Source organism: Andrena cerasifolii, chromosome 10, assembly GCF_050908995.1.
Source record: "Andrena cerasifolii isolate SP2316 chromosome 10, iyAndCera1_principal, whole genome shotgun sequence".
NCBI classification, from domain to species: Eukaryota; Metazoa; Arthropoda; class Insecta; order Hymenoptera; family Andrenidae; genus Andrena; species Andrena cerasifolii.
In genome coordinates this window covers 5,718,105-6,224,540 of record NC_135127.1, presented here as the reverse complement: position 1 = coordinate 6,224,540, position 506,436 = coordinate 5,718,105, and the positions used below count along the sequence as shown (strand labels likewise).

Here is a 506,436-nt window from a genome sequence, read left to right as displayed (position 1 = left end):
CAGGATCGTGGGTCTCAGGGCCTTGGTTGTCAGCGACGAAAAGTTGACCGATGCCACGCCGCGAATCGACGATTTACGGCCTCCAGCGAGGTCGCTCGGATGCATCGGGGACTACGGACGAGGAGGATGACCAAAGAGGAAGGGTGGGGTAGGCGAAGGGACTCGCAGGGGCGGGGATGAGCGAGATTTTTCCGCGGGCGGGATTTTGAAACCTGTTTGAGCGCTTTGAAATCTAGAGAAATAGAAGAGTGGCGACCAAAGCCGCGCGGCGCGACGGGCAGGATCGGGTGCTCAGAGGCTCCGCCGCGCTGGCCCGAGAGGAGTGCAACGACTCGAGGAAGAAGAAGAGGAGTCGCTGGGAGGGTGAGAAGGGCGAGAGGGCCGAGAGGAAGGAGGAGGATGGCCCGAGCAGCCAGGACGTACGCAGAGGAGAACCGAGAAGATCGGCAAAAAGTAGTTCGCCGTTCGTATGTATGTACGCGCCGTGCCGAGCTGCCGAGCCACCGCCGCACCGAGCCGATTCTCTCTCGGTGCAGCTTCTCCTCTCCTTCCTCTGTTCGGTCGTTCTTCTTTCGGTCTCGGGCTCTCGTCGCTTCTCGTTCTGGGCAGCGTCCGAGGACGCGCCGTACTTTACGGGCTGAATGTAGATCGGCTGGACGCGCCGCGCCGCACGGTGGAACGGATCGACGCTTAAGTAGGCATTCGCTTCATTTTTTTCATATTTCGTCATTTAATCATTATAATCTAAGATTGCAGGCAATATATTATATAATAAGTACAGTAGTTATTTTTTTCCTCGTCGCTCTTTTTAACAATTTCACTCTTGATGTTGATTTCCATATATTTATATGGATCGGGGCTTATTAATAAATTATTTGGAACACCTTGATTTGTCATTTTTCCGCTGCTCTTTTTGCGGATAATTCGCAGTAGCTTTTGAAATCTTTATTTCGGGCTTGCTGGACATCCTCTGTTAAATATTCTAAAAAAAATTCTTAAAAAATTTTTGATTTCCATTTCTAGAAAATGATCAGCCTTTTACATTGGAAGAGTTTTAGTTAGTCTTTTTCTTGTAATGAAAAATATAAGTACTTATATTCTATTGCCAAATTAAGATTTTTTGTTACCATTTTCGTATTTTTCTAATAAGAACAGAGCGGAGAAAACAAATGTGGCCAGAAACATTATCTTTGCTAGATGATTCGGATACATAATCAATTTCTGTATTTTATTTAAGTTCCTTAAATAATTTTTAATTTTTTTATTTAAATGATTTTTGTATTTATTGTACAATATATTACCAGTAATCTTAGATTGTCTGAAGTATAAGATAATCTGTAATGAAGCAGAAAGTTAATATATTTGTGTTTGTCTATCGCCTAAAACCTTTCCAGCGGTATAGTCTGTGATCACGACATGTACCCCAGCTCAGTATGCCTGGCAAATCCAGATGAATGTGTCTACTTTCACAAAAAAGAAAAAAATATTATAAAATCAGTATCTAAATTCTGTAATCTAAAGCTAGTAATCACGAAATGATGAAATACGTAAAAAATGAAGCGAATGCCTACTTAAGTGTCGATCCGTCCCACTGTGAGCCGCGGTGTGCGCGCTGGATATTGGGTTTCCTATCACGCGCGCCTCTTCTTGCTTTGTTTCCTCGCGATTCCGCGCAAAACTGGACCCCGCCGAGCGGCTGGCGACCGGGGATAATCGTCGCAAGTGTCGAGGCGCAACGACCCTCGCGCGAGATTCGTTGATCGGAGTCCAGGAAACGGCAGCCGGCGCCCGGAGGCCGAAATTCGTGGACGCGGCGTGAAATCGAAATTTCACGTGGTCTGCCTGGTAACGGGGTTAATCGCGTTTCGCGATAGCATCAACCGCAACCACCTGACGCACCGCGTGCATACTCGCGCGGTAATTACTCGCACTTTTAGACGACCGTTTCAGCGTCGTTTGTACAATAGTTCACCCAGCCGCGAGAATCCATTTCACCCCGCCCGCGTACCACGGCTAACTGGGTCATGGGAACGTTCGGCGCCATTCCAAATCCTCTCGCGGAGATTTCGGGGGCGAGGAAGCCGATTGTCGCGTGGCCGTTCTCGCTTCGCTTTATCGTGCCGTAAATCAATGAGCAGGCCAGGAACAGGCACTAAGACATTTGCCTGGTCGCGAGTCACGGTGATTGCTGCGAGTTTTATTAAGCACAACCGTTCCTCCCGGCGTAAAAAAAATCCGTAAACATTCTTTATTTATCCGGTGGCTGAAGTTTCGCAGGGGGCGGGGGGAGGGGATCGCGTTACTTTCGCAGCGGCTTTGAAAAGGTCCTCCTCGTCGTATTACCATAGAGACGGTCCGCGAGGTCGTAAAAGGTTGCGCGCGGCACCGACATAAAGCGTTTAATGTGCAACTCTTGAAATTCTATTTGCACCGGCCGCGGCCGGCGTGGCGCGACTCGGCGATGCGCCGCTTCTGTGGCCCTTTGCGTGCCGAGTCCTCGCAGGTGGCGCCATTTGCCACACCGGAACAATGCGTCCTCCTCGTCGACTCTTCCGTTCCCAGCGGGGACCACTGGTCGCTCGGTCGGTCGGCCTCTCCTTCGAAAGAAACTTCACCCCCGTCACCTTGACACGTCCCTTCGTTCCTTCGTCGTAGCGGTCCCCATGCGTGCCAAGGATGCGCACGAGGGAGAGAAAAGTAGGTCTAATTAGGAGGAAAAGGGGAGGACACCGTCCTTGAAGGAATACAGAAGCGTCCCCGGAGAGCATTAGACGGCGGAGCTGGCCGAGATCGAAAGAGCGTCCCCCGTCGAAATCTCGATCGAACGATCGGACGAAAAAATCGCCGCTCGTCGCCATTAATTTTCTCCTCGCGGCGCGGTGCTCTCTTTTCAACCCGACGCATTCTTTCTCTCCTTGTCGCTTTGGGATCTGGCTTTACCGACCATGTTGCTTTAGGTCAGTGCCGTCTTTCCGCCCCTGTCCCCTCGGTGCTAGCGGGGCCAGAGCTGGCTCAGAGCGGCTGCCCTCCTCGTCGCACCTCGCGTGAGCGCATTCGGCCAGATCGAGACGCCACCTGACCGGGAGCAACGGAGAGACGCGGAGAGAATCAGCGACGGAGGGAAAGAGACGCGGTGCCCGAGAAAGGCTAGAACGAAAGGGCCAACCCGCTGTAGAAAAAGGACGGATGGAAGAGGCAACGAGTGGTTTAGGGAGGGGCAAGAAAACCGCCGTCGGTCCTTGGTCCGACCTCAACTTCTTCGACTTTTGCTCGACTTTTTGGGCCAACCTGCCCACCTTCCGACTCTTCGCTCCGCTTCCCTCCCGGGGCCCTGTTCGGGCTTCTAGCAGCCGGTCCGGTTCGGACCGGTCCCACTCTTAGCGCTCTGCCTGGGGCTGCCCTTTCTTCGGCCTCCTCGAACCGTCTTCGGAGGATCATCCACCTGGTGCCCTCTTCCGTTGTCCCTTCCATCCTGCCTTTCGGACTCGCGCCAGGCCGTTCCTTTTCCCTTCGGTACGCTCGGCCATCCGGAGACTACGTACGTACCTACCTATGCAACGCGTAAGCGGCCGATGCTTCCTAGAAAAGTCTTGGACGCTCCTCGTCTTCGAACTCGGCGGCGATGTTGCTTTCAGCTCGCGGAGGGTCGTCGGCGGCTCAACCCCTCGGACTCGGAGCGTTCACCGCGCGCGCCGGCCTGTCTCGCTCTTTAGCAACTATAACTCGCCGGTGCTAATTTGGTAGCTCCCCCTGTTTCGCGCCCTTCTCGTCGCAACGGCGATCGCGGTGCGCCCGTCGAGGGTGTTACGGCCCTCTCTTCGCCTTCCATTACACAACGGCGAAACGGCGGTAAATTACAGCCTCGAAACCGAAGGAGAGTTTCGCCAGCCAGAGGAAACAGAAGACCCGACACCAGGGAAGAATGGCAAAGAGGTTGCACTCGCGGCGCATCTGTGGAACCCGCTCACGCACAGGTCGAGCTATTTTTTAAACGAAATTGGTGCAGGTACCTACTTCCAGAGCCGGCTTCCACTCGTTAGTCGTTCACCCTCGAACCGAGACTTCTCGGCGATGAATTGATTCCACGTTCGGGGAAAATACGATTTTCACGCTGCTGCCAAGGAAATCTGGAGAAATCCTGGGGATCGTTATTCATAGGAAAGATAGGCCCGCGCGCTTAGATTTACGTTTCCACGTGTGTAATCCCCTTTACGCGCGATAAATCCGGGGGAAAAATTCGAGGGTGGATGGATGGAGGAGGCACGTGTTCGATAACATCGAACGCCATTCACTCGGTTCTGGAAGATCCATTGGGAAGGGTCGGAAACCCCGCAACGTCGCGTCGCGCAGCTCGCGAGAAAGAGGAAGCCCTCGTATTGAAGCGGACCGTCGGCGTTACCTGGGCGAATCTCCGTGTAGAATGTAGATGACACTAACCATCGGTGCCGGTGGTGTATCCGTCGGTTAATAGCGTCGATAGTCGCCGTTGATGACGGCGACGGTGCATGGTGGTAGCAGCTGTCGTTACCCAGAGGCAAGCTTGCTCGTGACTAATCCTGCATTCCGATTCACCATAACCTGCCCTGCGAACCTACCCCTATGCGGCGGCGATTAAGCGTGCCCGGTTACCCTAGCTTGTCATCCGGCTACAAGAAAACCGAATCGATACCGCGCGTGCTGCACCCACCCACCCACCCACTAATTCTCTTCCTTTTAACAGGAGAGCGGGGGAGTTTTCTCACAGCGAGCGCCGTTCAGTTGCTTAGACTTTAGAGCTTTATGGGTGACCAATGCGCGACAAAGGCGAGTTCGTTGCTTCGACTTTATAGTCCAGTGAAATTAGGATCTGTCTTCGAAATAAATTCCAGCAAGCTAAATTTTGGTATGGGCCATTACTCCTACGAAAAAAACTCATAGCACCTTTTTTATAGAGAATTTCCTAAGCTACAAATTCTATAATAACTACTTTTGTCGCAACACTGCTGGATAACGAGTTATTCGCGAAAAACAGTTGTTTTTTCAACCCTCTGTAAAATTTTTAGCGGCGGTCGGATCGATGGGGACTTTTTACATACTGTTTAAAACGACCAAATAAAGACCCATACCAACATTTAGCTTGCTGGAATTATTCCGTAGATTGGGCAGATTTCCGTCTAATTTCACTGGACTATTTAGACCGCTTCTAAACAGTGTGCGCTGTATATTATTATGTACCAAAATTCGAGCGCAAGTTATTATTTCTTAGAACATCTACCTACTTGGTATTATATATTCATGTTTGTGCGCTTGTCTGTCGCCTAAAAACTTTCGACCGGTAAACTCTGGATTCACGAAATATGTCCCAGCTCACTATGCCTAGCTAATCCAGATGATTGTGACTATTTTTACGGAAATTTTTTTTTATATAAAATCAGAATCTAAATACGGACGAAGCCGAGTAGGTAGTGAAGCTAGTTTATTAATAAACTGCACGTTATCACCGTCACAAATTGATTTAATCCCACAAATCTATCTCTTTTTGTTGCAGGGAGGCTCCGCAATCGACCTTAGGATTCCTTCTGCGCAGAAGAGTGGCCGGGGTGAGTTGTTTTTCAAAGCATTTATACATGTAGGTACTCTTAGAAGACAACGTTCGTTTCGATAGCGTTAATCAAACATCTGCCGCGCACCTCGGCATTACCAGCGTAACGAACGACAATTTTCATCCCGACGTCGCGTTACCTTCTCCCTTGTTTTCTCCCCCAATATCTGTCCAGTCGGTTCATTCCGTTTCTCCCGCGCCTCTCCGAGCGTAACGTAATCCACTTGACCGGGCCGACAGGATTTTACCTCTGCGGCAGAGGCGGACGGTCATAGGTACGTGGCCGTAGGTACGTGTTATCGCGGCGACTTTCCTCTCCCGCCCCCGAGATATCCGCGCTCCTCCCGCGCTAATATCGCCCCTAGCTGGATGTAACGAAATATTATCATTGCGAGCGAATGTCGTTCTCGGTGGCCGATATTAAAGTGAAATCAGCGGGAAAACGTCGGGCTAATATTTCCGCGGTCGACGAGCCCTTAGACGACAGGGGGTTTGGCGAGGGGGCTGAAGGAGCGTTGAGCCACCCGGTCCTCGAGGAAACAGAGAGAAACGAGGAGCCGTTTGCTCCTCTCGCTAGGGCGGGGAACGGAGGGCCGGGAAGAAAGGTAGAAAGCTAACCGATAAGGGGCAGAGAGAAAAGCAGGAGAGGACTGTGGAGGAGAATTAAGCGCGGCGAAAAGGCGATACTCTCCGTCAATTTTCTTGCTTTCAGAGGCCGATTCGCTCACCGCGAGCATACCGTAATTGTGTACTTTGTCCTCGCGCTTCGATCAGTGTTCCATAACGAGTTGTCATACGACGCAAAAACAACGATCGATACCCTGTGCATTACGGCCGTGTGTAACGACCGCCGCACGCGGCTACGTTGCACGCCCGCTCCTCTCTCTCTCTCCCTTTCTCTCTCTCTCTCTCTTTCCCTCTGTTTCGCTGTCCCTCACCCTCTCGGTGCCCGCTGTATTTCGCGGTGCAAACGTGTGCGCCCATTGTGTCCGCGGACACACCCGTTCGTCCTGTCGGAGGCTCAAGTGTGAGCATGCAAGACCGAATGTCATCGAGCGATAAGCATCCGTCCAACTCCCAGCCACCGCCACCCGCGTTCGATTCGCCAAATTCCAAAGTTGCTTCGCCCCTTGTTCCTCCTACGGCGTCAACTCGCGCGGCCGTGAAACGCCGCACTGTGCGCCGGATTTAAAATTTGGCGCCTTTTGGACCTTTTTTTTAAGATATCGGAATAAATCTTCGCGCAAAAAAATTGGTCTTTAATTTACAAAAAAACGATATTTGGCTGCATTCATTTATTATTCCACTTTTGCTTATTACTTGGAAACGAAATGCTTCCCGAACATTCCATTTAAACTACTGAAAAGGGCATTAAATTAGGTACCTTAATAAACAGAATTATTTTTTTTTCTATCTCAAATAAGTTAAAAAAATTGAAAAATAAATAAATAAATGTAAGAAATATGAAATTATACATCATTAGAAAGGAATAATTTTTCCTATTTTTTGGCGCAAATTTTATTCCGATATCTTAAAAAAAAAGACCCAAAGGGCGCCAAATTCTAAATCCGGCCCACTGTGCGCCGCGCGCCCGATCAATCGATGGAATCGATGGACGACGCGCGGGCGTGTTTTAAAACGTCCAGCCGGCTGCAACAATGTGATCGAGCGCGTTGCTCGCGATTAGAGGGTATACGGCGTACAGCCGGCTTATAGGCAGTCTCGAGGAGGCACCGGTAGAATTTCCATTCTTCGATGGACACCGGCCAAGTGGAAGAAGAAGTTTCCCGGCAACAAAACTCGCCAACTATGTACGGACTATTCTCCTTGAGCCTCCGCCGCGCCGCACCGTTTACGAACGGACGCGGACGGGACGAAAGAAACGGTAGGCCGGCGCGACTAGGACGCGCGCTATCGATCCGTCCCTGAATGGAAGTTCTTTTTCTGGAAACGGACCAAGTTGTCCCGGGCCCCTTTCGATTTCCATGCCATTTAGGAAATTAGCTTGGACGCTTTTGATAAATTCCCTCGGCCGGCTCGGGTTCGGGAAGGTGATTAAAAAATCGGAGCAAACATTAATCCTTTTAGAACGGGATTCAATGGCAGCCCCTTGTCTATGCCCGCCCGGTTCATTTCTGTTCGAATGAAACGCGCATCGACGCGTACGGGCCGGCGGACGCGAGTGACTCACGTAAATTACACAAACCATAAAAATCGATAGGCGCGTCGATTCGCCGGGCTGGTTTTTCAACACACCCCCTGTACACGCGCGCGTACACCCACGGGCTCCCCCCGAGTTTGGCCCCTTTTTCGCTCCTAATACCAGATGCTCGTTTCCCCGCCGAAACCAACGCCCCCAACTTGCGAAAAACTCGGCTCGGTCCAAGCCGGGGAGGAACAAAAACGCTCCGTCCGAGAGCCGGTATTTGGTCATTCGCCGCGGAAAAAAAAGCGCACTCTTGGAGAGACGGAAAAAGGGTGAAACCGAAGGGAGTTCGAGAGCGTGCTCGTGGAGTGGACACTCGCATATGTCGCGACACGCGTTCCGCATCAGAAACCCGCGACGTCGATTTTCCCGCTCGCAGCTGTTCTCTCGTGTCCTAATAAACTGAGGGGTAACCAGAGCAAGTTACCCCTTCATCGTGTAATTCGTGGATTTACATTCGGCGACGCGAACAGGGTTCACGAGCAAGAAGGCTGCGGCTCAACGTAAAAGTGCTCTTTATTTTCGCCATTAAAAGGGAAAATGTCACAGAAATCGTATCGGCTCTCGAAGACGCGCTGGCCGCTCCCATGCAAAAGCTGCGCTGCGTCGCACAGTTGGGTGAAAGACCCTAAAAGTGGGCATCAATTCCTAGGCGTCGTGAAAACTTGTGTTGATTAAATAACTTAATCTAAAACGATTATTTTAAAGTAAATAAAACAAAAGATTCCTCTTTTAAACTTATTTAATACATTTTTGTACATATTTAATAACACAATCTGTGAAACCTTTTTATTTTTTTTATACGGCAACGCAGGGATCGTGTCAATGATTATGTGAACTAGTATCACTGTCATCATGTTCATTATCAGACTGCAACGGTGTAGTGTGATCATCACAACTTATAAGTGAAGGCAATAATAAGTTTAAAGCTTCTTTGGGCAGAGATTCACGATTTTTAGGGGATAATCGTCTCTTGCTGGTTATTACGGGATCTGAACTTAGTAAAAGGTGATTTAAAATATCCTGATTGCAAAAAGACATTATTTTCATGAACTCGGAACCTTTTTGAATAACTTGAAATTTTAGGGATTCGAGCAAAAACGTGCAGAACCTGAAAGTTAATCTCGGTTCTTTGATAATCAGAGATGATAACTGCCCAAACAACAATGTTCGATCAGACTTGGTAGTTAACTAAATGTTTAATTGTTTTTGTAGATCAGCTGTGGTAATTAAAGTTATACGAGGCAATTTTGAATTAAACTTTACGAAGGTATTATTGCTTGCCGCAAACATATAACAACAAAAAGTAATTAAACAAACACCTGAAATTGACGTCTTCGCCGCGAAGCAGAAGTTTATAACACAGAAAACCCAAAAATAGCTACACAAAATCGTTTGACAAATCGCTTGGAATAAACATGTAATAGAGTTCCTACAGCTACCTGTTTTTGACCGACTCGGGTAAGGAAGGAACAGTTGTAGCAGGCTGTGGATATACGTTTTATTGCGCGGACACATTTCAACTGTACACAGGGATGAAAAATCAGATATCTAAACATTCTTTTGTAATTCGATTTTTCGCCAACTGTCAGGGTCTCCCACCCCACTGTGCGTCGTTCTCTTCGATAATTGATTGCGTTTCAGATAGCTCGCCGACGAAAAGAAGAAAAAAAAGCAGCCGAGTGTGCAAGGCTGCGAGGCGCGAGAGGAAAAAGCTATCGAAGTAGGCCGTTTTTTCGTGGTGCTCGACTAAGTAGTCGAGCTGACCCGTGTAGTTTTTACGTGGCCCCGGCCGGTGTCCGAGCGGCGTTCCCGTTTACGCGCTCGGTTTTTTTCGCCCATTCATCGGCATCGGCGAGGTGTTTACATAGCGATAGTAAATTCTTGGGCAACGCACGCAGTAAGCCGTAGGAAGAGCCGCGCGCGTGAGTGGACAAAACTTTCCCAGCAAATCCAGCGGGGCTCCCTTCGATCCGAGGGGGTCTCCCCCTCTTTTTGCCGCACGGCGGGCCGAGGCTCGTCGGCGCGGCGTGGCCCGACCAGGACCTACCCCAAATCGCCCGTTAGGCCTTTCGGCGGCAGTCGCGCTCGTGCGTGCACGGCCAACAGTTTCTCCGCCGACATCCGGCCCTAACCTTCCCCACGGAGCACCTCGTTGCGTTCACCCTGCCGCCAAACTATTGCCCCGCACGTTTCGCGTACAGTCCGCCTCGAAAGTATTGCTTTTTTACTGGAGTGCAGCGCGCCCGAACTTTTCGGCTGCCATTCTTCTGCGTGTCTGCGAGGAGACGTCGCTTGCGCCGAGTGCTTTCGTTAACTCCGCTGACGATCGCCGGCGTCTCCAGGAATTTACAATCTGCATGATCGCCTAGAGAACGCGGCCTCGATTTGAATAATCACCGAGCAACCAAAGCTCTCCTGGTAGACTCCTCGGCGGTGTATGTAAGCAGGCATAGCGTAACGGGTCACCGGAATTGGCATTCCGCTGCGTGGTCGGGCGATTCGCGAGCGGCCGATCGATTGGCCAGCGACGATGCCGTTTTTCGACGAGGAGTTCGTCGCTGGCCTCGTCGCAAATCCGATTAACCTGACCCGGACGCTGTAAACGGAGAAGCCTCGTGGCTTATTAATGGCCGACCAGAGACCACCGAGCCCGATCTGTCGGCTCGCCCTCGTACCGAAACCAGAATGGCCGAAAATAACGGCGTGCAAGAGCGGCCAAGAATCGCGCCGCGTGCTCTTTAGCCGCTCGAGTTCGACGATCGGGGGAATCGGCTGGGGAAACCGATTATCGCCCGCGAGGGAAGATCGCGCGAGTGCGAAGGGGGACGCGGGAATTCGTAATTCGACGAGCGTGACGCGGACGGAGGAACGACCGGTTGAAATTCGACGCTTTCCACGCCATGGAAACGCGCTTTATTCGCCGGCTGCACTTTTAGCCCGCACGCATGTGTGTACGCAAGGTCATTGACGCGGTACACTTTTATCGTTAAGTATAGTCGGCGATGAGTGGTTTGCACGCGTTGTCGGCTCCCGTATTTTCCTTTTTTCCTTCGCTCCTCCTCTCCGTATCCTGTGTCGGAATCGAGCGGGTGACGTTCGTTCCACGATCCACGCTCCACGTAATCCCCGACCGATGTTTTCGTTTTGCTTTCGCGCCGCTCTTTCGAGGACCTTGGGCAACGCGCGATCGCGTATTCAGTCGGGCAGACGTTGTTGATTTCGAGGATTTCGCGGCTCGCCAGCTTCGGCAGGAGGAAGGTCGTCGCGAAGCGAGCGCGTTATCGTCGCGATAACAAATTCAAAACAGATACGCGGTCGATCGCCTCGAGGATAGGACGGGGCTGCCGGATTATTTAGTCTTATTCGGTGAGTGACCTGTAACCACGTCCACCACCACCGCCAAACATTTCTTCCTCCATTCGTCTACTGCCTGGCCTGAAAATATCGCTCGGCGAGTACGCGAGGGCCCTGACCCTTCCCAACAATAGTCCAGTGAAATTAGGATCTGTCTACGGAATAAATCCCAGCAAGCTAAATTTTGGTATGGGCATTTATTTGGTCGTTTTAAACAATATGCCAAAAATCCGCATCGATCCGACCGCCGCTAAAAATTTTACAGAGGGCTGAAAAAACAATTGTTCTTCGCGAATATCTCGTTATCCAGCAGTCTTGCGACAAAAGTAGTTATTATAGAATTTGTAGCTTAGGAAATTCTCTACAAAAAAGGTGCTATGAGTTTTTTTCGTAGGAGTAATGAGAACGTCAGCATCTATGGATGTAGCACGTGTAGAGCGAATAGAAAGAACAAGAATAGGTTTATTACTATGCTGTCTCAAAAATTGGTAGCTGCCAACATCAACGTGGAACACGCTCAAGACGATGCTGACGTTCTCATTACTCCTACGAAAAAAACTCATAGCACCTTTTTTGTAGAGAATTTTCTACTCTATAAATTGTATAATAACTATTTTTGTCGCAAAACTTCTAGATAACGAGATATTCGCGAAAAACAGTTGTTTTTTTCAACCCTCTGTAAAGCTTTTAGCGGCGGTCGGAGCGATGGGAACTTTTTACATATTGTTTAAAACGACCAAATAAAGGCCCATACCAAAATTTAGCTTTGATGTGATTTATTCCGAAGACAGATCCTAATTTCACTGGACTAAGTGTATTATTTATCGCAACCGAAAATCCACGCCCTCGAAAATTCAAAACTTTTTAAAACTTTGGGGATATGTAGAGGTTAATATAGGTATGTATTACGCAATTTTTTTGTTTGCTGCCCAAATTCAATCCAAGTGGGTGAAATTGACCCCTGAAAATCCGTTGTTTTTCGATTTTGTGTTATAACTTACCAAATGATAGTCCTTATTAAAAGAAGTAACTTTTTCCTGAACACTTTTTTTCTATTTCTTACAGTTCGCGAGTAATAATACAAAATAACAAAATTCAGGGGTCAATTGCACCCTCTTGGAGTGAATTTGGGCAGCAAACGAAATTGCATTGTCCTCAGGAGGACTTCCCCTGCATATTTACAGAGTTTCATAATTTTTTGAATTTCGGGTCCAATGACTGTCAAATGTGTGGGGGTTGAAACTTGGTAACCCGACAAACATGAAAATGGTTACTCCTACGACAAAACTCATGGGACCTTTTTTGTAGACAATTTCCTAAGCTATAAATTGTATAATAACTATTTTTGTCGCAAAACTGCTAAATAACGAGCTATTTTCGAAAAACAGTTTTTTTTTCAATCCTCTGTAAAATTTTTAGCGGCGGTCAGATCGATGCGGACTTTGCCCATACCAAAACTTAACTTGGTGGGAATTATTCCGTAGATTGGGCAGATTTCCGTATAATTTCACTGGACTACAAGCCCGCTCCCGTCGCATCGCCAGCGAAATTCGGCGCGGCTCTTAACGAGGTCAATTCGAGACCGTCCATCGCGTTTCAACCATCACCTCCTCGACCCTCAGCTCTCGTTCGACTAGCTGTACCCTCTGGTACGTCTGCGGAAACTTGGCGCGGCGTCTTCGTCCGAAATGTAAGTGGAAAGCATAAAATAACGACTTCAGGACCGTCGCGCATTTTGCCGAAGCGAATCGAAGGAGTTAATAACAGTTAATTAATTGCGCTGCTCCATGAGAATGAATTGTTTACAAATTGTTCTCTTCGTATCGCGGCGCTTCGCCAAAATCGACGACAGCCTTTATCTTCGTCGCGAACGGCATTCAGAGGGAACTCGGCCCTCGATACGAGGGTCCCCTAGTTCCCAGCCGCGTTTTCTCGATTTCAACTCGAAGGAGCCGAGATACTTGTTGCTCCGGATCGATCTCGCGCCGCGTGAAAACCGAATCGGCGAGACGCGACCGTAGCTTCGACGCGCGAGGCTGGATGCTTGATTCGACAGAGGTGATCCGACATTTGTAGCATTCTTCCCCGAATTTTATCGCGACCACCCATCGCCAGCTGTGCGATAAGTTCTGCCGTGGGCGATCGCGAAAAGGGAGCGCGCCCTACGCAACTGACTTTTATCACGTAACAACGTGCAAATTACCGGGCCGAGCGTAATTGGGGGGCACTTATGTAAACGCAACGAGCGACGGGGGACACGACAGTTTCGTGCGTTTTGCCGAAACGCCACTGACCAGCCAGCGGAAGGGACAGCAGCCGGGAAAATTGGCGAGGAGGAAAGGAAACCGCGCACGCCACGACCTTAATGTCGTTCGATTCGGCCGGGCTCTAACCGATACGAACGAGAGGCCGGCTGACCTCGATATTTCGCGGCCGCGTGGTCGAAGGCTCGCGATTTGGCAGCCACCGCGTCGCGGAAAGTGTACCAGCTCGGTTATGCGCGGGGAATCGGGGAGAGAGAGAGAGAATCCTCCGAAGAAGCGAGGGGAAGAAGATTGTCGGCGAGACGAGCGTATGAAAGGTTAAAAAAGCAGTCGGCTAGCGCGCGGGGCGTCGAAAAAGGCTGGCGAGCTTCGCGCGAAATCGCGTCGCCAATAAAAAATGGAACGCGAGGAGGCCGGAGCGGCGAAGAAGGTGGAGGAGCGAGGAGGAAAGACGGAGGAGAACGCGGGGAGGGATATCGTACGAACTCGATACCGGGCGAAGCGTTTGCGCTCGCGTCGACCGGCGAGCGCGTGTGCGCCTGCACGTATCTCGTCTACGCACATGCACGCGGCAGCGTGCTGAATTATGCAGCCTGCATATTTTCCGGTCTGTTTGGTGGGTCTCAAAGCCTAGCCGGTAATCCAGCCAGTCTGCGTGCACACCGGGTGGCTCGTCTACAGGAGGCCCGCAAAACGCGCGAAAATTTTTCAATTTCACAGCAGGCTGCCCCCGCGAGAGACCTCGCCGAGAGGCGGGGCACGCGGGGGGAGCGGAGGAGTGTGAGAAAGGGAGCGGAGGAGACGCTAGGCAGACGAAAATAGAGGGTGGAAAATCTGCCGCGAGTAGGGAGGACTCTCGAAACCGGAAAAGGGAATAAGGTCGGAGTTTCCGGGGGGTGAAGATATCCGCGCAGAGTCGCGGCTGGGCCTCCTCGTTTCTGTCAGCGATCGCCTCGGGAATCTGGGGATCGGTGGTGGCCTACGCGTCGGCCGCGATCTCGAGAGCGGAGAAGTGGGACTGTTACCGTTGATACGGAACGGTATCGGGAATAACGTTGGAGGGTCTGGTCGGAGTACAAACAAGCCTCGAAGAGCAAACGGGCAATTTGCGATCGCACGGTCCGGTTCGTTACACGAGCGATTAGACTCGTCAAAGCTCGGCCGGGATATCCAGCAGCCGGCTTTTCGTAGGAGTGCACCGTCGTCTCTGGCTGCCGGCAATTAGCCTTGTCGAGCGGTGCACCAAGACGCCTCTTACCTGTCAGCCAGCGATAATAATTGCCGGCAACGGCACCCCGTTTCTCGAGTGGCAACCCCGATTCCGCTTTCCCTTCCCCACGCCGAACCCTCTCGTTCTATCGAGGTGTCGACACTCGAAACCTGCCCCGATTAGACTTCTCCTCCTTCGTCCACCCTCCTCGCTGCCTCTCTCCTTCTCTCCCTGCCTGTGTCATCAGCCTGGAAGGAGCCCGGAAGAGAGGAAATCGCGCGGGAAAAAACGAAGCGGGCTCTAATAGCCGAAGGAGCGACGAGGAAAGACGGGGGGGGATGAAAGGAAGGCGAAGGTCTACTGGCGGAAGTTTTGTTCGCGGCCCGGCGAGTCGAGTAACCCCGTCTCACGCGCCCCGCGAGTTTACGGGGCGCGAAGGCCCTCGGAATTTCGCGGAGACGCCAGCGGCCAGGCCTCTTCAAGCACTCGATACGGTTAGGGTAGCGGTTTCCATGGGAGTCTGCCGAGCTAAGGCTCGGGTAATTAGCAGCGGTCTAAAAAGTGCGAGCGGCGTGCGTCGGTCCGGTGCGATGACCTCGCGCAGGGGTGAGTGTTGAGGAGAAACTGCATGAATCGAACCGGGATATTCTACCGCACCCTCCGTGTTCTCCCGACCCTTGATCAATCTGACCACCACTCGTTCCGTTCGCTGCGAACCCTTCCTCCGATGGATGAAAAATTAACCGTGTCTCGTTAACGGGTGACGAAAATTTCACATCAGCCGGCCAGCCCGCGCGGGCTGGCCGGTAGAAATTCAGGTTGATGGCGCGCGCGCGGCCTTTGGCTGTTTCGGTCTGATTCGAGGAGTAACATAGTCGGACATAAACGAGCGAGCCACGCGAGCCGACAAAAAGTTCGCGGGCCGCTCCTTTCCTCGTTCTAGCCCCAATTTCAGCGCGCACGCAGGTTTTCCTGAAAACTGTACTCGAGCGCCGCGAGGGAATCGGGGTCGTGGAAAAGTGCAGTCGAAATTGCTCGGACGCGAGGTCTCGGCGTGGAAAGGCGGCGATCGATCGGGGGACAGTAGCTTCTGGATCGTGTCGAAGGACGTGGGCTGCTCGCGAGAATTAATTGCCTGTCCGCGTGACGTTAACGGGTTCGCTCGATATTAAAAATACCCCCGGGGAGAGGCGAGCGACCACCCCACGCGAAATACTTGGTCTCGAGCGATCTACTCGCGCGTTCCCCCTAGCCGTGCCGCAACAACAGCTTTTTCATCGGTGGCCAGCGAACCGTTCCTTTGAAATGACCAGCGCTGCAGCGCCGAGCAAGGAGGCGAGCCATCGAATCCTCTCGTAAAATCGATAAACCGCATCCATTAGTAATGATCGCAGTTGCGAAGTCTTCGAAAAAAAAAAAAAAAAAAAAAAAAAAATAAAAGAGGGTGCGCGAAGCAGCGCGGGTCGGCCGTTTAAAATTTCAGCTTCGCCCCGCCGATTCCGCCCTGTCGGCCGCCCTCCGTCCACCCTCGCCACCTTTCTCGCCGGCCCTCCTCTTGCCTCTGCCACCGACATCGACCCAATAATTGGTATACCTGTCAGCGCGCAGAAAGGGGGTGCATCGAGCTTCTTCAATGGAATACTTGTAACCGTTCGCCCGGACTTTTCCTACCCCTTTTCCACCCTCCTTGCTTTCCTTAGCGATGAACGTTAATTGCCGACGTTTATTGCCTCTCGGAACGATCGAGAAACCATCGTCCCGCTCCCAAGACTTTGCCCAGCCAATCAGCATTCGATGATAACCCCCCCCCCCCCCGCCTCTCTCTGCGAAAAGAATGCAGAAAACACCGTCCTGCCGTGCGCCTTTCGCCTCCTCTTGCCTCTTCATTGAAATGCGTTACCCCAACGAACGCCATGGGGTCACGTACCTCGATACCAGGAACGCATCGACGCGGCCAACAACCCTTTACCAATTGATATCAGTCATTTCTCCCAACTTCTTAGTGGAATATCCTAGCAGAATATCGTTACGGAAATCGAAGCGGATTAGAACCGTGCCGCGGTATCCGATGCCTAGCCAGCGCGCCAAATCTAGCCGGGGTGGTTGGGCGGACGTGGAGGTTCGATACGAAAACACTTTTAGCAATCTCCGTGCAAACTCCGCGACACGAAATGGTATCGTTCCTTTATTAACGCTTTACAATTGGCAACGCTCTATGGAACGGCGTTACGCAACCCCGCTGTCCGCTGTAGAATGCATTACGTAAGCTGGTTATGGAAACGGTTCGCATTCAGCAGGTGCAAAGTGCCGCGGAGGCGCGTCGCCATGGGGGACGATGGAAATACCGAAAAATGAGGCAACGGACGGGGTAATCGCTTCGCGAGCGAGGGAAGAACGTTGGCTTCGATTAATAAAGACGCGCGGCCGTGGTCGTCGTTGAAATTTCATCGAGATCGTTTAATAAGCGTCTATAGGGGAGACCGGGGCTGGTAGGCCAATTTTTCAGTTTTTGATTTTTAGTAAATTATATGGCCGAAATATCATTAAACCGGTTACTGTGTTTGACAGGGCATACATTTGGCTATCTGATTAAATTATTAATGTCGACTCGATGTGGCAACATTTAAGGCATTTTAATGTTTTTCTAACACCTTACATGCTGGTCGACCAGCCCCGTGGTCGGGGTTGGTAGACTAATAGTATGGGGTAGGTTGACTATAGGTGCAATGAGTTAAGTAAACGTTGTTAGCAACTTATCTGAGTGGTAATAAAATAGCACAATATCGCAAGAGTTGTTGCATTATAAAATATTTATTACTTTTTAATAATATATAAAATTTAAACCTTTATAGTAGCAATAAATCTTATATCTAGTATTATAAAAGCATTCGCCATCTTCTGTCAACTAATTACTATCTCCACAATCTGATGTGCAATTTTTGCACTCGTAGAAAAGTACATTTCCCTTTACTCGTCTCGATTGCACCCACATCTTGCAAGAAACACACTGTACCCATTCTTCTCCGGGAATACTTTTTGAATAAAATTCAGTGCATTCAATGCACACTGTATCGTCCGCATCATCAGAGGAGTAATTAGTGTCTTGTGTCTTCATTTTCTTTGTTTGTCTGTCCCTATTTTCTCTACAGTTTTCTTTGTTTTTCCCTGTACGCTTCGCTTTTTTCTTCGTGATTTTCTGCTTACGTGATGTGTAAAGCTTTTGTATTACGAGCTTTTCTTTTTCAGGCTTGTCAGTGTATATTGCGCTATTTCTTTCGCGTTTATTTGTTTTGCACTCTTCACGTGGTCCTGCTTTGGGAAACGGTCTTATATCTCCCGGGGAAAATGAAGTTGAACCTGTACTACACTATATAGAGCGTGGAAACATAAAGTCTTTAAGAAAACATATTTACTTACATAGCCAATTTTTCGATAAACCCTGGTAACTGCCAAACAACGCGTAATGGCGGTGTCGGAAACAAATGAATGACATCGTAGAAGCGACTTGCTTCTACAGAAAATCGCTCCGCGGTAGAGCACACGTCGCTGGAAAGTTATTAACAATTAGTCAACCTACCCCTGGGGCCAACCAGCCCCGGTCTCCCCTAATCGTCCGCGGGAGAAAACTGTCGACGAGCGGTAATATAAATGTAAAAATTCAGATCATAATTCAGATGATAATTACTACTCTACCCTATCCTGTAATTGCAGTGAATTTCATTTTATACTTCGCGAAAATATGCTGTTGGGAAGGTTTCCCTTCTTTGTCCGTCGACCGATCCTACTTCGGTCTTCACTGTCCGTGGGGTGTGTAATTTTTCGAGTAGTTTCTAATTAATGACTGATTGGCAGCTCAGCGTTATTCCACCCCTAGCGAAGGCTCCTTTTTCACCACCTTTGTTCCAGAAATCCCTCTGCCCCCTTCGCGTCCATCGTTCTCTCTCGACACCTCCTTTAGTCGCCTCTCTCTCTCTCTCTCTCTCTCTGTCTCTCTTTCACGCCCTCAAATTCTCTTCTTTTCTCGCGCTGCCCCGCAGGCGAACCGACGAACCCGTCATTCGACATCGATTAATTCGTTCTGTTCCCAAGCGGGCACAACGAGGCCCCTTAAACGTTCCATTACGGCAATCCGAGGAAGAAGGGAGCAGATCGCGGACCGCTTCGAGGAAGTAATTAACATCGTAGCGGCCCGTGAACCGCGAAACTTTCGATCAGCCTGTTTGAGACAGGCTAGATCTTGCGTAGCAATGAAAACAACAGCGAGGGGTTGTTGTTTCTTTCAATCGAAGCCTCGAGAACGCTTTGCCGACCCCCTTGACGTTGCCTCGCGTTCCGTTCCAACGTGGGAGGTTGGGTGGGTATGAAAGGAAAAGCAGCAAAAGCAGGAATCGCCCCCCCATACGCGATCTCCAACCCTCGATAGGATCCAGCGCCGATCCGAGGTCGGCGGAGGCTAGTATTCGCACCGAAAATGTGTTTCATTTCCAATCCGTGGGATAAGAAGGACGGATAACCGCGGTTCCCGTTGGAGTTTATTTACCCCACGGAGCAGCCTCTCGAAGGAGAATGAGGCGCGGTGCTCGAGGAAGGGAGGGAAGGGGCGAGCTGCTCCAAAGACAGAAGTCGGACCCCGGTTGCAAATAAAACCGAATTCGAAATTTTCCAATGAATTATGTCGGCTTTTTCCCTGTCCCTCGTGCCGCGGTCGACGTGAAAGCACCCTCTTCTGGTCGGGATGTATTCAGAGGATCATAGAAGTACGGAACCAATGCGTGCACGCACGCACGCATGCATGCACGCACATTGCCCGCGCGCTCGCTCGCTCGCTCGCTCTTTTGCGCTCTCTTGCTCTTTCTCTCGATAAACATCTCCCTTCATCTGGCCCGCGATCTCTGTCTTTCTCTGTCCGTCGAAGGCAGGAGAGCGCGGAGAACGTAGCGAACGTAGCGAACGTAGCGAACGATCAAATAAAAGCCCGTGTTTTCCCCGATATTGAACCCTAAGCTAAGCCTAACCTGCCCCAACCTCCGCCTACCGCAACGTGGCCTGGCGTACAGCGCGTAGGGGAGTGCAGAAGGAGGAAGCGAGAGGGACTGCTGGAAGAGGAACGGAACGCTCGCCGGAGGTGGAGGAGATGGTGGAGAAGCAGGGGGATGGGGAGTAGGTGTACGGGGGTGGCAGGTAGGGGGAAGCCACCCCAACTGCGGTCGTTGACCCCACGCACACCCCCAGTCCAGCCCGAACCCACCCCTCAGGGCCGACGACACTGGTGCCGTCTCACGGAAAAGTATTGCACTCGCATTGCAACCCCCTTTCAGAACGTCCCTCTGTCTCCTCGCTCACTGTCGCCGCCCTTCTTCTCTCCCTTCTTCTTCCCGTCTACTCTTCCACCTTCCTTCCTTCCCTCTTTCTCCACCTTTCGCGCTTTTTCTCCCTCCCTCCCACCGTCTCCTTTCCCATCTTTCTCGCGCGCCGCTTCCTCGTCCGCTTCCTCATCCTCGGGCTTTTTTTCGCCGGCCCACCCTGGACCTTGGGGCTCGTATCCCAGGATAACGACTCGGCGAGAGGAGGAGTTCAGGTGTGCCGGGACGAGCCCTTAATCTTTCATCGATTCGTCCAATTTTTCCACGGCGACGACGCAGGCGTTTCGGTCGCTGCGAAATTACCTCCCCCCGCGAATCCTAGCCCATTGACTTTCAGGTCAATTAAACCTCCGCCCGTATGGAGAGATTCTAGAGAATTCGTAGGAGACGCGGAACGACTCCTAGCCGAATCCCCCCCAACCGCGGATGCTGTTATAACGCGGAACCATCGTTTCCACCCCCCATTGTCCCACGCGCACGCACAGACGCGTGCACACGTCTACGCGCCGAGTCTTACATTCCGGTTAATTAACGACGGATAGAGGACGCGGTCCGCTCGAGCAGGAAATGGAGAGGTTAAGGAATTTCCAAGTGCCGGTTCGGACCGGTCCCCCTCGACGAACTGAATCTTTGTTCGGAATCGAAGCCGCTGCGAGGGGATCTCTCGTGCAAGGGGTATTTATCGTCGCTGCCGGCTTGTCGTGAGAGAGCCTGCTAGTCTCCATTAACGCAACAGTTTATGTCGGCGGCTACAAACGCCGCTGCGCATCGGCATTTTTTATGGGGGAGATCGGCAAAAGTTGAATGAACGATATCAAAGGGTGCCGTTACGAAAATTCACGAGCGAACCGCCGCGCGCTACCGCCGCCAGAGAGAGAATCAGAGAGAGAGAGAGAGGAGAGAAAAATGTTGCTCGTCGATGCGCGTGCATTTACTACGTCGCGTAATAAAGTGAAACGCAGCGATTCAATGGCCAAGCCGTGGCCAGGCGTATTGAAAAAAGGGGGGTACTATTCGAAACCTTAAAAGATGAAAATTTACACCCCTGCCCGTATGGAAAGCCGGCCCCGTTGCCGTCTAATTCGTCCAACCAGCAAACACAGCCGCACAGTGGGGAAATTTCGCGATTTTATGGCCAAAATCGCAAAAATAAATTTTTCAATTCGACAAAATAAATGCAAATGTCCATTGAAGAACTAATATGAGTATCAAATGCCACCAATTTTACTGTTAAATGTTTTAATACAAAGCTCGTATAGACTCGCAAATGTTTATGTTCGCGTGAGGTTAGACCGATCGCAAAGAATTAGTCCAGATTTTCAAGTTACTTCAAACACTTATATTGTGTTATCCAAAGATCTGAAAATAATTTCAAGGCATGGATTGAATTCCTGGTGGTGCGTAAGATATCTTTTGTCCTCAAAATAATTATGTTTCGGTTTTTAATACGAAATTGATACAATTTTTAAAGTAGTGTTTTAGAAATAACGTTTTCATATAAGAATCAATTTTCAATACATAAAATAGTTATCAATCCCATAATATCCTGTAATGATTTTAATAATTGCTAATAGTTGCTAATCTTGTAATTATATGCATTTTCTTAAACACGACCCAGTGTGTCTTGTCTAACATACGACATAACTGTGACCGAGACTGGTTCACATGTTATACATTACAAACCTTTTTATTCTTTTCTAAATGATTTTATTCAGCTTCCATTCGCTGTTTGATTCTTTATATTATGTATGTTTGTTTGTCGTCAGAAGCGATAACCCTTCTGCTATGATCTAACAAAGAAAAAAGTGTTTAAATATAAATAATAAAAAAATCTTTATCGTTCTTAATTTTTGTAAGTGCTGTGTTTCGGAAAATTTAGTTTCTCATATGTTAGAACGTAAAACTTCCGAATTTTAGATATTAAAAATAAGTTTTGAGGTTTTGACCATGAAAATGGATATATTTCTTCAATTCACATTTGTATTAAATTTGTAAAATTAAGAAATTTCATTTCTATAGTTTTGGCCATAAAATCGCAAAATTTCCCCACTGTGCGCCGTCCCGAAAACTCGCCACAGGCTTGCCGTGAAAGCATCGCGTTCGCTTGAAAATCCACGTCCGGTCCCACCCTTGTCGCCCCGTCTTTCACCCCGTTTCCCTTAGGAGCGCGCGACGAATTTGCAGATAGGGACGCCAGTATCGCGTGTGACAAATCGTTGCTTTCTATCACTACGTAACGAACGTTAAACATCGTCGGGCTACTCGCGCCTATCGATCTCGAACGCGTCGTTTCGGGCACCGCGTCGCAGAGCTTGTCGTCGTTAAGAAGCCCGCGGGGGCCGAAACTGCCGATGATTCCTCGATCGAACTGGCCGGGCAGCGTTTTCACGGGAAAGCGGCGACGGACAAAGAGGACGGCGGCTCTCCTCGCCTCGCGGAGGAAAGAGGATTGTCAATGGCATACTAGAAAAGTTGCGAGGAAAAGTTTTATTGTCTAGAGCCATGGCCGATTTGTTATCCAACCGTGCGGATGCGTACGTGCGCCGCTTTTGCTTCCGGGTTAGGGCTCTGCAGGGTGTTGTTCAACGACCTGTATCGGTACACCTTTTTTCTACGCGGCATCCACGCTCACCGGCGACGTTCTTTTTCTTCGTCGACAATCAGGAACTCATCCGCAGCCAGCCGGGGCCGCGACTCTTGGAGATTGCAGGTGCCGGTGACAGAGGCCAGGCGCGGATCCATCTAAATCACCCTCGTAACCAGCGTCGAAGAGCAACGCTCGCAGTCGTCCACCCCCGAATCAGACAGACGGCTCTCTCCTTTCACCCTTGATCGGCGCGCCGCGCGAACTCAGACGCCGCGTCGTTCGCCAAACGCATTTTCGTTCGCAGGAAGGAAGTTATTCGATTTCGAATGCACCCTCCGCGGCGGCGCTATTTTCATCGACAGCGTGATTCAGGAGCGCCGTGCGTGACGGTACAACCTGTAGTTAAAAATTGATTACCATCTCGAAAATCCAAGTTTCCCCTTTTTCCCGGGAAAAAAAACGGGTGGACGGGGGCTGGATAGGGGGCGAAAATGTGGAGCAAATGTGCAAATGTCTTAATGGGCCCCCTGTTTCTGCTCGACAGTCCCCATATGATTACGATGGGTCGTTGAACCCGTCTGGATGCCACCGACAAAGGGACTATAAAATTCATCGATCGAATGCTTTTCCATGTGGATTCAACGTTGGCAATTGCGGTGTAAGTACGCCCAACGAAACGGCATGCATAATGGTTGAAATATCTTTCACCTGGCGCAGGCCAAGTGAAAAGCAGCGGGCTTTCGCTCGGGGTTGCTCGCCTGTCTTTTAAAGACGCGTACGCGAGCGTGCAAGCCGGAGAAATTTACGCGAAACGTGTGCGCGACTCACGGAGGGACGACCTACCCTAAATTTGCGTGTCTCGAGCGGCGCGGCCCGCCTTTTCCCCCCCCTGAAACTTTCAACCCTTCGAGGATAACCCGCGCTGACCTACCCCTACTGATTGACCACCCACCGCCGGATTGACTACCACCTGACCACCTACGTGATTTATGTACGAGCGGCGCACGTAGACGCAGGGGCGTCGAGACCCCTCTTTCCTTCTTAGCCCTTTCGAGAACCACTTGTCCCGCCGCGCGCCGGAGAGAGGGTTGAAAAATTCCCCCCGCGATCATACCCGTGCCGCGGCACACCGCGACGACGCGTACTTTTCGGTGGAAAAACCTGCCACGGACATTCTTCGTCCTCGTAGTTCCTTTAGGGTCACTCGGGGTAATATGCCACTTCTCAATAATTTTTTAAATAATGCACGCATAGCGTTGCACTTGCACTAATTCCGTTCAATTTAGTGTAACTGCTGAGACGACAGTAGATTTTAGCTTTTACCTTCTTTTATTTTCAGTAAATCCTTATGTTATAAAAGTATCATCTTGATCTAATTTCACACTAACTAGAATGCAGATTATACATTTGTCTGAACAGTTTTACAAAAAATCAATAGATTATGATTAAGTATACTAACAAACGAATTCTACAACCTCTCACACATTCGGTAAAATTATGTACTTTGCGGAGAGATTTTCCATCCTTCTTTTTATGGCCTTGAGGAGTAATATGCCACATGTTTGTCGGTGTGATATGCCACAAAATCATACCTTTATAACTTCAAACCGTGCTGCTTGGTCAGAAGAAAGTTTGAAGCAAGCCATTCGAATGGTGAAAGTGGCTCGTACTACAATATAGAACAAATTTTGAGAATGTAGATACTTTTTATGGCGATGCGATTGATGCAGAAAATGACAACTAAGTACTGTGCAACATATGAGCTATATTATTACGATAAAAAAGGATCTAAATGTGACTGGGTAAAACTACTTGTTGCAAAAAGTGGGTCCATGAAGACTGCATAGAGATTGGAGACTGTTTAGTTTGTAAGAAATAGCAATTTTTTTCAAATATATTTTACGTTTCATTGAGTTCAAATATTTGTTATTAAATAGTTTAAAATATTGTTGATTCTCCAAAATTTGAGCGATTAGTTCGCACTTCATAGCTTGTGGCATATTACCTCAGAGCTTGTGGCATATTTACCCACCACTTGGTTAATATGTCACTTTCGAGGACTTTTGTATTTGCACGTTTCCCATTGAACTATAAAAGTGACATTTCTCTACTTATTAGTCAGTACACAGAATTAGTTACACTTTCATATGGTTGTATCTCTTTCCCTGTATCTACTTACACTTGCGAGAAATCGCGCTTCAAAGTTAACTGTGGCATATTCCCCCGAATGACCCTAACTGTTTTTCTCCTTTTCCTTGGATACCGTGGACAGTCGATGAGGCTTTCCTCTTCGGTGAGACGGGTATTTGCGGCGCATGGCCGTACGAGGCACATAATCGGTTTCGCTGAAATTTATTAATTTCATTTGTCGCGCCCGCGGAGGTAACGGGGCAGGGTGGACGGTGGACGGCGCCGAGGAGGTAAAGTTGCTAGCCCCAGCACCGCCTCGCGCCCCTTTCCCCGAGAGTTTCGGTATAATTACCGACACTGCACCGAGAGCAATCCCTGGTGATCTAAAATATCCTTCTCTTAAGTTCCCCGCTAGGTCCACTTAATTCCGCGGAAGTTAATTAAGAACGCGGGCACCGCTCTAAAGTAGCCAATTTAAATTACTTTTACGAGTCCTTGGGCGCGCACCGCTCGCCCCGAAATCCATCGACCGTCCCCGGACCCCCCCGAGAGAGGTATCCTTGGACTTACAGGTGCAGCTCCAGACAGGAAGAACGCTCCGAAGGAGGACTACGTATACCAATACGCGGTCCATTTCCGCGTGGCCCGCCGATCGATCGATCTACTGGAAATTTCAACTTGCAGCGCACGCGATGCCCTGCCGTACAATTGTCCCAGCTAATCAATTCCCCCGAGCGTTCTCTCCTCGACATCAACTGAATCGAATCCGCCTCGATACGAACACGCCCATCCCTCGTGGACAATCAGTTGCAAAAAAGGGGGGAGGTTTCTCTTAAATTAGGCTTCCGAGGACAGGTGAACTTGCAGATAAAATTCGTGCAAAGTTTTCGGAGGTATCCCTCGATCCGCGATGCATACCTGCCCTCAGCTTTTCGGAGGGACATTCCGTGCGAACTCGGACAAATTTCGGAGTGAGTTTTCGTAGATTGCTGAAATTTGAATAGGTTGAAGTCTTTAGTGATATTTAAACGTACCTCAAAGGATTTTTCAAAATTTTGACTTTCAGTTTTTTAAATGGAATGCTATATATTTGATTACCCAATATGAAAGCGACTGTCAAGACAAATTTAACCATATGGTATACTATGACTTTCAAGACCACACAGGGTTAGGAATCAAGTAAATATATTGAACTATCTATCTGGTAGATTGAGTTTCTTCCTTTCATTCCTAACCTTGTGTGGCCTTGAAGGTCATAGTATATCATATGGTTGAATTTGTCTTGATAGTTGCTTTCATATTGGGTAATCAAATATATAGCATTCCATTTAAAAAACTGAAAGTCACCCTCGTTTCAAGGAAAATATTGCGAACCCCAAAAATTGAGACACCGTATTATGTTAGATATAAAAAACAGTAAGAGTTTTCCTCCTTCAGTTTTTTTCAAATACTTACCATTTTCGAGAATCTTGTATAAGAATATCAGGTACAGTCGCTTGGCCGCTGCGAGTACCGCGGTGCTGGGCGACGCAGCGTCAACTTTCGGCAATTTATACAGGGCCAATTTTAAAATGTCCATATTTTTGACAATTTGTCCATCAAGGGGAAGGATAGAACTATATTCTCCTTTTCTCAGATTTTTAAAATCGCGCCCGATGTTAAAAACCTGCATTTGTTTAAAATAATTGCACAAAAATGGTTCAACTTTTTTTTATAAACTGAAATAATTTTTTTTTAAAACTTCAATGTCTTCTCTATAATCACCGTAAAGCTCACCTCCATCCGTTTACTACTTCCATAGCTATAATGTATTGAAAAAAAGTTAGCACTTAACTTGAAACAGCTGTAAAATCGCCATTTTTCAAAATTTCGAAAAACCCTTTTCGGTACGTTGAAATATCACTAAAGCCTAAAACACACTCAAATTTCAGCAATCTACGAAAACTTACCCCGAAATCTGTCCGAGGTCGCATGGAATGTCCCCGGAGCGACACTCGCACCCCCGGCCACCCCTCTGCGCGCCTTTATCCGTGCCACTAAATTACTACCGGCTGCCTGCGAAATTGCTTTCGTACCTACGTAAAAGAAAAGCGCGGTCCGCGACGGTCGATACCGGGCCGAAAAAGGGGAGGGTCGCATGCGTCTACGCGCGAGCCTCGGCTTACGCACCCGACTTCCTCTGAGAAACGAGGCCGGAAGAAAAGGACCGGTGCCGAGCTTCCGCCTGGATCCTGTGCACCCCTTTGGCTTCTTTACCCGCGGAACGCTTCCGAGCACCCCAAGATGGGAACCTCGGGCCGAGACGCGTGGAAAGGCGGATCGTTTAGCGGCGGGCCCACGTATTATTGGCATTAAACCGCGATTGCGTCGTTACGGGCGGGAAAGGGTGGCCGGGGCGGAAGCGTTGGCCGCTTTAATTATCCGGGGACGGTTGCTCGCGCGACAGACAATCTGGCCGCGGCCGGAATTACTTGGGATTAGCGAATTTTTCCGACCTGCTGGCGAGGACAAGATACATTTTTGAGCGACGACGGGACGTCGGCCCTCATTAAAAGTCCCTTAACAAAACTCATTAGCGAATTTCGCTTCGGGGAATGGGTTACGACAACGGCGCTCGCCGTCCTATCCGTAAGTTTGTTCGGAAAGCACGTCGCGTTATGTGTACAGGGCTTTTTGTTTTTCGAATTCGCCGGATGGCAAAAAACGTTTCAGCGTCCGATCCAAACGACCGCCACTCGCGAATTATATAATACACGATCAGCAAGCGCAGTCGTCGCAGCCTGGCGCGCGGCGCGCTCGTTGGCAACTTTGTTCTCTGGCTCCGGCTCGCTCCCTTCGATGTCTCTCCAGCCGTGGCGTGCTCCACAAAGGGACTGTAAGTACTTGTTGCTCTCTCGAAATACACGGAATCGTAATTCCCTCTCTCGTCGCTTTTGTCCCTCTCCCACAGACCGCGTCCCGTTCAGCGCGCCTCCGCGATTTCGAAAATCCCGATATCCGCGCTCCAACGATCCGCGTCGCGGAGATATCACCTGGTGAGAGTTCGATCGATCCGTTTAGCGTTATCGATCGTCGATGAGGTGCTGGTCGGTGTTCGAATTTCACACCGCTAACCTTGCCGTTCCTCCTGAGCTGATGTTTTCAAGGTACGGATCGTCAACGTTGTCCTTTTGCCGGTGGACGCATCCTAGGGCTCGCCAGACAGTTACATATCTTGATGTATAAAGCAGAAAGCTTTAAATATGTTTGTGTGTTTGTCTGTCGCCTAAAAACTTCCGAACGATAAACTCTGGGATCATAAAATGTGCCTCAGCTCGTTATGGTTGACTAATCCAGATGAATGTGACTATTTAAAAAAAATATTTAAATAGTTAAAAAATTGAAAAAAAAAATTAAATAGTAAATTTTTTTTTATTATTAGATCATAATCTAAATTTCGGGCGAAGCTGAGTATTAAAGCTAGTTATGTATAAGGGAAAGCGGGGTAATTTCGGCCAGTGGGTAATTCCTGTCACTTTTATTTCTTAAAACCAAAAACGCGTTACTTGACTCTGTATGATACTGCCACTTGTTAATGATGCGGCTAGCTAATATTCATCGTTTCCATGACTATAGCAGTATTTGGTGGTAACAAATCCGTGAGTGTTCAATCCGCAACGTAACCTTATAACAGTGGTCCATTTTTAAGCAAAGTAAATTAGTACTTGGAATATATATAAACTATTAATATTAATCTCATTAAATAGAAAATTTTTCCTACTTTCAAACTCAGATTTGGTTTTTGGTGATATGTAAATTCAATTTAATGCATTAGTTCAAGTATCTGAACATGTGTTGTGGAGTTAGACCGGCCAAAATTGAAGGGTATCTAATTCCAGACAACTTTTAACACTGTTTTTTTCTGGCGTAGAAGCCACTGACATACAAAAGAATTACGAATAAGGCAGAATAGAGCCAGGAATATTTCTTAACACGCTTTCACTTAAAAAAAACACACAAAAGAGAGGTAAAAGGAAACTGAGAAAGAAAAAACTAAATTTTGAGTCAAGCATGTGGTCCAGGGGCACATGAAGAATGTTCAGGATGGAATATCCCCGAAGAATACATTTGTGACTCATGTGGTAATTAATTTTAAAACAAAAAATAACAATTTTTTTATTAATTTAACAGTTCTCTCGCTTCTTTTATAAAGAAAAATCATTTGATCAAATGACCATTTTTGTGTTATTGCTTCCAATTTTGTTACAACGTAAATTTATGCTTTCTCGGTCATACTAATACAGCCTGGACACTTGAAACTATGAATTAATATAAAAAAACTCAGAACTGCGCAACTTCCTCAAATTTTATAGCATTTCTTGCTTGTGTATCCGGAATTACCTCGCTTTCCCCTATGCATACCTATGCCTGTGGTCCTGAAAAATGTTGCCCCCGCCCTATGCAACCGTGTCGTACGACAACGCGCGTGTATTACGCCCCGAAGACACCCGGCGCAAAGTTGGCCGTACAGCGTACAACCGAACCGAGTTCCCCCTAGGTGTTCGTCCTCTTTGCCTCCTCTTTTTTCATCCCCGTAGCACAGACATCCTCGTGTCCGTAGCATCTGCGCGTCCACGAACAACGCTGGCCACCTAGATGCATCTCCATCGCGAAATTGATCAGCCCCCCATTCTCTCTCCCCCGTCCAGCGTTCCCCAGAGAACATCCCCCGGAAACTTGGCGTAGCGCGTACAACGGAAGCGAACTGCCCCGATGCTACCCACCGCCCACTCCACCCGCAGGACAGGCAGAGACAGGGAGGAGGGAGTGAAAGAGGAAAAGAAAACGTGGCAGGGTGCGTGGAGGGTGAGGCGGCAACGGGCGGCGGCGATAGCAATGGCCACGGTAGCCGTGACGGTCCTCGCGGAAAATTCATCCCTTAAGAAAATACAGGCAATAACCTCCGGATCCTCCTCATCGGTGGCGCACGGCTGCGAGAGGCGGTGGAAGGAGGGAGGACGGTGGGAGAGAGGCGGAGGGAGAGGGAGGGCTACGGCGCGGGGATCGGAGGCGAAGTTGGATGGGACAAGGAGATGGGGATGGGTGGTTGGACGGTTCGGGGGTGGCAAGGTATGGCAAAGACGTTGCTGCGTAGAAGATCGGAAGGTTGCGGGAGCAGGACGGCGCGGAGGGTGGTGAAGAGGGTCGGAGGGTCGGTGGGCCGGAGGGACGGAGGCGCTGGGGGTGCTGGGGGTGTTGGAGGGTGTGAGAAGGGGGGGCAGTGAAGGAAGGAGAACGAAGCCGTCGGCGTCTAGGCGCGGAGCGGAGAGGAGCAGGGCGCGGCGGGTTGGGCGGCGGGCGGGGGAGGAAAAGGTGAAGGTGGAGAACTCGGAAGGGGCGGTGGGTTAAAGGTAGCGGGCCAGAGCCTCACTTTATTTTTATGCAGTTATTGATCTCCGTAGAACCCGACACCCGCCGTGCCCACCCTTCTTCCTCCACCTCTTCCTACGCCATCTCCTCGGCCTCAACCTCCTGCCGCCGCGCCTCTTGCCGCCTTCTGCCGAGCCACCCTCTCGCCCTTCGCGAGAGCTAGCCTGCCGGCGAGTAACTAGCTTATCAAAAAATGGGCGTTGCCGCCTCTCACTGTCTCGTTCACTCTCCTTCTCTCGACCCCGCGCTCCTCCGCCACCTCTATCGGCCCTGTCGTCCTCTCTCTCTCTCTCTCCTCTTCTCTCTTCTCTCCTCTCCTCTCCTCTCCTCTCTCTCTCCCTCTCTCTCACCACACGCAGCCCGTCTCCATCTTATCCGCGAGCGGAGCGGAGCGCGCGCGCTCCTCTTCCCTCCAGCTTTCTCTTTCTTCTCTCGCATCGCATCGGTCGCTTCCTCGGTCGTTCTCTCGCCTCCTCCCGCGTATCCGCTCTTTCCACCTTTCTCCGCGTCTCTGTCTCTTCCTTCCTCGTGCGGCCCTGTTGGCCCCTTGCCGCGCGCATCCTCTCCCGAGGCCAAGGCCCTTTCTCTTCCTCCGCGTCGTCCCACAGTGGCGAAATTTCGCGATTTTATGGTCAAAACCACAAAAATAAATTTTTCAATTCGACAAGATAAATGCAAATGTCAATCGAACAACTAATATCAGTATCAAGTGCCACCAATTTTATTGTTAAATGTTTTAATACAAAGCTCGTATAGACTCGCAAATGTTTATGTTCGTGTGAGGTTAGACCGATCGCAAAGAATTAATCTAGATTTTCAAGTTGCTTCAAACACTTATATCGTGTTATCCAAAGATCTGAAAATAATTTCAAGGCATAGACTCAATTCCTGGTGGTGCGTAACATATATTTTTGTCCTCAAAATAATTATGTTTCGGTTTTTAATACGAAATTGATACAATTTTTAAAGTAGTGTTTTAGAAATAATCTTTCCATGTAAGAATCAATTTTCAATACATAAAATAGTTATCAATCCCATAATATCCTGTAATGATTTTAATAATTCCTAATAGTTGCTAATCTTGTAATTATATGCATTTTCTTAAACACGACCCAGTGCGTCTTGTCTAACATACGACATAACTGTGACCGAGACTGGTTCACTGTTCACTGCTGCACTGTAGCAGAGGCATGCTCTAACAAAGAAAAAAGTGTATAAATGTAAATAGTAAAAAAATCTTTATCGTTCTTAATTTTTGTAAATGCTGTTTTCGGATAATTTAGTTTCTCATATAATAGAGCGTAAAACTTCCAAACTTTAGATATTAAATATAAGTTTTGAGGTTTCGACCACGAAAATAGATATATTTCTTCAATTCACATTTGCATTAAATTTGTAAAATTCAAAATTTTCATTTCTATACTTTCGGCCATATAATCGCAAAATTTACGCACTGTGCGGCGATCCGACGGAGGACCGAAGGGGGACACGCGGAGAGCCGGAGCGGAGAGAGAGCCTTGTGTCTGCCGAATCGGGCCGCCTCTCCTTCTCTTGCAGGGTGTGTCCTCGTGGCTTCTTCGATTTAGGGTAGGTTCGGGACTGACCGAACGAACCGCTTCGCCCCTCGGGCTCGTTATACCTCGTTGTTTCTTGCAGTTTCGCGCTACCCTGCCTGCACCTCCCGCACCTCTCGCCCCGGTCCGTTCGGCTTCGACCCTCTCGCCGTTGCTCTCGTTATCCCGCGAAGACTGGCCACGTGCGCGCGTGTTCACCCGTACACGTTCACGCTCGAACATGCGTTACACGGCGTACCGGCCGGCTGCGCGTTTATATGCGACGAACCCGATCGATGTCTATGCCCCATCCCCCACGGCGAGCCGCGCTCTCTCCAACCCTCTTGGTCCTTAATTACGCGAGAGGGACGAGTTACTCTTTTTTTCTCTCGCTCGCCCCGGACGAGGCTGGGGATGACGGGCGGAAAGGCGACTCGCGCGAGACCGAACGGGTTCGATATACGTATCGTCGCCCATCGCTGGAGCCTCGCCGAAATTACCAAGTCCCTGTCTCCCATCTCCCGTGCGCCCAGCTTCTTGCAACCTGTGAATCCGAGGCTCGGGGCGCAAGGAGCGTCGCGACGCTCGTACCGGAATGATTCGGCGCGACGTTTCCCTCGAAATTGGGTCGTTCGATGACAACGAAACGACGGGGTGGCAGGTAGCAGCGATTTCCGCCGGCGGTGATTATTCCGCTCGAACGAGATCGTTCGCCAGACAGCGCCTCGACGGGCTCGACGCGCCGGACGGGTTCGACGTGCTTCCGTCACGACTTCCCGCGACTTCGATTGCGCGAATCGTGGATCCTCGAAGAAGCCCAACTTGGGAATGGGACTCGAGGGGCTGCGGGGGTGGTCATAGCGTCGTAAATTTCAGCGAAAGCAGCGACACTTCCGCAGGACCTGCTGGCTCGAGATAAAGGAGGATTAACGTTAGCGTTGCTCCCCGAATCCTTCGCAGCATCTCTTTTCGTACAGGTTTTCTATTAGCCGGGAACAGTGGTGGTGCGCTTCCGACAGGTGTCTCGAAGGAAACGTAGGCGGGGGAGGCTGCAGCGTAAGTGGCTCGATCGACTGCTACGAGGGCGATGACGAGAGAGGAACGTCCCGGAATCCGAAGTAACGGTACGCGCAATCAATAAAAAGGAACGCGAAACATCCGTCTCGTCCCTTCTCGTTGTAGAACCCCGTGTTTTCCACCCCTCGGCTACGTCGGCGAAGGGTCAATGTCCGATCACGTGGTAAAAAGGGCGAAAAGCGTTTCCCGAAGAGAAAGGACCCCAGGGCGGGGGAGGATAAAGCGAGGGCGAAAGAGAGAGAGAGAGAGAGACCCTGCGAAGGCAGGCGGCCGAAAACGTGGCAGCATCGTCCGGGCCGTCCGCGTTGCAACAGGCATCTGTTGCGATAGAAGATGCGATAGATATCGTGCCGCTAACATCTACACGCGCCTCTCCCGCACACCTACGTGCCCCGTTTCGTACACCGTGGCACCCACGCGCACCCACACGTACCCGCGCTGGCCACGAGTTTACCTTTCCGCGCGAGAATACCCTCGGATTCCCCAGTTCGAGCCGTGCGAAAACTGCCACCTGCGAGTCTCATCTTATTATCCACCTATCATCGACGATCCTGGATCGTCGATGGATGCACGCTCCCGAACGGCTTGGGATCGCGTAAACGACGCCGCGCCACGCGGACGGGTAGCAGAATAGCACAGCGCGCACTCGTTCCCGGACATATTCGCGTTACCGTCAACACACCGTTCGTTACGTCCATTCCATGTTATAATCGAAGTGTATGGGCGAGCGTGGGCGAAACGACAAAGCAAAATATTTACCGAGCGCCGCGGGAAGAGCTAATTAAATAGACCACGATTTACGGGCAGAGCCTCGCTATTTTCGCGTCGTTTTTCGCGACGCGTAAAATCGACCGGTGTCAAAGCGCATCGCCGCGCTACACTTTTCGTTTAATTAAATCGTAACGAGGTCCGAGACGCGTAAGACTACATTTCGCGCGTTACGCGAGTCGACTACCCCTCCCACTCTCCCCAGCGTCCGCGCTTTTTCAAACGATTTTATGCGGCTTCGATCCTCTGTTTGTTGTGTGTTTGTTCGCGCGAATGGTTCAAAGCTGGCAACTCTAATTTAACCCACTTCCAACTATCCAATTGTCTTGAAACTTTGCAGCTGTGCGTAGTTTGGATGACAATACGATATTTAAAAAAAAGAAAAATAACCCCCAGCGGGTGAAAAATTACCCATTCATCAATGAATATAACTCAGAACCACGAATCGAAACGACTTGAAATCAGCCACTCGCGTTCTTTACGAAAACGACAAAAGCCTAGTCGCATCGCAATACACAATTTATCGAGAAATGATCCGTCATGTGTGTTCGAACAGTAAAACTAAAACTCTGCAGGCGCTCGTAGTATATCACCGTCGAAATTGTAGTGCAAGAAAAGAATTATTTTTTAGTGACTGTTGCACTACAGCGTTTAAGCAAACTGTTAAACAGTATGCAGCAATAAAAGATATTTGTAAAGCAGTCTGAGCTGTGAAATGTAAATCCGCAAACACTAAGAACTAGAAAATAAAAAATATATAAAAACAAAATTTTATGTTAAACGATTTTATTAAAATTGTAGTAAAAATTAAATTAAACTGCACTAAAAACTAAAATATATTTCTTTTCTTTTACTTCAATTTTATTGCTTTAAATAAAATCGTGGGGCACGATATTTCATAACAGAATAAGAATCACTACTTCAGCTTCTGATTGCACATGGTGCCCCACGATTTTATGTAAACTGTTATTAACACCATCAAAATTGAAGTACAAGAAAATAATTATTTTTTTGTTTTTAGTGCATTTTAATTTAGTTGTTACTAAATTTTTGATAAAATCGTTTAACATAAATTTATTTTGTATATATATTTTTTTCTGCGTCTCTTTTAATATCCCGCCGCGTGGTGCCACCGCGTCGCACCTTTCGATCGGTTATCGAACTTGACTCGCCCTGAACATCGGTCACAACCATGTCACCGACGAGAATAGTAATTGTTTACATAATGCGAAGGAAAACCTAGGCCTTCATCGCCGCGCCTCCAAGGTTCGTTCAGCAAAATTCGAGAGCGCTGTTTTTATTTCAAACCGACACCCACCGGCGCCGGTATAAGCTCCGAGCGGAGGATGATCGGCAATATTCCGCGCACGCGACGAAATCCCGTCATCCGCCGAATCGTTGGTCGGAAAATAGGCGTGGACGCCACGAAAAAACGTGCCAGCCCATCCGTGGAAAATTGTCCGAGCGGAATTGTCTCTCTGCGGGCGCCGGAGGGGGTGGAGGGTGCGCGGGCGTCGGGAGGGGAGGGCGAGGGTGGAGGGAAGAGAAACAAGCAGCGAACATGACAAACAGACTGACGTGCACTCGCTGAAAGCATGAAAGAATAAACGAATAAAACTAGTATATTAAGGACGATAAATCCGTTTTTCTCCTCGTTTTTCCACCGCATCGGGTAATTAAAAGTGCTCGTCCGGCGGGATTAAACGCAAACCGTACCAAGTTCCGCGACGACGTTGATAGAAAAACGCCCGGCTTTGTTTCGCTGAAACGGTAATTAATACGAGGACAAATGATCCGGGGAATCGTCGGGGGACGCGGTTCCAGCGGGTCGCGCCGGCGAGGCAAGCCCGAAAGCCGCGACTCCCTCGGCCAAGCGAAGCTGGTCTACTTCGCGCCGAAGTTGCACGGTGTATCGAGCGAGGACGGACGCTGAAAATAGGGCCGACGCCGGCGTCTAGCTTCTGACTTTCTGCTCTATTGTGCCGGGCACACCACCTGTAGAGAGAGGGACAGGGGAGCTGGGACAACCTTGGGCAGTGTGGCGGTATCGATCTCTATCCTAATGACCAACCGACGAAAGTGGTGTATGGCCAACGACGGGCGCCAGAAGTTCGCCGGAGCAGCGCCGAAAAGCGGAGAAACCTCGGTGGACGCTTAAACTGCAGGTTCCGCGAGGTGTCGGCGGACGCCTTGGCGCTTCGCGCCGCTGAAAATCTGCACTATGCATTATGTAGAGCGCGGTACACCTGTTGTGCCGGTGTTCCTCGGAGGGCGGGATCTACTCGGCGAGCTAAGTAAGCAGCACATTCCTGCCGCGCTTCTTGGGGTAACGAAAGCCCGGCGGAAACGCGGAATGCCAAGTAGCTCGGGTAGAACCAGACCGATTCGGCTGGAAAGTTACACGGGGGTTGGCATCGAATTACGACGATAATTACGTGTATTAAAATTCATTGCCTGTCGGACTACGCTTTCTGCAATTTACGCGAGCCCCTTGGATTCGTTCGGCTTTTCCAAGCAGTTACGGCGGAATCGAAGTCGATCGCGCTGTTTCTTTCCTAAAAATTCCCCAAGCGGAATCGTCTCTAACCCACGACTTCAGGATGATAGGGGAGACGCGGGGCAAGTTGATACAGGCGAATTATCTCGACACCGTATATATGTAGCTCCATTTCAGCGAGATATGCGAAGATTGTTGTCCAATTCTTTCCTACGATCCAGCGTACGTGCGTGTACATTGACGTTAACAATCATTTTTTAACTGTTTTAAAAAAGTAAGTTGTTTTGATACATCCGATTTGACCGTCAAAATAGCATTTTTTCATTCATTTTGTATGTATTTTCTCAAGTTTCTGCTTACTGTATATCAAAGAGGAAGGATCAAAGTATACTTTGGCATATTTGTTATTAGTAATTAATTAAAATACAAAATGAGAAAATTGAAAAGAGAATAACGTATCAACTAGCCCCGCAGAGGGGTAAATTGATACATTTTACCTTCGTCCAAATAACATTTTTCACTCATTCTGTATGTATTTTCTCAACTTTTCATTTACAATATATTAAAGAGGAAGGACCAAAGTATATTTTAGCATATTTATTATCAAGTAATTAATTCAAACCAAACTGAAATACATTGAAAACTGAAAAACGTATCAACTAGCCCCGGTCTCCCTACTGTAGGAATAGGTTTCGTAATTCCAATATGTCCGAGAGCCACCGAAAAAATGGGCCTCGGGGTGATTTCGGGTCCTCTCTGCGATACTGGGCAGTTGCTTTACCAATGTCACCAAAACCGACTCTTCGAGGTCTCTTATTCCGGGCTCCCTCTTCTGGGGACTGCTGATCCTACGCTGTTTCCAACGAAATTCCTAATGCCATCCGAATGCTCTGTGCATCTATTGCCGCGTCAGAGTCTCGCGTTATATTCCCTATTGATCTCGCTCGTGAAAGGGCCACGTAGCGGGACCGAACCCGTCCACCTAGCGAAGCAACAAGAAGTTTGACGAAATCGAGATTCGACGCGCGAGCCACCCGCGTCGCTATGTACACAAGACACACGAGCATCGTCGACACGGTGTAGTGTTATCATAACCTAGTAACGCCAAATATTGATTTTGACACGTACACGTGACGAGCTGCTAGGCGTTCGTATATAAACGCGGAGCGAGACAGAGCGGCCCGGGGCGGAGAGCGAGACGAACGCGGAGATATTTAAGCGTTCATATTCGTCCCCGCACACGTCTTCGCGACTCTGCGCCGCGTACATCGCGTGCACGTGTGCCCCCGTGCATGTGCCGGCGTGTTCGTGCGCGCGCGGCGTGCACTGCCACGTGGGGGGACACGCACACCAAACACCTACGGTCGCACACACGTGGCGCGAGAAATCATTCCAATGCCTGTCGATTCACGACAAACCGTCGTCGTGTTCGCGTCAAATTCATCCACCCACACCGTCGAAAATCCGCGATCGCGCGTACGCGTGGGTGTCGGCGCGACAGCAGTCCACGCTCCTATCGAGTGTTACAAAACGGCCGGCCGAAAGACTGTCGTCGACGATGGTAATTGGAGACTTTTCGGGGAAACGGCATTTCAACGGGTCACCGTGACTCACCGAGTATTTTTATTCTCGACGTGCCACGAACCGTGGTCGGCAGGAAAAGGAAGCTTCGGGTCACTTTGGCTATAAAGATGAATGGGTATCGTCTGCTGCTGTCGTGATTCGTTCGGCGTTTGTTAAATGTATATTAACTACGGTTTATCGTTCGCCGGCGAATACGTCGTAGCCATTCAGCTTTCCAGACGATGTTTTCGCATTCGGTTAGTACGCCTTCATATACGCCATGTAAAAGGAGGTCATGGTACAACCAAATAGCAGTAATAACACAACTATAAGTCCGCTCCACCACCAGCCTGTTCTAAAACGTGGATTCATAGAAAACCAACCGGCGAGGATGTAAACGACATCTGTTCTAATCTTACCAACCAGCGAAACATTTATGTGCAAACTTCTGCATCACCTGTGCGTGAAGTGCATCAATCCGCGGTAAGTATGCGAGTGGGGAATATCGCTTTATCGTCGGTTAGCTCTTTTCTGTTTTACCAGCCTGATATCGACAGGAGATCTGCTTTACCAACTGGTGCGATTTTTTAGTCTGTGTTTTGATACTTTTTTTTATATCCGTAATTGATAATCGGGCGAAACTTCCGAAAACCGGTCAAACCCGATTGGGCTGAAATTTTGCAAATAGCTTCATTTTGCATAAAAATAACGTTTGCGAGAAGGATTTTTGGCGACTCGAATTTTTTTTTTACCATTTCAATGCCGTTCCCTACCTTACCGACAGAGTCGAGAATAGGATACAACAGTTATTCAGTGCATTCTCCTTATTATTCTCCTGTATATACATATTTAATATCGTTCAATAATGTTGAGAATGCATTGAAGCTTGGCCCCGTGTAAACTCACATCGGTTCGCTACCATGCTTTACGCGCCCGCGAGCGGGCGCGCGCCCCCCGCCCCAAACTAGCCCAAAACCAATACTAATACCCAGTATCAAGCTGATATCTCTTTCTAAGTTGATCTCTGTTTTATAGATTTTAGGAGATTAATAAGGAGAATGCACTGAATAACTGTTGAATCCGATTCTCCGCTCTGTCGGTAAGATAGAGAATGACATTGAAATGGTAAAAAAAAAATTTTCGAGTCGCCAAAAATCCTTCTCGCAAACGTTATTTTTATGCAAAATGAAGCTATTTGCAAAATTTCAGCCCAATCGGGTTTGACCGGTTTTCGGAAGTATAGCCGATAATCGTTCTTGTTTTGCACACCTGCCGAAGGTTGTTGAGTTATTTCTACGCTTATCATTTTATTAGAGTTTCCTGCCTTAACCGGTGACGTTGACTTTAACCGTTAGTGTAAGTGTACACTTCGCCGCTAGATGGCGGGACAAATCCGACTTGAGTCTGAAAATGTCAATATTTTCGAGACAACTCGACAAGTGTAATCTCCTTTCCATACGTAACAAGCAAATAACAACGTGCTCGATAGGTTATTAAAATTTATTTTTACAATACGTTACGGAATATTCGTCGAACTCTGGCCGCGTTACAATTGCTAATTTGTCGTGGGGAAAACAACGATGTCGGTTGGGCGGAAATGACGGTGGTTTGCGAGGGAAAACGATATATTTTTAGCAAAAGTTCGTAGTAGTCTCGTTACACGTGCAAAATCTCGAAAAATTTACGCGTAATGTTTGCACAGATTTATCTTAGAGTTGTGTACTAGCGATAAATTGTTCGGTCCAATAGAATAATGCAAGTAATCGTTGGCGATAAAGCCTGGACTCGGCATGAATCCGCGAAAAATGTAACCGCCATTTTAAAGCGTTCAAACACCCGTGGCGGCACAACGTTCCGACGTGTCATGAGTAAATACATTTTCCAGATCGAAATAAAAGAATGTAAACGCGCCGATGGGTCGGGAAAATTTTTTAATATTTTTCCATGGTCGATGCGAAATAAATTTATATGGCATTTTACCGAGAAATCTGTGTTGTAACGAACCTGCCAGCTTGGGTACATTCACTGCTGAAAGTGCTCGTGTCAGGGACGTCGCGAGGTTTAGCTGGACGCTTCGGATGATAAAATCGCGCATGGCGCTTCCTGAGAAATATTTTCCTCGTAAAATACTGATACGGTTTTGTGAACACAGTATCTCTCTAGCACCGACGGTTAAAAAGATATGAATTTCCAAAGATCATTTATTACGGGCATCCTTCGGAACGTGTTGAGCGATACTGTACCACTAAAGCGAGGAAGAAACCGAGTGCCCGCTTCGACAGTCGCGGCCTATTAAAATATCGCACTGATTGGATGCAATTATATGTGAATGTATGAATTTTTAGATGCGATAAATACATATTTGTATCATCGACTGGTCAAATATTTATGTATCTATCAGCCATTTCGAGCCGCTGTGTTCCTCGACCCACGAAATTCCTCGTTTCATAAACAGAACAGTAAAATTGTTGTAGACGAGATAATGAAGTCTACGATATATGTTTGTAGATGGGTATAAATGATAGGGAATGGGACAAATCATTTGTTTTAGCGACAAAGACGTTGGCGAAGTGTTGGCTGGAACAAAGCGACTGGGAAGGCGATCGACGTTTAAGAAATGAGTAGCTTTTTTGGCATATCTGTAGAATGTATACTGATTGTCATATGATGCGACTATATGCCCGACGCTACGAATCCCGGAGTGGTCGGTTCGTACAGTCCGTATCGGCGAAATCGCCCGAAGGATCGCGTAAAATTCCATTTCGATCCGTTAAATCGCAATATTGCGCGTGGGGCGTCATGAGAAACTTGTAGAGAAAAAAATATTGACCCGATTTGGTGTATACAATGGCCCCGTGAAACGCCGGGCAACGATGTTATGGATTATTGAAGATATATTTTCTGGAAGAAACAGCACTGGCTATACGAGATGACTGTACCGTAGACGCCACTGGCAGCCACGAACGGTCGCTTGAGGTACCGTCGGAACAAAGAGGTTCCGACGAACGTGTTGGCGGATCATCGAAACAGGGTGGTTCGATCGCAAAATTACGAGTGGGGCGTCATGAGAAACTTGTAGAACGCAAAAAACTAACACGATTTGGTGTATATAGTATTCGTTTTCAACCTGCCCCCGACGAGATATCCGCATCGGAAGTTTCGTAAAGCTAACGTATATCTGCTCGGTGTTTAGGGTGACTGTACCAACGGACGCTACGGGAGTCCGCAGCCGGCATAGGTTCAGTTGGCAGCAGTACGCACAGCGAGAAGCACGACCATGGCCGATATCTCGAACGAAGAGCTTCGCAAGGAGATCACCGGTAAGTCACGATATCCTTCGATTTACTGAACCCCGGTAGCCAGTTATTGTAAAACTAAGGTGCTAATCGATTGTGCCGCGTATTATAGCCGCGTTCGCGAGTGGGAATACGTAGGAAATCGGGCCCTTTGCTCTTGCGACATGACGACTTTAGCGCGCACGTATGCGACGAAGTGGCGTGCCCCACGCCGGCCATTACACCGAGATACAATACTCCAATTTTCACCTACGTGTCGGTTCACCCAGATATCGGGCCGCGTTATCGCTCCGTGCAATCGAATGCTAATTTTTTCAGAAAATTTTTCCATGCCCTGGAAAATTCTCGCTTCTCCCCCGGTTCCCCAGATACGAGTGCTTTCTCCTTCGTTCGCTCGTGCCATAGTATACGGTGTATGACGCGTCTGGCTGTGGTGGCGCGCGCCAGAAGCCATCGCATGCTTCGTATCTCGCCTCTTTCTCGCGTCTTCAAACACTTTTGCGCCGTGAAAACCGATCTCGGAGTGGACCGCGTCCTCCTTTTTCCGCAATATTTCCACCGATCCTGATTCTTTTTCTCATTTCGCCCGTCCAAATATAGTCGGGTTCATGGAATTTTGCTCGCTCGTTACGCTCGTAGTTAAACGTACGTGTGTACTTTGTTGCTACGAATTACAATTCGCTTGGCTGCCGTCTTTTCCCGCCGACAGGAATGTTCGCGATGCCTGCGAGGCTTCGATAACGCCTCCCCTTTAGCGAGTCCCTTTTTAGTCTTGGCTGTTTATTGCCTGGAATTATTCCTGAAAATAAAAAGCACGCCACCGATCGAAATCCAAGCCGTGTGCTGCGAATTTCAACGATTTTCCGTCGTCCCGCGACCCGATGCACAGCTATGATCGATTGGCTAATGCAAAGGTGGCAGCATCACAAGTACGATTTCCTCGATAAATATCCGCCGGGAAGCTTACTTGCAGAAATCTTTTTGTTCGTGGCACGGATGATAATCGGTGACCGGCACCGACCAGGCAGCGGCCATTTGCGCTCAATATTTACTAGGCACCCAACGCGGGAAACCACATTACCCCACATTCCGTCCCACGTATTACATTTACGTTTGCTCGGTGTAATACACAAATTCGACATTGAACTCCAACTCGTTCACTATTATTCATAATATTGTTTATCATATTTTATGAATAGCCCTCCTATGCGTATGTTGATGAAATATATGAAAGGTTTTTTCTATTAATTTAAATTTGATTTTTAATATTTTTTTTGTTGAGATTAAGTTGATTGTTGTTTATATTATTATTTTAAAGGGGGGGCTTTATCGTACTTTATGAATACCCCTCCTGTGTGTATGTGGATGAAATGCAAGTTTTAGACTAGAGTGTTGATAAAAATAAATTGATTTTATACCCGCTGCATCCAAAACATGTAAAAAATAAAATTTCATTTAAATATGCGTTCTCATGTTACTCGACTAGTTTCTTTGCGTATGAATTGTTCACCTGCGTACATAGAAAATTCTGTTCGAAATTTGTGTACTTTGCTCAAGAGGTTGGATTGAAGTGACTGGAATTTTATGAAAGTGTACACAAGTACTTGGCAAGATTGCGCGTGGAATAGGAAGTATAGATTATGAATGTACGGATCGCTTGAACTCTTCGAAGTACACCAGGCACTTATTCGAGTTAAAATTTTTTTTTTATCATTATAGCTATCCTTAAGGATGCTGACCTTACTACAATGTCCGCTAAGAAAGTGAGGCTACAGATCGAGGGGAAACTCGACATAGACCTTACAGAAAGGTAAGAGCCGATTGAGAATTTTTGTAATGCATTTGGATACGGCAGGCACTCCTGTGGTCTTCGTGGCTACAGAGTTAGTCCGTCTTGTGTCCTAGATAAAAAGAAGGAACTCTGCGTGGAGCTGACCTTTTAAGCTGCCACCTCGTTCCTCCTTCGACATTTTCATCAGAGTCTAATCTATTTTCCAGAAAAGTATGTCTGATATTTTTGCTAAGTAAAACGCGTGAACTCTGTGCAGGAAAAAGGAAGTCGACAGCTTAGTAATGGAGTGCTTACAAGAGAAGCAAGACGGAGCAAAGAAGAAGAAGAAGACTGCCAGCGAAGAGTCTGAAGATGGCGAGGAGGAGGAGGAGGAGGGATCAGAGGAAGAGGAGGAGGAGGAAGAGAAGAAGCCAGCCAAACGAAGTCCTGCAAAGAAACCAGCAAATAAGCGTAAGAAGGGATCTTCCGACGACGAAGAGAGCGCGAGCGATGATGACGCCAGCGATGAGGAATATAGCCCAAAGAAACCAAAAGTTACTCCGAAGAAGGGTAAGCATATGAAGCAAATTGGTAATGTCGTGCCCGTTTATATAATTTCTGTCGGTATAAATTTGAGGTTATTGAATATTCAAGCAGGCAAGCCTGGAAAGAAAGGGAAGAAGAAGGGTAGCGACAGCGACAGCGACGAAGATTGGGGCAAGAATAAGAAGGCTCAAGGCGGCGGTGGAGGAGGAAAGAAAGGCGGAGGCAAAGGTAAGGGTGGCTACACTCGTGCCATCACATTGTCTCCAGAACTTGCCGCGGTTGTCGGCGCCGAGCAAATGGCTCGACACGAAGTCGTTAAAAAGGTTTGGAGTATTATCAAAGAAAGGAATCTTTATGTAAGTATCAAGCTCAATATGCTTCCTTCTGTTATGCGTTCCATTCGTTGTCAGATATTTAATGCTTGCCCGCTGTTTTTGCAGGATCCTAAGAATAAGCAGTTCGCAATCTGCGATGACGAACTAATGAAAGTAATCGGGGTAAAACGTTTCAGAACTTTTGGTATGATGAAGTACCTCAAAAATCACTTTGTAGATTAAATCATCCCTGAGCCACGATCTCTGACAGGTTTATAAACATTGTATAACATATTCCAGGATGCAAACTGCATCTCTCCATCTTTCTCACACGATACATACATAAATACATATACATACAAACACACGAACATATTTCTTGCGACTTAAGACTTTAGCCATGTTTGCACACAATCCCGAGGTGGCCTGTTGTCCATGGCTAGCCACCCTTCGTCCCTTGCTGAATGCACGCAGTGTAGAATCTTAATTTATGGGCATTATTAAAAGCGCGGCTCGATGACATTGTGTAGAGGTAGTCCTAACATAATGCGTACGCAAATGATGACCCACAAGTACGGATCCGTGTCAGATTCGGTCAATATCGGAAGGATACTACGTGGTGGACGAAGGTCGGGCACCATGGGCGATCGGGCGACTTCGGTAATGGGGGGAAACATTAAAGTGGCCAATAGTCAGTAAGCTGGTTTTAAGTCAACGTATTCGGACTTAACGTTTTATCGTTTGCCTGGTGGTTCTCGTAAACAGCCCCCGTTCACCAAGCATGAAAATACAGTGTGCCCATTGTGGCAGTGAAATTTGAGCAGCAGCTAAGCGCTCGAGATTATTTTAAAAGCGGCCTCTTTTTATTTTATTACGTGACACTGATTTGAACAAACGTAACGATTGTAAAATGACATCGATGATAAATATTCTCGGGGATACATAATATGTTTTACGTTGTACACGAATTCTCATTTCTTCTTTTTTTATCTTCGAATCCCTCAACTGCCGCCTATGTATCACACACTATTTTCATCCTTTTTCTTTTCTAACGTTGATTCATTTTCGGCCAACGGATGTAACAGAGAGACAAATAATTTTGTCCACGAACGAGGAAGAAGATACTGTGGTACGGTTACAAAAGAGTGCGGTAAAAGGAAAAAAAATAAAGAGAAAGACGATACGAAACAAAAAATCAACATCCTGTACCTCTTCTGTATAATAGCTACATTATACACTGAAATTATAACTAAGCGAAATTTAATTGTATTATCATGTAATTACTAATTATTGTCGTAATATAGGTTTCTTGGTGTAAAAAAAATTGACCTAACTCTTAAGATTTAATGGTAAAGCGATGGTGTATTCAAGTGAAGGAAGGTACGATGTATGCATATTATAAAGGTCACAGTATGTGCAGAACTGCGCAATGTTGAAGTGTAGAAAATAAGACATAGGTTCATTGGTGCGAGGTACGGAAGTTAGTAATCCTGGCGTGGATGTCCAATGCCTCGACGTATGGAAAAAAAATTCGTGTATTTTGAATATAAAATTAATGAACGCTGGCCTAAAAATCCACGAATGCCACGAACAAGAAAAACATATTCCAACACACACATTTGAACGGTAACGAGAGAAAACAGAGGACAGGTGAAAAAAAGAAACTTAAACGTGTGTACACGGAATGATAAATTATAATGCCAGTTTGTTTTTTCTAAAGGGAAAGAAGTGCGAATTGTCCTTGATATTCCGTGAATGTATTTGAGATCATTAAAGGATATTGCTTTCATTTTTTTTAAGAGTGCCCTTTATACATTAACTTCCTGGCGAAATCGACTGTCCGAATCCTGTTCTATCCGGCTTGTCCATTCGCATTTATAAAAGGCTCTCTCTCAAATATGCATAAATTGCGCTGTTGATTTATAAATGTTCAAGTTCATCTTCCAAGAAAGATAAAACGTGTTGATTGTCATCGCGCCTTCCCCGCAGGCCATAAATGTAAGTCAAGAGTTTCTTGGTATTCATATAATTGTCTCTTCTCGTTTGGACTTCTTTGTCTCTGGGCGGCGCAGCTTGCACATAAACGCCATATCGGAAGTTCGACTTGTACGTTTGCGTACTTCGCGTTGCGCATCGACTTATGCTTGCCTGAAAGGGGAATAACGTTTCTAGCCTCGCAACCCTTTCGACCATTAATTACCATTATTATAATTACCAAATGCAACGCTCTTCTCCTCAATTCCCAGATGTTCGAGGTGTAATCTTTATCGGCGCAGGGTGGAAGTATGTGCACGTCCGTTTGAACCGTTTGATCCTGGCAGGTCTTCAGCAGCGGCCCCTCTTCCGACAACCTGTACACGGCGCCGTGAATGCCATGCCAATTTAAACGCATTTGCATCTGAATACTTACACCTCTTGCGCTTTCAGAGCTTCAACGTCCTCGTACAATTGGAACAGGTACACATACTCCAGGTGATTGCGTATAAAATCGAGTGCCTCGTAAACGTACCTGCCGACAAAGAATCTCATTTAACGTTACCGTTCATGCTTTCATGTCCCTGCTACTTATCTGGATCTGCCCCGAAGTTCAGGGCAGCCTGCTTCGAGCTGAACACATAGTACTTTCCCCTCCATTTGGCGACTCCGTTGTTTGGATTTCCCGGCATCAGCATTCCCCGCCCGAGAACGAACGTCCACGCGCAAAATCCTAGAAACTGAGAGTGGAATTAATTAACCTAAGGAAGTCACGTTCGACGAGAGCATCGGTGCTGTGCGTAATCATCGACTCCGCCACGTCACGCGCGTCATCTCACCTCAAGATTTATGTTCTCGAAATCTTTGGTATCGTTAGGGTAATAGAGAGTGCACGGGCCGCAATCGACTGCAAGATGGTTCAGTTAGTACACCACGTGTAGCTGCCCGAACACAGTGGATATATAAATGCGTAGATACTTTAGGATCTGTTTTGTTACCTATTGTTGCGCCCATGGATCGTTCCAGTCTCTCAGCATCCGTGAGAACTTGTTCGGTGGATAGCATGTCATTCAATATCGTTTCGTCGTACACGTTAACGGTCTGCGAATACAAGCAACGCTCGGTTGAATATCGCTAAGCACACGAAAGCGCCTTTAGAATTGTTACCTTTATACTCAAGCTTTGTAATTCCCAGAGGAAGTTGTTCACGCTGCTGAGTATAATCACTTCGTCTTGGAGCCCCATCCATATATCAGCCAGGTCGATGAATTGCGGCTGCTCGAATCCAATAATGTGATTTCACGGTGGCGAAATGAGTATCCTCGGGGAATGGAATAAAAAGCTCGTGCTTACGTATACTTGGACAGTGGGGATGGCAGTTCTGTATCTGACGGTGTCGTGGAGCTTGAACAGACGCCCTTGAAGACGTTCCACGAGACTTTTTACCTCTTTTTCGCTGCGTTCCGCGTCGCTCAACAGTTTCCTGCGACCGAAGGAACGGCGATTATTTATCGAGGCCGACGTTCAAGCTATCGCTACCGAGCCCTAAGTAACCTGACGTAGACTTCTTGCTGCCGACTCGCAGCCAACATCTCGATAGCCCACGTCACGTTTTCTGTTGAGAAAATACCGAACGGTATTATGTCCCATGTTACGAGAGCCCTGTGTAGGGCTGTAGTGAACTTGTAAATCTTTAACATCAGGCGCTCCAAATACTCCATCACGGAGTCGCGGGTCCTTTTCGTGGCTTCTTGCAGAATAGCTGGCACTAAAGAGGGCATTATATTTCAGCGAGCCCGGCCATTTAGACGACCTACAATCGTTAGGTACTCACGATCATCGATGCCTTCGCCACCCCGTTGGCAGTCTCTGTTAAACAGCCGTATTCCCGCCACCGTGCACATCAATTCCATTAATTGCTCTTCCTTCTCACGCTTTGACATCCTCACGTATTGTCCCAATTCAGAGGGCTGAAACACGCTTTGGAGGGCTACCGAAACTTCCCTAAAAAAGAAACATGTAAACGTACGAACATATGTAAAAGAAACGAATTCTTGAATGCCATAATTATTATTATTTTATTATTATTATTATTATTATTATTATGTTAAGTTCGACGCCAGATATTTGTTACCGAAGTACAGGGGGTACGGTGGGACTCCCAAGACCGCTCAAGACGGTGATAACCAGCAGCATTTTTTGGTACAGTCTCTGGCACTCCTCGTTATTGGCGATCTTTTCGGTTTCGCAAATTTCCGCCACCATTGGTCCGGTTTTTTTATGCAAACGTAGCCTGTGTCGCCTAACAGTTTCATCTGAACGAATGCAGCGAATGTAAGCGTGTGCGAGAGGGTTCAACCGGAATCGGAGATTATTTTACAATGATAACTCTGACCTCTCTCGTGATAGTGTTTGGCAAAGTACAGCTGGTTCTTGAGAATCGTCAAACTTGGCTTATCTTGGTCGCATATCTTCTCCGTTATCGCCCGAACAATTTTCTCGTTATACGCCTCGTCGTCCGCTTTAATTCCATAAGCGGGGTTTAATTGGAACAAAGTGAGCTGCGACGAGATGGAAAAATGTCACGTTAACGATCGCTCAGGTTAACTGCAAATTAGAATTCGTTATTGGGGTACTTGCCAGAAAGGAAGCAAAGTCCTTGGTCGCGTGCACGCCGGCTTCTTTGCACTCGTTCACTATTGCCCTTATCAGCTCTCTTCGCAGGTCTTCCATTACTAGCATTCAAGTAACTAACACGATTTCTCTACTCCAGGTCCTCGACTGGCCCCGTCCAGTTTGATCGATACTCGAGCATCCCTCGGAAACGCAGTTCAGTTACAAACTACAGTTCTACAATGAATACAAACAGTCAAAGAATCCGCGAAGAATTCTGATTTGAAGTCACATGATTCCTCTGCTAAATCCGATCCACTATAGGAAAAGAGCACCCAAGTAATTCTTTTGTTTTCACATGTACCTAAACGTATAAGAACATACTTTGCATAATTTCAACAGCTTAAAAAGCACACCCTACTATAACTATCCAAATTATGTTCTCGACTTACTTACGCATCTGCTATTTTTAATGTATCACCCGTTCTAATATCGCAGTGGATGAAAGGCTGGCGTTCGCGGAGGTCAAGGAAAAAGAAATCGATGCGACGACGGTGTATATCGAAAGAAAAAAAGAAAGAGAACAGAAGCAGAAGGAGTAATTGCGAAACGCATGAAATGGAGGAGTAATTGGCGTTTCAAACCGAGCTCGTGTCGGCGCGCTACGAGCTCGGCCGGGCTCGGCTCTGCTCGCGCACGGTCGCGCGCATCGATGGCTCGATACGCGCCGGCAGTGGGGGTAGCGGTGTCGCTCAGAGGTGTCGCGTCAGTCTTGAGCGACGGTGCAGTCGGGTCGGGTGGTCAGTACGGTGTGGTGTGCGCGTCACGAAAGCGAATAAAGAGCACGGAACGCTAGAGCGCGACGAGGAGTTGTGTCATGACGTTCGCGTGAGCACTGGTGCACTGGGAATCGCCGACGCCCGAGAACCATGCCGAGGGATACCTGGTGCTGGACTTTCCGATCTACCCTGGCTGGTGTGACGTTGCGGTGCGAGTTGGTGCTGATTTTGGTGCTGGTCGTCGCGATCCTGCCTGACGTGTACACCGAGAGCCATGGTGAGTCAAACAAAAGCTTTCCCGTCCCTCGACAGATCGGGCAAACAAGGTCGAACGGCCGAGGCACTCGCGTGCGTCCGTTCTGTTTCACTCGCGAGACAATTGATCTCCTCGGGCTCCTGTTTGTTTATGGTCCGCTCGACACGTTCTCACCAGCATCCTAATAACCACGCTTTTTCCTCGAGACGGTGTTTCGTCGCGTGCACGCGGTGACTAACTCTTATTGACAATGCGAATCGCGCGGCGCAATTAGCACCAACTTTTAGCGTTACGCGTACATAGTTCGTTCAATTAGAATAATTGCCGCGTACGTACTTGGTTCACCTTGTCTGCCCGCGTCGAGAGAAATACACACGGGCTCTTTCAGCGTTACATTGTCGCGCACGGAAGTAAAGACGAGACTTTCGAGCTCGCTCGGTCGTTGTTCGGTTGATTAAAAAATCCAGCGTTGTAAAACTGTATTCAGTATTGTAACGATATTGGAGAACCATTCATCGCGAGCGAGCCACGCTACAGCCCGCCAGCTAAACAATGCAAATCCATTATTGTATACGCTAAGGCCCGCGGACCTATATCGTCAGATTTTTTCTCTCCCCGACCCGAGGCAATACAAAGCCGAATAGTTATCTGCTGTTGGTTTATCGGGATGAATAATTGTCGCGGAACAAAGAAGCGGGGGGAATTATAGTAACGGAAAAAAGCCGGCGGAGTAATTTATCTCTGGCAGAGAGCTTCGAACAGAGGGGCGAGGATCGTCGGATGGATCGATCGGGATTTACCAGCGAACTTTACGCGCGTAAATATGTTAATACGCCGGGACCTATCTATAATTTATGGAATCCCCCGTAAACCTGTCTACCAGCGCGTCGTATGTGGTATACGAATAAGATCTGAAGTTCGGAATATAACAATCTACTGCAATCTTATTGATTCGATCCTATCTGCGGTCTAGAACCAAAGTGTTCTCGACCGAGGGGGTTCTAAGTTCCACTGAAACGCGTGGTGCGCGAAGACGTTGTTCGCAAGGTGTCTCGCATCTCCCCTTAACAACTCCGTCGAATCCACGAACGCTCGTTCTGGTTCCGCGGTAAAACTATCTCGCGTTTTATGGAAACAAGCTTTCCCGACTCGCACAGGAAGAGAACCTCGCAACGGCTTAATTATTCACGGAGACGCGGCGCGTGTTCGTTATTTTCTCGTCCTTCTCGGAACGCCCGACAGGCCGTGAAGGTACATACACGTGGAGAGTCCTTGAGAATGCCTCTACAGCCAGTCGACCCGGTCGTGTTTGTCGTTGCTGCTTTGTCGCAAATTCGGCGCTACTGTTTCGAACAGTTACCTCTCGATGCCTCGCCGCATTTCCACGTTTCCTCGGCGATGCTGCAACGAGTCTCGCAATCCCTCCGCGGTCGGTGTATCGTGTCGCTTTGTGTATCCGATAACGTTGATATCCTTGTGCCTCTTTCGCCCGTCTATTGGATCCTCTCTCCGCGCTTTTCCGCGGCTTACCTTTGCATTCGCCGGGGAGGCTCGCGCAGGGTATAGGCTTCCTCGCGAAATCGATCGGCGAGCGGGGCATTTTCCTTCCCCACCGTGGATGGATTGAAAGTACGAGTCAGTCCGGTGTTTCTGCTGAATAGGCCTTAATTAAGTTAATTGATTATCTACCTCCCTTTGGTCTCTTCAAATATAGTAGAGACACCCGCGAAGCGGGGAGGGAAATGGCCTTGAGATCATAGATACCGATTCGAGTCCTGGATCTAGATGCAGCATAAGTCAATCAATTATCGCGACTAAAGTAATGAATAAAGGGGGGGTCGATTGAATCGGAAGTGAGCGGATAGAGATAGAGGAAGCCGTAGGTCGTGGAACGTCTGGCTGGTATACGTCGCGCTCGCGTGATTCATAGAGACGAGCCGAGTTGCAGCTACACTCGAAGCCAACTGATCGGCTGTAATCGATGATTAATCCATCCTCCTCGAGGGCGACGACGCGGCCGAGTGGTTCTTGGAGTTGACGAGGTGTGTACGCACATGCTGACCACTCGGCCGAGCTTCGAGGGCAATGATTCCACGAGGAAGCCCGAGTCATTGTAGTTTCCGCTCCTTCTATCGTGCAGAACATTCTTCCCTCCTCCTTCTTGTAATATACCGCCTCGTTATCTCCCGGCGAGTTGATTCCGATGCAAATTCAACAGCAGACAGGCGGTTAATTAGCGAGGAAAGTTTCTTCCTCGAAACTCTGCGGGGCCCAGCCAGCTAGCTTTACTTTCAGGCTTTAGTCAGACAATCCTCGCGCGCGCTGCCTTCGGATTCTCGAAACTCAGCAGTTCGCCAAGTGACTCGATTGCGTCAACGCGATTTAGCGCCAGTTGCGATCGACGTATTACTCACCGAGCGGTCGATTAGTAAGTCACGCAACAGACGTCTGACGTCGCGACTTCCGTTCCCGATTTCGCTGTAAGAGACCCGAGCCCAGAATTCCCTCGTTTCCTGACGGCTGCGCCGAGTCCCTAATCCAGATTTACCCGCCACTTTGGACCGTATTTGCAAACCGGAGGATTCATTAGCGACTCTCCCGCCGCCACTCGATCTTCCTTTAATTCAGACGAACGTCCCCGGGCCCTCCCCCAGATATTCCGCGGTCCCGTGGAATTTCGAGTCACGTCGGGGCGATCTCGCCGAGGCGAGCCAGCTGACGGATAGAGCCCGTTCAGTATTCCCTTTAAACGAGCTAAAACGATTTCCATCAGTGTCGATCGTGGCCGTCCCTCGCCACGGCGAGTCGCTCATTAAGTGGACGCCCGTAATTATGAGCGGCGTCTAACGGAGAAGGTCGATTCACCGCGACTTCCGTTTATCGGCGACTCCGTCGCGTCGGCTCTCGAGCCAGTCGATTTATGGCTCTCTCTCTACGAGCTCTGTGGCTGATCGCCGATTGGAATCCTTCGATCTCCTATGTTTTCGCAGGCCCTGGCCGTGGCGTTTCCTGTTGCCCGGCGCCGTTCTCCAGATCCGCGCTGGGTTCATCAGGCCCAGTGTTTTAGCGGGCGATTAACGCGACGCGGGAGAATAGCCGCCTAGTGTCTCTAACTGTAAAAAGCACGAGCGGTGGCTTGGTTGCACGTGCTCGCGATTGAAAGGCTCGCGAAAGCGAGTCGACGTTGCTGGTGCCCGTTATATCTCGACTTCCGCGAGGCAGACGGGTTCCTCGGTTTACTGGCATTCGTAATCGCGAAAGCGTACGGGCGTGTGCTATCGAAACCGGGTGACGATTCGGTGGTATTGCGACGTGTCATTGTTCGGTGAGCAAAAGAATCGCAGAAGTTACTGTATTGCATGTCGCGGAAGAACAGTTGGAATTTTGGCAATGGGGTGCTTTAGTGATCCTATAGGGAGGGATCGGTATAATCGCAGCAATCTCGGAGCAAAACCGAAAATAAACATATCTATCTCTTTCTATAAGTATTTTTCTCTCCGTTTTTGTCAGTATTTCTGTCTCTTTCTATCAGTATTTCTGTCTCTTTCTGTCAGTATTTCTCTCTCTTTCCTTCTGTCAGTATTTCTCTCTCTCTCTCTCTCTCTCTGTCAGTATTTCTTTCTCTCTTTCTATCAGTATTTCTCTCTCTCTTTCTATCAGTATTTCTCTCTCTCTTTCTGTCAGTATTTCTCTCTCTCTTTCTATCAGTATTTTTCTCTCTCTTTCTGTCAGTATTTCTTTCTCTGTTTCTATCAGTATTTCTCTCTCTCTCTCTATCAGTATTTCTCTCTCTCTTTCTGTCAGTATTTCTCTCTCTCTTTCTGTCAGTATTTCTCTCTCTGTTTCTGTCAGTATTTCTCTCTCTCTCTCTATCAGTATTTTTCTCTCTCTTTCTGTCAGTATTTCTCTCTCTCTTTCTGTCAGTATTTCTCTCTCTCTTTCTGTCAGTATTTCTCTCTCTACTTTCTGTTAGTATTTCTCTCTCTCTCTTTCTGTCAGAATTTCTCTCTCTCTCTTTCTGTCAGTATTTCTCTCTCTCTTTCTGTCAGTATTTCTCTCTCTCTCTTTCTGTCAGTATTTCTCTCTCTCTTTCTGTTAGTATTTCTCTCTCTCTCTTTCTGTCAGTATTTCTCTCTCTCTTTCTGTCAGTATTTCTGTCTCTCTTTCTGTTAGTATTTCTCTCTCGCTCTTTCTATCAGTATTTCTGTCTCTTTCTATCAGTATTTCTCTTTCTTTCCTTCTGTCAGCATTTCTCTCTCTCTCTTTGTCAGAATTTCTCTCTCTGTTTCTGTCCGTATTTCTGTCTCTTTCTATCAGTATTTCTCTCTCTGTTTTTGTCTTTATTTCTGTATCTTTCTATTAATACTTCTGTCTTTCTTTCTTTATTATTATCATTCTTTTTTACAGTTTCTTTCTCTGTCTATTTTCGCTTTTGCTCCAAAATCGCGGCAACCAATCAGCGACGATGCACGTTGTTCCGATCACTCCCTAGAGGGGAATGATCACTACAGCGCTCTCGTTCCACTGCCTCTATCTTGCAACGTTACGCTACCGTTCATTCAAACGCTTGGATTATTTGTAAATTGAGGAGAATTTCGTGTTTGCCAATAATTATCGCTCGGGAACGGAGCCTGCGAGTGTTTACAGTCGTTGGGTACATATATAATTCGATAATTCGCTTCGCCGAGCGCGCCGGAGTTTACGCGCATGGAACCGTAGAGATGATCGATGCGCCGACGAATGCGAAAATCGTTCGATAAACAGGGAAACAATGACGAGCTCTCCCCTCCGATACGCGCATTAATAATTAATTAGGCGCGTCCTCGCGGAGAGCCGCGAAGATTCTGCGCCGCGTTCCGGAGAGCCGGTTTATTCAGAAACGAGCTCGCCTGCGCACTTACCTACGCAGAACTTCGACTTTCAGATCGTCCCATTCTGAATCACCGATTGTGGTGGAATCAGCGTTTCCCAGTTTCACAAAAGCTTTACAGTAAAGCCTGCTCTCTCCCTTGGACAATGGGTCGCGATCGCACCGAATGCGGAGCGCGTTCGGTCGTTCGCCCTCCAATTAATCGGGCGTAATTGCAATTTTCGTTGCGCCCCGATAACCCGAGATACGGCACTTTGTCTTCGGCTCTGACGCGCGACAAATTCAGCCGCACGTATCCGCGAACTTTTCATCCCTCTCGCATCTTCCTCGAATGCCCAGCGAGATCCTGTCTCCTTCGAGACAGACCTGTTTCGAAGTTCGTCGCCTCGAAGAGAAATCCGCGGAATCGAATCCGTCGGGCTGCCGTTTGACGGCTGATCGACGATCGACGTTGGCGCGACTTCTGATTAAACGTTCCCCGGAGCGTCTGCGACGGGGGCGACAATGCGGCTGCGAGAAAGGCAATGGAAACCTCGTCGCGCCACTTTGCATTCTCTCCTTCATTGTCTGGCCGTTGAAACGCGCCGTCGGGGAAGGAAAAAACCGTGGCGCGGTGGTGACGAGGGTTGCGACACCCCTGCGCCCGCGGGGAGAGAATGCTCGCGCCGCTTTCGCGGCCACCGCAGACGACGACGACGGGATCGTCGGCGTTGTGAATGCGAAACGTTCGATGCTTTTGTCCCGTCCCTCGCCGCGGATCGAACGCGCGGCTAGCATTTAGAGGTTGAATCATTTTCCAACCTCTGCCCGCGCAAAGTGGGGGGAGAAGGTGTCGTTAACGAGCGGAGCGTGGAACACGCCGCGCAAAGAAACGGGGCGAGTGGGAATGAATGTTCGCAGGACGATCGTATAGGAAATCTCAATTACGACGCGGGGATTTAAAGTGGCTAGGAGGTAGGAAAGGCCCCGAAGCCGTTAAGGCAGGGCTTAGCGGCGGGTCAAGAGCGTTAAGCTCAATGAGGACGACGATCGAGGCGACGAACAGGCTCGTGCCGCGTGTGGGCAGAATTTTATAAACGATACGTGGTGTCCCGGTGGGTCGTGGGCGACTCGTACCAACCGACGCATCGCTCGCGACATCCGCAGATTATTCCGATTCCCGTCGTTCGAGGGTTGGCTCTTCTTCTGCCAGACACTTTCCTCCTCGTTTCGCCGCTGCTCGGAGAAACCGTTCTTCGTTAGCATCGTCATCGTTCCCTCGCTGCGCGGGCTACCGCGCCGTGTTTACTTCTTTGCGAAACTTTCACGCTGAATTAACTCGCCTCGCTCACTTATCTGATTAAGAGCAACTGTACCAGCTTGGCACCTCGATTACGGTAAGCCGCGCGGTCTGTTACGTTCTTCCGCGGCCCCGGTGTCTTTAGCCGTGGCAATCGTGTCACGTTCGACTCCTCCGCTTGATAAACGCTCGATCCCGAGACCTTGGGCGATCCAGCAATGGGCAGTCCTACATTCCTCCGTAGGTGGTGCGCCTCGAATGTCGGAATTCATTTGGAAACGGGGCGAGCGCGAAGGAAAACTGGAATACGGAGACCACTCTCGCGCCGAGTCCTTTAGACTCGTTTCTTCCCTTCGCCTCCTCCCGTATATCGTGCAAGCTTGTTTCATCCATAACGCGTAAGCGCGCCGCGGGCAGACGATCGTAAAGCTTTCCGCTCGACGTGCCATGCCCCGGGCTAAAATAAAAATGCAGCTGTGGCATACGAGCGCCCACGATCCTGCCTCTAAATTACTATCAGTTTACTCTTCCACCCTTCCTCCTTGGCTCGTCTCGCGGCCTATGCTTTTCCTCGCGTGCACTCGCCTGCAGGCTTCTTTTAAGAAATTCCTCCCCGTCCGTTTTTCGTGTTCCTCGCCCGTCCCCCGTTCGACTCCCGGTTCCGAGAGGCAGCGTTGTTAATTCTCCCGAGAAGCGGTGCCGTTACTTCGGACAGTGGGCCCTGTTAAACATCCGCGCGCATTCGGGTCGAGGGAACCGGGACGTCGAACAAAGCGACTGGCGATTAAGAGTCGAACCTGGAGGAGCGGACCGCGTTGACGGTGCGAGGGTGAGCAGGCGGCAATCATCGAATCCCCCTTGGCCGAGCGGCGTTCATTGTACTTCCGATTCTCATTGAAGCCGACTATTTCCGTCGAGGCTTTCCAAACACGCCGGCCATTGGAACGAAATTATGCGACGCGTGCCAACCTCGCCATATGCTCCCTCGAATTAAACGCGCTCCGCTTTGCTTTGCTCCGCTCGGACCCGTGAAAGCCTGCGGAAACCCACGTCCCGATTCCACCTCGGGGAGACAATGCCTCTCGCTGGTTCGCGACAGTTCCTCCACTCGCGTCCCGAGTTTCGCCGGTTTCAGGGCGACCGCTTGATCGCCGCTCATTACCCACATACTCGACGTCACGTATCCCCGCAGATGGTCCCGACCACGCGTTCGCGTACATCCACACCCTGTTACTTGACGCTCGCCGTGACTTGTTGCTCGCTAGATCGCAGTTCGGTAGGTGCGCGAGGGTGCTGAAGCGTCGATCGTAATCGACGCGAATCTTCCTCTCCATTCAGGGGAGGTTCCGGTCTAAAAGTCGATTGTTTTTATTTCATTTTTCGAATGTTCAAACTTTTAGGAATGCGCGTTTAAAAGGATTTGTTGAAATTCGTAAAATTGCTGAAGTTATAGGCATTTGAGTAGCGGCAAATGCATGGGTAACACCCGGCCACTCGGCACTCGCGTGAAAGTTTAAACGCGTTTTTCTCGAAACAAAGTTCTCAAAATGGTGGGACCTGTATCTCTAAAAGTTATTGTCCGATTCGACTGAAACTTTTTTTACTTTGAAGAATACACTTCTGGCTAGGAGGGAAACCAGAAAAAAAATACAAAAATGACATTTTTAAAGAAAATAACAACACTTGAAGTTTGAAATCACTTTTCCCCTATATTTTTCATCCTTTCAACGCCTTTGAAAATTATAAATTTTCAATTTTTTGTAATTTTTCTGGTTTCCTGCCTAGCCAGAAGTGTATTCTTCAAAATAAGAAACGTTTCAGTCGAATCGGATAATAACTTTTGGGGATACAGGTCCCACCTTGCCTTTAACGACTCCCCAGTGCCGTCTGCAATGATTAATTATAAAACAAAAAATATATTTCTATAATTTAAGAAATCCTTAATACAACGCAAAAAGTCCCATTACATTATATATAGTAGTTTTCCTTTAATTAATTCCTAAAGATAACTCCCCCTAAGGGGTTATACCTAGTCAGGCGGCGGAAAAGAGGCGAATATTTGTGAATTTTTTTTCAAGAAGCGGGAGCGTATATTTTTACAAAACTTTTTGCGCTTAAAAGAGTAACATTTAAAGAACATTTGATAATTTTTTCGTGGAAAAATATTTACGTTTATAATAAAATAACAACCGACATCCAGGAAGCGTTTTTTAAAATTTGGTTTTGCGGTGAGCACTGTCATTCGGAACCAGATTATCTAAAATAAAAAAACCAAAAATATTTCGTTAGTATATTAATGTATCCTCAGGTTGACGGAGAGAATTTTCCGAGATATTAATTTAAACCAAAATGGCGGCTATTTAAAGTTGAAATCCTGATTTTTTTCGCATGATTTTTGGACGAAAAATCAGGATTTCAACTTTAAATAGCTGGCATTTTGGTTTAAATTAATATTTCGGAAAATTCTCTCCGTCAACCTGATGATATATTAATATACTAACGAAATCTTTCTTGATTTTAGTTAATCTGGTTCCGAAAGGCAGTGCTCACCGCAAAAGCAAATTTTTAAAAAGACTTCTTAGATGTCGGTTGTTACTTTATTATAATCGTAAACATTTTTCCACGAAAAAATTACCAAATGTTCTTTAAATGTTGCTCTTTTAAGCGCAAAAACTTTTGTAAAAATATACGCTTCCACTTCTTGAAAAAAAATTCACAAACATGCGCCTCTTCGGCCGTCTGGCTAGGTATAACCCCTTAAGTCCTCGCTTTCTCCCTGGAATAATCCTCGCGGACCAATCCGTGGCATTTCACCAGGCGCTGTTTGTCGCACTCTCCCCAGTTGCGTCGATACAGATGGAACATTTAGCCGTATCGCGGAGACCATCTCGCCGGCTTCGCCGCGTGTCGCAACGCCTCTGTTAAATAATTGCATCCCGTTGCGTAATGGCGAGCTCACGACTCGGAGAACCAGTTTCCATTTCGCGGCTGACGCATCTCGTTTCATCCGTTCGACCCGCGCTCGCCTCCTTCCGGGATCAGTTCCACCTGGGAACCGTCCGAAGCGCCCTGGAAATGTCGAACGCTCCGCGCGCGGCTTTCTTCCCGGCTGCCCAGCGACGCGACGACCGAATCGGCCCAGGCGGAGAGAACACGGGCAATCTCGGCCAATTATGCAAATCGTCGTGTTACCGTTAAATTGCATCCGCCGCGCGGGCGACATTAACGTCGAACTTTCCATCGGGAGCGCGAAAATTACGGGCACGCCGGCCCGCTTCGTCCCCGACCGATTTTTCCTCTCGCTCTCCCGCGATCCTCCTCTCCGACGAAAATGCAATCGCGGGATACGCTTTCGAGCTTCGCCCCCGCGGCGACGAGGCGCGGACGGGAATATCTTTGCACCGAGAGGAGCAGGTCGCGCGATTTCGCGTCGACACACTTCCGACAATGCATTATTATGAAATATATAAATGCAAATTGATTTCACGACCCACTGCCTCGAAGTCTCCGGCGGGCGCCGGAGCTGAGAGACCGAGGAGGGGTCTTTGTATTTTACGGAGGTCCTCGTGGCCATCCTTCAGACTTTACGAGCCAAACATTGACCAGATTCCGTGGAAGCTTTTTACTCGCCGAGCGTCTATCTTTATATCCCGGCTTTATCACGCTCGTAAAGTCGTGCCATCGGTCCGGCGCACTTGTTTTCGAGGAGCCTCGCTCGCACGAGGCTTTCATCTCGCCCGATCGATCTCCCTTTCGACGTATGTATATCCGAGGCGCAGCCGATCATCGACAGGGAAATTTCCTTCCACCGGCGAGGGTTTTTACGACATTGCCGCGAAATCTATCGCCCGGCCAGCTTCCGCGAAGGGAAGATTCATCGCCAGCCACGTAGGGATTGATCGTCGCGGGTCAGCTGGCCTCCGGCGGCGGACGTCCGACGTCTCCGCGAGAGGAATTCTCGGAGGAACTCGGAATTACGTATTCGTCAGCCTCCCTCGGCCACGTTTCTTTTCGTCACGCGTGACTAAAGGTACAATAAGCGTCGCGTCGCGTGAATCATCGGGCGCGCGAGAGAGGTCACGCGTTCCCTGCTTCTCGGGGAATTTTTCACTTTACGACGCGTGTAATGGAGACTGCGAGCTCGCCGGCGAGAGAGGAAACAGGAGGGAAACGAACGACGACTTTTGAGGCGCGTGGAAACCCGTCGCCGTGCGATCGCTGTCGCGCCATCGGTTAATTAAATCAACGGTGGCTCGATAATGGCGTTCGACGCCCGACCCAGGAGGGATCTCTGACCCCGCAGGTGACAACGCAATTTCCTGTCGGGGGCAGGTTTGTGATTCACGGGCCGAGATAAAGCGGGAAGAGCGTCGAAATTCTTCGACGGGTACACCCACCCGCGTGTCGGACGGCGCTGCGCATCTATGCACCGATCGATCGAGATGCTTTTTGTAATCCTGTCGCCCCACGGTCCCTCTTCCAGGCTCCATGAATCTCTCGACCGCGTCCGATTGTTCTCAGAAGGGAGCACCGATATTTCTGCCCCATCCATGCGAAAGGAGAAATTTATCTGGACCCTCTGAATAGGGAAGCACGACTTACACTCGCTGTGGAAACAGTTGTCGCGGGGGACGAATCAAGTTGGCCTGCTCCGATTGCCAGGATCGATCGTTGGTCCTCGGAGGTTGCCTTGGTGTATACGGTTGAGCAGACACGATGCAACAGGGGAGACCGGTCGGGGGAGGCTGTTGGCGTCGTCGCGAGATCCGAATCTATTCTGGGCTTAACAATGGGTCACAGTTTCAACGCGGCGGCTAGTCTGGACCGTATCTCGGCGACTTGAGAGCCAAAACGCCACTCCCACCTCGGGTGCATTCCTTCCGCGGTGGCGCTCGATCATCTTTCATTGATCTCCGATCGATTGCGAGCTTCTCCGAGCGGGGCACGCGTTGCGAACGTTAGTCTGCAGCGTGCTGGGGGTAAATAGCTGAATCTTTAAGAAGCGACGGAGCGGGGCTCCATCGGCGGTGTTATCGGTCGTCGAACGTGTCGACGCGTTAACAGCTCGCTCCAGTTTCATCCGTGGAGACGATAAGCGAAGCCCACGGGCCTAGGTATCCGTCGCAAGAATAGTAAGTAGACCATCGAGCGAGAATAGAGGTCGATGCATCGCGAACGATCGCGGTTCCGTAAGCCTACAGTCTCGCGTTTGTTTCCCTTGGTTGGTCGTGACTGGTCGCGTTTCTCCTGGGGTCGGTCGCCTAAAAATGGATCCTAGGGAACGCCTTTGAGCGCGGCAGAAGGAACTGCATCCAGAGATGCAGATACGTCTGTCCCTCGTCCCTCCGTGTCTGCTCGTCGACGAGCATATTCTCGCTTTCTCTATAATTCACCGCGCTTTTGTCGATCGACTCTGCCACTCTTCTTCTTCCTCTCCGAGCAGACGTTTCTAAATATAGTGCCCCCCGAGCGTTTAATAGAATCTCGCTTTAATTCTGGAGCGACGCTTTCCCCGTTGAAAGACGCTGCGATTAAAGGGAGCCCACACGGAATCCCAGAACAGGGGACAGATGTCGAGGAAGCTTCGCAGCGCGTGCTCGAATTAACGCTGGTCGATCTCCTCTCTTAAAACACCGATCGCTGTCCGCTCACCCGTGGATCCTGTATCGTTACTGTTCCACCACCTTGGAGCCGCTCCAACTCGGTCGGTTTTCGTCGACCACCGCCCGCTCGGTTTCGTGAAAACCACCCCGCAGGGGGCGGTTCTCCGATCCGTGCACCTGGACTCCCCCGACTCGGCTGAATTGTTCGACTTACCTGCGGTCCCACCTAGGCCCGGTCACTCGCAGCCCATCTGCCGATCTTAATCGGCCCCCGAAGCCGGGAGAAACGAACGGTTCTCAACTCTCCGTCAGTTTTATTCGACACCTTTGCGCGCCAAGTGGAAACGAGCTTGACAAACGGCGCAGAGCAGACTCGAGGATCGACCACGTTTATTTAATAATTAAAACGAAACCGAAATGCAGGCGGAAGCAAACGAGGAAGCCGAGGGGTAGTTATTAACTCACTGCTCGACACAAATTTCGCCGGAGCTTCTCCTCGGGACGGCTTTCAATTTTCCAGCGTTTTAAGCCGAGCAAAAAGTATCGCCAGCTTTGTGCTCCCGCCCGCCAAAGCCCACCCCCGGGGACGCCGCGGCGATTATATCGCGAAATTCATTGCGATTGCCCGGCAACAGTTGAACGGGAGTCTGTTTCTGTTAGCGTTTATTGCGCCACAAATCAGCTGGGATAGCAACAATAATTGAAACGCTCCTTCGTCTCCGTTGTGCACCGATCTTCGGACTCCCGCTCGTTGCTTCTGTCGCTGATTCCACCCCCCGTTAATTAAGCATCGCGGAAATAACCAGAAGGGTAGAATAGACTCGTAGGTAGTCGCTCGAGGCTGCCGCCTCGTTACGGAAGCTCTGATCTCCGGGAATCGGAGTTATCTTGGCCTTTCCCCCTCGTTTCACCGGTATCACGGAAAGTCCGCGTCGACTCGCTCATTTTTCTAGAATTTGTGCTCTCGGCTATCTAGCCCCGGCCACGCTCCAGCCGGCTGAAATAATAGGAGAACGTCGGCGGCGGCGACGGCTCGCAAGCCAGGGAAACGGAAGAGCCAGCGGGGCTAGATTTTTTCCTCCAAGTGGTCTAAATTTATTCCGCTCCCCTTGGCGCGGCGAGCCCCCCGCCCCCATTGAAAAATCCAACAAATCCGTGGAAAGGGTAGTTCGGGGCCTGGCGGAAAGTTGATCGAGAGATCGCTGGTCGGCTCCCGTTTCGCTGATTAAACTCGATCGCTTTTCTGCACCCCCTCTCCTCGCGGAAACAAAAGTTGCGAGGGTGGTTCTCGGAGCGAGCGTAACTCGCTGACAGAGGAGAGGCAATTTACTCCGAATTAACGTCGCCGCTATGAATCCGACGAGAAAAAGAGAAGCCAGGGGGTCGTTGAGCTTTTTCAACCCCTGCCTCCGCGGATCGTTTTCTCTTGATTTTCTCCCGATATAATCCCACCCCGCTGCCCCAGTATCGCGTGGAATATTCTCCCAGTTCCGTTGCTGTCCCAGTGGTGCTTTCCTTTTCACCCGAACTGGAACCTATCGCGTGTTATTCCTCCGTCGAGGACCGAGCGCGTTCTCGGAGTACCTGCCCAGTGGCTTGCCAGTAGCTGGTCGCGATTGAAGGCGGATCGAGAGTCGCGGTCGCCGGGCGTCGGAGCGTTAGAGGGCGGACAAAACGGACGAGGTGCGCCCGATTTAGCGGGCGCCTCGTTAGGTGCGAGACGACGATGACTCACCATGTGCCAGGTTCGTTGGCATCGTCGACGTTTTATCGACTTTCCATCGTCGACTGGATGTGCACGCAGCCAGCCGGCCAGCCAGCCGGCACGCACGGTTTGTTGTTCCGGTAATACACGGGGGGGCACGTGTGTTGGAATGACGAGAGAGGCTGGCGTGGCTCGAGGGTTAGGTTCTAGCGACGCGGAGGCCGTGTGCCGCCCGGCTCCGGTCTAACGGTACACGATCGCAGTGAAACGAGAGTAAACGGTTACGAGCGAGGTCGAGAGAGCTGCGACGAGTCGGCCCGCGATCGCGGAATGTAAAGTAAACCGCGCTCGATGGTTACGACAATGGCCCAGCCACGATCCCGTTCCACCCGAGCGACGGGGTACTCCTCGATGCCGGCTGATTAAGATTACCAAGAACAATGAAACTCCACGGCGGAGTAGTCCGAGGCGCTTCGTAATTGCTCGCCGAGTCAATGTTGGATACGCGTGAGTTCGGTGGAAGATGGTGCCTCTCGGTATCTTCGGGCGCGTAAGATGATTTTCGGCTAGAGTTTCGCACCTCCCGGCGGTTTCGGAGTCGGATCTTGTCGCGTAGACGTGGATTCTACTGGCGTCAGAGATTACGCGTAGTCACACTTGGTGTGCGCGGTCGGTGCTGTATAGCAGACTTACTGTTAGGTCTCCAGTTAATTGTAGGGTAGAGTAGAGTCGACTGAATTCTGCGGGAGAGGAATATACTGCTGGACGTTATTTTTTTGTCGAGTATGATTATGTATACATTAAAGGGTTATGCCTAGTCAGGCGCCCGAAAAGAGGCGCATGTTTGTGAATTTTTGTTGGAAAAGCGGAAGCATATATTCTCACAGAACTTTTTGCAATTAAAACAGCAATATTTAAAGAATATTTGGTAATTTTTTCGTGGAAAAATATTTACGTTTATAATAAAGTAACAGCCGACATCTAAGAAGCCTTTTTAAAAATTTGGTTTTGCGGTGAGCACTGCTATTCGGAACCAGATTGTCTAAAATAAAAAAATATATAAAAGATATATTAATATCTGATTAAGGGAATTTGTGAAATAGTAATTTAAAAGAAAATGACGGCTATTTAAAGTTGAAATTCTGATTTTTCCGTGCAAAAATCACACGAAAAAGATCAGGTTCGCAGGAAAAATCAGGTTCTGTAAAAATACGCTTCCGCTTTTTCAAAAACATTCGCCTCTTTCGTATACAATCTTCTTAAAAATCACGTAGGAAGTAAATAAGAGAGAGGAACCAATTTGAATACACGAAATTTAAATACAACTTCAGAGCACTTATCACGAGGGCTAATTTATTGCGATACATTTTTTGTCGATAAACATTGTCGCTTTGAATAGTGACTGGTTAACTAATTCTTAAATTTGGAACGGTACGGCATCTTCTAACTAATGATTGAGACATTCAGAGCAACCACGGCAAAAAAAATAGTGTCGCGGTTCTTCAGAAGATCGCGGGAGGGAAGAGGGTGTGGGCGATTCGCCTAGAACTAGGAAGTCGAGCCACGTCGCGTCGTGCCGTGTCCAATGACCGTTGTAACCGCCATCATAGATCCCTTTATCGGAGACGGGAACGGCATCGTAAGTCGAAGGGCTTCGTGTTCCTTAGTCGACCGGTGTCGGCCAGCTTATGGTGCTCGCGTTACCATCGCGAGGGTTCTTTACTTGACCTTTGTCTACCCGGAGCTTCGACTTGTCGTCAAGCTCGCCTGATCCCCGTGTCGCGGTTCCCAGAAATTCTTTCCGCACGATTTCTCCCACTGGCGTTCGAGCAATCGTCTTCGAGTGAAACGTCACTTCCAATGAAAGGCAACGTGATGCCTGGTCAGTAGTACCGCGTACGCGCTCGTCTATGAAAGCCCCCTGAACGGAGGTACAACAATGGCGCATACGTGAGTACCAGCGACATCCTCCCGAATGTCTGAAAACGTCCACGTGGCCGCCGGGAAGCCTGCTTAAGGATGAACCGCGCGATAAATTATGTATAAGCCGCGGTGACGACCGGGCGGGTTTCGAGAAAAAGGGAAATAGGCGAGGGCGAAGGGCACAGCGCGCGGCGGCAGCTCGTCCAACTGAATCGGTTATTCGAGTTTCCAAAGTGTACCTACGTAGTTGCTCGACCGTTGATCCGCCAGGAACTTGGACACCGGGACCAGAACGGCGCTCTGCAAAGTCCAAGCTTTCGCGGGCAAGTAGCCGCCACCATTGTCGGCTACTTTACGCGACGCGGATGAACTTCGTCGCGTGGTTTGAGCGCCGCACAGTGGTCCGAAATCCCTATATCAAGGAAAAAGTATGATAACGTCAATGTGAAACCTTCGGTATGTACAAAACTTGGTATCCCGGGGTTTTTGCGGTCGCTGATTACAAGACTGAAGTCAAAATTACTAAAAACGAAACGGCTAATCCAAAGTGAAACAATAATCCGCGTTAATGGTGTTTTGAGAGGTGTAGGTACGGAAAGGTAAGGAACTTAAAGTTGGGGAGGATTTATAATAAAAATAAAACTGATAGTTTTGCGATTTGTGAAAAAATATATTTCAAAATTAAATTAGATACGAAAAAGGAATATAATTATGCACATGTAATTATAGTTTTGGAATAATTTGGTGTAATTAGTTTTTTGTAGGTGTACAGTATTATTATTATTTCGTCTTTATTACTCGTAAAACAAAGGTATAGTACATAAGGAGAAAGTAAAGGCGAGTAACGGCGAGGCCGCAGTATAAACTGTTAATAGGCCTAACCATAACATAAAACTAAACATTAATTAGTACTACGTATACTAATTCTAAACATACTTAAAACTAATTCAACAATGAAATATGGGATATGAAATATGAAACAGATAGTAATGAAACATATTGTTAGTAATAAGACATGTAAAAGTCAACAATGTTTTTCTAGCGGAATCACATATTTTTTAAGGCATTAATCGATTCTATTCGTCATTCTCTATTAAAAAGTATTAACCTACTGATGCCGAAAAACTATTAGTTTAGGAGACATTTGTATGTCAATATTAATGATTAAATTAAAATATCTCCCAAACTAATAGTTTCTCGACATAAGTAGGTTAATACTTTGCCATGGAAAATGATAAACTGAATCCAGTGATGTATTAACAAATATATGATTGAAAGCAAGATTCTCCAAACACTGATAAAGTTATAGAAAAAATGCTCCCGACACCAAAGCCACAGGTTCACGCAGCTGAAATCTGTTTAGTTATGTATTGAAAAGTATAATGCACCAAAAGTATTAAGTCTTACCTCGACGCTAGCTGTCGCGAAAAAGTTATGTCTAATTAAACTTCGATTCTATTGTTAAAAATACCCATTTGTTCAACTTATGTCCTACTGAAACCAACGATGGTATCATTGCCTTAATTCATGTAATTTATTTGTCCAGTATGAACACAATCAAATTACAAAATTGCGATTTTTTTAAAATTCGTAGATACTTTAAATTTTACTTGTAAGATAGTGCATTTGTAGCTGAAAATTGCAGGTATTCTGTTCCTCGACTTTCACGTTATGCTAAATTAATGGTATTTACAGAAAATCCTTGTTAATTCTGGTGCTTCAACTGTCCCACTATGGAATTGTATTGAAAAAATTCTGTGTACTTAACATTGAAAAAATGCGCCGGTGCACTGACGTTTTGGAAATCCGGTTAACATCGTCCGCTGGTTATCTTATTATCATGCAAATGTCACGGCAGGCATTTTCGCCGGGCGTCGCGGCGGCCAGGTGCGTTGCCGCGCCACTGTAATTCCGCGATGCGTCGTCATTAAGGAAGGCTCGCAAGAAGCACGGTTTAATTAAAGCCGTCGCGAATAAAACCGCGCTCCTGGGGGCCGGCAGCGACAATTTCTCGCGAGCACTCGAACGCGACACTTTCGCCTTTATTAACATGCAAATGCCGCGACGGGCCAACGTTAATTATTGCAGTCGGCGTCGCGTCGGTGTGCCTTTCTCCTGGAACTCCCCTGCGTTTACGAACGTCGCTAGCGAAAATTTCGCCGCAATTTTTGTCTTTGATCGGCGCCTCTCCCTCCGCGCTGTTTACGAGGGCCAGCCCCGTGGAATATCGAGTCTCCCCAGGCACCTGGGGATCCGTTGAGCCTCGGGCACGCGTCTCGGATATCGGCCGAGCGGGGCCCAATGAATTTTCGGGTCACGTGCGGGCGACTGTACGTGCTGAAAAATTTCTGTACGCGAAGGGGATGCGCGCCTGGAGGAAGTGGTTCCTCGAGGGGTACAGTCCATGTTTTCCACGTCCAGGGGGGAAAAGAAACGGTGAGATGGAAAGGAACGGCGCGGGGTTAACTTGAAAAGCAAATGGAAGGGAATCAAGTACGGCGGACCTTTAAATGTAGGGGAGACCGGGGCTAAAAGTTCCGGGGGTAAGTTGTTCCGACGGCTCTATCTTCAAAATAAAAAGAGCGTTGTACTTTAAATTATTTTTTCCGTGTGAGTTGATCACGCCACTCTGTCCCCCACTTTAATAACGTCCGCGACAGCGAATTGTGTGGTTGTAAGCAAGGACCTATTAGTCGCGTACCAGATAAGTAAAAATTTTTCTATCATTACTTTTTGGTCTATTTCAATTATTTAACGTAGATATTATAGATTGAATCGTTCTTATGGATCAAATGACATTTAAGAACATGGTGTAATAGTGTTTATCGTTTGAATACATGTATAAGCAGAATAATCTTTGAAATTGCTACATGTGTCGGTAGGGGCTAGTTGTTACCGTGACTTGGGGCACGTTGGTACCGTAAAAACTTGCCCCGCCGCAAATAGGTCTGTGAAGATAGCACCCCCAAATTCGATTTTTTAAAAAAACTCAACGGCATTCGTTTGTCCTTCGTTTGCCCACGTTTGCCCATAAAAATTTTTTTTTTGCCCACCCTACAAAAAAAGTTATGAATAAAATAAAAAATTTGTCTTCATCACCCACGATGAATGCATTTCAATTTTTTAAAAGAAGGATACGAATATATCCGACCTGGCCACGTTTGCCCACTCTCAGATTTCATTTGCCCACCCTCCAGAATTTAAATAAAAAATAAAAACCTCGAAAAGAAGGGTACAGGTGAAGCGATCGCGTTAAAGTTCGATTTTTCTAGAAAATATTATCAAAATCGTTCTTTCAACGATGCAGTCCGTTAGTTTAGATGTAGAAGAGATTTGCCCATGCATTAATTTCGTATGCCCACCCTCCAGAATCGAATTATTAATAAAGATAGCCAAGAAGTGCGATGCCCGTTGAAGCGATCGCGTTAAAGTTCGATTTTTCTGGAAAATAATATCAAAATCGTTTTTTCAACGATGCAGTCCGTTAGTTTAGATATAGAAGAGATTTGCCCATGCATTAATTTCGTATGCCCACCCTCCAGAATCGAATTATTAATAAAGATAGCCAAGAAGTGCGGTGCCCGTTGAAGCGATCGCGTTAAAGTTCGATTTTTCTGGAAAATAATATCGAAATCGTTCTTTCAACGATGCAGTCCGTTAGTTTAGATGTAGAAGAGATTTGCCCATGCATTAATTTCGTATGTCCACCCTCCAGAATCGAATTATTAACAAAGATAGCTAAGAAGTGCGTCGTTGGAAATAATTCGAGAGTATCGCCAGACATCTGTTTACGTTTCGGCAGTGGCACACGGCGCTGCGCCCCTTTAGTTAGGGTAGCAGCGCTGCGTGTCGTCATCGAACGTGCCGAAACGTAAACAGATGTCTGCGACACTCTCGAATTGTTTCCAACGACGCACGAAAGTCAGTCGGTCTACAGAGTTCGGGCGCAACTCTTGCGAAATCGTGCGTTCATTTACGGTTTGTGAAGTAACTGTGACATTATATTATTTTCCGTTGTGCGATATCATTGCGGTAATTAGTGAAAAATGACTAGAAAACCACTCTGGTATTATTCTGCACATGCTGCAGATGTGTGAAAAGTGTGAAGTGTTCGATGAGCGATACAAATTTAAGTGTCGTTCCAATAAAGTGAGAAAGAAGTGTGTGCAACATTTTTTGGATAACATGTCACCAAACACCTTCAACCTTTACGGTGAGTACAATTGATTTTGATAATTCATTCGAGAAAAAACGAACGGAAAGGTATTCGGTTCAACGGGTACCGCACTTCTTGGCTATCTTTATTAATAATTCGATTCTGGAGGGTGGGCATACGAAATTAATGCATGGGCAAATCTCTTCTACATCTAAACTAACGGACTGCATCGTTGAAAGAACGATTTCGATATTATTTTCCAGAAAAATCGAACTTTAACGCGATCGCTTCAACGGGCACCGCACTTCTTGGCTATCTTTATTAATAATTCAATTCTGGAGGGTGAACATACGAAATTAATGCATGGGCAAATCTCTTCTATGTCTAAACTAACGGACTGCATCGTTGAAAGAACGATTTTGATATTATTTTCCAGAAAAATCGAACTTTAACGCGATCGCTTCAACGGGCACCGCACTTCTTGGCTATCTTCATTAATAATTCGATTCTGAAGGGTGGGCATACGAAATTAATGGATGGGCAAATCTCTTCTACATCTAAACTAACGAACTGGACCGTTGAAAGAACGATTTTGATAATATTTTCGAGAATAATCGAACTTTAACGCGATCGCTTCATCTATACCCATTTTTTTCGCGGTTTTTATTTTTTATTTAAATTCTGGAGGGTGGGCAAATGAAATCTGAGAGTGAGCAAACGTGGTCAGGTCGGGTACATTCGTATCCTTCTATTAAAAAATTGAAATGCATTCATGATGGGTGATGAAGACAATTTTTTTATTTTGTTCATAACTCTTTTTTGGAGGGTGGTCAAACGAAAATTTTTGATGGGCAAACGTGGGCAAACGATGGACAAACGAATGCCGTTGAGTTTTTCCAAAATTTCGAATTTGGGGGTGCTATCTTCACAGACCTGCCGCAAATGTATAAATTGTTTCCGCTGTGCTTTAAGATGCGAACATATGAATAAAAGGCGGAAAGGGACACGACTTCGATCGAAGATATGCGTAAAGATAAATAAAAACTGTCGCTTTTGGTTTTCTTTTAAAGATAATACATTTTTGTTGGTCCGAACCTTCATAAATAACCATTATTATTAAAATTCTGCTTTATTTCATTAGAAGGCAACTCTTATATCATAGTAACAACTTACCCCAATGCGATAACAACTTGCCCCATATAGGGGTAAGAAGTTCCGCTTCGATCAGCCACAAATAAATTACTTTCTATGGGAAACCTATTACAATATATTAAACACAAGCTTAAAATCAGAAGATATAATAAATTTAACAAGAAATTAGTCAATAGTGAAGAGAATAACTACATTATTTTCCAGTCATTTTTTATGTTTTATCGAAATCGGAACTTTTAGCCCCGGCCTCCCCTACCGCCGGTTCGTTTTCTCTATGGCGAGGGTTCTCTCGGATGCTAATTAAATTCAAATGCAACGAAATATGGATCCTTCTCCCGCTGCGCACGGGACCCGCCAGCGAGGGGGTGTCGTTTGTTTAATTAACCGAATGTAAAAGGACACCGGGAGATCCTTGCTGGAATCGCAGAGTATATGAGTCAGAGGAATCCCCCGCGGATCGATACTCCGCGTGGACACAGCAAACTTCCGAGAGCGAGTTAGTTGTTTCTCGCCGAGGTTCTCCCGGGGAACTTGAAAATACTTGTCCCGGCCGAAAGTTAAAGGGAAAGTTCGTCGCTTAACAATCCCTCCCGAAAGCTTGTGATTCAATTACTCCAGGACTTTCCTTTCCTTTCCGCGGTTATTTAATTCACGGTCGAGTTGTCGCGACAGATCTTGATGCAGGCTCTCGAGAATCTAGCCAAGCCTCTCTCCTCGACTATAGTTGCCATTTCTCGCTTCGATCCCCGGCACATCCGTTTCCAGTCGACCAACAAGAGCCTCCTACCAGCGATTTAGCCATCCGCGCCCGCATCGCAGCGCCCGCCGTCCGTAATTGATCGTAATTCGTAGTTGATTACCTCCAGCTCCGAAATGACACTCCTGCTTTAAAGATTAGTCACACCCGTGTTCCTTCTCAACGTCCGTGCCTCGGCGAGCCTCCGAATTTGCCGCGTGAGGAGCTCAGGGAGCGCGTGCAGGAGAGTCTGCTGACCCAAGGGTGACCCGCGCGGCGAGGGTGGTTTTCGTGGAAGCGGGGGATCGATACGAGTCCGCGTACCCACCGATTCGGATCCCCCAAAATTGTCGACGAGGCGCCGTCAAGTCCCCGTTCGGCAACCTCGAGCTTCTGCGAAGTGTAACGCGCTCCGTGCATCGACGTCCACCGAAAGCGGAACGAGGAGAGAGAAGAGAGCGATGCAGAGGGATCGGACCGCGTGGGTGTGCGCCTCTAACACCAGCTTGTTTTATATCGGGCGTGCGTGTGTCATCGCCCTAGTCGCTACTACGCGTCCTGAACGCATAAGAGCCTCTTGAAGGGCTCCTGGACCGTTTTCCTTGCGCGTGCATAGCTGCTTTCCCTTCGTTCTTGCTAATTAGCATCCTCAGCCCCCTCCCAGCCACGCGCTTTCGCGAACGAGGCCCTCGGAGAGGTTCAGACCGCCAAGCAAGCCTCGCCACCTCTTCCGCAACCCGTTTTTAAAATAATCCCGCTGCCACGGGGGAACCGGGGGATTTTTCCCCGGACGAGAAACCCCTCGCGGCGCGTTTCAGCGTTATTAAAACGTACTGCGCCGCGCGTGAATCGTTTAATCGAACGGCTCTCCGCGTAAGCGTTGTTTAAAACGCTCGCGGTTGGTGGTTCCCGGGCGGCAGAAACAAAACAGAGGGAGAATTAAATACCAACCCCGTCCGATTCACGCCACGAAGTCATAAAGCGGGAGGCTCGCGCAGCTCGTCCGACGCGAATCGTTTTTCCTTGTCGATGGAGTCGTTGCTGTCCAGCCAGATGATGGTTTTTTCCGACGCGGATTCGTCGAGCCGTGACACGCGAACAGCGTGCTCCGGTCGTTAAAATCACCCCGCAGGTCGCCGGAACGAGACACGCCGGATCGATGCGATCGGGCCAGGCGGAATCGAAAATAATTAAACGAGGGAAAGCAGGCGTGCCGTGCTCGTCTCGTTATCGAAAATCCATTATTCGGCGCGGAGGCGTCGGGTTCACCCGGCCCTCTGTGCCGCTAATGGCCGCTTCTAGCCGCATCCTCGAAACTTTGCTATCCTCGAGCGATGTCGGCGTCGCCTATCCGTCTCTTAGACGACTTAACGACACCTAATTACCGTCTCGGCTAATCACCCCGCGGGTTACTCGTTACCGTCGAACCACCTGTGCGCCTGCTTCTTCGGCGGGGATAACGTCTCTAGGCCACTTGGACCCGAGCGGTGCCCGCGCGCGCACGCAAGTGTCTCCGGCCTCTACGTAGAAACGGACGTGCCAGCTAACAATAAGATACGCTATCCGAAGGCGAGGCAGATAACGTCGAAGGAAGATAATGACGGAGAGATGACCGCCCACGCTTTTCCTGGCGCGCGACTCGCTCGAGCTTGAATACGTACCTATGGAGCGATTGACAAGGGAACATCCCGAACCAGGAAATTCAAAAAATTCTGAAACTTCGTGAACATGTAGGGAATTTCCCCCTGATCACAACGGAATTTTTGTTTGCTGCCGAAATTCACTCTAAAGGTGTAATTGACCCCTGAAAATCCGGCTATTTTCCGATTTTCTGTTATAACTCGTGAAACTGTAAAATAATATTTTTGCCAAATGATAGATTTAATTAAAAGAAGCAACTTTTGTGTGGAAACTTTTTTTCCATCTTTTACATTTCGCGAGTTACAACAGAAAATCGGAAAATAACCGAATTTTCGGGGGTTAATTTCACCCGCTACGAGTGAATTTTGGCAGCAAACAAACGTTGCGTTGTAATCAGTAGGAAATCCCCTACGTATTCGCAAAGTTTCAGAATTTTTGGAATTTTCGGCCTCGAGATCTTCCCCTGTGAAAGAGTGGTTGGTTTTATCGATCACGAGCGCGCGCGGATTAGCCGAGTTTTTGAAAGCTCGCGGAGGCAATTTGGCCTGTATCGCGCGGGAACGAGGTGGAGCGAATTAATTATCGGTATTGATTAATAATTAATCGAGACCATTATTCGTCGTCCACCGTCCGTCCGCAATCCGCGTTGGAAATTTATTCGGCGCGGTCCGTTGAAACGACGCGACCTGGTTCCAGCGGGGTGATCCTTTTATTCCCAGCTCCAACGCGGCTTCTTCTTTTATTATTTCTTTCGTCTCATTAAGAGATCCACTTCCGTTGACGCGCGTCGCTCGGACGCGGCGGGAATTAACGGCAACCAGAAGCCGGCGCGGAAATAAGAGGCTAAAGCGGAGAAGAAAGGGGAGAGAGAGCACAGGAGGAGGCGTTATTTCTGGATTCGAAAAGCAGGGACCGCGCGCGCCCGGCGAGGCAGAAATATCCTCGCGAGTGCCCGCGAGAGTCGGCTCCGACGATTTGCCGAAAGATCGGCTCGCGTGCGACCCGGTTCGGGATGCTTTATGGCCATTCCGAAGCGCTGAAAGGGCCCGTTTCCATTCAGTGTCCGCGAGTCGAACGGATTATTCGTCCTCCCGCACCATTCCAGCGTCCCGTGGCTGGTGGAAGTCTGGCTGAACGTCGGTGCTCGCGGTTTTATTCGCGTCACGGCGCCTCCTGTCACGATCCAACATTTTAATCGGAATTTCCCCGGCTCGCCTGGACGGTATCGGGAATCGAATCCGATCCGTGAATCTCCGGCGAAGATGTTTGAAATTCGAGGCGGAGGAAGGAGGCAGCGAAAATAATCTGCGGGAGTATCGGGGGCTCCGGAGTGGAGGCTGTGCGTGCAATCAGAGGGAAACAAATATTTCAGAGGCCGTGGTGGAGCCTTGAATAACAGGAGAGCGCGCGCTGCTTGGAGCAAAATATCTGCTCCTTTCGGTATTCGACTCCCCCGATACGCCTGCATCGAGCTCCCTCCTCCTCCTCCTCCTGGCACATTCTCTTTTCCTTTTCGCGGGGGCTCGCGAAGCCGCCTCGAGAACCGTCGAAATTTAAGAGAAGCCCGGGCGGCTGCAGCGGGCGGCACCGAGGCAACGGAAAGATTTATCTCGATTTTCGCCGGGATTCCGTCGGAAAGAGGATAATATCCAGGAATCTGCGTCGAGAACAAAGTCCGGATTTATCCTACCTCTCGGCAGTATCAAGCAAAACTCAGAATTACCAGACATCGCTAGAGATAAAGTCTCTCCCGGAGTCCTATTCCAATTACGCGGAATAGAGTCAGTCTCCCTTATCCGGGGCTTCAGCCAGAATTTCGACGCGAACTGTAACTTTCGTGCTGGAGAACGAGATGCCAAGACCGAAGCTGCACAAACAGGAGACCACGATGGTGTACGATGGCCATTAAAATCGGCTGCGAACGCGTCTTTATCGCCTGGCGGGGTACCACGCGCCGCCGGCGGCGCAAACAAGGTTATTGATAATAATTATCGACGCGTTCCCTTGCGCCTCGACGGGAGCGAAGCTTACCACCGACGCGCTCCAGGCAATCCTCTTGGCGGGCAGGCTCGATAAGCGATGTTTCTGCGGGCTTGAAAGGAAGACGCGGAAGTTGGATACTTCACGCGGTGGACCTAGATCGAAAGGGGCAGAGGAGGCAGCGGCGAAGCGAAAGAGGAGGGAGCTTCTCCGCCGACGTTAATCCAAGACGCGAAACCACCACTTGACGCCTATTTGCGGCAATTAACCCGCAGCGCGTTGACGAACTTGAACTCGCCGGTTAATTGGACGCGCCGCAGACGTCCGACCGTTTTCCCTCCTCTTTTCTCCAGCGGCCAGAAATTTGCTCGCCCGAGTTGTCTCCTCGGCGCGAGCTCCCTCGGGAGGAGCCAGCGCTCCTCGGGGCTCACCTGGCCGATCGAGCGGGGTAATTCGAAACGCGCGCGACCCTCGATCGACCCGTGAGTCCAATTTCAATGAAAGTAGTTCTCCAGGCGACTGCATCTGCGAGGGGTTGCTCGAGCTCCCAGCGGCGAGAAGCATTCCTCGGAGACTCGTCGGAACGGCTACTTGGGCCGAATTAGAGCCGCGCGTTAATCCCGCGCCGACGAGAAGGCTTTCGATTAATCTTAGCGCGGCTTTCGGATGATGGCAAGCTTCGAGCTGAAACCCTTTCCCGAGCTGGTTGCCCGGGGTTGTAATTTCGCGGAGGGAAGGGCGGAAGGTGTGTCGGCAGGGATGAGAGAAGGGATTATTTGACGGAGGCGCATCTCGGGGATCGTACTAGATTGTAATCGTCCTAGGATTCTCTTAGCTTCGTGTATTTAAAAGACGAAGGAACAAACACGGGAGAGGAGGACCGTCGCTGCGCGAGCCGGGATGAATTCAAATGCAGCAGACGCGGAGCTTTCAAATCCTCTATTTTAACGAGCGCGTCCGGTGGAGCGTGTAACGTCGACTCTCGCGCGGGGGTGGCAGCCGTAGGAGGAATCGAGGAGCTTTCGCGCGAGGAGCTTCGGTTCCGGAACAAAAGTTGCACTTCCTAGACGCTCGATGCGGGAGAGAAGAATAGGAGAAAGCACGCGTAGGATGTAGTGGTGGAGGAGCACGGATGTGTCAGTGGGATCGTGTCGGAGGTGGAAAAGCGATAGAAAAACGGCGCTCGTTAGCTCGCGAGATTTCCAGTACACGGTAAAAAGCCCGCAAAGAGGATTACTCCGTTGCTGTTCCGACAAATCCCCTTCCGTATCCGGAACAAAGGGATCAGCGAATTAAAAGAGAGAGAGAGAGAGGAAGAGAGTCTAAACACGCGCAGCAGTTTCGGCGGCTAGGGGGTGTTAAAATTCTGAGCGCGAGTGGACGAGCACGTAATTCCAGCCGCGGGAAAGACGAAGCGGACGCCAGCGAAGGTCGACAGAGGGAGCGAGGGGTGCCTCGGTGGTAAATCGATTACTCGCGCGATACACTCGAGCGCGAATTCATCCAGTAAACGCGGCTGAATCGTCCCTGAGAAAACGCAGCAGCGTCGCGGTGGGAAATCGTGAAACTCGATGCGCGAAGCCAAACGGCGATTAACGCTTTCCACCGCGTCACGCGACGGTGTTGAGTCCTCGATGAAGAGAGCGAGTTCAAGTCGAGGGGCAACGAAGCAGCGAGGGGTCTCTCCGCTGCTCTTTGCACCGACAGTATTGCGGCTCCAGGGAATCCCTGAAAGACTTCTTGCGGTCAGGCGAAGGGAAGGAAAGTAACCTAGCCTAGGTACTGAATCCTAAGCACCTTGGTATCCTAGTGTCCAGAAGCTACGGTGTTATTCGCCCCTCGGCTGCTGTGGCTCGACAGACCAACTCTGCTACTGTCTCCGCCTGGTTAACGCTTGCCTAGGGACGTCGCAATAAGTTTGCACAGGGGGCAGAGTACGCACTGTCAACGCGGAAGAGTTCGGCGTCTGGCTAGGTATATAAATTATCGAGCAGATCGCAACGTCCGTCGTGAGTCACGCGTCGGACGCCTCTCCACGTCCCGGCGATCCTCCAAGCCTCGAAGTCTCCCAGCTCGGCTATAATTACGAAGTTTAATTGACTAACGAGCGTAGACGGGGATCGGCGAAGCAGTGCAGAAATGGAGCCCTGATTGGTCCATTCACCAGGCCCGAGAGAGAGACTTCGTTCATTCACGTCGCAATTAATCCGAAAGCGTCTAGCCCGTGGATCCCAGTCGGGTGTAATGCTCCTGCTCGAGCCCCGAGAAACTTTTCCTCCGACGAGTGCGATCTCGACGTATCGATGCCCGGCAGAGTTCTCCAGGATCTCGACTCTAGACGGATCCGAGGATCGAAGCGATATCCTGCAGCCGCCACGGATGAGAGCGTAAGCCGGAGGATTTGACGGTGGAACTTGAAGCTGAACTCGGTCCCGGCTCGAGACCAGGTTGCTCCTGCTGGGCTGGCCGCGCGCTCAGGGATCGCCGCGTCGATGATCGAGCGCGGGTTGCTCTCTGGTGCCCGGTGGGATTTATCGATCGCCAGTTAATCCGCGCCCAATGGAATCCGTAATTGCGTTGGATCGAGCCGGTTGCCAAATCCCGGCCGAATCTTCTCAGGCCGGCTGCCGCAGGGTTTCCACGCCTCGCCATCGGTCGTTGCCGCGGGACACATGTGAAATCGGGATACGCGGCATGGGAACACGAAATGCAGATCCGCCTTCGCACATGCCTGGACGGTGGTTCGCGCTCTCTCTCTCTCTCTCTCGCGCGTATTATACGCGCCGTACGCCGAATTAACGACGACCTAATTGACCGTCGCTAATTCCCTCGTCCTCGCAGCCACTCCCTCGGCTCTGCCGCGCTGACGAGCGTCGTTAACGTCGCCAGCGTCTCTCAAACAGATTGCCGGACGCCTCGACACTTTTCTCAGTCGCCGTTCAACCTCGCAATCCCATCTTTACGGTCGCCGAGATCTGCCTTCTGGAGCTTCGCTTTTACGGCGGAGCAATTTCGACGACCACCCCCGCTTAACTGCTCCTGCTCGCCGTTTATCGCCCGTCTGTTTATGGGGCCGGATAAATTTTTCGCTTAGAAGAGCGCGAGACTGTACATCGCGCCAGCGACTCCCACTTTCTCGTATCAGCCTCGGCAGTAATCCGCTAGACCACCTCTGTCGTTAATCCGAATTTCGACGCAGGAAGCAGGCATTCCCTGCGCGCCTAGCGCCGCGTCCACGCTCCATGTCAACTGCTGAATATCACATCCGAGTTACTCCGACTCGCTCGAATCTGCTTCAATTGGAACGAACCCGGCCTATCTGGCGCGAACCTCCGCAGGGCCCACTTCGGCCTCCGTGTTCGACCAGCGAGCCAGCACCACCGGGATGATTCATTCGGGCGCGATTAGCGGCTAGTCGGCGTTGGTACGTACAATTCGAGCGGCGATCCCCGACCAGCTTCGATTTCCTCTCGGAACGGCAACAGGAAATTAACGACAAATCGCGCGCCCTGCAACGGCCGGCCGGTCCGGTTAGCTTTAAATCCGTTAGAGAATCGGGAAGTAATTATGGCCTGCGCTCGCGTCACGCCGACCCAATTATCATAGAATCCGTACAGCCGCGAGGTATTAAACGCGCTTTCGGCGAAATTCGCTGTCCCGCCAGCTTTTTAGAAGGAGAACCCTGCGTAGAATGTAAAGCGTATTCCGCTCGGCGTATCAGCGAGCCGGTACCATCCAGACCAGAGCTGTGATTATTCGAATAATTCCTTCGAATAATTAGGAGCATTCGAATATTCGAATTTCTGATTGTAAGTACCGAATAGGAATCCGAGCACGAAATGTCTTTTCGCACTTTATCGCGAAATTCTTTACATATTGGCCTTTACGATTGTTTGTTTTTTAAACAGTAGGGGAAAGGTGGGGTAGTTGATCACAGTTTTGCTTTTTTATTTATTAAAATGATAATAATGGTTTGCTGTGTTTGCATTTAATTATGTAAGTTGCGATTCTTAGAGTATTAGGAGTATACTTGTACAAATTTGAGAGCTGAAAACTAATTTTAATGACTGAATTTCAACATTTTCTGGCAGTGACGTTATGCACAAGTATCCCCCACTGAGGGGGAGAATTGATCAGTGAATTTTAAGAGTAAATAACACATTAACTTTCTAACAAAATATTTATTATCTTCGTCAATAACACGAAATAAAAGGAATATCGTAAAAAGAAAGTAAACCATAACTAACTTAAAAGAATTACTTGAAAAAGAAAACCGAAGAATTAAACTCTATGACATAAAACAACATAAATGCATTCTTAAAAGACATTTCGCTTAGATAGTTATCATCCGATTAAGATAATAACGAAGAAAAGATTTCCCTTCTCACTTTCTTTGCCGTATTTTTCTGTTTTATTAGCCGTTCTGTGGTTCTTTTGAGGGTATTTTCAGCTGTTGAAGTATCTCACCTCGCACACTGATCAAGTATCCCTCAATGAACTCGACTCGAAAAAGATCAAAAATGAAACTTACCTTAAATATTTAGCTGAATCAATAAATATCATTAATAGACCAGAAATTGCTGGTTTCACTTAATGTATTTCAAATCGTTGAAAATGCAACATTTATTTGAAAAGGAGGAAGAACAAGCAGACTGAAAATATTTACTCTTTCGCTGCAAATAAGATCGAAGCTTCTAACAACATTGTTCTATGCTCCCAAATGAAAACTGCACCGTAAAGTATTGCGACAATGCAAACATTACCACGATAGCGTGACAGCAGGCACAAATTGCCAATATATTAATTAAAACACCGATGTTATCATGTATCCCCGCTGATCAACTATCCCACCTTTCCCCTGCTCCTGATTATTTGAATATTCGAATTCTCTGGTATTCGAATACTTAAATTATTTGAATATTCAAATTCTCTGGTATTCGAGTACCTACTTAAATTATTCGAATATTCGTTACAGCCCCAATCCAAACGAAACGAGGCTAATATCCGTTCACGCTGCCCGACGAAGATTAGAGACACGATGACTTCCTGCGCCCATTACGCGACAGTCTCCACTATTTGAATTCAATTACCCCCCGCGGGGAGCATCAAAGTAATCGCCACATTTGCCGCGCGTTGTTCAAAAACACTCGTCCTCGAACGGCCGCACCTCGCTCGAGGCCACGCGAGCAAACCACCTCTACGTGCGCGCATCGTTCACGTAATCACCACCGATGCGAAAGTGTTTATCTGCCCGCATTCAGCCACACAAATATCCACGGTGTGTACCTATCTTGCGTTCCCGGAAAATTCGCCCGGCGAGCAGGGATCCCTCCGCCGCCTTTTTTCGGGGCTAGAATTAAACGGCCGCGAACGAGAGCATAAATTGAAAAAAGGGGGTGGCGCGGGGGATGCTCGTTTGCGTCACGGGATACAAGATTCGCGTTTCGGGGCCCATCGACGCGCTCCTCGCGCGTACATTTGGCCGGGGCTTTTTGCGAATGGCGTTTTTTCCTCATCGCCGCCCCTTTGACGTCAATCTCGTTCCCATAAACAGCGCACATGTGCTCGCGTTTACGCCTGTTCCGCTCGCGGCGTCGCGCGCTGATCCATCGGCGCGCTTTAAACGGCCGATCGAAATTCCACGGTGACCCAGTTGCCCCCAGTGACTCGGGGTCACCTCGTCGGGATCGATCCCGCGAGCTCGATCGCGTCGCGATATCCTCCAGTCTTCGCGTTTTAATTGGATTCCGCTGCGAGCTTCCGACTGCTTCTGCTTCGGCGATTTCTAAACATCCGCCGTTGAACGAGCGAGCGAGCGAGCTCGCAGAGCGTCAGAGTTTCTTCGACTGGCTGGCTGGGTAATACGACCGACTCATCCGAAGATGCAAATAACGGTTGCGAGGTGAAATCCGCGCTGCCTGAATTCCTTGATAAATTCCAGTGATTCCGGCGAAGGGAGGTTCGCTCGCGACAAGAAGCATCGGTCGAGCTTCTTGTCGTGGGAGGAAACAGGCGAGAGACTTTTCTTTTCGATTGAAACGATGCGAGGGCGGCGGGATCGCATCCCCGACTATGTTTCTCGACTTCGGTCCCGCCGCTCCTCTCTCGCAGAGCGAAGCGAGCAGAAGTCCTGGGAAATAATTACAGTTGACTTAATTCCTACGCTCGCGCGACCCACGCTTCGAGGCGTGTGCCCGACGGAGTGACGAATCGCGAGCCAAGCCCTCCGGTCGTCGAGGCTAACGTTGCCCGGCCTGACACGTAGATTTTTACGGCCTTTCTGCGCTTCGATGGCGCCTCGATCAAGGTCGAACCCAGCCTGGCTCGAGTGGTTCCTCTTAAATCGATGACTTGGCCAAGTATTTTTAGCGGCTCCTTTACACAAGATTCGCGGTTCCGTCGAAAGAGAAGTTTATTTTGAATTTCCAGCTGATTCGGAGTTGCAACAGGGGTCGAGAGTGTGTGCCATCGAAGAGAGGCATGAAAATAACGTTCTCCCGATCGATAGTCCGAAAAAAAAAATAACGGAAGCACTCGGGAAAATTGGGCAAGTGCTGGAGGCGGTCGGGCCGCGCTCATTGTTCGTCTCGATGTCAAGGACTTCTCCCGATGTAATTAGCGGGCAAACGCGGTCCCGGCGCGCAGATTTCGGGACAAAAGCGCGAGTCGCCGCGCGGGACCGCTGCCAGCCGGCGAAAGCATCCCTCCGGCCTCGCCCTTTTCCCTTGAAACTGCGCTCGCTCGTTAAAACACCCGCTAAAGCGGAGACAAAGGGGCGCACCAGTGTTTCTCTAACGATTCTCGCTTGCGTGTGTTCGCAGGACCGTCCCCGGATTTCAGCAGGCACGCGCTGGTCAGACCGCGGGTCTACCACGGCAGGACCAGGCGGCAGATCTCGTCGACCAAGGAGAACGTAAGTAACCGAAGCGGATATCAGCTGTAGACACGCGATGACTTTGTAGATAGGAACGAGATTATAGTAACGTGGCGGCGTGCGCGCGCTGTGGGATTACATATGTATGTTCCATCAGGGATCCCGATCTCCCGACACCTTTCTCCAGCGACTCGCTTCCTATCTGGCTAGATCGAAACGCGCGAATCGGGCACGCAGCGCGGGACTTAGAATGCGGGACGCGGGATCGTCGACGGGTGCAACAATTTCAATGCAAATGCCGCTGCGCGCCGTGAATACGAAATCCCAGGATCGTCGCGCTAACTGCGGCCAAGCTGTCGCGGGGTGTCGAGAGGTCGCGACGGAAATCTCATCGATAACGTCGTGGATATGTCTCGCGAGTAATCACGCCTCCATCGAAGACTCCATCAGAGATATCACCCCTCTCTGCGCGTCTGCCACGGCAAGACAGATGTTCCGCAGTAGCCTTTCGTACCGGGGGGGGCTATTTCTGAACGTCTGCTGGATCCTCTCGAGAGCGGGATTCGTTTAAAATAAAAGGAACGAGTGGCAGCGACAGCCTTGCTAGCTCCAGCCGATATCACAAGGCGGATCGTTGTTGGATCCGAGTGCCACACGCCGGGATACATGCGTTTCGAATTGTACAACGGAGGTTCGCAAAAGTTCTGCCCACCGTGTTCGCAACCGCGCTCGCTCTCTCAGCTGCAGCGATTTAGCGTTTCGCGCGGGCCGTGATAATACCGCGTTAGCAGCCATAGAGGAAACAGACTACCTACCGAACCGAAGAGCAAAGTTCGACCGATGTTTCAGCGGGAAGCTGTGAAACGCTCGCGTGTTTCGTGGTACGCTGCTGTTTGCAGGCTTTTTGGTCCAGCGGAATTAGACGGAAATCTGCCCAGTCCACGGAATAAATCCTAGCAAGCTAAATTTTGGTATGGGCCTTTATTTGGTCGTTTTAAACAGTATGTGAAAAAGTCTGCATTGATCTGACTGCTGCTAAAATTTTTACAGAGGGTTGAAGAATAAACGATTGTTTTCGCGAATATCTAGTTATCTAGCAGTTTTGCGACAAAAATAGTTATTACACAATTTATAGCTTGGGAAATTCTCTACAAAAAAGGTCCTATGAGTTTTTTTCGTAGGAGTAATGAGAACGTCAGCGTCAATGGGTGAAAGAACAAGAGTAGGTTATTGCTATGCTGTCTCAAAAATTGGAAGCTGCCAACATCGACGTGAAACACGCTCAAGGCGATGCTGACGTTCTCATTACTCCTACGAGAAAAACCCATAGCACCTTTTTTGTAGAGAATTTCCTAAGCTACAAATTCTATAATAACTACTTTTGTCGCAAAACTGCTATATAACGAGATATTCGCGAAAAACTGTTGTTTCTTTTCAACTTTTGACATATTGTTTAAAACGACCAAATAAAGGCCCACAGCAAAATTCAGCTTGCTGGGATTAATCCGAAGACAGATCCCAATTTCACCGGACTATTTCGGAAACATTAACATAGCGCGATGCTCGAGCACGCCGCCAGCTCCGCGCTTCGAAACGCTTTCCAAGCGAAGGCCGGGAAAGTCGATCGTAGCTGCGAGCGTGACGCTTCCATCGGCTTTGGAAAGAAGCATCTAGAAGTCCCGAGGCGGGTCTAACGAGGAGATAGCCACGGAGATAGAGAATTCGTTTCGTTCCGTTGCCTAATGCTCCCGATCCTAAACACTGGCGATCTCGCGGCGTCCAGTGAGCAAGGCAATTGACCCCGTTTCTGGTTATCACGGGGAAGAATGAGCGCCTATCAGCCTGTCTGTCCACGGCGACGAATCTAATTTCCTGTCGCGCTCGGCGCATCGCCGTTGCGCCCCAACTCGCAGCCGATTGTTTTCGCGAAATTCCCGCCCTGGCGCGCAACTGCGAACGGTATCTGGACTTATATCCTGAACGCTGGTCGGATAGAGCGACCGATTCCCTGCTCCCGGTCGATTTTCCTCCGACTTGCGCGCGTACGTCTCGCCGAGCGAAAACAGTGGATCGGGTTTTGGAAAGGACGATTACTCCACGCAAGATTAACTCTTAACAGTCTGTTGGCTATGTAGTACGGCGTAAAGAGGAATACTCTAGAGGAGGAGGCCACTTTTACTCCACTTAGTGAGCCCGCCGGAGGCACAGCGCCTCCGTCGTGCACGGAGCCCGACGTGCGGCACAATTAACACTTTATCGTCCGCGCTTACGTAGGCGTAAGTTCACGACGGCGACTTATCGCGCGCAACCCCAGAAATTCTATCTCGTTTCAGAAGCATTCCTGGCAGAAATGAGCGAACGCCTCCGATTATCTATCGCGAGGTTGCTCCAGAACTCGAGGCCCACGACTCGTTAACGCGCCTCCTCCACGCACCGCGCCTTTGAAAAGCGATTCTTAAGTACTGCGAGCGTTAAGTACGCTCGCCAGTCTCCGAGGTTTCCTAGGGAAAACAGAGCTAGCTGGGCCGGAGGCGGGGGAGGGCCTCGCAGCGAAATAAACCGCATTTCCAACCGATAAATCCGGGGGAAAGGCGCGCTCCCCAATAAACCCTCGACGCTGTTTGCCTGTTTATCGTGCACCGGCTTCGAGCCACTCGACGATAGGAGGTCCTTTCGGCGGTGTAACGCGCTCTGGGGGGAAAGGGGCAGGGAAAGGAGAGTAAAGCCGGGGCTAAAGAGATTGCAGCGAGTTCCTTTTATCCAGCTCACGAGCTTCCGGCCACAAAGGGAAATGGAGTGGTTCCTCTATCGCGGCGTACACATCCTGGATGTAACGGTTTCCCCTTAAAACGTACGAGCCGAGCTCTCGGGTCCCGGGAAAATCGACGCGGCCGTCAAGCACGTCCAGGGACGGGCAAACGATAAACGGTCAAAGCTGACTTCGAAATAACTTTCCTCTATCATCCCTCTGGCCGAGAGCGTCCGCTTCCTGCAGATATTACGACGAAATTATACGCGGATGGTCCTTTGTCTCCGTGCCGGCGCATCCTGCGCGAGTCCCTTGGAAATTCGCCGGGATTCTTGCTCCGAGCTTTCCACTGTAAGGTCCTTTATCGGGGGCTCGCCGTTCGAAGGGAAGCGGCGTGTTTTACGGTACCTTTTCATCTAATTTCACGGCGCTTTGTCGCCGAGCATAAACGGATCCGCGGAACATCAAAGGCCGCGGTAAAAAAAAAACCAGGCGTAATGGAAGTTTCCCCGCTGATTACGTTAATCGCTCGAAGAGGAAGAAGGGGGTGGGCGTCGTGTGTCGGGCCTCTAGGATGCGGAAACGGGCTCCTTGTTCCTCGTCCCTCCGCTTCTAGCCTCGACCTAGTCGCCGAGACGAGATTAAAAGATGCCTTTCATCCTGCGCGCTGCGCCCACAAAGAGCCCCTTCTGCGCGTACCGTCGCCCGTACATTGTGCGCTCCGCTCGCTCGCTCGTTAACCGCGTCAATTTCCAAGAACATCTCTCCTCTCCCGCGTCCCTTCGAATAATTAACGCGCCTTTCGCGTGGCTTATCGCCGCTGCGATTAGAAACCGCGGCGCGCGTTCATCCAGTTATTTTCGTTAACGTTCATCCGCGCTCTGTCTCTTTCCCCCCGGGCCGCGTTAAACCGACCCGGCCGACCGCAGATAGATTGCCGGACGGTAATCGCGCGCGCTCGCGGACAGGTGTTTACTCCGAAATTAACGCGATAAATTCCCCGATTGCATCGGTATACATGCGCGCCGTTGCGGTATTCGTCGCGCGCGGCTAGCCGGGACGCGTCGAGGAGATGCGAGGACGAAAAGTATGCGGAAAGTAAATTTGCGCCCGCGACTGCAGGATGAATCATCGATCGGGCCTGGCTGGGAATAAACAGCGCGAGCAGCGGATCACGGGCGGAGAAAATATGATAAGGGTGATCAAATAATATCGAGCGCGTTCCCTGGCTGTGTTTGATATCGAGCGGGACGGATAAACATCGTCCGCTCGGCGATCAATCAAACGGCATATCGGCCGAGTGGGTCCTCCGCGACCCACGGCAATCGGACGAACGAACCGCGGCGCAATTAAAATCGCGGAGCTTCCACGGGTCATTAGCGCGTTTAAACGGCCAGGTGCTGGCGCCTGCGGTTCACGCTCTCGTCCACCGCTGGCTGTTCCATACGATTTAATAGCCGCTAGCCTTCTCGTGCAACCCCTCCCGCTCGCTAAACCTCCCCTTGGATTTGCATTTAAAGATCGTCGTGAAAAATCATCTGCGTCGCTTTGGAATCTCAACAGGAGGGTAGGTAGGGGAAAGTGGGGTAAAACGGAACGGGTGGGTAAAACGGAACACCAATGTTTCTGTTAGATAAGAGCTGCCAATGAGTTGGTATCGCGTGACATGGAACCAAAGGGTCCTCGTAGCATCCCCTGCACGCGTTATTTTTCCATTAAGAGAGTTGGAAAAATTTCCGGTATCGAAGTTTCAATATTGCGTTGGACTTTCGACCACTTTTCGGTACTTGGATTTGGAAAATTAATAACGGCAAGTACATCGTTGGATTCTATAGTCCTTACGCTACATTTTCACGTATATAAAAAGTTCTTTACCTCGCGCTGAAGTGTAAATATTAAACGTTTTGGTGCACAAGGCCTGCACCAGTGTTGAAAAGGAAGATGATACATTTGTGTGTGATTTTTGTTCATAAAATAAGAAACAAATCGTATTAATCTATCCTTCTTTTACGATATTATATTTATATTTGATTATTTTCCGTAATTTACATGTTATCTAACAAAATATTTTCTCTTATATGTATAATATATATTTTTGTTATATTTTATTTGCAGTAGTTATACCTAAAACATATATTCACAGATTTTAACATAAATGAATACATTTTAAATCATAAAAATAGAGATTTTGTACGTTTACACGGTCTTCGAGCGGGTGCTCCGTCTTGCCCCACATTTGAGCGAGACGAAGATTTCGCTACCTCCGGTAAATTTAATTTTCCGTCGTTGCCAAAGATTTTTCTTAACAACGACTTCGATTTTCTTATAGCCTAAGGTCCACTGAAGACTCCTGTCGAAGTCTCGCGTCTTTTTCTCGTCCCGATTTTAAGTTATCACCGTCCAAAGTTAAGCGTTCCGTTTCACCCCACCTTCCCCTAGCAGAATCGCGGAAGTAGCTCGCCCGGTGCGAGTCCCGGGGTTAATTGAGGACAACCGCGGAAGTATCCGTGAAAACGGGGCTCTTTTGGAAGTACGGCGGCGGGAAGTAGCGGGAATACTTGGTGAAAACGAGCTCTCACCACGCGGGAGAGACCGCTCGGCTGGTTTCTCGCGAGAGACGAGAACGCAATCAAGGATAGAGTCGTCGGGGACCGCATTTCCCGGGAGCGTCGCGACAATGGTTTTGCGGGCGGGACGCGAGGATGACTTTCATGGTAGTTCCCGGCAAGATCCGCTGCTTTCACGGCCTCGAGCCACCCTGCAGCGAGGGGCGAAACTTTTTCTCCCGCGCGCTGTATCGCGGGTGATCCTGCTAACCGAATTTCGAGGGGAAGCTCGTGCCGCGCGCTCGTCCGACACCTGAAACGAAGCGGGCGATCAATAAACGGGGAGATCTGCTAGTATCGGGGCATCGAGCGATTCCATTCGAAACGGTGGAAGGCGGCGAAAGAGCGGTGGATTGAACCACTACAAGGCTTCCTCTGTTACCTACCTCGTTAGCTGGACGATCGTCGGAGGCGCGGCGCCGTGGAGGAACCCGGACGCCTCCCGTGGGTCTGTTTCTCGGTATCGGATCGGGATAAGCCCGGGTTACGGAATATCGAGAAACGTTTCCCCGGATTGGCTGCCGGCCAGGTATGGATTGCTAACTATCGGGCGACGATGATAGAATCCGCGCCGAGGGAATTCCGCGGATCCATCTATCGTCGATCCCGGCTGCATCCTCGCCGCGTGCCCGGAATATCTGAAACCTGTGCGACCCGGGACGAGACACACGGGGACTTTTTCACGGGGATTCGGGTCCCGTTTGATAGAGTGCTGCGATCGACGAGGCACGTATCCCGATTAATCTTACGTGCTCTCGAAACCAACGACGCCCGTCCCGGCCTGCTTATCGCGGCTAATCGCAACTGCACCCTGGATACAGATTGCAGGGAATCGTTGCAAAAGTCTCTGACTCGGAGATAACCCTTATCTGCCTTTCGCCAACTCGTCGTTCACCAAAAGCGTGTGCCGTATGGAAAGCGGTGCGCACGCCGAAGCTGCTGCTGCTGCTTCCTGCTGGGGGTAGACGCGGGCCAGGACGCACCCCCTATGAATTAAACATGGGGCGGATTGAGGGACGGATGGAGGGCGCGAACGAGATTCGCAAATTCATTTGGGCGGCCGGCACGCGTACCGCTGGTGGAAAAAAAGCTCGACATGGAGAGAGTGGCTCGGGGCCGCGGAGGGAATTTTAATTTTTAAACGGTCGGCTTTTCGGCTTGGCCACCGGGCCGCGAATGGGGGTTGGGCGCGGATGAAACTAGCGCGCGCCTGCAATACCCGCCGGAGCCTTGCCTCTTTTTTCTCTCCCTCTCTCTCTTCGCTCGTGATTAAGTTCGATTAATTTCGTAGCGGTTCGAGAACAACGAGCGTGGCTCCCCGCGAAATCGTTAGAAAGCGAGAGAGCAGGCCTCCGCGAATAATGGCTTTTTACTAGCCGACCGTTAACAGAGCGGGGGGGAAAGTATTTTCTGGCCACGTAAACCGGCTAATTGGCCGGCTCGCCGGGTGAAATCGATTTCCACGCTATCGCAGCAGCGCGTTCCTTTATCTGGATCCTCTCCGCGACGCGCGGCCGCGCAACAGGTGCATAATGTCGAGCCTCGGAACGATTATAATGCATTCGAGCGCCGATTCGCGGCGGCTTTATCGCGCGGTTACGCGATAGGAAAGCCTGCAACTTCCGGGGCAATTTTCCTGCTCGACCACCGCGAACGGAACGCCTCCGGTCGATCGACTGCTAAAAACTTTGACGCGGGGCTCTCTGCTTTCAGGACATCGAGCACGCGGACGTGCTGACGGTGGGCTTCGAGCTCGACGGGGTGGAGCGTGTCCTGGACCTCAGGCTGAACGCCGATCTGATCCCCGTTGGCTATCAGCAGCGTCATCAGCACCGCGGTGGATACCGGGAGCACACCTCCTCCAAAGATGTGAGTACTCTTCGTCACACCTCGACCAAAGGGGGGCAAAATTCGTTGAAAGGGGAAATTAAAATCAATAAAAACCGATGAAACGGTAAAACTTTTTTTATAAGCGATAAAAAGTAGGCAATACATCTTTGAATTTAGCATCAAACTATAAATTATTACACTAAGTAGGGGAAGGTGCGTCTATGTTAACGATCTTTAAAAAAGGCTTTCGTTATTCAACAAATGCTCGCAAAAAAATTCACTCACTATCAAAACTAGCTTTTATTTGTTTATTTCACTTGTACGGGTAAAACCCATTTGGTAACGAAATAAGAATAAATCGATCATCGTTAAGACACGCGTTACTTCTAAAAACACAACGGAGTACAATAAACGTGAATAATTAAAAAGAATATACGGCTAACAAGACCTATCATGGATAACTCCACTCTACAAACGCTTGTCTTAAAAGTAGAAGGAGATTCGTAAACAAAATCAACATCTTTGCAGTACAAATTAGTGAGATTACAGATCCTGTTAATGGGATCAGTGATGCAAAATCTGGAGACGTAGTCTACAGGTCTAAATAGCAAAGTTTGCCTGATAGCCCGTTCCGGAGCTATCAGGACCGATAACAGGTGGGCTGCATCCATCCATTAATGCTCTTAAATAAAAAAGTCAAATCATTAACCGTCCTCCTGCACTCCAACGTGTGGATACCCAGCCTCCGCATAATAGGACCATAGTCATGATCATGTCGCCGAAGGGGCTGGCCCATCTCGAACGCCAAGAAACGCAAGAAATTATGCTGGACCCTCTCCAACTCTTGTCTATATTTAGCCACACACGGAGACCAAATTTAAAAATAATTATTAAATATAAAGAACGACAAAAATCACTTTTGCTCAGAGCTACGGAAGATCGGGCCCTGAGCCAAATTCGATATAAAAAAAGTCAATCGATACCCTGCTTCGAGCGCCCGATTTCCAACGAAACCGTTGTCCAGGTGCAGAGGTGTAAAGACCAGGAGAATCGATAGCAGGTGACTCAGCGTCCGATCGCGTGCGTTTCCAGGACGGTAGGGTATAGACGCTGTAGACAGTACCCGGCGGTGGACGTTTCGAGAGTATCGATCACTCTTAAGTAACGTTGACGAGCAGCGTGCGGACGCGTGTTCGCCTTTACTCGCACCACTCCCCGTTTCTAAAAATCGAGCAGCACGTGGAAACGCGAGGCGATCCCCAAACTTTAGAAGGCTCGTAAAAACGTCGCGGCGTGGGTACACGTGTTGATCTCACGTGGCAGCTTCCCCCAGAAGACGCGAGGCCAGCCGAGTACCTACTGTTCCCTCGGTTTTTCGCCGGTGGCCCGCGCTCCCCGGGAGTAATTCATATTTCCGCGAGTTGCATTAGTATCGCGGCGCGTACCGGTCGTGAATCACGCGGCAAGAGTAACGGCCTCTCCTCGGGATCGCGGGCCCGTCGAGAGAGGTGAACTAGCGCGCGCGGTTTTTCCAGCGGACCGAACACCTTCCATTGATATAAATTTTTGCGAGCGGCGTTATTCACGGGTAACGGGCGCGCATAAAACATCGGCCGGGGCGGTGTTTCATCGACCGAGACGGTCGAGTTCGTTGCGCTCCGCTTGTCGTCGCTTCCACATTTTGCGCAATTGAATAAATGAATTGGCGCGTCCAGTTGTCATTCCCTCGCCTCCCCGGCACACGCGTCTGTCTCTATTGCGGGACGAGCGGACGAGCTAATTTCGGCTCGTTTAAATAGGGGAAATTCTGCGAATGTTGCTGGTCAGAATGCGTCCTCGGATGCTTAGCGGTCGAAAACCAGAGCGACGACGGTTGCTCTCTCTCTCTCACTCCGCGCCGCGTCTGGCAATAAAAGGAGCTTTCTCCAAATGAAATTCCGTCGGGCGAGAATTGCGCCTCCGTTGAGGTGGAGCTGGATCCAACAGGCGAGTGGACTCCGTCCCCTTTCGTCGAATTAAACGGTGCGTCCCCGGGTGTGCGATAATCGACCGATAAATCATCTTTCGCGTCGCTCGGATCCTTCCTCCGCCGAAGGAAGGAGCAAAACGAAGGCGAGACGAGCGCCTGGCCCAGCAGAATCTGGGCCAACTATATTTGCAGCGGTCAGGCGAGCGAGCGGCGCAGAACACAGCCGAGGATCCAAGATAAGTCGGGGAAAACTCATTCTCGAGTTTCATCCGCGACAGAGTTAAGAGCCTTCGCTTCTTTCCCCCTCCTCCGTGCAAGCGTCGCGTTATTTCCTTTGAGGCCGAATTTACGCGATCTCAGGATTACTGTGCTTTAGGTCGCCCCTGTTAGTCTGTCGAGAATTATCGGCGGAAGCTCAGCTGGCCAGGGCTTTTGAGCGGGTTGGCAGTTTGAATACAAAGCAGCCGTGAAGGCACGAGGCCAACTTAGCGCCCCGAGCACAAAGCTCGGGAAGTATGTACTAACGGTGTTTGTTGTGGAAAATTCACAGGAGCTCTGCCACTACCAGGGCAGTGTCAGAGACGTCCCCGGCTCCTGGGTGGCTCTGTCTACCTGCAGAGGCTTGCGAGGTGTCGTCTTCGACGGCGAGAACCTTCACCACATTCACCCGGAAAGGGAATCGTTGGACTCGGACCATTATGTCTACAAGCAGAGCGATCTCGTCGCCAATCACAGCTGCGGTAATGTCTTCGATACCTGCTCCCGAAACGCCTTCCCCTCGAGAGCCTTTCGTAAGGATAAGCGCAGCCTGACGATACCCACCCTGCATTTCATCGATTCGAGCCAATGTCCCTGGGAGCTGACCCTTCCTAGCCAGCTAGGAAAGCAGAAGCTCGTTTCTAGAGCTGTTACCCTTGCCCGTTGCAGCGCGCGCGCTCCTTTCCTGGCCTGGAGGACCCGTCTCGCGGAGACTGGTCTCTCCTTAACGGTCTTAACGAATGTGGGAGCCAGATTCTGCCGGCTCCCTCGTCTCTTTGTCCTTAACTTTACCGAGAAGCCGAGCGCGACGATGATGTTGGTTTTTTGTCCGATGCAGGTTACGAGGGGACACCGCACCATGTCCTCGGCCACGAGCACCGCGGGATCCTCCACAGGGCCGCGAGGGTACGATGCTATTCATTTCTTTTACGCTCCTCTGTAGGATCACGGGGATCTAGCGTTATTCCTAAGCGTAAATTTCGCTTCCTCCTTTCGCGACGCATTGCGCGATAGATAAGTAGCGCTCGACGCAGTGAGACCGAGCCTGAGGTTTCACGGCCATAGGAAATGCGTGTTCGATTAGGAACGGGCCCCTCTTGTTGCAGCACAAGAGAGCAGCCGAGGTGATCCGGGGACCCTACAACGCCAACAGGCATTCCCGTTACGTAGAGCTGGTGCTCGTGATCGACAAGAAGGAGTACATGGCCCTGGACGAGAACCTGGACAAGGTGTACCACCACTGCAAGGAGATCGCAAACATAATCAACGCAGTTAGTATACACGTTTCCTTCGATCGATCGAAGAGAGCTAGCTGTATAGCCAAAGGCACACGCCAGCAGAGAAATCCGTCGTGTTGCAGCTGTACATGCCGCTGAACATATTCATCGCGCTGGTCGGCGTGCAAGTTTGGTCCGACACGGACGAAATAGCGCTGTCGCCGAACGGAGACACCACTCTTTCCAACTTCCTCCGGTACAGAAGGGAGAAGCTGGTCCACGACATGCCGAACGACAACGCCCAGCTGCTGACGTGAGTCGGGAACCACGGAAATGTTGCCTGTCGCGCGGCTCCTAGCGGCGAGAACAGACGGTAGAGACTTTTCAAACTTGCAGACGAATCACCTTCGAGGGCGGCGTAGTGGGGAAGGCGCTTAAGGGACCAATATGCACGTACGAGTTCTCCGGGGGTGTCTCGATGGACCACTCGACCGTCGTGGGGCTAGTGGCAGCCACCGTCGCCCACGAAATGGGTCACAATTTCGGCATGGAGCACGATTCCGCTGACTGCGAGTGTCCCGAGGAGAAGTAGGTTAAACTTTCTTCCCAGTTTTTCCTTCCTCGCACCGATCTTCCGCCCCGGAGATATACCCTGTAGTATTCTAAATTCTCCATCCGAATTCTGCACGTTGAATACTCCCCGGGCACAGCGGCGCTGTAACGCGGGATTTGCGCGGAAGCAGAATCTTAATAGTTTTATATAAACACGCTGCCGTGAACAGGACCGCTTGGACCGCGATTCTGCAAGCTTATCGCTCGCATTCTAAATTCATTCGCCGTGCATCAGCTCTTCCTCCTCCGCCCGTCGGGTTACTCGACATCGATCTTGCAGGAGCGGATGTCGGCGAGTCCTATATAGGAGCCTTGATCGCTCGGCGGTTCTCGACCCGTGTCACATCTGATCCCACGGTCCTCTGCGAAACAGACCCATCAATCTGTGCACGCGGGAGGGCATCGTCGTGATTACCGTCATTCCGCTAGAGCAGCAGCCTTCTATCGTGCCCTAAACACGCTCGATTGCGTCTGATTACAGATGCATCATGGCATCGTCGAGCGGCTCGTCGGGACCGACCCACTGGTCGACCTGCTCCCTGGAGCATCTGGCTCTGGCCTTCGAGCACGGGATGGACTACTGCCTGAGGAACAAGCCGCAGAAGCTGTTCGACAGCCCGATCTGCGGCAACGGGTTCGTCGAGCCCGGCGAGCAGTGCGACTGCGGGTTAAAGGAGAATTGCGACAACCCGTGCTGCAACGTCACCACGTGCATGCTGCACAGCAACGCCAGCTGCGCCACCGGCGAGTGCTGCGACCTGAAGACCTGCAGGCCGAAGACCGCCGGCACGGAGTGCAGGAGCGCCGAGCACGAGTGCGACCTGCCGGAGTACTGCACGGGCCAGAGCGAGTACTGCCCCGTGGACGTGTTCAAGATGGACGGGGAGTCGTGCAGCATGGGAAAGGCGTTCTGCTATCAGGGCTCCTGCAGAACCCACAACGACCAGTGCAAGCTGCTGTGGGGGCCAACCGGCACATCCTCCGACGCCCAGTGCTACGACATGAATAATAAAGGGACAAAGCACGGCAACTGCGGCTACAATCGCTTGGAGTCCAGCTACGTCAGGTGCACCGACGAGTAAGACGATAAGATTCTCTCTCTTGTAGCGTTAGGGACACCGACGCTAGAGCAGCTCGAAATAAGAATGAATGGAGGTCTGAAGGGTCTCAATCGTTCGTGGGTTTTAGAAACCTCCTCTGCGGAATGCTTCACTGCAAGCACCTGAACGAGAGGCTGGAGTTCGGCATGGAGTCCGTGGCTATCCTGAGTCACTCGTTCATCAACAACGGGGGAAAGATAATACCCTGCCGATCGGCCATCGTGGATCTGGGACTGAACCAGGTGGACCCAGGCCTGGCGCCGGACGGCGCGAAGTGCGCGCCCGGGAAGGTAAGCGAGAATAAAACAGATGGTACAGTAGATTGCAGCGACTCGCGTGGTTCTTGCCCGTCTGGAGTGTATTTCACCGCGAGTTTCACCGATGCAGATGTGCGTGAATCAGAAGTGCATGCCGGTAGCCGATTTGCGCGCGTCCGTGTCCGGAGGGAAAGCGTGTCCCAATAATTGCGGGGGCAACGGCGTGTGCAACAGCCTCGGCCACTGTCACTGCAGTCGCGGCTTCCGGCCACCGGACTGCACTCAGCCTGGCGTGGGCGGCTCGGAGGACAGCGGGCCAGCGGAGGATCCGAATGGTGAATTGATTTCGTTGCATTTAATCGGCTGTCTCACGGTGGCATCGAGGGCCCCAGCCCCGCTAATCCGCAACGTATCGTTGTGCCTGTTACAGCGCGAAACGACTTCGTAATGGCCCTCTACATTATCTTCCTGGGCATCGTGCCGATGGTGGCCCTGTCCTCGTTCGGCGTCTGGTACGTGAGAAACCCCGGCCAGCATTGGAAGAAGGGCATGTTGTCAACGTACGTATCTAGCTTCGATCGCGTTAAAGAGAAACGTAAACCGCATGCTTTTACGTCGCGCAGTGCTCGCGGCGCGAACCCGCGTGGCCACACGATCGGCAAGAACTTTTACGAGAGGGTGGTGATCTTCTTCTCGCCGCGGCAGGAGAGCACCCGCGACACCAGCAACATATTCACGATCAGCGACAATATGCCGGCGAAAAAGAAACTTCAGATCACTAAAACCGACTTGATATCGACCACTAACCCAGACGCTATTAACTGCAGCAACAGCATCGAGTATAGGAAGTCGATGTTGCTAGCCAGCGCGAATCAGACCGTCGATAATAATCGGACTACCGAGCAATCCGAATCCGATCGGTCCGCCGTGTCACCGTCAGTCGAGTCGCGGCCGAGAAAGAATTCTCTTAGGTTGGAGTTAGGCACGAAAATATCGGAGCGCATTCAGCAGTTGCAGAAAAAGCCCTCGAAGAATATCAAGGCGCTGACGCTTAAAACCGAAGTGAGGTTCGAGCAGTTGAACGAGAACCCTAGCTGTAGCTCCGGTGTCACGCCTGGCACGGGTGAACCCTTGTTGCCCGATGGGCAACCGCACGCCAAGACACCTGCTCCTTTTTACAATAAAAAACCGCCACCTCCACCGGCCCCAGCCCAAAGCCTCAAGCCAAAGATCTGATCCGTGCACCTCTTCTTCTTCTTCTTCTTCTTCACGGATTTGCGTCTCAGTCACGCATTACCCCTGTTTTATTTCACCTTCTTCTTCCTCCTCATCCTTAATTTAGGGCACCCTCCTTTTTAATGCGAAGATCATAGCAATATTTTCCTCCTACTCGCCGTAACTCCAACTATGATCTTTGCATTACGACGTACAGGGTCGGCAATAACGGTGGCGGTTAATAGTACATCTGAATCATCCTTGGCGTTGCCAGAACGATTTCAAGTATACACTGTGATTTTTAAGTTGTAATAGATCGAATGACGAATACTCTGGCGCGACACGTTTCTCGTAGCAATGAAATCAACGCAACGTTGTCGATGTACTTAAACGTTGAGTATGCATTTTTAAAAAGAATTCTCTTTAAGTATCTCCGGGCACCGTGGAGCTTGCGAGAGAAGAAGGACCCGTCGTAGTGTAGGTTTTATACGATCGTGTCTTTATAAATATTCGACAAAGCAGTATAATTTTATACCTATAACGTAAAGTATCGAGACAGTTTCGGGCGTAGGTGATTTATTTATTCAATTTATTATGTATTATTACGCAAGCTCAAATAACGATACTTACGTATACGACGTGATATATATAGTCGTAGAATATATTGCGTGTAGTTACCCCCAAAATGCGCGTATTACGACATGTAAAAGTATTACCAAAAGAAATGGGTGATAGCGAAGTGGAACAGCGGTTCTCCAGATGGCTCTAATGCATAAATGATATTTAGTCGGTAATAATTTAAGAGCCGCAATTCGACTTCACGAAGGGCACGTTATCTCTTGAATTAGATTTGTGAAACGCGAAAGTAGAGCATGCGCATAGATATCGATGTGACACGAGCATGGGCATGTGGAAATCTCTCCTCGATGGCTTTTGCATTTCAAGATTTACTCTGGACCTCTCGTATACAATCGAGTCGTTGAGTCAGTATTAACGATTACGCAAAATACCCTTAACTAAATAATTCACTGTTGAAAGGAAAAAGAGGAGTCAACGTTTGATTACTGTTAGCGAGCAATGATTTCTGAGTCAGACACGTCGGGCAAACTCAAATTCAATGTCCCGGCCAGAAGAATTGCTCATTACTCGAACGGATGGATTGTACATGTTTATTCAATAAAAGTAGCGTTTTACGCAAAGTGTACACAGTTTTCTTATGTGATCAAAGAAAAACTTCCTTCTTCCACAGAGCTTGCCGCTAACACTTTAATCTTCGACTAACATTCCCCCGCTAGTTTGTCGCGCGTTTTGCATGCTGTGTGCCGAGGATCGGTTCGATTCTGGCTCGATCGTTGCCTCGATCGAGCCAAGTGCATGCAAGTAGTTTCGCTGAGCAGAGTGTGCATTCACGATCCGCGCCAGCGATCGCTGAGATCGTCACGAGACGTAGCGTGCTTAACACCTCGATTCCCCCTGGCTTACACACTTGTGCTTAAAATTTCAGGACCGACCGGGGCCACAATGGACTGTCCATCAAAACGATCGATCGTTCCAGTCCGTTGCCCCGCAACATCGAAACGATCGACTCGAGTCTTAGTCAGGATCCGGCGTGCGCGAGCCTATTGCCGAAGCCGGAGGCCGACGAGCGTTACAACAATAATCTGTTCGGCCAGTTCAAAGGTTTCACGATCACCCCGATTAAGAGCCAGCCGAAGAGCCCAGAACCGAGCAAACCTGCGCCCCCTCCGCCCACGATCCCGACCGTAGCGATAAAGACCAACATCAAGGCGCTACCGAAGAGCAATCCGCCCCGAAACTCCCTCTTGAACTCTACGTCAAGCTTCAACGACGCCTCCGCGACAGCTCCGACCTTGCCACCGCTGAATCCAGGATGCACGGCGCGACCTCTGATCAGCAGCCCCGTGCTGGCCGCGACCACCTGCACCTCCGTCGAATTAGTCGCGCCCAAAGCTCCCGCCAGACCCCCTCTGGACATACCAACCAGACCAGCGCCAGCTCCACCGATCCCGTCAGACCTGCAGAAGCCTCAGAGGCCGAGCAGCACGCCGTTGGCGAACGTGCTGCTCCCAGAGTCCGAGAGGAAGCCAGAGAAAGGCAGCACCCTGAACAGGATAGCCTCGATGCTTCGTCCCAACTCGGGGATCGTGAAGATGGGGCTACAAGCGGCCCAGAGGGACGAGAAGAGCACGAACTCGCTGCCCAGGACGCAGCACCTGAAGGCCAACAAGGTGATAGACAAGGAGATTCTGAGGAACCTGGAGATCTCGAATCCCATACCGCAGAGGGAGATTGAGATTCCGACGCCGGCGATCCCAGTGATGCCAGTAGTCGCAGCCACAGACGCCGAGAAGAAGAACGTGGTGCTGCGCGCCCAGTCCATGAGGGACAACAAGATCACGCCGAGGCCAGTCATTCACACGTTCGGGTCGATGAGACAGGCGACCCCTGTCAAGAGGCCGACCAGCATTCCTGCGAGCACCAGGCCCACGGCTCCCCCGCCTGGGCCTCCCACGTGCACGCCGGCCACTGAGAAGATGAACGAAACTGGAAAGATTCCAGGGCTACCTGGCTACCAGACTCCCCAGGTGAAGAGCGCGCAGAAGATCGTGGACAACGCTTACGACGACTGTATGAACCTCGTTTCCGAATCGTCCTTGACCAAAATCACCGAGGAATCGCCCACCAGCGATAACATCTACGCGGTCATAGAGGAGGCCATTCCCGAGAAGAATAGAAAGAACGCGGAGTTGGAGAAGCAACTCGACAACGAATACAAACTGCCAAAGCGAGTGGAAGCCACTTCCAATTCCGCGGACTTGGAGTCGATGGGCCTGCTGTCGGAGATCGTGTCGGAAATATCGAATAGGAACTTTGATTCTATATATTCCACCGCGACGCTGTCTCAGAAGGCGAAGGAGAACGAGGAAGCCTCCAAGAACGCGGACGATCTGGGATCGAATAGCTCGCTGGGTGCTTACATGAATTCCAGCCACTACAAGTCGCCCGGAAGCATTTACTCGAACTCTGCATCGGGCAAGTTCAACTCGTCCAGCTCGACGACGAGCTCTGGCTACCTGAATCCGTCAGCCTTGAACGTCCCGCGGCAGGAGTTAGATAAAGTACCCGCGGACTCGAGAGGAATGAACAAAAGTAAACTGGTCTCTTTGAATTCAACGAATCCGAACCTGAACGACGAGATCTCGAAGGAACTGGGCATGAAGCCCGCGGAGCGCGTCGCGCCTTGCAAGCCGCTCGCCTCGCTGAAGACTCGGTCGCTCCAACGAGCCTCGAAGAGCGAGGAGGACACGGTAGATAGTAAAGAACCAGCGAAACCGCCCCTGGGGAGAACGAAAACGCCACCACACATCGTGAAGGGTTCGGCGGCGAAGGAAGCAAACGAGGCGACTGCTAGGCCCGCCACCAGACAACCCCTGGACACCGCGTTGAGGTCCAAACAGAACCCTGACGGTAGTTCAAAGGGCACGAAGCAGGGATCGAACGCGAATGTGGACGCAACGGGACAAGCTAGCAACGCCAATCAATCGAATAGTACCGCGGACAAACAAGATTCTCGCGCGAACGTAAATAGATTATCTTTGAAAACTGTGCCTTGTAGTCCTAAGGATAACGGGGGGAAGTTCAACAGCCCGGACTTGGTGTCCAGCTGTTCGAGCTCCAATCAGACCGGTACGAAATCGCCGGACGTTCTGGGTAGCAATCCGAAGTTGAGCTTCCACACCAAGAACGGTCAAAAGACACCCACGTTGCCTAGAGGTAGCTCCCCGAAGTCACCGTCTACGCCTTTCAAACCACTGAGTACCGCGTCCAAGGCGACCGCTCTGGCGGAGAAAAAGAAGTCCCTGGCAACCGGTAACGCGAACAAGTCCTTGTCGCCCACGAAGGAGCCGGCTTCGAAGAGCTCGCAACAGCCGAAGCTGGCCCAGAAAACGGAGGCCAAAAGTGGAGATTCCGGGGCAAAGGTAAACCCTGTGCAGAGAGCTGCCAGTGGTAAGTCGAACGTCGCGTCCCTCCAGCAAAAGTTCGAGGCCAACAAGAACGTTAACGCGCCGAGGACAGTGCCGAGCATACAAAAAAAGACGGTTGGTAAAGCGACAGAGGCGGTCAGTGTGAAGAAGTAGGGAGACCTTGATCGGTGGCAATTGTTCTCGAAATATTCTAGTCTGATCATATTGGGTGGTTGTATTCACTTTTCGAGCGATGTGAAACGTACGAGATACGTTCCAACGACATTTCTACCGTGTTATTTTATTTAATGGTTCGTACGGGAAAGTGGAAGCGTATAGTACAATGATGAGTCAACTTCTCGTTGGAGCGGCTGAAAGAGGAAGTTGATCGAAAGCTTCGAGAATCGTAACTTGTATTTACTTGTCGGAACACAGTGCTAGGTTGTATCTGCCGCGAAATGCGGGAACTGTACTGGGCTGACGAAAATACGCGGCACTCCTCGAAGGGAAACGATTCCTCTCCGGAGAAACCGACCCCGACGGAGATTGCCTCCTTCCTTCGAGGCGTGCCGCGCCCTTCGGGACACCCTGTACATTACCACTGTAAATAGTAGTTACTTAAAAATTCTAATATTTTTTGTAGAGATCATCCATTACCGGTAACGATCGGAAATACGAGAAACACTACGATATTTATCTTAAGAGCATTTTGTAAACGACAAAGAGGTGACAAAGTGAGCAACAGTTTATTTTCGAAAGTCTCGCGCTCGGTGCCGCAAAGAGGGACGCGTAAAGAAATTATAATTGAACTCTGTGATATATACCATACGTGCAAAGAAAATTATAGCACAGAAAGCATCGTACCCATACATTATACGATAAAAATAGCAGATTGTAGAGGCGCGACCAAATCTATCATTTTATATCGTATCGTGCGTGGAAGATGGAACATTTTTCAAAGACCGATTAGTCTCTCGAGAGGAAAACCATATCCAAGAAAATGTACGAACTCCGCGGAACAGCCTGTCGTTCCCTTTCCAAAGACTAAGCGTTAAAAAGAAGTTCAGCTTCGCGACTGTCGGTCGCGCTTTCGAGGTATACCCCCCGCCCGCGGATGAACATTTTGTAAACGCGACTAGCCGAGAGAACTTAAGCGCCTAGTGCTTGCTAGACTACACGCTCCGATCGAAGCAAAGGGGCGGAATTTCTGTGACAAAGTACGCTAGAGTACAACGGGTAGGAATATTTTGCTTAAAAAAAAAAAAAACGCGCGACACCACCTCGGTCGTCCCCGATTACTTTTTCGCGCGGTTGTTCACCTGCGGCGGAATCTAGCATCGTTAGACACGCAAAGTCTAAAGAGAACGAAAGATATTTATTTGACTGATCGATGTAAATATGTTTATAACGCGTAACATATAGATGTAAGTCCACATTTTGTACAATGTACCTTCGTGCTCGCCAAGTTAATTCGCGAGCTACCCTTGACCGCATACACACGACATCAGCATTTAGCTTCTCGACGATGTCTCGTTCGTTTTGTTGTTTAAGCCTGTAAGACTCATCTGTACCAAAAATTGGGAGAAAAGAAAGATGGAGGGAGGGAGAGAAAAGGTTTTATTGAACGGTACAGTTGCGTAACCATACATATTCGTGCATTTATCATTTCGACAAAGCGATCTACCACGATCTACGCTTCTTGTATACGATCGATTCGCTTTTAGTTTATACAGTTCCTATGTACAGACGTTCCGACGCGTTGAAATTTCTTAGAGACCGGCAACAACCTGAGTTCAATAAAGCTTTTTGCAAATTATCGGTCGTGTTCCGCGTGTCGTTTATAGTTGCTGTTCGCCGCACTCTTTTCTATGCTTCTCTTCGCGCAATCACGTGTCCGCGCGTATTGCCCCGGTGTAAAGACAATCAGACGCTCGGTACAGCTTGTGACTATAAAACGGTGAGAAATTATCTATTGAGGAAAGCCTTGGCCATGATCGATCGATGAAAATGTCGTCTCTAAAAGCACGATTTGTTTCTTAAATACGTCGGATGCCGTTAGTAGTCCGTAAGGTACGATCGATCAGTTCGCATCGAGATCTTGCAGCCTATTGTAGTTAACAGACATTGTTGCATTGTACGTTCAATACCAAAGATAAATCTCGCGTTCTACGTGTTAAACGGCCAAGATGTAGACTACTTAAAAGTTGTCTTTAAAACTTGTACATTTCCCAATCCATAGCGACGTTATAATAAATTCTTTATTCCACGCATGTGATTTTCCAATCAATCGGCGCCGGAAATCGAAAGAAGAGGTAGGTGAAGAAGTTGCAGTAATCGACCACACGAAATGCATGCTAACAATGGACAAAGTACATAAATTGAAACACGGGAAGTACGTAGTTTTGGGATCGAAATTTCATTCATCTTTCATGCAACAAATCATTTGAAAACCCCCTTTCCTGTTCCGTAGAAGAAAAACGCTTTCTTGGTGGAACGTTGAATACCATAATTCTCGCCACAAAGCCTAGCTACTTAATCACTGGAGGATGTGTGGCATCTTCGAAACGACATTGCATTAAACGGTAATAGGGCCAAACGAATCAGCTGTCTGCTACAGTCAACATGGCGACAAAAAGATAATTCGCCGTGAAAAGTTAGCCCACTGAAAACTGCTTTACAATCAAGTATCACAGACCGTTCAAAATGCTACATCCATAGATGAAAAAGGTACATACATCGATTAGCTACTAAACTGGTTTTCCATTGTGTAGCAAGAACAGAAAAATGTGCGTTAAAGGAGATGGAGGCGAAGAACCTAATCGAAGAGCTCGCCAAGTGGGGAGAAACCTTCCCCTTATGGCAGTCCCCTCCAGTCGGATTTATGTGAGCTGGCTATACGTTTATGAAGAATGAATTTCTCTATACGATCCCGTATTATAGTATTATAAAAAGCATCGCATCGGGGACGCTGGAGCATGTTGTTTTCCCCCAGTGTGACTCGCCACGCTCGTTTCGTACGCAATGCTCTCGCCGCGTCAGAAAAATTTGGAGTTCCGTGTACACTATATGTCGCGACGAAGAGTTTGAGCGCAACACAATCGTGAATTTATATGACGCGTGAGTGTTGTATTAACACGTCTATCGATCTCTGCCAGTAAGAATATTACGGGGAATCTGCGAAAGGTTCATTGATAAATACTGCCGGATTGATCGAGCATTACGTGCCTGTCTATCAGTCACTGTTGTGATTTGTCAAAGAACCGATAACCTAACAATCATTCCGGAGTATCGGAGAAAGTTTCAGATAATACACTAGATGAAATCCTAAGGAACATTGCTGTTCGATTGTTTGTTTGGAGGAATACGTTAGTGTCGTAAAATAAAGCGTACGGTTATGTCGCGTAGTGTTACAGCAATCGTTCCCCGGAATTCTTACGTGATAGGAAAACTCATTGTAATTTGCAGGATATTACGATTTTCTATTTTTGTATGGTGAAAATGGCCCATGCTCCATTACCGAAGCTTATGTGTAAACCTCGGAATACATCTAGTATGTGTCCCACGGACTTCGCTACACGTACTGCCTTGTCCGATGTGAGTCCCATTTGCTATGTATACATTGATGTATTCCATCGCGCTACAGTCTGATTATACTTGCAGGTGTTAAAGTCGGACCCAGTGAAACGGCTACTCAATCAGCCGAATATTATTATCAGAACAGTTCCTTTGCAAAGGCATGACACTTCTTCCTTGGCTAAGAATTTCTTCGCGAACAAACACCGTTCGCACTATCATTCGAGTAGACCGGAACGACCAGAGATATCCATAGTTCCTTTACAGATGGAGACGGAGGAGAGTAAAGAGGAGGAGAATCTGTTACCTTCGAAGAAGGAGGGGAAGTCGGAAATTATACTAGTGCCTATTAAAAGGGAGCAGAAGCCCTGCGGCCACTACGAACCTTGCGAGAATATCGTGTGCGACGTGGCGGTGCAGCAGTACGTCGACCGTGACAGAGCGTCGCCCATGTTAGCCACTAGTATAGAAGAAGACGAGATAAACGCGCCTGTTTCCAAGCATTGCAAGAACGAGATGTGCGATGCGCTGAGCATCGACCACGATCGTTGTCGCAGGGCTGTGATAAGATTGAACAGGTATAATCGGTTCGCAGCTTGCGACATTTGCGGGGTCATGCTGAAAACATTGAGGGCGCGATTGCACCATAAGAATTGCACGAGGAAGAACGAGTACAGGCACAACGAAGCGGGCAGTGCTGAGATCCTGAAGGAACGGATGCGCGAGAGGGAGATTCAGATTCTAGAGAATTCGAAGGTGAAGAAGAACGATTATATGAATCCTGTGACAGGGTATAGCCTCGCGATGGAGACATTACAAAATAACGAAGAATTAATTGTTATTCCGAAATCAGTTCCTAGGCAACGATCGGCGGCTAATGCAGCTCCTGCGGCTATCGCTGAACCGAGGCCGCAAGTCAATGCAAATAATGTTTTTGGAAATATTTTCTCTAATATACCGATTGTATTACCACAGCAAAGTATAGTGATTGGAAAGACGCCGTGCTCGAACGAGAACAGCTTAACTGCCCCAGTGCAAGTAGCCTTGCCTGATACTTTGAATAGACTGCTTATGGCGACGACCAGCGCGGTTCCTTTACCTCAAAATCAGTATGTCACGTTCTCGACGCCGCAGAACAACCCGCAGCAAATAACGTTAAATGATCTGCTGTTCTCGCAGTCACAATTTATGACAACGCCCATCCAGCCGAAACCAATGCTGACGCCTATCCGTGTTGTGCCTATAACTAACTTAATAACGCAGCCATCGTTATTGCACCAAACGCAGGGTATACCAAAGTTTTGTATTATGGCAGACACTACGGCGCCGGTACCGGTGCCAGTAGGTATAACGACTCCGCAGCCTATTCAACGTTCAGCCCCTGTGCCAAAAGTTAATATTCCGCAGAATCGTGAAATATTACCCAGACTTAACTTGGAAGCACGGGTGCTGAAGAAACGGAAAACACCGCTAAGGAAGAAATGCAAAACTAAGAGAAAAGACTTCAAGTGCAATTACTGCCAGAAAGGTTTCAGTACGGACTGGTATTTTAAAATTCATGTTGCTAAGCACACTGGCGGGAAGCAGTTTCCTTGCAAAATATGTGCACTGTCCTTTACTAAAAGGTGCGACCTGAAGAGACACATCAAAAGGGAGCATAAGGGTGAACGTAGTCCTCGTAAGGTGAAGAAGGAGCAAGCTACCGAACAGTCACAGAAATGTTCAGACTGCAGTGCCGAATACGAGTCGGTTGACGAGCTGAAGCATCATAAACAGAAGTGTCATGGCATAACAGAGTGTGCGCTGTGTCACGGCGAAGTATTGCTGGAAGAAATGGACAGGCATATGATGTCGGTGCACGAACAAATGAATAACGTGAAGGTAAAGGAAGAATCTATCGAAATCGATGAGATACCCGAGGAAGCAAGCAAAATAGGAGTACTCTCGAATATTGTAGAAACGAAAATCAAGAATTACGATCTGCAACAAGAGAATAATGATGGTAGAATGAATGGATATGTTTCTATCCCCGATCAGATCAGTGTGGAAGGTATTAAAACCGAGTTGAGTTACGAAGTATAAAGCATTCCAATTTAGTCATTTGTTAAAATTGAAACGAAACAACAATCATTGGGATTGAAAGTATATTTGTTATAAACCTCGTGTAAGTTAAGTATATTGATAAAAAAAATATTTAAATACCAAGATTAGTGAAACGTTAACTTTTTGGTAGCAAATTTTATGCTAAACTATTTATACAATGTAGATGTGTTAATATTTTTTCAATCTTACAGTGTCTGTCGTGAGTTTTAATTTTAGAAAGATAATTACAACATACCTCAAATTGTATAGCAGCAATATAAACAAAAGAAGAACATTTCAAATTTATTTTTAAATCATACAATGCTAATAGTCACGCTTATAATTGCGAATGTTGCGAGGAACGCGCTCGACAAGATTTATGGGGGAAACCAATATTTTTGAATCAAGTGACACGCTCGAAAATATTTTAAACATTAAACAAAGACGTAAATTTAAGAATACTTGTATGTTATTAAAAACTTTCAAACTGTGATACGTGGCCATCTTTCCGATATAACAATTCTTTTTGTTTGACGTGAAAATTTATCGCTCTTGATGAAAACATTTAATATTATTTCGAGCACATCGATGACTCCCGCGGACTCTAGTATCATTCTTACGACTGTGCGACGCGAACAAAAAGGCAATCACACATATCTAGAACGCACAGTCAGAAATTAAAGCGCTTGTGTATAGTTTAGAACCAGGAAACTTTATTTAATGATTTAAAAGTACTTTGTATGGAAAGAGAGTTAAATGCCATTCTTGACCTGTGGATGCATATAAGTTGTATTGTGTTCCTTTTACTTTTAGTTAAATAATTTTTTAGTCAAAAGTATTCGTATGTATATAGATTTAAATGTAGAGGAGTACTAGGTATCTTTGACATGCCTCATGATCACGAAGAAATTGTTAATACCGTTGAACAAGCTCTGTATAGCCTTGCCTAATTTACAGTTACACAAGTATTCAGTAAAAATTTCAGTATGTGACGCGAATATGCGACACCGACACTTGGCCTTTCATTTGATTTTCTTCAATGAGAATGTATTAATAGATGTAGAACGTTATATTATAAACTGCATATATATGATACCTATTTCTAGGAATATTCAATCTCTTCAAATAACGTTAAACGCACGAATAATTTCTTATCAGACGAATATGCAACAATTGCTGTTGGATAAATTCGGTACCCAGATCGTCATAAAATGTAGAGCTGACATGAGAAAGTCCATCATACTATTATAGTCTTATAAAATCTGTTTTCAACTTGGAAATTAGTACGAAAATTTTACCGAACGTTATCAGGAGAGCGTAGAAACGCCGCAAGGCTAGAGGAAAGGTAATTTTCTTACAGTACAGAAATTAGTTCCTTGATAAGGGAAAGGAAGTGAAATATTACGTGCCTTCTAAATTTTAATGTTCCTTATAGAAGTACGTTTACCATCACTCCATAAAAAACGTAAATGATTACGAGGGAAATCTATTTCAGGTTTTATTTTACCACCCTTGATCGACAATAAAACAAAATATCATTGCTTTACGATGGTATTCTTTCGTAAATCGCTCGTGAAACAACTTTATTTGTAAATTATAAAAGTTTGTATAGTTTCAAGACATCACCTCGAAAGTTTGTACATCTCAGTTGCACAAAGGAAGTGCATTAAAAACTATGCGAGGAAATTATTTTTAAAGTTAACTGAGACCACAAGATTATTCATTGAAATACAATGCATCCCGAGTGTAATGCATGTCATATGTATATTCATCAATGTGTTTATAAGAAAGGTTTTTGTAATAAAGGATTATTTAATACCACAAACATTTATTTAAAATAGAAGTTTATTTTTAAGTTTGGAATACTGACTATGGATTACATTGCAGGTTGCATTCAGAGGTGGAATAGATTTAAATATAAACCCGATGCATTATATAAAAAATTGTTTAAGTGTTTCCTTAGGAATACATATTACATTGCTGTACAGTACACATACTTTCAGTCATATTCTGTCCAGAGCCTCCAGCATTATAACGCTGTTCCCACGAATTACCTGAAACAGTAAGGTACAATAAATTTCTCTGGCTTTATATTTTACAGTTAACATGGTTCGAGGAAACTTTCGTGTACCAATAACTTACCACCATGCCAATATTGTTTTTAGTGCCATCCTTGCATTCTTCGATACTTTCATCTATAACCATGTTCATGAATGGATCAAAGCCACGTAAAATACCAACAACATGCCTTCCACCATTTAGTTTTACTATAAAAAAGAAGAGAATGGCATCATTGTTTGTACAATTAATTTATAATAATATTGTTCCACTGACATAGCGTTGTACAAAAAAAAAGAAGTTCCACGACTAACATTCAACTCTCTTGCAAAAAATTACAAAAACCGTTAAGATTTACTGGACGCTCTGTCAATTTTACAATTAACGAAATATAACCTCGAATTTCTTTAGTATCTTTTACTCACGCGACAATCTCTTGTCCATGTACCTAGAAGACAAGAAATTAAACTGTTAATATATTTCATCACGTTTACGAGTTACAAGATGAAACAAACATTTATCACGAAAACACGCTTAACAAACAAAACCTCGTAACGTACTTTTTAAGTTCTGGAGGATGTGCCTTACTCATCTTCGAGCTTTCTTTACACCCACAGTCTACTACCTCGTAATATTTACTAATATGTTACTTGTACGCCCCGGAAAAGATAGATATTTGTTTTAACAATTTTCAAAATCTGCACGTTGTCGCTACAAAATCACAGAACTATCGAGTGAACTCGTGCTTTGTCGAGGCAGTGTGTTTATTAGTATGACCAACTTTATTTCAGTTCTCTTACAAATGTTACTATCGTTGCGCAGCGCTGGCCGGTGCATCGAGTGTGCGCTATGCGCAGAAGTCAAGTCTGCGTCCACGCAGTTCACGATGCGAGGGAGGGGAGTATGCAGATCCGATTGGTTATTTCAACGCGCTTGGGAAACCGCCTTTACATCTCCATAGGCGCAGCTTCTGTAACACAATCAACGACGCGACGCATCGACGAAAGGGATCATGTGGCACCGTTTGACGAAGAGAAGATTAACTACATAATTACATGTGCAATTTTCATGCTTTCTTACCCTATAAATCTTCCGAGGAGGTACTGTCATCCGACTCGTCCGAGTCGTCAGATCCACTGCTCTGTAATTCCATTGTTAAGTTGTCCATGACATCTTCCAATAAGCCGTCCTTCTTCCAATATTCCTGCTCAATCTTCTCGACATGCGCGCAGAAATTTTCCCACCCAACTGGTGTAATTTCCTGTATAACTTGTCGTACGAATATTTCTAAATCGCCGATTGAAAGAGTCGAGGTGGTATTCTTTTCTCGAATCTTTTGTTTCACTTCTGCCCAGGCTAATTCAATCGGATTTAACACACACATGTGCGGCGGCAGTCTTAATACTTCGTGCCCATGCAGTTTTATTAATTCGTCTATCTGATATGTTTTCTCCGATTTCTTATGTTCCTGTACAAGTGTCGATAATTCGTGCTTCCTCATTGTTTTTGTATATGGAATGTTATTTTCTGCAAGCCACTGTATCATGTCTTTCCTCATACTATACTTCGATGGTGGTTTATTCGATTCCACACCGTGATACGGGGTATTCTCCATTACTATTACTGAATTTGGCGGAACATTTGGCAGTAGCTTCTCTCTAACCCACTTTTCAAAATTCACAGCATTCATTTGTCTGTGGTAGTCGCCATTTGTCGTCGGCGATTTAAAAACAAGACCCGCGCCGTTCAAGAATCCGCTTTTCCCACCGCCGTGAACAATTATCAGCCGGTGGGAACTTTTATTCTGCAATACTCCTAAGCATTCTTCGGTCCTCCAACATTTGCTGAAGTTCAAACTATTGTCAACCCACATTTCGCCGACGTAAATGATGTTCTTATTTTGTGTTCTGTGATACTGGACAGCTTTCAAGTACTTTGATCGCCAACTAACGATACTTGGCTTTTCGATTAAAATTTTCTTACGACTGTTGCTATTCACGTATTTGAATCCCATATTTCTCAACAGTTTGTAGAGCGTGTCTGTTCTCCACGGGAAATCTATTCTCTCTCGTATAGCATCTAACAATTTTCCAGCAGGCGGTACAATTTTGTTATCTACGTAAAATTCGTAAATTATATTCCTTATGATCGTCCTATTCTCCTCGGAACAATGAAACTTCTTCTCGGGCCGTCGTGGACGTTTCTTCCCTGGTGAGGATAACTGTCGGCCTCCAGACTCTATGCTTTCTTTCCGAATTCTTATAATTGTCTTCTCCGATACACCAGTGTAATCGGACGCACGTTTGGTAGATTGTCTCAGCAGATGAATAAGCTGACCCTGTTTAGCTTCTTCGTCACATTGTTTAATTACTCTGCTCACTATATTGCGTGCCTCGCTATGGATCGTTTGTCCCTTGCGTGAACCCATAATGTTTGGAATGTATTATTTAATTTAAGAAAACTGTCACTAACCTTAACCCACTGCTTAGCGCTACGAACGCAGATGCAGATGCACGTGACCTGATGACGGTCCATGAACAAAAAAATTCAAATTCCTAAGCTCGCATCAAAGGGACATTTTGGTTTTGTTACTGGCGCGATTGCGCTTAGTGCCTAGCCAATTTCAGTGCTGATTCCGGTAGTAGCTTTTGCGGATTACGCTTTGTAATCGCTTAGGAGTAAATTGAGACGGTCCTTCGCGTCGTAATATTCCTACGGAATATAGGACGATGAACGTGATACCGTGCTTTGTGTTGATCGCAAGCGTCCTGGAATTAGTAAGCGCAGAATGGAACACAAAGGATTACATGAAACGAGAACATTCTTTGATCAGACCGTATCAAGGTTCGTGAATTTTGGATCGTTTTGCGGAAATTACGTTTGGGTGCCACAGTGCGTTGTGACGTGTAATCTCCTGCGATTTAAATTACCTACGCCTTATATCTTTCAATCTAAGTATGGAGATAAGTTTCAAGTATACGAGTCTAAGGTTACGTTCATAAGAAGCGCAGGTTTTTTGTGATTTTTTTTTGTAATAGAATAATGGACGTGATCACGGCAAAGTCCAAATACCGCCTTGGCAAATCGAAAGACTTTTCAGCACAAATAATCTCGTCTCACGTTTTATACAGCAACTTGTATTTATTCATGTTTAGGATCTGGAATGACAATACCCTACTGGGATTTTATGGGTAGTACAATGGTAACAAATAATTACATTAGACTAACTGCAGATCAACAGAGTAAACAAGGTGCCATATGGAATTCTGTTGTAAGTTCCAAAGTTCCTGTTGTATCAATGACAAGCACCGTGGACAATACCATTGAACAAAACCATCCTTCGTTCATCTTGTTCTGTTTAGCCATTCCACGTGAGAAACTGGGAGCTCCAAGTCCACTTCAAAGTGCATGGAAAGGGAAGGGACTTGTTCGGCGATGGGTTCGCAATTTGGTACGCGAAAGAAAGAATGAAAATAGGCTCTGTATTCGGAAACCAAGACTATTTCCAAGGATTGGCTGTCATTTTAGACACCTACAGCAACCACAATGGCCCCCACAATGTATGTAAAATATACAACTTGTATTTCCAAGTAGCAGAGCGGGATAGCACAGCTATGTACACTAATTTCTTTGAATTTCACAGCATCAGCATCCCTATATCTCTGCCATGGTCAACAATGGTACCTTACATTACGATCACGATCGGGATGGAACGCATACGCAGCTCGCAGGCTGCGAAGCAAAGTTTAGAAACTTGGAGCATGACACACACATCGCTATACGTTACGAAAGAGATACATTAACTGGTAAGCGTACTGGCGCTAATCGTAAGGAATTTAGGAGCCATTTTTGTTATCCCCTTAGCAGATATAGAGTAAACTGGCTTTCTAAAAGATTCCTTCTGATACAGTTTCCACGGATTTTGCGAATAAAGCCGCGTGGAAGGAGTGCTTCTCCGTGAAAGACATAAAACTGCCTACTGGTTACTTCTTCGGAATTTCCGCGACCACAGGAGATTTATCTGACAATCACGATATATTATCGATTCGCCTGTTCGAGCTAGACTTGCCGGACGACGTGAGTATCGCCTCTGAATATTGTGATATCTTTTCAGAACTTATCACCTTTTTTAACAATGTACCGTATTCACTTGCAGCCCAGAGATCAGGAGGATAGGTCCAATATTTTACCGTCGGCAGCGTTTTACGAGGCACCGCGAGGTACTGTAACCGATTATTAATAACTCCGGAGATGCTTACCCGTTACTAACATCGTGCGATGCTTGTTGCAGAGCACGTAGATAATCCGAAGCAGTCAGCGCTGAGCAGAATAATGTTTTTCCTTTTAATGCTGGTCGGCGCCCTCGCAATAATAGCCTGCATCGTGATAGCCATTATGTGGTACCAGAAGCATCAAGAGAACAGCAGGAAACGTTTTTACTAACCCGCGACACGTAATGTACCTATTCTGCTTTCGAATTTCTCGTTCACGTCGGATGTTCTTCTGTCTATAAAATAAGGTGTAGCTGTAAAGTGTTCATAAGACTGTTTCTTTGGATATTAGTATAAAGAACAATGGTTAACGTACCGGGAGCAGCAACGTTGGGAAAATATTTTAACGGAAAGTATATATATATATATATATATATATATATTAGCGAGTGATCGAACGGTAACAATAATGTATAGAATGTTGCAGCAGTTGTAAGGCATGTCAAATTATGCTTATCACCACTCTGGTCCTAAAGATATGTTCACCGTGCATTGTACAGAGTTCCTTTACCAAAGTTTCCATGCCCTTGAGTTGCTGCAATGACTTTTCTAGACTTAAGCGCAGCGAATGTACTATATTATCGAACTACTCATGTAGGAGGTAAAGAAACAGTGTTCTCCAATGTACTTTTATCCATCAGGGTGTCGATAGTCTGGCGATAGAAGCATTGCATAATTGAAAGCTGATTCTGTCACGCGTCCACTCCGAACTGTAATGTTTGTCTATGGATTTTTGATCAACGATTACGATAAATTTGTTCCGCGAGACGACGGGCGGTAGGGTAAGTTGTTCGTAGTGAGTCTGGAACTTGCAATATTTCAATGAAGCATCACACGCTCGAGCAAAACATCCGATTAGGAAAACGAGCATTTCTAGAACGGTAATCGATAATCCATGAGAATGTTTTTTCTCACCCTCGACTTATATCCTTAATATACGTGTATTCAATATAATTGAAAAGACTTTATTGATGCAGATTTTATATTTGTACATAAACGGAGCATTATCAATATACGGAATAGTTGTAGAGTGATTTCGTACTGTACAACTCTTTTTTATACAAAAAAAAACGAAAAATAAAGGGAACCAAAATCGCTGACGAAAGGATTGCCATGTTGAGGGAAATAATTATTATCATTCATGGAAGTACTGCATGTCACTTGTTGCCAAACGAAAAAATAAGTATGTATAAGATTGTGTCAGAAAAAAATTAATTGCTTAGAAAAACATAAACAATTTTGATTTAAAAAAAAAAATAATATTCCTTGCGAGTACGTAAAATAATATCTCGGCTAGATATTTAGCGTGACAATGTGTTTACTTTTTAAAATATATTTTATTAGAAATAATAAAATCATTTACTCAAACAGAAAGACATCAAGGTACATCTATATTTGTCTTTTATCTCAACTAGAGTTCTTCCTCTATTGTCCTGATATGACGTATTGAGAGATAACTGTGGTCATTGCTCTAGACAGTTACGAGACCTTTTCTGCTTTAATTGTTTATGTTTTTACAGTCTAGAGACTTAACATTGATTTTTAACAGTGACGTTTAACTTCTATGCGTCGTACGTGTAGATATATATCATCATCTTTACTATTTCCGCGAACACATAGAACATTTATATGACAATTACACGAGCAGAGATATTCCAACAACTAAATTACAGTTCCGAAGATCCATCGAGGTTCGTATAGATTGCAGATCTATGCGAACGTGTGTCGAAGGTATAATGTTGAGAATTCTACGAGAACTGAAGGTTGATATATAATGCTGTAGCTACACGCATCACATTCGTTGTAGATACATCGTTCTTAAACGCGCGAGTCATGCTCGTTGGGAAAGATGTTCCTCGTTAAAATGTACCATTACAAAGACTGGTGTGATATTTTTTCATCATCGCGTTAAAATAAGATCGAAGAGGGTCCACCTCTTCTCCTTTCGATTTTCCATAAACGGAATAGAAAAATATTAAGCGCATTTGTCTCTATTACCTGCAGTAATACGAAAATATGTCGATCTTAAAATATACATATATCATTATAAGTGTACTCTTCGACGTAAATACATTTCACGAGACCCCACTGAACTTCTAATTGCCTGAGGCGCTTGGTAACATCAAAATACGCTTGTACAGTTCTATTAGAATTACGTACACACATGTACATCCCATAAAAAAGGCTATGTGTCGTTAAAAAGTCTAAGTTCTAAAGAATAATGTCCGAACCGAGAAACAAACCGGCTATGAAAGACGATAGTAACTAAACATCATTGAGAATTCAAAAAATACCGAGAGCTATACTTTACGGAACTATTCATGTAACTTGCTTTCTCTCGTAGGACATTTACTTCGCCATTCCTACTCTTCCTTTCCAAAGAATCGTGACGCAAACATTGGTCCTAACGCCCCGAGGAAAACGTTAGGGCTCGATATATACTTCATAGCTCGTAGAACCATGCGAGACGCGACTATTTGAACATCACTATGGGATTCAATAAAAAGTTGAGAACAGTCTTCAAGCCCAGGTAGAGATCGCTTAAAACCGATCTGAATGTCATGTGATACCTATAACGTTTGTAAGATTTCAAGTCGATAGAGTGGCAAGCGAGACAGCCCATTTCCTCCAATTCGATCTGCGGCTTGGAACCACCGAGCAAAGACTCCTCCTCCAGACCGTCGTTCAAAAGCGTGCCGGAGAACCAGATTTTGTCCCCCGGATATATATTCAGGCTGACGTTGGTGAACGAATGGTCCGCCACGAGCAAGATCTCCGCGTTGTTTCCCCATATACTGCTTTTCATCTTCACCGAGATCTCGAACTCGTACCGGTTCCAAGCGGGGAAGTGGCACTTGTTCTTTCGCTTCTGAATGCTGGCGAAGTGCTTGCAGTTCTTCTGCCGCAGTTTGTCGCCCGAGTCGCAATTGTTCAGGTACGGTTCGCCGTATGTACAGCTGGCCAGATTTTCAATACTGTCGGGTAGCTTGTTGAATACCGTCGCGATGCTATTCCTGATCGATTTCAGTTTAATATTCGTTACGTAACCTTCCCAGGAGACCAGTATTCCTTCCAGATCGGCGCACTGGATTTGCACCTGCGCCTTGGAGAGCAACTCTTCCCACGCGGGCTGGTGGCAATGATTCTGGTACTGTTCCCAGGACAATGCAGAAATACCCTCGTACCTGTCCGATTCCTGTTTGTATTCCATGATCATCGGCCAGGACAGGAACATTCCGGCGGCGATGCCCATAGTTAACTGTAACATTCGTACGCAATAATTACAACTCTCCGAGTAGGTATAATCTCGAGAGCAATCTTACCTGCACAACGGTGATGATCCAGTTGAACTTGGGCGTCCTGGTTTTCCTCAAATACCAGGAGGCAAGGAACGGCATCCCCCCTAGCAGAGCGGTCACGGCTATCCTCATGGCTAAGTCGCTTTCCGACAAGTACTTGGCAGTAGCGACTATAGGTAAGATGATAGAGGCTAGTCCAGCGAGCGGTAGGAAGAGGACCATGCCGACTAACGCGAGAGCACCTCTGATTAAACCGTACCAGGTTGCACCTTGGGAGCTGAATATCGCTATTTGCCACCAGCTTAGGGTGACACAGTGGGGTATTAGCGTTTGATAAGTGCCTCTCCAATTATCTCTGGCAGCCATTTTGGCGAACACCGCTGGGATCAGGAGATAGAAGACCGCGCGGAAGTTGAGACAGAACTCTATGCCGTTGCCCACCACGTACGAGGCGAACGTTGGTACCCTTATATCCAAGAACCTCCATCCCTGCGCAACCACCATGTCCGTTTCGTACGGGTACTTCGCGAGAACGTGAACACCGAAGCTAAAGAGGGCCAGGAAGTCTGGGACTCTGGACGAGTCCTTCCACATGAAGTTCAACAGCGTCACTAACGTCAACGCGATCGCTATAATTGTGAACTCCGACTGGGGTGTCCACTGATGGGCTATGACAGGATAGATCATTAGATTCAGCAGCAGGGCGAGAAAAAAGTGGCCGTAGGGTTTGAGATTGTTGCAGCAGAACTGATACTCTGCCTTCTTCGGATTCAGATTGCCACTCGAGTAGTTGAGGAACAATCCCGACCAAACGCGAAAGTTATTGAACTCGCGCTTTCGTTGCAGCATTTGGAACGTGGTGATGACCATCACGACGAAGGACAAGTAATATAGCGCCATCGGTATAAAGAGTATAAGGCTCTCTGTGCCGAACAACGAGTAGAGCAGAAGCAGTAGTAGTATATGTATATTCGATGTGAAGAGAAATTTCCTAATTGACATCCCCCTTTGACCTAACGTTTCTATTAACCATATGTAGAGGCGTTTCAGAGACGCGAGGGGATGGATGAGAGGCCTTTGCAACAGTGGTATGGTGTCCAACGCCATTTGCGCTGGATCTATCATGCACAGAGCGTGGGAAACGATTGGAAGCATCCCGCGAGCGTAACTGGCTGCCGCAGAAACCAGGGCTGCCTCTGTGATCTTCTCTCCTTGATGATCCATCCAATCTGCAGTTTAAGAGATAAGCATCTACATTTTCAAGCAAACGAAACATCCACCATTTAACTTCGCTGTATTATCGTCTCACCATGGATATCGCTCTCCTTCTCTTCTTCATCTTTCTTCGGCGCCGCGTCGTCAGGAAGCCCATTTTTTGGGAAGTTATCAGTCGAGATATCGTGTACATTTTTCTGCACTTTACTGTGCGAGACGTTATTCGAGTGGGAGCAGCTTATGTTGTTAGACGAACTCGTCGCTAAATCCCTCATACGTCTTTGTAGCTGCTCTGTCGTGATAAAATCTTCACCATTCGAGAGACTGTAAGGTATCAAATGTTTACAGATACTCGTACGCGGACATTATCTCATTAATTTATGGATCGTTTTCCCTTCTTGTACCTAGTAAACATTTCCCTTGCAGCTCTCCTAGCTAGCTTCTCATTCTGAGTCATATCGAGGCAACTCTTCACGTCATAGTAATTGTGCTCCGTGATCCCGCGGCCGGTTGCTAGACATTTCCTGAGGATAACCGTTGCCTCTAGATTCCCCTGCTCCGAAGCTTTGGTGAGCCAATACACGCCCAACTTTGCGTTTTCTTCTTTATCTACATCCAGATCTAAATGCATATTATGTATATAATACATCGGACACAGCGCAGCTCGTTACTACCCATTACGTTTCCTGCGAAATACAGCATGCATGTTTTTTACACAAATGGGAGATTTATGAATCTGTACCGCATCTTTCCTCCAAAAGTTGCTTGGCTAAAACCACTTGAGATTCAGGGCAACCGTCCTCAGCCAGCTGAGATCGCAATCTTCTGAGAGAGCCTCGTGGTCCATCTAAAATTATGCGAGCCTCAAATTTCTAGATCTTTTCTAATTACTACTAAAAGTTCCCATCGGAGCTATTGCTTTCGATACATGAAAACGACATTAACGATTTTAGCTAGCTGTCCAACACTGCCTCCCGTGAAACGGCACAACAGTTGACTACCTAACATCTTTCTTCGGCCGAACTGTTCTTACAAAAACTCGAGCCAATTACTCGTCATTGTCCGCCGCGAGATTGTCGTTTCTTTCGCAAGCAGTGCGCTGCGAGTTAGTCGGATCGCGAGAGTAACGGAAACCATAGATCTTTGGGAGAGGATCGAAAGTGAAGCTGCTTCGGGTTACCGTGCAGTGTCCATTGTTTTCGTCCGGATCTGCCAGACAGCGGAACGACTCCAGCCATAATTTCAAAGCTCTTTGGAACCACCAAGTTTTCCGCCGATTGGACCTCGCCTATTAATCTCGTTCCCGCGAACAATTTAGCCGCTATCAAAAGCGCCTACCCCAATACACATTTGAGACCGCTTGACGGAGCGACTGTTAAAAATTGGCGAGCCGAAGCATGGTTCTTGAATGCGCACGCGCGATCACCGTGAAGGTTAGATTCCTCGCAAGTAAACGTCAAGAGCGCGAAGCGGTAAGTTCGTATAAGTACTCTATTCCGTTGCAGATGAATGGCTTTCTAAGTATAAACGCAGTCGATAAAGGTGAGGCAAACCCTTTAGAAATTTAACGTCATATTTCGCGAGATTTCGTGAATTAAAATTCCATTTCTATTAACAACTCTTTTACGTTTCACACGATCATCAATATATGTATTTAGTTTCGATAATCTTTCGGTATTAGGAATAGGGCGAGGAATATTAACATAAATGTATTCCTTCACGCGTGTTAATTCATCGATATATATTTTGCAAAACTTTCCGAATTACATATACATTTATTCGCAATAACTTATAAAATATAAACACTGGGTGGCTACGTCAATCTCTAGATCCTTCTTCTAGGCCGTTGAGAACAGACGTCACAGACGTCCCCGCAACGATAATGCACAACGCAGAAGATATAACGTTTTTGCATAATCCACGCAACGGCGAGCGTGACGCTCGCGAGTTTTATTACTGATCACGAAGCGATAGGTAATGGAGCCAGTGTCGACGATGTCGCGATTCTCCTCGTGGTCGTGGTAGCAAGCAACCCATCCATTTAGCAGAACCACGTCTTCGCTGGCTCCTCGTGTAGTCAGAAATCGGCTCGAATGCCGGTACTGGAGCAGAAATCGTCCGCATTACGAACACTGCTAATAAGAGGATAGCAACGTAACCTCGAACTTACACGTGGCCTGGTCCTGAGTACGGTGGCGGGTTCGGTCGGATGTAAGAATTACAACGTTCGTCGGACATCCTAGGAAAGTCGTGATTCTCGTCAACATCTCGTCTTATTCGCGCGGTAGTGGGGGGATCTAAATACTCGACAAATACCTGGGGCTTCGTAACAGGGAATCAGTGGGGCTGGAAGGCTGAGCCGAGAGCGACTTCAAAGTGCCTCTATCTGTAGCAGCGTACTGTACCATTTGTATGTTATTGTTGCTGACACCTTCCCTCGGCATAGTTCCCCTCTTCTCGCTGCGGGGTAAACGGAAAGAAACGTTCATTTAATTAATTTAATACGATATTAAATCGCGTTCTATACAAGCAAGCGTTTAATAAACCCGCCGGACGTCACACTGTTACGAATCTTCGTCAACTTGGTCTCGTTAAGGTTCTTAGTTCGTGTTCGATCGTCTCGGGCGTGCATCAGCGGGAAATCGTCGGGGTAATTAGTACGGATTAATTTAGCTTTCGTGTCGCGTGTGTACCTGGCTCGTGGGCCGTCTGATTCGGCGAGAAAAATGTTAAACAATTGGTCGAAGTACTTGGCGGATTCGGGATCGTTCCTACGAAGAGAAAAGAGATTGGTTTAAAGTGGAACTAATGCGGTCGGAAGGAAACAGATTCGAATCGTTTTCACATTACGCGAGGCGTTGTGATTTATCAGCGGAAATAAATTTCGTGCACACATCGCATTACATTCTCCTTGCTTTTGTCATCGTCGCGACTCATAACATTAGATGACGACAAACTTGTGTGCAAGTAGTATTCCTGTTTCCGCGTCTACCTGCATATTCAGCAGCCTGGTGGTAATTACCTTGATCGCGTGCGTAGACTACACATCCTTGAATGGCAAAGTATGTTTGTGTTCTTCGAGCATCAACAGGGGATTTCTACATATTGTTCGCGTGCGATTCCTGCTCGAATCATTGTTCCAAGTCGGTAGCTACAAGCGGCTTTGTGTAACCTTATCCTAGGGCAACGCCACGGTAGAGGTACGCGTCGTAATCAGTCGTACATACTTAAGGCGATCACCTCAGATGATATTGATTGAGGGAAAAAAAAACACTTGGGGGTGTTACAAAGCAGACCATTTCGGGGACTACGTCAGGGCCTGAACAAGGGTGGCTTCGGACGACTGTATCGCCGGAAGGCATTCGCGAGCAACGATGAGAGATCATTATTCACTTGCATGAAATACAATTTTCAAACATTACTTCTGTGTATAATGTCTGTATGATCTTACACGAGTGTATAAAATATAAGAATCTTTCATTTATAGAAACCTCTGTGAGCTAACCCTTTGTCTCCAAGGAGTCGCAGTAGGGTTTGTACAAAAACCGACTTTTGAAAAAACACTATTCCCCAAAAAACAGGGTTTTGGATTTTTCACAAAAAAAATAATTACATTTTTAATAGTAAGTGTAATTATAAAATAGTACATAAATATTTTTACTTATTTTAAAAATATATCAGCTTCCTTAATATTATGGAATTACAAAAATATAACAAAATAAAATATACTCTATATATATAAATCCAAATGAAAAAACTCAAATAATTAAAATCCGTACAAAATATAAATCTTTTAAAAGATGGTAGAAAATTATAAATATTCCACTTAGTGTATTTTTTCTGAAAATATGAACTCAAGTTTTACAGTAAACTGTTACCTTCTACAATATGTTTGTGTCCGAGGCAATTCCAAGTCAAGATGTTAACGTTTTTAATTGAATAATTAATTAATTTCTGCATATTAATTCTATAGTATATAAAACCGATTTCCTGAATTTTTAAAAATTTTTTTTACCAGTTTTCGAATTTTAAAAATTTATAAATAAAAACCGATTTTTAAAAACCGACCAACCCTAAGTCGCTGCAGCGTAAAAACACGTTAATGCAACAGGTTCCTTTCAGTACGAAAGCACGCGAATACGTGCTACGGAAAGAGATATTCGGCGCCGCAACGTACACCGCGAAATACCGAAACTCGCTTCTATTTATATCCGCGCCTGGCACACACATGCACGTTCTAAAGAAAAATCGCTTACTTGTTTCTGTTTATAAAGATCATTACGCCCGCTTACGTAGATCGTATTTACCGTACCAGTGGTACAAACTTTAAGGCGGCCGCTCTTTCCTCTATTTGTTTGTAGCGGTGCATTAAAGGCATTATTACCCAATTCGTTGCGCTTTAACCCAACAACTCAAGTGTGCCCGCGGCTGATTCAACTGCGAGCATTCAGCGTGTAATTAGTCGCTTGTATTACCGTCTAGAGCACCGTGGACACGTACCTCGTAATTAGCCACGCACCAAATTCGCGCGTTGTAGCTCGGAGTGTCCCCATCGCGCGGTCCGACGCCGCGTCGCTACTTGACCACTTATCATCTGTTTATGAATGAAACGAGCCGCACGTAGTAGCCCCCTCTATCGCTCGCTCGGCGCCCCTACTACTCGCGCGTACGCTCGCTGCCTGGCCGCGCGCGTAGCCGCGCGTTGGAATTCGTTCCGCGAACACGTGGTCCGCGGGAATGACAAATATTTTGGTCGACGTTCTCTATCGCACGTACCGGCAGAAATCTCTTCTTATACGCTAGGACGTGCTTCATTCAATTACGTCGAAGGAGAGCGACCTGCGATGACTGGAACAGGACTGTGCCGAGCGTTCTTATTAAGTCCTCAGGAATACTCACATCTTCTCGTGATTCAGGCACAGCACTGTGCTGAGCAGGGCGGCTAGGACGAGCAACAACGCGGTGGGCACGAAAATCGTGGTGGCGATCTCCTTGAAGTAGCTTCTCGTGGGAATGCTAGCCTTCGTCGACCTGGCCCAGCGCCACTCTGTGTGCTCCGAGATCCCAGAAGCCGGCAAACCGACCACGTTCATGCTCGACCCTCGCCTGGCGCTTTCTTGTTGCAAGCTCTGCTGCTCCTGCTCCACCTGGACCAAGTATTAAAGATACGTATTAAAAGAAAATGTGGGTACGGTGGACGGGCGACTAAACTACACTCACCAATCTAAAGGAGCACCAGTCCAGGGTGAACTCTGCTTCCCTGAACAGCCGCTCGACGCTGGTACGCTTGAAATCCCGCGGACAGGACTTCAATTTCCACAGAGGCTTCACCTCCTCCTGCAGCTCGTTCATCTCTTGCGAGAATCGCATCGAGCTGCCAAGTCTTATCACAACTCTGCCGCAAGAAATATCCGCGTGCTTTGTCTACGAATTTACCAGCGAGGCGCTACTAGCTAGCACGTGCACGACTAGCGCGATTTTATCCGGCGCAATCGGGGGTAAGAATTCTCTGTTTCGATGATGGTTCTCTTGAAGTGTCTGTAGGGCTTACGGAATAGTACCTACAAGGTTCGTCAACCTTCTACGTGCAACAGCACACGTCGCGTTTGGCTCGCGACTACGTCATCGCCTTCTTGCCCGAGCCTTTCCCGTTATCTCGGTCGTAGGTCGGGGAAGACCGGCATGCAAATTTCCGCTCTACGAAATCGTAAACCCGTTTATGTCGAGCCCATCATTGGCACCGATTCACTCCCGGATTATGCGGAATCGTGGATGCGTCAGAAGGAATCAGAGAACTCTTAACTTCTTCGGCTACTCGGATGACTACCGCTCCTCCAGCGCGAGTCACCGCGAGAACCGTTGTTCCCTCCTTGCGTCATCCGCGGCGAAGATTCCCTCGAAAGTTCCGCGCGGACGTTGACGCCCGCGTAGCGAATGATCGATAACGAAGTTTGGGGGAACGTAGCCGCTGATACGCGTTCGATAACGCTATAGAAAATATAAGCCTGTTATCTCGCGGCGTGCGACGTCGGTCGAGAGCACAAGAGAGCTCTTCAGACTGTTATCTCGGCTTACTTGAATCGCAATAGCGGGGCAAATAAAGTTCCCATTGTACAAGTATCCCTGCGCTTCGGGCACGCGTTATCAACAGCTATCGGTGGCTTACCTTCGCGATGGACTATGACCAGAGCACAGCGAGAGGAAGAAGCGAACGGCAATGATTACCCAATTCCGGTATCGCGAAAGGTTTCAGACGGAGGTAGGCATGAACCGGCTGACAATTAGTGTGCGCTGCACTTCTTCCGCCCACTGTGGCTCGTGTGCATATCGAAAGCGAGCGCATTTGCCTGTGGCTCTGTTCTGTTTACCCGATAACGCGAAGCAGATAAAGCTATCCCATCAGATAACCGTGATACCTGCTCGAGAGCTATGAACTGGGAGCACAAAGCAGTCGCAGCCAACAGTGACTTTCTCGCTGCCGCCTGCCCCGCATTACCATCGCGATCTTCGTTGCAATCGTCCACCGAATCTAGTCCTGCTAGCGTATCCACGGCGAACTATGTCAATGACGAACTTTCACCGAGGTGCATCGCCGCGTAATGCGTCGGGACGCGGTGACGTCTGAGGCCAAGAGCGCGAGATACGCGAGCAAGCCAGCCGGAAGCCATTCAGTCGGCTAACTGGTACGAGCGCGACGACAATGTCGCACTTACGTTGCCAGCTTACGCGCATATATACGCGCACTTTATACAACGTTAAACTCGCTCGCGCGATCTACGCCGTGGTTTCGCCGCGTATTCATTGAGACCAGTGCTCCCGTTAGCGCGATTTAGTGGACTGAACAGTGCGCGATACTCGGAGGATCCAGCTAAGACTCGGACGCTTCGATCTCCCTGAGAAGAACCAGGGAAATTGGACGTTGCAGCGGATCCAAACCGAAGGAGTTTCTATCTCTACAGCGCTGCGAGTCGCCTGTGATATTTACTGAACGCCAGAGCTCACGGTTTCTAGGTTCTAGAGTTGAAACGCGCGACGAACAAACCATTCTGTTCTTTAAACTCTGCTCGCCGACTTTAAGATCGCGCCTACGGTACCCACGCCCGCGAGTAAGTACCCGCAAGTGGACGAAGGAAGGAGAATCGTGAAGATTCGCGGAAACGTGGACGATAGCGTTCGTAACCGTGACGAATATCAAACCATTGTGCGGTGAATGCGGATGATAGGAAGCGCGCGACTGGTTTCGCGCCAGAAATAAACGCCCGTTCCCTAATGGCGCGTGTAATGACATCGTTACTCATCCGTGGACTGTGTACGAGTGATAGTGCATGAAGTAATTTGACGGGAAAGTCAGCGACGGTGTACGGTGACGCAGAAAATTCGCGGAAAAGCGCCGTCGAATATTGACGGCTTCGAGCGGAACCGCAACTCCCTCGTACTCCCAGCGGGTGCAATCTCGGGTGAGTGTTTTCTAGAGGATTGATCGCGAATGATCGATGCTATCGAGTGGGAGCGGCGTGGAAACTCGGCTCGGCGCGATTCCAGCCGGTTACATAATAAACTACTGAAAATGCGAATAACTGATGGGGACGACGGTCTTTGAAGCGTTTCCGTAGATGGCTATCTCTAATGACGTACGTGCCTACGTGCATTTTTCGATGCGAGCTCGAGAATAATGCCATCCGATGCAGATGCAAGTAACGACGATCGCTCGGCTGTTATCCTGTGCGACGCGGTACGGCGCCGCGCATAGGAAGCGGCAATTATCGATTTGAAAAAAAAGTCGGAGGATGCGTGGGACGCGCGTCACAATGTTGTTTTCCGTCGATCGAACGATCGATGCGTCAGCGGTAGCGAGGGAAACGCGCCTCTGGTCTATGTGGCCGCGCGGAGTTCGATTATCGCGTTGACGGAACAACGATCGACGCTTGTTAACTCTGTTTCCCTGGGCCCCGAGGCAATCTCGCTCGCTTTCGCTCCGGGTAGGACCGGACGACTCACCCTTCGCCCTCGCTCGGTTTCAGGGGTAGGCGTGCGCCGAGCTCGATCGCAGAGGCGAGGAAGGTGACGTAGAGGTCCACCGCGTCCTTCCACAGGTTCTTCCTATAAATAGAGAGGATCAATCGAACGCGTGCCCGTGTCGCGTGGCATCGAGAGTCTGTAGCGCGCAAGGCAGAGGGTTCTCTTTGCGCCCTTTATTGACAGACCTAAATATATCGAGGAGCTCCTCGGTTCTGTTACGGTCGAACATGTCCTCTACGTTCAGATTGTCGATCTTCAGGTGAGCCTCGTACTTCGTCAGGTTCTCCTTCTCCAGGACGGTCATGTCCAGCACCTTGTACCTCGTCTCGTACGTGTGACGGTTCAGGCCCACGATCTCCAACTGAAAATCCACGCATCGGTATCATCGCGCTGCGAGATGTCTTCGTACCGTTAATTGTCTCAAGGGGTTATACCTAGTCAGGAGGCCGAAATGAGGAGAATGTTTGTGAATTTTTTTTTTATATAAAAATCTACTGAATGACGGAGGGATTTTTTTCTCCGTTGTATAGTTTCGATTTTATCAACGAAAAATGGCTTCATGGTTATCACTAAAAAATCCCTCCGTCATTCAGTAGATTTAAAAAAATAAGCCCACAAAATTTCAGAAAGATTTGTGCAGTAGTTGAGATATCTTGCTCACCGTTTTTAAAAAGGCTTCTTGGATGTCGTTGTATTTTTATTATAAACGTGAATATTTTTCTACAAAAAAATTACCAAATGTTCTTTAAATGTTGCTCTTTTAAGTGCAAAAAGTTCTGTAAAAATATATGCTTCCGCTTTTTAAAAAAAAATTCGCCTCTTTTCGGCCTCCTGACGAGGTATAACCCCTTAAGGGGTTGCGCCACTTTGGCCGGGTCACTGTGTCCTAACCCTTTAAACGGGGAGAGCAGGGCAGATTTGTATGTAGGCTAAGTAGGCTGCAGCCTAGAGCGGCAAATTTCGGGCGAAAGAAATTGGAAAAGTTCAAACACAGAGGGTTGGAACAACTTTGAAAACAATCACGAATAATCTTGAAAACAGTCATATTGAATTAATTCCAAAATTGTCGCAAATCTTTTAAATTAAAATATTTGACGATACATTTCACGGAAAGGGTGGCAGACGATTGTCAGCCTAGGGGCGCGAAATCTCTAAATACGCCACTGGGGGAGAGTTCGATAGCTGTATCTCGCGGTGTCGACATACTTTATTTTCCCTATTAGGTACAAGAAAAAGTGAAAACACCCTTGGCATATCCACTGAGCCTACTTATATATGAAGGGGTGACAGCGTCTATAGGTCACCTGAAAGTATTTCTGGTCTTTAGGTGCGACGCCGTACAGGAAACCATGATGATCTCTTTTGCTATAGGTGTAGTGGATCCACGAGGGAAGGTCGGGTGCGTTGAGCAACGAGGGCTGGTACGAGAACTGGTCGGATCGTCCTGAAAATGCAGAACAACAAGGATCGAGCCTTCTGTCTATTAAGGTCTAAACACACTCATCGGTTCCGTGACGAAACAGTGCCGACGTGCCTGAGGTAAGAAGAAGATATCCTCCACGCCCCGTTTCTTCTTCCCACCGACGCTGATCTGTCACGGAATTGATAAGTCTATTTAGATCCTTACTCATCGTGGATCCATTACTCGACCGCGGGGTCCAAGTCCCTCAGTTCGGGGCAGAACGTGATTAATTCGATTCCGTGTAATCGGCGAGCGCGTGACACTTATTTTCAGCCAGAGAAAAGATTTCACCTGCCTCGTGTCAATAAGGATGCCCCGTTCAGGCCCGTACCAACAATATGAGGAAATCGTAACGCGTCGCCGATTCATGGCTGACGTAGCGCTAGAAAGTACCGATACACGGACACGTGACGAACGTCAGCTGTTAACCGCCGGCAAGGCGACGATCCTCGAGGGGAACGAGGGCCTATCGATTGCTATTCGCGGCGCGTCGCGAATGACGCTCGTCGAGCTGGTATACCTACATGTACGCTTGTCAAACGGCGAGTCCAGTTAGCGACTGACGACCGAAAACAGCGATTATTCGGCTGGTTACCTATGCTTGGACACGTTCCTCCCGTTCTTTCTCGTAACCGCGTTACTTTGGCCATGCTAAAGCATTTACTAGCTGGGTCGCTTTTCCTTCCTTACCGTCGTTGCTGCTCCAGTCGAATGTCTCCGGCCTGATGGGAATAACGAACACCTCGGTCATTAGGATGCTCTCGGCGCTCACGAAGGCCACCGACAATGACAATACCACCGCGATCGGGAGCATGGTCGCGGCGCGCCTGAAAACTGTCAACAAACCACGCTTTGCTCTTCACCCTTTCACTGCTACGTCGGCTTATAAGCGCTCGAACGGTGGGTGGTATGCGGTGAACGCCCGTGGGCGTTCCGCGAGCACGGTTAACAATCTATCATCCACGATTCCCGCATAGGGGTATGCAGAAGGTCGAAGGCTTTCTCGATTCTCGCTTAGAACTCGTGTCATCAATCCCAGCGACTAGGGAATTTTTAGGCTTCACTCTCGCGAAGTATGTATCGAGTCAGTTTCATGGAGAATGTTCAGAAGAAACGCTCTTCGGCGGCAATTAACGACGATTAGCGTGGGAACGGATCCGCGCCGTGGCAGACTCGTCAGTTCAATGGGAATTAAACAAATTAACCCATCGATGCGGAGACGGTCAATGTTTACCACCTTCCGTTCACGCCGTTCGATGGTCCGTGCGGCTTGCGAATAAACATCGATAGTATCGATGCTCCACGCCGATAGGTTAATTTTCGCTTACCGAGCGAGGGCCGAGACTCGACGAGTGGGTCAGTGGAGGCACTCGAATGCCATCAACTTTTCGACACCGTCGCCCTCGGTCCCCGGCGCGCTCTTATCGATGATTCGCTGATTACGAGTCGCAGTGGAGACGAGCAGGTCGCGACACGAAAATAGACGCGTGGTTCGCGGCGACGCGACGCTCGGAGCGCGGTGAAGCGGATCGCGGAGTGAAATCACAACACGTGAGACGTGTCGGCTTGCGAAACGCAAACTGGCCGGGCCGATGATGCTTGAGCAGACGACTGACAGGTTAACGCGCCGTGCAAGTGCACGTCGGGACGAAAACTGCACGGTAGATTCGCTCTAACTCCGCGCGGCCGAGAGATGTGCGTACTGTGTAATTGGTGGCGGAGAGATTCGCGATCACACTCGAGGGCCGGGATGCTCCAACGGCACGCTTCGTTCGCGTGGCTAAGGCCGACGGTGTTTCGCCCACGCCTCCGCGTCGAACCCGATTCAACTTTGCCGAAAAACGAAAGCGAGGTGTAAGCGTAAACGGGGCATAAGAGCGCGTGCGTTTCGCCCTTCTCATGCGCAGCTAAAACATCGTTTCCGACGTTCGTTCCTCAGGAGCGTACGAGCCGCCGGCACCGGCGAACCGCGTTCTTTCTTCCCTTTTCTTATTTCTTTAAGATTCTCAGACTATTCTGATTGTGCCACGAGGGCTGGCAAGTCTCGCATGATTGAGCTGCGGCTTTAAAACGCTCGCAGCATCGCGCAGCGCTGGCAATTATCCTTATCTGAACGGAACTTCCGTCCCGTTTATTATCGTGCCGCCTTTAGTAATTCCCGATAGCTCCGTATTTCAAAGAACAAACAGACTGTAAGAGAACGCGGAGCTATCGCTTGCGCAAATCTTGCACGGTAGAGTGAACGATCGTCAGAGACTGCTTCCGCCAAATCGTGACGACGATTCCTTGAATCTTGAGCACCGATCGAGGGCAATCTTTCCTTGAATACGTCACAAGAAAGTCTGACGAAATCCAGCTTTGTCCAAATAAATTTCATTCGCGCGATGAGGAAAAGACTTCGCTTAAAAGGGGATTAATAAAAATGCCACGGACGCAACGTCCGGTTTTCGAAACCTCGTGAATCTACTGTAGCTGATAACACGATCTAAACCTCGAGAAACGAGTTGTATAAATGTCGGAACATAAAGTGTAAACAATAGTCGCGCGCTCTTTTCAAATCTAGCGTCGATTAACATAGAAAATAACCATCGATCTGTAAGTACGAATTGAGAGTAGAATTTAAGATTTCCGGGTCTGCCGGAGGAGGCAGCGAGGTAGAGGGGCGTGTTCCGTGGAAAGCAGCTTACGATCGCGAAGAAACCCCCCAGGGATCGATGGATCGCGCGTGGACGTCACTAGGGGCCCGGTTATCTCCTCTGTGCGAGGTTCACGGTTCCCGATGTGCACGGCACTGCCTATTGACGTCTGCAGTAGGCGTGGTTTCGCTCTGCCCGATAGAGGGATATATTTACCGCGCCGCACAAGTTTTCTCTGTGGTGCGCGAACGGGCCTCGCGTTATTCGATTAATAATGTGTGGTATTCGCAGTGCGAGGTTTGATGCGACCGGTAGACGCCACAACACCGTGCAGGCCACTCCTCGGCGTAGGGGTTGATTCCTCGAGGCGACCACGACACGGTAACACCACCGTTCCTTGCCCGGGGGTGACTTTTCCTCCCGCGGTGTACGGGCAACGCAACGCAACGCGCAGTGAATCTGCCCTGTGTCTACGGGAGAAGAGAAGAGAAGAAAAGTAATTTCCTCGCTGGGTGGTCGGTGTGCGCGCCAGAGCTCGCGACGCACAGTTGCCAGTTGCCATTGCACGCACGGTGCGCTCTCGTGACACCGCAGGCCTTCCGCAGTCTGCCTTCCCGTGCAACGGCCCGTGGGAGCCTCTTCTGCGTCGTCGACGGGACCGATTTACCTGGCGTGGTCCTCCTTCCATTCACGGCTACGCTTTCAAAACTTCTCCCTTCTCGGCCGCATCCAAGAGAATGGCGGGCGACGGCGTTCCGGTGTTACTGGTCACCGCAAACGTCGGCAGTATCTTCGAGGAGGTAACGTATACATACACGCAACGTTAGAGACAGGCCTTTTTCTGTTTTCGTTCGCACACCGACCACGACCCTGAGCGATCGATCGCGCCTCGCGGCGGATTTACACGTTCCCTGCCTCGCGATACACGCACACGCACGGCCTACTTCTTCCTTTCTCCCTCTTTCTTCCTTACCTTTCCTCTCCTTTTCTTTCATTTCGGCCTCACCGTTTGGCGCGACTTTCGTGCCACCGTAAGCGCCCGTACTGGCCTTCCCTAGGGCCCCTCCTTCATTCAACTTTTTCCCTTTTCGCGTTCCGCCTCGTTCCCTTCGGGCGCAAAGTGCCTCGCGATGCTACCGAACGGGACTGTCGCGTGCAATTCCGATTAATAGCTCGCGGAGAGCCGAGGCGCGTCCACCCGCGGCTCTCCACGATTACGCGTTTTGTTATCGGTCAGCATGAATTTGCATAGGGCCGACTGACGTCTTCCCATTCAGCCGATTGATAAGACGGCGATGCGATGACTCGAGGGCAGCGCTGCTGCGCGCTCGATCGCTTCTGCTCGCGGTAAAACGGTTCGCTTTGTTGTACGTAGCCGAAGTAACGAGAAAGATGGGTGTACGATTTTTATCGGTTTTCTATCGGGCAGTGACATAAATATTCATGTTCGAAGACGCGTAAAAAACCCCTTCTCGTTTTCTCTTTGCAGCCGAGCGTAATGCTGAAAATTTGGACAGAAGAATTTTTATCTGTAAGTATTACAGATAAGATGCATTGTCATTGCGTAAATATAACGCGCTATTTACATTCACGAGGAATCGCTATTCGCAGACTATACTGAGGCTGGATCCAAAGTTTATTGCACTGCACTGCCAAGAAGTGGGCGGGAAAAGTTATGAGAAAAGCTTGAGGCATGTGGAGGACTTTGTTAGGTAATTCACTCTAAAATACACACGTATCTATGATGCTCCAAATATTACACAATCAATGGCAATTACACCGTGCCACGGATCACCAGGATTCCTTAGAAAATCCTGTTACAGCGAAGCTTCTTGAAAGGCTTCTTCCAACAGAGCTAGTTAAATGTAACTAAATTAATGGCAGAAAATTAACTCTCATTCTCTTAGTAACATACTTTCTTTGGGAACCGTTCTACAATTAAATATTTCGATGTTGAGTTAAACCAATTTTCAATTAAAATTTTTATTCAACAACCTGTGGTAGGAGGTAAGCGTAAACTGCTTTAGAACGGTCGTGGAACAAATATGTTTCCCTGGTGACAATATTCAATCTGATTTAACGCATAAGTGGCAGAAAGGGATAAAAATAGATGATCACGCGTGGTCGTACAGTTGAGCGAGCCACTTCAAAAGATGAGTTTATTGAATGATATTCATAGGGGGGCGATGTAAAAGAAAGAGTTTGAAAATATAACAGATCTTTGAGCCGCCATAAAAAGTTCAGGATGTGTGCCTCTTGGGCTTTGCATAGTTCGATTCGATCTAATAAAAATAATTCTCTATAGGTTACTTATGTCTTCGGAAGAGTTAAGGCTGTTTGACAAAATCAGAGTATTCTTAGACGAAGACTATTCATCCGCTGAGCACTACACTGTAAGTAAACGAAAAATGCGATACACTACCCGATTAATAATGGTAAATAATTGCAATCGTACACGTTATTTTAGGCACTTGGGAATTTCTACTTTGTGCACGAGTCTTTGAAAGAAGTTTTACTATGGGACTTCCAAGGTACGACGCATCCTGCGTTTTAAAGTTGGTAGTTTAGAAACTAGCATATACTGATTATTTTTATCATAATCCTAGAGTGCACGTTCGTACCAGTAAATGGGAAAGAAGTTCATTCTGGCAATATAGAGGCAGTCACAACCAAAGAAAAAGCAAAGTTCCCTCAAGAGTTTTTTCCCGAATGTAAATGGTCCAGGAAAGGATTTCTGAGAACACGATGGAGTATTAGTGGAACAGTTGTTGATCTCATAAATATACACTTATTTCACGATGCCAGTAATTTTATTGCTATGGAAACGGTGAGCGGACGAGGCTGCTTAATTTTATTGCATAGCTCTGTGTCAGATTTAAAAATTCTGATAATTTACTTTCAGTTTCCATCCGTGTATAGTAAAACACGGAGAAGAGCGCTCGAGCATACGTTAGATAGGTTTCACAATGATAAATATGCAAACGTACCGTACTTTTTATTTGGAGACTTTAATTTTAGGACTGACACGGCTGGTGTGATCAAGGTACACTTGGAAACAATATTTAAAGCCTACTCTTTGCTCCTGTCTAAATACAGTAAATGAGAAGATTCATATTCCCTTATTTTCAATAGAAACTTACAGAAGATACTCAAGAGAGAAGGTTGTCGAATAAAGGGAATATTTCGAAGCTGCAATTTCACAATAAAGACGACGATCTCATACTGACATTAGGAAAGAAAGAGTTTTCCCATCACGAGCATCAGAACGTTTTTATGCAGAACAGTGGACAGTGGGTAAGTAATTCATTGGTCGAATATCACGTTGTACGATGTTACTTACGATACTGCATTGACGATTAGGAAGGCCATAATGAAATTACCGATATTTATATAGCTACGTGAATATGACAGAGAGCTGGCTGACTTCGATGGAAGATTACTGGAGTTTCCAATTAAGTTTGTGCCCAGTTATCCGTTCGAGGAGGATATCAACGAGGGCTCGAACTACATGCAAACGAGAGTGCCAGCTTGGTGCGATAGAGTTCTACTGAGTCCCACGGCTAAAATGCTAGTTCAAGATGTACGGAATACATTAGCTAAACGTCTTCTTTAAGCCAGCGAGTTTATCTAACAGAATTCCTTTCTCGTTTAGATATCGTCGTCAGATGCCACGGAATATGGGATAATAGGCCCAACAACTTGCATGGGTGATCACAAGGTGAGGCAATCTCCTTTTCTACCTTAAAGAAAGCGCTACTGGTTTGTTTTACTTACTATGCTGGGTACATATACTTACACAATTCCTAGTTCTTATTCTGATGATTCATTCTTTTAATCATTATGGTGCAGCCTGTTTTTCTGGAGTTTCGAATGAATCTCTAAGCACTAAGGTACCTATCTATGAACTGTCTGCTTGTTCTTATCTTGGTTCTCCCATATATATCCTATATTTCTACACTAGTACTCCACTATCTTATTTACAATCATATAGGGGCTTGTTCGGTGTAGTTGGTTCAAGCGCAGTATCATTCCTGAACATATGTCCTCAATGATTTCTCGATCTCTCGACTCTAGTTAGTTCCCTTGCAACGTTCATCATCGACTAACTATACGACTATATTTTATTTAACCATCGCAGGTATGCACTCTGTTGCTTGTTCGATTCATTTCCCACACAATCCACAAACCCAGGACTATACATATTATTCCCACGTACAAACATGTCCGCCGATATTGCAGTATGTAAATTGTATACCGGGGCATCCTGTACCATAATCGAGAGTACTTAGTATTCTAAAAACGTTCGATACTGTGTTATCATGTTGCCGTAAAGAAAGTTACTCCATACTTGTATCATTGTCCCGAATTACGTTAATGTTAGCTAGACTATTTATAGAGCCCCCGCCATACGAGGAATGCCCCTCCGTTTCTTCATAGCGATGCACGATAATACATAAGGATGGTCCATTTTTTTTCCTCCCTTTACAGCCAGTCTACTTGAGGGCTAATCTCGCCTTGGACGAAGGTATGATAAACTGCTGCAGCTTGCCAAGCGCACCTGAGTTTTGCTTTCGAGTGCCAGAGAATTACGTGGAGCTGTTGTCCATGTTGCCTGATTACAGTAGTTGCGCTAGCGGGCGGGTCAATTACACGGACCGCTCGTCTAATCTGTTGCACGCAGCACCTATTAAGCATGATCCCTACACCCCGGATAGCATGGACAGCCCGAGTCCAAACGCTATGATAATAGTATCGAGCGAGGTCCCAGACTTAGAGAACCTGAACGAATGCGGCGACAGCGCGTCCGCGCTGCACTCCGCGCACGCATTCAGTGCGGTGAGACGCATGGACAGAGCTGTGTCGCCAGCTCTGCTCAAGTCCAAGTTGGAACTGATCGTGCGGCACAAGAGGCAAGAGGCAACGGACGCGGATCAAGACACGACGGATATCAAACGGAGCCCTAGCGACTGCTACTTGCATTCGTGGCCCACCACTGGAGAGCGACAGTGGTTCGCGAGGAGGAACAGATGCAACAGCGACGTTTCTTGGCAGAGGTCCCACCTCCTGACTCAGGCATGGATTCAGGGCAGAGGTAAACAGGGATACCACTCCTTCGGGGACTTTATTCATAGGTCATCCTTGAACTCCACCCCTCCGGATGGCATTGAAGGCCTGCCGTCCGATTTGATCATACCGAGGATATCGATTATAAACGCAAGCAACTTCGAGTCCAACGAAAGCTCCGTGTACTTGCACGACGACAAGTACAGTAATTACCCGGAGAACAAGCTGAGCACTTACTCGGACGGGAGGACGAAGAGTTTAAGCGGCGAGGCGATCAGCTCGGAGAAGTCGGACGAGCTTTGCGACAGAATAGACGATGAGAGCAACAGACTGAGTTCGAAGAAACTGGAAGTCAAGGAGGAGGCGTATCTGCAGGACATAGGCGAGCTTATAACGAATCAAAGTACCTGCGCGATGATGGTTAGTAGAAACCTCTTCCGGACGAAGGGCAGAGCAGACGAGAGCAGAACGTCCGGTGTTAAAGAACAACGTTTAAATGAAATTATAGATAAAACGCTTGATAAGCCTAGTATTAAAAGTAGAAGTCTGACTGCGGAGGGACACGCGAGGAGCGAGAAGACTTCTCAAGTATTACAAGCTACGGAAGTCTATCTCGAAAGGAGCGAGGTGAAAGGCGATCCTTTGAAGACACAGGTGGAGCAGGCCATTTCCAAGGCGACGAATGTAGGCGAGGAGGCAGAAATTTTCAGATGCGAAAGCAAACACGAAGTCGCTTGCGTAGCCTCGAAGGAAACCACGAGAAGCAATTCTGTACAGAGCCAGGATATTAGCGATAATACGGGGAACGTTAAATTGAAGCTAAAGGCGCGTCAGGTCACGGAGAGATGTAAATATAATATCGTCGGGAAGAAGAGCAGATGCCAAAAATGCTGTTGCATCGTGTCGTGAAAAGACGCTGCGATTTTTGTTTCATACCACGTCATGTTCCTTATTTATTCTCCGCGACGTCATAGTCATTGTTCATTACGAAGAATTTCATCGAGGCTTACCCCTTCTATTGATATCAAACTACCACGTACGAAGATCGAAAGCGTGACGTTATTTATTAGGGGAGAGCTTAATGAGAAAGACACGCGGCACATGCAACTCTTCGAGCACATAAAGCAATCGTAAACGAATTCGCAGAAGTGAATTTTCACGATCGCGACGCAATAGCACTTAAACCTTACGATCCACTTGTAATAAGTAAGCTAGGAGGGAAGAGCCATACTCCTTTAGGCACTTGTTAAGATCCCGCTTGCGCTCTATCAAATAACACAAAACTTCCTGTTACACGTGCATGTCGTGAGACGTTTTTATTAAGTGTCTTCTGCATGTGCATGATACTCTAATTGTTAGCAAATACTTGAGTGATTCGATTTACTGTATACGCGTGTAGTTGAATAAGCATTATATCGTTGTGTTGTGTTGTATAGAGTTTAGGAATCATAGTATCTCCAAATGACTGTGTCAGAATATAGTATCAAACACTACGTGCGATGTATTAGGCGTTACCAGTATAGTATGCGTAATGGAGCCGCGAAAGAACCGGGCGACCGCGTCTTCCTATTTTCTTATTTCACCGGATACATTGTGCAATTATCTTAGATCACACGTAGAGCGTTATTAGCTCGTTGTTACCTCGCAGTCTTCGTAACCCTTCATTCGTAGCGAATTCTAACGAGCCACCACGATTGACAATCGTCCCGACTTCATTATCGCGAGACTTTCATCCACTCTGCATTTCTCAACGAAACCGCGTACAAAAATACGTGCATCTGCGTGCATGCATCCTTGCCACATTAAACTGCGTTTATCGTAGCATGTTAGGAACTTGCGTGCAACGTGTACCTGTTATGCACACGCAGTCCGGTACTTGGACTCAACTGCCAAAGTTAGCCTTGTCGTAGCGATAAAGACGAAGATATTAACTTTATTTACAGAGTTAATGCTAGGTTTATATTCCTTTCACGTTCTGTTCAGTTATCGATGTTTATTTGAAAGTTTTCCTAATTACTTGGTAACGATGTAGCTGTTAAGTAAGAACGATATTAATTGATAGTACCCCGGCAAGCGGTTCACGCTGATTTAAGTCTACTTGAGACATTCTTTGTCAATAGTAGTCGATAACTATTAAACCTTAGAATAGCTCGATGAACGTACTCGTTCGAGTCTTGCCAAAAAAAAAAGGGAATGAAGATTGAAAGTACAGTAGAAGGAACAGTGTCTCGATAACGGTCACGTTTATAGGTACTTATCAGAAGTACAATTTTGTAACTTTCATCATATTTGTTCAGCATTTGTTTTCGATTCTGCGACACTTATCATCCTCGAACATAGTAGGCGATTATTTTTTTTCCGTTTGTAAATATAAATTTATTTTTCGTACAACCGAAAGCCGCTTTTTTTTGTTATTTATGCCCTTTTATGTGTGTCTAAGATTACTGATTTTCGGTTTTACGTGTTACTGTTATTTGCACGTTGCATCGCAGTGCACTTTCAATATCCCACAATGTTATACATCCATTTGAATTTAGTACAGCAGATCAAAGTAAATAGCGCAAGAAGTTTCGATATTTTCAAGCTAAACCACGCGAGTACCCGAGTACGTAAAAGTGCAGCGACGATTCACTTGTTTGAATCACCTGCACTTTCCCGCCTCCCGCGCAGCTGGCTTCACGGCGCTTCGCGAATTTAAAATTATACGTTAGAGAATGCGCAAAATAACAGCTGTATCTTCTCTATTCAACGAGGGCTATTGAATTACATAAATATGCAACGCGAAACGATACAAATCTCGCTTTTACTCTAAACACATGTATATATATATATAAATATAATTTCTACCTTGATCTGCTACACTACGACTCGAAGCCGCCTAGTGAACGGGTGATAATTCCTGCTCGCAGACACGTTGAACGAGGAGGCCAACTCGGGCACGATGTCCAGCCTGAGCAGCCGCGAGATGCTCAACAATAACAATAACCACAGCAGCAACAACAACAACAACGGCGCGACCACCATCACGAGATACATACACATTAAGCACGCGGATTCGTCGGTTAAGATTTTTCGGGAAACCACCGTCTGATACATAGTACAACGTTCGAGGCCATCTCTCGAGTATTCAAACTTGCGACGCGACGTGGGCAGTTTAATAACTTCGCGATGCACCGGCGCGCATTTTGTCACGCCACTGTCGCTACGCTACTGATTATGATTTCTAACCGGTGAGTTAAGCTAGAACGGGATTAATTCATGCGGCGATCGGGTAAACTCGGATTACGGTTCGGCAGCGCGGCGTCGACTGCCGCGACACACAAGGGAATATCTGCGCGCGCATACGGGCCCCGCTTTCAGTGCACCCTACTTGCAGGGCTGTCCTTTTTAAACGATACGAGCAGGCACACTGTGCCGAGATGCTTTAAGAATGCTTTATGATTTGTAAACACAATGAAAGCTATTTAGTAATCGCTGTTGTATACGAACTACTAATGATAGAATTATTCGAAGAGGGTGGTTACATCTGGAACGGTGTCGTAAATTTTGTCGTGGAACTTTCAGTGTCTAAATATGTTATATGGATATAATGTTGTTAGTGGACGATGGTACTGGGAATCGCTAACGTAACGGGACGTATCAGCTGGTACAACCGTGCGCGCGATCATTGTTGTATATTATTTTTTAAATGTCTCGTTGTTCCTACGCTGTATTCTCCTGAATAGCTGTTTACTAGGTGATAGAAAGTGTTTCTGTGGAAGATCCTTCGATGTGATATTACCGTGGTTAACTTCGTCGGTCTTCGTTGTTGAAGCTGGGGGGGAGAGAGAGCTGCGCTACGATTGCTGCCACTGTTCCACGCAAACTTTCGCGACCATTTATATCGACGCTTCGTCAGAGTTCCGTAGGGAAAAGTCTACGAGATTGTTGGGCAAGAGAAGTATCACCAGTGGCGGATTTAAATTCATCTTCAAAAAGAATTATGATTCTTTCCAAACACTGCATATAATTTCTGCACTACTTACACTTGGCCCGTTTTTAGTAAACTACCTCTTCATTTTCCCGAGCAAATTTTTCTTAAATCCGCCACTGAGGAAATTCATCGAGGAAAGCTCTTTTATGTAGGACCGAACGTGACCGTCTCTCTGTTATTATCTCGAAGAAAAGGTTGGCAGTCTCCGACGCAGGGCCGGCTTTAAAGGGGAGGGGCAGGCAGGGCGGCCGCCCGGGGCGCCAAATTTGTAAGGGCGCCGCTGTATGCGTTTATTCATTTATATCCGTTCTGCTAATTGATTTTCGTGCCCTTGGAGGGGCGCCATCTTGCCCGGGGGTGCCTAGTATGCTAAAGCCGCCCCTGCTCCGACGCGATTTCCTCGGGACACTCGATCCACGATAGTATCTTAATCCGATCCAGTTGGACTAAAACTCGCGGGTACATTCCACTAGCGTAACCAATAGCGAGCGAAACGAAACGTTGAATGGTACTCGAGATGTTATACTATAGCAAGTTACAAGTAATCTAGACGTTGTAGAACGTACGTGTTTGCACGCACATATTTGTATTCCTCGTCGACGCTTGGGTCGTTACTTAAGAGTCCTTACAACCCCCTCACTGCCCCTGACTGCGCCACTGGCGAGTTCAAATCCTTCGCTGTTCGCTTAGTAATAAGGAGCTCTCGCTCGCAAGGAACTGCTGCTAATTTTTATGAAATTTTACACACCTCGGAGTAGGTGCAGGGGTAGGAATATTTAACTACCTGTCCCTTGATCTTCTCTGCTTCGTAAGCACGCGGTTTGATGAACAATTTGTTCGCGATGGTTCCTTGTAGGCGTGCAAACATGAATGCATTGAATGATCCTAACCGGAGCTGTATTGGGGAGGCCTCTTACGTCTTATATTCCTTTGCTGCCCCTCCGTGCTTTAAGCTGGTGGTCTATCTGGAAGATAAGCTTAGCTTTAAAAAATTAGCTTCAAATGGAACCGTTTCCACCAGAAGCTAAGCTAAGCCGTGCTAAGTTTTTTTTATATTTTATAGCACAATCAGACATAATATAGCTTAGCTTAGCTTCCAGGTGGATTCCCAGCTTGCTGGTGGAAATAACGCGAGGAGAGATCCACAGAGAGTTTCTCCACATAAAATATGAACTGAAAATACAAAAGAGGCCCCCCTCTCGCGGTTTTCTTACTTGCGTTTAAGTTAGCGGATCGTTAAAGATTCTTGACTAAAGCTACACAGCGCGAACCGTTACTTCCCCGCGTCTGGCGCTTTCGATTATCGCCTCTGATACCACACGGATCAGTTATTTTATATAAACGTTTATTGGAATAACGGGCGAACCCGAAATACTCGACGGGCTCGCCCTACGACTGCTTCTGAATCCGTTCCATCTCTTGCGCGTTTTGCACGTTTAACGATTGCGGCGTAAGTAATCGCGAATACCGGCAGCAGGACTCGACCACGCGTCTAACGTCTGCGCGGTATTCGCGCTTACTCGACAAGAAAAAGCCTTGCTGCTCGACTCGCGGCGCACGCTCTGCCCATTATTGGGCTCCGTTCGCCAAGTCGCTATTTGAAATGTCTTATGTCGACGCGCACGTTGACGGTAATCGTAAGTCATTCCTGGAGACTTAGGTATAGGACCGTCCAGGCTGAAGCGTATAACTCGGCACGTGGGTACGAAGCGTGACGTACACTATGATCAATTCCTTCGCATTGTATTGTAGAAAAATACTCGGTCCTTCATTCAAAATACCCAGATGTTCGCTCTGCGTGATAGCCACAAGCTCCATGGAAGCTGGGTCGTATGCTTCAACCTGTGACAGAATAATTTTAAGTCGGTGTATGTATCGGTATATTCGCAGAATTAAGGATTCGATTACCAGTGGCGGATACAACGGGTCCCTGGGCTAACCTGCCAAAAAAAAATTAGGTATCATTTGAGCCAAACACTATATTTTTTTGTTTCCCATAATTTTCATACCACACGCGCGTATTTTTACTTGTATTTCTGTTATGTCCCAGAATGTTTGCCACCTGGGCCATTCTCCTTAAATCCGCCACTGAATCGAACGCTATCACCAGGCTGGTTTTAGGATTTCCCTGCGCCGGCGAGTTGTTGGAGAATATTCTTCCGCGGGATCGTCGCTGAGTCGCCGCGGAATTCTTGTCAATGGATGTCGATGGCCCCTGCTTGTCGGTGTCTTTGCCAGTTAGAGAGCTAGTCGAGAGAAAGAAGTTAGAGGTAGAAACTAAATCCGTCAATAGTCACTAATGGTACAAGCTTGATTTCGACGAGCCCGAGACGCGAAGCACGTTACCGAGATCCGTGCTTGCTCTGGTGGTTTTAAGGGAAAACATTATTTCACCCGTCTTCCGGCGGCAGGTAAACGTTGTACTTTTATAAATATGGATGTACTTATATTTTGTACCGGCAGTAGGTATATACCTTGCATGGACACGGTATCTTAAACGATGAGATTATATATGTACGATGTCAATGGTGTGCGACTAAACGTTCTACGGAGGGAATTGAACAATGTTTCTGTTAAGTTTTACAGCGGGATTGTGATGCACTTATTTCATGTACATGCATATACAAGGGAAAATAAAGTTATCGTTCTACAATGTCTGTCAGTATATGAGGCTCTTTTCAATTTAATGCGTACCATTTTCCCTGATGATAATACAGTTTGTTTCAAGTTTCTTTCAATATATTTGCATAAAAGGCCTTTACAGTGTTACAATAAAGTATAAGGTATATAAAGTCACTATTTTCTTGTGATTACTATCAAGATTTCCATCATTCCGTCGAAATATTCCGTTAATATTATAAGTTAAAACCTGTAAGAAGAAAAATATTTTTAGTAACTTGACTTGTCTATTATTGAAAATGGGAGAAACGTTACAACATTTTGTCACATATGAAAATATATTAGTAAAGGGAATAATTTTATTGTGCAACATGTTGATTGAAATTAGTCGTTTTAGATTTTATGTTTCCGGTAAGATTTAATATTAATTCCTACCACTCGTAGCACTGTAATCTTATTTTAGAATCAATCGGTAACATTGGGTGCGACACGAGAAGCGGCCAATTCAGCAACTACCTACTCTGAAATCTGTTGAAATGCTGTGCGTGTGTGCGTGCTTGTATATGTGTGACATGTTTAGAGTTTAGAGTGTGCCAATGCGATGTAACTAATCTCACATACTGTAACTAGAGCGATTATTAATCGTGTATATTTCTGCTTTACAGGTAAGGAATTTTTACATAAAAGACGTTAAACCGGCTGCATTTTCGACTGGGTTCATTGATATGAAATTTGCACAAGATACTGCTTCAGCCGAACCCAGACCTAACCCAGACCTTTTTTTTTTTTTTTTTACGTGGAGAAATCCCTAACGGATACCCCTAACCCTCATCTAGACCTTTTTTTTTTTTTTTTTCGTGGAGAAATCCCTAACGGATACCCCTAACCCTCCCCTAACCCAGACCTAACCCAGTTACACTTGTAACATTTCATTGTATCGCATTTCACTTATTTGAATAAATTGCAGTTAAGTGGTAAAAGAGTTTTTTTATTTAACGAGCACTACTTACTCCTTCCTATTCCAAATCACATATAAAAGATATGCTAAAAAGAACACCTAAAAAGATCCTTCCACGCAGAGTGGTTTTAAAAATCTTCGCATTAAAGCACTACTTTAAAAGAGGTATTCTGAATTTCAGCTGCGAAGGCATCCTCGATTCTCTCTCCGGAGACGTTACTTAGTGCCACCTCTTTCGACATCATGTTCTCCTGTTACAAAGCCAAATTTTGTGCGTTCTGAAATTTTTGGCCAGATTTTGGCCCAGGTATCAGGAGAACATGAAGCGAAAAGAGGTATTCTGAATTTCAGCTGCGAAGGCATCCTCCATTCTCTCTCCGGAGACGTTACTTAGTGCCACCTCTTTCGACATCATGTTCTCCTGTTACAAAGCCAAATTTTGTGCGTTCTGAAATTTTTGGCCAGATTTTGGCCCAGGTATCAGGAGAACATGAAGCGACAAGAGGTATTCTGAATTTCAGCTGCGAAGGCATCCTCGATTCTCTCTCCGGAGACGTTACTTAGTGCCACCTCTTTCGACATCATGTTCTCCTGTTACAAAGCCAAATTTTGTGCGTTCTGAAATTTTTGGCCAGATTTTGGCCCAGGTATCAGGAGAACATGAAGCGAAAAGAGGTATTCTGAATTTCAGCTGCGAAGGCATCCTCGATTCTCTCTCCGGAGACGTTACTTAGTGCCACCTCTTTCGACATCATGTTCTCCTGTTACAAAGCCAAATTTTGTGCGTTCTGAAATTTTTGGCCAGATTTTGGCCCAGGTATCAGGAGAACATGAAGCGACAAGAGGTATTCTGAATTTCAGCTGCGAAGGCATCCTCGATTCTCTCTCCGGAGACGTTACTTAGTGCCACCTCTTTCGACATCATGTTCTCCTGTTACAAAGCCAAATTTTGTGCGTTCTGAAATTTTTGGCCAGATTTTGGCCCAGGTATCAGGAGAACATGAAGCGAAAAGAGGTATTCTGAATTTCAGCTGCGAAGGCATCCTCGATTCTCTCTCCGGAGACGTTACTTAGTGCCACCTCTTTCGACATCATGTTCTCCTGTTACAAAGCCAAATTTTGTGCGTTCTGAAATTTTTGGCCAGATTTTGGCCCAGGTATCAGGAGAACATGAAGCGAAAAGAGGTATTCTGAATTTCAGCTGCGAAGGCATCCTCGATTCTCTCTCCGGAGACGTTACTTAGTGCCACCTCTTTCGACATCATGTTCTCCTGTTACAAAGCCAAATTTTGTGCGTTCTGAAATTTTTGGCCAGATTTTGGCCCAGGTATCAGGAGAACATGAAGCGAAAAGAGGTATTCTGAATTTCAGTTTCAAAGGCGTCACCTTTAAAGTTGCGAATCGAAGCTGCAAAGGTTTGGAATTTGGATAGGAATATGTAAAAGGTATTTCTAAATAATAATACAGTTCTTTTCAAGTTTTTCCCACTTTATTTGCAGAAAAGGCTTTTACAGTGTTACAATAAATTAATATAAGTATGTAGAAATGAATGCTGATTAATATTGTATTATTATTAAGTATAAAATATATAATTTCACTTCATTTTATGTATAAAATCACTATCAGCTTTCCATCATTTGTCTCACTTAAAGTTCCTCAATCCTGTCTACCGAGAAATGTTCCCAAGGTTAATCTGTAACAAGAAGAAAATATTTTTAGCAATCTGATTTGTCTATTATAGAAAATACAACAAATAGATTTGTCTATTATAGAAAATACAACTAATTTCAGGCAAAACATATAAAGAATATAATTATCTTCCTAATTTAAGACAATTCCCCTTTATTTCATGTAAAATACATCTCAACGCTGTACAATTCTACTAACATATCAGTAAAGTACATAGGAAATGTATAATATATTAGTAACTTGAAAAATATTTTTAGTAACTTGACTTGTCTATTATTGAACATGGGAGAAACGTTACAACAGTTTGTCACGTATGAAAATATATTAGTAAAGGGAATAATGCGCTCCAAAATTCTGCGTCTCTTCGTTAAACAGTCACTGTCTCGAAACATCTGCGCCACTTCTCGCTCTTTGATTTGCCCTCCGGAGACGTTACTGGATGAAAATAGTCTTGGAAAAATGTAACAATAAATAAAAAAAATTTAAAGTATTTTTCTGGCAGAAATATGGCCACCAAGTTAGTTCGTTATTTCGCCGCTAAGCGGTTATAGCGTCGCGCAGTCCAGAAATCGAATATTTTAATTTAAAGGATAAATGTTTAAACGTTCGGTGTGAGAATATAATTTCATTGAGTACCGATTTTTAGGTGCTTTAGTTTGGGGGGTGTACTGTTTATTTATAATCTAATTTTTGGCTATCTCCTGGCGCCGACCTGTGAATGATACCGTTGATTCGTCAGTGACGCAGAAATAATTCGATTATTGATGCTAGAAGTGATACTGGCGCACTGATAATAGAAAGGTGCTGGATTTCGGATTCATTCCACGATTCGAGGCCTCGAAATCACTTAACGAAATGTTTGTAAAGAGCAGTTCATTCCTTTTACGAATAGAGGACCATGAAAGTTATAGCTATCTAGCTGGGAAACTCATAAACTGTTCCTTTCAATGTATGCAAGGTGAAGAATAATTTGTCCGAACCAACAAACTGACGGTGCTCAAGATCATTAAATAATGTATCATATCATCTATATACAACTAAGTTTTAAATCCTTGGAATGGAAATAAATGCATAAGCAAATAAATTCTTCCCCTGTCACACCCTGAAAGGGGCGCTTTAGTTTCTAAGGACATCGCTAGGAGGTTACAGCATTCCCTCCTCAAAATTTCAACGATAATGTTTAATAAAAACTCTTAAGAAAAACGAATGAATAAACATCCTTACAAAACGAATTATATTTTACAATCATCAACCTTCAATTACATATACAACCATTCCCGACTACCAACGAAGTCGAAAAGGCCCAGCCAACACCATTCTGTACACCGAATTTTCCACCACCCCTAGTCAATGAAAAAATTCAAATACTATTGAATGAATAATTGTTACGTTGAACGATAGCAGCGCCCCATTGCACTCCCCATTGTCATTGTTTAGTAACGGAATTTACCGCTACTACAAACGGGACCTGAAGTGCCGTCGCGTGAGTGCTGGAGTGCGTCCAGTACGCTGTCTAACGCTGTCGTGCGACGTTGATACTGTTCTCACGCGGACGTGCATGCTCCTAAGTAACTTACGTAAAGTCCCGACGCAATTACAACTTCTCTGTGGAGTCTAAAACTACGACAGAAATTCGTGCATCTACGAGGTGGTCCCGCGGCCAACTGAAGAGTAGCGACGCGCGTGTCCACGGGAAGCGACAGAAGCGGAGCGGCATGCATGTTACATGGCGTCGCGAGTGAAGCACGTACGCTACGCGTTTCCCTAATTACGATACACGCGCGTCCTTTGTAGTACGTTTTCGGCCGGTGTCGCAGCGTTGAATCGGAGCCCGCGTAGAATGTGAGTGGTCTGGTGGGAAACAAAAGAGCAAAGTAGATGGCCCGAGGGGGATAGAAAGAGAAAGGTCGAATATATCGATATAATAGGTAAAATCCGTGGAGCAAGGTATAGGATTACTGGATTACTGGCATTCGACCAGTAGAGAGATCGGCGGACGGGGGCTAGTCGCGGGTTTCATGCTTTCACTGGTTCGCGCGTTCACGCGGGGGGCAAGAGCGAGCAGATAAGTAAGAAACGGAAAGGGCGTGGAGAGTTCTTGATTTCTTGATTGTACGTACCGAGCTGACTAAGAGAGGCAGGGCAGGGCAGGCAGGACGTGCGTAAAACTGGCGTAAACGTAAAACGTACGCTGTAGCATACACACACCATGGGTAAGACGCCAAAGAAGGCGGCCCCTGGGGGCGATGAGAGGAATTTGTACAATCGGAGGCCGCTCAAGGCAACGACCGCGGCGTCGAAAGCTTCTGAAACGAACTTGCACAAGAGACAACGCGAATCCGAGAGTTCCCACAGGTTTGTAAATACCAATCAGCCCAAACGAACCCGCGGCTTTATTCACAGTTTCTCTCGCAGGCGAGCATCTATCGGCACCCTCGCTTCCTCTCGTTCGTCGTTTCGTCATCGTGCCGGCCCAAGTGATTTACACGCGACGCGCTGCCGCTCGGATACCGTCCCGATCGTGCACGATTTATTTTTCGCCTCCGGTATCCGAGGATAAAGCGGGCCAAATGTCACCCGATTTCGCTGGCAGATAACCGCCGATATTTTCGGCACGTTCGCGAATTCAAACGCTTCGGGTTTTCTGTCATGGCTTTTTAAACGTTGGTTGCTTTGTATTAATCGAAGGAATGGATGGGGCCTCCGGGGGTGAATGATTCAGATAAATCGGGAAAAAGGGGAACAGACTTATGAATACAAGGGATAGGCAAGGGACTTTGGTCTAGCTGCTTTCCCATGTTTTTCTTTTCTTCTCAAATTAGTACCTCTCATCACCTCCGGCATTTCTTACTCGGTGGAAGTTAGACGTAGCAATGGGATATGTTCCTTCGATGGCTCTTCACTGTATGGGTTTTTGTTGCAGGGCTAAGCTGAGCGGCATACAGAAGAAGATACCGCAGGGTCAGAAGAAGAACTTTCAAGTAAGTTTTAACATTCTCGGTGGCTGTTAAGGGTGTGTCTATAAATATATACTAACTGGGATATCAACCTTGAGATATATTGCCTTCGTCTCATGTTGTCCATCTATTAAGTACTCGTTAATAGCCGATACAGAGTAACGTCCTTCTTGCAGGGAAAAATACCCGTGGCATCGAAGCTCGACTTGAATCGCATCGCGAAGCCAGTTGGCAGACCACCTAATAGCAGTAAGGAGAAGAAATTGGTGGTTCCAGAGAAGCCCGAGGCATCGAACTCTGCAAGCATGCGGCCAGAATCAATGGAGTTGGAAGTTACGGCAGAGGTAACTGTGCAGAACGAAGATGCGCAGAAGGATGTTTCGAAGGACAAACAGGAGTCTGTTAAAGAGTGCGTAGATCAGGCTCCTCCCGAACCTGTTGCAAAGGAACAGGAGAATGGTACGAGCAAAGGAACAGTGGAGGAGGAGAGAACCGAGGGACAAGAGGCGCTAAGCGAAACCATAGAAATCAAGCAGGTGGACGAGCACGAGGAAAACGATATGATTTTGAGCTACGAAACGGAAGATAGTCCTGTAAAGGCGCAAGAGATGAAGCCGCCTATCAACGAGTCGAATGATGAGAGCAAAGAAGAACTCCCATTGGCAGAGGCGAAGAGTGACGTGATTGAGAAGGAAGATTTGCAAAGCGAATCTCAAACAGACACGGAAAGCTTGTCGGTAGAGGTTTTGGAGTCCACCACCTCGGAGGTGTCCGAGGTGTCTGAGATTGTGTCGCAGAACGACGAGGAGAAGGAGAAGGAGAAGGAGAAAGAGAAGGAAGAGAAGGAGAAAGAGGAGAAGGAGAAAGAGAAGCTCGTGGCGATCGCGAAGGAGACGGATGTGTCGTTCGTGTCGTACGACCCCGCCATAATGTTGAAGGACGTGCAGATCAAGCTGAACGACTGCATGAAGGAGAACTCGAAGCTGTTCGAGACGAGCAGTGCCGAGCACGACACGCTGACGCAGCCTCCGAAAGACTCAATGTCCTTCGGGAAGACGCTGAGGAGCATGTCCGGCAGACGTTCGCTCAGCAGAATGCGCCACGTGACCTTGCGCGAGCACAGATACTCTCCGAACAACTCGATGTTCGTGAACACGTCTATGGCCTCACTGCCCTCCGACGAGACGGAGGACTTCAAGATCTTGCGATACAGCATCGGCTTGTCTGACCCGATGTCCGCGACCAACGGCAGCTCGACAGAGAAAAAACGGAAACACGACGGCGAGGAATGGAGCTCCGCCTTGAAGAAACAGAAGACAGAGTCGGAGAACAGTCTGCTCAACACCTCGATCAGCCTTCTGAAGGGACTGCGCAGGCCTATACAGGTCTCCACTCCGGTGTCCGAGATGAAGTTTCAATCGGGCAAACTGGACCTCACGGACGAGGAGAGTAATAAGTCCATGAACGAGAACGCCAAGAAGTGGTGTATCATCATGTAAATTACCAGAGTTTTATATATATATATATATATACATTTGTTATATATATTTTCGCACGCGAAGGAAGCGATCGATCTCTCCGTGCCATGGGTACAAGCGTTATCGTATTGTTGATTCAAGCTGTTGAACGATATTTCTTTGGTATTCTGTGCAAAAGTTCGCGTCCTAGTTTAATCCACCATCGTACTATCTTTCACGTGCATTCGCGTATCTGTTTTCTTTAAGATTTTTCAAGTTATAGAGTTAGAGTTCCGGTTATGCTGGAGCGTATCGATGCCACCGAAGCGTTTCTATTTTTTCCACGAGTTACGTGCAGAGTGTAAAGGCGTTAATTATCACGGCCTTTACCAGCGAGTACTTGCATGTAGATTAGCGGAGACCCTTGTAACTCAGTTTTACCTCGATATTCAAAGACAAATGCTCTCTTATTTCTACGTACCCTGATTGACAAGGGGGTAAAAAGTTTACGAGGAACACTCGCCACAAAAGGTAGCAGAGTAAAAGAAGGTAGACGGGAAAGCCCCACGATCATTATCCACTTTACATTCTGTGCACTATGGAACGTGCAATTTCAAACGACAGAGGCTCATCAGAGAAAGAAACTCGCGGTCTTAAACCATGAAACTTTTAAACTTTGACTAAATGTTATCGTACCGCGTCGCATAACTCGTCATTAGTACCCGAGTGTGTTTTATACGAAACGACAGAACGTAATTATAATACTGTAACGAGCAGAACTCCATCTGAAAATCTACGGCCGAGAGACTATATTTTTCAAAATACATTACACACACACACACACACACAACTTTCCGCGCGCAGTGTACTTTAGATAGAGCGACCAAGTCCCTCGATAAGTAACCACAGACGTGCGCGCACATCGGAGTTTTATCATCGCCAGAGAACTAAAATTACACCACATCGATTCGTTTCGCGTTGCAAGAAATCATTTTACTTTTCTGACGTTATGGAAGTGTATTTTTCGTAGTCTTGTTAGGTAAATGCACCTTAGGATATAATTTTCTAACAGATAGGTATACGCGACGGCAAGCAAGGGAACAAGAGATACAACCGAGGGTATCGTGGAAGATTATTAATAGAAAGAGAACATTTACCCTGTTTCCGTATCTTGATTGCCGCGACGACTATAGAGCTTGTTTGTCATCAGCGAAAGTCTCGCCTGTAATGACACTTTTTATTACTTATTTATATAAGCTAAATCTTACGGAGTAGAGTGCGCCTCGTCGACGGAGCTCGCAGCATTATCGAGCGACGAATGAGTACACGCATCGACACTTGTCAATTGGCCTACCGTTCTGCATTTCGATGGTGCAGAATTCTACGGAATCACGTGTTCTTCAATGCTTCTTCGCGTGAAATGTCGCTCGAAACACGCCCTAGAGAGAGAGAGAGAGAGAGAGAAAGCTCGAGGGAGAACCTGCGCCATTTCTAGCTTTCTGGTCGAACTGTTTGTTATGTTAGTCGTAACATAGGAGAAGCACACGGTGAAAAGTTTATGAAAAAACCGAAGCGTATCGGTTACGAGAAATTAGACTGGTAAATACTCGACGAGAGAATGTTAGGTCGCGGCGAAGTAGCGTTCCCCTTTAAGTTCGCTTCTTTTTCTCTCTCTGTTATCGGTACCACGTGCATTTCCGTGCAAAGAACACCGTGTCCCGTCATCTTTCATTGAAATTGAGCAGGGCCAAGCGCGTAACAGCTCGCGGCGTACTTTTATACTTGTTACGATTAAATATAGAAGAGAGTTGAACCGACGTATGAATAATGTATATAGAAAAGGAGATTTGTAATAAATCTTGGAAATGCCAGACCAGTTGTATTATTGCGGTACCCTGACCTCGAATGTCCCGCAATGCATTTCTCGGCATGCTTCCTGTTGCGTATACAGAAGAACGCGAAAGATCTGCGAGGATAGGGTCGTTTGCTCACAGATCTGCTATCTACTCGGGGGACAGGCCCGTTGTGAATTGCTGATTCGGTCGCGTGCCTTCGAGTTTACGCGGAGGAATCATTGCACGCTTGGAATGTCGGTGTTTGTATCCGCTCGGCTAATGACGCTAAGTTATTGGGTCGTTGAGCGTTTGTCCCTGACGGTGTCGATCACTCTGTTAATTACTAACTTTCCAGAGGTGGGTGTACACGGTGGTTAAGGCACTGAAATTAGCGTTCCTGTTTAGATTGGGGCTACGGACCCTTCATCCAGGAGAAATACTAATGTACACATTACTTGAAACCTGTTTAGCTCCTCTAATAACTACGTTCCAAGGTGGATCGTCGGATAAACTTCTATTTTCCCTGCTAAGCAGCAAATATTAGCGCTTTAAATCGTGATTATGCCGGCGCGTAATCCTTGCCGCTTGTTTAAGAGAGGATGACACCAATTAAGGAAGAAAATCGCCCTTAATGACTTCGCGCGACGTCCGAATAAACGGTTTAAGTACACCTAGAATTACAGCGAGTCTTTTGAAGCGGCTGCCCGCAAAGGGGGCGATTTATCGTGGAATTTAGAGCGTGTAGACGATCCTCGCCGCCCCGTCAAAAATAAATGAAGTCTCGTCGTCGGAGGGGATCGCGAGGGGGACCATTTTTCCAGCGTAAGATTCCAGGGGGGCGAATGGACGAGTCCCATCGATCTACGCCCACGATCTTGATGTATCGACACTCCAGGAGCATATGCGGCCTGGTTGGAATCCAGGATCGCTCGATTCCGTGGCGAAAAATTCTTGGCGACGGCGGCGAGGCATCTGCCGCGCGAGAAGTTGCACGAACGATTTTCAAATTCCTCTCGCGAACCTCTCGGGCGGATTTCCGTGGAATGCAGCGATGCTATGTGAGTGGAACGAGCGTGGCCTTCGATAATGGCGAAATAATAACGTCACGTCGCACGGGCCGCGAGCTCTCGCGTCGCGGCTAATTATCGCGCGATGACTTCCTCGTTTCAGGGGGTCGTTGAAGGCAGCTTGAATGGAGCTATCATTAGGTAAATGTGGGCGAAGCCAGTTACACCGATCGCTACCAGTTAGGACCAGGGGCGGATTTGGGTGTAAGCTGAGGAGGCTGCGGCCAGCGGCGGAGAACTTTGGGAAGAATCAAAGTTTGCGGAGCGGTGAATTTTGAGGGATGACAAATTTTGGGGAGCAGTAAATTTTGGAGAGCGACAAAACTCGGGGAGCGACAAATTTTGGGAAGCGGCAAATTTTGGGGAGCGACAAATTTTGGGGTGCGATAAAACTTGGAGAGCGACAAATTTTGGGGAATAGCAAAACTTTGAGAGAGCCACAAATTTTGGGGAACGATAAATTTTGAAGGACGACAAATTTTGGGGCGCGACAAAACTTGGGGCGTCCCAAATTTTGGGAAGCGGTTAATTTTAGGCGAAAGAAATTCGAAAAGATTTAAACACAGGCAAAGTTGCCACAACTTTAAAAAGAATTCTCTTATTTCATATAGCGAATTAGCAATAACTCATGCCACATTGAATTAATTACGAAATTGCGTCGACTCTTCTGAATGAAAATATTTAATGAAATTTCGCGGAAAGACACTTGTCAGCCTAGGGGCGCCAAATCTCCAAATCCGCCCCTGTTTAGGAGCAAGTGTCTCTGGTCTAAGCAAGACTGGGTGTTTCTTCGCGTTGTTTAAACAGTCTGTACCTACGTTTCGTCCCAGTTAGCCGAGTGTCGATGGTACAGCATAAATATGCCCCACGTACCGTGCCGAGCTACAAAAGTGTGACATCTGAATTACGCGCGCAGGCGTGCTCGACGAGACACAGGTATCTCGTTTCCATCTGCGCGAACGTAATCTCGCCTGTCAAGGATCCCCGTGTCCTCTGAAAACAACCTGGATGCCACCCGAGCGGTTTTAAAGAATCTCATCACGGCGACGACGCTAAGGCCCTATCTCGCGACGGTAAAGAGTGCGACGCGTTTCTGTTACATAAGACGGCAGTATAAATGTAATTCCGGCTCCCCTTGGGAAATTCAAGACTGCGACGAGGCACGCGTGGAAATTGGAGCGACCAACGGCGTAGACCTGTCTGTACGTCGCGTGCACGCCGCCCACGGTTTCCAGCCGTGCGCTCGCCCATCAATCCTTTCGATTACTTCGTTCGGCGGACTGTGCCAGCTCCGAGGAACTGTTCTCAAGGACTTAATTCCGCTCCGATCCCCCTCGAATCCTTTATTCAGCGGTAACATTCCCTTGATACTTGAAACGGAGTCCTCTCTACCGCGTTCTCCACCCCGCTTCAACGCCCAAAGCCAACTGCACCGATTGCTGGAAAGCTGCGAAAGTTCTGCCATTGATCGTGTTTGTTCCATTTCCTCTCCCTCTGCTTTTTATCTTCTATTCATCCCTTTGCCCTCTCCACCCTATTCTCCCTCGCAACTCCCTGTTGGAATCAAAGTACACACTCGCCATTCGATCGAACGTACACAGACGTACAGAGACCTGTGGTAAATGAAAAACCCTAGAACTCTCGTAGCAACCCAACGAAATGTCTGTTCGCCTGATGCGAGCGCAGTTTAAGACGTCAGGACCACCGCGCGATGCAGGCAAGGCCCCTGGTAGCCTTCCCTCAGGCCAGGCCACAGAACCGTCTTGATCTTGGTCCCATTGGGGTTCAGGGACGCGTGATGCCTGACGTGGACTTCCCTTCTGAACTCCAAGGACTGCGCCACGTCGAGGACCAGAGGTGTGACGCGCGCCAGACTGGCCCAGGCCAAACTGGAGCAGGCGGCGGCGTAGCTCCTCACCTCCGTGCAGCCTCGCAGGCACGGAAAGTCGTACAGCGTTCTCTCCAGCTGGCTGACCACCTGTTCCGCGACCTCCTGGGAACCGGTTAAGGCACCGGAAGCCGCCAGTTGCCGTTTCACGCATTCCTCCAGCCCCGGCGTCGGCTGCGTCGCCACCGCGGTACCGTTCAGCATCTTCAGCGCCTCCAGGTACCTCGACGACTGAATCGTGCCTGCCACGCGCCACGAGAGCTGCAACAGATGTTTTAAGGACAGGGTAATTAACGATATTTCACGCTTCTCTGCCGGATAATTTTTAATCGTCCCTATTAGATTCTCGCGAGCCGATAGGTTCTAAGGGGATTATACGCAGTCGTGTTTTTTTTTGGTCGAAAATGAGGCATCTCTTTTTCATTTAATTGCAAAGAAATAAATTGAAGCTGGGGCTTGGTCTTTGATACAAAGTTTGTTAACATCGTAAGCTTCAAAAGCATGTTTGTTTAGTCAAAAATATGCATTATAGAAGACGCAACAGATGGATCATTGAAGAGGCTTTTTAAAACAGTTTCTTTTGTTTTGCAGAGGTCACTAAAAAAACGGAGCTTCCAAAGTGTAGTTTCTGCCTGAACGTTAATTGAAGTTATTAATACTCTTATTATTTATAAGATAAAACTAAAACCTCTTCATTGTCTACTAAAGAACGCACTATTTTTTAAATTTTCATAACTTTGCTACTCTTATAGTGCAGAACCAGAGGTATTCTCAAGTAGAATTTGCAAGCAGGTCGCTGAATTTCGCCCCGTTTCGTTAAAATCGCTGCGCAACAAAATCAACTATTTTAAAAATCCTCTTTAACGCATATTTTTGGCGAGACAAGCATGCTTTTGTAAACCTTACGATCTTAATCAACACTGTGTTAAAAAACAAGCCTCAGCTTCAGATTATTTCTTCATAATTAATGGAAAATAAAGTGCTTCATTTTCCACAAAATCGACTGCCTGGCACCTTTAAGGCGTGTAATTAATAAAGTTGCTGTCGAGGTAGATCGGCCAAGACTCCGGGAGTGATTCGCGGCTAGAGTTCGTGCTCTTTTTTTTAATGCGAGCTGAATTTCGACGAGAGGAGCCTCAGAGGCGTAAAGGGCTCGGGCTGGAAATCTAATCGAGAGTAACGCAGTTTGAAATATAATTTTCAGCAGGTGGTTTTGGCAATGCTGCGAGCACCCGCTTCGCTTCAGCCAGCGCGCATTGGGAGCCGTGGAAACGCCGAGGTTGAATCGAGCATTGGTTCTGTTTGGGAGCGCAGAGGAGGTTCCCCTCGATTTTGGATTAACCAGTCCCTTTTAAGCGGCGAGGTCTAACAGGGGATCTAGCTCGCGGGTTCACGAGAGCTGCGGGTCTCGCTTTTCCCTCAGAGGCGAAATCTCCGTTTTTCCCTTTCGAGGGACGGGAGAGTCAGCCCGAGGAGGGGCAACACACGCGGGATCCGCTTTGATAATCCTATGATTTATTCACGGCGGAAAGTGGATTTCGCTTCGACGCGTGCTTTTTACGGCATCGTTTCACCCGGATTTTCTACTTTGAAACGCTCCCAGCGACGCGAGACACGTACTCCCCGCGAGCTTGCAGCGGATAATCGAGGGTATTCACTGGTTGGAAAATCAATTTCTCGCGTTCGAATTAAAAGCGTTAGCTGCTCCGAAAAATGGCCCCCGGAGGCTTTCGGCGAGCACATCGCTCGATTATCCCTCGACCAGACGCTTTTCACGCCGCGTCCAGGACGAATGCGGTTACCCAGCCGCGGACACCGTTCGCGAGGCGTGAAAGCTCGAGCCGGTCAAATTATTCCCGGCACAATGCGACGGTGCGGCGCCGAGTATTTGTTTCGCAAGCATAAAAGCCCGCGCTCTTTTCGTCGCGTTGAAAAACAGAGTCGGGCATCCTGCGCCGCCAGGAGTGACGTCGACCGGACGTGGCGGGAAAACAAGAACGTGCTTCGATCTCCTTCTTGACGTTGTCGGCACCGCTCGCGATAAGCGTTTCTATTTCCTGCTGATTAGAGCCGGCCAAGGCTGGCCGATTAGAGAGGCTCGAAGCCTTTGAGTTCCCAAGTGTGACCTAGGCTAAGTGGATGAGACGAGGGAGTCGCGTAAACAATAGTGGGTGTGAGGGAAGCTCGAGCAAAGGTCCAGGAGACTGAAAAGGCTCTTTGAATGGCTATCAACGGTACGCGCGCAGAGGAAAATATCGACGACGTTATTTACCACGAGGAAATGCCAGAAATATTCCGCGAGAGGGGCTCGAAGGTCGAGAGTTGCGTGGCGGATTGGATAAAGGGTGTGCAATTTAGCTGAGCTCTATGCTGACGGACTCGACTTTTTTGGAACTCCGCTTATTTGCTGCAAAGTACAAGCGCGACGAGTCAGGACCACCCACACAGCTTCTGATCACATTCGTTTCCTGACAATAATTTAGGTAATTTTTTTTATTTAAAAGGAGTCGTCCGAATAATAATGTGAAATAAAAATAAATAAGGATTTAGGGAAGGAATTGATGTTTCTTTTTGTTTTTTTAAAAAATAACGAAGGAGTTGGAAGCGACGTAGAAAAGGGTGTGGATGTTGCACGGAGTAATCTGTCTGTCTGACTAATCGCGGGGCTATTCTACTTTCTTAAGTGGAAGCTGTTTTTTGAAGCGACGTTCCATTTGGATGCTGCTTGGGGCAACGGTTGATCCCGTCGCTGGCGCAACACGTACAGCCGAAGATTATTTTTGCCGGCATCACACCACCACCACGCACCCATCCGCCGTCCGATCGATCGACCATTAACGTCAAAGCCGTCGCGGGAGGGGCGGCGAGGGTGCACTTTTGCGATCGAGTGTAGCCGGCGAGTGGCAGAGGCGCTAGTCCGTCAGCCTAGGGCTATTACTTTGCATACATACAGGTGCCTGCCCGCACACCGGTCGGCTGGGAAATCGATGAACTAAAATAAATATCCGCGACGAAAGCGACTCCGTCTCTCTTCGTCCATCTTCGGATCGTGTTTCTAGGTACCTCTCTCTTAATTCTGGATTAATAATCGATTTTTTCCATAATCGAGTCGCTGGCACCGAGTCGCAATGGCTCTTACGAGTGTGCCCTTTCGGTTTCTTCCACCCTTTATGCTTATTCCCTGCAAATCTGGGGACGAATAAGGGAAGAAGGGGAAACTACGGTCGAAGCAACTAAACTGTAAGGCAAGTGGAACACCAGAGTTGGGCATTAATTAAAAAAAAAATGATTTAAGTAACGGATCGAATAACAGTTACTTAAACTTTAGATTATTTGACGAATAAAGTTATTTTTTTATTCGTCGAATAAATTTTTCAACTTTAACTTTAACCTTAGCTTTAAATTTATTCGACGTCGATTAAAGTTAAAGTTAAAGTTAAAGTTAAAGTTAAAGTTAAAGTTAAAGTTAAAGTTAAAGTTAAAGTTAAAGTTAAAGTTAAAGTTAAAGTTAAAGTTAAAGTTAAAGATAAAGTTAAAGTTAAAGTTAAAGCTAAAGCTAAAGTTAAAGTTAAAGTTAAAGTTAAAGTTAAAGTTAAAGCTAAAGCTAAAGCTAAAGTTAAAGCTAAAGTTAAAGCTAAAGTTAAAGCTAAAGTTAAAGTTAAAGTTAAAGTTAAAGTTAAAGTTAAACTGAAAGTTAAACTGAAAGTTGAAAAATTTATTCAACGCTGAAGTTGAAACGCTCGACGCATAAAAAAGTTATCTTTATTCGACGCATGACGAATAATACTTCTAACATTTCTATTCGTCATTCGCAACTTTCTTTAAATAAAAATTTGGCCCATCTCTGCGGAACACTTAGGTGTCCATGAACAGCCCACGTTTCTTGTCGCGACTATGGCCACCGAGCTGAGAAAAAAGAACGACAATAGAGCGAGCAGAGCGTGAAACTGGGCCCATACGTGCGTGAACTTTTCGACTCGTAACGGTATCGCGGTAACAGTTACACTAGGAAGCCAGTCAAAGAGAAAGGATCGTATGTATTCGCAGTGCGATTCTCTATCTATCCATTGTGCTCTCCGACAATTATTTCGCAGGAAAGGCTCGCGGAATAATTACGCAATGACCCGAGGCAACGGAAGAACCGTCCCGAGCCTGTGCACCAGCACGCGCGTCTCTACGAGCGTATGTCTCTGTGGTTTGGTCATTTTTCGCCGCAGGAAAAAGCCTGCGGTTCCTGGTCCCTGGCGCTGGCATAATACCACTTACGGAGTTAGCACCGGTGGTAGTTTCCCATTTGCCGAATTCCGTGGCTTTTATCCGTCGCTGGGTCTGCTACGCGATTGCACGGTTGTTCGGCCCTAGGGTTGCCAACATTTATTCAGGAATATATAGTACTTTACCGCCAAAAGCGATAAAAGATATAGTACATTGTGAAAAATATAGTACTTTTCAGAGGAATATGGTGCAAAATAAAACTATATTAAACTAACGGCATCTCATCTTTTAAACGTATATCTTTTTACGCGTTTCGCAGTCTCTAACACATATATCAATGGTTTGAGGGGCGCATTTTTTCTGAGAGATAGATTTCATGCAAAAATCCTCTCTGCAAAAGCTGAAGTGGCAGAAATGCAGAGAAAGAATGAAATCATTTTATATAAATTTTGACAAGCAGGTAAGACAAAACTATTTTCAAGTCACGTTCAGAAGCTTAACGTTTCAATTCGCAAATTAAAGTTTCGATGTCGCTGTGGAATAACAAAAATAAGTAAAAATTGTAGAATTTTATCGATGTATCGGAAGTATAGTATTTTCACGTGCGGTTTCTTTTTTCTAACAGTATACAGTAGGTACACTAGACAAAAATATAGTACAATACTACTATATATTATATTACAGTTGACAACCCTATTCGGTTCCTTCTCTACGAATGGAATAACGAAATTGGTTATTGTTTTTGCTGTTGTTGACGCGCTGGGAAGACCAGCTTTGGCTAAGAATATCTTCGGCAATTCTGTGGGATTCTCTTCTACGATAGATCTCTCTGCATCATGTTGATGAGATCGTGCGAGTTCAGCTCGCGCTTACTACTGGGAATTACGCCACTTCAATCGCCCATTCTTCCCATCCTTCTGTTTAACGCTCGAATGGCCGACTAATTAACGCAAACAAGAAATCCTCCTCGTTTAGGTAAAGCGTCCGCAATAATGCTGCTGGAAATTCTCGCGAAAATACATGGTGTGGCCGCGGAAGATTAAAGCAACCTCGGTGTTCGCGTTTCTCGCAGGAAATTGGGGAATTAACGGTTGATCTCGATCGAGTCGCGGGTTGGAAGGGAAAGTTAGTCGGAATTAAACGTCTGCCCTGTTGGAGGCCACACGGAGTCTCGAATCACGCTGTGAAACACGAGACGCGCACTTGGAACTGTGCTCTCGTTACCGTCTCTTCTGCGCGAGGATCAGACCGGTGTCTCTTCGCCTTCTACGTGCCGCGTTCTACGGGATCTAGGGTTTGCCTTTCCGATTAGACACCGATTCTGTCTCCCCCGCTCCCTTCTTTTAAAGCTCTACGCTGATTTCGTCCAGGGGTTGAAACTGTTCCGAAAATAACTACTTTAAACTGTTATATATCGTTTTTACAACAATAATGAATCCATCGATCCTTTATGGACTCGCTATAATATTTGTGGAACCGGAACCGAAGTAAATTTAGCCCAGGACCTTTTTCACTCCTGTTTCAAGATGATTTCGGTTCTCATAACCGTCTTCAACCCCCGATTTCGTCGTCAGAGAACGGGAAGAGAAATGATCGCCACGTATTACTGCTATTAATTCGTCAGTGGGCGTTCATCTGGGTGGCCAGCAGCGGCGCAAGAGCGTGCATTGTTCAGGAACTAATGGAACGGCTACGTCCCGAGAGTTACTTTGCAACGGTGAATGTAAAACAGGGATTACTAGAGGTGTCCCTCCAGCAGGGTCCCCGGAGCACCACGGGCAGAGGAGATTCGGTTCGCGCGATCAACGCAAACCACGCGAACCAATATCCCGGGCTGCGGTTACCGATACCTTTGACGGCGACCGTTTCCGCCTGACGACGGGCGTGCTGCAACTTCAGGGGTCGCCGGCGAAAGAGGAGGGTCCCTCGTGTGCTTACCGGCATTATTGCGCGCCACGGATTTCCCCCTTTCCACTCCGCTATTTTCCGGCCGAATAATTGAACCGTGAACCGAGTAATCCCGCCGCGTCGCGGTCCGAGGGGTAGAGACCCGTTTTTGGAAAACAAGCCAGCCGGCGTGTCACGCTCGTTGTTTCAACGGCTAATTAGCATTTTCTTCCATGACGGATTTTGCCGCTGAAATTTCGCCAACTTTTCGGGCTGATTGCGAGAGGGAAATTAGTTCCGCGAACCACTTGGCCCCCCCCCCCCTTTGTTTTTCCCGCTCCCGGACCGCCAATTCGAAAACTGTTCCTACGCTGACGCGGCGGTGGCTGCACGGGACAAAGGAAATTTTCCGCGCAACTCGTACGCGAATTTCCATCCCACTGTCGCGGAAACGACGAGGGAAACCAGCCGCGTTTGTACTCCGATAACGACCACGGCGCGTTCAGATAAAGTAACAAAAACAGGCGGGGGGAGAAAGGCGGGAGTGAAAGGTGATGATTGGCAGCCTGCTCGCGCGCTCTATCGTTACCTTTTTTTCAATCGTCCGCGCCAGAGAAACGATCTTTCCGCTCGACAGTGGGACACGATGGACATTTTTCGACTGTCGGACAGAGAATTTTAATTCGAAGCATCGTTGGGGAAATTCCACTGGCGGACTCGATCGCTCCGCTGAGGGGTTGCATTCACCTAAAGGTCCGGAAAAAGCATACAAGTTCAGGATTTTTTTGAGGCAAAAGTATAAGTGAAAATCATACGCAATGTTTTTCTACTAAAAGATGCATCTTTTAACTATATTATTCTACATTTTCATGATGTATTATTATTAACTGCAGGAGATATTGGCTTGGATATAGGTCTTCTTGGAAAAAAGGAATTTTTTTTACGAAATTCGATATTTCAACTTTAAACGGTCGCCATTTTTTACCAAAATACAATATTAAAATTCGGAGAACGTCGGGTACTTCTGTAAGTTATTTATTTTTAAAATTTATTTCAATTTGTGCTTTCAGATGCACCGTTTGGCCTAGGGAATGTCCACCAGCTAATGCTTAAAAAAAAACACGACTCACATGCAAGTCGATATCTCCTTTAGTTAATAATAATATCTCATGAAAATTTAGAATAATATAGTTAAAAGATGTGTCTTTTAGTAGAAAAACATTGCGTATGATTTTCACTTATACTTTTCCCCCCAAAAATTCCTGTACTTGTATGCTTTTTCCGGACCTCTAGACGGATATAACCCCTTAAGGGGTACTCTAGTCTAACTGCTCGTTTTTCAACACCCTCTTCGAGAATTTATTTAACAAAAATTATACGTTTATACTGTCTGTCGTTTTTCTTGTGCATTAAGGTATGTTTGAAGAAATAATCAGAATTTTTTTAGCTCTTTTTATCACATAGTCGGTGGCGCAAACTTTTTCAAAAAATTATTTTCCGACGAGCGATGGTGTGGGGACTGTGATACTCATCCAAAATGTAAAAACTAATTTTTATTTTCTATATTACGATTGTCGCCATAGTTGTAACCACGGACGCGTTTCTACCTCCAAAAGGAATAATATTACAGAAAATAAACAGCAAAATTTTTAGCAAAAGTCAAACATTTTTCATTCTGCAAATTTTTATTGTTTGGAGGAATAGAAGAGGTGAAAAAAATTCTGAGTACTACTTCAAACATACCTTAATACGCGAGCAAATCGCCAGACAGTACGAGCTCATAGTTTTTGTTAAATAAATTCCTGAAGGTGGCGTTGGCAAACGAGCTGTTACGCTAGACCTACCCCGTTAGCGGATTAATCAGCCGATCGGACCTCTCTGCCCCTATGTTGTTCGTTCACCCCCGAGCCCTAAACTCTAAACAGAGACACCGCCCGCAACGATTACCTAACCAACCCGCTTCTCTTTGACGGGCGATCGGATGCAGGCGCATTAAGGGGTCGCCGTGATTATTCCTACTCTGCATAAAGTGCCACTTACCACGACCACCGAGTAGAGAATCTTGGCTTTCAAGTCGGCTGCGTCCTTGAGGGGCTGCAGAGCGTCCAGAGCGTCCAAGGTATGCAAATGAGCCTGGCCGTAGAGGGCGGCGTACCTTTCGGCCAGCCGTTCCGCGGTGGCCTCGCCGTAGTTGGAAAAATTCCCCTCGAGCCTGAGAAGCTCGCAGCTGCTCCTGGCCAGCAGGGGCTCAGGGGTAGGGCTGCAGCTCTCGTCCGTGTGGTAGCCCGCGCTGCTGCTGGATTCCTCCTCGTACTCGTCCCCCAGATTTTCATCCAGTCGGAATGCCTGCGCAGAAATGTCCGCGTGCCTTCAAATCCTCGTCCCGAGGGCACTTGGCCGCATCCCCTCTAATCTGCCGCGGACAGAAGAAACCGAGATCCCACGCGACGAGGCCGTCCACTCGATGTCACAGAGTTATTGGCAGCCTTTGAATCTGCTTCTCGAGCTGACTTGCAAATTCTCCGCGACGCTCATGGAAATTGGAAGCCGGCACCGGCGGCCGTTCGCCAGGCGCGCCGAGAGATGGAAAAAGGACGCGGCGCAAATGGAAAATCAACAGGGATGCCAGGGTTTCGATAACAAAGAGATGCGACAAACATTTCGGTAAATGGAGTTTCTGTAGCTTTTAGAATGTTCGCCGTGGCTCCATTATTTTATGGAATGTTTTGCGCTCGGGCCGCGCCACGATGGGCATCCGAGTGCACTGATTTTTCAGGGAAAATGAATAGGGGAGACCGGGCATAGTTGATACAGGGGCAAGTTGATAAAAACGAATTATCTCGACACCGTATATATGTATATATGTGAAGATCGTTGTTCAATTCTTTCCTACATTGACGTTAACAATCGTTTTTTTAACTGTTCTCGTTTATACAGAGAAAAAGTAAATAGTTTTGATACATCCAAATTGATCGTCAAAGTAACATTTTTTCATTCATTTTGCATGTATTTTCTCAAGTTTTCGTTTAGAATATATTAAAGAGGAAGGACCCAAGTATATTTTGGCATATTTGTTATCGAGTAATTAATTCAAATAAAAATGAAAAAAATTGAAAACAGAATAACGTATCAACCAGCCCCGCAGCGGGGTAAATTCATACATTTTACCTTCGTGCAAATAAATTTTTTTCACTCATTCTGTATGTGTTTTATCAACTTTTCATTTACAATACAATAAAGAGGAAGGAACAAAGGATATTTCAGCGCGTTTGTTATCAAGTAATTAATTCAAACAAAACTGAAAAACGTATCAACTAGCCCCGGTCTCCCCTACACTGGCCATTCCGTTCCCAAGGCTTTCGAAATTCGTGCGTGAAATCGGGGTCGCGTGAAGTCGTTACCGTCTCCTTCGAATCCGACGATTTACGAGTCGCGGGAGCGGAGGAAGGCGATTCCCTATCGATCATCTCTCTTCGCCTCCGCTGGTAAAAGTGGATCCCCGCGAAACCTGATTAATTAGCGGCTCAAACGATCCACCGTATCGCCGCCGAAACCGCGCGCACTCGCCCAGCGCCGCCTTTTAATTAACAGCCACTGACCCTGCTTTCTTCCCGCGCCACTAAAGCGTTCCCGCGAACTGGAAGAAGCTCCCCGAAACCGATTCTTGCCTCTCGCTCCAGCTGGAATTGGTTCGATTCGCCGGAAAGGACTCCTCGGAATTTCGTGACGGCTTCGCCCCTCGCATACTGTCACGGACGCGATTCAGAGGAATCCCGAGCGGAATTGGATCGGACAGAACCTTTCAAAGCTTTAAAGACCGTCGGAATTTAAACTGGGGGATAATTAATCTAACACGCGAGCAACGCCCTTTGTTCGCGTCTCGCGGGGCGATTTCGCTCGAGTTACGTGCCGCGGGGGAATTTTATTAGCGGGGATTGGAAATCGGCCTGGAAACGAGCAGAGGCGTATCGATGCGATCCCCGGGACGCTGTGTTGTCCATCGAATTTTGCAGAAAGCCCGAAACCGAGCTTGCAAGCTTGCGGGCAAACATTTATTAATCGCAAACGCTGGTCGATTAACGCGCGTGTCAGCCTGTTTCGCTCATCACCGCGGTCGGGACACGTCGTTATCGAACGAAACGTTCGCTAATTGTGCATTAAATTTTGATTCGACCTCGTCCGCGGCCTCTTTAAATAGAGGCGCAACCCAGCGCGCCGTTTATACGCCATTGATCGCTGGGCATTCGAAAATCGTTCGCTGCGATGCCTAAACAGCGCGGTTTAATCGCCTCGATTAATTTTCATGGGGAGGCTGAAGATGGTAGATTGTGTTCGAAACGTGCGGCAAGTTTCGCGAGGCCGCGATTGCCAGGTGGATTTTAGGAATCGAGTAGTCGCTCGATCGATAAGCCGAGTCTGCGTTTCCGTAGTTGGAAAGGCACACGCTGCAAAGGGCACACGGTCGCGTTGCGACGGGACACTCGTGTAATTTAAGAGCACGGGAGGGTCCTTAAGGGATTTCGCGTGGTTAGAGGATCTGCGCTCGCGAGTCTAGCTTTGTTCATCAAACGGCACGCTGCTGAGCCACAATCTCTTGGGACTGCCAGTGGTTCCAACGTTCCCTCCTCTCCGGGGCCGTATTTTATGTTCCTTTGGATCGTTTTCGCGTTTCCACGGTAAATACGGGACGGAGGCTAGCGAAGGGATAAGAGCCTGGATACTCGGCGATGATATTTCTCCGGAATTCACTCAGCTTTCCACGCGGAATCAACGCAGCGATCGAGTCGATTCTATTTCCCTGAGACATCCGCTATCGACTAGATTAAGAGGCGACCCCACCCCGAAGCCACTAACAAAAGACAAAGCTAGGGATTTTTTTGTTCGTATAAATAAAAATATAGGGTTTGGATTATTTATATAGGTTTAAATCATCCTTTATTTTGCTAAAAAAGAATTTTTATGGGAAATTGAACGAAATGGCTTTCCGGAGGACTGCGAAAAAACTGGCCACACTCCCGGTAATGAGTGGATCATCTGAGAAGGAAATACAAAAAGATATATAAACTGGAATATATTATCTTCCACCTAGCGTAGGATTTTCTCAAAATTCGAATTACTTTTTAAATTACAACAGTTTGAAGAATTGACTTTAATTTTTTATATACAAATTTGCACTGAAATGCTTGTAAAAAATCGAATAAGTGGAATATCAAAAAAAGCCTACGCTAGGTGGAAGATAATACATTCCAGTTTATATATCTTTTTGGTATTTCCTTCTCAGATGATCCAGTCATTCCCGGGAGTGTGGGCCAGTTTTATTTGCAGTCCTCCGGGAAACCATTTTCTCCGCCGCCATTTGGTACAATTTTTCATAAAAAAAAATTTTCTAGCAAAATAAACGTTGCTTTAAAACTATATAAAAAATCCAAGCATCAGAATGGAGTCCCCCTTAACTTTCTGAAACGACTGATAAGGAACGCCGTCGACTATCCAACGAGAGCGATGATGAAGTTTCAGGCTCGAGCAACTCACCTGTGGATTGTCCTGGTCCATCAGCTGCAGGGCCAGCTCACAGCCCCTGGAGAACTGCAGCAGCCTGGCAGCCAGAGGCGGGTTCTTCGAGTTGCCGCTGATCGTGGATCGTCTCAGGGCTGTCCACTGTCTAAGCGCCTCCTTGTCCTGCTCGACCCTTCGCTTCAGCTCCGATAGCAGACTTTCTAAGCCGCTCGGGTCGCCGGCTTTCTCCAACGTGTTCAGCAGACTCTGATTATCGATCAGCCTCTGCTGGATCTCGCTGTACTTGAGGGAAAGTTGCCGCTGGTGCGAGGCCGCCTGTACACCTTGGTCCGCTGAAAAGCCGCGGCGCGGTTACTTTCCTCCGAAGGCCACCGAGCAACCGGGAAACCTATGATTTCACTCGCCCGGCAATGAATCTTCGGCACCTGACAGAGGATCGTTCGAGTCGCTTTTCCAGCCACTCGATCATCCCGCTGGCCACCGAGGGGGTGCATTAATCACGGATAGCAATAAACTCTAGCGTTGCTAATTTCCCGGGACAAGCTCGTCGAAATGATGCCCTATTCGACGGACGCGTATTTTTGTAATTTCTCGTGCTTCACCGATTCGGCGGAACCGTTTCCCTGTGTAGAAGCAGCCCCATACATCTACCCCCGAGCGTAACGAACTTTCCACGCCTGCAAAGGTCGGAAACGCTGCGGTGCACGGAGCAGAGGCGAAAGAGAGGACGGGTCGAGGCGACGCGACGCCCACAACCACGTCGCGCGAATCTGGCCGCGTGTAAACGCATTAGCGTCCGACGCATCTGCGCGGCGTATTTGCATGCCGGATTATGTAACGTGTCCGTCGCAGCCCCGTTAAAATCCGATACTTCACGGTTCTACGAGCCTCTACGCGGGATCAGACATCGTCTCTGACAACGCGAGCTCTCCTCCTTACGCTGGCCGGAGTTAATCACGCGTGTACTCTGCTCTCACGCGAGGCGTGATTCATGTCGCGACAGACGGTGGACGAAGGCGATGTTTCAGGGGAAACACGCGCCAAGAGATCTCCTCGAGGGACTGGAGTCTGAAAGATTCTGGGATGCCTTGTTTTAGGATCGTTCCTTGAAATTCGCGGTGAAAAATTCTTGGGGAATCGGATCGAGGCTGTGTCATTTGAGAGGCGAGATGACGGTAATCGGATCGCGAGCGTCGCGTACCTAAACATTCCTACTTTCTCCCACGCGTGGTTTCGCGCAGCGCGCTGCGATCTCATTAATTGGAGGATCCTACATACTGATTACAGAGAGGCAGTCGCTCACCTTTGTGCGTTCTGGCGTGCTTGCCGAAGCTCTCGATCTTGTGCACGGCCAGCTTGTACGCGTCGATCCTCCCTTCGAGCTCGTCTTTAAGCGCCACGGGTAACGGGAGCAGATTCGAGGCGCCAGCGTTCTCCGAGCTGCTGGTCGGTGAGGATGCCACCAAGCCGTGCTTCCCCAGCCCTTCCACGGCCCTCTCCAGGGCCTTCTTCCTCGCGACCAGCGTGCTCCTGGCGTTCGGGGCTAGCCTGCTCAGGGACACCAGCAGCTTGCACCAGATCCGCAGGCGGAAGTGGTCCTGGCTGGTCGAGATCAGGTGCACGATCCTCCAGAGGACCTGCTCCACGCGCAGCAGCTTCGTGTCGCTGATGTTCAGCTCGACCAGCCTCGAGTACAGAGCCTCCAGCAGGGACAGGCTGTGGGGCAGAGTTTCGACCAACAAGTCCACTGGAATGTCCGGCAGGGTCGCCTTCAGGGTGTAATGAGGGAGCTTGATGAGGAAGCCCGCTGCCTCGCGATACTGCCTGCCCTCGTACAGTCTCAGCAGCCTGTTCAAAGCAAACAGAGGCGCTATTCAGAGTGGTCCTAGCGACGGGGATATTGGCTAGACGCCCGAGGGAATATCAGCCACTGCCTCGGTAGCGTTAATCCGCCCCAAAGACACCTTTGAAGGTCGAACAACGATAGACATCGCCTACAGAAAGGAACAGATTTGCATCCCAATTGTCATCGAAATGTATACGACAGTGGTTCCCAGTGTTTTCTGGAGGGTACCAGGTTATTTGAATATGATAGAAGGGTGTCGCGACTTGGGAAACATTTGTATGTGATCCCTAATAATCCAATTGATCGACACGAGTGTAATCGCACTGGATCCTAACCAATGCGATAACCAGTCCCTTAGGGATTACCACGACACGCTTCAGCCGTCGAATTCAACGCTAGATTTCGCCCCGCGATTCCTCCCGATTCAATAAGCGGCAGGTTTCGCGGTATCGCCTGCACACGCCCGGATTATGCGCATACATTAATAGCAATCGAAGCGGCGATTATTCGCGATTCCCTCCACGGTGCATTTAAATGCAAACCGGGATCGATGTCGAGCACGCGCGCGTACCTTCTCAGAGCCATCCTCGGATTCGATCCCTCGTCCTCGGACAGGCCGATCTGGCTGACTTGGAATTGGGAGCCGGGACCCCAGACGAGCCTCTGGATAGGGTTCCTGGGTCGTTCCGGCCTGATCCTCTCGCAGGAGTTCAGCCCAGCCGCAGGCACGGTCCGTCTGCTCATCTTGTCCTATTCCACTGGCTGCCAATCTCTCTCCTATCTCCTCTCGTTCGGCAGGCCGGCAACCGCCGCTCCAATGATCACCCTCGATCCCTTTGCTCCGGGGGAACTATTCAATTCATCCACGCTCACCTTCGGGACCTCTGTCACGGACGATGCTGCTTACATGCTCGGCGTGATCCCACTCGACCGCCCGCGTCTTCCGCTCCCCGATCTTGATTAGAGAGCCCACTGTCTTCTCTAACTCGTGCGCTTTACTCGCCGAGAGGCTCAACGCGCTCGCGCTGGCAGCTCCGATCAAAGTGGCACTCCATTCACGAGCATACCGAGTGACTCATCTTAACCAGGCTTTCTTTCTCCGACAATCTTTCTCGTTGTTCCTCTCTCACGGCTCCTTCTCCGCAACCGCCGGTCCTCGGGCCCGAAACTCGCGCTGGCCTACAGCCTGGGGCCTGGCCGGCCCACTTCGCGCACGCAGATGGGCCTGCCGAAATGATTCCGCTCCGACCGCTTCCTTCTACGCCGGGTGGTCCTGTCCAAACAGTTCCCACAGCATCGATCAGCGATCGCGACTCTTCCCTTTCGCAGCAATATCCCGCGAACGCTTGTTTCGAGAAGAAAAAAAACCCTCGATCCTTGCCCCGCGCTTTTCCAGCCACGATTGCTCGCAACACCCGCGGCGAATCAACGGTTCCCGGCCGCTCCCAAACTACCGTCACCAAGATTTACACGAGTTCGCTCGGATACGGATTCACCGTCACGTCGAGCGTAAAATAAACAGCGGCTGGGTCGTGCTTGGATTCCAGCTAACTCTAAAAGGCGAACACGCGTGCTCCGTGGCACTCGCGAGACGCCTGACAGTATGCTGAAACGAGGGAGCGCGGGGGAAGAAGGCTGGATTAGATCGGATCCGCGGAATACAAGATCAGAAGAAGAATCGTGATTGTTGTATAATCGCGGGGAATCCGGGCGCGTCCCCGGGCTGTGCGAGCGTAACACAACTATAAATTCAATCTATCGACCGGAAAACGTATTGACAAATAGAATTTACCGCTCGTTGAGCCGCGCCAGGGAAACGCGCGTTAGCTTCTCTAATGGCACCGCGATCGATCCTCGCGAGCGCCGCTCGGGAATAAACGAGATCAGGCTGCCGCTCGATGCAATTAGCCGCGAAATCCGCCGAATGGAGATCGCTTCTGGCCGCTGTCGACGGTGATAAGATCGGGGATCGATCTCGAGTCGGGACCGAGTCGGAGCGAGAAGTGGGCACCACTAACGGTCACGATTGCCGGGCACGTTGTAACCGGAGGATTTCGCGAGGACGGAGGCACTGGCTTTCGCGGAAGATTCCGGAGAGGCACGTATTCGCGATGAGAGCGCGAGGAGCGGAGAGGATTTTCGGCGGTGGTGCGAATGCCAACTGATCCGACATGTCTGCGAGAAGCGCGAACAACGAAATCCTTGCTCGTCTCCTCTCGCGGAGGATACCCGCGGCCCCTCTGTTCGCTCCACCGGATGGAGGTGGAGGGAATCGCGCGGATGACTCTCTCACGAGAGATCGGAGAAGGTAGCGATGGGTATCAATTTTTGCGCGGTTTTCAGCGACTATACTTCGGTCACTCGATTTCACAGGGTGGAAATTCTTTCTGTACTCCTAATTAGGTATTTAGGTAGTTACTGATACCGCTGGTGACGGTATCGGATAATAGCTAAAGTGTAATCATGAATTTAATCCGTAATTTAAGGGAATCCAGAGAGTTAAGTGACCCAGAGAAGGGATCTACGCGGTCATTAATCGAACTCGTAAGTTTAGCTAAATATATCCTGAAGATGGTATACATAAAGCAGAGATTGGCAAAATATTTATATCAATAAAATTTCGAATAACGAATAAAAGTTAAAAAAAAATCGTCATGTGGTGAGTGAAGGTAATTTTTTTATTCGTCAAACGTTTCAACTTCAGTGTCGAATTAAATTTTTTCAATTTTAACTTTAACTTCTACTTTAACTTCAACTTCAATCTCAACCTCAACCTCAACCTCAACCGCAACCCTAACCATTTTCAATTTTAACTTCAACTTCAACAAGATCTTCTTGGACCTATCTCATGACCTATATTCATACCACGGAACGAGGAATAGTGAATTATGGTAAAGGTGCATATTGAATATCACTCAAAAGAAGTATAGGCTGTGAAAAAGTAGAAGTTCGATCACGTAAAGTCCACTCTGTGACAGGATTGCAAATGATCGGGACTTCGTCGAAGAGCCTCTAGGGACTCGAAAATCTCGAATGTCATGAAACGTCGAAACTTGAGGGAAGTCCTGGGTTTGAAAGATTGTCAGGAAGTTCGAAGTTCCGTGGATATTCTCCGAGCGTCTCGAGTCCGTCGCTAGCCAGGGAAAGAACGGTGGGGGTCTGGGAGCGAAAGCGTACGAAGAATGAAAAAAGAAGCGAGAGATGGAAAGGGACGGGGTCGAAGAATGACGAAGTCGACGAGCGGTGCGAGGAAAACAGCGAACTGCCTCGAGAGATGAATGTAATAGATGCTTAGGGAAACGAGGCTAACGTAATCGGCAGTGGGGAGTGAATTAGCAGGGGGGAGGACAGGGAAAATGGCCGATGAAAGGGGAACGAAAACGAAGAAAGTAGAAACTCTTGCAAAAATACAATCGTCACGCGAACCTTACTTTTCCATGAAAGATAGAGAATTTCATCGATACTCCATAGCACTGTAGATGAAGTGGTGCAAATATGGGCTAGTTGAATTATTAGGACATAGTGGGTGCTTCGCTCCATCGGCAAAGGTGTAAAACTACGACTGAGAAAGAAAAGGAGCTGTGTGAAACAGATAATGGCTTACATTTGCTTGGTTAACATGTTGTGTTGCAAAACGCGTTAAAAGAACGAACGTACGAATCTGAAAGATTTAACAGCTACGTTCGTTTTATTTTTTTCTAACAATAATCTAGTGAACTAAGAGTTAATTTGCTATGAGCACTATATTGTTAACATTGTAAGCTTGTTTTCGCGTAATTTTTTATAACGAATAGCATCGCGTAGTAATGACCCAGATGACGAGGATGCAAGTTACTCGTGTTGCGGAAGACTTCTCTCTAAAGACACGGGGAGAACTTTTGGTGAAGTGTTTTCAGTGTTATATTATTATTATTATAATTAAACGTCTTTATATGTGGGCACACCATGCCTGTGCGAGTGTTGAAAAGGACATGTGCATCTCTGACTACTGTAAATACACCATCACCATCTAAGTTTATTTTTATTAGCATTTTGGACATGTTTTAAAAAGATTTAATCTGAAAATGTGCAGTTAGTTTTTTTAGATTATTTTAATAGTAGCCCATATTTAGACTCCACTTTCAAAGCCGAAGTTTCGTACTGTTATTTTAAATATAGAATTTGAAATAAACATTACTGTTTTTCACAATATAATAAAGTAAACATATTGAACATACAGATTCAAGTGTCGGATCATAAAAATCTTCAACAGGTGTGGCAAAAATTCTGAAATAAAAGTGGTAGCCCATATTTAGACCACTTCCTCTACAAGTCCAAGGTGCATTACACCTACATCTTATTACAACACGGCCGAGCCCATCAACAGGGCTATACATGAGGCAAACCAATGTCACTCAGACATTGCCTTCTTCTCTATTCCCCTCAGCACTCTTCGAACTCACCTACATAAGGGAAGTATCGCGCGGTTATCACTTAAATAGTTTTTAATGCTTGTGCATTGCGTTTCCTCAGGCAGAACAATTGTTAACTAAAAACTAAAGGTTTTTCCCGTTGTCAGTAATAAATAAATAAATAAATAAATTACCTAGAAGGGACATAGCGTGGTCCTAAAAGCTGCGGAAGTCCCACAGTCTGCAGCGTTGAGGTTTCGGAACAAGAGGGTTTGAAAAGCCCATCTCCCGCAAAAAGTGCCAAACCTCTTGCTCCGAAACCTCAAAGCTGTAAACTTTGGGATTCCCACAGCTTTCGCGACCTCGCTGCATCCCTGCCAGGCACCACACTTTCCGTCCCCGCAACTTCCGGCCGACAATCCCTTAGCGGAAACATTCTCGTTAATACCCATTCGCGTGCATTCGGTGTGTCATTAAGGACCCTCGTGCAGCTCGCGGCAGGAAGAAGAAGGAGTCTCGAGGTAAGGGGACAAAAGAGAGAGAGAGAGAAAAAAAGGAACAGGAGCAACTGGAGACGGCGGATGTCGACCTACTGTCCTGCATACCGCGCGGGACCTGCCACGAGGACAATCGCCGACGCACACGTGGTCGAGCCGAGAAGAAACCTCCCAGAGCACGCACAACGCGTTGCTGGCTTCCTCTCCGCTCGTTCTAGCCTCCGCTTCCGGTCACGCTGACGACTTTCATCCACGGAGCACCTTTGCATCGACAGCTAACACTTTCCATCGCGCTCATTCTGCTCCTGAATCCCTGAGCTCGCTCTTCGGCAACCGAACGAGTGCAAACGAGGATTTGAAAGTCGCCCCACTGATATCGAGGAAATCGAGTTACGCGGTCCGCGGGACGCAGGTATGAGCCGCCCTCTTTCCCCTTGCGATAAACAGCGTGCCCTGTCGAGCGTTAATGGCCCGTTAATCGAACGGGTTACATGAATACGCAATTACTCGGTAATTTGTTAATTCGGCAATCCGATCGGCGGATTATTAAGTGATTACCTGGCGGGCGTAGTCGCAAAGGTCGCTAATGAAATGTTCATTGTTTCGTGGAGTTTACCGTGGCACCGGCGGAGGACAGGCGTCTGGCGGCTGCTATCCAGCGTTCCGCGACGCGGCGCGATTGATCGCTCGATTAATCCGCGATTATAATAACGTCTCGGTCGCGCCTAATGCAATGATTCCAGGGGCTCGAGACGGGCGTGCTGCCTGCGCGGGAATTAATATCCTCGGTGGAGATGATTATGCGGGGGGCCGCTCGCGGAACCGGTACTGGAAAGCGAGAAAACGCTGAGCTCGATGGGATCGATAAGCCAAGGGGTTCTCTAAATCGTTAATGATGTAATTGCGTACGCGAGATTGGATTGAGATGGAAATTCCCTGAATTACATGCAAATTAAATTCACCAGCTTTGGTTGCGCTTCGGCGTGGAAAATATGTGAATCGCAATGAGGAAGTTCGTGGCAAGCTTTAGACGATTCCCGTGTCCGAGATTAAGGCTCCCCGGCTGGAAGCGGTCCCAGGTAGCCTATTATGGCTATCGGGTCACCCCATAATTTTCGTTTAGCTACTTGGGCTGCATCGATTAATAGCCACGTGCAGCCGTTCTGTTACCATTGCAGTCAGAAACGGCCATGCGTGCAACTTTTATTCCCTCCTCCGTTGCTGGAGGCACTGATCTCTATCGAGGAGATATTTAATCGCATCGAGGCTCTATTTAGAGTTCAGAATTATTACATCTTCACGTTCCGACGAAGAGACGGACGGTGAGCAGCGTCAGGTTTCCCTGAGACACTCTTCAAACACGGGATCTTCTTTCCATTCCCTGCCGTAGCTATTTTAAGGAACCCTCTAGGCGTCTCCACGAAAGCCACGCAAAGTCAGCAATCCTTTGACACTTGGTAATCCGCACAGACAGATATTCTTTTCCAGCCACCCCCGATGTACCACAATCGATCCTAGATACAGTGTTCAGCTCGGGGAACGCAGCAATGGTCCGTGCCTCTTGAACGGTACCCCGAAGAAGTATTCTGCGACAGCCGAGAACGGGATACGCGAGGAACGGTCTCAGTGAGCGATTTTCCGCACCATGTACCCGGGACGCATTAATCTTTCGAATTTCTTTGTTCCCTTCAACTCGGAGCTGTCGCTTGGCATGCACGAATCCGTTAAGCGGATCCTCCAGCACCGCTACTCGACCGTGGACCTCACTTCGGTACGCGAGTGCCCTCGACTTCTTCGAGGATGCATAGAAACGTGGTGCAAACTTCAGCTAAATCGAATCGGCAAGTTTCTTAAAAAAATCCAAATTTTGCTATGTACATCTTTCGCCCGCAAACATACAATTCCCTTTAACTTATCTTCCTCGTCCCAGTGACTTTTCGGAATGCGAGGAAGAAGAAAGAAGACTCTTGATCCTCGGTGTCAACTCATGCACAATCCATAGGCGATCCATCGACGGTGTCTGGGATGACGGAGGGGAGCAGGGAGACTCGGAAGTGAAATCGCTGCGAGCTATCGTCGAACTCGATCGTCGTCTGGCGTGGTCCGATCCAGGCTATCTCGAGCACAGGTATTTAACCGCTCGCGAGATTACGGGCGAGCGTGTGTGTGCTCGTGCAGCCACCGACGGGCCCCGTGCATCCACGTGCATCGTCTCCCTATCCAGCCGATATTCCGAGAATGCAACCGGCCATTTACGAAAATGACATTCCCCTGCCCTCCGTTGCGAGCCCTCTCCCCCCTCCTCCCTGATGTTGCCTTTTTATCGCCGACACCGGCTTTGTCGGCCCCACTCCGCCGACACTTCTTCTCCTCCATTGAAAACCCGATGGAAATTACGTTAGTCTAGGTAAACGCCTTCGCCGTTGCTCGGTTTGCATCCTCGAGTGATCGATCGCTGGAACGTCGTTACCCAATGTCTCAAATCATTTCATCCGTCGCTGCCACTCCGTCGGAAAGATACCTCGTCCTATTCTTTCCGCGACTGAATTGAGGACCGAACGGCTCCCATTAGAAATACTTGCGGCGCGACTCGTTAGAAGCTTAGAGCGCGGAGGACTTCGCGATAAAAGCTGCCCGAGGACCTTTCCACGCTCGGAATTTATAAAACGTTTCCCGAATGCAGCGGACCGAGAAATTGCTTCGAGCCACCGCTCGTTTCACGCGCATATCTGCAGTTTACGATATCTGCTTGCTGGCTGCACGCGTAATACGCTTCGCAGGTAACCCTTTCCATACATTCGCGGGCTTCGGAGAGTCGTGTAAATCCTTGCAACGCGATCAAGAAAAGAGAGAGGAGAGAGGGAAGAGCCATTAGAGGCGTTTTCTTTCGAGGACCGAGTAATCTCGAAATTGCAGGCGCGTCACTCGCGGAGGAATTCGCAAACCTTCGCCGATATCTCGCAGGAAACACCTCCAAGGTATACAGCAGCCATAATTTCCAATTACGCTTAATGTGGCGTGGTATAAAGAGTGATTAAGGCGTAGAGGGCGAGCAATTAAGCCGTGGGCAAGGGTTCGAAGAGCCAGCGCAAGTATGGAAAATTCATGTCCCCCCAGTTAGCCGTGCTCCAACTTTTTCTACCCCCTATGCTTAATCCCCTGCTACCGCAGCGGGCGAATAACGACCGCGGCTATCAATCATCTGCTAGGAACCGCGGGAGAAAGTTTCGTCGCCTCGGAACTCGTTACTCGTGCCCGTTTGCTGGCGCCTCTTATCAATTGGCAAGCGCATTAAGCTCTTCTTCGCGCAGGTGTTGCCTGGATGTTCAACGCCCAGCGCGCGCAAGCTCTCGACTAACTGATAAGTTACCACCGCCGCGGAGAACGAGATGATGGCTCCGGAGTCGACTGCTGAATCACCCCCGTAGCGATTTATTTTTACGCTCATCTTTCTCGGCCCGCTGATGATCCGAGCGAACGCACCGAGTAGCGGACCAGCCGTTTCCCCGGTGATCGATGGTCTCCAGCTACTCGTCCTTCTTAGCGCGGGGATTCTTTTCACCCTCCAGTTACGAATAGGGTCGCGAGCAGCTTGATAAACGTTATCGCGGCGACGTCGTGTCTATTACTCGGCGCGGGGCGTGTTGCACTTTTCAAAGGGGCGCGTTGCTCGCTTCCAGAGGGGCTCAAAGGAGAAAGAATCGAGCTGGACGGGGAGGGAAGTAGTGGGAGATTCATCAGCGACTCGACGACTTAGCTCTTGTGTAGGGAGCCGTTGACCCTTTTTATCGGCCAGGCTCTCGGTGGATTGTTCGCGAATCTTGCCAGCACGCGTAACAAAGTTCACGGAGTTGCCGCTGCTCGAGATTTAGTCTGCAGAAGTTACCACGCGGAATGGGGTTTGCGAAGTTGAAGAGTTGGACGTGTTCCACCCCGTTCGGTGACATGTGTCGCGCGGAAAGGTCGAGTAGTTTAACTTTCGGGGCTCTAGCACGCGCAGGAAAGGCTGACCTGCTCCTTCGACGGATGGTACCCTTTTATCGTAGCTGCTCGCTAGCAGCTCGGGCTGTTTTCTTTTGGACTGATCTTCGGTACCACCTGCGCCGCCTTGCCCCTTCAGTCGACTCTGGGCGAAACTTTGCCATCCGCTCGCGCAAATATCGAAAATAACCCGACGGCGGCCTCGGTGTGAAAGTTAACGCGTCCCGGCGAATGCAGAATCGAAACGTTGTTAAGCCCCTAGCGAAAATGGAATTTCAACCCCCCCCGTCGCGTTCTGTTGTTCACTCAGGAGTTTCTTAAGAATCTCGCCGCCGCTGCCAAGTTTCCCTTCAGCGCTTAAACCCCTCAGCCGCTGTTACTCGGCGAACCGCTTTCTTCCCCGAACCTTCAGACCACTTTCTTCCTCCGTTCTTCCGCTCGAATCGTGTTCTCGCGAAAATACAATTGCCCCGGGACTTCGGCTTGAATCTGCACCTCGTTACTTCGCGGCTGGAGAAAACTCTTTAGAATCGCGTTGGAATCTGTGCGTCGCCTATAGTAGTGATTCAAGAGCTTTGGAAAAAGAAAAGAGAGCTGCATTCCATTCTTTAAACCAATTTTTACATTAAAAATATTTCTATCCGTTCAACTCGGCGAAGACCAAACTCCGAGTGCGCCACTGGCGTTTGTTGCACCGTCTCGATCACAAATTGTAATAGCCTTGAATCCGAGTAGCGACTAAGCCTTTCTGACAATTGCCACGCAGCTTTCAGTGATATACCCAGGCATTTAGTAGACAGACTGTAGGCTCGCGAAATAATTGACTCTTCCAAATAAAAGATGCCTAAATAATCTACCGTGGGAATAATTGCCAGCAGCTCGAGGAACTTAATTTAACCTGTGCAGCTCTAGGGTAGCAGGAGACTGGCAAAGGGAAGCGGCGTTCTCCAAAGAACGACGAAACTCCGAGTGAAAAGGAGCCGAATCGGGGCCCAGTCGGTCGAAGGCAAATCTTCCCCCCAGGTCGGTTTTAAAGCTTGCAGAAATAGGTTGCGCCAGGCAGGGGCTTATGTGTCGTGGACGAGGCCTCGTGATCGATAGGGTCTAACCCACCACCGCCGTCGCCGTTCTGCCACCATAACCCGCGCACGTACAGACGTACACCGACACACCCTCCCGAGCGCATTACACGGTGCACGTAAATACAGGGGAGGGCTGGCCAGGTGCTGGCAGGCTTTCTTCGTGTTTACCGACCGCGAACCCGCTAAACGATTTCTGTCCACACGCACCTGCGACTGCACCCCCTGTCTGCGCCAAGTAACGCGAAATTCTTAGGCAGACGTGGGTGGAAGAATGACCTCCGCAGAGTTTCTTGTTGGCAAGCAACGATTGGTTTCAACCCATTTTGTAGCGTCAATATACAGTACGTATATTTTCTTTCCCCGGGCCTTCTCAGTTTTACCAGAAAGTGCGCGAGGATTCTCGTAAATGCAACATAGAGCTCGGTTGCACGCGTTTCGCATCACGCTCCCCCTATTCAAAGGCCATAGCTGCCGGTTTACGACATTTCTTTCGCGTAGTCGGCCGGGTTACGACCGCGGAGAGAAGCCTGCGACGCCCTCCGCTTTCCATTAGCCGAGCTTTCGCGGCCAGCGTTAAATTTAATACTCCGCGAGCCTCGATCTCCGAGGCGTCGAGCTTCATCCGAGCCGTCGTAAAAATCGGCGAACGCGCGCCGCCGGTTACTGGCCGTGAAATCTCGATCGCGTCGCCTTGCTGCCTCTGAGATTCACTTCGGCTGGTCGTATACGCTACGGCGACGCTCCAACTTCGCCCGTGTTTATTTTACGGCGCCTCGGAATCGTTCCTCGCGTTTATCGATACACCCTCGACACGCACTCGACGCGTGAAACCCGTCGGCGGTCGATCTCCCCACCCTCATGCCCTTGCACCCGTGAAATCGCTCTTTCCACCCCCGTCTTCCCTTGGCAACGTTCGCCGGTGGAAACGTCCGAGTAAAGAGTGACCCAAGAAATAGCCTCTTTCGGGCCTGCGATTTTGGAACTGATTTTTATGACAAACGATACCTTATGGCGAGACATCAATCGCAATAAATTTTCAAGTTGAGGTGGCAGTTAATAGTTCCTGAGATATGGGAGGTCAAAGCAGTGAAAATTCATTAACGCATCATAATTTATAAAATTGTTCCCAGGGGTTTTGTTGACTGCTAAATTTGACTTTAGATATAGCAAATCGTATGTCAAAAATATTCTAATTTCCATAAAACTGTGGTCTAATATTCGTAACGTAAAAAGTTATAACATGAATTTTCGAAACTAAAGTAATATTTATGGTTTTAATGATAATTAGTTTTAGTTTTGTGGAAACCGTGTATTCCGATTGACAGAATGTTAATATTCATGTTTACTTACGACCGTGGCCGCGGAGTGACTCTGTATTAGCGACATTCTCGCAATAGAAGTCATGAATTTTGAAAATCTAAGTTCAAATTCGTTGCTAGCAGTCAGCAAAATCCATGGGAATAATTCTTTAATTATCGTACGGGCTGGTGCATTAATGAATTTCCACTTCTTTCACCTCCCGTATCTCAGAAACTAATTATCACCTGAACTTGATAATTTGTTGCGAATGATGTCTCGCCATAAGGTATCAATCGACACAGAATTCAGTGGCAAAATCGTGGGACCAAAAAGAGGCTAAAGCAGGCCTCATTTTTGGGTCACTCTTTGCAGACGCAACGGGCGTTAGAGCCTTCCTCGTCGACGCGTTGCATACATTATGACGTAACGAAGCCGATGGCGCGTGCATGCCTGCGCGGACGCGTGCAAGTCAATCGCGTCTATTTTAACGCGACGACAATAGCTCGGCTCCTTTTTTTCTGGAACGACGCTGCGCCTCGCCTGCGTCGGTCTGCAGCAGGGAAGGGAGGGATCGGATAAGCCGATAAGCCTGATAATCGCGCTACGCGTCACGACCGGCTCTTCATTGTTGCAGCATCCAGCCTTCGTTAAGAGACGTTGATGAATGCTGGCGGAGGTCCCTTTGGAAAATACCGAGCTGCAGAGTTCTCCCAAGGGAAGTTAGGCAACCCTAGAATTTAGAAAATTATGCAACTTTCGTGTGCAAGTAGAGTAGTTCGTGCGGAACGCGAAACATATTTTTTCTTGCTGCCATAGAGTGGTTATAGAGGGTGGAATCACCTCTTGGAAAAATTTAGAATTTCCTGTTCTGGGGAATATCTCGAGAACGGTGAGGGATATCGAAAAGAAGTTTCAACAAAAGTTGCATCTTTGTTTTATATCTACAAAGCTGCGTAAAAATAATTATTGAGAAATCTATACTTGTCAAGTTACCCTCACCACCAACCCTTAATTCGATAATTACATTCACGCAGTTTTGTGGGTATAAAATAAAGGTGCGAGTTTTGTTTAAACTTCGTTTCGATACCTCTCACCGTTCTCGAGATGTTCCACGAAATCTGAAAATTCCGCATGTTCTCCGAGGGGTGATTTCGTCCATAAAACCGGGGTGTAGCAGCAAGAAAAAATACGTTTCGCATTACGCACGAACTACTCTCTCCTTGCACACGAAAGTTGCATAATTTTCTAAATTCTCTGGTTGCCTAGCTTTCCTTTCCAGTTAATTTCAATGGATTTCATGAGGAACAGCTAGATGCACGCGTATGAGTGGACGATTATCTCCCTAGAACTGCAGTTCAAAGACCAGCGTGTACGTTGAAAGTAGTCTAACAGTAAGGCGAAGATATTTGCATTTCCATGGGAGCATAAAGCGAGAGGTTCCAAGGGGATTAGCACCGGAACGTCGCAGCGCCGTAAACGCGCCCCTAAACGACGTAGCAAGTGGTCGTCGATTTAGCTGGAATAAATCCGAAGCACGCCATTATCGCGTGCACTCGCAGTTACGCGACAGCCACGCGTTTCAGCCAACCACTGTGTTATACAACGGTTTCAGCGACGCCTCGCGATACAGCCCTCCAACTCGATCGGAGTCGCCTAAGGGCGATCGATTGCCCTTCGCTTGCAGCGCCGATCGGGTGTCGTTAGGGCTCGTCGGGTTTCGCAGAACGTTCTGGATCCCTTCGCGGAGCCCTCTCCATTCAATCGAGAGATATTTCGTTCCATTCACGTGCACCAGCCGCGCTCGTCCTTCGGCGGCCGTGGAAGGGAGGCGGGGAGCATGCGTGATCATGGTGGCCGGCCGATGCATTCAAGATTTTGCCGTCGTTCACCAGGCCTGGCTAACCTCGTTCTGAATCGAGTGGTCCGGTCGGCGAGCACGGCCAATCGAGAACACGTTTGCGGTCGGTGAATGACTGGTTGGAGAACGGTGTGCTCGTCAAAGCGCACACCCGATACACCGAGGCCACACATGGCCGCGTGTCTGAGGGACGATCTCCTCTGTACAGGCCGATCTACAACCCGCCGCGATCACCTGTGGCCGCAAAAATCCTCCGCGCTCGTCTTTCATCGAGCCCATTAATCTGTCGTTATCGCTGGCCGAGGTAGGGCACGCCGCGGAAACGACTTCCCGAGAGTCGCGAGTAGGGATGAAAGATGGAACGTCGCACTCCTTGGGAGACGGAGGGCTTCGGGGGGTGCTCCGTCAACTCGCTGTACGACAAGCTTTCGGGAATATGTTTGATCAATTTCCTCCGGTTACGCGAGGAGGAAAGTGTGGTCGCGCTGTAACTAGCGAGCCAGGGGAATAGACCCATCTGCAGTCAGACGCACTTCTCGATCAATGCCACGGTAACTAAGGGCAGCAACTAATTGGAGGCTCCGCTTCGGTATGCAGGTATCCCGAGTCTTCGCGATGCTTTTCGAAAGTACATTGCCTAGTTCGTCGATTTTATTCCAACGGCTTTCGATGGAATAGAGGGAAGCCTGTTGCACGGAGGCAGGGGTACGAAGAACTTGTAAATCACCCTGTATAGTGGCAGGATCGCGTGCGCAGGGGGAAAGAGCGAGGGTGTACAGGTGAGAGCGATGGCGAGGCATCGTTCACTAGAGTCAGCCAGAGTGTGACGGATTTCACGGGACGACGAGCTAACGAAAAACTAGTCGGCTGTGAGGTGAGAGGGCAGAGGCTACCCCTTCCCGCCCCCCTTCGCCCCTTTTTACCACCCTCTACACAGCGGAGCCGGCGGAAAGCTTTTACACGACGCTGCAACCGCCACGCTACGGGTTAGACACTCTGGCTAACCTCTTGATGAATATCATTCATCGATCGGTTTCATAATTTCCGAAACCCGGCTGGTCGGCCCTGCCGAATGGGAACCACTCCGCGGGGCGAAAAGCGCAACGGTAATTGCCCCCTCGGTGGGCTTTGAATATTTAAACGGGGAGGGTGAAAATGGAAGGGTAAACGGGGACCGGGGGAAGATCTCGGGGTGCTCCGACGCAGGGGATGGCAGCGTGACGGGACAAGTTCGTTAGACACACTCGTGCAGGCCTCGTTAAGCTTTCCTGTTTCGCTCTTTAACGAGGATCTTCGCTGTCGAAGAGGAAAACGATGCCACTTCGCGCTTCGAGTCGAGGACTCTATGGCTGCGAGCTTTAGTTAATAATTAGGGAATTCTGTTGGGTCTCTTTATTATCCTCGTCCTGTGGGTTCTTTTAATTTGTCTATCTTCCGGAGTCAGGGCCGAATTAAGACCTTCAAGGGGTTACCTACGGAGGTAGAGAAAGAACCGATTCTTTGGGAATTTATTTCAGAAAGTACGTGCATATTTTTATGCAATGGTTTTTGTACTCAGATGAGGGACACTTTGACAGGTTATTATAGTATGTTTTGGTTTAAAAATATTTAGTTATTAGACTGGTGACCACGATTTCTTCAAAACGCTTCACCAATCTTTCTGAAACTTTGTAGGTTTCTTCTAGATATTCAAATCTAGTCTTTAATCGAAGTATTTGTTTTTCCAATGCATAGTTTTTATTTTGTGGATGAGAAATAAGTATTTTTTTACTACGAAAGTCGATCATTTCACTTTAAACATCTGCCATTTTGTCCCAGATTAATATTTTATAAAACGGAACGATTAAAGACTAGATAAACTATTGTACTAACTAAATCTTCTTGGTATTTTTATTTCAGATAACCCAGTTGCGAATAATGTTGGTCACAATAAAACGTGTTTCTAAAAACAGCTTCCGGGAAATCAGTTGTAATTTTGCAATAACTAAATATTTTTATACCAAAGCATAATATAATAACCTGTTAAAGTGTCCCTCATCTGAATACAAAAACCATTACATAAAAATATGCACGTACTTTCTGAAATAATTTCCCGAAGAATCGATACTTTTCCTACCCCCTGACGGTAGGTAACCCCTTAACCGCCAAAAGCACTTAAGGGGTCATTCAACTTTCATCGGCCGAAACATGAAGCTACTTTTAAAGATTTTTTTCTCAGTAAATACAACATTTTTAGTACTTATCCAGTTATTGGAATTTATCGAGCTTCTCTATCAGATCTAATGTTCATTTTTAAAATTTTAAACAACGATGTTGACTATTTAATTATTTAAGCTTGATGCTCCACCAGACTCTTTTTGAACTCGAGGTTTTAATTTATCCTTAACAAACAACACTGTTTCATTCCTTCTCCGTTTGCGTATATTTTATATTTTTACCTGGCATGTATATTGTACCTCTCAGAGTGCCAACCCATGTATACTAAATAGTAATAATAATTTCCAGCGAGTGTGTTTTAAAGGCAGCTACCCTTGACTTTCTAAATTTTCAATTTCACCACGACGAGTGGAGAACAAACGGCTGCGGTTGGATTCAGTCCCGCAGCCCTGGCAACGTCACAAGCCGTGTTATTCAGCTTGCTCGCGGTGCTCGCGGCCAACTGACGCCTCAGACATTTCCCCAGGAATAATCCTGCCTCGCCTCCGCGTTAAACACAAAACTTCCATCTACGTACGCAACACCAGAATAATCGAATCCCGCGATTATTCGCGACGAAGTCGCTCGGTTTCCCTCCTGATCCCCAGCGTCGCCTTTCCACCCCCTCGCTCCTCGCACCCGACGAGTCCCTTTGCCCGGTGTTTTCCCTCTGGAAACTCCCAGCGTAGCTCCGGCAAGATCGTCGGAACGTTTCGAATTAAACAAGGTCTCCTCATCGACCAGAACGAGCCACCCCCCACCCCCCGAGAGGCGCCATTAAACCCCTCGTTACACCCCCCGTAACGAATAGTTTACAGGAGCAGTCGTTCGTTTTTCAATGAAAGCCTGGTTGCCGTTTCTCGTCTAAACCGTTTACCTACCCCCCGCCCTGGCTCGAGGAGGAGCTCTTTATACTTGTTAAGTCTCTTGTTTCCCGTTTTATCGTCCCGAGCGCTTCCTGCTGACCCGCTGGGAACGGCGACCCTTGACGGACGGCTGCACCCCCTACGCAGGCTTTACACCGTGCCATTTTTCCACGAAGAGGCGAAGAATTCTCCCGGCATTTTAATTTCCGACACGCCTACCACGGGGCGAAACGCGGCAGGAGGGAGTGCAACTCTAGCTGTATTGTTTGTCAATAGCTCGCGAGGCTTCCGCAGCAGCCTGGCTGACGTGAAGGTCCAGTCGCTGGGCTCAGAGTTCCAAGGCAGGTGGATCGAAGGTGGAAGGGTTGTGGAGGAAGGGTGCACGAGGCAGTGGCTGGTTCAGGGCAGGGAAGATAAGCGTTCGGCTCGCGAAACACAAGCGCCAGGTCTCTAACGAGGTCGGAAAAGTTGAGGGGCCCTCGGAGGAAGCTGAGGAAGTTCTAGGCGAAAGATAAAGACTCGACGGAAAGCTGGGGTTTTCTCGCGCGACCTACTCGAACGCTCGCGACTCTCGATTCCAAGGAATAATAGGGGAACGACGAGTGCCGTTCGATTCCCTCTCTGTCGCTAGCTTCCCAGCGATTCAATCGTGGGAATACTCCAATTCGATATGTCCGAGGACCCCCAGAGCCTCAGCTGCTCCGAGGATCACAGACAGAGACGGTGGAATCGTATTCCTCTGACTCACGCTATCGCTCGATCAGGATTCTAATCGCTTTCGAAGCGCCCAGTCACCTGGCTGAACGGAGTCTCGAGGACTGCCAGTTCCGAGTAACGTCCCCAGCGTCTGTCTCTCGAGAAAGCGCTCGAGGTTCTTCCAGACACCGAGAAATTGCGAATTTTTATCGCCGTCTCCAGCTGCGAGTTATCGACTCCGACCAGCGAACAGTACTGGGAAAGTTTTACGTCCGAAGCAGGGATAGGACAAGCGTAGGCGAGCATGGAAGGGCTTGGAATAAGGGGGCGGCGGTATAGAGGCGTTCGGGAGGGAAATTTCGAAGAAAGGGTATCGCTTTCTTCCGACGAATAAGCTCGGTTACCGCGGCTCCTGTTAAGTGCAACTATGGATATTAAGAGGCACCGAGCTTCTTAATGACATTGGAGTCTGTAGAGTGTAGAGCATTCAAGCTCGCCGAACGATCAACGGCAGAGAACCTTTGTGCTCGAGCTTGCTTCCTCGACCCGCCAACGATCCCTTATCGTCGCTGCAGCCAACCCTCTGCACCCTCTTACCTGTAGTCTGCTATATATTTTTGCGCCTCTAGCCTCGAATTTAAATTTTTTTTTTGCACTTAGTAATGTTTTGCGCTTAGTGTTGTAAAAAAGTCTACATATGTATTGCAGTTGTGGGAACACATCTAAAGTATAATACCTATGTCTATAGTTAAGAATTTTAAAACAATTTCATTTTCAATTTTTCCAATCAGCAGACTTAAGGGGCTGCTCCGGTTTAGAGACCATAAAATAGCTGATCTTTAGGAATTAATTAAAGGAAAACTATTATATATAATTTAATGGGACTGTTTGCGTGTTATTAAGGATGTCTTGAACTGTAGAAATACATTTTTTGTTTTATAATTAATCATCGCAGACGGCACTGGGGAGGCGTTAAAGTCGAGGCGTAAAAAAATTCATCCAAATCGGTGGAACCTGTAGCACCTAAACCATTAGTCTCAAATAAAAAACAATGCCAGATTATTAAAGGGCATGAAACTCGCTCGTGGACTACACCAGAAAAAATTATAAAAACGACATTTTTTGAGAAAATAACGACACTCGAAGTTTGAAATCACTTTTCAAAATATGTTTCGTCCTTACAGCTGCTTTAAAAATGATAAATTTTCAATTTCTTTTAAATCTTACTGCTCTGCCCACGAGCCAGAAGTATATATTTCAAAATAAAAAAGTTTCTGATGAATCAGATAATAACTATTGGAGATACAGGTTTCACCGATTTTGAGAGCGCTGTTTCGCGAAAAACGCGTTTACAGTTTTGCGTGAGCGCCGAGTGGCGTTACCCATACGTCAGCTCTCCATTCGTAGCATGGCATTAAAATTTGTTCTTAGTTTCCCACAAGGGGAAGATCGCGCCACGATTTCTAAGAGCAGAAAGAGCACGCCACGTTCCTTCTTCCTTCCTCCAGTGGGGAACTCAGAATTTCTTAAGTGGCGCCTGAGAAAAGTCCCCTCGCTCCCCGCGCGGCAAAAGTCGAGCGCCGAGGCACAAGTTTTTAAATAAATTGCCTTCGCCGGCGGGGTTCGTTAATGGGAATTCGATTGGACGGTTCGAAGACGTGGAGCGTCACGCTGCAGCCGCGATTAGGGCACGCGGATCGATAGGACGAGCAGGTTGAAATATTCAGGGAAAAACGCGCGCCTCGGGGACGCGGTACCGAAACGGGGCGCTTCATAATGCAACTCGTCCCCCTCGAAATATTACGTCGTATCTCTCCGCGGACGTTTAACTGCCGCGTGCCCGTGAAACTCCGTGTCGCAGCGGCTTCTTTATAAATATTAATTGAATGCGCCGAGTTACACGGCCGCCGCGTGTCGCCGTAAACCACCGGCAGGCTGGTAGCGCGATCACTATGCGCTCCTGCTATCGATCCTTTCGACAACATAATAAAGCAATAAGTAAATAAAAGATGAAGAGGCCCGTGCCTCGTCGCGAACAGTTACACCGTTTCCACTCGAGTCCAGCGCGACACCCGAAATGTAGGAACAGCTGCCATTATTCGCTGTCCCCATTTTTCCGAGATGCCCGGCTAGATAAAGCGAAATTACGAATGCCACCGCGCTACGAGGCACATATATAGTGCCCCAGAAGGAGGGAGTCGAATCTCGCGCGCTTATCTCTGGCATGATAAAGGCTCGTATTATTTATATAGCTGGGAACCTGTGTGAGCCTCCAAAGAGATATAATTTGAGGAAAAGAAAATAGTTTAAGTAGAACAAGTCAACGAAATTTTGCCACTCAGTGCATACATCTCTGCAAAAGTAAGCTCGTTACTGGGCGCAGGAAAATGGCCCTAAGAACTGCTTTCGCTGGAGGTTTTCGAAGACGCTTTTTCTCGTCTGGAACTCGACGAAGTCGCGACGTCACGCGGTAAACAAGGGTCGTGGTCCTGAAATTAAACGTGGCAACGGTCCTCGCGGTGCAGCGAGATTACGGGCACTGTGCTGGGTCTTTGAGGCCAGGCGGAAAAAAGCGAACGAAACACGTCTAGCTGTTCCTCGATGGTTTTCTTCTCTGGGGAAAGCTCTGGCTACGAGTGATAATAAAATTCTCAACCCGGGCACTGATTACTGATTCGATTACGCTTGATTGCGAGGCGGGCGCGCGGCCGATATGTGCACGCTGGTGTCATCAATCGAGGGCCCCGAAAAAGCCTCCGTTTTTCGGTCACCGGACACTCTGTTTCGTTCTACGAGCTTTTTATCCTCGGCAAAACTGTGTCGTTCAAAATGCCGCGCAAACGAATCGGTAAAACCCTACGAGTTTCCCTGAGTGTCCCCGGGAAAGTAACTGTCTACTCTGTTGCGAACTTGCGGCGCGATCTAGCCACGTATTTCTTGCTCTATGGGCGCGCGAAGTCGTAAAAAGGGGATAGAGAGAGCGTCGCAGCTTTTAGGGTGGTTTCTGTCGCGCACCGCAGCTGCTTCGTAAGAACACTTGTTCCCTGGCAGCTACTTAAGGTCCCAGTCGAACTGCTACTCGGGAGGTAAATCAGTGGAGCGAGATTACGCGCAGAATTTTCCCAGCCCAGGGCTCGTGAGAGCTTAATAACGATCCCGCCTGCGTTCGATGTTATTAAATTCTCAATCATAATTATCGACAGCGCACGCGTAAGGTATCGAGTTACCTTTCCCAGATTACGACAGCCTCCTCGCCCGCTGCAATTTTCCTCGCTGCAGCTCGCAGGCATTAAGGGGGCTTCCTAGTGTGACGGTTGAAAGAAACTTAATTTTTCGGGGATTAAAAAAAGGAACAAGTATTGCTCGCATCATTTTGCATGGTTGTAGCTTTATTCCATGACCTTTTAAGGCTATAAAAAAATTTGTAAGTATTGATATCCATTCGCGATGCTCGTATACACCTATAAATGGATATTTTTACTTAGAAATTTTGTGCAATACTTGTTTCTTTTTTTAATTCCCGAAAAATTAAGTTCCTTTCAGCCGTCACACTAGGAACACCCGGTGAGGGGACTAGGCAGTCGTTTTTTCGCGAGAAAGAGAAAGAAAATGAAAGCAAATCCAGATGTATCCTCTACCTAATGTTTATTACTACCATAGAGATTGAAAAATAATTGGTACGAAATATATATGTGCTTTAAAAATTCCGCTGCAGACAGGTAAACATTTTAACGTTTTTCCATGGTTTTGCCTTAATATCGGTCTTAAAATGTCACGTAATCACACGATTTCAAAGGTGTGATGGTGGTCTTGTTTATTGGACTCATAGGTAGTTTCCAGTGGAACAGATAAAAACAAAAATCAAATCAAAATTATGCGAGTGGTGGCTGAAAAAAATTTTTCCGAGAAAAATTCGTTCTCGTTTGTGCGCTACTAAAAGCGAGTGACTTTTAACTTTTTTTTATCAAAATCTCGAATTTCTATGGACCATATCAGAGGTTCCACGTGGAACGGCACATGTTTTACGCATCCAGTAATTTTTTCAAGTCGATCTGAACCTCCGTTCATTCGCAAATACGGCAAAACCAAGAGAAAAACAATTCGCGAAAAACGCGTTTAAAATTTCTGGGCAAAGGCGACGTTAAAAGTTACCGTTTGACCTTTTTAGCCGCCAAATCAACAATTTCGCGAATTTTAATATAAACCAAACGGCATTTTATCCAGAAAAGATAGTACCTTCGGAAAATGCAATAAAAAATCGATTTTCCGACTGCCTAGTCCCCTTAAGGTCCTGCATAATCCCTCCAAAGTGAAGACGATTTATTGCAAACGCCTACACTTTTTATTATTTAAGATCAACCGTATATCGTTAAAGTATCCTGTGCTAAGCCTTTCGCAGATGTCGACACATCGGCGAACACGTCGCCGATGCGATCCCGTAACAGGACAGGCTTCGAGTCCTCGTTAACGTCCAGATCTGATGGCCTAACCCCGTGTCATTCTAGCCACCCCGACAAATGCGATTACCCCCGGGTCGAGCAACCCCTCTCAGCAGCTCGTGAATATACAAACTCGGCCCAGATATATCCCACGGCTCTCCGCTTCCCAACGCTCTCTGGCCTCGTCGAGCAACCCTTTCAATCTCTCCTCGCACCCTCTCCACTGCGCCACCAGAATCGTTTGGGAACTTCCTACTCCTGCTTCCGATATCTACCTCCGCGGCGAATCACCTCCGAACGCGTGCTTGAAATTTTATCAGCGTTCCCCTAGCTTGCCCTCTCCTTCCTCGCGGGAGTGTTCATCGATCAGCCGCGAGGATTCCTCTCGATTAGCGAACGAGAGGCTGAGCGTCTTCCGGGGGCGAAATTAGAGGTGTACCACCTTTCGAAGTATATTTTCAATGATAAACCGGTAATACGATTGTAAAACCTATTCGTTACGCCACTGAGCTAGATTTTTGGCGGAAACACCAGAGGTGAGTTTCCACATTCCTAAGCTTGTTTCCACGAAAACCGAGCGCGTCGATCGGACTAGCGGGAGCTCGTTTTACAACCACGGGAGGAGTGTCGGGCGCGAAAAACCAGCAGCGAAACGGGAGGGTGGATTAAACGCGAGAGGATTCGCAACTGCTTTCCACCGCGGATCGCTTTAACGCCTCCGCGAGGGACATTTCAGATCGCCGATTTATCAGCGCGATAGGATTAGTCCCTTTATACATTCCCACGCGGCGTGGCCACGGTGCGCGACCCCTGATTCGATTAATGTAAACGCCTTTCCATTTCCCTGCACAACGCCCCGAATTAATTCCTCCTTCGACACTTGCCAACCCTGTCGTTGGTACGTTATTATCATAAACCAGTTGCTCCGTCGTTGCTTCGTCTCCTGACCGAGCCCGTTTCATTAACCGATAATTACTCCGTCGATCAATCCTCCGCCCGTCCAACCCCTCCGCGATTCCACGGCGAACGCGCCGTACATAAAACAACAGGGGACAAGTGCCACGACGGCGAGATTTCCTCGGGGTGGAACTCGAAATTCTCGGGGACGAGGCTCGCGTGGGAGGTCGCAGTTAATCGCGACGACAACGACAGAGGAAAAAAAGGGAATAAACGCGAGATAGCAACTTTTATAACGCGAAGTTAACGGGGCTGTGATAAATTCGGCCTTGTTTAAGGTGGACAGGTAATTGCGGGGATATATCAACCCTGCCTCGCTGCTGGAGCAGACTTCGAAGGGGCTCGATGGCTATCGCGGAGGGGCTTCGAATCGCGAGAATTCAAACTCCCCGAATGGGTCGCGTGTACACCTCGAAGCAATCGGGAATTCCCCTGGCGCAGCTCGGAAACGCGGATTACGCCTGGCTCCGGGGAATTTCCAAGCGAGCTTCGTATGTTGTGCTTGCGTAATGAGATCCGGCAGACAGAGTCAGCTTTCAATCCCAGCCGCCGGCTTTCTTCGTTCAGTAATCTGCGTTTTAGACGTCTTTTAGGAAGCGACGCGCGTCGATGGTGCACGGGGTTGTTTAGCGAGGAATGCGAGGCCTGCAGTGTTGCGAGCAGCCTCGATCCTATTCTGAATCGACGAGGTAGGCGTGCGTGTACCGATCAGGGATTATCGAACGGGGGCTGGCATGTTTGACAAGGGGCGTTTTAATTTGACGTCGATTAGTGGACCACGCCGGGGATTATCGGCTCAACAGTTACATCGAGCAACAACGAGACCCGCCGGTGCATTGTTGGACGTATCCACTCGTGGTAAAGCCGCAGCATACTTGCTTTGCTCTCGCTAATTGCGTTCATCTTCGCGGTGCAACCTGATGCAACGGGAATCGTCCCGATCATAGGGGAGACCGGGGCTGGTAGGCCAGTTTTTCAGTGTTTGATTTTTAATAAATTAGGTGGACGAAATATCATTAAACCGGTTAGTGTATTTGATAGGGAATACATTTGGCTATCTGATTAAATTATTAAAGCTGAATCAAGGGGGCAACATTTAAGGCATTTTAATGTTTTTCTAACACCTTCCATGCTGGTCAACCAACCCCATGATCGGGGTTGGTAGATTTACTGCATGGGGTAGGTTGACTATAGGTACAATCAGTTAAAACAATGTTATTAAATAACACAAGGTCGCAAGAGTTGTTTCGTTATGAGATATAATTATCTTTCTTTCATATTTTAATAATAAACTGAAAATTTAAAATTATATTCATACATTTGAAATTATAAATACATTATAATTTATGTTTAAGTTGAAATTCACATAAAAAATAAAAATCGCTTTCTGAATAACAAAATAAGAATTTAAATTTTATTAACGTTATTAGTCAACCAGCCCCGACCGATCATTTTGACTTCAATTAATTATAAACAAAAATACTATGTCAACAGATCGTCTACTAAACAAACTTTAAAATACTTCCTTAACATTTATTCTATTGCAACTATATGGAGCGTGAAAAAATAAACTCTTTAAGGTAAAAAATATTTACTTACGTCGTCAATTTTTCGACTGACGCTAATAACTGTTAAAAAACGTGCGATCGCGGGGTCGGACATAAATGCATGGCATAGTAGAAGTGACTTCTTTCTACAGTAAATCGTCCTGCAGTAGAGCATATGTCGGTGCAAAGTTATTAACAATTAGTCAATCCACCCCTTGGGACAACCAGCTCCAGTCTCCCCTGCACGTTGCCTGGTTCGGCATGTTTTGTCGGAGTACATTTACAATTTCTCAGGCCCTTCTCCTTCGGTTCAAGAAATTTCATGAATAGTGTTACAAGCGTGGCGAGAAGTTTGTTGATTCGTTGAAACAGGCAACGATGTTCTCGAACGCGATACAGTGCAGCCTTTTTGCCAGAGCCTCTACGGTTTCGAGGATTATCCACCGATGCGGAGCCACCTCGCGTTACACTCATTAAAAACTTGCCTCGAGAGCTTTAATTTCGTGCCTCCGACGATCCAATTAACCGCGGCTCTGTAATAATTTCGCATCCCCGCCGCGGACGCCCGGGCGCTTTATAAATCCCTGCGACAGGGAAGATCGAACTGCGAGATCGAATCGGACTTTAATTACTGCTACCTCGTTAATGCGCGGGCGAAAAATGGACTCCGCAAAATCGCCCCGACCTAGCGAGTTTCTATTTCAAAACCGAGTCCCCTGATTATCTCTCGCAAACTGGAATAAAATATTCGTCTCGACGCGCGAGAGGGAAGCATGGAAACAATTAACCTGATGGAGTCTGGCAAAGAATGTGGCCCCCGTAATGAATGCTTTCCGCCTCGGTATATTTCCCAGAATAATTCTCGATTGCCCGACAATACTTTCTACGAACTCATTAAACGAAACTAGGTACACGTTATTTACTTCAGTCACGCCGGCCATAAAATTCGCCCAAGATTCCCCAGGCATTCCCGATTCTGCGGGTCACTCGATAATTTTCCAAAAGTCCCCACGAATATACGCGGAGCGTTAATAAATATTAGACGAGCGGGCTCGCGTTAGACGCCTCAAAACACTGTTCGAAATGTCCACAGCTGGACCCCGGTTAAAGAATTAACTGACACCGACGCGCTGCGAGGCACCGTCGACGTGCCAATCAACGTTGTTCAATGTTAGCCAAGTGTAATCGATTTACAGGGAATTATGTGGCGAGTTCGATTGCACGGGCAACTTCGTTTCGTCAACGAAACTGCATCGGCAACTTTTATTGCCTGCGAGCTGGGGAATTGGAATTCGGTGCGAACGAGAGAGGCCGTTGGGAAAAAAAAAACGGAAACACCAACCACGATTACCATAAAAATGGATCTATCGAAATTCAGCGTCCACGTTGCTTTCGCCCATGATTCTATCTCGGGCGAGAAAAATTGCCGCGCCCCGTCGAGTTTCGCACGTTTCGCCGATATTTTGTCAGCGGAGCAACGGAAATTCTTCGCTCGCGATCCGATTAAGTCGCAGCCCCGATCCTTTTATTCGAAGCGATTAAGATCGACGAAAGTTTTTAAGGCCACTGTACGCGCCTCGATATTAAATTCCTCGTGTTTACCTCGGTCACTCCGCGAAGGTGATGCGAGAAAGGACGTGGAAAAATGCGAGGTTCCTCGGGCAAAGTGGATGCGCCAGCCTCGCGCGGGTAACATTAGGTATTCAAAGTACCATCGTTTCAAACGCTCGAATTTTCCCCCTCGAATTTCATTTCGCCGGTGTGACTGCATCCTCCGCGAATAAAGGGCGCGTGGTATCGGCTCTCGTATAGGAAACATCAAACGTTCCCCCGCGCTGTGCCGGATCGCGATTATTGAAAATAAAGCGCAAAGGGTCGGCGCCGTGTTCTGGAAACGGTTGGTTAATATTTCTCGAACTTTCAACGGCACAGTCGCCGCGGAAGCGTGCACTTTCACCTCGACGGTGGCGGAATATTAAACTATCCAGTAATTAATCGCTCCCGCGGCTACTCCCCAAAGTCGTTCTAACGCGGCGCGGCGCAGACGAGCAAGTTTAAGGGGCAGCAAACACCTAGGAGGCCGAAGAGCGACGTAAAAACTCATAAAGTCGACTTCTGTGTTCAAATGCCCGTCACTTTGCGAAAAATTGGAGAAACAAAAATCGGCTACGACAAGTACTAGCTTTTTTAGTCTACTTTAAGAATAATTTTTCCTTTTTCCTTTCAGATGAAAAACAGGGAGGATATCAGGGTTACTGGACTGGTTCTTCTCCGAATTTTTTAATGAAAATTTCATATTTTATAGACAAAAGTATGAGCACCCTTGTGACATTCCTAAACATTTATCCATTCGAAAAAAGATTCCTCAAATCCATTTTAATTTTTCGCCCGCTAGGTGCACTTATGTTGCCTCTTAATTGCAAAACGATCGAGCCACCCTCCCCGAGGAAGCTTAATGAAATTTCTCGCCCTGGCACGCACGATATAGACCATTCCTCAATTGAAACCGTCAAAGTAGACGGTAGCAATTTACTCGAAACGCTTCCTCGCGCCTCGACAATGAGCTACGCTCGACGGACCGCCTGGCAATGCCACTGCAAGTGGTGCAGCTCCGTATGCAGTCAGCCACTCCAAAGATCTTTGCTCGGGACGCAATTAACCGAGCCCTTTCCCCCTGTCCCTGCGCGTTACATGCAACCGCTCATTCGATTCGAAGGGGCATTGAGTTTTAAAACGGCACCTCGACCAGCTCCGACTGCGGTCATGAATTATTCAAAGGGCGGGGAAAAAATTGTTATCGACTGGCTCGCGCGACAGGTACCAAGGGCGGTGTATACAGAGCTCGCGCATTTCACCCGCGCGTGGGACTGAAACAAAATCGTTATTGAATAACGCGGCCATTTCTCGCCTTAACGAGAGTCTGAAAACTGCGGCAGAAGTGTAGCCAACAATGCTGCTTTCACGCAACGATGCTATCTCCTCGCCCGTGGGCGCCAAAACGAGCCCCGGGGGGACGTGAAATTAATCTGGCAATTTGTAGAGGCCGAGAATTACGGGGAGGAAGTTTCGAGGGTCAGAGATCTTTGGCGGTTCTGGAACGCCAGGATCGCCGCGCCCCTGCAATTTTCTCGCCGGCGAGCCGCGGAATAGGAGCAATGTAAGTTCCGACGGCGCTCGAGAGAAAAAAACTCGCTTGCCCCTCGAGTGGCATTAAACAGAAGAAAGGAAAGTGTCATCGTGCCCCGGGAGATCTCGAGACTTCGTCACGCTAACGGAGGAATCATCGAGACGTCCCGCTCGCTCTTCGTTCTAATATTGCGCACAGTCTCGCGAGAAGCTCTGCACTTACCCCAGCTCGATAAGCTTATGGATTTTTACGAGTGTCCCTGGGAGTTCGCACTAAAATTTTACTACGAGAAAGTTGAAGGACGCGGGCTTTTATTCGGCTGCCGTTCGTCGCGCGAGCTTCTCGCGCTTATTACACTGGGGATAGGGGGAAGGGCCGCGGCAAATCGCGTGGAAAAATTCGATTTCGACGGCGGCCCGCGTGAAGTGATTGCGTCGCGGGAGACAGTCGACCACGGCAACGCTTTCAAATCGGTGCTTTATGTCTCCAGCGACGCGTTTCCAACTACTCCCCGCCGATTCCAATCTCGCCGCGTTCTTCACCCTTTCGTTCTTCAGCCCGTACGCGAGGCCGAGCTCCCCCGGAGCTTTCGCAGCTGTCGCAGCCATCGCGGCCCAAATATGAAATCGCGTTTACCGTCGTTTCACACGGAGAGATGTCCCCGTCCACTCGAGGCCGCAATATCGGCTCGAGATCCTCGAACGGTGGTCAAATAAGGGGAATTACACCGTGCACACGAGCTGGGGGAAAGTTTGATAACCTGGCGGGCGGCGGTTAATCGGGGTGCAAATGCAGGGTAAATCCGGAGCTGTCGGTACACCTAACATAAAATGGCTGTTGAAATTAAAACGATTATTTATTTTATCGGAATGAACGTGGCGTGGTGTTCGGAATTTTATGCTGATTCAGAAAAAACTGGTCGAAATATGCTTTAAGAAGATATTTGCTGAAAATCGGCTTGAAAACTGAAGTCATGTGACCATTTCTCCCAAGGTCGGCGTTCGGAAAGCTGATAATTTTATTTTTAATTTTATTTATGCAATAAAGTCATTTTAATAATAAGAAAAAGAACTGTACAAACTCCTCTGCCGTACCGACAGTCCCGGGTTCACCCTGTCAAGTGTAGCAGGGAATATTCAGAATTGGAAGGAACAGTGAGCTGGATTTAGTGGCGAGTTCTCGGGACGTTGGAACCGAGATTCGTGCCGTTAGCGTGCAAGGGGTTAACGCCGGCGAAAAATGGGCTTTCCCTGCGATTCCAGAAGAATTCAGGCCACGAAGAGGGCTTGCCAGACCCGGCTACGCAACCTCGTGCAGCCATTTCGGAAGGAATTACGACGCACGGACACGTAGCATGCAAATCACCGTGCAGCCTTTCCGCCGGCTATTATGCATTCGCCACGGGGTGTGTTTATTAGTTGCGTTCGATAAGCTCCCGACAGGCGGGGCTAACTTTTTATTAGACCTCCTCCGAGCTCCTCCGAGGAGAATGAGAAACAGCGGGAGGAAGGAGCGAGAGGAGCGCAGGAAGAAAGTCCATTTCCTTTTCATCGAATTTCAGGATACTTGCCACCGGGGCGAGGGGCGAAGGGATTACAGGGAGATAGCGGGGGGTGCTATCAAAACGGCACAGGCGGAGGGGTTGAATTAGTCGCGGAGAAATTCAACGGGTGACGGGTTCTCAGATAAGGGCGTCCCTGTCGGGCGTATAGCCGGTCGTAATATGCGAAATAGGGCAGCGACGCCCTGGATAAACTGATTATCTGCGCGCACGGTCGCCATCTTTTGTCCGCCGGCTCGAAAAACACACACGCTGGCCCTCGGCAGAGCGACTCGCCGAGAAATAATTACTAAACGGAGACCCACGTGGACACCGTTCAGGGGACAAGTTGCTAAATGTGGCCTTTGCTACCTCTTACAGGGCTGCACTTACATATTTGGTCATATATATACCTACATAACACGTCTGAAAAGAAACAGGACCACGAAATTAGAGAAAAGATCGAAGGATACTAATGATAACAGCGATGATGAAAACGGTAAAGACATTTACATTTATTGCCAAAAATCCTGTGGTTCATCAAAATTTAATGATGGTTGGGTGCAGTGTACAGTGCAGTTCTAAGTGGACTCGTAAGATTGCACTGGTTGGGGGACTGAGGAATTGGATGAGTTCTGTTGTTATAGGTGCTAGGGTCAGTATCGAATATGCCACCTTGTTTTACCAGACATGGGGTGAAATTGTAAAAACGGACCTTATTATGAATCATAACTTTTTTGTATTTTTCCTACTGTTAAAAAAATTGGATATGCACTATTATTTAATAAAGACTTTGTTCTAACGAGTCCCAATTGCAATTTCTTTTTTACATTAATAATGTCAAACTTATGAGATTTTATCCTTAAGGGGAGAAGACCGTATAAATCGAACGAAAAATGGAAAAAAAATTACATAAACCGCTTCAAAAATATATTCTCAAAGCTACAGGCCGAAATTCAACTCTTTATCGATACTGTAGCCTGGTGAGTCAGCGCGCCTCCGAGCGCCGAGCATACCTAAAGAACATTTTAGACGCGTTTTCCTCAAAACCACGTTTTCACAATTGGCGCCGGGGATACCTCAAAAACTATTTGACCAATCAACTTCAAATTTTGCACACTTTTAGTTTATAATATTCCTCAGAATATGAACCGCAAGGTTTAACCAAATTATTGATTTCAACCACTGTTTTTAAACAAATAAGACGCGAATTTTTTGCGAAAATCTCACAAGTTCAGTCATTTTTAAAGTATGCAATTTTTTACACTATTTGTGGTTCGTATTCTTATAATTGGCACATAAATTGAAGAAAAAATTATTTGTCTGTTTCACATAACTACCAGAGACGCTACAACCGGTGCTGCTTTGCATCTCGAAAAAAAACCTATTTCAGATACTGTTTTATTTCTGTTGTATTTATTACAATCTTACTGTTATACAATTTCTTTTCACTTGTTATAATTTTAAATAAAGTGCCCTTAAAGTTCGGAAAGAATTAGCGCATTGGTGTCTTTGCAAAAAAATCCTAAAAATTGATAGAAAAATAAGCCGTTTATACGGGCTTCCCCCGCGTAACGTCCCGATTCTGCCAGGATCTTTACACTTCGCCGTTTGTATAGCGCGAAACTAGTTAAGAAAATAATACCTAAACGCCATTTGTCTGCTTTGGTACCTCTAGGGCCTGCGACAACTAGTATCCCGAGAGTACACACCCTAAATACGTCCCCAGGCGTTTCACTTGCCACCGAAGCGCTCATTAAAGCCCCCGCTGCTTTTACGAGGTAAAAGCATCGAAGTAATAATAATAATAAGTCCCTGTATCTCGGCAAGGGCCTATACCCCCGGCGCCCTCGTCTTATCGGACGTCGTAACTTCCTCAAGTTACGCGACGCCGCCGAAAAGGGCTCGCTAGTGAAATTCCCAGTCAGTGGCCGCTTTAGAGTCCCATTAGAGACTTGGTACCCGAAGAGAGTTCACTTCACCCGCTGCATGTATTTTCAATGAAAGAGAACTGGCCGATCGACTTTAATCCGGGTGCACGTCGCGCTCGCCCAACTCCGCAGAACTGAATACGAACGACGCTCTAACGAGTGTCTAATGGAACTTTCGGGCTGCCGGACTCTGTCAGAGCCAAATGACACTAGGTTCTGGCTAAGCCGCCGATTACGAGGGTTCTCTGAATGCACTTGCCGTAACAGTTCCGGGGATGATCGTGGCGTGTGGTTGGATAGGGAGTTAAACAGTCTATATGTAGATCCTAAAGATAATACCGGAATAATAGGGAGGCGGAGGGTGGGTCTCCAGAGGGAGAAAGAAATTTTCTAACGGGGACGTAGAAATCTGCAATTGTCGCAGGCGTATTGAATCCCTATTGAATATCCTAAGACACGGAAATTCCGCGCTCCGTTCAAGGAACAAATATCACGAGACCGAGGAGGCACATTAAGGTCGTCGGTGAAGTCTTCCTCTTTTACAGTCGCGTTCTCGGGCGAGCCACCGCGCCATTTATCACGCTTCAACGTGTTCGCGTTGCATAACGACGGAATTAGGGGAGAGCGGGGGCGGGAAAGTGGATCCAGCGTGACAATGCGAGAGGACAAATTTTCCGAGGGATTCCTGGCTGTCTCGCGGAATATAAAAGGCCCTGGTAGCTTCCAGGGGATGTGCATCGGCTCCGCCGTCGGTGGCTCTCGCTTCTTTTCGAGAGGTGCAACAGGTTCGACGCGCACTTCTTTCTCCCTTGTGTCTCCTTCCCCTTGGTCCGCGAGCAGCAGACTCACTTGGAAAACGACACGTTTCTCTAGCCAAGCGGTTCGATACAGACAGTTTGCGCTACTCTGGGCCCTTCAACGAACACTTTCGTTTGGAACCTCTTTAGTCAATAATAACTCTGTCCTACGTTCTTTAATTTTAATTTTGTATATTAATTTTATATCGCAAACTAAAGGGTCTTTAAAAGTGGAGTAGATAAATAAGAATACTAATAACACTATTTACTACGTCAAGGTGTATCGATACTTCTGAAGACGCCTCGAGAACGAATCAAAGAGGTTGCTAGTATTTCTCTGAAACGGATGTGTACAGTGAATCAAGTGGATTTGTTTCTGCAATCTATGTGGGGACAAATATCCCAGCTGAAGAGGGCCAGCAGCCACTGAGCGACGCAGGATTCGTTAGCAAAGATATCGACAGCCCCTCGCTTCTCTTAATCTTCATTTACCCTGCAATTTGTCGTTTAATCGAACGGAACGAGGCCCCGCGTCGCTCAGCCCCCTTCTGCTACCCGCTCCATTATTAATCAATGGCATTTTCATTAATTCTTATTCCCGCCCCCATCCTCTCCCTCGTATTTTCGTATTCAATCACGAATTATGTAATCGAGCTTCGACCAAAGGCGAAAATAGTCGTCGCGCTTTCGTGGCCGCGAGCGATTCCTGTTGAAGGTGGGGAACGATAAAATTAGCGAGCAGGCGAGTGTTAATCTAAAAGAGGACACACCTGGGCGCGATTGAAACGCGATCGTCCCTCAGTTTCCTCGACACCTCTCTTTAAACGCCCCCCTTGTCCTTTAAAGCGGATTTCCCGATGCGAAATTCTAGCGTTCTCTCGATAGTTTCCAGCGAATGCAAAGAGACGGACGGAACGCCGAATAGCTTCCACGGAATTACGTTCTTTCGAGGATCTCATCCCCTATCCTATGCCCGCCCCCTTTCCGCCCACGAATCTGTTGATCGAACGTCCATCTCGTTTCCCTAAGAGCAGATACGTGTCGATACAAGGAATGCGTTTTCATATTTATTCATGGAGTGTCAAGCTGGTCGACGCTCATTCGGAATTTTTCACGAGCGGATGAGACAGGCGAGGGGATGCCCTCCGTCGGGAATATTCGCGTTAGAACTGATTGCGAGCTTGGATTTGTCTCTCGGAATATTCTAACGATATATTTCAGAATCGCACGTGTAATGGAAGTGGGGATGCTTTGTGCGTACTTACAGAGGCGACGGAACTGCAAGGGCGAAAGAGATCGCGGCTCAGAACCGTCAGATTAAACATAAACATAATTCGCGGAGCGCGATAAGGGAACGGAGCTAAAAATTTCGCGGGAGAAAACTTAGACTCGTCTAATAGTTATGTACGAGTACTTGAAGAAAAGCGATTGCCTAAAAGTACAAACGGTACTGGAAATATTCATCGCACCACTTCCATGGAACAGTGCGGCGGCGGTGCAAAAATGATTGAGTAATTGGATAATGAGTATTCCCAGTACAAAGCTAAGAAACTGACGTGATTCTTATAATTGCAGCAACGCCAGATGCCGAGGAAACATTTGTCGAATTTACAGCCGGCAAACGCTATATTAATCGCGCGGAAACTCTTCGAATGGCATTTCGTATGTAATAAAAGCACTAAATGGCACTACCAGTATTATAGATCGACCCACCAAGGATAAACAATAGGTGGGCCGGCATTTGCCTTATAGGGGAAAGTTGTTCGGAACGATGGCCTTGACAACATACTTTAAAATATTTACCAATAATTCTAGTATCTAAAGCCGGTTTTTAAGATTTAAAAACAGGTCTTCGAATTTTACAAACTTATCGAGAAGACCAGTTTTTTAAACCTGGTTTTTAAAAACCGACAGTCCCTGCCTGCAATTCTCGCGGTGCAATGAATGCGCACCGATTTCCGTATAAATACACCGAGTATAGCCGAGAGGAGGCATACCGGCACGAAATCCCGAAGCAACATGTTCCTGCATCTGAGTCTGTTCTCACTGCTGGCCATCGTGGCAGGTAATCATCCTCTGACAAACTAATATTTTGCGCGACTGTAACATTCCTCTCTGGGAATCTCTTTCCTGCTCTCTGGACTCCTGTGGGCGTTAGTTTCGACCTCGATTGATCCTACGAGTGTAGCATTTCCGAGGCATTCGCCGGGTAATTGCCGGATTCAAATATTACCGCGCCGCCCTCGAGGACGGCCGATTATTATCGGCCCAAGTTTCAGCTCTGTCGTGTACCGGGGAATAGGAACACAACGTGGATTGTAAATAAATTATTTGCTCGCTGTATCGTGTTACTACTGCCAGCGACAGTGACCGGTTCTCGTTCGATCACCGAAGTTAAGCATCACGGGGCGGGTATTGGGGAGAGATGGGTGACCGGGGTTTTTACTCCTGGTGGTATGATGGTTCTCTTGGTTGCGAACGTTACATTATAATTCGTGAACTCTTCTCAAGGGCTACTACCCTTAGAGCAAAAATTCCTTACGGTGATATCCCATCGAGTCCCCCAAACCGTGGTCTTCAAATTTCCTTAACTACTTTCCTTCCCCCCTTGGCAGTGTTTTTCGCCCCCAACACCTGTCGCGATAAGCGAAAGCTTCTAGCTCGGCAGAGCGGTCCGTCCGAACCCTTCATGCTCAACGACAAATATATCTGTATCGTGTTCCCGTTCCCTGCAGGATGTGTACCTAGACCCATTTTACGAAACTGCTCCCATTAATTGCGAGCCAAGTGTAACGAAATGAATTTCGAATCTACCTCTGAATCGGTAAGAACAATTCTACGAGCCAGTGAACGTGTGCAATGCGAACGAGTCCCGGCCTCCAGAAGCGGGGTTGGCAAGAAGACAAACATTGTTATGCAGGACCACTTATTATTTAGCGGAGCGGGAACATCTACAGGTGTGGTGGTGCATTATATGCACGTGATGACTCCTGTAGGTGTTCCCCTCCGCTGAATAAGTGGTCCTGCATAATGTTGTCTGGCAACCCTGTCCAGAAGCGAGTTCAAAGGGAAAGAAATAGCACCCCAGGGCGCTGAAGCAAACCACCCCTTCCAAGCTCCTCGGTAATCCGCCTCTGAATCTACTTACGAAACCTAACTGCAATCTAAATGCCCCGCGCAGCTCAGAAACGTCTATCATCCCCTCTAAGAGGTTCTCGCGCAGAGCCCTTGATCACAGATTTTAAAAGATCCCCTTCCGTTCCCGCAGCGAACACAGTGCCGACGCCGGAGCTCTCCGGAGAAAAAATAGCGCACGGCCATGAAGTGAGCATTGAGGAAGTGCCGCACCAGGTGTTCCTGCACTCCTCCGACGGGATTGACTGCGGCGGTAGCATCATCTCGGATCGGTGGGTGATCACTGCCGCCCAGTGTATTCCGAAAGACCCGGATTTTATCACCGTGCGAGCCGGGTCCGCGGCGAAATGGTCCGGCGGCAGCGTCCACGTGGTAGCGCAGACCATAGTGCACAAAAATTACACCGTCAACGCGGACAGGGTGCCTATCAACGACGTGGCCCTCCTCGAGATACGCCCCCCGTTCCAGCTGGACAAAACCCGCCAGCCGATCCCCATGTTCGAGGCAAACGAGATGGCCTACCCCGGAATCAACGCCACGATCTCGGGATGGGGAGTCAGCGGTAACGGTCCGAAGTTGGAGGTCCTCCAGGCAGTGCAGCTGCCGATCATCTCTAAGAAGGCCTGCGACGACTTCTACGACGACACCGTACTCCCGGAGAAAAAGATCTGCGCGGGGTTGCCCCTGGCTGAGAAGGGCCCCTGCAAAGGAGACCAAGGCGGCCCAGTGACGATCTGGAAACGCTTGGCCGGGGTCATGTCTTGGTCCAACGGCTGCGGCAGCACGGGATACCCCAGCGTTCACACCGAAGTGGCTGCTTTCAACGAGTGGATCTCTTCCAATACCGGATTGACTTCATGAAGTAAGAGTAAAAGTAAATAACAATATTATACACACATATATATATATATATGTGTGCGTATTTTATATCTATAATATATGTGACAATGTTATTAATATGCATTGTATAAATAAATATTATAGATTATGATATCTTTCAATATTGTTACTTCTTTTTCTCTGCAGCAATTACTTTTCTTGAATATTGATTATATACCTTTATATATGTATATAGGTATGTATTCAAAATTATTCTCCCGCCCAGCGTTCTTCTCACAGTAATATATTTCATTATATTAACTTTATGTAAACATGGTTGTTTATAATATATGTAGAATATATTTCTTTTAAAGCTTCAATTATTCATATTCACACATCCTACTGGAACACATCCTATTTCTAATATTTTTGTCTCATAATCTGTCATTTACAATTTCAATATGCCGACGAAATGGTCCCATGAATGGCTTAGAGCATATATACAGGGATTTGTTTCCATTGCATGGTTTCGAGTTTATCAACGAAAAACGACCATTACTGATAACCATGAAGCCATTTTTCGTTGATATAATCGATACTATACATTGAAAAAAAAAATGTTTCCGTCATTCAGTAGATTTTTATATAAAAAACAAGCCCACAAAATTTCAGAAAGATTGGTGCAGTAGTTTTTGAGATACCTTGCTCACCGTTTTTAAAAAGGCTTCTTGGCGTCGTTGTATTATTATTATAAACGCAAATATTTCTCTACAAAAAAATTACCAAATGTTCTTTAAATGTTCCTCTTTTAATTGCAAGAAGTTCTGTGAAAATATATGCTTCCGCTTTTTCGAAAAAAATTCGCCTCTTTTCGGCCTCCTGACTAGGTATAACCCTTTAAGAGACTTCGAAACACTTTTCTCCTATCAATTCTTCCACGAATCCGAACGATACCAATGGAAAACATATCGCAGACATCTTATGCAAGTTCATAGAAGTTCATAAATGGACTCACCCCTCGCTCCTCGGACTTCATCCCCGCAGATGCCGCGTCGAAGGCCCCCAAGGCATCCTGCCGCGTGTTAATCCGATCCTAGGCTCCTCCGGGATGACCAAACACTCCGCGCTCGAGTCACAGACAGCGCTACACACCGCGCGGAGTAACGGAACCGTGGCACGGGTCGTACCACCGCGTAGATGTTATCAATTCTGGAGGTGAAGCGCGACTGACGCGACGCGCGATAAGTCAAAGCCCCCCGTGATTTGCGGCGAGGCGAGGGGAGAGGAAAATAAAAACCTGGCGCGTATTGGTTCGAAGACATAAACGACATTCGGCAGGGTCGGCCGTCACGTGCTTAGATTCCTTGCTCCACCCTCTCCCGATCGTCGGACGTTTAATCGATACCGGGGGTAATTTATGGTGTCGATAACCGCGGGGGATCGCGCTCCATCGGCCTGTTTCCTCCATTGCTACCTGTAATCGTAAATTCGTTAGTTTATTAGCGCAGTTCTGGAGTTTCTTTCTCGTTTCTGGGATAATTGCAGTTGCTACAGGTAAATGGGGGAGATACAGGATGATTAAACAGTCCACTTTATCAGTGCTCTCGAAAGAGTCCGGCAGTGGCTTTCGCGGTGTTTGTTTTCGGCAAACGGGGCGAGCTATGCACAGGTTAGATCGTTGCTCAGCTTTGGCTCTATTAACCCTTCGTTGCGCACTGTTGCAAATATGCAACATATATTTTCTTCTTAATTTTGTTGTTTTAACTAGCCTGTAGTGTGATGTAACTACTTCGTCATGAAAGATACATGTCCTAGTTCCTAAACATTTACATACATCGCGTTGAACGTTGTAATTCAGCGGTTGGTAGGTAATCATAATCGTAACGGCGGAAAAAGTAGAAAAATAAAAAAACACAATTTCTTTTATTATTTTTCTCTTCTTATTATCACTAGTACGACTCCAAAAATGTATTTTTTTTACAAAATCGATGAAGTTATGCAACCAACGGTTAAATACTAGCGACAAAGAATATTTAATAGGAATTAGTTTTATATCTGTTTTTTTAAGTAATTTTTTATGTAATTTTCTAAAGTGACCTTTGCATAACAAACATTTATAAGTAACCTTTGTAAGGAAAAAACAGATTGATGTTTAGTCGGGCCTAAGAGATATTAAGGAGTCCGAGAAAATACGTTTTGCCTCTTTTCACCCCCTATGGGGATGGAATTTCAGGATATCCCATGAGAGAATGTACTCTCCGAATTTCACAGTGACACGGTGACACAACCATTTTATATATACATATAAATTGAATAATAATGATTATTAGGGACGAATACAGGGAAGACTGAAGGGTGTAAAGTTCGATTTATTGGGGAAATAGGATGAGAAGCTGAGGTCGCGAGGGCACGTGCGACGGTAATGAATGAAATCGCGATAAATTAAAGCCAATGGAACGGGACAACGGAGTCGTGCCATATTCACGCAGCCAATAATTCGGGCTTGTGTTGACTCTGAAGGGAGCGCGGGGGATGAAGCGATACGGCCAACCCTCGACACCTCGCGCCTACAAGGGGTTGTTTATATGGCAGTCGGATATCGAGAGATATCGAAGGGGCAGGCACATACGCGTGTGCAGCATATTCGACACCGGCTTCCTTCATTCGCGATATTTCTCCCAATTGAGTCAACAGATCGCTTAACAGAGCGAGCTTCTACAGCCAAGAATCACTACCCAGCGATAGCTATCGTTATGCCAAAAAGTTCACCGCTCCGGGAAAGGTCAACAGAGAATGTCACAAAACAGCGTAATCGAGAAAATGAAGTTTTAATAGGTACTTTAGTCTATCAGTAAAGAAACGAGGTTCGGTGAATTTAATTTTCTTATATAATTTTCTTCTTAAATAATTTCTTCTTTCAAATCTTCAACGTGATCTTACGGGCGTATTTGAACTTTATAACAAAACATGCTATGAATCGCAAAATCAGGAAAAAAGGACATTCCCGGTTTTCCCATTACCCTCCACGTCAAACAGCCTCTCCTTCGCCTATAAATGAATGAACCAGGGAGTTCGATTCGTAATTGAAGATACTCCATACGTTGCTCGCCGACCGAGACAGGGGAAGAAACAGCAGGATCGCCACAAAGGGCGGTTGCTGTTTGCGCCGGGACGAGGAGAGGCTGGAAAAATCCTCATTATCGTGGACGAGGCGACGTCAAAAGTAACGAGCAGCGCGTAGGAGCGGCGGTAGGCACCCCGGTTCGTTCGGAATAAATACCTTTAAGAGAATAATCTGAAAGGCGAGGCAGGAGACGAGGAACGATCCCGGCGAAAGCAGCAGGTCGTTGTCGAGAGCGTGGTCGGCTGCGAGCGATCCAGCCGCTGTTTTTCGAGGGAGCAACGGCTAAGGGGTAGGGAATCGGGCAGAAAGAGGGTGGCGGGATGCTGAGAGGGACAGAGACGGCGAGTGACTCGAAGAGAGCTGGAGGGGATGTCGGAGGGGGTGCGAGGAGGCTGTGCTCGGGGTGCGGAAGAGTCAGTGCGCGGCGAGGCGCGCCAGCTGCCGCACGTCATGATTCTACCCCAGGTGAGCAACGAACTTACCCTGAAACGCCAGCACGCTCTCTCCCCGAGTCGACACGGGAACGCCGAAATTCGTGAACCGTCTATGTATACACGCACACATTGCGGGTGGAAGGAATCTAGTGAGGCATAACCGTCGATCGTCCGTCGTGTTCTATAACCACCCCCTTCGTCGGTGGGCCGCAGAAGCTGGAAAAAACGGTGCCCCTAATTAAAAGCCGACGATCAAGTGCGCCTACCGTGACCGTCCCACGCCGCCGTTTGGGATCCTAGCAATGTTACTTCCACCCCCAATCACGCGCAGCATCCCGAGAAACGATCGTCCCTTCACGCTCCATCGTGCATGACAACAGTGCTCGGCAAGCAGCCTCTCTTCCACGCGTCGCTCGACTCACTCTTTCGAACACCAGCACGATATTCAAAACGCATGATTACTCCTCCAACCCCTCTATCTCTGTGTTCCGACCGGGCCCCCGTCACCCCTAGTTCTTCGTGCAACGTAACGCGACCCCGGTGTACGCCGCTAACGAGCGCCCGCCGTCGGAACGGGGCTCGCCCCGGAGAATCGGTATCGACGGTGATCGACGCGGAGGCACGGGGGCCAAGTGGTTGATCGAGGAATCGACGTGCATCGATCGCGGCCACGAGGGACCAACATATTCCAGCTATAAGAGTGCCGCGACGAGAGAGAAAAAGTACGTGCTTACCGACGGTTGTTGTTTCCTCGGCGCGTCCGCGCTGCCGCAGGCCCGGACGGAACTTTTTTCACGACTCCGTTGGCTCGCTTTAACGCGGCAGCGCGGTGTTGTGCGACAACGCGCCCGCCCCTATCCGCGTCCGACGTCCACCAGCGTAAAGTCACTTCGCACGCTGCAAAACAAACTTTAGTTCTCGACTCACTTAACGCGCCACGCTTTGTTTGCCCCGCCGGTAATTGATAGCCCGTCCAATCGTGAATTAATCTTTTCCACGCGACGGAGCGTGACGCGGATCTACCAATGGCGAAAACCGGTACGGTAGAATTTCTGAAGCCAGATCGCTTCGATCTTGTTTCGGGAAGCATATCAGGGGGACACTTTAGTGACTCACGGATAATCATCCATCCGCTGAGAGACACTGATTTTCTAAGATCTTTGCCACGCAAAGACGATCGACGCGTCTAAGAAGGCCCTCGATCTCGATCAACAGGTTCTCAACTGCCTAGATCGCGGTCTGAATCGCTCAAATCTCACAGTTGCTCGACGCCAAAAAATCCTCTTGCCCTTAGCTACCTTCGAGAGTCTCGCGGAATGGTGGAGCAGCAGCATCGAGAAAGTCGCCAGTCAGCCGGTTTGAGATATTAAACGAGCACCCCCGAGAGCGCCGCGAGGGGGCGAGGAAAAAGAAGACGGGCAAGTGCGCGCGGGAAATGAATGCCTTGACGGCGGTGGGAACTCAATTTCGCGCGGCGAAAAGGGAGGCGTTATGAAAGAGGGCTGCGAGCGCGTTGTACGGCTGCAGGGGCCCCAGGAATCCCGAGAATCATCCCCTGGAATCGACCGTCCGAAACGCTGACGCGCCGAGGGATTCATATTCGCGCGGCCGCCAGGGTGCTGGAAGATCGCGACTTTGTTTAGAAGCCTTCTCCCCCCCGGGGAACTTAATCGTCCGTGGGGCGTTTGCGTTTCCAAGTCGTTTGCTTTGCCCGGCCTCCACCTTCCGCAGGCCTTCGATTCTTCCCAGCTCGAGCGGATTCTAGGAAGCTCGAAACAGTGGCCTCGAGGGACGCCCGGAGAAGAGAGCCCCGAAGCTCGTCAAGGCGCACCCTTGTTACCAATGTTTTCCCGGGAGCTCCGTGGGATTGTTTCGATCGGATCGAGAGGGGCGAAGTTTGATCGATACACAGTGCTCTTGACGGACACCTCGAGCGGCGCCCACGATTTCGCTGGTGCCCCGCGGACTTTGAGAATCAATCGCGTCACGGGCATCGACTCTGGACCCACGCTTTCGCGAGAGCAAGGGGAAACTATGAACTTGCGGAGGAAGGTGCGGGAATGCTCGACAAAGGGCGACGATATATACTTGATTTACTCGAACGACTCGATTCGTAGGCGATGGGAAGGCTGAGCGCACTGCGGAGGGAGATTCCACTTCGTCGGGGTGAAAATATTCTCGAGGCCGGAGCGACGGAGCCCTTCGGGCCCTTTGAAATGGTGGACGCCTTCCCCTGCCTCGATTATAAAATAACAATAATAACGCGAGATGAGGTTGCGCGGGGGAGTCTTTACAGTGAACGCGAGTGTTACGCATTCTAGGGCAGTGTGTGCTGAGAGAATAGAGCAGGAGATAGGTATCCGAGGAGTTATTGATATTGCAGCGGAGCGACACGCTGTAAAAGATTCCGCCGCCTCGTCTATCGGAGCGAAGACTGTGAAGAAGAATCTCGTCGATGGCGAAACAGAAAGAGGCTGTTTCTTTTGGTAGTGGTGCTCGGGAAGTCTGACTCCAATAATCGTCTAGATAGCGACACAAGGGAGGCGAGGTCGGTTCCAGCGAGAGCAGCGCGCCGACGAGCTGAATGTTGCTCGACTTAAACGGACGGTTTCGATGGACCCCCGATTTGATCCGGCTCTCGAGGGCGATCTGCCTGGGATAGGAACTCGGAAAGAGAATCCCCCTTCGAGCGGGAATCGAGACGCAGTCGCGGAGTAGGATCCCCGATTTCCATGGGCGAAAGCTGGAAAAGTTCGGAAGCAACCGCGAGGCAGGCGATATAATCCTTCTGAAATTGGCGCTGATCGATACCCAGTTAATTAAGAGCGGAGCCCCAGCGTCTGAGGAGTCGAGCGGATCTCGGCAGAGCAAAGTTTCCTTCCCCGTCTAATTCCGATCGGAAGAATCTCGAGAGGCGAAAAGGGTTATAAAGCTAACCGAGCAGGCTCTCGAATCCTCCCGAGGGTCGGGCGGAGGCGTGAGTTTCGCCTCTCTTTTTGCGGCCAGGGCGGAATCTCTTTGTAATTACGAAACAGCTATCCTATATTTTTATACAAGCTGCTGACGCCAGGAACGCCTGTCCCTTTGGCAACCCAATCACGTTTAGCTTAGCTGGGGAGGATTTACCCGATTTACCGGCTCGATTCACCTTTCGCCTTCGATTTGCTGCGTTCCCTGGAGGCGTCGCGGAGGAGCGAGTAACCCGGCGATGCAAGTGACCTTCGTTTACTGACAAGATACGCTAACGCGTTCGGCGCGAAACCGAGGGTGGATCGGCAAAGGGATACGGAAGCTTCGGAGCAAACGAACGTGTAGATTAGGAGGATTCGAAGTGAGCAACTTCAGAAGCTGAGGATTAAGGGCGGTTGCTTCTGGATTCTGGCCCTGACGAGTCGACAGAGACGCGTGTGGACCGAGGGAACACGGTGTTCCAGATCTCCTCCACTTGACTGAAGAGTGATTGCTGCTAACGACCGAGGCAGAAATCGAGACGGACGCCATTTCGGGAACGACCCACGCTACTTATCTCCCGTAATCTGATAGATTATCTGTCTGAGCAGCGATTGCACGCAAACTACTTCCTGTTAGCGGTGCAGAGGCCTCGCTAGGGTATGCGCCTGTTGCGCGCGCGTTAAGCTCGCAACTTTCCTAGCAATCGCCCAAGAAAAGGGGGCTTGATAAGCTGGCAAAACTGACTCAACGATCAGACTCCTCGATAACGAACCTGCGAAAGCGATAAATTGCTAAACGAAGGACGAAGATGGCTGGAATTAATTTCGAAACGAAATTGTGCCCTTTTTAAAACTCTGCGGGACAGATAGAGGCGAAGCGGTTCTCAACGATCGACTTCGGTATTTCGAGGTTGCAATTTCTCCGTGTTCTATCTTCCTCGCCTGATTTCTATGCTCGTTTACCTTTTTCGCAATCTCGCCCTCGAGAGGTCTCTTTGTTTCTCTCCGCCCGGCTCACCTTTCCAACTGTCTCTCCCACTTTCGAGAGATCTCGCTGTTTCGGTTGAATCTGGGTTAGGTCTGAGTTAGGTTCGCGTCAAGACTCCACCCTCTCTCCTCCCCGTCGCAGCTAATAAAGTACGTACCTATTCGCCGATTCGTCCGTTTGTCCCCATACTTTGCCGTATTTATCGCTCTGCGTACAAAGCCTAGCTCGATTAACCCCTTACGGGCGACGTGAGTTCTATTAACCTCCTGGCAGCAGGCAGCTTATACGGCCCCATTTAAAAACAATTCATTAAAGCTCAGAGGGTCGTGCGAGGGGGCGGTTTTAATGCTTTCGCTGTGAAATGCCACTTGATGCTTTATGGCGTTCTTTAGTACACTGCTAAGTGACACCAGTGAGAAGTTAACCCTCGGTTGTCACACCGGGTCAAAATGACCCGCAATATATTTTCCATTCTTTCTTATTAAAGCAGCCACGTCTCAAGGGTTCAGCCATAAATTTTTAGCTGAAAATATTGAAAATAAAAAAAGTTAGGACTCCTTAAGCAAAAGAACTTTATATCGAAGCTCTTTTTCTTTCTTGACCGAGGGTTAATAACACCGCTGCGCGTTTGGGAGTGTCTTTAATTCTGCAAATTATCGATCCAGGACCACTGTCACTTCTAACGTGACAGCTTCGAATTATTCAATTTCCGATTGGATGCAATTGAGGGAATTTCCATGGAGCCTCCCCCGAGAACAATCTAACTCCCCGATGAAAAGTTAATCCCCTTGTGAGACAGGGTTAATAAACAATCTAGGTTCGCCGTGGCGTCAGATCGATCTCGGATTACCAGCGACTGTATACCCAGTGTTAAGGCCGACAGACTCACCCCCGCCTGGGAGTGTGCAAGCGGTACAAAGCTGCGAGCTATCGAATTGCCGCGACGGTTAATCCTAATTAATTCGGCCGGCTCCTCGAGAACTTTCCAATCGGTGATCGTGTAAACTCTAGGGCAGTCGCGTAATTGCATCTGTGGCACCGGGGCACGAAAAATTCATAGTCACCATCGCCTGGCAAGGGTCCGCTCGCGATAATTAATTCGCGGGCTGCGTTAATCAACGGCATAATTATCCGTCGAAATTCATGCAACTGAATTCGAACGAATACCCCCGATTCATTATCCTTTCCACAATATTCATCCCCGCCCAAACGCGCGTTTCCAATCGCAAACGTATCAATTTCGCCCCCCTGTTTTTCCTGTCTTGCGGCGCACAGCGAATCACGAAGGTGGCCTGGCAATGTTTTATCCGTTCAATTTTCCCCGCAACCACTTTCTCCATCCCCGTATTATTCGCCCAGCAGGACTCGCGATTTCCAACGGAACGTTCCGCGAGCAACGTTTCGCTACCAGCTTCTGTCGATAAGGCTTTGTGTGTCGCGCTGGATGTTGCATGCTGCTTTCAGGATCTTTCCAACGCACGCGTATCGAGCCGCCAGGCCTGTGCACTTTCGTCTGTCGATTTCCAGCTGCCGTTTAAATCGGCCCTGCCACTCGCGACCCCGGAGAGCAAACGCTTATTACCCCTGCGCTGTAATCCAGAAAACGCTCGGCAAGCTCGATCGAGCCGTCGGATAAATAATTTAAACGCGAGAAGGCACGGGTATCGAAGGACACTTAACCCGACGGAATAATGTATCGGATCGGTAACGCGGAGAGTGGATCGCCTCGAAATACCGTGACTCTGGAGTTTCTTCGCGAATGAATGGAGAAGAAGTTTAATGCCGCGCGGGAAGCTACTCGACCGAATTTTTCATTGGGAATTTATCCAGTGCGATTGGAGTGCGGGGGCAGGATCAGCGAAATCGGTGCAACCTGCGGTCAGATCGATGGATCGCTGGGGGAAAGGGCACGGGGTCGAGATTGCTATTGAGCTTGCTAACTAAAGCCGATGTTACACACTGTTGCGTGCGCTCTAATAGCCAGCCGTCGTGTTTGGATCGTATCGTACACCTCCAGCATTGATACCATTGAGAAGTCCGTCGTTCGAGGGCCCTCGACCGCTCCTCTTTGTTGGCATTCGTGCCAACCGTCCTCCGATCAGGGAATCTTTTTGGTGTTTGCACGGCCAGAAGCTGATCACTCGGCCGACAGTTTCACGGTGTTTCGGCTCCTAGAATCGCGCGCGCGGTCATTTGGGGAGTGACTTTTCAAAAGTGCACATTTCCACATGAAGAAAATTTTTAATAATCGCAGAAAACTGTGGCACCTACGTTTATTAAAAAATCTTCTTTTTTTTATTTGTACGCATTGTTTTTATAGATGAGTGTAGGGAATATGTCCGTTTTGTTTCGGACGAAAAAATGATTTCACTGTGTCATCAGACAAACTTGGAAATACATGTATTTTCACTTCAATTTTTCAAATAGGAATTGGGGTAAACGCACCGATAAACGAACGCTTAAGGGTAATGAATAAACACTATTATACCTACAAGATAGGTTTGCAGCGCGATTGATTCACGAGCTGCAAAAATTGATTGGATATTAATAGGGTTTGTACAAAAGCCAATGTTTGAAAAACCGGTTTTCGAATTTGACTATTCCCAAAACACCGGTTGAACCGGTTTGCGAATTTTCACAAAAAAATAATTAAAATAAGGAATAAATATTTGTACTTATTTTAAAAATTTTCAGTTATTTTTAATATTTACGGAATTACAAAAATCTAACAAAATAAAATATACTCAATCCATACAAAACCAAATGAATAAAAAAATAATTAAAAATGCTGAAATACGTACAAATCCGTACAATTTTTTAACTCATTCAGTGTTTATGGATCTACAATAATATAACACAACAAAATACACTGCATACAGAACTAAATGAAAATAAACTAAAATAACAAAAATCCGTGCAAAATATAAATTATAAATCTATATTTCATTCAGAACCCCACATGTACATCATTCGAAACCTCCACTTGTCGTCCACGAAGAACACCTTTCGTCCCGCGTTCGATTAAACGATAAAGGGACAGTGTTAATTCATGGTCTCGGCAAGCTAGGGTACCCTTACAAATTCACCAGCCCCGTATTTCATCGCACAATGCTGTTCCAGGACCGTTTCAGTGGTTCTTCAGCGATCCTCGTCGCAACGCTAGATCCAAGCTCGTGGCCAGCTCTATCCTCCCGTCGTTTCCCTTTTTTCACGAGCTTTTATGCTCCCTTAACGACCTCCGGCTGATCCGACGAGGCGGAGCGGTCAGCACGGTTAGCTCGAATCGAGTAATTCGCGCTGCTCCTGAATTACGCGCCCAGGTCCATTGAACAGACCGATATCGCCCCGATGAAACGAAAATGGCAGCTCGTTAGCCGTTTAATCTCTTAGAATTCACCCACCCGAGCCTGTATTCTCAAGTCACCTTGCTCCTGGGCAGACCAAACCCCTTACAATTAGAATCGAAATTCAGGGATCCACAGAAAGAACCGTGGAAATTCCCGAGCTCTGACCTCTGCGGATCGTAACGAGGGGCGACTTTTCCAAGGGTTGACGTCCGTTTACCCTCCGAAAACACCGCCGCCCCCGATAAATCCGCGCCGAGCTGAATTACCACCGACTACTAGCCGCCGTGATCGTCTTTCCGCCGGGTCCTCGATAATTCCAGCTTAATTCGATCCAGCGATTCTAGCCGACGCCTCGCGCGTCTGCGAGTCCCGCCGATCGATCCGCTTTCATGGGAACGAGCAGGTTCCCTCTACGTGCGTGCGCGTGCCTCGCGTTTTCCAAACATTTCAATTTTCCGCGATTTGTATTGCATTTCCGTTGGCTCGCGAAATTAATGGACCACGCGTTCCATCGAAACATGGATCGCAACCCCCGGAAGGTCCAACCCTCGCTCCGATCGACTCCCCGATTCCCACCCTTTTATATTTGTTGCGTTACGCTACCCCGGCTGTCCTCGTTCAATCGACAGCGCCCCGAAATTAGCGAACGCCCGGGCCGCGAGGGTTCAAATCAACGGCAATAAAGCGTCGCGCGGCTTTCCTAACGAACTGCAATTTTCCGCACGCAATTAACTGACAATTTCGCCGGCCTCCAATCGCGAGCCCGATTTCAGCTGGCTTGATTGGCGGGGCGTGCTTCGCCGATGAATTCGACATTAAGACACAATGAGGTGAAAGGTGAACGTGTCCGCCTGATTCATCTTGTTCCCCAATCAAAGCCGATTCTACCAGCCCCCGAGTGAAGTCTGAAATGTCTCGCACGAATGCGCGTATTACTCTTCGGTTTATTAATCAGCCGGGAAACATGCCCCGATAACCGCAAGCGCGCAGAGTTTCCTTATCGCGGACAAGGAACGAGTCGTTCACCTGGGATATCTATTGGTATCGCGACATCGGGATCCAATCAGCCCGTAAATCGTCGACGCTTGCCGTCCCTCCACCGGATCCATTCTACTCCCGAGGCTCGCGAATTTCCCGATGATTTGTCCACGGCCCTCTCGTCCTCCCTCTTCTCGTCAGATCGCAATCAGGATAAACGGAATTTAATTACGACCGCCGGCTGGCCCGGAACTCTTTCATTTTTTCCCGTCCGCTGCCCTCACCCGGATTCACCCTCCAACCGTCCTCTCTATCTCTCGCGCCTTTCACGACGGAAATTTGTTTCGTCCCGTCGCAGCGATTTTTCTGCCGCCTCCACTCGCTTCCCACCGCCCCGAGATTCGTCGAAAAGTCCTGCGGACTGTCGCCGTGGAAATCTGAATTTCGGGGCTGTATTTCTTCACGAATTTCTGTCGATAATTCGGGGACGTTTGAGGAATAAAGTCTTGGTGATTGGAATTGCGAATTCTCACCCTGAAGTCGATTTACGGGGATGTTCCGGTCTAGAGTCCATAAAAGTAGGTGTTCCTTAGGAATTAATTAAAGGAAAACTACCGCAGATAATTCAATGCGACCTTTTGCATTGTATTAAGAATTTCTTCAACCATAGGAATATATTTTTTCGGTAACTAATCATTGCAAATGGCATTGGGGGGTTTTCGAAGTGTAGGCGTTAAAAAGTTCATCCAAAGGGCGAATATTCATAGCGTCTAAATCATTGATTTGAAATAAGAAACACTGCCGGATTATTAAAGGGCATGGAATTGCGGAACCTCGTAAAGCCTTTTCCCTCCGATTCAGAAATTCGCGCTCAGCTCCTCCCCTCTTCGAGCTACTCGTGCCAAGACACTCGCCTTAGAAGATCCCGCGAAGCCTCCCAACCCCCGAAGCTCGAATTTCGGATCCAGCTGCACCGTGATATTTCGTTTTTATTGCGCCGCACACGTCTATGCGCCTCCAGCCTGATTGAATCTCCATCCGATACGTCGATACGCCTTTGTTTTACGAATCGCGACAGCCCCGGGTCACCGTCGGTCATTCCGCGTCGAAAAGTGTATCCCTGCTTCCGGCTCGTCTCGCTTCGAAGCGACAAACCGCGAATCACCGTTTCGCCGCTTCCTCTGGGAATAATCTTAGCTCGGTCGAACCGAATGACGGAAATAAACCTACGATTTTAGTCGCTCGAGCCTGCAACGTCGACTAATTTCAAATCTAGCAGCGCCGAGCCAAGCGCGGAACAATTTTCATCGACTATCGGAAGCTGCTGCAGGATGCCTCCAGTTACTCCTTCCAGATAATATCTAGGGTCGTCTTCGTCGCGGAAGATAACATCCTGCGACGTTACTTCCTGCGAGCTCGTTTCCCTCGCGATTAGGGTTGCTATATTGGAATTTCCACTGAAATACAGTGTCCTGCTCCCACCTAAAAATGTCACCCTCTTTTCTTTTATCCACAACTCAAGCGTTTTATCCACTCGCCTCGGCTTCACCCGGCGAAATTCCATTGCCTTCTATTTAACAAATCCAAAAATGAAAAAGGAGGGCAATCTACTTCGAAATCGTTTGAAAAGGAGGACGTTGCGAAACGAAACCAAATTTTAGATGTCAACTTTTATCACGTAAGAAAACATTAGCGTTTACATTACAATCTAATAATCTCGTAGCTACTACGCGTTCAGGCCCTAAGTATTTATACCTACTACCTATTATAGCCCTCCGTTTTCATTGCTGGATCTGGTAACCCTCCCCGCGATTCCACCTCCGCGATTTTACGCCACCTTCCGTGTCCATTACCCTCGTAACGCCGCCTTTGTTAGCCCTCGCGATCTTACGATCGATCCGAGTAACCATCGCCCGGGAGTAAAAAAGATATCCAAGCCCGGGTAACGAGCGCCCTCGAGCAAACGAGCGGTCCAGCTCTGAAACGGCACCGCGAGGAGCATCCTCTTCTGTTTAAAATTTTCCGAGGACGTGAGTTTATCGGGCTTTAAAGGGTCTGCCGGCGTCCTGACGCCAGGCCCGTCAACTTTTTCATGGGGACGCTCCGGCGACTCTCGTTTACGACGCTTCTAGCTAACGTTCTTACGCTCGAGCGTCTTCGACAGCCCGTAAACCGTCGCCGAAGCAAGAAGTCGTTTGCACCGGGGTACGTTAAAAGAATTTATAGGTGCGTCTCGCGAGCGATTAGCTGCAGAGGAGCGAGCTTTTCTCTTGTACTTGAACCTGCCGCCCGTTCCAGCAAGCCATTTAGACATCGCTCATCGATCCTCCGGTATCAGTCTCATAAAATATTCATTCCCCGTGATGCGATTAAAGCGCGGGGATAAAGGGGACCGGTGCAGGGCATCGCGATGAATTATGCCAACGCGTAATCGTCCTAATATTTCGCAGAGCCGCGATTTGCATTCTGATCCAATTGCCGGGGCGCGGATTCCGGTGATATTTCCACTCGCGTGCCATTATCGAGCAGAGAGCACAGCCGCTCTACGACGGGACTTGTAAAATAAGATTCCCCGTTTAACGGCTGATTACCATTTCGGCGAAGTTGCCGCGCATCGAAAGAGCGAGTCGGGGAGCATCGACGGCCGTGTCCGCCCCGATTTACGGAGGGAACTTGGGAATAAGGAAGCGAAGGAAGCGCGATAGGGACGGCGCTCGATCCGTGGCCACAATTCCAGCTGATAATCTGGTTAACGGCGACCACGGGCGGAATTCGTAAGGGCCGTTCGGGCTGAATACGTTCACGGGTCGCAAAACGGGCCATTCCGTGCGGAAAATGAAGGACGGCTGGTTGGCCAGCGAGTTCACCTCTTCCTCCAGCTAACTAATACGACCGAGCGTACAGCCGTCCTATAAAATCTCCACGGTTTATTGGCAGAACTATTCCCCTCCCGGCACCGAAACTTTTATAGGACACTTATCGAATTATTCCGCGAGCAAACGGGGCATCGCTCTTTAATCGCGGGCGTGGAGCAGAATTTATTTTCGTCCTGCAAAGTGGGGGTCATAGGTCACGAGGGCTTGAGACTTCAAAGACCGAGAACGCCGCTGGGGAAGCATAGTTCCCTCGAATTTCTCAATTCCTCCACTGTACGTTTGGCTACAGAGGATCCCCGATCACCTATTCCGAAGACGATTGCTAGGACAAGGGTCGATCGCTCTTCGATCGCCAATAAACGATAGAGTATGTCTGAGCTTACAGTCTCCACATCCACTATGTTGGATCGCAATTGCGGGATCGTGAGAGGACCATTTTGTTCCTCGCACTTCTCCCTGCCACCGGTGTCGAGCATCCCTCCAATCAGCAGGTCGTTATTACAGCGTTTTGATTTCTCTGAATTCGTTAACAACCGCTCCTCGCTTGCTCTTGCCTAGCTCCTTGCAGCGAGCTTTAATTACAAGCGTTTCCAGGGGTAACGCGACTTCTGCTTCTGAAACATTAATGCGCCTCTCCTCGAGCATCGCGAGGCTGCCTGCAGACTTATTCCAAATGCAACGGCTCAGCAATTCCATAGAATACGCTTGCCCCCCAAGACCTGGGGTAAAGAGTGCTCCCCTTGAAGCAGCTTTCAGCGAATCGATCTGTGAATAAGCATCTAATTCGCAATCGAAGGTACAAAAGCTTCTCGACGGCCACCGGCAGTTTATCTTCCCACCTCCCGCTGCGCGCCCACCTTTTCTCCGATCGGACGGAATCGCGCAAGCTTTATCTCGATAAAGAAGCCTCGGCCCTCCGCCCCGTGTTTCTTTCGAATCCATTAACCCCGTTACCGAAGCGAATTAAAACGGCAGCTCTTATTACGAAGTTCGTCGAGCAGGTCAGCGAATCGACTTCCGAAATCACTTGAATACTTAGGAATGCTTCTTCTCGCGTGGAATATCGAAGGAGCCGAGGAGTCGTAAATTCGTAGGAAATTCCAATTGGACGGGAACTCGCCAGGCTTCGGTGCTGGTCGCTCGATCGACGAGTGGAAAGAATCGAGGGGGCCTATTGAATTAACGAACTCAGCTGCGCCCCTTCCCTCCAACCTTCCCGACCCGACCACTTGAATTTTCACTAGCGCGAGTAATGGAATCGCCCAGCGAGAGTACGCTTGGCGGTGGAAGGAGGGCGAGACGAAGGGAGCTGTTCGCCAACGTGCCTCGAGGAAAACAGCGGCTTTTTTTGCCAACATTTCCACGGTAAACAGGCCAACCCTGCGTTGTTCCACTTTCTACCCTCCGTTCACCCTCTTGATTGGGATTCCCGCCTAAATATTGCCGATGTTTGTCCAGCAGAGCGGTCTAATGAATTGGCCCTTTCGCCTCATGAATTAGGCAAAGGTAATTCATCTACCCCTCGGGCCTCCGTGTACCTTGTGCTGGAAAAAGAGAATCCTCGCTTCTGGATCACTTGTTGCAACATTCATCTGGCCCTCGAAACTCCAAGGTTACTGGCTTGGTTCTTAAGATTTCCGCGGCTGGAGAAAGAAAGAGCGCTCCGCGAGATCGAGGCGAGATCTGCCGTTTAATCGGAGTTTAATCGAATAAACTTCCGGATCTAATTCCGGCCCCTTCGGCGGAGACCGAGACCCGGCAGAGATATTCAATGGAAAGGATGACGGAGCACGGTTCTGTCGGGCCGTTATCGTAAATTTCATTTGACTCGCGTATTTTTTTTTTTAATGGAAATTGCTTAATCCTCCCGGGCGGGGATTATCGATGCTCGGAAAAGAACGTAACGAACTGCGAATCGCGCGCACTTGTATGTACAGCAGCGGAACGTTATAACGAAATAATCCGTCAAATAATGACGCGTATCGCGCTCCGCTTGCGAATGCACGTTAACGCGATGGAAAGCCATTCAGCTTTTAAATACCTCGCGTTCAGCGATCCGTAGTAATCGGAACGGGGGAAGAATAACTGGATAGCACGGCGCGGCACCCCGCGGATGCACCCGACGCGTTCTCGTTGAAGGCGACTCGCGATGATCGAGATAAGCCGTGGAATGGTCGAGCTTCGTTAAAGGCCAACAGTAAACATTGCATTACCAGTTAAGGTGGATTACCGAGGGGATCCGTTTTATTTGCGCGGAGCTAATTACCGGCCGGCACAAATCCGCGGCAATTACCTGGGTCAAAGCAGCCCTCGCCACCCTACGAATTTAATACAATTATTACAGTTTCATCCAATTCCGAGGAATTCAAGTATAGTTGAAAGGTTGATACGTTTAAATCGTTTAAAGGTGCCCGAGGCTCGGATGGCACAGTCTCGTCGCGTTCTTATTGCACGCGGAATTGGAATTGCAATTAGGCCAGCACAAAGGGCGCGCTTCCTCGGGAGATATTAAAAGTCTCGCGTGCACTGGACGCTCGGGGAAATTCAGGAAGGGCCGGGGACACCGCTCGATGCTCGCGCAGGACAGGAACTTCGAATCCTGCTGGTCGGCGATAATTAATTAATCGGTGACAAGCGCCAGCGGCCAAGGACCTGTAATTTGCGGCAGAGGAACATCATAGCTCTTGGAATATCGGCTTACGAGTACGCTCGATCCCCGCGCTGATTACTCAGCGACCGATAGGCAAATAATTAGACGGACGGGGCATTTCGATAACAATCCATCTGCGTCAGTTTCCCGTGCACCCTGTGCGATAACAACGTTCATCGATCCTCTGCCCATCGGTGCCCCAGCCTCGCGTTCCATAATACATCCTTCTTCTCGAAACACGTCGCCTAGACAACTACTTAAACCTTCCGGCTTCTAAAAAAAACTCAAGTCTTCCGGACCAATTTTGGAAAAGTTATTCTGTCCTAAAGGGCGTCCCAATACTTTTGTGGCCCACTGTGCGTAGATGGGGAATGCACAGGGATTCACGGATGCCTGTTTCGTGACGGTTCAGCGGCGACAGTGTTCCCTTTGTTTCCGTGTCGATATTTTTTACCACTGAATCCGCCCTAAAGGCTTAAACGTTCGGGGCGTACCAGCATCCCTATTATCCAGTGGTCACCGAAAGACTCGCGTCCCCCGTAGGCGCGCGTGTTTCCATAACTTCTGTCACTGCATGGCACAGTGAAACACAGAGCAACTTCATACGCCGTTTAATTAAACGACCTGGACAATCGGGCGAACGACAGCAAGGTCGAAAGACCCTTTGTTCCCCTGAACGTAACCTGGCACGCGCGCTGTTTAATGCAAATGCAGTTTCGCATATAAATCATTTGCATTCCACGCCGGTTAAAACAATGGTTGGGCGCATTAAGAACACTGCGTGGGAGCGTAGCCCGCGTCTGTACGCGGTGGGGTGATTAATTAGACTGTTTCCTCGACATCCGACAGCGCAGCATTGAAACGCGCGCGTTCCGACGCGGACACCGTCAACCAGCAACCACCGCCGAAGAAGTTGCAGCAGCGGATGCATCCTTCGTTAAATTCCCACGGCGCTGAAACATCTGGAATAATCTTCGAAATCCAAGCTCGCGGATTTAGGATCCGGCGGGGTGATTTCCAAGAGTCTTCGAGCTAAGCCGACTTGGGGCTGGCCGAGTTTCCCTTGGAGCCTTCCATTAGGGGCGGTGCTTCGGAGGGCCGCTATTAAAAATTACCAGAGCGGTGGAAAACTTCCCCGCGCCGTTTGGCAAGCGGCTTAAAGGCCTGGCGAACTTGTACCGCGAGCGTAAACCGTTCCGCATGCTCGTCACAGCTTCTGGAGTCTAGACCAAATTAATATCGACCATCCCCTGCGCGGGGGGAGGCGTGATGAATGCTCCTGAAACGTGTCCCTCCGAAGCTTGCTTTGCTTAACGAAAAACGTCTCCGCTGGCGATTTATTACCGTTTCTCGCGACGTCCCTTTTCTTTTTCCCCGTTTCTGTTTCTCGTTTCGTTTTCGCACCGCCAGGTGAATCCTGCGACGCGTGGCTTCAACCTGGGGTGGAGGGAAACAGGGAGCCTCGCTCGGGCCACGGTGGCCTGTAATTAAAACGCTTAATTGGAAAAAAATCACCGGGCCGCTTGATAATAAGGTCGCGACGAGTCAGCGAGCCGCGTAAACGAGAATTTGTTGCCAGCGTCCACGTGTTCTTACTAATTAAAACGAGATGTCCGAGATTAAAATGGAGGAAAAAGCAGAGGCTAGGAAGAAGCTCGGTATCCACGGCTTAAAGGGGCAACCTCCAGTAATCGACAGAAATCGGGGTTCGTTTGGGAAATTTTTTTTTAAGCAAACTATACATGCGAGCGTTTTAAAACTTTCAGGCTATATTGTCATGTATTTCGAGAAGTTAACAGATATTTTTTTTATATATAAATAACAGTCTAAAACCAAAAACACAAGTAGTTTTGTATTTTTAACAAAATTACGCTTTGGACGTACCTCAATCCGGAATAATATTATTAAGTGTGAAATTTTTTAATGAAAGACGCAACTATTCCTTCATACACTCACCATTATGTAAATTTTGCATTTCCGAATGCGAATTCAGGCTCTTCCATAGCGTAATTTTATTGAAAACCCAAAACGGACCCTGGACAATTTCCGCGCCGAAGCCGCTCCGATACACATGCGCCATTTGAAATCACCGCGTGATTTATAAATCAAAAAATGTTTATTCACTTCTCGAAAAACATATCAATATAGCCTGAAGGTTTTAAAAAGCTCAGCTGCAGAGTTTTCTTACAAAAAATTGCCCCAAGAGAACCTTAATTTCTGCCGATTAGACCAGGTTCCCCTTTAAAGGGATGTTGACTGAGTCGTTCGTTACACGGTAGGTAAACTACTTAGTTAGTTAGTACGACGTGTAATCTAGCACTCTTTGAGATCCACGCTCCTGGCGAGGGCACCAAAATTCGTGCAACTTCCCGCGGTCCACGAGGTTAACCAACGCTTCCTCATGCTAATTTCGAGGCCAGGATTATGTTAATGACCGCGCGCAGTGAAAGTACAATTCGAACTCGAAATGCTCATAATGGAAAGTGAAACGGTGATCCGACGCCCGGTTTTCGAAGGGAAAGTCCGACGGGAAGGCAATTTTAACTGGCTTGCCGGAGCGATAGGCGAAAAGTGGCGGCGCGCGCTTCGAGGCTGCCTGGCGAGACGGAGGAATTCCGCTGTAGCTGGAGGAAAAATGCGAGCGTCGAAGAGGCTCGCGTGGCTCGTGCATCTCCGCCCCTCCGCGCTTCTAATTTTCCAGCCCGTTGGCTTTCCATTCGGTTCTGACTTCAACGGCTGACGTATCGTCGGAGGCCCGTAGGCCAGGAGACAGCCGATTCGTTACCTTTCGCGATCGAAAGACACGGCTCGGCGACTCGGGACCAGCTGCACGACAAACGCATTCCCTGCTGAGCCAAACAGTGATTTTTCGCCAAATTCCTGCTCTCGCCAAGGCTTCAAGGCTCCCCGTCCCCCCGCCGCCGGATTTCCTCCGACTCGAAATTATTTACACCCACGGTGAACGTCAATTTCCCCTGTTTTCCTGGGCGCCTCGATGTAACGAGGACCCGGTGCACCCGTGCAGCTCCCCGGCTTCTTTGCACGCGTTCCGTCGCTCCACATCCATTATTCGTTGCCCCGCGCGTAGAGTAACGGAGCTATGAAAAACGTTAAAACAGCGGGGGAGAATAGAGTTGGCAGGAGGCCCTCGGCTGGCAACCAGTAACGCTTCGACCCTGGATCACCTGGACCACCCCTGCTAAAATTCCGGGCCACTCTGCACGAGCAAAGGCAGCGGACGCTGACAATTACAAATTACGGTCGATAAAAGACAGTGGGATAGAACGCGCGGAAGTTCCCTCGGACAATGGGGGATGAGACTGTCCGTTCGAATCCCACGCTCAAGCGAAGGGATGAATAAATAAACAAGCCAAGCCAGGATGGCTGCAACGGTTTTAAAGTTGCCTGGAAATTAGATTTTCCGGCGCTGGTCCTTTTTGTTTATCTTGCAAGGCACGTACTTCGTAGCAAACAAGAGCCACCGCTTCGCCCCGCGGAGCAGAGCAATCGCTCGAAACGGCGGGAAAAAGCGGGCCAGCCCGGCGCGAAATGCAAATACAAAAATTATTCTCGCTTGTCCCCGGTAGCCGATGTGGCGTGCAATCGTTCGCGATTCCATAAACACGGAGCGTTCGATATTTACTCGTCCGTCACCGTTTCCGTCACTCTCCTGCCGAACTGTGCGCACCGATCCGCGACTAAAACGCTTCCCGTGCCCTCGATCTTTTATTTCTCGCTGATTAAAGAAGTCTGCAAAGAAGCACGCTCGGATCTCCACGAGGAGGAAAAGTCTCTCGAGCCTTGGAACCTCTTCGGGCGCTTAATCTTTCCGCTTTTTAAGTTTAACGAGGATGCCAGCAGCTCCTGTGCCTCGGACACTTCGCAGGGGGCGGGTGGGGTGTAGAAATGCAGAGTGGCGACAGTTCTCAAAGCTGAGCAGTAGTCAAAGTCCCTATTTAGAGGATAAGTACTGTAGAAGAGATTAATCCTCTTTCTAAGTAAGTCGCACAAGACGCCGAGACTCGTGACCATCGTTCCAAGCAGTCCACGGATTCGTATCGTCGAGAGTCTCCAGCGCGTTGCAAACGAAATTTCCTCCACCTTGGAATCCCTCGCGTTCCATCGATTCCTCCTGCAAATATTAGACTTACAAGGGAGCGGCGCCTTGCGCGCCGAGCCGAACTCCTCGGAGGAAGGTAATCCAGAAGCCAATTCCGGCCGATTTCACGGCTGCTCTGTCACATCCGCTTAGCCTTCGCCGAGCGATACAAACTGCCTCCGAGAGAAACACCCTCCCTCCGTGGTGCTTCCATTAAGCTGGCCATGGATCGGAGCACTTGCAGGGCAGGAAAAATGAAGTCGGTGAACCCTGGGGGTGCGATGAACCCCGGCGTCTGGCTCTCCCTTGGATCTTCCTCCATCGCTAGATCGGTCCCGTTGATCGAGGAGGAATTAACCTCGGCGCGGTACCGTGCCCCCTTCTTCTCGTCAAACGGCGCAAGTTCCCCCGGGACTGAGGAACAGATTGCTCTCCAGCCAGGTTTTAATAATGCCGCCCCCGCGGACGGAACGTTGCCAAGCGACTTCTTCCCTCGATCGAGCACTTGACCGAGGATGCAAATGCAATACTGCCTCTCGTAAACCGGATACCAAGCCTCCTCGCGGTAAAAATATCTCTTTATTGCCCCCCCCCCCTCCTCGGGTCACAGCAGCCTCGCTACCGATCTGCCGGCGATAGAAATTCAGGGCGGCACTTGTAGAGACGTCAGTGAAACTCTGATTACGCGGGGGCCCCCGTTAAAACCAAAGCACGTCGTCGTCGCGAAGTACGGAGAAATGAATTGAACAGAGACAGAGCAGATTCCGCTTTATGCGCTCCCTTCCTCCGCGCCGCTGCTACGTTCTTCCGTATGGATTTCATCCGGTGAATACCGAGACCCTTGAACCCTTTGGCAAATCGGATTACGCTGGCGAAAGACATCGGCGTTCGAAATGAAATCCCCTCGGCGGGCAGGCTTTTTGGTCAATGTTGCCTGGACCAGATGCTTCAAAATTTGGGGCTTTGGAGTCCCCTGCGCTGCGCTTCGCGGTTGAATGGAATAGCAATTGAGAGGTATCTGTAATTACTTTGGAAAAAGCTGTCGGGTTTCCACAAGCCACCGCGTTTCGGTGGAACGCGCGCTGCCGAGTCGAATTCGAAAATCGCGTAGAGTGGCTACCAGCAGCAACAACGACGGGGGAATCGATCTTCCTTAAAGCTGGACGCAGCGTAGAGATTACCGATGACTGGATCGACTGTCGCCGGGTTATTTCCAGGGTTGTCGCGATTCGACGGGTCCCGGTGCACGCGATTCGTCGCGGTTGACAAAGCGGTTCGCGCGATCGCGGGCGAAAAAGCGAGACGCGGGATATCGGTATTCCAATTCGGCGTGACCATCGATTCCCACGCGGAAAAATAGCCGGGGCTTAGTCGACTGAACGGTAGCGAGCGGGGCGATCTTTCACAGGGAGGCTAACAAATTCGTGCTCCATTCGGAAAAAGTATTCGTCAAATTTCCACACTTCCTCGTTCCATTATCTACGTATGGATGGTAGAAGCGTTACCTCCCCAATTACAGTTGGGGAGGGGTCGGGGGAGTAAAAATTAAAAGATCAAATTTCAATAGCCTAAAATCTGTAGTATGCAAACAAAATAAAAAATGGTCCACATTCCACAAAAATTCACGCCGCACTATGGGGTATTTCGCCGATCTGAGCGGCCAAAATTATTTTTCCACTTCAGTCGGTTCCAAACATGCTGTTCGGTTAATACAATTAATATACGGCATAAAAACAGTATTATAATTTTTTTTTAATTTCGTTCAGTCCATCTTCGTTTCATTTCGGACTTGAAACACGAAAAATGATGCTTCATTTCCTTCGTATGCTCGTCGGAGAAAATATCCAATTGTAGTACATATTTTTCCATAAATTCAACGAAAAAAAAAACAATTACCTGGTTATTTTTTCCGTTCTATCTACACTCGTTTTCAGAGAAAATCGCAAAAATTCGCAGGAAAAAATTTCGGGTATCCTAAAGAATAAGGCCTCAGCTTTCTATTAAGTCGAAATTCAATTCCGGGAAACGTCGGGAAGTACAACTATTGGGCTCAAATTTGAAAGAGAAAATAGGAAACAATAGTAAAAAATTGCAATTATTCGAAACGCTATATTTTAGTTAATATGAGAGCTATCGCAACAAAGAGCCATGGAAAGTAGACACGTCCACCTGTTTTATCAGAATCCATGGCTTACATTTCTGACGGCAGCATAAAGAACAACGACGTTCAAATGTACGTACACTAAACGTACGCCGAAAACGAATTGTACACTCACATTCACGACCAAGTTTCGACTGCTCGTACGGGCGGTAGGGTTGTGCGGGGGCGGCGAAGGTGTTGTACGTCATTGGCACACGAATCAGCTTTACGTAGCAACCTTTTACTTTTATCTGCGTTAAGGTTTTTATAATCGACTTTTAGCCGCCCAGATTGACAAAATACCCCACTGTGCACCGGCTTCCTCTCCCCCTTTGCAGCCCCGTCTTTAACACCCAAAACACCTCCCTATCCTTTCTCCTCGAAGTGACCATTCAAGGCTACTGGAAGTGGATAGACACCGCGTTCACGGTCCATCCTCCACCCAAGTGTCCAGCTGGTTAATAAAGAGCAGGGAACTCGGTGCAGCCAGGATTTGCCAAGGGACACCGTCCGTCATGGGCGTTTCATTGACATTTGAAATTCCATTACGGGACGGGTACACGGGAATCGCGTTCGAGCTCGATTGGAAATGGAACTGGGAGGCCGGAGTGCCCTCCGGAGCGACAACTTCTCGCCCCGTCCCGTCTGATGATCCTGTTAGAGACTACGGTTCGCGTGTCCTGCGAGACAGAGCCATGAATAAAGATAAGCAGACGGCAGTCCTCCGTTCCACAGACGCCCTCCGCGTCCGCCCACGGTATTCCGGTTTATAGGCCACGTTTCTTCCGCTATTCTCCGCCGTTTCCCCCTGACTGGACGCGCCTTTTATCGGTCCTCGTGGAAATCAAAGTGAACAGAAGCCGAAAGGCGCCCCGACGAAGACGCGACGAGGAATACGTCCGGACGCAGGGCTGACAGAGGCGAAAGGGAAGCAGAAATGCCCGGGTTGTGCCGGATCGAGTGGGTCGCGCGTGGTGGATCGATCTGTAAATCGCCGGAAGAGGCCTGGTCACGCGAAACTTTATAAACAAAACGCGGAGGGGGTGCCTTTTAATTTAACTTTAGACGGCTGGAAGGACAGGACCCTCTCCCTGGGACGAGTATACTTTATCGGGCGATGGGGAGGGCTCGTGAAAAGTTGACGAGCCGAGCCACCCGCGATTATTTATGCCGGGGACGCTGAGCAAGCTGCCCGGGAGGGGCGAAATATTCATTGGAATAATCAGGAAGGGGTATAAGCCCCGTTTTGGTGGAGGGAATAATCCCTTGACCCGTGGGTGGATTAAGTAACTAACGATTTTTCTGTCGCTATTTCTGTGTCTGGTCGGAGGACTGCCTTGACAGACAACGGTGTCGATGCTATTTCAGTTAAGTGGACACTGTTTTGGAGGATGAAAGTTATTCGTGACATTAGTCTTTTTACCGAGTGCGCAGAAAATACGACGCACAGAGGCGTGCTTAACTTCTGTTTCGCAGCGACAAATTCTCTTTTCTAATAGACGCGACAGCGACCAACCCGGCTGAACGAGGAATGGCCGGGAATTATTGCAAAATTATTCAAGCTGTCCTTGCCGTGGGCGATTCAACCGACACCCCTTTAATATCGTTACTACTTTTCGCTGCTAATGGCGGCGCTCAAGCTCAGAACGAATTTATTGTAACAATCATTGCTGGAGGTGCTTGTGCTCCCATAGCACGCGACACCCTCCAAAGCGATGCAAATGGATTTACCTTCCTTTGATACTATTCAGTGTTAATTCTAGGTCTGTTTGACCAAATGTAACCTTAACTCACCGCCAATGTAACTGCTTCTTGTATTACGACACTATTTTGTATTACTCTGGCCATTACTTAATAAAGGGTCATTCTGCTTTGATCGGCCGAAAAGTGAAACTATTTGTAAAGATTTTTTTCTCAGTAAATACAACATATAATGAAATAAATCTTTTTGGTATTTATTAAGCTACTCTTATATTAAACAAAAAAAAATTAAAAGAATTTTTACAATTTGTTTTAATTGTTTTTTTACAACGACAATATGGCACCTAAAAAAAGGTGGTATGTTCACGGCGTAGGTGATTTCTCGGCTCAGGCTTATCCGAAACAAAAAATTCCAAAAGATTCTTAACCTGTATAAATGTCGTAATAGCCCCTAGCTCAATTAACATTTATTTTTTCGAGAAATAGTCTAGATTTTTCTCATGGAACACCCGAGGATATATCCTTTTGGGTGTTTTGTCATACTTTTTTCAAACCAGCGCCATTTTCTTACTTTTCAACAAAAATTGTTAATTCAGCTAGGGGTTATAGCGACACTCATACAGATTAAGAATCTATTTGAATTTTTTGTTTCGGATAAGTCTGCGCCGAGAAATCACCTACTCCGTCAACATACCTCTTTTTTTAGGTATCCTATTGACACTGCAAAAAAACAATTAAAACAAATTGCATAAATTCTTTTTAATTTTTTTTGTTTAACATAAGAGTAGCTTAATAAACACCAAAAAGATTTATTTCATTATATATTGCATTTACTCAGAAAAATATCTTTAAAAATAGCTTAATTTTTCGGCGGTTCAAAGTAGAATGACCCCTTAAAGTAAAATAGAATAAAATAAAATGAAACTTAACGGCTTAACAGCGTAGAAAGTTTTTAATACCACGCCCGCGATAGTTATCGAGTCGCGATAGTGGTCCATCTAGCTTTTAAATTAGCTGCAAATTCGAGGAAGCGCGAATGGTGACTACAAATAGGAAGGGAAAAGTTCATATCGTCGAGCGATACGAATTGCCCCCGTATCGTTGTTTACCAGACGAACTGGCCTGCACCCGCGGACGCGTTATTTCCGAAATTCGTGCCAGTTCGATCGCGAATTTCCGCGGGCGCATGTTTCCAATCGAATAAAGCGGATGCATTCTGTTTGCGCGCTCTCCCTAATTTCGCGAACAAGAATTAACATCCCGAATGCCAGCGTCTGGTCCATCGATCGCGCGGGCTGTGAAAAGAGCGCTTCGAAACGAGGAACAAAATGCTGGCACTGGTGCATCGTGCAATCGAATCGGAGGAAATAAACAATCCGGCACGGAGGCACTAGCCAGCAGCGATCGCTTTTTGATCGATCATTGATGGATATTGAAAGGGGGACGGAACCGTCGATATTAAACGCTCGATTAACATCGTAAACGCGTTCGTCGCATCCTCGCGATTACCGAAGCCGAATAGGAAGCATCTGGTACGCGCAGCACGCGCGCAGTCCACTTTTTACGATCCCGACGTGAGCCCGCTGCTCCCGAATGGAATCCCTTTTTACGCTTCCGACGTGGTTCGCGAGGAATCGCCGTGGCGATGGGCCTGTCTGCCATCGGCGATAAACCCTATAAACCATCCCGGTCGAGGGAATATTCCCGCGGATGACCCTTGAACTGTGCCGAACTAGCGTTAAGGATGCATCGGATCTATCTTCAAAATGGTACCAAGCTGATGAGAATTCGTGAGATTGTTCTTTTTAATCTTCCTGATGTGCTCCAAAAATTTTAGACGAATTCACCAAACGGTTCCTGAGTTACAACGATTTTAATTTTCACTGATTTTACACGCACTCTTACGGAAACAGACGATCTTGCCAGCTGAAAAAATGTTGTAGAAATGGTATCATTGTTTTCAACTTTTTTTGTACACGTAGTTTACGGATTGATGAAAATATCTGCCGAGTTTCAATTGTTTTCACTACACCGTTTTAAAGAAATCTTGCTATATAAAACAGATAGCTTCTATATGTTTGTTTGTTTGTCTGTCGCCTAAAAACTTTCGAACGATAAACTCTGGGATCACGAAATGTGCCTCAGCTCATTGTGGCTGACTAATCCAGATGAATGTGACCATTTTCAAAAAATAAAAAATAATAAATTTTTTTATAAAATCAGAATCTAAATTTTGGGCGAAGCCGAGTAGTAAGGCTAGTAAATTATAACTCGAGAAAATTGCGGATTCAGGGTATTTTCACTGCCAAAAGTTTAGCACTTACCTAATGCTTGAAGAAGCATGTGTAAAGTGAAAAATACCTTTTTAGGAGTGAAAATAGGACTGCGCCTGTCGTTCGAGTTCCTTACATCTGGATTTACTGTGCGTAAGACGCAGATATTCAAGTATTTTCAATTTAATATACCTACTTTTAACTAATATTGTACGTCCGATACATCCTTAAACCTAGCTCGACTCATCTATCGCGATCTAGGCGCTTCCCGTACACTCCCACGAGTCTTCATCCGCGAAGTGTTTTACAGAGAAAGACGCGCGATAAATTTACTTGGAAATCGTTGTCATCTTCGGGATAATTGGACGAATGGTCCCCAGAGTTTTTTCTTATTCGATTTATCTTCGTGTCCCACTGCCACGTGCCTCGTTCTCCTTTAACTTCGTCACTCTTCCGACCTCCCTCCTTTCCCCCAGGTCTGACATCAACTTTCTTTCCCCCGGCACCCCTACTTTTCTTATTTCTCTCCATTCTTGTCCCTATTTCCCTCCCCCTCGACCCCCATCCACCCTGCCCCACCGTCGCTCTCTACCCCCTCTAGCCAGCCGTATCCTCCGTGCCCCATCCCCTCTGCCATCTTTGCTTTCAGCCTTTCTGACCCTCCCTAAGGGATGCCGTACGTGTTATCGATCCCCGCGTAGTTGTCTCCCATCGCATAAACCGGCGGCAGCCGTGACAATCTCCTCGGCGTGATCCAGCGAGAGCCCAGCACTCGGCCGCAACTTCGGACATCCATTCTGCCTCTGCCCCTCGAGTTCGAATGACGACGAGACGCGGGACAACTTCCGCCGCAACTGTCGCGAGTCATTCTGCCTCGCGTCCCCGAAACTTCCGCCAAGTCGATTGAATTTACAGCGGCTCCGCGCGAGGAACCATGTCGAGGGATAGAGAGAGAGAGAGAGAGAGAAAGAGAGAGGCTAGCTAGGGAAACAAGGGGTGATAGCGAACGTATAAGTCAGCGTGGAGGACGATACGCGACCCTTCCGACAGTTTACACGACCCTTCGCATTGAAATCGCGGCAGCGGGATACAGAACGAAGGAGGGCTTTAGATAGAACAGTATTGTTGCAGCGGATAAAGAATGTCGAAAGCACTGGGACACGGTCAGCTTAGTTTTCGGACGCTGGTAGATTCGAGGGCTCCCGCTGACTCCCAAGGGAGCAAACTCTATAGGTAACTCCTATGTGCATGCCACAATAGAGCATGTAAGAATCCCGCAGACTCTCTTCTCCCCTGGCCTTGGCTCGGACAAAGCTCGCCGTTGCTCGGTACACCTACACGCCACTCGAATGGGTCCCAAGCACACCCCTATATCTGCGCGAGCTGCTGAAGCAGCCTTGTAATCGCCAGGCAAACGATCCCGGCCCCGCCAGCTGCTCCCAGCTCTGCCTCTTCGATTCGACCGCGCTACAACGTTCCCATTTATTCCTGCAAAACCGCTCTTAATCTCCTGTAACCTCGGGAACCCACCCCTCCCGCTTCGCGATCGTTCAATTGGGCCGCGAGCTGCTGAACCGTGGTTCGTCGATAAGAGGCACCGCGGCAGATCTCTCTGTGAAAATTCTGAAAACCAGGGCACGCCGGCTGCCAGCCACCGCGAAACGGCGCGGCGAGACTTCAATGAATCAGGCGTAACTTATGAACGAACAACGACGGGACACGCTCGTAAACGGTAATTCCCCGGAGCGGCGAGGCGTGCGTATAATATACGGCGAAGCGTATTGCAGCCGCGCGGCATTCGTAAATTCCCTCGCAGTGTCTACAAATATTAATCACAGCCGGCTAGTGCCGGGTCGCCTGTTCCCTCTCGGACACAGACAGGGGCACACATTTCAATCCCACATTCGAGGGAGAGGACCGTGCGCAACGTAAAATTATTCGCCCGTGTTCACCAGGACCGAACGTGTAAATAAACGTTGCAGGAGGAGAGCTCGCGGACTCTTTGACGCGCTCTATTATTTACCGAGCGATATCGTGGAAAAATCTGCCCCCAGGATTTCAAGCTTTATTCTCGCCGCCTTTTAGCGCGCATAAGTTGCAGAGCTCCGCTCGCGCTCGCAGCAGCCGATGTCTCTCAGTTTCGTTCCGAGCTTCCCGGGGCAGCCCGCCCGCGGATCGAGGGTCCGAAAGGAGGGAAGGGGTTTTGTATTCGAACAGCTGGGAATACGCGTTAAACGGGCATCGAGAAACTAAAACGGAACTGCGGGCGCCTGTGTATGTTTGCAAGTGTCCGTGCATTATCGGCGTATCGATTTTAAGCACCGGCGAGCGGCTTCGATAAAAATATCGGGAATTCAGGCTGAAGCAAGGGACTGGAAAAACCGAAAATAGGCAGCGGATGGCCGTAGAACGACGCCGTTGCAACCGGCGCCCGTTCACTATCCGCGCTCACACCCTCGGCGACCAGAAGCTCGAAAGCTATGCACACGTTGCCCTCTATTAAATCGCACCGAGCCCCGTCCTCCCGCCTCGGCCACGCTCGAAATAGCGCTAATCGTTATAGCTGCTCTTGCGAATTCGTTGGCTTGCTCGCAAAGCTCGCTGACTCTGTTGTTCCATTCTTGGAATCATTGAGGATCCAAGCAGCTGCTGTCTAAGTTCCGTGGAGTAGATTAAGAGTGGTGGGTATGGGGAGAAACTTGTGTGTACTGCAGCAGCTTTCAATTATTACATGATTTGTTGTAATACGGTAGAGCGTCGATAATTATGCAAACTACTTGGGACTGAGGTGGTTCGGGAAATCGAACAGTTACGGGAATTAAGCATGTGTGTGCTCACCCAGTTTATAACTATCGGAGTTACACCTAAAATTACTTATTAAGGGGTTGTACCTAGTCAGGCGGCTGAAAAGAGGCGAACGTTTGTAAATTTTTGTGAGAAAGCGGATGCATATATTTTTACAGAACCTATTGTATTTAAAAAAGCAACATTTAAAGAACATTTGGTAATTTTTTCGTAGAAAAATATTAAAGTTTATAATAGAGTAACAACCGACATTCAAGAAGCCTTTTTAAAAATTTGATTTTGCGGTCAGCTCTGCCATTCGGAACCAGACTGTCTAAAATCAAAGAACTAAAAAAATTTCGTTAGTATATTAATGTATCCTCTGATTAACGGAGGGAACTTCGGGAATATTAATTTATAACAAAATGGCTATTTAGAGTTGAAGCTCTGATTCTTTTGCGTAATTTTTGTACGAAGAAATCAGGATTTCAAATTTAAATAGCCAACCGTTTTGGTTTAAACTAATATTCCGGAAATTCCCTCCGTTAATCAGAGGATACATTAATAGACTAACGAAATCATTTTACTTTTCTGATTTTAGATAATGTGGCTCCGAAAGGCAGTGCTCACCGCAAAGCCAAATGATGCATGCCTGATTCGGATAATCAAGGTTCGAATAATTGACGCTCCACTGTGGATTGAGCTTTTAAATTCGCATTTACTGAAAATTAAGAAATATGGGCTTGGTCAGTTTCTACCAAATGAGCCGTGTTTTCTGGTGAAAGGGGAGGAGCCGATTCTCCGTATAAAACCGACTCGGAACTGTAGAGAACCTTCCGGAGCAAATTCATTTGGAGGATGCTGGTTATACTACTTAGCTGGCGCGTCTGACCAGTCACTTGCGCCAGGCACTTTCTACTTGCGCGGTAGAGTTTCTGTACCGGCGGCAGTGTTCCCAAAGTATCGCCAGTGGGATATATTCGTTTGACGAATGGATAACGCAATGAATAACGTAATTTTGCTAACAGAGGAAAATTAACTGCGAAATAGTTTCCACCCCCAGGAATTCATAACGAAACGCGAAGAACGCCACGACTCTGCATGCGAGCAGAATTGCGCGCATACCTAATTACTACACGCTTGATCCGCGGACGTGTAAGTAAAGTATTCCGTGGGCGTGGATCCTCAGAAATGTCGCGCAGAATTCGAAGCCAGACGTTCGGGGCAACTTTTTGCCTCGGCTCTCCTGTCCCACCTCGACGAACCATTCCGAAGTTTTAATTAGAGAGTCTGTCGTCTAAACTACGCCGGCCCGTTTGGTGTCCAGAGATTGCCGTATCAGGGCTGCATGCATAATGCAAGTTCGCGAGCGCAATTATTTCGAGGGATAGTACAACCGGCCGCGGGATTACTTGTAAATTTCGGGAACGCGGATTCGGGCAAGGATAAGCCAGCCACGAAATTCTAATATAAATTCCGTGGTCAAGACTACGTGATACTATTGCCCCGGATCGCCCACGGGGCACCGAATTCGATTCCTTCTAGCCACGAACCAAGCGCCGTGCTTTAGAAACCTACGCGAGAACTCATCTCTGCTCGACGCTTCTAACAAAAGTTTAAAAGAGCCTTCAGAGCTTCGAAGCGACCTGTCACACCTTCTTATAATTAGAAATTGATCTCGCGGGGTTCACCGCACACCAGCGTCATTCTTCAGTTACCATTTTCGTATTTTTCAGTCTTTTAACTTCTCAGTGGAAACTGTACTAATAGCCATTTTCTAGAAATGTAAATTTCGATGCGACCTGTCACACCTTCTTATAATTAGAAATTGATCTCGCGGGGTTCACCGCACACCAGCGTCATTTTTCAGTTACCATTTTCGTATTTTTCCGTCTTTTAACTTCTCAGTGGAAACTGTACTAATAGCCATTTCCTAGAAATGTAAATTTCGATGCGATGGTGGTTGAAAAAATAGTTACTGGAAAAATCGAAGTCCAGCAAGTTTTTAAATTCTAATATTAAGGTTCAAAAATCTACAGAAACATTGGCAAGGAAAAGACAACCCTGTGAAGGGTTAAAGATTAAAGGGAAGGACCGGTGTGAAAAGTGGACCGGCCAGTTGTTACGATTTTCATAGCAATCGCTAGAGGCGTGTGTATCCGCGTTCACTCGAGGCGCATGCATAATGCATGGCCCGTGCATATGCAGGTTTATCTATCTGCAGGCAGGGCTCTGGTCAATGGCTGACATTGGTCGATACACCAATCCCGCATGCAGTTGGCCAAACTCAAATTTCGCCCGCTCATCGCTATCCAGAAGCGTCACGCTGCTTACGGGCTGTTAACCCCGGTTCGACCCTAACCACCCAGAAATTCCATACCCTGAACGTGGAGGAGGGTCGTGGGAATGTCAAGGGAAAGAGCGAAGGGAGGATTCCCTTTCCACAGTACGATTAGATATTACGATATGTAATTGCGACCGAATTGCAAGCAGGTGCAACGTTCTCGTCGAACGACGAAATTCCGGGTGAGCCAGGTCCGTTGCGTCTACCCGTTGCGATGCCACTCCATTTCCACGCATTCGCGTTGACAATAGCCCGATTATACAGCCTGTTACTTGCCGCCGCGGATTAATGCAGCAGCCACTCGACGCGCCCCGCCGTGCATCGCGTACACACCTGCGCGGCAGATATTTAAGTGGCCCTGTCAGCCCAACGCCGGGAATACACCGTGGACTAATCAATTCGAGGATACCACGAGCCCCCCTGCCACCCCCGCGTCGCCCTCGATTGATAACGCGGAGCGTCGCGAAAGCAACTTCCCCAATCTTTCACCCGAGACACGCGTCGCAACCAGCTGACCCGTGCTCCGCTCGCAACGTAAATGAGATGCTCTATGTATGCAGGCACTAGGGAAGCTCCGTGATGCGCTTTTAATCCGACGTCGGATCGGTGAAAAAAGAAGGCAGCATGAATTTGTAACGTAAAGGAGATCGGAGACGAAGTTGCTAAGCTTTGCGCTTCGGTGCTCTTGCGTTCCCCCGGGTACGAAGGGAATATTCCCCAGGCTCGCGATTCTTATTACGCTCCGCGATTTTTAATCAAATCGACGTCGCAACAACTGAGGGGAACCGCAGGCACGGGAGCTGATGTAGGGGGAAATCTGTGTACGCGCGTGTTGATTCGAAAAGAACTTCTCCTGTGACGAAAGGACAGATGCATAATTCAGTTTTGCGCGGGTGGATCGAAAGGGGCCGCGGAGTTCGCGGCAACCACCTCGATATCTAGTTACCGGCTGCTTTGCCAGACGGACGGCAAAGTATGCTTGTTATAACTTGAAGTCCGTTAGGCGGGGCAGAGCGGGCGGAAGACAGGGGAGCCTGTGCGAAATATTAAGTGCCCCGGAAAGTTCCTGCTGTTTTCGTAGCTTTCAAACGACCTAGGCTTTTAATATCGTTTCAATCGAGGGGCCACCGTTGCGTTCGATAACCTCCCAACCCGATGCCAGCTCGTATATTCCGGTTTTAGAATGATTTATTAATTTTGCTGAAAAGTACTGGCGCAGTGGCTTTTCCAGCGGCATTCCACCAAATGCCGAATGTTTTTTTCGAAATTGTAACGTTGGACTGGGCCTTAGTGCTGAAAGTCTGTTTCGAGGAAAGTACACTCCGCGGCAAAATTAAAGGGACACCATAATTTCCTGAGAATTTTGGTCATTTTAAAATGCATTTTAACGTTTGAAGTTTCTAGTCTTTGTTTTGTCAAGATGAAGCGCAGGAAACGAAGTTTAAAAAAATATCGCCTAGTTTGAACGTATGCACGAGCTAAACAATATTTTTTCCGGTAACGCCAATGAAGAGGTCTTGTAGAGCAAATATTTCTCTTTAATTTCGTTTTTTGAGTTTTGTTGTATGATTTTTATTCACCGAGTTATTCGCGATCAAAGCAAAAACGGTACTTTTCACTTTGAACACCTATAACTTGCGAACTCATGATCGTTGACAAACTTTCATGAGTGTTTTGGAAAGCTAAGAAAGTCTCCTTTTAGAACCTTTAATTGCCGATTTAACGAGATTTTCTTTTAATCGTATTAAATCCACCTTAAAATGATCCAAAAAATTGCATATTTACAATTTCTTAGAAAACATGATGCCGCTTGAAGGAAAATCATGGAAGCATTCAAGTGTCCACGTATTTTGCGAGTTAAAACTACCCTTAAACACTGTGCAAAAGGCCAAACCGACTAGAGTCTTTTACCGTACGTCCTCGATGGTCAAAGACGCGATATGGTCTGAAAAATTGAACGATCGCCTGTTTTAAGTTATGTTTCTCTTCAAAATCCTTTTTTTCTTCTCGCGGTTTTTGAACGATTATTGCACTTTTTGGTTAGTTTAATATCATTTTAGTAAAAAGAAAAGATTTCAAGAAATTAAGGAAAACATTTTTATCCATACTGTGCCAGTGCCAGTTATTGAAGTAGGGGAGGCCGGGGCTAAAAGTTCCGATTTCGATAAACCATAAAAATGACTGGAAAATAATGTAGTTATTCTCTTCACTATGGACTAATTTCTTGTTAAATTTATTATATCTTCTGATTTTAAGCTTGTGTTGAATATATTGTAATAGGTTTCCCATAGAAAGTAATTTATTTGTGGCTGATCGAAGCGGAACTTCTTACCCCTACATGGGGCAAGTTGTTATCGCATTGGGGTAAGTTGTTACTATGATATAAGAGTTGCCTTTTAATGAAATATTTCATTTTCTAATGAAATAAAGCAGAATTTTATTAATAATGGTTATTTATGAAGGTTCGGACCAACAAAAATGTATTATCTTTAAAAGAAAACCAAAAGCGACAGTTTTTATTTATCTTTACGCATAACTTCGATCGAAGTCGTATCCCTTTCCGCCTTTCATTCATATGTTCGCATCTTAAAGCACAGCGGAAACAATTTATACATTTGCGGTAGGTCTGTGACGATAGCACCCCCAAATTCGAATTTTTGGAAAAACTCAACGGCATTCGTTTGTCCATCGTTTGCCCACGTTTGCCCATAAAAAATTTTTTTTTGCCCACCCTCCAAAAAAAGTTATGAACAAAATAAAAAATTTGTCTTCATCACTCACGATGAATTCATTTCAATTTTTTAAAAGAAGGATACGAATATACCCGATCTGGCCACGTTTGCCCACTCTCAGATTTCATTTGCCCACCCTCCAGAATTTAAATAAAAAATAAAAACCGCGAAAACATGGGTATAGATGAAGCGATCGCGTTAAAGTTCGATTATTCTCGAAAATATTATCAAAATCGTTCTTTCAACGGTGCAGTTCGTTAGTTTAGATGTAGAAGAGATTTGCCCATCCATTAATTTCGTATGCCCACCCTTCAGAATCGAATTATTAATGAAGATAGCCAAGAAGTGCGGTACCCGTTAAAGCGATCGCGTTAAAGTTCGATTTTTCTGGAAAATATTATCAAAATCGTTCTTTCAACGATGCATATCGTTTGTCCAGATGTAGAAGAGATTTGCCCATCCATTAATTTCGTATGCCCACCCTCCAGAATCGAATTATTAATAAAGATAGCCAAGAAGTGCGGTACCCGTTGAACCGAATACCTTTCCGTTCGTTTTTTCCCGAATGAATTATCAAAATCAATTGTACTCACCGTAAAGGTTGAAGGTGTTTGGTGACATGTTATCCAAAAAATGTTGCACACACTTCTTTCTCACTTTATTGGAACGACACTTAAATTTGTATCGCTCATCGAACACTTCACACTTTTCACACATCTGCAGCATGTGCAGAATAACACCAGAGTGGTTATCTAGTCATTTTTCACTAATTACCGCAATGATATCGCACAACGGAAAATAATATAATCTCACAGTTACTTCACAAACCGTAAATGAATGCACGGTCTTGCAAGAGTTGCGTCCGAACTCTGTAGACCGACCGACTTTCGTGCGTCGTTGGAAGGAATTCGAGGGTATCGCAGACATCTGTTTACGTTTCGGCACGTTCGATGACGACACGCAGTGTTGATACCCTAAAGGGTAGCAGCGCCGAGTGCCACTGCCGAAACGTAAACAAATGTCTGCGATAGTCTCGAATTCTTTCCAACGACGCACTTCTTGGCTATCATTATTAATAATTCGATTCTGGAGGGTGGGCATACGAAATTAATGCATGGGCAAATCTCTTTTACATCTAAACTAATGAACTGCATCGTTGAAAGAACGATTTCGATAATATTTTCCAGAAAAATCGAACTTTAACGCGATCGCTTCAACGGGTACCGCACTTCTTGGCTATCTTTATTAATAATTCGATTCTGGAGGGTGGGCATACGAAATTAATGCATGGGCAAATCTCTTCTACATCTAAACTAACGGACTGCATCGTTGAAAGACCGATTTTGATAATATTTTCTAGAAAAATCGAACTTTAACGCGATCGCTTCACCTGTACCCTTCTTTTCGAGGTTTTTATTTTTTATTTAAATTCTGGAGGGTGGGCAAACGTGGCCAGGTCGGGTACATTCGTATCCTTCTATTAAAAAATTGAAATACATTCATGATGGGTGATGAAGACAAATTTTTTATTTTGTTCATAACTTTTTTTGGAGGGTGGGCAAAAAAAATTTTTATGGGCAAACGTGGGCATACGATGAAGAAACGAATGCCGTTGAGTTTTTTTAAAAAATCGAATTTGGGGGTGCTATCTTCATAGACCTATTTGCGGCGGGGCAAGTTTTTACGGTAACAACGTGCCCCAAGTCACGGTAACAACTAGCCCCTACCGACACATGTAGCAATTTCAAAGACTATTCTGCTTGTACATGTATTCAAACGATAAACCCTATTACACCATGTTCTTAAATGTCATTTGATCCATAAGAACGATTCAATCTATAATATCGACGTTAAATAATTGAAATAGACCAAAATGTAATGATAGAAAAATTTTTACTTATCTGGTACGCGACTAATAGGTCCTTGCTTACAACCACACAATTCGCTGTCGCGGACGCAATTAAAATGGGCGAGAGAGTGGCGTGATCAACTCACGCGGAAAAAATAATTTAAAGTACAACGCTCTTTTTATTTTGAAGATAGAGCCGTCGGAACAACTCACCCCCGGAACTTTTAGCCCCGGTCTCCCCTACAGTTTTTGTCAATGCGAAGAGTTTGGATAAAAAGGAAAGTCGTATTCTTAATTTAAAAAAAATCAGAATACCAAACAAAACAAAGAGCAGGTAGAAATTTCAGAAAACACGATAAAACGTATAACCTGCGGGTAACGAAAGGTTAAAAGCTGCCACCTGATCGTTCCGCGAATAAAATCGTGGACTGTTTTCTGACGATCTCCAAGTTCCTCCCGTTTTGGGCAAGCGGCGCGAAGAAGATGGTTTAATTAAGACCCCGGATCGGTGGATTTATCAGCGCGGATGAAGCTGCTTGTCCGTCGAAACTCGGATAATTAAAAATCCTTAATTAACGCGCGAATCGCGCTCGCCTCATTCCCCGGGCGATTTCCCCCGAAGATTAGCGTGATAAATTTTGAAAAAAGAAGAAGCCACAGAAGGAGAATGATGTCGAGGGGATTCGAAGAAGCGGCGGGTTTCGCGCCCGAATGGGCAAACTTCCGCGGCGATCGATGCGGCCGAGGGAACAATTAATATTATTACCCAGGAGAAAGCTTCCGATCAAAGTTCTATCGGGGCCTCATTACATCGAGATGGCGCAATGAAAATTGAATTGCTCGACCGACGGCCGACCGAACGGCTACTTCCCTCGAGCCCCTGGATGTTCCTCTATAAACTTTATTGTTTTAATATACGCTATCCCCGCGGCGCTGGCCAATTCGAATCTATAAACTGGGTGTCTCGCAAGTAAGTGCTCCAACTTTGACAGCTCGTTAGGCTCGCCTCCGGGGCGAACGGGGTCTGGCAATCATTTGCCACTGAATTCTAAACGCTTCTGGCTTGAATTCTAAGCGCGACAAAATATCCACGACCATATTATTATTCGACGAGTGAGCATTGCATCGAAAGCTGTAACGTAGATGTCAACGGGTCGAACGATCGATCGGCCCGCGAGTACCTATCGCGTTCTTATCCGCGATCGTGCTACGCAGCTGGCTCCCTCGTAAAAATCCAATTGCCCGCACGGGCCACGGTTTTAGTGGAGCCTTGGCGCGTAAAGCTCCGTAAGACTTGGAGCGCAACCACTCGCGTATACAGGGTGTGCCAGGGCGCAGCGCCTCGAGGAATAATTCCTGGATCCCTTGAGAAAATTCGGCGGGAATATATCGAGGTATATCGTACTCCAAACTCTCCAGTCTACAAGTTCCAAGGTACTGCACGAACGTGCGCTAATTTCACACTCTGATTACCATCGAACTACCCGCGGCATACCAGGCGACAGTTCTGTGGAGGATGGAACGTCATGAACAGACACCAATGTCTGCAGAGACGCCACGCAGGCTAGCAACTGTAGCAAGGCGACCGCAATAATGATCCTCCGGCGAAATGGCCCCGAAATGTTGGTCCAGTGCTCGCGACACTATCAGCGGAGCGTGCAACGCGCGAATTACCGCGCTGCGGCGAAAAATTGCAACAAAAAACTCCCATTAATATCGATGAATAATAAATGGTAACCGTACGGCGGACTAAACTCCCCTCGGCGGCTGGTTATACCGTAAAAACGAAATCCGATTTCAATGGAATCCATTTACTGGAGAGCCGGGCTTTGACGAACGTCTATCTGGATTATTACCGTCGGTGCATTAGTCGCGATCACTTTGCCACCGCGAGCATAATCCAGCGGTTGTTTAATACGCGTAAACTAGAGCGCTCGGATTCTAAATATTATTGCCCCTGCGAGCAGGCGAGGATTTTAGGTAATAACAAGATTGGATTTCAATGGGGAAGCTTGCTCCGAGGTGTGCTCGCTGGGTAGAATTGTAAAATTGACACAGCTTGCGACCATTATCCCAGTAAATTTTTATTCTGCCTGGTGCGAGCCACTGTTTTAAAAACAGCGTGCGTCGAATTGCCCCCCGAAATCGGGAGCAGGGTACTGGAGACAAAAATTGCAGCCAAGGGGTTAAGTTCCCTGCGAACGGTTCTCCTAAGTTGTTGTTAATGGAAGGCCCACGCGTCGCCCGAGAGATCGATTGGACTCTAAAGCGGGAAGAGCATAATGTACTTGCCGAAGCCCATTGGAACTTCGATAGGTATTTGGCCTGTTTGCGCGCTTATTTATTCGCCGCTGGTGCTCGCCGTCTGCCGGCAACGAGCTTCGCGCCAGGCAAATTAACCAGCTCCGAGCCGCGTCGACACTCGGCTATTCCCCTCAAAGGGTTCCAAAAACCGTGGCGCAGCCTATGTCTGATCGAATCGAGGCAGCCGATGCGCGCGTCCAAAGGAACTCCTCCGGGAGTTCTCCAAGGAAGGATGCCTGAAAAGTGGGTCGAAAGTACGTGGGAGGTCTAAAAGCAAATCTCATTGCGAATGCAAGGAAGGGTGTATCGAGCGCCCAGGCCCCGAGATAATTCTGATGCGGCAAGTTCAGGGTGGAAGCCTCAATTAGAGCCGGCACTCTACGCGCGCATGGAACCGTTTAACTTTCTCGTTCCTGAGCGATCCGGATACCCGCTCGTCGAACGAACTTCGCCGGGAATCATCGTGCCTGAAATTATTCGCGGAGTCGAGAGGCCACCGGGGAAACGAAGCCAAAGAGCAAACTCCGAGGGCAAACAAGGGATCTCCTCGAGAAGGAGATCTCGGCGCGGCCGTCAAACGCGGGAGCGTCTCCCGGCTAAATAATGAGATATTAACTCTGTTTCGTGCACACGCCGGTGGGAGTTATGCTTCCGGAGAAGCGGCGAGCGACGTATCGCCGAAAGCCAGGTACAACCCTCCAGGCCTCCGCCCGACCAACGAAATTAACAGCGGAGTCATATCGCAGAGGTCCCAGCTTTCTGAACGCCGTCCGCCTCTGTCCCCTCGGCGCGCGAGTCGTAGAAACGAAGAGAACGGATTCCAGCCGGAAGACCTACCGGCGGAAATTGCTTCCTCGTCGCAACAGCGGGGAAGCGGCTATAAACCGACGCCACGAGGCACAAATTTGTCCGACAATGCTCTTCAATTTCGACGAATGAAAGCAGGGAGAACGAGGGCGCGTAATTTGCCCCTCTATCGCTCTTGTAATCAACCAACGACTGCACAATCAACGAGGAAGACTAATTTCTCCTGATATCCTCTCCCATCTTCCGGCTCGACCTAAAATGGACCCGGATTAACCTGCGAATCAACCTGCTGAATAGCCAGAACGGATATACAAGTTGTCTCCTCGCGATTGTTTAAAGAAAATATATTTTCCACCCCTAACTTTAGTGGTCGTTTTCACTCTTTCAACGTGGACGATTGCGGGCGAGAAAACATTGGTGCGGAGTCTCGTGAAAATCGCCGGGTTGTTAGTTCAAGCAAGGGAGAGGATCAGCGAAGAAGGAGCAACGATGAGTCGTTAATAACGGGCCTTGATATTTTTACCTGAACGGTGCAAAGACCTCGGCGGACTTGGACCATCGATTCGACTGGCCGCGATGACTGTTCCGCTCAGGTAAGGAGAAAGAGAGAGGCTGAAAAGTTGCCGAGGACTTTTACTTTCGCCGAGAGGCAAACAGAGGTGCCGAGAACTTGTTGAAACTACGTTACGCGGGGGCGGTAGCCGTCGCTGATAACATCTGCGGGCGACAGTGCTCTCGATATCGCTGGGACCCTCTCCGGAGGAGCCTCAGCGCGAGAAGACTTTCAAGTTACGCGACAAGATAAGAAAGGATCGAGCGAACGCCGAGGATTAGATTTTTCGGGCTGGAAGAGACGAGACAGAGCTTCCCCCTGCTATCTGTAATTTCCCTGACAATTTAGAATCCACGTGCGCACCGGTTGGAGAAGCAGCTCTGGGGGGAGACAGTGGAAGACTTGAATTCTCCTGGAACTACGATCGCGGACTTCGCATCGATTAGTTTCGCGCAGCAATTGAGAATGAGAAAAGAAATCGGTGCACGCAACGGGTGAACGGTGGACGCAGGTTGCGCCAGCTCCGCGTATGACCTGAGGTGCACCTTGCAGGTAGGAGACGTTGGCATATCGACCAATGCCCTGCTCGCGCTGACCTCCATCTTGCCCTCGGTGTCCATGGTAATTTATTTAAAGTATTTTCGACCGAAATATCCCCGTCGCTGACCGAGCAATAATTCAAGAGTTCAGCGTTCCGAACAGCGCAATTATTCCTTAATTTCCCTGGCTCTATATCACAGCTACGATCCATCGATCCCCCCCCATTGTTATAAATAAACATCCCCGAGCTCGGGGAACGAGTATCGCTTTAATCAAGCAATATCGGATACTCAGGATTCCCCGAAAGGCCCGCGAAATAGATAATCGACGCAGTGGAGAATAATATTCAACCAGCCAATCGGTTCGGCTCGCGATCCCTCTTTATATCCAGGAGAGCCGCGATACTAAATTGCGGTAAACGTGTCGGTTAATGAACATTTCAATCCCGACCACGATACCGGGCACGCGAAATCTCGAATCCCGGAAAAACCGATGGATCCATGGAAACGCGATCGCATCCCAGACTCGGTAATCTATAATTATTTTATATATGCAAAGGAAGAAGTCCTGACTGACTGACTGACCTAGGAAATTCAGAAGGGGGTGAAAATTTGTAAAATGTATTTTTCTCGGACTCCTTAATATCTCTCAGGCCCAATTAGATATCAGCTAGGTTTTTTACTTACAAAGCTTACCCACGCAAAAACCAATTTCAGGGTTTTCCCCTAATCAACCCCCCAAGGGGGTGAAATGTGCCTTCGCGGATTCCTCAAAATCTCTTCGGCCCAATTCGATAGCGATACTTGCCTCGACCCTAACGACATAAATGCCTAAAAAGCAATTTCTATTTGCTAGTGTTTCGTGTAACGAGAAAAGCGGAGACAATGTGCTACCATTCGCCGAGGGCTCTTCGCGACGCGCTGTTACACCGACTTCCGCTGGCAACGGGACGAAAACGATAACGAGGGCGTTGCGTATCGATTTACGAAGCTTCGACAAGTCGCGCGGGAAACAAAGCGAGCAAAAGATACGCGACTGCGAGCACTTGGGGGAACAAAGCGCGGAGCGATCAAAAGCTACGTCTATCAGGCGTCGAATCTATCCTCGCGTCTTCGACCTGTTAACTGGGTCGCCTGCCGATCAAAACCACCCCTATCTGCGTCTGAAAACGAACGCAGACCGAACCAGCTGTTCTGCCAATGGCGAATGCTATTTACCCCAGTACAGGCTACGTGCAAATTTCCTCGAGTCAACTCTCCCCGACTTATTAGCAAAGGTACCCTGTTTTCTTCGAGAGTCTTTAGGAACATCCCGGGTGGAAGATCAGCGCCGCGGCCGGACGGCAAATCGGTTTTCAACCGCGTCGATCGAATCGCTTTCTTTCCCCGTGCCTGCAACCCCTGCTCGACGGTAGCCAGCTTATGTAATTAGATTCTAGCGGGATAAGGGGTTGAGCTGCAGGGGAGCCAACCCCAGCTGCCTGCCCTAGCGGCTGGTGGTCGGCGCAATCGCTTCAGCGATGTTATAGTAACGGTGCACCATAGCCGTGACAAACGAGCCCGTTAATGCTCTAATTAGCGCGGACATGCGCCCCTGCATCACTCGAATCCCTCGAAATCTCGGAGTAGAGTTCACCGTGGAACAAATGACCGGAGCTACCTGCTGCATCGAATCTCCATTTATACATGACAAATTCAGGGCCGCAGGTCCGACTCGGAACTCGACGCAGGGAAATCGGAGGGAAACCCGAGGAGAATTGACCTCGGCGTCGCGCGCTCGCGAATGGGCGATGATAATTTAAGGATTCCGCTGAGGAACGGGGTTTTAAATAAATTACGAGGCAGGGCGTGTCAAGCGAACGGGAACGAGCCGGTGAATTTGAAAATTCAATTACCAGGCACGATTAATCGAGATAATGCCGCGCTATGGTCGTTGGACGCAGACCGCGCCTGAATAGCGCTCTCGAAAATGGATCTGTTAGCGGTTACGCACGGGCTGAAACAGTATTTCATTAAAACCACGGGCAGAAAAGTTAATTGGATGCGCCACTTGCGCTCGGGGCGGTCATCGCCGTCCGTTTCCCAAGATTTTCGCGAATTACGCCGCGGCGTTATCGGATCGCGCGTTAATGACGGTCGAATGCCCGACGCCCGGTGGAAATGAATATTTTAGAGAGTCTTTCGTGAATCTTCAGGCATAATTCTGCTCGCGGAGGCTTCGGGAAGACGTCAAAGGGAATTCAGCGTAGCTGCTCTCAGAGTCCGACAGCTTATCGCCATTCTATTTTACCTTAAGAGGATTAGGCAGTCGTTTGCCGCGAAGGAAACACTATCTTCTTAATGGATTTGTAAAAAAATTCAAGCAAATTCAGATGTATCCTTTTAACCATTGTTTATTACTATCACAGAGATTGGAGAAAAGCTTGCGCGAGATATACAGGTGCTTTGAAAATGACGGTGCTAACTGGTAAACATTTTAACGTTCTTCTGTGGTTTTGCTATAATGCTGGGCTTAAAAAGTGACGCGATCCAATTTCAAGGTGTGATTCTTGTTTGTTGCATCCGTAGTTTCCCGCGCAAGCAGTAAACAGTAAAATTAAAATAGAATTATTCAATTCGTGGCCGAGAAACTGCGATTATTTCAAGAAAAATTCAGTCGTGTTTGTGGGTTACTAAAAATCCGCGACTTTTTAAGTTTTTGATGAAAATCTCCGATTTTTACGGATCACATCATAAGTTACGCGGAAATGGCACGTGTTTTATACATCCTGTAATTTTTTTCAACTCGATCTGAAACGCCGTCCATTCGCAGCTAGAGGAAAACCAAGAAAAAAAGAAATTCGAGAAAGACGCGTTTAAAGTTACTGGGTAAAGGCGACGCTGTAGCGTACCGCTTGACCTTTTTAGCTGCTAAATCAACAATTTTCTGAATTTTAATATAAACCAAGCGACATTTCATTCAGAAAAGATAGTACTTTCGGAGAATGGAATAAATAAAATCGATTTTTCGACTGCCTAATTAAATTAATAAATAATCATTAATAATAAATATATATAAACAAAAATTATTTAATCTGTAAAAAATTAATTAAATATATCATCTTATAAATTCTCAACCTTCTATGAGACTCATACCAGCCCTTTTCAAATCAACCCTCATAATTATAAACCTTTAAAATAAAAGCCTCATAAGAAAATTTAAAAAATATACCTAACAAGTATATAGAAAGAAAAAAATAAACAAAATTCAAATAATTCATTATATTATTTAAATAAAACAATCAGCCCAAGAATAATCCATACATATATAATTTTAAAATTAAAATTTTATCAAAATTCATTAGTATAAAAACTACTTCCTATAAATTATAGTCATAAAAAAATACCACAAAAAAATTGACAACCACATTAGAATTAAAATACTAACTAATTAAATTACTGTCCTCCAAATTTTCCAAAGGAAACTAATCATAGCAATAAAAAATTAATCAAATCACTAATCAAACTGAATATCTTACTGTAAAAATTATAGATTAATAAAACATTAATATTAAAATTAAATTAAGGGGGCCTCCCTGTTACAATTTTGCAAAGAATCGATTTTTTTTACATATTCCCAGGAAAGTTTCACAGCAAAATTCGTAACAGTATTTTGTTTCGTATCCCTTCGATTTTACATCAGACTTTTTTCTATCATGCGCCATAATCTCAGCGACAACTAAATGAAACTCGTCGCATGATAGTTTAATTTCCTGAAACTAACGACAAAATAATTGGAAAATAATAAAATAATGAAATAATCTTCTCGTGAGATTAAAGTCTCAAGTACGACACGATATCTTTCTCTTGTCGTGGATTTTCATCTTAACGAGTGTATCGCCAAAAGCGAAAAACATTTTTTAGGACACTTTATAACCTGATCTTGTAAAAAATTCACAAGACTCACCTATTTCACGATCGTTTCGACCGGAGGGTCCGCTTAAACCAACCTCGCTCTTTCACCCAGCCCCAATCTACAAAAACACACCCGCCACCTACCCACCAAGTACACATACCCGCTATGAAAATTCAATTAATCTTCCAGTATCGCCAGCAGAAGTAATCACGTAACAGTCGCCCCTCCATACGTTTCATTCTCCGCCAGCCGAGAATTATCTATCACGTTTAAACCCGACCTTATCCCCACGAGAATTACGCTCCCTATGATATATCTGCGCGGCGACTACCCCTGGAGGCTTTCTTTCGCGTCACGTCGAGGCCCGCAGCTGGCCGAAAAAATCGGCCAGAGCCGTGACACGCTCGACGTGCCTCCGCCGCCCGTGGGTTCCCGAATTTCCTCGCAAAACCAACCCCGGTGTCCCCGATTCCTCGAAACGCCCCTATCGCTCGCGCTCGCCCACCCCTTCGATTTCCGCCGCGACGATGCCTCCCGTCGAGGCGAAAAAAAAACGCTCGCGATACCGCTGCTCCCGACCGCCGATCGATAACCGCCGATCGAATTCGCGGCTGTCGCGTCACCAGCCGTTCATCGAGCGGTTTTAGCGTTGACAAAGGCACGCGGGGCCATTGTGACCGGGAGACAATGCATGCGCGGGCTCGGAGAGACGCTATCTTATCGCGATAAGAAGGGACGGTGATAAGAGGCGGTAAGTTGGCCAAGGAACATCGAGGGGAGACACGAACGGGGAAATAGATTCGATGGAAGAGCTGGGAAACTGGACGCTTGGCCATTTTGTATCGCGTTGAATTATACGGCTATTCATCGACACCCCTGTCACGGATCCTTGGATTCCTCGCGTCCGGGGCGGGAATAACAGAACAGCTTCGATTTCGCGTTTAGAGATATTCGTTACGACCCGGCCTGCCAGGAAGCGGGATATATTATTCAAGCGGAGTGGACGGGGAGCTTCGATGCACGGTGGAATGGAATTTTGTAGCCTGGATTTTCGAGCTTCCCCGACTGTGGACCAGTCGTAATGGATTTGCCATCAGAAAACTTGTACACCGGGCCAGCTGTTCGAGGAGAATGAGGGTCGGCTCGAAAGCGGCGTCCAAAGGCGTTTGATTGCATTTCCCATCCGCCGCGAAACGGATCCAGCCCCGCTTAATCCGTGAAATCAGCCCGGGGTTAACGAGATATCGGCGAGTCGCTTCGCCGTTCGCACGGGCACGCCGACAAGAACTTGGTGGAAATTGATTCCCAGAGCAGGCTCCAGGCCAACAGGTGCGATTATCGCTCGGCGAGCCCGTAATTTCCTCTAACTCGCGAAACTTTCCAATATCTACGTGCCGAAAACCGCTCGTGACGAGGGCTCCGCTGCCCCCCCCCCCCCCCCCTCGAGAAACGGCCAGCCCTTCCTCCCTCGCGTACAATTCTTTCGCGGATAATCGGCCGTAAACTATTTCGTGCTCGTGAAACTCCACGGGGCTTTATTCACCCCTCTGCTTCGGCGTTCGCCGTAACGGTCCCAGGGTAAGTTGGATCCCTGGGACGTTCGCTCTAACGACAATTCGAATCGGACGTGCACGCCGTGGCCAGGTTTTTCGCAACTTTTCGCCACTCCTCGCTCGTTAAATCAAATATAACTGTTGGGAAACGGGGGAAGTTCTTAAGTAACTCTAACCAGAGGGGGCGTTAAATGTATCGTTAACGGCCGAGGTCCAGGGAACTCGAGTTCCTCCTCGACTTCCACTAAATTCAGCGACTTTCTTTCCCTCGCTTCTCCAAGGGAAAAAAAAAGCGAGACCAGCCACCGTCGACATTTCGCTCGGATAGGACGATTAATTGCGCTTAAGAAGCTTCCGTTCTAATGCACGCTGATTTCAGCGGCCCCTTACCCTTTCAGACGTCCCCCGGGGAACAATTAATCGGTATCGCGACGCGAGCCACCCTCCATGCAGCGATTAACGCTTCGATTCCAGCGGCAGAACGGATAGAAAGTCCGCGAGGTGCCCTTTCAGATTATTTGCTTAAAGGGAGGATCTCTAGCCTTGGAAATTCAGCTCGGAAGATCAATTAGTCCCCCGGGACCGGGGGAAGACGGAATCGTATATCTCCGGCACTGCCATCTCCTTCTGAATTTCTTCCAGTGGAATTTCGGAGCCCCCATCCACCCATCCCGGTGGCCATCGTGGAAACTTATCGTCATCTCGCTGCGACGTTTCGTTGAAGGAATTCCGTCCCTGAGATGGCCTCGCCCGAATCACCGAGTGTCGTATCACGAAGCATCGCTGAAATCACGTCCACTCGATGGGGGCGAACAATAATTCATACAGATTCATCCCCCTCGCGGCTTCCACCCTCACGTGCGCCTGCCAAGGACGCCCGTGACGCCGCGCAGAAAGCGTTTATACGTCTCCGGCTCGGGACGAGGCGATCGTTTAGTTCTGATTGGGCCGCAGACGAATGTGCCCGTGTGGCTTCGGGAAAGATGTGGCGCACGGATACAGGGGAAGATCGAACAGAGGGATCCTTGCACCTTATCGAGCAAAGGAACAAGAGCAAAGGCCGGCCAAATTGGTATTTATGGGACAACCTTTTCCTCCTTATCGCCCGGAGAAATCTTCCTCCCTGAACGAAGGACACCCCCACGGGCGCGGAATTTCAATTCTTCGTAATGGAGATTCGGTAGATGTTATTCCAGCACAGAGCCAGCCTGCGCTGTTCCGTTTAATACAGAGACGCGGCTGTTTGGATAAGGGATGATTCCCGATGAGTCTCCATTTAACCTCGCACAGATTTCGAGAAAAGAAACTCGCGGGCTTGCCCCGGGACGATTAACGTTACCCGCGGTTCAATCTGTCCTACGATTCCAGAGAGGGGCATTTAATGGCACCCGAAATATACCCGCCCCAGCGTTTTAAGGCGATCGTATATTTCCCCCGACCATCCCGCCGAGGAAAAACCTCGCCGGCTCGTGGGTGCATCGATTTTCTGGACGCGGTGCAACGCATGCATATGCAGGGGGAAAGATTTTATTGCCGCGGCCGCGCCACGCTCGGTCCCTTCGTGAATTATCGCTTAATTAGGCGAAATCCAGCCGCTTCGCTTCTTACGAACGAAGTCGCTGTTTCTTTCGATACACTCGGGAAAGGAATTCAGCTGCCCCGAGGCGGGCTAGCTCCAGGACGGATTGCGAATTGCGGATTACTGGATAACCGTACAAAATCAGGGAACACTAGTGGCGCGTATCGGGCAAATTCACTGAAATGAAAATCATCTTGTAGCGGGCCGCAATTAGCGGTCCATTTCGCGAATCGGTGAATCTTGATCGTTAGCTCGGGGGATTACGGCTGCGTAGCAGGTAATGATCCTCTACTTAATTAGCTCGCGTGTTTCGTTCATTACACCACCGCCAGCCACGTTTCGTTCCAATTACCCTGGCCTCTGCCGGAGGTAAACGTTCGAGACTGTTCGCAGGGCTTGAGAAAGAATCGAATGGTGGAACCTTCGCGAAGACTGTCTACTTCCATCGCATTCTACGGGGTAAAAGAACGGCGAACGGAAAATTCAATACCAAGTGCACAATGAAGCCTCGAGCTTTCTTGCGAGGTGAAACACTTTGCACAATAACTCCGCGATCTCCTATCCGTGAGGCTGCATTTTTTATTTACCAATCACTCTTGGACTACCAGTCGCTTTCCCTGCGCGAGGCGACGAGTTTCGATTTCTAGGAATACCTGAAATCCACGCGAATGAAAAGAAAGCGAAATACAGGAGACTGGTTGAGTCGTAAATCAGAAGGATCGCAGAGGCAGGTACTAATCGTGGTCCGTTAATTGACGACTGGTTGTCGAGTGAATTAATCGATGTTAACTCGTCTGTGATCGGTTTATTCGAGGGGAGAAGCGAACGCTGCCGCGAGCCACTTGCTGGGATGAAAGTTTCGGTAGAAAATGCAGGTGAAATTCGGACGTTGTCGCGAGAGTGGATGGGCTGGGAGTTTCTGCGAGTTTCTCGCGGGCGTATGTTAATAAGAAGAAAGCGAAGTTGTAGGAAGGTTGCTGTTCGGTCGGACTATTGATAGAAACGCGCGCGGCCGCAGGCCTGGCACCCTGGGCACCCTCTCGGCTCGATATTTTTACGTGTCTCCTCGGGAGATGGGACGGGATGGCTTGACAGACAGCGCGTTCAGGCAGAAGTAAAGAGCCTGTAAAGCCAGCGCGTCATCTTGGTCCGTCTGTGGTATCGATTCTCCGTGAATACGAATCTCCAGAGTATTCCTGGGTAGTATCTACGGCTTCGGCGGGAAATATATCCCCGGGAATATAAGAGGAGAAAATAGAGGCAGCCGCGATAGCGAGGGCGCGCGCGCGAGCGTTCCGCTGGGCCGTTCTCGGCCGGAAGCCTCGTTCTTAGATGGTCGACAGACTTTCCGCCGTCGCGCACCCGATGGGAAAAGCAGTCTGAGGGGAGACGGGGCTGTTTGGATACTGTTTGCCCGGGCTTCAATCAAATTCCAATGATAAAGTGGATGGCAAAGCGCGGCAGGGGGAACAGCGAAGAATGAAGAGCTAAAAATCGAAGCTTGGGAAGCAGGGACCGAGGGGAACAGAATGGAATTGAAAATACATGAACGACAGTACTACCTTGGTCGCGCAGGTGGAGGGAAATCAGAAATATCGTCCATGAGTGTATTTCTTGTCAGATAGGTAGGGGAGAGTAGGGTAAAGTGGAACGCCTAATTTTGGAGGGTGATGACATAAAATCGGAAGGAAAAAAAGACACGAGACTTCGGTAGGAGTCTTAAAGGGGAATCCTATTCTTTGGCCTAAAATATAGCGAAATTTTAGATTTTTTTTTTAAGAAACTAGCGATTCGAATAATCTAAAATTTGCACCATGTTTTTAGGCGTCTTTGAAGAAGTTGCATGTGCATGGAGGACACATTTGCATCAAATGATTATGTTATTAATTAAAATTTAAACTAACTGTTTGATCGAATGAAAGATGTATCTGATACATCGTAATTTTCTATACAAAATCAATCTTCTTGGAAACAAGAATAGTAATTAAAGTTTGAATCTACAATCTGAAAAAATAGATACGACAAATTTTCATGTTAAACGATTTTAGTTAAAATGCACTAAGAACTAAAAAATAATGAAGCATTTAATATTTACACTTCAGCGTGATGCGAAGAACTGGGTAAACCGTCAAAATGTAGCGAAAGAAGTATAGAATTCAACGGTGTTCTTACCGTTATAAATTTTCTAGATCCAAGTGGAGAAAAGTGGTCGAAACTACAACACAATATCGAAGCTTCGATAGCGGAAATTTTCCAACACTGTTAAGCGAAAAGTAACGCGTGCACGGGTCTATGGTCTGTCCCAAAATGCTGTGAGCACCGTTTGGTCCCATGTCACGCGATACCAACTCATTCGCAACTCTTATCTACGAAAATCATTGATGTTCCCTTTGACATATGCGATTAGCAAATAGCGCAAGTAGACAGCGTAACGTTTTCCAATCACACGTTTGGAGAAAAGGGAAGCACCTCTCTGTTTTAGAAATGCTCTCATGGAAATCCTTTGTCTGTTCGCAGAATAACCAGACAGACGGGACAGAAGATCTGCCTGAACAAGATATCTCGCTGTTGTCGGTGCTTCTAGTTGGTTCGCTAAACTTCCCATTTGATCGATCGCGACTCGCCCCTCGAAGACGACCCTTCCGGGTGGCCCTCCGCTCCGAAACTTTGATCCAACCTCGCCCGATCCCCCATTACGTTCTACTCCACCATCCGTTCATTGTCTTCTTTCCTCTTCGTCGCTTATACACCAACCCTTTCTTCCCCGAATTTTCGCTGACCAAAGGCGATTCATCCCTCCCGCTCCGAGGCTCCCACCACCGCAGCGAGGCTCTTCGGGGGGCGAACGTTAACGTCTAAGCAACCAGCATCGATCGCCCACTAGTTCATTTCGTTCGATCGATTCTTCCAGGACTTCTCTTCCTGATCCTGATATTTCTGTCCGTGGCGGGCAACATCCTCGTCTGCGTGGCGATCTACACGGACCGCGGCTTACGGAGGATAGGAAACTTGTTCCTGGCCTCCCTCGCGATCGCGGACCTCTTCGTCGGCTGCCTGGTGATGACCTTCGCCGGGGTCAACGACCTCCTCGGCTACTGGGTGTTCGGGCCCCGGTTCTGCGACACCTGGATCGCTTTCGACGTTATGTGCAGCACTGCCTCCATCTTGAACCTCTGCGCCATTTCCCTGGATCGTTACATCCACATCAAGGATCCTCTGAGGCAAGTGTCTGGTCATTAGCAGTGAGCTTGGTCTGGATCGATCGCGTAACGATGGTGTTTTCCCGATGGGCGAGCAGATACGGCCGCTGGGTGACGAGGACAGTCGCGATCGCTGGGATCGCCATCGTGTGGCTCCTCGCGGGGCTCATATCCTTCGTACCGATCAGCCTAGGCCTTCACCGAGCAGGCGAGCCCGTACTTTACGACGACGGCAAAGAGGTACGGTTACACCGAGGATGGTGGCCGCGTAGAATATAACGAGATACTCGCCAGTCGCCCCTTAAGGGGCAACGCCACTGTAGCGGCACAAAAACGTAGTGCACCTTTGACAATTGTTTGTGGGTAAACAAAGGAACAAGTCGAAAATCTGTTCAAACGCCTTTATTATACACATCTTAAGTAGTTTCAAGCCATTTTTCTTTTTCTTTCTTTCCTCGAAATGGCACTTTAAACGCATTTTTCTTAGAACCACGTTTTCCAAATTGGCCAGCAGCACCGTTTGAACGAATTTTATTCGATTCACTTGAGATCTTTACAGTAGCTTCTAAACTACATTGTCCATCGAAGTACGTGCGCATTTTACGATTTGTTGAAAAGTCTTAAAGTTATGAACAACTTTTTAGCTTGAAAATGATCCTGCACGGGGTGAACATTATGCTCAAATGCTTACCATTTCTAAGAAAAACAATATTTCGCAATATCGGTGTGTAGTTCGATGGAGGATGTAGTTTAAAAGCTACTACAAAAATTTCAAGTGAATCGAATGAAATTTGTTCAAATGGTGCTGCTGGCCAATGTAAAAAACGTGGTTCCGAGAAAAAAAGCGTTTAAAGTGCCACTTTAAAAAGGGGAAAATTTAAAAAATAGCTCGAAGCTACTTAAGATGTGTACTCGAGGTGCATAACAGGTATTGGATGAAGGAAGAAGAGAGAAGATGCGGATTATGCGAGAGAGGACCGGGGACTTTGAAGCATCTAATTGAAGAGTGCACGGAAACAGAGAGACTAGGATACAGTATAGAAAGGGTATTAGAGAGGACAGTAAATGGGAGCATAGTAGAGTGGATGAGAGAGATAGGAAGGAAGTTTAAAAGAAAGGAAAGATCAGTTAGATTGTAGTTTATAAGATAGAAGGAAGAATTGTAAAACCAAGTTCCTTCTCAAGACCGTTGAGGCTGAAAATAAATCTTATATACATAGTAAATAATAATAAAATAAATATATAATAATAAAGTAAAATATTAAACAGACTTTCAACTTATTTCTATATACCTAGAAATATACAGAAATATATATTTAAATAATATATATATAGAAATAACTTGAAAATCTGTATAATATTATATTTTATTTCTTTGTTGACCCACAAACAATTCTCAAAGCTAAGAACACTACGTTTTTGTGCCGTTACAGTGGTGTTACCCCTTAACGAGCTAGCACTCCGAATACTCGAGTGTTTCCAGCGAGTATACTTTAGAATCAAGGACAAAGTACAGATGTGCCCTACCAGGGGAGTTTGAGGAAACAATTTCTCTTTCAGGAACACCCTACGTGCGCCTTAGACATCACACCCACCTACGCGGTGGTCTCCTCCTCTATATCTTTTTACGTGCCCTGCATCGTGATGCTGGGGATTTATTGCAGGTAAGCGAGACGCCGTCGCGACACGGATAATGTCCCCCGCGAATGGCGCCGTGATTTTAAACATACGCTCGGACTACGGCCGCCTATTGAAACGTGGACGCCTGTTGCTTTCAGGCTCTATTGCTACGCACAGAAGCACGTGAAGAGCATCCGGGCAGTGACGAAGCTGCCGGACACCTCGATGGCCAAGAGCTTTCGCGGCAAGAGCACGCGCAACAAGCCACCGAAGCCGCAGACGAAAACGAAGCCGACCAGCCCGTACCACGTATCCGATCACAAGGCCGCCATCACCGTCGGCGTCATCATGGGCGTATTCTTAATATGCTGGGTACCGTTCTTCTGCGTGAATATCGTCGCCGCGTACTGCAAGACCTGCATATCAGTCCGGGCGTTCCAAGTACGATACATCCCTCTATTTACCGACCATCGAAAACGAGCGCGGGCCGAAACGTTTCGAGATTCCAACCATTGGCACAGTTCTAATTGGGCCCAGCTGTGCAGAAAGCTACCCTCGCAGATCTGAAACTGAGTTTTACTTTGAAGATTTTAATTGTTAGAGACAAGTAGCTTTATTTCTTTTGGGTATATTTTATTTCTTGTTGCTGGTTTGTTAATTTTTTTAATGGGTTATTTAATAGCGGGTAGTGTAATTAATATTATTTTAGATTTTTGCAGTCTTTGTTTTTTAAGAATAAAAGGGGAGAATGGCTTGGTAGTTTTAATAATTGTATGATGTAAGAGTTGCTTTATGGGTTGGTAATCTTTTGCAAAATAAAGATCATGAAATTCCGGGATCCGTACTGTGTTTAACTATTTTTTTGCCAGTTTGAGGTCTGGTAGCTTTCTGCGTGACTAGGCCTAATTATCTTTAAAGCTAGCAGAGTTATTGCTTTCTTTATTACCGTTAATATCTCAACTTCGAGAATCATTAAGGGGCTGTTCTGGTCTGGAGCGCATAAAAATAGGTGATCTTCAGGAATTAATTAAAGGGAAACTACTACATGTAATTTAATGGGACCTTTTGCGTTTTATTAAGGATGTCTTAAAGTATAGAGATGCATTTTTTGTTTTATAATTAATCATTGCAGACGGCACTGAGGAGCCGTCAAATTCGAGGCGTCAAAAAATTCATCCAAATCGGTGGAACCTGTAGCACCTAAACCATTGGTGTGAAATTAACAACAATGCCAGATTAGTAAAGGGCATGAAACTCGCCCGTGGACAAAGCAGTAAAAATTACAAAAAAATATATTTTTTTAGAGAATAACGACAATTGAAATTTGAAGTCACTTTTTCCCTATATTTTTCGTCCTTTCAACGCCTTTAAAAATTACAAATCTTCATCTACATCATCTTCTTTTGAATTTATTAATTTTTCCATGAGCCAAGAATATATTCTTCAAAATAAAAAAAGTTTCAGTCGAATCGGATAATAACTTTTCGAGATACAGGTTCCACCGATTTTAACACTGTTCCGAAAAAAAAACGCGTTTAAAGTTTTATAACTTATGGAATTTTACGAATTTCAAAAATCCTTTTAAACACGTATTCCTAAAAGGTTAAACTTTCGAAAAATGAAGTAACAAAAAATCGATTTTTACACCAGAACCTCCCTTTAAGCTAAAAGTTCATTCAGTGTATTTACCAAGTACCGTTTTAAATTTCGCGCCATTATTCGAATCGAATACCACGTGACCGCCAGGGGGCTAACATCCTGTTTGCCGCGCAAACGACGCCATTGCAAGAATAATGTTCAATTCGCAATTCGATCACTTTCCTGTCCGCATCGAAGCTGATATTTCTCCAATTGCAAAATGATAATAACGAAGCGAAGCTAAGAATGATATAAGGGGAATCGTTGTGGCACAGGTACTCACTTGGCTCGGCTACAGCAACTCGGCCTTCAACCCAATCATCTACAGCATCTTCAACACAGAGTTCCGCGAGGCGTTCAAGAGGATCCTGACGAAGGGCGCGCGCGCAAGGGGCAACCAACCGTCGACCAGCGAATGCGGTGAATTCCGGTCTGTAGTCGTGCAGAAGCGTAACGGATCTATGATAGAGTGCAACATCAGCCCGAGATCGAGCGCGGACAGCTGCCAAGTCGGGATCATGGCACAGAGGCATCGCGACACTATCGTCAGCGCGATATAAATTCGACATTATCGACAGCAGTTCCTCTATCGGAATTATCGATCCTCCTATCGAACGTCGCTCACGCTCGGCGCGCCCTCGCTCTCGCCTCCCCGGAATCTCGCGAGCAACTCGGGACACACTTTACGATTCTCCGCGCGCGCCTGCTTGACCATCTGCGGGTCAAGCTACTCGCCGAACACGTAAACAACGTCCGTACGCTGTCCGAGAGCCCGATAACGAATAACAATGCAAACCCAAACACACTAGCTGGCGTCTACTCGAGAGGCACGCGTCGAACGCTATTCGTTTATTATAATTCTGGTCTACTCACGCTGGGGCACGCGTGAAACGAGAGACGATGCTCTCTCTTCCTATCGTTCAGCGCCGTGCACGTTTCTCCACCGGGTCTCGATCTAAATCCGGATCGAACGGAGCGTTTAATTGGGAGATGGTTTTCTTAAATAAGAGTCTCCCTGCTGCAACGGGTCGAACGCCGCTTGGTACTCTACCAACTGACAAAAATTTATCAACGTTTAGAATAGCGATCGATGAACTTTAACCTGTTTAATTATTCGAATAAGGCGTTACCGAATTTGCGGACTTGTTTCGAGACGCCGAGTACGTTTATTGAACTTTTCCTCTCTGCGAATCATCCCAGCGCAATAACGTTTCTCACACCGTTCGGGTAGAGACTATTGTTGCGGGTGCCTCGAAATCCGCGATACGAAACCGTTACGGCTCGCGACGCGTGAGGGCGCGCGAGCCCGCCATTTTTTAAAATTCGTTCTCACCATCCCCCCCGCGAAAACGAATGTTTCTCCCGTAGTGTTGTAGCGGATGTTCCGGGGCGCTCTGCATTTAATGATTGACACGTGGTAGAAACGAACGTTGTATCGCTCTAAGCAATAGAAGTTATCTACATATCGAAGGTATTAGGAAAAGTTCAACACGGCCCACCGTCTCTTCGTTTCGGCGGTAGAAAATTGAAAATCGACACGCATCATGGCTTAGAGATAGGAACGGCGAGAATTTCGTGTGAATTTTTTTACTCAGTATTTTTCATCCACGAACGGCGAAAGGGGACGGAAACTTGTCGATACCGGCGATCGATTAAGAGCAGAAATTAAAGACAATCACCAAAAGGTAGTTCAAAACATATCCACGAGACATAATCCACCCATTAACGAAGGAAGAGAAGGGGAAGATAAGCGCGGACTGTCTAGAAGTTGAACGGGAGGATATCAGTGTAAGATTTAAAAGGAAACGCAAAAAAAAAAAATTCGTAGAGAGATTCAACAAGCGTAGCACTTAGAATACGTTCTCATAAAGCAATTGTAATTTATGGAGTGATAGCGCATCTACGACGCGCAGCTGGGCGTCACGCGACGCGCTAATAGTTAACGTCTGTCGAATCGTAGCTTATTAGCAATTAGGATCGCGGTGGAATCCGCACAGATTCATTTTCCATCTTGTAAATAGCCATTTATTTATTTTTCTATTTGATGGGACACGAGGACGCGAGCCACGTTCACTTTCTGCATTTTAAGCGACAATATCGTTTAGGTGCTATTACAAACGTGTCGCTGGATCGTCGTGAAACCCGTCGAATCTAACTCGAATTTGCGTCATATATCCGAACGAAGGAGATCCTCGCGAAACGCGACCGACGCTCACGACGTTTCGTCGAGCCTCTTCCATACATCTATATTTGCGACGCAAAGTGCATTACATTCCGACGAGAGAGAAAGAAAGAGAGAGGGAGAGAGAGACAGTGAGAACCCGGAGATTAGAAATATATATCGTAGTAAATTAGAAAAATGAAAACAGAGGCCATTAAACGACTATGTCTCCCTTGTCGGAGTGGCACGTGCACGATGTTGATGTATACTAATGAATATTCGAATGACCGTTCTCTGTAAATATATTAGCGTAAGACTTCCACGCGAGTATTAAATCTGAAAAGTTTTATTACAACCTCATCATCCTACACCGAGTCTATACCCAATTAGCGTTTAAGGGTCCGGGCACTTGGTGTGTTCTTAACATTTTATTTTCTTAAATAACACTACGTTCTGTGATACAATGCGTCCCCCGGTCAGAGAGTTTGTTACATGAAGCGGTCTCGCGTCTTCCCAGCCGCGATTTTCTTTTGGGACCTGAAGCAGGTCCAGGATACTAGTGCTCAGTCTTGGTACGATCGGATACAATAGTATGCCAGCCACTCGTATGTTTTCTAAAGCGAGAGATATCACGGCTTCCAATTCTTTGATCGAGTCAGGATCACTGGATTTACATAAATGCCACGGTTCATGATACTCGAACATTTGATTTGCTATGTGTAACATATTCATGACAGCGTCTACTGCATGATGCAAATGGCATTCCTCGTAATACTCTTTCACTCTTTCGCTTATTACCTCCAAAGTTTTTATGTTCTCAAGAGCTACCTCGGACTTTAAAATGCTTATGCATGCGGCCGGGTCGGGTATTATATGATTCGGATTGATAGACTGGCCCAAACACCGTTTAATTAAATTTCCCAGTGTATTGGCCAGCTCTGCGTTCAATACTCTTTGAATCTTTGCCTCGTTATAATCTGCAAGAAAGAAATGTAGTGTGAAATGTCGAGAGGATCGTTGCTTCTAACTGAAAGGGAACGCGCGTATGATATCATTTGCCATACTTGCATCTGCATGCAGGACTGCTTGTCGTAAGAGGAAGTATCTTAAACCATCTGATGTGAAATTGCCCATGGCTTCGAACGGCGAAATAACATTCCCTTTAGATTTCGACATTTTCTGATCATCAACTGTCCAATGCCCGTGACACAGAAGCCTTCTCGGTGGCTCAAGACCAACGGCCATCAAAAATGCTGGCCAATATATGCCATGAAATTTTAATATGTCTTTCCCCACGATCTGTGTTTGTAAATATTCTTAAATTTGGAAAATCACTCCCTCACCATTGAATACTGCTTTACATTAGGATACAAAGAAAGGCATTTACTTGTACAGTTGGTGGCCAAAATTGTTTGAACGAACTGTCTGGATATCCTATCGAAGTTAAATAATTCACTAACGCATCCAGCCACACGTATATCGTGTGAGACTCGTCGGAGGGATTAGGAATTGCCCAGGGCGCTCTGCTAATAGGTCTAGAAATACTTAAGTCTTGTAGACCTTTTTCGATCCAAGTAGACAAAATTTTCCGATATATCGCCGGTTGTACTGTATTTTCTAAATACAGTTTTGTATATTAAAGTAACGACTTTCTTCAATAAAAACGAGTTCATTAAATCAGAACAGTTGTAGATAGATATACCATCTTTCAGCCAATATTTTAAATCATCTTGGAACGAGCTAAGCCGGAATTTGTACGTTTCTTCGTCAGTCCACTCCACGGGATTCCCCGATTCCGTGGATACTCCGATAACGTTCCCAGCACTATCCTTCGTTTCTATTAATTCTGCATCTGGGACAAAAGCCTCGTCCGACACACTGTACCATCCGGAATATTTTCCCAAATAAATATGCCCCTTTTTTTCTAAACAATCCTGAAAGTTTTTAATCTTCTATGTAGACGTTCTGCGCGCTCGCCAATCCGAGACAAACCATTTCCTTAGTTTAACAACCCAAAAGTGATGAACCGCTCCTTGATGCTGCCTCTCCGTTGTTCGAATGAACCGTGAATAGTCGACTTGGAACGTGTGGCACATATCTTGGAATTGCCGCGAAACAGCTGTACAATATTGGGGAGTTGGCAAAGCCGCTGCATTCGCGGCCTTCTCAACTTTATTGCCGTGCTCGTCCGTGCCTGTGCACAGAAATACCGAGTGCCCCATCATGGAATTGAATCTAGCTATAGCATCTCCCAAAACTGCAGTATAAAGGTGTCCAACATGCGGTCCTAATAGTAGAGAAAGTAGAAGTCAGCGTACTTGAACGAGCTCTACCCCAAGTACATAATTCCACGAGAAAGGTAAATGTGTCTATAATTCTAGCTGCCTACCAGCGTTAACATAAAATATTGGTGTAGTGATATATGTGTTTTTATGCGCACAATCGCTGAAATTGTTTCTCCTAATAGGAGTCCGCAATCGTTGCGCATTCTTCATCGAAAACGGAAATGTCCATGATGATTGGATATAAGTCTCTTTTAAATTGGCAGCAACTAAAATCCACACGAATTTACAATTAATGCTAACTTAAGTAAATAATATTCCATACAGATTGTATTGCTTAGTAATTTATTTTGATAACGCTATGTACAAATTTTACAGGTAAACATTCAGTCGGAACGGAAATCTAACTGTATCGTTTCTAACTGAGCTATGAGATCCATGTGCTTGAACGCATCAGGTTTACTGGTGAACGTCTCCAACAACTGCAATCTCTTGGGATTGTCTGTACTATAATACAACTGTAACTCGTTCGCTAAACATTGCGCTTCCTGCACGCTTATGGATTTCTTATCGAATTCGCCTCGCATAAGCACAACGCCTTTGCTGTCTTTGAGTTCGGTGTAATGCACCATTGTTAAACATTCCGGCGCATTTTCTTTATGAGTTTGGAACCACAAAAGCGGCGTCATATGCACCTCTGATCCATGAAACTGAGCAACGATAAACTCGTATCCGTGCTCTCTAGGTAGAGGTAACAGAAACGTTGGATACCGTTTCCCGCGTTCGAATATTTTATCAAATTGCTCCGGCGTTAATGCGCTACATATACAATCCTTCTGCTTATGGTAGTCTCTCCAAATATTTACGATCTCCTCTTTCGTTTTGTCCTGAATCATATCCACCTTCATTATACTGGCCAATTGCGCTTGCCGGGGTTGCTGGCTTTGATCCAGGCGCGGCTTCGCTTCGCTCTCAAAGAACTTACTCTCACGCTGTTGTTTCTCTTCAATTGAATAACACCAGCGTCACAAGAAACGTTATGCTTAGTTACTAAGAATAAAGATTAATCTCGCTCTAAATCGATATATTACTCTTTAAAACAATGCATCGTTACGAATACACATGAATACAATAAGAATTCAGGATCGACGTGAAACAATAAAATGGGCAACCTTAATCAACTTTTATTCGGTATAATAATAATAAACACGAGCGTATACCGGCCAGGCACGAATGTCGTATAGGTTATGTACCTTTCTTTTCTCGCAGCTGCGTCTCTTTCTGCTCAACACGCCGCAGAAATTCTTCGGGGCTGGTTTTCTGAAGCTTCGCTATCTTCTCGGCGTACTTGTCAAAGTAAGGATTCTTTTGTACATCTTCTAAAGCTTTCTGAAGTCTGGCCCGACTCGTCATGATGAACCGTTTGTTGCAACTTTCCGTGCCTATGCAAACATGCTTCGTATGTATCAACTGCGACAATCGTATCGAATTTCGCAAAGCAGCTGCCATCGATTTCTTGCGATTCAATTAATTGCCGATCGCAATGATACACGCGAAAAGATGCTCGATAGCTCGCCAAATAACGTACTCCCTTCGACATTGGCCATATACAATTTAGATGTCGCTGAGGACTCGCGAAAAGTGCGGACTGCCATATACGTATTTCTTCTACGCTCTGTGACGGAAGGACATTTTATACCGTTTCTAATTCCGATTTATTTTTCCGCTTAGAATAATAAACGTTTAAGGGACGAAATATCATGTTGCAATCATTACGCATTAGTAACCAAGTAAGTAGCACAAGGTTCCGGTACATCAGTGCCGTACCTATACGAAAGGACAAGTTGCTTAAAAAACGGTGACAAGTTTGACCTATATTATTTACAAAGAATTAGCGATATATATGCGTATTGTAAAATACACTTGTTCTATCGATACACAATATATCTAAAACGTTATTCATATACATCCGAATATTTTAATCCGCTGCCACCATATTGGTCGACCCGTGCGTACAGGAAATGCCGAATATTCAATAATACCCCGGAATTGGCAAGAAATACTTAAACAGCGGGCAGAGTAGAATCGAAGCAGCTTAAATTTTTAAATCCGCGCTTCCAGTCGCTGTCAATCCCGTGCAAATACCAGCAACAATCTCGACAATAAGTCCCTGCCCGTTCCCTTTGTTTCTCTGTTCCTTCGACTCAACTCTCAAACGATCGATTTTCGCCTGGGATACCGCGGAACATCTTCGAATGGACAATTAAAGCGAGAAATTCAGATTGAACCATATTATTTTCGAAATCTCACGAAAGAAATATCGTTCAGCGAGGAACCCCTAACGTACGTCGGGGTACAGTCCTGAGCAAAATCTAGCACCGAGAATTCAAGCGAGTCACTTGGTCACAGTGAAATTCCGCAGCGATGTCGAGGCCGCCATGCGATCCGACGAAATTTCTTTAAATCATTAATATCGAAGGTTTCCGGCTTGGCGGGTGGAAAAGATATCGCGAATAATCGCGGGGGAAAGGGCGATAAGGACGGTGACTTGAACGGTGGCCGCCGTGACGCATCGTTTCCGCAACGTCAGTCGCTCTCGTGCCTCTAGCGAAAGGGAAAATGTCGGCGTGTTAGTGGGGTTTTGTTATGCCAGCCAGAGAGTTCGACTTTTTGGCCACGATATTCCTGTACGTATTTTGTAATAAATAATATATACAGCATCGATACGGTCCCGGGAAGGCTTAACATCGTCCTGTTTGCCAATAAATGGAGTATTCGTCGTACCGGGTACGCGTTCGTACATTAAATCAGGTTTGATTCCGACGTGAGCTAAGTCGCAGAGACCCGTCGTTGGTTCTAGCGAAGGGAGGTCAAGAAAATTGGAAAGCCAAGAGTAATATGTCGTTACAGTTGGCGATGTCAGTAGCGAAGAATGATTTTATCGTGGGTGGCAAATACAGGCTGATGAGGAAGATCGGCTCAGGATCCTTCGGCGACATTTACCTCGGTATCAACATCTCTAATGGCGAGGTAAGGAGTACCGTTTCGTGCAACACTATCACCTGTCCCATCGCGTAGCCCTTCGTTACGTTCTCCAGCTTCTTCCCGTTCCCCGCGACCAGCCCATTTTAACGAGCATTTCCTTCGATCTGCACCCCCGACGAGAATTCTACCTAACGGCTCCGCGTTAAGCTTTCCACGAAATATGTTGTCTACGGTGCCGTGGTATGCTGGCCACGGCAACTCACCGTTCTTTCTCCAACGAAAACCTTCGCAGCGTGGAAAAATTCTCGTTAAAGCGGGCCCGCGTTTCAGCGATAGTTACAAGAATTCGAGGATTATTTTGAAACTTGTGTCTTAGTATCCCATCGTCAGTGTTCGTTCAGTATTTTGCGATATCATTCACCTCTGTGCATAAAAGTGGATATTCTTGTAAACATTCTTTCCACAAACTCTTGTGGATCAGTGTTTGTAAAATTTGTGTACTTTGCGATGCTCGTGCCAAAATGGTCAGCGATACAGTGTGCCTGACCAGCTAGAACCTCTCCATTGCGAATAACAGTTTTGTGGTGGAATTGGTGACTATATAAATTTCTATTATACTTCACCTTTTCTACGACCCTTGCTAGATCAAGGTCTAACCTTACAGAGTGTCTAATTTCTATTTGACATAAAGTTTTCAGTTTTTTCTATATATATATATATATATCTCATATATCCACGAACGATGTCATAATTGTTATTGTACAGTGGCATTATACTATTGCGCAACGTGTCATCTATCGAGTAGCACGTAGCTTAAAAAAGTAAAGTAATACGAAACAAGTGAGAAATAGTATAGAATAAAAGTTATTACACAAAATACAACTTTTTCTGTGTGCAAAGATAGTATTTTGCTTTCCGGCAAAGTGCGTGCACATAGGTAAGTTGTATTTATGGAAATTTCAATGAGAATTGCAAAATACTGTGACAGAAACACGATGGACAAACACTCGCTTCCTTTCGATGCATTTTACTGTTGGAAAGTTAAATGGGAATTAATGGAACACGATCAGCTGATATAATTAGTCGAACTTGTTTATTATACCTAAATACAGTAATTTATAAAATATGAAATGTTTGGAAAGTTCCTGCAACAATTGATTGAAACATTTGCGCTCTGTGTCATTGCAGGAAGTTGCCGTTAAATTGGAGAGCGTGCGTGCTCGACATCCACAACTCTTATACGAGTCAAAGCTATATAAAATTCTACATGGAGGTGTAGGGATTCCTCATATACGTTGGTAATTATTACTTTCAAAGCCTCTTTTAGTTGATAAAAGTAACGCCGCTCGAAATATAAATTTACCCGTAGAACGAGATCGTTTTATTACATGTCGTGCAACTTGCATAAAGAGTTGTTGTTTGATTGATACATAGGTATGGACAAGAACGGGAATATAATGTACTTGTTATGGACCTTCTTGGTCCGTCTCTGGAAGACCTCTTCACTTTTTGCTCGAGAAGGTTTACAATTAAAACGGTCTTAATGCTGGCGGATCAGATGATCGGAAGGATCGAGTACGTTCATTGCAAACATTTCATCCACAGAGATATCAAGCCAGATAACTTCTTAATGGGTATCGGCCGTCATTGTAATAAGGTATAATTACAGTTTCTTCAGCCAATGTTTCTTTTTACCCTGGGTACAAAGTTTCATTGAACAGTAATGTTGGTAATTTGGAAAATTTCAGCTGTTTATTATTGATTTTGGATTAGCTAAAAAATATAGAGATAGTCGCACGAGAGTGCATATAATCTATCGGGAAGACAAAAATTTAACAGGCACGGCCAGGTATGCTTCGATTAACGCACACCTTGGCATAGAACAGAGCCGCCGCGACGATATGGAATCGCTCGGCTATGTGCTTATGTATTTCAATCGGGGGTCTTTGCCCTGGCAAGGGCTCAAAGCTGCGACTAAAAAGCAAAAGTATGAAAAGATAAGCGAAAAGAAAATGTCCACGCCCGTCGAAGTTTTATGTAAGGTATGTCTTACGATTATTTCCTGTTAAATCAGCTTCATCATTGCTTATGTTAAAGTTCCATTGTTCAAATTGCTGAAACTGTTTACGTTCGCAGGGATTTCCTGCCGAATTCGCCATGTATTTAAATTACACGCGAGGTTTACGTTTCGAAGAAAGTCCAGATTACATGTACCTTCGCCAACTTTTCCGCATACTCTTCCGTACGTTAAATCACCAGTATGATTACACGTTTGATTGGACGATGTTGAAGCAGAAGGTAGTAACTAGTAGTGTGAGTAGCGGGGCAACCGCAGGTGGTGCAGTTCAAGTCGCTCAGGGTGCTCAGGGGCAAACTCAAGCCCAAGGTCAGCCACCAGCTCTGGCTAATGCTCAATCAGGTAGCTTCTCTATTTCAATGGACACTCCAATCCATCAGCGACGTCTCTGCCACGTGACTTACCTTCTCCACCGTTTTGTTTCAGGAGTACGTTAAGACTATAATCACTTGTCGTTGCATCAATCCTATTTGCAGTCGCTGGTATCCAAGATCAGGTACACGACTCTGTACGAATGCCATGCAAAGAGTCAAATCAATCAACCCTCTAAGTTTACGAAAAGGAGGAGTTCTGCGATTATGAGCGTATCGTACATAGTAAAAGGACAATGCCACGGATACACGCTTGTGGAATCCACTGATCGGTGGAAACGTCAGTGTATTCTCAGTGCTTAGAGTTTTGGTTGATCCACCTCTTTGGGCTTAAAATCCAAGTGAGATCAGCCAGAGGTGGCTTGTTCTTATTTTGTCATTACCTATTTAATTCACCGTTGATGATAATTGAAAATAAAGGTTTTGATGCCCCGAAGACCTTTGTGGAAAGAGTGCACGTAACGGTGTAACGTGTGTGATTTAATCGGCAATTCGACGTATATATATATATATAATTTTCATAGAAAGAAAGAGAGAACGTTCTGACCACTCTTAAGCAGTCGGGGTAACTGGTTAAGTACATTATAAAAGATTTTACATCTATTCTGCAAATAGAGAGAGAGAGAGAGAGGGGGAGAGAGAAGGGGGTGTGTGAGTGTGCGTGAACGATTATATGAGAACGTGGAAGAGAAAAAAAACTATATATATGAATAAGCGTACCGAGAGATAAGTATATTGCTTCCCGATTTTCGTTTTATTCTCAGCACGGTACCGCATATACATATAACGTGTGCAACTTCGAGAGAAATGTTAATATTTTTCTTACGTAAGGTACCAGTCAACAGTATCAAAGATTTTCACTTCGATACTAATGACCCTGATAACACTTTCTTTCTTCTTCTTTTTTTTATATAAATATATATACATACGTACACATGACGCGTGCACGCGCGCATACGATTAAGCGGCAGTATCTCGGAAGTAAATACTGGCGAGTAATATTAAAGTATGTTAATGTTAAGGCAGCAGTTTGATTTTTAGATAAATCGTATAAATGAAGGGAGCGAAGAGATTGCTAGCGAGTTCTGCCCTGATAAACTTCATTGCTTACTCTCTTTCTTTCTGTGGCTATATTTAGTCGATTATGATATATATATACATATATATATATATATATATATATATATATATATATATATGTATGTATATATATATCGTACCGATTAAGATATATATACATATAGAAGCAAAATTAAACAGACCCTTTTTGCACTGGGGATGAATTACAGGCTTACTTTTTGCTCGATTAAGTGAGATCGCGAGCGAAAGAGGCGGGGCACGCGTAAAGATAAGTATGGACTGTGTTCGAGCAAAGGATAATCCTGTAACCAGATTCAGTCAAAGGACTTCTTCCGTATAGTTTTAATGGCAGAGACTGTGCAGCGGTATTCCCCGTGCTATTGCTTCGATGTTAAGTTTATTAACGCGTGACTTAGAGATCTTTAATCGATCAGTCAGTCGATTGTTAATATGTATAATGGAAATGAATTGTCTCGCGCGGAGTCACGTTGAATATAGGAAGGGGTTCGAGAAGACTCGTTTCTGTCATTTCGAAGGTTTTCGTTTCGCATTGACCGTACTAGTTACGCCAATATCTCACGTCCATGTTCCAAGGCACCACTTCGAGAGCGATGTATAGGTCGATCATTTATTATATAATTCATCAAGCCCTGTATCGTGGAGGCATTCTAAAGAAAAAAACGTCCAGTCAGCCTTAGCGCGCAACTTGCGATAAAACAAGGAGAAACACGACTGGATATTACACGTCTACTACATTCATTGTATATTGAGCGGACAATTCGTTTGGTGAAGTTTTTCGACAGTGATCGAGGAAGAGAGATACAACTATTAAAATATCCTTGAGTGAATGTATGGTTAATTATTATTTTCATTATTATTATTAATATTATTATTAAGAGAGAGGAGGAAAGAGAGAGTGGGAGAGGGAGAGATGGAGAAAACGAAAAATACAAAATGAATGAGTAAAAAGTGTGTATTACCATGCAGCGAGAATGAATGAACGAGTAAGTTAACGAACAATTAATTAATGATGATATATGCACTTATTACTATCCTGGTGTGTATATATGTATATATACAGATGGTACGCCTTTATATATATGTGTATATATACATATATACATGTGTGTATGTATAATAAAACTGTGACAGTAATTAAGGCATACGTTATTTCATAAAATAATGAAAGATGATACGTCAACAAGTTCATTGCTCCTTTTATCGCTATAAATAAAAACTGAAACATTGTATTATAGCCTCTCTATTTCATTGTCAATTTCGATGGCGATATGCTACTGTTATTATCATCATCATTGCCCAGAATGATAATAATGCATTACTGTTCAAAGTGGACGAATACATCCGTTCCCGAGAACGAAGTTTCAATGTTGTGATATTCTCGACACGTGGAACATGTAAAGGATTATTTATGTAAATACTTTTTAAGTCGTATATTTGACGAAGTCTGGAAAGATTATAATACAAGAGCCACAGGAAAAAAAGACGCGCTGAACAGTATCGTTCATATTGTTAATAATGATACAATGATAACACTCGTGTTTATAAAGCAAGGAAATGCTTCAGTCTACTAGCCACGGTGCACCGGTCATCGTGCTGTAGCCCGATCGGAAATAAATAATAAAAATCGCACGTTTCGAGACGTCACGTTATTATCGCTATCGACTTAATCCGTTCTTCCTCTCTTCAGGATTACAAAAGAATCGTTTGCTCGCACATATAAAACGGATCGATCGCGTGCACAATCCGTGTAACCGTTCCTGCAAACCAATGGCTAGAAATTCATGTATTTTACAATGGTACTCCGCTCGGTGCTTTTGCCACGCTGAAGGGCGTGGTAGAAATCTAAAACGTTTGCGAATGAAAGCTAATAGGAGAGTAATGTATGGATCTTCCTAAGTTCCTGAGTTCCTACGTTCACGGTGAAGCTTCCCTCGGGGCCGCTGTGAGGAATCGCGACCTCTGCGGCAAGCATCTGCATTCCCTGCATCAATGCTGCCATTTCGCGGTTTGGGAATACTGCGAAATTGGCCTCGGCCATTCCCCCTGCCGTTGCCTTCACGATCTCCTCGCGCACTTCGGCGACCAGTTTACGCAAACGTTCGTTCAAGTCTCTCATGACCATCTGGCGCTGCAACAGTTGATAAGCTGGCGTTGCCTTTTCTAACGGCGGGCTTTCCAGGTCGTACGATTTTTTCCGTCTCAAGTCGGGAACAGTAGGGAATGTCATAATGTGTTTAATGTCTTTGGTAAGGTCGTTGGTCTTTTTCCTCAACTCCTGTACCTTTGCATCGACTGACACTTGCTTCGGAGGCGCTATGGGGTCAAGACTCTGCAACTTCTGACGCAACGCGTCGGACATTAGCTTCTTCTTCTGTTGATTCTCGTTGTTCAGAGCTTCCTTCAGAGCGGATATCTCTTGCATCAGGAACTTATTGTCCAAGGATTGAATTCCTGACGTGGCTGTGGTGTTTCCGCTTATATTATCCACTCCTGACGCAGACATTATCGTCTTCTTTCCAACGGATTTCAATTTCTCCTTTAGCTGGCCTCTCTCGGTTTCCAAACTGTCTATATCCGTTTGAAGATGATCCATCGTCTCCTCGAACTCCTTCTCCTTTCGCCTGAGCTGGTTCTGCGCCTCTTCCAATTTCCTCTTCAACTTCTCCACGTTCAATTCGTGCTCGTGCTGCTGAGTGGCAAGCTTCTTTTCTACCACGTCTTTCCTCAGTATCATCTCGCACAATTCATCCTGCTTCTCTCGGAGGGTTAATCTTGCTTCCCGTATATCGGTATCTCTGGCTTCCAATTTCCTGGTGAGTATCTTGGTCTCCTCGACCTCCTTCCTTGCCGCTTGTGCCCGCACCTTGATAGGCATCATGGACTCGGTCTCTGCGCCGTGCTCCTGCTGCAGCGACAACTGCCCGCTAATACCCAATTCGTTCTCGCATTCGGCCATCTTCTGTGCTAAATTGGCCGCCAACTGTTGAATGGTTGTCAAGCTTCCCTTGATCGTGGCTATGGTCCCTATGTTCTCCGTGTCGTAAACCTTGTCGCAAGACACGGAGGCCATCTCTTTCAAATTTTCCGCCGTCAGCCCCGTGTCCAAGTCTCCGTTCGTTATGATCGCCTGTACAGCGCTCTTCAGCAGCGTCTGCAACGTTTTCATGATCTTCACGGCGTGCTGGTAACACACAGAGACCTGCTCGGTAGCATCCTTGTCCAATCCTAAGTTAGACTGCGCGGATTGAAGGGCAGTAGAGTGGTCAGTTAATACTCGTCTTCTGGCCGATCTCAGGTGCTGTTGAATCACTTCGCAAGTCGTCTCGGCGTGCTGGCAAAGCAGGCCTATGTCACCGCCGTCTCCCTGAATCAGGATCTTAATCGCTGCGGCATCGGTCGTAATAGCGTCGCAGGAACTCTCCAGCATCCTCGTGCCGTTCACCACCAAGCGAGCCTGGTTAATGGATTCCCCGAACAGAACGGAGAACATGTTACAGAAGTATCCACAGCACTTCTCGATAGCCTCCATCGGCAGATTTTCGTCCAGTTGATCCCTCTTCGCCAGATCTATCAAAGAATCCAGCGACTTCTCTTGCGCAGCCATCTCCGGATAAGCCGCGCCAGCTCCCAGCAACGTTTCTGGGCTGCAAACTTTTAAGGCCGATTCGAAGCAACCAAGGAACGTCTGCAGTGCGTACATGTAAGAACAGAGCCGCGATCTGAAGGTGTACTGCGCCACCGAGTGGCCCTTCACCACAGCCGTTTTATCGATCTTGTCCAACGATCTGTACTTGTCTCGCACTTGTGATATGAGTATCTCTGTCTTCTGTATGATCCTCGGTACAAGGAGGAGCGTCAGAATGGCGTCGTAATCTCCGCCGCGAGCCGAGAACGCGGGTGGCATGAAGGATAACAAGTAGGCCACATGATTCTTCGCTTCCTCAGCTTCTATTCGCCGTAACTCAAGGTCAACGGCCTTAGTTTGCGCGCGCGTTTCGGCGAACGTCTTCTGGAAGTCGAGAATCTCGGCCAACTGTTGCTCCGCGCCTCCCACGCCGAGCTTGGAGCTCTCCGTTGACTGTACGCGTTGCTGCAGCTGCAGACACTGCTCCTGCAGCTGATGGGTGAGCTCGCGGAACTTTGTGATCGTCAGTTCACGATCCGTCAAGGTTTCCAAAGCTGCGTCCCGATGCCTGTAGGCATCGCGGGCCGCGCCAAGGGCCAGGTCCAGTTCCTCGCGCAATTCTAATTCCAATTCCTTCGACGATTCAGCAAGTTGATCCGACATGTCCTGCAAAGCTTCCAAGTCTGAAACCGCCTCTTCCAATTCCGCGACCTTCTCCTCTAACGCCATCTTCTTCTCGCCAAGCACCTCGACCATTTCTTCAGCGCCTAACGCGGCGTCGACTTGCTCCTGCAGATCGGCTATCTGATGCTCCATCTCTTCCACTCGCGCAGACAGCTTCTCCTTTGTGCGCCCTAGCTCTAGTATCTCTGACTTCTTTTGATCCAAGTCTTTCTGAAGCTTCTGGAACTCATATTTCTCGTGCGCCGAGAGATCCCTCATCCTAACGAGAGTATCGCGTAGACGATTGTTTTGCTGCTCCAACTGCTTGATCTCGTAACTTGTGGCCTCGGTGTTTGAGCCTCCTCCTCCAGCTGCCTGTAGTAATCGCATATTCACTTGTACGGATACTCAGAGTAAAATGTTACGGTATAATTAACGCACGATACTTTACCCTTTCGGACATTTCTGTGTGCAATATCTCTAGATCCAGCGCCTGCTCCTCCAATTTCTCCTTGAGCTGTTCCAATTCAATCTGCAGCGTCTCAGCCTTCTCTTCAGCCATCTCTTTATCTAACGTTGCCATTTCCATGGTTTCTGCGAGATCTGCCATCTCGTCCTGGTATTGTTCTCGAGCTGCATGCGCTTCCCTCGCCTCCTGGCGTGCTCGCTGGAGTTCCCTTTGAAGGCTGGCCTTTGCATTTCAGACAACGAATTATACATCGGTTCGGCGGGAAGAAGCATCTAGAAATTTCGAAATTCAATTACTTGGCTCTCCATAACTTTCGTTTTGAATTCAAGAAGCTGCTCGAGCTGAAGCTTCGTCTTCTCAAAGTCTTTCATTCGCTCCTTGTCTTGCATTCTCTTCACCCGCAATGTTTCCACTTTCTCGGTGAGGTCGCGAGCCTATAAAAGCGCACGGTGTACATTAGAGTGGCTCTTATTTACTCTTGGTAAACATTTTTTTCAACATTTTTTTCGGAGCACCCTCCGGAATAGTTCTAAATTAAAAAAACTCTGTGTAAAGCTTGAACATTAAAATAATTATTTAACAGCTCAAAAAGTCGATTTCATATAATATCCTCCAAGTTATTGATTATATAAAAAAATATGTCAAACAAAAGTTGTGAATCCGGTCAAGGAGCATCGTTTATGGTCTATTACTTTTTCTCGTGCGACAAATGGTTTTAGAAAAAAGTCCGAAAAACTGAAAAAGAAAATCTTGTTTTCCTCAAATTTTGAAAGTTTAATTGCTTCTCGAACTATTTTTATTTATTAAAGCGAACATAAAAAATGGAATTTTTATTTTCGAGGACTACTTTTTAAACATTTAAGGGGGAGGCATGTACCGAAATATGCCAAAAATTTAAAAATTTTGTTTTTCCTTATTTTCAGTGTTTGATATGTCATGAATGTTTCCTGAAAATTTGGGACCGAAATTCGCAAGAAATTGCCCCGAAGAAAACTTAAAAGTCGAAAGTAAGAGCCACCCTAGTGTACATACAACAAACAAATATAATTGATAAATGGTAAACGCCCTCTGAATGGTTTACCTGAGACTTCAGATTCTCGTTCTCTTGCTGAAGCTGCAGATGAGACAATTTCTCCTCGACTATATTCGCAGCCGCTGCGGAACCCGCCATTACTTGGCCAGGTACAAACTGCGGCTTCAAAGTCTCTACAAAACCTGTCTGAATGGCAAACAAGGCATTAATGAGACCATGGTTCGATAGAAACTGGGTGTTTCTTTTATTATCGCACTGGAAGAAGTACACATCGCGGGGGAGCTTGCTCTAGTTCCTCCGCGTGCCTAATGTACCCTACGGTGCTCTAAGTTTCAACTGAATAATCTATGAACGGCGCAAAGGGAGATAAAATATCGTCTCCGCGGTAATGAAAAAAACACCCCGTACATCCTGTACAAAAACATTATGCTTTAGAAGAATGTTGTTTTTGTATGTACATTCAGTAGAATTAGTCTATTTAAAAGTGATTAATGAGATTAATTATAATAAAAGACACCAACAAGCTACACCGAATACTCTATTAGTTCTAACAAGTGAGGGAGATTCAGTCGATGAGTCGAATCGTGTTATATGACGCTGGGGGATGTAGAAATAGGCACAGTATCAACTAAGTCAGCTATTGTATATCCTAACCGTTTATGAGTATCGATTGCGTCTATACCAGGGGCATCTAATTCTTGGTAAGTGATAAAGAAAAAAGAAAATAGAAAAGGTTCGAGTAGTAGTATACCTTTATACCACGATGCTGTTAAGTGCTTATTCGCAGGAAATGTGTTATTATCGCCGTCGGCGGTATGACTGTGAGAGGAATTCGGCATCTAATTGTTAAAGAGACAGCTATGTAGGTATCCGAATGCCCCTATCTCTTAAAAACTGTAGACTATGGAAGCATCACAGAACTGAATTAACAAAGCGGATGCTTAACGCAACAGTAAATATGGTGGAGGATAAATTAATTCCATAATCCATTAAGAACAGGTAAACCCATCAAAGTGCAATGATGCTAGTTGTTATGAAGTCATGTGTTACAAAATGCTTATGATCGACAAACAACTAGTATGAGAAAGTTTAAGGTCAGATGAGAAAATTTTAGATATTACAATTAATGAGTATTAATTACATTATTGTGATCATCTTGGGCCTTTGGCTTTTTGCCGGGAGGCGAGCTCGTGCTAGGGGACTTCTGAAACACGTACGTGCATTCCCATATGAATCATTCTGTGCCAACGGAATCGTCTAACTTGCTCTCAAAACTTTACACTTTATATCGCTTTCGCTATTCGTTACTCCACTACTACGCATTTCCAAGAATCTCTTTGGCGACGGTGGTGCGCGCACCGGTTCGGCACTCCGCTACCCTATTCCCGAGTCACGGAATAGAACTCTTTGAACGTGACCGGTAAAGGAACGTGCAAGTTACTTGAAACGGCCCAGAGATTCAAAGACAACATAAACCAACAATCTTCCTGTTAACTTGATCATGTAAATTTATCACAGATGTATATATCTCACTGAAAACGTTATATCATGTATATTCATGTCTTGTCGAGTCCTCAGAATAATCCATTGACTGTGTTTACATAAAGAAATGGTACATCAACTTATTATAATTGCTACCATAAGAGTAATTAGTTTCGAAACGAAGAGGTAGTACCTCGATGAATGAAGCTCGCTTGGTAGCAGTGGGCGCCGGTATGAGTGACTCTCCTCCATCTTTCCGCTCGTGTTGCGATCCAGATAAGCTTTCTGTGCTCGGAGCACTTAAAAGAGTTCTACTGCCAGCCAATGACAGTCGCGAGCTGCAAAGATTATAATATCAGCGACTCGTTCGTAAAACTAACTCTAGCGTACATAGTGCCATTAGAATTACATATCCTTGCATATCAGTTACGAAAAGTTCAGAAGCCAGTAGAAATTACAATACAACTCGGACGGTATCACTAAATACACAAATCGTAGTTCCCGCATCATCGAACACTATAGTTCTATGAAAAGAATATTTAGAGACATACATTAACTACTGTATCGTTCCACAAAAAGAAAGATAGCAGGCTAACTGCAACCCTTTACGGCAATGTTACACTCATTTGTACGTTCGTCGCATTCAAGTACGAATACATGTAAATGTTTTATGCTCATAGTGCGCTTGCAACACTTTAGGTAACAGGTGTACAATGAAAGAAGCTTGCGATGTCGTACAGAATCGTCGAAAGTTACGACAAGCGATCGTGATCCTTCGCTGCTTACACAACACAAAAGCGTTTGAACAGAATGTTCGGACAGGCGTCTTTCGACGGTCAATTTATACAGATTCTTACCCAGAAAGCTTGTCAGATTGCTGCGAGGTAACATGCGCAGGAGATGTTTTTCTCCGTACTCTTTTATGACCAGCGTACGAATTTCAAGAATCTATTAATTATACTTTCTCCTAATCACACCAATTCTTTCTTGTAAACGATCGTCGCTCGTGTAACGAGCGTTGCCAACAACAGTAAGCACTTCACATCTTTTCCAATCGAGTAATCTTATCTTAGACAATCGTACAAAAAACGGAAACTTACGCAGTAGGTTCGTTCCTTCGACGTGTACCAATGCTAGCATGAAATTTACGACAACACGATTAATCATAATTACACACAATACACCAAAACTGTTTTAGTAATCGATCCAAGCAAAGATTTAATTAGGCGTTATTACGTACTGTCAGCTACAGATAAGAGACATACCTGTTCAACCGACTTCTGGCTCTAGCCGCACCAGCCTCGTCTGGTGTCGTAGCGCTACTGCCTGCCGAGGACGGACTAGCAGGCTCCGTTCTATTACCTGCTTCGTCCAAAGCGACCAGTTGAGATTGCCGCACGAACATTCCATGGTTTTCTGCGCACTGATGTAGCGAGAACGCAAAACATATATGTAATAGGAGTACTAAACCATTCTACACCGGGTGTGTCCGAGCAGAGCTACAGTATGATACTTACTGAAAAGTACGATTGACCTTTAATAGTGCCATTGTTTTTCCCTTTTGCTTTATCGAGTATCACTCCGATCCATTTTCCCGCAGCAAAGCTTGGATGGCCGATGTAGGCGATTGTCCCTTGACAATCCTTGCCAAGAACCTCGACGCGCTGTCCAACTTTGTACGACATTTTAATCGCGGTGACTTATTGCGTACGATTACATACAAATATGCACATCGGTTTGTGTATTCCAGGGGGATCTCCTTAAATATTTCCTTCACTTTTACGCATCACTCTCTTTCGCAAGCTATTCTGCGAGACGTGGGTGAAACTATCGCATATACTGGCAAATATACATGCTAAATAGAGATCCGACTACCGTATGCATCGAGCTCCATTGAGCTCTCTCATGGCTCCGTCGGCCATTTTTGCTTATGACATTCGCAACAATTGTTCAATGTTCGATTATAAGATACCTATTTTACGATTAAATTGTAAAATGAATGAATTAATTGTAAAGAATGTATAATTCGTGGAATAAAGTGAACATTGTGTAAAGCTGGTCTAGTCACGCAGTTAATAACTAATTAATTATAAAGAGAGTAGATCCAAATGTGACATAGGTATAGGAAAGTTATAGTTATTCTTAAGACTTTAAGATAAATTAATAAAAAGTATTTAAGTTAATCCTGGAAAGTGGATTATTTCCAATCCGTCGATAAAGTAAGTCACTTTATGGTCTTCGATAGTTGCTCATAACTATAATTAATTTCAAGTGATATCGTCAAAAATTTCACAGAGAAAAGTCAGAAGACATTACACTTTAACACATGATACTTAGGGTGCGTGAGTAAATGTTCGAAAAAGCTGCAATTTCGAAATTAGCAGACAAAATTGACTTAATCCCCAAATGTCACGTTGCCAGAATAGAAATGAACCATTAATTTATTTATAAATGTGTAATCTGAAGTACTAGACCTTTATTTATTGCTAAAAAAGCGATTGAAAGAGTTGGAGAAATGGGCGTTGAAACACGCCCACGCCATTGTCGTTTTACATTACCGACCGCGATATCTACATTATCTCAGAGTTGGCTGTTCGGCCAGAAAATTCGCTCCAGTTAAGCGGAACCCATGATTCTAAAAGAGGTGGCACGGCCGAGCTAAGCGCGAGAGAGACCGCTTGTGCGTGCGACAAGGAGGGAGATAAGTGGAAAGTGCAAGAGAGAGAGAGAGAGAGAGAGAGAGAGAGAGAGAGCGAGAGAGAGAGAGCACTAGTATGTACAACAAGGATGGAGATATTTGGCGTGCCGCTAACTCTGGTTATGCGCTCCTGCTACTTCGGAGTCCCCCTAATAGCAGGAGCACACGATGCAAAGAGGTGGCGATTAGAGTGAGAGGGAATGGTAATTAAAAAAAGACAGAGACTCGCATTTCGAATAGTTTGCTTTATTTCATTGGTTTCGCCGCTAGGCGGCCAGAGCGTTTCTTGCCTCATAACCTGAAACTGTTTTACCATTCATTTAAAAACAATAAATTAATGATATTGACTTAAGAACAAGGCCTCCCGCTTGCGAATAAACATCTTACTACATGATTTCGGATCTGACCGTGCTAACAGGCGCACAAGTTTTGCAACATAGCGCGCAGGATTACTGGCTTTCATTGGGCAATCATTAAATTATTAAATAGAACGAGAATGTATAATTTGGATTACGTTATCTGACAATGCTGTTTAATAGTGACATCCCGGCGTTTAACGATGCAGGCAGGCCTGCTTAAAGGAAGGGATTAAAATACTATGCCCGAGAAGAATGCGTCTCGTTCTGAGATCGCTGAAAATGGAAGCGAGGGGCAGGATTCAGGGAATTTCTGCGCCGTTACGAAACGTTAGCTTTGTTTTACGACAGTGCTTAATGGGATTAGACGTTTAGAAGGCTTCTGGAGCGGTAACCGCACGACGTGAAATCAATTCTACAAACTTTTATAGCAGATGCTCGATTTTCCAGTGTGCACGCAACAGAAGCTGACGCGTGTTTCAAGCTCCGATTCAGATATAGGGAGACCGTTGCACCGTGCCTAGATTAAATACAGGGAGGAACGGAAATTTCGGGGAGCTTTCGAAACAGCCTCCTTTTATTTCTCGTGGCAGCCCCATTTACGCTTGAATCTGACGCGCGCGTCGGGCGACCGTGGCCAGGCTTCCAGCCGACAATCGATAATTTACATAAACGCCGTTAGAACTTGCACGCGCAATACTTTGTGGGACGCGCGGAGGTGCGATCTTTTATTTTACAAAAGCCATCCAAGATGCATTCGTAAGGCGGGGAGGATCTCTCGTTGAAAACACAGGCACACTTGCCGATTGGTTACGTCACTTCCAGGCGTGGTACGGTACGATGTGTGCTGTGCGTGTGCTACTGAAAATGGCCGTGTACGTACGGGTCCGTCTAGTTTACTGATTTTCGGATAGCCCTTTTTCGCGCTACTACCGATATCGTCCGGCGGCGAAACTGACGGGCTTTCCGTGGATACGTGCTGTTAGTGAGATCGTGCGAGACCAAGCACTCGGTAGTCCGTCGATGCTTAGAAACCGAGACGAAGTGTGCCCGTTTCGTCAACGGCGGATCGCTAAGAGAGAGAAGGTGAGCAGAGGATGTGTCTACAGATTTTTCTTCTCCTTTTTCCCCGACAATCGTATCCCTCGGTGGGAAAAAAATCGCGGGGAATCTTATTCCGTCGCCGATCCAACGACTGATCCGCGGCGATCGTTCCGCGTCGACGGAGCCGAAAGCTTCTCGTTGCAATTACTCGGATCTCCAGTCCAAAGAGGCACGTATCGGCTTTGGCAGGCCACGAACCGCATAGATCACGTCGTGGATACATATTTCGTCGACGCGACGCGAACGGGTCTACGTTGTCTCCTTCTGCAACAGCCTCGGTTGCCCGCGGTCGTTCGATATTTCCTGTCTCGCTGGCTTTCGAGGAATCCGATCCTTGGTACGTTTCCAATTCGCGAGAAGAGCAACGGGGAAAGTGTATTTACAAAACGATGGCGGACACATACGGCCGAAGATTACTTGTCAAAATTGTGTCAACCTCGTGACCGCCAAGTCAAGCCGTTTCGAACAGATTTCTGCCCTCTTGGCTTCTCGCGAGCGACATTTTTCCGCGCAGTCTGGCTCACCGCACCTCGTACATTTTATTCTTTATCGGGAAAACCAACGAAATTCAATCTCAGTGATTTCGGGAGTTTTTTCTGAGATAAGTAGACGATTGATAAAGTGACTGTGATGCATCGTCCAAGTGAGAGAATTTATTTATCGCTTGACATTGCTACTTCTCAATGTCATTTTTACCATATTATATTACCAAGTATACATTACCTGTATCTTTGATACATTTAATTAAGCGACTGTCCTTGCATTGCCAAGATCAAGTTAAATGGGCTTTATTTCGCAATGTGTTTCTAAAGAAATCTAGCCGCAATATGTAAAGCTAGAGGTCTCTCTTTCTGGAATGTTGTTCTGTTAGCTATGTCCCAGTTTTCTCTATCAATGGAATTTGTACAGTACTACTTTTAACTCCCATGCGCTTCGCTCGAAAAGCATAGAGCGTCGTGGGGCATTATTTTAAAACATCGACGAGTTATTCACACCCACGCAATTGCCAACCAGTTTTTCTTCCTCGTTTCAGCTTGCGTCCATTCCGAGTGAAAAGCGGAGATTATTAACGATGGGTTTCGTTCTCGTCGAGTGCATCGCCATCGATTTGAACAATGCGATTGGCGAGCATTGACTACAAGTTGTCAAGATGCGGGAGAGATTTGGTACAATCCCCTGGTATCAGACGGGGATTTAAACGAACTCATTTTCTTAGAAGATTTTCTATTATAGTAGGAAATATGTTGAAACAATGAATAATGCGCGAAACTATATTTAAGCGAGGAGGATGATTTTCTGCATCTTATAACTGTTCTGTATAGCGATGAATTAATAGAGCACCGCGTAAGGTGTACGTGCGAGTGCGTTATCCAGATAGATATTTGTTGTTAGCTCCGAATACTTATCGAACCTTGCAACATGATGTAATAGGAGTGCAGGCTTTATACATGGGAATGTATTGAAGAAGCATCGCAAAAATGTCATTCTTGTCGAATTTAAAGAAAGCGTTCCACTTTGGTGGCAACGATGCTAAGAAAAAGAAATTATATAATAATATTAAGATGGACTGCAACCCGGAGGAGTTCTGGGAAATGGTGGGCGAACTCGGGGACGGAGCGTTCGGGAAAGTTTATAAGGTAAGGTCGCGAGAAGGCTTTCGTTAGTTTCGGGACAGCGACTTATTAAACGTACCATGTACTTCTCTAGGCACAGCACAGGCAAACGAACCAACTTGCCGCTGCAAAAATGTGTGCGCTAGATGGGGAAGATGACCTTAGCGACTTCATGATTGAGATAGATATTTTATCAGAGTGTAAACATCCAAATGTTGTTGAATTGCACGAAGCATATTTTATCGAGGGCAAACTCTGGGTATATATCTTTTGATAACGTATGCATTTATATAGATTAACGGTGTTTATTTCATGATCGTTTTGTATTCGCAGATGTTAATAGAGTACTGCGACGGTGGTGCTGTGGATTCTATAATGGTGGAGTTAGAGAAAGCTCTAACAGAGCCGCAAATATCCTACGTGTGTCAACAGATGACCAAGGGTCTTGCATTTCTGCACAAAGCTAGAGTCATCCACAGGGACTTGAAGGCGGGAAATGTTCTGCTAACTATGGCCGGAGGAGTGAAAATAGGTGACCCTCATACGATCCGATTCATAAATTTCTTTACACTTTATAAGGCGCGAAATAATGAATGAATTTCTGGATCCACAGCTGATTTCGGAGTGTCTGCAAAAAATAAGCATACTTTACAGAAACACGATACATTTATTGGTACGCCGTATTGGATGGCGCCAGAAGTAGTATTATGCGAAACATTCAGAGATAACCCTTATGATTTTAAAGTAAATAATATACTTTCTCACCAGAATTCACCGATCGACTGTCTTTGTAACGCTCCATATTATGTTTCTATTCCACGTAGGTAGATATCTGGTCACTCGGTATTACCCTAATAGAATTCGCGCAGATGGAGCCGCCGAACCACGAAATGTCACCGATGCGCGTACTTCTTAAGATACAGAAAAGCGATCCGCCGAAGCTCGACCAGCCCGGGAGATGGAGCAAAGATTTTAACGATTTCATCGCGAAGGCCCTTATAAAGGATCCAGCATCGCGACCCACAGCCGAAGAACTGATAAAGCATCCGTTCATAAGTCGGACTTTGGATTCGAAACCGATCAGGGATCTGCTACTGGAGTACAAAGCCGACGTTGTCGAAGAGGAATTGGTGGACGAAGAAGCAGAGGTAGATATCGTTTCCCCACTAATTCTAGCGATCATTATCCGCGGTCTTTTAATTCCACTCTTTGGTGAGAAATCTATGCTCGTAAAGACTTTCACATGGACTCCCACGGGGAAAACGCGTATCTTTACGATAGCTTATAGGGACCTTTTAATACATAGCTATGTACAAAGCTTCACAAACAGAATTAACATGTATATACGTTGTTACACGCTTTCATTTTGATAGAAGGCCAAAAAAGCGAAAAAACACAGAGAACAATATCAGCGGATTGGTAAGCTGCTTTTGAATGAAACATATTGCGTCATGCAAATTTATTCTTTCTTTTTAAACACTTGAACGTTTGAGTATATTCGGTTGAATTCAGGAAATTGGCAATATGAAGTAACTTTGTGCGTGCTCTGATAAGTGACCATTACGCGATTACGCTTTGTATATACATTTACGCATGATAAATGTAAACGAAGCCTCGGGAACATCCGTGCATGCGATCGCGCAGTGTTGATATCTGCTTATCTTTTAATTTGCAAGAGTACTATGTTACGATTACTTTCGTTTAAGAGGAATGAGTAGTTGAGATAAATTCGTCATGTGCTATTCGTTGTATATAATCGTTCACGATCTTGACAATTTCACGGAATACTCCTTCATTTCTTTTTCTACGTTTAATGCGACGATGTATCCTAATAAACATGTTGTAATTTGGATAATTTGGCTGTGCATGCGGCTCTCCTGGGCCTCGCCAGCCCCATCATCCCTGCGTTTGTCAGGTCAGTAGCTTATGCGATAAGTGCTGTCTAATTTAATTTCGACGTATTCCTTTGTACATATTACTATAACTCTTTGCTACTTTTCTTTCTTTTCCGACTGCAATGCATAAGCTATGTTCAATGTATGTTGTCAAAGTTCGATACCTTTCGCAACTATATTACATCAGTTCATGTATGAAATACATTTCGGTTCTTTAATTTCATCCCCGATCACTTGGCGCCCGTATAAAGTAATCTTTATTCATTTTCTATCATCCGAACTTACATGTTTCAGGATAGAAAACATGTTTTGTGTCCATTTGGGTACTATAAATTACGAATTGAATAGCATATATGTATTACATAGTTACGCGAACATAACGTAGATAAATATTTCCAGGAGCAACGCACGTCTCAGCTTCCCCTGGAGCTGGATCAGCTCGGAGATGACTCTGCATCTATGCGCAGTGACGCTGATGTTAAGAGTAAGTACAGTGCCCGGTGCGAGGTGTGCGATAGTCAAGGAGCTGGCGAACTAACCAACATATTTCCAGTTTCTGAAAAAGAAAATCTTGTTGCATCGCCCGTGTCAGCGAAAAAAGAAGAGAGCCACAAACGCGAGATCAACAGAGACGGCGAGAAGGAGGACAGGAACAAGAAATTACGTAAAACGGAATCTAAAGAGAACATACCCGTCTCTGTCGAGAAAAAACAAGTACCTATCTCAATTCACTCGCCGATATATCCGTACGAATGTCGATAATACATCAGTCTCTCTGTTCCAGGCACCTAAACCTCCTAGTACAATCGAAACGAATGAGCGCAGAGTGTCTCGAGAAAAAGGTCCCGCGCCTCCTCCACCGCTCATGCGTCAAGACAGCAAGAGCGAGGATAAGGACAGCGGTTCGAAGGTCGTGGACAAGCAGAGCCCCGCCGAGGTGCCAGAGCAGGGTAAGGCGACCGATGAAAAGCAGCGAAATAAAAGTACAACGTCAGAAAGTCGCGAAACGATGGACAGGCAGCAAGCGAGCGGAAATGCGGTGAGCGAGCAGAAAATCGTAGCGGATAGTTTAGAGAAGATAGCGACAGACAGCAACGAAAGGGAGAGGAATAACGTGGATAGCTCGAAGAAGATCGATACTAGACAGAAGTCGGTAGACGGTAAAGTGAATCCACCTCCGAGGATGCAATTAACATTCGAAGAGAAGAGGAAGTCTGCGCCGGTTAAGCCGGATCCGTCGGAAGATTGGACGAAGCCAGTATTTAACAAACAGTCGTCATTGGAAGAAAAGAGCAGGTACTTATCAATCCGCATTGATCCCCCATCGAAAGAAACTTCTTTTCCCTGTAATATACAGTATCGTGTTCCGTTTCAGAATCGATAAGAAACCATCGGCCGACGTGCAGGTGAACCGGCAATCTTCAACGGAAGAGAATTACAAGAGCCTGCAGGAGAAACGAAAGTCCGTGGAGGATAAACTGAACGCGGTTCTAGAGAAACGATTCTCTATGGATCACGAGATGCGGACGAACACTTCCAACGCTTCCTTGGAGGCGTTGGCGCGTCGGGAGGTCCCGAGGGTGGCGTTGCCCGAGAAGATCAAGTCCTGTTCTACCGAGAACATCAAGACAGATTACGGGACGAGTAAAACGGAGATGTCTATTAAGAGTCACAGCGAAGGGTCCTCCAGGTATGACTCGTTGGAGAACTTCTCGGACGAATCCGACGGGAAAAGGGACAAGAAGAAGTGGCTGAACAAGGAGCACAGTCACGAGAACGTCGCGAATGATAGTTCGAGCGGCGAGAAGAAAGGTTCCTCGGTGAACGTGTCGGTGATCACGTCGACGCCTATCAGAAGCAGAAGTGCTTCGAGGAGAGGCAGCGGTGACAACGTGGTTGTCATTACCGGTAAGATCTGTTGCTATTTAAAGCACTCGGGTATTTCTAAATATGTTTAAATATCTAGGTAAATCGGACCAAGAGATACGCCAGAACACGTCGACCGTTCGGATTACAGCGGAGAGTCCAGACCTGTCGAACAGCCTGGCGAGCAACGTGAGCCAGGTAACAGTGGTGACGACGCATCCGCCGGTTTTGGTGGACGCCTTGTCACCGACGCCTCTGTCCTGTCGCCCGTCCCCAACGTCCGAGGTGGTGATCGTCGCCAACGAGCTGAACAAGACGCAGGTGAACGAAAGTTCCACCGACGACGACGGGTTCCCAAGCCTGGACAGTCTGGAGTACACGCCGCAGGAGCAGCCGATGGTTCTCACCGACGTCTCGAAGAGAGTCGGCAAGAAGCTGGACGAGTCGGAGGTCCTGATCGTCAGCCCGATCGTAGACGAGCTTCAGGATACTAGTCACGTTTCCGTGGTCACAGTCGGCGAGGACAAGGAGCAGGTGAAGGACTCCTCGGTACTTAACAAGCACGACGCGGTAAGGACTTGCTCGTCGCACAGCGACACGAGCCTAATCGAGAGGTCGAGCGCGAAGAGCGACAGCGGGGACGAGATCACCAAGATGATAGTCGCTGGAACGACTGTCGAGCCCGCGGAGGTGGACGACACGGATCGCACCTCGAAGAAGATGAACGGCATGATCAAAAGCGACAAGTCCTCCGTGGGTCGTATCGACGAGAAGGCGATGAAGACGATCAAGCAGAAGGAGATCGGCGGGAAAGTGTACAAGGAGAAGAGAGTGTCGCCGGACAGCTTCGAGGGGTCCAGGTCTCACAGCGAGTCCGGGTCCACCAGGTCGCACACGCCCAGCAAGAGCATAGATCGCTCGGACGCGGAGTCGATCTCTACGACGATCAGCCAGGACAGCAGGGAGTCGAACAAGGAGAATCACTTGAGTCAAGGCCAGTCGACGGAGGTGGACGAGGAGGTGGTGTTGCGGCGGAAGCCGGATTACAACAACCGCGACGTACCACGGCCGACGAGGACGAAGGAGGATATACAGATGATGAATCTGAAGAAGAAGACGAGGAAGCGGACGAGAAAGTTCGAGATAGACGGCGTGGTGGTGACCACCACCACCTCGAAGGTGATCTACGGGGACGACGAGAACGGCAAGGTGTACGACGACCAGATCTTCAGGAAGCAAGAGCTGAGGGAGCTGAAGATGCTGCAGAAGATGGAGCAGAAGCAGTTCCAGGATCTGTCCCAGAAGGCGCAGTTCAACAAGGATCAGCAGGAGAAACGGTTCGAGCAGGAGAGGCAGCAGCTGGAGCGAAACGCCGAGACAGATTTGGAGAGTCGGGCTCGACAGCAGAGGCAACAGATCGAGAGGGCCGAGGTGCAGCAGGAGGCCGACCTCAGGCTAGCCTCGAAGAAGATCCGTAGTGAGCAGGAGAGGGACCTGAAGCAGTTCCGCGAGGGGCTGAAGCAGGAGCTCAGGTTGCTAAAGCAGGAAGTAGACTTGATGCCCAAGGACAAGCGGAAGAGCGCGTTCAAGATACGCAAGGAGAAGCTGGAGGCCGAGCACGAGGAGAGGGAGAAGCACTTCCTCGACAAGCTGAACGAGAGCCACGAGTTGTCCTTGAGGAGATTGTCCGACAGCCATCGCGAGAAGATCGCCCTGATGGAGAGGCAGTTCTTGCAGCAGAAGCAGCAGGTGATGAGGGCCCGCGAGGCGGCCATTTGGGAGCAGGAGGAGCGGCACATACACGAGAAGCAGCAGCTGCTGAAGAAGCAGCTCAAGGACATATTCTTCCTGCAGAGGCACCAGATGCTAATCCGCCACGAGAAAGAGCTGGAGCAGATGAAGCGTATGAATCAGAGGAAGGAGGAGGAGCTGATCAAACGGCAGACGGTGGAGCGCAGGAATCTGCCCAAGAGGATCCGCAACGAGATGAAGGCGCGCGAGATGATGTTCCGGGAGTCGATGAGGATCTCGGTGTCGTCCGTGATCGCGCCGGACCCGGACGCCGAGAGGGAGAAGCTGAAGAAGTTCCAGGAGAACGAGAAGAAGCGGTACAGGGCGGAGCAGCAGCGATTCGAGTTGAAGCACTCGCGGCAGCTGGAGGAGGTCAGGGCGCAAAGCGACGCCACCATCAAGGAGCTGGAACAGCTGCAGAACGAGAAGAGGAAGATGCTGATGGAGTACGAAACGCTGAAGCTCAAGGAGCAGGAAGAGGGGTACAGCAAAGAGCTTCGCGAGTGGAAGGCGCAACTCAAGCCTCGGAAGCAGGTAAAAGACGTTTAATCTTTCGCTACCTATCTTTTCTGTTCTTCTATTTTTTTTTTTAATATCAAATACCTCCTTTTTCGTCGGTCGTTTCTTCAGGCGAATTATCAGATCGTCCCATAAGCTGCGTCGGCTTCAATTAACGTTGGAACGTTGGTTAATGGTGGACCATTTCTCTGAGACAGCTTTTCCGAATAGAAACGACACAGCTTACCGGAACGACCTTCTTCCCGAGCTTCTTCTTATCGGTTCTCTCTATCAGCTAAATCGTAATCACTATAATCACGCGCCCAGCAAAAGACGCGGGGCGCAGTTCTCCCCTTGCGCGCGACGAGCGTACCTCGATGGCCAGAGCAGAAACAGATAACGGTCCCGTCGCGATCCCCTATCACATACTACAGCTATACTGAAATAAGTGTTAATGTACTTGTTATAGAAGTTAGAGGCTGAGCTGACGGCTGATATGGGAGCGCTGGAAGCTCGCTACCGAGACTATTTGCCCTCGGGTCTTAGCGGTCTCTGTCCACCACCTCCTCCCCCTCTAGACTATTCTAACATTTACAGTTTCGAGTGCTGGAGAAAATCACCCCGTCTACCACGCTCCACCCCCGCATCCCCGTCACCGTTCACCATTCCAAGGGTGTCCCTAAGAGTCGGCAGCTCGGACACTAGCTCCGTCAACGGCATGATCTCGCGAAGTCATTCCAAGCCGGACTTAGGGCCACCCTCCTCCTTCCGTAGATAGTACCTCCTTCCGAATCGTGTTGCTCGTGTCTACCCTGAATTCGACCCCCTTGTCCTTCGTCTGTCCAGGGAAGCTTCGAAATGGAAAGGAAACGGATATGACTCCAACGAGCTTGGAAATAGAAGGCGTGGAAACTAAAAGGAAAGAAAAATGTAGAAGATCCTTTCTGCCTCGAAGCTTCTCCCTCGTTGTATTGTGTTTCAAGCCTTTCAAGCGTGTAACACGTTCGCTTTACTCACCCTCTGCTTCGATTATCTGGTATTATTTATGATGTCTCTAAACGCTGTACACATATATTACATAGAACGTACGTACGTTTAATATAGATACCATACGTACACGCAAACACGCATATAATATACATACACATTTAATATATACGATTACATATTACATATACCTTCTTTTTTTTTCTCTCTTTGACGTAACCAAGTCCAGCAGTACACATAGATGTTGGGCTGGTACGGGGATCGAATAACATGTACAGTCCACTATTAATTCGTAACGCTGTATATTTGGTAGTGTCAGTTGGGGAAAACGAACGTCCGCCCAGTATGTGTATGTGTCCCTAAAAGGAAACGAATAGGGGCTTATCACTGTTGGATGAAGCTGATGGCTCGCCAGGCGCGTCGAGACCCTGGAAGTGTGCTGTCGTTGATTGAGCCATGGTCGCGAGCGGGTCCATCCGTGCGATCCAGCATCGGATGGATCCAGAGCAACGTAGGATCGCCGATGGAATCCACGACGTCCTGCGTTGCTTGCCGTCGACCGAACGGCAATTCGCCCAGACTCTGTGCTGGGGCCCATTTAATTCTGTGAGAATCAAGTAACAGGGTGAATCGCGTGGTAATCGTGGGGCTATTCATGTTGTATACTTATCGGATGTAGTGAAGTGTAAACGCTTACGCATTCCAAAGGGTTTCTCGTAATAAGTGTTCTCCATTGTGTACGTTAAGATTATATATTTACGCATCCCCGTTATGTTACACAATAATCCCTCCCCCGTAAACGAACCTGACCGACGGTATGTCGAAAAATAAAGAGACTCGACGAGTGGATATCGGAACGGTCTCTACTAGGTAACGAACAAGGTCAGTTGAACGAAAAACCTCTGTTGACGCCAGTACAATAGATTACGCAAAGTATAACGATACAGGGTGTCCCACGTATCTGGGTTGGGCTGCAGCCTCTAAGCTCCAAACGATTCGAGGAGGAAGAAAGCATCCTGGTTTTAGAATCCGACAGCTTTAGATCCTCTGCAGCCCAACCCAGTTGCATGGGCCTTCTCTGAGATTCTGTCTAACTTGATTGATCGATCTCGACTCCTTTGAAGCCCCGCAGGGGAAAGAACGTCCCGTTTTAAACGCACTTGGCTTTCCGTTACAGAGACTGGAAGAGCAGTTCGCTCTGCAGTTAGAGGAGCAGGAGGCGATTTACGGGCCCAGCGCGATGCCCCTCTGCTTGCCAGCCGACCTGCCCGACTTGACCCATCACACCGCTGGCTCCACGCGCAGCTCCCTGTCATCGGTGAGCGAGGGTTAACGTGTTATTTCTATCGAATCGACCTGGATCTTCCGAATTTCGTCGCTCGACAGGAGTCACGAGCGGCAGACAAGCGTCTCTCTCGAGGTTCCGTATCGTCGCGGCGGAACGCGCCGAGGACGTCGAGGTAATCCCCCGACGGTCCACGGAGAAGCGCTGACCGGGCAGAAAGGACGAGCCAGAGCTGCCTTTGATCGTTCCACGCGAGGAAGGCGATGCCCGTTGCTCGCACAGACCGTCGCTACTCAACCAGTAATTCGCACGTACAACGTAGCTTTCCGTTTAACCGTGAGCCCAAGGCCTCTTGCGATTCGAGAGCTTAACGGCGACGAGCAAAATTGTGGAAGAGGAGGTCTAGGGAATCTAGGAAGCCTAGGTCTACTCGTCGCCGCGATAGGGCCCAGTGAGATCCCCGAGGGGCTCTTCTAAGGTATATTTTGTACGTAACTGATTCCTTACTCGATCCCGGGGAACGGGACAATCCATCCGCCCGAGTATCGCGATCCTACACCAAGCAGATGCCCTTTTTCTACGTCTTATACACTCTAACGCGTAACTAGGAGTCGAATAGTCGCCGTTTCCACCGGCAAACCTTGCTCTTCCGTCGTGGGTGCGCATGGGTGGTGTCTGTAGCGTGTTCGTAGGATGCCTAGCGATTTTATACGTACGTAATGCACACGTGCAAGAGAATAGAAGTATATTTTCTGTGTAGCTCTGCAATGCTTGTCGTGTCTATACTTAATCCAGAGGATCCTGGTCCGATGTCGAGGCCAAGCGACGTTGCTCGTCACAAATGGAACCGAACGTTCAAAGGGTAAACGTCCAAACCAAGTCGCGCGGTTCCGCCCTCCCCGTTTTCCCATTAGATTGCCCGACGAGTCGTGTAATAACGTTTTTAACAAACTCCCGATGCAGAGGGTCGTTCTCTGTCCAGATGCAGACACACGGATATATATTTTTAGACGGAATAAAAGACGTTCGACACTACGAATCAAAGGTTCAACGCCAAATAATACGTTTGTATACAGTGCGTACGGTAAGGTCCCCGACCACATTGTAGAGAATCTCTTTTCTTCTTCTCGACTCGAACAACACCGAGCATGCGTGGCTGAATACGCGAGTCGTAGGTTTCCTCAAGAACCGTGTCCCTCTGTATAAAATATCCCTCTTCGTTTCTCCAACTCCACTCCTCTTCCACACTCTCTCCTCTCCTCTCTTACTATCGTCTTGTACATTGACTTCTGTTAGAGTTCTCCAACCGTCGATCCGTCTGTGGGGTAGCCGTCGCTTATATATTTTACCGTCGGATGTAAGGAGCTTTGTACATACATATATAAAGACCGGGACGATTCGTTCGATATATATATTTTGAATATTCTGGCGCGTGGTGCGCGAACGGTGCTGCCGTTCCTTCCTCTTTTTTTTGTGGAAAACGGTCCGTTTGCATGGAAGATCGTTTTTACTGGAGGCGCGACGTGCATGGGTGAAAGGATGCGTACAAAGTGTTTCGGGGCAAGTGACGGAGAATTAACAGATGTATTTTGCATGTCGAAACTTAGGAGAAGCTGCTTTTCGCAGGATAGCCTCAGCTGAATTCGGAGGACGAGGGCTTCTCTCGGACTTCTAACTCCGCCGATTTCTCCGACGCTCGCCCTGGAACCCTGTAGAATTTGCGGAGCGCTCGCGAGCAGCTCGAGGGGAATTGGACGAGTTCCTGCGTTCAGGGGACCTTCGGGCTCTTCGTAATTCCTGTATGCGAAGGAAAGATAAGAGCATCGTTAGTCGAGTAGCAACTAAACGAGATAAAAGGGGACATTTGCCAAAGCATATATACATACGCCGTGTATGTATACATACGTGTGTTCTCGAAACCTTTAGAATTTCGAGGACGCGAGAATAGAGGGGCGCACGATACAGTGGAATTACCTTGGTAACGATTACTGCCCTTTAGCGAATGCCGCGACAGCTCAAGGTCGATCGTTAAATCGTGCCCCGGGTCGTAGGATTTGGAAGTATCGAATTTTCGCACTCTCCTCAGCGGAGCCGCGCGCGAAACAAGCGGCGCGGGCTCGGGGAGTCGCGGGGCAGCGACGGAAATCGCGAAACGTTCAAATCACTAAGGAGTTAAGTAATTTATAGGCGTTGGTCACGTGTGCATTATACGCGCGAAACACTGCGAAACGAAGCAAAAACGGGGAGAAAGAAGAGAGGGAAGGAGAAGATGAATGAGGGATAGAAAGGGCAGGACGCGGGAGATACGCTTTCGTGAAATGTTCGCAGTAGCCTTACTCGCAAAGTTTTTTAGGAGATGCCGATCGCGTGCATTGTATATGATCGAAAGTATTTATGCTACGACGATTAGAGAGCGTGGAGTATAATGTAATATATATATATATGTATATATACATATATACATGTACGATATAATACAGGAATGAAGAAATGGAACGCGTCGGCGAATCGGTGCATCAGAACAATCGCGTCGATTCGCTCCAAGTAGTCATCCTTATAAATATAAAACATTTCTTTCTCTTCGTCCCTTGTTTCGCTCGGGACCGTATTCTTCGTTCGGCTCTAAACGATTATCCGTGCGCGCACAGTATTTAACCTACTGTTCGTTTCAGTTACTTGTATCCATTGCGCGAACTTTCTCTTCTTTCCTTTTCTCTTCGCCGAATATGTTTTGACAGTGGATCGTATTATCGACGTGCAGTCGCATACATATATATATATATATATATATACATTGTGTATATGGAGGATCAATAGACTGAGAGAACGAGTAAAAGTAAGGAGGATCGGGAAACGAGATTATTGTTGGTCCGTTCGTTGCGATTGAATGTTGAATTGACGATAGTCGGGTATCATCCGGTACATAAAGTGGCATTAGCGAATTCGAATTCGATCGAGTGGCTTCTTCGAATAGAGCACGTCATTGATCGGGCTTCTATCCATCCATCGGGAATCGATGCTCGTCGGTTATTTATGATATTTATTTGGATTTCGATCAGAGGATACTTCCATTCCATAGTCTTCGCTGCGGAATAAACGAAATCTCGCGTGAAAGCAGAGAGAGAGAGAGGGAAGGGAGGGGCAAAGGAGTTCTCGTTTACGGTTTCTCAAAGCATTTCTCCTTTTTGTACCTTAACGCGTGTCCAATCGATTACTTCGCGCAACAGTGTACTTGTTCGTATTTAGACCGAGTTTATTTTACATAGGTATATTTATATTGTGGGTTAAGCGTTAAGTTGTTCGTCCTGGGAGCGCAGGATGGCCGTTTTTTTTTTTTTACGATTGAAATTCGACGAATCCCCGTTTTCTTTGCGAAGGAAGGCCTCGCGAATGGAACGGGAACGCGTGGTTACCTCGATGCGATCGTTGGACCCTTCCCAATTCAAATATACAAGCCGCGAGCCGCTTAATTGTTCGCCAGAGCGGTTAACAGAGCGTATTAACTATCCACGGGTGCCGCCCGCCTGTCGAAGGGTGGCGAGAACATTGTTTTGTACATAATTCTTATTACCGCTGGGAAAGAAGCGTTCATCCGAATCGCAATTCGTCGTGCGCGTTCGCGTGTTAAGTTTTTCTTTGTTTCGCATGCAAGAGTGACGTTTTCTAGTCCGGTAAGAAAACTCACCCCTCCAAAAAAGAGAAAAAAAACGAATACAGGTTTCGTTAAACAGCCGTAGACTTTAATGACTCTGTGTACCCCCCCAAAAACGCCGGATTTCCCTCGAACGATATTTAACATTTTGTAGAGGAATCTTTTCGTGGGGGAAATACCGATGCTGCCCAATGGAAACCAAATCAATCGATCTTGATACACTGGATATCCAAAGATCCTCGGTGCAACACGATAAAATTCGACTCCCCTCCGGACAGACCTAATCGGGAATATGAAATGATATTTATCTTTGCCAAGCTTCAATCTTCTTCCAAATTTCTTCTTCGCGCCATCAGACGTCGAAGGGAACTGTTCGAGCGCAAAATTTCGGGTGGCTTTATCCACGAGGATCGTGTTCTCTCGAGTTGCACCGTTCGCTCCTTGGCAACCTGTAACGATCGTTTCTTTGCGGTAGAAGCAGTTTGCGAATTCGTTTGGGAGAACCGATACCATCTATTTTGCAACGGCTCCCGTCAGCATTTTCTTTTCTTTTCACGTTGTGTTGTTCTGCCGTGAACGAATGTTGCCGAGAGAAAGAGAAGAAAGAGAGAGAGAGATAGAGATAATTTTTTACACGGTAACTCTCAACTGACTGACACGTCGGCCGAGAAATTATACATAGAGATATATATACACACACGCCGCTGTAACATAGACTCTTTATTAATTAATTGCTCAGTACTAGGATACGAAAGGAAATCTGAATTCAATTACGATCATTAATATAGACCTGTAAGGACTAATGTTACGATTATTTACATGGTAATGTTATTAAGAAACACGATACAATAAATATTTTACTTCTACGTGTCCTGTGGCAGTTCATTAGCGGCCGAGCGCGAGCCACTTATCAGAGCAGTCCCGCTTATCAAACCGCACCCGTGATCATCGTTCGACTGACAGCGATCTTGCACGGCGATAAGGAGCCTGCGGTTCTTTATTTTTTCCGTTCTCTATTTTTCGAAAATTTTCCCCGCTTATCTCGGCGCCGGAGGATATAAAGGAACGGCAAAAGGAGAGAGAAAGCGTAGTCGTGCTCGAGGCGACATCACAGGGAGGGCAGGACGATCGTCGTTTAAAATTCGTAACACTGTAAGTGGAGAACTTACTCGATGACTTAGTTCGATGACTCCGACGAGTCGTTTACGCGGATCGGCTCTAAAACCTTTGCGCCAATGATGCACAGGGGCGGTTCATCCATTTCTCGCGTCTCCAAGTAAATATCGCTCTCCGAGGGTATCTTTTATCGCGCAGAGGTTAATGCCAAAGCTTTACACGAAGCTGCGATTTTTATTGTAACGCGACGATGGAAGTTGCTTTCGGAGAACAGCGCGCGGGAAGGTTACGTCGGTTGGTGGTTAGGTTATATGGAATTATTGGGAGTTACGTATCGGTATGGAATTAGTGGGAGATACGAAGGGGCCATTATCTTTTACGGGATTGTAGCTCGGTCTGGAAGATTCCAAGTGATTGTTGGCGCATAGGTTACGTGGGATCGCACAGATGGCCGAGTCGACGAGGCGAAAGAAGGTGTGCGTGGTGGGCGCAGGCGCGGCGGGCTTGTGCGCTGCCAACCATTTGGCGGGGAATTCGAATTTCGAGGCGAAAGTGTACGAGCAGACGAAGGATATCGGTGGCACGTGGGTGTACAAGGAAGCGACCGGGCTCGACGAGAATGGCTTGCCCATCCACTCGAGCATGTATCGGGACCTGAGGTTTGACCCTGCACAGTTCTGCAAAATTCACCGCGTCGGTACATTTCTCGGGACTGCTGGAACCCGTGCTTTCTTCGTAGAACCAATTTACCAGCGAGGATCATGAATTTCCCTGACTATCAGAGAATGAACGCCGTGGAGCCCTGCTGCGCGACCCACCAGGAGGTTCTCAACTATTTGCGAAATTACGCCAGGCATTTCGATCTGTTGAAGTATATTCAGGTAAACGACACGTGCACGTAGACTGCTTCGTTGGCTTAGGTATGTAATCTAACATTACAGTTCAATACGAGAGTAGAGTCAGTGCGGTTAGAAAGCTCGCCGGAAGGCGGGGACAGCTGGATCGTTCGGTTAAAGAACTTGAAAACGAAGAAGGAGGAGGTGGTCACTTTCGACGCTGTGATGATTTGCAACGGGTGCGTTAAAGCTCTCCGAATTATCCAGGGAAGATTTAAACGTCGCTTTTTCTGTACCACGATCCAGGCACTACTTCGATCCATACGTGCCAACGATACCTGGCATCGAAACGTACTTGGGCACGATAATACACAGTCACTCGTACAGAAAGCCCGAGGACCTCTCGGGGAAAACTGTCCTGATCTTGGGGGCATCCTCTTCAGGAATCGACATTGGAATCGAATTGGGTAATCACGCATCTTGCGTGTACCTCAGTCACAACAACGAAAGGTACCCGATATTTAGCTTTTTAAGGGTACATTGTGTAATCCCTTAAAAAATTTAGGATTTTTACCAGACTTCAAAAAGGAGGAGGTTATAGGTTCGACCATTATCTATTTTTATTATTTTTTTTTTTATGTTTGTCCCCGCATAACTCTTCAGCATATGGACCGATTTTGATGATCTTTTTTTTATTCGAAAGAGGGCGATGCCCCGGTGGTCTATTCCAACACTGCAGCAATATTAGCTCAATACTTTGCCAGTACTGGTTAATTCAAACTTCGTCTAATTACATAACTTGTATTTCATGTATTCTCGCATTGTAGAGTAAGTACTTTTGCGTGTTGAGTTGCAGACCTGTAACGAATTTGAGACATCCTTGTACTCACTTTTTCGAATCGCTTATGTTTGGAATCTTCCATTTCTAGCAAACGGTTCCTTTTTTACGAGCAGCTCTTTTTGTAGGCCTACCTATTTTATTACATAAATGTAGTTACACAACTTAAATAACTAAAAAGAAAAAAATGAAATAATTTTAAAAAAAATTAAAACCGACTTCAAAAAAATTAAAATGCATTAAAACGTGAAAAATAATTTCATCTACAACTCTCATTCTTTTATGTCGGCGCCAGATTTACGCAGCATAAAAAATTAGAGTTGTAGATTAAATAAGGGAGAAAATTATTTTTTACTTTTTAGTGCATTTTTATTTTTTTGAAGTCGGTTTTATTTTTTTCAATCTTCAAAGGAAATTAACACATAGGTTAAAAGGCCTTTTTTGGTATTGATTTATAGTGAAATATTTAAAAAATAAAGTATATCAATACCAAAAAGTCTTTTCGCCCTGTGTGTTACAGATTTCTCTCAGAAATATCCTTCTTGAAGGGATCACACAAGAATATCCTCCTAAGGATCGAGCCGGTAACGTTGCACTTCCGATGTGCGCAGGTTGAATACCCCCCTGCCGTCCAATATGGTGCAAGTGATGGGCGCGGAGAGGATAGAAGGAAAACGGATCTTTCTAAAGGACGGAACCTCCGTCACGGCGGACGTGTTCATGTTTTGCACCGGATACCGATACAGCTTTCCGTTCCTGGACGAGAGCTGCGGCATACGAGTCGATGCCAATTACGTGACCCCCTTGTATAAACACCTGATCAACATCGACCACCCCACAATGTGCGTCGTAGGAGTGCCCACCATTGTCGTACCCTTTCCCATGTTCCACGCGCAAGTAAAGCTCCTTATTCTCGCTTCTTCGAATGAACAGAAAGCCGCGACGTTGTTAAAGGGACCGTGAACTCCTCAGGTGCAATATTTCCTCGCGCTACTAGAAAACAGGGCGACTCTGCCCCTTAAATCCACCATGCTGGAGGACGCGAAGCTGAAGACGGCGAAGAAGAGGCACGCGCACAGACTGATGGACAGGCAGTGGGATTACAACGACTCGCTGGCAGATGGCGGTGGGTTCGCTCGTTTACCAAAGTTCTACAGGCGGGGCTACGACGTGTGGTCCGGCCACAGGAAGCTCGATTTCTTGAACTACAAGAAGTCGAGGTTCGTGGTATCCGAGGACGGGGAGACTGTGGAGATCTCTGTACCGAATTGAACCGCGTCAAGATGTAAGTAACGGAGGAAAGCGCCTTTTGCATCAGTAGATTTTTATTGTTGCTGGAATTTCGCTGGAACTGTGTCAGAGTGGATCTCCCAGAGCGAGCTGGCTTGGGAGATTCTTATTTTAATAAAATAATCGCCACGAGTGCATCGCTGAATGCTACTAAAGGAATGAAAATTATTCGTTGATCGCGGTCTTGTTTTTAACCCAATCTAAGTAGTCCAACAGGTTGGTGTAAACACCAGGCAAGCCTGGTTCACCGCAATCGGCGCCCCACGAAGTAATACCGATCCCGTAGAGATGTATGTTGACTAAGGGGCCGCCGGAGTCACCCTGCGCAAATTAATAATAACGGTACCTCCAGGATTCGTCTGCAATGCCTACGTGCACAGAAAGAAAGTTGAAATGGATACTACGTTTACCTTGCACGAATCTTTCCCTCCCGCTCGGAACCCGTAACAAGACTGGCTCTCTGGAATTTCGATTTGGTTTCCATAGTCCTTCACGCATTCTTCCCTGCTCACTTTCGGTAGGATAACATATTGCAGATACTCCGACAGCACCGGATCGTCGTCCTGTAAAATCGTTTTTACGTTCGCAGTAGTCTACATCGACCATCGGCCACGCTTGAAAGGCGACTCCGCCGATCTTACGATAAAGTAGCCCCAACCAGCGATCAAGCCCCAATCAGTCGTAACGTTCTTCGGATCCTCCGGCAATTTTAGCGGTTGGGTGACGTTGTTGAAGCGGAACGGTTCTTCCACTTTGAACACCGCGATGTCGTAATCGTTGCCTTCGTCGTCGTATTTCTCGTGTGGGACGAGCAACGTGACTTGGTGAATCACACCGCCAAAGTCGTTCCAGACGGACCCGCTGCGGACGCTTATCGAGTCCGAACTTATGTTTATGAATCTGCAACAGCGAGCATGCCCTGAAGTGTTCGCGTGAGCTGCTCGATTCAATTTAGCTGAACGACAAAAATTCAGGCTCACTCGTAGACACAATGGGCGGCGGTCAGGCCCCAATATTCGTTGATGATAGCGGCGCCGCACGAATGCTTCCCATTGATCCTGTACGATAACTGTTACGGATAATCGTTCCATTACTTCGAGCTGCCTTCGTTTCTATGTCGCATCGTTAAACGGCGAAGGGAAAGCCACAGACGAATGTACTGTGCCCGAATGGAAAGAAGTCGGTCGAGAAACTCTAGGGTCCGAATATCAAGTCCGAGTATCAAGTCCGAATAGTATATCCCAATAGGCCGGGGCGACAACGTCGATGAATACAAAGCGAACCCCTCTTGCCCCTGTGACACTTCAACAGACTTCTTTCCGTCCGGGCACAGTAGGTACTTGCCATGAACGGGATCTTTGCGATGTCGATCGGTGCTCCATCGACGATTCGATCCTCAGGGGGAGGCTCTGATCCGTGCACTCCCACTAAACATATGTGAAAGCAGAGAAATTTTTACGGGATTCTATTTAGCTTTGGATTAGTGGTCTAGTCTCTACCAAGTAGGGAATACAATCCCGGGATACGGTATTCCGGGATCCCGCGATCCCGGCTGTTCTTTTGGATTCCAAAAATCCCGGAATTTCATGTGACTAATCCCGAGAATTTCGGGATTTTTTAAAAATGTGAATTACATTATGAACATCTGAAAAATATAAAAATAAACAGAATAAATAAGCACAGTCATTTCATGATAATAAGGACAATAATAATAATAATGATTTATTTAAATAATAATATTAAATCGCATATAACTAACTAAACTATATTTATTTTTACAATGATATTCTCACTTTCCGCCATTTCGAAATCATGGCAACTTGTCTGAACACGTAAAGTCGAAACATTGAAGACATGCACATAAGATGCTTTGCTGTTTCTTCGTTCGCATTTCCAAAAATCTTCATAATGGTTTATCTACTTATTGAGACTTTATTATTCTACATTGTTCTACTGTTTTCGTGGTTAAAAATTATTTTCACTTATGTTTTCCGACTAATAATAGAAACTAAGTTTGTCTACTTTAAATAAAGATTTAGAATTTTAACACATAATAAATCAGTTTAATTACTGCAATTTTTCTATTACCCAGTCCCGGGGTTAGTCCCGGAATCCTGAGATATACTTTAAAAAATCCCGCAATCCCGGGATAGTAAATAATGACCAGGATTGTGCTCCCTACTACCAAGCGTCCGAAGGGAGGGCTATATTTCAGGGAGGCACTAATGCCAGTACTCACGTCCAACAACCAAAAGACAGATCTTGCAAAACAGAAGCGTATTCATATCGAGCGTACTCTCCTCGCAAACGCCTCCACGGTCCCGTCACCGACTGCTGTCCAAGCGTTGCGAGCGCAATTTATCCTTCCAACTTATCGAAAGATGGAACGGCTGGGCATAATTATACAAGAATTTCGTCAGAATTGCACGCAATTACCATTTCACATACGGCCTCGTTATCACTCTTATTATACCTTATGCAAATCTGCCAGATAGCAGACAACGTACTAAATACGTCCATTTTACATATGTTTTTCGGCCGGAGCGTCACACGAGCTTATTAGCACGCCTTCAACATGCATTGAAAGTCTGAAATGGTCGCCGTTAAGTCGTTAGTGTGATATCTGGGGAGCTGTCGAACGTAAGGACACGGCAATTATTCCTTTACCCTACTCTTCGCACCGAACGAATCCTCGCGTGTGAAACGAATCACTTATTCATAACCTCAGACGTGTCTCTATCGTAACGACTCTCGTCGCGTCCCCCTTCCGATAAGGATTCGCAAGGGAGCGCGTCATAAATCACGCTTCCGCACCGACGACATTCAAAAATGACCGCCAGCAAAGCAAAGCGAGTGGTGGTGGGAGTACTGCGGAAGGAGGAATCGCGAGTTGCAAGCGCGACGAGAAGTTTGCGGAGCGAGGCGCAGTGTAACAACCTCGACGGACAAAGGGAAAGGGCATGGACGATCGCCCGCCGAGGTGTCTCTCGAGGCGAGCTGTTTTTTTCAGGCATATGTCGGGATCGGTATGTCGGTGGTCGGGGCGTTCGGCAGTTTAGTAAGCCGATTGGTCGAGGGGTGGCGGTGCGGTAGCGTCGCGCCGAAACAACCCTCAGTCTGTAACTCGCCGCGCTCGGGCACGGACCCCGCGTTTCCTTCCGCCGTGTCTCTCTAAGCCGCGTACGTTCGTCCCGTTTGTGTGCTCTCTCGCCCTTAACGCCGGCACTGGTCGCGTCCCTCCAGCAGTGCGATCCCTCTCCGCGTCCCGCGGGACACACGCAGCTCGGGCAAAGTGGAGGAGCAGCCGAGGTACCAGTGGCCAGCGATCACGGACGTGCTACCAAGTGGGCATCGTTTCGGTGAGTCTCTTTGATTCATTGCCAAACAGATTCGCGAGTGTGACATAACCCGAGCCTCCGACGACTAAGGAGACGGAGGTCGGTATCTCTGCTGGCGAGGCGACCGTTCCGAAAACCTCTCGCCAGACATCGATTAACATTTCGCGAACTTTCCAGCCACATAGTGGCAGGTCACTCTCTTCCGCGAGCGGTGAAATATAGGACGTCTGCTTTTACGCCTGTGGGCGCGTTCAGACGGGTCGTTCGCTTATCGTTTGGGCTTCAACGTAAACACGGAGCTCCTTGGGCACCGAGTGCCCGGGGGGGAGAGAAGGACAGGCGATACTGTTGACTGTGGTTCTTATTTATTTTTTGTCGCTTTCCGTGGCTTGGGCTCGCGCGGACGGTGGGGCGAGTGTAATAGGAACAAAGCGAAGAAACTAGCGGGCGAAGTAGTCGAAACGAAAATAGTACGGTTTGCATTCTGTCAGGGAATGTCATTGGCGTGCGGCCTGGCGGATGGAGCTTTCGCGAAAGAAATCGTCTGTCTAGCGTCGCGTCTCGTCCTCCTTCGGTCGCCATCTTGGATTGATATTTATCGAATCTCAGATCGAACGCGCCACGGTCGTTTCGCATAGTTCTGTTCGATTCTTATCCGCGTGATTTTTCATTCGCGAACCCTTCGGTCCGTTTAAATTCATTAGTTAATGGCCGAATAAGTTGGGAACGGCTAGTTTGCGTTGCAACGGTTCGATGCTAAAAATAACGCTCGAGTTGAACGTTTTTTATTAGTTCTCCGTAGTAGTAATATATTCCATTATACTTTACGAGGTCGTTCTTAACGTCGCGAAATTCCTTTCGACGTTCCCTCGCGTTAAGTACATTCCACCCATTCCCTATGCGCATGTGTAATTCTCTGTGAACGGAAGAGAGCTGGAATCAGCATAAAATTGAGAAAAGTAGTCCTCCCTTTTCGCTTTCATTAAGGAACTTCTTTGTCCTCGCGGACGCAGAAAGGGGTTTATTACTAATTTAGTTCCGAGCAATATTTGATGCCCTGTTATTGAAATCTTCGCCGAAAGGAGCGGACCAAGGGCACCAGAGGTATCTGAATGAGAGATCGAGCATATCGACGTAAATTGGCGACCTCGGCGGAGTAAACATAATTGCAAAACTAAATGCCCATGCGCGATTAGCTAATGAAAGATTGCAATTACACGGTATCGCGGCAATGCCATCGAATCGAATGCTTCCGTTTCCACGGCAATGAATTCCAGCCGTATTATAATCGATGGGCACTTATCAATTCGTGGGTCGAAGTATTATATTCGAAGCGCGTGCTAACAAAGGTGGAAGTGCCTCGGTTCCACCCGCGGTCTCGTTAACCGTCGAATCAGGGCGAGTACAACTGTCTCTCTTAGACGAAGCGACTAGGGGGGTGAATTCAAGGTTCGCGGTTCTCGAAAAGTTGCCCGAGCGGGTGGGATTCCGTGACTTTGCATCGGCGATACTTCTTTTCCACGCGATTTATTAATACGCCGCGAACGGACGAGGCTCCGCTGGCCACCTTGGGCTTAATTTAATCGCGGATCTTTTTCGCGACCTTTAGTGACGCTTGTCGTATAAAAATGGCGGGAGAGAAAAAGGGTGAACGACGATGGCGGTGCGTGGCGGAGCGGAAGCTGATAAGCAGCGAATAGGAGCGGGACGAAGGTCGACGGACACGGGGTTATTTCTAGTTTTTATAAGACGCGCTAGGGGCGGCGCGAGCATCGTCGGGTCTCGCCTCGTTATCGAGCACGTACGCGCGGTTAATTAAATTTTCAAAGATGATGCCGCCGAGCGGAGTCCTCGATGTTCCCGCCTGCATGCATATTCATTTATGCATATCTGGCCATCGCCGATTTTATCCTCTGTGTTACGCTTGTTATGACGTCACGGGACAGATTGCCCCTGCATTGCTGCGTAATGCGCGAGAACGATCCGCTTTCTCTCCTTGGAAAAGTTGATTAATCAGAGCCGCCCCGACGGTCGATAGTGCACCGCGTACCCCTTGTATCATTGGCTGGCTGCTGCGACTCACTCGGCATTACTTATCCGTCCAAGGCTGGCCACCCCCCCAATCGAACGGCGCCGCTTAATTAATCCTACGCTCTGGAAGAAGCGAGGCCCGAAATCGTGATCGTCGATTCGCGGGGTGCAAAGTGCCGTCGCGTTGTCACCCTTCCTACTCCCCAATTTGTCCAGAGGGGTGAACGGGCGTATTAGCATCAACTAACGTTCGGATGTAAAAGCGCACTCCCCGTTGCCTCGGAGCTTTTAAAAATTCGCGTGCACGATCGCCAGCAACGATCTTCCCCCGCTGCAAGTATTTCATACAACAAGGAGCCGTTGTTATCGCCCTGGGGGCTCGCGGCTGGCGTGCCCCGATCCCAATGGAATTCAATGCTAAACGCAATAAAGTATAACGCCGAGGTCGCGGGGGAGGGTTAATGGGAACGTAACAGTTCCGAGCTGGCTGCCTCTCGAACGGGGGTGGGCACGCGTGCGTTGGCGGCGAGGTCAAAAGTTCACGCGCCCTCCTAGTGACCACCGCTTGCTCGCGCTGCCCTCGTGTTTCTTTAATTCTGCAAAAAAAAAAACATAGATGCTAGAGTTCGGGCTCCGACGGCCTGGCAGAAACTCCGGGCGGTAAGGGTGCGCGAGCGCCCCTTTGGGTCCCACTGCCTTGGTAGGGACATCGAAGGACATCGAGTCAATCTACACATCCCGGTTAGACGGGTTGAAATAGCGATTTTTATTTTTAAACATTTTTCGAAAGTACGTATCCTCGAGACTGTACTGTTTTTTCATGGAAAATTCCGATTATTTTAGCTTCTACAGAGGCATTTTGTAGGGAGCAGAGGCTCGGTCTCTATAGATGAAAACTTTGAACGTGTTTTTTTAGAAATGTTATTTTTTCACATCGTGAAGATAATATCTGAAAATCTATCGAACCGATTGCTTTATAAATTTTACTGATTATTCTGCACACCTATGACTCTCTATTTTTTTACAGGGCCAATTTTAAAATGTCCATTTTTTGAAAATTTGTCCATCAAGGGGAAGGATAGAACTATATTCTCCTTTTTCAGATTTTTAAAATCGTGCCCGATGTTAAAAACCTGCATTTGTTTAAAATAATTGCACAAAAATGGTTCAATTTTTTTTTTTAAACTGAAATAATTTTTTCTTAAAACTTCAATGTCTTCTCTATAAGCACTGTAAAGCTCATATTCATCCGTTTACTACTTCCATAGCTATAATGTATTGACAAAAAGTTAGCACTTAACTTGAAACAACTGTAAAATCGACATTTTTCAAAATTTCGAAAAATCCTTTGAGGTACGTTTAAATATCACTAAAAACTACAGCATATTCAAGTTTCAGCAATCTACGAAAACTTCCATCCCATTACTATAATTATTTTCGTGCCATTAAATTCCTGAAAATCGCTGAATTTATCGGCGCGCTAACTGCAGTGACCCCTTAAAAGGGTATATCACTTTAGAGCCCTAAAACAGTGTTTCCCAAACTTTTTTATATTCTCTTCCTTTCATTTATAAAAAGTCAGTGTTACGTCATTAATAAAATATGGCAATGTAATCATATTGAACCAAACAAGTGTTAAAAATCATCAACTAAAAATACCCTTGGGGACCCCCAAGAAAACACTTCGCGACACACAGGTTGGGAAAAAATATATATATTTCTAAGTTAGTGTCCTCTTTTTAGTGTCAAGTCAAAGCAACAAATTTATAAACAGTTTTTTCTAATTTCCTCGAAGTTGGTAAAGATGAGGGTGCACCCCTGTATCCGCAAGGTCCTCGATTTACCCATTCTTTTACACCTCCAAGTCGTTGTACCCCATAATTCCTCTCGCTGCTCTGAAAGGCCGTCCGCTCGTCAAGCTCCCTGCATTTTCACCCTCCCCGTTCATTAGTGGATTATCCACGTCGAACAGCTGACTGGGGCCGTGTCGTACACACCTTCCACTCGCTCCTCGCCCCCAACCTCGAAACGGTACAACAAGGAGTTGAAAATTTCCAAGCAGCTCGGGCGAAGTTAATTCAAAGGGTGCTCTGTCCTTTCCCTAGCGAAGCAGCCACCCCGAGCATTTTTTCTAAATGCCGCCACTGGCGTCGACTTTATAAATATCAGGTCAGCCGGGGCTATAAATATTGCGAGCCCTCTATAAATATTGATTAAGAGCGGCTACCCACAGACGATTACCCTCGGCGGCTAGCAGGGTTACTGAAATCCATCGCGGTAGGGTGCGCGGAGCTTCGTGGCGAGTCCATAGGCCCTTGTCGGGGGGTGTGTTTGTTCAGGGGGTGCGAAAATTCCCACGACGGATCCTCTGGAGACCGCGATTTCCGCTCCGGAGGGTGGCGGGGGGAGGGTCTGTCCTGCTGGAAGGGAGGCTTAAAAATACTCCAAGGATCCGCCTCTGCTTCGGTACGTGGCTCGCGGAGAAGCGTACGTGCGTTCGATCGAGTAGAGGACTCGGTGCGAGTCCTTTGGCGTTGCCAGCAAAGGGCCGCAGGGTCCTACGTTCAAGGTAAACCGAGGGGGATGGTTCCCTCGCAGGGTAATCGCGGCTGACCCCGATCGGATCGTCCTCGTTCCCCAGGTTCGATCGTTAATTCCGCGCTGGCCAACCGGACGTGCTAAAAATAATTTATCGACTGGTCCTTGTTGGTACGGCTGTTTCAGCTCCTTTCGCTCGTTCGTCGAACCTTACCGGATCGATCGCCCCGCTGCGCGATAACCGTCAGGTTAACGGATAACGGAGCTCGAACGAGTGAGCGATCCTTGTACCCCCGAGTTCCCACGACTTCTGAATCGTTGACTCGCGGAGGCTGCGTTTGGGTAGCTCGGTGATCCCTGGCCGCTGTCCAATGCGCACACTTAGCGCGTATGTGACGAGCGATGCACTTGGCGGCAAGGAGGCAGCCGCTCGGAGCAGTCGCGAGCCCAATGGCCCTTGACGAGTTTGGCAGCCGTTTTTGGTTGCCTTTCCGAGCAGGCGGAAAGGATCCGGTGGTGGTTACCTTTGAACACTGTGCGGCCGCGATCGTTCACCCTCCGCGATCCAGTGGATCGATCCACGAAACGGAGGAAAGTCGGTGGAAGGTGTTGTGGAGTAGAATCTTTTTTTTTTTCGGAGTTAGCGAACCGCTTAGAATTTCCATTGGCAAGCAAAGCGGAGACTGCTGGGACCTTAGTGCCTCGCGACGCGATGACGTATCCGCGGGAGAATGGTCTTTGGCGAGGTTTCCATGGAAGCTCGAGCGCGTCGAGTCTTTAACCCACATAAAAGTGGGGCTCGTTTCTCCGCCGGCGAAATCTTGGCTCGTTTGAGCGGTGCCGCCAGCGTGACTAGCGGAATTCCCCTATATCGGGGCACAATGCGCGCTGGGAATATTTGAGGAGCGTCAGTTGGACGTGGGAAATCATAAATCGCGGGCAAGCCGCTGTTTGTTATTTGGCAGAGGGCGAGGAGGCCCCTGCCAGCGATCATCTACGGGGTTCATATAAATCAGCCGCTAATTGCTTCTTCAACCGTCTCTTATTGCGCGCGCGAACGGTTCTTAAGGGGTATTCTCGTCTAGAAGGCCATTTTTTTGGCTTTCCTTAGGGACGACGGAGAAAAAATTCGACAGTTTTTACCGACCAGTATTATCCACACGAATTTAGTAACATTTCAGAGATAAACAAATTTCAGCCGTATTTAATAATAATTAATGCAGATATAGATCATACAGTAAACCCCCCAGTAACACAAAATATTCAATATACATACATCGAATATTAAAAAGATATTCAATCTCTTTTTAATATTTAAACATACCTAGAATAGGTACATATTCTACATTAAGAGGCAAATATTTTTTTCCGAATATACAGGAAATATTCATTTTATATTAGGATAAAAATATTTTTGTCTAAATATAAACTTTGACTTTACTTTCATTTTTTGCGTTCTATTTTCATTTTTTTACGACCTTAAACATGTGAAAAGAAACTATTTCGACTTGATTCAGCTACCGGCTAGAATTCTATGTTTTCTGTAGGTGTACGATAAAGATGGACCATTGGTCCGCTAGAAATTCAGATATTGTACACATCGTTGCGAAAAACTCATATCTCCATTAATTATTATCATATACGGCTGGATTTTTTTTATAGCTTATATGCATAATGGTCATCCTTTAAAACTGTGTGGTTTTTTGTGCATCCCTCTAGACGAGCATACCCCCTTAACACACTGTACTGTGCTGCTTGAATGGAATTCCTTTACCTCTTGCGTTTAAAACGGAATCTTTCTCGAATACTGAGGAATCCCCCGCAGAGCCGCGCCGCGCCGCGGCGCTGCAACAGAGATGAGGTCGAAAGAAGCCAGCAATTTTCTTCCCCAAATCACCCCGCATTTGTGCCATGGATTCCCCGAGTCCTCCACCTCCGAATCGCGAGTTGACCGCATGGACGGGCGTTTCGCAATTTAAAGTAACTTCCCGGCGAAACCAAGTGCCCCGGTGCGCGTCCCATTTCGCCGAGGGAAATCTCCCGCATTACCGCGGAATTTATCCTGTGTAACAAGAAACGGACAACTCTGCCTTTAAACGAATGCTGTCTTTATTGATTCCATGCGACGACGCTAGCGCCGGACGCGCCAGTAATTAAGCCATACAAAGTGATTAAGGATACTAGAGGGAAGTGTTTCGTCGCCGTTAGTTAGTGCACCTCGTAGACGAGCTCCTTAACCACTGATCTGCGTGGTGGCGAGGATCCAATCCCTGACAGGATACAGTTCGGTGTTCACATCAGGGTGTCCCTTCTGGCCGCAGCCGTAGTGCCAGGACACGAGCCCGGCCAGCTGATTGTCGACCGTCACGGGGCCACCTTCGTCTCCATTGCAGACACCCTTTCCGCCGAGCGCCTCCACGCAGATCTTTGCCTCCGGGAGTTTTACGAGTTCCTCGTAGGCCTCGTCGCAGTCATGCTTAGAGATGGTCCGCAGGTACACTCGCCGGAGTGTATTCCACTGGGTGCCGGACTCGTCGGTCGCGCCCCATCCCGTGATCGTGGCGTTGGAACCGACGGGGACTATGTCCTTCGAGAGAGCAATCGCCTTGGGGATCCCGTGCAGGTCGATCGGAGGCCTTAACTTCAGGACGGCCACGTCGTTTATTGGCACTCCGTGGTTGTTGATGGTGTATTCCGGGTGCCGTACGATCTCTTCTACCGAGTGCACGGTGCCGCCGGACGAGTGCTTCGTGGACCCGGCTCGGACGGTCAGCACATTCGGCGCGTAGCTGGTACATTTGGCGGTAGTGACCACCCAGGTCTTCGAGAGGATGACACCACCGCAGTGACTCTTGCCCAAGGCGTGCAGGGACACCTGGTGCGGCACTTCCTCGATTTTCACGTCGTGGCCGCCCGGAATATATACGGATGAGTCATCCGGCGTTGGTACCGCTGTGGAAATGAGGGGGATCTTTTAAATTCTGTGATCAAGGGCTCCGGGTAAGACCATCTCGGAGGGGATGATTGTTCGTATGAGTTTAGAGGATGATCCGAAATTCATTTCGTTACGCTTGGCTCGAAATTAATGGGGAGCAGTTTCGTAAAATGGATCTACATCTAGCGGGGACAGGAACACAATACAGCGTGCAAATCATTGATAATCATCCGGCAATTACCCTCGCGGTTCAGACAACTCCCAGCTTTAATATCGCGCAATATAACTCCTGCCTCGGAAATGCTACACAGGTAGGATCAATCGAGGTCGTAACTAACGCCCACAGGAGTCCAGAGAGCAGGAAAGAGATTCCCAGAGAGGAATGTTATAGTCGTGCAAAATATTAGTTTGTCAGAGGATGATTACCTGCCACGAAGGCCAGCAGAGAGAACAGACTCAGTTGCAGGAACATGTTGCTTCGGTTTTCCGTGTTGGTATGCCTCTTCTCGGCGAATACTAGGTGTATTTATACGAAAATCGGAGGGTATACCTTTCACCTGGGGAATTGCAGGTAGGGTTTGTTGGTTCTTAAAAACCGGGATTAAAAACTGGTCGTTTGGATAAATGTGTAAATTTCGAAACTGGTTTTTGAATTTAAAAACCAGGCTTTAGATACTAGCATTATTGGTAAATATTTTGAAGTATGTTTTCAAGGCCATCGTTCTGAACAAGTTTCTCCTATACCTGTTACCGCCGCTCGGCTTTAGTTTTCGAGATATTCGCAAACTACTGTGATCGGTAGTAGCTTTGGGTGAAATGGAAAAACTACTTAGAAGTAAACTTTCGGGAGATTTAAGATAGAAAAATGTGTAAGATAAAAGAAAGTGTGTAAATCTGCCAAAAGTTGCCGCTAAACCATCTAAGCCAAACAATATTTTTTGCTACTTAGAAAGAGGGTGTTCTCAAGAGCACAGCTATATGCGTTTGGTTAGAAATCGGAAACATTTCTGCCATCGTGTCGAAAAATGCCACCATGCGATCATTAAAATTATGTTATCGACGGAATGAAAGCTCTCCTATACCTATATCCCGCATAATGAGATGCACGAGTTCCATAATGAGGAATATTAGCTCTCGTGTCTATCCCGCGCACGCTCTATATTCTGCGTATGTGCTCTAGTGTTTGGATCAAAAAAGTTCATTTTATGATGCACGGTTAGATGTTGATTACATTCGTTTTTCAAAATATAGGCTTTCCACGAATCCTATATTATTGTCGTGCCCGGTTTAATCCACTTCTAAGTAACCCCAAGTAATGTTTCGGCATTTCTGTTTGCGACTTGTACAACAAATAGCTTCTTAGTCGATCTTTCGATAGCAGCAAAAATCCACCAGCTAGAAAGTAAACGGTCTTTTTTAAATTTACGTTTCCCTATTTTCGCTTCGTCAATTTCCACTACCTATTGTATTTCTCCTCCCTATTTGAAGTGAGTGTTTCTCAATCCATAATACGCATGGTTCTCGACAGAAGCTAGCCCAATCAACAGTGGCGGCTGAGCTTCTTAGTGCAATTCGCTCATTCTAAATTCCTGTCGAGGAGGTCGGAGCATTATGCGATAGGCAATAAAACGGCAAATAGTTAAAGTGGTAAATGAAGAAGTAGGTGAAGAAGTAAAAGAAGTTGAAAACTCCACGCAGCAGCGATACTTCTTCATATAAGTCCGGGACGGATTGAGGTAGCCGAGTCATTCTTTCAGTGTTAGATTTGTCTTGTCGAGCACTATTCATTTTGTTAATATCTTTACTGCCCTTTTTACTGAACTCGAGATTTTTTAAACTATTTTGGCTTGTATAATCTGCAAAGAAAATGTTTATTCGTTAGAATGTCACCATGTATGTTCGTACTTTTCATACCATCGCCCAGTAATCAATCGCTGGCACACCGCCGCCGCACTGTTCCACGATAATAACGAATAAATTCATTTTAACACACCCGCACAGTCTATGATTTCTCTGATGAGAGATTGCCCATAGACCTTGTCATGGAAAAGCACCTACCGGCGTCTAGATAATTACAGCCCACAGTTTTTTCTCTGAATAATCGCAAACCGGTATTTTCGTAATACTGAAATTCGACAGCCGGTTTTTCCAAAAGTCGGTTTTTGCATAAACCCTACTCGGTGCTCGGCGGCGCGCTGACTCATCAGGCTATAGTATCGATACGGAGTTGAATTTCGGCCTACAACTTTGAGAATATATTTTTGAAATGTTTTCGAAGCGATTCATGGAGAAATGTTTGTTTCTAATTTTTCTTTCGATTCATACGGTCTGGGTTAGGAGGGAATTCATTCCGCGTAACAAGAAACGGAAAACTCTGCCTTTAAACGAATGCTGTCTTTATTGATCTCGTCCGACGCCGCCAGCGCCGGACGCGCAAGTATTAGCCATACAAAGTGATTAAGGGTACTAGAGGGAAGTGTGTCGTCGCCGTTAGTTAGTGCATCTGGTAGCCGAGCTCCTTAAACCTTGATCCCCGTCTTGGAGGCGATCCAGTTGCTGAAAGCAGCCACTTCGGTGTGAACGCCGGGGTATCCCTTCCTGGCGCAGCCATAGCCCCAGGACACGAGCCCTGCCAGGCGATTGCCGATCGTCATGGGGCCGCCGGAGTCTCCTTGGCAGGCGTCCTTTCCTCCCTCAGGCACCGCCGCGCAGATCTGGCCCTCCGGGAGTCCTCCGTAGGACTGGTAGGCGTCGTTGCAGGACTTCTTAGAGACGATCGGCACGTTCACTGCCTTGAGCACCTCCGACGTGCTGCCGCTCTCCCTGGTCGCACCCCATCCGGTGATCGTTGCGCTGACTCCAGTGGTGGACACCTCGCCTTGCTTGAAGAGGCGGATCGGCTGGCGGGTCTTGTCCAGCTTGAACGGGGTGCTCACCTTGATGACGGCCACGTCGTTGACCGGCACTCCGTGCCAGTTGGTCTCGTAGTTCTCGTGCACTATGATCTGCGCTACCTTATGGAGGCTGCCACCGGAGGACTTCGTCGTGGTCCCGGCTCGCACGCTGATCCAATCCGCCGGGTACGCGATGCAGTGGCCGGCAGTGACCACCCACTGGTCCGAGATGATGCTACCACCGCAGAAACTGAAGCCGGAGGACTGCAAGGACACCTGATGCGGCACCTCCTCGATGCTCACGTCCCTGCCGCCCACTATTTGACCGGTGGGGGTGAGCGGGTTCAGGGGCACCAGTATGGGCACCGGGTCCGCTGCGAAAACGAGGGGGATCTTTTAAATTCTCTGATCAAGAGCTCTGCGTGACTTCTTAGAGGGGACGATGGACGTTTCTGAGCTGCACAGGGCATTTAGATCGTAGCTAGGTTTCGGTTGTGGATTCGGAGGCTGATTGCCGCGGAGCCTGGAGAGGGTGGTTTGCTTGGCCCTCCTGGGGTGCTATGTATTAGTTTCCCTTTGAACTCACTCTCTGCAGCCCGGAGCTCATTCCTGTTGTAGGACAGGCTCGTAGGATTGTTCGTTTGGATGCAGAGGAATAATTAATTTCGTTACACTTGGCAAATTAATGGGGAACAATTTCGTAAAATGGGTCTGCATCTAGCTGGGAACAGGAACGCGATATAGCGTGCAAATCACTTATTTACAGTCCGCGTTGTGTCCCTATTCACTGGCACACGACACAGCTGAATCTTGGCCCGGCAATAATCCGCCCGCGCCGTCCTCGGGGGCGGCGCGGTAATATTTGAATCCGGCATTTACCCACGCGGTCCAGACAACTCCCAGCTTTAATATCGCGTAATGAACTCCTGCCTCGGAAGTGCTACACAGGTAGGATCAATCGAGGTCGAAACTGACGCCCACAGGGAGAGCCGGAAAGAGATTCCCAGAGAGGAATCTACTACAGTCGCGTAAAATATTAGTTTGTCAGAGGATGATTACCTGCCGCGAAGGCCAGCAGAGAGAACAGACTCAGTTGCAGGAACATGTTGCTTCGGGTTTCCGTGTTGGTATGCCTCTTCTCCGCTATACTTGATGTATTTATACGAAAACTGGAGCGCATACATTGCACCGTGGGCATTACGGGCTTTTCGAAGAATGGTAAGATTACGATTTCTTAAGCCCACTTTAATCTGTACTTTCGGAGCCGCTACTGGAGAAAATCAATCAAAATGGTCTGCGGAGCTTTCCTGTGTTTTTTGTTGTCGCGTCTGCCACATTAGCGAGGGCTTTGAGGGGGAATCAACAGACGAGTCTCACCTCCGCGCTCGCACAGGTACTCGGCGTTTAGGCGTTCCTGCACCGGGCAAGGAACTATTCAGTCGAATCGGGCGATTGCCTAGAAATATACGCTAACTCTGTCGCGTTTGCTCGTAGATAATCTAGGTGCATGGCAATCGTAACAGATAAACGCGTCTGCGAGGATCGCTATCGTAGGATGGCCGAGAGATCAGCTTTATCATAGATCGCCGGCTCGATTAACCACCTCGCATTCGCGGTGGATTCACTTGTTTTCGTAGCTCGCGAACAGTTTACAGTCTGTTTGCGATCAGATGCACCCGGGCACGCTGTCGAGTGATCTCTTATCGCACTGCTCGGCTAAAGGTTGGATGATGATAGACAGAAAATAAATGGGAGCAACGTTTATTACTCTGTACAGCGGCTATTTACACGGTCTATTTACAAATAACATCGCGATGCGTTCTTACGGCTTAATCTCATAGTCATTAATCGGCAACTCTTGAGGCACGATTTCGATGGAGCCTGTGGCAACTGCTGGCAGAGAAAGCCTGAAAGGCTGGTATCAGCTTCTCAACCCATTCACGCGGGATCAAACTGGGCTCATTTCGATCTCTACGTCGAGCGTCTTAACGCATCCCAACGCGTGAATTCAGACCCCGCAGAGGCCCAACTTCAACGCGATATACGCTTTCAAAGGCAGTCATTCCCGATAATTTAACTAGAAAGTATTTCTAACGAAAGTTAGATTTTAAGATCCAGAAAATCTCCACGGTGCCCTAAAGCTCGTGCTTATTTTGCATATTGTTGAATCCAGCGCTGGCTATACCTATCCATCGACCCTGTATCAAACGACTTGTACTCCACCGTTCCTCGAATCCACCAGCGACTTAGATACCGCTGTTCTCTTTAATCCATTGGCGATAGTGCGAGACGTCCGTGTAAACCCCGGGGAAGTTGGGGCTCGCGCAACCCGCGCCCCAGGAGACGACGCCAGCCTGCTGCCCGCTAACAACTAAGGGGCCACCGGAGTCACCCTGGCAGGAATCCTTGCCACCCTTCGTGTACCCGGCGCAGATCTGACCCTCGGGCACGCCGCCGTACTGTTTGTACGCTTTGTCGCAGTTAGCGTGGGAGATGAGCGGCACGGAGACCTTGCGGATGATCGTGGGGAGTCCCGACACCTTGGTGTCCCCCCAGCCGGACACCAAACCCTGCTTCCCGACCAGGGACGCGGCGTTCCCTGAGTACAGCTTCACTGGCTTCCGGGACTTGTTGAACTGGAACTCGTCACCGTCCGCCAGGCGAAGCAGGGCGATGTCGTTGATGGGAATTCCGTTCCCGTTAGTACCGTAAGCCTTGTGCCTGATCACCTGCTGCACCCGGTGCGCAGAGCCACCGCTCACGTCGCTGGACCCTGAACGGATGGTGTACCGGCCGGCGCTGTAGTCGGTGCAGTGGCCCGCGGTCAACACCCAGTTCTTGGCGATTATGCTGCCTCCGCAGAAGAGGCGACCGCCCAGCTGCAAGCTCACCTGGTAAGGAACCTCGCTGATGGTCGTCTCCTCGCCACCCACGATACGACCGTCCATCATCAGCTGGATGGTGCCCTGGGTCTGGTTTATGGGGCTCCCTGCAAAGTAGATTATCGTCGTAGAACCTCAGGATTGTTGTTTCGGTAGGAGTTCGGGAAATAGGGATTCCACGCTGCTTAGTGTCAGAGTTAGGCATTAACTGAATGAAGAATTATTTAAATAACGGATGAAACAAAAGTTACTTTTGACTTTAGATTATATCACGAATGAACTTCATTTTTTCATTCGACTATCATTTCTTTAACTTTTATTTGTTATTCGAAATTTTTATTAAGATAAAATTTTTTCCCGTCTCTGCTTGGTGTGTACAGTGGCGCACTCGCGATTCAATCTTCGGGGGACCTGGGTTAAACGAAGAATAATATTCTGAATGCGAATTCAATACAATTCATTGGGTGTTATAAAAATTTATTTAAAGAATAAAATCCAGTTTTCTCTTCTTCTTACAAAGCTCATTTCTTGGGGGAGGGGGGGCGCCACTGGGTGTGTATGTATATGTAATTATCTCCTTTGAGTATTACTAGGAGCTGGTTGGTAATGCGGAGGCCCAGGATTAGAGTCCCAGAAGTGTTTATTTCAATCTTCTTTTATCTCTCTATCGTTTTGGAGTTGGCAAGGACCGAGTGAAAAGAGCACTTGGAGCTGCAATTGCTCAGGGCTTGATGAAACTACCGAATAACTCGCGCAGCCATGGTTTCAATAGAATTACACGGGCTCTCGCGAGTCGGCTGCTCCGCGAGATACGAAAGTCGACAATGGAGACGCCTCGGGAGATAAAGGGTAAAATTAACCCAAGCATCCTTCGGAGAGGCCAGTGGAACGCCGAGCGTATTACCGTTGAGCTACTTTTTGAGTAATTCAGCCGGAAACTTTTGCTCGCGGCAAGTTCCTCCGAGCCTCGACGTCGTACTTTAATTCGCGATTTACCCGATATTGCTATTCCTGGTAAATATGGAAATACGACTCCCAGGAACTTGCTCCTGAACGATCTATAGATCAACGAATTCTCCTCGAAGGGGCAACGAGGAACGGCTGGAAGTTTCATCGTATTTCCGCGAGGCGATAAATCGCCCGGAATCAGAAGACTTTCCCGCGAATCGTTATCCCTTAAGCCTTAAAAGGGGAGGTTCCGATCTAGAGCCCATAAAAATACGTGGTCTTTAGGAATTAATTAAAAGAAAACTACTATATATAATTTAATGGGGTTTCTTACATTGTATTAAGGATGTCTTGAATTATAGAAATATATTTTTTGTTTTATAATTAAACATTGCACGCGGCACTGGGGAGTCGTTAAAGTCGAGGCGTCAAAAAATTCATCCAAAGCGGTGGGACCTATACCTCTAAAAGTTATTATCCGATTCGACTGAAACTTTTTTTTTATTTTGAAGAATATACTTTTGGCTAGATGGGGGGCTAGGAAAAATTACAAAAATGACATTTTTTAGAAAATAACGACACTTGAAAGTTTGAAATCACTTTTTCCCTATATTCAACGCCTTTAAAAATTATAAATCTTGAATTTGTTTGTATTTTTTTTTCTGGTTCCCTCCCTAGCCAGAAGTATATTCTTCAAAATAAGTTTCAGTCGAATTGGATAATAGCTTTTAGAGATACAAGTCCCACCGATTTTGAGAACACTGTTTCGAGAAAAACGCGTTTAAAGTTTTACGTGAGCCCCGAGTGGACGGTTGTTAACCATGCATTAGCCGCTACTCAAATGCCTATAACTTCGGGAATTTTACGAATTTCAACAAATCCTTTTAAACGCGCATTCCTAAAAGGTTGAACATTCGAAAAATGAAATAAAAAAAGTATATTTGTAGACCGGAACCTCCCCTTAAGCCAGTTTCTTTCTGCAGTGTTTAAAAACTTACCGTTGGCTAGGGCCGCGAGGGCGAGGATCGCCACGAACTTGTCCATTCCGTAGAAGCTTGCCATGCCGCGAGGTCTATCACCACTATGATTCCAGATCGATCCCGCGTGGCCGGTATTTATAGTAAAAATCATTGACGCCAATAATACTATCGCATCGTGATCTCGAAACTAATCTCGAATCTCGCCCTCTTCTTGTGAATCGATCGAACCACTTTATCTATCTATCTCTCGAGCAGCAGCAGCTTTTTTCGACCGATATTTCACGCCGATAGATAACCGCGCTCCGTGGAAGAGGTCAAGAGACGCGTAGGGAAACTATTATCGGAGAGTTTTAATCTAGATCTCGAGAGGGCTATCGATCAATCGTCTCGGCGCGGCGTCGCTCGTTAAATTATTACGCACGTGTCACGTCCATCTTCTCCTTTGCGGCCACCTCCCCGCGTCTATCTCCTTGCTTCTCTAATTCATCTCTGTTAAAGGCATCTTTCATAATTTATACAGAATTTCTGAGTAAAGTGGGGTAGAGTGTAATGGTTACAGCACCTACTAATGGGTAGGCTATTGAATTATACAATTAATTATACAATTGTACGTAGAGTCGATCAGTAGGAACATTATTATTATTCCATTTCAGTTTAATTGTAGTATCTAATTTTAGTCAATGCTTAGTATTACATATGTTCGTATGGTTAGGCTTATTAACAGTCCCTACTGCTGCCTCGCATTTACACTTATCTTATTTTCTCTCTATCTATTACATCTGCCTCTTAATGAGTAGATAATAAAATCGTAATAATAATAATATTAATAATTAATTATCATTAATTATTATTATCAACGGGAAACTCTTAAGAATACAGAGAAATGAAACATAACAAAAGGAGAGTAATACAGCCCGAGGAACTTGTACCCTAAACGGTAATATTGCTCATGCACTATAAACGCTAACACGCTAATATTGTTCGGCTACTAACTGGATCTAGCCAGTCGTCAGTTACGATCGAATCTCGCGAGAGAATGCTTATCGGTGTTGATAAATATATAATTTCTGTAACACTCGATTGTGGTCAGATAGACCGACAGCAATTACCACGATTACAGATTCCCGGCCGAATAGGGATAAAAGTTAATTATCGTCTCTGTTTGATCGTTATTTATTTGGGTTTAGATAATCATGCGTAGGCGGCGGTGTGTACACACCGGGGAACCGCTGCTCGATAATACCGTTCGCGGTGACAATTTTAATTTCCGCGAAGATTAAGATCCGTTTAATGCCGACGCAGCCGTGATTGGCTCGTCAAACTTTTAAAGGTCGTCCCTGCATGCCAACTTCTTTTTATCGTTTCACCGCTGACTGACCCACATTGATAAAAATAAAACAAAGTAGGTACACGCTAACCACGCGGCGGGGAGGGTGAAGCGCGACGATAGTCGATAGTCCCGCGGTTTATTGATGAGACACTTATCGCCCACCGCTCGAGAGGAGCGCGGCAAGTAGGCAGTGTATAATAGATCAGTCCAGCTCTCCAGCTCCTCGCGCATGGTTCCCGATCCGCCTCCGTTTTGGTGGCTCTTAGCGATTCCTCGAGTTTCATTTCCGAACGTTTAACTCTTCCAAAACCCCGAGAAAAACTATCGAACCCAGACCTCGCGGCATGGCAAACTGTTTTAGTAAATAAACCTGTTAGCGCCAGCCCTTTGATACTTGAAAAATGAAACTAAAGATAGGTAAAGTAAGGAGAAAAGTTATACTTAAAGTATTGCTAGATCCGAAGGAAGGAGGCATGGAAGGATTAAGCGACTAAATTCTCACAGCGAGAAAGGATATTCCCGCCCGTGTTCCCAGGAGGAATTTAAACGACTGGAAACCGCCGGGAGCGCGCCACCCGCGAGACATTATGCAAACAAACCGCGAGGATCCTCGCCAGCTGGAGCGAACCACTCGCCAAACGATTAAGAGCTTTCGTTAGGCCCGCTGGCTGCAGAGAGGCGAGGTGGCCGTCCCCCGAAGTGGAATTTATCGAGCGATCGTCGCGTGTCATCGACGGCGCGGAATCACTAGGGCTTCCTAAGCTCGGAATTAGAGTAAACGATGGTGGAGGCTCGCAATTATTCCGCCGCGTTTGAGCCGCGTCCCACGGCCTCCGGTAACTTCCTCGAGTTCCACCGGACTCGCGCCATTTCGGGATGGGAAAAGAAGCCTCCATCTTCGGCGAGCCAGCGCCGCTTCCAACAAGTGGCTATCTCCCGCCTCTTCGCGAACAGTCCCAAAGCTGCAAGGGAATCACAGACGCGGCATTAACGGGAGATCGTGCGATCCGCCTGGCGTCCCAGGGGCGCGTTCGATTTTCCAAGACAGCGCGCAGCTGCGTGGGTGTACGCTCGTGAGAAAATTTCTAAATATTTAGACGGGCCTGGGAAAGCGATCGTTACTATTCCTAGAAACGGGTCATCGTTGCAGCTCGAGAGCATTGTGTCGAAAATGGCACCGCGGGTTCGACAGGGTCAGAAGTAGTTTTCGGACGGTGACTAAATGAATTTCCGTCGGGGCTCTTCCCTCCGCCCGAGAACCCGACGCTTCTGCTGGGTCGCGCGGCAAATGTTTGAATTAATCTCGAGCGGTGTCCATGGATCGTAAAGAGCTGCCAGTTGGCCCCGTCCACGGTTCAGGATTTTCGCGTAGGGATTCCTTGGTGCTGGCCGATTCGGTTAAAAATAAACCCGCTTGTCTTCCTCTGGACAAACGCTCCGCATCGTTCCACCCAGGGCCTTTGATCGCTGCGTTCCAGAAACGGCGAAACGAATTAATTACGGAGATACGGAAGCTCCATTGGATTCCCTTTGATTCTTTCACTCGAAGCGCGAATGGAAATGTTTATTACCGAAGGATTCCTTTCATGAGATAGCTACGAACTTCCCTAACTTCGGTCAACCCCAGCTGAACGTGGATCAGTCCCTGATCTGTGTTTTCTCTTTAAACTTATTAATGACTTTCTTACTAATTATAGTGTTCGCGGTGCCCCAGCATTTCCTATGACGATCTTGACTTTCTTACAAATACAGTATCGCGTGTTATTATTATTATTGAACGGGTGTATTACCCTTTAGTTGACAATGATAAGAAATAAAGGAAACGGAAAGAAGCGATTACACGTGAACGAGAAGGAGGATACAAATTCAGGAATATCTTGCAACAAGTGCCGTTATTGCGTTACTAATATATTTTACTGAGATTCTCTAGGTCTCCAGCCCATTAAATAAATCTAATAATAATACCAGCTCCCGTTCCGTCTCTCTGAACGCGTGAAAGCTTCTGGCAAGGCTGGAGCATCCGCGGGATTAAGCCAGCAAGTTACTATCGGCTTTTAAAACTCGCTGGCGCGGAGTCGCTTTCACGGAAAGCATCGCGCGTAGTCGTGCGGGGGTGAAGTACAAGTGCTCCACGTGTTCGCTTCAATTGTCGGGAGGAAAGTTTTATCGCGAGCTGTCAGCGGTTGGCAGCGCCCTAGCCTCGTTGCTCGACTGCTGTATCCGGTCTATCAAAGACAACTGCATCCCGCTTCCGCCTGTCGAGCCCACTTCCATTCGAGACGCGGATGCAAGCGGCGGGAAAATCTGAAATCATCGCTCTAAATCCAATTCCGCGTATTCCATTCTATTACGGAGCCTGCTTTCCACAATTTACGGTGTAATCGAAGAGAGGGGGAGTGGCAGCTCCTCGAAATATACAGGCAGCTGCGGAATAGGTGGCATCTAGGTCCCGATAACGAAATTTATTCCACCGTTTCGACATATTTCCATGAATTCCCAGGTACTTCGAGGCCGCTCGAAGTCGACGGCAATTCTTACGAGGGGCAGGGGGCGGTCGGAGGGGGTCGCGTGCTCCCGGAGGATGCGGGAAGGGAACGTAAGTCGAGCAAGGTATTACGGTCCCGACCCCGGATGACCCGAAACGGATGCCACGGGGCGGGGAGCGGGGCTGATTCTCTCTGCCTACCCCGTGACGTCATAGAGGGTGAAAGCCAGCCAGCGGGAGGGCGGGCTGCTGCGTGCAGCGCATCGAGGACTGACCGACCCCATTTGCCACCGCTTTTAGCTGCCACTTTAGCCCGAGAGTATTAGCCTCCATGTATCTCGCGAAAGGATACAGTGAAATACTGGAAAGCTATTAGAACCGAGAGCTCCGGGCGCGAACGAGCCCTGCGCGCTCTCTAAACCTTGCCCCCACCGTATTGGAAAATCTCCAGGATCTGCGTCGAGTAGCTTTCCTACCCCTCGCGCCAACAAACCCCCGCAGCTCTCGCCGTTTAACCCTTTGCGCGCCGCACAGCCACTGCTGGCGTGGACCCAAGGCGCGGCCGCGCCGATGCAAAAGAGTTACGGTCGAAAGAAGCCAGCAATTTCCTTCCCCAAATCACCCCGCATCTGTGCCACGGAGTCCCCGAGTCCTCCACTTCCGAATCGCGAGTTGACCGCATGGACCAGCGTTTCGCAATTTAAAGTAACTTCCCGGCGCAACCAAGTGCCCCGGTGCGCGTCCCATTTCGCCGAGGGAAATCTCCCGCATTATCGCGGAATTTATCCCGCGTAACAAGGAACGGACAACTCTGCCTTGACATGAATGCTCTCTTTATTGATCTCGTCCGACGACGCCAGCGCCGGACGCTCAAGTGATTAAGCCATACAAAGTGATTAAGGGTACTAGAGGAAAGTCTTGCGTCGTAGTTAGGTAGCGCATCTGGTAGCCGAGCTCCTTAACCACTGATCTGCGTGGTGGACATGACCCAATCCCTGACAGGGTACAATTCGGTGTGAACGTCAGGGTATCCCTTCTCGCCGCAGCCGTAGTGCCAGGACACGAGCCCGGCCAGCTGATCGTCGACCGTCACGGGGCCGCCTTCGTCTCCATTGCAGACGCCCTTTCCTCCGGGCGCCTCAACGCAGATCTTTGCCTCCGGGAGTTTTACGAGTTCCTCGTAGGCCTCGTCGCAGGACTCCTTAGTGATGGAATTCAGGTAGAGTCGCCGGAGTGTATTCCACTGGGTACCGGACTCGTCGGTCGCCCCCCATCCCGTGATCGTGGTTCTGACTCCGCTTCGGACTACATCCTTCGAGATCTGAATGGCCTTGGGGATTCCGTTCAGGTCGATCGGGGGCCTCAACTTCAGGACGGCCACGTCGTTTATGGGCACTCCGTGGTTGTTGATGGTGTAATTCGGGTACCGTATGATCTCATCTACCGAGTGGATGGTGCCGCCGGACGAATGCTTCGTGGACCCGGCTCGCACGGTCATCACATTCGGCGCGTAGCTGGTACATTTGGCTGCAGTGATCACCCAGGACTTCGAGAGGATGGCACCACCGCAGTGACTCTTGCCCAAGGCGTGCAGGGACACCTGGTACGGCACGTCCTCGATTTTCACGTCGTGGCCGCCCGGAATATATACGGATGACTCATCCGGCGTTGGTACCGCTGCGGAAACGAGGGGGATCTTTTAAATTCTGTGATCAAGGGCTCTGCGTGAGAACATCTCGGAGGGGATGATGGACGTTTCTGAGCTGCGCGAGACATTTAGATTGTAGTTAGGTTTCGGGACTAGATTTGGAGGCGGATTGCTGGGAAGGGGTGGTTTGCTTCAGCCCCCCCGGGGGTGCTAATTGTGGCCCTTTGAACTCGCTTTTGGAGCCCGGGGCTCGTTCGCGATGCACGTTCACCGGCTCGATTGTTCGTATGGGTTTAGAGGAAGATCCGAAATTCATTTCGTTACACTTGGCTCGAAATTAATGGGGAGCAGTTTCGTAAAATGGATATATATCTAGCGGGCTACAGGAACACAATACAGCGTGCAAATCATTGATAATAATCCGGTAATTACCCTCGCGGTCCAGACAACTAACAGCTTTAATATCGCGCAATATAACTCCTGCCTCGGAAATGCTACACAGGTAGGATCAATCCAGGTCGAAACTAACGCCCACAGGAATCCAGAGAGCAGGAAAGAGATTCCCAGAGAGGAATGTTACAGTCGCGCAAAATATTAGTTTGACAGAGGATGATTACCTGCCACGAAGGCCAGCAGAGAGAACAGACACAGTTGCAGGAACATGTTGATTCGGGTGTCCGTATTGGTATGCCTCTTCTCGGTGAATACTAGGTGTATTTATACGAAAATCGGAGGGTATACCTTTCACCTCGGGAATTGCAGGTAGGGTTTGTTGGTTCTTAAAAACTGGGATTAAAAACTGGTCGTTTGGATAAATGTGTAAAATTCGAAACTGGTTTTTAAATTTAAAAACCAGGCTTTAGATACTAGGATTATTGGTAAATATTTTAAAGTATGTTTTCAAGGCCATCGTTCTGACAAGTTTCTCCTATACCTGTTACCGCCGCTCGGCTTTAGTTTTCGAGATATTCGCAAACTACTGTGATCGGTAGTAGCTTTGGGTGAAATGGAAAAACTACTTACAGGCACAGGTATATGCGTTTGGTTAGAAATTGGAAACATTTCTGCCATCGTGTCGAAAAAAGCCACCATGCGATCGTTAAACTTATGTTGTCGACGGAATGAAAGCTCTCCTATACCTATATCCCGCATAATGAGATGCACGAGTTCCATAATGAGGAATATTAGCTCTCGTATCTCCCCACGCACGCTCTATATTCTACGTATGTGCTCCAGTGTCTGGATCAAAAAAGTTCATTTTATGATGCACGGTTAGATGTTGGTAACATTCGTGTTTCAAACATTTCGGCTTTCCACGAATCCGATATTATTGTAGTGCCCGGTTTATTCCACTTCTGAGTAACCCCAAGTAATGTTTCGGCATTTCTGTTTGCGACATGTTCAACAAATAGCTTCTTAGTCGATCTTTCGATAGCAGCAAAAATCTACCGGCTAGAAACTAAACGGTCTTTATTAAATTTACGTTTCCCTATTTTCGCTTCGTCAATTTCCAGTACCTATTGTATTTCCCCTCCCTATTTGACGTGAGTGTTTCTCAATGCGTAATACGCATGGTTCTCGACAAAAGCTGGCCCAATCAACAGTGGCGGCTGAGGATATGTCCAATTCGCTCATTCAAAATTCCTGTCGAGGAGGTCGGAGTATTATGCGATAGGCAATGAAACGGCAAATAGTTGAAGTGGTAAATGTAGATGAAGAAGTAAAAGAAGTTGAAAACTCCACGCAGCAGCTTCTTCATATAACTCCGGGATAGATTGAGGTAGCCGAGTCATTCTTTCAGTGTTAGATTTGTCTAGTCGAGCACTAGGTATTCGTGTTGTTAATATCATCACAGTCTTTTTTACTGAACTCGAGATTTTTAACTATTTTGACTACTTATAACTATCATAACTATTTAACTATTTTATAACTTGCTTATTTTCAAGTTAAAGTTTCAGCTCCAAGTGTTCAGAAGTTGATAAGTCTATTAGTTTAAATTATCAGTGAAAAAGGAAAATAAGAGATTAATCTAACCACGACTGAAGTAATTAAAGAGCTATGTAAAAAGAAAGGATAACTGAATTTTATTCTTTAAATACATTTTGGCATTAAATTTATTCCTATCCGTTCAACTGGGCTGCCCCAAGATTAAATCCTGAGTGCGCGACTGCAGCTTTTATTCTCTTTTAACTTCTTTTAATTTAACACGTGCGTGATTCTTGAAACGCAGGGCTGCCCGATCGCCTGAAAGATGGAAGGATTAATTGGGCCTGTGTCTCGAGCATCGAATTCAGTTTTATTTATAATTAGTACGCTTGAGTTATAGGTGCTTTCTCGGGCTTACCGCTCGAGCGAACAATCGTACATTTCGGTGCCATTATCTCCTTTAATTACCGATGCCGGTGCGCGTGCACCCCGTGCCAAGTCTTATTGCGATCAGCGAGCTGCCGGGTGTCGCCCAGCTATTTTCGGTATGCACGAAGGACGCTCGGCTAGATCACGAAAATACTGTCGGCCCGTGGGTCAAGGCCGCCGATCCGACGCGTCTGGATCCTTCGTAATGCGCCGCGGGTTGCAACTCCTCTCCCTATAAAAAAATCTAAGGGGGAAGAATCGATGTCGCTCCGCGTCGGGATTCACTCCAGTGGCTCGGATCTTCTTCCGCGATCGTGGCTTCCCGGGGCGGTCATCGAAGCTTCCACTCGGTTTTAAACCAACCCTCCTCCGACCACCCGCTTTCGTGAGTTATTCAGTGACCAGGCGATAATTGCTCTCGCCAGCCGAAACTTCTCGGGGGCGCGATCCAGTAGCCAATCGGTCGCGCCCCAGAAAACCGGCAGGGGCACATTTGGGATTATAATCGCGATTTTACTCGCCTCCATTCCACTCCGACAATACTCTCGTTCTAATTGGTAATTAACATTAATTGCATTCCGGTCGAAATGAGTCGTACGCCGGCGGCGACTAATTCCCAAGGCATCTCGGTGTGCATCCAGGCAAATTGCATTCCGCTGCCGCGACTCAGCGCCGCGAAAGCAGCCTCGTGAAAAATCGCTAGTAATACATGCGCGCGTGGGATTCGTCGTCTCCGAACACTTTGGTGCCTCGCAGAGCCGTTAATTTTCGTCTATAAATAATCCCGCTATTAGGAGCTTGTCCGTCGAACTTGATCGATAACCCTTCCTGCGCCCACTTGATCCGTAGATTAATTAAGAACGCCGAACGATAAGTGGTCGTCGACGGTGCCGAGCGTGATTACCGATATTAATATTATCAGCCACTCGAGGGGCCACAGAAGTGCTGCTCCGGTAGACGAGTCCACGTGGCGTGGTGCGCAGGCACTTGTGCGGGTTGTTGGGATACCTACGAGAGACTTGATTCCGCGAATATTCTGTACGCGTGGACTGGTTTCACTTGGCGGAAACGCGGCTCCCAGGGCGAGGGTGGAAGGGATGATAACGGCCGAGTACGTACGACAATTACAGAGATAATGGAACGTTCTGGTTCTTCTGGCCCCGTCCCGTCTCTCGTTCCCTGCTTTTACCGGGGTGGTCGTTTTTAAAGGAGCACAGATAAAGTAACGGGAGACCAGCGCTTTTTCGAGTGTGTTATTAACCTCGTTTCCCGCCGCGCCGTCCCGGTCGACTCGTATCGCTCTGAATTCGCATTCTGCCTGTACGAACGCAACGCTCAAGTCTCGCCCTTCGTCTTCGCTCCGGCTTTGTCGCTCGCGCGTCCCGACTCGCTTAGCGATTCGACGCGTCAAGTGCTCCAGCTTGTTCGAAAGTGTGTCGACTGAGAATCCTGATCTGTGTCGACCGAGGGTGGCATCGAGATGCGTGGGTGCTTGAAACTCCTTTGCTCTGACTTGCGAGGGGAGATCCGCCATCCTCTGGCAACAAGTTTCTGATCAGACGCACTAATGAGAAATTTACTAAAATCATTCAGGTTTTAGAACTATAAAATATTATTATATGTAGTTAAAAGTGATGGGGAACTAATTGTAAGGGTCTGCGTTAGGTTTCTGACCGAACTATCCGAAGTTGATTAAACGAGATGGGTTTCTTACTTCCAGAGGCTAAATCAAAATATTTACTTGCAAAAAAGAATAAGAAGGAACCCTTACAAATTTGTAAGGAACGTGCAAATTGGACAGTGGAGGACTAAGTAGTCGAAAGTGAAATTTAGTGATGAGTTATACGTAGATATGTATCGGGGCAGGAAATGACAGAGGAAACTTTTTTGGCGAAATTCCCATGAAATGTTTCATGAAGGTTACTTTAATGTTATACTGAAATATCCTCAATCTTATATCATTTGGAGCTGTGCGGCAGAGAGAGAGGAATGGAAAAATTATGTATTCTTTATCTGAATGTTAATTCTGAAAAAATACATATATTCATAGTCTAGAATTTTTTTTAATTTCGAGCATAAAAGACTGGTTTGAAGATCCTTCACATTTGATTTTTGGAGATGATAATGCCAGCTGGTCACCGCAGCAGAGCAGTCGAAACCACTGATAACAGCACGGCATTAAAAGAATGAAGTGGCCATTGAACAGTACCGAGCTATAAACCCTAGCGAGAACATATGCGCAAAATTGAGGAAACTGGTTCGCGAGAAAAAGCTACGGAATAAAGAAGAACTTCGGCAAGCCATAAGATTATCGCGGAGAGTAATTTCACCCACGGATTGTAAAAATCATATTTATTCAATACCACAATGTATAGAAACTGTCATACGTAAGGGATAGTGAGGGAATTGCGAACGCGGAGTAAACCCGAACACCGCGATATTCGCTGAATTCGCTTGTCCTCTCCTCCCGCGATATTGTTACATGATGTAATTAGCTATGATTAGTATTAAAGAAACTGTCACCACGAAACGCTGCCCGCAACCGCGAAGATAGTGGTCGTGAAATATTTTCGTAGCTTTTCTTATAATTTTACGCTCGAGTATTTTGAGTCTATAGTGCATTAAATCTATACTACTTAACAAAGCATAATTTTTAACCCCCCCTACAATTACTTCCCCATCACTTTTAACTGTGCATAATATTTTATAGTTCTAAAACATGAATGATTTTAGTAAATTGCATTTTAGTGCGTCTGATCGGAAACTTGTTGCCAGAGGTTGTACTACTGTGCCCTTGTATTTACCTATTCTACTGGGATCGCAGGTAAACTTGATTAGAAGTGATCGATTACTTTTGTACATCGAATGAGAACAATTGAAGCGACAATCGATGGGGAAGTCTCATCTTGAAATTCCTTGGATGGTCTGACTCGTACAGGGAGATACTACTGTGTCACGGCCCCTCGAAGGCCAGGCCACCCCTCCGTCTAGTTGAACCTTCCCTCCGCAAGCCCACGACTTCCGTTCCAACGGCTACGTAGAAAATTCCCCTCCGAGTCCATTCATTCGCCAGCGCCAGTCCCGGCGATACGTTATCTTCGAGAGCGTATTATCCGCCCGATTATATCCCCGTCGCGACCGATTCCATTCATTATCAACAGGTTTTTCCTGAATTAGGGCGCTTCGGCCGAAGCGTCGATAGGCTTCGCTTCTCGCGCCGATTATTTAATGGCTTGGATGCATCGAACGATTGGCGCGAGCCACTCGATCCCTGAGAATATCCTCGGGGTCGCCTCGATGTCTATCCGTCGCGATATCGGCTCGCGCAGTCGAGAGGGTACTTGCCCGTGGATGGAGGGGCTCCTCTCGATAAAATATACGCGGAAGAACCAGCCCTAACTACGACGCGGAGGTCCGTCCGGATATAAATAGCAAACCTTCCCTTCTATACCTGTCCCGCTAAATCTCTTTTTTAATTGGAGGAGAATCGCGAGTCCCCGTGTTCGTTAATGGGTGATTAGCAGTCAGGAGGTAAAAGCAGAACGACTTTTTGTACAAAGATTTTTATATTTAGGTAAGGAAGATTTTAACAAGTTTTTGTGTTATATCATACTTTATCTTAAAATAAGATATTTGTTTCTTAATTTATACAGAATCGTCTGCTCCAAGCCGACGCAGTAAACCGTCTGCTGTCTCCAAAATGACGAAATTATAAAATCGTAATTTTCTACCCTGGTGACTGCGAATAACCCCTTAATGACAATTTATCAATAGCGGAACACTGGCCGAATTGAATTACATGTACCGCCGTTTTTTCCGTGGATCGGCGATCCCTTTCCTATTGTACAGTGATATCGCTGTAAATGATCGGAGCGGTGGAAGCCACTTGACAGACGCGTGAGAGGCTATCGATCGACGAGATCGACGAGGCGCGATTAGCCAGAGTCACGTTACGCTAAAATTGGCACGTCACTCGCGATTAGGGACGTTCCTTGAACCGGTCAATTGCGTCGTTTTAATACGACACGATTGATTAGGCCCACGGGGATATCGATATCGGTATCGACGAGATCTCGCGGACCTCGAGGACCCTCTCGACGCATTCCGCTCTCGGCTCCGATAACGCTATCGGCGACACGTCGATATTGGGTCAAAATAAATATTACGTGTGTTTACTCACGCGAATCTTTCGTCAAAATAAATATTCATGTCGCTATAACTTGGACGCAACACGCTTCAGCGCTCGGCAACCATATGTCGCGAATCCTTCGCGTCATCCGAGCCACCAATTAATATTTTCACTGGATTGCAAATTTACCGACTTTTCAAATGCCGGTAGTTCGGTTAAATTTTCAATCAAGACCCGCGTACCGGTAATTTACTGGTCATTTCTTAAGGTATCGAAAATATAAGAGTAAACATTACAAAAAAAATTGAACTCTAATCGCGCATTATAAAAAGTATATGCAAATAAAACTGTTCTGAACGTAAAATATAAAATGATATAACACAAAATAGATATATTTGTATAACTATTGACAATACTTATTAATATAGATCTTCACCACGAAAACAATAAAAAGTATCTTAACTTACATATATAATTAATTATTTTTTATTTAACAATTCTTTTTAAAAAATAAGCACGCAAAGAACATAATTTGTCCAAACTTTGGTCACCTGATAAAACGCTCTCAGATTCTACACTTGCTGGTCGGGTAGTCATTAAGAAATCATATGCCATTTGTAGATATTTTCTCTTTACTTTTTCTACTTGAAAATACGTCCATTATTTTTATGGCTTGATTCAGAATTTTAGTTTCCATTTGGATCAGAGTTGGTTCTTCGTGAGATACTTCAGTTGTCGTCTTTATTAGTAATTTAAGTGTTTTTTTCACTGCTAACGTAGTAGATATCGACGGAATTAATGAACGCATACATGCGCTACATTGCTATACATAATTGATCGAATTGCCGATAAAAATTTAAGGGTATTTCTCGCGATTTACCGGCATTGCAATCCCTAGCTGCACGGCTGCTCTAGCTCCGACTCTATCGCGTCATAAACGGCATATGACCTGTCCCCTGCGCTTGAAGAATCGAGAAGTGAATCATAGATTTAGCATAAACTAGCTAGCCTCCATTCAAGGCCAGCAAGATTCCCAAGAAGGATAAATCTGTCTGCCGTTTTACTGCGCTATACCCAGTCCATCCACTTTCACTCGAGCCTGTGTCTAGCCCGAGATCATCGATCATCCGTTATCGCGGCCGGGGATTATAGTTATCGGTTGTTTGCCCGCAATCGTGCCAGCGCGATGCATTTTTCAGTGGCTTTGATCACGCCCGGGAGCAGAAGGAACGCTCCCCGACGGCGTACGTATAAGGGTAATCGCGGAGTCGGTCGGTGGAAGGGTCTGAGGATAGAAGAGGCCGCGGCCAGTTAATAAAAGTAAGTCGGACGGCGATCCATACGGCTGGCGTCCAACGTTCTATGATTCCCGTCTCGGCGGCTTTACTGTCTGAGCGGGCAGTTTTTCAAGGGATCGGCCACGAGAAGGGAACATCCAGGGGCTAATAAAGGAAACGTTAGTAGGTCTCGGGGGTACTAGGGTCGGACAGGTGCGATCGTTCTCACGTGAGCCTCTCGCTGCTTCTCTCCCCCGATCAATGCCTTGGATCACGATTTCATTTCGAAAACCTGTACCGAGTAATAGCTTCCTTGGCTTCCCTATCGGCTGAACTTGGAAGCGCTTGTCTGCTGAGTTACTATTTCTACGATAGCCGAATTCAAGCGAGCTTTAACCACCTGTTCAATATTCGAAGCAACCTGGCGAGCCTAAAGCACTCGCAACACTTAGGTCCACGAAGGTGCAGGGATATCGATCGACCCTGCCGGGGCGCATTCGCCAAGTTCGAAACGCGTCTCGTCCCCAGTTTGTTTCCAAGGTGTCGTGATCGTAACGGTCCAAGGTCGCGGTGAATTATTTCCTTCCCTTCCTTTATCGATGCAAATAACGCTCTGCGTACAGCTATGCGGTACGGGACGAGCACGCGAAACCGTCTTTACGACCGAGCCGATACAGTTTCACTCTCGGCCCGTAGAAATAACGAGGACCGAGCTCCGCGGCAACAAAGCCAGCCCCCTGAACGAACGTCGATCGATCATTGCATACCCGAGCTGGTGTTCTCACGAGGCGAAGGTGCGCAGCTCTCGGAACGGGGGATGAAAGTTTACGAGGGAGTAAAATATGGCAAGGGGGTAGACACTTGGTGTTTGGGAAACGGCCTATGGTGCGATATTAGCACATAGGTGGCGCTCCATTAATTCGGGTTATGCAGAGTACGAAAGAGAGTCCCGTTGGAGAGTCGGCGTTGGGGGAATCGGCTAAGGCGGCTGCCCAGCGCGCATTGGATCCGAAGATCGCGGGTTCGAGCCCCGTAGCCCGAGGTGTTGTTTCCCTTTTTCTCCTACACGTGACTAGAACCTGCGAGCCGAAGGAGAAACGGTGCCGAGGCACAGTAACGGAAATTAAAAGTTAAAAGTTAATTCCAACGTCCTCGAAGCACTGGGACGGGGGGGTACAGCGAGAGCGAATTGATGGGCGTCAGATATCGACTAGGATGGATGGTGTTCTCGGCATTATTCTCGTTTATAACGGAAAATAGGACGCCTACGCAAAAATAGCATGGTTGGATCGATAAGCAGCGCTGTGGGAGGTTGCCGCCGGTTCTCCTCTCGACCGCGCATAATTCCATCGATCCTGGCCCAGACGTGTATCGCTCCTTGCGACGGTGTCCTGCCCGTCGTAAATCACCGATATCCTTCGTCGGAACCACGCGCGCCTCGATGGATTTGCCTCTCGCGAGGGGCCCCCTCCGTCCAGATTTATCGTCCCGTTTTTCTCGCCCCCCTCGAAGCTGCACCCCGCTCGATAATTAATTCCACCGTCAGACGTCGGGCGCGTAACGCACGCGAGTCTCCTCGAGCGAGGCGTCGAACGAGAGCGCCGGGAATACATGACGGTTTAATGCCGACCGGCGGTGGAATAATATCTTCATCGGCCAAGTTCCCGATGAGTGGACGCGCGGAACGCGTGTCGCGGGCACGTGAATATTAAACGACGAGGCACGAGACACCCTGCTGCTGCATTAATGTTGGCCTGGACGCGTTCTCGTAGGAAGTGTCGCGTGTAACCGCGCCAGGTGTGGGCGGAGGGAGTCGGGCTCTGCGGCTGATCGACGGCGAACGCAGCTCTTTATCAATTCATGTGCGAATATAGTGCACGGTGGAATATTAATAATAAAGGGGAAACTGCTTGTCTGGAGCTCCGCTTCTGCGAACCAGCATCCACGTAATTCGCTGCTTATTCCTCCGGCGATAATTCCCAGAGTTTTGTACGTCAAAGGGGTTCTCCGCACAATAGAATAAAGCACTTCGCCGGTGCGTGGAACAACGGAATAGGGTCAACGTGTCGTGAGCGCAGCGACACGTACACGTGTTACTTGCGCCAGCCAAGTGCTACTCTGCGTAGTAACAATAGCGTCAACGCATCGCCCACCGCCCGACGTTTTCACCGCTCGAAACGGGAGCGTGCTATAGGAAAATGTCTGCGACTCCTTGGCTTACATACGGCCAGTTACGCTTTCGCTGGAAACAATTAAAGAAGGCAAAGGCTATGGAACAGTGGTTTCTGGGAGACACACTTCCGAGCGATCGATGTAACACGCTGATCCCCTTAGTAAGGGCGCGAGACACTCGGGTCATCGATTTCCTTCAATCTCGCTCTGAATTCCCAGCTCCGCCGCTGTAAATAGGGTAAACGGCCACGTAATTCCTTCGAGAACTCGACGATTCTTATTCGACAAATGCCTGCGAACGTTACATCTCAAAGTAATTAGGTATTTACGATTAAATGCAAAGGGCGAGGAAGATCATCGTCGCCCGGAGCGGCGGAAGAACTGTACCGGATCGTCCGTGTAAAACACGAGCTAATCCCTGGAAATGCTGGCTACAAAGCCGGACTTATCCCCGAAACGAAGGGCCCACGGCGCCGTCGTTGCTGGCATCGATCGACCGCCGTGCCGCGGTTCCGCCTCGAGTTCCCGCGAGGACTCGGGCATCCACGGGCAATTTGGTATAATGGAAGAAGTTTGGCAATTTTTACGGCCAGCTCCTGCAGCGGACTTCGCGCAGAGGACTCGCGTTTTTGTTCCACCAGGCTCGCAGAGGGTCGCGATAATGGAGCGCGCGCGAGTGCGGCTTGGACGAGCAATTAGCGGGCGTGCTTTGGAAACCGCGGCGTTTCGGGAAGCCAGGATTTTCAGGAAACTGTCCATTGTTGCGGTTAAATGAACGGGCTTTGGTCCGGGTCTTCGTTTCTCTGCGAGATAGTCAGCGGATACTGGTAGCATTCTCTGGAACTCGGTTAGAACTACGTTGCTCTCTGCAATGAATTCTCTATGGACTTGATCCTGCGCAACAGACGACTAAGAAATAGAGGTTTTTAGGTGTTCGGATATTTGTTTCTTATTTTTTGGTTCTCTAAAGGAATATCGGAAAATCCAAGCAGTCGGAGGCGGACAGTTTCGAGATTTATGTCGAAGAAGCTTCGCTTCAGCTCGCGTTATAGTTGTTGCGGTGTTTGCGATTGGACGGGTCGAACGAGGCTCTTCAGTCGCTTTCCGGTAGTCCTTTGGTGGTGAGGATGCAGCAGAAGCTAGACAGCGTGGGTTAGCGTGCAGGAATCGGGCCACGGGGCCAAGGTTGAGCTCGCTTACGTTCCTGGCAACACCCTGACGGTCGGTCAGCGGCCATTCCGAAGAACTGGCGAGACTTGGCGTCGCTATCGCCCGAAATCGTCACATTCCCTCCCGCGAAAAGTCGCGGCCACCGTAGCTACCTTCTCTCAACCTTCACGCCCTGAATTCTCTACGCTCTGTGTCGTATTTCCTAATGGTTGAAGATAAGTTTCGGGCGTGCGGAAAGTCGTGGAGAGCGGTAACTGTATCCTCCTTTCAACCTCCATGCTTTGAATTCTCCGTGCGCCGCGTTACATGCAGCCCGAGCATAATGGTTAAAGAAAACTTTGAAAAGGATACTTGTGTACGCGCGCATAAATTGTTCCCGGTACGTTCAGAACAGGGAAACGGTAATTCTCGCTGAAGTCTCGCGGCGAGAGCACCCTCGGAAGTCTCACAGCCCCTTTGTGCCTTTTTCCAGATGGCAGTTAGGACCGGCGGATGGTGAGAGCAGCATGAGCCTCTGAGGGGGTGGTTCCGCTGGCGAAAGTGGACCAGAACGCGGCGAGAAGGAAGATGAGTGTCCCCGAAAGTTGAAGTAAAAGCCTGCACAACGAACAGCGTCAACCTGCCTCGTCCGTTGCGACCAGCCAAATATCTCACGTTAAGGTGAGTCTCTTCGACCTCCCATGGAATCGTTTATTCGCTCTTATCCCCTTGTGTGAATCTAACGGGTGGCAGACACGTAGCCAGATAATGAGAACAAAAACCTTAAGGAGGAATCCTATTCTTTGGGTTAAAAACACAGCAGAATTTGGGATTTTTTTTTTAAGAAACCAGCGATTTGTTGCATCTGAAATTTGGACCATATCTTTGTGCATCTTTCAAGAAGGTGCAGTTTTTTTTTTATTCATTTTTAATAATAAACATAGGAGTTATGAACTTGTATATACTTGCCGTACTAGTGTAGCACTTGTCGAGACGATTTTTCAATTAGTGTCGCGTTTTGGTTTTATTAACAAAAGAAGATGAAAACTTAGATCGAAAATCGCATGCTTGACTTTGAGTAGCCGCCACTTTTTAAAATCTAAATTCGTCCGAAACCGGCGCCGTCAAGGTTCTAGATCATAGTCTTGAGAATATTCGTGCGAAATTTTATTCGAAACGATTCAGTAACTTCTGAGATATTTTTGGTACCGTAATTGCTGCAAATGGCAAATTATTAATATATCAAATCTCTTTTTGCGGAGAAAACCTACGGCTTAATTTATACGCAACAAGGTGTATTATATCTTGATTTTTAAATATCATGTTTCCTTATATGAAAAATAATCTTACAAGTGACCCTATTTTCCGGCCTATCAAAGGTACGTAATTCAATTCAATTTTAGGAATTTCTGAACAAAAGATGCTCTCTATTTCTATAAACAAAATTACAGGCTTACGCCTCTCCACCCCGCATACGCGTGAAGTAAGAAAGAATTCCCCGACACCTGCACGTTTTGGGTAGTCTCGAGGAGCCTTGGAAGTCTGCTCGCGGGTATCGGCGATATTCCAGCCACGCTTTTGTTTCGTTTCAAATTTAAATTCGCCCCAGGAAGGACGTGATCGCTGACGCGAGCAGGCTCCGCTCGGCCTCGACTGATCGAAGGGAGAAGCCTGGATAAGGGTGAGGGGCGACAGAGGGAGAGAGAAAAAAGCAAAGTTCCATCATGTACGAAGAATCGAAGCGTGCGAGGCGTTCCAGTAGGCACGTGACTGGAAATATTCAGCCGTATCCGTCGCCGGATCCTCGAGATTTCTCGCGGCCCTTGCGCGAGCGTGTTCAGGCACTCCTACCCCCTCGGGCCTCATTAGTCTCTGTACTCGGCCCGCCCGGCCGGCAGACGAATTCTGCGAATAGATCGATCGAGTCGGCGAGCTAATCCCTCTCGCCATCGGTAGAGATGATTTTAAATTGCCCAAGAAAGTTAGATGAAACAGGGGTGCTTTCCCCCGGGGGTGTAGATCGAAGGGAAAGGCGCTCTTTGACCCCGAGGGATCCGTGGAAATCAGGCTGTTGAGCGCGAGGAGTGTAGCAGGGCGCTTTGAGGTTCGACGAACCGCGAAAGCACTCCGGATGCGTTATTAGCCGGTCGCAGAATAACAAGATAAGGCTCCGTCTGGGTCCTTTTAACCCGCAACCACCCCGCGGCGCGTTGTTCATTTATCTTTCACGCCCCTCTGATAACTTTTTCCTCCCACTCTCTCGCGCTCATTATTCGGTGCTTCCGCGCGGAAGCCATGGTCCCGTTCGAAAGTCCGGGATAACCTGTCGCCCTATAAATTCACGAGCTTCCTCGTTTCGCCGACCATTGTTCATTTTTCACTGAATAATTCCTGCGGACTCTGGGACGGCAGTCGAACAGTATTGTTATCTTATTTGCACAGAGGGTCCCCGATAGGGTAGCTCGCCGTATGCTCGCTTTATTCCCCGCGAAAGGGGATTACGTCGTACTGTGCAGGCCGCAAGTAGTACAAGAAAGTTATAGTCAGACCGGAGGAAACTCTCGCTGGGAGTCGTAACTCGTCCGATCCACTTTGTTGCTAGTAAAATAGTATCATCCACGGCTACAGCTTCCGATTGTTCCCGTAACTAGCTCCCGTTGTCGAGGCTCCAGCGAGAAAATTTGCACCCCCTCTTCGTTGTTACGTGATCGCGTTTCGAATGAACCGACTCCCACTCGATTAGCCCCTCAAATCTGACGCCGCCAGACGCTGCAAGAATATTCCAAGTGGACTCTGTTACTCTCGCCTGCTAATCACAGCGAGAGGGGCTGCCGGAGCTCGAGGAGCCTAATTACCATTCATCCCCTAATTCGATCGATCTGTTTGCCGGCTGCCAGGCTTGCTCGAGGAAAAAACACCGCGCTAATCTTATTAGCCGGCCGGCGGCAAGAACGGCACGAAAGTTGGAAACTGCTTATCTCGGCTCCGCGGCCATATCTCTTTACTATCGCTTTGTCCCCTAGCTAACGCGACGCCCGACTCTGCTGGCAACTTCTCAAACTCTTTGCGAGTAGCACCTGTGGTCAAGCTCTCGTGACACTCGCGAGCGAAACCGATCGATCGCCCCATGGTACACCAGCTTTTACCGCTGGCTTTGATGGCAGCTGATATTTCCAAGTGACCGCCAACGGTCACCTTCAACGCGCTGACAAATCGCCCGAAATCTATCCGTCCACTCTGTCCAGCATTCGTATCACTGGGCTCGAAAGCGGTCACTTCGGAATCGGGGTCATTCGGAAGTTGCACGCGCCCGCGGGCCGCCCCTTTCGCTACCCCGTTCCGCGACCCCTGTGCAGTCGCCGGAAGTGAGCGGCGCAAGTTTCCCAGCTATCGATGTCCACCCGGGCGTCAAGCAACAAGCTGGCTAACTGTCGAAGACTCCCAGTGGCGAATTCCACGAGCCCAAACTTCGGCCCGCGTTGCTTCGTTCAAGTGGCTCACGGCGAAATCTCGTCCTTAACCTAGCTAGTTAATTCAGCACCTTCACCTTTGCGTGATGCTATCGACTCGCCTCGGTCTGGCGAAATGGGGAATTCCGTGTTCCAGCTGGTTCCGCGGGGGGAGGCAAAGGGGATCTCGATGAAATCTTTGCAACGGAGCAGGGACATTGCTTCCACTGTAAAAGTCTGAGAGTGAAGTGTAAAGGGAAAAACGAGGCACGTCCACTGTTCGTGATTTTGCGATTTATAGCGTGTTTTGTTTGCGGCAACTGGAACTGCAGAGCTGTCGAAATGGCCACTCGATAACACCACTCTGGATATATCGGACGTTGCAGCTGGGAACGAAAGGTAGCCTAGACGCAGAATAGCTTGCAAACGTATGGACGGGCGTTATTGAAATCGATGTGAGAATTGACGCCGGAGGAAAACGCGGTGCCTACTTGCTGTCGCGTTAAAGGGGACGCAAAGGAACACCCTTACGGGGAAGAAGTCGCCCCCGATCGCGTAGGATCCCGTTGTCTAATTACTGTAATTGGCCGAGAGCTTCCGCATGAATTAGATTACTCGAAATATTACGCGTGTGTCCCAGATCGGGGCGCTGCGGAAGGGGTGTGAGCGGCGGTGTGGCGTCTTCGTGTCTGGTGTTCTAGATACCGTTTGCCCCGTTCACCCCCGAGGGTGCATCCTCCTTCGATCGAGATCCCTCCGCGGAATCGCGAGCGAACAAAAATTCATTACTCGCGTCGTCACGCTTTTATCATCTCAGGCCTCCTGGTATATCCTTTCGTCCCTTAGTACTCGCTAGGTCTCTGGCATACTCTAGTGTAGACTTGTTAGGAGTGCACCAGCTAGTTTGGACGCCCAGGTATCCGGAGTGGAATGATCTTTGAGATGATTAGGGTACCTGGGGTATCGAAGCGACAGCGTTTACCCTTGAACCTCGGAGGATACCTGAAGAATGGGATCCGCAGAGGGACAGAGGGGCGAGAGGGAGGCAGAGGCTAAGTGGAAAGGAATCGCGAACTCGGAATGGGACAGGCTAAGCCACGTGACACACTCTATAGCGTTTCGTGCCGCAACGCCCCCGTATTGATCGGACGAGAACATCAGCTGTAGTACGGGTTGGCGGTAGCGTTTACTCGCCCTGCTGGTCGGACTAGCACTGGCCACAGCCACTGTCACTGCCGATCGCCCCTTCGATCCTGCCTCTGCAAAATTCATCCAGGCATTGTCCCAGTTCCTATCACTTTGGTTAAAGCCCGGCTACTGTACACGTGCCCCTGACTTCTGTGGCTTGCTGCATACCTTAACTTCAGAGCCGCAATCATTACAGCTTGCAGCTTCACGCGCGTCAGTGTCGAGGCGAAAATTAGTAACAATCGAGTACGCAACGGGGCTCGACGAGTCTTTCGGGAGATTAAAGCTGCGAATAGGAAGTATCGATTCACCGGGGACGTTGGAAATATTCCCCCGTTTTTATTGCGCGATCCCGCGGCGCGGGGTGTTTCTGGGAACACTCGGAGGCCAGGATTTATCGGGCATCTCCCGCGAGAAATAAGCGGCTCGATCGAGTGCCGATGAGAATGCCGGAGAGGAGGGTGGAAAGCGATTAACCTTTAGATGTCCGGGATTTTTATATTGAAATTGTGAATTTTATTTGCTTAAAATTTATGCATATATACCGCCAAAATGGCCGGCAGAGTATCTAAACTCTTAGGTGGCCACTGTAGTGGCCATCCCGGCCCTATAAGGGTTAATAAGCGACGGTCTATAGGCAAAGAATACTGTTTTCAGCGTCGCGTCGGGCCATTCGTTTCGCGCTTAAACGGATTGCTACACCGGTAACCCGATTATTACCACCGAGGCTTTTCTCATCGAGATTACCCGCTAATCCGCGACCACCCACCAGGGATTAATTCAATTCCCCCCGGCATAATGGAGGATATTGAAAACCACTCGTCGATCTCGTTCGTTCCGGCGATACCATCGTCCCTCTTACGCTGAAAGGAGCTGAGGCGCGCCAGCTTTTCTTACCCCAAAGTGAAATCGTGGGAAAAGGTCCGATTTAAAGGGACAAGCGGATGTATTTCTTGGAAAGGGGCGAGCTTCCGATTGTGCCGAATATTTCGGGATACTGTAGCTTCGCGCACGGTTGATCGAGCAGTAAAATTGAAAATCGAGCCACCCCAGTGGCCAGGCAAGCGCCCGGGGCGCGATTCGATGAAATAATCTGGCACGGATTCAATGGGCCGGCTTTCGCTTGAAAAATCGTCGCGATATCCGGTGAATTAGGGACGCGAGTGGATATCGGACTGCGCGTATCCCCCGCGAGAATATTTAACGACTTTCCGCGAATGGAGGCTGGGCATCAGCTTACTGGCAAATGTTTGCAGCAATTTTAAATGACCACGGTGGCCACCAGCGGCGGGGTTGAGGGGAGAAAAATAGTTAGCGCGGTTAGCATTACTTTTTGAGAAGCAGGAGAATTTTAGATCAGGAACGATTGGAATCTAATATGAAGCTTACTTCGAATACTGGGTCAAAATAGATCTTGCATCCAAGCTAATTTCCACAAAGCTGTGCGTAACTGCGCTTCGTTGATATCGATCAGCCGAGGGGCGCAACTGGTTGACTCCCGATCAGTCGACTCGGTGCAACACGCTTCGAAAATTCCTCGGCGCGAACACCCCGGGGGCTGGCTTGAAGAGGCCAGCTCGATCCCTTCTACGCGAGAAAACGAGGCGAGCTTGTGCAAGCAGCCTCGATCGCTTCCCCTCGAGCTGCGCGAACCCTGTGTGTCCCAGCAGGCCTAGGGCCACGCTGCTCTCCGAACAAACCGGATGAATTATTCGCGTTCGGGGCACTGAGTCGCGCAGAAGTTCAGCTGACAGCTAAATGGCACGTTTCAGACTCTGCAGCGCGGCCGTGGGTTTTCAAAGATTGCACGGGCTGCGAGGAAAAATTTGGGGCACCAGTTACGCGCAGGTCCAAATTGGAGAACTTGCACCAAATGGCTAGGCTTGAAAAGAAATTGCTTTAATTGCCTACTTCAATATTCAAGCTGCATTTGTAGTCAGGGTTACCCAGAGTTGGGCGTTATTCGAATAAAGTTTTATTGCAATAAAATATCGAATAAATTTTTCCCGATAAATTCTGCTTCGAATAATATTCTCGGGGATTAAATCTTGGGGATTTACTCGTTGTTCGAAATGAAATTTGCCCAACTTTGGAGTTGGGCACCGCATTTGTCAGTATCTCGAGAGACTGGTTGTTAGTTTTAGGCGATGGATCCTCGAATGTGTTTCTTTTTAAAGATCCAGCAGCGTACGTGACAAAATCCACGTCGGGCAGCTTCTCCTTACTCCTTCCACAAACATTTTCACCGGCAGGTGTGCCAGATGCCTCGAAAATTCATTCCCCTCGAAAGATTGAGGAGAACCGAATCCGTGGCTCGGAGCAGAATCGAGTTTCTAACTCAGACTGCGATTGAATTTATACATTCTTTAAAGGGTGAGCCCCCTTTGCCGCAGAACAATCGTCGGTGTAGGATCCGGGGGGAAGTTAGCGGAGGAAGTTTTATCTTTGAGGAGTTTAAATCAGGTTGCGGGGACAATTGAAGCAGCCCGCACAATATCCCTGTTTCGTGGTCGTTAACAAAGTAAAACCGGAGCTTCTTATCTTGCTCAGTTTTCCCGTGGCTCGTTTTACCCGCGGCTTGGCGGGCTAATTAAGGCTGTTCTTAAATTCACCGACGATAGAATCCAGTTAGCTGCAGCTGCAACGGGTGACCGTTTAATTCCAGCCCCTTACGTGCAGTAACTCTTCTCCGATCCGCGAGGCGTGCTCTAATCGAGCAGTCTGCAACGGGACTGTGCAATTAGAGAAGCCCCGATTGAATCGTCGAGAAGTTGCTTGGATTGCTCCACGCTTCTCAGAAAGGGGTGATAAATTTGGGGAGGGAATGGAGTCTGTCGCGAATGGCTGGGCTACTTTGAAGGAGGAGGACAAGTAATTAACTCCTTCGTTCTTTCTATGGTATAGAATTTCACAGTGACACGCAACATAAAAATTAAGAATCGACTCGACTCTAAACTAACCCATGAAATAGTTTCAAAGTTCGTCTGCTCGATAATTTCTTCAGTTACCTGGCAATTAATTTTCTTTCGCATTCAATGCTCCCTATAACTGAATTTCTACAAACTCTGGAGCTGCCTCCTCCTTGCAGCAAAGTCTTCAATCGTCGACTCATTTCCAGTAAAGAAGTCCTTAACGAGTTCCCTTCCTCCTATCGACCAACCAGCACACATCAAAACACTCGAGACCCCCACATTTGCTATGCAAGAGCTGCCCAGCGAACTCGCGACGGACTCCGCGACAGATCCTCGAGGAACCGGGGGGGAAAAGACTCGTGGGAAGTTGAAGAGCCGGCGAAGGAGCAAAGAAACGGTCCTCGACGTCGCGCCGGCGAGAAGATACTCGTCGGAACGACGTGCTTGAAGCGCGCTAGCGCGAAACTCGCTCGCCCCCTGGATCCTCTACTCGCGAACGCTTTGACGTCCGCCGAGCACGGTAACGCGACTTGCTCGCTAGTTGCTTCGCTAGAGAAGCAACGCCTGCCGACAATGGCAAAGTAGAAGAGAGCTCGTGGCCAGGCTGCTTTATTCCCGGATTCCGTTGATCCTCGAGGATGAGGCTAATGGCAAAGAGAACGACAGAACCGCTTTGAGATTCGGATCGGAGGGGACGCTGCCTTTGGTCGCCGAGGGAGGGTGGATATAGGCGCAGAAATCGAGTAAAAGGTGGTGGATCAAAGGTGTAGATCCACAGGTCTTTGAAGGGCGACCTTTCACCCTTCTTTTAATAGGCCTGCCGCCCCGGAGGCGACGTATCTGTGTACCCCGAACACTTGCAGCCGTTTGTGTCAACTCCCTCGAGGCACAGAAGGGGAGGAAGTTTGAAGGGAATATCTGACGCCCGATGGAGATTGATCGCGCATGATAAAGCGTTGCTTTCGTCGCCTTCTAATGGCTGACTCTCGACAGCCTAGAACAGGGGGGAGTTAATTTTAGAATAAATTAATTCCAGTCTCACCCCAATTGCTCGGAGCGTTCTATGATCACCCGCGACACGACCGATCGCCAAATAAAGGGGGAAAGCGTCCCTTGCTGTGATTGATAACTCCTTCGTGGTTGCTCGTAAAGATGGAGCGGTATCCGAGTGGCCGAATGAAAACGTATTTGGTGTCTTATCAATCAATCCGCCGGCCACCTTGACCCTCGTCTCTGTACACAGCGGGCGACCGACCCTCCGCGGGCGACGCCTACTAAAATTCCAATCGAACTTTCTCTGGAACTCTCGAGTTCGGTACGCCGTCGCTCGAGGCAGATCGAAGCAAGGGTGTAGGATTGATCGAAGGCCCATTGTTGGGAAATCCAATCGGATAAGAAGCTGGTCGAGGCTCGAGGTACAGAACTGTGGCTTGTGTAAAGGGAAACTGTTGCCGGGGAAGTTTCGCCGTTTGACTAGGGAGGTATAGCTCGCTCCCACTGTTGTACTTTAGGGTCAGAGTGTTCGAAACTCGCCGGGACAATCGCGAGACCCGCGACTCCGCTAATTACTTATCGGGGAACGACGAGGACAAACGACCCGCGCCCCGATTTTCGGGCTCTCGCGAGGGATTAAAGGGAACTCCGTCTTGCATCGAGCCACGGCCCCGAAGAGATTAAGCCAAGGATATCGAGCAGCTAATTAAAATTCTTCGGGACTCTGCTGGAAACTAACTTCGTATTCTAACTTGCAAACCGAAGTTCGAGGAAGTAGGGGTGGCTGCTTGGGACTCGCGCCCTCCGCTCTCGCGTGAATTATTTTTTAGGACTTTCTGAACCTGGTCTTGATTCTTGACTCTACCCAGCCTCCCAAGGAACAAGCTTCTCCCTTCGACAACCTCTCAAATACACGTGTCTATGTAGCTCTCTCTCTGCGGCGAAAAGAGTCTCGTGGAAAGTAACACGAATCGCCCGGACGGGTTTACAGTTTAATTATTCATGGGCGAGCTTACTCCCCCTCGGGGGGTGAGAGGCATTTGTAATCAGGACACGCGGGGTGTCGTCGAAGTGACGCGGATTTGGCTTGCACGCGTGTTTATACGTGCCCCTCGCCCCGGTATCACTGGGAGTACTAATAACGGAAAACGTGCTTTCTGTTTCAGATGACATAGAATGGGTTGGGTGGCGCTAGGGCGGTGTGCGGGTGGTGGCGGCCGCCTCTCGTCCGTCCTCTCGCTGTCTCTCACCTCCCTCGCAAGCTCCCTCATCTTCACCATCCTCTGTATCCTCACACTTGCCCTCACTCTTGTCACCCTCGTGCGTGCAGAGGACATGTACGTATTAATCAAGCACTATCATCATCAATTTTCTACTTCGAGCCTGCCCGTCTTACCTTCTCGATGCTCGTTTACTCCGCTTCAAACGGGCAGGGATGCTCGTTTGAGCCGCGTAATAATTGCCTCGCCTCCGAGGAAACGAATGGGAGCGCATCGGGAAGGTAGGACGACGCGACACTAGAGTAGAATACCTTTTCTGCTTGCGTGATAGGATCGAGGGAGCGACATTATAGCGACACGATAGCAACGTGATAACTGTAGTGGAGGAGATACTCGACCCAGCGCGGTCACCACGGTGCAATTCCTCCTTTTGCATGGAATAGAGAATCGCCATTAATGTCGCCTCGTTTCACGACTCCGAAGGCTCTTTATTGTATACTTGTTTCTACGTTCGATATACTGCGCAAACGTTCGCGCGATATTAGTCGGGACACTGGTCAAACGGAGGGACCTCTCGTTCGCTGCCTCTTATTATCCTTCGTGCCCGCGAGATCCTCTCTGCTGTCGTCCGAACGTAATTAATTGGCTGCGCGAGATCAGTTTTAGAAGAGAGCGTGCGCCAGCCTGGAAGAGTAAAAGAGAAATTATTATTATTTCTCGAATTCGGCGCCCAAAAGTATAACAAAAATAAATAGTATAATATAAAAGTTGTTCCATCGCAGGCCTGTGATGTCAGCGTTATTCGGAAAGTTTGCTAGTGCCAGTGATGTCCAACGTATTAAACGTAGGATCCAGCAATCACGTGGTGAAATTGAGGATCTTGCTTAACATAATTCGCGGCAAGGAGACGCGACCCTGATCAGCCAATCGATTGCGTTTCGATCGTAACCATAAACTCAGCCGCGTTAATAACGTCGAAGACACAATGGCAGGGTTTTACGATCGCCACGTGGCTGACGGAAACGACTGCCATGCCCCGAAGCTGAACGGCAGCCAAGTTTATAATAGCGATAACAAGCTCGGTGATCGGGGGATTGGTCGATTAATCGAACGCCTCCGTTCGACTGGCGTGCCGAATGGTTCAATTGCATCACGTTCGTACACGTTTAGCCCGAGTAGAGTGAGTTTGGGTATCCTAGCGATCGTGATCTAGCCACGATCGAAGCAGCAGACGTTACCGATTAGCGACTTATACAGAATAACTCGGCGACGCTCCAAGGTAGAAGCGTTTAGACAGCTGCGCACTGATTGATCCAGCCGATCCGTAGCTCGTCCGGGGCTTTTATGGTCGATCGGTAAACGGTTAGCGACGAATTACAAACACCAAGGGGGTCGTTGAACACGGGACGCGACGCAGACCGATCTTGGCACACCCCGAAGGTCGATTTCGAAGCAGTTCCTTCTGCTTCCCTCTCGCTAAACAATACCAGGAGCACACTTTGGTGATAACAGAGGACACTGAAAATTGGCCAATGATGCGCTGAAAATTACCGTAGACACAAAATTCCTCCACCACGACGGTTAGAGGAATTTGCTAGTCGAGAGCCACGGAGGATTTAACCAGAAAGAAGCTAATTGGCGGAGCGACCTTCGGGGTCGCCAAATAGGACCCAGGTGACAGTGCCCGCGTAAAGCCCGAGGCGAATGACAGAGAGAAAAGTGGATCCTTGTCGCGCGGACGCGAACGAAGGGAATGAGAAGGGGAAAGATAAAGAGAAGGAAGAGTCGAGACACGAACCGGTGGTGGCTCCGGGGCTAGCTACAGTGCGTTGTGTTGCAGCTTCGAGGAGGGCAAGTCGGACAAGGAGATCCTGGACAACCTGCTGCTGTCGACCCGTTACGACAAGCGGCTTCTGCCCCCGGTCCAAGGTACACTGAGGCCCCCGCCCCACACCCGCCAAGACGACTACACCCCTGACCACCTCGTACCCAATGACCCCGACCATCCAGAGCACCTCGAACACCACCGGCACCGCTACCACCACACAGCACCACACAACCACAGCTCACTGCTCACCCCTCGTCAAAAGGGTACTCTATGTCTATATCGAAGCGTGTCCACCTCACGTGCATCCACGCTGTGCTAAGTCGGCTCCAGAACGCGAGAGGGATCAGGGCAGCTGATCCTCTGTCGCGTTACCCCGGTTATCTGAATGCTCGCGTGTCTGGGGGTGCAGGACGCTTCGCCAGAGCGGAGTACAGTAGCTGGAAGACGCACAGCTAGCTTGTAAACTCCGTGGAGCGTTGTTACAAAATGTTTCACGGGAACAGGAGAACAGGAGAGGCGCTGTTCGGTGGTTTAATTTAAGATCCTGCTGAACCTTTTCCAGCTACTATACACGTTGGGTGTGAAATATGTCTCTGACAAGAAAAGATCCCCAAGCCTGCGATTTAAATAATTATGAAATCTTGAGGATATGTAGAGGATACGTAGGCATGTATCACGCAATTTTTTTGCTGCCTAAATCCACTCGAAGCGGGTGCAAATCGCCCCCTGAAAATTAAAAATTACTTCTTTCAATCAGACAAACCATTTGGTAAAAATGATACGCGAGTTATAACACAAAATCGGAAAACAGCCGGTTTTTCAGGGATCAATTTCACCCCCTCAGAGTGAATTTAGGCAGCAGAAAAATTGCGTAATACGTTCTTATATATCCTCCACATATCGCCAAAGTTTCGTAGTGTTTTAAATTTCCGAGACGGGGGATCTTTCCTGGCGAGTAATGCGGCGGAGAGAAGACTGGAATTCTTCCGATTACGAGGCATGATCGGACTTGAGAGAACGTAGTGCGAAAGGCAGGGTGAGAGCGTTAGGAATCCAGGCAGGGTGAGATGGAAATGAAGACGAATGGACGGAGTGAAGGGTGCAAGCGCGAAGGGAGAAAATGAAAGTCAGCGCCCTGTGGTAACGAAGGGAGTAGCGAGGCCGATTCTGGAGAGCCGTCTGACCAATGCCGGTCCTCTATCACTAGCCTCGAGGCGTCCTCACCCGGCGGCTGTTTACCTCGACCGTACTCACTTGGAAATCCAATTCTGCCCTGTAATAAATTTGCAGTGGCTCGTACAGGGACCGCAGTAGCACAACCCCGTCGACTTTCACCGGCTGTTCCCAAGATCCCTCCATCATCGCTGCGAAGGAGAAGAGAATCCCTTAACCCCCGCGCGATTCTCGAGCACGTCGATCGCCGCTGATTCCTCCATTCGGTCTAACGAGCCTCCTAATTACGCCGCGCGATTGTCCGCATCCTTCTCAAGAACGGCGTCGGACGCGCGGATCGAAACAACGTTGGGAAATAAAAAGGGGGTGGTCCGGTGTCCAGTGGCCGGTGACGTCACGGGGAGATGTTTTGCGTCACGCTTTGCAAGAAATTCGACGCCAGTCGTGGCCTACATTCGTTCGAACGCGAATTCTGCGCGGCGATCCGCTCCCTCCGTGTTCCATGCAAATCTCTTCTACGGAACTCCCTTCCCATTATATCTCCGCCTTTCACCCAGGAAGCGCGGCGATCGACGCGCCAGAGGGTCGCTGAACGTGCGAGAAACTATAGCGCAGTTGCGCCTAAAACGGGGGAGAAATAGGAGAAACGGGAAAAACGGCGCCGCTCAATTCGTTCGCGTAAAAGCAATATTTATAGGCGTCCGAAAGCGGGTCGAGGACGGGATTTTCTTTCTCCGCGCGGCACGTATGAACGGAATCGTCAGGCCGGACCGATGAAAGCCGTATTTCCGACGATTTCGCTGGCCTCTTTGCGCCTGGATGTTCGCTGCTGATTAAGCAGCGTTTCGCTGGGAATTGTCTCGCGTTGGTAGTCTCTTATTAGAGAAAAGAGAGCCAGTCAGACGGTTGCCCAAGCTCGGCCAGTGGCGCTTCCTCGGGAAACCTTTAAGCTTGGACGGGCTTTGCAGAGGGAAGCTTCTATCGAGCTCGATGGTCGCGATAAACAGCCAGCTAGTAGCTCGCAGCAGAGACACACTCGTTGCAGGTAATTAGTAGCCCCGTGGCACGCCTCGTTTCCGTTTCGAGCGCTCTTCGCCCTCCTTTAGGCACCAACTTCTTCTAGAAAAATCCCCGCAGGCCGAGTCCCGCGCGAAACGATCCTCCCCTCGGCGGACCTACAGCGCGGGCTTCGGAATTTGTATAAAATCTAAAATTTCATAAACTTACGAATTACAAAGTTTGAATTGGAAACCGCGGATCTGCGCCAAGCCTCTCCGTCGGGATTTAGTCACGTTACCTTTTGGGAGCAAATAACCCTAGCCAGGATCCTTGGTTCGCGACAAACGAACAGTTCCGAGGATTATTTCGCCCATTAAGAGGGTTGGAAATAAGGCTTCCGTCGCGGCGATAAATAATGGCCGGCTCGAGTAATCGGGAGTAACGAGCGATACCACTCCGCCCGCCCTCCTCCACCCTCGAACGCTCGATTTATCGATTCGCTTTTGTACCGACCAAATTGTCTTTCCACTCATTTCCAACATCGCTGCCAGCGTTTACAGAGGCTCGGAATTGTTGTTGGATCCGCGACCGTGGCTGCCTAAAAGCTCGTCCGCCCCTTATTAGACCGACGAGTGGGAAGTTCGATTAGCGGATTAACGGCTCGCCGGCTTCAAACCGTCTGCGGAAACACTTTTCCGGCCCTCGTTGACTCCGGAGGGGCCCCGAATTGGATTACACGGGGTGTAAGCGGAGTTTCGCGGTGGAAGGTTTGCGTAGGCTCGAAGAGGACGAGGCTCTTCTTCCATTCTCCCATAATCACTGTTCGTGTAACACGGCAAGGGGTGCGGGGGAACCCCTTCGAGAAACGGCAGCTAATGACAATAGGAACGCGTGTTTATTACACCAGCAATTTATGTAGCTAAATGCCGGGCAGAATCGCTCGACACGTGTAACAGGGGAATCGTTTGAAGCGATTTTCTGGCGGTCGCGCAAAGTGCTCGGCTCGTGCGGAGCCTTTCACCCTTTCGAGGGAAGGCTGGCGAGCACAAAAGCCACCGCTTCCCCTTTGTATCGGGTGGAAACGATGCCTCGGAGCGCCGGCGGGCCGTCATTTGTTCCGCCACCGAATATAAAGAAAGCATAAAACTGCAGGATGGTGACGAGCCTCGAGCGCCGGGGGGGTGGCAACCGCGTGTATACATCCTCCCCGTGCAGTTGTCCGGGTCGGATATCCTCAATTGCAACTGGGAGATCGTCGATGCTTGTTGCCTGGCGAAGAAACTTCCTTTTCTCTCTCTTCCCTCCCGGATCTCTAGCGAGCAAAAAGGAATCTTTAAAGAAACAGGATCGAGAGACAGAGGAAGTTGCAGAGGGGTGTATGGTTGGAGGGTGTAGCGCAGGGGGAGAAGTTAACGAACTTGGAGCAGAGCGAGATGATAAAGCCACGCGTCCTGGGGAATATGGAGATGAAATCAGAGCGCGTAGAGAGGGCGGAGAGGGGCGAAAATGAACGGACTCCGGGGAATGGAGGACCGCGTGCTACAGCTGCATGGAAGCTGCATTATTCAGGGCCCGTCGGGACCGGTATACGTCGCTGGGCTTCCTGATTCTTTCGCAAAGTAACCTGGATGCTGCGCGAGGCTTTCAGCGTTCCTCCTCTCACTTCTGCCTCGCTTTTCTTTCTAATTGGATGTGTAGACAGGTCCGGGGCAGCTCGATCTTAATCCTCAGCGGGTGGCATGAGTTTCGGCGACCTACTTTTAATCCCCTACCTCATAACTTGTTGATGATCAATCTTCCGAAAGAACCCGCACCTGCCGAGGATTAAAGGCGGGCTGAGGGTTCCCAGGAGGGCAGGTAGCTTCGAAGGAAGTATGGACGTCCGGCGTGGACGGTTTCGCGGACCACCCCTGGCTGGCCAGCCAACGGGTTAATTGGAAATCTATCGACGCGCCTTTATAGTTTGCCGTGGCGAACCGAGGGATGTTTGCGCGGCAAAATCAACAGCGAAAATATTTGTGTTTGGAGCGGACGGGTGGGCGCCGGTTTCCCCAATCGATTCGCCGATTCGAGGGTGCTCGAGCGCCCGCCTCTCGAAGGGAAATGGCACCGTGTCGCGATATACAAGGGCCGTAGGAACGGATGAGACGTGGGCAAGAGAGTTGTTGGCTGTCACAGAAAATATCTCCACACACCGAGACTCTCACGATATTTACAACCACCCCCCCCCCCCCCACCCACAGTTTCCCTCTCGCCACACTTCATCCCCTCCCCCGTTGCGACGGGGATTAACGAATTCGCGACGAGATCGCGAGGGAAGGAAGAGTGTCCTCAGGCAGAACGATAAGTACACAACGACGAGATTCAGACGCGGGTAACAAGCGTTGAAATGTCGTCGAGGAGGCTGAATAGAGAGCGAAGACACCATTGTCCGACTCTGTTCCGTCCCGCGTAACCGTCCCTCGTTTGTCCCTCCGCCGTCGAATGGCGGAGGGGCGAAGGGGGCTCGGATCGAGCAAGCCGGAGCGAGAACAGTCGTCGTTAGTCGGGCAGCGACACGAGAAAGGATGAGACGTGGGCAAGGGTTGTTGGGTGTTGCAGATGCGGATTTTTGCTGCGGAATGCGATGGCCTGGTGACGCGACCGGCCCGTCCAACCGGTCGTCGACCTCCTCTAACGACCCCAAGTACCAGTACAAGAACCAGAACAATAACCACTACACGCCGCGTCAACACCTTCGCACCCACCTTCGCGGTCCGTCCCTGCGCTTCTACTTCTCTCGTAACCACGTCTAGAGAAATATAATTAACAAGTGTCACGACCACCCCCCACCCACCAACCGACCATACCAACCCATTCAGTCCCCCGTCGGTACAAGTACCACGATCGTTCGGGGCTCGTCGCATCCACCCTTTCGCTCGTCGATCCCAAAACTCGTCATCTGGTTCGTTAGGGACCTGGGATTTTACGGTGCAGTTGAAGTTTCTGCGCATTAGCCAGCCAGAAGTAACGGAGGGGATGACGAGCGTCCGTGTCCGAAAGAATCGGGAGGGCCGGTGTCTCGAGCCACGGGGAAATTCAGTGCTGAATGGGTTGCCCGTGGAACTTTTGCGCGAGGGTTTGTAGGTCGATCGATTTTCGAACGGGGAGTAGAATTTCCCCTCGACGCGTATTCGCGGCGGCGAAGGAAGAGGGACGAGCGGGCAGACGGGGGGGTGGAGCTGCTATTTTCGAAGCTGCTCCTCGTTTTGAGATCGGATCGACGCCGTCGAGACGAATATCGTCGCTCGGCGAAAGCCTTCGCTCGCTTGATCGATCCCGACGAACACACGTACACGCACACGCTCGCGATAATTATTGGGAAGACACTGGGCCACGCGACGCCCACCGTAAGGAGACACACGCTCACATCCCTCGCGAGAATCCCCCTCCGATCGTGAAGCTTTTCGAAAACATCCGCGCGACCCTCCAGGGACGTTCTCGTGTCAAGGGGGCGTAAAATCGTCGCCGATCGTCAGGATAATGCGCGCGACATTCTTACCGATCTGGCTCGGGGGTTCGTGCCTGATGCTTTCGCTGATTAACGCTCGTTTATCCGCGTAATAACGCAGCGACCCTTATCAACGGCACTGGAGACGTGCCAGCGTGCTCGCGGCTCGATAACGCGTATCGATCTCTCCTCACACTTTTCTTCCCTTTTCTTTTCGAGCGCGCCGCTGGTGTCCACCGCGCGGATCTACCGTAAGAAAGATCGCGCGGAGGAGCGCCGCGCGAGGAGAAATCGAGGAACGCCTCGCCTCCCCTGCGTCTCGAGGGTGAGAAATCGTCGACACGATACTCTCGAAAGCGGGTACGCATCACTTTCCATCCTGCTCCCGTCTTCCCACTCTCTGACACTAAAGCGCGACAGACACTCGTTTCTTGTGTACTCTCTCTGTGTGTTAGCTGAATGCGTTGCCAGTCGGGGGCTCGGGACTCGACGCTTGGATCAGTCGTGGTTTTTTCATTTATCAATCTTTTATGGAACATGTAGGAACGTTGCTGCCATTTCGATGGCGGCGCTTTTACAAATTCCCCGGGTATTCGTTGGCATTTGGAAATCATTTGGAAAGCTTTGAGTGCGGTAGATTTATCGGTGATGACTGGCTAATAAAATCGAGTTGTTGGGAGAATATTGGCGGAGAGTAGGGGAGACCGGGGCTAGTTGATACGTTATCCAGTTTTCATTTTTTTTTTATTTTTGTTTGAATTAATTACTTAATAACAGATATGCTAAAATATACCTTGGTCCTTCGTCTTTAATATATAGTAAGCGAAAACTTGAGAAAATACATACAAAATGAAAGAAGAAATGTTATTTGGACGAAGGCAAAATGTATCAATTTACCCCACTGCGGGGCATATTGATACATCTGTAAAATATCCGTTTAATGAATAACTAATAAATTAGAAAAGTAAAATTTTAATCTAGATACCTTTCTAACAATATAGACTAAAAATGAACAAATACGTATTCTAAAAGCAAACAGATTTTTTAACAAACATAGAAAAATAATTTTATTTTTTTTATTTTTGGAATATCCCACTTTAACACGAGGCGTCTTCTTCTTTTTGTTAATATATCTTAATAAACTCATTTTGTCAACATTGTCTATTTTCGCGCTTTGCCTTAATGATATTGAGTCTTTTTCTATCGTGACACATGCTTTTTCAAAAATATCTTGCGATACTTCGCCACGATTTGTCAGCTTGATATAATTCAGAACCATTTTCCTTGAAATAAAAAGAAAACGTTCAATTAAAAGTAGTTGGTTAAAATTGATACACCGTATCAACATGTCCCAGAGAAAACGTATCAACTTACCCCACAGGAAGTCATTATATACAAACATCTCCATAAAAAAACTGTAGAGCATGTAAACAAAATAACAAAACGTAATTACCTTACCTTCAAAACACTCAATGTGATGCCAAATTAATTCCGGTTATAAAATTCTCTATACCGTCTCAAGGCGGATTTGAAAGTGAACACAACTATTTACTTTTTCTCTATATAAACAAACAACAGTTAAAAAATGATTGCCAACGTCAAAGTACACATACGTACGGTGGATCGTAGGAAGGAATTGAACAACAAACTTCATAATTATATCTCCCTCAAATGGAGCTACATATATACAATGTCGCGATAATTCGTCTGTATCAACCTGCCCCGGTCTCCCCTAATGGGAAGCGGCGATATGAAAATTCGAGCTGGCGGTGGCTGATCCTCGAGTCCCGACCTCGACCCCAAGCTTGACACTCTGATAAGAATACGAGTATTAGTCGCAGCATGTGCACAGCATGGCGCTACCTAGGCTTCCGCAGTAACGGCATCGGCTTGCGCAAACGTAGACGAAAAGTGACACACGTTTGAACGCCGCAACCGTTTCTTATCGAGGGCGATCTTACGCTCCAGGATCGAGCACGATCGATCCCTGGCCGGGAAGGTCGTCTTCCGTCCACTCGAACAGACGAGGGAGCCACGCTAATCCACGTGAATAATTGCCTGTCGGACACCCGACGAATGCAAGTCGGAACGTCGAACGTCAATCCGGCCACTCGGTCACGATGCATCTTTAACGGATGCACTTTCGAATTAGCGTGCCCCGCTCGCGAGAGACCTCCCCGATCAAGCCTACAATTTCAATCGCATGCTGTGTTTCAGGAACCTTGACCGTGAACGTGAGCGTGCTGTTGCTAAGTCTGGCCTCCCCCGACGAGTCCAGTTTGGTAATTGACATTTCCCCTCGTTAAAGTAGCTCCGTAGGGGGTGGGAACGCGCGGTAATCGAGTTAATCGACCGTGTTGAGGGACTCCGGTGGAGACACTCTCGTCTCTCACTGCACCGAGCAATGGTGAGGTACAGAAATGGTCGGAGGAAATTTTAAAACTTGATACCGGCCTTTACCTATCACCTTGCCATCGCTAATCTAATTTCCAACCCCAATTCTGTAATACGAGATTCAATAGAAATACAACTCTCCTCGATGCAGTGGAGCAATCCTGTTTCACTCGCCGTGGATACTTTGAACCTTCTTTTCTCCAAGCTGCGCGACTTGCTCCCTCTTTCCCTCACTATTGCTCGGCCAACTAACCACGGCCTAGCACCCAAAGCTGCTAAGCAGTCCAACCACCGATCGCTCCCTTGCTCTGATCGCTAGAAATACGAGGTGGAGTTCCTGCTGCAGCAACAGTGGTACGACCCGCGGCTGCGTTACAGCAATCGGTCGCAGTACGAGTTTTTAAACGCGATCCACCACTACGACGATATCTGGCTGCCGGACACGTACTTCATCATGCACGGGGACTTCAAGGATCCGCTCATACCCGTTCACTTCGCCCTGCGGATATACCGCAACGGCACGGTCAACTACCTGATGAGGTACTAACCGCCGTCGCCCTCCCTCATCTAGCTTTCGATCATTCGGAACCTGGATGACCAAGTGAATCCTATTATCAGCGGCGGAGGCTTCCCCGCTCGTGTAAGCCGTGTTTGCGCGATCGTTTAAACGCCCGATAGCTAGTGGATGAATGGTAATACGAGCGCTCGCGATGAAACCTGACGAGGCCCCGCGGCTTATACGGCTGGAAGTCCCCGCCGGCCGGTATTCATTGGACGCTGGTGTTATCGCATCTTTATCGATCGATAAGACGCGCCTGTTATTGGTGTTTTGCTTAAAGAGGATATCCGTTTGATCTTGCAGGCGTCACCTCATCCTGTCCTGCCAGGGTAGACTTAATATCTTCCCCTTCGATGACCCACTGTGTTCATTCGCTATCGAGAGCAGTAAGTGAACCCACCAGTTTCGCCTTCCCCTCGTTAGTCGCCCTTTATCGTCGCCTCGCGCCTTGCAGGGTGTATTCTAATAAATGGGGCTCGTTTCGGGGATGGTTTCTAGCCTGGTGAATATGATTAAAAGGAAGCAGTAGGTTGTTGGTTAAGGAACGTCTGGCTAGTCGGCTGCGACGTGGCGAAGCATCGTTGCGTGTAGATGACAACCTTTTTAGGGGAGAGGTGCTATAAAAGGGACAGGTTTTAAATGGGACACATCGCGAGACTACCTAGTCATGATAAGGACGTTTCCGACTTATTTGAAAATCGAAGATTTTGTTATTTTTTGTTATTATTGAGTTTGCAAGATATTTTTATTGAAGGCTAATAAGCACACTTCCTATTAATGGACCTGTGTTTTAAATACCTATCCTGATATTCGCGGGATTTTTGTTGATTCCGTTTGCGACCTAGCAGTCATCGTCTCTGCCTCAGCTGATTTTACTAAACACTACAGTAGCGGGCAAAAAAAATTACCACTTTTTCGTTCCACTCTACCTCTATTATTTTTTAACATCGACTCAAAACTGCAGCAAGTGCCCAATATACATATTCTGATAGAGAATTGTAAACTGTATAAAATCCAGTTAAATTTGAATTTATTTAACTAATAAACAAAATCCCTACATAACGTTAAACATGACAACGCCGTTTTAAAACAGTTAAAAAGTTACCACTTTTGAAAAGTAATAAAAAATCTGATATTTCGCGAGGGCACCTGCTTTTAGGACGGCCTAAAAGAATACCAAAAGTGACAACTCATTTGTCGGCCCCAAAAATGTATTATCCCGTTCAATGTCATAATTTTTTTTGTTAGTTACATAAATTCAATTTTAACTGGGTTTTATACAGCTTTAAATTATCAATCAGAATATGTACATTAAACACATACCACAGTTCCAAGTTGATGTTAAAAAATAACAAAAATAAAGCAAATCTAAAACGTGGTAACTATTTCGTCCGCTACTGTATGCCCATATTAGAGCTACGGCGCTTCACACTCTTTATACCACCCTTGTCCTTCCTCATTTGAAATATTGTTCTAATCTTTCCAACATAGATACTTGAGATTTGCAGCCTATAAATTGCGCATTACTTTTAACAGATTTTCTCATAAATGTGGAATCAGGAACCCCCGTACCATAAAAGAGAGCTCGGACTATAAGAGACTGGTCTTCTCTATTCTATATATACCAAAGCGTTTTCCCGTACATATATAAGAAATGGACGCTAAATAAAATTGTCTCTTTTATACCACCCCTCTATACATTCTCGAAGTGGACTCCACTGATTAGCGCGTACACCCTGTGTAGCTACAAATCTCCCTGACCCAGATGCCCCGCGCGCTGCTCTTAATATCGTCCACAGATGTGCTCTGACGTTCTTCTTGTTCCCCAGTATCGTACGAGCAGACGGCGATCACGTACGTGTGGAAGAACGACGAGGGTACCTTGCGGAAGAGCCCGAGCCTGACGTCCCTGAACGCGTACCTCATTAAAAACCAGACAATCACGTGCCCGATCAAAGTAAGCTGGCGAGGTGAGTCACCCGAATCCAAACTATTTCCCATCGGGAACCGAGGAGGGCAGTGTGACAGCAGGGAACCACCGTGGAACGACGATCGAGAACGTTCCTCCAGTCGCTATCGCACCTTTTGCTGTTACTTAAACATCCTCCGTCCACCCCCTCTGAGAAATTGCACGCGGATGCTCTCGATCCTCGACCAAACTGTCAGAACTGTACCGCGACGATTCCAGTACCGCAGAGCATCGTTTAAGTTCACTTGAAATGCGATCGAAGCGAGCCAGGCTGATAAGAGCTACCGTCCGGAACTCCGCCACTTTCTGTTCGCTGTCAGCTCCACTCTGTACGATCTTTTAACTTGCATCCCTTCAGAGACACGCTTCTGTACTATCGCAACTGCACCGTGCACAAACAGTTGGCCCCGCCGGGAACGACTTCGTCGCTTCTACACGCACTCGACGCGAGCCCGCGAACTTGTCTGCGATATCGTTGACTCGACCACTGGATCCTCTCGCCGGGAGACTGGGCCACGTTCGAGCGGTAGATCCCGCCGGAGATTTTCGCGCAGCTGGTAGCTACGTTGTACATATACGTATATAGAGAGGAGTAGCGCGGAGCAGAGGGTGAAGAATTTCGCGAGGATTTCGAGCACGATGTTGCACAGCTAAGTATGCTTGACGCGTCGGGTGCAGCGTCGCGTGCGATGTACTCTAATTGCACGGGGAATCTAAGGGAAATGGGCAACCCGAACGTGGCGCACTCTCTTGCATTCCGACGCTAGCCCGAGGAGCTCCGCCAGTGAACAGGCACCAAAAGGGTTCCCTTACCGAAGCATAAGATTCTAGCTTCTGTGCCGAAGCAAGAAAGCTCCACTTGGGCTAGGTGTCGGGCAAAGGACGCAGTACCTGTTGGCAGATCGATGCACCTGAGGCGCTGCATCCCTTGAACCTACTATTCCTGGAGAACAACCCCACCATCGTTTCCACGGACAACGCCACCGGATCAATAAATCCGGCTGGTAGCGTCGAAAAAGGAATCCTCCTAATTTCGCTCGCGAGCCCATTCACCCGCGACTCCTCCCGCATTGTCCGCTCACTATCCATCCCCTAGATCACTCGAGTCCCTTCGAGATAAAGGCGCGGGGGATGAAATCTCAAGGGGCGGCCCCGAGATCTTTGCTTCCTCTACAGACCCACCGACGACTGCCCTGCTTTCTCTTCTGTCTCACCGATCGCACCAAGCTTCGACTCCGCCCCCGTTCCTCTTTCTTTACACGTTTCTTCGCGCAGCATTCACTCAGCAACGCGGTCTCAAAGCGAAACACTGTCGCAATTTCTGTTGCCAACTTTCTCTCCCCTGGCCCCGGTTCTCCGGCGTCTCTTAGCGTCGAAAGGTAAGTCGCAGACGCATGCCATCCGATGCACATTAGCGTGTGAGGTATGATGCTTGATCCCTCTTCTGCACCGCAACCGCACTCTGTGGCACCCACGTTTAGAGTGTTCTCTTGGGAAAAGGGAGGGAGCGCGTCTCGATGCTCCCGCGGGAAAGCCGCGAGTAGAGTCGAGAGGGAAAGGCGGATCGAGCGTGTGCGCAAAGTGTGTTCGTCCTTTCCGCACGCGGACCGGGCGAAGTGATCGATCGGGCAGATCGAGCCAGACTCTGCATGCGACATAGCGGATCTATGAATCACCGAGAGCCTTCGTTTTTTTTTTGTTTTCTTTACACCTTTTACTAGCTGGCGTAGATAACGTTTTGTATTCACACTTGTATTACGTCTCTTTACATATATACATATACCTCTTTACGTGTGGTGTGTGCGTATATACACGCACGCGTGTGCCTGCGCGGCCGGGCCTTTAGCCACCGACGATAGTCACAGGCGTGCGTGTGTATATATAATAAATATCTCTAGATGATACGTACATAGCTCCTCTAGAAAATGCATATTGGCAACCTTGGTTCCTGTCTCGCTTATTAAACCGAGCCCGCCGTGGTTTGCTTTTGGGGTGAGGCGTTTGAAACGACACCGATTAACCACTCCGTTCCCCAAACCCAACCCCCCCCCCCCCCCGTTGTTCCTCGGTCTCGTCACGCGGCGATACCTTCGTTCCGCCGGTCAAGGAACAACGGAGCCCCTATCTCGCTTCGCTGGAACGTGTTAACCAGTCCGAGCCACGGACAAGACGTTCAGGTGCCACTTTCCTGCGCTATCAGTTTGAGCCGATATCGCCTCGTAACCTTGGTCGCTTCTGAGCTCTTTTGGAAAAAGCTTGCGCAGCCGGTGGAGAGAGAGGCTTGAACGTTTTTCTTTTTAGCCGATAGCGAGCAGCTCCTCTCCCAGCTTTCTTTCGAGTGAGATATACCGCGTGACTCGCATCCGACTCGCCCGCGTGATACACCTTTTGTCTAACCATCCACGTGTTCCAACGGGGAGGCGGGAAATGGGGGAGCATTGCCCCGCGGATCAGCCCAGCAAGCGATCCACTCTTTCCACCGACCAGCCTCTGAGCGCCGAGAGCTTTCAATGACGGGAGATCCTTTACCCTGAAGGGACCAACCATGGCGGCGTGCGGGTAATGCTTGGTCTAGTTAGCCGAACGATTCAATCTCCTCTATGCCCGACCAGTTGACGCGAACGACCGATTCAAAGAGAGACGTACACGGTCGCACGGTAAGCCTGGGGGACGGATAGATCTTGCCGCGAGGGGCAAAGCTCGATCCTTCTCTCCTGAACACGCTCGGCGATTCTATCGACGCTTCCGCGCACAGAGGGAGGAATTGGCCGCGGTGACGCGATGCGCAAGACGCACGTGCTGGTCCGGTTCGACGAGGATCCTCTCGCCCGGCCAGATTTATCCGTCCCCGTCGCGTCGGTGGCGAATGTGACAGGGGGAAAGTAAGGTGGGAAGGAGAGGAGAGAAATAAAAGCAAAGCTATATAGGAGAGTGGAAAGAAGAGAGGAAGGAAGATCGTGGGCTGTTCTGTTGCAGCTGACGGACAGATCATGGTCGACTACGAGGACGAGTTCGATGAATTTGGGGACTCAAAGTGCTCGCTGTGCCAGCGCAGGTTTGAGGAGCAAGGTAAAATCCTCCCCCCTCGACACCACGAAACACCTCTCGGTATAATATGTCCCCCGCAACCGGAGAATGCGTAGAAAGGGTTTAGACGAGCCGTAGAAGGGTGGGAGAGACAGGACCAAGCTTACCAACTCGTGAGACAGGCCTAGTTTATCCCGGCCTCGATGCTTCCCGAATCATCCTCTCGCCTTCTCGACGAGCAAGTCAATCCTGGGAACGTCGTTACCGCCAGAGCGTTCCTGTTCATCGTCGCACAGAAACGACGGACGAATTCGTGAAGCATCGGGCCGAGAGTAGATCCGATGCCCCGGGACCCGTGCCATCAACGACTCACGGTGCTTCCGCCGTTCTGCGCGCGCCCTCGTCCTTCGCGGAGGAATAAAATAAGCCGGAGAGTCTCGTAGAGGTTCTTGAACGATTCGCTGGAATGGAAGAATGGTGGCTCGTTGGCGCAGAGGGTTGCAGGGCCATCTACCGTAATTCGCGACTCTGTCGAGCGATTGACCACCAGCGGCTTGAGGCGCGAGGTTGCTTGGACGATGGGAACGGTGGGTGGCTCGGTTAGTCGCTCGACGGAAGGTCGTCCCATAGAAATATTAACGAAAGATTAGTACTCTGGACCGTATCTGTACGTCGTATTAGCGTTCACCTCACACGTCCCTGTCGACTACGAACGATCATTCGCGGTACTTGGTTCGGACCTTGGCGAACGTTTGTTCCGATCATTTGGCCTACGCTTCTCGCTTCTGCTTCATTATACTCCCATTGTTTCTTTTCGCCCGGTACCACGACGACGAGCGAACCGAGATCCCATCGGATCGTCGAGGTTCCATCGACCAGCTCTCCCTTGCACTTGCCCACGTCACTTGTAATCCCCCCCGTCTTATTTCTCAGCGTACGATCGAACGGGCTTGTTAACGTGTCACACGTAGACGGATTGTGGAGTACCGTGCCTGTCGTAAATAACAGAGACACACCGTGCGCATTCGTTAAGTTCTGCCGCGCAGGCAGCTGCATCCTTGGATCAGAGGACCTCCTTTTAAAAGCGTAGCTGACCGTCCCTCCAGTTACAGATGCTCCTTCTCACCCCAGAAACATCCACCCACCCCCCCCCCCCCAAGAAAACTACCCTTAGACGTTCACGCGTTACTTATCTAGCTCGGCTTGAAACGCTTTCGCGAATGTGGAGCTTCATTGCGGAAAGTTGGCGACACACGACCGTGCTCTCTCTCTCTCTCTCTCTTTCTCTCTTTCTCTCTCTTTCTTTCTTTCATTTATCTCCTCGGACAAGCCGATTCCACGTGGCGGAGCCACGAGAAGACAGACTGTCGCCGCAGCGGCGTCATTCTCGAATCGTGACTCGCGAAACAGGACTCCGCTTGGGCTAGGCCCTTTCCAGAGAGCAAGAGAATTGGAGAGAGTCGGTAGCGTTTCGGTTGAGAGGGCGAGACGAGAGCCCTGCCCTTAGAACGGTCGCGATAACACGGAACTGTTTAGACGATTATGTTTTCGATCCCAGAGCGGGGAGAAGCGAAGAACGACCCGGTTCGTCTCTTGCGAAACGATGGGACCATTAATTACTAAGCTTTACCCGACGATATCGCCGCTAGCTCGCCGCGTGGACGAACGATGGAAACGCGACACTGATACCGGCTATTGTGATGGATAGGTAACTACAGCTGCCTGAAGGTGGATCTGATATTCACGCGAGATCGTGCCTTCTACTTCACCACGGTCTTCATCCCGGGCATCATCCTGGTGACCAGCTCCTTCATCACCTTCTGGCTCGAGTGGAACGCTGTGCCGGCGCGAGTGATGATCGGTAAGTCCTCTCTCGCACGATCTTCTAATCCTTGCCAATCCAGCCGGATTTAATTAACGGGGGAATCATATTCGTTGGGCTAAAAGCGTAGCGAAATTTTAGATTTCTTTTTTAAGGAACTAGAATTTCGAATAATCTGAAATTTGGACCGTGCTTTTATGCATCTTTGAAGAAGATGTAGTTTTTTTATGAATTTTTAATAACAAATATAGGAGTTATACATGATCATGCATAACTCCTGTATTTATTATTCAAAATTAATAGGAGAAAAACTACAACTTCTTCAAAGATGCATACAAACATGGTCCAAATTTCAGATTATTCGAATCGCTAGTTTCTTAACAAAAAAAAATCTAAAATTTCGCTACGTTTTTAGCCTAAAGAATAGGATTCTCCATAAGGGGACTAGGCAGTCGAAAAATCGAATTTTTTATTGCATTATCTGAAAGTACTATCTTTTCTGAATAAAATGCCGCTTGGTTTATATTAAAATTCGCAAAATTGTAGATTCAGCAGCTAAAAAGGTCAAACGGCATCAGCGAATTTTAATTGCGAATGAACTGAGGTTCAGATGGACTTGAAAAAATTACAGGATGTGTAAAACATGTGCCATTTCGGGTCAAACCTCTGATATGGTTCGTAAAAATTCGAGATTTCCATCAAAAAATGAAAAAGTCACGGATTTTTAGTACTGCACAAACTCGACCTAAAATCCGCGACTTTTTAATTTTTTATGAAAAATCTCGAACTTTTACGGACCATACCAGAGGTTTGGCGCGAACTGACAAATGTTTTACACATCCCGAAATTTTTTCAAGTCGATCTGAACCTCCGTTCATTCGGAAGTCCCCTTAAGAGGGGTACAGGACTATCAAGCGACTAAAATCGACGGTTCCTTTTGGGTTAAATTGCTTAGATACCAAATAATCACCATCCCGGTATTTTTCACAGTAGTTTACGCTCGCTCCTACAAGTACCTACTTTAAAAAAAAAATTGTCCAGGATATTAAAAATTATTGAAGTTATTTAACACCAATTACATTCCGCGCAATAATTTCCACCCTTATTATTCGAACTCCCTCGTGAAACTTTCTTCTAAATATTCACAAACGATGCCACTTTCCGAATTAACAGGTAATCCTAAAAAAGTCGATCTTTCGAAATTCCAATAGTCCTGTACCAGAGATGGGCAAACTGTTAATTGAAATAAAATTTCGAACAACGAATAAAAGTTAAACACATTATCCATCGTTCGTTCGATAACCCGAGTTAGCTTTGTCCCGCACATGGCGAGTAATCTCTTAAAATTTATTCCCTATTCGAAATTTTATTGAAACAAAAATTCCGCCCATCTCTGTCCTGTACCCCGTTAACCACCCCGTGGGCCGCTATTGCGTGCCACATTTCGCGCGGGCCATTAACACTAGCTCCCAGAGATATCTACGAATCTACATCGTCCGCGCCGCGGGTACAGAGGCAATAAACACAGACGCCTGTCTCGGTGTAAAGATGCAGCCTGCAGACGCCTGCGGAGTAGATCTCGCGTAGTAGCAGGGGAGCTATCCTCGCTTCATCCACGGCCCCCTTAACTTTTAACAAGGCCCGTCGCGCAAAGGGAGGAAATAATCTCGCGAGGGCCCTCGGAGAAATAACGGTGCGCGCTAGTCGTTGCATGGAACAACAGCGCCGAAGAAGTTTGCATAAACTCCGGAGGGGTGTAGCTGGAGACGCGCTCGACCCGAATGCGAGGGGACGTTGACGGAAACGGGGGACGATCTGTTCGCAGGCGTGACGACGATGCTCAACTTCTTCACGACGTCGAACGGCTTCCGGTCGACGCTGCCGGTCGTTTCGAATCTGACTGCCATGAACGTGTGGGACGGCGTGTGCATGTGCTTCATCTATGCCAGCCTCCTCGAGTTCGTCTGCGTCAACTACGTCGGCCGGAAGCGGCCGATGCACAACGTCGTCTATCGTCCCGGCGAGAACCCCGTCACCCAGGTACTTTTGCGACACCACGCCCCCGACACCGTGCTAATCGTTTCTCTATTTTCTCTATTCTCTGGCCCCCTTACACACACCTGGCTATCTGTCTATACTCGTGTATTTTCATCCTCCCTCTGTTACCGTGCTCTATCCGGGCTCGCCGCCCCCCCCCCCCATTTTTCTTTCGTCTTCTCATTGTTCACGAGCCCGAGAGGCCCCGAGCGAGACACCACCCTCCGAGCCTCTCGAGACCGATCCCACCATCTTGGATTCTCGATTTTCTTTCACCCCCGTCCTGTGCCCGTTGCTCGTCGATTCCTCCTGGATTATTGCTCTCTCTCGATGCTGCTGTGGTTGTTGTCCTTTATGTTTCTCGTTCTCTCTTTCTTTTTTTCTCTCTCCACCCTTCACGTGACCTTTTACTTTGGTTCTCGCGGACGTCTCCTTGGTTTCTCGCTTCTCCCGTTCTGTGGCCCACCGTGTCGTCTTTCTGTTCCCGTGACTTCTTTCAGAGTCCCCCCAGTAACCCTTTTCTTTCGCTCTGTTCTCTGTACCGATCTCACGCTTACGTTTCTCTTCACGCTGTACGACAAAGCTCTACTCCCCAAGTTTCCATCCGAGTAGCGCGAGGCTAGTCGCGAGCGAGACAGACGGAGGAGTGCTCTTGCGATCGCCGACGATACAGACACGAGCCGGTTAGACGCGGAGCAAGGGTTGTCTCCTCGACGATGCTCGGACCAGAGGGACCACCCTTCGGACGGATGTCGCGAGGAGAAGCAACGTGCTCGGGGTTTGCCAGCTCGATCGCCGGGCACGTTCCTTTTACCCGCGGCAGACATTTTACACTCACAATAGCTGATCACAACAGTGTCTTTCGTTCTACCGACACAGTATTTCGACACAGAGTGTGTTCCTTTCGTTGAACGGCGAGACACCTGTTTTGCGCGACGTTAAAAGGTCTCGTGTTCTCTTGCGCGAGGTAGAGGTGAGCAAACTTGTCGCGCGGAGCTGAGAGAGCAGGCCTGGAAGATCGAGTCCAGCTGAAGCCATTCCGAGGAGAAAGGTTTGCCCACTTCTGTCCGGATATATCTCTCTGCTAATGCATTTCTACTTCACCTACAATCCCCCGAACGCGTCGAGTGCGCGCCGAGTCTCGACAAGGCACGATATCGTCCGCCGGAAAGTACAGATCTGCGTTAGAGAAGGAAGCGCACAGTGGCCGAAACGGGCGCGTTTAAATCGCGCGCGCTGCGGTCCTCGAGCCTCGCGTAAACCACCAGAGGAGTTAAACGATCGCCTCGTTTTCGCGACCGACGCGCGCGGAGGGGCCAGTACTCGCGTCACTTCGAGTAATCGCTGACAAATCACCCTTCAGTTCTCTCTTCCCATCGCGCTCGCATCGTGCACGCGTTCGACTACCTCGTTTGTCGTGGACATTGCACAGACACGGTTTGGGTATGGTTTGTTACTAAACAGTCGCTGCATCCCTCGAGACTCTTACGCCTATGTCTGTATAGTTTCATTTTCTATTGTCTCTTACCCCCCCGAGGAGGGTCCCACGATTTCTTCCTCCCACGGCCTCGATCGAACGCAAAGCGTCCGCGGGAGGACGTAGCTCGGGGGCACGAATCTTCTCGGGAGACCGAGGACGACGGGACGCGGCTGTTTCCGATGGAAACAGTCGACGGAACACCCCGAGAACTTGCCGTGCCCCCGTCGGACTGGACCGAGGCTGCAGTACTTGCATGTCTCCAGCAGTTTCACTCTCTGTTTGTCCCCCTCTTTTTCTCTGTACGATCTTCTCTATTTTCTCTATTTTTTATCCTCGCAAGTCTCGTCGCCCGAGCAACGACCATACCGAGTTTTCTTTCGCCGGCGCCGTTTCAGAGAAACCCTTCGTTCTTCCCCGCGTCCCTGCGCGTGCGATAACGGTCTGGTAAAATGGTAATTCACGAACTTCTTGAAAATCACGTCCCAAGTCACTGCACGTTTTTCAACGCCATCTTCGGGAATTTATTTAACAAAAACTATAAGTTTATACTACCTAGCGCTTTGCCTACATATTAAGGCATGTTTGCTGTAATACTCAGAATTTTTTCGAACTTTTTTATCGCGCATGTACATCAGGGTGGCCTTTATTTATACGTATCGGTTTTTTTTGTATTTCTTTGCTCTCGTCCCCTAGAACGGTGAGATTTGATAAAAAAATAGTCCCTGAAGAAGTTTATTGCAATTGGAGAAAAGGAAAGGGTGCCGACCAGGCCTTAAAGTTTAGATTTCATCGATAATTTGGATTTAAAGAATTTCTCGAAAATGGTAAGCCCTATCGAAATTTTGTTCAAATAATATTAAAAAAGCATTCAGTATTTTGCAATTACTGTGTGCATAATTTTTTCGTGCTTCCATTTGTTAAATGACAGCGTTTGAATATTGAGAGATCCGCACTACGCACGTACCATTTGAACAAATTTAATGGTGGTGGTAAGAAACATAATAAAGAAAATTAGTTTGTCCATTTTGGATGAACCGCTCCCACACCAACGCCCGTCGAAAAAGAATTTGTTTGAAGAAGCTTGCGCCACCGACTATATCTATCTATATATATGATAAAAAAGTTCAAAAAAATTCTGCGTATTACTTCAAACATACCTTAATACGCAGGCAAAACACCAGATAGCATAAAGTTATAGTTTTTGTTAAATAAATTCCCGAAGATGGCGTTGAAAAACGGGCAGCTACGCTAGACTACCCCCTTAAATATCTGGCGCTCGAGAATCGTTCGTTTCAGTGTTCACGCAAATAGGTAACTTACAGGCACGCGGGGGAATCAGCGCGACACCAACGCCCGCGGGAACCGCGCCCCCTCGCGCCTCCGTCGGGATCGTCGGGAAGAAATTGCTGCTCCGCTGGCAGGAGACTGTTCACTGTGTTTTCTTGTGTTCCTTGCATGCACAACATCGCCGACAGAACCTTGTCGCGAAAGCAGAAAGGCCCGACCGTCCGAGGAGCTGTGCCCCCCAGCGTTCGAATCCTCCCCGTCGAGCGGATGTAGGAGCGACAGAGCGAAGAGACGCGATTTCTCGGGCCGCGCGATAAGCCGCCTCGTTAGATTCGAGCGAGTCGATCGAGCCAGCGGAATTACCCATTCGAGGAGTCGGCACCCGGCGCGGAAGGGTTGGTAGCTCGCGCGATCCAGCTCGGGGCGCGTGATTTCTCTCGCGATGGGCGGAACGGTGGGATTCACGAAAGGATCAGTGGGAGCTGGAGGCTGTAACTTTCGCAACGGGGGAACAGTGTCGCGCGCGTGGGGGTGGGTCGAACACGAGGGTGAGAATTGGGACATAACGAGGGAACGGAGAACCGCGGAGTAGATGCGAAAAGCCGAGAGGAACTGCTCGCCCTCCCCCTGTCCCCCGCAAAAAAAAAAAAAGAAAAGACAGAAAGAAAGAAACGCTGATGATGAGGGAAAGACAAACACGTTGTTACACACACACGATTAGTAAGAATTTGGTTGGTGGAAATGTTGGTGAGTAAGTCTCTTTGTTTGGTGTCTGTGATGTTGCAGCGGCTCCCAGCGGTGCTCAGCAGGATAGGGATTATATTGGCCAGCCCCTTGGTAAGACCCCCCATAGCATTAGGGCGCGGTCACGACTTCGCGCGTATAGCCGCGAAACCAACCCCCTGATCCACTGTTTTCTCGCTCCGCGCCTTTTCTTTCGCTGTCCGCGAACAGAAGAGAAGAGAGAAGGAGCCTCGGCTCTCGTTTCGCTGCGCGCGCGCGCGTCTTCTGTCTGTCTTCTCTTATTTTTCTATTTTTTTTTTTTTTTTCTTTCGTTCACTTGCCGCCGGGAAGAAGGGAAGGAAGGGTCTGCACGTGCAAGGTCTTAACCGCGTCCTGACGAACCACACGGACCCACACACCCACACGTACACGCACACCCAGATACGTACACATGCGACACGAACACTCTGTCGTTCCCTCGGTGCCGTTCGAGGGAACGAGGAGGAAACCTTTATCTTGTCTCTGGCCCTCCTTCGCTGGCGCATCTTATCGGGGCCCGGTCGGAGGGGATGTTCCCAGGGAAATTATCCGCGGCTTCTCTGGTGTCAGCTTCCTTCCGTGGTTCCTTCTGTAAAGGAAGTTCAGGTGAACCGAGCGGTACCCAACTCAGTTTCCGTTCCCATTGACCGGAGCTTCCGCAGTGTTTTTCAACGTCCTCCAGATCTCCGGACCCGCCAAATTGGGAGATTGAATTTCGGCTCACTGAAAAAGGAACATCCCCCTCGGCCGCCCCATCGAACCCTCCCCCACTGATTGTGACTCTCCACGCCTGCGCTCGTACCATTTCTTTCTCTCTGTCCTCTGTCCACCTGTACTTCTCTTCCCCTCTGTCTCTCACTCTTTCTCTGCCCCCGGTAGACATAGTCTCTACTTCGGTGCTCCTCGAACGGTGCAAGACGTAGCGCATGTGTTGGCGAGCGATGCAACTGCGTAGACCAAGGCGCGCAGCTCGTTGCCCAGGATTCATCGGCAGAGTCTCGGATATACCCCTAATGCAACCCCCGATGCGCGTATCCCCGTATCATTCCCGGACGACGAATCCTGGCTGCAAGCTGCGCGAGGGAATGGTACAAGTAGATCGAACAGAGTATGCGCCTGCTAGATCCCTCCCTGCTCGCCCCTGCCTCATCGAACGAGACGTAGCTTGGATTCACGGGATCCATGGGGGTCCCCATGGATCCCAGGAACCCACGAGAATTCGAAACGAGGGAAAGCTGGGGAACGAAGCGTTTACATCTTGCCAATGAAACTTGACAGAGATTCCTCGCAGAGTCGAAGCTACGGTATCGTTGCGCATGGACCGGCATTTTCGATCGATGCTCGGGGATACCTTGGACTGTACGTATCATGGACAGCAACGAATGTGCATGCCATTGCATGGGAAAGTGCACGCCGCACCGCGCGACCATTGCATGCGTTTAAGGCGACGCTTTGTTGGAGCACACTCGACCGATTTACCTCCGTTCGCCGCGGCGGGCTGCTCGTCCAGCCGGGGAACAACCCCCGGCCGTGTTACCCGCGACAAACAGTCGGTGTCGCTCGCGTGAGCGCGCATCGAGCCGAGACCCCGACGCTTTTGTTGCCGCTTGCTCGGATAACGAACGCTTCTTCTTTCCCTCCCTCCCCCCAGATCATCCATTCTCCGCTCTGTCCGCGCCTCGATGTCGCTTGGTTCCGCTCACGTTCTTGCGCAGCGCGTCGACACCCGGGTTCTAATCGACGGTGTGATCCACCGACGGTAGAAGCGATTACTCGAGTCGCGACACGGACCCGCGCTTCCGAAGCTTCGGTGGCATGCCTCCGTCCCACGCGCTAACCACCCCCACTGGTCGGTGGAAAGCAGCTTTCAGACTCGGAGAAACGGGAGGCGCTTTAAACCGGGGAGGGGAAGATTTTTCGGTCGGCTGAAAACGGTTCGCGAGACGCGGCAGCGAAAATTGGAGCGGTGTTTCGCGAGGGTGGAGGATGAGGGTGCGCTTTTTCGATAAATCTGGGATTCCTCGGTGAAACGAACTCGCGGCAAGGGGGACGTCGAGGGACGCGATGAAACGGGGCCGTTGATTAACGCGCAACAGCTGGGGAGCGTTAAACAATATCGCGAGGCGACGAGTCGTTCCATTCGCCGGGCAATCTGGTCCACGTTTAACTGCATTTCTTTCCTCTCTTTAACCGCGATCGATCGCGTAATTAGCCGCGGTATATATATATTTATTTGCATCTATATATGCGAGACGTATTATACTATATATCATGCCTTGACTGTGATACTAACGATCGCTTTCTGCCATTCAACTTACCCCGATTGAAGCTTGACTTGTAGCATAAAGCTTTGACATAAAGTATCTTTCTGAGACTGAATCGGCGCAGGGACCCGCTTCCATCTTCGCCCAGTTTAAAGGGAGGTTCCGGTCTAAAAATCGTTTCTTTTTTATTTCATTTTTCGAATGCTTAACCTTTTAGGAATACGTGATAGAATAACTTTAAACGCGTTTCTCTCGAAACAGTGTTCTCAAAATCGGTGGGACCTGTATCTCCAAAAGTTGTTATCCGATTCGACTGAAACTTTTTTTATTTTGAAGAATATACTTCTGGCTAGGGGGGAAACCAGTAAAATTTTAAAAAATTTAAATTTATGATTTTTGAAGGCGTTGAAAAGACGAACAATATAGGAAAAAGTGATTTCAAAGTTCAACTGTCGTTATTTTCTAAAAAAAATATTATTTTTGTAATTTTTCTGGTTTCCCCCCCCCTAGCCAGAAGTATATTCTTCCAAATGAAAAAAAATTTCAGTCGAATCGAATAATAACTTTTGGAGATACAGGTGCCACCGATTTGGATGAATTTTTTTGACGCCTCGACTTTAACGACTCCACAGTGCCGTCTGCAATGATTAATTATAAAACAAAAAATATATTTCTATAATTTAAGACATCCTTGATACAATGCAAGAAGTCCCAATACATTATATATAGTAGTTTTCCTTTAATTAATTCCCAAATATCACCTATTCTTATGCGCTCTAGGCCGAAACCTCCCCTTAATGGAAACGTTGCTCGAAACACTCGGCTAACAAGGAAATGGCAATGGGCACTGCTTACAGAGATACTCGAATTCATCCTCCCTCGATGCACCTGTAAAACAGCCATCGCCATTGCCTTCTCGCGGCTCGGGGAAAGTCTAAACCTAAAGACGATGGCAAGCGTTGTGTTCGTCCCTGTGCTCGATCGCGAGATCCTTGGTTCGTTGAACGACCAGGAAAGAAATAGTAGCGTTAAACTGCGCGAAAGCCACGGGGGAAATCCTTGGTTCCCGAGGGAGAGACCTCGAGACTCATTACGCGGAGAGCCTGCGTTCCAGGAGACACTCGGTCGAAGCGACGACTCTAGTGATGTACATTTGTTAGAGGAGAGAGCGACACTCGCGTCGGAATCGAGCGTGTGCAGGTTTCTCGTTTGAAAAGAAGAACAGAAGGCGCGAGGGGGTTCAGGCACGCTCGAGTCCGAGGCGCGACAGAGTATTACGTAGATGTGATTCGGCATGTGGTTCGTGATTTATACGCAGAGGCACGAGAGTGTTGATCGACGTATACATGCAGCGTGTACTGTTTAAGGGAAACAACGATTCACTTTTCGACGAACACGCGGCGAATTTCGATAGGTAGAGGAACACCCGGGACTCGTTGATCTCTTGAGAGAGTTGGAACCAGTGGTGCTCGTCGCTGGCTTCGCCGAGATCAGCAGCTTAGATCGCGTAAGGGTGCGTTCACGTTGGAGCTGCGATAGGAACCATAAGAGCGTCGATCAGACGGCGAGAAAAGCTGCCGAAAGATATCTTTCTCTGGTGTGTTGATAGTGGAGCTGTGGTAATAGTACAGTGTCTGTCGTTTAAGGTTCCGCAGAGACGAAGCATTTAAGGGGTTCGCCACCCTGAGGCGCTCGAAACAGCACTAAACTAGACGAATTTTTTTTACCGATACTATGAGGTTGAAAATTATTTATTTTCTTCTTATGGGTAGAGCATGTATTAGTGCATATATTGTATAAATACCGTACAAAAATATTAAAAAATGACCGAGTTATTTGTTGTCCCGCGAAGCTCGTCCGCCGTTACACGCGTGACTAACTTAACGAATTATAACGAACATGTTCGTCTGAAATCAAAAACCCGATGATTTTCGTGTTCCTTAATAAAATACCTACGATGTAGCATAGGGATTTGAGAAAAAAAAATTGATTGCACAAATCAGAGCAAAGTGAAAAAAAGTATACGTTTTTCACATGAAAAAACGAATTTAAACCATTAATTATATACGAATGGGGTATAGGATGGAGAAACTGATAAGCTACATCGTAGATAATACCATTAAGAATATGCGTGCCAAGTTTGAACTCAATCGGACAAATAGTTTCGGAGATATTTGATATATCACCTTTGAAAATGTAGTTTCGAGAAAAACGCAAAAGAAGCAAAGTAGAATGGTCGCTACCTGCTGCGGAATATCGACATCCGCGCCTCGTTGTAAGCCTATAACTCGGCTATTTTGTGGAATTTTTGCGTCCGCAATGACTTAAATTATTCTTAAAACTTCACGTAATAAGAAAATGCAGAGAAAAAAAATCGTGTTTTCAAAACTTTCAGGGTGGCGTAACCCCTTAAACACGAGTGACTATGAAGAGGGATTATTATCCTCAAGTTCCATAAAATAGCAGGTCGGACAAAGTCTACGCAGTGAACTTAAACACCGTGTTGTATTTAATTCAACAGCTACCTGATCTCGTAACTTATTTGAAGGAAAAAGTATGTTAGGTATCAGCGATGAAAACGGCGATAATATTCAGTCGTCTAGTGCATAAGCGTAGCTCTGCTCGCTGCTTCAATGTAAACACTTCCATCATAAAACTAATGTACTTCTACGCTTCGCTCTCATCGCCGCCCTGATCGTTTATCGCAGCTCCGACATAAACGCACCCTACGGCTGTTGCCTTTCGCTTGTTTCCTAACATTGATTTGCTGGCGGCGCGCGGAAGACGGGTCGCTCTGGGAAGCTTCTAACAACACGCATTTTCATCGGTCTCTTTGGGCGAAGCTCGATTGCCGCGAGAGTACCACTGTCGTTCGGCTGGACGCGCAACAGCGGCTCTTCGGGATCTCTCACGCCTGTACGTGCTAGCTTGCCTCGATCAAAGCCTCCATGTCACGCTTAACTTTACGCTTGCCATCTCGGCCGATCGATTGCCGTAGAGATCGCGGCACGAACGTTTGCGACGGGAACGAAAAACGAACGACCGAAGGGGACAAACGAACCGCGCCGCGTTCGTTTCCTCTTCCAATTGGCTGCCGTTAATTCCGAGCGGGTCGCGGATCACCCAGCGCGCGCTACCTTTCCCCTGTCGCTCACCGTTCTCCACGAAACTGGAGGAATGGGTAGGAAAAAGACGAGGGAGAGAGAGAGAGAGAGTGTGTGTGTGTACCTGTGCGTATGTGCTTCGAGAGTAAGGCACAGGGAGAAGTTGGTCGAAGGATGGATCGTTGTTTGCACGAAAAAAAAGAGATCGTAAAGAATATGAGTTTCTTCTACGGAGACCCTGTCGCAGGGTAAAAAGAAGCGAGAGGGCGGTCCACCAACCGGAGGAACGACAGGACCGAACGAGATCGTCACCTGCACCAACTGTGGACCTAATCCTTGCACGCACACGGCCACCAATGGATGCACCGCCGAGGTATGTTAATTACCTGCCCCTATCAGCCTCCAAACATCTCGCCCCCCCAACTCTCCCCCTCCTGGGGATCGATACGCTGCTACAGCAACGATGGCTCGTGTCCGCCACTCCTCCTCCTAGTCCGTCTCTGTTCCCAATTATCGCCGACGAAGCTGGAATAGCCGTTGGACGATTGGTACCATCTGCCTACGAAATCCATTGCTCATCGTCCCGCGTCACTTTCGAATTGCAGAGCTCGACGCTAGGAAGCCTGAACTCGGTTGTCGCATCGCGGAGTAACTAAGGGTTCGACCGTCACGAGGGTAGTTCGGCAAGCCGAGAGTTCAGAGAATTATGCAACTTTGCGTTGCGAGTAGAGTAATTCATACGTAACGCTAAACGTTTTTGTTTTTGTGTCCGCGCTATAGTGAGAATGAAAGAATGCAGAGTTTCCTATTTCGTGGAATATCTCGAAAACGGTGAGAGCTATTGAAAAGAAGTTTAAACAGAAATTGCATCTTCTTTTTATATCTACGAAACTGCGTGAAAATAATTATCGAGCAATCCATACTTTTCAAGTTACCCCCGCCGCTAATCCTTAAGGGAGGATTCTCGAGTAACAGCCCCAGAAATTTAGGATTTTTTTTTAAAAAGCTATTGTTAATATTGCATTAAACTCTGTTGGGATATAAGGAGGCATCTTTGAACTTGCAGAAAATATTTTTTTTATGTCGATCCTTATTATTTTTTAATTACTCTAGTGTAGCACCTGGCACAGTCATCTGATAGCGAAAAGGAGAAATTTTTCTTAAAGTTAAATAATACTGGTACTGGACCTAAATTTTAATTATTTATAATACTTTTTTCGTCGATGTAAAGAATAATATAAAAAAATTGTCTACGGAAAAGCTTACTTTTTCTATCAAACGCTATAACTCCTTGAATTTTTCATTTTTTTTTCTTTAAAGTGGACCAATCCCAGCGTAAACTATCTAAATTTAAGAAACTTCTATTACTTTCGCAATCAGATAACTGTGACAATAATTAATAAATAATAAGAAGGATCCACATAAAAAAAATATTCTCTGCAATTTCAAAGATGCCTCCATACATCCCAACTTAGTTTAATCCAATATGACGAACAGTTTTTCCAAAAAAAATTCTTAAATACCAGTTACTTTCGGGGCTGTCAGACGAAAATCCCCGTTTAATTCGATACCTCCCATTCACGCCCGCTCGAGGAACGGCGGAACGCTCGCCGAGGATCGGAGAAATAATCTTCAGTGACGCGTAGACGCTTCTGTTCCAGCTGAGGAAGAAGGAGCCGCCACACCCGATTAGAGTGGCGAAGACGATCGACGTGATAGCGAGAATCACCTTCCCGGTCGCCTATTTCATGTTCCTCACGTTTTTCTTCATCCACTACAAGGGCACCTCGTAGACCAGCACCGGGGGGGAGGGGCGATCATCGGGACGACTCCACCGCCGATCATCGTTCGGGGGTGGGTCCGATGCGGGAGCTCTCTTTGCCGTTCGCCGTCGCTACTCTCGAGCCGTGAGTGCCTCCGAGGCTGGTCCCACGGACGTACGCGGTCCGCGTACTGGGTGGACGTCGACGGGGGATGCCGATTAACAACGTTGATTAGGGTAATTCGGTGGGACAAGCCCATCCAGACGGAAGTGTTGCTCGATTAGGTGTGGAAGGGACGCTGTTAACGGGTGGCTCGAACTGCTCCAAGAACGATATGGGGCCCAAAGGAGCGTCCGGCGGGGGATCATCGATGTGGATGCTCCATTTCGGTATTTTAAGGCGGAGGATGTCGAGTGAACGCTGTCAAAGGAAGATAAACGGGAGGGGGAGAATATAGGGCAGAAGGGTAACCGAATTCCGTGGCATCGGGACGAGGATCGCGAGGTGAGGAGAGAGAGTCTCGGGTCGGTGGGTTCGCCTGTTCTTCATCTTTTCTTCACATGTGATAACTCTTGGGAGAGCACCCTTTCGCCCGAGTAGCTCGGCCCGGCGGGTGATCGACGACGTACACGCGCGTACACTTAAAGGACACAGACAGAGGGGGACGCCGTGAAAGACACACACACACACACATGCACAGGCTCGTTTCTTTACGTATTTTCTTCTCTCGTCGGGGGTAGCTAATTCCGGGGACGCTTCTCTGACAAAGTTAGCCGCAAGAATCCAATCTACTTCTACACTTAAGGGAGCGTGCTGTACTTGTTAATATCTCGCTATACAGATTACGGGAGGGGGGTAAGGTCGATGCAAAGTGTCGTCCATGAAATCGCTAACTCGTGATTCGCCTTTTACTCAAAGTATCGACCTGGTTTTTCGTTTTCGTTCCCGGTACGTCTCTGTCGATCGATAAGCAGCGGCGAGCGACGATCGCCGCTTTAGCTCTTATCGCTTCCTCGTAGACCGTTTAAGGGAGGATTCTACCGTGACACGCGACCTTTCAGGGAATTTTTTTTATGGACCTAATGGAAGATTTTTTAGCTGAACTTTTTACCGCGTATATATTGTATCTTAAACTGTGGATAAAAATATTTTCTGGCTGAAAATATGAAATAAAGATGGCGCCGCAGCCCTTGAAAAAAAGTTAAAAGGATTCTTAAATTATTCGGGCATGACTATCGTCGGTGGTAGATTTGGATTGGGATCTCAAGAATTCTTAAAATGACTGCAAGTTTGAACATTAAGTGCCGACTTTCGCGATTTTTCTTCGTCTCTCTCGAGCTGTAAAATTAAAAAAAAATAGAGAAAAAATATACCTCGGCGTAATTCTGTTAGGGACGATAGCGACGCTTCTGCTGAAGATGTGTGCACAAGATCGGTTCTAGTGATGAAAATTCTACTTACGTTAAGTCCATAAAGGAAATTTCTGAAAAAAGTTAAAAAAAAAATCGCGCGTCACGGTAGAACGCCCCCTGAAAGGCGCAGGATGGAACCGGTGGAAAGACGTTCGCTTTTAAACTAGCGGGTGGCGGGGCCGCGAAGCGTGGGGATTCCGTTGTACAAACGAAGAGGGGAAGTCGGGAGAGAGGAACAGAAGGAGGGAGAAGGAAAAGAAGAAGAAGGGGAAGAGGAAGAAACAAGTATATATTACACATTATAAATTTGGCTAATCAATCGTCGTTCCATCGAAAGCTTTCTCGGTAGATATATCGCGTGTACGTGGGCGTAATCTAAATATACGTATCAATATATGCTATCTTTTGTCGATCGTTCAGGGTAGCTTTCGCGCCGATAGCTTTAACGATTTGTATATTCCCACCTGTGGTGCCGCGATCGACGCGACAATGGAGAAAACTGCAACAAAAAAAAAAGAGAACAAAGAACAGAAAAATAAAAACAAAGAAATACAGAAGAAACTCTCCAGCAAGCTCTCGGGTCGATCCGTTGCAAGCCGCGTAGAATAGCGATACTTTCTTCTTTCCTGTTACTTTTTTTCTTCTTGTTTATTCCGTCGCGAGTTGAACAAATCGAGGGGGTAGCAGGGGGGGTGCAACACGCGGTAAACACACAGGGGCGGGGGGGGGGTGGGGGTGGAGGAACAAAATAAACGTATTACGGGTAAAAGCTTGCGATTAGGTCTAACGAAGTGCCCGATACCTCGATACACTCGAGCGACATCTCACGCTTTGTAATGTCTAAACCACTTTGTGCTAAAATAGGAGGTAACAAGTGTCGAGCGACCTCGCCTCGAGGCGAGAGGATAGTACGTTTCGCGCGGCTCGGTTCAAAGATTCAAACCATTGAAAGTAATCGTGGAACGTGACCTTGCCTGGGGGAGTGGTAAACTTTCCAAAAGGATGATAAACGATGGAGAGGAAGAGAGAGAGAGAGAGAGAGAGAGAGAGAGAGAGAGAGAGAACACGGAACTGAAGGACTAACGAATTCAACGTTTCGCCGAGTGTTTTCGTCCCACGTGTACCTTTAGGGGTGTCTCGTATCGATACTATCGACGCTGTACGGTATTATTACCATTAACTACTACCACTATTAATTACTGTTATTATTACCACTACCGTTAACGCTAAGGGGGAGTAAGCATTATTACCACTGTACTAATCGAATACCGCTGCTATCCGTACTACTATATCGTTACCGCTACTTCGATACTATGAATAGTCACTCGGCGGCGGGCCCCGCCGGAGGGGCCCGTCCCGGGGTAAAGTGGCCGGTGCACACGGCCACTTTCGTTCTTCAGCAATATCAATCGCAGACCAAAGAAACTACAGTTCGATCGCGCTTTACGAATGAAGCTTTTGAATGCTTTGGCGTGGGCCCCGGGGGGGGGGCTGTAACGGCCCTCCGGGGGACACGCGTGAATGGAGAAGGGATTCAACAGTTTCAGCGAGGCTCAATATAACGTTACGAGGAGGAAGTACGTGCGTACGTCTTTGCGTGTCTAGAGTAATCAGAATCCCAGTACACTATAATTATATCGGTCCCAGGCACGACTCCACCTTGGCCCGCCCATCTCTCATTCGTGATAATTCTTGCCGAATAAATATTGCCGAAAGAGTTTTACTCGATCTTCAAAATTTAAGGCGACGAGGTTGCCGCTGGAAATTCTGCAGAGACGATGGACACGCGTCCGCGGTGCCATTGCGGGCAGTATAATTATACTGTATCCATTATATTTATTACGGTTATTACGGTTACCAATTAGGATCGTAGAGGATAATCGTACGAGCGCGACGGTGATCGTAATCGGGAGTAAGCTTCTTCTTATTATGGCGCCGATTTACAAGAGCGCGTCCCTCGGGAGCACGCGCAATCGACACAACGAATATCGCGTAGGGCCCGACCGAGAAACGAACGATCCAGCGTACGGCCGACGAGAAGGGGGGGTCACGCTTCGCCCGATCGCTTCGCTTCACTTCCGCGAAACGATCGCTCTCCGGCCGAGCTCGGTGGACGTCCCGGAGATTCCGCGGGGAGACGGCCAGTGGCGGATTTAAGAAAAAAAACCCAGGTGGCAAACGTTCTGAGGGGCCCACTTTTGTGAGAAAATAAATAGTTTACTAAAAACGGGCTAAGTGTATTAGTGCAGAAAACAAATATACTGTTTAGTTAACATCATATTTTTGTTTTAAAAATGGGCCCTAGGGGGTCCTTCTGGGCACGGGCCCCTTTTCCGTGGAAATAAAGAAGTAGTTTACTAAAAACGAGCCAAGTGTAGTAGCACGGGAGAAAGAATATACTGTTTGGATACCTATACCTCATCGTAATTGTTTTTTGGTCATGGGGCCCCGCGGGGCCTTCTGCGCAGGGGCCTGGGCGGCAACTGCTCATCAACCGCCCTGTTAAATCCGCCACTGGAGACGGGAAACCGAGGGGACCGTCTCGGCCCGAAACCTTTGGGACTCATCGGGCTCGGTCGCGAGTCGAGGTGGAAATGCAAACAATCGACTACCAATTACATACTACGTTTTATACGCGTCACCTGCCGTGAACGAGCAGTCTATTAGGTGATAGGGAGCGTACGGTAAATAAATAAATTAACGTCGTTAACGTTTAATACTCCACGGACCAAGAAGACACGTAATCCTAATTCTCTAGCGTCATACAGTTAGCTGCACTTAAGAGAGCGCACCACCGCGTTTCGCCCTTCCTCCAGGCTGCCTGATCTCGATCGACTCCCCCGACTTCATTCTCCCCGAATTGTTCAGCTGAGATGTGAGGATTGTTGACGGGTAAGGTGCGAGTTATCAGTTTAGAGGCAGAGCTTGGAAACGAGGGGCGAATCGCAGCCAAATACATACGCTATACGCCGCCAGCCTCGCCGCCATCGAATATTTCCACGATTTATTTCTAAACTAAATACCGCAACGAACGTCTTCGATCTTTCCTCGCGAGCTTAGGCGGCTTCCACGCGTTCGCAGCCGATTTATCCGTACCACGGTCCCCACTTTATACCGCGTTGAAAGTCTACCCGTAGATCCGTTCTATGATACGCGCGAGCGGCGAGCGAAACGCTTCGTGACTCGCCGGATTCGTTATCGCGAGAACAGCTCGAAGAGTTGATCCTCGGGAAAAAGTTAAGCCGCGAGGCCCCTCGAGCAGAAACTATAGAGTTCCCCCGGAGAGAATGATCCACGGAACATCTGCGCGAGGTGCGAGGGGAGTGCAGGCGAGCGCGCGTGATTCGTCAGGCGAAAGAAACCGAGGTGCCTGGAGAGAAGGGATCGACCTTAACGATCGTTTCTCTCACACAAATCCCACGAGAGGCGCCACGGTCTGTGCTCTGTCGGCTCCACGCGTATTGATTTCGCGAACGCTGCACCCTCTGCAATTGCTAAGTGACGGCGAATTAGATTGCGCTTATTCCGAACGAACGGGTAGCGAGGAACGAAGTAACTTAGCAGCGTGCCCAAGCGTGCCATCGAAAGGACGCGGAGCGTTCGAAGGCGGATAAGGTTAGATAAATCGTTTCAGCGAGAGACTTGGTGCTACGTGCTAGGTAGAAGGGAAATGAAGAAGTGGTATAGCCTCGAGGTTATTCGGAGAGGAGAAGCGTAACGATCGCAAGATTCTGTAAATGTTAGAGTAAACGTCCGAAATCTACTGAAACGAAGCCGAAGGGGCGGTAAGTTGACGAAACGTTCGCTCGCGGTCAGCTGGGTCACGGAACGATCGGCGGCAATGATTATCGGACATTTACAATGGCATATTCGTCCAGGCGCATAGAGGACGCCCCCAAAACACGTGGCGCAAGCAGAGGTACCGAGCGATTCCTCCCGAAATGAAAAGAAAGACATGGCCGGCTCGAAAACGTCCAATAGAATTTTACCGAGGGGCATCGCCTCCTGTTAGATCGTACCACGTACTTTGGACCAGCCTGTATTTTTCCAGTTTCTATCCGACTCTATTCTCGTTATTTTTGTACCTTTTTCACCGCGCCCGCCGAAGGGCAGAGGGCACGAATTCTGCGTCACGCGATCGTAAGGACACGCACGCGTGTTCCGCCTGTCGCGACGCTTCGTTTCTTGGATATCCAGAGGCAAGGGGTGCACCCGAAACGGGAGCCAGGTAGTGATGTGCGATATTGGTCCCAACTATCGATAATGTTTATATTTTTTTGTTTAATACCGACACATCAGATATGTTGTTGAAAAAGTATGGATATTGATAATATCGGTACCCAGATCGTGTCAATTTACCAATTAGAAAATGAGCTACATATATTCAACAGAATATCATTTTGGATTAAAAAGAATTTTCTAAGATTAACATTTTTATATAATATTAAGAAATTATTCTGTTTACATTAAGACTCAAAGCATTGAAATCGAGGACGAGTAATTTACTCTTCAAATCATACTTATGAAGGAAACTAGAATTTATATTTTAATAAGAAACATCATGGGCATCATTCAATAGACGAGTATGAAAAATAAATACTGAATTTTACTGGCCGAAAATTATTAGCTTGAATTAGCTTAAACGAAAAAAAAGGTGCAGTAAAAATTATCAATATTTTGACCAAATTAGTGTTTGAAATATGGATAAAAAATATAACTAAATACATATCGATACATAGAGTTATCGATAAATATCGCGCATCACTAGAATCAGGACCGAGGATACTTGCGGCGAGACAGTGATTTAGGCGAGCCTTGCGACAAACTCTACCGTAATTCTAGTTCGTCACGCAAGCTCGGGTATAATGGAATTTCGTGAGGGGCGAGGAGGAGCAGAGGGGTGAGAAAAGAATTGCCGTAGGATTCTCAGTAGTAAATAGAGTAATTAACGCGCATCGTTGATCCGATGTTCACCGTCACCGTTTATCCACACCGTTATTATTTATTGCGAGCTCTACACACTACGGCGTGCCGTTATTACCGTTACCGTTAATTTTAATCACCGCTCATCGGGGCCGAAGTTTGTCTCGCTGTCCATCGGCATTCGTCATTGCATGCGCACCGTCTCCCCGTCGCAGTTGTTAATTGTAATCGCTCGCGAGTCACTCGTTCGCGGTCGAATATTCACGTATTTAAAGAAAAGGAGGAGAAAAAAAAAAAGCGAAAAAATAATATATTAGCGGAGGGAAACGCGCGCGCGTTTCGCAGCGCGAGCATAGGAGAGAACACTAAAATGGAAGCAAAGAAAAAGCTGTGATGTTATTAAAAAAAAAAAAGGCCGCCGCGGCTATGGCTAGGAACGAACGCGCGACTATTTTTGCAATATTTAAGCCAGATCGAAAACGACTAGAGGAAATAATCGATAAGTAATTTACGATTAAACTTTATCTGACAGGGCTTTGCAAACGCGTACACGCGTGCGCGCGTGTACATTATATATACACACACATATATATGGTTTGTATGTACGCAAGAATTCCTTCTTTCGCGGATAAAACTATTCGACAGCCGAGCGAATAAAAGTGTGGAGTTTGGGCAAAGAAGTAATAAAGAGCACAGTGCCATACGAGTATTCGTTTATATTGGAGCAAAAGCCTTATAAAAGAAAGCACATGGTTTATTGGACAAGTCGACTGTAATGTACAATGGGGCATTAAAGGAAGAGATCGTCTTTCTTATTTACGTTTTCTTACGCATCATTTCTAATACATCGAAGACGGGAAATTCAAGTATCGATATCACTTTCTAAGAGAGGCATTGGTTTCTACGCATATACAAATACATGTATAAGTGATAGTTAATTATTACCGATGTATGCACAGTGCGCGAACGTTCCGCGACCGGAGCGTCGCTCTATGGAGAAGTCAACGGCATTATAAAATTGATTCACCGCGAGATCAGATTGCATACGTGTTAAGTACATTGATATAAAATAATTTCTAATCGTAAGCGTAATTTATTGATTATTAAATTGTAACGACGATTGATTATCTGATTTATCCGGCTGTGTTTGTAACGTACGTGATTAAATATTAAACTATCAACTTAAATAGCAACGTGCGTCCTTCGCAGAAGCTTTCGAAAGTCTCGCATTCGTCTTTCTCACCGCCTCTTACGTAGAAAATCAAGACTATAACTCGTGTAAAGTTAAGAAATGCCCTTTATTTACAAGATCATTCGTGCTTGACTCTGGCCAGTGCTATGTACGACTTCTTCGTGGGGAGGTCGTGCCAGCCCACTGGCCCTCTCTCGCAATCCGCGCACGCTAAATACTTTACATTGTTTACGGTATGCGAAACGCCAATATTCTCAAACGTGTACATGTCCTCCACCAACCAATAGTCCGTTATCAATTCCTGCTGGTCGGCTTCGCCCTCTCCCTTACGTTGTACATAGGGTAGATTAAACTAAAACGTTATCAGATACCTTAGTCTACTTAACACCCAATCTCTTAACTAAATACACTGCCCTTCGCTCTATTCTATCCTTCGTGCGAAACAGACCGATCAACAAGAGGTCGCGACGTAAACAAATTTCGAGGTTAGCTTCACAGTGCCACGGAAAAACTCCAGAAAGCGTATGCAAGCATACGGTGTTTTTAAGTGAATTTAATGATTCGAAAGATCGTGGACAACTCGACTTGCTTCTTATCACTACTTCGTAATTAGATAATTAATCACCTCGATGTTTACTAGCCGGGCTGCACCTGCGTTTAGTATTTTCGAGGGGCAGAATGTGCAGTACACCTTCAGCTTGTTCTTTTCATTCTCGTCCTTCAACGAACTATGATCCTTATCCGTCGACATAATTCTTAATACAAAAATTTCGATACTTATGCAAATATATTATTTACACCGTCGTTAAGTACCGTTAAGTACCAATAACATTGACATTTAAAACTTAAAGTTCGTACGGTACGTGCACCAATCGATATCCATATCGCGGCTCGAGGTCCAGCAGCGATTCGAGAATCGAAGCGGTGCTTGCGATTATCGAAGGCAGCAACTTCAAAACGCGGTGCACGAAAGGGCCGTTCTCGTTAGAAGTGTACTTAGTCCGATTAAATGTTGGGATTTCGAGCAGCTCGCTGAAAGGTAAATCACGAATAATTATATCTCACGTCTCCGCTGGTATTACCTTAAAGTAACTTGAAAAGAATCTCATACTGAACGTTGCGAATTATCGAATTCGTCCCCACATAAGAATCGCCAGTCTCATCTGGCGTAGACGGTGATGTAGTCGTTGGATCGTTCGATTTCCCTCTTGTTCACCAACTTCCAGCCGTATTCGTGAAATTTCTTATCGAAAGGCATCGGCTCCGTCCAACGATCTTCACCTTCCTTAGGCCCAACGACAAAGATAAGCCTCCCCTCATAACTTTCGATGTAATCGCAAAACGCTGCCGCGTTATTAAAGTAGCAAAACAGTAGGGCATGATTCCCCGATATACAAAAGTTCGTCGTGCTATCTTCGCGAACGAAGAGCATGTTCTCTATGAATAACGGCGGAGAATACTTGCTGCCCCACCATGATCGATCTAACTCTATACCAATCACGTCCAGGCCTTTAAAAAGAATAACCAATCGCCAACGCATAATTAGTCGGATATTGTCGAGTCTTAAGTGACGAGGGAAAGTAGATACAGGCCTTAGTATTTCGTAGACAACAGTTTAATCGCATTCAATCGTATATAAATGAAATATCTTCGTAATTAAAAGCTATATACAGCCTCGCACGAACAACTCACCGGAATACTCCTTAAACAACCATTCCAACAATCCACATCCGCATCCTATGCTCGCTAGCCCGACCACGTTATGCTCGTCGATTATTTGCTTCATCCAACGGAGCTCATCCATGGTTGGTAACACCCAGAATAATCTACACCTCGCGAACTCGTTGATAGCGCAATTCAAATTAACGATATCCTCCCATTTCTGCTCGCCGTGCAGCGCGAGGATCTTTTCCTCGATATCTTCGACCATAACTGTCAGACACGCGCCTTACTATTATGACGTTACCTACTCGACTGAGGAAATACGCTCACTGATTGTTTATTAATAGTACCCAAAATTCGAGCAGGAAATCCTTGTATTACATAATTCATTAAATTATAGATGTATCGATGACGAAGGCTGCCACGGGTCTCTGAGTAAATCTCACGAGTCTATTTCCGCATTGTGGCGTAACGTGCTCGAGTATAAAATTTAATCAATAAATAATCTACCTATATTACAAAATTCATAGACACACATTAAGGCACTTTTAAGAGAACACACGCGAACGTGCATGGAAGTGCACAACTGTCTCTAATTAAACAACGGTATTCCTCGTTATTTCGAATTTATATCTAGCTCCTGCGTCGCGTAGTGGATATCATCCGTGGAGACGTTTAATAAAATCTTCTGGTATATATCGTTCCTAGAGTGCTCGCATATTAATAATCTGCTGGCACCCAGTCTTCCGCAAACAGCGAGCGTTTCCGTTATAGTAGGTACTTTTATGCCTGTATAACGAAAAAGTAAAGGGAATTCGTAAAAAAAAAGGGAAAGAAAAACAAACAAATAATAAACGAAAAACGAACCGTTAAAAGAACACAACGATTCAAGCTGCCTGTACGCGTCTTTAAAATACACTTCCTCGATGGAGGTTCGCGTGACCTCCGCGGACATCGCTTGGAGAAATGTCTGCTCCATTTTCGAGCAATGCTTTATCGCCTGAACCTTTGCAGACGCGATCATCTCGGACACAGCTTCGGTCACATCTGTCAGAGATATCGTTTCAGCGTCTCGCAACTCCGCGATTTCCATGGCGCGACGGCATATGTCCAGAGCTCGCCTCGCATCCCCAGACACAGCGGAAACTTTTCTAACAGAAAGCAATTACCCATGGAAAACTTTTAGGCGTCAATTACACGTTTGTACGATACTACGGTGTGGCTGTCGCGTGTTACCGTGCAACGAGTTGTACAGCTTCGCTTCTGAAGCCGCTGAAGTCCTTGAGCCTGGACATCACTATTTCCTGTAGCTGTTTGAAATTGTACGGCTGGAATGTTAGCCGCGTGAGGCCCAAACGCGATGTAACGCGACCCATTAAAACTCTTTCCGGTAGATCCATAGTATTGGCTATGGTGACGACGACTAACTGCGCCGTTGCCTTTGTTGGCCAGTCTAGCAAATTGTACACAACGTCCTGACGTTTTGTGCACAAGAAATCGAGCTGCAATGAAGGTTTCCGAACCGATAATATGTAACGCCGAGGCCAATAGCATCGATATAAACAGTGCAATTGAGTTCATACTTCGTCCACGAGGAGTAACGTCATCTTGGAATTGGCTCTACGAAATTTTGTTTCCAGTATATGATATGCTTGCTCCCAAGTACCTGTTCTGCCATCCAGCTGCTTCAGAATTTGCACATAAGACTGCCTCGGCTCAGTCAGCTTCATACCATTAATTGAAACATAATCGAAATCGTCCAGCTGACCTTTAATTATCAACTTTTGCAAGCATCTGACTGCTTCGTTAACAGTGGCAGTTTTACCTGTTCCTGGTACTCCGCTTATGTATATACACCTGGAAATAATTCAAATTCATTACATCCGCTTTGGAAACTGGAAGTCTTCTCAACATACCCCCCACTTTTATCTACTAATTTCCCTCTTAGAAATGTAAAAATGTTGTTGAACTCCTCTTCTCTGCATGGCAAGGATTTCGGTACAGCGCTCACGTGCAATCTCGATCTAGCTTCCTGCAAGGGTGTGGCTGCTTTCAATAAAGTGCTGCTCCGCTTGCCCATGGACGGCGTTAGATTGCGTTTCACTGAACGCGATTTAGGAGTGCTCAAATGAGTCTCCACCAGCTGTGTTGCTGTACTCTTTCGTGCAATGCTTCTCTTCTGAGGCGTGGCAGTGCTTTTCTTTGCCGATGAAATTTTAATACGCTTGTACATATCAGCCAAACCCTCTTCTTCGTTGTCGCTTTTATTTTTACCAACGAATTCTACGTTCTTCTGGGCATTTCCAGAAATTGTCCTCTTTTGTTTATCCATTTTAACGGGAGTGGTATTCTCAACTGAATAGAAATTAATATTCTTACACCTATTGGGCTGGAATTCCTCTTCATTATCATCGTTGTTATCAACACGGGGAACATCTCTCTTCGACGTTTTAGGAATCACCATTTTCTGTCCGACTATCTTAAGAATAATGGGACTTAAATCTTGGGTCGTTGGTGTCTCCTTCGTTTTTGGAGGTTCGTTCAGCTTATCATTTGTACTATCCACTAGTTTACTAGACTTTTTCATTGATTTAGCTTTCACTACTTTAGAATCCGTGCCGCTATCAGTTTCACTATCAATTACGGAAGAAATGTGATTTCGTTTGTTATTTTTTGTACTAGATTTTGGAGTTACAGATTCAGAATCATGCCTAATAGCAGAAACATTAGATTTTGATGTTATAGACTCAGAATGATGTGTAATAGTAGAAACATTCGAGTCTTTGTTTTCCTTCTGCTTCGATGTGTTCCTCATCAGTTTTACACTAGTGACTATAGAATTGATAAATAATTTGTCTTCGTTATAATTAAGGCTCTTCCTATTCCTCAGTGACGGATAATTCTCTGGGGTACTTCCTGAGCCACTTAAGGAAGGCAATGGTCCACAATGGTATGAAGAAAATCTCAAAGGTGGCCTTCTAATTCTAATTCTTGTTAAATATTCAACCCCATCTTCCACCTGTTTCTCTTCCTCTCCCATTTTAACTTAAGCAGAACTATCTTTGCTATCAATATAAGATCCTTCACTCGGCCCTCGGAACAACTTTTCTTCCCGCGCCTTCCTATACTTTAAAGGTCGACCTCGCTGTTTACGCGGTTTACGCATAGGTCTTTGCTCTGTGACGTTCAGAGGGGCCAAGCTTCCCTCTTACGAAAGTTGAAGCAGAGTTTGTAGCAGTGATGCCAGAACGGTGGGTTTTGTCCCACGGCCGCTACCACCACTCCACGACCAAGCGTACCCCCTCCTAGCGTCCGTACCGCACCACACAAGCATACCCGTCCCTCCATCCGTGTGCCGTACGCGCTGCCTGGCCACCGCTCTCCGGCGAGAATTCGTTTTCCCGACATCGAAGCGCTTGGCGCGCAAGCGAAAAATCAAGACTTCAAATCCCGGTGCGGGATATTACTTTTTTTTTTTAATTATTCACTAATTTCTCTTTCTATATTCTCAGCAGACTAAAGGCTTAAACACTATTAATTTACTAAGCATTTTCGAAGCTTGATTTGCTGCTAAAGTGCGATCCTCTTTTGGCTTGTATCGCACCACTCCAAGCGTAAGTACCCTACCTTCTGTCAGTGTGCCGTACGAGCGACAGCTAAAACATCTTGAAACGTTTCCTGTCTGTCCTGTTCCACCCTTTGCCAACCCTCTTGAGTTTCGATGTTAGTGCCGAGTACTGCCACCAGAGGCCTTCCAACTCCTACTAATTCTCGCAATCACTAAAACTTCGTTTGAATTATCTTCGTCCGCGGTGAAGTTGTATCCAAACCACACTGCCCCACTGATCTCTATATTCTACTGGATAGCGTACCTCGTGTTAAAGCCGTGTGCTGAATTGAAGATCCCGGCGCCATTTTAATCCGAGGAAGATTCTCACTTTACAGCGGTAAATTTGAACGATAAATTTGAAGGCACGAAATTCGAGCCCAGACCCATCTTGCGCAGCCATTCTGCAGCCTTCAACGGAAATCTATATGAAACAAACAAAAATATTTTTTATTTTCTTAGGAACATTTGTTATGCGTAAGAAGTTCCACTCAACCTACAAGTAGCATATAAATGTTATTTCTACCTACCCGTGATATGTCAAATCTTCCCCCAATTCTTCTGCGCCACAAAACATACACGTCCTAACCATTTTTATTTTACTTATTAATTTTTACAAGTAATTCATTCTTGTTTGCTTTGGCTTGCACCCTTCAGGATTAACTATTCGCGTCGCCGTGTGACGTCACACTTGAGAATCTTCCTCGGATCAACATGGCTTCTGTTCGGCACAAGCCGCCTATCCTTGTCCACTATCCAGTAGTATATACAGATCAGTGCACTGCCCTCAAGTGTGAATCGCAGGGATTACGATTGGAATGTAATTCTCGTTTCTCGTAGCTTATACTGCGTGATTGTTTATTGGAATTCCTTTGATATTCCCACAAGAATTTGGAGATCAGTCTGTATCGTATTCAACAGCATTATGGATGAAGAAGATACGCGCACCCTTTGGTGTGGGAATCTGAGCGAGAAAGTAACGGAGGAGATCTTATACGAATTGTTCTTACAGGTTCGTATACTAGCGCAGAATGCGTAAACAAGCAACGAAGAAAGCTTCTGTATAATTGTTCACAATGAAATCACTGTTTCAAATAGTAACTACTAGTTTCCGATAATATCGAAGTGCATTCGAGTCTGACGTTAGAAATTTCAGCTCGTACTATTTTCGGTACGAACTTTTCAGATCATTACGTGATTTCTTTTCTATTCTACGTATTACGTTTCTCGTCGTACGTCTTACTAAAGTGAACGAACACGTATCTAGCTTCGGAAAAAGTTCATTCCGATATTTGCTGCGCTTCATAGAAATATTTTCTGAAATGTTGTAGGGCGGTCCCGTGCAAAGAGTTTCGATTCCTAAAGATCGCGACGGCAAGCAAAGAACGTATGGATTCGTAACGTATAAACATATTAATTCGGTGTCATATGCTCTGAGTCTGTTCGATGGTACAGTCCTGTTCAATCGTCCTATTAGTATGAGTAACAGGCAAAGCGTAGAGTTACCGCAGATAGAGACCTCGCAGGATCATTCTTGTAGCTTGAATCATCTACTTCAGTTAGGCCAACAGATGTTGCTAGCGAACAGTGCGCCTCATATTAAAATAACCATGTTCGGGAACAACATGGCGCCGAACACGGGTTCCCATTCGAAGGAGGTAGATGTTCACTCTTATAAAGACGATAGAAGATCCAGAAGAGCGCATCCTTACCATAGAGAGCAGAATAAAAATAATAACTACCATAACAAAGAGCACAGGTCTAGGAACACTCACAATAATTATCGATCCAATGATTATTCCAGACACGATTATAGAAGCAATAGACGTAATTATCGTTAGTGCTTTCTCATGGGTAAATAAGTCGACTGTGTAATATTAATTTCTACTGTTATAAGAGTTTAATTTGGTACACAGATAAAAGGCCGTCCTTAAATTATGTAAGGGTAGTTTTCAGTGGCGGATTTGACAGGGTGGCTGATGAGCAGTTGCCACCTGGGCTTCTGCCCAGAAGGCGCCCCAAGGCTCCATCTCCAAAAAAAATTATAATTAGGTATAGGTATCCAAACACTACATTTTTTTTTCGTACTGTTACACTTGGCCCGTTTTTAATAAACTACCTCTTTATTGTCCCGAAAAAATGGGCCCCTCAGAACGTTTGCCACCTGGATTGTCTTTTTTCTTAAATCCACGACTGGTAATTTTGGCGAATTCTTACCCCCTCCCTCCCCCAGTATAAGAATTCGTAAGATTTGATATTCCAACTCGCTCCTTACGTAATATTTTTTACACTTAAATTTTTCAGTTGTTAAAATTCTTTTAAAGGTTTATATAATTCATCTAACTCGGTTTTGGGAAATTTAAACAAATTACTTTTCCAGAACATTAACGATAGAATTTATATTTATTGAAAATTAAGTTAAAAAATATTACGTAAGATGCTACCTGACCTTTCCCCTGTGTGTAAGACAACGTAAGAAATTCGCGATCCTCTCCTCCCCCCCCCCCCCCCCCCAAAAGCCTTACGTAATTTAAGGATGGCCCGTAATAACATTGTTTGTTCATCCGAACCAAGGCGCATTTATGAAATGCAGATATATTATTTAAATTCACATAAAGAAGGAAAGATTATATTTATCGCACTATTTTGTATCTCGAATAAGGTCTTAGGAAGTCTCCGATTGGTCCAAAAAAGTACATATCTAAATGTAATATCGCTTCTGTTCGTTTTAAGTAAAAAAATGTAACGCCGGTAGAATTCTTTAAGTTTCATGTACACGTGGCAATATGATTGCTTACTGTAAAATTAGTATTCTCAAAAATAATCTTTCTTACATGCATTCGGGTGGCTATCGAATATGTGGTAATAATTATACGACTCGTAACATTTCGCCTCATTTCCGCGAACTTTTGTATTTTGTTTAAACATACGCGCGGCTTTCTCGGCGAGCATTATAACTGCAGCATTGATATTACCGCTCGGCAAGGACGGAAATACGGATGCATCGATCACATACAAATTCTCCGTACCATGAACCCTGTAAGAGATAATTTACGTAACGCTTGTAAAAATAGCAACGCTATTTTCTGTTCGAAAATTATTATATTCACCTAAACGTTTGATCAACAACATCGCCCATACGACATGTACCAGCAGGATGATAGGAAGTTAAAGTTAAATGTTGTACATAACATTCCCAATACTTTGTACTACCAAATGCCTGATCTTGGCAACCAGGAAAATGTTTCTCATATACAGACGCGCCAGCAGATTTCATGGCATTCGTTCCAACCAATTTCTTCACGAATTGCAGCCCTGTGAAATTCAACATTTGTGCAATTCGATCGTTAATAATATATTATATATATATTACGACGTAAAGTTTAGTCGATTGTAATACCATCTACGAGGATTGCAACGTCGTCCTTATTCGATAAGTATCTTGGGTCAATTAGCGGCGAATCCAAAGGATTTTTACTACGTAATTTGACTTCACCCTTACTTTTCGGATGTAACAGAACGGGTGCAATGGTTATTGTGTTATTATGTGAGATGGGAACAAAGTATTCGTTGTAAACCTATACAAGAGTATATTAAAGATTAATATTCAAGTATATTAAGAAATACTTCGCAAAACTCGTACATTTAAGGATTTGTTTGCGACGCACCTCATCAGAGATTCCCATGGCTTTTCTTAGAACAATTCCATTATCTTTTGATAATCCAAGCGGCATCACCATTAGCTGCAAGTCCGGTGCACTCGATTTATTTTGTTGAAAAGAACTATGGAATGTTCCTAGAATATCGACTCCTGCGGATGTCCATGGACCTGAATTAAATGCACAGACATATGTACATATAATTACGTATATATACATGTCTGTAAGTAATTATATAATAGATCGTAATAATTAACTTTGTAGTTGAAAAGTATTTTACCTTCTCCAAAAAGAAAGTAATTTATCGCTGATACAGGATTCAGAGTATCCATCATACTCAAGCCTATGCTTCTATTAAACATAACTAAATCAACTCCGGTGAGCACGTGGTCCACTAAATGTTGACCAACTGGTAAATCGCTAATTACATCTATCTAAACAATAAGTCGATTGATCGTGAAAAATATAGGCAAATATATACGATTAAAAGTCATTGTCTATAATACAAAGAGAAATACTTCTAAGTCCTCCAAGTGTTTTCTTGGTCCAATGCCAGATAGCATTAAAATTTTTGGAGTACCAATTGCGCCAGCGCTTAGAATCACACCCTTTCTCGCAGTTGCTTTAAATCGTTCACTTAACGCGGAAAATTGTACTCCCACTGCTCTGCTCGATTCCATTAGTACTTTTTCAACATGAGCGTGAGTGATGACTGTTAATTTATTTTTTAAATCTGTGTGTAATAATTTGTCTGTACTCCAACGTCTTCCATCTTCCATTGATAACTGAGCTTTCATGAAACCTAGTTAAATGAAATTAATGAGCCACGATACTTTCCTATATTCAATAAACTTACCATTTCTAAAGTTCTTGTTAATATCACCAATATCTTGCTGCAATTCTTCCAATCCTTTCAAAATTACATCCGCGACGTTACTGTGCCACTTCAACTCGCTTACAGGCATTGGTCCTCCACTCTCCGTAGTAGGTTCTAAACAGAAAGCTCTTAATTCTCAACGACGATGGAAGGTGGAAAGTAACAATCAATGTTCAATATTCATCCAAGCACCTGTAAAATCTGGGAACCATTTATCATAGTCTGTGGGATGGCCCCTCACATAAAGCATATAATTTAATCGACTAGTCCCACCAAGAATTTTGCCCATTGGCCATTTGCTTTGCTGAAAAAGTCTTAATTATATATCTAATTAAACAGTGCCCTGTAATAATTAGATACAATACATTATTGATTAATCCCTTGCAAGCATTCTCTTGGGGCACAGTAGCGTACTGCCAATCGTACGGGGTATTCTGAATTAAAGGAGCTAAAAGTGGAATATCCAAGAAGGGTGGTGCAACTCCACCAGCTTCCAGCAGCAGTGTTTTATAGCCATATTTAGCTAGCTTCGCAGACAAAGATGCCCCTGCAGTGCCAGCTCCAACTGTATAATAAAATATCGCACTTGTAATTTCATTTCGGCTGTGCTTATACACGAATCTGTGCAGATCGCGATGCGTAGAATGTAACTTACCAACAACGTAGTCGTACACCTGTAAATCATTGATTTCGTTGAAAAATCGGTGCTTATAGATATCGAAGGAGTGTGTAAAGTCGAGGTAACTGGAAAATATAAATACTGCTACGCTAGTTATCGCAAATACCAAGAATTTCAGCACCGCAAGCATTTCGGTAACATATCGATAGTTGAGGTTAAGGTGTGGTTAATGAAAAACTTCGATCAATGGATCGTATTTCTGTGAAATAAATTGATGAAACTATTTATTGCCATGCAAACAGCTAGAAGGCAGGTGAAAAGTGGTAGTTTCTTTTTCTTATATTTTCATGCACAGTTAAGTTAGGTTAGACATTTATCTAATGAAAGTGTGGAACGCGCGAAAAAATAGGGCATCAGTTTTTACAAAAAAATATAAAACATTTATTCAAAATTAATTGTTGTACATCATTGTTATGGTATGCATTCGGTTGCAACAGCAATGGGCCATGTAACAGGACCCTTCAATATAATATCTTGCAATACAGATTTAACTTTTACGAATCTTCGTTTAAACTCTATGCCACAGCCCTTAGATAACCGGAAATCAACTAGTATCTTTCCATCCATTTCAACAATATTCGCTTTAAAGACCAAAGGCATTTTTCTTCTATCCATACTTTGTACAGTAATCTGCAAAGAATAGTAGCATAGTTTGCTTATAACTCGTAACGAAAGCTCGATTCTTATCTGCGTAGATTCTCGTCATTTTGCAACTTACCGTCCCACAATCGTTGATACGATAAGTGTAATTTTCACTCTCTAGGCAATTAACTAATCTCTTCACAGTCATCTGCAATTCGGTTTTAACGAAAAATCTCGTCATTCGCCGCACCAGCCGTTGGAAAGTATTTTGCTGCGGACATAAAAGTGAATCGCGAACGATTATGGAATTGTAAATTCACTGGCACGGTAGATAATGATTATAGCAAAGCTGCATCACCTGGCTCGGCTGCGTAAACTGTTTATTTTGTACTTGAGTACATAACAATAGATCCTCGATATGCGCAGGTTGTGAAAACGAAAATCCAGGTCTCTCTTCCAAATTAATTTGCGCCGCGTTAGTGTTCTCCATGCCCAGTAATTCGGGTTGCGACAGGCAGAATCTCGTCAGGTTCTCGTCTTCTAACATCTGCCTTGAATCCGTTTCGTCCGGACGGATGCATCCTTCCATATTTCCAGCTGCGATGAGAAATTGTTCAAAGTTTTACTTAGAAACTCGCTTTATGTATAAAAGCGCTGGAGAATTGTACCGCGGAACAGTACAGACGAAATGATAGCCATAGAAGCATAATAATACGTCGGTCGGATGTATACGCCAGTGATCTTTGCTTTGGTAATCTAGCTTTATGATCCTTAATTAAAATCATAGAGCTGTATTACCAAAGTAAAGGCAAAAGCCGTGACAGTCTTGAGAACTGATAATTTCGTTCGTTCTTTGATGTTTTTAACACGTTGAGCGCGGAGCCGAATTGGCTCTGCTTTCCATCATTCAGCCGACACAAAGCGGCGATCACTCCGCGAGGTGTTCAGTTACAAAGTATAAACAGAAGATAACATACGTCGTGATGACGAGTTTGTTTCACTGCCGTTTGGGCTATGAGAATGTTGCAGTTAAGGGGAAGTTCTGGTCTAGGGCCCATAAAAATAGGTGATATTTAGGAATTAATTAAACGGAAACTACTATATATAATTTAATGGGACATTTTGCATTGTATCAAGGATGTCCTCAATTATAGAAATATATTTTTTGTTTTATAATTAATCATTGCAGACGGCACTGTGGAGTCGTTAAAGTCGAGACGTAAAAAAATTCATCCAAATCGGTGGCACCTGTATCTCCAAAAGTTATTATTCGATTCGACTGATTTTTTTTTTATTTCGAAGAATATACTTCTGGCTAGGGGGAAACCAGAAAAAATTACAAAAATTACATTTTTTATAGAAAATAACGACAGTTGAAGTTTGAAATCCCTTTCCCCTTATATTTTTCGTCCTTTCAACGCCTTGAAAATTATAAATTTTCAATTTTTTTAAATTTTACTGGTTTCCCCCCTAGCCAGAAGTATATTCTTCAAAATAAAAGAGTTTCAGTCGAATCGGGTAATAACTTTTGGAGATGCAGGTACCACCAGTTTTGGAAACACCGTTTTGAGAGAAACGCGAAAAGGTTGAACATTCGAAAAATGAAATAAAAAAATCGATTTTTAGACCGGAACCTCCCCTTAATGCAAATGTATATAAAATATAAGCAGAAGATTTATAACATTTATTTTTAAACCTTGAGACTGCCTGTCCCACAGACCGACGTCACCCAAACAGAAAGTTCACTGTCAATCCCCACGGACTGACGCCGCGCTTAACGTGTTAATTTCAATGCAAAAAATACATATTAAATACTTACATATATCGAAGATTGTTGGTTCGAGAGTCCACTCAGTTAAGTACCAAGCTGCTTTGAATAATTTAATACGTACTCAGAGTGACTCAGTACCTGACTAAGTAAACACTTACTCGAGATCTTAGCCGGACTTTCCAAGGACTATTACAGGTCGAAACTTAAGAGAGCAACATTTACATGCAAGAGAGCTGATGCATACCTTTCTGGAATTTCTTGATGAACCATCTGTGTCGCTTAATATCCTGTATGGTATATCTGGCCGACGGCGAATGTGTTAGAACATTTTTAATCAAAGACAACGAGGAATTATCCAACTTTTTCCATGGCGTTAGAGACATGTATTTGCCACTTCTCCATGCCATATATTCTGGGCACTCTGCCGAGGATTGATCCCAAGGCAGTTCTATAGTTTAGACATGGACCAGTTAAAAACTAAGAAATGTAAGTTATGCATTAGAGACCTAAATCATCAGACTAAGGATCACAGTGATCTGTGCTTTACACGTAAAGCTGTAGTCAATTTATGCTTAAAGTAAACGCGCTATTGCGATCAAACTGTTATTAAAATTATGAGTCTGTTTCTTGTATCTACTCAAATTTACCAGAAACAATTTACGTAGAAGCTAATGTTAAAAGGACTTTTAATACACAATATCCATGCGTGTTTCTATAAACATTACCTCCAGCTAGCAAAGCCACGAGAATTATACCACAAGACCATATATCAGCAGCTTCTGCGTGATAAGGTCGTGTTAGTACTTCCGGGGCGACGTACGGCAATGTTCCGCATCTCCTTTCCAAGCAGCGCTCCTTTCCCTGCAAGCGGTATATCGTCGCCAGGCCGAAATCAGAAACTTTCAAATTGTCATTCTCGTCTAGTAGTAAATTTTCTGGTTTCAAATCCCTGTGCGCGACACCTTTAGTGTGGAGGTACTCGACGGCAGACATTAACTGTCTAATATACTTCTGTGCTTCCCACGCCGGCATACCGATATCGGGCTCTGTGTCAGTTTGGAAAATTTTTATTAATAACTGTACATATCAAAGTATTCCTCGGAATTAGGGGCATTATCTATTTACCAATCCTATCGAACAATTCTCCACCCGAGGCATACTCCAAAAATATATACTCCATGGTTGGCTCGCTACGCTTTCCAAAATATTGTATAATATTGGGATCGGATAACATACGGTGGATCGTGGTTTCCTTTTGAACAGTCTGCCGAGCGTCTGGGTGCTTCTCCAAGTCCACCATTTTCATGGCAACAGCCTCTCCCGTGGATTTATTTATAACTAATTTTACTCTGAAAGGAAGACATAAAACGGCATTAAAATCTCTCGAGCGGCATTACAGATTACCAGCTATTATAATATATTTTTACGAGAGGTACCGACAAAGAGGAGCACGGTAAGACCAGCGGGCGATTCTTGTGAAATTAGTTGGAAAAATAAGAAAACGCAGACACGTACTCGCCGTAAGCACCTTCTCCCAGAGTGTGCCCGAATATCCATCCGTCGACGAACTCCGTCATCCTTCTTCAGCATGCCTCTTCGCGATGGTGGCAAGGATCTTTGTTCTCTGATCGATGCTCCCTCAGTTGCCGGTCATTTAACGCGACGATCTCCTCTGCGAAAAGAGAAACGGTTTAAAGGAATTTTAATTGACGCGCCTATCGACGCCCCATTCGACCGGGATGCTCACGTTAGATCATTTTTCATAATAACGATCGGCCCCTGGAAGCACGTGGTTTCAATCACACCGACGAGAACATCGTGCGCTTTCGACCGAACCGGACACGACACGGCCAAGCATTACATTTAAAAGCTTGCGCTCTCGCGACTGCTCAACTCGTGAAATTGCGGCCGTGATAAATGTTAAAGTAAAGGTAAACCGTGAGAGAAAAATGGTTTCAAATCGACGTACCTCTTTCCCCGACAATCGCGAAAATTACTGTTACGAGAGTGCACGAGATTCATCTCTCCCCCTCCGCGCAAACGAGTGGTGATTCTCCAGGGAGTGATCGGCACAACCGCAGCCATTTGTGGCAAAACGTTTATCTATCTCTTTCTATCAGTATTTCTGTCAGAATTTCTGTCTCTTTCTGCCAGTAGTTCTGTCTCTTTCTGTCAGTATTTCTGTCTCTTTCTTTTTTACAGTATCTTTCTCTGTCTACTTCCGCTTTTGCCACAAATCGCAGCAACGAATCAGCGGCGATACAAGTTGTTCCGATCACTCCCTAGGGGATCACTACCAATCACTACAAACGAGGAGCCGCACACGCCGCACGTTGTGGCGATTCTGGGTACGAAATGGTACAAAATTTTCACATTCCCATTGGCCGAACGTGGACATTTAAAGACCCTTAAAGTCCCTACTCTCTGCAAACGTTTATTTAGTTGGGTAATTTCGAGGCCTCGAGTCTAACCTTTCTGATATCAGCGTGCCAGTATCGCTTCTAACATTAATAATCCAATTACATCTGCGTCATTCATGAATCAACGGTATCGTTCACAGGTCTGCACCTTGGACGGCTGTAAAAGACACCCCTGCGGACGATACCGATTCTAAAAATTAGATTATAAATAAACAATACACCTCCCAAACTAAAGCACCTAAAAGAGCCTTAGCTTTTAATTCACATTACGTTAATTATTCATCGGAGAGTGTGTACCTTGAATTAGACTCTCACATCGAACGTTTAAACATTTATCCTTTAAATTAAAATATTCGATTTCTGGACTCCGCGATGCTATAACCGCCTGGCGGCGAAATAACGAACTAACTAGGCGGCCATATTTCTGCCAGAAAATTCTGAAAAGTTAACAGGATCGCAGAACGTGCGAGGAGGTATTAGAGAGAGAGATACACTGTGGCGACAAGGATGGATAGAGGTCTCTGTTAAACAAGGACAGCGAGCTGTTAGAGTGAAAGGGATGTTGTGCTTTTCCTTGTCGCACACGGTATCGCCCTCTCTTTCTAGCGGCGAACTACCTCCTACCTCCTTTAGTATTCTATACTCCTGTTAACTCGGGCGAATTTCCTGGTCCAAAACTGAATGTAGGTATTGCAGTTTACACACTTACCGCTCGTTAGCGCCTGGCGGTAGATAATCGAGGCGTTTTTAAGCAATGATTAATAAATAAATAATTGTATTCAATATTTGCATGATCCATATAAATTATAATGAATAAACGTACTTATTTGTTACAATATTTATTTAAGATCGTCAATTATTTGTATTACACTGTAATATATAAAAGATGTCTATAGTTCGCAGGGTCTTGGGAATTACAAGAATATTTTACAAAAGACCTTGCCTCTTTAAGTCCTCGTACGTTTTACGGTTCACTACGTTTCCAAGGGAATCTTCAAATTCTTCCTCCTGCTCCGGTTGCCAGCGTTCCGCTTGTTTCTGAGCTTTCAATTTTTCCCACAGAGCCAGGGCATCTTCTATTTGCGTCACATTCGCGAAATGTGCCGTATTCGGAATACCAAGGCAGCGCATACCGTGCGCGTGCCGCCATTCGGCGAAGTGTCGTTGGAAAGCTTTTGGTCCCTTGTACGTGAAGTTTCCGCAGATCTCGCAGTTGTAACTAATGTTCAAGCCGTGCAGTTTGTACAGCCAGTACGGGATAGGCTTGCCATCCCACCCGAGAGGAAGATTCTTGGGGTTGTAAGGGATTTCATTGTCGTCTTCCTCTTCCGATTCGCTAGCACTGGCTTCCGCATCGGAATCCCCCCGCTCGCCTTCCGTCCTGGCTTGCTTCCTTTGAACATTCTCCTTCGTGGCCAGTCGCTGAGTGGATACCAACTCCGCCAGTCTATACACTTGACCCTCGAAACGTGCCACGTCCTTTTGCTTCTCGCAGTTCCTTCCTTTCCCCGACTTCCTAGTCCTGTTATTCTTAGCTAGCAGGTTCGGATCCAAAGACGCCTCTCCCTTCGTACTGAAAAGCCGCTGAGCCCTCTCCTCCAGCGTACCACCGCACTTTAAACCCAAAGCCATTAAGGCTGACTTCAGCCTGTCCAATCCAAGGGAAGCGAGCTCCTCCCACGAGGAAAAAGCGGACAGTTCTAAATGAGCGCCCACGTGGGTCAAAGCGCTACCTGTTTCCTTCGGCCACCCTGGAAACGTGTTATTCTCCCATTGAATTTCAAAATCCTTATTCGCTTCCTGAAGCTCTCCGCTCATGTCGAGCAGCGGCCTAACTCTAGTCAAATAGTCGTTCAGGTATTCCAATAAAGACTCCACGTATCTTTGATATTCAGCGTTCTTCCTCTCCCTTGGTATATCGAACAGATGATCGAAAGTCGATAAATACGTGATGTAATCTATCTTCTCTATTCCCTTAAGATTAATATACTTCTCGTAGCATTCGTGAAGATCGAGGTACTTCCCGTAACCCTCCTCGTCGGTAAATTCAACAAGATTTGAAAGCTCCTCCGTAGGGTTCTCCCTCATTTTGGCTAGTTCTTCGAATTCAACAGACATAGGGATACTGATTTCATTTGGATGTCGTCGATAGAACTCCTTTATGGACTTTAATCTGGAGTAAAACTCTGAGAATTCATTCGGACCAGACAGTGCTTGCACCTGGATAAAAAATGTGTATTATATAGTAACGCTCAATGAAATGGAGATTAGAGGGATGATTGTACAAAGCTTAGAGCATATAAACATGGAGGAAGCATGCAATGGGCGAAAATGTAGACAGCGGTAAAAAGAGAAAGAACATTAAAAGAAAAACACTGCCACCCCTGGCGCTAGAAACAGAGAGGGTTTTCCCAATGTATATCTTTCTCTTCCTACCGCCGTCTACATTTTCGCTCATTGCATGCTTCCTCCATTATATCATAGACATATATAGATGAAGCAGAAGCTGGGACTATCGGCAAGGGAAAGGTAGGCTTAGAGGGGAAAAGGCAGAGGTTCAGATACAGGCACATCGGTTAGCTGTGGATGCATTCAGCATGTATATCCACTGTGTTACCCGATTTACTTGTATCCACTCGTATCGCTCCCCTTACCGCGAACCTTGCTACCCCCCTCAGCTTACATTCCGTCTACATATGTCTATGGTTTATAAGCTCTAAGGTACAAAGTGATTAACATACTTCCTCTTTCCTCTGGCCGTCCTTATCTTCATACAAATCCTGTAAATGCAAAGTACTGTCCACGTACTGGTCGAGTAACATTTTCAGTCGATGCTCCGAGTTAATACTTTCCCTGTGTCCTGGCTTCTTATAAAGCATCTCCTTGACCATCGCGTCCATCAATCTTTCTCTTTCTTCGTGATACCGCCGTTGTTGCTCCAATATCGTTTCCATTTTCCCGTTTGTATAAAAACAACCACTTTATTTACGAAACAAATCGACGCTTAGGTTAAAGGACGCATTTTATCATGGAAACGACAACTTGAGTTTGCTGCCTCTCACCGTGTTCTCATGCGAGACTGACGTCCCGTTGGGTATCGGCCTTGAAACGGACAACTGGACTCATATTCACACTCGAGCGCAATGGAAATTTAACGTTCTCCCAAAATTGGAATTTTATTCAAGATCATACATGTGTGGTACATAAGAATATCGATTGCTTTATTTCTATGCAGTACAGAATGGTTCATTCTTAGTGGCGGTCACGTAGAATGTTCCTCTGGCGGGCTGTGCAAGTGCGTTTAATCCAGGTTGCAAACAAGTACGCGAATTGCACGATCTCGGGTTCATAATATTACTGCAATAAGCAATTAGTATGTCAGAGTATATAACAGGGATGAAACGTGTAGAAGGAATTAAATGTAAATTAACATACCTCGAATCGACTGCCCATGCGGTTGCTACGAAACACGGTGGATTTCTTATCGTCGACGTCAAAAACTCCACGGATCTCGAGTGAGAACAGCTTGGAAGTATACCTATCGCGAAAGACAAAGAAGCATCTATCTCCCCCAAGAATAAGTGCGTCAATTAATTCAGCAAAAATACTTACGACTACATCCTGGTTGACTCTTGCCGCCGTTAAAGTAGACATCAGTGTCACCTAGCGGGAAATGAATTCCCAAACGAGATGTATGGAAGACTTCAAGATAACTGGCATCCCCGCGAGACAATCTATTAGCAGCAGATCTACTTTCAAAGCTGGGAAACGCGGGATCGAGACCAATGATCATCTCGATTTTATTTCCCAGAATTTTTTTAACATATTTCCCTGCAAAGCCTGCTACATGGGCACCCAAACTATGCCCAATAACTTTAAGTCTGGGCACTACTGCTCCGTACTCTCTTACTAATTTCACAATGAACCTGTAACATTCATTTCAAATTACCGACCACTGGTAAGAAGATAGAGACGGTACGAAATGTGAGATAGTACTTGGCCAAATATTCGCCAACAGTGGGGACGTTCCTAACGGCGCTTTCGTAAGAAACGAGATCCGTTAGACTTAATCCAGTGCTGCAAGCTCCGTCGCGCCAGTCCACAGAGCAGACGTTTACATCTTCCTAAAGAAACCATCGATATATGATTATACAAGTAAAATCCCTCTTCTTGTTTAATTAATAGATTCTATACCTTCTCCAACAAAGCACTAGCCAAATCGAAATAATTCGTATTGTTAGCTTCGGAAGTGAAACCATGTATAAGGAATATGATTGGTTGATTACGACGCAGGGGTATGTTCGGGTCGCTCGTGCTAATCTCCCTTCCATTTGGTTGGGCTCTGAAATATGAATTACGGGACACGGAACATTTTCGAAAGAATACCGCCAATTTACAATAAACTGTTTGGAATTGCTTAAACAGTACCTCGTATACAAGACGATCGATATTGACTTGACTCCGAATATGCAGTCTGGAATTATGCTCGAAACAATGTTCTGTGGTTGTATAGCTTGAATACTGGAGGTGGATGATGAATTGGATTCGTCTGAACAATTATTCGCGAGCAAATATTACTTATTCTATCGTTAATACTGTGGCGGTCGAAAGAAAGCCATCTGTTAAAATCGCATAACATTTTTAGAATTGGTCCAAATAGCAAAAAAAAAAAAAAAAAATAGGAAAGATGGTTTTGGAATTTTGCTGATTTCGGGAATTTCGTGATTTTCGACCTTATTCTGCGATCTTTAAACGTTTTAGCTCAAAGCAACGTTATACAACTTACTTAAATCTACAAGCAGGATTTTTGATTTTTCATTACAGGCTCAAAAAAAAAGTTGAAAAAACGACCTTTACTCTTTTTTTTGCTATTTTGACCAATTGCAATTTTTTTCGAAACGACGAAACACGTCACTTAGCAAACTAATCCTCCTAGCTTCTAAAAAAAATTCGAGTCATTTGGACCAATTCTAAAAAAGTTATGCGATTTTAAATGTAAACTTTCTTTCGTCCGCCACTGTACATGTATTTTTTCCTTTCTTTTATCTCCATTTGTAGTTGCATTTTGCCCATTTGACACTATTTGTACATTTAAAGTGCCTTCACACATTCGCATTCTTACTCGTATCCATACTAATCACACCCGCGCACTGTACATTACATGTTACAAAATATAAAATACATAGTACGTAGAAATGGTTCAAGCTTTGTCTTACCAGGCAACGGTGAACAATTCGCATATACCATCAGGGATAATACCCCGATGGTAATTGCCACGTGATTACTACTAATTTTCATCACTACTGAGAATATGTTTCTACAAAGAACAATTCCCAATTGTTGCTCTTATGCCTCGCGTGTTTACGTATATATACCTGTGCAATCCTATGATAAATAGACGTCAATTTCCACTGAAATACGGGAGTGTCAATGCTTGATTAATGGCTACGATAATGCTGATATCAGTAACAGTAAAGAAAAATGAGACTGTTTCGGAACAGGTTTCTGCTAATGGTATTTTAAGTAGGTCTATATATTGTCCTTTTAATAATCGAATCATGCAACGATAAAGAAGAAGTTAGTCTATTGACGCCTAAAGGCTGATTCAGACACATAGAGTAAATTAGTCGAGTAGCGAGTAATTTAGTAATTTTTCGTGTGTAAACACTAATATTTAGTCAAGTAGTTTAATAAAACAATGGTAAATTACTAAATTACTCGCTACTCGACTAAATTACTCGACGTGTCTGTTCCTGCCAAGGTGGAGGCAGTTTGAAATGAATTATCGATAGATCGATAAATCGTGACACACTTATGAACATAATTTACTGTTTTTAAACACACAAGTTTCTTTTGTCTCCTTGTACATCTCGCGAGTTTCAACACTAGAGATTACATCTTCTCGATTTAAAGATACTTAATACGTAAATCTCAGTGTTGATTGTTAGTGCTCTGTAATTTGTTTCTCATTCCTTATTTGTGCATCCTGCGGCTTACATATACATGGATACCCAAGTGCATGTGGGCATGTAGCGGTAACGTGTTCAAAAGTTAACGTCTGAAAGAGTTCAGAAGGGAGGAAATTAAGGAGATAGATACTAATTCAATTACGAAGAATATTCGTATATAAGATTGCCCATTTCTCTATCGATCAGGGAATAGTTTTTACGGCACAGTTTGCGGAGAAGTCTTATTGTGGGACGCTGCGCTTTTGAGATGGTACGATATCACGTTAAAATAAAGGATAGGATCTGTAATAATTATACTATACGTGTTTTTATAAGCACACTTACATGTATTCGCACGATAATCATAATACAATACAATTAATTCTTTAAACGTGATCAAGAATTTGTACCTTACGTTGTATTCTAACCTCCTAGTCACATAACCTCTAATTATTTCTCGTATGGCTTTCATTTCTAGACGAACATGACGGAGGAGATTCAAAAGAAACTAAAGACAGAGATAGACAAATATAAGCATGCTCAAAGAGGTATCCTTGTTCCCTCATTACTCATGCCAAAATATGTAAAAATATTCCCCGTCATACATTGTACGACAATGCATAATGGGCTGTCCTGTTACATATAGATTCTGTTTGTAACAGATTACCACAAAGCACTGAATTTAAGGCAACAGCTGGATGGGCAATTGAACGAAAATATCGCTGTTATGGAAGAGCTGCACCTCTTGAAAACGGCGGATAACGTTTTCAAATTGATAGGGCCGGTTCTTATTAAACAGGACTTGGACGAGGCGAAGCAGAACGTTACAAAGCGCATGGAATATATCTCTTCCGAGCTGTAAGTTGTATCGTGTATGAACGGCGCGCACAAAAGATAGTAGAGTTATTAGCATCCCTTCTATTTAGGAAACGAGTGGAGGAATTAATAACTACGTTAGATAAGGAGCAAGATGCCCACCGGGAAACGTTGGAGAAATATCAGCAAATGTTTCAACAGGCTCAAATGAAAGCATCGCTAAATCAACCAAAGGCATAATCACATGCACGGAGTACTAAGAAATTACAATGTTATCGCTTTGTTATTTCAGCCTCGTATAATAAGAGAGATTGAGCAGCGATGAATATCGTTCTACCCTCGTTTTTGATCGAGATCTTTTTGGCAAACAAGACGCGAACGGAATTGGGAAGATGAGAATGGGCATGAAATAATTACAAAAGAAACTTCGCTCTGTTTCCATACATCTTATTTGTGGTTACATACTTTTATCGCTTTTAATATATAAAGAATAAATTCACAACTACGAGTTAGGAAATGTTCCTTCCATTATAAAATAGCAGTAATAAATAGATACAGATAAGGAATCTTCTTTAATAGGTATTTGAATTGTACCGGGACATCCACCATTACATAATGCTATTTAACCTAACATTCTACTCTGAGCAATTTTCTATTATTAAACGATAATAAGTAAATAACTTTGGCGTATATGCTTCTTGCGTAATGAAAGAAGAGACCCGAACAATTTTCACGTCGTACTTCCTTTCAAATAAATTTGCAATTTTATCAGCGAGTCATTCATCACAACTTAAAGGTGCAATTTCATGCTGACGCTTGACGAAATCGCGCCTTAAGCGGTTGCAAGCGGTTGTAAAGATGGCGGCTCACTTGTCACCTGTCGCTCGCGGAATCCCCGGATCTTTTTTCGTATGAAATGCTGGACGATTAATTACCGCGTATATATCTTACTAAAACGAAACGATCATGTTGCTGACATTGAAGCCAGATCATAAGAAACATGTACTGCTTCTCACAGAGCATACACCGCAGGGTATGTGAAGCTGTTTTCTTAACCAGTTTCCTCTGTCCGGTGCGATACTAATTTATTTACATCAGTTCTGCAGGATTTCTGCAAATTGGCCGTAGATTATTTGCAGAAAGGACCAAATATTAAACTTTACAGCGCCGCTGCCCGTAAGTGGTGCAGAAAAATCATTGTATTAATATTTGAACGAGGCGTCAAGACACTCTGCTAAGCTTTCACTTTTGTTCCAGAGAAATTGGAGGTCGACGTGAATGTAATTAAAAATTCAGTGGAGGGACTTGTTAATTTATTACTGGAGAGTTGCAGATACAAGGTAATACAAATTTCATGTGAAAAGAAAGTAGCAATTCATTTTACAGACATCACCAAAGTTTTTAGTACTGAGTTTCAATGGTATTTCTTACAGTTAAGTGCGGAGGACTTCAGGGATTCTGTGATAGCTTTAGGCTTCGCCGAAGATCAGGAAACGATACTGAGCAAATTGTATAATGTTAAAAAGGATGAATTATTGGACTCGCTTACAAATATTGGATTCAAATTGCCAGAGTATCATGATATGGAATGGAGATTTGAAGTTCAGGTATCGACGATACTGTTTTTAGTAAATGGCGTTCGGCTTTGGTTTACGAGATATTTGCAAAACACTTCACTTAACACTAGAAGTACCGAATTTAACACATACTCAAATCGGTTCCCTACCATGCTTTACGCGCCCCCCGCCCTACTCTAGCCCCAACCAATACTAATAACGTCGGCTGTGAAACACTCGACGGCGACGAGAAGATGGTTGTGTTAGTAATGTATGTATAGGCAGATTTCAATGTACAATTATGCCAAGTTTTTTGCGAATATCTCGTAAACCAAAGCTGAGCGCCAAAAAGTTTGGAGGGAAATATTATTCAGAATGATGACCTTGACAACATTTGTGAAGCTCAAAGTCATCGGAGAATCCTCCCCTGAAGTAAACATTTACCCTGTTTTTATATTAGAGGGTTGAATTTAAGTGTTTCACGGGATGTATTTCTACAGATCGCATCGAGATCGTTATTAAAACAAGTCGCTCCCCTTATTACTTTGGATTTGTCCATAAAAGATTCGGATAAAAACGAGGATATCGAACATGTATTACTTCAAACTGATCCTGTCAATTTGCTACACATAACTCAGGAATTAGAAGAGGCCCTTCAAGAAGGTCGCAGTCAACACATTCGTAGACTTTCGAGAGTAATAAAATGATGTTTCCGGCAATAATATTATATAATTATTTTTTATCAAATAAATTGTACAGAATTCTGCAGGACAAGCTACTTGACTTCTTACTATACGCCGTGATGATGCACTGTGCGTAGTATTTAGATCATGTAAATTCGATTCATAAAAGCATATGTAAAGTTTCCCTTTGATTAGATTACACCAAATTGCAGCCGACAGTAGTTTCCATTCGTCATTCCATACTATACCGAAAGCGATGCGAATGCATTTGCTAGAACTGTAGATAAATTGATTTGAATATTTTATTGGATGACCTTATTGGATCACACTTTATGAAATGCATATAAAAGAGAAACGATACATTTGTAGCCGCAGTTCGTGAATCGGAACAGTGAAATGTGAGCGAGTATCGTGCTTTGCAGTGTCACCATTAATATGATGTAAATTTAAATGCCTTGTTAGTAAATCTTTCTTATTTTCCTCGCTTTTAAATATACACGTTCAAGACCAAGCACATATTTCCAAGAAATGGAGACAGTTATCTCAATGGGTACCTACAACATGACTACACCATTAATCATCGGAGCTGCAACTTTTCAAAATTCTATTTTAACAACAGCCGCGGGACCGCAGTTTGCGAGACAGTCGATGCACTTCAATAATCACACGGTTGTCAGTAAAGTGCCAGAAGATATGCTACATTTAATTGACACGTACTGGTAATAATAACAGTTATTGTGTACAGAAACTGTAATAATAATAATCTTTAATAGTTAATATCTTTTTCACAATGTAGGGTGCGATTTCCACCGTTACATCCCATATGGCATAAAATCTTAGGCCTCGTTATGATCGTATTAGGAATTATAGGATGGTGTGGAAACGGCGTGGTGGTTTATGTGTTTATAATGACGCCAGGACTGAGAACACCCAGCAATCTACTTGTAGTGAATCTCGCTTTTTCAGACTTTCTAATGATGGGCATCCAGTGTCCCCCAATGGTAATTTGTTGCTTCTATGAGACATGGGTTCTTGGTAAGGGAAAATAACTGTATAGAACTATAGACAACCTTAATGTAATAAAACTTCCAATTGTACAGAAATGACTCGCTTTCCAGGGCCTTTAATGTGTGACATTTATGCAATGGTTGGCTCTTTATGCGGATGTGCATCTATATGGTCCATGACAGCCATTGCTTTGGATAGATATAATGTTATAGTGAAGGTATATATACTTGCACACACAGTTAGTAGAAAAAGTATTTGTACACTTTTTAAAATCGCATAATTTTTTTTAGAATTGGTCCAAACGACATGAGTTTTTTTGAGAAGCTAGAAAGATTAATTTGCTAAGTGACGTGTTTCGTAGTTTTGAAAAAAATGCAATTGGTGGGAATAGCAAAAAATAAATCGTAAAGGTCGTTTTTTAAACTTTTTTTTTGTGAGCCTGTAATGAAAATTCAAAAAACCCGAAGACATGTACACAACTTCAATCTACAAACGGGTTTTTTGAATTTTCAGGCGTCCAAATACTTTTTTACTAACTGTAGATACTAATACTTTAAAAATGATGAGGAAGTTCTAATAAAATTAATTCTTTTTAGGGTATGTCTGGAAGACCTCTCACTATCAAACTAGCTCTCCTGGAAATCATAGGCATATGGTTGTTCGGATTAATATGGACAATTTTACCTATGGTAGGATGGAATAGGTAATACTTCGATTACTTCTTTGATGTGTACTGATAATATACACTTGTAATTGTTAACGTCCAATGTGTCAATTAGATATGTTCCAGAGGGTAATATGACAGCATGCGGAACAGATTACCTTAGCTTAGAGTGGGTCTCCAAATCGTACATACTAGTCTATTCAGTATTCGTTTATTACACGCCACTGTTTACTATTATTTACAGCTACTACTTTATCGTCTCAGTAAGTATCGAAAGATCTCGTTAATTGACCAAGTAGCGGCTACATAATATCTGTGCTCCACTTAGGCGGTTGCAGCTCATGAAAGGGGAATGAGAGAGCAAGCAAAGAAAATGAACGTTGCATCGTTGCGCTCCGGAGAGACTCAGGGCGTCAGTGCAGAAGCAAAGTTAGCGAAGGTGGCACTAACGACTATATCACTATGGTTTATGGCGTGGACCCCGTATCTCGTAATCAATTACATTGGAATATTCAATCGTACCCTGCTCACTCCACTCTTCACTATATGGGGCTCACTCTTTGCGAAAGCTAACGCAATATACAATCCAATCGTTTACGGAATCAGGTATTACCTGCTATACTCTATAAATACAGAAGTGTAACGTGGAGCAGTGATTTATTTCGCCAATGTGTTCTGCAGCCATCCAAAATACAGAGCCGCGTTGAAGGAGAAGCTACCATTTTTAGTGTGCGGCTCGACTGAGGATCAAGCTGCTGCTGGAGGGCAGAAAACCTCGGAAGCCGCTGGGAACTAACAGGATACTAAGCAGAATCTTTGATAAACTTTGCTCTGTTATGAAAGTCACGTAAATCTTCACCTGATAGTAATTAAATGAACACACACGTGCCGTTGCTTGAACAGTTTATTCTGATTTTATAAAATCAAGGTACCGTCGTGTCTCACGGTAATATGATACATAATACGCTTACGTAATCGGTAAACATAGGGCCGGTACCTGCTTTACCAAAGTGACGATGTACATGTCGCTATAAGGGAATGCGCAAACTTACGATCACCTTCATTAAATGGACGCCCAGCGATTCGCGTCGTGGTGAGATGCGAATCGCGTGGTCGTCGATGATAGGCGATTCGAAAGTTCGCTCATTTCAACGTTGCTCGGGACTCTTTCTCGACGAATTAGTCGGGGTGTCCTCTTTCAGACACGGCCGATTCGAATTTCCAATCGGGGGTTGCCAATAAAAAAATAGATTTCTCAACACGACAACCGATATTACTATTTACAATTCGTGTCTGTAATGAAGCTTAGCATCGTCCTTACGTCCTAATCAGGTGTATTTTACTTTACATCGTTCGTTAATCCCCGATCGCGTTGTAATCCATCGTGCGTAGGCTGTGGACGCTAGAGCGCGGGAGCTTTGTAAGACCAGTTGCTTGGATCGGTGCCGTTTTACGCGTTGGCTTTCTCGCTGTCGGCGACGGTGGTAGTGCCGGAGACGGTGGAGGTCGCATCCGTGGATGCTGGCTCGCTGGTGCAGGCCAGCGACGGGAACTTCGCGAACAGTGCAGCTCGATACTTCGGATGGCTGTGAGATCAGATGGACAAATATTAGATACCCATGAGCGCAACAGCGTGACGGCGGAGCCGCGCGGTTACCTGATTCCGTAAACAATCGGATTGTAGACTGCGTTGGCTTTCGCGAAGAGGGAGCCCCAGATGGTGAAGAGCGGAGTGATTTTGACGAGCTCGAATATGCCTGACGTGTTGATTACTAGATACGGTGTCCAGGCCATGAACCAGAGAGAGATGGTCATGAGAGCAATCTGGAATCATTAAACCGTTCCATTATACACGACCGAAGTGGAGTGCCGTGCCAATACGTAGATACCTTCGCCAGCTTGGCCTCTGCACTGGTATTCGCATTTTCGGATGATCGCAGAGAAGCGACGTTCATCTTCTTTGCCTGCTCGCGCATATTTTTCTCGTGGGCGCTGACCGCCTGGATGATGAACCAGTAGCTGTAGATGATGAGGAACAGCGGGGCGAAGTACACCCACGTGCCGTACAATACTAAGTACGACACGGACAGGATGTCTTGGCTGAAGTAGTCGGTGCCACACGCGGTCAGGTTACCCTCGGGCACGTAGCTAGCAAGGGATACAGCTGCTGTTAGCTAAACGAAAGCAGGAAAAGCTTCGCGATGGAGAAGAGGAGGGATTACCGATTCCAGCCGAACATTGGCGCGATTGTCCAGCCCAGAGAGAAGACCCATATACCCAGTATACGGAGCAGAGCGCCGGTGATGGTCAGCGGCTTACCGGCTAAACCCTTGACAATTACATTGTATCTGTCGAACGCGATCATAGTCATTGACCATATGGAGCTGCATCCGAACAAGGAGCCAAACATCGCGTAGATTTCACAGAAGAGAGGTCCAAATACCCACGTCTCATAATAGCAATTGATCACCTATCGGAGGAAAAGGGACTGGTCTTATTCTCTGTCCGGGTTTATTCTTTCAGTGCTCGGGAAGGCGTCGGAACTAGTACGTGGTCCGGTATCGTTTCACCCACCATAGGCGGAGACATGGTGAACATCATGCCGAAGTCGCTGAGGGCGAGGTTGACGACGAACAGATTACTCGGCGTCCGAAGGCTCTTTGTTGAGAGGAATATGTAGACGACCATACCGTTCCCGCTGACGGAGATGAAACCAAGCACTCCGATCACGAAGCCGAGGATCCCGAACCACATGGGATTCATAGGCGGGTACTGGTACCAGCGGATGTCGATGAGGTGAAGCATTTCCGGCGGAGCCTTGTCCACTACCGTCTGATTACCGAACTTGGTACCTTGGCCTCCCCATGAATAGGCTTCGTAGCTGGGCCCCCAGGAGACCGTCATTTTTGAATCTGCGAACAATTCAAACGGCATACCACTCTGATCGAATCGCTTAACACGTTCACAGTCTCTGCACGCGAACGTACACGCGGGTCCACTCGTTCGCCTCGAGAAGTGACAAAGACTCCCCCGTGCATAGATCAGATGATCGTGAACGCGTTGAAGCATCTACGTTGCTCCTTGAATCGTTTCGAGGGACTCGACACGCGAACCATTCCGCGAACGAATGAGGAGCGTCTATTTCATGGACTGTTTCGTTTACAGGACGGGAGAACTTGATCGAGAGGACTCGCCCGTGTAACACTGCTTACACGAAGGTATATCAACGATCACACTGTCCCCCGGGCCGCCACTCGAAACGATTTCACCATTGCCGTCACTGCTAGTCGCGGCTCACCTTCGGGCTACTTGGAGAAAATCGTGCTAGAACGAACTAATCCAAGTACACGTCTCAGATTGCTGTACAATCCGCCCGTCGGGATGCGTGAGTGAGGAAGGTCTGCTGTTAGGTCCACTCCTGGATGCGGCTCGCGTCAGCGTCGTCCGACCTCCGTTTAAATATGCACCGACGTCTCCGCCCGACCCTGCCATATGTACCCTTACGGGCCAGAGATTTCTATATGTTGTCGCGATCTAAGTCGACAAACAGTCTTAAGACGGTCTTTATTAAGTTAACGAGGATTTGAGAATACCTTGGTGTATCTTCAGCGCCGCACACAGAAACCTTACGTGGGGCTAAAATAGCAATAGAACACGAGGAATCATCCTATCCTTTGATTCTACAGCGTGTTTCTTGCACCCTTCTGTAACGTGATCCCGATCGCAAGACGCTTTGACCGCCTTTGCGCTCTTCGGCCTAGCAAACGGTCAGCGAACGGTATTCCCGCTTGAGACGTCCCGTTCTCCGTGCTATTCCACGGTTTCGGAAACGGTGAGATGCTCGAGCGAATACATCACGACGCCTTTGCGATTTCGGTGACCATCTATAGGTTCTATTCAGATTTAAACTTTAATATGGTTTCATGCTATAAGGAGCTTATTATAACAGCGTGTAACTTTGCCAGGTTCCCTCGATCGAGTTTTATGATTCTTGTGAAACGTCTCATTTCGGCACTTGGGCACGTTTACGTAACGATTCATTAATACTGTTGATCGTCCATCACAACGGGATCGGTTAATTTCGAAGGAATATTGGTATGATAGGTTTTGTAGCTGAGATGAGGGCAGAATGGGGCTGTTGATGCAATACCATGTGCCCCTGTGGGTAGGCAACAGACGATGGCTAGCGGTTGGAAGTCGCGCAGCTATCAGGGGCAACATGATTGTTCAAAGTAGAGCGAACAACGCAAATAAGGACTCCGTTCTCGAAGCATCTGGCCACGGAGTGGGGAATGCAAGGGTATCTGCTGATAAGGGGGCAATTATGTATAAGGAGACAGTCACCTCGGAACCTTGGAACTGAAAGCATAGCCCTTATCTGCCTTTCTAATAATCCAATCTAACGCGCGTGCTTTCGTTGTTTTCCGTTCACTTCAAAGTTCTCTGAAACGTACAATGTACCCCTAAAAGTGTTTAAAAATATATTCCGTTCAGTCCACTTTTAAATTTAAATTCACGAATGTGTCGTTAGCGCGAAATAAATTGCAATTCAAACAGCGCGATAAGTATCGACTGCAGATTACGCGACACGTGACATAATTTAAAATGACAGCGCAACGATTCACCGTGCGCTTTTAAACAGTCTGTTGACACTTCAGTGATATCGCGCGAAACTACGCAGAGATATTGAAAAAAATCGGGGTCCGCTGAAGTGTTTGGGAAACGCGACAGTAATTTTATTAAGGGAGAAAATTGTAAAACATGGAGGTTGAAGTGGAAGCGCGGTTAACAGCCGAGGGTGACGAGCACGAGGAAGAGGAATTAACTGCTCAGAGTGCTTTATTGGCGATAGAAGAAGCCTGGTTGAACGAGAAATTCGCTCCGGAGATTCTACCCCACCAGTCCGACCTGGTCGACTGCATGCTGCAGCAGATAGCGCACATGGAGGTCAACGTGAAGAGGTTAGAAAAAGGGGACATCAGGTTGATGATCCACAGAATGGAGCTGGACAGGATCAAGTTCGTTATATCCTGCTATCTCAGAGCTCGATTAGAGAAAATCGAGCTCTACACCATTCACATACTCTCGCAAGAAGCCAGCAGATCACCCGAGGAGTGCTACCTGACTGCTGCTGAGTTGCAGTACGCGAAGGAGTTTCTGTCTGGCATGGAAACGCTGTTCAGGACGATCGCTTTGCAGCACATGCCTGGCAACTTCCAGGCGTTCGAGGTTAACAAAGTAATGGTCAAGCCGAACATGAACGCGCACGTGTTTCTGAGAGCTAATACCAGAGTTAGCGGGATCATGTTGCCTGGGTCTATGGACGAAGAGATAGATCTGGAACCGGGCTCGCAACACATTATACAGTACAGCGCTGTTGCGGATCTGGTTAAAAACGGTACCGTTCAATTGATCTAGCGATTGGTACGAGTCGATGTATTGTGCAAGTTAATATTATCCATAGAGGGAGCAATGATTTTTATAGAAGGTTTTAGGGAAAAGCATATATCTGTATGTATATATAATTTATTACAAAAATTACAGTACAATGAGGCCAGATTGTTTACAGAATATTTCAGAATCCTTCTTAACATTGTACAATGTCGTTCGCAAAACTGTGTGTACAGATATATCTGTTAAAGTAGACTACGTAAGGTTCATACTCTTATTCGGAAAATATCAAAATATAAATGTACAAAGCACAGTAATAATCTTGGCGTAGCTCGCTCGTGGAAAGTTTCACTGGAGCTTAAAGATTATAAACTATTTTCATTGCTCTTGTATAATTAGATTCATCGAACGAGCTCTAAAATTATTTTGCTAACACGCAAGAGTATTTCGTACTCTTTATGCACTCTGTTTATAAAAAATACTATTATATCACATTGTAGGACAAACCCGTATCGATTTCAGGACGTACGTCAGTGATTATCAAAGTAATATGAAATATTTAAGTGTCTGTCGCTATAAAGCCGGGAATCCACCTGGAAGCTAAGCTAAGCTCTGCTATGTTTTAGCTTAGCTTTTGGTGGAAACGATTGAAGCGAACTTTTTTTAAAACGTAGCATGGCATAGCATTGCATAGCATAGCTTCTAGGTGGACTCCCGGCTTAACTTCTCGGTATCACACAATGTTCGCGCAGTGTGTCCTTAACTTAATTGATCTACTATTTTGATCGGACTTGAAAGCAGTTAAACGAGTACATAAAAAGGAAAACGTATGACCATTGTGTACTGCTTTTTAAGTATCTGTAAAGTATTTAACTATTAAGTACCTCTAACAATAAGTATCAGTGATTCTTCAACTGTCCTTTAAAACTGTGTTGCCATTGAGAATTTGCGGTTCTGCATGTGATTCCGTATGAGCAGAATGCTCCTTGTAAGCCTGAAAATTCAATAATGACTCGTAGAAACCAGCGGGCGTTATTTCAAGGGAGAATAATTATCGGCAAGGGGAAGTTTGACGTACCTCTTCAGCGATTTTCTTCAGTTGCTCGTACATTAGCTTCCCGGTTTCTTTGACCATACTGGTGAAGTGGCCCTGTTCGTTTTGAAGCAGAATGTACGGATGATCGAACTCGATCGCTTGTCCGTGATCCATGACCAACACTTTGTCGCTATCCATTATCGTGTTCAATCTGTGCGCTATGGTTAGTACTGTGCATTGTTTGAAGTTCTGCCTAATAGTCTTTTGAATCAAGAAGTCCGTTGCAGGATCTACGTTAGCAGTGGCTTCGTCTAGCAAAAGAATCTTATTGTTCCTTATGATTGCGCGTGCCAAGCAAAGTAATTGCCTCTGTCCCACGCTGAAATTGCTTCCTCCTTGTTGGACATCATAATCCAGAGAGGAAACGCTCGACTTTAATTCTACGTCGTCGAGGGCAGCCCAAAGAGTAGCGTCGTCGAAGTTGTGGAACGGATCGAGATTGTCTCGAAGCGTTGCCGAAAACAATATAGGCTCCTGCGGAATAATGGAGATCTTCTTTCTCAGGTCGTGAAGACCCACTTGCTTCGTGTCTAACTTGTCTATGCTAATGGTGCCTTCCAGCTTAGCCAAACGGAACAGGGCTGATATTAGAGAAGTTTTACCAGCGCCAGTACGACCAACAATTCCTATCTGGGGAAAGTAACGTTTAATCATTCGCGCGGCCAGTGTCCACAGCATGTGGGCGTTATCGAATAGCAAATAGTTACCTTTTCACCAGGCTTTATCAGGAAGCATAGGTCTTTGAGAACTGGAGGCGCGGTATCATCGTATCGCAGATATAAATGATCAAACTGGATTTCTCCCATGGAGGGCCACTGTCCTGCCGGCTTTTTGTTAGGTTCACTTTCGAACGGTCCCTCCTCGTCTAACTGCGTGAACTGTAGGATTCTTTCTACGCTGGTCATTTGTGCTATCGTTTCAGCAGTCTGTCGCATTCCGTGCTGAAGCATTCCACACAGAATTAGTACTTGTGAAATGGCTAGACCCACGTTCCCAGCGAATGTATTTCCTGAAGAAGATAAATGTGCGATTCATCGATTACAGTGCTAAGGAATATCGTAAAAGCTATCGAGTAATGAGTTACCATCGTCCAATATAATGAAGCTGTATGTAATAAACGCGATGAAACCGAGGGACACCATGTCCAGCGCGAATCCAAAGGCAGTGCTCGCCGCTATGGTCAAATAATAAGTGCTGGTATGGAGATCTTGGTGAACATCGAACTCTTTGCGAACTATATCCTGTGCCGAAGCCGAGCGAATCGTAGTCAGGCCTAGTAACGAAGAGCTGACGTGGGAGAAGACTGGGCTTTTCGCTGCGAAATTTAAAAGTGAGCATCGACAACGTATTATGAAAGGACAGTTGAAAGTCCATGTAACTTACTGGTTCCTTCAAAGCGTTTCATATCTTGTGCCGTGTTGAGATAGATGTTTCGTATTTGCCAATATAGAACACCCATGATAATCATTGGAAACACCGTCCACCAATTAATTAGCAGAACTTGTGTTAGAATTCCAACCATCACTGCAAATATCTGAATGGACTCTATCATTGTCCTAGGTAGCATTTCATCTACCGCTCCAACGTCCTTTGAGAAACGATTCAGGATACGACCTACAATCGAACGTCACAGCATTCTAGTAAAAGTAGATAATTAAAGAGACATAGTTAAAGTAGAAGCGTTTATTCGATACTTGCCAGAGGGATGCGTATCGAAGAACAGCATTGGCGCTTTCAGTAAACAAGAGAACATTAGATTATGCAGATTTCTACTGGCGTTCATGCATATCTTGTAAAACACGAGATTCCTAATCGTGGTCAGGACTATACTAGCAGTGATGAAAGCTCCGTAAATCCATAAGGCAGTGTCAGGATCGAGGTACTCCGTGTCATGAAATTTCATATTCATCATCCACGTCTAAGCATACAAGAATAACAGTAATTTGCTAGTACCCAAACTGATAAGGAAACGAAGTAAAATATTACTAACAATATTATCCGAACTCCTATTTTCCGGGATCGTTAAGAATTCAGGAGCTGTCTCATTAAAACTATCTATGCCTGGCAAAAGCGAGCCATTAATCAGTCCAATTGTGTCTTCTGTAAAGTTATTAGGTATCGTAGGATCTTGTGCGGACACTTGCAACGTGTGATTACTAACACTCTTTATGTATGTCTCTTCTTGCCTTGTCCTGAGAACGAAGAAAGTAGATAAGATTTTTCAGCTTACGCTGGAAATAGGGAATACGCTTAAACACCGACCAGTAAGCGACCCAATAATCGCAGCCGCTGCTCCCCGCTTGTCCCAAAATTAATGTGACTGCGAAGCTCAGTATCATGAAAATCGAACCCCCGGCCCTAAAGTACTTCCAATAGAGCGACTTCGAGATACCCCCCTTGGCCATCAATTCCTCCGTTTCTTGTGGCTCCACATCTTCGTCGTCTTTGCTATTCCCAGAATGAATGGACATTTCAGGCGACTGATTCTCGCTGATTTCTACGACTTCCGTATTCTCTTTCTGCTCTTCTTCGGACAGCATGCTTAAGAAATCGACCTCTTTATTTTGAAGCTGCGCGAACGTGCCCTCGTGCTCGATTTTACCCTAAAACGAAAATCGTAATAACGTCGATGCAGCGAGCGTAACTAGATTCTTTTATCCGCTCGGTGCTCACGTTATTCAATACGATGATGTAATCGCAACTTTTTAAGTGCTGCACTTGATGAGTTACGAGTATTCTTGTTTTACTGTGAAGATAGTCTTTGATACATTCGTTGAATAAATGTTTCCCAACGTGAGTGTCGACCGCGGATAGCGGGTCGTCTAGCAAATAAATATCCGCGCTCCTGTACACGGCCCTGTTGTAACAATCACCAATGTAATTTTCAACACGGTATCAATCGTTTCAAATGGATTCACTTTACCTAGCCAAATTTATTCTCGCGCGTTGTCCGCCGCTGAGCGACGCGCCTCTATCTCCGACTAAAGTCTTATCGCCGTAATTGAACTGTTGAAAATCTTTGGTGAGAGCGCACACTTTAACAACTTCGCTGTACTTCTTTGGATCGTAGGGTTGCCCGAAAAGAATATTGTTGCGCACCGAGCCCGCGAATAACCAGGCTTCTTGGCTGGCATACGATACGCCACCGTTCACTTGTATATCTCCGTGCGAGTGTTGCAGTTCTCGTAAGATTAATTGAAGGAATGAACTCTGAAAGGTGCAAGAATCTCATAATACCAATGGCCTACTAACGTATTATCCCATTTCTCACAAGTTACCTTTCCTGCCCCGACTGAACCAACAATGGCGTAGAGTTTCCCAGGCTCTATTCGAGCGTTGATATCGTGCAATGTATTCGCGATCGCAGTGTCCGACCAAGAAGCTGTAATATCTTTCATCGTAATGCTACCATCTCCACTGATCTTCTTAGGATGGATTAGATTGTTATTTTCTTTTAACAACAAGAAATTCTAAAGGAAAGTCAATGAATAGGATGAAACAGCGTGAAGTTTATAACCATTGACGCTGGTAAGCAAGACTAATTATTTATCTCACCTCGAGCCTCTTAATAGACACAACAGCCTCTGCGGTAGCTGACACAGCCATAGGGTAGAGTATAGCCATGGTTAACTGAAGGATATTAAAGTACTGGGCCATTGAAAATACTTTGTCGGCGGATATATTGTTTCCGAGAAGTACGTATGCCATAATTGTAAAGTATAAAGTTGTTCGTTCAGTAAATACAAAACTGGCTAATGTGAAGCCTCTTAAGTACGATGAACGTAAAAGGACGTCCACTTCACGGCTGCAAAATCACTCTACATGTTAATTCATTCAATAACATACAGCTCTTTTTATTGTTATTTATGTTGTTAAACGCTGAAAATAACCTTCTGACGAGGCTGACCAGCTTCTCGAATGGTTTCTCCCAAGTGTACATTTTAATAACTTGAATTCCACTAATGATCTCTGACATTAAGCGCACCCTTTCATCTGTTCTCAATGCAATTTTTAACCGCAACTTTGATGTCCATTTCCCTAGGTATCCTGCGAGGGCAACAGATTAATTAATAGCGCCGTTACCGCGTCGAAGCTTGTAACGAGAATATGTACCTTGTAGAGGTATAGTTTGTAAGCTTATCAGGAAAATTCCAGCTAAACAAGCAATCCCCACGCTCTCCCAGATTATGAAAGCAATCAGAGCACCTTGGATAGGCAAAATCCAAATGTAATGCAGAGATATAAATAACTGTTCGAATCTCGCCACATCGTTCGATAGTAAATTCACGATCTGCCCTGGAGTTGTGACGCTGGTGGAAAACTTCGACAGACGTAGAATCTAAAGGAGCGAGAGATCTAAAATAACAACGTTTGTTAAGCACAAACTTACGAAAGAGAATTTCTCACCTTTCTATACATCACAGAGGAACACGCTATTCTCATTCTCATTCCAACTTCCATTAAGCCTAAGTTCGAATGGTGAACAATGAAAATGCTGAGTAAAGTTAGAACTACAAGAGCGGAAGCATAAGCGTATGCTTCTGTGGCAGTGGACGTTGATCGTGGATCGAAGTGCCAAATAAGAATGCCTAGGACGTACGGTTGCAGAACTCTGCGATGTTAGAACAAAGATATTAGTAATGCCACAGTAATCCCGCAGTAAAATGCGCAAGGTGTATTTACTTTAAAAAAAGTGATAGAAAAAATTGCCATCCTCCGTAATAAGCGAACGACCATACGAATGTGTTCCTCAAAGCGTTGAAAAATTTAGGCTTTCTATAAACCTCCTCCGCCGCTTTGATCTCCTTAAACCAGTTCCTGAGCGCAGAGATAATAGGAGGGAATGTTAATGATGTAACTGTTGTTTGATCGGCGCTAGATATCAGCTGCGTGTAAATACCATTGTTTGATCTTTACCTTTCAAGTTTATCTCCGAGAGTTTGACTAACATCATCAGGCATAACACTGTATATATCCTTGACTTCGAGATCATGCTCCTTACTGTGCCAGAACAGGGGCTTCAACCACCTTGAATCCAAAGTTGAAACAGTTACACGTGAGACGGGGTAACGCGGACACTGCCAAACACTTACCAAAATATCAGTTTACTGAGTGGATTCGCCGACAATCTGGGATTAGGATTGTTGTACTTCTTACTAGCGTCCATGATCGATTCGTTCGCGCGGGCTCAAGCTACCGGCTCAAACGTAACACCATGCCGTCTGCTGGAGATTCGAGTCGCTCCACGAGACTGTTGGAAGTGTCAAGCCTGTCCGCGCTATCCCGTCAAAGTTGCTCGAGTCATCAATCATCGAGTCACGGGCACTCGGACGCCTCCAGATCGTGCGATAGAATTTTTCTCCTCGGGAGGATAGATAGCAAAGGAAATGTATCGCACAATGATTTATCAGATAGCAACACGTGCGTAAGCACGCGCACGATCGATCCGGCAGGATGTTATATAAGTCTCTTGAGATCGCCAGCACCGAAACCGTCGGGATCCTTGACTTCTTATTGACCACCGACGATTTAGTAACCGTCTATTTTTAGAGAGGCAGACAGAAATGCGTCCGAGCCGGACAGATCGAAAATGGAGATAGGAAACAGGATGTATTTTTCTCTCTTTATTTACGAGATAATACGGGTACAAATGCGAAGCATATTGCGGCATCGTGAATGCGAATTTCACATCACTGTTGGCGGCGAAATACGCTCGCACGCGTAGGACTTGCTTCGTCATTACGCGAAATCGCGGGTTACGGTCTATCGGCGGTATCAGCGATAAGGGAACGATAATTTAATTACTGAAGTAAACATCGCGTAGGTATTGTACGATTATTGTACGAGTACTGTAAAATGGTATGGCAGTCAATTCATGCTCGTTATGAAGAGCATCGGCGATGCTTCTGCATTGTTAGAAAGTATATACATATATATGTATATACACGATGTTCTCAACTTTTTTTTTTCGTTCAATTTCATTGCGCAATTTTGTCGTCCAGGCAACTGAAATAAATTGTCACAGTACTTCCTTCCTGGGTAGTGGATCGCTGACATCAAAATTTCCTGTGATTAATCAAAATTTTATAATCCCCTTTCGGTTCCACGGTCCAAGAAAATCTGAGATATCTTTATCAAGAAGCACCGGCACTGGAAATCATCAAAATGGTATGACTTAAGCGGATTCCGCCGGATTTGAATTGCATCAGAGTATACTCTTGCCGAGACTTTAATCCCGGAGCTTATTGATTGAAAAATTGCGTTATTTGCTCGTCGCCTTTCAGCGTGAGTGTATATCGATGCACGTTGGCCAAGCCGGCGTACAAATGGGCAACGCCTGTTGGGAGCTTTATTGCCTGGAGCATGGGATTCAACCTGACGGGACGATGCCGTCAGACAAAGTGTCCGGGACGAACGATTGCTTCAACACTTTCTTCAACGAGACGAGCTCCGGCAAAATGGTCCCCCGCGCGGTGATGGTGGACCTCGAGCCCACGGTCGTCGGTTAGCCTTCTTCGATTTACACCAGCATAGATCAGATGGGCGGTCCAAGGACGCTAGCATCCATAGCGTCTTGTACGTGCTGCATGGAAGAGGGTGCTCGAAGCCAATGAAGCGACGGGTATGCCACGGATAGGGAAAACTCTAGTAGTGTGCGTGTAGGCTCATACCCTTAAGGTGAAATTCCACGGCGCCCGGCTCGCCGACTCGCGCTCACCAAGCCGTCTCGTCGAACCTGAGCGAGCCGAGCACGTGCCGTGGAACTTCACCTTTAGGGCCTAAGGGCACACTACTAGAGTTTTCCCTATCCGTGGCATGCCCGCCGCTTCATTGGCTTCGAGCACCCTCTTCCACGCAGCACGTAGAAGACGCTATGGATGCTAGTGTCCTCGGACCGCCCACCTGATCTTCGCTGATTTACACGATTACAGCTTTGATAGCTTCTAGATTACTCGAGAATGTAGATGTTTAAAATGAAACATGTCCCTTAGACGAGGTACGAATAGGCCCCTACAAGCAACTGTACCACCCCGAGCAATTAATCACCGGCAAAGAAGACGCTGCCAACAATTACGCACGCGGTCATTATTCCATAGGCAGAGAAGTGATAGACTCTGTGATGGACAGGGTACGGAGGCTGACGGATCAGTGCACCGGTCTCCAAGGTTTCTTCGTCTTCCACTCGTTCGGAGGCGGCACCGGATCGGGATTCACCTCGCTGCTCATGCAGAAGCTCTCCGACGATTACGGGAAAAAGAGCAAGCTAGAGTTCGCCGTCTACCCGGCGCCACAAGTACGAAAGTTTAGGGAAATGATAGAGGCATCCCCTTCCCCCTTTGTCATTCTCATGCGAAACATACGTTTAGGTGTCCACCGCCGTCGTGGAGCCTTACAACGCGATCCTGACGACCCACACGACGATCGGGCATTCAGATTGCGCGTTCATGGTCGATAACGAAGCGATTTACGATATCTGCCAGCGGAAGCTTGGCATTGAACGGCCCTCGTACGCCAATCTGAACCGCCTTATCAGTCAGGTGGTATCGTCTATAACCGCATCCTTGAGATTCGACGGTGCTTTAAACGTGGACTTGACCGAATTCCAAACGAACCTGGTGCCGTACCCTAGGATCCATTTCCCCCTGACCACTTACGCCCCGGTGGTGTCGGCCGACAAGGCCTTCCACGAGGGTATGTCCGTCGCGGAGATAACGTCCGAGTGTTTCGAAGCCTCCAACCAGATGGTCAAGTGCGATCCCCGGGAGGGAAAGTACATGGCCTGCTGCCTGCTCTACCGCGGCGACGTTGTCCCGAAAGACGTGAACGCTGCGATCGCCGCGATGAAGGGTAAAAGTAGCATACGCTTCGTCGACTGGTGCCCGACCGGCTTCAAAGTCGGTATCAATTATCAGCCACCGACCGTCGTCCCTGGCGGAGACCTCGCCAAGGTATCAATTATTGCGCAAACCACGTCGTTACCGGACAGCGATTAAAGAACGAAGTCGTCAAACACGCCCGGCGTTTCGTAACTGCGGGATAGCTTATGCTGCCAGTCATGTTCCTTTGCAAGAAATCTTTGCACGTCTCATATTCCTTTTTTAAACCCTGTCCCACGGTCGCAGCTTTATGGCAATTTGATTCTTTAAGAGGTTTAGGAGAATTGTGAATCCGAACGGATTAAAGAGCTGGGAATCGTTTAGGTGCAAAGGGCCGTCTCCATGCTATCGAACACCACTGCTATTGAAGAGGCATGGGCGAAGTTGAATTACAAATTCGATTTAATGTATCATAAGCGAGCGTTCGTCCATTGGTACGTCGGGGAAGGCATGGAGGAAGGCGAGTTCGCGGAGGCCCGCGATGATCTTGCTGCGCTCGAGAGAGACTACGAGGAAGTTGCCCTGGAGTCCTCCACCACGCCGGATGCTTCGCTGGAATATTAAAGATGAACGCGCAAAACACTTCATTGGGATTTCCACCAGCACTGTTCGACTGCCCGAAAGGAAAGGGACCGATCCGATACGATAAATTGTACCGTATAAAAGATCTACTTTTATACCTCGTCCTCTATGTTTTTGTGACTCGTATGTCTTTTTTTAATAAAATTATTTTTCTTTAGTAGAGTTGTGGATATTTCGCGTAGCTAAACGGCTTTAATTAAAGGGTCGTTAATGGACAGGTAAAGGAAATCTTTCTCGGGATGAAAGTAAAGTACACTGAGTTGCGCAACACTCTTTGTTCCGACGAGTATTAAAGCGAAATTTATTGAGAATTCCAGGAATCGTTTGAACTTAAATTGATATTACATTTATAATTATTGCACTGAACGCGCAAGTAACAAATCATCGTTATTTTCCTTGAAACAAAGAACAGTCGCGCGATAACGGTAATGTACTGCTAATAGTGTTAATTGCAAGGAATACGTGTCGCTTAGTAAACACTTTTTACACGTAAACGTAACACGCTGTTTCCATTGTGCTTGAAAAGTTTGCCCAGCGGAATTAAATAGAATATACGGTAAAGCAATGACGTGAGTATTATGACAAAAAAAAAGGATTTCTTTCCGCCATCCTTCTGATATTTATTCTCACTCTCTTAAAACTAAAGTAAGATAAATCTCTGTTTATTCACGTTTCTTTATCTTACAGGGAATTTTAGTTACAATTTTGATCTTTACGAGGATATTACGCGTAAATGACCATCACATTTAAACGATCCACCGAGGGTAAAACGAGAAGAACTTGCTTCCGAAATACAATAGAATTATGCTTGAAACGGATTCGGCTTGAATATTCAAGGTATCGATGTAGTTACGTAAGATTAACTAAAACATCTTTGCTGTAACGACAGCGAATTTATGCGCAGGTTCTTATATAACTTAATTTCTAAAATCCGTATGATAAAAACTATATAGTAAAAATAAGTTCCCTAATGTTATTACACCAGCAGCGTCGGTATAGGCTTTTTCCCGGGCCAAGCCTCTTTGGCGTATTTTTTCTTTTTTGGTTCCATAGTTCGTGTTTCTGTAGGTCCTGGTATTTCCGGTACGTGCGGCGCTTCCGTTTGTATTTGATTGGGTGACATCTCCACCTCGGGCGCCGGATTTGGTAACGCGATACCAAGCCGAGACGTTAACGAGGATAGAGCACTAGAGAACGGATTAAGAGACAACGACGAGGGGGTGAACTGTTCGGGCGGTAGATCGTGATAGAGTTGAGGCGCGGTCGATGTAGGTTGATGTAGAAGCTTCAAAGGATTGTGATCTTCTGACAGCGATATCAAGCCTCCTTCCATACGCATTCTCTAAAGCACGAGTAATATCGAACGTGTTAAATAATATACGTACAATTAAAAATCGAGATGTATGGCAAAAGTGAAACATACTTTACTGGGTACCACGGTCGTTTGTACAAGATTACGAAATCTGCCAACTGAGGGATCGACGTCCTCCGGGTTTATTACCTCCTCGTCGTCGTTGAAAGTAATTCCCTTTTTCTTTCGTTTCCTCGTTGGTTTATGAATCTCGTCGTCCGTTATACCCAGCATAGATATACGTCTATTGTGCGCAGTATTAAATTCTGTTAGGTTCTGTAACAAACAGTACGATCGTTACTGTGCCCTTTGACCATGCAATTCGGAAGCAGACTATCAAATGCGTACATCAAGCTCCGTCTCTGTTTCGGGCAAGCCTAATAAACCACCAGCGTCGATGTCTTCAGACAGCTTTTCTAGCTCTTCGATAATCGGTCTGGTACCCGTTTGTGGTCTTTCTCTGATAATATAGTACCGAGTAGACGCTCCAAAATGAAATGTGCTATCGATCGGTAACTGTGTAGGTTTGTGAGCTTCCAAACGCAAATTACCGATGAAAGTCCCGTGCGCTAGGGAATAAATTCGTGTTTGCGATATTAACAGTTTGAATTTTCAATGTTCTCTTGAAGGTAGATACAGCGATAAGCCGATACTTGAAAATTTTCTTTTGCATTCTTTGAAAAGATGATTAAGGGGTCATTCTGGTAATCACGCCGCAAAATTCGGCAACATTTAGGCTTTTTTTCTCAGTGAATACAATGAATAACAATATCATACTTTTTTTTCATTTATTAAGCTACTTGTAATGTATACGGAACAATTTTTTAAATACACTTTTAATTGTGTTTTTTCAATGTTATCTGGAGTTCAAAATCGCGCTTTTGAAAAGAAATACCTCCCTGGCGGAAGTGAGTTAAGCTCACAAACTCATCTGAATCGCAGGTGCCAAAATTAGGCACATAAGTCAAAATATAACAAAATTGAGCGCATTCAAACTTCAAGAATGGAAAATTTCGAAACTTGAAGTTTGAATGCGCGCAATTTTGTTATATTTTGACTTACGTGGCTAATTCTGGCACCTACGATAGCAGTACTCATAATGATTAAGAATCAGCTTGGTTTTTTTGTTTCAGATGAGTCTGTGAGCTGAAATCACTCCCGCCATCTTTTCAAAGGCGCGATTTTGAACTCCAGATAAGATTGAAAAAACACAATTAAAAGTGTATTTAAACAATTGTTCCGTGTACATTATAAGTAGCTTAATAAATGAAAGAAAAGTTTGACATTGTTATTCATTGTATTCGCTGAGAAAAAGAAACCTGAATGTTGCCAAATTTTGCGTTGTGATTACTAGAATGACCCCTTAATATTTAGAAAGTATTTCATGTTACGAGTAAATTAATGCACTGCGAGTTAGGAATAGATGCGCATGTACTTACTGCTACCCAAATCGACCAGAAACGCTCGATTTAGATGCTTATGATAAACAAGGGCGGAGTGAACACGAGAGCAAGAAGCGTGGTCTATACAGAAATCGTTTAATTGTTGATTTCGACCAAACAAATAGCATTTCTTTTCGTCGACCATTAACTTCTGCAACAAAATGATTAGTGCTTTCAGTATCCTCCCAGACAGACACGAATCCTTAACCAATGATCACGATACAAGGCTATCATACCTGTATCAATTTGTCATTTTTTAATACATCTAAGTGCAATCCAACTGGTGGCTTTCCAGCCCTGAAAAAACATAACCTTTGTAGACTATGATATTCGACACACGTCTGCGTTGATAAATACTATCGAGTGGGCAGTATAGCGCCGAACTGCTGGCCTAGAAACGCCAACAAGAATTTTGCAAACGTACCAATTAGGGACTTCGTAATGATTAGCCATTACCACGTCGTTATAATTTACTTTGTTATTCGATTAAGGATGTATCGAGTAGGAAGAAAAACACATCCGATGTCAGTAATGCTAGAACGTCATGGTTAACCAAATGGTGACAAAGTTTCGTTGCAATTCCTCGTAAAATTTGCTATTCACGTTCCATAGATTGATCAATGTTTATCGGATAAACAGTGGATATGTACGAGCGTCCATTAAGAAAGTGGTTTTGTAAAAATATAATGCAAAATGTTATTTTGATGCCGTGTACATATTTATATACTCCTCAAATATGTAGTCGAACTGTCTGGCACCCCGTGCATGATTAAAATGTTTAATGCCAAGAATTTTGGGCACATTTGGGCGCGCTACTAATTCAATATAACGTTCATCGTGCAGGCATCAATCGTATATGTTTTAAATATTATCGGAATGTAATATGTTGATGAGAAATTAAATTAAGTGATGAGGAAGTGCAACCCCCATTTCGATACAGCCCTGGAGTTCCTTTACGTACACACACAGTTAAGAAATATTGTTCCAACCAGCACACATGTGCCATCGAGGAGCTTTCTCTTTACGACTGAGCGTTTACTTCAAGCGATACGCAGACTGGATGCGCGTAGGATTATTATGCAGTTGATCGCCACTGCCGCTGCTTTATTTAAAAGTAAACAGTTTATTCGACAGAGTTTGCTACACTTTCCACTAGTTTCTTATGGAATATTTTCTCCTTCACAATTGTACCATCGACAACGGATTACGCTGTGTATTAAATATAGATCTGTATCAAACCTACAAAGAAATAGTTATTCGTATTCAATCCCTTTTAGTGATTGCAGTTTCAATAAAATAGCTGAAGTTGTCACAAAGTTAGTACGCCATAGGGGGCGATAAATAAATACTTTTCTTGTACAAGATTTTTTTCCACTCTAGCAGCTATTATTTTACATGCTACATAATGCTACATAACCTTTTAATAAATTGCGATTGGACGAAATAGCAAAAAAAATAGTAAAGGTCGTTTTTTCTTCTTTTTTCTGAGCCTGTAATGAAAATTCAGAAAACCCGTTTGTAGATTTAAATAAGTTCTATACATGCTGATAATTACATCAAAGTCGTTGCTCTGAGCTACAAACGTTTAAATATCGCAGAATAAAGTCGAAAATCGCGAAATTCCCAAAATGAGCGATTTCTTAAGCGATTATTAAATTTAGGTGAAATTAGCTTGATTTTAGTGATATTTAACTCGAGGAAATCAGGTTCACGAAGTTCAGGTCAAATTAGCTTGATTTATGGTGACTGGTTGGTTTTTTGTCTTTGAAGCTGAAATTTAGTATACCTCTTCCCGCTTCATGTTCTCCTGATACATTTCTCCAAAATCTGGCCAAAATTTTCAGAATCCTCCAAAATTGAGCTTCGTAACAGGATAATATGACGTCATAAGAGGTGGCACAAGGTATTGTCACCGAAGAGAGAATCTAAGGCGGAGAACTATTCAACGTTGAGGCGCAGAGTTTTTGAAAGGCGTCCAACGCTGAAATATAGAATACTTCCTTCCGCTTCATGTTCTCCTGATACATTTCTCCAAAATCTGACCAAAATTTTCAGAATCCTCCAAAATTGAGCTTCGTAACAGGATAACATGACGTCATAAGAGGTGGCACAAGGTATTGTCACCGGAGAGAGAATCTAAGGCGGAGAACTATTCAACGTTGAGGCGCAGAGTTTTTGAAAGGCGTCCAACGCGGAAATATAGAATACTTCCTTCCGCTTCATGTTCTCCTGATACATTTCTCGAAAATCTGGCCAAAATTTTCAGAATCCTCCGAAATTGAGCTTCGTAACAGGATAACATGACGTCATAAGAGGTGGCACAAGGTATTGTCACCGGAGAGAGAATCTAAGGCGGAGAACTATTCAACGTTGAGGCGCAGAGTTTTTGAAAGGCGTCCAACGCTGAAATATAGAATACTTCCTTCCGCTTCATGTTCTCCTGATACATTTCTCCAAAATCTGGCCAAAATTTTCAGAATCCTCCAAAATTGAGCTTCGTAACAGGATAACATGACGTCATAAGAGGTGGCACAAGGTATTGTCACCGGAGAGAGAATCTAAGGCGGAGAACTATTCAACGTTGAGGCGCAGAGTTTTTGAAAGGCGTCCAACGCTGAAATATAGAATACTTCCTTCCGCTTCATGTTCTCCTGATACATTTCTCGAAAATCTGGCCAAAATTTTCAGAATCCTCCGAAATTGAGCTTCGTAACAGGATAACATGACGTCATAAGAGGTGGCACAAGGTATTGTCACCGGAGAGAGAATCTAAGGCGGAGAACTATTCAACGTTGAGGCGCAGAGTTTTTAAAAGGCGTCCAACGCTGAAATATAGAATACTTCCTTCCGCTTCATGTTCTCCTGATACATTTCTCCAAAATCTGACCAAAATTTTCAGAATCCTCCAAAATTGAGCTTCGTAACAGGATAACATGACGTCATAAGAGGTGGCACAAGGTATTGTCACCGGAGAGAGAATCTAAGGCGGAGAACTATTCAACGTTGAGGCGCAGAGTTTTTGAAAGGCGTCCAACGCTGAAATATAGAATACTTCCTTCCGCTTCATGTTCTCCTGATACATTTCTCGAAAATCTGGCCAAAATTTTCAGAATCCTCCGAAATTGAGCTTCGTAACAGGATAACATGACGTCATAAGAGGTGGCACAAGGTATTGTCACCGGAGAGAGAATCTAAGGCGGAGAACTATTCAACGTTGAGGCGCAGAGTTTTTGAAAGGCGTCCAACGCTGAAATATAGAATACTTCCTTCCGCTTCATGTTCTCCTGATACATTTCTCCAAAATCTGGCCAAAATTTTCAGAATCCTCCGAAATTGAGCTTCGTAACAGGATAACATGACGTCATAAGAGGTGGCACAAGGTATTGTCACCGGAGAGAGAATCTAAGGCGGAGAACTATTCAACGTTGAGGCGCAGAGTTTTTGAAAGGCGTCCAACGCTGAAATATAGAATACTTCCTTCCGCTTCATGTTCTCCTGATACATTTCTCGAAAATCTGGCCAAAATTTTCAGAATCCTCCGAAATTGAGCTTCGTAACAGGATAACATGACGTCATAAGAGGTGGCACAAGGTATTGTCACCGGAGAGAGAATCTAAGGCGGAGAACTATTCAACGTTGAGGCGCAGAGTTTTTGAAAGGCGTCCAACGCTGAAATATAGAATACTTCCTTCCGCTTCATGTTCTCCTGATACATTTCTCGAAAATCTGGCCAAAATTTTCAGAATGCTCCAAAATTGAGCTTCGTAACAGGATAACATGACGTCATAAGAGGTGGCACAAGGTATTGTCACCGGAGAGAGAATCTCTCAGGCGGAGAACTATTCAACATTGAGGCGCAGAGTTTTTGAAAGGCGTCCAACGCGGAAATATAGAATACTTCCTTCCGCTTCATGTTCTCCTGATACATTTCTCGAAAATCTGGCCAAAATTTTCAGAATGCTCCAAAATTGAGCTTCGTAACAGGATAACATGACGTCATAAGAGGTGGCACCAGAGAGCAAGTTGAAGATGGAGAATTATTTGACGCGATACTTTAACGCGACGCTTTGATACTAGCACTCAGGCTATCTTTCATGGATATGATTTGATACAGGAAACGGGAATGGATGTGACAGCAAGGACTAGTTAAATAATAATTCTTTGTTATCACTTTGCTGCATTTTATTGAAATACTCAAAGTGTAATACAGTGATGTTACACAAATGTTTTCTTACTATGCATGTAGTATGCACGCGTATAACAATTATTATATTATTTTCACATCGCTGAACGCAGTGTAAAATGCAGCAGGTGACCGCAATCATTGCGTTGGACGTAAATGTTTCTTACCTGTAAACAGAAGAGAAGTACTATTAATAATCTAACAATTAATACGTTCTCGGTATAACAAACAAGGTTGAAACAATCGAAACTTTACCTTAACGATTGGTCCAATCGATGGTCCGTGATTCAATCATCCAAAACTATCGATAGCGGTGACTATCGATATTTTTCCGATAGTAACATCGATCATCGGTCTGCATAATAATTTCATGTGCATCGCCTTAAGGTAGAACTTGGCCATCGTGGTTCGTAGAATTCGTAGATTACTTTTTGTTAATTTCTCCAACGTGCATTTTGAATATTTGCAGATTTGTGCAATCTTTGTTAGCCGATTGTTCGTTGGATTCATAAATGGTTGTTGCGCGTCTTGATCTGTAAAATGTACAACCGCTACTTAAAACAATAAATAAACAAATTTTGTTTTGCAATGGTATTATAATAGATCTATATTATTGGTCTGGAATATTGTTATATCAAGCGTGTGGTCCAATACTTTCCCTACCCTGAAAACATGTGGAAACGTAATGCGAAGAGGCGTCACTTATAATTGTTCTTACTGAACCCTAGGTGATTATCTCTACCTATATTCACTTTAATTACTTTAATTAAAAATATACAATCGATATAAAGACAGTATATCTATTCTATACATACTATTATAAGTATCGTAGTTGCGAAATTATTAGAGCCACAACGTCATTACAAATGTTACATACAGCATATCCTAAATACACGTTACTGACAGGTACATGGAACTTTGTCTCGCCTGTTCCTACGTATATTGGTTGAAATAATTTCGTGTTCGTGATTGTATTCATCTTTGTACATAGTAGTAATCGTAGTGTATTTGATCCACAAATTGTAAGTACTACAGACTAAATAGCATTAAATGTTGAAATCATTTCGACTTTCCAACCTAACCAACATTGAATTCAAGTAGCGCACGACGCATATTCTCAGTTCAATTGTTTTAGTCAGAGTTTTCCGAATACAGTAGCGAAATGTCTGGAAAAGAGCGAGGCGTATTCCAACTCATTTGGAAGAGTTTCTTCGCTTCTCTAAAACCAAATTTCACACGATCCAAGTTAATGGGCGAAGACTTCTACGGCACTAAATATTACGAAGTACCGGTTGCGAGTAATTCTTCGCGCAAAAAGCCATCCCGCTATTTTGTGCCAGTAAATAAGGATAATCATGAACAGGAGCTACCCGCAGAGTGGGAAGCATGGTTAAGGTATCGTAGGGCAGAACCGCCAGCGAAAGAGGAAGTGGAAGAAAATTATCGTATAGCAAATCAAAAGAAAGAAAATGCTGCGAGGATAGAAGCCATGTACTCGAATATGAAAACGAATAAGCCAGAAGTGCTGCCTGAAAAGAAAGGGCAACAATCGTTTCCAACATACGATGAATATCAAAAAGATGGTCAAGATTATAAAATAAAACGCCCGTGGTAGAAATACAGAAGCAATGAATAGTGAAGTGTAAATAAGAATAAACGATTTAATTTAATTGAACTGTGTAATTAATTCATTGCTTGTTTAAAATTAATGAAATACCTAGTAAATATGTACAAAGTTTATTGTAACATATACTTGTGTTATGATGTATAATTTATGCACGTATTGTATGTATGAAGTATAGTTGATACGTAAAACAATTTATTAATACCCTATATTTCTATACATATTCATTTAGGTATGGTATTCTGTATTGCATCAATCATACCTTCTTCGACATGAACAAAAGTAACAATACTAAATTTAAGTGGAATATCTTCTTACAGAACTTCAATGATCGTCACGTGAATTCAAACTTTGATCTTTTAGCGAGCAAGGTGATTCGATAGATCCTTTGAGTCTCTAATCGTGTTTAATAAAATAATGTCCTTGGAAATATCGTCCCGCCAAGTATCCCGAACAGCTCCGATCGATCTACCGATGTCAAACGCTAGGGTGCAACGCGAAAGGAAAGAAACCCAAGTCCAGACTCCTTAACAAGAAGGCAGACTATAATGTTGAAGTTCGTAAGAAGTAGTACTTCGGGCGTTGAAGTACGTAAATATCAGTCAACAGCGGATACAAATTCGTCCGTTTGAAAGAAAATTGACGGAATCGAATGCGCGCAAGGTATTTCTTGATCAACCAGAGAAATCGCTGTTATCGAACAAAGCTTGATCGTAGAGCTCTCCCTTTACCAGTCGTCCGCCGAAGTAACGACCGTTCAAAGAATCCCTCGCACGTTCCGCCTCTGAAACAACGATCGATCGCAAAGTACAGTTAACTGCAGGTCCACGGCGAAATTAGAATAACATCCCAGTAACTTACCGCTCATCTGAGAGAACTCCACGAAAATCTTCACTATTACTTCCGCGTCTTCGTCGTCTTCGGATTGTCGCTCGTTATAAATAATCACCCTTTCCACCACGCCGAATTTGGAGCACTCATCCTGAATCTCTTCCTGTAAACTTTCGTCCACGTCTTCCGGGGCCACCATGTTTCTCAAGATAACGACTCGCGATTCTACTTTGCGCATAAGCTTCTGCATGACAAGGTGACGCGCGCTCTGCCCTTTGATCGACATATTCTCTTGTTGCTGCAACGTCTGTGGCTCTGTTTCCTCTAGCAGCTTCTTCTGCAACTCTTCCTGCTGCTTTTGGTGAGCCGCTTGCTCTTGCGCTCGTCTCATTATGTCAGAGTTGGCGGCGGTTGTGACTGGTATCTGAAGGATACGATTTATCGAATGATTGATTCGTCAACTGAAAGTATCGTCAAAGTAATGAATCGTAGAATTACTTACAACAGGGGTTCCTACTATTGTAGGGGCTACGACAGCTGGAGGTGGTATGACAACTGGCTGTCCAGGAATCGGTTGAATAATCGCTGGTGGTCTAGTTAGAGTTTGTGGTATGGCTATACCCGGAGGAGGTATAACTGGTGCTACGGTTGCTATAGTGGGTGGTGCCATCATTGTCGCAGGGGCAATAGTGGGTCTTACTATCCCAGGCAGAGCTGCGCGGAGAAGAATGCCAGATTAATAACAGCCCTACTTGTAAGAAGCACATTGCGGCGGAGTTACTTACACATACCCTGGTTTAAAATTGGTGGAGCGGTGGCACCAAGTTTGGTCAAGCCAAGGGCGACTGCATTGCTGGCCACTGCGTCCATCGCTTGAATCTTAGCAGTGGCGGCGGCAGCTGCGACCGCAGCTGCAGTAGGCATCATGCTGGTCCCGCTTGGGGGACCCATCAGAGCATTCGGCGGTGTAATAGCTCTGCCTACTCTCAAATACTGACCACCCAGGTCGAACAGATTCATCGACGCGATAGCCTCCAAGGCAGCCTGCATCGTCTCGTATTCAATGAAACCGTAACCTTTATGTCGGTGGGGCGAACTTCCCTGCGCTAATTTGCAATACGTGATGGGGCCGAACGCCTCGAACACAGACTTAATATCGTCCTCAGTCAAGTCTTGATGAATGGATGCGATATAAATACGATTATAATGTTTACTCTCCTCAGTAATCTCGTCTATTACAGATTGAGCTTGGGGCATGTTCGACGGCCGCCCCACGACCTAAAAGAACACACACGCTCAATAGAAGTATCCTGGACGGTTACCTATTTATATACGGTCTCGCAGAATCTTAAAAAGTTGCTAGCTATAGAGTGTACGTTTAAAGTAAACGAAACAGAGAAAGAGAGTCGTATCGTTGCTAGAAGACTTTACTAAATACCATTAGTTAACAGATTTTGCATTTCTTTTAACTCCAAGATATTGGATACCGTCTTATCTAATTTATGTATCTAAGTGAAAGATCTACAGCAAGGAATCTATGAAGGTTTTTAAGAAGGAGTTTAGTAAGGCTTTTTGATCGAAGCGCATACGAGCCAAGTGCGATGCAATTCAATCAAAAGAATAAAAAAATAAAAAAAATGGGATTTCGTATTTGATAAGACTAAATAAAAATTTGCCGACCTCCGGCGGGATGATAGGATTGCTGGGGGACAGGAAATTCGTTATATAGGTACGTCCCGCTACCTTGATGTTCCGTCCACCAATCATGACACCATTCATCTGTTCCAAAGCAAGTTGTGCTGCTTCAGGTATCTCGTATTCGACGAATGCGAATCCCTTGTGCTTCTGGGTAACAGGATCCCAGGACATGTTGATCGACTTTATAGGACCAAAAGGCAAGAAAGCTTGCCTGATCGTGTCCTCTTTCAATTCGAAACTGATGCTGCCCACATATACCCTGCCATATAGGAGTTTTATTTCAGATGATGATCGCCCGTAAAATCGTGTTAGACCGAACATTCTCTTTCCGTTTTTTTTTCTTTTATTCTTTTACCTATTGTTAACTTATTCATAATTCTAATCCTATCGACGACTAGATACGAAACCAAACAAAATCTTAAACATATTTCTTGTAAAGAGAGTCGAAAAATGGTTGCTTCCATTTCAAATGTAATCGCTCGTTCGTGCACCGTACATCGCACTACGTCTCTTGTGCAAGAATCTTTTTTCAACTTGACGCTCGTGATATTAGGAAAGTGTCGAACGTTTCAAAGGAGCAAGCGGTAGCCATACTAAAAGACTGAGAATTTCAAATAATGAGAATCGAACGGGGACCCAACGTAGACGACGGATAAAACTTTTTCAGTGACTCGATGATACGAGGGTTGAAATTGATCTTCGACTTAAAACGCTGAGTCTCGAGGGCGATATTTGGAGAGCTAAGACAAAGAACAAACAAACCTGCACATGAGGGCGAGAGCCTGCTGTCTCTGCACCTGATTCCGTTGACTAGCCATTTGCTGTAACACAAAGGACCATAGGGCCTTCTATTGATATCCCTCCCCCTTACATACACCATGTCTCGTTCATCTCAAAAATCCCCCAAGCTCTTTTACCATTCCACCTTCTTCGCTCAACTACTCTTTTCTTAATCGTACAAGCCTTCAAACGGGAAGTAACGCATCGGAAAGCAAGCAAGCGTCAACCTCGAAGAAATTACTTGTAATTTAATTCAAGTACGGGAGAGTTTGAAAGGTGGTCAACACCTTCTGCACGCTGAGGAAATAATTGTGCGCTATGAAATGGCACCAGAAAACAAGAATATAAGGAACTTGGAACAAAGAAACAAGTATGCCATGGCTTTCAGCTTGCATTTAGAACGCGCTGTTAGGAATATTAACATCGGAGTGAGATCAATGGCCGAGCTAATCGTTAAGAGTTGACGTTGCATTCTAAAATACGAGCCAGCACTTGTGCGCTGCGGATATTCTCGGCAAAATAATTGCAACAGGAAAAGAAAGAATAGTCGAGCTCGGAAGTACGTATCGATTATTTTTCTCAAATCGTCCAGAGATTCATGCACAAAAACTTGTCCTCCTTTGCGCTGGTACAGCTCTGCTCCCGCCGACTATTATCTCAATATATATCTAACCTTCTCTTACAGTAGTAACTCAGGGAAACGTTTAGGAGTGTTTGATCGTAAGGCGGTTTCATATCGTTTCTGTCTTGACTTGGTTGACACTAACCTGCACATTAGCAATAAAACTTGCTGCCGCAGGACCAACTTATTCTTCTGCGGGGAGAAAAAATCAACCGATCAGAGTTAGGTTCCAGTGTTCGTCTCTAATTTCTGTTATTTTTTTTTTGTTTTGTTTCACTTTACTCGCTCGTAATAACGAACACAGGTCAATAATACACAATAATTTAATATTACTCGGCGGGGCGAGCTAAATTGCAAGGACAAACGTTAATTTAAAAGCACTAATATGCATACGTATGCACTTGTTTTGGTATTATTGGCAAAGAGCTAAATAGAGGAAGCAACATGTACATATATCTTTGAATAAAAAATACTTTTTGAGATAAAAAAGAACCCCACAATTGTGATATGTAATTTCATAAAGGTATATATATATACATATATATGTATGTACATATTTATGTATATATATATATATAAATATATATTATGTCCATTGTGCAGTCTTATGCATAAGTAACATTCGAATGAATGAATTAACACTGAAAATTAATTCATTTCATTCGTCTAATGTTGCTCAGCCGTTGTCGAATGTAGTGCAAATTGAGGAACATAAATTGATCCTGATGGAAACGTTTATGAATGCACAATGGAATACAATAATGTATGTTAGGCGAGTAAAGTTTGTTAGCTTGGTATCTGAAAATTACCTGTTGTTGATGCGCAAGAGTTTGCTTCATGAGAACCATTTTGATGCTTTGTTCCATGGCATACTTCTTTGCTCTATTTACTGTATCCTGTTGTTCGGATGTGACTTTTGGGAGACCTGCACCTAGAATTCCAGGTAATGTAAGATATTTAGCCCCAGGTCCTGCAACAAAATCAATGCCGCATGTAACGTACACTCTAGGCCGAACGAAGGATACTCGAAAGACGACGTGTCATCAGATCTTATCAGCTATTTGTCCACGAGATTACTATCAACCCGCAATATAACTTCAATTGGAGCGATTAAAGAAACTTAATTGTCACAGGTATTTCATACATCATTTATGAAGAGCAGAAGCGTTTGAAACGCTTCGACGCTTGAATTAACGTAGACGAATGGTATTTAGAAACATTACGTACCCGCAACGACTTGTCCGATTTGATTGAGATCATATATAGGGCCTGGCAAGAACTCTGACGCATTTCCTACGAAGAAAGTTAGTGTTAGGCGAAGTTGTAACATGACAGTTAATTACATTTAGTACTTCCACCATCACGCACACACATGATCATGTTTCAAAGAACAGCTAATTTTTTTCTTTTTGCTTTGTGACGATAGAGGTACTAGGGCGATTCATAATTTCACGGGGGAGTACAGTTTTGGTCTTTTCATCAACTTATATCCTTAGTCTCTGTTAAAATTAAATAGAATCTCGAATATTCGCAAGATTAATTTTCAACGAGAGCACGCTGAATATTTGCTGTACGAATATATACGTGTAATTTGCACAAACTGCTATAGAATTTCTAGTGTGGGCAAAGAATAGAAAAAATGACTTAAAAACGAGATGAAAAAAGTAACGATGTCGTGCAGCAGTTCCCACGGTAGAACCGTCCTCCAAACTGTAAGCTCAAAGAAATTAAAACAGTTAGGAACTCTTATAGTACAACGCGATACGTATAAAATATTCCGCAGATATTTCATACATATCGAGGAAAAGGATGAATTCCCTTCGTTTCTTGCACGCCATTAACGTTTTCGTTTTTGTACTTGAAAGAAGTAACAATGACCAGACTTTCGTCGCAAACAATATCAGAATTTAAACCGAGTGCGTTAATATCTTTCGTTAGAACGTCACTACTGTTTAGACTTTAGGCTATCAGTCTCAAAAGAATTAGACTACCGATAACTAGATTAGGTTTCGTACGATCATAACCAATTTGGTCTGCTAGTCTCTGAAACAGAAATCAGAACACGTTGAAACGTTTCTTTTTCTCTTTTACGAGTTTTGCAGTTTCACGAATTAATATTGTTAGCTCTGTTCGATCATTTGATTAACGGCTAACCGTGTTCTGGGCTGAGCAATGATGGTTGTGCGCAAACTATCCGAGATTGAGGCGACGCACAAATCTGTAAGCACAAAGCAAAGGAGAATACTCTCAGTGCATTTTCTGCGCCATTTTCTTACAGTTTGCCTTTTCCAACCTACCACGCAATTAGCCCTAGCACTTTCTATGCAGCAATGGCGATCCTAATTGACAAGAAATGTAACGCGACCGGTGGTCGGGAGAACGTTCGTTCCCTCGTGTTGCACGGCCCCTCTGCAATAGCTTCCCGTTAACTCACGATGGGCATCGCCTTCTTTAGTAACAAAAAGTCTTACCTCGTCTTCGCGTTATACAGTTACGAGCGCAACAAAGCTTTGTTTCGAGAATATCTGGGAAAACATATATCGCCATTGCCTCTCCCATTTATAAGCCTCTCCCTCGGTTCTTTGCGCTTTAGAATTCAGTAGCAATTCGACAACGTTATTGAGAATTTACAGGACAGAGGAAAGCACTCGTAAGCTAGATACGTTGCTTATCTCCCGCGTCGCAAGGCTTATAAGTAGGATGAAAGAAGACTACCCTAAAATGCTGACCTATCTAAAATACGCATCGTATTTGGTACTCGACAATAGATGCTGTGTCAGTGGAGTTTGCAAAACTCTGATTTGTTCTGTTCAACGAATGTAGCGTTCTCTTTCTTTGTTTGGCGCACGCTCAAGATCACAGCTCAGTCGTAGGCCACAGATTCTGTACTGTCTCTCCGCTGTAACATCTCAGAACAGAAGGACAACCATACATTAGTTTTATTGAGGGCCAACGATCACCTATTACCCTAGCCTACCAAAATATATTCTGAAACTGCGATAGACCGCTCGACGCTTATAGCTCGCCAGCATTTTAATACGAAAGCTAGCACCTGATTGTCCTAAGTAAATAGTATATGTTTCTCTTCCTCATTCCCTTTGCTTAAAAATATATTATGCTTGCTGTTGCTTCTCTGTTCACCGTCTTTTCCAGTCGTATGCTTAACCGTACGATTTTTGTTAGCGATTAGGGACGTACAGCTATCTAGCCGTATTAGCAATGTACCTTCGACTCTAGGTTTCTTGGTCGGCGGCTCCACGTTGTTCTGGGATGTCGGTGCCTGAGAATACACAGAATGTTGTTAATTTTCAATGGCGAGCAACACGTTTCATCGATCAGAATTAGGGTATACAATCCCGGCCACTATTTACTATTCCAGGAATTTTTAAAGTCTATCTCGGTATTCCGATACTAATCCCGGGATTGGGTAATAGAAAATTTCAGCAATTAAAATGATTTATTATGTGTTAAAATTCTAAATCTTTATTTAACGTCAACAAATTTACTTTCTACCATTAGTCTGAAACATAAGCTAAAATCATTTTTAACAATAAAAGCAGTAAAACAATGAAGAATAATAAAGTCTACTTATGTAGATAATATCAGTAAACCATTATGAAATAAAATGCATATCTACAATGTTTTGACTTTATGTGTTCAGACTAGTTGCGATTTGCAACTCGCGCGATTTCGAAATAGCGGAAAGTGAGAATATCATTGTAAAAATAAATATAGTTTAGTTACTTATATACGATTTGATATTATTATACATATAAGATTTATTTTCAGCCACAACGGCCTTGAAAAGGATCTTGGTTTTACCATTTTTCCATTCGTTCATCCACTCTGACATTCCTTCTATCTTATAAACTACAATCTAACTCATCTTTCCTTTCTTTTAAACTTCCTTTCTATCTCTCTCATCTACTCTACTCGTCCTTTTAATTATTTGCCAGTTTAACCATTTTCCTTCCACCAGTATCTTGTGGAAACCAATCTACACCATTTTTCCATTGCTCCTCTCTGTCTTTGCCCAGTGTACCATCTCTTTTTGTATTCCATTTCTTTCCTAGATAAGTTGTGGTCAATGTATATTTTCTTATTCCCTAATTTTCTTTTATTATTTTCCTTTCCTATTACCTTAACCCACTCTGTCTCGCTTTTGACACCCACGTCTTCCTCTAAAAACTTTTTTAACTCTTCTTTGGCTTTTTCTTCTTGTATTTGCGCTCCACCAATGATTACATTTCTTCTCCTCTCCTTCTTTTTGCTTTCCTCTATCATTCTCCCTAACTACTTATTTTCTTTCCTACCACTTTCTCTGACCAGAACCTTACCCTTTTTTCAATCCCTTCTTCCCTGCTTTGTATCCTTCCATCCGTTCTATTCCCCTCTATCCTTTGCTCGTTTTCAAATTCTCCTCTTGTTTCTGAGATCTGGATCTTATCTACCTTATTTTCAAGCCTCGTGACCCTGTCTAGTAACCCCTTTTTTTCCTCTTCCCATCTTTGTTCCTTCGCTTTTCATTCTTCTGTTAATTCTTCTCTTCATGCTGTATTTCTTTCTTCGTCTCCTTTATTTCTTTCATCATTTCTCTCATACAATCCATCATTCCTTTTTCTTTGTTCTTTCTCGCGCCTTTGGTCCTCTACTGCCTCTTTCTCTCCGTTTCTTATCAGAAAATCCTACACCCCTATCTGCCTTCCCTTTTAATTTTTCACTTCTCAACGTTTTTCTTGTTTTTATGCCTTGATTTTCTATCTTACCTGCCTCAGCCGTCCCTTTCTGATTTGTCCTATTCATTTTTTATTCGCTTAATCTTTTCTATACCTACAGCGGTTATATCTTAACCTCAAATCTTTGCTACAAGCCTTTTCACTATTTTCACTATTGTTTTACTTCTTTCCACCCTGTTTTCTTATTCTCTCCCCTCTTTCTACCTTCTACTCCCTACTTCTATCTAATTTTTATATAATACTCTCCTAAAACCGAAGTTTTTCACAAATTATTCACCCACCATGCTTCGTCCAACGCTCACTCTCACACCGCATACAACCAAGACTTAATATTATTATTATTATAAATCATTATTATTATTATTGTCATTACTATGAAATATCTGTTTATTTATTATGTTTATTTTTATATTTTTCAGGTGTTCATAAAGTAATTCACATTTTTAAAAAATCTCGAAATTCTCGGGGATTAGTTATATCAAATCCTGGGATTTTTGGAATCCAAAAAACAGCCAGGATCGCAGGATCCCGGGATTGTATTCCCTAATCAGAATATTCAGACTCGATTGAATCGATTAACCGCTACGAAAACAGAAGCTAAAGAATCAACCTGTGGAAAGCAAAGCTTCTGTCCATTAACAATGTTGCAAGGATAGGTACACGTACATTAACGTGTACAGAAAAAGTCGATAAGTTTATTGATCCAACCATTCATAACACGTTATGTCAATACGCAGTAATTAATTCCTTAGCAATCAACTCGTATCGAATGCAGCATGAAAAATCTATTATCGTTCGGCAGTTGCAATTCGCCGAATTGCCTGCAAGTATCAATCACTCGAGTGCGTTGCCAGCATTTTACAACCGCCATCATGATCCGTACGATTTGTTAGTTCTATCGAGTGGATTCTCTTTGGAAAAAGCCTGCGATAAACGTTCACTCACCATGGCCATTGCTCCGTTCATTATCCACCGCGGTCCAATAAAATCAGATCAAATTCTTTCAAACGTGTCTTATAACAGGAACCTCAACCGACTCGCGACAAGTAACTCACATCCGAACCGATCCGAAGCTTGCCTTTACGGAAGTGCTATAAGTACCTACGCAGTAACGTTACTTTCAGCATCTATGTATATATCTATATATTGGCGCCGTGGGTGACAAATACGCATGTTACGTCCAAATTTGAATTAAAACATCTATTTCTACGTCTTTCCCGAAATATTTCGCGATATTAAGGTGTACACTTTCTCCCGTCGAACACTTGCGCCTCAACTGTAATTTGATTAGCGTAGTATGATTATGACAGCCAAAGAACACATGTTCTTTTGAGTGCAGAACATCTTGTTATTGCGTTTTCTTTGGTGCGGAAATCGAATTGCCATGGATTCCAATGATTTTCAAGTCCGATTAATTAACAGTGAAAAGGTAGGCTATAATTAAACGATCCACTGCTGTGTTGTCTTACGATTATCGTCTTGTGGGTTCTCGGTCATGTTCAACAATTCATGTACCACTTTCCACAGTGAAACGTAATTTGTTCCTTTTAAATAAACAGATTTTTTTTTATGTATTGCAGGGCAAGGGTCTTTTTGCTACTCGTCCGTATAAAGACGGAGATACGATTCTGGAAGAGAGACCTATAGTTTGTTGTCAATTCTCTTGGAACTTAGAGTACGGATATTTAGCCTGCGACAATTGCTTAAGACCTTTAGAAACTGCGGAAGAGAATGTACGTAGATTAACCGGGAATCCAACAATTATTTTACCTCATCCAGAATGTTGTGAAACAAAGAAGGATTTAATTACAGAATGTCCCGAATGTGGCACAAAGTATTGTAGCGTTGAATGCCAAAATGAAGCTTTCTCAAAGTAATATTCATAAATACGCGACAAGCCGTTAAGAACGATAGGACGATTTAATGGTCCTATGCATTCTGATTATAGATATCACAGCACGCTGTGCCTGCACACTAGAGAGAGTTACGAGTCTCATCCCCTCGTGCAGCTGAACGAAACATGGAAGCAAATGCATTACCCACCCGAGTCAGGAACGATAATGCTGCCAGCTAGAATGGTAGCGCTCATTAATCAAGCCAGTAATAAAGAGAGTGTACTTTCCACTTTCTCACAGTTCTGCAACTATGCCGTCAATGATATACATCAAATCACGCACAAGTTGCTGGAGGAGAAATTCATTGGACAGATCGATGTACTCAGAGAAATGATGCAGAAGGCTTTAAACGTAGAATTCACGGCGGATGTACGTAGCGCGAATACGAATCGGAAGACGTTATGTTGCAATGTGCGTTGTTTAAAATTTCAATTTGCAGTGGTTCACACCACGTGGGTTTAGGAGCCTATTAGCTCTGATAGGTACAAACGGTCAAGGAATTGGAACCAGCTCGTTCAGTCGTTGGGTCAGAGAGGTATCTGGACTAGAGTTGCCAAGGAACGAAAGAATTCAAGTTGACAAACTAATAGATCGTATTTACGACGAAATGGAAGAAGGTATATTCTTTTGGGTAAATGTTTACTGTAGAGGAGGATTCTCAAGTCGAGGTCATCATTCTGAACAACATTTCCCTCTAAACTTTTTGGGGCTCGGCTTTGATTTACGAGATGTGTTAGTAATGTATGTATAGGCAGATTTCAATGTACAATTATGCCAAGTTTTTTGCGAATATCTCGTAAACCAAAGCCGAGCACCAAAAAGTTTGGAGGGAAATGTTGTTCAGAATGATGACCTTGACAACATATGTGAAGCTCAAAGTCATCGGAGAATCCTCCCCTAAAGTAAACATTTAACTTTCTTTTGTATAAATACGAGTTGCGATTTCTTACTTTACCAATGCTTCTATCATTTATAGCGGTAGGATCTTTCTTAAACAACGAAGGTTCTGGTCTCTATGTTCTTCAATCGGCAGTGAATCACAGTTGTGTACCAAATGCGATTGTAGAATTCCCTTATTCAAACAATGTGTTGGTTTTGAAAGCAGTACGGGATATTCAACCTGAAGAAGAGATATGTATAAGTTACCTTGACGAATGCGATCTGGAAAGAAGTAGGCACTCTAGACAAAAAGCCCTATCTTCTTTATATTTGTTTCTGTGCCGTTGCGATAAATGCTTGTCGCAAGCTGACGATCCGGATCTAACATCGGAAGACGAATTGGACGACGATATGTCCAGCTGAAAGCATGCATAATTTTATAATATTCATACGTGCTTCGGTGTATTTACTGATAAATTTACATTTATTTGTATTACGTGACACCAGTTTTACATATGAAATTACTTTATTTACTTCAATCGTTATGTTACAACAAAGCATCAAATAAATTATATATAAGAATGAACTTCCATGGCAGTGCAAAGTCATTAAAATATGAACATAAATGTTATGACTGTATATCTTTTTACAGAATTTTTTAAGTAATATTCCTTGGCAGTCCTATCATAAAATCTTATATGGTTAAAAAAGAATATATTACTTATCAATTTTGTACCAAGTCAATTAGAAATATCTTAAGGGGGGCCCCCCACCCTGAAATCACTAACAAAAGACAAAGTTGGGAATTTTTTGTTCGTGTAAATAAAAATATAGGGTTTGGATTTTTTATATAGTTTTAAAGCAATCTTTATTTTGCTAGAAAGTTTTTTTTTATGAAAAAATGTACTAAATGACTTCCCGGAGCACCGCAAAAAAAGTGGCCCACACTCCCAGGAATGACTGAATCATCTGAATCCCTATATGTTTATTTATAGCAACAAAAAATCCCTAATTTGGTCTTTTGTTAGTGGCTTCACGGTGGGGTCTCCCCTTATTTTATATGTAACTGTTAAAGTCAATCTAAAAATTGCACAGTATTGAAGAAACAGACTCAATTCATGCTACTAAAATAAAGTAATTATAACAATATTCACTGATTCTTCAATTGACTATTAACTTAAAACACGAAGTAAGCTCCGCCTGCAGTATGTCAATGCTATCTTTCATTTGATCATCAAAATCGTCAATCATTTCGAATTGTAAATTTATTTTTACCTAACACCATAAGATTCGATATATAATAAGGGACGGGCGTAGCAAGTATTCGTCGCTCTATCAATTTTGTTAGACATATACAAATGTTGCGACTACGAAACTCCCATCTGAAATACAGAAAAGTGAGATACATTCTTTCACAATTAATTCACAGATAACGTATTCGATTTAGATCGCTACGGTTTCATGAAAATAGCACTCACGTTGCGCGTATGCTTTCATTTGGTAGTTTCAACGACACATCTTTCTGTATCAGAGGTATGCTTGGTCCATTTATAACAAGTAATTCTAAAGTGGGAGGGTCATCGCCGAAACACATTTCCGCGTATTTCTTTCGCTGTTTGTGCTGAGTGAAATCTGTACCTGTAGGCCTAGAAGAAAGTGTACGAAACATAATACTTGTACTTTTACGAGAGGAGCTTCGAAATTTTATTTTGTTTGAAAGAAATTTAAAATGAGTATTACTTTTTATCAGGGCTACCATCTTTGTATATTAAAGATTTATTAATATTCTCGGAACTCAATGCTCCCTCTTTCTTTTTCCAGCATAATTTGCTCAATGATTTCAGATCTTTGCCCATTAAGTTAAGCTTCTTACTGCTATTATATCCCATGTTTTTTAGTATCCCTTCTAATATATCCGATGGAATGTTCTTCTTGGTGCAAAAAAAATACTTTTGGCCTATAAATAAAGCGAAATATATAGGGGCCACATTTGGGATTTTCTTTTTTCGGCCTTTGCTTCTGTTCTCTTTCAGAGAAACATACATAACATCATCATGCGTGTTCACATTCACATCCATTTTTATATTCAGTGCATGAAAATGCTCTTTTATATCATCCTGAATTCTCCTGCTTATTAGATAGTTTTTAGACTTATTAGGGCCTACCAGTGCATACCCATACCATGCTCGACGTTTACTGTGCCAACTTATGTCTGAAATACGAGTAAGAAACATTATCATTTTATGAGGGACTAAATGGAAGTAAGAGGCAATAAAAAATTACCGATTAGTTTCAACAACGATAGGCGATCCCTTAGAACTTTCTGTGGAACTTTTGCTGCCTAGTACGAGAATAGGAAATTATAAAAATAAAATAAAACCCGTGTGTAACTGTGAGGCATCTTCGCAGATAACTTACGGTTATAGCTAACTTAATCAACGAAACTGTATTAGCCGTTGTGAATTGCCAGTGATGCTTAACCAATTCGGATCTTATCTTAGCCCATGACGTTTCAGGGAAATGAGGTATCACCGCTGACTCCAATTCTTCAAACTTGAATCTTTTGATGATATTACATAGTTCTTGCAATTCAAGTGCTGCTAGAACACAGTAGAAGAGAGAAGATCCTTGTTACTTGTTGCAACATAACCTCTTCAAATCGTAAACGAAAGGAGGGAAACTAACTTGACATTGTGCAGGCGTGAAATAAAGCAGAGCTCGGCAACGGTATAACTTTAAAGTGGCGTGAATTATTTAGAAAAGTTCTCTTATGTGCTAATTAAAAATTCATACTATGTGACGTTGCACACGCGCAGACGCCACCACTACTGGTTCCCGCCTAAAACAAGCGGTTCTCTTTAAATATCCTTCTGTTTACCACTCGAACGTGGCGGACAGTCGCACACGGATCGAGTTGACCCCCCTGTCGGGCACGTTTGAAAAGGAAGGAAATTAAATTACACGCAATATCCATGTGACTTATTAAAAAAGAAAGAATAGGGAGCCTACTCTCAGTCAAACAATTAGGTACATGTCATCGCAAAACTATGCGTTCGTCCTTACAGTTTGCAGTCTACAGGGTGTTCAAAAATCCATGGCATAACGCACAAGGTTAAAAAGTGGAAGGTACGAGAGGGAGAGGGGGTGATTTTTGGAAACGCAGAATACAGTTTTATTGTTCGAAGGTTCGGTAATATCGATTCCCAGGGATTCGATGTGTGCCCGATGAATTAAGAAAGACGTACGAATCTGTTATTGGAGGGCGTATTAGCGATTTAACGCGCAGATGGATTATAGCATTAACGGAATGTGAACGCGATCCGAATTTGAGTCACACTCTCCCCCCCACCTGCCGAGCAAATGATAGCGAGTCCAGCGAATAACGGGAAGGTATTCGGGAAGTGCGCAGGCGCAGTGTAAGAATGCGAGATTATAAATACAGCACTACCCAACGACCGTGTAAAAGTTGTCACAGTGCACTTTGTCGCATGATGGCGCAACATGTTGACCGCTCAGGCACACCGGCGGCTCATTTGCTACTTGTTTTCGCGATATTCAATTTAGTATACGCCGACGCGTTTGCAGGAGTGAAAGTATCCGATAATCCGAGCGTGAGATCGGTGAGCGTTTTGACCGAGGGGCAAACGTACGCGCAGAAGAGCCTGCCCGTCGGCACGGGCCTCCTGATCGAGGTTCTTGGCACCGGCCTCGACGGCAACGTTTCTCTACGCTGGTCACCTACGTCCGGCCACTGTGATCCAGAAAACGGGTTGGACGCGATCTGGATCGAACCGGGCGGGAACCGCGTGATATACAAGTTCGCCCAAGCTCCTAATTTTAAGGTTACCAGGATCTATTTCTGTCTGCGAGTTGTCAGCGGATTCGGCGAAACATGGACCAATCTTGGAGGAAACTTTACTATCAGCTCCCCGTTACGATACGAGTAAGCTTTAATCGCCCGAGCGTCACTCAGCCAGGCTGCCTCTCTTTCGCCAATTAATTATAGATATCCGCCGTATGACATGGCATAATTGCGTTTTTTCTCCTTTTTCATTCAAGAGGCTGAAAGCACCTACCCCGCGGTATTACGATTATGCGCGTACTATACGCGCCGAATGTTTACAATATCAGTTTTATAATTAGTGTGGAAGGGTTTGCTTTGTTTCAGGCAGTCTATTGTTGTGTCTAAACACTGGTGTTATAGATTATAGTTCATTGTGATTAATAGATGTTAAGTTGTACATGGGAGAATTCGGAAATATTTTTGTGTTTGTTTTGCTGCTGCCAGTATGCATATTTCGAAAGAATTTAAATATCTTGTTTAATAAAGCTGTGTTTACATGAATATTAAGGGATTCATTTATGGAGGAGTGAAAGCTTGAGAGAAATAGTTATGGATATCTTATCATATAAAATATCATGGCTGATAAATCATGCTTCGATTGAACGTTACTTTTGTTTATTGTTTTCTAACAAGTAGCTCCATTTTTTATAATATATTAATGTGAGATAAGTAGGTAATATGTGACTGTGGGAGAACTGAAATAAATCTCTCCACTATGTTTTTAACTACGACTCGAGGTACAGCAGTAACCTTGACCTACTTACCCATAATTATCTGCACATCTGTGGAAATTAGTCAAATTTGTTGTAAATAGGAAACCACCTAATTTTTTAAAGAGAATGAATTTCTGTCTGAAATAGTTTACACTTTTGCAAACTCTTTCCCTATGTGTGATGCATTTTGTACTCGGTGTCTATTGTCTCATTACATGATATGTTAAGTACACAAAGGTTCGAGCATTTAAAGCTATTTAAAAGAATTTACAGCTTTCATTGTACCGACACGTGCGTTTTATTCTCAGCAAATACTTCCGAACTCAGCGTGCCAATTCATTAGACTCTGGCAACAATGACGATGACAATTTAATGACGGAGCTGGTCTATAAAGATGCACTTATCGAAGGACTAAGGATAGAAACAGCAGCCAAAGATCCAAGTTACACATATGATGGTATCCCAGAGATATTGGCTAAAAGCAGGACCGTTATACGATTATTCGGTATCGGGATCACAGAGGACACTTTGGTCACTTTCACCGATGTATCGGCGGAAAGGGGTACTATTTGTGATAAAATAAAGAGCGACGAGTTCCCAGTAAGCATCCGATTCTTCTTTTTTAACTCCTTACTTGAACAGTCGCTAAAAACGTGTGGTTGTTATAGGTGAAAAATGTACAGAATAATACAGCAACCATCGACGTTGAATTGCCACTTGGTTCGCCATTTTATGTGTGTATAAAACAACCAGTGTATGGAAAGGAAGGCCCGGACCGTTTACTTTTTAAACATCAAGGCACCGAGACATGGAAGACTGTAAGCATCGTGTCTCGCAACCAGTTGTGCTTAGAAACAGGATGAAATGTTGGCGATAATTGCATCGAAAGTATCTATTAGTAATAATTATTTACAGATATACACGTACGAGAAATTCTTACCGCTTTGGCTTGGTATCGTGATTGTTTTAACATGCCTCTGTTTCTCTGCCCTGTTCTCTGGCCTGAACCTGGGATTAATGGCAATGGACAGAACCGAACTGAAAATACTGTGCAATACAGGAACGGAGAAGGTACTTCTGCTTACCGTCGAGTAGATTTAATAATTCAATGGCTATGATTTCACAATAATTTCGTAATTCTTTAATCGTTTGTACATTGAAGGAAAGACAATATGCAAGGACAATACAGCCAGTGAGGAATCATGGGAATTATTTGTTATGTTCGATTTTGTTCTCAAATGTTTTGGTGAATTCGATCTTTACTATTTTGCTAGATGACTTAACTTCCGGATTAGTTGCTGTAATCTGCTCCACCTTAGCTATTGTAATTTTTGGTGAAATTTCACCACAAGTATGTATATTTACAAAAAGATACACTTAATTTTATTTAGCGCTATCATTTGTTTGTTACCGATCCGCTAAAGACATTAAAAGGCAGCGCGCCATGTGGCTCTGTTACAATAACGCCCCTTCTTCTAGGCGATCTGCAGTAGACACGGATTGTGTATCGGGGCGAAAACGATTTACGTTACGAAATTGACCATGATTATCACGTTCCCACTGAGCTATCCCATCAGCAAGCTTTTAGACGTTCTTCTCGGAGAAGAAATCGGCAATGTGTACAATCGCGAGCGTTTGAAAGAGCTCGTAAAGGTGAGAATTATTTTTTTTACGACATATACCGAATACAGTTGCCGCCGCTTGTAATTTGAAGTATACATTATCAAACGCCTTGTCAAACTTTTTACCGCTATGGGCCTTATCGAAATGAAAATGGATAGGGCAGATAGTTACATTAACATCCAAATTCAATCATATGTAGGTAAGATATCGATCTGCCGACGTTTTGCTCGAAGGTTTCACATGCCACAGAGTACATGTTAGATTACTTATCAATGTGAAACTTAAATAAGATAACTTTACATACCAATACTGTGCTAATTTGAGTTGAACTTATCGTTAAAACGTATTTCTATAAGATATACACGCGCTCCCGTGCGTAAGCATGCACGTGTATAAGTACATGAAAGTGTAACTTGTGTAATTAATATCCAGATCCCTAGCCTGCGTGCTCCACTTACATAATGTGGTGACATTGTTGATAATTCGACTTCGAGACATGGGATCGTAACTGTATCACTGTCGTTATTTGTAGGTGACAACAGGATATAACGATTTAGAGAAAGATGAAGTGAATATTATCGCCGGTGCGTTAGAATTGCGAAAGAAGACTGTCGCGGATGTAATGACAAAAATCGAGGACGTGTACATGTTGGATTACAATGCCGTTTTAGATTTTGAAACGGTGTCAGAGATAATGAAATCAGGTGTGAATCCAGAGTATCCCTTACATTCTTTTCATCAGAGAACTATTATCTAACTGATATTTCATTCTCAGGCTTCTCGCGTATACCGGTATTCGAGGGGTCAAGGACGAACATAGTAACGATGCTTTACATTAAAGATCTCGCATTCGTCGATCCCGACGACAATATGCCTCTTAAAACTTTGTGCCAGTTCTATAGAAACCAGTGCAACTTTATTTTCGAAGACGTCACGTTAGATATAATGTTCAAGCAGTTCAAAGAAGGTTGGTATCTTTCAACCGATGCGTTTCCGTGTGAAAAGATCGAGCTGTATTGGAAATATATTATCCTTTCAGGCCATAAGGGGCACATGGCATTTGTTCAAAGAGTGAATAACGAAGGCGAGGGAGATCCGTTTTACGAAGTCATAGGCCTGGTGACGTTGGAGGATGTTATAGAAGAATTGATCCAAGCTGAAATCATGGACGAGACTGATGTGTTCAGTAGGATCATTTCGTAACTTAATAGCGTTAGAATCGATTGCAATGATAAACGTCGTAATTGATAACAAATATTTTTCTATTGCAGCTGATAACAGAACTAAGCGTAGAAGGCAAGCCAGGCACAAAATACGAGACTTTACCGTGTTCGCGGAGAAGAAAGAGAACCAACGTATTCATATATCGCCGCAGTTGACACTGGCCATGTTTCAGTATTTGTCTACAAGTAGGAAGAAGTGTTTTGATTTAAGAAAATATGAGATTTATATAAAAATGCTCTTAAAATACATCTGAGACTAATATGTAATCCACAGCTGTAGACGCGTTTAAGCATGATACAATATCGGAAACTATTTTGCGTCGTTTGCTTAAACAAGATATTATTTATCATATCAAAGTGAAATCCCGTGAAAAAGCGAGAAACGATCCGGTGGCTGTAATCTACCAGCAAGGAAAAGCGGTAGATTATTTCGTGTTAATATTGGAGGGTCGAGTCGAAGTAACGGTCGGCAAAGAAAATATGATGTTCGAAAGCGGCCCGTTCACGTATTTCGGCTCCCAAGCGCTCACCGTTAATATAGGAATAGGTAGGATTATTGAAACTCACCACGCCCGTCTAAGATATTTATGGATCATCTAACGTATCCGATTTTTCAGCGGAATCGCCGACTATTACGAACCCTCAGGCAGTGGGAAGCATACAATCGATCAATCTGGATTCTATGCTGAGATACACGTTTGTTCCCGATTATTCGGTTCGAGCTGTAACGGAAGTGTTTTACGTTAAAATTAAAAGGTCTCTATATTTGGCCGCGAAGCGAGCCACCCTTTTGGAAAGGAGCCAGAAAGATCCGTTGCCTGGTCAGGAGCAATTTGACGACGAAGTGGAAAAGGTTGATTATTCCGTAGAGCATTCCTATACGTTTGAGTGCGCGTAAGAGTGTTATTAATTAAACGGCCACGTAAACGTTCTCATGATTTTCTAGTTGTTGCATTCTTTGGACGAGGACGATCGCAGCGTGCCAGAATCTCCAGTGTTACCGCTCGATAAAGAGAAGGGAAGTAGGAAAGAAAAAGATCGAGGCCAATCCCCCGTTCATAGCGCAACTGCCCCGACCTCGCCTGCTCCCGTCAGCGCCAGCCCAGTCACGCACTCGAAATTCATTTCCCCGTACACCGATCACAACGGAAGACTAAAAAACTCACCGATCAAGGTTGATTTGTTGTTACAACTTTATTATTTAGGGCACTGAACGCATGAAGCTAATAAGGGGAATGTTGGATTTTAGCAGTCTTCGATCACAAGCCCCTCCGAAGAGCAGAATGAGGACCCGGACATAGACATTCTTGTCCGCTACGTGCCGAAGAAAGCTGCATCGACGAAGAAATCAATGGAAGAGGAAGAGAGAACGAATCTCCTGCCCCAAGAAGAGGACTCTGAGCGTTCAGAGGACCGTCGGCAATGTGCGAACGCGTCGACGCCGTGGGAGTCGCAGGTATCAAACAACGAGGAGAAGGGACAATCTCTATGACATACAATGCTATCGTGGCATTAGGTATTTAACGAATTACTTAAATATTTATCGCGAAACGAGTCAATAGCCGACCATGCGCGTTTCTTGTCCTTTTCTTTTTTTTATTACTATCTAAGTTGAGAATAGTTCGCCCGGAGACTGTCCCGCGATATCCTAGTTCTATAAAGTTAGTACGCTCAGGGAAGATTGCCAAACTGTCAGACGTTTTCTCATTAATTCGATCCCCCTCATTAGCCAACATTCACGCGATAACTAAAGTTCCAGTACACCCTGAACCGAGAACTGTCTTATATCTGTTGGAGTGCTAGTAGCGCAGAACGCTTATTGAAAAATGATCAATCCTCATTGTCTTAGGAAAGCTGAATCCTCTATTCCAAACGATTTTCATTTAACACGTGTAAATACCATTCTGCTATGTATATTCTTTTAGAAACGAAACTTCTGAGACGTGCGCTTCGTTCTTGGCAATGGAATGCATTTCACGGCGATTGTATTATTAACAGTCCCCGTGGCCATTATGTTCTCACTCCGTGAACAACGAAGACGATTCCGAGCGGATTTCGAGCGAAAGAATGAAACGAGAGAGTATCGTCGTGGAGTTGTAATCTTGTTTGCTATCGTAGGTAAGGAGAACGCGCGCATCCGACCAAAATGACGTTTATGTGTAACGGAAGGGAGTACAAATCGAGAGGAACGTTTCTAAAAGAGCGTTTAACACGCATCATTTACTCTATTCTCTATGATACATAGAGATTTTTCGAGACGATATCTTTTCGCTCAGTTATCTCACATACTTTGCATCGTATTCCGGATACGACTGTGAATAGTGTGAATAGAAGTAACAAATCTCTTCGGCTTAGTAATGAATTGTAAGAAGATTCTCGGTATATAAATACGGTAGCCCTTTATATTTTGATTCAGTGCCTTAACGAGTTGTAAAGCTGTGTTTAATCATCCTCGATGCGACGCCTTTTAAATGGAGAACGGATATAATTTCTGTAGTAAAAACGTACGCTCGTTTCGATTCACACGCGTTATCAAGACAATGATCATCTAATTTCCAGCACACTCGACCCGAAACACATGTTCATTTATCATAAACTTTCATACGATACGTGATATACTCGGCATGGACAGTAAACCGTAGGAGTACTGTCGTGTATTTCGAAGGAGAAACGTTACGCAACGTAACGCGCAACCAGTACAATCCCCAGTAGAGAAATAGTAAATTTCAAGTTCGATATTCTAACGATATACATACGCCTAATGTGTGCTTTTAGTTTTCTTTATATAAGTGTATCGAGAGGGAAATGGAAGGAATTAATTTGCCAACACGAACGATCAACATCTGTACATATCTTAAGTTTTTCGATATAGCTTAAGTACAAATAGAAATCGCCCTGAATTACCAAGTATCCCCTAACGAAGAGATAATAATTATTGTAATAAGCTGTTGAATCTGCGGAGTAACGGAATAAGACAAAACGCGGCAGAAGAACTTATCGTCGGATTTTTTACGGAAATAGTGATCGACTAGCGTACTTAACGTAAGAGGATATAGAACAAGTTCAACACGAGTATATGATTATTAGAGGATAGCGGCGAGATCTACAGTTTCTCATTTAAATCATCGCGGCTTGTCGTTATTTACTCGTGAAATTTAATAGTTAGACTGTTACTGCCATATTTTTTATACTCACTGAATGTTGTTTCAATGCTCGTTTCGAAACAGTCTTTGAGAAGGTGGAGAGAATTTTGAGACCGATCACAATCAAGGGTTCAGTTTTAAAAAATTTGTCGAACTTTATGTACGCGTGCTTACGTCTTGCAGAACGAAGTATCAACTTTTAGATTAGGGTGAACTGTACAAGATCGTTCAGATTTTATTTTTTATATACATATTATATGAATATTTATTGTTTGAACGATTTTATGTAAACGTGTATTGTTTGCATGCCTTTTGTAGCTCTGCGGAATGTTTTCGTAAACATGGAATAACATATAATATAGCTTTAAATACCTACTTGTTTTAACATACCGCGTTTACAATATTCTGTAGGTGTATTACAAGCGCGAACACTTAATGTCGGTGTATTTAATGGGCGTGAAGCTTTTAACTTGCAATAGGTACACGATGCCGCGCATACACACACGTCGTGTATTTGTAGCATTTATTATTCTTACGCACTTTACTTTTCCCTTTGCTGTTGGTCATTTTTTTATACCGTTAATTTATGATACAAGTTACGCAACGTTTTTATAGTCCACTTAGTTATTATGTATCGTTTCAAAGCCCATTTATAATATTTGTTGTGATTTGTTTAGGTTTTTTTTTTATATAGAAACTATAGTATATTATTAACTGTCTACATACGTATATCCATAACAATCTTAAGTTCTCTGTGTAATCAATGTTTTATCCCGCAGTGGGCCGAAGTAATAAGAAAAAGAAAAAGTAACTCTCACTTTACAGCGCACGTGTAAAATGATTTTTAAATAACAGGCACGTACAGCTTGCACCAATATCAATTCTCACGGTAATAATATTTTCCAACTTACTAAATGTGTTCGAGAAATGACACATAGGAACCAATACGAGCAGTGTTGGTGCATAGCAGCAAAGCTACAGCACATATTTTCCAACAAAATTCTATGTACCAATTCTATATTATCGTTACCGTAGAATCGATGGAAATCGATCAAACTGTATATAAACTCGAGGAAAACAGAGTCGAATATTTATCAACACATTACTGTATTCACAAAATAAAGATACCATTTCGTTTTCAACGTGTCGCTTGTTCCACCTCGTCCATTCCAGCCACGCAGCAACGATGCTTACCCCCGCGCTCCGACTCTGCGACTGACACGTGCGTCGCGGGAAGCTGTCACGAGAGTTTGAACCTGCGCAGAGCAGCGTGCGCCGTAGACCGAAGTACGACTCCCGATGGATGACAGTTACTCGATGCAGTCAGTTGGCGGGTAGTATTCGCAGGCGTCAAACGCTTTACTCGAGTCCGCGTGCTCGGAACTTTCTTACACGTTATTGTTCAACGACTTTCACAGAAAGATACAATTTCGATCCTTCTTCTAAAACGCGTGTTTTAGAGGCTCCCAAGGTACAAATCTCATCGCCCCCTATGCACATGAATGGCACGCAATTAACGCAAAGGTACGTGCATCACGTATGTCTTAATGTAAATATAATTACCCAACTAACCATAATTTTATACACAATGAAATCCCAAGCAGAGAGATAACTAATCCCCGACTCGACGCTGCGTGAACCATAGCCTTTCGAATAGCGAAATTTCACGCCACGTGAGCAGGCGATACGTAAACAGAGGAAAGGCAGATTTATCCCGCTGGTTGCGGGAAGTAATTAAAAATCGGCTATTCCCTATTCAATGAATCCTTAGGTAGGGATAACAGCAACGTCGCGCGAATCAACTGCAATGAAACCGTTTAATAACTCAACAATCAGCTAACGGCGTAATGGAGCTGTTAAAAACAATTTATCGAAGTCGACCCGCTGTTTTTAAGATCGTTATCCAGTTCTTTCGTATACTGGTCTCAATTGTTCTCCAAAGCTTCGGCGATTCTCGTTCTAAATTTTCGCTAAAAGAAAAGTGAGTTCTCGACAATAAGGGGATGAGAACTCGCGATAGGATAATTGCAAGAAACGAACGAGTGTCCTCGAAGGTAAAGGTGACAGCCACTCCCTTGGCCATTAGGATATTTCAGTTCCCTCGTCGACGCGAAATTCAACCTCTCGGTATCCTCTTTTCGTACGCGAACAATATCGGTGTTCCGTCGGCTTTATAAATACCCCGTAAAGCGTATAAAAAAAAAACTATATCGATTACCGCCTCTATTGCATTGTCGCTCGCAATTCGATTTCCCAGGATCGCTTTATCGGTCCATTCACGGTCTCCTTTGTCCCAGCCATTACTATTCCCCGTCCGAAAATACAGGCCGTCTTGAAACTCGAAGACAAAGCGATCGATCGGAGCCCTCGGCCCGTGGATCCTCTAACGCGCGTTTACTTCTCCGGCGCGTAAACGTCGGGGCCGTTGTTTGCGAGCAATCGAATATATCCCGCTGTGTACATCGAGGCGAACAGTAATTCGTGAAGAAAGAATTAAGTCGCGAAGGTTCCTGGTAAACTTGTTCGCGGGCGACCGCCCAAAAGAGAGCCGCTTCATCGCTTTTTTTAAATCTACCCATGGTGTTAATCTCCTTCGAGTCGTAAACTTCCGTAAATATTTCCCGAGCTCCGCCTGCAATCACTATTCCTCGTTTCACAGGACCGTTAAAAATAGGGAACAGCCGGGAGAAAGAAATTGTTCGCTCGATTCTGGACAAATCGAGGGCGATAATTGTGCGCGTACGTCCTCGATCGTTCCCAAGTATTTCACAGGGAATACCTAATAAGTCTCCTAAAGGAGAGACGCGTTCGAAACGAGGATCTTATCGATCCCTATAACACTTCCTAGTTTCCTGCGCAACGCCTCTTTCTCTCTCTCTCTAACTCCAGTCGCTTTGAAATTTCCGAGAGATTAGTGGATTATCGCCCACGGTGCGAAGAACGCGTGCACGATCTGGACACCTGTTACTCGCAGCATCGTATTGCCGGACACCCGCGGATGCAATTAACCGTGCAGCGGGATAGAATATATCGATGGGAAGCGGCTCGGACGTAATCGAGTCTAATAGGCCGCGGCTCGGTTGCCCAGAAGTTAAATTGCATTAAGTGATTCGCCTGTTACAGGTCCGATAAGTCCTATCAACCGGATACGTCGCGCGGATAGCGTCAATAAAGGCTCGCTGAGATGCGAGACGCTTCTCGGGGAGCGATCTCGCGGGACCAACAACGAGTAAAGCGGAACGGTAATAAACCGTGGAACGGCCTGCGGAGAAAATAACGATTTGTCGTTGGACGAGGCCGTCGAATGGAAAGCAAATGCTCGAGAGCACGAGGGAGGCTCGAAAGGGCAGGAGGGAGCTTCCAATGAATCGGAAGAGCACGGAGTCGAGTCATGAGCCTGGCTCGGCCGTCGCGAGGCAATAAATCGTCTACGATTTAAACATGAATTCGTCTTATCTGTGGGGAGAGGACGAAGAATGGGGACCGCGGTATTACTTCACCTACTACAGCGAGCTCGGCAATCGGAAGGGAGCTAGCAACGTCGAGGCAAGTGTTTCCCATTCGAGGATCCGCGGCTGTCGAGTGGTTTCGCACCCGAGCGCCTTGTCCATGCAGAGGCTTACAAAAAGATCTGATAACAGCATCGACGATCATTGTTTTATCGCGCTACCTTGTAGCCCGGTGCTGCGAGCCATTAATTAGCGGCTGGAAAGCTTGTGTCTCATTAGAGAGGCGAACAATGCACATAAGTGTGCCTATTTTTGGATTTACAAATGAGGTTGCTCGGCAACGTGAACGTTGCTTTTAAGGGCTGCGGGACCGGGCGCGGTTCACAGAATAAAACGGCAGATGGGGATGAATCGGATGCGTGTGCTCGCAGGTGGTGATACTGGCCATCAGCTTCGTCCTGGCGGTGGGTGCCAACTTGGGTATAGCCGGCTGCGTGCTTAGGTACAGGGAGATGAGAACGCCCACGAACTTGTGCCTGGTGAACCTGGCCGCCGCTGATCTTTTGTTCACCGTCGGCGTACCAGCGGTCGCTTACACCAGACTGACGCAGTCCTGGCACCTGGGTGAAACGGTTTGCCGATTGTTGCCCTACTCCCAGGTACGATCCTCCAATGTTTACGAATATTCGCATCGTTGGGAGTCGATCCTCTGCGCCTTCGAACCTCTAATCGCCCGACTTGTACTTCTGCTCTCGGGAGACCCCAGTCACTGCGTTGAAATTCTCTTGAGCGCCCCTTTCAGCCCCTAAGAAATATGATCGTCTTAATTAGAGCGGAACATCACGCGTGCACGATAATGGTACGAGTTGTTGTCATTCGATAAACCTTCCCTCATGGATCAAGGCCGCAATCACCCACAAAGGGTGGGCCTATAAATACGACGCTCCTTTCAATACTTTGCAGACCAACTTTTTCCTTGTCGTCTATCTGCGGTCGATTCTAGGAACGCACGCGTGTACATGATAAACGAGAGTAGGAAGACGCGGCGCATTGGGTTTTTTTTTTTTTAATAGATCGGTTTCTCTACTTGCAGTTTGTCTGCGGCTTCGTGCTTCTATGGACACTGACCTTCATATCAATGGACAGGCATCGATGCTTGGCGATAGCTCCTTACAGAAGTGCCTTGACGAGGTCCAGGGTCCTAGCAGCTAGTCTCCTCACTTGGGCCATCGCCGGTTTCGTGTTTCTGCCTGTCGTTTTCTGGTTCAAGTCCAAGGTACCATCGCGATCTGCCTTGTTTCTGTACTGTCTGAACGTGACCCTCCCATTCGTTGCATTCCAATTCGCAGGACATCGCCGGCAACTTAACGATCTGCACTCTAGTCTTCCCACGAAGCGACGTCGTTAACGTCTCCCTATGCTTCACGGTACCGATCATCGTCCTGGCTTGCCTTCTGCCCATGACCCTGCTAGTCTATCATTACCAACGTATCTTCCAAAAGATCCTGGACACGCGAAGCAGATGGGCCGTCCCCTGCGTCGCTCAAGTAATTCGTCCGGCTGTGAATCTTTTACATCGCGTTATAACAGCCGCTCTGTGCCTCTCGGTGTTTCGTAATGAAGTGCCCCTGTGTCACGGTCGGCTATTTTTAATCGAAGGTGATAAATATATTACAGGGGTTGGAGAGCGGCGCAACAGGTAGGAGAGACTCGGAGCTGTCGGTGGTGGGAACGTTGCTGCCGTGGGCGGGGAGGAAACTGTCCTCAGCATCGATGACCGGCCGGCAAGGTCGCGCCGGCAGCCTTTCCCAGCACGAGGAGCTGCGGCTGCACAAGCATCTACGAGTCGTAAGGATTTTGCTGCTGAACGTGGTGGCCGTGCTGGTCATGTGGCTCCCCATCACCACCGTGATGCTGCTGATCTATATAGACGGCAGAAGGCCCACCGAGGACACGAATTTCTTCCTCAGATCGCATCATTTCATTTGGACTTTGATCGTCGCCCAGTTAAACACCGTGGTCAATCCTCTTCTCTACGGTGTCTTCTCCGAGAACTTCCGCGTCTGCTTCGCTAAGCTGTGGCGGCGCAGCCTCGACGCCAACGCCAGAGGTGGGGAACGAGGGTCCAAGAAGAGCTCCAAGTCGCTGGAGGCTCTTCAGACTCGGCTGGGTGGCGTCAGGACTCCCAGCAGCTCGAGGACCCAACAGAAGCAGTCGAAGAAGAGTTCCAGCTGCAGTATAGGCAGCATCATCGAGGTGCCCAGCTCGGAGAAGTTATGAGAATCACCGAGAAAAGAACTTGTATGAAATATATATAACGCTTGTGCGAGAATCTCAGTATTAAGGGTGGACTCCACCCTGAAGCTACTAACAAAACACAAAATTAGGGATTTAGTTGTTTGTATAAACAAAAATATAGGGCTTGGATTTTTTATACAGTTTTAAAGTATGTATCTTTATTCTGCTAGAAATTTTTTTTTATGAAAAATTGTACAAAATAACGGCGAATAAAATGGCTTCCCGGAGCACTGCAAAAAAGCTGGCCCACACTCCTGGGAATGACTGGATCATTTGAGAAGGAAATACAAAAAAAATATATAAACAGGAATATATTATCCTTGACCTAGCGCAGGATTTTCTTAAAAATTTTTTTTGCAGTACACCGGGAAGCCATTTTGTTCGCCGTTATTTTGTACAATTTTTCATAAAAAAAAATTTTCTAGCAGAATAAAGATACAGACTTTAAAACTGTATAAAAAATCCAAGCCCTATATTTTTATTTATACGAGCAAATAAATCTCTAATTTTGTCTTTTGCTAGTAGCTTCAGGGTGGGGTCCCCCCTTAAGCCGGCGCAGACAGATTCTTCGATGACGCGGAAGGGTCGCCAAATAAACGTACAGTGTAATGTTTTCTTAAAAATTATCATTTTAATTCACGACTTATTCAAGGTATTTCGATTAATAAAACATTTAGTAGTTTATACATCGGCCTATATATTTCGGAAGCGCTTGGGTTTTATGTATCGCCGAATTTTCTTCTCACGCTTCGTTTCATCTCGGACAACATTTTCATATCGATGTCACCGTCTCTTATGAAATTTTCGAGCACAGCGATCTTGGAATTGATGAAATTCGTCTGGTCCGATCTTGTCTTTTTCTTCTTGTTTTTCTTAAGCAAGGGGTTGGTTATGTAATTCCTTATTAGACACCATGAGTGACTTTCATCCTTCAGGGTGATCAAGTCTATTGCAATTCCTAAGAAATTTTCTGCCTTTTCATTGGGTACACAAATATCGACTACAGTCTTCTCGTCCACTACTTTACGCATAGAAAATATGTTCAGACATTCTGATCTCAAATTCAGCACAACCCAACTGTTCTTTGGCAGTGTATCCAATTTCACAGACAAGAACAACTGATCCGCTATCCTATTTATGGACACTTTTGGAACTAATCGTGCTTTACGTCTATGAGCGTATAAATTTATTCTGCTTAACGTTTCTTCTTCGGTTAGTAATACCATATTCAGGCTATGCAGTTCCTGAGTTCCTCTGTAAATCTTATCTATTTCTAGCTGGCTACCTTTTAGCATATCGGCATTTAGATTTATGAAAGTATCATTCTCCACTGATAATGTCCTTTCCACTACATCCGCAGAAAGTTCGTCCAGTTGTTTGTTTGTGGTCAAGCCCAGAATTGTCTTGGAATCATAGCATTTCAAGCAAGCGAAGCTCTTCTCTTGAACATTAATTTGCTGAACACTCTTCATTAATAATTGCTTCTTCCCGTAATACAACTTGGATTCGTCCGAATAAACGAACCACAATATATCTTCGCTTGACTGGCTAAAACCTGCACAAATACTCTGCACATGTATCCCCAAGCAGATTTTCTCAAAGGACAGCAAATCGTTTCTCGAGTACATTAAAATAATATCCGCGGTAGTGATCAGCAACAATCCCCCGATCTTAGAATCTCTTTGCACAGGTACTATATCTCTAATACAATAAATACTACTATGCACGATGCGAACAGTTTCCCTAATTAATACAAAAAGTATCTTGTCGTCTGCGATTAAGCATAAACTTTCCGCAGTGGAGTCGTTCGTTATACTCCTCATGAATCTTTCGCCGGCGTTCTCCAGATTCAAGGGACAAATGCAGAGGTTGCTGGAGTCGCCGTCTTCGGAAGACAGCTGAAAGAGTAGCTTGTTTGTCATAGTCTGCTTGTTGTCCAAGTAAAGATTTTTACTCCTCGGCGTCAAGACCTCGTAGAACACGGTACCCAGGCCCACCGCGCTCATACTTAAAATGGCAAACTCTCGGTCCCTGGATAGCTTGTACACTCCTTGCGGAATGCAAATCAAGAAGACACGATCGGTGAAGCATTGTATGCTCTTTATTGGACCGGGAGCTGTTACAAGTTCGACAGCAGTAAAATGATCATTCTTGTATGGGAAAATAGCGAGCTTGTTCTCGTCCCAGCAGAAACAAGTCTTTTTGCCATAAAACGTGTAAACGATAAACTGTTTCGGCACAAAGTAATCGTCCGTCATAATATACATCGCTGCAAGTTCGCAAACCTCTAGAAGCCACCTCAACGGCAGAATCAGGCAGAATCATTCTGAAAAATTCTGAATCATTCCCTGAAACCTTCCTAATAGAAGGCTTCTATCCCTTTTCAAAATAGAAACGTCACGAACGAAAGGAACGTGCCGGATAGGTTAACGCAGAACGGAAATTGGAAACGCACTATAACACGAGCGAATTCCACTTACGCCCAAATCGCCCGCGAATTTCATTAGGGTAGGTTTCCTTATACGCGACTGCGCGCATCGTGAAGAATTTCAAAGTCGATTTTCTCGAAAATGAAGCGCAATGCCAAAAAATTTTATTCCTTTTTCTCGACTTATTTACTTGTTATTAGTCGAGAAGAAAGAGTAACTTTTTTTCATATCGTGCTTCATTTTCGAGAAAATCAACTTCGAAATTCTTGACGATGCGTTCAGTCGCGTACAGGAAAACCTGGCTTAGTGAAAATCACGGGCGATTTGGACGTAAGTGGAATTCGTCCATAACTAAAGCCGTCCACGCACGGTTTCTAACCGTTTGCGTGTCCGTGTAGCGAAACTTCTAATTATTATGTTCCGCTAACCTTAACTCCAACCAACATTCCCCATCCTATCGCGTCTGTATTACTACGCATGAAACAAATTGCAGCCCGTTAATTGATGTAGATTCTCTGTGTAAATTCGGCATTATGCACAAAGGCGTCCACCATGAACGTAACATACAGCGCACGGTCGTAATATCGTTGAACGCGCGAGAGATTACGTTTTACTCGAACACGAAAAGTCTCATCATGAAGCGGAACCTTATCGCGTGAATAGGTGACAAAGGGAGCGCTTTCTTTTTGTCGTTTTATCTCTCTTGTAAATCCCGTAGCACACACAATCCTCGTTTTTTATATGCATATCTTAACCCGACCACGTAATCGCTTGCCGCCGATTGTTAATATAGCGTATTCGCGTGTCCGATAGATTATGTGGAACTCAGTGTTTGATGAACTCGACCGAGCGCACGTTAGAAGTTACAACGAGGTGTTAGAGCAAAGGCAAGATGAGGAGGCCCACCAAACCGCCACGTCCAAAGAGCAGGTGCGGGCCTCGCGTCGATAAAAATAACTGGCCGGTTATATGTCCTTTTATCTTACCGTCCGTTAATATGCCGCCTTTCGATTCCAGAGTCTCGTAGAGGATTGCATACTTAAGTTGTACAAGCTGAACGGCGAGCCCACATTAACAAGACAGAAGCACATCAAGCTGTTGATAAAATCTTTGACTAATCTCAACGAGAACTGCGAAGTAAGTGAGCGGCTTCCTCCAATCGGATTCGCTTTTATTAACGATTACACGTAATTAACTCTGCCTCTCAGTCTTTAGACTCCAGCAGGCCATGGTTGTGTTACTGGATTGTACATTCCCTAAAGATATTGGGAGAAAGTTTGGACGAAGACATATATGATAGGATCGTTGGATTCCTGGCCAAATGCCAGTCGCCCGAAGGAGGATTCGGCGGAGGCCCGGGACAATTTCCTCACTTGGCGTCTACTTACGCGGCGATAAACGCTTTATGCACAATCGGCACTCGTCGGGCGTATCAAGTCATTGATAGGTGCGGAAGGAAAGCGGATGGAGATAGTCGAGATCGAGTTTTAGTTTTATACCATTTGAAGAACTGTGATATTGATTTTAGAAAGTCGCTTGCACGCTTCTTGTCGTCTTTGCATGCAGGGGATGGCTCCTTCAGTTTGCACCTTGAAGGAGAGGTAGACATAAGAGGAGGGTATTGCGCGATCGCTGTAGCGAAACTGACAAATGTATATACTCCTGAAATGTTCAAAGGAACTGAGAGTTGGATATCTAAATGTCAAACGTGGGAGGGTGGCTTTGGTGGCTGCCCCGGCATGGAAGCTCACGGAGGGTACACGTACTGTGGGTTCGCAGGGCTCGTACTTCTTGGGAAAACTGATTTATGCCACTTGAAGTCGTTGCTGGTACACTCTGCGCCTGTAATTTCACTGCGGATCGAAAACTCACATTTGTCATCTCAATCGCGTTTGCTTTCAGAGATGGATAGTGAACAAGCAAATGCGTCTTGAAGGTGGATTCGAGGGGCGCACTAACAAGTTAGTAGACGCCTGCTATTCATTTTGGCAGGGCGGAGCTTTGCCATTAATTAATGCAGTTTTAACGAAGCAAGAGACAGTGTTCAATTCCAATTACTGGTTGTTCAATCAAGAGGCCTTACAAGAATATTTATTAATCTGCTGTCAACATCCTCACGGTGGCTTTCTGGATAAACCTAAAAAGTATGGAACACTATTATTACGATTTACGGTACATCCAATGGTCCTACGGATTTCTCTGCTCGTTTTAGATGCTGGGATATTTACCATACTTGTTACGCACTGAGTGGATTATCGATCGCGCAGCATTCTCCGAAGCCATTGATTATTGGATCTCGTAATTTGAATTTGGTGGAAGTGGTCCATCCTGTGTACAATCTAGTACTTCCTTCCGTAGAGAATGCATTGAAATACTTCAATTCACTACCGATACCTGACTGAACGTATGTTTAATGTTCGAAGCGTATTAATGGGATAAATAACAAGCGTTTCTATTCCACTTTGAGAAAAGGTTTCAAAGGGGCAGATTCTATTTCACTTTGCATTAAAATTGACCAACAGAGTGTAAATATAAAGTTATTTATTAATAAAATTAAGAATAATTACGATCATCGAATCTGTGCTTCTTTCATAATCGTAACCTACACCTTCTACAAAGTAAATAGTCATTAATGATTCTTTGCAGTTGAATTATAATTCGGCTTCGTGTTTATTGTAACCAAGCAAGAGCTGTTACAAACAGAGCGTTAGAGCGAGGCTCGGAGCTGGAGCACGGAGCAGTGGAGCAATGTGGTTTTACCCGGAGGAGCGGAGCCGGAGCACGGAAAATTTTTACTGCTGCAAATTTTTATTTATTATTTGAATTTTCTTTCATTTTATAAGAGCATATGAATGAAATGTTTTTAATAAATACCAATTCTCAATTTTTTATGAATTTTTTTCTATATGAAAATGAAAAGCTAGAAAGATGGGGTTTGTTGCAAATGAAAGATTACTGTTTGAAAGTAATAAAAGAATTTTTATTAAAAAAAAAAGTAGTTGGAGCGGAGTAGCAGCGGAGCAAATAAAAAATTGGTCTGCTTCAATCCCCTGGTTATATATATCACATAGGAAAGTATTTATTATACTTATATCCTCGTATTCCGTGTGATTGACCTCTTGTAATAGCTACAATACCGACCACGATCCCTACGTTATCTCATGGTTGGCCGTTTCGGTCAGGAAATTCTGCAAAGTTAATAGGAATACATGATACCAGTGGAGGTGGCACAGTCGAGTCGCGCGCGAGAGAGAGAACGCTAGTATGTACAACAAGGATGGAGATAGATGGCGTGCCACCAACTCTGGTTATGGCATAACCGTTATGCACTCCTGCTCCTGTATCAGGATCACATAACCAAAGTTAGTGGCACAAAATCTATCTCCCTCTTTGTCGCACGCGCTAGCACGCTCTCTCTCTCTCTTTCGCACAGCTCAGCCGTGCCACTTCCTTCAGTATCATGTATTCCTATTAACTCGACGAATTTCCTGGTCCAAACAACCAACTTGGGGATAACGTATTCGCATAATATACGTCGTATAGCGATCGCGATCGATAATCTAACCCATATAAAAGTTTTTATTATTAATAACTATGTAGATTGTAGCGATTCGTAAATAAAATACGAGTGATTGCTGAACGTAGTCACATGACTATATTTTCAAATCCAGCTGCACAAATACCCTGTATAAATCATTTTGAAAAGATCGAGAATCCTTGAAGAAAGTGTGCACTCACTAAACGCGGCGGTAGACTTGTAACTCTGTCCAAAAACTGCTTAATTGTAATCATTACAACTATCATGTAGGAAAGTAGCCAAGGGTCCATACTGCAAGATGAAACTGCAAAAGTTGATAAATTACATCTGGAAAATGCACCAACAATCGACGAAGCTTGAGTGCCTACATAGGACCGCGGCATTGTTCTCGTCATCGTCTCAAAGAACCGTTAATAACTAATTAATTGTAATCAAAATCTGCGCAAAGATCACATAGGAAAGTAGCCAAGGGTCTATTCTTTGAGAGGCGACTCTAAAAGTTCATAAAATATGTGCAGGAAATGAGAAATTCGTGAATTTCCAGTGACTGCGTAATATTTCTATCTCCCTCCTTGTCGCACACTATTCCTTTCTCTCTCGCGCGCGCCTCCTATCTCCCTCCTTGTCGCGCACTATTCCTTTCTCTCTCGCGCACGCCACCTATCGCCATCCTTGTCACACACTATTCCTTTCTCTCTCGCGCACGCCACCTATCGCCCTCCTTGTCGCGCACTATTCCTTTCTCTCTCGCGCGCGCCTCCTATCTCCCTCCTTGTCGCGCACTATTCCTTTCTCTTTCGCGCACGCCACCTATCGCCCTCCTTGTCGCGCCCTATAACTTTCTCTCTCGCGCACGCCACCTGTCGCCCTCCTTGTCGCGCACTATTCCTTTCTCTCTCGCACAGCTCGGTCGTGCCACCTCTTTTAGTATCATGTATTCCTATTAACTCGGCGAATTTCCTGGTCCAAACAGCACACTCGGGAACTTCTTGTGGATAATGTAGGGATCGCGGAGGGTAATCTAACCTATATAAAAGGCTTTTTTATTAGTAACTATGTATCGATTCGTAAATAAAACGCATACGAGTGATTACTGAACGTTCTCACAACACTATAGTCTCAAATCCAGCTGTACAAATGTATAAATCATTTTGAAAAGATCGAAAATCCTTAAACAAAGTATGCATTCACTAACCGCGGCGAGAGACTTGTATCTCTGTCCAAAAACTCTTCGTAGCTGCTTAATTGTAATCGGAATCATTACAACTATCACGTAGGAAAGTAGCCAAGGGTCCATACTGTAAGATGAAACTGCAAAAGTTTATAAATTATATCTAGAAAATGCACCAACAATCGACGAAGCTTGAGTGCCTACATAGGACGGCGCCATTGTTCTCGTCATCGTTTCAAAGAACCGTTAATAACTAATTAATTGTAATCAAAATCTGCGCAACGATCACATAGGAACGTAGCCAAGGGTCCATACTGTAAGATGAAACTGCAAAAGTTGATAAATTACGTCTAGAAAATGCACCAACAATCGACGAAGCTTGAGTGCCTACATAGGACGGCGCCATTGTTCTCGTCATCGTTTCAAAGAACCGTTAATAACTAATTAATTGTAATCAAAATCTGCGCAACGATCACATAGGAAAGTAGCCAAGGGTCTATTCTTTGAGACGCGACTCTAAAAGTTCATAAAATATTCGCAGGAAATGAGAAATTAGTGAATTTCCAGGGACTGCGTAATATTTCTATCTCCCTCCTTGTCGCACACTATTCCTTTCTCTCTCGCGCACGCCACCTGTCGCCCTCCTTGTCGCGCACTATTCCTTTCTCTCTCGCACAGCTCGGTCGTGCCACCTCTTTTAGTATCATGTATTCCTATTAACTCGGCGAATTTCCTGGTCCAAACAGCACACTCGGGAACTTCTTGTGGATAATGTAGGGATCGCGGAGGGTAATCTAACCTATATAAAAGGCTTTTTTATTAGTAACTATGTATCGATTCGTAAATAAAACGCATACGAGTGATTACTGAACGTTCTCACAACACTATAGTCTCAAATCCAGCTGTACAAATGTATAAATCATTTTGAAAAGATCGAAAATCCTTAAACAAAGTATGCATTCACTAACCGCGGCGAGAGACTTGTATCTCTGTCCAAAAACTCTTCGTAGCTGCTTAATTGTAATCGGAATCATTACAACTATCACGTAGGAAAGTAGCCAAGGGTCCATACTGTAAGATGAAACTGCAAAAGTTGATAAATTACGTCTAGAAAATGCACCAACTATCGACGAAGCTTGAGTGCCTACATAAGACCGCGGCGAGAGACTGGTAACTCTGTCCAAAAACTCTTCGTAGCTGCTTAATTGTAATCGGAATCGTTACAACTATCACGTAGGAAAGTAGCCAAGGGTCCATACTGTAAGATGAAACTGCAAAAGTTGATAAATTACGTCTAGAAAATGCACCAACTATCGACGAAGCTTGAGTGCCTACATAAGACCGCGGCGAGAGACTGGTAACTCTGTCCAAAAACTCTTCGTAGCTGCTTAATTGTAATCGGAATCGTTACAACTATCACGTAGGAAAGTAGCCAAGGGTCCATACTGTAAGATGAAACTGCAAAAGTTGATAAATTACGTCTAGAAAATGCACCAACAATCGACGAAGCTTGAGTGCCTACATAGGACGGCGCCATTGTTCTCGTCATCGTTTCAAAGAACCGTTAATAACTAATTAATTGTAATCAAAATCTGCGCAACGATCACATAGGAAAGTAGCCAAGGGTCTATTCTTTGAGACGCGACTCTAAAAGTTCATAAAATATTCGCAGGAAATGAGAAATTAGTGAATTTCCAGGGACTGCGTAATATTTCTATCTCCCTCCTTGTCGCACACTATTCCTTTCTCTCTCGCGCACGCCACCTGTCGCCCTCCTTGTCGCGCACTATTCCTTTCTCTCTCGCACAGCTCGGTCGTGCCACCTCTTTTAGTATCATGTATTCCTATTAACTCGGCGAATTTCCTGGTCCAAACAGCACACTCGGGAACTTCTTGTGGATAATGTAGGGATCGCGGAGGGTAATCTAACCTATATAAAAGGCTTTTTTATTAGTAACTATGTATCGATTCGTAAATAAAACGCATACGAGTGATTACTGAACGTTCTCACAACACTATAGTCTCAAATCCAGCTGTACAAATGTATAAATCATTTTGAAAAGATCGAAAATCCTTAAACAAAGTATGCATTCACTAACCGCGGCGAGAGACTTGTATCTCTGTCCAAAAACTCTTCGTAGCTGCTTAATTGTAATCGGAATCATTACAACTATCACGTAGGAAAGTAGCCAAGGGTCCATACTGTAAGATGAAACTGCAAAAGTTTATAAATTATATCTAGAAAATGCACCAACAATCGACGAAGCTTGAGTGCCTACATAGGACGGCGCCATTGTTCTCGTCATCGTTTCAAAGAACCGTTAATAACTAATTAATTGTAATCAAAATCTGCGCAACGATCACATAGGAACGTAGCCAAGGGTCCATACTGTAAGATGAAACTGCAAAAGTTGATAAATTACGTCTAGAAAATGCACCAACAATCGACGAAGCTTGAGTGCCTACATAGGACGGCGCCATTGTTCTCGTCATCGTTTCAAAGAACCGTTAATAACTAATTAATTGTAATCAAAATCTGCGCAACGATCACATAGGAAAGTAGCCAAGGGTCTATTCTTTGAGACGCGACTCTAAAAGTTCATAAAATATTCGCAGGAAATGAGAAATTAGTGAATTTCCAGGGACTGCGTAATATTTCTATCTCCCTCCTTGTCGCACACTATTCCTTTCTCTCTCGCGCACGCCACCTGTCGCCCTCCTTGTCGCGCACTATTCCTTTCTCTCTCGCACAGCTCGGTCGTGCCACCTCTTTTAGTATCATGTATTCCTATTAACTCGGCGAATTTCCTGGTCCAAACAGCACACTCGGGAACTTCTTGTGGATAATGTAGGGATCGCGGAGGGTAATCTAACCTATATAAAAGGCTTTTTTATTAGTAACTATGTATCGATTCGTAAATAAAACGCATACGAGTGATTACTGAACGTTCTCACAACACTATAGTCTCAAATCCAGCTGTACAAATGTATAAATCATTTTGAAAAGATCGAAAATCCTTAAACAAAGTATGCATTCACTAACCGCGGCGAGAGACTTGTATCTCTGTCCAAAAACTCTTCGTAGCTGCTTAATTGTAATCGGAATCATTACAACTATCACGTAGGAAAGTAGCCAAGGGTCCATACTGTAAGATGAAACTGCAAAAGTTGATAAATTACGTCTAGAAAATGCACCAACTATCGACGAAGCTTGAGTGCCTACATAAGACCGCGGCGAGAGACTGGTAACTCTGTCCAAAAACTCTTCGTAGCTGCTTAATTGTAATCGGAATCGTTACAACTATCACGTAGGAAAGTAGCCAAGGGTCCATACTGTAAGATGAAACTGCAAAAGTTGATAAATTACGTCTAGAAAATGCACCAACTATCGACGAAGCTTGAGTGCCTACATAAGACCGCGGCGAGAGACTGGTAACTCTGTCCAAAAACTCTTCGTAGCTGCTTAATTGTAATCGGAATCGTTACAACTATCACGTAGGAAAGTAGCCAAGGGTCCATACTGTAAGATGAAACTGCAAAAGTTGATAAATTACGTCTAGAAAATGCACCAACAATCGACGAAGCTTGAGTGCCTACATAGGACGGCGCCATTGTTCTCGTCATCGTTTCAAAGAACCGTTAATAACTAATTAATTGTAATCAAAATCTGCGCAACGATCACATAGGAAAGTAGCCAAGGGTCTATTCTTTGAGACGCGACTCTAAAAGTTCATAAAATATTCGCAGGAAATGAGAAATTAGTGAATTTCCAGGGACTGCGTAATATTTCTATCTCCCTCCTTGTCGCACACTATTCCTTTCTCTCTCGCGCACGCCACCTGTCGCCCTCCTTGTCGCGCACTATTCCTTTCTCTCTCGCACAGCTCGGTCGTGCCACCTCTTTTAGTATCATGTATTCCTATTAACTCGGCGAATTTCCTGGTCCAAACAGCACACTCGGGAACTTCTTGTGGATAATGTAGGGATCGCGGAGGGTAATCTAACCTATATAAAAGGCTTTTTTATTAGTAACTATGTATCGATTCGTAAATAAAACGCATACGAGTGATTACTGAACGTTCTCACAACACTATAGTCTCAAATCCAGCTGTACAAATGTATAAATCATTTTGAAAAGATCGAAAATCCTTAAACAAAGTATGCATTCACTAACCGCGGCGAGAGACTTGTATCTCTGTCCAAAAACTCTTCGTAGCTGCTTAATTGTAATCGGAATCATTACAACTATCACGTAGGAAAGTAGCCAAGGGTCCATACTGTAAGATGAAACTGCAAAAGTTGATAAATTACGTCTAGAAAATGCACCAACAATCGACGCAGCTTGAGTGCCTACATAGGACGGCGCCATTGTTCTCGTCATCGTTTCAAAGAACCGTTAATAACTAATTAATTGTAATCAAAATCTGCGCAACGATCACATAGGAAAGTAGCCAAGGGTCCATACTGTAAGATGAAACTGCAAAAGTTGATAAATTACATCTAGAAAATGCATCAACAATCGACGAAGCTTGAGTGCGTACATAAGACCGCGGCGAGAGACTGGTATCTCTGTCCAAAAACTCTTCATAGCTGCTTAATTGTAATCGGAATCATTACAACTATCACGTAGGAAAGTAGCCAAGGGTCCATACTGTAAGATGAAACTGCAAAAGTTGATAAATTACGTCTAGAAAATGCACCAACTATCGACGAAGCTTGAGTGCCTACATAAGACCGCGGCGAGAGACTGGTAACTCTGTCCAAAAACTCTTCGTAGCTGCTTAATTGTAATCGGAATCGTTACAACTATCACGTAGGAAAGTAGCCAAGGGTCCATACTGTAAGATGAAACTGCAAAAGTTGATAAATTACGTCTAGAAAATGCACCAACAATCGACGAAGCTTGAGTGCCTACATAGGACGGCGCCATTGTTCTCGTCATCGTTTCAAAGAACCGTTAATAACTAATTAATTGTAATCAAAATCTGCGCAACGATCACATAGGAAAGTAGCCAAGGGTCTATTCTTTGAGACGCGACTCTAAAAGTTCATAAAATATTCGCAGGAAATGAGAAATTAGTGAATTTCCAGGGACTGCGTAATATTTCTATCTCCCTCCTTGTCGCACACTATTCCTTTCTCTCTCGCGCACGCCACCTGTCGCCCTCCTTGTCGCGCACTATTCCTTTCTCTCTCGCACAGCTCGGTCGTGCCACCTCTTTTAGTATCATGTATTCCTATTAACTCGGCGAATTTCCTGGTCCAAACAGCACACTCGGGAACTTCTTGTGGATAATGTAGGGATCGCGGAGGGTAATCTAACCTATATAAAAGGCTTTTTTATTAGTAACTATGTATCGATTCGTAAATAAAACGCATACGAGTGATTACTGAACGTTCTCACAACACTATAGTCTCAAATCCAGCTGTACAAATGTATAAATCATTTTGAAAAGATCGAAAATCCTTAAACAAAGTATGCATTCACTAACCGCGGCGAGAGACTTGTATCTCTGTCCAAAAACTCTTCGTAGCTGCTTAATTGTAATCGGAATCATTACAACTATCACGTAGGAAAGTAGCCAAGGGTCCATACTGTAAGATGAAACTGCAAAAGTTGATAAATTACGTCTAGAAAATGCACCAACAATCGACGCAGCTTGAGTGCCTACATAGGACGGCGCCATTGTTCTCGTCATCGTTTCAAAGAACCGTTAATAACTAATTAATTGTAATCAAAATCTGCGCAACGATCACATAGGAAAGTAGCCAAGGGTCCATACTGTAAGATGAAACTGCAAAAGTTGATAAATTACATCTAGAAAATGCATCAACAATCGACGAAGCTTGAGTGCGTACATAAGACCGCGGCGAGAGACTGGTATCTCTGTCCAAAAACTCTTCATAGCTGCTTAATTGTAATCGGAATCATTACAACTATCACGTAGGAAAGTAGCCAAGGGTCCATACTGTAAGATGAAACTGCAAAAGTTGATAAATTACGTCTAGAAAATGCACCAACAATCGACGAAGCTTGAGTGCCTACATAGGACCGCGCCATTTTTCTCGTCATCGTCTCAAAGAACCGTTAATACCTAATTAATTGTAATCAAAATCTGCGCAACGATCACATAGGAAAGTAGCCAAGGGTCTATTCTTTGAGACGCGACTCTAAAAGTTCATAAAATATTCGCAGGAAATGAGAAATTAGTGAATTTCCAGGGACTGCGTAATATTTCTATCTCCCTCCTTGTCGCACACTATTCCTTTCTCTCTCGCGCACGCCACCTGTCGCCCTCCTTGTCGCGCACTATTCCTTTCTCTCTCGCACAGCTCGGTCGTGCCACCTCTTTTAGTATCATGTATTCCTATTAACTCGGCGAATTTCCTGGTCCAAACAGCACACTCGGGAACTTCTTGTGGATAATGTAGGGATCGCGGAGGGTAATCTAACCTATATAAAAGGCTTTTTTATTAGTAACTATGTATCGATTCGTAAATAAAACGCATACGAGTGATTACTGAACGTTCTCACAACACTATAGTCTCAAATCCAGCTGTACAAATGTATAAATCATTTTGAAAAGATCGAAAATCCTTAAACAAAGTATGCATTCACTAACCGCGGCGAGAGACTTGTATCTCTGTCCAAAAACTCTTCGTAGCTGCTTAATTGTAATCGGAATCATTACAACTATCACGTAGGAAAGTAGCCAAGGGTCCATACTGTAAGATGAAACTGCAAAAGTTTATAAATTATATCTAGAAAATGCACCAACAATCGACGAAGCTTGAGTGCCTACATAGGACGGCGCCATTGTTCTCGTCATCGTTTCAAAGAACCGTTAATAACTAATTAATTGTAATCAAAATCTGCGCAACGATCACATAGGAACGTAGCCAAGGGTCCATACTGTAAGATGAAACTGCAAAAGTTGATAAATTACGTCTAGAAAATGCACCAACAATCGACGAAGCTTGAGTGCCTACATAGGACGGCGCCATTGTTCTCGTCATCGTTTCAAAGAACCGTTAATAACTAATTAATTATAATCAAAATCTGCGCAACGATCACATAGGAACGTAGCCAAGGGTCCATACTGTAAGATGAAACTGCAAAAGTTGATAAATTACGTCTAGAAAATGCACCAACAATCGACGAAGCTTGAGTGCCTACATAGGACGGCGCCATTGTTCTCGTCATCGTTTCAAAGAACCGTTAATAACTAATTAATTATAATCAAAATCTGCGCAACGATCACATAGGAAAGTAGCCAAGGGTCTATTCTTTGAGACGCGACTCTAAAAGTTCATAAAATATTCGCAGGAAATGAGAAATTAGTGAATTTCCAGGGACTGCGTAATATTTCTATCTCCCTCCTTGTCGCACACTATTCCTTTCTCTCTCGCGCACGCCACCTGTCGCCCTCCTTGTCGCGCACTATTCCTTTCTCTCTCGCACAGCTCGGTCGTGCCACCTCTTTTAGTATCATGTATTCCTATTAACTCGGCGAATTTCCTGGTCCAAACAGCACACTCGGGAACTTCTTGTGGATAATGTAGGGATCGCGGAGGGTAATCTAACCTATATAAAAGGCTTTTTTATTAGTAACTATGTATCGATTCGTAAATAAAACGCATACGAGTGATTACTGAACGTTCTCACAACACTATAGTCTCAAATCCAGCTGTACAAATGTATAAATCATTTTGAAAAGATCGAAAATCCTTAAACAAAGTATGCATTCACTAACCGCGGCGAGAGACTTGTATCTCTGTCCAAAAACTCTTCGTAGCTGCTTAATTGTAATCGGAATCATTACAACTATCACGTAGGAAAGTAGCCAAGGGTCCATACTGTAAGATGAAACTGCAAAAGTTGATAAATTACGTCTAGAAAATGCACCAACAATCGACGCAGCTTGAGTGCCTACATAGGACGGCGCCATTGTTCTCGTCATCGTTTCAAAGAACCGTTAATAACTAATTAATTGTAATCAAAATCTGCGCAACGATCACATAGGAAAGTAGCCAAGGGTCCATACTGTAAGATGAAACTGCAAAAGTTGATAAATTACATCTAGAAAATGCATCAACAATCGACGAAGCTTGAGTGCGTACATAAGACCGCGGCGAGAGACTGGTATCTCTGTCCAAAAACTCTTCATAGCTGCTTAATTGTAATCGGAATCATTACAACTATCACGTAGGAAAGTAGCCAAGGGTCCATACTGTAAGATGAAACTGCAAAAGTTGATAAATTACGTCTAGAAAATGCACCAACAATCGACGAAGCTTGAGTGCCTACATAGGACCGCGCCATTTTTCTCGTCATCGTCTCAAAGAACCGTTAATACCTAATTAATTGTAATCAAAATCTGCGCAACGATCACATAGGAAAGTAGCCAAGGGTCTATTCTTTGAGACGCGACTCTAAAAGTTCATAAAATATTCGCAGGAAATGAGAAATTAGTGAATTTCCAGGGACTGCGTAATATTTCTATCTCCCTCCTTGTCGCACACTATTCCTTTCTCTCTCGCGCACGCCACCTGTCGCCCTCCTTGTCGCGCACTATTCCTTTCTCTCTCGCACAGCTCGGTCGTGCCACCTCTTTTAGTATCATGTATTCCTATTAACTCGGCGAATTTCCTGGTCCAAACAGCACACTCGGGAACTTCTTGTGGATAATGTAGGGATCGCGGAGGGTAATCTAACCTATATAAAAGGCTTTTTTATTAGTAACTATGTATCGATTCGTAAATAAAACGCATACGAGTGATTACTGAACGTTCTCACAACACTATAGTCTCAAATCCAGCTGTACAAATGTATAAATCATTTTGAAAAGATCGAAAATCCTTAAACAAAGTATGCATTCACTAACCGCGGCGAGAGACTTGTATCTCTGTCCAAAAACTCTTCGTAGCTGCTTAATTGTAATCGGAATCATTACAACTATCACGTAGGAAAGTAGCCAAGGGTCCATACTGTAAGATGAAACTGCAAAAGTTTATAAATTATATCTAGAAAATGCACCAACAATCGACGAAGCTTGAGTGCCTACATAGGACGGCGCCATTGTTCTCGTCATCGTTTCAAAGAACCGTTAATAACTAATTAATTGTAATCAAAATCTGCGCAACGATCACATAGGAACGTAGCCAAGGGTCCATACTGTAAGATGAAACTGCAAAAGTTGATAAATTACGTCTAGAAAATGCACCAACAATCGACGAAGCTTGAGTGCCTACATAGGACGGCGCCATTGTTCTCGTCATCGTTTCAAAGAACCGTTAATAACTAATTAATTATAATCAAAATCTGCGCAACGATCACATAGGAACGTAGCCAAGGGTCCATACTGTAAGATGAAACTGCAAAAGTTGATAAATTACGTCTAGAAAATGCACCAACAATCGACGAAGCTTGAGTGCCTACATAGGACGGCGCCATTGTTCTCGTCATCGTTTCAAAGAACCGTTAATAACTAATTAATTATAATCAAAATCTGCGCAACGATCACATAGGAAAGTAGCCAAGGGTCTATTCTTTGAGACGCGACTCTAAAAGTTCATAAAATATTCGCAGGAAATGAGAAATTAGTGAATTTCCAGGGACTGCGTAATATTTCTATCTCCCTCCTTGTCGCACACTATTCCTTTCTCTCTCGCGCACGCCACCTGTCGCCCTCCTTGTCGCGCACTATTCCTTTCTCTCTCGCACAGCTCGGTCGTGCCACCTCTTTTAGTATCATGTATTCCTATTAACTCGGCGAATTTCCTGGTCCAAACAGCACACTCGGGAACTTCTTGTGGATAATGTAGGGATCGCGGAGGGTAATCTAACCTATATAAAAGGATTTTTTATTAGTAACTATGTATCGATTCGTAAATAAAACGCATACGAGTGATTACTGAACGTTCTCACAACACTATAGTCTCAAATCCAGCTGTACAAATGTATAAATCATTTTGAAAAGATCGAAAATCCTTAAACAAAGTATGCATTCACTAACCGCGGCGAGAGACTTGTATCTCTGTCCAAAAACTCTTCGTAGCTGCTTAATTGTAATCGGAATCATTACAACTATCACGTAGGAAAGTAGCCAAGGGTCCATACTGTAAGATGAAACTGCAAAAGTTGATAAATTACGTCTAGAAAATGCACCAACTATCGACGAAGCTTGAGTGCCTACATAAGACCGCGGCGAGAGACTGGTAACTCTGTCCAAAAACTCTTCGTAGCTGCTTAATTGTAATCGGAATCGTTACAACTATCACGTAGGAAAGTAGCCAAGGGTCCATACTGTAAGATGAAACTGCAAAAGTTGATAAATTACGTCTAGAAAATGCACCAACTATCGACGAAGCTTGAGTGCCTACATAGGACCGCGCCATTTTTCTCGTCATCGTCTCAAAGAACCGTTAATACCTAATTAATTGTAATCAAAATCTGCGCAACGATCACATAGGAAAGTAGCCAAGGGTCTATTCTTTGAGACGCGACTCTAAAAGTTCATAAAATATTCGCAGGAAATGAGAAATTAGTGAATTTCCAGGGACTGCGTAATATTTCTATCTCCCTCCTTGTCGCACACTATTCCTTTCTCTCTCGCGCACGCCACCTGTCGCCCTCCTTGTCGCGCACTATTCCTTTCTCTCTCGCACAGCTCGGTCGTGCCACCTCTTTTAGTATCATGTATTCCTATTAACTCGGCGAATTTCCTGGTCCAAACAGCACACTCGGGAACTTCTTGTGGATAATGTAGGGATCGCGGAGGGTAATCTAACCTATATAAAAGGCTTTTTTATTAGTAACTATGTATCGATTCGTAAATAAAACGCATACGAGTGATTACTGAACGTTCTCACAACACTATAGTCTCAAATCCAGCTGTACAAATGTATAAATCATTTTGAAAAGATCGAAAATCCTTAAACAAAGTATGCATTCACTAACCGCGGCGAGAGACTTGTATCTCTGTCCAAAAACTCTTCGCAGCTGCTTAATTGTAATCGGAATCATTACAACTATCACGTAGGAAAGTAGCCAAGGGTCCATACTGTAAGATGAAACTGCAAAAGTTTATAAATTATATCTAGAAAATGCACCAACAATCGACGAAGCTTGAGTGCCTACATAGGACGGCGCCATTGTTCTCGTCATCGTTTCAAAGAACCGTTAATAACTAATTAATTGTAATCAAAATCTGCGCAACGATCACATAGGAACGTAGCCAAGGGTCCATACTGTAAGATGAAACTGCAAAAGTTGATAAATTACGTCTAGAAAATGCACCAACAATCGACGAAGCTTGAGTGCCTACATAGGACGGCGCCATTGTTCTCGTCATCGTTTCAAAGAACCGTTAATAACTAATTAATTATAATCAAAATCTGCGCAACGATCACATAGGAAAGTAGCCAAGGGTCTATTCTTTGAGACGCGACTCTAAAAGTTCATAAAATATTCGCAGGAAATGAGAAATTAGTGAATTTCCAGGGACTGCGTAATATTTCTATCTCCCTCCTTGTCGCACACTATTCCTTTCTCTCTCGCGCACGCCACCTGTCGCCCTCCTTGTCGCGCACTATTCCTTTCTCTCTCGCACAGCTCGGTCGTGCCACCTCTTTTAGTATCATGTATTCCTATTAACTCGGCGAATTTCCTGGTCCAAACAGCACACTCGGGAACTTCTTGTGGATAATGTAGGGATCGCGGAGGGTAATCTAACCTATATAAAAGGCTTTTTTATTAGTAACTATGTATCGATTCGTAAATAAAACGCATACGAGTGATTACTGAACGTTCTCACAACACTATAGTCTCAAATCCAGCTGTACAAATGTATAAATCATTTTGAAAAGATCGAAAATCCTTAAACAAAGTATGCATTCACTAACCGCGGCGAGAGACTTGTATCTCTGTCCAAAAACTCTTCGTAGCTGCTTAATTGTAATCGGAATCATTACAACTATCACGTAGGAAAGTAGCCAAGGGTCCATACTGTAAGATGAAACTGCAAAAGTTGATAAATTACGTCTAGAAAATGCACCAACAATCGACGCAGCTTGAGTGCCTACATAGGACGGCGCCATTGTTCTCGTCATCGTTTCAAAGAACCGTTAATAACTAATTAATTGTAATCAAAATCTGCGCAACGATCACATAGGAAAGTAGCCAAGGGTCCATACTGTAAGATGAAACTGCAAAAGTTGATAAATTACATCTAGAAAATGCATCAACAATCGACGAAGCTTGAGTGCGTACATAAGACCGCGGCGAGAGACTGGTATCTCTGTCCAAAAACTCTTCATAGCTGCTTAATTGTAATCGGAATCATTACAACTATCACGTAGGAAAGTAGCCAAGGGTCCATACTGTAAGATGAAACTGCAAAAGTTGATAAATTACGTCTAGAAAATGCACCAACAATCGACGAAGCTTGAGTGCCTACATAGGACCGCGCCATTTTTCTCGTCATCGTCTCAAAGAACCGTTAATACCTAATTAATTGTAATCAAAATCTGCGCAACGATCACATAGGAAAGTAGCCAAGGGTCTATTCTTTGAGACGCGACTCTAAAAGTTCATAAAATATTCGCAGGAAATGAGAAATTAGTGAATTTCCAGGGACTGCGTAATATTTCTATCTCCCTCCTTGTCGCACACTATTCCTTTCTCTCTCGCGCACGCCACCTGTCGCCCTCCTTGTCGCGCACTATTCCTTTCTCTCTCGCACAGCTCGGTCGTGCCACCTCTTTTAGTATCATGTATTCCTATTAACTCGGCGAATTTCCTGGTCCAAACAGCACACTCGGGAACTTCTTGTGGATAATGTAGGGATCGCGGAGGGTAATCTAACCTATATAAAAGGCTTTTTTATTAGTAACTATGTATCGATTCGTAAATAAAACGCATACGAGTGATTACTGAACGTTCTCACAACACTATAGTCTCAAATCCAGCTGTACAAATGTATAAATCATTTTGAAAAGATCGAAAATCCTTAAACAAAGTATGCATTCACTAACCGCGGCGAGAGACTTGTATCTCTGTCCAAAAACTCTTCGCAGCTGCTTAATTGTAATCGGAATCATTACAACTATCACGTAGGAAAGTAGCCAAGGGTCCATACTGTAAGATGAAACTGCAAAAGTTTATAAATTATATCTAGAAAATGCACCAACAATCGACGAAGCTTGAGTGCCTACATAGGACGGCGCCATTGTTCTCGTCATCGTTTCAAAGAACCGTTAATAACTAATTAATTGTAATCAAAATCTGCGCAACGATCACATAGGAACGTAGCCAAGGGTCCATACTGTAAGATGAAACTGCAAAAGTTGATAAATTACGTCTAGAAAATGCACCAACAATCGACGAAGCTTGAGTGCCTACATAGGACGGCGCCATTGTTCTCGTCATCGTTTCAAAGAACCGTTAATAACTAATTAATTATAATCAAAATCTGCGCAACGATCACATAGGAAAGTAGCCAAGGGTCTATTCTTTGAGACGCGACTCTAAAAGTTCATAAAATATTCGCAGGAAATGAGAAATTAGTGAATTTCCAGGGACTGCGTAATATTTCTATCTCCCTCCTTGTCGCACACTATTCCTTTCTCTCTCGCGCACGCCACCTGTCGCCCTCCTTGTCGCGCACTATTCCTTTCTCTCTCGCACAGCTCGGTCGTGCCACCTCTTTTAGTATCATGTATTCCTATTAACTCGGCGAATTTCCTGGTCCAAACAGCACACTCGGGAACTTCTTGTGGATAATGTAGGGATCGCGGAGGGTAATCTAACCTATATAAAAGGCTTTTTTATTAGTAACTATGTATCGATTCGTAAATAAAACGCATACGAGTGATTACTGAACGTTCTCACAACACTATAGTCTCAAATCCAGCTGTACAAATGTATAAATCATTTTGAAAAGATCGAAAATCCTTAAACAAAGTATGCATTCACTAACCGCGGCGAGAGACTTGTATCTCTGTCCAAAAACTCTTCGTAGCTGCTTAATTGTAATCGGAATCATTACAACTATCACGTAGGAAAGTAGCCAAGGGTCCATACTGTAAGATGAAACTGCAAAAGTTGATAAATTACGTCTAGAAAATGCACCAACAATCGACGCAGCTTGAGTGCCTACATAGGACGGCGCCATTGTTCTCGTCATCGTTTCAAAGAACCGTTAATAACTAATTAATTGTAATCAAAATCTGCGCAACGATCACATAGGAAAGTAGCCAAGGGTCCATACTGTAAGATGAAACTGCAAAAGTTGATAAATTACATCTAGAAAATGCATCAACAATCGACGAAGCTTGAGTGCGTACATAAGACCGCGGCGAGAGACTGGTATCTCTGTCCAAAAACTCTTCATAGCTGCTTAATTGTAATCGGAATCATTACAACTATCACGTAGGAAAGTAGCCAAGGGTCCATACTGTAAGATGAAACTGCAAAAGTTGATAAATTACGTCTAGAAAATGCACCAACTATCGACGAAGCTTGAGTGCCTACATAAGACCGCGGCGAGAGACTGGTAACTCTGTCCAAAAACTCTTCGTAGCTGCTTAATTGTAATCGGAATCGTTACAACTATCACGTAGGAAAGTAGCCAAGGGTCCATACTGTAAGATGAAACTGCAAAAGTTGATAAATTACGTCTAGAAAATGCACCAACAATCGACGAAGCTTGAGTGCCTACATAGGACGGCGCCATTGTTCTCGTCATCGTTTCAAAGAACCGTTAATAACTAATTAATTGTAATCAAAATCTGCGCAACGATCACATAGGAAAGTAGCCAAGGGTCTATTCTTTGAGACGCGACTCTAAAAGTTCATAAAATATTCGCAGGAAATGAGAAATTAGTGAATTTCCAGGGACTGCGTAATATTTCTATCTCCCTCCTTGTCGCACACTATTCCTTTCTCTCTCGCGCACGCCACCTGTCGCCCTCCTTGTCGCGCACTATTCCTTTCTCTCTCGCACAGCTCGGTCGTGCCACCTCTTTTAGTATCATGTATTCCTATTAACTCGGCGAATTTCCTGGTCCAAACAGCACACTCGGGAACTTCTTGTGGATAATGTAGGGATCGCGGAGGGTAATCTAACCTATATAAAAGGCTTTTTTATTAGTAACTATGTATCGATTCGTAAATAAAACGCATACGAGTGATTACTGAACGTTCTCACAACACTATAGTCTCAAATCCAGCTGTACAAATGTATAAATCATTTTGAAAAGATCGAAAATCCTTAAACAAAGTATGCATTCACTAACCGCGGCGAGAGACTTGTATCTCTGTCCAAAAACTCTTCGTAGCTGCTTAATTGTAATCGGAATCATTACAACTATCACGTAGGAAAGTAGCCAAGGGTCCATACTGTAAGATGAAACTGCAAAAGTTGATAAATTACGTCTAGAAAATGCACCAACAATCGACGCAGCTTGAGTGCCTACATAGGACGGCGCCATTGTTCTCGTCATCGTTTCAAAGAACCGTTAATAACTAATTAATTGTAATCAAAATCTGCGCAACGATCACATAGGAAAGTAGCCAAGGGTCCATACTGTAAGATGAAACTGCAAAAGTTGATAAATTACATCTAGAAAATGCATCAACAATCGACGAAGCTTGAGTGCGTACATAAGACCGCGGCGAGAGACTGGTATCTCTGTCCAAAAACTCTTCATAGCTGCTTAATTGTAATCGGAATCATTACAACTATCACGTAGGAAAGTAGCCAAGGGTCCATACTGTAAGATGAAACTGCAAAAGTTGATAAATTACGTCTAGAAAATGCACCAACAATCGACGAAGCTTGAGTGCCTACATAGGACCGCGCCATTTTTCTCGTCATCGTCTCAAAGAACCGTTAATACCTAATTAATTGTAATCAAAATCTGCGCAACGATCACATAGGAAAGTAGCCAAGGGTCTATTCTTTGAGACGCGACTCTAAAAGTTCATAAAATATTCGCAGGAAATGAGAAATTAGTGAATTTCCAGGGACTGCGTAATATTTCTATCTCCCTCCTTGTCGCACACTATTCCTTTCTCTCTCGCGCACGCCACCTGTCGCCCTCCTTGTCGCGCACTATTCCTTTCTCTCTCGCACAGCTCGGTCGTGCCACCTCTTTTAGTATCATGTATTCCTATTAACTCGGCGAATTTCCTGGTCCAAACAGCACACTCGGGAACTTCTTGTGGATAATGTAGGGATCGCGGAGGGTAATCTAACCTATATAAAAGGCTTTTTTATTAGTAACTATGTATCGATTCGTAAATAAAACGCATACGAGTGATTACTGAACGTTCTCACAACACTATAGTCTCAAATCCAGCTGTACAAATGTATAAATCATTTTGAAAAGATCGAAAATCCTTAAACAAAGTATGCATTCACTAACCGCGGCGAGAGACTTGTATCTCTGTCCAAAAACTCTTCGTAGCTGCTTAATTGTAATCGGAATCATTACAACTATCACGTAGGAAAGTAGCCAAGGGTCCATACTGTAAGATGAAACTGCAAAAGTTTATAAATTATATCTAGAAAATGCACCAACAATCGACGAAGCTTGAGTGCCTACATAGGACGGCGCCATTGTTCTCGTCATCGTTTCAAAGAACCGTTAATAACTAATTAATTGTAATCAAAATCTGCGCAACGATCACATAGGAACGTAGCCAAGGGTCCATACTGTAAGATGAAACTGCAAAAGTTGATAAATTACGTCTAGAAAATGCACCAACAATCGACGAAGCTTGAGTGCCTACATAGGACGGCGCCATTGTTCTCGTCATCGTTTCAAAGAACCGTTAATAACTAATTAATTATAATCAAAATCTGCGCAACGATCACATAGGAACGTAGCCAAGGGTCCATACTGTAAGATGAAACTGCAAAAGTTGATAAATTACGTCTAGAAAATGCACCAACAATCGACGAAGCTTGAGTGCCTACATAGGACGGCGCCATTGTTCTCGTCATCGTTTCAAAGAACCGTTAATAACTAATTAATTATAATCAAAATCTGCGCAACGATCACATAGGAAAGTAGCCAAGGGTCTATTCTTTGAGACGCGACTCTAAAAGTTCATAAAATATTCGCAGGAAATGAGAAATTAGTGAATTTCCAGGGACTGCGTAATATTTCTATCTCCCTCCTTGTCGCACACTATTCCTTTCTCTCTCGCGCACGCCACCTGTCGCCCTCCTTGTCGCGCACTATTCCTTTCTCTCTCGCACAGCTCGGTCGTGCCACCTCTTTTAGTATCATGTATTCCTATTAACTCGGCGAATTTCCTGGTCCAAACAGCACACTCGGGAACTTCTTGTGGATAATGTAGGGATCGCGGAGGGTAATCTAACCTATATAAAAGGCTTTTTTATTAGTAACTATGTATCGATTCGTAAATAAAACGCATACGAGTGATTACTGAACGTTCTCACAACACTATAGTCTCAAATCCAGCTGTACAAATGTATAAATCATTTTGAAAAGATCGAAAATCCTTAAACAAAGTATGCATTCACTAACCGCGGCGAGAGACTTGTATCTCTGTCCAAAAACTCTTCGTAGCTGCTTAATTGTAATCGGAATCATTACAACTATCACGTAGGAAAGTAGCCAAGGGTCCATACTGTAAGATGAAACTGCAAAAGTTGATAAATTACGTCTAGAAAATGCACCAACAATCGACGCAGCTTGAGTGCCTACATAGGACGGCGCCATTGTTCTCGTCATCGTTTCAAAGAACCGTTAATAACTAATTAATTGTAATCAAAATCTGCGCAACGATCACATAGGAAAGTAGCCAAGGGTCCATACTGTAAGATGAAACTGCAAAAGTTGATAAATTACATCTAGAAAATGCATCAACAATCGACGAAGCTTGAGTGCGTACATAAGACCGCGGCGAGAGACTGGTATCTCTGTCCAAAAACTCTTCATAGCTGCTTAATTGTAATCGGAATCATTACAACTATCACGTAGGAAAGTAGCCAAGGGTCCATACTGTAAGATGAAACTGCAAAAGTTGATAAATTACGTCTAGAAAATGCACCAACAATCGACGAAGCTTGAGTGCCTACATAGGACCGCGCCATTTTTCTCGTCATCGTCTCAAAGAACCGTTAATACCTAATTAATTGTAATCAAAATCTGCGCAACGATCACATAGGAAAGTAGCCAAGGGTCTATTCTTTGAGACGCGACTCTAAAAGTTCATAAAATATTCGCAGGAAATGAGAAATTAGTGAATTTCCAGGGACTGCGTAATATTTCTATCTCCCTCCTTGTCGCACACTATTCCTTTCTCTCTCGCGCACGCCACCTGTCGCCCTCCTTGTCGCGCACTATTCCTTTCTCTCTCGCACAGCTCGGTCGTGCCACCTCTTTTAGTATCATGTATTCCTATTAACTCGGCGAATTTCCTGGTCCAAACAGCACACTCGGGAACTTCTTGTGGATAATGTAGGGATCGCGGAGGGTAATCTAACCTATATAAAAGGCTTTTTTATTAGTAACTATGTATCGATTCGTAAATAAAACGCATACGAGTGATTACTGAACGTTCTCACAACACTATAGTCTCAAATCCAGCTGTACAAATGTATAAATCATTTTGAAAAGATCGAAAATCCTTAAACAAAGTATGCATTCACTAACCGCGGCGAGAGACTTGTATCTCTGTCCAAAAACTCTTCGTAGCTGCTTAATTGTAATCGGAATCATTACAACTATCACGTAGGAAAGTAGCCAAGGGTCCATACTGTAAGATGAAACTGCAAAAGTTTATAAATTATATCTAGAAAATGCACCAACAATCGACGAAGCTTGAGTGCCTACATAGGACGGCGCCATTGTTCTCGTCATCGTTTCAAAGAACCGTTAATAACTAATTAATTGTAATCAAAATCTGCGCAACGATCACATAGGAACGTAGCCAAGGGTCCATACTGTAAGATGAAACTGCAAAAGTTGATAAATTACGTCTAGAAAATGCACCAACAATCGACGAAGCTTGAGTGCCTACATAGGACGGCGCCATTGTTCTCGTCATCGTTTCAAAGAACCGTTAATAACTAATTAATTATAATCAAAATCTGCGCAACGATCACATAGGAACGTAGCCAAGGGTCCATACTGTAAGATGAAACTGCAAAAGTTGATAAATTACGTCTAGAAAATGCACCAACAATCGACGAAGCTTGAGTGCCTACATAGGACGGCGCCATTGTTCTCGTCATCGTTTCAAAGAACCGTTAATAACTAATTAATTATAATCAAAATCTGCGCAACGATCACATAGGAAAGTAGCCAAGGGTCTATTCTTTGAGACGCGACTCTAAAAGTTCATAAAATATTCGCAGGAAATGAGAAATTAGTGAATTTCCAGGGACTGCGTAATATTTCTATCTCCCTCCTTGTCGCACACTATTCCTTTCTCTCTCGCGCACGCCACCTGTCGCCCTCCTTGTCGCGCACTATTCCTTTCTCTCTCGCACAGCTCGGTCGTGCCACCTCTTTTAGTATCATGTATTCCTATTAACTCGGCGAATTTCCTGGTCCAAACAGCACACTCGGGAACTTCTTGTGGATAATGTAGGGATCGCGGAGGGTAATCTAACCTATATAAAAGGATTTTTTATTAGTAACTATGTATCGATTCGTAAATAAAACGCATACGAGTGATTACTGAACGTTCTCACAACACTATAGTCTCAAATCCAGCTGTACAAATGTATAAATCATTTTGAAAAGATCGAAAATCCTTAAACAAAGTATGCATTCACTAACCGCGGCGAGAGACTTGTATCTCTGTCCAAAAACTCTTCGTAGCTGCTTAATTGTAATCGGAATCATTACAACTATCACGTAGGAAAGTAGCCAAGGGTCCATACTGTAAGATGAAACTGCAAAAGTTGATAAATTACGTCTAGAAAATGCACCAACTATCGACGAAGCTTGAGTGCCTACATAAGACCGCGGCGAGAGACTGGTAACTCTGTCCAAAAACTCTTCGTAGCTGCTTAATTGTAATCGGAATCGTTACAACTATCACGTAGGAAAGTAGCCAAGGGTCCATACTGTAAGATGAAACTGCAAAAGTTGATAAATTACGTCTAGAAAATGCACCAACTATCGACGAAGCTTGAGTGCCTACATAGGACCGCGCCATTTTTCTCGTCATCGTCTCAAAGAACCGTTAATACCTAATTAATTGTAATCAAAATCTGCGCAACGATCACATAGGAAAGTAGCCAAGGGTCTATTCTTTGAGACGCGACTCTAAAAGTTCATAAAATATTCGCAGGAAATGAGAAATTAGTGAATTTCCAGGGACTGCGTAATATTTCTATCTCCCTCCTTGTCGCACACTATTCCTTTCTCTCTCGCGCACGCCACCTGTCGCCCTCCTTGTCGCGCACTATTCCTTTCTCTCTCGCACAGCTCGGTCGTGCCACCTCTTTTAGTATCATGTATTCCTATTAACTCGGCGAATTTCCTGGTCCAAACAGCACACTCGGGAACTTCTTGTGGATAATGTAGGGATCGCGGAGGGTAATCTAACCTATATAAAAGGCTTTTTTATTAGTAACTATGTATCGATTCGTAAATAAAACGCATACGAGTGATTACTGAACGTTCTCACAACACTATAGTCTCAAATCCAGCTGTACAAATGTATAAATCATTTTGAAAAGATCGAAAATCCTTAAACAAAGTATGCATTCACTAACCGCGGCGAGAGACTTGTATCTCTGTCCAAAAACTCTTCGCAGCTGCTTAATTGTAATCGGAATCATTACAACTATCACGTAGGAAAGTAGCCAAGGGTCCATACTGTAAGATGAAACTGCAAAAGTTTATAAATTATATCTAGAAAATGCACCAACAATCGACGAAGCTTGAGTGCCTACATAGGACGGCGCCATTGTTCTCGTCATCGTTTCAAAGAACCGTTAATAACTAATTAATTGTAATCAAAATCTGCGCAACGATCACATAGGAACGTAGCCAAGGGTCCATACTGTAAGATGAAACTGCAAAAGTTGATAAATTACGTCTAGAAAATGCACCAACAATCGACGAAGCTTGAGTGCCTACATAGGACGGCGCCATTGTTCTCGTCATCGTTTCAAAGAACCGTTAATAACTAATTAATTATAATCAAAATCTGCGCAACGATCACATAGGAAAGTAGCCAAGGGTCTATTCTTTGAGACGCGACTCTAAAAGTTCATAAAATATTCGCAGGAAATGAGAAATTAGTGAATTTCCAGGGACTGCGTAATATTTCTATCTCCCTCCTTGTCGCACACTATTCCTTTCTCTCTCGCGCACGCCACCTGTCGCCCTCCTTGTCGCGCACTATTCCTTTCTCTCTCGCACAGCTCGGTCGTGCCACCTCTTTTAGTATCATGTATTCCTATTAACTCGGCGAATTTCCTGGTCCAAACAGCACACTCGGGAACTTCTTGTGGATAATGTAGGGATCGCGGAGGGTAATCTAACCTATATAAAAGGCTTTTTTATTAGTAACTATGTATCGATTCGTAAATAAAACGCATACGAGTGATTACTGAACGTTCTCACAACACTATAGTCTCAAATCCAGCTGTACAAATGTATAAATCATTTTGAAAAGATCGAAAATCCTTAAACAAAGTATGCATTCACTAACCGCGGCGAGAGACTTGTATCTCTGTCCAAAAACTCTTCGTAGCTGCTTAATTGTAATCGGAATCATTACAACTATCACGTAGGAAAGTAGCCAAGGGTCCATACTGTAAGATGAAACTGCAAAAGTTGATAAATTACGTCTAGAAAATGCACCAACAATCGACGCAGCTTGAGTGCCTACATAGGACGGCGCCATTGTTCTCGTCATCGTTTCAAAGAACCGTTAATAACTAATTAATTGTAATCAAAATCTGCGCAACGATCACATAGGAAAGTAGCCAAGGGTCCATACTGTAAGATGAAACTGCAAAAGTTGATAAATTACATCTAGAAAATGCATCAACAATCGACGAAGCTTGAGTGCGTACATAAGACCGCGGCGAGAGACTGGTATCTCTGTCCAAAAACTCTTCATAGCTGCTTAATTGTAATCGGAATCATTACAACTATCACGTAGGAAAGTAGCCAAGGGTCCATACTGTAAGATGAAACTGCAAAAGTTGATAAATTACGTCTAGAAAATGCACCAACAATCGACGAAGCTTGAGTGCCTACATAGGACCGCGCCATTTTTCTCGTCATCGTCTCAAAGAACCGTTAATACCTAATTAATTGTAATCAAAATCTGCGCAACGATCACATAGGAAAGTAGCCAAGGGTCTATTCTTTGAGACGCGACTCTAAAAGTTCATAAAATATTCGCAGGAAATGAGAAATTAGTGAATTTCCAGGGACTGCGTAATATTTCTATCTCCCTCCTTGTCGCACACTATTCCTTTCTCTCTCGCGCACGCCACCTGTCGCCCTCCTTGTCGCGCACTATTCCTTTCTCTCTCGCACAGCTCGGTCGTGCCACCTCTTTTAGTATCATGTATTCCTATTAACTCGGCGAATTTCCTGGTCCAAACAGCACACTCGGGAACTTCTTGTGGATAATGTAGGGATCGCGGAGGGTAATCTAACCTATATAAAAGGCTTTTTTATTAGTAACTATGTATCGATTCGTAAATAAAACGCATACGAGTGATTACTGAACGTTCTCACAACACTATAGTCTCAAATCCAGCTGTACAAATGTATAAATCATTTTGAAAAGATCGAAAATCCTTAAACAAAGTATGCATTCACTAACCGCGGCGAGAGACTTGTATCTCTGTCCAAAAACTCTTCGCAGCTGCTTAATTGTAATCGGAATCATTACAACTATCACGTAGGAAAGTAGCCAAGGGTCCATACTGTAAGATGAAACTGCAAAAGTTTATAAATTATATCTAGAAAATGCACCAACAATCGACGAAGCTTGAGTGCCTACATAGGACGGCGCCATTGTTCTCGTCATCGTTTCAAAGAACCGTTAATAACTAATTAATTGTAATCAAAATCTGCGCAACGATCACATAGGAACGTAGCCAAGGGTCCATACTGTAAGATGAAACTGCAAAAGTTGATAAATTACGTCTAGAAAATGCACCAACAATCGACGAAGCTTGAGTGCCTACATAGGACGGCGCCATTGTTCTCGTCATCGTTTCAAAGAACCGTTAATAACTAATTAATTATAATCAAAATCTGCGCAACGATCACATAGGAAAGTAGCCAAGGGTCTATTCTTTGAGACGCGACTCTAAAAGTTCATAAAATATTCGCAGGAAATGAGAAATTAGTGAATTTCCAGGGACTGCGTAATATTTCTATCTCCCTCCTTGTCGCACACTATTCCTTTCTCTCTCGCGCACGCCACCTGTCGCCCTCCTTGTCGCGCACTATTCCTTTCTCTCTCGCACAGCTCGGTCGTGCCACCTCTTTTAGTATCATGTATTCCTATTAACTCGGCGAATTTCCTGGTCCAAACAGCACACTCGGGAACTTCTTGTGGATAATGTAGGGATCGCGGAGGGTAATCTAACCTATATAAAAGGCTTTTTTATTAGTAACTATGTATCGATTCGTAAATAAAACGCATACGAGTGATTACTGAACGTTCTCACAACACTATAGTCTCAAATCCAGCTGTACAAATGTATAAATCATTTTGAAAAGATCGAAAATCCTTAAACAAAGTATGCATTCACTAACCGCGGCGAGAGACTTGTATCTCTGTCCAAAAACTCTTCGTAGCTGCTTAATTGTAATCGGAATCATTACAACTATCACGTAGGAAAGTAGCCAAGGGTCCATACTGTAAGATGAAACTGCAAAAGTTGATAAATTACGTCTAGAAAATGCACCAACAATCGACGCAGCTTGAGTGCCTACATAGGACGGCGCCATTGTTCTCGTCATCGTTTCAAAGAACCGTTAATAACTAATTAATTGTAATCAAAATCTGCGCAACGATCACATAGGAAAGTAGCCAAGGGTCCATACTGTAAGATGAAACTGCAAAAGTTGATAAATTACATCTAGAAAATGCATCAACAATCGACGAAGCTTGAGTGCGTACATAAGACCGCGGCGAGAGACTGGTATCTCTGTCCAAAAACTCTTCATAGCTGCTTAATTGTAATCGGAATCATTACAACTATCACGTAGGAAAGTAGCCAAGGGTCCATACTGTAAGATGAAACTGCAAAAGTTGATAAATTACGTCTAGAAAATGCACCAACTATCGACGAAGCTTGAGTGCCTACATAAGACCGCGGCGAGAGACTGGTAACTCTGTCCAAAAACTCTTCGTAGCTGCTTAATTGTAATCGGAATCGTTACAACTATCACGTAGGAAAGTAGCCAAGGGTCCATACTGTAAGATGAAACTGCAAAAGTTGATAAATTACGTCTAGAAAATGCACCAACAATCGACGAAGCTTGAGTGCCTACATAGGACGGCGCCATTGTTCTCGTCATCGTTTCAAAGAACCGTTAATAACTAATTAATTGTAATCAAAATCTGCGCAACGATCACATAGGAAAGTAGCCAAGGGTCTATTCTTTGAGACGCGACTCTAAAAGTTCATAAAATATTCGCAGGAAATGAGAAATTAGTGAATTTCCAGGGACTGCGTAATATTTCTATCTCCCTCCTTGTCGCACACTATTCCTTTCTCTCTCGCGCACGCCACCTGTCGCCCTCCTTGTCGCGCACTATTCCTTTCTCTCTCGCACAGCTCGGTCGTGCCACCTCTTTTAGTATCATGTATTCCTATTAACTCGGCGAATTTCCTGGTCCAAACAGCACACTCGGGAACTTCTTGTGGATAATGTAGGGATCGCGGAGGGTAATCTAACCTATATAAAAGGCTTTTTTATTAGTAACTATGTATCGATTCGTAAATAAAACGCATACGAGTGATTACTGAACGTTCTCACAACACTATAGTCTCAAATCCAGCTGTACAAATGTATAAATCATTTTGAAAAGATCGAAAATCCTTAAACAAAGTATGCATTCACTAACCGCGGCGAGAGACTTGTATCTCTGTCCAAAAACTCTTCGTAGCTGCTTAATTGTAATCGGAATCATTACAACTATCACGTAGGAAAGTAGCCAAGGGTCCATACTGTAAGATGAAACTGCAAAAGTTGATAAATTACGTCTAGAAAATGCACCAACAATCGACGCAGCTTGAGTGCCTACATAGGACGGCGCCATTGTTCTCGTCATCGTTTCAAAGAACCGTTAATAACTAATTAATTGTAATCAAAATCTGCGCAACGATCACATAGGAAAGTAGCCAAGGGTCCATACTGTAAGATGAAACTGCAAAAGTTGATAAATTACATCTAGAAAATGCATCAACAATCGACGAAGCTTGAGTGCGTACATAAGACCGCGGCGAGAGACTGGTATCTCTGTCCAAAAACTCTTCATAGCTGCTTAATTGTAATCGGAATCATTACAACTATCACGTAGGAAAGTAGCCAAGGGTCCATACTGTAAGATGAAACTGCAAAAGTTGATAAATTACGTCTAGAAAATGCACCAACAATCGACGAAGCTTGAGTGCCTACATAGGACCGCGCCATTTTTCTCGTCATCGTCTCAAAGAACCGTTAATACCTAATTAATTGTAATCAAAATCTGCGCAACGATCACATAGGAAAGTAGCCAAGGGTCTATTCTTTGAGACGCGACTCTAAAAGTTCATAAAATATTCGCAGGAAATGAGAAATTAGTGAATTTCCAGGGACTGCGTAATATTTCTATCTCCCTCCTTGTCGCACACTATTCCTTTCTCTCTCGCGCACGCCACCTGTCGCCCTCCTTGTCGCGCACTATTCCTTTCTCTCTCGCACAGCTCGGTCGTGCCACCTCTTTTAGTATCATGTATTCCTATTAACTCGGCGAATTTCCTGGTCCAAACAGCACACTCGGGAACTTCTTGTGGATAATGTAGGGATCGCGGAGGGTAATCTAACCTATATAAAAGGCTTTTTTATTAGTAACTATGTATCGATTCGTAAATAAAACGCATACGAGTGATTACTGAACGTTCTCACAACACTATAGTCTCAAATCCAGCTGTACAAATGTATAAATCATTTTGAAAAGATCGAAAATCCTTAAACAAAGTATGCATTCACTAACCGCGGCGAGAGACTTGTATCTCTGTCCAAAAACTCTTCGTAGCTGCTTAATTGTAATCGGAATCATTACAACTATCACGTAGGAAAGTAGCCAAGGGTCCATACTGTAAGATGAAACTGCAAAAGTTTATAAATTATATCTAGAAAATGCACCAACAATCGACGAAGCTTGAGTGCCTACATAGGACGGCGCCATTGTTCTCGTCATCGTTTCAAAGAACCGTTAATAACTAATTAATTGTAATCAAAATCTGCGCAACGATCACATAGGAACGTAGCCAAGGGTCCATACTGTAAGATGAAACTGCAAAAGTTGATAAATTACGTCTAGAAAATGCACCAACAATCGACGAAGCTTGAGTGCCTACATAGGACGGCGCCATTGTTCTCGTCATCGTTTCAAAGAACCGTTAATAACTAATTAATTATAATCAAAATCTGCGCAACGATCACATAGGAACGTAGCCAAGGGTCCATACTGTAAGATGAAACTGCAAAAGTTGATAAATTACGTCTAGAAAATGCACCAACAATCGACGAAGCTTGAGTGCCTACATAGGACGGCGCCATTGTTCTCGTCATCGTTTCAAAGAACCGTTAATAACTAATTAATTATAATCAAAATCTGCGCAACGATCACATAGGAAAGTAGCCAAGGGTCTATTCTTTGAGACGCGACTCTAAAAGTTCATAAAATTTTCGCAGGAAATGAGAAATTAGTGAATTTCCAGGGACTGCGTAATATTTCTATCTCCCTCCTTGTCGCACACTATTCCTTTCTCTCTCGCGCACGCCACCTGTCGCCCTCCTTGTCGCGCACTATTCCTTTCTCTCTCGCACAGCTCGGTCGTGCCACCTCTTTTAGTATCATGTATTCCTATTAACTCGGCGAATTTCCTGGTCCAAACAGCACACTCGGGAACTTCTTGTGGATAATGTAGGGATCGCGGAGGGTAATCTAACCTATATAAAAGGCTTTTTTATTAGTAACTATGTATCGATTCGTAAATAAAACGCATACGAGTGATTACTGAACGTTCTCACAACACTATAGTCTCAAATCCAGCTGTACAAATGTATAAATCATTTTGAAAAGATCGAAAATCCTTAAACAAAGTATGCATTCACTAACCGCGGCGAGAGACTTGTATCTCTGTCCAAAAACTCTTCGTAGCTGCTTAATTGTAATCGGAATCATTACAACTATCACGTAGGAAAGTAGCCAAGGGTCCATACTGTAAGATGAAACTGCAAAAGTTGATAAATTACGTCTAGAAAATGCACCAACTATCGACGAAGCTTGAGTGCCTACATAAGACCGCGGCGAGAGACTGGTAACTCTGTCCAAAAACTCTTCGTAGCTGCTTAATTGTAATCGGAATCGTTACAACTATCACGTAGGAAAGTAGCCAAGGGTCCATACTGTAAGATGAAACTGCAAAAGTTGATAAATTACGTCTAGAAAATGCACCAACTATCGACGAAGCTTGAGTGCCTACATAGGACCGCGCCATTTTTCTCGTCATCGTCTCAAAGAACCGTTAATACCTAATTAATTGTAATCAAAATCTGCGCAACGATCACATAGGAAAGTAGCCAAGGGTCTATTCTTTGAGACGCGACTCTAAAAGTTCATAAAATATTCGCAGGAAATGAGAAATTAGTGAATTTCCAGGGACTGCGTAATATTTCTATCTCCCTCCTTGTCGCACACTATTCCTTTCTCTCTCGCGCACGCCACCTGTCGCCCTCCTTGTCGCGCACTATTCCTTTCTCTCTCGCACAGCTCGGTCGTGCCACCTCTTTTAGTATCATGTATTCCTATTAACTCGGCGAATTTCCTGGTCCAAACAGCACACTCGGGAACTTCTTGTGGATAATGTAGGGATCGCGGAGGGTAATCTAACCTATATAAAAGGCTTTTTTATTAGTAACTATGTATCGATTCGTAAATAAAACGCATACGAGTGATTACTGAACGTTCTCACAACACTATAGTCTCAAATCCAGCTGTACAAATGTATAAATCATTTTGAAAAGATCGAAAATCCTTAAACAAAGTATGCATTCACTAACCGCGGCGAGAGACTTGTATCTCTGTCCAAAAACTCTTCGCAGCTGCTTAATTGTAATCGGAATCATTACAACTATCACGTAGGAAAGTAGCCAAGGGTCCATACTGTAAGATGAAACTGCAAAAGTTTATAAATTATATCTAGAAAATGCACCAACAATCGACGAAGCTTGAGTGCCTACATAGGACGGCGCCATTGTTCTCGTCATCGTTTCAAAGAACCGTTAATAACTAATTAATTGTAATCAAAATCTGCGCAACGATCACATAGGAACGTAGCCAAGGGTCCATACTGTAAGATGAAACTGCAAAAGTTGATAAATTACGTCTAGAAAATGCACCAACAATCGACGAAGCTTGAGTGCCTACATAGGACGGCGCCATTGTTCTCGTCATCGTTTCAAAGAACCGTTAATAACTAATTAATTATAATCAAAATCTGCGCAACGATCACATAGGAAAGTAGCCAAGGGTCTATTCTTTGAGACGCGACTCTAAAAGTTCATAAAATATTCGCAGGAAATGAGAAATTAGTGAATTTCCAGGGACTGCGTAATATTTCTATCTCCCTCCTTGTCGCACACTATTCCTTTCTCTCTCGCGCACGCCACCTGTCGCCCTCCTTGTCGCGCACTATTCCTTTCTCTCTCGCACAGCTCGGTCGTGCCACCTCTTTTAGTATCATGTATTCCTATTAACTCGGCGAATTTCCTGGTCCAAACAGCACACTCGGGAACTTCTTGTGGATAATGTAGGGATCGCGGAGGGTAATCTAACCTATATAAAAGGCTTTTTTATTAGTAACTATGTAGCAATTCGTAAATAAAACGAATACGAGTGATTGTTGAACGTTGTCACAACACTATAGTCTCAAATCCAGCTGTACAAATGTATAAATCATTTTGAAAAGATCGAAAATCCTTAAACAAAGTATGCATTCACTAACCGCGGCGAGAGACTGGTAACTCTGTCCAAAACCACTTCATAGCTGCATAATTATAATCTGAATTTTTACAACTATCACGTAGGAAAGTAGCCAAGGGTTCATACTGTAAGATGAAACTGCAAAAGTTGATAAATTACATCTAGAAAATGCACATTCATCTCCTTGTAATTAATTCGCAAAAAATACTTGATTTTCGAGCGATCTGACTTCCCCTTAATGTAATAAATATCTTTCTTAAAACCGCAGAAATTTTTTACCACCATTCCACATAAGACACCGAAGGACTTATTATCTAAGAATTCTAGAATGTCTCTTCAGAAGCAGCCTGCATCGTTTAATATCGCAGATAAATTAAAATAATTAAAACTCTGATGGTAAATGTCCTAATTAGCGACCTTCAATTCTCTTTTCGTCCCAAATAGTGACCTATGTCGGACCGGATCAGTGACTCGTATATAACGCGTGGAATACCGTGTCATTGATCGGGACATGCAATCTAATGTCCCAATTAATCACTGCATCGGAAAAGGATGTTTATAAAATAATTAGCACAGAACAAAATAATTTGCAACAGTTTTAATGCTATGACCAGATTTGATATTTGCCAAAGCATTTTCCAATTGTTGTTGCGAATAGTTTTTAAGTCGTTTATATTCTGTAGTCTTTACTAGCCACCTTTACCTATTGAGGTTAATGGTGCAAACTGACAAACACGTAAGATGGAAACATGACATGACATCTCGTATCAATAATAGGAATTCATACATTTTACGAGTACCGATTATTGACTCTCACAATTATTATAAATTTAATAAAAAAATTAAATGCAATTCTTTTAAATAGTAAAATTACAATTATTTTTTAACGTAAAGTTAGGAAATATATGTAATTAACGAAAAAAAAACTTAGCCTAAGAGGAACTTGGAAGTTCGAGGCTCGAACCTACGTTTAAAAACTTCGCAGCGGTATAGCAGCTCGACACTCTACCGCTGCGCCACCGACGCTGTTGGAAAATAAGGTATTTTTTATACCTTATTATCTATACCTTAATTCGGTTTTTTTGAGTTTCTTTAATTCCTATGATGTTTTGCTGTACGTATAAACATTGAAGATCGCATAAAACACTTATTTCATGAAGCAATTCGACGTATAAGTTACTCTGACACGGAAAAAACGACGCAAAAATCGGTTTTTAATTTTTTTAACTGCGGCGCACCAAATTGAAAAATCTGAAAAAAAATTCAGGACAACAGTAACAATGATACGCACTTGCGGTAAAAATATAATTATAGTGCCAAGACTGCTTCGATACACAATCGGCATTTTTCAGCATTTTTTGTGGTTTTTTATTTTTCACAGCTTGGTTTTTCAATTTAAAAATCTGAAACAATTCTCTAATATGTGCCCCGATAACAGAAATGCCTCTGATTTTTTTTCAAAATTTTTCATCCCGTAGTATAGGACAAATTCGGCAAAAACCTGATTTCCTATTTTTGCCTGTTAGCGTGACCAAATTTAAGGGTGAGGTCGAAGGCGGATAGCCTCATGCTGGCTTGCCTTTAAGGATTTATGGCAGGGACTTAGCCTGCGCGCGGTATTGTTGGAGGGTGCGTGAGACTAAACAGACCTGGCGCCGGGCGATGGCTGATGACCACGTTGGGTCTCGTAGCCATCGGGTGTCGAATGACTGGTTGTTTAGAGTAAGATAAAGACTATGGGAATGGCAATCGGCCCGACGCCGTATTGCCAAAGAATGGGGACTCTGTTCCTGGAGGATCTGGCCACGGAGTGGGGAAGGTTTTGCCTTCTGGTGAGAGGACTGTGACGAACCACACGGCACTTACCCCAGAACTGTCCTGGAGCGCGTTTCCTTAGCGTTTCCTTTTGCCTTCGAGGATAGTCATATCTAACATGCCCTTTACTACCCTCCTGGTGGAGATACGAAGTTGAAAATTGCCACAAATGTTTCTTTTTTAATAAGCTTTCGAATTATTCATCGTGAGTCGAATTCGGTTCGAGAGCACATTTCACCCTCTTAACCGGCTATACAAATTACAGAATCGTATGGAATTTTATAGTATTTTTACGTACTGTGTATAATTTTATTTTAACAGTATATAGAACACTAGACAAAATTATAGCACAATACTATATATGATAGTTCGCCTGGCAACCCTATTCATAGCACATCTTCTACCTCACTTGGACGAGGCTCACAGTCGCGTAAACTTTGCACCACGAATTCGCTTGCGTTCTGAGTGTTTCTTCATCCAGAACACCGTGCGTGTTAACTGGCGGCAGGCGTATCATCGCGTCAAGTTACACCGCGCCATCCCCAACCCCTGTATCCAACGGAAATTGCAAGCTACGGCCCACCCATTATCGCGGCGACCGGACAATCTCACCCCTAGAATCATGAATTATGCATTGATCCAACATGTCTCATCCATTTCACACGAAAGAACGGCAATTACGTCACTGTTTCGCGGCAGCTGGACGTCCGCCGTGAAAGACGCTTGAAATGAATGGGTGTTACGCGCGGGGTATAATGAACAGGGTGTGCAAGTAAGTCAGAGCGGTGTCACGTGGACTTGACTTGTCGTTGGTCTGTCAAGTTCAAAAACGGAATATTCAAACATGACCGCGGAACAGAGCAAAGACGTCGCACTGAGCGTCACGGCCTTTTACCTGAAATACGTTGGCCTCTGGGTAGCAGACAATCGCGTCGAGCAACGATGGAGGAACGTCGCGTTGGGTTACACGATCTGGATGCTCCTCTTCTCCACGGTTATGATATTGCCGGAGCTGTATTTCACCTGGGGCGATTTAGGCGTGAGTGTTCGAATAATTAGTTAGTGGACCCCCCTGATCGCGAATAAAGCTTCTTAAGTAGTAAAATGCGAAATCAGACTCGCGGAACTTGGCGAAAGAGCAATGCTTGGTGACCTCGGTGCGTGTCTTTGTACGATTCGTCATGGGAGGAATACTGAACAAAAATATTCAATCCCAGTCATCCTATCGAAGATGGAAAAAAAAAACTAGAACGAGATAATTATACTAATTATATTAATTATATTATATAGAACTATAATTTTGTATTAGATAATTTCGGTAACCCGTTAAAGGGGTATATATTACGATTCTGCATGCGAATTTGGAAGTGAATTGGTAGCCGCGAATTTTTAGGGCCATCGTAATGAAAAATGTAGTTCCGCTGCGATCGGTCAAGCCGCCACGCCGCGCCGCACAGTGGTCCGAGTATACTACATGCTAGCTGGACAAAATTATTTTTTCGCGGTTATAGTTAAAGTAAAATACTGTCGTTTTGTACTTCTTCCTTTATTGAATTAAGCCAGATGTATTGGTCGGTGAATTCGTTTTCGCGAGCAGCGATCGAGGGGAAATCAACCACCACCACCTGACGATCGTGGGTTTGTCAGTTGGAGTTGCGTGGCCTCCGAAGGGTATGGTGGGCTAACGTGAACACTGCTCGGCTCCGCCTGTAACGTAGCTGTGTGGCTGTTGTTTATTCTTAACGTAATAGTTGCGTGCGTTACGAAGTTATGCGTAGACCAAGACGAGATGAAGCTATCGAGAAAGAATCAATATTCTGACTAATAAAGATCCTGAATATTTTCGGGGCTAACGCACACCTATTCTGCTGTGTGTGTTTGTACGCTAACAGCTCGGTTTGGCCTACACGCCAGAAGCTCGGCGCTATCCCCACCACTTCTGGCTCACTCTTCTTCTGCGAAGGCGAGAGCGAGATGGAAAGAGAGCGAGTCAGAAAACGTTGAGAAAAGGAGCACCGAGGCAAGCAAACTGTGTGGTGGAGGAGTACCCCTCGCGAAACTCACCGGCCAATATATCTCTTAGTCATATTTTTATTTTATTGATATTTTTTAGTGAAGCAATAAACTGCGATACGAATCAGGTTTGTTATTCTAACAATTTGAACCCCATGTAAACCCAATATCGCGAAAAAATAATTTTGTCTACCTAGCGTGTAGTATACTCGAACCACTGTGCGACGCGCCGCACCGTGCTGCCTGGGTTGTTCCACTCAAATGCCTATAACTTCGTCAATTTTCCAAATTTTTACATCGGACTTGATTTATAAAATTCCCAAAACATCAATTTATGTAAATATGCAAAATATAATAAATCCGTTTTCTGACACTGTCAAACGGGTATACCCACTTAACACCCACATGCGAACAGTGTCAAAATTCCGCGCCCGTAATATATTGTTCGATGGAATGTAAAAAAGTGTTTCATCCCAGTTTGCAAATATATATAATTTATATAGTAAAATAGAAACATAAAAAAGGGTGGTGATTTTTAACGTTTTTCTACAATTTAGTGCGTCGTTACGGGGTTAAGAATAAATAACGTTTCCTTTGTATGTTTAATTGGCCACGTTATGCAGGCAACAGTTTGAACCACCGTTATCAACCAAATTCTTCGTAGACTCATGTCTTTGATTACAGAACTTCATTTACACTTTGTGCACCATTATCACGCTGCTTTTGGTGTTAGTCAAGATATTTGTCTTGTTCGTGCACAGAAAGAAATTCTTCAAGTTACTTGTGTACTCGCGAAAGAATTTCTGGCACTCGAATTATGATTGGTACGAGAGCAGAGAGCTGGCTAATTGCAAGCGTACCTGTAGTTACCTCATTTGCGTCTTCTGCTTCTTTGCCCAAGGCACGGCTATCAATTACGCCGTAGTCCCAATTTTAGGTACGTTGATTAATTTAAATCTACAGCAAACCAAAAGATCATTGATCACGGATTTTAAGCTAAAATAATTGTTAACATTCGTGTAATTTTTGCTAATATTTCATACCGTAAACTGTAATTGTAACTTCTTCAACCGTTTCATTGTCTTCATAGATTCACAAAATTTGTAACTACATTGTAATTATGATGTTCTCAAGAATCTATACACTTACCAATTACGCTGTAGGTAGAACAGATGACTTCTGATATAAAAAATAAGTCGCTCGTATCTTTCTTTTCAGCAAATATTGGAGTAAACGATTCAGAACGGATACTTCCGTTTAATATGTGGGTCAACCTGCCACTCTCCACAACACCGTACTTTGAGATAGCATTTTTGATCCAAGTATTGTAAATTTTCCTAACATTTCTAAAGAAAAAACGTGCCTACTTGTCTTAGTCCTATTTTACTAAAACAACAGTTGATCAAATCAAGCTGTTTTCGAACACTCGAACTGTGTGTCAGATACGTCAATCGGGGTTGCTTAGAAAAATCGAGCAGCCCGAATATTCAGATAATACGTTTCCACAATAATTAACTGGCACATCTTTCGGGGTTATTTAAAAATTGAATAATCAGTCGGGCGTGATAAAATACATTTGAAACGTTTTAGGTTTTCAGTGTATCGATAGTTCGACGTTATTTAAGTAACCCACACGATTCGTAGTTATAAATACTAAGGTAAGTTCGGGTAATAAGGCCCAGCAGGTAATAAGGCCCACCTGTAATTTATTCTTGATAGGTCAATTCACGATCTTCTTGATGCCATCTAATGCTTTTACTACATACGAAATGTCACTCGAAGAACCCCCACGCGATTAATATAACATTTGCCGGCTGTAAATTCAACAAATGTTTGTAGGCTTTGTATTAGAAGTACGCATTATCCAATTACTGTACAACTATAGGTATGTATAAGTACATATGTTGGCAACATATTTCCAAAAAATTGATGATATTGTAAAGTGCACGTTTAACATGTAACCTCGGCAATGAGGAAGTGACAAAGCAGATAATAAGGCCCACCAAAATATTAAGTGGGCAGAGACCTCTTCCAAAGCAGGACCGATTTTGAGAAGAGCTCCAAAGCAAGTAGCGCTTCAACCGGGAGAAAAAAGACAAGAGTCTGTGAACAAGAGCCCATGCCATTCACCTCCAGAGAAAACGTGGACGGTAACTCTGCAGACAGTTGGTTTTGCGAATTTTGCAGAACTGCATTCAAGACAGATATGCGACAGTGTGTCGCGTGTCTCACCTGGATACACGAGGAATGCGTTGGGCTCACACCTGAGGTCGAATATGCCTGCCCTACAGGAAATAAGGCCCGTTTACAAGGTTTTTAAAATCCCATTAATTTCCATATTTGTTGTGTTCATATATTCTTACAAATATTACAGCGTATAGTTTAATGTTCATAGATTAATATATAAAAAAAGTTTTCAAAAATATGTACAAGTTTTTTTTTTTTAAATTATAGAACCCTAGGTGGGCCTTATTACCCGAACTTACCTTATTATTTCTCTCGAGTTTCAAGTGATATCAATAATCAAGTTATCATGTTTTGTTACGTGTGTATAGGTTCTAGCTTTGTGCCACATCGGTGTATGCTACCTTTGCATCGACAACTTTATGTGCATTATCAATCTGCACTTGGCTAGCCAGTTTCGTATATTGCAATACAGATTGACAAACATGCACGTGGTAACAAACCATGAGAAGCAGATGGAGTCCGCGAGCAAGGACCCAGCGAAGAACGCAGTTACATACTATGCCATGTTCAAGAGATGTGTTAAACAACACCAGATGCTCATTGAATTTTCCTATCATCTAGAGCGTGTATTCACACTGATTGTACTTGGACAAGTGCTGCTCTTCAGCATATTGATGTGTCTGGACGGATATCTGGTGCTTATGGTCAGTACATGATACTACACAGATTGTATTTCATTATTTATTGATTTCTACGTGCCAATCGTAATAAAGATTTAGTTAATGCACGAAGCATGCTTTCCCTCAGTTCACTATTAGATTTCTTATTTCTTTTCCACGAGATTAACGTAGGCACGTTCGAAATTAATTAGTACGCATTAATGAATATGCTGTATAAATATTGCACAGAAATATTAAAAAATGCCCGAGTTATGCGTTTCCCCGCCAAGCTAAGACGAGCTCCTCGGAATCACTTTGATCAATCTGTAATCGGTTCGCTTGAAATTTTAATATTATTTTCTATCATAGATTATCTATAGAAGTACATACGGATTTTACGTTTAATTAAAAACTTTTTTGCTAAGGCAATTTTAGTCGCAATTCAGGCTTAAAATTTTAGTAGAATAAAGCCGTGAAAAAGTTTGTTCATTTATTTTATAATTTCGCGCGAACAAAATTCTGAAACTTACATATGATTTTCGGGCCTTCAAGGCGGCCTAACTCTTACGAGGAATCCTGATGATATTTATAATAGCTCCGTTAATTTTCCCGCCATTTTCTTAGACTGCTGGAATAGTTGTAAATAATAGGACGAACCGCCGATAGATTCCACGTGTTATTTCAATGTCTCACAACCCGCAGGATGATGCGCCTACAACGAAGCGACTTATCTTTGTATTTCACATAACGGGTTGCATGTGCCAATTGCTGATGTTCACCTACAGCTGCGACTGTTTGGTGCAGGAAAGCACGGCAGTTGCTTCAGCAGTGTACTCGGCACCCTGGTCACTATTGTCCATGAGCAAAGATGGAAAAGAACTGCGGAAAGACATGGTGCTTGTCATAATGAGATCCAGGGTACCTTGCTGTCTAACTGCTAGCGGATTTTTCATTGTATCGCTGGAAACTTATACTAGGGTAATGAATTTCAACTGTACGACGACGGTTTAGTCACTGCATTAATTATTTCACTAATCAATTGCTGCCTTTGAGAAGCATTATATTTTTTCTGCGCGACACAAATGTCACGGAAATTTCATTTGCTCCGTGGCTAATTGTAAGTCCTTTAAGGGTGGATTCTCATCTGGGAGGCCAATCTTTTGCCTTTCTTTAGGGACGATGCACACAAAAAAAACTACACAGTACTTTCACCGACGAGCATTATCCACGCGTATTTATTAACATTTCGCTTAGTTGTAAAAAAAAAATCAGCCATATATAATAATAATTAATGGAGATATGGGTCATCTCGTAAAGCGTGTGCAAAAAAAAGTTGCCTCATGGTACACACCACTCCGGCTGATCCGCTGATCCAAAACGAAAGAACCAAAGGGATTCTTAATCAGTATGAGTGTGGCTATAGCCGGCAGCAGATTTATGAAAATAAATTAAAAATTCACAAAATGACGGGGCTTTGAATTTAAATTCATCTTTTTCGTGCTTTCTTTTCGTCTTTCAACGGCCTTAAACTTGTGAAAAAAGAATATTTCGCCTTGATTCTGCTACTATTTTGTCTATATAAAATGTGCAATTTCACCAATGTGGGACACGTAGTAACGAACTTGTTAATTCTAGCAGCGTTGTAAAGTCTAGATTTCTCTGAATGCAGGAAAGATCGACCACAATTAATTTCATGAATATATTTCTGTACACGTGGTCAAAACTTTGCTCCCCCCTATAAATTAAAAGTGTACGTGTCAAAAATAAATTCACCCCAACTTGAAATTTATTTACATGCATTTCGTTTGTCACAGGTCTTGAGCACTGCAGTGTCGTACTTCACGCTATTGAATAGCTATTAAAACAAGATATTGTATATGTAAAATAGTACATATGTATAGACATTATCTTAAGGAGCATATGAAACATTGTTACGTACTTATGCAAAGGTAAGACGAAGAGATAAAGTAGATCAAGACCTAGATTTTGGAATAAAGAAAAATCTCCGATATACACTCGAAAGTCGTACACCTTAAATTATATTTCTGCAGTATTCCAGAATCATTTCGTGTGCTTCCAAATGTCTTTCGAAATTATACCAGCCAATCAAGAGATTATTTGAGTGCCTATTGATAGTTCTTAATCTTCGAATTTAAAAACGGAATTCGACTCTCAGTTTGTCATCCGAAGAAAATATGTATTCCCGTAGTTTCATTAAATCAATTACAGTACTCTGTCCTTCAACGTGTCTAAAAGTGTTTCGATAAATAATATTTTCTCCAGCTTACATACAGTTAAACTGTAGAAAATGCAATTTCTCCCGCGCAGTATCAAAAAATTTGTTATCTCCTTAATTATCCTCGGCGTTTCGAAACGACAAAAAAGATCTGTCGCGATCACTCTGAATGTAAGAGTATTAAATTTAACAAACTGACGGATTTAATAACTCCATATTTAACTGTATTATAGAATATGTACAATACTATGTAGAATCACGAAACATCTTCTCTTACAAATCCGATTCCTCATTCGTCGCTTTACCACCCGATCCTTTGTTCAAAGATGAGAAGAGTATAATAAACAATAAAATTCAACACCGTCACTGTGTTTCTTAATCGCAAGCACATACTTTCGTTTATAAATCGAACGTTGCAACGATTTGCATATAAGCCACGTATAATAATAAAAAGCGTTACACTGCTGCTGCCTCTAGTAGAAGTTCCTCCACCGACGGTGAAAAATTAGGGCACATTTTTCGAGCTAGGCTGCAATCATCGACACTTGTCATTCACTACCGAATGCGCTTCGTTTCGTTCTCTGCTATTCAACCGGATAAATGTACCAGACTACACAATCAACGAGATTGAGCCGATGGTTCCAGTATTGAAGACAAATGTTGCTTACGACAGCCTAATAAATTGCAGCAACGGCGTAATAATTCGTCTCGAGCGCGCAAACCGTACTGAACACTTGCACCGAGCAAGCTCGCAAATGCAGGCGACAGAAACGTTCAGTGGCTACGGAATAATAGTTGGTCTACCGTGACGCGTGCCACACGTTTTTAGGGAAGGTGTGAGATGCCAGTGCCAGTAAATAATGCAGAGCGAGATCGATACAGCACTCTTCTCTTGGCTTTTGAACGAGTGCAGTAATTGATTCTACGTCTAACACCGTTCGCGCGAGCTTCTTGGGCCCGTGAATATGAAAAGGTTGCCTGATACCGTGTCAGGCATGGTGTGAAATGTAAATGCTAGGTGTCACGGCGCACTTGACACTGCTCATGGCGACGGAAGGGTACTCCGACATTTCGATCAGAATATCCACTACCTTCATGAAGGGTATTGGACTCTGGCTGGCAGGCGACACCACAGAGGAGCGTCGAAGGAAGATCATGTTACGCTACACGTTGTTCTCGATCATTCTCGCCTCCGTCGTCGAGGTCAGGGACATGTACTTCAGCTGGGGTGACTGGGGGGTGAGTCCTTGGAATTCGTGATTTTAGAGTCATTTAACGGGAGGATCCGGTCTAGAGCCCCAGAAAATAGGTGATCTTTAGGAATTAATTAAAGGAAAACTACTATATATAATTTAATCGGACGTTTTGCATTGTATTAAGGATGTCTTATGTTATAGAAGTATATTTTTTGTTTCATAACTAATCAATACAGACGGCACTGGGGAGTCGTTAAAGTCAAGGCGTCAAAAAACTCATCCAAATCGGTGGGACCTGTATCCCCAAAAGTTATTATCCGATTCGACTGAAACTTTTTTTAATTTTGAAGAATATACTTCTGGCTAGGGGGATACCAGAAAAAATGCAAAAATGACATTTTTTAAGAAAATAACGACACTTGAATTTTGAAATTAATTTCCCCCTATATTTTTCGTCCTTTCGACGCCTTTGAAAATTATAAATTTTCAATTTTTTGTATTTTTCTTCTGGTTTCCCTCCTAGCCAGAAGTATATTCTTCAAAGTAGACAAAAGTTTCAGTCGAATCGGATAATAACTTTTGGAGATACAGGTCCCACCGTTTTGAGAACACTGTTTCGAGAAAACGCGTTTAAAGTTTTACGTGAGTGCCGAGTGGCCGGGTGTTACCCATGCATTTGCCGCCACTTAAATGCCTATAACTTCGGGAATTTTACGAATTTCAACAAATCCTTTTAAACACACATTCCTAAAAGGTTGAACATTCGAAAAACGAAAAAAAAATCGACTTTTAGACCGGAACCTCCCCTTAACTGTTCTCTGGCTGGTTAGGTAACAGTGTCTCTTTTGCGATTGTGTAAATAAGGGTATAGACTTGCTGCGGTTTATTTCAGGCTGTCCTTTACATCGCCTGCAGCATCCTAAGTCTCCTCATGATCTTCATCAAGGTATTTGTCTTAACCATTCACAAAGTGGAGTTTATTGAATTGATCCTCTATATGCAAGAAGACTTCTGGAACGCCAGTTACAACTTTCGCGAGAAGGAAATCCTGGACGATGTTAGGAAAATTTGCATTGTTTTCACCTTCTTCGTTACCCTCGCTGGCCACTGCAGTATTGCCGGGTACCTGATCACACCGGTTATTGGTGAGTGAAAGCAGTGCTGTTTTCGTGCGTGGTTGTTGATGCCTGTGGTCTTCGAATGTAAATGATGCTTCACCAAAAGATGTCGACGAAAGTGTTTCGTTAAATTATCCGATCCAGTATAATAATCGACAAGTGACGTTTATTGAGCAGTGCAGTCGCTTTTTCTTTCTAGACACTTGACAGCTGTTTTCTATAAGGTTTCACGCACGAAGTGTGTACAATTTTCCATATGGCGAAGCTTCAACAAATTGTAGTTATTAGTCGAATAATAATCCACGCTCAATTAGATTTGTATTGATATTTCATTGGAACAAGTCGGCCTCTTTTTGTTTCTTCGCTAAGTGTTTTATGCAAGTAGAAATATATAAGTACTTAACGCAGTGTACTTGGGTTTCAGCAAATGCGGGGAAAAATGAATCTGCTAGAATACTTCCATTCAATATGTGGCTAAATTTGCCCCTATCGATTTCACCGTACTACGAAATGACATTCGTCGTACAGGTATTGCAAGCTCTGGTAATACATATATTTATTTGGTGATTCTGAATTGAAACTGGACCTTTCGACTGCATTTACGTTTGTCGTACTCTTTAACATTATTATAATCCAGGATCATATGAAATATTGTTTTCTTAAAATCGAGGCTATTTAAGGTGAATGTCCCAATTTCTGCTGATTCAACAGGTAACTCGTCATAAAGAAGGTGTAAAAAGCTTGTTTGTGATGAAAATTTGCAGAGTGATCGATTAATTCTTTAATAATAAATCAACCAATTTAAAAACTATTTAAGAAACATATTTCAAGATTGTTAACTATTAGTAATTTCTAATTAAATATATAATCCTCTAAATGTCCGTATTTCTGCTGATGAATTATTTTGTTGCAACTGTAGTACAAACGTAATGCATATAGTAATAAGAGAAATACGAAACGAGCAGAAATGGGGACATGGGCAGAAATTGGGACATTCACTTTCCTCTGTAGACGTTTTTAATCTGAATTGAATTAATAGAATAATTAGATGCTGATATTAGTATTTGAATAGTGGATATGATTCACAAACTTGCTTGCAGGTGCACGATTAATGAAATACTTTAACACTTTAAATTATGTCGTTTTTATTATTTCGACAGTTTTAATTTTTTTCTTAATTTTCACTCTCGCTTCCTCTCGCTCGCTCATATCCTTTTCTTCTCAAATTTGAAAAACAAACAAACAGGCAATGATAAATAATCGATATATCCATTCGCGGAAACGCAGCTTGCCTTCGTTAAATGCCACTGCTTCTTTGAGTGATTCTATCCACTAATTATTGCGCGAATGTTAAGTTATTGAGTAAGTGTTAAGTTATTGCGTTAATTTTAGCTTTCTTTTGAACCATTTTCCTTCTCACTTAGTAGAGCACGTTGGTATAAAAAAAAAATAGACATTAATCTTCAATGTCACAAACAATTTTGCGGCAACTTTTTTTTACTTTATCACTGTCAATCGATTCAGAGGTGTGAGATTTACCACTGCAGTAATCATTACTTATTATACACCCTGCAAATCGTCTTCATTTTTAAAAGCACGTAAAGCCACGTTCCTATTTTCTCGATTATTAATTGAATAATTTCACAGGCGGTCACGTTGTATCAAGTCGGCCTGTGCTACTTCTGTTTGGACAACATTCTGTGCATTCTGTGCGTGCACGTGTCTGGTCAGTTTCGTATACTTCAGTACAGATTGACGAAACTGTGCGCCCAACAGGAGGAAATGAAGGATCAAAACGCGAACACTGACGTGGCGTATTATACCAGCACGTCTTACGCAAAACTTAAAGTCTACATCCGGCAGCATCAGAAGCTCATCGCTTACTGTGCAAAACTAGAGAACGTGTTCACGATGATCGCACTTGCACAAGTGCTAATATTCAGTATTATAATTTGCCTCTTTGGCTATCAAATATTTATGGTTCGTATTAGTCGTAACACAAATACTACGGGACTTTTACAAACGAGTGGGGATTATTCGTTGGCCTTGAAAATAATGCAGAAAATCATTTTCGAACGATGACACGAAAGATAATATCTATCATTCCACGTGCCAATCAGCGATAAATTCATAAATCATGAAATGAGTTCCATACTTTGACCATTAAAATTCGATCGTTTCAATTGTTCAAGCTGGTTTAAACAAATGGATTGAGCGAAATAGCTTATTAAATTGTAGCACGTGTAATTTTTTCTGGTTATGGACTTAGTGGAACTTAAGGGGTTACGCCACCCTGAGGCGCTCGAAACAGCACTAAACTAGACGAATTTCTTTTACTGATACTATGAGGTTGAAAATTATTTATTTTCTTCTTATGGGTAGAGCAGGCATTAGTGCATATATTGTATAAATACTGTACAAAAATATTAAAAAATGACCGAGTTATTTGTTGTCCCGCGAAGCTCGTCCGCCGTTACAAGCGTGACTAACTTAACAAATTATAACGAACATGTTCGTCTGAAATCAAAAACCCGATGATTTTCGTGTTCCTTAATAAAATACCTACGATGTAGCATAGGGATTTGAGAAAAAAAAATTGATTGCACAAATGAGAGCAAAGTGAAAAAAGTTATACGTTTTTCACATGAAAAAACGAATTTAAACCATTAATTATATACGAATGGGGTATAGGATGGAAAAACTGATATGCTACATCGTAGACAATACCATTAAGAATATGCGTGCCAAGCTTGAACTCAATCGGACAAATAGTTTCGGAGATATTTCATAGGCCATCTTTGAAAATGTAGTTTCGAGAAAAACGCAAAAGAAGAAAAGTAGAATGGTCGCTACCTGCTGCAGAATATCGACATCCGTGCCTCGTTGAAAGCCTATAACTCGGCTATTTTGGGGAATTTTTGTGTCTACAACGACTTAAATTATTCTTAAAACTTCACGTAATAAGAAAATGCAAAGAAAAAAAAATCGTGTTTTCAAAACTTTCAGGGTGGCGTAACCCCTTAAGCGAAAGTAGAACTTGCAAACGAATACTAAAGTTTTCATGCATTTCAATTGTCTTATCATTTGCCTGTACGTCTCTCCAGAAAATTCTTGAAAAAGCTTCTCGGTGCGTTGTTTTTTTTTTTTTAATTCTGAAAATTTATTTGCGGAGGGGTGTGTAATTACGAAGAGACTGTCAAATAAAGTGTGCAATGGAATAGTATAAGGGCATACAAATACGACGAGTGAATCCGAGGTTGTAAGCAAAATGTATACGATTAAAAATCGACGTCGCAAAATATAAAATGTGAAGGCTATCATGCATCTCATATGTTCGCCGATTTCTTTTAACTGTCGTACAGTGTGTGCGAACATTTTCTCTACAGAATTGTTGTATAAATAGCTTCTCTTTCGGTGTTTCTTATAAATGTTTCGCTACACCGTTAGAATTTAGTTGCCTGACATTCTTTTACAAACGCAGGCAAACTCGTCATTTATGAGACGTTGCATTTTCATCACCACCATATGCGGCAGCGTGTTTATGTTGTTGATGTTCACATACAGCTGCAACGGTTTAACAGAGCAAAGCGATAATGTCGGCATTGCGGCCTACTCAGCCTCGTGGACATTTTTGCCAATGAATAAATTTGGGAGAATGTTTCGAAGCGATTTAATGCTCGTTATACTGCGATCAAGAAAAGTTTGTTGCGTAACTGCAAATGGATTCTTCCCTGTGTCCTTGGAGACTTACACTAAGGTAACCGACCTAAGTTTCTTTTATCCGCTCTCACGTTTTGCATAATCGAGTACTTCTCTCTTATTTTATTATAACAGTCACGCACGAATGGCACATGTTTTATATAAGAAAGCGCGTTTCGATTGATTCGCAATTAGCGTATCGAGTCGCAAGTGGAATGGAAATTAGAATTATCGTGAAAATTTGATCGGTGCTGTCTATTTTTACAGATTCTGAGTACTGCGTTATCGTACTATACGTTACTAAGACAAAATATGGAGGATGCAACGGGAAGTTAATTCGAGACCAAACAATTGCCAAGTATCGAGTTGCTGCTGTACGTGTTTCCTAGTTATTAAAGATGATAAAATTGGGAATGTCTAACTGGCAAAACAACGATATATTTTGCGGCCCCCACTTCACCATAAATTGAAATTACACCATTGCACACTTTGGGCCTCACAGGCCCATATCTCCAAATCCAGACATGCGTGGATACTTTCACTGTCGCGCTTAATCTTTAGTAACAGAAATATTTAATAACGCAATGAAATACTGAACAAATATCTGTTAATATATTAAGGGGGAACACCACTGTGCTGGTCGAAAAAGTAAGCCACTTTTACGATTTTTTTCAGGAATAATATACAGTTTTCATAGAAAAATTTTATTACCTACCTTTAGTACGCTGTCTTAAGAGACTATACAAAAAAAATAAATAGAAAAAAGCATGCATAAATTTTTATATATTAAATAATCTTCTAAACCCCCCACGCTAGCTGGTCGAACGTGTAACTATGGAACAGCAGGTCCGAAATCAAATTTCACTTTTTTCTTATAAACTATATTAGTGCAGTTTCCGTTGTACGTACGGATTCTTTGATTGAAAACAAATTTTTCGAAATACGCTCGAAAAACTGTCAATCTTATTCGCGGATTTTCGAAACTT

At 46.0% G+C, this 506,436-nt stretch overlaps 50 protein-coding genes and 3 long non-coding RNA genes across 148 annotated transcripts; 26 read left to right on the top strand and 27 right to left on the bottom strand.

The window, feature by feature from the left end:
* The first annotated feature begins 40,752 nt into the window (after positions 1-40,752).
* Positions 40,753-45,291, top strand: Non2 (upstream activation factor subunit spp27 homolog Non2). Of its 2 annotated transcripts, none has more exons than XM_076821854.1 (5): positions 40,753-40,885; positions 42,581-42,671; positions 42,910-43,202; positions 43,290-43,534; positions 43,619-45,291. In XM_076821854.1, the coding sequence occupies exons 1-5, from the start codon at positions 40,843-40,845 to the stop codon at positions 43,733-43,735; spliced, it is 789 nt and encodes a 262-aa protein (XP_076677969.1). In that variant the 5' UTR covers positions 40,753-40,842; the 3' UTR covers positions 43,736-45,291. The 2 variants fall into 2 exon arrangements, with proteins under 2 accessions (XP_076677969.1, XP_076677968.1); XM_076821853.1 differs by having other exon boundaries at positions 43,287-43,534.
* LOC143374013 (cilia- and flagella-associated protein 206) lies at positions 44,353-50,757 on the bottom strand. 3 transcript variants are annotated; one of them, XM_076821808.1, is made up of 14 exons: positions 50,374-50,757; positions 48,107-48,397; positions 47,862-48,027; positions 47,601-47,781; positions 47,301-47,470; positions 47,021-47,234; positions 46,820-46,949; positions 46,634-46,741; positions 46,465-46,567; positions 46,306-46,373; positions 46,058-46,206; positions 45,903-46,001; positions 45,708-45,843; positions 44,353-45,640 (listed from the first exon to the last, which is right to left on the bottom strand). In XM_076821808.1, exons 2-14 carry the CDS (start codon positions 48,206-48,208, stop codon positions 45,413-45,415), a joined length of 1,854 nt encoding a protein of 617 aa, XP_076677923.1. In that variant the 5' UTR covers positions 48,209-48,397; positions 50,374-50,757; the 3' UTR covers positions 44,353-45,412. The 3 variants fall into 3 exon arrangements, with proteins under 3 accessions (XP_076677923.1, XP_076677922.1, XP_076677924.1); XM_076821807.1 differs by lacking the exon at positions 50,374-50,757 and adding an exon at positions 48,532-48,648 and having other exon boundaries at positions 48,107-48,443; XM_076821809.1 differs by lacking the exon at positions 50,374-50,757 and adding an exon at positions 48,536-48,648.
* Positions 48,845-101,102, top strand: Meltrin (disintegrin and metalloproteinase domain-containing protein meltrin). Its single transcript, XM_076821773.1, has 13 exons — positions 48,845-49,135; positions 80,981-81,072; positions 88,102-88,257; positions 90,738-90,927; positions 91,284-91,351; positions 91,552-91,716; positions 91,806-91,975; positions 92,059-92,250; positions 92,756-93,352; positions 93,463-93,664; positions 93,762-93,966; positions 94,062-94,191; positions 96,351-101,102. The coding sequence occupies exons 1-13, from the start codon at positions 49,009-49,011 to the stop codon at positions 99,004-99,006; spliced, it is 4,950 nt and encodes a 1,649-aa protein (XP_076677888.1). The 5' UTR covers positions 48,845-49,008; the 3' UTR covers positions 99,007-101,102.
* A 121-nt stretch (positions 101,103-101,223) lies between these two features.
* Positions 101,224-106,312, top strand: LOC143374009 (uncharacterized). Of its 5 annotated transcripts, XR_013086591.1 has the most exons (5): positions 101,224-101,516; positions 101,604-101,715; positions 102,298-102,426; positions 102,493-104,569; positions 105,594-106,312. XR_013086591.1 is itself a non-coding variant. In XM_076821794.1 (4 exons), exons 2-4 carry the CDS (start codon positions 101,617-101,619, stop codon positions 104,485-104,487), a joined length of 2,223 nt encoding a protein of 740 aa, XP_076677909.1. In that variant the 5' UTR covers positions 101,224-101,516; positions 101,604-101,616; the 3' UTR covers positions 104,488-104,980. The 5 variants fall into 5 exon arrangements, 4 of the variants coding, with proteins under 4 accessions (XP_076677909.1, XP_076677911.1, XP_076677913.1 ...); XM_076821794.1 differs by lacking the exon at positions 105,594-106,312 and having other exon boundaries at positions 102,493-104,980; XM_076821796.1 differs by lacking the exons at positions 101,604-101,715; positions 105,594-106,312 and having other exon boundaries at positions 101,224-101,559; positions 102,493-104,980.
* Positions 106,313-106,314: 2 nt separating this feature from the next.
* On the bottom strand, positions 106,315-107,263 carry Snrpg (small nuclear ribonucleoprotein G). Its single transcript, XM_076821859.1, has 4 exons — positions 107,106-107,263; positions 106,971-106,993; positions 106,630-106,754; positions 106,315-106,541 (listed from the first exon to the last, which is right to left on the bottom strand). Exons 1-4 carry the CDS (start codon positions 107,135-107,137, stop codon positions 106,491-106,493), a joined length of 231 nt encoding a protein of 76 aa, XP_076677974.1. The 5' UTR covers positions 107,138-107,263; the 3' UTR covers positions 106,315-106,490.
* Positions 107,264-107,347: 84 nt separating this feature from the next.
* On the bottom strand, positions 107,348-109,047 carry LOC143374020 (uncharacterized). Its single transcript, XM_076821836.1, has 2 exons — positions 107,626-109,047; positions 107,348-107,515 (listed from the first exon to the last, which is right to left on the bottom strand). The coding sequence occupies exon 1, from the start codon at positions 108,971-108,973 to the stop codon at positions 107,627-107,629; it is 1,347 nt and encodes a 448-aa protein (XP_076677951.1). The 5' UTR covers positions 108,974-109,047; the 3' UTR covers positions 107,348-107,515; position 107,626.
* Positions 109,048-109,183: 136 nt separating this feature from the next.
* Positions 109,184-117,803, top strand: LOC143374028 (vesicular integral-membrane protein VIP36). The gene is made up of 7 exons (XM_076821852.1): positions 109,184-109,389; positions 109,701-109,816; positions 109,908-110,105; positions 110,189-110,351; positions 110,456-110,622; positions 110,702-110,765; positions 110,837-117,803. Exons 1-7 carry the CDS (start codon positions 109,275-109,277, stop codon positions 110,986-110,988), a joined length of 975 nt encoding a protein of 324 aa, XP_076677967.1. The 5' UTR covers positions 109,184-109,274; the 3' UTR covers positions 110,989-117,803.
* Wfs1 (wolframin ER transmembrane glycoprotein wfs1) lies at positions 111,761-116,650 on the bottom strand. 2 transcript variants are annotated; one of them, XM_076821792.1, is made up of 6 exons: positions 116,511-116,650; positions 116,073-116,177; positions 115,735-115,951; positions 115,425-115,654; positions 114,140-115,344; positions 111,761-114,075 (listed from the first exon to the last, which is right to left on the bottom strand). In XM_076821792.1, exons 1-6 carry the CDS (start codon positions 116,566-116,568, stop codon positions 113,290-113,292), a joined length of 2,601 nt encoding a protein of 866 aa, XP_076677907.1. In that variant the 5' UTR covers positions 116,569-116,650; the 3' UTR covers positions 111,761-113,289. The 2 variants fall into 2 exon arrangements, with proteins under 2 accessions (XP_076677907.1, XP_076677908.1); XM_076821793.1 differs by having other exon boundaries at positions 115,735-115,939.
* Scgalpha (sarcoglycan alpha) lies at positions 117,043-137,650 on the bottom strand. Of its 8 annotated transcripts, none has more exons than XM_076821829.1 (11): positions 135,359-137,650; positions 125,502-125,645; positions 124,654-124,793; positions 123,535-123,710; positions 123,329-123,430; positions 120,551-120,725; positions 120,230-120,477; positions 118,024-118,101; positions 117,647-117,790; positions 117,501-117,569; positions 117,043-117,432 (listed from the first exon to the last, which is right to left on the bottom strand). In XM_076821829.1, the coding sequence occupies exons 2-11, from the start codon at positions 125,623-125,625 to the stop codon at positions 117,408-117,410; spliced, it is 1,281 nt and encodes a 426-aa protein (XP_076677944.1). In that variant the 5' UTR covers positions 125,626-125,645; positions 135,359-137,650; the 3' UTR covers positions 117,043-117,407. The 8 variants fall into 8 exon arrangements, with proteins under 8 accessions (XP_076677944.1, XP_076677941.1, XP_076677942.1 ...); XM_076821826.1 differs by having other exon boundaries at positions 135,550-137,650; XM_076821827.1 differs by lacking the exon at positions 135,359-137,650 and adding an exon at positions 128,421-128,760.
* On the top strand, positions 127,679-134,908 carry 5ptasei (inositol polyphosphate-5-phosphatase A). Its single transcript, XM_076821791.1, has 11 exons — positions 127,679-128,247; positions 128,937-128,978; positions 129,059-129,159; positions 129,753-129,840; positions 129,915-129,978; positions 130,054-130,274; positions 130,350-130,490; positions 130,580-130,741; positions 130,842-131,027; positions 131,100-131,165; positions 131,936-134,908. Exons 1-11 carry the CDS (start codon positions 128,185-128,187, stop codon positions 133,418-133,420), a joined length of 2,619 nt encoding a protein of 872 aa, XP_076677906.1. The 5' UTR covers positions 127,679-128,184; the 3' UTR covers positions 133,421-134,908.
* Positions 137,651-141,528: 3,878 nt separating the features above from the next.
* Positions 141,529-143,242, bottom strand: LOC143374040 (uncharacterized). The gene is made up of 2 exons (XR_013086599.1): positions 142,463-143,242; positions 141,529-141,754 (listed from the first exon to the last, which is right to left on the bottom strand). It is a non-coding gene; the product is annotated as an uncharacterized LOC143374040 (long non-coding RNA).
* A 38-nt stretch (positions 143,243-143,280) lies between these two features.
* LOC143374015 (uncharacterized) lies at positions 143,281-148,035 on the top strand. 2 transcript variants are annotated; one of them, XM_076821815.1, is made up of 3 exons: positions 143,281-143,592; positions 144,674-144,731; positions 144,884-148,035. In XM_076821815.1, coding segments are annotated over exons 1-3 (1,383 nt in total). In that variant the 5' UTR covers positions 143,281-143,590; the 3' UTR covers positions 146,207-148,035. The 2 variants fall into 2 exon arrangements, with proteins under 2 accessions (XP_076677930.1, XP_076677929.1); XM_076821814.1 differs by having other exon boundaries at positions 143,281-144,105.
* A 1,299-nt stretch (positions 148,036-149,334) lies between these two features.
* On the bottom strand, positions 149,335-255,985 carry LOC143374014 (uncharacterized). 3 transcript variants are annotated; one of them, XM_076821811.1, is made up of 7 exons: positions 255,409-255,985; positions 200,593-201,051; positions 164,991-165,692; positions 163,877-164,421; positions 162,589-162,905; positions 159,097-159,402; positions 149,337-151,215 (listed from the first exon to the last, which is right to left on the bottom strand). In XM_076821811.1, the coding sequence occupies exons 3-7, from the start codon at positions 165,161-165,163 to the stop codon at positions 150,754-150,756; spliced, it is 1,803 nt and encodes a 600-aa protein (XP_076677926.1). In that variant the 5' UTR covers positions 165,164-165,692; positions 200,593-201,051; positions 255,409-255,985; the 3' UTR covers positions 149,337-150,753. The 3 variants fall into 3 exon arrangements, with proteins under 3 accessions (XP_076677927.1, XP_076677926.1, XP_076677925.1); XM_076821810.1 differs by lacking the exon at positions 255,409-255,985 and adding an exon at positions 254,819-254,945; XM_076821812.1 differs by lacking the exons at positions 159,097-159,402; positions 255,409-255,985 and adding an exon at positions 254,819-254,945 and having other exon boundaries at positions 149,335-151,215.
* On the top strand, positions 197,643-199,619 carry LOC143374191 (trypsin-1-like). The gene is made up of 2 exons (XM_076822127.1): positions 197,643-197,688; positions 198,892-199,619. Exons 1-2 carry the CDS (start codon positions 197,643-197,645, stop codon positions 199,617-199,619), a joined length of 774 nt encoding a protein of 257 aa, XP_076678242.1.
* Positions 203,135-257,016, top strand: Dop1 (dopamine receptor, D1). Of its 2 annotated transcripts, XM_076821838.1 has the most exons (7): positions 203,135-203,166; positions 250,595-250,664; positions 250,989-251,298; positions 251,376-251,517; positions 252,838-252,941; positions 253,056-253,338; positions 254,811-257,016. In XM_076821838.1, exons 1-7 carry the CDS (start codon positions 203,152-203,154, stop codon positions 255,093-255,095), a joined length of 1,209 nt encoding a protein of 402 aa, XP_076677953.1. In that variant the 5' UTR covers positions 203,135-203,151; the 3' UTR covers positions 255,096-257,016. The 2 variants fall into 2 exon arrangements, with proteins under 2 accessions (XP_076677953.1, XP_076677952.1); XM_076821837.1 differs by lacking the exon at positions 203,135-203,166 and having other exon boundaries at positions 248,483-250,664.
* Positions 257,017-257,026: 10 nt separating this feature from the next.
* LOC143374012 (methionine--tRNA ligase, mitochondrial-like) lies at positions 257,027-260,729 on the bottom strand. Of its 5 annotated transcripts, XM_076821801.1 has the most exons (7): positions 260,232-260,729; positions 259,086-259,247; positions 258,709-258,983; positions 258,399-258,630; positions 258,084-258,313; positions 257,761-257,995; positions 257,027-257,673 (listed from the first exon to the last, which is right to left on the bottom strand). In XM_076821801.1, the coding sequence occupies exons 1-7, from the start codon at positions 260,485-260,487 to the stop codon at positions 257,117-257,119; spliced, it is 1,947 nt and encodes a 648-aa protein (XP_076677916.1). In that variant the 5' UTR covers positions 260,488-260,729; the 3' UTR covers positions 257,027-257,116. The 5 variants fall into 5 exon arrangements, with proteins under 5 accessions (XP_076677916.1, XP_076677917.1, XP_076677918.1 ...); XM_076821803.1 differs by lacking the exon at positions 257,027-257,673 and having other exon boundaries at positions 257,828-258,012; positions 260,232-260,727; XM_076821802.1 differs by lacking the exons at positions 259,086-259,247; positions 260,232-260,729 and having other exon boundaries at positions 258,689-258,819.
* LOC143374027 (casein kinase I) lies at positions 260,724-264,601 on the top strand. 4 transcript variants are annotated; one of them, XM_076821849.1, is made up of 7 exons: positions 260,724-260,768; positions 261,889-262,008; positions 263,152-263,261; positions 263,398-263,620; positions 263,712-264,005; positions 264,100-264,382; positions 264,467-264,601. In XM_076821849.1, the coding sequence occupies exons 1-7, from the start codon at positions 260,739-260,741 to the stop codon at positions 264,475-264,477; spliced, it is 1,071 nt and encodes a 356-aa protein (XP_076677964.1). In that variant the 5' UTR covers positions 260,724-260,738; the 3' UTR covers positions 264,478-264,601. The 4 variants fall into 4 exon arrangements, with proteins under 4 accessions (XP_076677964.1, XP_076677963.1, XP_076677965.1 ...); XM_076821848.1 differs by lacking the exon at positions 260,724-260,768 and adding an exon at positions 261,340-261,789; XM_076821850.1 differs by lacking the exon at positions 260,724-260,768 and adding an exon at positions 261,343-261,765.
* Positions 264,602-266,362: 1,761 nt separating this feature from the next.
* On the bottom strand, positions 266,363-274,724 carry Dctn1-p150 (dynactin subunit 1). Of its 6 annotated transcripts, none has more exons than XM_076821782.1 (10): positions 274,302-274,724; positions 274,050-274,207; positions 273,885-273,917; positions 273,642-273,701; positions 272,978-273,122; positions 272,444-272,506; positions 271,351-271,488; positions 270,566-270,703; positions 270,242-270,491; positions 266,363-270,162 (listed from the first exon to the last, which is right to left on the bottom strand). In XM_076821782.1, exons 1-10 carry the CDS (start codon positions 274,467-274,469, stop codon positions 267,377-267,379), a joined length of 3,939 nt encoding a protein of 1,312 aa, XP_076677897.1. In that variant the 5' UTR covers positions 274,470-274,724; the 3' UTR covers positions 266,363-267,376. The 6 variants fall into 6 exon arrangements, with proteins under 6 accessions (XP_076677897.1, XP_076677896.1, XP_076677899.1 ...); XM_076821781.1 differs by having other exon boundaries at positions 266,363-270,175; positions 270,252-270,491; XM_076821784.1 differs by lacking the exon at positions 272,444-272,506 and having other exon boundaries at positions 266,363-270,175; positions 270,252-270,491.
* A 1,529-nt stretch (positions 274,725-276,253) lies between these two features.
* Positions 276,254-291,395, top strand: Slik (Sterile20-like kinase). Of its 7 annotated transcripts, XM_076822401.1 has the most exons (15): positions 276,254-276,924; positions 277,976-278,579; positions 278,650-278,814; positions 278,889-279,087; positions 279,169-279,299; positions 279,380-279,703; positions 279,929-279,975; positions 280,416-280,470; positions 280,850-280,934; positions 281,004-281,164; positions 281,235-281,746; positions 281,826-282,358; positions 282,417-284,641; positions 286,770-286,910; positions 286,979-291,395. In XM_076822401.1, exons 2-15 carry the CDS (start codon positions 278,421-278,423, stop codon positions 287,054-287,056), a joined length of 4,815 nt encoding a protein of 1,604 aa, XP_076678516.1. In that variant the 5' UTR covers positions 276,254-276,924; positions 277,976-278,420; the 3' UTR covers positions 287,057-291,395. The 7 variants fall into 7 exon arrangements, with proteins under 7 accessions (XP_076678516.1, XP_076678514.1, XP_076678520.1 ...); XM_076822399.1 differs by lacking the exons at positions 286,770-286,910; positions 286,979-291,395 and adding an exon at positions 285,075-286,385 and having other exon boundaries at positions 276,257-276,924; XM_076822400.1 differs by lacking the exons at positions 276,254-276,924; positions 286,770-286,910; positions 286,979-291,395 and adding exons at positions 277,332-277,585; positions 285,075-286,385.
* A 63-nt stretch (positions 291,396-291,458) lies between these two features.
* LOC143374355 (uncharacterized) lies at positions 291,459-294,774 on the top strand. 3 transcript variants are annotated; one of them, XM_076822465.1, is made up of 7 exons: positions 291,459-291,681; positions 292,057-292,304; positions 292,385-292,526; positions 292,587-292,720; positions 292,788-292,991; positions 293,931-294,216; positions 294,292-294,774. In XM_076822465.1, exons 2-7 carry the CDS (start codon positions 292,093-292,095, stop codon positions 294,589-294,591), a joined length of 1,278 nt encoding a protein of 425 aa, XP_076678580.1. In that variant the 5' UTR covers positions 291,459-291,681; positions 292,057-292,092; the 3' UTR covers positions 294,592-294,774. The 3 variants fall into 3 exon arrangements, with proteins under 3 accessions (XP_076678580.1, XP_076678579.1, XP_076678578.1); XM_076822464.1 differs by having other exon boundaries at positions 292,036-292,304; XM_076822463.1 differs by having other exon boundaries at positions 291,460-291,681; positions 292,074-292,304.
* Positions 294,627-305,923, bottom strand: LOC143374190 (transmembrane protease serine 9). Its single transcript, XM_076822126.1, has 8 exons — positions 305,878-305,923; positions 304,755-305,468; positions 296,849-296,935; positions 295,954-296,036; positions 295,590-295,678; positions 295,251-295,509; positions 295,020-295,172; positions 294,627-294,930 (listed from the first exon to the last, which is right to left on the bottom strand). The coding sequence occupies exons 1-8, from the start codon at positions 305,921-305,923 to the stop codon at positions 294,775-294,777; spliced, it is 1,587 nt and encodes a 528-aa protein (XP_076678241.1). The 3' UTR covers positions 294,627-294,774.
* Phcl-1 (pH-sensitive chloride channel 1) lies at positions 297,553-371,360 on the top strand. Of its 31 annotated transcripts, XM_076822424.1 has the most exons (16): positions 297,553-297,968; positions 330,194-330,381; positions 339,409-339,579; positions 341,303-341,391; positions 346,064-346,216; positions 349,170-349,234; positions 349,666-349,886; positions 350,209-350,291; positions 351,735-351,875; positions 354,851-354,943; positions 356,610-356,762; positions 358,549-358,763; positions 362,314-362,364; positions 363,568-363,648; positions 367,905-368,030; positions 369,304-371,360. In XM_076822424.1, exons 3-16 carry the CDS (start codon positions 339,419-339,421, stop codon positions 369,448-369,450), a joined length of 1,779 nt encoding a protein of 592 aa, XP_076678539.1. In that variant the 5' UTR covers positions 297,553-297,968; positions 330,194-330,381; positions 339,409-339,418; the 3' UTR covers positions 369,451-371,360. The 31 variants fall into 31 exon arrangements, with proteins under 31 accessions (XP_076678539.1, XP_076678538.1, XP_076678537.1 ...); XM_076822423.1 differs by lacking the exon at positions 346,064-346,216 and having other exon boundaries at positions 297,554-297,968; positions 341,303-341,553; positions 367,914-368,030; XM_076822422.1 differs by lacking the exon at positions 346,064-346,216 and having other exon boundaries at positions 297,554-297,968; positions 341,303-341,553.
* Positions 307,803-309,789, bottom strand: LOC143373618 (trypsin 5G1-like). The gene is made up of 2 exons (XM_076821014.1): positions 309,405-309,789; positions 307,803-308,719 (listed from the first exon to the last, which is right to left on the bottom strand). The coding sequence occupies exons 1-2, from the start codon at positions 309,541-309,543 to the stop codon at positions 307,971-307,973; spliced, it is 888 nt and encodes a 295-aa protein (XP_076677129.1). The 5' UTR covers positions 309,544-309,789; the 3' UTR covers positions 307,803-307,970.
* Positions 310,113-313,323, bottom strand: LOC143373619 (trypsin 3A1). The gene is made up of 2 exons (XM_076821016.1): positions 313,174-313,323; positions 310,113-311,334 (listed from the first exon to the last, which is right to left on the bottom strand). The coding sequence occupies exons 1-2, from the start codon at positions 313,304-313,306 to the stop codon at positions 310,592-310,594; spliced, it is 876 nt and encodes a 291-aa protein (XP_076677131.1). The 5' UTR covers positions 313,307-313,323; the 3' UTR covers positions 310,113-310,591.
* Positions 316,722-319,281, bottom strand: LOC143374189 (trypsin-1-like). The gene is made up of 2 exons (XM_076822125.1): positions 319,236-319,281; positions 316,722-318,647 (listed from the first exon to the last, which is right to left on the bottom strand). The coding sequence occupies exons 1-2, from the start codon at positions 319,279-319,281 to the stop codon at positions 317,929-317,931; spliced, it is 765 nt and encodes a 254-aa protein (XP_076678240.1). The 3' UTR covers positions 316,722-317,928.
* A 5,674-nt stretch (positions 371,361-377,034) lies between the features above and the next one.
* On the bottom strand, positions 377,035-377,974 carry Strat (RAB interacting factor STRAT). Its single transcript, XM_076822495.1, has 2 exons — positions 377,573-377,974; positions 377,035-377,299 (listed from the first exon to the last, which is right to left on the bottom strand). The coding sequence occupies exons 1-2, from the start codon at positions 377,696-377,698 to the stop codon at positions 377,066-377,068; spliced, it is 360 nt and encodes a 119-aa protein (XP_076678610.1). The 5' UTR covers positions 377,699-377,974; the 3' UTR covers positions 377,035-377,065.
* A 127-nt stretch (positions 377,975-378,101) lies between these two features.
* Positions 378,102-378,877, bottom strand: LOC143374368 (uncharacterized). Its single transcript, XM_076822486.1, has 2 exons — positions 378,640-378,877; positions 378,102-378,456 (listed from the first exon to the last, which is right to left on the bottom strand). Exons 1-2 carry the CDS (start codon positions 378,875-378,877, stop codon positions 378,107-378,109), a joined length of 588 nt encoding a protein of 195 aa, XP_076678601.1. The 3' UTR covers positions 378,102-378,106.
* A 348-nt stretch (positions 378,878-379,225) lies between these two features.
* Positions 379,226-381,821, bottom strand: Orc1 (origin recognition complex subunit 1). The gene is made up of 5 exons (XM_076822411.1): positions 380,526-381,821; positions 380,193-380,466; positions 379,846-380,111; positions 379,477-379,760; positions 379,226-379,398 (listed from the first exon to the last, which is right to left on the bottom strand). Exons 1-5 carry the CDS (start codon positions 381,647-381,649, stop codon positions 379,226-379,228), a joined length of 2,121 nt encoding a protein of 706 aa, XP_076678526.1. The 5' UTR covers positions 381,650-381,821.
* A 1,170-nt stretch (positions 381,822-382,991) lies between these two features.
* On the top strand, positions 382,992-386,138 carry LOC143374366 (uncharacterized). The gene is made up of 3 exons (XM_076822485.1): positions 382,992-383,228; positions 383,548-384,124; positions 384,752-386,138. Exons 1-2 carry the CDS (start codon positions 383,142-383,144, stop codon positions 384,055-384,057), a joined length of 597 nt encoding a protein of 198 aa, XP_076678600.1. The 5' UTR covers positions 382,992-383,141; the 3' UTR covers positions 384,058-384,124; positions 384,752-386,138.
* LOC143374344 (glucose dehydrogenase [FAD, quinone]) lies at positions 383,997-387,723 on the bottom strand. Of its 4 annotated transcripts, none has more exons than XR_013086642.1 (11): positions 387,408-387,723; positions 387,118-387,317; positions 386,945-387,056; positions 386,732-386,878; positions 386,394-386,677; positions 386,156-386,309; positions 385,885-386,045; positions 385,617-385,794; positions 385,327-385,531; positions 384,768-385,253; positions 383,997-384,145 (listed from the first exon to the last, which is right to left on the bottom strand). XR_013086642.1 is itself a non-coding variant. In XM_076822421.1 (11 exons), the coding sequence occupies exons 1-11, from the start codon at positions 387,559-387,561 to the stop codon at positions 385,031-385,033; spliced, it is 1,731 nt and encodes a 576-aa protein (XP_076678536.1). In that variant the 5' UTR covers positions 387,562-387,723; the 3' UTR covers positions 383,997-385,030. The 4 variants fall into 4 exon arrangements, 3 of the variants coding, with proteins under 3 accessions (XP_076678536.1, XP_076678534.1, XP_076678535.1); XM_076822421.1 differs by having other exon boundaries at positions 383,997-385,253; positions 387,408-387,426; positions 387,514-387,723; XM_076822419.1 differs by having other exon boundaries at positions 383,997-385,253.
* Positions 387,724-387,788: 65 nt separating this feature from the next.
* Positions 387,789-391,813, bottom strand: Grp (serine/threonine-protein kinase grp). 2 transcript variants are annotated; one of them, XM_076822457.1, is made up of 8 exons: positions 391,532-391,813; positions 391,300-391,456; positions 390,910-391,133; positions 390,510-390,830; positions 390,029-390,232; positions 388,372-388,610; positions 388,150-388,284; positions 387,789-388,061 (listed from the first exon to the last, which is right to left on the bottom strand). In XM_076822457.1, exons 2-8 carry the CDS (start codon positions 391,359-391,361, stop codon positions 387,843-387,845), a joined length of 1,404 nt encoding a protein of 467 aa, XP_076678572.1. In that variant the 5' UTR covers positions 391,362-391,456; positions 391,532-391,813; the 3' UTR covers positions 387,789-387,842. The 2 variants fall into 2 exon arrangements, with proteins under 2 accessions (XP_076678572.1, XP_076678573.1); XM_076822458.1 differs by having other exon boundaries at positions 391,754-391,810.
* A 1,214-nt stretch (positions 391,814-393,027) lies between these two features.
* Positions 393,028-395,301, bottom strand: Noi (splicing factor 3a subunit 3 noi). Its single transcript, XM_076822456.1, has 2 exons — positions 394,946-395,301; positions 393,028-394,424 (listed from the first exon to the last, which is right to left on the bottom strand). The coding sequence occupies exons 1-2, from the start codon at positions 395,156-395,158 to the stop codon at positions 393,132-393,134; spliced, it is 1,506 nt and encodes a 501-aa protein (XP_076678571.1). The 5' UTR covers positions 395,159-395,301; the 3' UTR covers positions 393,028-393,131.
* Positions 394,365-396,348, top strand: LOC143374373 (uncharacterized). The gene is made up of 2 exons (XR_013086645.1): positions 394,365-394,485; positions 394,926-396,348. It is a non-coding gene; the product is annotated as an uncharacterized LOC143374373 (long non-coding RNA).
* Positions 395,351-397,580, bottom strand: LOC143374362 (phospholipase A1-like). Of its 3 annotated transcripts, none has more exons than XM_076822478.1 (7): positions 397,421-397,580; positions 396,633-396,753; positions 396,399-396,546; positions 396,201-396,328; positions 395,823-396,130; positions 395,640-395,742; positions 395,351-395,561 (listed from the first exon to the last, which is right to left on the bottom strand). In XM_076822478.1, exons 1-7 carry the CDS (start codon positions 397,500-397,502, stop codon positions 395,432-395,434), a joined length of 1,020 nt encoding a protein of 339 aa, XP_076678593.1. In that variant the 5' UTR covers positions 397,503-397,580; the 3' UTR covers positions 395,351-395,431. The 3 variants fall into 3 exon arrangements, with proteins under 3 accessions (XP_076678593.1, XP_076678592.1, XP_076678594.1); XM_076822477.1 differs by having other exon boundaries at positions 395,817-396,130; positions 397,421-397,579; XM_076822479.1 differs by having other exon boundaries at positions 395,817-396,130; positions 396,633-396,678; positions 397,421-397,560.
* A 463-nt stretch (positions 397,581-398,043) lies between these two features.
* On the top strand, positions 398,044-399,658 carry Pfdn6 (prefoldin 6). Of its 2 annotated transcripts, none has more exons than XM_076822494.1 (4): positions 398,044-398,423; positions 398,631-398,700; positions 398,799-399,010; positions 399,079-399,658. In XM_076822494.1, exons 2-4 carry the CDS (start codon positions 398,689-398,691, stop codon positions 399,206-399,208), a joined length of 354 nt encoding a protein of 117 aa, XP_076678609.1. In that variant the 5' UTR covers positions 398,044-398,423; positions 398,631-398,688; the 3' UTR covers positions 399,209-399,658. The 2 variants fall into 2 exon arrangements, with proteins under 2 accessions (XP_076678609.1, XP_076678608.1); XM_076822493.1 differs by having other exon boundaries at positions 398,056-398,423; positions 398,815-399,010.
* Positions 399,659-399,804: 146 nt separating this feature from the next.
* Positions 399,805-401,298, top strand: LOC143374365 (COMM domain-containing protein 2-like). Its single transcript, XM_076822484.1, has 5 exons — positions 399,805-400,001; positions 400,067-400,144; positions 400,226-400,308; positions 400,402-400,575; positions 401,025-401,298. The coding sequence occupies exons 1-5, from the start codon at positions 399,935-399,937 to the stop codon at positions 401,229-401,231; spliced, it is 609 nt and encodes a 202-aa protein (XP_076678599.1). The 5' UTR covers positions 399,805-399,934; the 3' UTR covers positions 401,232-401,298.
* Positions 401,299-401,445: 147 nt separating this feature from the next.
* On the top strand, positions 401,446-403,779 carry Lop2 (long wavelength sensitive opsin 2). Of its 2 annotated transcripts, none has more exons than XM_076822467.1 (7): positions 401,446-401,926; positions 402,004-402,242; positions 402,326-402,432; positions 402,812-402,918; positions 402,995-403,142; positions 403,208-403,485; positions 403,561-403,779. In XM_076822467.1, exons 1-7 carry the CDS (start codon positions 401,736-401,738, stop codon positions 403,673-403,675), a joined length of 1,185 nt encoding a protein of 394 aa, XP_076678582.1. In that variant the 5' UTR covers positions 401,446-401,735; the 3' UTR covers positions 403,676-403,779. The 2 variants fall into 2 exon arrangements, with proteins under 2 accessions (XP_076678582.1, XP_076678584.1); XM_076822469.1 differs by having other exon boundaries at positions 401,786-401,926; positions 402,004-402,208.
* On the bottom strand, positions 402,935-406,150 carry LOC143374372 (uncharacterized). The gene is made up of 2 exons (XR_013086644.1): positions 406,043-406,150; positions 402,935-403,732 (listed from the first exon to the last, which is right to left on the bottom strand). It is a non-coding gene; the product is annotated as an uncharacterized LOC143374372 (long non-coding RNA).
* Positions 403,766-406,317, bottom strand: Lop1 (long wavelength sensitive opsin 1). 2 transcript variants are annotated; one of them, XM_076822471.1, is made up of 6 exons: positions 406,178-406,317; positions 405,454-405,791; positions 405,102-405,349; positions 404,769-405,027; positions 404,537-404,703; positions 403,766-404,465 (listed from the first exon to the last, which is right to left on the bottom strand). In XM_076822471.1, the coding sequence occupies exons 2-6, from the start codon at positions 405,781-405,783 to the stop codon at positions 404,330-404,332; spliced, it is 1,140 nt and encodes a 379-aa protein (XP_076678586.1). In that variant the 5' UTR covers positions 405,784-405,791; positions 406,178-406,317; the 3' UTR covers positions 403,766-404,329. The 2 variants fall into 2 exon arrangements, with proteins under 2 accessions (XP_076678586.1, XP_076678587.1); XM_076822472.1 differs by having other exon boundaries at positions 406,092-406,231.
* Positions 406,318-407,241: 924 nt separating this feature from the next.
* Sld5 (DNA replication complex GINS protein SLD5) lies at positions 407,242-408,438 on the top strand. Its single transcript, XM_076822483.1, has one exon. The coding sequence runs from the start codon at positions 407,641-407,643 to the stop codon at positions 408,295-408,297; it is 657 nt and encodes a 218-aa protein (XP_076678598.1). The 5' UTR covers positions 407,242-407,640; the 3' UTR covers positions 408,298-408,438.
* LOC143374340 (ATP-binding cassette sub-family C member 4) lies at positions 408,388-414,685 on the bottom strand. The gene is made up of 18 exons (XM_076822407.1): positions 414,460-414,685; positions 414,284-414,394; positions 414,050-414,184; positions 413,774-413,978; positions 413,480-413,705; positions 413,257-413,413; positions 412,922-413,171; positions 412,645-412,836; positions 412,290-412,576; positions 412,040-412,223; positions 411,629-411,969; positions 411,357-411,558; positions 411,065-411,284; positions 410,750-410,980; positions 410,451-410,681; positions 410,074-410,375; positions 409,349-409,996; positions 408,388-409,264 (listed from the first exon to the last, which is right to left on the bottom strand). Exons 1-18 carry the CDS (start codon positions 414,531-414,533, stop codon positions 409,181-409,183), a joined length of 4,080 nt encoding a protein of 1,359 aa, XP_076678522.1. The 5' UTR covers positions 414,534-414,685; the 3' UTR covers positions 408,388-409,180.
* A 569-nt stretch (positions 414,686-415,254) lies between these two features.
* Positions 415,255-417,985, top strand: LOC143374353 (tubulin alpha chain). Its single transcript, XM_076822460.1, has 5 exons — positions 415,255-415,534; positions 415,651-415,870; positions 416,359-416,660; positions 416,734-417,315; positions 417,568-417,985. Exons 1-5 carry the CDS (start codon positions 415,532-415,534, stop codon positions 417,805-417,807), a joined length of 1,347 nt encoding a protein of 448 aa, XP_076678575.1. The 5' UTR covers positions 415,255-415,531; the 3' UTR covers positions 417,808-417,985.
* Positions 417,986-418,471: 486 nt separating this feature from the next.
* On the bottom strand, positions 418,472-425,111 carry Nipp1 (nuclear inhibitor of protein phosphatase 1). Of its 4 annotated transcripts, none has more exons than XM_076822476.1 (6): positions 424,969-425,111; positions 420,855-420,915; positions 420,616-420,766; positions 419,525-419,745; positions 419,249-419,452; positions 418,472-419,167 (listed from the first exon to the last, which is right to left on the bottom strand). In XM_076822476.1, exons 3-6 carry the CDS (start codon positions 420,761-420,763, stop codon positions 418,802-418,804), a joined length of 939 nt encoding a protein of 312 aa, XP_076678591.1. In that variant the 5' UTR covers positions 420,764-420,766; positions 420,855-420,915; positions 424,969-425,111; the 3' UTR covers positions 418,472-418,801. The 4 variants fall into 4 exon arrangements, with proteins under 4 accessions (XP_076678591.1, XP_076678590.1, XP_076678589.1 ...); XM_076822475.1 differs by having other exon boundaries at positions 420,616-420,769; positions 424,969-425,110; XM_076822474.1 differs by lacking the exon at positions 424,969-425,111 and adding an exon at positions 421,043-421,612.
* A 400-nt stretch (positions 425,112-425,511) lies between these two features.
* On the top strand, positions 425,512-426,471 carry LOC143374369 (NADH dehydrogenase [ubiquinone] 1 alpha subcomplex assembly factor 2). Of its 5 annotated transcripts, none has more exons than XM_076822492.1 (2): positions 425,512-425,529; positions 425,937-426,471. In XM_076822492.1, the coding sequence occupies exon 2, from the start codon at positions 425,964-425,966 to the stop codon at positions 426,414-426,416; it is 453 nt and encodes a 150-aa protein (XP_076678607.1). In that variant the 5' UTR covers positions 425,512-425,529; positions 425,937-425,963; the 3' UTR covers positions 426,417-426,471. The 5 variants fall into 5 exon arrangements, with proteins under 5 accessions (XP_076678607.1, XP_076678606.1, XP_076678603.1 ...); XM_076822491.1 differs by lacking the exon at positions 425,512-425,529 and adding an exon at positions 425,553-425,823 and having other exon boundaries at positions 425,957-426,471; XM_076822488.1 differs by lacking the exon at positions 425,512-425,529 and adding an exon at positions 425,553-425,823.
* Positions 426,472-427,091: 620 nt separating this feature from the next.
* On the bottom strand, positions 427,092-436,205 carry Hfp (Poly(U)-binding-splicing factor hfp). 6 transcript variants are annotated; one of them, XM_076822414.1, is made up of 10 exons: positions 436,038-436,205; positions 433,582-433,636; positions 431,584-431,649; positions 431,166-431,326; positions 430,502-430,548; positions 428,937-429,213; positions 428,042-428,534; positions 427,759-427,970; positions 427,287-427,680; positions 427,092-427,209 (listed from the first exon to the last, which is right to left on the bottom strand). In XM_076822414.1, the coding sequence occupies exons 1-10, from the start codon at positions 436,056-436,058 to the stop codon at positions 427,100-427,102; spliced, it is 1,836 nt and encodes a 611-aa protein (XP_076678529.1). In that variant the 5' UTR covers positions 436,059-436,205; the 3' UTR covers positions 427,092-427,099. The 6 variants fall into 6 exon arrangements, with proteins under 6 accessions (XP_076678529.1, XP_076678527.1, XP_076678528.1 ...); XM_076822412.1 differs by lacking the exon at positions 430,502-430,548 and adding an exon at positions 429,717-429,775; XM_076822413.1 differs by lacking the exon at positions 430,502-430,548 and adding an exon at positions 429,717-429,775 and having other exon boundaries at positions 428,048-428,534.
* A 136-nt stretch (positions 436,206-436,341) lies between these two features.
* Positions 436,342-438,452, top strand: Smyd5 (SET and MYND domain containing, class 5). Its single transcript, XM_076822470.1, has 5 exons — positions 436,342-436,521; positions 436,673-436,965; positions 437,041-437,356; positions 437,427-437,604; positions 437,964-438,452. The coding sequence occupies exons 1-5, from the start codon at positions 436,477-436,479 to the stop codon at positions 438,287-438,289; spliced, it is 1,158 nt and encodes a 385-aa protein (XP_076678585.1). The 5' UTR covers positions 436,342-436,476; the 3' UTR covers positions 438,290-438,452.
* Positions 438,453-438,598: 146 nt separating this feature from the next.
* LOC143374363 (uncharacterized) lies at positions 438,599-441,002 on the bottom strand. Of its 2 annotated transcripts, none has more exons than XM_076822480.1 (6): positions 440,552-441,002; positions 440,285-440,466; positions 440,150-440,207; positions 439,607-440,078; positions 439,345-439,512; positions 438,599-439,248 (listed from the first exon to the last, which is right to left on the bottom strand). In XM_076822480.1, exons 1-6 carry the CDS (start codon positions 440,556-440,558, stop codon positions 439,110-439,112), a joined length of 1,026 nt encoding a protein of 341 aa, XP_076678595.1. In that variant the 5' UTR covers positions 440,559-441,002; the 3' UTR covers positions 438,599-439,109. The 2 variants fall into 2 exon arrangements, with proteins under 2 accessions (XP_076678595.1, XP_076678597.1); XM_076822482.1 differs by having other exon boundaries at positions 440,285-440,463.
* A 153-nt stretch (positions 441,003-441,155) lies between these two features.
* On the top strand, positions 441,156-449,554 carry Uex (metal transporter uex). 3 transcript variants are annotated; one of them, XM_076822409.1, is made up of 15 exons: positions 441,156-441,809; positions 442,732-443,023; positions 443,092-443,241; positions 443,339-443,494; positions 443,586-443,774; positions 443,903-444,076; positions 444,579-444,750; positions 444,822-445,013; positions 445,086-445,232; positions 445,318-445,455; positions 445,544-445,816; positions 445,887-446,122; positions 446,216-446,443; positions 446,519-446,785; positions 447,195-449,554. In XM_076822409.1, the coding sequence occupies exons 1-14, from the start codon at positions 441,289-441,291 to the stop codon at positions 446,759-446,761; spliced, it is 3,111 nt and encodes a 1,036-aa protein (XP_076678524.1). In that variant the 5' UTR covers positions 441,156-441,288; the 3' UTR covers positions 446,762-446,785; positions 447,195-449,554. The 3 variants fall into 3 exon arrangements, with proteins under 3 accessions (XP_076678524.1, XP_076678525.1, XP_076678523.1); XM_076822410.1 differs by having other exon boundaries at positions 446,522-449,554; XM_076822408.1 differs by having other exon boundaries at positions 446,519-449,554.
* Positions 449,555-451,816: 2,262 nt separating this feature from the next.
* LOC143374354 (free fatty acid receptor 4-like) lies at positions 451,817-454,845 on the top strand. Of its 3 annotated transcripts, XR_013086643.1 has the most exons (6): positions 451,817-451,958; positions 452,293-452,520; positions 452,955-453,137; positions 453,211-453,408; positions 453,539-454,207; positions 454,719-454,845. XR_013086643.1 is itself a non-coding variant. In XM_076822461.1 (5 exons), the coding sequence occupies exons 1-5, from the start codon at positions 451,854-451,856 to the stop codon at positions 454,139-454,141; spliced, it is 1,317 nt and encodes a 438-aa protein (XP_076678576.1). In that variant the 5' UTR covers positions 451,817-451,853; the 3' UTR covers positions 454,142-454,845. The 3 variants fall into 3 exon arrangements, 2 of the variants coding, with proteins under 2 accessions (XP_076678576.1, XP_076678577.1); XM_076822461.1 differs by having other exon boundaries at positions 453,539-454,845; XM_076822462.1 differs by lacking the exon at positions 453,211-453,408 and having other exon boundaries at positions 453,539-454,845.
* Positions 454,771-456,606, bottom strand: LOC143374349 (uncharacterized). Its single transcript, XM_076822455.1, has one exon. It carries the CDS (start codon positions 456,424-456,426, stop codon positions 454,879-454,881), a length of 1,548 nt encoding a protein of 515 aa, XP_076678570.1. The 5' UTR covers positions 456,427-456,606; the 3' UTR covers positions 454,771-454,878.
* Positions 456,607-457,016: 410 nt separating this feature from the next.
* On the top strand, positions 457,017-459,165 carry Fntb (Farnesyl transferase beta subunit). The gene is made up of 7 exons (XM_076822466.1): positions 457,017-457,251; positions 457,402-457,518; positions 457,606-457,725; positions 457,797-458,035; positions 458,117-458,417; positions 458,491-458,732; positions 458,801-459,165. Exons 2-7 carry the CDS (start codon positions 457,405-457,407, stop codon positions 458,988-458,990), a joined length of 1,206 nt encoding a protein of 401 aa, XP_076678581.1. The 5' UTR covers positions 457,017-457,251; positions 457,402-457,404; the 3' UTR covers positions 458,991-459,165.
* Positions 459,166-496,946: 37,781 nt separating this feature from the next.
* Positions 496,947-499,085, top strand: LOC143374284 (odorant receptor 13a-like). Its single transcript, XM_076822288.1, has 3 exons — positions 496,947-497,246; positions 497,904-498,179; positions 499,016-499,085. Exons 1-3 carry the CDS (start codon positions 496,962-496,964, stop codon positions 499,061-499,063), a joined length of 609 nt encoding a protein of 202 aa, XP_076678403.1. The 5' UTR covers positions 496,947-496,961; the 3' UTR covers positions 499,064-499,085.
* A 1,396-nt stretch (positions 499,086-500,481) lies between these two features.
* On the top strand, positions 500,482-505,786 carry LOC143374000 (odorant receptor 13a-like). Its single transcript, XM_076821772.1, has 6 exons — positions 500,482-500,676; positions 501,526-501,778; positions 502,176-502,279; positions 503,399-503,731; positions 505,233-505,508; positions 505,718-505,786. Exons 1-6 carry the CDS (start codon positions 500,482-500,484, stop codon positions 505,784-505,786), a joined length of 1,230 nt encoding a protein of 409 aa, XP_076677887.1.
* Positions 505,787-506,436: the final 650 nt, after the last annotated feature.

Bases quoted from the DNA above. Each gene is read 5' to 3' on its own strand.
- Non2 (XM_076821853.1), top strand. From the start codon at position 40,843: ATGGCCGATATCTCGAACGAAGAGCTTCGCAAGGAGATCACCG. The intron at 43,203-43,286 runs GTAAGCATATGA...TGAATATTCAAG, and splicing joins AAAAGTTACTCCGAAGAAGG to CAGGCAAGCCTGGAAAGAAA. The intron at 43,535-43,618 runs GTAAGTATCAAG...CTGTTTTTGCAG, and splicing joins TCAAAGAAAGGAATCTTTAT to GATCCTAAGAATAAGCAGTT.
- LOC143374013 (XM_076821808.1), bottom strand. From the start codon at position 48,208: ATGCTAGTAATGGAAGACCTGCGAAGAGAGCTGATAAGGGCAATAGTG. The intron at 47,471-47,600 runs GTAACAAATATC...TTTCTTTTTTAG, and splicing joins ACCGTACCCCCTGTACTTCG to GGAAGTTTCGGTAGCCCTCC. The intron at 46,742-46,819 runs GTAAGCACGAGC...GGATTCGAGCAG, and splicing joins TCCCCACTGTCCAAGTATAC to CCGCAATTCATCGACCTGGC.
- Meltrin (XM_076821773.1), top strand. From the start codon at position 49,009: ATGCCGAGGGATACCTGGTGCTGGACTTTCCGATCTACCCTGGCTGGT. The intron at 81,073-88,101 runs GTAAGTAACCGA...CTCTGCTTTCAG, and splicing joins TCTCGTCGACCAAGGAGAAC to GACATCGAGCACGCGGACGT. The intron at 90,928-91,283 runs GTAATGTCTTCG...TGTCCGATGCAG, and splicing joins CGTCGCCAATCACAGCTGCG to GTTACGAGGGGACACCGCAC.
- LOC143374009 (XM_076821794.1), top strand. From the start codon at position 101,617: ATGTGCGTTAAAGGAGATGGAGGCGAAGAACCTAATCGAAGAGCTCGC. The intron at 101,716-102,297 runs GTGAGCTGGCTA...TGTAATTTGCAG, and splicing joins TCCCCTCCAGTCGGATTTAT to GATATTACGATTTTCTATTT. The intron at 102,427-102,492 runs GTGAGTCCCATT...TTATACTTGCAG, and splicing joins CACGTACTGCCTTGTCCGAT to GTGTTAAAGTCGGACCCAGT.
- Snrpg (XM_076821859.1), bottom strand. From the start codon at position 107,137: ATGAGTAAGGCACATCCTCCAGAACTTAAAAA. The intron at 106,755-106,970 runs GTGAGTAAAAGA...TCTTTTTTATAG, and splicing joins CATGGACAAGAGATTGTCGC to TAAAACTAAATGGTGGAAGG. The intron at 106,542-106,629 runs GTAAGTTATTGG...TTACTGTTTCAG, and splicing joins AAAACAATATTGGCATGGTG to GTAATTCGTGGGAACAGCGT.
- LOC143374020 (XM_076821836.1), bottom strand. From the start codon at position 108,973: ATGGGTTCACGCAAGGGACAAACGATCCATAGCGAGGCACGCAATATA.
- LOC143374028 (XM_076821852.1), top strand. From the start codon at position 109,275: ATGAACGTGATACCGTGCTTTGTGTTGATCGCAAGCGTCCTGGAATTA. The intron at 110,106-110,188 runs GTATGTAAAATA...TGAATTTCACAG, and splicing joins ACCACAATGGCCCCCACAAT to CATCAGCATCCCTATATCTC. The intron at 110,623-110,701 runs GTGAGTATCGCC...ATTCACTTGCAG, and splicing joins AGCTAGACTTGCCGGACGAC to CCCAGAGATCAGGAGGATAG.
- Wfs1 (XM_076821792.1), bottom strand. From the start codon at position 116,568: ATGGCTGGAGTCGTTCCGCTGTCTGGCAGATCCGGACGAAAACAATGG. The intron at 115,345-115,424 runs GTGAGACGATAA...CTTAAACTGCAG, and splicing joins GAAGGAGAGCGATATCCATG to ATTGGATGGATCATCAAGGA. The intron at 114,076-114,139 runs GTAAGATTGCTC...CGAATGTTACAG, and splicing joins GGATCATCACCGTTGTGCAG to TTAACTATGGGCATCGCCGC.
- 5ptasei (XM_076821791.1), top strand. From the start codon at position 128,185: ATGGCGGGCGACGGCGTTCCGGTGTTACTGGTCACCGCAAACGTCGGC. The intron at 129,979-130,053 runs GTACGACGCATC...TCATAATCCTAG, and splicing joins TTTACTATGGGACTTCCAAG to AGTGCACGTTCGTACCAGTA. The intron at 130,742-130,841 runs GTAAGTAATTCA...ATATTTATATAG, and splicing joins TGCAGAACAGTGGACAGTGG to CTACGTGAATATGACAGAGA.
- Scgalpha (XM_076821826.1), bottom strand. From the start codon at position 135,607: ATGTATCAGACGGTGGTTTCCCGAAAAATCTTAACCGACGAATCCGCG. The intron at 120,478-120,550 runs GTGAGTGTAGTT...TACTTGGTCCAG, and splicing joins ACTGGTGCTCCTTTAGATTG to GTGGAGCAGGAGCAGCAGAG. The intron at 117,570-117,646 runs GTATTTGTCGAG...CGACTTTCCTAG, and splicing joins TCCCTGTTACGAAGCCCCAG to GATGTCCGACGAACGTTGTA.
- LOC143374015 (XM_076821814.1), top strand. From the start codon at position 143,960: ATGGGTAAGACGCCAAAGAAGGCGGCCCCTGGGGGCGATGAGAGGAAT. The intron at 144,106-144,673 runs GTTTGTAAATAC...TTTTTGTTGCAG, and splicing joins GAATCCGAGAGTTCCCACAG to GGCTAAGCTGAGCGGCATAC. The intron at 144,732-144,883 runs GTAAGTTTTAAC...TCCTTCTTGCAG, and splicing joins GTCAGAAGAAGAACTTTCAA to GGAAAAATACCCGTGGCATC.
- LOC143374014 (XM_076821811.1), bottom strand. From the start codon at position 165,163: ATGAGCAGACGGACCGTGCCTGCGGCTGGGCTGAACTCCTGCGAGAGG. The intron at 162,906-163,876 runs GTGAGCGACTGC...GCGGCTTTTCAG, and splicing joins GCACGCCAGAACGCACAAAG to CGGACCAAGGTGTACAGGCG. The intron at 151,216-159,096 runs GTAAGTGGCACT...CATCTGTTGCAG, and splicing joins TTCTCTACTCGGTGGTCGTG to CTCTCGTGGCGCGTGGCAGG.
- LOC143374191 (XM_076822127.1), top strand. From the start codon at position 197,643: ATGTTCCTGCATCTGAGTCTGTTCTCACTGCTGGCCATCGTGGCAG. The intron at 197,689-198,891 runs GTAATCATCCTC...CCGTTCCCGCAG, and splicing joins ACTGCTGGCCATCGTGGCAG to CGAACACAGTGCCGACGCCG.
- Dop1 (XM_076821837.1), top strand. From the start codon at position 250,475: ATGCGATTAGCAAATAGCGCAAGTAGACAGCGTAACGTTTTCCAATCA. The intron at 250,665-250,988 runs GTTCGCTAAACT...CGATTCTTCCAG, and splicing joins GTTGTCGGTGCTTCTAGTTG to GACTTCTCTTCCTGATCCTG. The intron at 251,518-252,837 runs GTACGGTTACAC...TTTCTCTTTCAG, and splicing joins TTTACGACGACGGCAAAGAG to GAACACCCTACGTGCGCCTT.
- LOC143374012 (XM_076821801.1), bottom strand. From the start codon at position 260,487: ATGGCAGCTGCTTTGCGAAATTCGATACGATTGTCGCAGTTGATACAT. The intron at 258,314-258,398 runs GTATATCTATCT...AACTGTATTTAG, and splicing joins AAAATATTGGCTGAAAGATG to AAAATACAGTACAACCGGCG. The intron at 257,996-258,083 runs GTAAATGCCTTT...TTACAAACACAG, and splicing joins TTTGGCCACCAACTGTACAA to ATCGTGGGGAAAGACATATT.
- LOC143374027 (XM_076821848.1), top strand. From the start codon at position 261,745: ATGGAGTATTCGTCGTACCGGGTACGCGTTCGTACATTAAATCAG. The intron at 261,790-261,888 runs GTTTGATTCCGA...ATGTCGTTACAG, and splicing joins GCGTTCGTACATTAAATCAG to TTGGCGATGTCAGTAGCGAA. The intron at 264,006-264,099 runs GTATGTCTTACG...TTACGTTCGCAG, and splicing joins CCGTCGAAGTTTTATGTAAG to GGATTTCCTGCCGAATTCGC.
- Dctn1-p150 (XM_076821781.1), bottom strand. From the start codon at position 274,469: ATGTCGTACAAAGTTGGACAGCGCGTCGAGGTTCTTGGCAAGGATTGT. The intron at 273,123-273,641 runs GTAAGAATCTGT...TAATCTTTGCAG, and splicing joins CAATCTGACAAGCTTTCTGG to CTCGCGACTGTCATTGGCTG. The intron at 270,176-270,251 runs GTAAAGTATCGT...CGATTACTACAG, and splicing joins ACACAGAAATGTCCGAAAGG to GCAGCTGGAGGAGGAGGCTC.
- Slik (XM_076822399.1), top strand. From the start codon at position 278,421: ATGTCATTCTTGTCGAATTTAAAGAAAGCGTTCCACTTTGGTGGCAAC. The intron at 279,300-279,379 runs GTAAATAATATA...TATTCCACGTAG, and splicing joins ATAACCCTTATGATTTTAAA to GTAGATATCTGGTCACTCGG. The intron at 280,935-281,003 runs GTAAGTACAGTG...ACATATTTCCAG, and splicing joins CAGTGACGCTGATGTTAAGA to TTTCTGAAAAAGAAAATCTT.
- LOC143374355 (XM_076822465.1), top strand. From the start codon at position 292,093: ATGGCCGAGTCGACGAGGCGAAAGAAGGTGTGCGTGGTGGGCGCAGGC. The intron at 292,527-292,586 runs GTAAACGACACG...CTAACATTACAG, and splicing joins ATCTGTTGAAGTATATTCAG to TTCAATACGAGAGTAGAGTC. The intron at 294,217-294,291 runs GTAAAGCTCCTT...TGAACTCCTCAG, and splicing joins TTCCCATGTTCCACGCGCAA to GTGCAATATTTCCTCGCGCT.
- LOC143374190 (XM_076822126.1), bottom strand. From the start codon at position 305,923: ATGTTCCTGCAACTGAGTCTGTTCTCTCTGCTGGCCTTCGTGGCAG. The intron at 295,679-295,953 runs GCAAGTACCTAC...TATCCGTAACAG, and splicing joins TCGCAAAGATCCCGTTCATG to TTATCGTACAGGATCAATGG. The intron at 295,173-295,250 runs GTAAGATCGGCG...ACGATTTTACAG, and splicing joins CTGGTTGGGGCTACTTTATC to GACGACGATCCGGTGCTGTC.
- LOC143373618 (XM_076821014.1), bottom strand. From the start codon at position 309,543: ATGCCCACGGTGCAATGTATGCGCTCCAGTTTTCGTATAAATACATCA. The intron at 308,720-309,404 runs GTAATCATCCTC...TCGTTTTCGCAG, and splicing joins TCTGCTGGCCTTCGCGGCAG to CGGACCCGGTGCCCATACTG.
- LOC143373619 (XM_076821016.1), bottom strand. From the start codon at position 313,306: ATGATTTTTACTATAAATACCGGCCACGCGGGATCGATCTGGAATCAT. The intron at 311,335-313,173 runs GTAAGTTTTTAA...TCTACTTTGCAG, and splicing joins CCTCGCGGCCCTAGCCAACG to GGAGCCCCATAAACCAGACC.
- LOC143374189 (XM_076822125.1), bottom strand. From the start codon at position 319,281: ATGTTCCTGCAACTGTGTCTGTTCTCTCTGCTGGCCTTCGTGGCAG. The intron at 318,648-319,235 runs GTAATCATCCTC...TCGTTTCCGCAG, and splicing joins TCTGCTGGCCTTCGTGGCAG to CGGTACCAACGCCGGATGAG.
- Phcl-1 (XM_076822422.1), top strand. From the start codon at position 339,419: ATGGGTTGGGTGGCGCTAGGGCGGTGTGCGGGTGGTGGCGGCCGCCTC. The intron at 341,554-349,169 runs GTACTCTATGTC...GCTGTGTTTCAG, and splicing joins GCTCACCCCTCGTCAAAAGG to GAACCTTGACCGTGAACGTG. The intron at 368,031-369,303 runs GTATGTTAATTA...AGTGACGCGTAG, and splicing joins CCAATGGATGCACCGCCGAG to ACGCTTCTGTTCCAGCTGAG.
- Strat (XM_076822495.1), bottom strand. From the start codon at position 377,698: ATGTCGACGGATAAGGATCATAGTTCGTTGAAGGACGAGAATGAAAAG. The intron at 377,300-377,572 runs GTGATTAATTAT...ATAACGTTTTAG, and splicing joins CCCGGCTAGTAAACATCGAG to TTTAATCTACCCTATGTACA.
- LOC143374368 (XM_076822486.1), bottom strand. From the start codon at position 378,877: ATGGTCGAAGATATCGAGGAAAAGATCCTCGCGCTGCACGGCGAGCAG. The intron at 378,457-378,639 runs GTGAGTTGTTCG...TTCTTTTTAAAG, and splicing joins GTTGTTTAAGGAGTATTCCG to GCCTGGACGTGATTGGTATA.
- Orc1 (XM_076822411.1), bottom strand. From the start codon at position 381,649: ATGGGAGAGGAAGAGAAACAGGTGGAAGATGGGGTTGAATATTTAACA. The intron at 380,112-380,192 runs GTATGAACTCAA...CCTTCATTGCAG, and splicing joins CGTTACTCCTCGTGGACGAA to CTCGATTTCTTGTGCACAAA. The intron at 379,399-379,476 runs GTTCGTTTTTCG...TTCGTTATACAG, and splicing joins ATCGTTGTGTTCTTTTAACG to GCATAAAAGTACCTACTATA.
- LOC143374366 (XM_076822485.1), top strand. From the start codon at position 383,142: ATGGATGAAGAAGATACGCGCACCCTTTGGTGTGGGAATCTGAGCGAG. The intron at 383,229-383,547 runs GTTCGTATACTA...GAAATGTTGTAG, and splicing joins TATACGAATTGTTCTTACAG to GGCGGTCCCGTGCAAAGAGT.
- LOC143374344 (XM_076822419.1), bottom strand. From the start codon at position 387,561: ATGCTTGCGGTGCTGAAATTCTTGGTATTTGCGATAACTAGCGTAGCA. The intron at 387,318-387,407 runs GTAAGTTACATT...TTTATTATACAG, and splicing joins GGTGTACGACTACGTTGTTG to TTGGAGCTGGCACTGCAGGG. The intron at 386,879-386,944 runs GTGCTTGGATGA...GAGAATTAAGAG, and splicing joins ATGGTTCCCAGATTTTACAG to CTTTCTGTTTAGAACCTACT.
- Grp (XM_076822457.1), bottom strand. From the start codon at position 391,361: ATGACGGAGTTCGTCGACGGATGGATATTCGGGCACACTCTGGGAGAA. The intron at 391,134-391,299 runs GTACGTGTCTGC...TCTTCCTTTCAG, and splicing joins GGAGAAGGTGCTTACGGCGA to AGTAAAATTAGTTATAAATA. The intron at 388,611-390,028 runs GTATGCATCAGC...TTCTCATCGCAG, and splicing joins CATCAAGAAATTCCAGAAAG to CTGGAAATATGGAAGGATGC.
- Noi (XM_076822456.1), bottom strand. From the start codon at position 395,158: ATGGAAACGATATTGGAGCAACAACGGCGGTATCACGAAGAAAGAGAA. The intron at 394,425-394,945 runs GTATGTTAATCA...TTTTTTATCCAG, and splicing joins ACGGCCAGAGGAAAGAGGAA to GTGCAAGCACTGTCTGGTCC.
- LOC143374362 (XM_076822477.1), bottom strand. From the start codon at position 397,502: ATGAAAATTAGTAGTAATCACGTGGCAATTACCATCGGGGTATTATCC. The intron at 396,754-397,420 runs GTAAGACAAAGC...ATAATTGTTCAG, and splicing joins GAATTGTTCACCGTTGCCTG to ACGAATCCAATTCATCATCC. The intron at 395,562-395,639 runs GTATGTTAATTT...TGCTTATTGCAG, and splicing joins GCATGGGCAGTCGATTCGAG to TAATATTATGAACCCGAGAT.
- Pfdn6 (XM_076822493.1), top strand. The intron at 398,701-398,814 runs GTATCCTTGTTC...TGTTTGTAACAG, and splicing joins ATATAAGCATGCTCAAAGAG to ATTACCACAAAGCACTGAAT. The intron at 399,011-399,078 runs GTAAGTTGTATC...CCTTCTATTTAG, and splicing joins GAATATATCTCTTCCGAGCT to GAAACGAGTGGAGGAATTAA.
- LOC143374365 (XM_076822484.1), top strand. From the start codon at position 399,935: ATGTTGCTGACATTGAAGCCAGATCATAAGAAACATGTACTGCTTCTC. The intron at 400,002-400,066 runs GTATGTGAAGCT...TATTTACATCAG, and splicing joins CACAGAGCATACACCGCAGG to TTCTGCAGGATTTCTGCAAA. The intron at 400,145-400,225 runs GTAAGTGGTGCA...CTTTTGTTCCAG, and splicing joins ACTTTACAGCGCCGCTGCCC to AGAAATTGGAGGTCGACGTG.
- Lop2 (XM_076822467.1), top strand. From the start codon at position 401,736: ATGGAGACAGTTATCTCAATGGGTACCTACAACATGACTACACCATTA. The intron at 401,927-402,003 runs GTAATAATAACA...TTCACAATGTAG, and splicing joins CATTTAATTGACACGTACTG to GGTGCGATTTCCACCGTTAC. The intron at 402,243-402,325 runs GTAAGGGAAAAT...CTCGCTTTCCAG, and splicing joins CTATGAGACATGGGTTCTTG to GGCCTTTAATGTGTGACATT.
- Lop1 (XM_076822471.1), bottom strand. From the start codon at position 405,783: ATGACGGTCTCCTGGGGGCCCAGCTACGAAGCCTATTCATGGGGAGGC. The intron at 405,350-405,453 runs GTGGGTGAAACG...TTCCTCCGATAG, and splicing joins TCACCATGTCTCCGCCTATG to GTGATCAATTGCTATTATGA. The intron at 404,704-404,768 runs GTATCTACGTAT...TAATGATTCCAG, and splicing joins CAGAGGCCAAGCTGGCGAAG to ATTGCTCTCATGACCATCTC.
- Sld5 (XM_076822483.1), top strand. From the start codon at position 407,641: ATGGAGGTTGAAGTGGAAGCGCGGTTAACAGCCGAGGGTGACGAGCAC.
- LOC143374340 (XM_076822407.1), bottom strand. From the start codon at position 414,533: ATGGACGCTAGTAAGAAGTACAACAATCCTAATCCCAGATTGTCGGCG. The intron at 413,172-413,256 runs GTTATTTTCAGC...GTGATTTTGCAG, and splicing joins CTGGTCAGCCTCGTCAGAAG to CCGTGAAGTGGACGTCCTTT. The intron at 409,997-410,073 runs GTAACTATTTGC...TACTTTCCCCAG, and splicing joins TGATAAAGCCTGGTGAAAAG to ATAGGAATTGTTGGTCGTAC.
- LOC143374353 (XM_076822460.1), top strand. The intron at 416,661-416,733 runs GTACGAAAGTTT...ACATACGTTTAG, and splicing joins CCGTCTACCCGGCGCCACAA to GTGTCCACCGCCGTCGTGGA. The intron at 417,316-417,567 runs GTATCAATTATT...GGAATCGTTTAG, and splicing joins CTGGCGGAGACCTCGCCAAG to GTGCAAAGGGCCGTCTCCAT.
- Nipp1 (XM_076822473.1), bottom strand. From the start codon at position 421,071: ATGGCTAATCATTACGAAGTCCCTAATTG. The intron at 419,746-420,615 runs GTAAGTACATGC...TTTATTCCCTAG, and splicing joins TCTGGTCGATTTGGGTAGCA to CGCACGGGACTTTCATCGGT. The intron at 419,168-419,248 runs GTATGTTTCACT...CTCGTGCTTTAG, and splicing joins CGACCGTGGTACCCAGTAAA to AGAATGCGTATGGAAGGAGG.
- LOC143374369 (XM_076822492.1), top strand. From the start codon at position 425,964: ATGTCTGGAAAAGAGCGAGGCGTATTCCAACTCATTTGGAAGAGTTTC.
- Hfp (XM_076822412.1), bottom strand. From the start codon at position 436,058: ATGAACGGAGCAATGGCCATG. The intron at 428,535-428,936 runs GTCGGCAAATTT...GTGTTCTTTTAG, and splicing joins ATCCTATCATCCCGCCGGAG to GTCGTGGGGCGGCCGTCGAA. The intron at 427,210-427,286 runs GTAAGTTACTGG...TCGTTGTTTCAG, and splicing joins GGAGTTCTCTCAGATGAGCG to AGGCGGAACGTGCGAGGGAT.
- Smyd5 (XM_076822470.1), top strand. From the start codon at position 436,477: ATGGATTCCAATGATTTTCAAGTCCGATTAATTAACAGTGAAAAG. The intron at 437,357-437,426 runs GTACGTAGCGCG...TTCAATTTGCAG, and splicing joins ACGTAGAATTCACGGCGGAT to TGGTTCACACCACGTGGGTT. The intron at 437,605-437,963 runs GTATATTCTTTT...TATCATTTATAG, and splicing joins TTACGACGAAATGGAAGAAG to CGGTAGGATCTTTCTTAAAC.
- LOC143374363 (XM_076822480.1), bottom strand. The intron at 440,208-440,284 runs GTAAGTTATCTG...TTCTCGTACTAG, and splicing joins TGATTAAGTTAGCTATAACC to GCAGCAAAAGTTCCACAGAA. The intron at 439,513-439,606 runs GTAATACTCATT...ACTTTCTTCTAG, and splicing joins GATGGTAGCCCTGATAAAAA to GCCTACAGGTACAGATTTCA.
- Uex (XM_076822409.1), top strand. From the start codon at position 441,289: ATGCGAGATTATAAATACAGCACTACCCAACGACCGTGTAAAAGTTGT. The intron at 443,242-443,338 runs GTAAGCATCGTG...AATTATTTACAG, and splicing joins GCACCGAGACATGGAAGACT to ATATACACGTACGAGAAATT. The intron at 444,077-444,578 runs GTGAGAATTATT...CGTTATTTGTAG, and splicing joins GTTTGAAAGAGCTCGTAAAG to GTGACAACAGGATATAACGA.
- LOC143374354 (XM_076822461.1), top strand. From the start codon at position 451,854: ATGAATTCGTCTTATCTGTGGGGAGAGGACGAAGAATGGGGACCGCGG. The intron at 451,959-452,292 runs GCAAGTGTTTCC...GTGTGCTCGCAG, and splicing joins AGGGAGCTAGCAACGTCGAG to GTGGTGATACTGGCCATCAG. The intron at 452,521-452,954 runs GTACGATCCTCC...CTCTACTTGCAG, and splicing joins GATTGTTGCCCTACTCCCAG to TTTGTCTGCGGCTTCGTGCT.
- LOC143374349 (XM_076822455.1), bottom strand. From the start codon at position 456,426: ATGTATATTATGACGGACGATTACTTTGTGCCGAAACAGTTTATCGTT.
- Fntb (XM_076822466.1), top strand. From the start codon at position 457,405: ATGTGGAACTCAGTGTTTGATGAACTCGACCGAGCGCACGTTAGAAGT. The intron at 458,036-458,116 runs GTGCGGAAGGAA...TATTGATTTTAG, and splicing joins GCGTATCAAGTCATTGATAG to AAAGTCGCTTGCACGCTTCT. The intron at 458,418-458,490 runs GTACACTCTGCG...GTTTGCTTTCAG, and splicing joins GCCACTTGAAGTCGTTGCTG to AGATGGATAGTGAACAAGCA.
- LOC143374284 (XM_076822288.1), top strand. From the start codon at position 496,962: ATGTGCATTATCAATCTGCACTTGGCTAGCCAGTTTCGTATATTGCAA. The intron at 497,247-497,903 runs GTCAGTACATGA...CACAACCCGCAG, and splicing joins ACGGATATCTGGTGCTTATG to GATGATGCGCCTACAACGAA. The intron at 498,180-499,015 runs GTAATGAATTTC...CGTTTGTCACAG, and splicing joins CGCTGGAAACTTATACTAGG to GTCTTGAGCACTGCAGTGTC.
- LOC143374000 (XM_076821772.1), top strand. From the start codon at position 500,482: ATGGCGACGGAAGGGTACTCCGACATTTCGATCAGAATATCCACTACC. The intron at 500,677-501,525 runs GTGAGTCCTTGG...GGTTTATTTCAG, and splicing joins TCAGCTGGGGTGACTGGGGG to GCTGTCCTTTACATCGCCTG. The intron at 503,732-505,232 runs GTTCGTATTAGT...TTACAAACGCAG, and splicing joins TTGGCTATCAAATATTTATG to GCAAACTCGTCATTTATGAG.